General features: G+C 46.8%; 6 protein-coding genes across 6 annotated transcripts; 4 read left to right on the top strand and 2 right to left on the bottom strand.

Annotated features, from left to right (window-relative positions):
• The first annotated feature begins 19,011 nt into the window (after positions 1-19,011).
• LOC143766932 (uncharacterized) lies at positions 19,012-68,058 on the top strand. Its single transcript, XM_077254940.1, has 7 exons — positions 19,012-19,036; positions 30,220-30,369; positions 30,499-30,678; positions 30,762-30,885; positions 30,969-31,066; positions 31,265-31,355; positions 63,979-68,058. Exons 2-7 carry the CDS (start codon positions 30,292-30,294, stop codon positions 65,256-65,258), a joined length of 1,851 nt encoding a protein of 616 aa, XP_077111055.1. The 5' UTR covers positions 19,012-19,036; positions 30,220-30,291; the 3' UTR covers positions 65,259-68,058.
• A 60,853-nt stretch (positions 68,059-128,911) lies between these two features.
• LOC143766933 (uncharacterized) lies at positions 128,912-272,067 on the top strand. Its single transcript, XM_077254941.1, has 7 exons — positions 128,912-129,087; positions 133,547-133,696; positions 133,826-134,005; positions 134,089-134,212; positions 134,296-134,393; positions 134,592-134,682; positions 270,192-272,067. Exons 1-7 carry the CDS (start codon positions 129,085-129,087, stop codon positions 271,379-271,381), a joined length of 1,836 nt encoding a protein of 611 aa, XP_077111056.1. The 5' UTR covers positions 128,912-129,084; the 3' UTR covers positions 271,382-272,067.
• LOC143766935 (gastrula zinc finger protein XlCGF66.1-like) lies at positions 216,656-409,775 on the top strand. The gene is made up of 5 exons (XM_077254943.1): positions 216,656-216,689; positions 408,873-409,022; positions 409,152-409,331; positions 409,414-409,537; positions 409,621-409,775. Exons 2-5 carry the CDS (start codon positions 408,945-408,947, stop codon positions 409,761-409,763), a joined length of 525 nt encoding a protein of 174 aa, XP_077111058.1. The 5' UTR covers positions 216,656-216,689; positions 408,873-408,944; the 3' UTR covers positions 409,764-409,775.
• On the bottom strand, positions 358,346-388,380 carry LOC143767130 (uncharacterized). The gene is made up of 4 exons (XM_077255153.1): positions 388,248-388,380; positions 388,067-388,164; positions 387,778-387,868; positions 358,346-360,600 (listed from the first exon to the last, which is right to left on the bottom strand). The coding sequence occupies exons 1-4, from the start codon at positions 388,378-388,380 to the stop codon at positions 358,904-358,906; spliced, it is 2,019 nt and encodes a 672-aa protein (XP_077111268.1). The 3' UTR covers positions 358,346-358,903.
• Positions 409,776-409,922: 147 nt separating the features above from the next.
• Positions 409,923-419,351, top strand: LOC143766934 (uncharacterized). The gene is made up of 2 exons (XM_077254942.1): positions 409,923-410,007; positions 418,120-419,351. Exons 1-2 carry the CDS (start codon positions 409,926-409,928, stop codon positions 419,223-419,225), a joined length of 1,188 nt encoding a protein of 395 aa, XP_077111057.1. The 5' UTR covers positions 409,923-409,925; the 3' UTR covers positions 419,226-419,351.
• A 52,091-nt stretch (positions 419,352-471,442) lies between these two features.
• LOC143766931 (uncharacterized) lies at positions 471,443-509,816 on the bottom strand. Its single transcript, XM_077254938.1, has 7 exons — positions 509,779-509,816; positions 507,177-507,326; positions 506,868-507,047; positions 506,658-506,781; positions 506,477-506,574; positions 501,252-501,342; positions 471,443-473,117 (listed from the first exon to the last, which is right to left on the bottom strand). Exons 2-7 carry the CDS (start codon positions 507,252-507,254, stop codon positions 471,508-471,510), a joined length of 2,181 nt encoding a protein of 726 aa, XP_077111053.1. The 5' UTR covers positions 507,255-507,326; positions 509,779-509,816; the 3' UTR covers positions 471,443-471,507.
• Between the last annotated feature and the right edge of the window lie 48,260 nt (positions 509,817-558,076).

Raw genomic sequence — 558,076 nt, 5'->3', positions numbered from 1 at the left:
TTAGGCAGAAGCGAGCTGAGTTTCACCGAGTCAGCACCAGTCTGGCGGATGCTGGCTGGGCTGGACCTGCTATCTGGGCTCCGCTCAGGTAGTGGGTCCCTGACAGGGGTGGGATCCTGTCAGAGGCCAAGACAGAAGGCCACGGAGGTGTGCCTGCCCCACGTGCGGCAGCATCCTATTAAAGAGACATTGAAGGGATTTGCGTTGCAGAGGGTGAGAAACGAAGTCATAGCAAAAGGAGAGGAATCCAGAAGGAGTTCTGCCCTGCAAAAGGCTGCCTCCTTCTGAGGCGCAGAATCCGGTAGAAGGAGCACCGAGGGAGTAAGGATCTCTACGCTTTACTTCAGAGACCGGCAGGACAGTTAATTCCAAGTTAGCTGCCCGAACTTATACCCAGGAGGCACGGTGGCAACTTGTGGGGGCTGAGGCGTGCTAGAGTCCCTGTAAAAAGCCTCAGGCCATCAGTCATACGGGTTTGTCCTATCCTATCCATCAGGGGGACAGAGGGAAAGAGACATTACATCCACAACAGTTGTGAGGACCTTACCGAGAAGCTCAGCAGGGAGGTACTACAACATCCAGGCGCTAGAGGAAGGCTACTGATTTCCACCTGGATAAGGGGACTCTGGATTTGCCTTCAGATCGGCCGGACTCTGCCTGCCCTGTGGTCTGTACCCTGGACTGTGGATGCTGAAGCCTTCAGTAAAGGTAAAGAGACTGCAACCTTGTGTCCTCATTCTTCACTGCGCCTCACACCATTCACCATCTACACTCTGGCAAGCCCTGGGGATACACTTCACCTGTGGGAAGGTATACCATCTAGCTGCCATCACATCATCCCCAGCAGACCCCTAAGCAGCATCGGTCACCCTGACCGAATACCACAGGTGGCGTCACAAACATTATCCCTTTAAAGACCTTTCCCCCATTTACCAACGGACGAACCCTAGGGCCACGGACTGGGTCAGCCACCGTGACATCCCCGCTGAGGACCGAAGACCCGGCTCCGAGTACCCCATTGCCCTACTGGGGGCGCTCCAACCCCCCATAGGGCATCATGCAGCTAACCCCCATAGGGCATCATGCAGCTCACTCCCCCCATAGGGTATTATGCAGCTCCCCCCAACGGGTATTATGCAGCTCCCCTCATAGGGTATCATGCAGCTGGCCCCATGGGACATCGTGCAGCTCACGCCCGACATAGAGTATCATGCAGCTCTTACCAATACATGCAGAACTCATTGACATATTTGTAAAATAAACACAATTCTCACCTCTCCTCCTCGCTGCCACGCTGATTCCTGTGGTGGCTCTGCTCCGATGTCAAGAGCTGCGCTGCAGTTGCGGCGCCCCAGGGTCCTGGTCATCGCAGTAGTGTTGCTTTCCTCCCGGGGAGAGTGATGCTACGTTTGGAGGCAAGGAAGGATAACTGCATCCAGGTATCACAAACATGCAACACATTCATACTCCAAGCCACCAGGAGGAGCTTTTGATCCTATGTACTAGGTGACTCCCCACAGATATATAACTGGTAGTCTGTAGGGAAGGTCAGTCAGTCCTTCAGGGAAGCTGTTCTTGGCAGGAGTGAATTCCTGTCAAAGGACGGAGGAGAGAGTCCACAGAGCTGTGCATGCCCTAAGAGCTGCAGCTCCCAGAAAGAGACATTTTGAAAGCAGAATTGTATTGCAGCGAGCATGAAGGAGGGCAAAGGAGGGGATACCAGAAGGGAACCAGCCAGGTGCAGGCTGCCTCCTTCTGAGGCACAGATAACCGGTAGCCAGAACACCGAGGTAGTAAGGACCACTATGCCTTACTTCAGAGACCGGCAGGACAGCTAATTGCACGTTACTTGTCCGCACCTACACCCAGGAGGAACGGTGGCACTCCTTAGAGGCTGGGGAGTGCTAGAGTCCCTATAAACAGCCTCAAGCCACCAGTCATACAGGTTTTGTCCTATCCGACAATGGGGGACAGAGAGAGATACACCACATCTGTGAGGCCCTTATTTGAAGCTTAAGCAGTAAGGGACTCCACCACTACAGCGCAAGGGAAGGCTACTGATTTTCTCCTGGATAAGGGGACTCTGGATTTGCCTTCAGACCGGCTGGACTCTGCCTGCCCTGTGGTCTGTACCCTGGACTGTGGATGCTGAAGCCTTCAGTAAAGGTAAAGAGACTGCAACCTTGTGTCCTCGTTCTTCCCTGCGCCTCACACCATTCACCATCTACACTCTGGCAAGCACTGGGGATACACTTCACCTGTGGGAAGGTATACCATCTAGCTGCCATCACATCATCCCCAGCGGACCCCTAAGCAGCGTCGGTCACCCTGACCGAATACCACAGGTGGCGTCACGAACATTATCCCTTTAAAGACCTTTCCCCCATTTACAAACAGACGACCCCAGGGCCACGGACCGGGTCAGCCACCGTGACATCCCTGCTGAGAACCGAAGGACCCGGCTCCGAGTACCCCATTGCCCTACTGGGGGTGCTCCAACCCCCCATAGGGTATCATGCAGCTAACCCCCATAGGGCATCATGCAGCTCACTCCCCCCATAGGGTATTATGCAGCTCCCCCCAACGGGTATTATGCAGCTCCCCCATAGGGTATCATGCAGCTGGCCCCATGGGGCATCGTGCAGCTCACGCCCGACATAGAGTATCATGCAGCTCTTACCAATACATGCAGAACTCATTGACATATTTGTAAAATAAACACAATTCTCACCTCTCCTCGCTGCCACGCTGATTCCTTGGTTGGCTCTGCTCCGATGTCAAGAGCTGCGCCCCAGGGTCCTGGTCATCGCAGTAGTGTTGCTTTCCTCCCGGGGAGAGTGATGCTACGTTCGGAGGCAAGGAAGGATAACTGCATCCAGGTATCACAAACATGCAACACATTCATACTCCAGGCCACCAGGAGGAGCTTTTGATCCTATTTACTAGGTGACTCCCCACAGATATATAACTGGTAGTCTGTAGGGAAGGTCAGTCAGTCCTTCAGGGAAGCTGTTCTTGGCAGGAGTGAATTCCTGTCAAAGGACAGAGGAGAGAGTCCACGGAGCTGTGCATGCCCTAACATACCAGAAGGGAACCAGTCAGGAGCAGTCTGCCTCCTTCTGAGGCACAGATAACTGGTAGCCGGAACACCGAGGTAGTAAGGATCACTATGCCTTACTTCAGAGAACGGCAGGACAGCTAATTGCACGTTACTTGTCCGCACCTACACCCAGGAGGAACGGTGGCACTCCTTAGAGGCCGGGGAGTGCTAGAGTCCCAATAAACAGCCTCAAGCCACCAGTCATATGGGTTTTGTCCTATCCGACAACGGGGGACAGAGAGAGAGAGAGACACCACATCTGTGAGGCCCTTATTTGAAGCTTATGCAGTAAGGGACTACACCACTACAGCGCAAGGGAAGGCTACTGATTTCCACCTGGACAAGGGGACTCTGGACTTGCCTCCAAACCGGCTGGACTCTACCTGCCCTGTGATCTGGTGCCCTGGACTGTGGATGTTGAAGTCTTCAGTAAAGGTAAAGAGTCTGCAACCTTGTGTCCTCGTTCTTCACTGCGCCATTCACCATCTACACACTGGGAAGCCCTGGGAATATACTTCCCCTGTGAGAAGATATAACATCTAGCTGCCATAACATAACCCCAGCGGACCCCTTAAAGCAGCGTCGGTCACCCTGACCGAATACCACAGGTGGCATCACGAACAAACTTTATCCCTTTAAAGACCTTTCCCCTTTATACGGACGTCCCAGTGCCACGGACCGGGTCAGCCACCGTGACATCCCCCTGTGAATCGCAGGACGCGGTACCTAGTAACCCCTTGCCGTGACGGGGCGCTCCACAGTCGGCCTCGCACACAGCAAGTACGCAATAAAGTGACGTCATCGCACACCCGCTGTATGTCAGGCGAGGGGAATGATGGGAGAGGCAGCATCATCTGACGCTCTCTCCTCCATTAAAGCACACTGGGAGGCAGAGCTGGCGTCGGGACTCCCTGGCTTACGACCCCATAGTGGCTATATGGGCTGGGGGCCCCTGAGGGAGCGGGGGCCCTGGTCTGCGGGCCCTGATAGTAGGTAGTGTCGCTGCAGCTTGCAGCAAACACTGCCTGCTATTAAAGTGAAACGAAGTCGCTCCTCTCCATGCCCATGGGGGCGTGAGGAAGCTTGAATATTCATTTCACTTTAGCAGCAGGAACAGGCTTAGGCTTCTTGTCACCCGCTGCTGCTCTGCTGGCACCAGGGTGTTGTGATTTTGCTTTTTGCTCCCTCTAGTGGTCATTAGTGATTTGACTCTGGAGCGTCTGTCTTTTCCTATATCCTCACCTGGGCCGTTAGTTCAGGGGCGTTGCTATATAAGCTCCCTGGACCTTCAGTTCAAGGCCTGGCATCGTTGAAATCAGAGCTAATCTGCTGTGCTCTTGTCCTCTGATCCTGGTTCCTGTTTTTCAAGCTAAGTCTGCTTCTTTGCTTTTTGCTTTTGTTTTGTTTGGTATTTTTGTCCAGCTTGTTCCTATCTGTATCCTGACCTTTGCTGGAAGCTCTAGGGGGCTGGTGTTCTCCCCCCGGACCGTTAGACGGTTCGGGGGTTCTTGAATCTCCAGCGTGGATTTTTATAGGGTTTTTGTTGACCAGATAAGTTATCTTGCTATATTCTGCTATTAGTAAGCTGGCCTCTCTTTGCTGAACCTGGTTCATTTCTGTGTTTGTCATTTCCTCTTACCTCACCGTTATTATTTGTGGGGGGCTTGTATCTTGCTTTGGGGTCCCTTTCTCTGGAGGCAAGAGAGGTCTTTGTTTTCTTCTCCTAGGGGTAGTTAGATTCTCCGGCTGGCGCGAGTCATCTAGCGATCACCGTAGGCATGATCCCCGGCTACTTCTAGTGTTGGCGTTAGGAGTAGCTATTTGGTCAACCCAGTTACCACAGCCCTATGAGCTGGATTTTTGTATCTTGCAGACTTACACGTTCCTCTGAGACCCTGTCCACTGGGGTCATAACAGTATGCCAGGCCAGTATTAAATGTTTAATGCATTGCAGAAGTAGGATTATAAGAAAGAAAATTTTGAGGTTTTTTTTTTTTTTTTCCCTCTCTCATTTTTTTTTTTTTTTTCTTTTCCCCTTTACCTCAGAGTGGCTTAAGCTTGCTGCAGACATGAATGTCCAGACCTTGATTACAAGTGTGGACCAGCTTGCCGCTCGTGTGCAGGGTATACAAGATTATGTTACCAGAAATCCTAGGTCTGAACCCAAGATTCCGATTCCTGAACTGTTTTCAGGAGACCGATTAAAGTTTAGGAATTTCAGGAATAATTGTAAATTATTTTTGTCCCTGAAACCTTGTTCGTCTGGAGACTCTGCTCAACAAGTAAAAATTGTTATTTCATTCTTACGGGGTGACCCTCAGGATTGGGCTTTTTCGTTGGCGCCAGGAGATCCAGCATTGGCTGATATTGATGCGTTTTTTCTGGCGCTCGGTTTACTTTATGAGGAACCCAATCTTGAGATTCAGGCAGAGAAAGCCTTGCTGGCTATGTCTCAGGGCCAGGACGAGGCTGAGGTGTATTGCCAAAAATTTCGGAAATGGTCCGTGCTGACACATTGGAACGAGTGTGCACTGGCCGCTAATTTTAGAAATGGCCTTTCTGAGGCCATTAAGAACGTTATGGTGGGTTTTCCCATTCCCACAGGTCTGAATGATACCATGTCCCTGGCTATTCAAATTGACCGGCGGTTGCGGGAGCGCAAAACCGCAAATTCCCTCATGTTGTTGTCTGAACAGACACCTGATGTGATGCAATGTGATAGAAAAACCGCAAATTCCCTCATGGTGTTGTCTGAACGGACACCTGATTTGATGCAATGTGATAGAATCCTGACTAGAAATGAGAGGAAAATTCATAGACGCCGGAATGGCTTGTGCTACTACTGTGGTGATTCTACACATGTTATCTCAGCATGCTCTAAACGTATATCTAGGGTTGTTAGTCCTGTCACCGTTGGTAATTTGCATCCTAAGTTTATTCTGTCTGTAACTTTGATTTGCTCACTGTCATCTTATCCTGTCATGGCGTTTGTAGATTCAGGTGCTGCCCTGAGTCTTATGGATCTCTCATTTGCTAAGCGCTGTGGTTTTATTCTTGAACCATTAGAAACTCCTATCCCTCTTAGGGGTATTGATGCTACGCCATTGGCAGAAAATAAGCCGCAGTATTGGACACAGGTTACCATGTGCATGACTCCTGAACACCGCGAGGTGATACGTTTTCTCGTTCTACATAAAATGCATGATTTGGTTGTTTTGGGGCTGCCATGGTTACAGACCCATAATCCAGTCCTTGACTGGAAGGCTATGTCAGTGTCTAGTTGGGGCTGTCGTGGTATTCATGAGGATTCCCTGCCTGTGTCTATTGCTTCTTCTACGCCTTCGGAAGTTCCGGAGTACTTGTCTGATTATCAGGATGTCTTTAGCGAGTCCAGGTCCAGTGCATTGCCTCCTCATAGGGAATGTGACTGTGCAATAGATTTGATTCCAGGCAGTAAATTTCCTAAGGGAAGACTGTTTAATCTGTCGATACCTGAACATACCGCTATGCGTTCATATATCAAGGAGTCTATGGAGAAAGGACACATCCGTCCGTCTTCTTCCCCTCTTGGTGCGGGATTCTTTTTTGTGGCTAAAAAGGACGGATCTTTGAGGCCTTGTATTGACTATCGGCTTTTAAATAAGATCACTGTCAAATTTCAGTATCCTTTGCCGCTGTTGTCTGACTTGTTTGCCCGGATTAAAGGTGCCAAGTGGTTTACCAAGATAGACCTTCGTGGTGCGTACAACCTTGTGCGCATTAAGCAAGGGGATGAATGGAAAACCGCATTCAATACGCCCGAAGGTCATTTTGAGTACTTGGTGATGCCTTTTGGGCTCTCTAATGCCCCTTCAGTTTTTCAGTCCTTTATGCATGACATTTTCCGGAACTATCTGGATAAATTTCTGATCGTTTATCTGGATGATATTCTGGTTTTTTCTGATAATTGGGACTCGCATGTGGGCAGGTCAGGATGGTCTTTAAAATTTTGCGTGAAAATTCTTTGTTTGTCAAGGGCTCAAAGTGTCTTTTTGGTGTACAGAAGGTTCCCTTTTTGGGGTTCATTTTTTCCCCTTCTGCTGTGGAGATGGACCCAGTCAAGGTCCGAGCTATTCTTGATTGGACTCAGCCCTCGTCAGTTAAGAGTCTTCAGAAGTTCTTGGGTTTCGCTAACTTCTACCGTCGTTTTATCGCTAACTTTTCTAGCATTGTGAAACCTTTGACGGATATGACCAAGAAGGGCTCCGATGTGGTTAATTGGGCTCCTGCTGCCGTGGAGGCTTTCCAGGAGTTGAAACGTCGGTTTACTTCGGCGCCTGTTTTGTGCCAGCCTGATGTCTCGCTTCCCTTTCAAGTTGAGGTGGATGCTTCAGAGATTGGAGCAGGGGCCGTTTTGTCGCAGAGAGGCCCTGGTTGCTCTGTTATGAGACCTTGCGCCTTTTTCTCTAGGAAGTTTTCGCCTGCGGAGCGAAATTATGATGTGGGCAATCGGGAGTTGTTGGCCATGAAATGGGCATTTGAGGAGTGGCATCATTGGCTCGAGGGTGCTAAGCATCGTGTGGTGGTCTTGACTGATCACAAAAATCTGATGTATCTCGAGTCTGCTAAACGCCTGAATCCTAGACAGGCCCGCTGGTCATTGTTTTTCTCCCGTTTTGACTTTGTTGTCTCGTATTTACCAGGTTCAAAGAATGTGAAGGCCGATGCTCTTTCCAGGAGCTTTGTGCCTGATGCTCCTGGAGTCGCTGAACCTGTTGGTATTCTTAAGGATGGTATTATCTTGTCAGCTATTTCTCCAGATCTGCGACGTGTGTTGCAGAGATTTCAGGCTGATAGGCCTGATTCTTGTCCACCTGACAGACTGTTTGTGCCTGATAAGTGGACCAGCAGAGTCATTTCCGAGGTTCATTCCTCGGTGTTGGCAGGTCACCCAGGAATTTTTGGCACCAGAGATCTGGTGGCCAGATCCTTTTGGTGGCCTTCCTTGTCTAGGGATGTGCGGTCATTTGTACAGTCCTGTGGGACTTGTGCTCGAGCTAAGCCTTGCTGTTCTCGTGCCAGCGGGTTGCTCTTGCCCTTGCCTGTCCCTAAGAGACCTTGGACACATATCTCCATGGATTTCATTTCTGATCTTCCGGTGTCTCAGGGCATGTCTGTTATCTGGGTGATATGTGATTGCTTCTCCAAGATGGTCCATTTGGTTCCTTTGCCTAAACTGCCTTCCTCTTCTGATCTGGTTCCTGTGTTTTTCCAGAACGTGGTTCGTTTGCACGGCATCCCTGAGAATATTGTGTCAGACAGAGGATCCCAGTTCGTTTCCAGATTCTGGCGATCCTTTTGTAGTAGGATGGGCATTGACTTGTCGTTTTCGTCTGCTTTCCATCCTCAGACTAATGGACAGACGGAGCGAACTAATCAGACTTTGGAGGCTTATTTGAGGTGTTTTGTCTCTGCTGATCAGGACGATTGGGTGACCTTCTTGCCGTTAGCTGAGTTTGCCCTTAATAATCGGGCTAGTTCCGCCACCTTGGTTTCGCCGTTTTTCTGCAACTCTGGTTTCCACCCTCGTTTTTCTTCGGGTCATTTGGAACCTTCTGACTGCCCTGGGGTGGATTCTGTGGTGGATAGGTTGCAGCGGATCTGGAATCTTGTGGTGGACAACTTGAAGTTGTCACAGGAGAGGGCTCAGCGCTTTGCCAACCGCCGCCGCGGTGTGGGTCCCTGACTACATGTTGGGGATTTGGTGTGGCTTTCTTCCCGCTTTGTTCCTATGAAGGTTTCCTCTCCCAAATTTAAACCTCGTTTTATTGGTCCTTACAAGATATTGGAAATTCTTAATCCTGTATCCTTTCGCCTGGATCTACCTGTGTCGTTTGCTATCCACAACGTGTTTCATAGGTCCTTGTTGCGGCGGTACGTTGTGCCTGTGGTTCCTTCTGCTGAGCCTCCTGCTCCGGTGTTGGTTGAGGGCGAGTTGGAGTACGTGGTGGAGAAGATCTTGGATTCTCGTCTCTCCAGGCGGAGGCTTCAGTACCTGGTCAAGTGGAAGGGCTATGGTCAGGAAGATAATTCCTGGGTGGTCGCCTCTGATGTTCATGCGGCCGATTTAGTTCGTGCCTTTCATGCCGCTCATCCTGATCACCCTGGTGGTCGTGGTGAGGGTTCGGTGACCCCTCACTAAGGGGGGGGTACTGTTGTGATTTTGCTTTTTGCTCCCTCTAGTGGTCATTAGTGATTTGACTCTGGAGCGTCTGTCTTTTCCTATATCCTCACCTGGGCCGTTAGTTCAGGGGCGTTGCTATATAAGCTCCCTGGACCTTCAGTTCAAGGCCTGGCATCGTTGAAATCAGAGCTAATCTGCTGTGCTCTTGTCCTCTGATCCTGGTTCCTGTATTTCAAGCTAAGTCTGCTTCTTTGCTTTTTGCTTTTGTTTTGTTTGGTATTTTTGTCCAGCTTGTTCCTATCTGTATCCTGACCTTTGCTGGAAGCTCTAGGGGGCTGGTGTTCTCCCCCCGGACCGTTAGACGGTTCGGGGGTTCTTGAATCTCCAGCGTGGATTTTTATAGGGTTTTTGTTGACCAGATAAGTTATCTTGCTATATTCTGCTATTAGTAAGCTGGCCTCTCTTTGCTGAACCTGGTTCATTTCTGTGTTTGTCATTTCCTCTTACCTCACCGTTATTATTTGTGGGGGGCTTGTATCTTGCTTTGGGGTCCCTTTCTCTGGAGGCAAGAGAGGTCTTTGTTTTCTTCTCCTAGGGGTAGTTAGATTCTCCGGCTGGCGCGAGTCATCTAACGATCACCGTAGGCATGATCCCCGGCTACTTCTAGTGTTGGCGTTAGGAGTAGCTATTTGGTCAACCCAGTTACCACAGCCCTATGAGCTGGATTTTTGTATCTTGCAGACTTACACGTTCCTCTGAGACCCTGTCCACTGGGGTCATAACACCAGGGGTCCCATAGCAGATGTGTGGTGTGCCACTATTAGTGACACCCCACTAGTTGGGGGCCCCTGGAGCGGCAGGGGCTCGAGGCAGCTGCTGGCCCTTTATGCCAGCAGGTGTCCGGGCCTGAGCCCACAGAAGAATCCGCCTGTTCTCTGATGGCCCAGTCCGACCCTACATATAGGAAACTACTGACACAACTCAATAACACCATTTATTAATGATTTATTTACTGGCAAGAACTTTCTCATTCATATCACATACATGTTTATTCCTTCTTTTAGGTTACCTCACTTAATTCATAAGTACTTTTTAATATAATTAATGTATGTAAATGTTTTTTTTCATGAACGATAATTTATGTTTATGTTTGTTTGACGAACTTTCTCATGAACTTTGACATATCGTGCTTTGTTTGGCTTTTTTTTCCATAAAGACTGCATATAAAACGTTCCAAGCTTGACATGTTCATCCGCGATCAGGTTTTGTCCTGAGGAAGAGGTCCTGCGTGACTGTGAAACGCGTTGACTTTGAAAACCTATGTGAATAAACGTTTTTAAGGAAATCTCCATATCTGATAGTCTTCATCAGCAGTGCAGGTACAGACACATTATACCCGGATCAGCTATTCTGCTCGGTCTTTGGCCCCGTGTCCTGCAGCAGCTGATTTATGCATTGAACATGTTGCTGAGGTGCCGCTCTATCAGGTGAGTGTAATACTCCTCTATTCTCACTATATCTTGTTATCAGATAAGACCCTATTTTTCGCTTGTTTGTTCCTCAGTATCTCGACTACAAGAAATCTCTGTAAGGGTATGTGCACACGTTGCGGATTTCTTGCAGAAATTTCCTGAAGAAAACCGGAAATTTTCTGCAAGAAATCCGCATTTTTTTTTTTTTGCGTTTTTTTTCCCTTTTTTTTGCGTTTTTTTAGCATTCTGCAAGCGTAATTAGCTTGCAGAATGCTAAAGTTTTCCTTTACTGACTGACAAGTCAGTCTGACTGACTGACTGACAAGTTGGTCACACTTGTCAAACATAGCGTTTGACAAGTGTGACCAACTTGTTACTATAGATGCAGCTTTTGCAGCATCTATAGTAAAAGATAGAACGTTTAAAAATAATAAAAAAAATGCTTATACTCACCCGCAGACATCAGATCTCCTCACCGGCGTCCGTTCCTATAGCTGATGTGTGCGCGCAGGGCCTTCCATGACGTCACGGTCACGTGAGCGGTCTCCGCCAATCACAGGACAGTGACGTCATTCGGCAAGGTCCTTCACCGCACACCAGCTACAGGAACCGAAGCCAGCGTGCAGCACAGAGGCGGGAACACTTCGGGGGCCATCAGAGGGTGAGTATAGGACTATTTTTTATTTTAATTCTTATTTTTTTACCAATTATATGGTGCCCAGTGCGTGGAGGAGAGTCTCCTCTCCTCCACCCTGGGTACCAACCGCACATAATCTGCTTACTTCCCACATCGTGGGCACAGCCCCGTGCGGGAAGTAAGCAGATCAATGCACTCCTAGGTGTGCGGAATCCCCTGCAATTCCGCATTTTAATGAACATGTTGCTTTTTTTTCCGCGATGCGATTTTTTCGCGGAAAAAAAGGCTACATTTGCACAAAAAATGCGGAATACACTGAAAATAATGGGAGGCATATGTTAGCGTTTTTTCGCGTTTTTATCACGTTTTTATAGCGAAAAAACGCGAAAAAAACGCGAAAAATACTGAACGTGTGCACATGGCCTAACACTTTCAGGTTCCTTGGTTAGAAGCCATCAAGGACTGCTTGGACCTTAACGGGGTCCATCTGAAACCCCAATGCAGAAGCCAAATGTCCTGAGAACTGGACCTGCTGTACCACAAATTGCCATTTCTCCAGGTTAGCAAATAAATAGTTGTCACGTAGAACCTGGAGAACCTGTCTGACATGCTCACCATGCTCCTCCAGAGTACGTGAGGAACTCAATATATCATCCAGGAAAATTACCACAAAGCTACCAATCAGTGAGAAAATATATAATTAATGACATTTTCAAAGACTGGCGAAGCATTGGTTATCCCGAATGGCAGCATCAAATGTTCAATCTGCCCCTCAGGTGTATTGTGTGCGGTCTTCCATCCGTCACCATGGCGATACGTATAAGGTTATATGCCCCTCTCACGTTAACCCTCCGTCAGGGGCAACTGATCTGACAGGCGCAGCTCACTTAGTTTAATTTCTCTATTTTCAGTGGTTTGTCTGGGAAACACCATCCTCCCAGGACCTTCCTATTTTTAAAGGCTGTATGAAACCTGAGAAGCCTCTTGTGCTGCAGAGCTGCAGGAGATCAGATATCGGTGTTTTGGCTTCTCAGGCTCATTGCCCCTGAATGCGTCACACCTTTGACGGTTAGAATTTGCTGTTTTTATTCATCCCAATTGTTTTTTTAGCTTCTTTTATGAATAACTAGTGCTAAATTTGTGGATTTGTCATAGAAGGTTTTGTTAGAAATAAGAGTGTGCTTCTCAGGCACATTGCGCCCTGAGGGCACTTTCACACTAGTGTTTTTTAAAATCCGTCGCAATGCGTCGTTTTGCCGAAAAAACGCATCCTGCAAAAGTGTTTGCAGGATGCGTTTTTTCCCCATAGCCTAATATTAGACGACGCATTGCGACGGATTTACACACGTCGTGCAGTGGCGGACCGTCGGGACCAAAAAACGTTACATTTTTTGCTCCCGACAGTCCGCTTTTTCCGACCGCGCATGCGCGGCCGGAACTCCGCCCCCACCTCCACGCACTTCCCCGCACCTCACAATGGGGCAGCGGATGCGCTGGAAAAATGCATCCGCTGCCCCCGTTGTGCGGCGGAGACAGCGCTAGCGTCGGGGACCTCGGCCCGACGCACCGCGACGGGCCGAGCCCGACGCTAGTGTGAAAGTAGCCTAACACATATTCTCTCTCTTGCTTCAGCTTTTCTTCTGAAATGGCGAGGAGAATATTTGACTTGTCCAATGCCCTTCATGTTGAGCAAGTGCAAAATATACTGCAGATTATGATACAGACCTTTTACAGCTAGAAGATTTGGGGGAAGAAAGTGACATTGGTTCAGAAGATGATGTGGAAGAATGTCCAGATGTGTCTGATACAGATCAAGATGGAGAGAGTGAGGAGGATGCTCAAGACATAGAAACATATTACTTTTCTGGTTATTAAACATTTTGTTTCCACCTGATTATGTGTATTCTCATTTATTACATTCCTATTAAGGTAACTGATCACTTTTAGAGCATTGAAATTTAAAAAAAAGGAAAATATAGCCAATTTTCTATCCTGTGCTGGACAGGCGCAATGCCCCTAAACTCGTTATGAAACATATTGCCCCTGACGGAGGGTTAAGTCTGTAAAACCATTTATCTCCAGGTAATTGGCTAAACAGGTCAGGTGTAAGGGGTAAAGGATAGGGAAGGTGAGCTGTGATTTTATTACTCTCTCCGAAGTCCAAGCATGGACGCCGACCTCCATCCTATTACCAAACCCAACAGCGACTGGAGAGGTGCATGGCCGTATATGACCCTTAGGGCTCATTTCCACATGCGAAGCACACGTCCGTATCTCGCATGTGGAAACCAAGCTGTGGAGCCGGCACTCAGGAGCGGAGCGTGCGGCTGCATAGGAACACATTGAGCTGCACAGCTCCGCTCCTGAGTGCCGGCTCCATAGCTTTGTTTCCACATGCGAGATACGGACGTGTGCCTCGCATGTGGAAATGAGCCCTTAGCCGGACACTGGAAGGGGGTAAATAAGCGAGATTTCGGCATTTTAGCTCCTGGTGTGGAGGCGATAGTGCAGCGCCCCAGAGTCCTGGTCGTTGCAGTACTGTGGCTCCGCCGCTAAGGGGGGCTATGGTACGTCTGATGGCACTGAAGGAGTTCATCTGACCAGGTATCACATACACCAATACATTTCACAGTCGGGCCTCCAGGGGGAGCTAAGGGTGCTATTTATTAGGCCACTCCTCACATACTGGTAAAACTGGGGGTCAGGCAGGAAGTTAGACAGAAAGCTGACTGGGTTGGAACCAGGCAACACCTTGTGGCAGAGGGTGTTGTGGGGGAAGATTCGGTAGGGACCCTTTCAGGGGTGGGATCCTGACAGAGGCCTGGCAATGAGAGAGAACGTTACGGGACCGTGCCTGCTCAGCATAGCGGCGGTGCCCCAAGAAAGGATCAGAAGCAAGATTTATTGTGCTGAGTGAGAAACGAGATCAAAGCAAGAAGGAGAATACCAGTAGCAGTCGTGCTGTAAGATCGAGGCAACATCCTACTGAGGCGCAAACAACCGGCGGCCGGAACGCCGAGGAAGTACAGAGCTCTAAGCCATACTTCAAACCAACGGCAGGACAGTCAGTCATAGGCGGGCTGTCTCACCTAAATCACCTACGCAGACATAGGGGGCAACCTGTGGAGAGGGGCGACTCTAGGGTCCCGGAAGAGCTCCGAGCCTACCCGTCATACGGGTGCGTCCCAACCGTAACATCAGGGAGGGACGGTGGATTAGCAGAACATCATCTAATCGAGTTGTGAGGGAACACGAGAAACAGACAACAGTTGTGGGGACTATCCCATAAGCACAGCAGGGGAGGACCACAACACATAGCGCTAGCAGGAAGGCACAGATTTCAACCTGCAAAGAGAACTCTGAAGGTGCCATTGGACCGGCCGGACTTGCGCAGCCTGGTGAGCCGTATTCCGGACTGAGGACCCAGAGACCTTCAGTAAAGAGGTAAAGAGACTGCAACCTAGTGTCCTCGTTATTTACTGCGACCGGCACTACACCGCACCATCCACATCTATCATTGTGCGCCCCTCAGCAGGGTCACGGACCGGGTCTAGCCACCGTGACAACCCCAGAGCAGAGACTCAGAGGCCCGGTACCGGGTACCCCTCGGCCCTGCGACAGTGGGGGCGCTACAACTTGGCGTCACAAACAGGATCTACTTAAGCCTGAGGAATCGGGTCATGTGTGCCTTGGAACTGTGATTTATTATACTTGGACTGTACTTTATTGCAAAGACTGTGTGCTGCCATTTACCGCCAAAACTTCCCGCCAAAAGTCGCCGCCATTGCAGCGCCACAGGGAGCGCAGAGGAAGAAGAAGGGCGTGCCATGGGAGGAGACTACCAAAGCGGCGCCAGAAGTAGCGACCGCCCCCTCCGACTCCTGCGAGAGGACGACCTACCCAGCAGCAGAGGAGAACCGCCCCCTGATTTGCAACGGCGGGAACGAGGTGAAGAAGGAGCCCGACCTCGGAGAAATGGCGGAGCCAGGTGCATGCGTTGCCGCCGAATGCCAGACAGCGACGATGAGCAGCAAGTGCCCGAGCAATGGCGAGGTGATCCCGGCTTGCCCTCACCCATCAGAGGCGGACTCGCATCCACCGCCGGTGAAGGACCTGAACTCCTTGGAGCCGCCAGTGGAGGAGCCGAGCCTACCTATCCCAGCCACGGAGCAATGGAGGGCGGAGCCACATCAAGAGGCCACTCCGGAAGAGCCGCGGTCCGGGCTGCAGCCGATTCCAGTGTCCTCGTCAACGGAACAGATCGACATTGGTGGAATCACATCAGGCGCAGGTATGGACGGCACCCCTACTCCCCCGGCCAATTCTGCTCTCCCGACCGATCCGGCTCCCCTGACCGATCCCGCTCCTGTGACCGCTCCTCACCCCAGCAACAATAACCGTTTCCTCTCGGTGGAGCGGGTAGTCCTCACCCCCGACGCGATGGGGAAGCTGGTACCTCCACTACCGACCAAGATGGGGGAACCCATAGATGTAGGCCCGGACGGGGTGATCCTCCGGTGGGACACCCCCTGGAACGAGCCGTATGGAGCTCCGGGGGAGAGCCTCACCCTTGCTGTGCTCACTTGGGAACAGTATAAACAATGTCTGATCCAACACTGGAAAAACCGAGACGAAACAGAACAATCTGATATGCCGAAGACGCAACGCAGGAAGCCTACGCACAACAGGAACGACGTGGTAAAGCGGGGGACTGTGCTAGCCTTCCACCCGAAGAGGGGTTGGGGCTCCATACAGGAACCGGGTCTACCAACTGACGTCTTCGTTACTAGCTACAATGTAAAAACTCCCTGCTGCAGTCGAGATGGTGACCCATTGCAAAGGGGGGATCAGGTGAACTACACTCGCCGCCGGAACGCACAAGGATGGTGCGCTCGGAACGTCCACCGGTGTGAGCCTGAGGGAGCGTCACCTGTTGCTGCGACCCCGATTGTTCCAGATTTGACAGATCTCGTTACTATCACCACCGTCCGCCTTGTAGCAGCCACTGAGCTTGCAAGCAGGGTTAGCCTCCAAATCCAGACACCGGCTGATCTGATGGCACCTGGAAGAAGACCAACCACCAGCACAGACATTGCATCGGCCGGGGACGGAAGACCACCCCCTGCTCAGCCACCATCAGAGTAAGCAAAAATGCTTTAATGAATGTACATAGTTAACTGTTTCTCTGCTATTTTGCTGCTAAAACCCATTTAGGGTTATTCTTAAAGGGATCCCTTTGTTGATCCGGGATCCCTATTGCTTTTTGTTTGTTTTCTACGTTTGCACAAGTTATCAAAGAACTGCCGAATCATGAACAATGCATGATACAAACTCCTTGTATATAGTTTGCACCTTCTTAAAGTTGCTCTCTACTGGTTTTATATAAAAAACAGACTCTTTGCGAAGATACGGTTCTTGGAACTTGCAATGGAGTCCTTGCTGCATACGGACTTGCAGCTTGAAAAGTTGCACTACCTCATCGAGACTTGGTCCCCTCTTAAAGGGGATGTTCGCATCCTGCACTTATGAACAGTGTTGCCTTAAGATGGTTGAATGGCAATAATGTCTTGAAAAAGAAAGTATTGGTGATGTTGATATGTGAAAGTTAAATGTAACCAACTAGTTGATTGTAAGAAATGTTCAATAATGTTAATAGAAGAATGAGGACAGGAAGTGAACCGGTAGGGGTTAGTAGTGAGTCCTCCTAGGAGCCATATAGAGATGGCTCAGTGATCTTAAACTGAAAGAAAAATGATATGTTCTATACTGTGTATAGTAGTGGAAGGACAGTAGGCTCGGGCGAAAAGGAGCGGTCCTGTAACAGAAAGGAGAGGCAGTAGGTCTGGAGCAGTTAGGACAGGCGGTCCTGCAGACGTAAAGTAGGAGAATGTAGCACAGTTGCTTAAGCCTTATAATGTGTTATAAGAAGGTCTTTAGTGGATTCAGAGTGTACATCCTTAAAGGCAAAGTTGGATTATTGTTCAAAAGTTTTGCACTTAGTAGAATACCCGGTTGGGTAAGAAAAGTTATTTATAGTAAAGTTATTTAAAAAGTATTTAACGATGTTTGTAACATTTAAGTGTCCTCACCTCCCATAAAGGGAAGCTCTGTTCAAATATGCATATTGTTATTGCACTCACAAAAATTGTATGTCTTTTTGCTGACATGTATTGTTGTTTTCTTCCCAGTCCAGGAGTACTGGATTTAACCGGGGGGGAGTGCAGCGCCCCAGAGTCCTGGTCGTTGCAGTACTGTGGCTCCGCCGCTAAGGGGGGCTATGGTACGTCTGATGGCACTGAAGGAGTTCATCTGACCAGGTATCACATACACCAATAGATTTCACAGTCGGGCCTCCAGGGGGAGCTAAGGGTACTATTCATTAGGCCACTCCTCACATACTGGTAAAACTGGGGGTCAGGCAGGAAGTTAGACAGAAAGCTGACTGGGTTGGAACCAGGCAACACCTTGTGGCAGAGGGTGTTGTGGGGGAAGATTCGGTAGGGACCCTGTCAGGGGTGGGATCCTGACAGAGGCCTGGCAACGAGAGAGAACGTTACGGGACCATGCCTGCTCAGCATAGCGGCGGTGCCCCAAGAAAGGATCAGAAGCGAGATTTATTGTGCTGAGTGAGAAACGAGATCAAAGCAAGAAGGAGAATACCAGTAGGAGTCGTGCTGTAAGATCGAGGCAACATCCTACTGAGGCGCAAACAACCGGCGGCCGGAACGCCAAGGAAGTACAGAGCTCTAAGCCATACTTCAAACCAACGGCAGGACAGTCAGTCATAGGCGGGCTGTCTCACCTAAATCACCTACGCAGACATAGGGGGCAACCTGTGGAGAGGGGCGACTCTAGGGTCCCGGAAGAGCTCCGAGCCTACCCGTCATACGGGTGCGTCCCAACCGTAACATCAGGGAGGGACGGTGGATTAGCAGAACATCATCTAATCGAGTTGTGAGGGAACACGAGAAACAGACACAACAGTTGTGGGGACTATCCCGTAAGCACAGCAGGGGAGGACCACAACACATAGCGCTAGCAGGAAGGCACAGATTTCCACCTGCAAAGAGAACTCTGAAGGTGCCATTGGACCGGCTGGACTTGCGCAGCCTGGTGAACCGTATTCCGGACTGAGGACCCAGAGATCTTCAGTAAAGAGGTAAAGAGACTGCAACCTGGTGTCCTCGTTATTTACTGCGACCGGCACTACACCGCACCATCCACATCTATCATTGTGCGCCCCTCAGCAGGGTCACGGACCGGGTCTAGCCACCGTGACAACCCCAGAACAGAGACTCAGAGGCCCGGTACCGGGTGCCCCTCGGCCCTGCGACAGTGGGGGCGCTACAATAGCACAATCATATGCCGCCATATACTAGACGTCCGGTAACCGGTGATAATCCCCTCATGTGTGGGGTCTATTTGTCTCCAGAGAAATCACACGTTACATTCCACACAGAACATTGTGTAGAAAAGGCGGCGCGAGGTGATTGTGCCAGTAGTGAGGGCGAATAATGGCGGGAATGTCACTGACTGAGGAGAAGTCTCCATGTAGCGTCTTCACTGCGGATCACGTGACCCCTGACTCCTCCCCCTGTGACCTCATCACAGGTCCTGTGCGCACAGAGCAGCCATATCTGTGGAGTGCGGCTCTGCAGGTGGAGGTATGTGGAGATTCCCCAGTACTGAGCGCAGCCGGGGACATTAACCCCTTCTGCACGGAGGAGACTCTTTATAAGAACCATAACGTTGTTGTTCTGTTTCCTGTAATAGATACATACGAGCCAACTATGGAGGACAGGAAGTGAGGAGCGGAGTGTTCTCCTAGTACAGGGCCCCTTTCTTGGCCCCACACAGTGTAATGCCCCCATTATGCCCTGTAAGCAGGTTCTGCCCCACACCCAGCTGCCTCGGGCACTTTACCAGGAGCTGGTACCTCAGATTCTTCCCCGCACCCCTTTCCTTTGTTGGCGCCAAATCTGTTCTGCCTTTGGGGCTCCGGCCTTTATAATATCAGTAACTGCGCCATCAAGGTCTCCTGACCAGGTGCACCCTCTAGACTCTTCCCTCCGGAAACCCTCCCTCTTCCCATTGGTGTCACATGGTCCCGTCTGGACGGCAGATAGCAGTCTGTACAAATGCAGCACAGCCCTGAGGAGGCTTTTTTATGACTCTCCTTTTTACACCCCTTATGTAATATATATCATACCTCCCAACTGCTGAAGACGGGAAAGAGGGACAAAGTTTGCGGCGCGCTTTGCGCGCCACGGCAAATTTTAAGCCACACCTCTGACCACACCCATTCATAATTAGTCACACCCATATCCACGTCCCAACCACACCCATTTAGCACTGCTGATCGCACTGTTTCATATACAATAATTATAAACAAAAAAATATGGCCACACAGTGCTCCATACTGTATAATGACCGCACATGATGCCCCATACTGTATAATGGCCACACATGACGCTCCATACTGTATAATGGCCACACATGATGCCCCATACTGTATAATGGCCACACATGATGCTCCATACTGTATAATGACCACACATGACGCTCCATACTGTATAATGAACACACATGACGCTCCATACTGTATAATGGCCGCACATGATGCTCCATACTGTATAATGACCGCACATGATGCTCCATACTGTATAATGACCGCACATGATGCTCCATACTGTATAATGACCGCACATGATCCTCCATACTGTATAATGGCCCCACATGATTCTCCATACTGTATAATGACCGCACATGATGCTCCATACTGTCTAATGACCGCACATGATGCTCAATGCTGTATAATGACCGCACATGATGCTCCATACTGTTTAATGGCCCCACATGATTCTCCATACTGTATAATGACCACACATGATGCTCCATACTGTATAATGGCCACACATGATGCTCCATACTGTATAATGACCGCACATGATGCTCCATACTGTATAATGGCCACACATGATGCTGCATACTGTATAATGACCGCACATGATGCTCCATACTGTATAATGACCGCACATGATGCTGCATACTGTATAATGACCGCACATGATTCTCCATACTGTATAATGACCGCACATGATGCTGCATACTGTATAATGACCGCACATGATGCTCCATACTGTATAATGACCGCACATGATGCTCCATACTGTATAATGACCGCACATGATGCTCCATACTGTATAATGACCGCACATGATCCTCCATACTGTATAATGGCCCCACATGATTCTCCATACTGTATAATGACCGCACATGATGCTCCATACTGTCTAATGACCGCACATGATGCTCAATGCTGTATAATGACCGCACATGATGCTCCATACTGTTTAATGGCCCCACATGATTCTCCATACTGTATAATGACCACACATGATGCTCCATACTGTATAATGGCCACACATGATGCTCCATACTGTATAATGACCGCACATGATGCTCCATACTGTATAATGGCCACACATGATGCTGCATACTGTATAATGACCGCACATGATGCTCCATACTGTATAATGACCGCACATGATGCTGCATACTGTATAATGACCGCACATGATTCTCCATACTGTATAATGACCGCACATGATGCTGCATACTGTATAATGACCGCACATGATGCTCCATACTGTATAATGACCGCACATGATGCTCCATACTGTACAATGACCGCACATGATGCTCCATACTGTATGACCGCACATGATGCTGCATACTGTATAATGACCGCACATGATGCTGCATACTGTATAATGACCGCACATGATGCTGCATACTGTATAATGACCGCACATGATGCTCCATACTGTATAATGACCGCACATGATGCTCCATACTGTATAATGACCGCACATGATGCTCCATACTGTATAATGACCGCACATGATGCTCCATACTGTACAATGACCGCACATGATGCTCCATACTGTATGACCGCACATGATGCTCCATACTGTATAATGACCGCACATGATGCTCCATACTGTACAATGACCGCACATGATGCTCCATACTGTATAATGACCGCACATGATGCTCCATACTGTACAGGTCCTTCTCAAAAAATTAGCATATAGTGTTAAATTTCATTATTTACCATAATGTAATGATTACAATTAAACTTTCATATATTATAGATTCATTATCCACCAACTGAAATTTGTCAGGTCTTTTATTGTTTTAATACTGATGATTTTGGCCTACAACTCCTGATAACCCAAAAAACCTGTCTCAATAAATTAGCATATTTCAACCGTCCAATCAAATAAAAGTGTTTTTTAATAACAAACAAAAAAACCATCAAATAATAATGTTCAGTTATGCACTCAATACTTGGTCGGGAATCCTTTGGCAGAAATGACTGCTTCAATGCGGCGTGGCATGGAGGCAATCAGCCTGTGACACTGCTGAGATGTTATGGAGGCCCAGGATGCTTCAATAGCGGCCTAAAGCTCATCCAGAGTGTTGGGTCTTGCGTCTCTCAACTTTCTCTTCACAATATCCCACAGATTCTCTATGGGGTTCAGGTCAGGAGAGTTGGCAGGCCAATTGAGCACAGTAATACCATGGTCAGTAAACCATATACCAGTGGTTTTGGCACTGTGAGCAGGTGCCAGGAAGCATGAAGTGCTCCAAAATCTCCTGATAGCTAGCTGCATTGACCCTGCCCTTGATGAAACACAGTGGACCAACACCAGCAGCTGACATGGCACCCCACACCATCACTGACTGGGTACTTGACACTGGACTTCAGGCATTTTGGCATTTCCTTCTCCCCCGTCTTCCTCCAGACTCTGGCACCTTGATTTCCGAATGACATGCATAATTTGCTTTCATCAGAAAAAAGTACTTGGGACCACTTAGCAACAGTCCAGTGCTGCTTCTCTGTAGCCCAGGTCAGGCGCTTCTGCCGCTGTTTATGGTTCAAAAGTGGCTTTACCTGGGGAATGCGGCACCTGTAGCCCATTTCCTGCACACGCCTGTGCACGGTGGCTCTGGATGTTTCCACACCAGACTCAGTCCACTGCTTCCTCAGGTTCCCCAAGGTCTGGAATCGGTCCTTCTCCACAATCTTCCTCAGGGTCCGGTCACCTCTTCTCGTTGTACAGCGTTTTCTGCCACATTGTTTCCTTCCAACAGACTTACCATTGAGGTGCCTTGATACAGCACTCTGGGAACAGCCTATTTGTTGAGAAATTTCTTTCTGGGTCTTACCCTCTTGCTTGAGGGTGTCAATGATGGCCTTCTTGACATCTGTCAGGTCGCTAGTCTTACCCATGATAGGGGTTTTGAGTAATGAACCAGGCAGGGAGTTTTTAAAAGCCTCAGGTATCTTTTGCATGTGTTTAGAGTTAATTAGTTGATTCAGAAGATTAGGGTAATAGGTCGTTTAGAGAACCTTTTCTTGATATGCTAATTTATTGAGACAGGTTTTTTGGGTTATCAGGAGTTGTAGGCCAAAATCATCAGTATTAAAACAATAAAAGACCTGACAAATTTCAGTTGGTGGATAATGAATCTATAATATATGAAAGTTTAATTGTAATCATTACATTATGGTAAATAATGAAATTTAACACTATATGCTAATTTTTTGAGAAGGACCTGTATAATGACCGCACATGATGCTCCATACTGTATAATGGCCACAGTTCTCCATACTGTATAATGACATACAGGCACGCAGCTCACACACACGCTCACACACACGCACACAGCTCACACACACACAGCTCACACACGCACGCAGCTCACACACATGCAGCATCACACACACACGCAGCATCACACACACACACGCAGCATCACAAACGCAGCTCAAACACATGCAGCTTTGACACAAATGCATCACACACACAGCCATCACACACACACGCAGCCATCACACACACATGCAGCCATCACACACACATGCAGCCATCACACACACACGCAGCCATCACACACACACACGCAGCCATCACACACACACACGCAGCCATCACACACACACACGCAGCCATCACACACACACACGCAGCCATCACACACACACACACGCAGCCATCACACACACCCAGCCATCACACACACCCAGCCATCACATACACACCAGATACCTCATACACACATGACACACACACATGTAGCATCACACACACACACACACGCAGCATCACTCACACACACACACATGCAGCATCAGACACACACACACACACACACACATGCAGCATCAGACACACACACACACACACACATGCAGCATCAGACACACACACACATGCAGCATCAGACACACACACACACACACAATCTCCTCTGTGTTGCGGGGGCGGCTGATGTCCATGTGCAGCTCTTCAGTTTCTCCGGCTGCTCACAGCTCTGCACTGTCCCGGCTCCTCCCCCGTCTCTCCTTCTCTGCCGGGATAGCAGATAAGAGCAGGAGAAGCCGGAGCTCCGTGCACACACAGGAGGTAGTGAGTCGCTGACCTCTCATCTTGATCGCTGCTGGCTCTCAGCCTCTCTCCCTCAGCGTGGCAGGCAGCGCAGCGCCGCACAGGGGGCGTGGTCAGTGGGGAGGTGACCCAGCTTTTATAAAAAAAAAAAAAACAGCCACAAACCTAAGTTACTCAGGTGCCGCCCCCTGCATTGTCCCCGCCCTAGGCACGTAGTGCGGGACAACTAATGTCCCTCCCGGGATCCCGGGGCTGACTGTCAAAATCAGGACAGTCCCGCGGGATCCGGGACGGTTGGGAGTTATGATATATATGATGGCGCTCACACAGTATAATGTTTCCACAGTACTGGCATCTCTCGTAACAAAGGTATTTTCACACTACCGCCATACCCCCACACAGTATAATGTTCTCATAGTACCGCCATACCCCCACACACAGTATAATGTTCTCATAGTACCGCCATACCCCCACATACAGTATAATGTTCTCATAGTACCGCCATACCCCCACACAGTATAATGTTCTCATAGTACCGCCATACCCCCACACAGTATAATGTTCTCATAGTACCGCCATACCCCTACACACAGTATAATATTCCTACAGTACCTCCATACCCGCACACACAGTATAATGTTCTCATAGTACCGCCATACCCCCCCACACACAGTATAATGTTCTCATAGTATCGCCATACCCCCACACACAGTATAATGTTCTCATAGTACCGCCATACCCTCCCACACAGTATAATGTTCTCATAGTACCGCCATACCCCCACACACAGTATAATGTTCTCATAGTACCGCCATACCCCCACACACAGTATAATGTTCTCATAGTACCGCCATACCCCCACACACAGTATAACGTTTCCACAGTACTGGCATCTCTCATAAAAAGGTATTTTCACACTACCGCCATACCCCCACACAGTATAATGTTCTCATAGTACTGCCATACCCCCACACACAGTATAATGTTCTCATAGTACCGCCATACCCCCACACACAGTATAATGTTCTTACAGTACCGCCATACCCCCACACACAGTATAATGTTCCTACAGTACCGCCATACCCCCACACACAGTATAATGTTCTTACAGTACCGCCATACCCCCACACACAGTATAATGTTCCTACAGTACCGCCATACCCCCACACACAGTATAATCTTCTCATAGTACCGCCATAACCCCACACAGAATAATGTTCCTACAGCAACGCCATACCCCCACGCACAGTATAATGTTCTCATAGTACCGCCATACCCCAACACACAGTATAATGTTCTCATAGTAGCTCCATACCGCCACACACAGTATAATGTTCTCATAGTACTGCCATACCCCCACACACAGTATAATGTTCTCATAATACCGCCATACCCCCACACACAGTATAATGTTCCTACAGTACCTCCATCCCACCACACACAGTATAATGTTCATACAGTACCTCCATACCCCCACACACAGTATAATGTTCTCATAGTGCCGCCATACCCCCCACACAGTATAATGTTCCTACAGTACCACCATCCCACCACACACAGTATAATGTTCTCATAGTGCCACCATACCCCCCACACAGTATAATGTTCTCATAGTGCCGCCATACCCCCACACAGTATAATGTTCTCATAGTACCGCCATACCCCCCACACAGTATAATGTTCTCATAGTGCCGCCATACCCCCACACAGTATAATGTTCCTACAGTACCGCCATACGCTCACGCACAGTATAATCTTCTCATAGTACCGCTATAAACCACACAGTATAATGTTCCTACAGTACCGCCATACCCCCCCCACACAGTATAATGTTCTCATAGTACCTCCATACTGCCACACACAGTATAATGTTCTCATAGTACCGCCATACCCCCACACACAGTATAATCTTCTCATAGTACCGCCATACCCCCACACTGTATAATGTTCTCATAATACCGCCACACCCCCACACACAGTATAATGTTCCTACAGTACATCCATCCCACCACACACAGTATAATGTTCATACAGTACCTCCATCCCACCACACAGTATAATGTTCCTACAGTACCACCATCCCACCACACACACAGTATAATGTTCTCATAGTATCACCATACCCCCACACAGTATAATGTTCTCATAGTACCGCCATACCCCCACACACAGTCTAATGTTCCTACAGCACCGCCATACCCCCACACACAGTATAATCTCGTACCTTTTTAATGTTCCCATAGTACTGCCCCCTATATGCACAATATGGTACCATCCACCTCACTGACTACCTCCGACCACCCACAATTAATAAATACTCACTTAGCCTCTTTTTTGTTGCAAATACTAATGAACCCAAGATCTATGAGATATTTACCATACGATAGTTGGATAGGCAGGAGTGTATCATCCATAACGGTAGCCCACTCGGTTGCTATGATGCCCATAAATTGAGAGGGCTCGGTGCGGTGTGGTATTGGTCACCCTCTCCTTCCCATCATCACAATTTCAGCGATATCCACATTCCCATGACAGTGATTCCGCTGAATAGATTAGTGAATCAGGGAATCAAAAGCTCCCAATCCACCATTCAGCCATATACCCATCATACACATCCTCCATCCCATAGTCCAGTGCCCATATACCATCACACATCCTCCATCCCATAGTCCAGTGCCCATATACCCATCACACATCCTCCATCCCATAGTCCATTGCCCATATACCCATCACACATCCTCTATCCCATAGTCCAGTGCCCATATACCATCACACATCCTCCATCCCATAGTCCAGTGCCCATATACCATCACACATCCTCCATCCCATAGTCCAGTGCCCATATACCCATCACACATCCTCTATCCCATAGTCCAGTGCCCATATACCCATCACACATCTTCCATCCCATAGTCCAGTGCCCATATACCCATCACACATCCTGTATCCCATAGTCCCGTGCCCATATACCCATCACACATACTCTGTCCCATAGTCCAGTGCCCATATACCCATCACACATCCTCTATCCCATAGTCCAGTGCCCATATACCATCACACATCCTCCATCCCATTGTCCAGTGCCCATATACCATCACACATCCTCCATCCCATAGTCCAGTGCCCATATCCCATCACACATCCTCCATCCCATAGTCCAGTGCCCATATACCCATCACACATTCTCCATCCCATAGCCCAGTGCCCATATACTCATCATACATCCTGCATCCCATAGTCCCGTGCCCATATACCCATCACACATACTCTGTCCCATAGTCCAGTGCCCATATACCCATCACACATCCTCCATCCCATAGTCCAGTGCCCATATACCCATCACACATTCTCCATCCCATAGCCCAGTGCCCATATACCCATCATACATCCTCCATCCCATAGTCCCGTGCCCATATACCCATCACACATCCTCCATCTCATAGTCCAGTGCCCATATACCCATCACACATCCTCCATCCCATAGTCCAGTGCCCATATACCCATCACACATTCTCCATCCCATAGCCCAGTGCCCATATACCCATCATACATCCTCCATCCCATAGTCCCGTGCCCATATACCCATCACACATCCTCCATCTCATAGTCCCGTGCCCATATACCCATCACACATCCTCCATCCCATAGTCCAGTGCCCATATACCATCACACATCCTCCATCCCATAGTCCAGTGCCCATATACCATCACACATCCTCCATCCCATAGTCCAGTGCCCATATACCCATCACATATCCTCCATCCCATAATCCCGTGCCCATATACCCATCACACATCCTCCATCCCATAGTCCCGTGCCCATATACCCATCACACATCCTCCATCTCATAGTCCAGTGCCCATATACCCATCATACATCCTCCATCCCATAGTCCCGAGCCCATATATCCATCACACATCCTCCATCCCATAGTCCAGTGCCCATATATCCATCACACATCCTCCATCCCATAGTCCAGTGCCCATATACCCATCACACATCCTCCATCCCATAGCCCAGTGCCCATATACCTATCACACATCCTCCATCCCATAGTCCCGTGCCCATATACCCATCACACATCCTCCATCCCATAGTCCAGTGCCCATATACCCATCACACATCCTCCATCCCATAGTCCCGTGCCCATATACTCATCACACATCCTCCTTCCCATAGTCCAGTGCCCATATACCCATCACACATCCTCCATCCCATAGTCCCGTGCCCATATACTCATCATACATCCTCCATCCCATAGTCCCGAGCTGGGTGGCGCTGAGCAGGGAGTTCCTGGGGATGTGCTGTTATGTAACCTGGCAGTGCGGCTCTGTGTGCGGCCGCTGATGATGCGATTTTCTACGCCGGTAACAATAGAGCGCGGCAGTAATAGAGGAGGGGGATTCATTTCTGTCATGTGCTCTCTGCTCCTTTCTGGGGGGCAGACAATGGCTGGAGCTTATGTTCCCAGGGATGCGAGATGTCTCCCACCCGGTCAGTGTCTGCTGAGGTGTTGTGGAGCGGGAAAACTGCTGCTCATAGCAACCAATCACAGCTCAGCTTCTTTTACACTGCTCTGGTGAAATGAAAGATGCTTAGTGATTGGTTGCTATGTGGAATGGGCGTGGCTTGACACTTACACATACACACACTCAGCTATATATATATATATATATATATATATATATATATATATATATATATATATATATATATATATATATATAGATTTTTTTCTTTCCGTTGGAGGGCCCAATTCCAGCTGTTGCTGTCGGACCTGTGATTTCTATCTCCTCCACTGTGTACAGGATAATAGAGTATAATAAAGTAGTTATGGACGAGACGTAACTAACATTGTGCAGTGACTCTGCTTTCCATATAGTGATGGATATTTCTTGTTGCTGAAACTATGATGTTTTTCGCTTTAACCCTTTGTTAAACCCCTCTGATCAGTGCGATCATCCAACATACAAGCCTCTGATGGCTCCGGTGATGCCCTGTACTACTGTAGTGCCGTGTATCATCACTGCTGTCAGTGTAATACTAACGGCCCCATACACATGAGATAAGAGTTGGCTGAACGGTCATTTGGCAGACGGCCATCTCTCCCGACTCCCCCATACACACAAATATTCCAGCTTTCCTGGGGTCTGTATGAGAGAGTCGCCTCCAGACTCCTCTAGCGGAGGATTATCTACAGGAAGAACAAACGGATTATCCTCTGAAATCCAGGATGTCAGATCCTTCTCTGCCCTGACATCATCTGTCGGGAGGCCCCAAATACATTATATAGTCGCCCAAACCCCCGAAATCAGTGATTTCATGGAACTTTAGTCTAATGTGTATGGGGGCGGTAAAAGGTAACTTATTGGACGCTGCCTCTGGCCTAATAGACCTTCATACATTGCAGCCCAGACCCCATTATTAGGCATGTAAGTACCGTAATAACTAGGCCGCCCCATACTATCCAGTACTTGGGGGCGGGGGGCATTCAGCCAAACTCATCACACCTTCTTAGATGCCATGTTTGCTTTTCACAACAGCAAGTGGTTACACTGCCAGGGTTTTTGTTGAAGCCTCATCTGTGCCGTCCCTGCGGTGCACATCTATGTTCTGGGGCACAAAAAGATTAATTTTTTTTTTGATAAATGTTTAAGATGTTAAAAATTATAAAATGTGTCTTCTGCTTTTTCCATGTTTTTTTATTTTTATAAGAATTGTTGGAGCCAATTTTCTTTAGAAACATTTCAATATCTTTTTTTATTTTCTGGTGTTTTTCCTGTAATATCGGAAAACCTAAGGCCAGAAATAAACCCCATAAATCTCTGTACATGGAGACTTTGGGATCAGATCATTTCTGTCCGCGTTGATTGTGGAAACAAAAAATCTTTTCTAAAAGCCTCAAACTTCTGTGTGTGAATCAGAGCTGAGATCTAACGTGATAGAAGATTACAGTGCGGGGAAGACGGGAAACCTTCATATAGACGGCCGGTGGTGATGGAGTCAGTGACCGACTCTGGCCACATATGTCTCTAGAGCCGTAGTAGAAGATGAAGATGTCGTCCTCATCATGAAGTAGTTATTTCTCATGTCGCGTGTAATGAATATCTCCTGCAGTATTGCTAATGCCGATTCCAGGGTCGGTAAATGAGACGAGAATTAGCGTTATGGAAGATGAGTCTATGAGGAACGTATTCAGCTGCCGACTCCGAGGAGGAAACTGCTTGTTGTCTGTGGCCTAAATATATAGGATTTATTAGTAGATGTAAAGAAGGAAACTAAATACTGTAAAATAATAAATCTCCTCATATGTTTCCCTTATTATCTCCAGTAATTGTATTATTACACAGGATTCTTATGATGTTACATCGGCTCATCTTCTCATTCAGGTCTCTACAATATCGGATCCTCTCAGTGAAGATCTTCTACAGAAGAGAATTTTCCTGATTTACCCATCACAGATGGATATGGACAGAGACAAGATGGCGGAGAGGATATTACACCTCACCCTAGAGATCCTCTTCCGGCTTACTGGAGAGGTGAGAGATTCTGATGACGTCACATTACATCATTCTTATCTATGGGAATAACAGATGGACAGAACTGGAGAGGTGAGGACTCTGGAAATGTCTGTAGTGAGATTTATTAATGTGTCTCTCCATTACCAGGATTACACAGTGGTGAAGAAGACCTCTAGTGATCGCTGTCAGGACCCTGTGTCTGAGGGATGGGGAAGACCCCTGAGCCCAATCACGGGGCCTCCACCTCACCCCCTGATCCATGAGGACATCAATGACCAGAAGATCCTAGAACTCACCTACAAGATGATTGAGCTGCTGACTGGAGAGGTGACACTGCTGGGAATGCTGGGACATTATACAGTAACACTATGAAGGGATCGGGGGGATGACGGTATCATTGTATGTGTCAGGTTCCTATAAGGTGTCAGGATGTCGCTGTCTATTTCTCCATGGAGGAGTGGGAGTATTTAGAAGGACACAGAGATCTGTACAAGGACGTCATAATGGAGGTTCCCCAGCCCCTCACATCTCCAGGTAATAGACAGGACTAAATACACACGGCCTATAATTATCTGTATGTAAAGAATGAATTCACTCCCTGTATGTGTTTCCTCCAGATCTATCCAGTAAGAGGACAACACCAGAGAGATGTCCCCGTCCTCTTCTTCCACAGGACTGCAAGCAAGAAGATCCCAATGCTCCTCAGGATCATCAGGTAGATGGAGAGAAGGTGTCAGGAGATCTCCCCTATGATGTGTAGACGTCAGTGAAGGTCTTGTGCTCAGTCTTGTTTTATCCACCAGTATTATATGTTTTATACTTGTGTAATGAGAACGGTGGAGATGGCAGGATTAGAGCTGATCATAGATGTGACTTCTCCATCTGTCGGTGACTTTTATAATATTTGTTTCAGGGTGAAGATCTGACCCATATTAATACTACGGAGACATATGTGAGGGGGGATGAGCGGTGTAAAGAGGAGATTCCTACATATGAGTACCCAGGTGAGTAGTGACCACTAAATGCAGAGAAGTCACAGATTCTTCTCAGTCACCGGCTGTGGCTGCTTTATCGGTGGTGTAGTCCGGCCGTATTACCATGATCACCATTTTTCCCCTAGACCACAACATTCTCCTCCACCCAAATCTGTTCCAATGACTTTTGGTATTGAAAGCCCTTTTCTATAGAACTTACAACCTGGTAGATCCACCTACCCCCTGGGTTTAGGAGACGCTGTTACCTGCCCAGATCTGTGAACTACAAAGCCAAATGACAGCGTACGTAGAATGTGCTGACAAGATAGAAAATCACGTGAAGAAAAATATTCTGATGGGCCTGTAAGAGAAAGTGGAGGGTAATGATGCTGTTGGCTTCCTAGAACCCTGAGATCTTATCGGAGGAATCTCCCTTCTCTCCCTTCTGTGCTGCTGAATGTGATCATATGGTCCCTACAAGACCAGGTCCAGTCTTTCTGGCCAAACTTCCAGGAGGATTGTGATAATCTACATAAACCCATCACACCGGTGCCATGATATATCTCTGAGCTGTGCGTGGCTGATGGCTGTAATATACATTTATTCCCGCCTGCAGGAGATGTGTTGGCTCCAGCCCTGGTTTCATGGATTCGCTCCACCTCATAAATTACATTGTTTTTGATCCTAAGAAATTCAGATTTCTGCACAATCTCTCCTGAAATGGGGAGCAATATTATTTTCTCTAATCTTCTGGTCAGGATTCATAGTAGCTCCAATGGTCCACCATAAATGAGGGCAACTCTGGTTTACTGTTGTGTAATCTGTATTTGTAGTTTTCAGTTAATGAGATTCTCGTGCTCTGGGGCGGGGATGTGGGTGGGGCTTTATGTGGTGCTCTGGGGCGGGGCTGTAGGCGGGGCTTTATGTGGTGCTCTGATTACATATTCATCTGTATTGGCTTATGACCGGTCACTGATCCCTCACTGACCTGCCCCCCATTTTTACATAATGCATATAATATTGTGTTTATTGTGAGACTTAGAGCAAAAAATTACATCCAGCAAAATGTCACCAGCGACGCCTGTCCAGTAGCATCTATCTCTTACTTATAGATTTTACTACGCAGGCGCCGCCATCGCCGGTGACATTTTGCTGGATGTCATTTTTTTCTAAGCCTTCCAATAGACACAATATTATAGGTTTTATCAACAATAATATCAATGCTATTATATGCATTATGTAAAAATGGGGGGCAGGACAGTGAGGTATCAGCGACCTGTCATGAGCCAATACAGATGAATATGTAATCAGAGCACCACATAAAGCCCCGCCCACAGCCCCACCCCAGAGCACCACATAAAGCCCCACCCACAGCCCCACCCCAGAGCACCACATAAAGCCCCACCCACAGCTCCGCCCCAGAGCACCACATAAAGTCCCGCCCCAGAGCACGAGAATCTCATTATCTGAAAACTACAAATACAGATTAAACAACAACCACAAGACGGATTTCATCACCAGGTATCGGTGTAATCAGTATAACGGCACCGACCTGACAGTGTCTGTAGTCACTGAGCACAATCCTGCTGACAGGTTCCCTATAAGACATCTCCGCTCTGCACTATTATACACAGTTCTCTATAAATGTGTAATTTTCCTATCGCCACGACAGCACCCCTACGAGAGAGGGGATCCGCCCACCATCCGGACAGGAACCTACAGGATTTAAAGGGGCGGTCCCCCTCACCACTCCAGTTTGGGTTCCTGTCCGGACGGCGGGAGCCTACAGGATGAACCTTACCCGGGTCCGCCATGCCTCTGTGCGGTATCCGTTTGAGAACGGCAGAATCGGGGGTCCGGAAGCAGCTTCGGGGGTGTCCTGCGTGCAGACCACCCCTCGTCTGGCCATGCGGAGGCGTCCCAGGAGTCGGGCAGTGCCGTCCTGGTCTGCTGTTGGGCGCGGGTTCAGCGTTCTCACCGGCGCCGGTGAACCCGGAAGTAGTTCTTACACTTCCGGGGTAAGCTGGAGGATGAGCGCTGCAGCAATGTCCTCAGTAGGGGGACGCTGAGCACCCTCAAGGAGAGGGACCGGAGCAGCGCAGCAAGAGCGGTAGCTGCTCAAGAAGCAGCAGCAGCTTGGTACGGGGGTAGCAGCGTGTGAGCGCCCCAGCATCACAGGTGGATCGTTCTCCTCCAAAACCGGTATTCACAGATTCAGCCTCATGGTGAGTGTTAACAATGCTCCTGGTGTTGATATGGTCTGTTATTTTGTGCTTTGTTTTAGGGGAAAAAGTCATCTAAATCTAAGCACAAGCAATGTGCGTTATGCATGACCCCAATGCCTGACAGTTATGCTAAAAGGCTTTACCAGGCGTGCATCTGTCAGACCTTAGAAGAGGAAGCTCCCCTTCGATCTTCAGACCTTAGAGAGGTCATCAGGGAAGAAATAAACTATTCGCTTAGAACCAGCCGCCATGGGAGGTCAAGCAGGGACATATCTCCAGGATCTAGTCCGTCCCTGCAAGAAGGTGAATGTTCCCGCTCCTTATCACCATCCTCCTCAGAGGAAGAAGGAAGGCCATGTTTTTCGGTTGATAACATGGATATGTTAGTAAAAGGACTCCGAGCAACCATGGGGGTTGCAGAGAACAGGGAACCAAAATCTGCACAAGACTTAATGTTTGCGGGCTTGTGCCAGAAGAGTCGTAAGTCATTCCCGGTAGTGGATACAGTTAAGACAAGTGTTGAGCGATACCTTCCGATATCGGAAAGTATCGGTATCGGAAAGTATCGGCCGATACCGTCAAAGTATCGGATCTAATCCGATACCGATACCCGATCCCAATGCAAGTCAATGGGACGAAAATATCGGAATTAAAATAAACCCTTTCTTTCCTTGTAGGTTAATTCTACATGAAGGAAAACAACTAAGAATAATGTAGGATGTATTGGGGGAGGTGGCGGAGACATTAAAGGCACAGAGGTTTAGCCCAAACAAATAGAATAGCAGGTTTTTTTGTTTTTTTTTATGACGGTCGGCGTTAGAAAGATTTTGACTGTTATTTTTTTTTTTTTATTTTGTCAGATATTGATGTTTCACTACTTCCACGCCCTTCACCTTCTTTTTTACTTCTCCCACACTTTCTTCTTCATTATCCTCATCATCAGCTTCTTTGACATCAACTATCTTCACCTTATTCATCTTCTTCTTCTTCTACCTCTAATTTTTTTTTTGTACATTGTTCATATTCTTTTTATTTAACTATTATCTTCATCATATTCTACTTCTTCATCATATTCTTATTTGTGACAGGCATTCCCGTAGTTGTTATCTATAAAAGTTTGAAGATTACACCTTCCGTTCTGCCTGTCACAAAAGAGTTACATTTGTCCGCGTTCAGTTTGGCCTGCAGCATCAGGCTTTATCCAGGGGCACCACGAGGAGGAACGGACTCACCCCCATACACTGCTTAGTCTTCTTCTGCTTATAATTTAGATAATATCTTTTGCTCTGATATTTAGTGTTATGCTTAATGTTCTTCTGCTCTTTGTTCTGCAGCCTCTTGTTCTTCTGCTTCTCGGTCTCCCATGTCGTCGTCGTCTCCAGGGTCGTCGTCTCCAGGGTCGTCGTCTCCGGGGTCGTCGTCATCGGGGTGGTCTTCAGGGTCATCGTCTCCAGGGTCGTCGTCATCATCTCAGTGGTCGTCGTCTCTGGTGTCGTCGTCATCTTAGGGGTGGTCTTCCGGGTCGTCGTCTTTAGGGTCTTGAACTTGGAAATGTAGCAGAAGGTACAAGAAGGCTGAGAAAATGCCGAGAAACAGCTGATGGAACTGGAACTCGGATGGCTACCCGAAGGTCCAAGAGCCAATGGAACTACCGAGGACCAGCTGACGTTACTGGAACCCGGTTACTAAGCAGGAGGTACCCGTGCCTGAAAGCACTACCAAGGACCACCTGACGTTGGTGGAACTTGGATACCCAGAGGGAGGCACCTAAGCCAAAGGCTCTGCCCGGAAACAGCTGACGGTGCTGGAACCAGGATGGGGAGCAGAAGGTACAAGAGCAAAAGACACTGCCGAGAACCAGCTGACGGTACTGGAACCCAGATGGGTAGCCGAAGGTCCAAGAGCCAATGGAACTACCGAGGACCAGCTGACGTTACTGGAACCCGGTTACTAAGCAGGAGGTACCTGTGCCTGAAAGCACTACCAAGGACCACCTGACGTTGGTGGAACTCGGATACCCAGAAGGAGGCACCTAAGCCAAAGGCTCTGCCCGGAACCAGCTTACGGTGCTGGAACCAGGATGGGGACCTATTCAAGCTTATCTTCCTAGAGCCCCAACTAGCGGTGTTGGAGCAAAGGGTCAGCAGGGGGAGCAGAGTGTAGGCCGAAGCCTGCACTGGCGGCAGCTTTGTGTCTGCGTGGCTGTTGCAGGACACGTTGCCGGCTACACAGCAGGGGAACAGCTGGCGGTGCTGAACCCCACTGACACATTGGCGAGGTGTTTTTCTCTGTGCAGCCAGCACTTCGGGGCACCAACTGGCGGTGTTGGAGCCCCGGCTCTGCAGGGGGAGCAGATTGTAGGCCGAAGCCTAATTGAACCAATTTCAAAGGTAACCTTTAACCCCCCTCAGGTGTTCCAAACTAGAAGAGCCACAGCTTATGCAGCAGTAGTGCTGCACAAGTCAAAGGTTGCTCTTTTAATTTTGCTCCTTACACACGCTGAAAGGAACACGCATAACATTTAGGCCCTTACACAGTCAAACTGATTTTGAGGCGTGAGTTCCCTTCGTAAAGAGACGCAGTACAGCTGGCAAAAATGCCACCTTGGTGCTTTGCGCGGCCTCCTGAACATCGTTATTTGTTGCACAGGAGTCTGCGCTGTCGTGTTATCCCTTGGCCTTGCGCTGTTAGCGCTGCCCATCTTCTAACATCATTTCATGTCGGCCGTTGCGGTTTGCGATGACCATGAATCCCAGCCCCGCAGTGTCTTAACATTGTTAAAACACTGCGGGGCTGGGATTCATGGCCTGGCGCAGTACATATGTTCGCCTCTCTCTTGGGTTCTTACACCCGCTTCAGACTATGCGGCGTCAGCTGATCCCTTATCGCATGCCACGGCCATGAAGACGCGCAGTCCGAAGAAGGCGGAAGGAGATGAGGGACAGGCGAAGAAATGCACGGTTCATGCCCGTCAATCACACCCTCGCAGTCCAAATAAATAAGACACCGAGGGGCGTTGTGTGGGGCAAGGCGGCCGCAGAGGCGCCAAACAATGATGCCAGAAGACGGGCAGCGCTACCAAGGAGCTTGTTGCGTGTCAATACAAAGGAAAATCACACCTGAGGGACGTTTTAATGGTTGCAGAGGACTCATTTTAGACGTGTTCAGTTCAACATGGGCAAGGAGAATAAGTTTCTGAGCCACCTTGCACACATGCAGCATTACTGCCGTACAAGGTGGCTGTAAAACGTAGAAACACCTGGGGGAGGGGGGACAGGTTCCCTTCAATTTCAGTTCTTGTGTCTGCGTGGCTGTTGCAGGACATGTTGCCGGCTACACAGCAGGGGAACAGCTGGCGGTGCTGAACCCCACTGACACTTTGGCTGGTGTTTTTCTCTGTGCAGCTAGCAGTACTGGGCACCAACTGGCGGTGTTAGAGCCCAGGGTCAGCAGGAGGAGAGGGAGCAGAGTGTAGGCCGAAGCCTGCACAGGCGGCAGCTTTGGGTCTGTTGTGTCTGCGTGGCTGTTGCAGGACATGTTGCAGGCTACACAGCAGGGGAACAGCTGGCGGTGCTGAACCCCACTGACACATTGGCAAGGTGTTTGGCTCTGTGCAGCCAGCACTTCCGGACAGCAACTAGCGGTGTTGGAGCCCGGGCTCTGCAGGTGGAGCAGAGTGTAGGCCGAAGCCTAATTGAACCGATTTCAAAGGTAACCTTTAACCCCCCCTCAGGGGTTACAAACTACAAGAGCCACAGCTTGGGCAGCAGTAATGCTGCACAAGTCTAAGGTTGCTCTTTTAATTATGCTCCTTTCACACGCAGAAAGAAACACGTATAACATTTAGGCCCTTAAGCAGTCAAACTGTTTTGGAGGCGTGAGTTCCCTTCGTAATGAGACGCAGCACAGCTGGCAAAAATCCCACCTTGGTGCTTGGCGCGGCCTCCTGAGCGTCGTTATTTGCTGTACAGGAGTCTGCGCTGTCGTGTTATCCCTTGGCCTTGCGCTGTTAGCGCTGCCCGTCTTCTGACATCATTTCATGTCGGCCGGTGCGGTTCGCGTTGACCATGAATCCCAGCCCCGCAGTGTCTTTACAGTGTTTCACACTGCGGGGCTGGGATTCATGGCCTGGCGCAGTACATATGTTCGCCTATCGCCCGGGTCCTTACACCTGCTACAGACTGTGCGGCGTCAGCTGATCCCTTATCGCATGCCACGGCCATGAAGCCGCACAGTCTGAAGAAGGCGGAAGGAGATGAGTGACAGCCTGGCGAAGATATGCACTGCTCATGCCCGTCAATCACACCCTCGCAGTCCAAATAAATAAGACACCGAGGGGCGTTGTGTGGGGCAAGGCGGCCGCAGAGGCACAGGCAGCCAAACAATGATGCCAGAAGATGGTCAGCGCTACCAAGGGGGTTGCAGCGTGTCATTACAAAGGAAAGTCACACCTCAGGAACGGTTTAATGGTCACAGAGGACACATTTTAGACGTGTTTTCAGTTCCACGTGTGCAAGGGGAGTAAGTTTATGAGCCACCTTGCACACATGCAGCATTACTGCTGTACAAGGTGGCTGTGAAACATACAAACGCCTGGGGGAGGGGGGACAGGTTCCCTTCAATTTCAGTTCTTGTGTCTGCGTGACTGTTGCAGGACACGTTGCCGGCTACACAGCAGGGGAACAGCTGGCGTTGCTGAACCCCACTGACACTTTGGCTGGTGTTTTTCTCTGTGCAGCCAGCACATCTGGGCCCCAACTGGCGGTGTCAGAGCCCAGGGTCAGCAGGAGGAGGAGAGGGAGCAGAGTGTAGGCCGAAGCCTGCACTGGAGCAAGTTGAAAGGGAACCTTTAACCCCCCCCCCCAGGCGTTTGTAGCTGAAAGAGCCATTGTGTACAGCACTAATGCTGGAAAAGGTAAACTTAGCTCTTTTAATTATGGTCCTTGCACATGCTGAACCTAACACTTATGAAAAGTGTCCCCTCCTACCGTGATACCGTCCGGTAGGTGGAACTTTCCTTTGTGATGTGAAGCAGCACAGCCGTCATTCTCACCCCCTTGGCGCCGTGCGCCGCCTCCTCAGCGTTGTTTGAATCAGTCCCGGAGCCTGTGCTGTTAGGTTAGCCCTTGGCCATGCACACATTTTGCGCTGCCCGTCTTCTGACATCATTTGGTGTCAGACTGGCTGCGCCTGTGCGGCTGCGCTGGCCGAGATCCCGCCTCGCAGTGTCGTCTAATGTAATCCCAGCGCGGGCCTGGGATCTATGGCCATGCGCAGTGCATATCCTCGCCTCTCACTCCCCTCCCTACGGCTTCTTCAGACTGTGCAGTGTCACGGCCGTGGCATGCTATTAGGGACCAGCTGACACTGCACAGTCTGAAGAAGCCGTAGGGAGATGAGTGAGAGGTGGAGGTTCAGATATGCACTGCGCATGTCCATGGATCTCAGGCCCCCAGTGGGATTAAATCAGAAGACACTACGAGGCGGGATCTCGTCCAGCGCGGCCGCACAGGCTCAGCCAGCCTGACACCAAATGATGTCAGAAGACGGGCAGCGCAAAATGTGTGCATGGCCAAGGGCTAACCTAACAGCGCAGGCTCCGGGACTGATTCAAACAACGCTGAGGAGGCGGCGCACGGCGCCAAGGGGGTAAGAATGACGGCTGTGCTGCGTCACATCACAAAGGAAAGTTCCACCTACCGGACGGTATCACGGTAGGAGGGGACACTTTTCATAAGTGTTAGGTTCAGCATGTGCAAGGAGCACCACGAAAAGAGGCACTTTTTCCCTTTGCATCATTACTGCTGCACAAGGTGGCTCCTTCAGTAACAAACGCCTGGGGGGGGGGGACAGGTTCCCTTAAATTTAACTTGTTGTGCCTGCGTGGCGGTCGCAGTACACGTTGCCGTATATACAGCAGGGCAACAGCTGGCGGTGCTGAACCCCACTAACACATTGGCGAGGTGTTTGGCTCTGTGCGTACAGCACTTCTGGACAGCAACTAGCTGTGTTGGAGCCCAGGGACAGCAGGAGGAGGAGGAGGTGGAGGAGATAGGAGGGATTGCCACACACACAGCAGGGGAACAGCTGACATTACTGAACCCCAATAACAGAGGAGGGACTGTTGGGACTGTGCGTACAGCACTACCAAGCAACAACTAGCGGTGTTGGAGCCCAGGGACAGGAGGAGGAGGAGGTGGAGGAGATAGGAGGGATTGCCACACACACAGCAGGGGAACAGCTGACGTTACTGAACCCCAATAACAGAGGAGGGACTGTTGGGACTGTGCGTACAGCACTACCAGGCAACAACTAGCGGTGTTGGAGCCCAGGGACAGGAGGAGGAGGAGGTGGAGGAGATAGGAGGGATTGCCACACACACAGCAGGGGAAGAGCTGACTTTAATGAACCCCAATAACAGAGGAGGGACTGTGCGTACAGCACTACCAGGCAACAACTAGCGGTGTTGGAGCCCAGGGACAGGAGGAGGAGGAGGTGGAGGAGATAGGAGGGATTGCCACACACACAGCTGGGGAACAGCTGACGTTACTGAACCCCAATAACAGAGGAGGGACTGTTGGGACTGTGCGTACAGCACTACCAGGCAACAACTAGCGGTGTTGGAGCCCAGGGACAGGAGGAGGAGGAGGACGTGGAGGAGATAGGAGGGATTGCCACACACACAGCTGGGGAACAGCTGACGTTACTGAACCCCAATAACAGAGGAGGGACTGTTGGGACTGTGCGTACAGCACTTCTGGACGGCAACTAGCGGTGTTGGAGCCCAGGGACAGGAGGAGGAGGTGGAGGAGATAGGAGGGATTGCCACACACACAGCTGGGGAACAGCTGACGCTACTGAACCCCAATAACAGAGGAGGGACTGTTGGGACTGTGCGTACAGCACTACCAGGCAACAACTAGCGGTGTTGGAGCCCAGGGACAGGAGGTGGAGGAGATAGGAGGGATTGCCACACACACAGCAGGGGAACAGCTGACGTTACTGAACCCCAATAACAGAGGAGGGACTGTTGGGACTGTGCGTACAGCACTACCAGGCAACAACTAGCGGTGTTGGAGCCCAGGGACAGGAGGAGGAGGAGGAGGTGGAGGAGATAGGAGGGATTGCCACACACACAGCTGGGGAACAGCTGACGTTACTGAACCCCAATAACAGAGGAGGGACTGTTGGGACTGTGCGTACAACACTTCTGGACAGCAACTAGAGGTGTTGGAGCCCAGGGACAGGAGGAGGAGGAGGAGGTGGAGGAGATAGGAGGGATTGCCACACACACAGCTGGGGAACAGCTGACGTTACTGAACCCCAATAACAGAGGAGGGACTGTTGGGACTGTGCGTACAGCACTACCAGGCAACAACTAGCGGTGTTGGAGCCCAGGGACAGGAGGAGGAGGTGGAGGAGATAGGAGGGATTGCCACACACACAGCTGGGGAACAGCTGACGTTACTGAACCCCAATAACAGAGGAGGGACTGTTGGGACTGTGCGTACAGCACTACCAGGCAACAACTAGCGGTGTTGGAGCCCAGGGACAGGAGGAGGAGGAGGAGGTGGGGGAGATAGGTGGGATTGCCACACACACAGCAGGGGAACAGCTGACATTACTGAACCCCAATAACAGAGGAGGGACTGTTGACTGTGCGTACAGCACTTCTGGACAGCAACTAGCGGTGTTGGAGCCTAGGGACAGGAGGAGGAGGAGGAGGTGGAGGAGATAGGAGGGATTGCCACACACACAGCTGGGGAACAGCTGACGTTACTGAACCCCAATAACAGAGGAGGGACTGTTGGGACTGTGCGTACAGCACTACCAGGCAACAACTAGCGGTGTTGGAGCCCAGGGACAGGAGGAGGAGGTGGAGGAGATAGGAGGGATTGCCACACACACAGCTGGGGAACAGCTGACGTTACTGAACCCCAATAACAGAGGAGGGACTGTTGGGACTGTGCGTACAGCACTACCAGGCAACAACTAGCGGTGTTGGAGCCCAGGGACAGGAGGAGGAGGAGGTGGGGGAGATAGGAGGGATTGCCACACACACAGCAGGGGAACAGCTGACGTTACTGAACCCCAATAACAGAGGAGGGACTGTTGGGACTGTGCGTACAGCACTACCAGGCAACAACTAGCGGTGTTGGAGCCCAGGGACAGCAGGAGAAGCAGAGGAACACAATGTAGGCCGAAGCCTGATTGGAGAAAGTCGAAAGGGAACCTTTAACCCCCCCCCCCCCCCCAAGGCGTTTGTAGCTGAAAGAGCCAGCTTGTGCAGCACAAAAGATGCAAAAGGAAAAGGTGGCTCTTTTCATTATGCTCCTTGCAAACACAGAACTAAACACTTATAAAATGTGTCCCCTGAAACCGTGAGACCGTCCCGGAGGTGGGACTTTCCTTCGTAATATGACGCAGCACAGCTGTCATTCCTACCCCCCTGGCGCCGTGCCCCGGCTCCTCAGCGTTGTTTGAATCTGTCACGGAGCCTGCGCTGTTATGTTATCCCTTGGCCAGGCACACTTAGCGCTGCCCATCTTCTGACATCATTTGGTGTCTGGCTGGCTGCGCCTGTGCGGCCGCGCTGGACGAGATCCCGCCTCGCAGTGTCGTCTAATGTAATCCCACCGCGGGCCTGGGATCCGTGGCCATGCGCAGTGCATATCCTCGCCTTTCACTCCCCTCCCTACGGCTTCTTCAGACTGTGCGGCGTCACGGCCGTGGCATGCTATTAGGCGCACAGTCTGAAGAAGGCGTAGGGAGATGAGTGAGAGGCGGAGGTTCAGATATGCACTGCGCATGTCCATGGATCTCAGGCCCCCAGTGGGATGAAATCAGAAGACAATGCGAGGCGGGCTCTCGGCCAGCGCGGCCGCACAGGCGCAGCCAGCCTGACACCAAATGATGTCAGAAGATGGGCAGCGCTAAGTGTGCCTGGCCAAGGGATAACATAACAGCGCAGGCTCCGGGACAGATTTAAACAACGCTGAGGAGCCGGGGCACGGCGCCAAGGGGGTAGGAATGACAGCTGTGCTGCGTCATATTACGAAGGAAAGTCCCACCTCCGGGACGGTTTTACGGTATCAGTGGACACATTTTATAAGTGTTAAGTTCTGCGTGTGCAAGGAGCTAAACAAAAATAGCTACCTTTTCCTTGTGCAGCATTACTGCTGCACAAGGTGGCTCTTTCAGTAACAAACGCCTTGGGGGGGGGGGGGGACAGGTTCCCTTACATTTCAGTTGTTGTGTCAGCGTGGCGGTCGCAGGACACATTGCCGGCTGCACAGCTGGGGATCAGCTGACGTTACTGAAACCCAATAACACTGGGTCGTATGTTTTGACTGTGCAGACGGCACTTCTGAGCCTCAACTGGCGGTGTTGGAGCCCAGGAATTTAAGTTCAGGTGGTAGAAAGATGAACACAACAGGAGACCTGGATAACGTAGACAGTCACCTAATTATTTAATCAGGAAGAGGAGTGGCAAATTCCTGCGAGATCCAGGCCTTGTTCATTTTCAGGAAAGTAAGCCGGTCAACGTTATCGGAGGATAGTCGCATGCGACGGTCAGTTAGTACACCACCTGCAGCACTAAAGACGCGTTCCGATAATACACTAGCCGCAGGGCAAGCCAGCACCTCCAATGCATACTGGCTTAGCTCTGGCCATGTATCCAGCTTTGAGACCCAAAACTTGAAAGGTGAAGAGCCGTCTGGGAGTACAGCAAGAGGGCAAGACATGTAGTCTGTCACCATCTGACGGAACCGTTGCCTCCTGCTGACTGGAGCCGTCTGTGATGGTGTAGACTTTTGTGGCGGGCACAGAAAACTGTGCCACAGTTGGGCCATACTGGTCTTGCCTTGGGCAGAGGCACTGCTTCTGCTCCCTCTTTGTGCAGAGCCTCCACCACTGCCTGGACGCACTGAGCTGCTTTGTAATGCACTAGCAGCACTTCTCTCACTTGGAATGGAGAAGATGATGGAATTCACCAGTGTGTCTTGGTACTCCCGCATTTTTCGCTCCTGGTTCAACGGTGTGATGAGGCTTTCTACGTTGTCCCGGTAGCGAGGATCGAGGAGGGTGAACACCCAATATTCAGACATGTTGAGAATGTGGGCGATGCGGCGGTCGTTTCTCAGGCACTGCAGCATGTAATCCACCATGTGCTGCAGACTGCCAACTGCCCAAGAAACTCTGTCCCCTGCTGGAGGCGTGATCTCTGCCCGCTCGTCATCACCCCACCCTCGCTGTACACACTGAGTACTGGACAATTGTGTAACTCCCTCCTCTGGACGGATGTCTTCCTCCTCCTTTGACTCCTCCTCATCCTCCTCACAAACTGTCCCCTGCCTACGCGTTTGTGAGGAACCACGTGGCGCTGACTGTCCAGAAGATGATGGAAATGTTGAATCCTCATCCTCCACCTCTTCCACAACATCATCCCTTAGCGCTTGCAGTGATTTTTCAAGCAGGCAGATAACGGGGACAGTCATGCTGACTAGTGCATCATCTGCACTCGCCATCCGCATGGAATAATCGAAGGGACGCAAAACCTGGCAGACGTCATTCATAGTGGCCCACTCTTTGGTTGTGAAGTCTGAACGGCGCGGAGTGCGACTTCTTTGCGCCTGATGCAGCTGGTACTCCATTACAGCTTGCTGCTGCTCACACAACCGCTCCAACATATGTAACGTGGAATTCCACCTGGTAAGTAGGTCACATATGATGCGATGTTCCGGCAGGTGGTGTCGGTGCTGCAGAGCCGCAATGCGCGCTTTTGCCGTGCTGGAACGCCGCAAGTGAGCACACTCTAGGCGGACCTTGTGCAGCAGTGCATCAAGATCCGGATAGTCCCTCAAAAAACTCTGCACGACCAAATTGAGCACATGTGCCAGACATGGGATGTGAGTGAGGTTGCCGAGGCCCAGAGCTGCCACCAGATTTCGGCCATTATCACACACTACCATGCCTGGCTGGAGATTCGCTGGCACAAACCACACATCGCTCTCCTGCTTGATGGCATTCCAGAGCTCCTGCGCTGTGTGGCTTCGATTCCCCAAAGAAATTAATTTCAAGACGGCCTGTTGACGTTTGGCCACGGCTGTGCTCATGTCGGTCGTAACAGGTAAACGTTCATCACGGGTCCATGTGGAGGTGGACTGTGACGGCTCCTGCAGCGATGATTCTGAGGAACTGGTGTAAGAGGAGGAGTCAATGCGTACAGAATGGATTCCTGCAATCCTTGGAGTGGGCAGGACACGTCCTGCGCCACTCGCACGATCTGTACCCGGCTCAACGACATTAACCCAATGGGCAGTGAGGGAAAGGTATCGCCCCTGTCCATGTTGACTGGTCTACGCATCGGTGGTGAGGTGGACCTTGCTACTGACTGCATTCAGTAGCGCGTGTTTTATGTGTCCCTCCACATGCTTGTGCAGGGCAGGGACGGCTTGCCTGCTGAAGTAAAAGCGGCTGGGCACATTGTACTGTGGGACTGCCAATGACATCAAGTCACGGAAGCTGTCAGTCTCCACCAGTCTGAATGACAGCATTTCCAGTGACAGAAGTTTGGCAATGCCTGCAGTCAGAGCCTGTGCTCGTGGGTGGTTTGACGAGAAAGGCCGCCTTTTCTCCCATGCCTGTACTACCGATGGCTGTAGACTGGGCTGGGAGTGTGTGGATGACTGGGAAAGTGGTGCTGCGGGTGGAATTACAGCGGGTCTCTGGACAACAGGGCCAGAGGTTCTTCCACGGCGATCCTGGGAGGAAGCCGAACCAGCTGCGTGTGAGCTGGAGGAAGAGGCAACACGAGCTGAAGAGGTGGTAGCTGCCGCTGTTGGTTGGCCTAGCTCTTCAGTGTGTTTTTCTAACAACGCCGCGTGCCTGGTCCGCACATGTTTCCACATGTTGGAGGTATTGAGGCTGCTGACATTTCGACCTCTTTTGACTTTGTGATGACACACCTTGCATTTGACATAGCAAATGTCATCTGCAACTGTGTCAAAAAAGGCCCAGGCACTGCAAGTCTTGGGAGCGCCCTTTTTGGCTTTTGGAAGAGACATGCTCCTAACGGGTGCCAAAGCAGAGGCTGCAGGATCCGCAGTCTTCCCCCTCCCTCTCCCTCTTTGGGCCGTACGGGGAATCTCTTCCTCAGAGCTGCTCCCACCACCTTCCTGTCCCTCACGCCAAGATGGGTCAAGGACCTCATCATCTACACTACCCTCTGCCCCCAACTGCTCCTCCTGGGTAGTCTCAGCAGCAGAGCACGCACCAGAAAGTGGCACCTGAGTGTCATCAGCGGATGCGGCCTGCGATGTGGTGACCGGAAGCACTGGCCCACCCGCCTCTTCAGAGGAAGAGAGAAAAAGCTGTTGGGCATCACTGCACCCTGCCTCTTCTTCCATTTCTCCAATGCTGCTTGGCTGGCCCCCTGTTTCCAAGCCAAGAGATTCAGAGAACAGAAGTAGAGACGGCTCCTGTCCTGGGCTCTCTGTCTGCCTGGGCAATTTGGCAGGTGGTGAAGAGACAGATGGCTGCTCTCCAGTGCTCTGTGTCTGAGAAGATGTGGCACTAATTGAAGTTGATGCATTAGCTGCCATCTATCCGACAACGGCTTCAATTTGTTCTTCACGCAGCAGCGGTGTACGGCGCTCTGCGACAAAGCTGCGCATGAAGGACTGTTCCCTGGTGAAAGTGGGTGCTGATGAGTCACCGGTGCCCGCAGCAGGCACAGAATCCCCACGTCCTCTCCCTGCTCCGCGCCCACGCCCACGTGCCTTACTCACTGCCTTCTTCATCTTGGTTGACTGATAAAGATAAGCAGAAAAGTACTAACGGCTTTGTGTGCTTATTCCTGAACAACTCCTAACAGGTATAAGAAACACTAATTTTATAAAGTGTGGACTAGAATTTAATATGAGCTAATGTGGCCTACACAAATGTTAAGTGGTGTCACTGGTGTATTTGGTGAACTTTATTATTTATTTATTTTTTGGGGACTGAACTGACAACAGAGAGAGCTGCAGTCACACGGAGACCGTGCAGACAGCCGTAAACGGCGCTGCAAGGCCCAAAAACCCTCCTCTACGTTATCCTATGTAGTGTTTTTCCACAAGTTAGCTGGAGACGGGTGGAAAGACACTAATAGGAATTTTTTGAAAAAATGTGCAGCAGCCTGCACTACTTAAAACAAAAGGAAAATTGATTTTACGGTATGACACAGTGAAGAACCCTGAGCTGGAGACAACCAGGCTATGGCTGCTCACAGACTACAGGGCGAGCTGCAGTCACACGGAGACCGTGCAGACAGCCGTAAACGGCACTGCAAGGCCCAAAAACCCTCCTCTACTTTATCCTATGTAGTGTTTTTCCACAAGTTAGCTGGAGACGGGTGGAAAGACACTAATAGGAATTTTTTTAAAAAATGTGCAGCAGCCTGCACTACTTAAAACAAAAGGAAAATTGATTTTACGGTATGGCGCAGTGAAGAACCCTGAGCTGGAGACAACCAGGCTATGGCTGCTCACAGACTACAGGGCGAGCTGCAGTCACACGGAGACCGTGCAGACAGCCGTAAACGGCGCTGCAAGGCCCAAAAACCCTCCTCTACTTTATCCTATGTAGTGTTTTTCCACAAGTTAGCTGGAGACGGGTGGAAAGACACTAATAGGAATTTTTGGAAAAAATGAGCAGCAGACTACATTACTTGAAAAAAAAATAAAATAAAATAAAACAGTATGAGGCAATGAACCACCCTCCCTGAACTGAATACAACCAGCTATGGATGGCCTATGGCTGCACTCAGACTAGAGAGTGGGCTGCACTCACACACACACACACACACACACACACACAGACCTTGCAGATCGCTGTGAAAACAGCGCTACAAGGCAAAAGCAAGGTGAATAGTAGGTGAACACAGCGGTTGCTAAATTAGCCTTTGAAAAGCACAAAGAAGCAAATCGCTATCTCTAAACTGGCCCTCAGTCAGCAAACAGCGTCCTGTCACTAACTGAATTCACAGCAGAGTGAGCGCAAAATGGCGCCAGCGACTTTTAAACTGCATCATGACATCATTTCAGCAGCCAATCACAGCCATGCCAGTAGTTTCATGCCCTCCATGCTGAACAGGATGTGCCCACACTTGGAATCATTCTCATTGGCTGAATTTGTGCAGTTTGAATCTGGGAACTTCCGATTCCGGTATCCGATACGCGGCAAGTATCGGATCTCGGTATCGGAATTCCGATACCGCTAAGTATCGGCCGATACTCGATACTTGCGGTATCGGAATGCTCAACACTAGTTAAGACCCTTATAAAGCGGGAATGGGATAAACAGGACAAAGGTTTCCTACCGTCATCAGCAAAAAGAAGGTATCCCTTTGACGATAGTGATCTGACAGTATGGATGAAGGTCCCAAAAGTGGACGCAGCGGTGGCCTCTTCATCTAAGGCCAGAGCCCTACCACTTGAGGATGTAGGTCTTCTGAAAGATACGTCAGATAGGAAAGCGGACATGTTTTTGAAGGTGTGGGAGTCGTCTGCTGGTGCCTTCAAACCGGCAATCTCCAGTACTTGTACGGCTAGATCTGTCATGGTTTGGGTAACCCAGCTGGAGGAACAGCTGAAATCCAAAGTGCCCAGAGACAAAATGCTAAACTCCCTATCGCAAATACGGCAAGGGGTGGCATATTTAGCGGATGCATATTTAGCGGATGCATCTGTGGATTCTTTAAAATTAGCAGCCAGATCAGCAGGTCTTTCAAACGCTGCTCGACGAGCCCTATGGCTTAAGACCTGGAAGGGAGACGCCCAGGCAAGAGCAAAACTGTGTACAATTCCATGTAGGGGTGAGTACCTGTTTGGCCCGGTATTGGATGACATCCTAGCTAAAGCTGAAGATAGAAAAAAGGGCTTTCCTAAAGTGTTTAATCCTACCTTTAGGAATACCTTCAGGAGACGCTTCCAATACCGAAGACCTTATCAGAACCGAGACTGGGAATCAACAGACCCGAAGAAGAAAGGTTCGGACTTTAATGCCTCATCATCTTCATCAAGAAGAAGAAGAAATTACCGTTAATAGTGACCTCCCAGTAGGGGGCAGGTTAAAACACTACTATGCTCAGTGGGCCAAAATATCATCGAGCAATTGGGTTTTGGGCATAATTAAATCGGGGTTAAAATTAGAATTTCGGGAAAAACCTTCAAATTTTTATATCTTGACTACCCCAACAAAAGGCCCTTGAAAAAGAGGTTCAGATGTTAAGAGGGAAAAAAAGTTATAGTAGAGGTTCCAAAACAACAACAGGGGAAGGGGTTCTATTCCCCTTTATTTTTAATCCCCAAACCTGATGGATCCTTTCGAACCATCATAAATTTACGGAAATCGAACAAGCATCTACAATATCATGCTTTTAAGATGGAATCTATTAAAACGGCGACTAAACTTCTTTTTCCAGATGTTATATGACAGTCCTGGATTTAAAGGATGCGTATTATCATCTGCCCATTCACCAGGATCATCAACAATTCCTCAGAATGGCGGTGCGCTTAAACGACCAGGTCAGACACTTTCAGTTTACAGCAATGCCATTTGGTCTATCTATGGCACCGACAGTGTTTACTAAGGTCATTGCAGAAGTAATGGCCTATGTCAGAGAACACGATACGTTAGTTATACCCTACTTGGATGACTTCCTGGTAGTGGGGAATTCGTTTTTTCAGTGTAAGAATCGCCTAAATCATGTAATATCTTCCTTACAGGACTTGGGTTGGCTAGTCAATTTGGAAAAGTCAAGATTGGAACCATCATCTACTCAGACCTTCCTAGGTATTCTGCTAAATTCGGAAGAGCAACTATGTTTCCTTCCGGAAGAGAAAAAGCAGAAGATTGTGCACAAAGTCAGTACTGTAACAAGAAGGCCAGATCTGATTTGAGAGACAATATGTCTCTTCTGGGATCCTTGACATCATGCATACCGGCCGTCCAGTGGGCTCAGTTCCACACTCGAGTGTTGCAGGCCCAGGTCTTGGTTGCAGAGAGGAGTCTTCAAGGACAATTAGGCAAAAGACTCAGGCTATCCACTGCCACTCTAGACAGTCTGAGATGGTGGCAAGACATGAGACATTTAGGAAAAGGAGTAAGCTGGAATATAGTACCAGACAACACGGTCACAACCGATGCCAGTCCGATAGGATGGGGAGCTCACATAGGAGATGTTTGGACTCGGGGACAATGGTCTCTTTTAGAGGCTCAAGAGTCCTCGAATTGGAAAGAGCTTACGGCAGTCAAAAAGGCCCTACTCAGGTTGCTACCATCTCTGCAGGATTCACATGTAAGAGTCCAGTCAGACAACACAACAGTAGTGGCATATCTCAACCATTAAGGGGGTACAAGATCAAGATCCCTAATGAACACCGCCACAGACATACTCAACATAGCCGAAGCTCATTTTCGCTCTCTGTCGGCCGTTCACATTCGGGGAGAGCTCAACACAGAAGCAGATTACCTCAGCCGTCATTCTCTACGTCAAGGGGAATGGGTTCTAAGTCGACGGGTGTTCAAACAGATAGTAGATCTATGGGGGTTGCCCGTTATAGACCTATTTGCAACGAGAGAGAACAGACAGACCAGGAAGTTTGCTTCGCTTCGGGTGGCGGACAAACCCTGTGTAATAGACTCCCTTCAGATTCACTGGGATTTCCCTCTGGCGTATGCATTTCCCCCAATGTGTCTGATCCCTATAGTCCTCAGGAAGATCAGGGAGGAGAGGGCGAGAGTGATCTTGATTGCCCCCTTCTGGCCCAGGAGGGCATGGTTCTCGTTACTCAGGACAATGTCTGTGACCGATCCCTGGGTATTGCCAGTCAGTCCGGAGCTTTTTTCTCAGGGTCCATTCCGTTACCCCAATGTGGAATCCCTGCATCTGACGGCGTGGAATTTGAGAGGGAGTTATTAAGGAGAAGAGGGTTTTCAGAGGCTCTCATTTCTACTCTGTTAAACAGCCGGAAAGAAGTTACTACTAAGATCTATGCTAAGACTTGGAAAAAGTTCCTTGCCTTCTACCAACACCCCTTTTCAGGCAAGGTTCCAATTCTGGCTATTCTAGAATTCTTACAGAAAGGCCGAGAATTGGGCTTGGCAGTAAATACCCTTAGAGTCCAAATTTCGGCTTTGGGGGCATTATATAGCAGTGATGTGGCAGGGAACAGATGGGTATCCAGATTTATTAAGGCCACTGAACATGCTAATCCAGTGTATGTGCCCAGTCTGCCACCATGGGACTTAAGTTTAGTTTTAGATGCCTTAACTGAACCCCCCTTTGAGCCAATAGATTCGGTCTCCATTAAATATTTAACTTTAAAAACCGCCCTCCTAGTGGCCCTAACTTCTGCTAGGAGAGTAAGTGATTTGCAGGCTTTATCGGTAGATCCCCCTTATTTAATGGTCTTTCAGGATAGGATCGTGTTAAAACCAGATCCAGCATATCTACCAAAAGTAGCTTCCAAGTTTCATAGAAGCCAGGAAATAGTTTTACCATCATTCTGTGACAATCCGGTTTCAGCTGAAGAGCAGAAATGTCATATGCTAGACGATAGAAGAACACTGTTAGAATACCTCCACAAGACAGAGCCAGGGAGGCAGAGTAGGGCTCTGTTTGTTTCCTTTCAGAATCCAAGGAAAAGGGCGAGTGTAACGAAAGCGTCTATCGCCAGATGGATAAGAGATGCCATATATCTTGCTTATACTGCCTAAGGCCAGACACCACCAGATGGCATCAGAGCCCACTCTACTCGAGGCATGGCCTCATCCTGGGCGGAAAGAGCAGACGTCTCCATAGACGTAATATGTAAGGCGGCAACGTGGTCATCTCCTTTCACCTTTTATAGACATTACCGTCTTGACCTATCATCAGAGGCCAATTTAGTTTTTGGCCGTTCAGTACTTAGTACTGTAGTCCCTCCCAGGTGATTGATCTTTGAAAATCTCTCGTAGGGGTGCTGTCGTGGCGATAGGAAAACCGGTTTTTACGTACCGGTAATAGGATTTTACAGAGTCCACGACAGCACCCACATATTTCCCCCCCCGTAGTTAATCACTGGATTCCTGCACTCTTTGGAAGGTGTGCTATTAGTTATCACTCTTTTAGAGGTAATGGTGTTTAGTAATGTTTAAGTATATATGATTATGTACTAACTCAATGGGCGGTGTTTCTTATACTCTGAAACACAAACTGGAGTGGTGAGGGTGACCGCCCCTTTAAATCCTGTAGGTTCCTGTCCGGATGGTGGGCGGATCCCCTCTCTCGTAGGGGTGCTGTCGTGGACTCTGTAAAATCCTATTACCGGTACGTAAAAACCGGTATTTCTTCTTGAAACTCATCTGACAGAAAATATTGGAGCTTCCGATAGTTTAGATTGTGAAGTCACCGAGCCCCGTGCTCTAATTACCCCAGAGAGGTTTCACCACCAGCTCCTCATTTATTACTGATGGAGACTGTTCAGTTTGAGCATTTCAGTAGATGTTATTGTCTATAGTCAGTTTTTGATTACAGTAGTGTCCACAATACTCTGATTTAACCTCTTCCCGCAGCCAGTTTTGTGTTCTTAATCCGGCCCCATTTTTACAATCTGACTTGTGTCACTTTATGTGGTGATAACTTTGGAATTATTCACAAAGGATAATAGAAAACAAATGGATCTTACTAATTATTTTCCAACTTCTCACAATACCCTACATACGATTGTACACTACTCTCTGGGCACATGGCAGTGTTCAGAAGGGAAGGAGCGCCATTTAGATGTTTGACTGCAGATCTAGCTGGAATAGTTTGCAGACACAATGTATTGGGAGCACTGTTCGTGGTCAACTGGCAGCTCAAAAGATCTCCACCATGAACATGCTTGGCACTATCTTCTCTGCTTTCCATATCCCAAGGATTGGCTTGCTCATCTCCCTTTAACACCATTACATGGATCTGGACTTACACTGGGACCCCTAGGCTTGGACCAGGGTGTTACCTGCTATTCTGTGGTATTAGATGGCAAGAAGAATAGTCAGGTAGCTGGGTCAGAACCGGAAGGACAGAATACAGAATCAGAAGACACAAGAGTAGTCAGTATATGGGCCACGGTCACAACAGGAAACAAATGCACAAGCCGCAAGCTGAGCACAGAGGACTGAACCAGAGGAGAACAACGCTGTTTCTGGCAGATTCCGGCCATGTGCTTTGAGCTTTAGTAGGGTGTGGTACTTTCCAATTGGCTGAAGTAGGGAGCTGATTACTCCAGCTGGACAGCAGGAACAGATCCCAGATGAGATTGGACGGTGTATATGCACAAGCCCTAATATGACTAAATGACAGAAAACCAGAAGAGTTGAAATCCTCATAAAGTGATTTCATTTTATAAATTAATTCACTGAGGGTTATAATCTATACATATGTGGTCAAAATTGTTGGTACCCCTCGTTTAATGACAGAAAAATGGACAATGGTCACAGAAATAACTTGAATCTGACAAAAGTAACAATAAGTCAGACATTGCTTTTCAACCATGCTTCCACCAAATTAAAAAAAAAATAAAACTCAAGAAATAGGCCTGGTCAGAAATGATGGTATCCCTGAAAATAATGTGACAAAAGGGACATGTTAATTCGCGGTGTGTCCACTAACTAGCATCACAGGTGTCTACAATCTTGGAATCAGTGAGTGGCCTGTATATAGGGCTACAGATACTCACTGTGCTGTTTGGTGACTGGTGTGTATCACACTCAACATGGACCAGAGGAAGCGAAGGAAAGAGTTGTCTCAGGAGATTAGAAAGAAAATTATAGACAAACATGTTAAAGGTAAAAGGTATAAGACATCTCCAAGCAGCTTGATGTTCCTGTGACTACAGTTGCGCATATTATTCAGAAATGTAAGATCCATAGGACTGTAGCCAACCTCCGTGGACGTGGCCACAGGAGGAAAATTGATAAATCAATGAGACTGGCAATGTGAATGGTAGCAAAAAAGCCCAGAAAAACTTCTAAACAGATTAAAGATGAACTTCAGGATCAAGGAACATCAGGGTCAGATAGCACCATCCGTCGTCGTATGAGCCAAAGTGGACTTCATGGGAGACAACCAAGGAGGACACCATTCATTGCCTCAAAAGGTTGTTCACAAAATATTAACCCTTTCACACTTCAACGAATCCTGGTGATTCTGAGATTGTTTTCTTGTGACATATTGCACTTTATGATAGTGGTCACATTTCTTTGATATAACTTGCGTTTATTTGTTAAAAAAAATGGAAATTTGGTGAAAATTTTGTATTATTCAAAATTGTAACTTTTATGCTCTTAAATAAGTCATATCACACAAAATTGTTAAGAAATAACATTTCCCACATGTCTACTTTACATCAGCACAATTTTGGAAACAATTTATTTTTGTTAGTAAGTTATTAGGGTTAAAAGTTGACCAGCGGTTTCTCATTTTTACAACAAAATTTACAAAACCATTTTTTTAGGGACCACCTTACATTTGAAGTGAGTTTGGGGGGTCAATATGACAGAAAATGCCCAAAATGACACCATTCTAAAAACTGCACCCCTCTAGGTGCTCAAAACCACATTTCAGAAGTTTATTAACCATTCATTTATTAACCACAAAAATTTTCCTTTAGACCTAAGTTTTTTTTTACTTTCACAAGGGTAACAGGATAAAATGGACTATACATTTTGTTTTGCAATTTCTCCTGAGCATGCCGATACCCCATATGTGGGGAAAACTGTTTGGGTGCACGGCAGAGCTCGGAAGGGAAGGAGTGCCATTTGATTTTTTTAATGTAAAATATGCTGGAATAATTAATAGTTGTCATATAACTTTTGGAGAGCCCCTGATGTGCCTAAACAGTGGAAATCCCCCTCAAGTGACACCATTTTGGGAACTAGACACCCCAAGGAACTTATCTAGATGTGTGGGGGGCACTTTGAACCCCCAAGGTGCTTCACAGGAGTTAACTACATAGATCCGTGAAAATAAAAAATCACATTTTTTCCACAAAAAAATTATATTTTTACCCCCAATTTTTTTCAGAAGGGTAACAGGTGAAATTGGACCCCAAAAGTTGTTGTGCAATTTGTCCTGAGTATGCTGACACCGAATATGTGGGGGTAAACTACTGTTTGGGCGCATGGCAGAGCTCGGAAGAGAAGGAGCGCCATATTGGAGAGCAGATTTTGCTGGAATTTTTTGTGGTTAACATGTCACAATGTCAGAGCCCCTGAGGTGCTAGAACAGTACAGGCCCCCAAAAGTGACAGCATTTTACAAAATACTTTCCTGAATGAATTCTTCTAGTAGTGCAGTGAGGATACTAACACCACAGTTGTTCCATAGAATATTATACCATTGGGCAGTAAAGAAAAAATAACATTTTTACCACAAAAATGTTTTAACCCCAGATTAAACATTGGAAAATAGGTAGATAGGTAAATGGTCACTACACCTATAGATGAATTTGCAGAGGGGTGTCATTTCCCATTCCCAGAGGGGTGTCATTTCCAAAATGGGGTCACTTCAGGGGAGATTCTTCTGTTATGGCACTTTGGAGAGCCTCAAAGTGCCAGAACAACAGAATCCCCCTGAAGTGACCACATTTTGGAAATTACACCCCTCTGGTTATTCATCTATGGCTATAGTGACCATTTTCACTACACGGATGATTTCCAGAAACACGTAGTGGAAGTTTTAGAGCAAAAATTACAAAAAAGTCATTGTAGTGCCCAATATATTGTGCCCAGCTTGTGTCTCTGGAGACATCCCCCCACCTACCCCCGGAAATTATGCCATCTCTACTCACATGCATCTGTCACTAAATAAACCAAATGCTTGAATGTCAAAACAGTTTAATAATGTGGTTCTTTGTGGAAGATTTTAAAGCAGTCATGGAGGCATAAGGCCGGCAATGATGGGCACTGTGGGCAATAATAGCGGGTATCATGCCTCATTCCTCTCTTGGAACATACACGACATCTTCTCTGGAGGTTCTTTCTTGTTTCAGTTGCTGGAATGAGTGCAATAAAATGTCGCTCAGTGAGTCTTCTCACATCTTCAGATTATAAAGGATTGGCGGGGACAACATTTTCAAAAACCAGATTTTCAATTCCCTTTTCCTGATAATCAAGGAAAGTATCTGCATTTCCAGCTTTTTTGTATGACACATAAGAATTATATGTGGCCACCTGAAACAAATAAATGACTAACTTCTTATACCAGGTATATGATTTTCTTGATACCTGGTATGGCTGTAGAACGTGATCTGCAAGGTCCACACCCGCCATATATTTGTTGTAGTCAATGACAGACACAGGTTTTGGAGTAGTGGATCCCTGTTGCTCTGCTGTGAACCTTGTGAAATCTGTGTGGATCGAGCTCAGGATAAAATATATTTTTTTATCCTTATACTTAAGGACAAGCCGCTCTGCATTGCGTAATGCCCCTGACTGCCCCTTTCAGAACTTTTCATTGACCAATGATTGTGGAAAACCCTGACGGTTTTTGCGAATCGTCCCACAAGCCCCTATGTTATGTTCAACCAGACCTTTAACTAGGGGTATGCTGGTGTAGTAGTTTGTCAGCATACAGATTGTAGCCTTTTTGTAAAAATGGAGTTAACAGCTCCCAAACAATTTTTCCAGATGTCCCCAGATAAGTAGGGCATCCTGGTGGGTTTAGATGGCTATCTTTCCCCTCATAAATGCGAAAAGCTGATGTGTATCCTGTTGAACTCTTGCAAATTTTATACAGCTTTATTCAGAACCTTCCCCTCTTAGAAGGAATAAATTGCTTGAGGTGCAGTCTTCCTTTGAATTTTACAAGGGACTCATCAATGGAAATGTTTTCTGTTAAGGTGTAGAGCTTTAAGAAATTTTCTGTCAAGTCCTTAATGATGGATCTGATTTTGAATAGTTTGTCATGTTCTGGGGCATCTCTGGACAGGCATCGACTGTTCTTAAAATGCCAAAATCTCACGAGCATTTCATAACGGGTCCTAGGAAGAGCGGCAGAAAACATAGGGGTGGCTTGAATAGGGTTGTTGGACCAATAGGACCGAATGCTCTTTTTTTTTTAACAAGCCCCATAGCGAATGGAAGTTCTAAGTTTTTGTAATTTCTAGGACATTAGTTGGTGTCCATAAATTTGACCTAGTATAATAGGATCGTGGATTCTGGCTGATGAATTGGGACGTATATAAATTTGTTTGTAGGATAATATGCTCTAGCAAGCTATCTGTCAGAAACAAATTTCAAAAAATTAATTGGTCCAAAATTTTCCACCTCCACATTTATACCAGGATTGGCATTAAAATTAGAGATGACTGGAGCAGCCGAATCCAAAGCCCCCCATCTGGGAAATGCTACATCAAGAGGCAAAGCCCCTTGGACATTGGTGTGCACCAATTCACGAGCACTAGGGACAGCGCTAGTACTGGGCATTGTTCGCTGAGTTGGAGACATTTCTCCAGAAGCGCTATTTGTCCTTCTTGTTGTACTGGTCCTTGTGTGTGAGGATGGACCAGAATCACTGCTCATTTCTGAGCTATCACTGTTGCTGCTACTAAAGCCCTCAAAATCCACATCGCCTTCTGACACTGCACTTTCTTTGCTGTCAGAACATAAAAGTGCATAAGCCTCCTCTGCACTAGAATACTGATGGCCATTTATTTTATTTTTTTTGGAAATGGAAAACTCTGACGTGACTGACGAGACCAAATTATTGGGGAGACAATTGAGAGAAGCCTAATTCTTTAGCCTAACCCTAACTTTAGAATAAACCCTAACTCTAAATTTAGCTTACAGTAACCCTAACTTTAGCCTAACAGTAACCCTAACTATAGCACTAACCCTGCCATCTGTTTTTTTTTTACTTTATAGCAAGATCGCTGACTGACACAGCTGTTGCCAGCAGCACTTGTAACACTGTTTCTCCTCTAATCTCTCACTGACAGGAGATCTGAGGAGAAAAGACATTTTTATGAGGCAGATCGCCTGGGAAATTTGGTTGCTACAATAAACTTTCCTAGTGATTTGTCTCATTGGCTGGTGTGATGGTGACGTCATCAGGACCTGAACCAATCAGGTCTTGATAAAGTCGGTGGTCACAGGAAGTGTTGTGCGCCGGAATCCCCTTGTTATAAGGTACATGGGGGTCCCGGTGAGTACAAAACCGTAGACAAACGTCGATGCTGCTCAAATCCATGCTACCGCCAACGTTTATCTACTGTTGGTGGTCACGAAGTGGTTAAGTTAAGGGTACCATCATTTTTGTGCAGGCCTATTTCATAAATTTTATGTTTTTAAATTTTCTGTGGAAGCATGGTTGAAAAGCAATGTGTGACTTTCATTTGTTCATTTATAGATTTTTGATGTATTATTACTTTTGTCAGATTCAAGTTATTTATGTGATCATAGGTTTTTCTGTCATTAAATGAGGGGTACCAATGTGTGCAAGAAAAATTAATATTTTGACTCCACAGCCACTTTCCGGAAATTCACACGCAGTGGATGTTTGCGAGTGAAAATTACACATTTGCCATTTTTTTACCCAGCACATAGTGCCCAGATTGTGCTCCAGGAGACACACCACAAATTAAGTGGATTCTTCTCACTATATAATATTGCTAAATACAGGGATCCTAAATGTTGTTTCAGCACACTGCAAGACTCAGAAGTGAGAGTGGATTTTGCTGGATTGGTTTATAGAAACTCTGTTGCTTTTCAACAGCCTTTCAGCCACTAATAGTGTAGGAACCTCTGTTTTTCCATTGACAGATGATGGACCTGAGTGGGGACTTGTTTTTTGTGAGATGAGAATTGGTATTATTTTTGCCTACATAACATTGATTGGTTTCTTTTTCTTCGATATTTGGAAGGCAGAATGAACAAACAGTTGAACACCACACACTACTGGTTCATTCAGCAAGGTTTTATATTAGACTGTCAACTGTCATTGTCTTGGTAAAAAATTAAAGTTTTTTTACATAGCTTGCCATTTTTATGGACAGTTTAACCCCTTAAGCCCGTATGACGTACTATCCCGTCGAGGTGGGGTGGGCCTTAATTCCCGGTGACGGGATAGTACGTCATACGCGATCGGCCGCGCTCACGGGGGGAGCGCGGCCGATCGCGGCCGGGTGTCGGCTGCATATCGCAGCTGACATCCGGCACTATGTGCCAGGAGCGGTCACGGACCGCCCCCGGCACATTAACCCCCGGCACACCGCGATCAAACATGATCGCGGTGTACCGGCGGTACAGGGAAGCATCGCGCAGGGAGGGGGCTCCCTGCGGGCTTCCCTGAGACGATCGGTACAAGGTGATGTACTCACCTCGTACCGAACGTCTTCTCCCTGCAGGCCCCGGATCCAAAATGGCCGAGGGGCTGTATCCGGGTCCTGCAGGGAGCACTTCCGGGTCGGAGCAGGCTGCAGATGAAAGCTGCAGCCTGCACGGCTGTAAGTGAGATCGGAGATCTCACAGAGTGCTGTGCACACTGTGAGATCAGCGATCTGTAATGTCCCCCCCTGGGACAAAGTAAAAAAGTAAAAAAAAAAAATTCCACATGTGTAAAAAAAAATAAAAAAAATTCCTAAATAAATAATAATAAAAAAAAAAAATATTATTCCCATAAATACATTTCTTTATCTAAAAAAAACAAACAAAAACAATAAAAGTATACATATTTAGTATCGCCGCGTCCGTAACAACCCAACCTATAAAACTGGCCCACTAGTTAACCCCTTCAGTAAACACCGTAAGAAAAAAAAAAAAAAACGAGGCAAAAAACAACGCTTTATTACCATACCGCCGAACAAAAAGTGGAATAACACGCGATCAAAAAGACGGATATAAATAACCATGTTACCGCTGAAAACGTCATCTTGTCCCGCAAAAAACGAGCCGCCATACAGCATCATCAGCAAAAAAATAAAAAAGTTATAGTCCTGAGAATAAAGCGATACCAAAATAATTATTTTTTCTATAAAATAGTTTTTATCGTATAAAAGCGTCAAAACATAAAAAAAATGATATAAATGAGGTATCGCTGTAATCGTACTGACCCGACGAATAAAACTGCTTTATCAATTTTACCAAGCGCAGAACGGTATAAACGCCTCTCCCAAAAGAAATTCATGAATAGCTGGTTTTTGGTTATTCTGCCTCACAAAAATCGGAATAAAAAGTGATAAAAAATGGTCACGTGTCCGAAAATGTTACCAATAAAAACGTCAACTCGTCCCGCAAAAAACAAGACCTCACATGACTCTGTGGACCAAAATGTGGAAAAATTATAGGTCTCAAAATGTGGAGACGCAAAAACTTTTTTGCTATAAAAAGCGTCTTTTAGTCTGGTTTCACACTTGCGTTTTTATCTGCATGCGTTTTTTTAAAAAACCGCATGTGTGAAAAAATGCATGTAAACGCGGTAAAACGCATGCGTTTTTATAGAAAAACACAAGAAAACAAGAAAAAAACAAAAAACCCTAACCCTACCCCTAACCTGAAATACGTGGCACTGAAATACGTGGCACTGAAATATACGTTTATATACGTATATAAGTGCCACGATATTTCAGTGGCCACGTATATAAGTGCCACGTATTTAAGTGCCACGTATTTAAGTGCCACGTATTTAAGTGCCACGTATTTAAGTGCCACGTATTTAAGTGCCACGTATTTAAGTGCCACGTATTTACGTGCCACGTATTTACGTGCCACGTATTTACGTGCCACGTATTTACGTGCCACGTATTTTTCAGTGCCTGAAATACGTGGCACTGAAATACGTGGCACTGAAATACGTGGCACTGAAATACGTGGCACTGAAATATCGTGGCACTTAAATACGTGGCACTTAAATACGTGGCACTTAAATACGTGGCACTTAAATACGTGGCACTTATATACGTGGCACTTATATACGTGGCACTTATATACGTGGCACTTATATACGTGGCACTTATATACGTGGCACTTACATACGTGGCACTTACATGCGTGGCACTTATATACGTGGCACTTATGACTGTCAGAAAATGTTCAGTAAACGGTTAGGGGTGAGGTTAGGGGTAGGGTTTCAGGTAGAATTGGGGAGTTTCCACTGTTCAGGCACATCAGGGGCTCTCCAAACGCGACATGGCGTCCAATCTCAATTCCAGCCAATTCTGCGTTGAAAAAGTAAAACAGTGCTCCTTCCCTTCCGAGCTCTCCCGTGCGTCCAAAAAGGGGTTTACCCCAACATATGGGGTATCAGCGTACTAGGGACAAATTGAACAACAACTTCTGGGGTCCAAGTTCTCTTGTTATCCTTGGGAAAATAAAAATTTGGGGGGCTAAAAATCATTTTTGTGGGAAAAAAAATATGTTTTATTTTCACGGCTCTGCGTTGTAAACTGTAGTGAAACACTTGGGGGTTCAAAGTTCTCACAACACATCTAGATAAGTTCCTTGGGAGGTCTAGTTTCCAATATGGGGTCACTTGTGTGGGGTTTGTACTGTTTGGGTACATCAGGGGCTCTGCAAATGCAACGTGACGCCTGCAGACCAATCCATTTAAGTCTGCATTCCAAATGGCGCTCCTTCCCTTCCGAGCTCTGTCATGCGCCCAAACAGTGGTTCCCCCCCACATAGGGGGTATCAGCGTACTCAGGACAAATTGGACAACAACTTTTAGGGTCCAATTTATCCTGATACCCTTGTGAAAATACAAAACTGGGGGCTAAAAAATCATTTTTGTGAAAAAAAAAATAATTTTTATTTTCACGGCTCTGCGTTATAAACTGTAATGAAACACTTGGGGGTTCAAAGTTCTCACAACACATCTAGATAAGTTCCTTGGGGGGTCTAGTTTCCAATATGGGGTCACTTGTGGGGGGTTTGTACTGTTTGGGTACATCAGGGGCTCTGCAAATGCAACGTGACGCCTGCAGACCAATCCATTTAAGTCTGCATTCCAAATGGCGCTCCTTCCCTTCTGAGCTCTGTCATGCGCCCAAACAGTGGTTCCCCCCCACATAGGGGGTATCAGCGTACTCAGGACAAATTGGACAACAACTTTTAGGGTCCAATTTATCCTGATACCCTTGTGAAAATACAAAACTGGGGGCTAAATTTCATTTTTGTGAAAAAAAAAAATAAAATTATTTTCACGGCTCTGCGTTATAAACTGTAGTGAAACACTTGGGGGTTCAAAGCTCTCAAAACACATCTAGATAAGTTCCTTAGGGGGTCTACTTTCCAAAATGGTGTCACTTGTGGGGGGGTTTAATGTTTAGGCACATCAGGGGCTCTCCAAACGCAACATGGCATCCCATCTTAATTCCAGTCAATTTTGCATTGAAAAGTAAAATAGCGCTTCTTCCCTTCTGAGCTCTGCTATGCGCCCAAACAATGGTTTACACCCACATATGGGGTATCGTCGTACTCAGGACAAATTGCACAACAACTTTTGTGGTCTAATTTCTTCTCTTACCCTTGGGGAAATAAAAAAATGGGGGTGAAAAGATCATTTTTGTGAAAAAATATGATTTTTTATTTTTACGGCTCTGCATTATAAACTTCTGTGAAGCACTTGTTGGGTCAAAGTGCTCACCACACATCTAGATAAGTTCCTCAGGGGGTCTACTTTCCAAAATGGTGTCACTTGTTAGGGGTTTCAATGTTTAGGCACATCAAGGGCTCTCTAAATGCAACATGGCGTCCCATCTCAATTCCAGTCAATTTTGCATTGAAAAGTCAAATGGCGCTCCTTCCCTTCCGAGCTCTGCCCTGCGCCCAAACAATGGTTTACACCCACATATGGGGTATCAGCGTACTCAGGACAAATTGCACAACAATTTTTGGGGTCCAATTTCTTCTCTCACCCTTGGGAAAATAAAAAATTGGGGGTGAAAAGATCATTTTTGTGAAAAAATATGATTTTTTATTTTTACGGCTCTGCATTATAAACTTCTGTAAAGCACTTGTTGGGTCAAAGTGCTCACCACACATCTAGATAAGTTCCTTAGGGGGTCTACTTTCCAAAATGGTGTCACTTGTTAGGGGTTTCAATGTTTAGGCACATCAAGGGCTCTCTAAATGCAACATGGCGTCCCATCTCAATTCCAGTCAATTTTGCATTGAAAAGTCAAATGGCGCTCCTTCCCTTCCGAGCTCTGCCCTGCGCCCAAACAATGGTTTACACCCACATATGGGGTATCAGCGTACTCAGGACAAATTGCACAACAATTTTTGGGGTCCAATTTCTTCTCTCACCCTTGGGAAAATAAAAAATTGGGGGTGAAAAGATCATTTTTGTGAAAAAATATGATTTTTTATTTTTACGGCTCTGCATTATAAACTTCTGTAAAGCACTTGTTGGGTCAAAGTGCTCACCACACATCTAGATAAGTTCCTTAGGGGGTCTACTTTCCAAAATGGTGTCACTTGTTAGGGGTTTCAATGTTTAGGCACATCAGGGGCTCTCCAAACGCAACATGGCGTCCCATCTCAATTCCAGTCAATTTTGCATTGAAAAGTCAAATGGCGCTCCTTTGCTTCCAAGCTCTGCCATGCGCCCAAACTGTGGTTTACCCCCACATATGGGGTATCAGCGTACTCAGGACAAATTGTACAACAAATTTTGGGGTCTATTTTCTCCTGTTACCCTTGGTAAAATAAAACAAATTGGAGCTGAAATAAATTTTGTGTGAAAAAAAGTTAAATGTTCATTTTTATTTAAACATTCCAAAAATTCCTGTGAAACACCTGAAGGGTTAATAAACTTCTTGAAAGTGGTTTTGAGTACCTTGAGGGGTGCAGTTTTTAGAATGGTGTCACACTTGGGTATTTTCTATCATATAGACCCGTCAAAATGACTTCAAATGAGATGTGGTCCCTAAAAAAAAATGGTGTTGTAAAAATGAGAAATTGCTGGTCAACTTTTAACCCTTATAACTCCGTCACAAAAAAAAATTTTGGTTCCAAAATTGTGCTGATGTAAAGTAGACATGTGGGAAATGTTATTTATTAAGTATTTTGTGTGACATATGTCTGTGATTTAAGGGCATAAAAATTCAAAGTTGGAAAATTGCGAAATTTTCAAAATTTTCGCCAAATATTCGTTTTTTTCACAAATAAACGCAAGTTATATCGAAGAAATTTTACCACTAACATGAAGTACAATATGTCACGAGAAAACAATGTCAGAATCGCCAAGATCCGTTGAAGCGTTCCAGAGTTATAACCTCATAAAGGGACAGTGGTCAGAATTGTAAAAATTGGCCCGGTCATTAACGTGCAAACCACCCTCGGGGCTTAAGGGGTTAAGTAGAAATGTTCAAAAATATAAAACTCAAGGATATGTTATCAAAAAATGTTTTTTTATCTTAGCAGATGACTGTACCAGGAGAACAGAGGGACAGCTGACATCTTCAGTTTTTAAATCTGATGATCTTGAGATCCTACAGGATACAACTGAAGTGATTGCTGTTACTCCAGATATATCATCATCCATTCACAGCAAAGATCTCTCATCTGATCCTATGAAACAGGTCCCATCTTCTGATTCATTTCTGACTACTAAAGAAAATCAAAGTCACAAAAGAGGCATTAAACAACAAACTGCTCCTAAAGCAAAGAAGTCATTTTCCTGTTCAGAATGTGGGAAATGTTTTAACCAGAAATCAGGTTTGGTTCATCACCATAGAACTCACACAGGGGAGAAGCCTTTTTCCTGTTCAGAATGTGGGAAATGTTTTAACGAGAAATCAGGTTTGGTTCATCACCATAGAACTCACACAGGGGAGAAGCCTTTTTCCTGTTCAGAATGTGGGAAATGTTTTAACCGGAAATCAGGTTTGGTTAATCACCATAGAACTCACACAGGGGAGAAGCCTTTTTCCTGTTCAGAATGTGGGAAATATTTTACCAGGAAATCAGGTTTGGTTAATCACCATAGAGCTCACACAGGGGAGAAGCCTTTTTCCTGTTCAGAATGTGGGAAATGTTTTAGCCAGAAATCATATTTTGTTGGACACCAAAGAACTCATACGGGGAAGAAGCCTTTTTCATGTTCAGAATGTGGGAAATGTTTTGTGAAGAAATCACATCTTGTTAATCACCAGATAACTCACACAGTGGAGAAGCCTTTTTCTTGTTCAGAATGTGGGAAATGTTTTAAGCAGAAATCATATTTGATCAATCACCATAGCACTCACACGGGGGAGAAGCCTTTTTCCTGTTCAGAATGTGGGAAATGTTTTAACCAGAAACCAGATTTGGTTAGGCACCATAGAATCCACACAGGGGAGAAGCCTTTTTCCTGTTCAGAATGTGGGAAATGTTTTAGCCAGAAATCATATTTGATCAATCACCATAGCACTCACACAGGGGAGAAGCCTTTTTCCTGCTCAGAATGTGGGAAATGTTTTAACTATAAAGGGAATCTTGTTAAACACCAAAAGACTCACTCACCAGAGAAGCCTTTTTCATGTTCTGAATGTGATAAATGTTTTAGCCAGAAATCATATTTGATCAAACACCATAGAACTCACATGGGGGAGAAGCCTTTTTCCTGTTCAGAATGTGGGAAATGTTTTAACCAGAAATCAGATTTGATCAATCACCATAGAACTCACAGAGGGGAGAAGCCTTTTTCCTGTTCAGAATGAGGGAAGTGTTTTAACCATAAAGGGAATCTTGTTACACACCAAAAGACTCACTCAGCAGAGAAGCCTTTTTCATGTTCAGAATATGGGAAATGTTTTGTGAAGAAATCACATATTGTTAATCACCAGAGAACTCACACAGGGGAGAAGCCTGTTTCCTGTTCAGATTGTGGGAAATGTTATAATTGGAAACAGCTTCTTGTTAGACACCAGAGCAGTCACACAGGGGAAAAGCCTTTTTCATTTTGTTGATGTGGGATATATTTTACTTGGAAATCAACTGTTAATAAACATCAGAGATGTCACATAGGGGAGAAGCCTTTTTTATGTTCATAATGTTGGAATATTTTTAACCAAAATTGAATCTTCTTAAATGCGTTGTCTCTTGTCATTCCTCATGTTTGCTGACAAAAGGATAAAACTAAACTTATTAATTCCAAATGTAAAACTATACCCATAATTCACCCCCTGAAGGGTAGTCAGTAGGTGACTAATAGAAAAAACATGTATCCCACAGTTCAGTATATAGGGTGAGGTGACGTATACACACTCACTCTCCAAGCCTCTCATTTCTACGGGTTTCATCGTCCTCACCAAAGGCGACTCATCAGGAAACTATTTAATATAGACCTATATTCAAGTGAGACTAGACAAAAAAATACTAAAATTATGTATCATGTTATCCGAAACAGTCAGAAAACCAGCCACATATTGGCAGATCCCAGACCTCAAACTATATACTTTGTAAGTTTATAAGCCACTCCAGTGTCAGGAATAGATAGTATGTGAAAACACAGTATAATTCTTGTGTTTTTCTCCTATAGGGACTGCCCTAGTTTGGTATTGTAACAGCTGTTAATTAGTAGTGCAGACAAATTGTCCTAGACTAAACTCCGTTTTCAAACGGCCCAAAAAGTACCACTCAGGGAGAACTTACTGCTCCAAAGATCAATAGCAGCTTTTAACTAATGGCCATGCTGCGGTCTGTCAAGGAATGAGTGCAATATCGTTATAAAGACTAGGGATGTGTGCAACCATAATGTCTGGAAGATCTGTGCCATTATTTAGTATGAATATGGAGATTATCTCTGAAAGTTCAGTGTTCCCTGAGCGGTATATACAGTATTGTCACATACTATCTATTCCTGACACTGGAGTGATGTATAAACTTACAAAGTATATAGTTTGAGGTCTGGGGTCTGCCAACATGTGGCTGGTTTTCTGACTGTTTCGGATTACATAATACATGATTTTAGGGTTTTCTTCGTCTAGCCCCGCTTGATAAACCAAATACCACCAGAAAATAAATAACCCAAAACAAACATTAGTAAAAATAACTCCTCTTTATTAGGTAAAGTATAAAAGAATTGCGCCATTTTCGCATCTACATTTTCATGATCTCGGGTTGAGAGAAGGCTTATTTTTTGTGTGCGGGTTGACGTTTTTAATGATACCATTTATGATCGCCTGTTGGGGTTGCATTTTAATACAATGTTACGGCAACCAAAAAAATGTAATTCCGGCATTTTGACTTTTTCTCGTTACGCCGTTTAACGATCATGTTAATTCTTTTTTATATTGATAGATCAAGCGATTCTGAACGTGGTGATACCAAATATGTGTATATTTGATTTTTTTATTGGTTTATTTTGAATGGGGGAAAGTGGGTAATTTGAACTTTTATTTCTTTTTTTCATATTTTTAAAAACTTTTTTTTTACTTTTGGCATTGTGAAGACATACAGTATTGTATCTTAATTAACCAGATGCCTATTTTTAGCAAACAAAGAATAATATATTGTTATCTGTATGTTGTCTCTCAAATTTAAGTGTTGATTTCTGGTTGGTCAAGAAATGGACTTTTTGTTTGTGTAGGCCTGTAATATTGACTTTCATTGTGCGCTTATTCACTAGTGATGTTTGCTGATATGCTAATTATGCATTGTGTTATTGAGCCAGTTTGTTGACTTCTAAACAGAGAGCGAAAAACTATGCAAATAGTTTAAATCAAGTAATGCTACTTGATCTGTCTCCATTCTTACCTTTTATGTAAATACTGAATGGGGGACACTTGTTCAGTCTAAAAATAGGTTACATGCCTCTGTATAAAGAGAATCAGAGAGAGAAACAGCCAGAGAGATTCTGCCAAGACATCCATACATCTCAAAAGGTCCAGGGACAGGACAGCAGCCATTTTACATCATGGCTCCGTTACGAGGGACACGGATCTATCATTCTACAGGAAACAACCTAGGGGTTTTCGGCCTCGGTTAGAAGAATACAGATCTGCTCCATTGACCATCGCTGAACCATGGATACAATTGGAGAAAACAGGTTGTGATCCTCAGATCAACTGGCTTTATACCTTGTATGGACTCAATAGACTGTCATCTTCCTACAATTGTTACCTCCTCTCTGCGTGCGTGCCACAAGTGGTGTAACTGACCGTGGAATATGAAGCCAGGTTGTGATCCTCGGATCAACTGGCCTTGTATGGACTGTCATCTTCCTACACTTGTCGTTACCTCCTCTCTGTGTGCGTGCCACAGGTGTATTGTATTACTAAACCTATCCTTTGCAATTATATTTATGTATTAGTTTGGACTTTTTCCACTGAGCTGTTTTGTGGTAGTGCCACAGCTGAGGTAGCGACCCTGGAAGATCTGTAGTCACAGCTGCTATTATCCTCACGATTCAGCTAAAGGGCGAGACTCTGTAATGTGCACCATCTTGGGTACTGTACTGGGACTGTTTTATGTGTTAACTACCTGTTTTGTGGTTCAATAAATCATTGCCTAACTGTTTACCCTCACCCTCTGTTGTCTGAGTAGCTTTTGCCCATATTAAAAGGATAGCAGTCATGTGGCGGGATGATCCCTGGTCCATGCAGTTTCGGCTAGCAGGTGGATCAGGCGCCCGCCGAGCCCCTTCCCCCCCCCCCCCCCCCCCCGTGTCTCCACAATCATGCATCAATAGTCTCCATGGGAGACTAGAAGCTGTCAGAACCCGATTGTCTCTGCTACATACAGACGATGATCTAATCGCCTTTATGTAGCAGACTTGATCACTTGCTATGAGTGCCGACCACCGGGCGGTGCTCATAGCAATCCGGCAGTGACAACCACAAAGGTCTGCTGGAGACCACTGCTTGTCATATCAACCCATCGTTGACCCGCGATCACATGACGGGGTCACCGATGGGCAGGATGTCCGTCGCGCTTGCTGGAATGCGTGCGTCACATGCTGTCAGAGGCTGTTAGGGCCACTTGTGCCAGAAAAGATGTGGGCTCAGCGCCGGACATCACATCAAAGGGAGGGAGTCGATGTCGGAAAGGCATTACAGGGGATTATTTTAACAGAGACAAAAGTGATAATCAATTATGTATACATACAAATAATTACAAAAAAATACACAGCTTATAATGTTAAATAGTATATTGTTAAGACAATAAAATATAATCTGGGTAAACCATGTGTAGATGTAAAAATTCAGGCAAATGTCAAATGTAGGTCCATTTAGTGGCTATGTGCAAAAGTGCCATCATACAGTAAAATGAATCCTAAGAGAGTCACTATCAAGGTTGAAATGAGATTAAGGGCTCCTTCTCAGTTGCGAGCAACTCGGATGAGTCTCGCATGTTTAAAACCCGGCTCTGCTGCCTGCACTCAGATCGGAGCGTGCGGCCGCATAGGAATACCTGCAGCCGCACGCTCTGCTCCTCTGTACCAGGTGCAGTGCTGGGGTATTGCCATGCCAGACTCATCCGAGTCTCGCACAAGTGAGAAGGAGCCCTAAGTGCACCATACAGTTGTGCTCAAAAGTTTACATACCCCGGCAGAATTGTTGCTTTCTTGGTTTTTTTTCAGAGAATATGATTGATAACGCCAAACCTTTTTCTCCACTCATGGGTAGTGGTTGGGTGAAGCCATTTGTTGTCAAACTATTGTTTTCTCTTTTTAACCCCTTCAAGACCCTGGCCTTTTTCGTTTTTGCGTATCAGTTTTCACCTCCCCTCCTTCCAGAGCCATAACTTTTATATTTTTCAGTCAATATAGCCATGTGAGGGCTTGCTTTTTCCGGGATGAGTTGTACTTTTGAATAACATCATTGGTTTTACCTTGTTTTGTACCAGAAAACGCTGAAAAAAATCCTAGTGCGGTGAAATTGCAAAAAAGTGCAATTCCACAATGTTTTTTTGGATTTTTTTTTTACCATGTTCACCAAATGCTAAAACTGACCTGCCATTATGATTCTTCACATCATTACTAGTTCATAAGTATGAAATACTGGGCACACTCAGGGATTTTTGGTGCAAAATTCAAAATTTAATACATACAGTAGCCACTAGTTACAAACGTTTCGGTCGTGATAGACCTTCATCAGTGTACTACGTTTAATTTTTAGATGCTAGTGTGAGTAGAACACAAACAGTAGCCAAAGATCAGCTTAAGGATGTAGCCCAGAGCGTAGGTGGTCAGTGACCTGCAGTCACGTATACCAAACTAGATATGTGCCGAGTATCATATGTCATGGTGTCACGCAAGACAAGGAGGTGACACTCCCACCATCCTTCATAAGGTCACCTGAGACATCAGCTAACTTGGTTATACAGGTCCTTCTTGGGATCAAGCAGGTGGAAGGAGTTATCTGAGTGCAGTGGTTCTTCTGCTGAATATTCATACCTGGTGCATTACTCTGCTGTGCGGTGCATTGCAGCTGAAAAAGCTAAGTGTTGTTTGCTTATACCTTGTTTGTCTTACTTTCCCTTTGTATTTATTAGTGCAGCGGTGGGACCAATGTTCTCAATCGCCATTTCCTACCCAGGGATAGGTGCAGGTCGAGTGAGGGCTAAGGTATGCCGCTCAGCGACAGGTTGAAAGAACCTGTATAGGGACGTCAGGAAGATTAGGGCACATACTAAGGAGAGTGCTGGAGGTGTCCATTTCCCCGTTCTCTAACCAAGGGCCCACCGTTGTTAAAGTGTCCCCGGTGTTTCCTGGTGAGTCGTGCCGCTTTGTGACCAACCACCCGTTGGGCCGTGTCACGCTTGAACAGTCACTTCGTGACATCGCCTCTAAGCAGTAGAATTATTTGCTATGATGCTATGGAATTACTTGCTATGGATCGCCATTTCAACCGCGGCTATTCCGGGCATATGTCAGCTGTTCAAAAGAGCTGACAGGAAAGATGTAGGCTCAGCGCCGGAGCCCACATCAAAGGGAGGGAAACGACCTCTGCAGTACTAGTACGGCGAAGGTCGTGAAGGGGATAAATCATAATGACAACCCAAAACATCCAAATGACCCTGATCAAAAGTTCACATACCCGATTTCTTAATACAGTGTATTGCCCCCTCTTGCATCAAGGACAGCTTGAAGTCTTTTGTGGTAGTTGTGGATGAGGTTCTTTATTTTCTTAGATGGTAAAGCTGTTCTTTGCAAAAAGCCTCCAGTTCCTGTAATTTTATTCCTGGGCTGTCTAGCGTGAACTGATATCTTCCTAGAGTGGCTCAATGATATTGAGGTCAAGAGACTAAGATGGCCACTCCAGAACCTTCACGTTGTTCTGCTGTAGCTAATGACAGGTCGACTTGGCCTTGTGTTTTGGAACGTTGTCATGTTAGAACGTCCAAGTATGTCCCATGTGCAGCTTCCGGGCTGATGAGTGCAAATTTGCCTCCAGTATTTGCTGATAACGTGCTGCATTCATCTTTCTTTCAACTTTAATCAAGTTTCATGTGCCTTTGTAACTCACACTTCCCCAAAACATCAGTGATCCACCTCCGTGCTTTACAGTAGGAATGGTGTTCCTTTCCAAATGTAAAGTTTTTAGTTGTGGCCAAAAATTTCAATTTTGGTCTCACCACTCCAAATTACCTTGTTCCAGAAGTTTTGAGGCTTGTGTCTGTGCTGTTTTGCATATTGTAGGCGAGATACTTTGTTGCATTTGCGCTATAGTGGCTTTCTTCTGGCGACTCGACCATGCAGCGCATTTTTCTTCAAGTGCTTTCTCATTGTGCATCTTGAAACAGCCACACTGCTAGTTTTCAGAGAGTCCAGTATTTCAGCTGATGTTATTTGTGGGTTTTTCTTTGCATCCCGGACAATTTTCCAGACAGTTGTGGATGACATTTTTGTTGGTCTACTTGACCGGGGTTTTGTTTTTACAGAGCCCCTGATTTTCAATTTTGTTAATCACTGTGTGAACGCTGCTGGCTGGCATTGTCAATTCCTTGGATATCCCTTTCCTGTTTTATACAATTCAACTTCCTTTTCCCATAGATCATTTGACAATTCTTTTGCTTTCCCCATGATTCACAATCCAGAAAAGTCAGTGTCTGGATGAAAGATGCAAGAGTCTGTCTGGATCCCAGAAACACACTTCGCTTTTATGCACACACTCTGCAATCAGGTCACAGGTGAGGATGTTACCTTTAGTAGCCATTCAAACCCATTTGTGTCAACTTCTGTGCATGTTATCAGGCCAAAATCATCAGGGCATGTGAATGTTGACGCAGCATTTTGACTATAAATGGCTTCACCCAACCACTAACCATGAGTGGAGAAAAAGTTTTGGTGTTATTCATATTCTCTAAAAAAAAAGGCCAAGAAAGCAAAAATGTGAACTTTAAAGCACAACTCTATTTGAGTATAAGATAAATACATACATAGATACTGTATATGTAAACGAATTGTAGATGTATCACTTGATATCAGTTTATAAGGTCAATAGATACTGTGCACTTATAACTGCTCTGTGTCCTCTCATTATAGAAGCTATCCAAAGGGTATAAATAGTAAGAAAATAAAGTGCTAACAGTGCATTACAATCCTGGAATAAAACTAGGAGATATAAAGTGCAGCAAGTGCTCTATGGAATATTCCCGGAACATAGTACAGCACATATAGTGTAAAGGAGTAAACATCCTTACAAGAGATGGAGATTACAAATCCTGTAGACGACGTGCCAGTAGTATACAGATAAAGATGAAATATTTACCACTATTTCATCTTACGCGCGTTTCGCCATATCAGCTTCCTCAGAGGGTATGGAAAAGTGTTTCCATCAAACCAAAGTCCTGCACTAATCCAGGCAAGGTGAGTAACTCTGGGATAAAGTGGGAGAGTTTCTAAAGGAATTGGGGCTGCTCCCTGGTCACATCTGTTTTGTTAAGGTTCAAAGAACTGTGATGAATAAATAAATGCTCACACGACAATTGAATAAACTAAAATGAATTTATTTAACAATAGTTGATAAATATAAACAGTCACTCAAAATAACACATAATCAATAGTCCTACATTACATTAGCATGGTAGGAGTTCATCACTGATCGTCCAGGAAGCAAGAGAGGGGCCCAAGCACATGTGTCCTCTGTTATATCTGTCCAGCTACCAGAGGTGTGTCCAGCCCCAGGTGTGGGGAATGATGTCACCAGTCTATTGTCCACTGGCAAAGGTACACCCCCTCAATCCCCAATGAAACCCGATTTACCAGCTTTTTGCAACTGGAGGAGGGGGCTTCATGTAGGACACATGGCAGAAATTCAGCAACTGGGGCATGGGCCTCTGAACACGTGGGGGAATTATATATATCTGATTGGTCAATAGCTCTGTAATTCATATTAACTAATTGGAGTGTTGAAATTGTTTTAAAATATATAACATACTAAACATTCCACCCCTGATTTCAATCAATATAATTAATTATCCTACCACTAAACTATTCAAATTCTTCATAAACCATTATACATTATTGTCCTTTATTGTTTATTTGTTTGCTACCAATAGGAAACCACGTTGGTTCAAAAAACAATGGACATAAAAATCCAAAACAAAACAATACAATGGCCCAAATAGTACTGGAATAATGAAATGTCTTTTCTTCTTTAGACCACAAACATAGATTGGTCTACGTTGCAGGGAAAGCACGGGGACTATTGTGCCCTCATCGTCTTGCCTAAAGGCCAAGATGACTTCACTGCTTTCCCTGGTTGGCCAAAGGACAGACTCATAAACATAATCTGTCCCCGCGCTTATGACATTAACCCCTCATTTCTTCAAAGCAATGGGTGAGGGGGGTGCAGGTGTCCATGGCTGAGTCCCTTCATCTTCTATTGCTGCAGCTGGTCAGGGCCTCACTTTATATGCCATTTACATTCAGGCAGAAGCTTCTAGTGTTCTCCCCTCGCTTGTCATCAGCTGGCGGTTCTGAGGTTCACCCTGGTCACGGCTTAGCAGCATCTGGGCTCGGTCTCAGCGCTCAATTGGACATTGGCACAGATACAGCCTGCACTACTGCAAAGAAATTCAAAGTCACACTTAAAAAAGTTCAGTCCAAAGCAACAATCCAAGATGTATTAACTAGATCCATGATAACTCAGTCCAAAACGTCTGGTCCTGGTGGCTTATCTCTCCACCCCTTCATCAAATGAATACAACAAAAATACCTGGTCCAATTAAATATGCCCAAAACAACCTTTGAAATTTTCTGTGGTAGCAAACATAAATTTCTAATCTAGATCATAATTATCTACTAAATCAAACATACAGGTCCTTCTCAAAAAATTAGCATATAGTGTTAAATTTCATTATTTACCATAATGTAATGATTACAATTAAACTTTCATATATTATAGATTCATTATCCACCAACTGAAATTTGTCAGGTCTTTTATTGTTTTAATACTGATGATTTTGGCATACAACTCCTGATAACCCAAAAAACCTGTCTCAATAAATTAGCATATTTCACCCGTCCAATCAAATAAAAGTGTTTTTTAATAACAAACAAAAAAACCATCAAATAATAATGTTCAGTTATGCACTCAATACTTGGTCGGGAATCCTTTGGCAGAAATGACTGCTTCAATGCGGCGTGGCATGTAGGCAATCAGCCTGTGACACTGCTGAGATGTTATGGAGGCCCAGGATGCTTCAATAGCGGCCTTAAGCTCATCCAGAGTGTTGGGTCTTGCGTCTCTCAACTTTCTCTTCACAATATCCCACAGATTCTCTATGGGGTTCAGGTCAGGAGAGTTGGCAGGCCAATTGAGCACAGTAATACCATGGTCAGTAAACCATTTACCAGTGGTTTTGGCACTGTGAGCAGGTGCCAGGTCGTGCTGAAAAATGAAATCTTCATCTCCATAAAGCATTTCAGCCGATGGAAGCATGAAGTGCTCCAAAATCTCCTGATAGCTAGCTGCATTGACCCTGCCCTTGATGAAACACAGTGGACCAACACCAGCAGCTGACATGGCACCCCACACCATCACTGACTGTGGGTACTTGACACTGGACTTCAGGCATTTTGGCATTTCCTTCTCCCCAGTCTTCCTCCAGAGTCTGGCACCTTGATTTCCGAATGACATGCAAAATTTGCTTTCATCAGAAAAAAGTACTTGGGACCACTTAGCAACAGTCCAGTGCTGCTTCTCTGTAGCCCAGGTCAGGCGCTTCTGCCGCTGTTTATGGTTCAAAAGTGGCTTTACCTGGGGAATGCGGCACCTGTAGCCCATTTCCTGCACACGCCTGTGCACGGTGGCTCTGGATGTTTCCACACCAGACTCAGTCCACTGCTTCCTCAGGTTCCCCAAGGTCTGGAATCGGTCCTTCTCCACAATCTTCCTCAGGGTCCGGTCACCTCTTCTCGTTGTACAGCGTTTTCTGCCACATTGTTTCCTTCCAACAGACTTACCATTGAGGTGCCTTGATACAGCACTCTGGGAACAGCCTATTTGTTGAGAAATTTCTTTCTGGGTCTTACCCTCTTGCTTGAGGGTGTCAATGATGGCCTTCTTGACATCTGTCAGGTCGCTAGTCTTACCCATGATGGGGGTTTTGAGTAATGAACCAGGCAGGGAGTTTTTAAAAGCCTCAGGTATCTTTTGCATGTGTTTAGAGTTAATTAGTTGATTCAGAAGATTAGGGTAATAGGTCGTTTAGAGAACCTTTTCTTGATATGCTAATTTATTGAGACAGGTTTTTTGGGTTATCAGGAGTTGTATGCCAAAATCATCAGTATTAAAACAATAAAAGACCTGACAAATTTCAGTTGGTGGATAATGAATCTATAATATATGAAAGTTTAATTGTAATCATTACATTATGGTAAATAATGAAATTTAACACTATATGCTAATTTTTTGAGAAGGACCTGTATGTATCGCATATGTCTGGACTTCTACACAGAAATATATATCGTACCATCAGTTATCAAATATCAGTTATCAAATGAGTACAATAATGTCAATAAGAATAACAAAATGATGTTAAAGGAAAGGTGCCGCATTTTATTTTTTGTATTAAAAATAATTGTTTATATAAACAATTATTTTTCATACAAATTTCCTTTTTTTAACTTTAATTTTTTTTTATTATTAATTTTTTTTTTCAGCCTCTGGGTGACGCCATTTTGCTTTGCAGGAGTGTAAGTGAAGCTGCACGACACTTACACTCTGCATTTACGGCAGCCCAGGGCATAGAGATCTGCGGTCGGGAGCCGACTCTATAGCTTGCATTATAAGCTGCTTTCTGCTGTGTCTGGCCACGCCCCCTGAGCCGTCCTGCACAGCAGAGGCAGGAGATCAGCGCCATCTTCCTGGAGCTCACACTGCAGCTGTGAGCTCCAGCTCCCAGGATAATCGCAGGAGCCCTGCAGCTATAGGAGGAGGAGGAGGAGACCAAGGAGGGGAGGGAGAAGAAAGGACTCAGCAGGGAGCCGTAAGTATCAGTGGGGAGGGGGAGAGGGAATCTAATCCTATCCCTTGTGGTGCTGACTCTGAGCAGTGTATCTCCTCCCATGTGTGTTACTGTCTGCTGAGCTGTGTATCTAATCCTCTCCTGTGTGATACTGACTGAGCTGTGTATCTAATCCTATCCTGTGTGATACTGTCTGCTGAGCTGTGTATCTAATCCTCTCCTGTGTGATACTGTCTGCTGAGCTGTGTATCTAATCCTTTCCTGTGTGATACTGTGCTGAGCTGTGTATCTAATCCTCTCCTGTGTGATACTGTGCTGAGCCATGTATCTAATCCTATCCTGTGTGATACTGTGTGCTGAGCCGTGTATCTAATCCTCTCCTGTGTGATACTGACTGCTGAGCTGTGTATCTAATCCTCTCCTGTGTGATACTGTCTGCTGAGCTGTGTATCTAATCCTTTCCTGTGTGATACTGTGCTGAGCTGTGTATCTAATCCTCTCCTGTGTGATACTGTGCTGAGCCATGTATCTAATCCTATCCTGTGTGATACTGTGTGCTGAGCCGTGTATCTAATCCTCTCCTGTGTGATACTGACTGCTGAGCTGTGTATCTAATCCTCTCCTGTGTGATACTGTGCTGAGCCATGTATCTAATCCTATCCTGTGTGATACTGTGTGCTGAGCCGTGTATCTAATCCTCTCCTGTGTGATACTGACTGAGCTGTGTATCTAATCCTCTCCTGTGTGATACTGTGCTGAGCCATGTATCTAATCCTCTCCTGTGTGATACTGTGCTGAGCCATGTATCTAATCCTATCCTGTGTGATACTGTGTGCTGAGCCGTGTATCTAATCCTCTCCTGTGATACTGACTGAGCCATGTATCTAATCCTATCCTGTGTGATACTGACTGCTGAGCCGTGTATCTAATCCTCTCCTGTGTGATACTGTCTGCTGAGCTGTGTATCTAATCCTATCCTGTGTGATACTGTGTGCTGAGCTGTGTATCTAATCCTTTCCTGTGTGATACTGTGCTGAGCTGTGTATCTAATCCTCTCCTGTGTGATACTGTGCTGAGCCATATATCTAATCCTATCCTGTGTGATACTGTGTGCTGAGCCGTGTATCTAATCCTCTCCTGTGTGATACTGACTGAGCTGTGTATCTAATCCTCTCCTGTGTGATACTGTCTGCTGAGCTGTGTATCTAATCCTCTCCTGTGTGATACTGTGTGCTGAGCCGTGTATCTAATCCTATCCTGTGTGATACTGTGTTGAGCCTTGTATCTAATCCTACCCTGTGTGATACTGACTGAGCTGTGTATCTAATCCTATCCTGTGTGATACTGACTGCTGAGCCGTGTATCTAATCCTATCCTGTGTGATACTGACTGCTGAGCCATGTATCTAATCCTATCCTGTGTGATACTGACTGCTGAGCCGTGTATCTAATCCTCTCCTGTGTGATACTGTTTGCAGAGCCATGTATCTAATCCTATCCTGTGTGATACTGTGGCTGAGCTGTATATCTAATCCTCTCCTGTGTGATACTGTGTGCTGAGCCGTGTATCTAATCCTATCCTGTGTGATACTGACTGAGCCATGTATCTAATCCTATCCTGTGTGATACTGTCTGCTGAGCCATGCATCTAATCCTATCCTGTGTGATACTGTGCTGAGCCTTGTATCTAATCCTACCCTGTGTGATACTGTGCTGAGCCGTGTATCTAATCCTCCACTGTGGGATACTGTGTGCTGAGCCATGTACCTAATCCTATCCTGTGTGATACTGACTGAGCTGTGTATCTAATCCTATCCTATGTGATACTGTGCTGAGCCTTGTATCTAATCCTATCCTGTGTGATACTGACTGAGCTGTGTATCTAATCCTATCCTATGTGATACTGTGCTGAGCCTTGTATCTAATCCTATCCTGTGTGATACTGACTGAGCTGTGTATCTAATCCTATCCTATGTGATACTGTGCTGAGCCTTGTATCTAATCCTATCCTGTGTGATACTGACTGAGCTGTGTATCTAATCCTATCCTATGTGATACTGTGCTGAGCCTTGTATCTAATCCTATCCTGTGTGATACTGACTGAGCTGTGTATCTAATCCTATCCTATGTGATACTGTGCTGAGCCTTGTATCTAATCCTATCCTGTGTGATACTGACTGAGCTGTGTATCTAATCCTATCCTGTGATACTGTGCTGAGCCTTGTATCTAATCCTATCCTGTATGATACTGACTGAGCTGTGTATCTAATCCTCTCCTATGCAGTCCTCTCCCCCGTTATGTGTGATCTATATGGCGGTATTATGTGTGCTCTATATGGTGGTATTATGTGTGCTCTATATGGCGGTATGCTCTATATGGCGGTATTGTGTGCTCTATATGGCAGTATTATGTGTGCTCTATATGGCGGTATTATGTGAAATCTATATGGCGTCGTTATGTGAGAAGTATATGGCGGTACTATGTGATGTATATGGCGGTATTATGTGTGATCTATATGGCGATATGTGAGAACACTGGTGGTATTATGTGAGATCTATATGACGGTATTATGTGTGAAGTATATGGCGGTATTATGTGTGAAGTATATTGCGGTATTGTGTGCTCTGTATTATGTGTGCTCTATATGGTGGTATTATGTGAGAACACTGGCGTCGTTATTTGCGATCTATATGATGGTATTATGTGAGCACTATAGGACAGTATTATGTGTGCTCTATATGGCAGTACTATGAGTGATCTATATGGCGGTATTATGTGAGATCTATATGGCGTCGTTATGTGAGAAGTATATGGCGGTACTATGTGATGTATATGGTGGTATTATGTTTGATATATATGGCCGTATTATGTGTGATCTATATGGCGATATGTGAGAACACTGGTGGTATTATGTGAGATCTATATGACGGTATTATGTGTGAAGTATATGGCGGTATTATGTGTGAAGTATATTGCGGTATTGTGTGCTCTGTATTATGTGTGCTCTATATGGTGGTATTATGTGAGAACACTGGCGTCGTTATTTGCGATCTATATGATGGTATTATGTGAGCACTATAGGACAGTATTATGTGTGCTCTATATGGCAGTACTATGAGTGATCTATATGGCGGTATTATGTGAGATCTATATGGCGTCGTTATGTGAGAAGTATATGGCGGTACTATGTGATGTATATGGTGGTATTATGTTTGATATATATGGCCGTATTATGTGTGATCTATATGGCGATATGTGAGAACACTGGTGGTATTATGTGAGATCTATATGACGGTATTATGTGTGAAGTATATGGCGGTATTATGTGTGAAGTATATTGCGGTATTGTGTGCTCTGTATTATGTGTGCTCTATATGGCGGTATTATGTGAGAACACTCTGGCGTCGTTATTTGCGATGGTATTATGTGAGAACTATAGGACAGTATTATGTGTGCTCTATACGGCGGTATTATGAGTGATCTATATGGTGGTATTATGTGAGAACACTATGGAAGTATCATCTGCAGAAAGGGGACCCAATCTAGGGTGGTTCCGGTTGAGCAGCTGCACGCGGGTCTGGGGTAATAGAGGGGGCAGCATGACCTCCAGTTAGGTGCCTTCAGGGGAGGGCTGGTAAGGCAGCTGAAGAGAGGGGTCTCATTTTTATCGTTACTATATGGCTACATTTCCTTCCCAGCGTCACCCCGGACTGCGCCTGTCGTCTCGCTTTCACACATCGCCAGGATCTGAGGAGGGGAATGGGGTCTTTGCATGCAAAGTCTGGATCAGAACAGGACATCAATCCGCAGAAATGTTTCCTGGATTTCTGAGGAGACGGTCCATCCATGTGTAGAAAAGACAGCGCTCTATGTACAATCCCTGGCCGCTCCGCGCACTGAACAGGGCGCCCCCCATAGACCAGCACACTGCTCTCCTGAAATACTCTGTGCTGCTGTCACCCTGCTCCTCCACCATATATCTCCCTCTGTGACCCCCAAAGACCAGCACACTGCTCTCCTGAAATACTCTGTGCTGCTGTCACCCTGCTCTTCCACCATATATCTCCCAGAATCCTTGCTGCCTGCCATCCTCGGTGACTGTCTACTTGTCAGTATAACTTTGCAGTCACCAACAAAATGGCTGCTCACTGTGTTCCTGAATCCTCTCATCCCCTAGCAAACACCCAGAAGGGGAGGAGAGGAGACATCACACACGTCAGCAGACTCCGCCCATAATTACTGCAGTGCAGTAATGTGAGCTAGTTGTACACTAGGTTTTTGTCAAATTTCAGCAGCTGCTCCCCCTAGTGTTTAAAAGTGGAAATGCCAAACCTTTTAAAATTATTTTTCATATTTTACTAAATTAAAAACAAATGATAATATTTTTTAAGAAAATGTAAACATTAATTCTTTACATTTTTTCAATCGCTGGAAAAAAATTTTTTTTTATGGCACCTTCCCTTTAATACTCAAAATCAAATATTTCCAAATTTTTCATTAAAAACATAACCCAAACCAATATGCTTTTAACCCAATTTTCACAAATTAATCTTTTACATCAATGCAAATGTGCGCCCCCACTGCCACAGGGCCGAGGGGTACCCGGTACCGGGCCTCTGAGTCTCTGCTCTGGGATTGTCACGGTGGCTAGACCCGGCCCGTGACCCTGCTGAGGGGCGCCCAATAATAGGTGTGGATGGTGGTGGTAGTGCGGTGCAGTGCCGGACGCAGTAAGTAACGAGGACACCAGGTTGCAGTCTCTTTACCTCTTTACTGAAGGCTTCAGGATCCTCAGTCCGGAATACAGTTAACCAGGCTGCGCAAGTCCGGCCGGTCCGATGGCACCTCCAGAGCTCCCTTTGCAGGTGGAAATCTGTGCCTACCTTCTAGCGCTTGTGTGTTGTGGTCCTCCCCTGCTGTGCTTACGGTATAGTCCCCCACAACTGTTGTGTCTGTTTCTCGTGTTCCCTCACAACTCGATTCTGATGTTCTTCCTCGTCCCCCAGATGATATGGCTAGGACGCACCCGTATGATGGGTAGGCTCAGAGCTCTTCCTGGACCCTAGTGTCGCCCTTCTCCTATTGTTGCCCCCTGTGTCTTCGTAGGTGATTTGTGTGAGACAGCCCTCCTATAGCTGACTGTCCTGCCGTAGGTTTGAAGTATGGCTTGGAGCCTAATACTTCCTCGGCGTTCCAGCCACCAGCTACGCGCCTCAGTAGGATGTTGCCTCGTCTTACAGCACGACTCCCACTGGTATTTCTCCTTGTTGCGTTGATCTCGTTTCTCACTCAGCACAATATACCTCGCTTCTTGTCCTTTCTTAGGGTACCGCCGCGATCAAGTGCAGGCCCGGTCCCGTAATGTTCTCTCTGTTCGCTAGGCCTCTGTCAGGATCCCACCCCTGACAGGGACCCCTCTGAGTCTCTCCCCGCAACACCCTCTGCCACAGGGTGTTGCCTGTTCAATCCCCAGTCAGCTTCTCCCTAACTTCCTATCCAACCCCTAGTTTTACCAGACTTTGAGGAGTGGCCTAATACATAGCACCCTTAGCTCCCCCTGGAGGCCAGACTGTGAAGTGTATTGGTGTCTGTGATACCTGGTCAGGTGAACTCCTTCAGTGCCATCAGACGTACCATAGCCCCCCTTAGCGGCGGAGCATCAGTACTGCAACGACCAGGACTCTGGGGCGCTGCACTCCCCCCCGGTTAAATCCAGTACTCCTGGACTGGGAAGAAAACAACAATACATGTCAGCAAAAAGACATACAATTTTGGAAATGCAAATAACAAGTGTCATGATCTCCATGGCCAGAGAACTAGCATAAGCCTTTATAGGAACAAGCTCTTGGAAGATGTAACTGTACTGACCATGAACTAAAACTACCGCATAATCTAGAAGTAGCCAGGTAGCATGTCCTACTTTTTATCCCTATATGCCCAGCGCCGGCCGGAGAACTAAATAATGCTAGCAGAGGGAAATATTAGACCTGACTCACCTCTAGAGAGATGCCCCAAAAGGAGACAGAAGCCCCCCACATATATTGGCGGTGAAATGAGATGAAACAACAAACGCAGCAGGAAAATAGTTTTAGCAAATTTGAGGTCCGCTTGCTAGATAGCAGAAGACAGAAAGCATACTTTCATGGTCAGTAGAAAACCCTAACAAAACACATCCAGAAATTACTTTAGGACTCTGACATTAACTCATAATACCAGAGTGGCAATTCCTGATCAACAAGAGCTTTCCAGACACAGTAACGAAACTGCAGCTGTGAACTGGAACCAAAATACAAAAACAAAACATGGACGAATGTCCAACTTATCTAGTAGATGTCTGGGAGCAGGAACAAGCACAGAGAGGCTTCTGATAACATTGTTGACCGGCAAGCATCTAACAGAGAAGCCAGGTTATATAGCGACACCCAGATCTAATCAGAACAGGTGAACAGGGAAGATGATGTCACAAGTTCAATTCCACCAGTAGCCACCGGGGGAGCCCAGAATCCAAATTCACAACAGTACCCCCCCCTCAAGGAGGGGGCACCGAACCCTCACCAGAACCACCAGGGCGATCAGGATGGGCCCTATGAAAGGCACGAACCAGATCAGAGGCATGAACATCAGATGCAGTGACCCAAGAATTATCCTCCTGGCCGTATCCCTTCCACTTGACCAGATACTGGAGTCTCCGTCTGGAAACACGGGAGTCTAGGATTTTTTCCACAACGTACTCCAACTCACCCTCAACCAACACCGGAGCAGGAGGCTCAACGGAAGGCACAACCGGTGCCTCATACCTGCGCAATAACGACCGATGAAAAACGTTATGAATAGAAAAGGATGCAGGGAGGTCCAAACGGAAGGAAACAGGGTTAAGAATCTCCAATATTTTATACGGACCGATGAACCGAGGCTTAAACTTAGGAGATGAGACCTTCATAGGGACAAAACGAGAAGACAACCACACCAAATCTCCAACACAAAGCCGAGGACCAACACGACGGTGACGGTTGGCAAAAAGCTGAGTCTTCTCCTGGGACAACTTTAAATTGTCCATCACCTGCCCCCAGATATGATGCAATCTCTCCACCACCGCATCCACTCCAGGACAATCCGAGGATTCCATCTGACCGGAGGAAAATCGAGGGTGGAACCCCGAATTACAGAAAAACGGGGACACCAAAGTGGCAGAGCTGGCCCGATTATTGAGGGCGAACTCCGCCAATGGCAAAAAAGCAACCCAATCATCCTGGTCAGCAGACACAAAACACCTCAGATATGACTCCAGGGTCTGATTAGTCCGCTCGGTCTGGCCATTAGTCTGAGGGTGAAAAGCAGACGAAAAAGACAAATCTATGCCCATCCTAGCACAGAATGCCCGCCAAAATCTAGACACGAATTGGGTTCCTCTGTCAGAAACGATATTCTCAGGAATACCATGCAAACGAACAACATTTTGAAAAAACAGGGGCACCAACTCGGAAGAAGAAGGCAATTTGGGCAGGGGAACCAAATGGACCATCTTAGAAAAACGGTCACACACCACCCAGATGACAGACATCTTCTGAGAAACAGGCAGATCTGAAATAAAATCCATCGAGATGTGTGTCCAAGGCCTCTTAGGAATAGGCAAGGGCAACAATAATCCACTAGCCCGAGAACAACAAGGCTTGGCCCGAGCACAAACGTCACAAGACTGCACAAAGCCTCGCACATCCCGTGACAGGGAAGGCCACCAGAAGGATCTTGCCACCAAATCCCTGGTACCAAAAATTCCAGGATGACCTGCCAATGCAGAAGAATGTACCTCAGAGATGACTCTACTGGTCCAATCATCAGGAACAAACAACCTATCAGGCGGACAACGATCCGGTCTATCCGCCTGAAACTCCTGCAAGGCCCGCCGCAGGTCTGGAGAAACGGCTGACAAGATAACTCCCTCCTTAAGAATACCTGTGGGGTCAGAGTTGCCGGGTGAATCCGGCTCAAAACTCCTAGAAAGGGCATCCGCCCCAACATTCTTAGAACCCGGTAGGTACGATACCACAAAATTAAACCGAGAGAAAAATAATGACCAGCGCGCCTGTCTAGGATTCAGGCGCCTGGCGGTCTCAAGATAGATCAAATTTTTGTGGTCAGTCAATACCACCACCTGATGTCTGGCCCCCTCGAGCCAATGGCGCCACTCCTCAAACGCCCACTTCATGGCCAAAAGCTCCCGATTCCCAACATCATAATTCCGCTCAGCGGGCGAAAATTTACGGGAAAAGAAGGCACAAGGCCTCATCACGGCGCAGTCAGAACTTTTCTGCGACAACACTGCCCCAGCCCCGATCTCAGACGCGTCGACCTCAACCTGAAAAGGAAGAGTCACATCAGGCTGACGCAACACAGGGGCAGAAGAAAAACGGCGCTTAAGCTCCTGAAAGGCCTCCACAGCATCAGGGGACCAATTAGCAACATCAGCACCCTGTCTAGTCAAATCGGTCAATGGCTTAACGACATCCGAAAAACCAGAAATAAATCGACGGTAAAAGTTGGCAAAGCCCAAAAATTTCTGAAGACTTTTAAGAGAAGAGGGCTGCGTCCAATCACAAATAGCTTGAACCTTGACAGGATCCATCTCAATGGAAGAGGGAGAAAAAATATATCCCAAAAAGGAAATTCTCTGAACCCCAAAAACGCACTTAGAACCCTTGACACACAGAGAATTAGACCGCAAAACCTGAAAAACCCTCTTAACTTGCCGGACATGAGAGTCCCAATCATCCGAAAAAATCAGAATATCATCCAGATACACTATCATAAATTTATCCAAAAAATCGCGGAAAATATCATGCATAAAGGACTGGAAGACTGAAGGGGCATTAGAAAGACCAAAAGGCATCACCAAATACTCAAAGTGGCCCTCGGGCGTATTAAATGCGGTTTTCCACTCATCCCCCTGCCTGATCCGCACCAAATTATACGCCCCACGGAGATCAATCTTAGAGAACCACTTGGCCCCCTTTATGCGAGCAAACAAATCAGTCAGCAACGGCAATGGGTATTGATATTTAACCGTGATTTTATTCAAAAGCCGATAATCAATACATGGTCTCAAAGAGCCGTCTTTTTTTGACACAAAGAAAAAACCGGCTCCTAAGGGAGATGACGATGGACGAATATGTCCCTTTTCCAAGGACTCCTTTATATATTCTCGCATAGCAGTATGTTCAGGCACAGACAGATTAAATAAACGACCCTTTGGGTATTTACTACCCGGAATTAAATCTATAGCACAATCGCACTCACGGTGCGGAGGTAGTGAACCCAACTTGGGTTCTTCAAAGACGTCACGATAATCAGACAGGAACTCAGGGATTTCAGAGGGGATAGATGATGAAATGGACACCAAAGGTACGTCCCCATGAGTCCCCTTACATCCCCAGCTCAACACAGACATAGCTCTCCAGTCAAGGACTGGGTTGTGAGACTGCAGCCATGGCAATCCCAGCACCAAATCATCATGTAGATTATACAGCACCAGAAAACGAATAGTCTCCTGGTGATCCGGATTAATACACATAGTCACTTGTGTCCAGTATTGTGGTTTATTATTAGCCAATGGGGTGGAGTCAATCCCCCTCAGAGGAATAAGAGTCTCCAAAGGCTCTAAATCATACCCACAACGATTGGCAAAGGACCAATCCATAAGACTCAAAGCGGCGCCAGAGTCGATATAGGCGTCCGTAGTAATAGATGACAAAGAGCAAATCAGGGTCACAGACAAAATAAATTTAGACTGTAAAGTGCCAATGGAAACGGATTTATCAAGCTTTTTAGTACGCTTAGAGCATGCTGATATAACATGAGTAGAATCCCCACAATAGAAACACAACCCATTTTTCCGTCTAAAATTCTGCCGCTCGCTTCTGGACAGAATTCTATCACACTGCATGTTTTCTGGCGTCTTCTCAGTGGACACCGCCAGATGATGCACTGGTTTGCGCTCCCGCAGACGCCTATCGATCTGAATGGCCATTGTCATGGACTCATTCAGACCTGCAGGCACAGGGAACCCCACCATAACATCCTTAATGGCATCAGAAAGACCCTCTCTGAAAGTAGCCGCCAAGGCACACTCATTCCACTGAGTAAGCACAGACCATTTACGGAATTTTTGGCAGTAAATTTCAGCTTCATCTTGCCCCTGCGATAGGGACATCAAAGTTTTTTCTGCCTGAAGTTCCAAATGAGGTTCCTCATAAAGCAAGCCTAAGGCCAGAAAAAACGCATCCACATTGCGCAACGCAGGATCCCCTGGTGCCAATGCAAAAGCCCAGTCTTGAGGGTCGCCGCGGAGCAAGGAAATCACAATCCCAACCTGCTGTGCAGGGTCTCCAGCAGAACGAGATTTCAGGGACAAAAATAGCTTACAATTATTTCTAAAATTCTGAAAGCTAGATCTATTCCCTGAGAAGAATTCCGGCAAAGGAATTCTCGGCTCAGATACCGGAGCATGAATAATAAAATCTTGCAAATTTTGTACTTTCGTGGTGAGATTATTCAAACCAGCAGTTACACTCTGAAGATCCATTATTAACAGGTGAACACAAAGCCATTCAAAGATTATAAGGAGAGAGAAAAAAAAGAAAGACTGCAGCATAGACAGACTGGCAAGTGATCCAATTAAGAGCACAGAAAAAAAAAAAAAAAAAAAAAAAACCTCTCAGCAGACTTCTTATTTCTCTCCTTTCTCAGCCAAGGATTTTAACCCTTTAGATGGCCGGTCAAACTGTCATGTTCTCCATGGCCAGAGAACTAGCATAAGCCTTTATAGGAACAAGCTCTTGGAAGATGTAACTGTACTGACCATGAACTAAAACTACCGCATAATCTAGAAGTAGCCAGGTAGCATGTCCTACTTTTTATCCCTATATGCCCAGCGCCGGCCGGAGAACTAAATAATGCTAGCAGAGGGAAATATTAGACCTGACTCACCTCTAGAGAGATGCCCCAAAAGGAGACAGAAGCCCCCCACATATATTGGCGGTGAAATGAGATGAAACAACAAACGCAGCAGGAAAATAGTTTTAGCAAATTTGAGGTCCGCTTGCTAGATAGCAGAAGACAGAAAGCATACTTTCATGGTCAGTAGAAAACCCTAACAAAACACATCCAGAAATTACTTTAGGACTCTGACATTAACTCATAATACCAGAGTGGCAATTCCTGATCAACAAGAGCTTTCCAGACACAGTAACGAAACTGCAGCTGTGAACTGGAACCAAAATACAAAAACAAAACATGGACGAATGTCCAACTTATCTAGTAGATGTCTGGGAGCAGGAACAAGCACAGAGAGGCTTCTGATAACATTGTTGACCGGCAAGCATCTAACAGAGAAGCCAGGTTATATAGCGACACCCAGATCTAATCAGAACAGGTGAACAGGGAAGATGATGTCACAAGTTCAATTCCACCAGTAGCCACCGGGGGAGCCCAGAATCCAAATTCACAACAAACAAGTAAGTTTGAACAGAGCTTCCCTTTATGGGAGGTGAGGACACTTGAACGTTACAAACATGGTTAAATACTTTAAATAACATACTATAAATAACTTTTCTTACCCAACCGGGTATTCTACTTAGTGCAAATTTCTGAACAGTAATTTAACATTGCCTTTAAGGACATACACGCTGAATCCACTAAAGACCTTCTTATAAACATTATAAGGCTAATCAACTTTTTCTTCATTTTCCATTCTTACATCTGCAGGACCGTCTGTCTATCTGCCCCAGGCCTACTGCCTCTCGTTCTGTTGCAGGACCGCCCCTTTCCGCCCGGGCCTACTGCCTTTCTGCTACTATACACAGTATAGAACGTATCATCCATCTCTCAGTTCAAGATCACTGAGCCATCTCTGTATGGCTCCTAGGAGGACTCACCGACTAACCCCATACGGGTTCACTTCCTGTCCTCATTCTTCTAGCAACATCATTATTAAACATTTCTTACAATTATCTGTCTAACTACATATAACTTCACATGTAAGCATTATCACTATTTCTCTTAAGGCATCATTATACGTTAAGTGCTATCGATGAACGTTCCCTTTAAGAAGGAACCAAGTCTCTATGAGGTAGCGCAACTTCTCAAGCTGCAAGTCCGTATGCAGTAAGGACTCCGGTGCTGTTTCCAGGAACAGTTTCTTCGCAAAGAGTCCTTTCTTTTGTAAAACCAGTAGAGGGCACCTTTAAGAAGGTGCAAACTATTTACAAGGAGTTTGTAATCATGCAGTGTTCATGATCCAGCAGTTCTTTCAACAATGATAAAACAGGAAACAAAAACAAAAAGCAGAAGAAGGGATCCCAGGTAAACAAAGGGATCCCTTTAAGAGTTACCCTAATCGGGTTGTAGCAGCAAGAGGACAAACAGTTAACTATTTACAAATGATGAAGCATTCTTGCTTACTCAGTTTCTGGCTGAGCAGGAGGCGGCCTCCTTCCAGGCCTCACCTGGCAGACGGGTGGCATGACAAGGACTGGTCCTGGATTCAGCAACAACAGGATTCCTCGTCGGGACACCCTCCTCGCTCGTGGGTGAGCACGACCCGTAGCTACACGGTGGGCCTGGATTCCCTGGGGTTCCGCGGGGGCAGGTTCCGGCACCTTCCCCGCAGGAGGCTCGTCCTCCAACGTTCCGGCAGTGGCCTGGAGTGCGACGCACCGCTGGACGCCCCGAGCTATCCAGCCAGTTTCCCTCCTCCATCACGTGTAGGTTACTGCATCCCCGGGCTCCAGGTCGCGGCCATACCTTCCTCCGCAGGGCTCCACTTCCTTCCGGTCAACACGGACCTGCAGTGGCTCTCCAATTTCTTGAATGACTCCCCTTCCTTCCCGGGAGTTGAAGAACACCACCACACCCCAGTGTGACGGCGGAACCTCCTCACAACTCGTCAGGTCGACCTGGGCTGCAGGTTGGGGTCTGTTCTGCCATGCCGCCATCAGGCGCCGCAGGTGTTCTGCCTCCAGCAGGATCCTCAGGCCCTGTGCCTGCAGCTCACACTCTGCCGCGGCTGGGATGGAGGAAGCAGGGGACACCGGAGTCAGGCGGACCTCCGTAGGCTGGCCCAGTCGAGCGGTCACACGAGCGTCGGCCTCAAGGCGACGTGCTATCTGCCGGGCCTCGGCTGCGGCCACACACTCCTCAGAAGGCGGCCAGTTGGGTCTGCCCGTCGGTAGCTCCGTAAGGGCCAGTCCCTGCAACGATGGCGCATCTGGGGCTGTGTCGGGTGGTGCAGCCTCATGCTGGGTCAGGTCATCCCCACGCGGTGCTCCTGGCGTCGCCATCTTTGCTTCCTCTCCAGTGTCTTCTTCCCGCGGTCTCTTTCGTGGGCGGCCCCATCTCCATGGTCCCCACTCTCCAAAGAGGATGAGAAGGCGGACCTCGGCTGCTGACGGACACGTACTCAAGATGCAAAAATGTTTAGACTGGGCGGCCATTGTCTTTCGCGCTCTTCAGCTGGTCCACGCCTACTCCACGCCCCTCTTCTTCTCCCGCGCTCTCCTCAGCACTGCAATGGCGGCGGTTTTTGGCGGCAAGTGGCACCGCACAGTCTTTGCAATAAGTCACAGTCCAAGCACAATAAAGCACAGTTCCAAGGCACACATGACCCGATTCTTCAGGCTTAAGTAGATCCTGTTCGTGACGCCAAGTTTTAGCGCCCCCACTGCCGCAGGGCCGGGGGGTACCCAGTACCGGGCCTCTGAGTCTCTGCTCTGGGATTGTCATGGTGGCTAGACCCGGTCCGTGACCCTGCTGAGGGGCACCCAATAATAGGTGTGGATGGTGGTGGTAGTGCGGTGCAGTGCTGGTCACAGTAAATAACGAGGACACCAGGTTGCAGTCTCTTTACCTCTTTACTGAAGGCTTCAGGATCCTCAGTCCGGAATACGGTTAACCAGGCTGCGCAAGTCCGGCCGGTCCGATGGCACCTCCAGAGCTCCCTTTGCAGGTGGAAATCTGTGCCTACCTTCTAGCGCTTGTGTGTTGTGGTCCTCCCCTGCTGTGCTTACGGGATAGTCCCCCCACAACTGTTGTGTCTGTTTCTCGTGTTCCCTCACAACTCGATTCTGATGTTCTTCCTCGTCCCCCAGATGACATGGCTAGGACGCACCCGTATGACGGGTAGGCTCGGAGCTCTTCCTGGACCCTAGTGTCGCCCTTCTCCTATTGTTGCCCCCTGTGTCTTCGTAGGTGATTTGTGTGAGACAGCCCTCCTATAGCTGACTGTCCTGCCGTAGGTTTGAAGTATTGCTTGGAGCCTAATACTTCCTCGGCGTTCGGGCCACCGGCTACGCGCCTCAGTAGGATGTTGCCTCGTCTTACAGCACGACTCCCACTGGTATTTCTCCTTGTTGCGTTGATCTCGTTTCTCACTCAGCACAATATACCTCGCTTCTTGTCCTTTCTTAGGGTACCGCCGCGATCAAGTGCAGGCGCGGTCCCGTAACGTTCTCTCTGTTCGCTAGGCCTCTGTCAGGATCCCACCCCTGACAGGGACCCCTCTGAGTCTCTCCCCGCAACACCCTCTGCCACAGGGTGTTGCCTGTTCAATCCCCAGTCAGCTTCTCCCTAACTTCCTATCCAACCCCCAGTTTTACCAGATTGTGAGGAGTGGCCTAATACATAGCACCCTTAGCTCCCCCTGGAGGCCAGACTGTGAAGTGTTTTGGTGTCTGTGATACCTGGTCAGGTGAACTCCTTCAGTGCCATCAGACGTACCATAGCCCCCCTTAGCGGCGGAGCATCAGTACTGCAACGACCAGGACTCTGGGGCGCTGCACAAACACATTACATGCACACACTGTCCCTGACTTCAGCAATGCATTCAGTCAGTACGCAGTGGTTCCTCATTTACATATGAACAAAGAAAATCACACTAAAGGTACCGTCACACTAGGCGATATCGCCAGCGATCCGTGACGTTGCAGCGACCTGGATAGCGATATCGCTGTATTTGACACGCAGCAGCGATCTGGATCCCGCTGTGAAATTGCTGGTCGCTGTTAGAAGGTCTGCACTTTATTTGGTCGCTAGGTCGCCGTGTATCGCCGTGTTTGACAGCAAAAGCAAGGATACCAGCGATATTTTACACTGGTAACCAGGGTAAACATCGGGTTACTAAGCGCAGGGCCGCGCTTAGTAACCCGATGTTTACCCTGGTTACCAGCGTAAAAGTTAAAAAAACAAACAGCACATACTCACCAGCGCGTCCCCCAGCCTCTGCTTCCTGACACTGACTGAGCGCCGGCCCTAAACTGAAAGTGAAAGCACAGCGGTGACGTCACCGCTGTGCTGTTAGGGCCGGAGCTCAGTCAGTGTCAGGAAGCAGAGGCTGGGGGACGCGCTGGTGAGCATGTACTGTTTGTTTTTTTAACTTTTACGCTGGTAACCAGGGTAAACATCGGGTTACTAAGCGCGGCCCTGCGCTTAGCAACCCGATGCTTACCCTGGTTACCCGGGGACCTCGGCATCGTTGCCGCTGGAGAGCGGTCTGTGTGACAGCTCTCCAGCGACCAAACAGCGACGCTGCAGCGTCGCTTAATGTGACGGTACCTTTAGGGTAACCCACACATTGGTATTGCATGTTAATACTGTAGTGAAGTATAGATGCAAATCAAGAAGCATTCACTTAAAATCATTTCTTATTAACGTTTACATTTTTCAAAACCCAATATACTCAGTAATTCCCAAAATATAAAAACGTGAAAAACTCAAAAAATAAAATAAGTCACTTCTAAATTTAAATGGATTCCTGCTTGAGTACTGCAGAGACAAAACCTATTTACAATGCACACATGGTAATCAGATAGCCAAAGTCTCTTCTTTCACTCCTGCAAACAAACAAAAGGTTAATTTACACCCCACCACCCCCAATCCAACATTTGGTGGGCTGAAAGGAGAAAATTGTTCATTTAAAAAAAACTAATCACAGTACAAACAAAGTTGAAAGCATGAGCTCATAAAAATACAAAAATAAAAATACCGCGTGGATTTTTCTCTTTGGCTGTGAACCAGTTTTAAACAAAGGATATCCATGACGAATACAGGGGTTTGCACAAACAACATACAGTGACAAACATGTAATAAATAAGTCATCTATTACTTCAGTCAACCCCCATAACTTTTTATTTGTCATCTAACTAATCATTGTCTGTAATTTTAACACCCTCTTTTCCTTGTATGTCTCTTTCACAAGGGCTTCCGCATACAGTCATCTTGCATCTGTTGTGGTCTTTTGCCATTTAAAAACACCGAGGTCTAGCACCAAATGACAGCGGACTGTCAATTGGAAGGCATTACAAACCCTCACATGAGAAATGCATATTTATGCATCACCAGGACCAAACCCAATTCATCATTTCAGCCAGCGCATATGTCATAATATGCTCACAGGATATTTCTCTTCGTATAAACTATTAAAACAAAAACAAACATCATTAGACATCAACAAATGGCAAAACTGTTCAATCACAATTCTCATGGAATGTTCCACAACTTTTATCTAATTAGTCCAAGAGGGAATACAGACATGGTATTGGAGGAGTCAAAGGGGCGGGTGCAGTAGGGACTTTGTTATCAGGTGTCCCACCTCTATCCTTCCAACCTCCTATTTCATTTGTCGCCACCCTCCTGGGCCTGGTGATTTGCAATGTGCCTTTTCTCCTCAGAGCTTGCCATCTTCTGAACAGGTCACAAGTAGAGATCCCATCTATGTCCTGGAATGGAACTCCACTAGCTATCAGGTCACAAAACAGCTCCTTTCTGCTTTTTCTAACTTGGGAATTATCCCCTTTCCTTGTCTTTTGATCTACTCTGTCTACTGACACTTTTGTTTTTTCTAGAGCAGATAGCTGAGAGATCAAACTGCATGCTGTATATACATTAGTGGAGTTTCCCATGAGCGCACTGAACATGGTGAATAATGGGGATTTGTAAGCAGCTGGGGCACCTTCTATGAATTTATTCTTCATCATTCCTGTCATCACTGCAGCATCTGGCCCCTTCCAATCCTCAACAACATCAAAGTGATCATTCAGGTATGGCAAAGGATTGCGAATTATACCACCTATACATGCGATTTCTCTCAGTCTCTGCACTCCATCTGCAAGAGACTCCCATCGTGTTTGTGGTATTAGTTCAATTGGAGAATCATATACTTGTGCCACAGAATCCCTCACCAGATGCAATAGGGACAAATTCTCTGCAGTGTCCCTTGCACGTCTCATTTTTAGACGTACCATAGGATCAATACAAATACTAGCAATTCCTATGCCCTCAAGACGGTTCAAGATTATCGTATCTGCCCCAAAATCCCATAACCTGAGAATCCATGTTAATAAATTCTCTCCTGCTTGTTGTCTGTATCTGGTGGCTAATTCTGTTAGCGCCCCTGCTGTATAATCTCTAGTTTCCTCTGTCATGGCGGATTCTGCACCAACAGCTGCATCTCCTGCATCCATCCTATCTCCCCTACGCTGAGTAACTTCTCTCTTGGTCTTTGTTACTACAATAGGTCTGGCATGCAATTCTACCTCATCTGTCTCATTATCAGATTCTTCCCACTCTAGCAAATCTGACCATTTCTCATGTGCGATCATAGTTCTGATCTGTGCAGTGCGAATATCTGACACTGGCTGCTGTCTCCTCCTGCGCCTATTCTTATTTAAATTTTTTCACCACATAAGCTTCAAAGCTATCTGTTACACTGTCTTTGTGTTTTATTTGATCTCTCAAAATGGATTGCAACCCAACTCTCTGCTCTATAGCTGTATGCAGCTCTAAACGCAAGTGATCAATCTCCTCCTGCAAACTTTGCAGTGCCTGGACATAGACCCATCCAACGGCCGCTGGTGTTTTTTGATCCTTTGAATCATATCTTGAGAGATCAAATTTTGCAGCCACATCCTGGGGATTTGCTAAACGCTGTCCCTCCATATACTTATTACATTCCTGTGCCATGGGGTCCACGGTCCTGACAACACCCATTTCGGCAAGGATCTGATACTACTCTCAATTGCTTTCCTATTCTTAACAAACTTATTCAATTTTGCAAACATTTTTATTCAAGACAAATCCCACTGCTGCCACCACTTGTTTTGTTACATAGTTACATACATAGTTACATAGTTATTAAGGTTGAAGGAAGACTTTAAGTCCATCTAGTTCACCCCATAGCCTAACATGCCCTAACATGTTGATCCAGAGGAAGGCAAAAAAAACCCATGTGGTAAAAAGTAAGCTCCACCTTGGGGAAAAAAATTCCTTCCCGACACCACATACGGCAATCAGACTAGTTCCCTGGATCAACGCCCTATCAAGGAATCTAGTGTGTATACCCTGTAACATTATACTTTTCCAGAAAGGTATCCAGTCCCCTCTTAAATTTAAGTAATGAGTCACTCATTACAACATCATACGGCAGAGAGTTCCATAGTCTCACTGCTCTTACAGTAAAGAATTTGCATCTGTTATTATTAGTGTTGAGAATTCCGATACCGCAAGTATCGGGTATCGGCCGATACTTGCGGGTATCGGAATTCCGATACCGAGATCCGATACTTTTGTGGTATCGGCTATCGGTATCGAAACAACATTAATGTAATAATGTGTAAAAGAGAGAATTAAAATAAAAAATATTGCTATACTCACCTCTCCGACGCAGCCTGGACCTCACCGAGGGAACCGGCAGCGTTCTTTGCTTAAAATTCGCGCGTTTACTTCCTTACGTGAAGTCCCGGCTTGTGATTGGTCGCGTGCCGCCCATGTGGCAGCGACGCGACCAATCACAGCAAGCCGTGACGTAATTTCAGGTCCTTCAGGATTTTAAAATTACGTTCTGGCTTGTGATTGGTCGCGTCGCGGTCACATGGGCGACGCGACCAATCACAAGCCGTGACGTCACACGGAGGCTGGACACGCGCGCATTTTAAAATGCGCGCGTGTCCAGCCTCCCGTGACGTCACGGCTTGTGATTGGTCGCGTCGCCCATGTGACCGCGACGCGACCAATCACAAGCCAGAACGTAATTTTAAAATCCTGAAGGACCTGAAGTTACGTCACGGCTTGCTGTGATTGGTCGCGTCGCGGCCACATGGGCGGCACGCGACCAATCACAAGCCGGGACTTCACGTAAGGAAGTAAACGCGCAAATTTTAAGCAAAGAACGCTGCCGGTTCCCTCGGTGAGGTCCAGGCTGCGTTGGAGAGGTGAGTATAGCAATATTTTTTATTTTAATTCTTTCTTTTACACATTAATATGGATCCCAGGGCCTGAAGGAGAGTTTCCTCTCCTTCAGACCCCTGAAACCATCAGGGATACCGTCCGATACTTGAGTCCCATTGACTTGTATTGGTATCGGGTATCGGTATCAGATTGGATCCGATACTTTGCCGGTATCGGCCGATATTTTCCGATACCGATACTTTCAAGTATCGGACGGTATCGCTCAACACTAGTTATTATGCTTAAACCTTCTTTCCTCCAGACATAGAGGATGCCCCCTTGTCCCTGTCACCGGTCTATGATTAAAAAGATCATCAGAAAGGTCTTTGTACTGTCCCCTCATATATTTATACATTAACATAAGATCATCCCTTAGTCTTCGTTTTTCCAAACTAAATAGCCCCAAGTGTAATAACCTATTTTGGTATTGCAGACCCCCCAGTCCTCTAATAACCTTGGTCGCTCTTCTCTGCACCCGCTCTAGTTCAGCTATGTCTTTCTTGTACACCGGAGACCAGAACTGTGCACAGTATTCTAAGTGTGGTCGAACTAGTGACTTGTATAGAGGTAAAATTATGTTCTCCTCATGAGCATCTATGCCTCTTTTAATGCATCCCATTATTTTATTTTCCTTTGTAGCAGCTGCCTGACACTGGCCACTAAATATGAGTTTGTCATCCACCCATACACCCAGGTCTTTTTGACGGTTTTGCCCAGAGTTTTAGAATTAAGCACATAGTTATTCATCTTATTACTTCTACCCAAGTGCATGACCTTACATTTATCCCATTAAAGCTCACTTGTCATTTATCAGCCCAAGCTTCTAGTTTACATAAATCATCCTGTAATATAAAATTGTCCTCCCCTGTATTGATTACCCTGCAGTTTAGTGCCATCTGCAAATATTGAAATTCTACTCTGAATGCCCCCTACAAGGTCATTAATAAATATGTTAAAAAGAAGAGGGCCCAATACTGACCCCTGTGGTACCCCACTGCTAACCGCGACCCAGTCCGAGTGTGCTCCATTAATAACCACCCTTTGTTTCCTTTTCCTGAGCCAGCTCTCAATCCACTTACACATATTTTCCCCTATCCCCATTATTCTCATTTTATGTAACAACCTTTTGTGTGGCACCGTATCAAAAGCTTTTGAAAAGTCCATATACACTACATCCACTGGGTTCCCTTGGTCCAGTCCGTTTACCCACAGTAGAGGTTAAGCTTAATGGCCTATAGTTTTTGTCCCCTTTTTGAATATTGGCACCACATTTGCTATACACCAGTCCTGTGGTACAGACCCTGTTATTATGGAGTCTTTAAAGATTACAAATAATGGTCTATCAATGACTGTACTTAGTTCCTGCAGTACTCGGGGGGTGGATCCCATCTGGGCCCGGAGATTTGTCAATTTTAGTGATGTTTAGACGCCGCCGTACTTTCTGCTGGGTTAATTAGGTGACACTTAATGGGGAATTTTTGTTATCACTAGTCATTTTGTCTGCCATGGGATTTTCTTTTGTAAATACTGATAAAAAAAAGTCATTTAGCATATTGGCTTTTTCCTCATCCTCATCCACCATTTCCCCCAGACTATTTTTAAGGGGGCCAACACTATCATTTTTTAGTTTCTTACTATTTATGTAGAATATTTTGGGATTATTTTTACTCTCTCTGGCAATGAGTCTCTCTGTCTCAATCTTTGCTGCCTTGATTTGCTTTTTACAGAATTGATGTAATTTTCTGTATTTATTTAATGCCTCCTCACTACCTACTTCCTTTAATTCTCTAAATGCTTTCTTTTTGTCCCTTATTGCGCCCCTTACAGCTCTATTTAGCCATATTGGTTTCCTCCTATTTCTAGTATGTTTATTCCCATACGGTATATACTGTGCATATACTGTTCTTACGAAGCCACTGATAAGGTGCCATGGCTGTGTTTCGGGTAATTGTCATGCTGGAAGACCCAGCCATGACCCATCTTCAATGCTCTTACTGTGGGAAGGAGGTTGCTGTCCAATATCTCGCAATACATGACCTTGTCCATCCTCTATACAATAGGGTGTAGTCATCCTGTTCCCTTTGCAGGAAAGCACCCCCAAAAGTATGATGTTTCCCCATCATGATGCAACTTTGGGATAGTGTTCTTAGAGTTGAACTCATCCTTCTTCGTTCAAACATGTTGACTGGAGCTGATACCAAAACATTCTATTTTGGTCTCATCTGACCATATGACCTCCTTTGCCTCTTCCGGATCATCAAGATGGTCATTGCTGAACTTCAAATGGGCCTGGATATGCTGGCGTGAGCAGGGGAACTTGCGTGTCCGGCAGGATTTTAATCCATGACGGCATAGTGTGTTACTAATGGTAATGTTTGAGACTGTGGTCTCAGCTCTCTTCAGGTCATTTACCGGGTCCTCCCTTGCAGTTCTGGGTGGATTCCTGACCTTTCTCGGAATCATCCTTACTAGTGATGAGCGAGCACTAAAATGCTGGCTACTCGCAGGGCCGTATTTGCCACTAGGCACTCGAGGGCACGTGCCTAGGGCGGTGACATTGCGGTGGGCGGCACCTGAGCAAGGTTTTTTTTTTTTAAAGTCCCAGGTCACAAACGCGACCGACCGCCCCGCCCCCCGCCTCCCGCCCCCCGCCTCCGAGTCCCACCCTCCTTGAAAACGATACTCACCCTGCTCCAGTGATGCCTGGTCTCAGCGTCTGTAGCACGTCCTGAGTGAGCGGTCACGTGGTACCGCTGATTAAGCTCATGAATATGCGCATATTCATGATCTTTAATTAGCGATACCACCTGACCGCTCACTCAGGAAGATGGCGCTGCGGCGGGACAGAGCCAGAGGGATGTCGGCGCGGCCGCGCGGTGTGTGGGACAGCTGACAGGTGAGTATGGGCCCCCCCTTCTAATACTCACCTCTCCTGGTTCCTGCAGCAGCTGCAGCGTCTTCACCGCTCTCTGAGTCTGCGACGTCTCAGGGCAGAGGGTGCGATGACGTCATCACTGCGCGCTCAGCCTCTCTGTCCTGAGCATTGCAGAGCCGGAGATACGCTGAGTGCACCGGACCTGCGCTGGGAACGGGAGAGGTGAGGATTTTACTTTTTTTTTCTTTAAGTCTGACTCAGACAGACTGGGGGCAATGCTGCACACTGGGGCAGATTGCTGGACACACTGGGGGCAATGCTGGACACTGGGGCAGATTGCTGTACACACTAGGGCAGATTGCTGGACACACTGGGGGCAATGCTGCACACTGGGGCAGATTGCTGGACACACTGGGGCAATGCTGCACACTGGGGCAGATTGCTGGACACAGTGGGGGCAATGCTGGACACACTGGGGCAGATTGCTGGACACACTGGGGGCAATATGCTGGACACACTGGGGCAGAATGCTGGACACACTGGGGCAGAATGCTGGACACACTGGGGCAGAATGCTGGACACACTGGGGCAGAATGCTGAACACACTGGGGGCAATATGCTGGACACACTGGGGGCAATATGCTGGACACACTGGGGCAGATTGCTGGACACACTGGGGGCAATGCTGCACACTGGGGCAGATTGCTGGACACACTGGGGGCAATGCTGGACACACTGGGGCAGATTGCTGGACACACGGGGGCAATATGCTGGACACACGGGGCAATATGCTGGACACACGGGGGCAATATGCTGGACACACGGGGGCAATATGCTGGACACACTGGGGCAATATGCTGGACACACTGGGGCAGAATGCTGGACACACTGGGGCAGAATGCTGGACACACTGGGGCAGATTGCTGGACACACTGGGGGCAATGCTGGACACTGGGGCAGATTGCTGTACACACTGGGGCAGATTGCTGTACACTGGGGCAGATTGCTGGACACACGGGGGCAATATGCTGGACACACGGGGCAATATGCTGGACACACTGGGGCAATATGCTGGACACACTGGGGCAGAATGCTGGACACACTGGGGCAGATTGCTGGACACACTGGGGCAGATTGCTGGACACACTGGGGGCAATGCTGCACACTGGGGCAGAATGCTGGACACACTGGGGCAGAATGCTGAACACACTGGGGGCAATATGCTGGACACACTGGGGGCAATATGCTGGACACACTGGGGGCAATATGCTGGACACACTGGGGCAGATTGCTGGACACACTGGGGGCAATGCTGCACACTGGGGCAGATTGCTGGACACACAGGGGGCAATGCTGGACACACTGGGGCAGATTGCTGGACACACGGGGGCAATATGCTGAACACACGGGGCAATATGCTGGACACATGGGGGCAATATGCTGGACACACGGGGGCAATATGCTGGACACACTGGGGCAATATGCTGGACACACTGGGGCAGAATGCTGGACACACTGGGGCAGAATGCTGGACACACTGGGGCAGATTGCTGGACACACTGGGGGCAATGCTGGACACTGGGGCAGATTGCTGTACACACTGGGGCAGATTGCTGTACACTGGGGCAGATTGCTGGACACACGGGGGCAATATGCTGGACACACGGGGCAATATGCTGGACACACTGGGGCAATATGCTGGACACACTGGGGCAGAATGCTGGACACACTGGGGCAGATTGCTGGACACACTGGGGCAGATTGCTGGACACACTGGGGGCAATGCTGCACACTGGGGCAGAATGCTGGACACACTGGGGCAGAATGCTGAACACACTGGGGGCAATATGCTGGACACACTGGGGGCAATATGCTGGACACACTGGGGCAGATTGCTGGACACACTGGGGGCAATGCTGCACACTGGGGCAGATTGCTGGACACACAGGGGGCAATGCTGGACACACTGGGGCAGATTGCTGGACACACGGGGCAATATGCTGGACACACGGGGGCAATATGCTGGACACACGGGGGCAATATGCTGGACACACTGGGGCAATATGCTGGACACACTGGGGCAGAATGCTGGACTCACTGGGGCAGAATGCTGGACACACTGGGGCAGATTGCTGGACACACTGGGGGCAATGCTGGACACTGGGGCAGATTGCTGTACACACTGGGGCAGATTGCTGTACACTGGGGCAGATTGCTGGACACACGGGGGCAATATGCTGGACACACGGGGCAATATGCTGGACACACTGGGGCAATATGCTGGACACACTGGGGCAGAATGCTGGACACACTGGGGCAGATTGCTGGACACACTGGGGGCAATGCTGCACACTGGGGCAATGCTGGACACTGGGGCAGATTGCTGGACACACTGGGGGCAATGCTGGACACTGGGGCAGATTGCTGTACACACTGGGGCAGATTGCTGGACACAGTGGGGGCAATGCTGGACACACTGGGGCAGATTGCTGGACACACTGGGGGCAATCTGCTGGACACACTGGGGCAGAAAGCTGGACACACTGGGGGCAATATGCTGGACACACTGGGGCAGATTGCTGGACACACTGGGGCAGATTGCTAGACACACTGGGGCAGATTGCTGGACACACTGGGGCAGATTGCTGGACACACTGGGGGCAATGCTGCACACTGGGGCAGATTGCTGGACACACTGGGGGCAATGCTGCACACTGGGGCAGAATGCTGGACACACTAGGGCAGATTGCTGGACACACTGGGGGCAATATGCTGGACACAGTGGGGCAGATTGCTGGACACACTGGGGGTAATATGCTGGACACACTGGGGCAGATTGCTGGACACACTGGGGGCAGTGCTGGACACACTGGGGCAGATTGCTGGACACACTGGGGGCAATATGCTGGACACACTGGGGCAATATGCTTGACATACTGGGTCAGATTGCTGGACACACTGTCTGGGGGCAATGCAGGACATACTAGGGCAGATTGCTGGACAAACTGGGGGTAATATGCTGGACACACTATTGCAGATTGCCGGACACACTGTCCGGGGGCAATACTGGACACACTGGGCAATATGCTGGACACACTGGGGCAATATGCTGGACACACTGGGGCAGATTGCTGGACACACTGGGGCAGATTGCTGGACACACTGGGGGTAATATGCTTGACATACTGGGGCAGGTTGCTGGACACACGGGGCAGGACTGGAGGCATGGACAGAATGTAGATACGGGGCATGATTGGAGGCACGGGGCAGAATGAAAGACATGGGGCAGGATGGATATGATAGAGACAGATGGGGCAGGATGGGGAGATCATATGGTGTAGAATGGATACTCATGAGGGCAGGATGGGAGAACATATGGCTGGAGCCAGGAATGAGATAAACGGGGCCAAGATGGGGAATATTATTACCATAGGGGCTAATTAAGGGATATTATTACTGCAGTGATGTATTTATTTTATTTTTTGAGTATACTGTTTTAAATGGGGGGGGGGCGTCCTGTTACTGTGTAGAGTGACACTATGTCGCCTTTTTTTCTTCATGTGGTGTAATGTAGAAGTTGTGAAAAATTAAGTAATGTGTTCTGCAAGCAGAGCTTGAGATAACTGTGTTATTTCCTGCAGAAATGAGTCCTGGCTGGAAGAAATGATGGCGGTCTGTGCTGGATGAAAGATGAAGGACTTCACCTAGAGACGTCACTGGTGAGTATGGAGTATCATGTGTGGCCAATGGCCATTATACAGTATGGAGCATCATGTGTGGCCATTATACAGTATGGAGCATCATGTGCGGCCATTATACAGTATCGAGCACTGTGTGGCCATTATACAGTATGGAACATCATGTAGGGCCATTATACAGTATGTGGAGCCCTGCGTAGCCATTATACAGTATGGAGCACTGCGTAGCCATATTTTTTGGGGTTTTTAATTATTGTATATGAAACAGTATGATCAGGAGTGCTAAATGGCTGTAGTTGGGACTTGGATATGGGTGTGATTAGTTGTGAAATGGGCGTGGTCAGAGGCGTGGCCTAAAATTTGCCGCGGCACACTACGTGCGCCGCAACCTTTAGACCTTTTTCCCCTCTTCAAAAGTTGGGAGGTATGGTACCGCATTTCCCAGATCACAGCAAGTGCTGCAAATCCCATAGGGAATGAACGAAACCAAACAAAGTCTTGCCGTAAGTGATCCATTACACAGCAGATGCAGAAAAACTGCCCGATCTGCTGCAAAAGGCGACTTTCACAACAGCGATTCTCGCCAAAAGTCTATGCAGATAGTGTCATACTCACCAATGGGGGAGGCAGCACTAAAAGTGCCTAGGGCAGCAGAAACTCTAAATACGGCCCTGGTTACTCGAGTCAAGTGAATCGTAATACTGGCTCATCAGGAGGCCCGATATAATCATGTCAGCTCATGATATACGATGTACGTGTCCTCTGTCAGAGGGTTGTTTCCAATAGCCCGCTTGGCCAGACCACTCCTCAGTCCCTCACTTCCTGTTAAATGAACACAAACATACAATAGTATTGCACATGCTTCGCACTGCAAGATCGCTAATGGGTGGATATGGGCAGGTCCATCTCTCGAATGTGTTCTGCTGGGACTCATAGATAGAAGCATACTGGAGGGCACGCCAAGCCCCAGAGCACATGCTCAGACATTACATGCAGTTATCAGGACTGAAGGCTGGAGCGCCCGGACTGAAAGTGACGCGTATCATACTCCAGCGCTGGAACGCATGGACCGGAAGATCACTTGCTCCCATACTGGATTGATGCGTCACAAGCTGTAACGCTTGCCCAGCATATACCTGTAGTGATCAATGCCAATGTCAAATCAAAAGGAACTGGCAATAGCTATATGGGAGAGTCTGCGGGGTCATGTAAGTATAAGGTGAAAATATATAGAATTGTTTTGACATTTCAGCTGAACATAATTGGAGTCAGGTAGAAATGACACTGTGTACAAAATGATCTCTCATAGATTGTCCTCTCCTATAGGCGATCGTAGTCCTCACCATCTCCCTAGGGTCCGGATCCATTCTTAGGATGTCTCCTAAGTACATTCCGGATGTGGTCATGTTTTCTACCAAACGTGCCAATAAGCCTTGTAATGTCATTTTGGGAACTGCCTTCTTTTTCCTTTTGTTTATTCAGTAAAAGGGACTGTCTATTCTTATTTTCTCCAGAAGTGCGGACTGAATCTAGAATATATTGGGGATAACCGTTATCCCTTATCCGGCCATACATCTCACCTGCTTGTCTATGAAATTCCCGGATACTAGAGCAGCTCCTCCTCAATCCGAGGAACTGCCCTTTGGGTATACCTTTCTGAGGCGGCTGGGTGGTGGCTGTCCCACTTTAGGAAGCTGGTACTTACATATATATGGCCGCACAGACTCTCCCATATATCTATTGCCAGTTCCTTTTGATTTGACATTGACATTGATCACTACAGGTATATGCTGGGCAAGCGTTCCAGCTTGGGACACATCAATCCAGTATGGGAGCAAGTGATCTTCCAGTCCATGCGTTCCAGCGCTGGAGTACGACACGAATCTGGGGATGCCCAGGCGCTCCAGCACTTCGCGTCATTTCCGGACATGCGCTCTGGGACCTGGCACGCCCTCCAGTATGCTTCTATCTATGAGTCCCAGTGTGGAACACATTCAAGAGATGGAACTGCAAACTTCAGCCATTATTGATCTTGTGGTGCGGAGCATGTGCAGTACGATTGTATCTTTGTGTAAATTCAACAGATAGTGAGGGGCTGTTTGAGGAGTGGTATGGCCAAGTGGGCTACTGAAAAGGACCCTCCGATAGAGGACACATGTACATCATCTATCATGAGATGACATCATTATATTGGGCCTCCTGATGAGGCGGCAGGGCAAAACACGTTGAGGCACACTTTGATGGATGAGTGCTAATCTTGTTGTTATCACAATGTAAGGAGGTTGCTTTCCCTGCTCCTTGCCTGGAACCAATTAGTCAGACAGCTGGGTTGTTGGGAGGAAGACTTTCTGGAGAGAGGGGACCAGGTGACTGCTGGGAAGAGAGAGGGGTGTGGTCAGAAAAGAGCGGGAGAGCAGAGAGAGGGCAGCGCGCCAAAGAGAGGGCAGGCTGCAGCGCCGTGCTCCCCTAAAGGTAGTGCTCCCTGTGAGAGCACTGAGGCGGAGATACCCACCAGAGTGAAGGCTGGATGTGAGGGTGTAGACTCAGAAGCCTCCTGAATCAGAGACAGTGACTCGGGTGCTGCCCTGATGACCGCAGTGACAAGCAAAGATCCCTGAGTGTGATAAGTAACTGCCCAGTGAGTGTGTGACATCGTTACTACAGAGAAACTGCCAGGCTAACATACAGAGACTTCTGCAGCAGTGATTACTACAGAGAAACTGCCAGGCTAACATACAGAGACTTCTGCAGCAGTGACTGAGACTGTGCTACTTCCTGATTTCAGTTTCAAGTTGAGGAGAAAAATCTGCAAAGGTTTAACCCCAGAGTTTCCAGTTCTCAGAAGACAGGAAAGACTTCAGAATCTTTAAAGGGAACCTGTCACCCCATTTTTTCCGTATGAGATAAAAATACCGTTAAATAGGGCCTGAGCTGTGCATTACAATAGTGTATTTTGTGGACCCGGATTCCCCACCTATTCTGTCGAAATACGTTACCAAAGTCGCCATTTTCGCCTGTCAATCAGGCTGGTCTGGTCAGATGGGCGTGGTGACATCGCTGTTTCTTCCCCCAGATCTTGCTTAGTTTTCCGTTGGTGGCGTAGTGGTTTGCGCATGCCCAAGTGCCGAATCCACAGCGCAGGTGAAGAAAAAAGAGCGCGATCTGCGCTATTCCCCTGGTGATCGGTGGGGGCGGCCATCGTCCTGTGAATCAGGGTCCACAAAATACACTATTGTAATGCACAGCTCAGGCCCTATTTAACGGTATTTTTATCTCATAAGGAAAAAACGGGGTGACAGGTTCCCTTTAAGTGCTGCTGGTGACTGTACCCACATTGGAATAAGGACCCTCCAGTCAGGATCTCCCTGGACTGATAAGTTACAAGAACACTCGTTTTTTCCATTTCTATTCTGCTTACCTGTTTCATAGCTTCAGTTAACTTGTTGTGTACTGTTATACTGTTTGCATTATCTCTATTAACCCCCTGTTTACTCCCTGCGAGGAGAATCTTACTCCTGTTAATAAATTCCCCTCAACAGTTGGTCTGTCTGTTCCGTGGTGACATACTCAACCCTGCACCCTATTACACTAACATGAAGAGCAGACTCACCAAAGCCTTGTCAGATGACAAATGCACTCGCAGGGTGCAGCAGGCCCCCGATAATAAATGCTAAAGCAGCACAGGTGCATGCTACTGATGAGAGCAACCATCTGATGGGTGTATACAGCGTACACATGGGGGGTCTGTGACCAAAGCTGGGGGTATACGGGTGTATACAGTGTACACAGGGGGGTCTGTGACCAAAGCTGGGGGTATACGGGTGTATATAGTGTACACAGACGGGGTCTGTGACCGAAGCTGGGGGTATACGGGTGTATACAGCGTACACATGGGGGGTCTGTGACCGAAGATGGGGGTATATGGGTGTATACAGAGTACACAGGGGGGTCTGTGACTGAAGCTGGGGGTATACGGGTGTATACAGCGTACACAGAGGAGTCTGTGACCGAAGCTGGGGGTATATGGGTGTATACAGAGTACACAGAGGGGTATGCGACCGAAGCTGGGGGTATACGGGTGAATACAGTGTACACAGAGGGGTCTGTGACTGAAGCTGGGGGTATACGGGTGTATACAGAGTACACAGAGGAGTCTGTGACCGAAGCTGGGGGTATATGGGTGTATACAGCGTACACAGAGGGGTCTGTGACCGAAGCTGGGGGTATATGGGTGTATACAGAGTACACAGAGGGGTCTGTGACCGAAGCTGGGGGTATACGGGTGTATACAGTGTACACAGAGGGGTCTGTGACCGAAGCTGGGGGTATACGGGTGAATACAGTGTACACAGAGGGGTCTGTGACCGAAGCTGGGGGTATACGGGTGTATACAGTGTACACAGAGGGGTCTGTGACTGAAGCTGGGGGTATACAGAGTACACAGAGGGGTCTGTGACTGAAGCTGGGGGTATACGGGTGTATACAGAGTACACAGAGGAGTCTGTGACCGAAGCTGGGGGTATATGGGTGTATACAGAGTACACAGAGGAGTCTGTGACCGAAGCTGGGGGTATATGGGTGTATACAGTGTACACAGAGGGGTCTGTGACCGAAGCTGGAGGTATACGGGTGTATACAGCATACACAGAAGGGTCTGTGACCGAAGCTGGGGGTATACGGGTGTATACAGTGTACACAGGGGGATCTGTGACCGAAGCTGGGGGTATACGGGTGTATACAGCGTACACAGAGGGGTCTGTGACCGAAGCTGGGGGTATACGGGTGAATACAGTGTACACAGAGGGGTCTGTGACCGAAGCTGGGGGTATACGGGTGTATACAGTGTACACAGAGGGGTCTGTGACCGAAGCTGGGGGTATACGGGTGTATACAGTGTACACAGAGGGGTCTGTGACTGAAGCTGGGGGTATACAGAGTACACAGAGGGGTCTGTGACTGAAGCTGGGGGTATACGGGTGTATACAGAGTACACAGAGGAGTCTGTGACCGAAGCTGGGGGTATATGGGTGTATACAGCGTACACAGAGGGGTCTGTGACCGAAGCTGGGGGTATACGGGTGTATACAGAGTACACAGAGGGGTCTGTGACTGAAGCTGGGGGTATACAGCGTACACAGAGGAGTCTGTGACCGAAGCTGGGGGTATACGGGTGTATACAGCGTACACATGGGGGGTCTGTGACCGAAGATGGGGGTATATGGGTGTATACAGAGTACACAGGGGGGTCTGTGACTGAAGCTGGGGGTATACGGGTGTATACAGCGTACACAGAGGAGTCTGTGACCGAAGCTGGGGGTATATGGGTGTATACAGAGTACACAGAGGGGTATGCGACCGAAGCTGGGGGTATACGGGTGAATACAGTGTACACAGAGGGGTCTGTGACTGAAGCTGGGGGTATACGGGTGTATACAGTGTACACAGAGGGGTCTGTGACTGAAGCTGGGGGTATACGGGTGTATACAGAGTACACAGAGGAGTCTGTGACCGAAGCTGGGGGTATATGGGTGTATACAGCGTACACAGAGGGGTCTGTGACCGAAGCTGGGGGTATATGGGTGTATACAGAGTACACAGAGGGGTCTGTGACCGAAGCTGGGGGTATACGGGTGTATACAGTGTACACAGAGGGGTCTGTGACCGAAGCTGGGGGTATACGGGTGAATACAGTGTACACAGAGGGGTCTGTGACCGAAGCTGGGGGTATACGGGTGTATACAGTGTACACAGAGGGGTCTGTGACTGAAGCTGGGGGTATACAGAGTACACAGAGGGGTCTGTGACTGAAGCTGGGGGTATACGGGTGTATACAGAGTACACAGAGGAGTCTGTGACCGAAGCTGGGGGTATATGGGTGTATACAGAGTACACAGAGGAGTCTGTGACCGAAGCTGGGGGTATATGGGTGTATACAGTGTACACAGAGGGGTCTGTGACCGAAGCTGGAGGTATACGGGTGTATACAGAGTACACAGAGGGGTCTGTGACCGAAGCTGGGGGTATACGGGTGTATACAGTGTACACAGGGGGATCTGTGACCGAAGCTGGGGGTATACGGGTGTATACAGCGTACACAGAGGGGTCTGTGACCGAAGCTGGGGGTATACGGGTGAATACAGTGTACACAGAGGGGTCTGTGACCGAAGCTGGGGGTATACGGGTGTATACAGTGTACACAGAGGGGTCTGTGACCGAAGCTGGGGGTATACGGGTGTATACAGCGTACACAGAGGAGTCTGTGACCGAAGCTGGGGGTATATGGGTGTATACAGAGTACACAGAGGGGTATGCGACCGAAGCTGGGGGTATACGGGTGAATACAGTGTACACAGAGGGGTCTGTGACTGAAGCTGGGGGTATACGGGTGTATACAGAGTACACAGAGGAGTCTGTGACCGAAGCTGGGGGTATATGGGTGTATACAGCGTACACAGAGGGGTCTGTGACCGAAGCTGGGGGTATATGGGTGTATACAGAGTACACAGAGGGGTCTGTGACCGAAGCTGGGGGTATACGGGTGTATACAGTGTACACAGAGGGGTCTGTGACCGAAGCTGGGGGTATACGGGTGAATACAGTGTACACAGAGGGGTCTGTGACCGAAGCTGGGGGTATACGGGTGTATACAGTGTACACAGAGGGGTCTGTGACTGAAGCTGGGGGTATACAGAGTACACAGAGGGGTCTGTGACTGAAGCTGGGGGTATACGGGTGTATACAGAGTACACAGAGGAGTCTGTGACCGAAGCTGGGGGTATATGGGTGTATACAGAGTACACAGAGGAGTCTGTGACCGAAGCTGGGGGTATATGGGTGTATACAGTGTACACAGAGGGGTCTGTGACCGAAGCTGGAGGTATACGGGTGTATACAGCATACACAGAAGGGTCTGTGACCGAAGCTCGGGGTATACGGGTGTATACAGTGTACACAGGGGGATCTGTGACCGAAGCTGGGGGTATACGGGTGTATACAGCGTACACAGAGGGGTCTGTGACCGAAGCTGGGGGTATACGGGTGAATACAGTGTACACAGAGGGGTCTGTGACCGAAGCTGGGGGTATACGGGTGTATACAGTGTACACAGAGGGGTCTGTGACCGAAGCTGGGGGTATACGGGTGTATACAGTGTACACAGAGGGGTCTGTGACTGAAGCTGGGGGTATACAGAGTACACAGAGGGGTCTGTGACTGAAGCTGGGGGTATACGGGTGTATACAGAGTACACAGAGGAGTCTGTGACCGAAGCTGGGGGTATATGGGTGTATACAGCGTACACAGAGGGGTCTGTGACCGAAGCTGGGGGTATACGGGTGTATACAGAGTACACAGAGGGGTCTGTGACTGAAGCTGGGGGTATACAGCGTACACAGAGGAGTCTGTGACCGAAGCTGGGGGTATACGGGTGTATACAGCGTACACATGGGGGGTCTGTGACCGAAGATGGGGGTATATGGGTGTATACAGAGTACACAGGGGGGTCTGTGACTGAAGCTGGGGGTATACGGGTGTATACAGCGTACACAGAGGAGTCTGTGACCGAAGCTGGGGGTATATGGGTGTATACAGAGTACACAGAGGGGTATGCGACCGAAGCTGGGGGTATACGGGTGAATACAGTGTACACAGAGGGGTCTGTGACTGAAGCTGGGGGTATACGGGTGTATACAGAGTACACAGAGGAGTCTGTGACCGAAGCTGGGGGTATATGGGTGTATACAGCGTACACAGAGGGGTCTGTGACCGAAGCTGGGGGTATATGGGTGTATACAGAGTACACAGAGGGGTCTGTGACCGAAGCTGGGGGTATACGGGTGTATACAGTGTACACAGAGGGGTCTGTGACCGAAGCTGGGGGTATACGGGTGAATACAGTGTACACAGAGGGGTCTGTGACCGAAGCTGGGGGTATACGGGTGTATACAGTGTACACAGAGGGGTCTGTGACTGAAGCTGGGGGTATACAGAGTACACAGAGGGGTCTGTGACTGAAGCTGGGGGTATACGGGTGTATACAGAGTACACAGAGGAGTCTGTGACCGAAGCTGGGGGTATATGGGTGTATACAGAGTACACAGAGGAGTCTGTGACCGAAGCTGGGGGTATATGGGTGTATACAGTGTACACAGAGGGGTCTGTGACCGAAGCTGGAGGTATACGGGTGTATACAGCATACACAGAAGGGTCTGTGACCGAAGCTGGGGGTATACGGGTGTATACAGTGTACACAGGGGGATCTGTGACCGAAGCTGGGGGTATACGGGTGTATACAGCGTACACAGAGGGGTCTGTGACCGAAGCTGGGGGTATACGGGTGAATACAGTGTACACAGAGGGGTCTGTGACCGAAGCTGGGGGTATACGGGTGTATACAGTGTACACAGAGGGGTCTGTGACCGAAGCTGGGGGTATACGGGTGTATACAGTGTACACAGAGGGGTCTGTGACTGAAGCTGGGGGTATACAGAGTACACAGAGGGGTCTGTGACTGAAGCTGGGGGTATACGGGTGTATACAGAGTACACAGAGGAGTCTGTGACCGAAGCTGGGGGTATATGGGTGTATACAGCGTACACAGAGGGGTCTGTGACCGAAGCTGGGGGTATACGGGTGTATACAGAGTACACAGAGGGGTCTGTGACTGAAGCTGGGGGTATACAGCGTACACAGAGGAGTCTGTGACCGAAGCTGGGGGTATACGGGTGTATACAGCGTACACAGAGGGGTCTGTGACTGAAGCTGGGGGTATACAGCGTACACAGAGGAGTCTGTGACCGAAGCTGGGGGTATACGGGTGTATACAGCGTACACAGAGGGGTCTGTGACTGAAGCTGGGGGTATACAGCGTACACAGAGGAGTCTGTGACCGAAGCTGGGGGTATACGGGTGTATACAGAGTACACAGAGGGGTCTGTGACTGAAGCTGGGGGTATACAGCGTACACAGAGGGGTCTGTGACCGAAGCTGGGGGTATATGGGTGTATACAGCGTACACAGAGGAGTCTGTGACCGAAGCTGGGGGTATACGGGTGTATACAGCGTACACAGAGGGGTCTGTGACCGAAGCTGGGGGTATACGGGTGAATACAGTGTACACAGGGGGGTCTGTGACCGAAGCTGGTGGTATACGGGTGTATACAGTGTACACAGGGGGGTCTGTGACCGAAGCTGGGGGTATACGGGTGTATACAGCGTACACAGAGGGGTCTGTGACCGAAGCTGGGGGTATACGGGTGTATACAGCGTACACAGAGGAGTCTGTGACCGAAGCTGGGGGTATATGGGTGTATACAGCGTACACAGAGGGGTCTGCGACCGAAGCTGGGGGTATATGGGTGTATATAGTGTACACAGGGGGGTCTGTGACCGAAGCTGGTGGTATACGGGTGTATACAGAGTACACAGAGGGGTCTGTGACCGAAGCTGGGGGTATACGGGTGTATACAGTGTACACAGGGGGGTCTGTGACCGAAGCTGGGGGTATACGGGTGTATACAGAGTACACAGAGGGGTCTGTGACCGAAGCTGGGGGTATACGGGTGTATACAGTGTACACAGAGGGGTCTGTGACCGAAGCTGGGGGTATACGGGTGTATACAGAGTACACAGAGGAGTCTGTGACCGAAGCTGGGGGTATACGGGTGTATACAGCGTACACAGAGGGGTCTGTGACCGAAGCTGGGGGTATTTGGGTGTATACAGAGTACACAGAGGGGTCCGTGACCGAAGCTGGTGGTATAAGGGTGTATACAGCGTACACAGAGGGGTCTGTGACCGAAGCTGGGGGTATACGGGTGTATACAGTGTACACAGAGGAGTCTGTGAGCGAAGCTGGGGGTATATGGTTGGTCAGTACACAGGACCCCCATTCAAACAGGGCTCCGCTCAGTGCACACACGGCTCTGATCCGTACACCTCGTACACACACGGCTCCGCTCCGTACACCTCGTACACACACGGCTCCGCTCCGTACCCCTCGTACACACACGGCTCCGCTCCGTACACCTAGTACACACACGGCTCCGCTCCGTACCCCTCGTACACACACGGCTCCGCTCCGTACACCTCGTACACACACGGCTCCGCTCCGTACACCTCGTACACACACGGCTCCGCTCCGTACACCTCGTACACACACGGCTCCGCTCCGTACACCTCGTACACACACGGCTCCGCTCCGTACACCTCGTACACACACGGCTCCGCTCCGTACACCTCGTACACACACGGCTCCGCTCCGTACACCTAGTACACACACGGCTCCGCTCCGTACACCTCGTACACACACGGCTCTGCTCCGTACACCTCGTACACACACGGCTCCGCTCCGTACACCTAGTACACACACGGCTCCGCTCCGTACACCTCGTACACACACGGCTCCGCTCCGTACACCTCGTACACACACGGCTCCGCTCCGTACACCTCGTACACACACGGCTCCGCTCCGTACACCTCGCACACACATGGCTCTGCTCCGTACACACACGGCTCCGCTCCATACACCTCGCACACACACGGCTCTGCTCCGTACACCTCGTAGACACACGGCTCCGCTCCGTACACCCAGTACACATGGCTCCGCTCCGTACACCTCGCGCACATGGCTCTGCTCCGTACACCTCGCACACACACGGCTCCGCTCCGTACACCCAGTACACATGGCTCCGCTCCGTACACCTCGTACACACACGGCTCTGCTCCGTACACCTTGCGCACATGGCTCTGCTCCGTACACCTCGTATACATGCGGCTCTGCTCCGTACACCTCGTACACACACGGCTCCGCTCCGTACACCTCGTACACACACGGCTCCGCTCCGTACACCTCGTACACACGCGGCTCCGCTCCGTACACCTCGTACACACGCGGCTCCGCTCCGTACACCTCGTACACACACGGCTCCACTTCGTACACCTCGTACACGTGGCTCTGCTCCGTACACCTCGTACACACACGGCTCTGCTCCGCTCCGTACACCTCGTACACACACGGCTCCTCTCCGTACACCTCGTACACACACGGCTCCTCTCCGTACACCTCGTACACACACGGCTCCGCTCCGTACACCTCGTACACACACGGCTCCTCTCCGTACACCTCGCACACACACGGCTCCTCTCCGTACACCTCGTACACACACGGCTCCTCTCCGTACACCTCGTACACACACGGCTCCGCTCCGTACACCTCGTACACAAACGGCTCCGCTCCGTACACCTCGTACACACACGGCTCCTCTCCGTACACCTCGTGTACACACGGCTCCGCTCCGTACACCTCGTACACACACGGCTCCGCTCCGTACACCTAGTACACACACGGCTCCGCTCCGTACACCTAGTACACACACGGCTCTGCTCCGTACACACGGCTCCTCTCCGTACACCTCGCACACACACGGCTCCGCTCCGTACACCTCGTACACACGGCTCCGCTCCGTACACCTCGTACACACGGCTCTGCTCCGTACACCTCGTACACACACGGCTCAGCTCCGTACACCTCGCACACACACGGCTCCGCTCCGTACACCTCGTACACACACGGCTCCGCTCCGTACACCTCGTACACACACGGCTCCGCTCCGTACACCTCGTACACACGGCTCCGCTCCGTACACCTCGTACACACACAGCTCCGCTCCGTACACCTCGTACACGCGGCTCCGCTCCGTACACCTCGAACACACACGGCTCCGCTCCGTACACCTCGCACACACACGGCTCCGCTCCGTACACCTCGTACACACACGGCTCTGCTCCGTACACCTCGTACACACACGGCTCCGCTCCGTACACCTCGTACACACACGGCTCCGCTCCGTACACCTCGTACACACGCGGCTCCGCTCCGTACACCTCGTACACACGCGGCTCCGCTCCGTACACCTCGTACACACACGGCTCCACTTCGTACACCTCGTACACGTGGCTCTGCTCCGTACACCTCGTACACACACGGCTCTGCTCCGCTCCGTACACCTCGTACACACACGGCTCCTCTCCGTACACCTCGTACACACACGGCTCCTCTCCGTACACCTCGTACACACACGGCTCCGCTCCGTACACCTCGTACACACACGGCTCCTCTCCGTACACCTCGCACACACACGGCTCCTCTCCGTACACCTCGTACACACACGGCTCCTCTCCGTACACCTCGTACACACACGGCTCCGCTCCGTACACCTCGTACACACACGGCTCCGCTCCGTACACCTCGTACACACACGGCTCCTCTCCGTACACCTCGTGTACACACGGCTCCGCTCCGTACACCTCGTACACACACGGCTCCGCTCCGTACACCTAGTACACACACGGCTCCGCTCCGTACACCTAGTACACACACGGCTCTGCTCCGTACACACGGCTCCTATCCGTACACCTCGCACACACACGGCTCCGCTCCGTACACCTCGTACACACGGCTCCGCTCCGTACACCTCGTACACACGGCTCTGCTCCGTACACCTCGTACACACACGGCTCAGCTCCGTACACCTCGCACACACACGGCTCCGCTCCGTACACCTCGTACACACACGGCTCCGCTCCGTACACCTCGTACACACACGGCTCCGCTCCGTACACCTCGTACACACGGCTCCGCTCCGTACACCTCGTACACACACAGCTCCGCTCCGTACACCTCGTACACGCGGCTCCGCTCCGTACACCTCGAACACACACGGCTCCGCTCCGTACACCTCGCACACACACGGCTCCGCTCCGTACACCTCGTACACACACGGCTCTGCTCCGTACACCTCGTACACACACGGCTCCGCTCCGTACACCTCGTACACACACGGCTCCGCTCCGTACACCTCGTACACACGGCTCCGCTCCGTACACCTCGTACACACACAGCTCCGCTCCGTACACCTCGTACACGCGGCTCCGCTCCGTACACCTCGAACACACACGGCTCCGCTCCGTACACCTCGTACACACACGGCTCTGCTCCGTACACCTCGTACACACGGCTCCTCTCCGTACACCTCGCACACACACGGCTCCGCTCCGTACACCTCGTACACACGGCTCCGCTCCGTACACACGGCTCTGCTCCGTACACCTCGTACACACACGGCTCCGCTCCGTACACCTCATACACACGGCTCTGCTCCGTACACCTCGTACACACACAGCTCCGCTCCGTACACCTCGTACACACACGGCTCCGCTCCGTACACCTCGTACACACACGGCTCCTCTCCGTACACCTCGCACACACACGGCTCCGCTCCGTACACCTCGTACACACGGCTCCTCTCCGTACACCTCGCACACACACGGCTCCGCTCCGTACACCTCGTACACACACGGCTCCGCTCCGTACACCTCATACACACGGCTCCGCTCCGTACACCTCGTACACACGGCTCTGCTCCGTACACCTCGTACACACACGGCTCAGCTCCGTACACCTCGCACACACACGGCTCTGCTCCGTACACCTCGTACACACGGCTCCTCTCCGTACACCTCGTACACACACGGCTCCGCTCCGTACACCTCGTACACACACGGCTCCGCTCCGTACACCTCGTACACACACGGCTCCACTCCGTACACCTCGTACACACACGGCTCCTCTCCGTACACCTCGTACACACACGGCTCCGCTCCGTACACCTCGCACACACACGGCTCCTCTCCGTACACCTCGTACACACACGGCTCCTCTCCGTACACCTCGCACACACACGGCTCCTCTCCGTACACCTCGTACACACACGGCTCCTCTCCGTACACCTCGTACACACACGGCTCCGCTCCGTACACCTCGTACACACACGGCTCCTCTCCGTACACCTCGCACACACACGGCTCCTCTCCGTACACCTCGTACAGACACGGCTCCTCTCCGTACACCTCGTACACACACAGCTCCGCTCCGTACACCTCGTACACGCGGCTCCGCTCCGTACACCTCGAACACACACGGCTCCGCTCCGTACACCTCGTACACACACGGCTCTGCTCCGTACACCTCGTACACATGGCTCCTCTCCGTACACCTCGCACACACACGGCTCCGCTCCGTACACCTCGTACACACGGCTCCGCTCCGTACACACGGCTCTGCTCCGTACACCTCGTACACACACGGCTCCGCTCCGTACACCTCATACACACGGCTCTGCTCCGTACACCTCGTACACACACAGCTCCGCTCCGTACACCTCGTACACACACGGCTCTGCTCCGTACACCTCGTACACACACGGCTCCGCTCCGTACACCTCGTACACACACGGCTCCGCTCCGTACACCTCGTACACACACGGCTCCGCTCCGTACACCTCGTACACACACAGCTCCGCTCCGTACACCTCGTACACGCGGCTCCGCTCCGTACACCTCGAACACACACGGCTCCGCTCCGTACACCTCGTACACACACGGCTCTGCTCCGTACACCTCGTACACACGGCTCCTCTCCGTACACCTCGCACACACACGGCTCCGCTCCGTACACCTCGTACACACGGCTCCGCTCCGTACACACGGCTCTGCTCCGTACACCTCGTACACACACGGCTCCGCTCCGTACACCTCATACACACGGCTCTGCTCCGTACACCTCGTACACACACAGCTCCGCTCCGTACACCTCGTACACACACGGCTCCGCTCCGTACACCTCGTACACACACGGCTCCTCTCCGTACACCTCGCACACACACGGCTCCGCTCCGTACACCTCGTACACACCGCTCCGCTCCGTACACCTCATACACACGGCTCCGCTCCGTACACCTCGTACACACGGCTCTGCTCCGTACACCTCGTACACACACGGCTCAGCTCCGTACACCTCGCACACACACGGCTCTGCTCCGTACACCTCGTACACACGGCTCCTCTCCGTACACCTCGTACACACACGGCTCCGCTCCGTACACCTCGTACACACACGGCTCCGCTCCGTACACCTCGTACACACACGGCTCCGCTCCGTACACCTCGTACACACACGGCTCCTCTCCGTACACCTCGTACACACACGGCTCCGCTCCGTACACCTCGCACACACACGGCTCCTCTCCGTACACCTCGTACACACACGGCTCCTCTCCGTACACCTCGCACACACACGGCTCCTCTCCGTACACCTCGTACACACACGGCTCCTCTCCGTACACCTCGTACACACACGGCTCCGCTCCGTACACCTCGTACACACACGGCTCCTCTCCGTACACCTCGCACACACACGGCTCCTCTCCGTACACCTCGTACACACACGGCTCCTCTCCGTACACCTCGTACACACACAGCTCCGCTCCGTACACCTCGTACACGCGGCTCCGCTCCGTACACCTCGAACACACACGGCTCCGCTCCGTACACCTCGTACACACACGGCTCTGCTCCGTACACCTCGTACACATGGCTCCTCTCCGTACACCTCGCACACACACGGCTCCGCTCCGTACACCTCGTACACACGGCTCCGCTCCGTACACACGGCTCTGCTCCGTACACCTCGTACACACACGGCTCCGCTCCGTACACCTCATACACACGGCTCTGCTCCTTACACCTCGTACACACACAGCTCCGCTCCGTACACCTCGTACACACACGGCTCCGCTCCGTACACCTCGTACACACACGGCTCCTCTCCGTACACCTCGCACACACACGGCTCCGCTCCGTACACCTCGTACACACGGCTCCACTCCGTACACCTCGCACACACACGGCTCCGCTCCGCACACCTCGTACACACACGGCTCCGCTCCGTACACCTCATACACACGGCTCCGCTCCGTACACCTCGTACACACGGCTCTGCTCCGTACACCTCGTACACACACGGCTCAGCTCCGTACACCTCGCACACACACGGCTCTGCTCCGTACACCTCGTACACACGGCTCCTCTCCGTACACCTCGTACACACACGGCTCCGCTCCGTACACCTCGTACACACACGGCTCCTCTCCGTACACCTCGTACACACACGGCTCCTCTCCGTACACCTCGTACACACACGGCTCCGCTCCGTACACCTCGCACACACACGGCTCCGCTCCGTACACCTCGTACACACGCGGCTCCGCTCCGTACACCTCGTACACACGCGGCTCCGCTCCGTACACCTCGTACACACACGGCTCCGCTCCGTACACCTCGTACACACACGGCTCCGCTCCGTACACCTCGTACACACGGCTCCGCTCCGTACACCTCGTACACACACAGCTCCGCTCCGTACACCTCGTACACGCGGCTCCGCTCCGTACACCTCGAACACACACGGCTCCGCTCCGTACACCTCGTACACACACGGCTCTGCTCCGTACACCTCGTACACATGGCTCCTCTCCGTACACCTCGCACACACACGGCTCCGCTCCGTACACCTCGTACACACGGCTCCGCTCCGTACACACGGCTCTGCTCCGTACACCTCGTACACACACGGCTCCGCTCCGTACACCTCATATACACGGCTCTGCTCCGTACACCTCGTACACACACAGCTCCGCTCCGTACACCTCGTACACACACGGCTCCGCTCCGTACACCTCGTACACACACGGCTCCTCTCCGTACACCTCGCACACACACGGCTCCGCTCCGTACACCTCGTACACACGGCTCCTCTCTGTACACCTCGCACACACACGGCTCCGCTCCGTACACCTCGTACACACACGGCTCCGCTCCGTACACCTCATACACACGGCTCCGCTCCGTACACCTCGTACACACGGCTCTGCTCCGTACACCTCGTACACACACGGCTCAGCTCCGTACACCTCGCACACACACGGCTCTGCTCCGTACACCTCGTACACACGGCTCCTCTCCGTACACCTCGTACACACACGGCTCCGCTCCGTACACCTCGTACACACACGGCTCCTCTCCGTACACCTCGTACACACACGGCTCCTCTCCGTACACCTCGTACACACACGGCTCCGCTCCGTACACCTCGCACACACACGGCTCCTCTCCGTACACCTCGTACACACACGTCTCCTCTCCGTACACCTCGCACACACACGGCTCCTCTCCGTACACACACGGCTCCTCTCCGTACACCTCGTACACACACGGCTCCGCTCCGTACACCTCGTACACACATGGCTCCTCTCCGTACACCTCGCACACACACGGCTCCTCTCCGTACACCTCGTACACACACGGCTCCTCTCCGTACACCTCGTACACACACGGCTCCGCTCCGTACACCTCGTACACACACGGCTCCGCTCCGTACACCTCGTACACACACTGCTCCGCTCCGTACACCTCGTACACACACGGCTCCGCTCCGTACACCTCGTACACACGGCTCCGCTCCGTACACCTCGCACACACACAGCTCCTCTCCGTGCACCTCGTACACACACGGCTCCGCTCCGTACACCCAGTACACACACGGCTCCGCTCCGTACACCTCGTACACACGGCTCCGCTCCGTACACCTCGTACACACACGGCTCCGCTCCGTACACCTCGTACACACGCAGCTCCGCTCCGTACACCTCGTACACACGCGGCTCCGCTCCGTACACCTCATACACACGGCTCCGCTCCGTACACCTCGTACACACACGGCTCCGCTCCGTACACCTCGTACACACACGGCTCCGCTCCGTACACCTCGTACACACGCGGCTCCGCTCCGTACACCTCGTACACACGCGGCTCCGCTCCGTACACCTCATACACACGGCTCTGCTCCGTACACCTCGTACAGACACAGCTCCGCTCCGTACACCTCGTACACACACGGCTCCGCTCCGTACACCTCGTACACACACGGCTCCTCTCCGTACACCTCGCACACACACGGCTCCGCTCCGTACACCTCGTACACACACGGCTCCGCTCCGTACACCTCGTACACACACGGCTCCGCTCCGTACACCTCATACACACGGCTCCGCTCCGTACACCTCGTACACACGGCTCTGCTCCGTACACCTCGTACACATACGGCTCAGCTCCGTACACCTCGCACACACACGGCTCAGCTCCGTACACCTCGTACACACGCGGCTCCTCTCCGTACACCTCGTACACACACGGCTCCGCTCCGTACACCTCGTACACACACGGCTCCTCTCCGTACACCTCGTACACACACGGCTCCTCTCCGTACACCTCGTACACACACGGCTCCGCTCCGTACACCTCGCACACACACGGCTCCTCTCCGTACACCTCGTACACACACGGCTCCTCTCCGTACACCTCGCACACACACGGCTCCTCTCCGTACACACACGGCTCCTCTCCGTACACCTCGTACACACACGGCTCCGCTCCGTACACCTCGTACACACACGGCTCCTCTCCGTACACCTCGCACACATACGGCTCCTCTCCGTACACCTCGTACACACACGGCTCCTCTCCGTACACCTCGTACACACACGGCTCCGCTCCGTACACCTCGTACACACACGGCTCCGCTCCGTACACCTCGTACACACACTGCTCCGCTCCGTACACCTCGTACACACACGGCTCCGCTCCGTACACCTCGTACACACGGCTCCGCTCCGTACACCTCGCACACACACAGCTCCTCTCCGTGCACCTCGTACACACACGGCTCCGCTCCGTACACCCACGGCTCCGCTCCGTACACCTCGTACACACGGCTCCGCTCCGTACACCTCGTACACACGGCTCCGCTCCGTACACCTCGTACACACGGCTCCGCTCCGTACACCTCGTACACACACGGCTCCTCTCCGTACACCTCGTACACACGGCTCCGCTCCGTACACCTCGTACACACACGGCTCCGCTCCGTACACCTCATACACACGGCTCCGCTCCGTACACCTCGTACAGACACAGCTCCGCTCCGTACACCTCGTACACACACGGCTCCGCTCCGTACACCTCGTACACACACGGCTCCTCTCCGTACACCTCGCACACACACGGCTCCGCTCCGTACACCTCGTACACACACGGCTCCGCTCCATACACCTCGTACACACACGGCTCCGCTCCGTACACCTCATACACACGGCTCCGCTCCGTACACCTCGTACACACGGCTCTGCTCCGTACACCTCGTACACATACGGCTCAGCTCCGTACACCTCGCACACACACGGCTCAGCTCCGTACACCTCGTACACACGCGGCTCCTCTCCGTACACCTCGTACACACACGGCTCCGCTCCGTACACCTCGTACACACACGGCTCCTCTCCGTACACCTCGTACACACACGGCTCCTCTCCGTACACCTCGTACACACACGGCTCCGCTCCGTACACCTCGCACACACACGGCTCCTCTCCGTACACCTCGTACACACACGGCTCCTCTCCGTACACCTCGCACACACACGGCTCCTCTCCGTACACACACGGCTCCTCTCCGTACACCTCGTACACACACGGCTCCGCTCCGTACACCTCGTACACACACGGCTCCTCTCCGTACACCTCGCACACACACGGCTCCGCTCCGTACACCTCGTACACACGGCTCCTCTCTGTACACCTCGCACACACACGGCTCCGCTCCGTACACCTCGTACACACACGGCTCCGCTCCGTACACCTCATACACACGGCTCCGCTCCGTACACCTCGTACACACGGCTCTGCTCCGTACACCTCGTACACACACGGCTCAGCTCCGTACACCTCGCACACACACGGCTCTGCTCCGTACACCTCGTACACACGGCTCCTCTCCGTACACCTCGTACACACACGGCTCCGCTCCGTACACCTCGTACACACACGGCTCCTCTCCGTACACCTCGTACACACACGGCTCCTCTCCGTACACCTCGTACACACACGGCTCCGCTCCGTACACCTCGCACACACACGGCTCCTCTCCGTACACCTCGTACACACACGTCTCCTCTCCGTACACCTCGCACACACACGGCTCCTCTCCGTACACACACGGCTCCTCTCCGTACACCTCGTACACACACGGCTCCGCTCCGTACACCTCGTACACACATGGCTCCTCTCCGTACACCTCGCACACACACGGCTCCTCTCCGTACACCTCGTACACACACGGCTCCTCTCCGTACACCTCGTACACACACGGCTCCGCTCCGTACACCTCGTACACACACGGCTCCGCTCCGTACACCTCGTACACACACTGCTCCGCTCCGTACACCTCGTACACACACGGCTCCGCTCCGTACACCTCGTACACACGGCTCCGCTCCGTACACCTCGCACACACACAGCTCCTCTCCGTGCACCTCGTACACACACGGCTCCGCTCCGTACACCCAGTACACACACGGCTCCGCTCCGTACACCTCGTACACACGGCTCCGCTCCGTACACCTCGTACACACACGGCTCCGCTCCGTACACCTCGTACACACGCAGCTCCGCTCCGTACACCTCGTACACACGCGGCTCCGCTCCGTACACCTCATACACACGGCTCCGCTCCGTACACCTCGTACACACACGGCTCCGCTCCGTACACCTCGTACACACACGGCTCCGCTCCGTACACCTCGTACACACGCGGCTCCGCTCCGTACACCTCGTACACACGCGGCTCCGCTCCGTACACCTCATACACACGGCTCTGCTCCGTACACCTCGTACAGACACAGCTCCGCTCCGTACACCTCGTACACACACGGCTCCGCTCCGTACACCTCGTACACACACGGCTCCTCTCCGTACACCTCGCACACACACGGCTCCGCTCCGTACACCTCGTACACACACGGCTCCGCTCCGTACACCTCGTACACACACGGCTCCGCTCCGTACACCTCATACACACGGCTCCGCTCCGTACACCTCGTACACACGGCTCTGCTCCGTACACCTCGTACACATACGGCTCAGCTCCGTACACCTCGCACACACACGGCTCAGCTCCGTACACCTCGTACACACGCGGCTCCTCTCCGTACACCTCGTACACACACGGCTCCGCTCCGTACACCTCGTACACACACGGCTCCTCTCCGTACACCTCGTACACACACGGCTCCTCTCCGTACACCTCGTACACACACGGCTCCGCTCCGTACACCTCGCACACACACGGCTCCTCTCCGTACACCTCGTACACACACGGCTCCTCTCCGTACACCTCGCACACACACGGCTCCTCTCCGTACACACACGGCTCCTCTCCGTACACCTCGTACACACACGGCTCCGCTCCGTACACCTCGTACACACACGGCTCCTCTCCGTACACCTCGCACACATACGGCTCCTCTCCGTACACCTCGTACACACACGGCTCCTCTCCGTACACCTCGTACACACACGGCTCCGCTCCGTACACCTCGTACACACACGGCTCCGCTCCGTACACCTCGTACACACACTGCTCCGCTCCGTACACCTCGTCCACACACGGCTCCGCTCCGTACACCTCGTACACACGGCTCCGCTCCGTACACCTCGCACACACACAGCTCCTCTCCGTGCACCTCGTACACACACGGCTCCGCTCCGTACACCCACGGCTCCGCTCCGTACACCTCGTACACACGGCTCCGCTCCGTACACCTCGTACACACGGCTCCGCTCCGTACACCTCGTACACACGGCTCCGCTCCGTACACCTCGTACACACACGGCTCCTCTCCGTACACCTCGTACACACGGCTCCGCTCCGTACACCTCGTACACACACGGCTCCGCTCCGTACACCTCATACACACGGCTCCGCTCCGTACACCTCGTACAGACACAGCTCCGCTCCGTACACCTCGTACACACACGGCTCCGCTCCGTACACCTCGTACACACACGGCTCCTCTCCGTACACCTCGCACACACACGGCTCCGCTCCGTACACCTCGTACACACACGGCTCCGCTCCATACACCTCGTACACACACGGCTCCGCTCCGTACACCTCATACACACGGCTCCGCTCCGTACACCTCGTACACACGGCTCTGCTCCGTACACCTCGTACACATACGGCTCAGCTCCGTACACCTCGCACACACACGGCTCAGCTCCGTACACCTCGTACACACGCGGCTCCTCTCCGTACACCTCGTACACACACGGCTCCGCTCCGTACACCTCGTACACACACGGCTCCTCTCCGTACACCTCGTACACACACGGCTCCTCTCCGTACACCTCGTACACACACGGCTCCGCTCCGTACACCTCGCACACACACGGCTCCTCTCCGTACACCTCGTACACACACGGCTCCTCTCCGTACACCTCGCACACACACGGCTCCTCTCCGTACACACACGGCTCCTCTCCGTACACCTCGTACACACACGGCTCCGCTCCGTACACCTCGTACACACACGGCTCCTCTCCGTACACCTCGCACACATACGGCTCCTCTCCGTACACCTCGTACACACACGGCTCCTCTCCGTACACCTCGTACACACACGGCTCCGCTCCGTACACCTCGTACACACACGGCTCCGCTCCGTACACCTCGTACACACACTGCTCCGCTCCGTACACCTCGTACACACACGGCTCCGCTCCGTACACCTCGTACACACGGCTCCGCTCCGTACACCTCGCACACACACAGCTCCTCTCCGTGCACCTCGTACACACACGGCTCCGCTCCGTACACCCACGGCTCCGCTCCGTACACCTCGTACACACGGCTCCGCTCCGTACACCTCGTACACACGGCTCCGCTCCGTACACCTCGTACACACGGCTCCGCTCCGTACACCTCGTACACACACGGCTCCTCTCCGTACACCTCGTACACACGGCTCCGCTCCGTACACCTCGTACACACACGGCTCCGCTCCGTACACCTCGTACACACGGCTCCGCTCCGTACACCTCGTACACACGCGGCTCCGCTCCGTACACCTCGTACACACACGGCTCCGCTCCGTACACCTCGCACACACACGGCTCCGCTCCGTACACCTCATACACACGGCTCCGCTCTGTACACCTCGTACACACACGGCTCCGCTCCGTACACCTCGCACACACACGGCTCCGCTCCGTACACCTCGTACACACACGGCTCCGCTCCGTACACCTCGTACACACACGGCTCCGCTCCGTACACCTCGTACACACACGGCTCCGCTCCGTACACCTCATACACACGGCTCCGCTCCGTACACCTCGTACACACGGCTCTGCTCCGTACACCTCGTACACATACGGCTCAGCTCCGTACACCTCGCACACACACGGCTCAGCTCCGTACACCTCGTACACACGCGGCTCCTCTCCGTACACCTCGTACACACGCGGCTCCTCTCCGTACACCTCGTACACACACGGCTCCTCTCCGTACACCTCGTACACACACGGCTCCTCTCCGTACACCTCGTACACACACGGCTCCGCTCCGTACACCTCGCACACACACGGCTCCTCTCCGTACACCTCGTACACACACGGCTCCTCTCCGTACACCTCGCACACACACGGCTCCTCTCCGTACACACACGGCTCCTCTCCGTACACCTCGTACACACACGGCTCCGCTCCGTACACCTCGTACACACACGGCTCCTCTCCGTACACCTCGCACACATACGGCTCCTCTCCGTACACCTCGTACACACACGGCTCCTCTCCGTACACCTCGTACACACACGGCTCCGCTCCGTACACCTCGTACACACGGCTCCGCTCCGTACACCTCGTACACACACTGCTCCGCTCCGTACACCTCGTACACACACGGCTCCGCTCCGTACACCTCGTACACACGGCTCCGCTCCGTACACCTCGCACACACACAGCTCCTCTCCGTGCACCTCGTACACACACGGCTCCGCTCCGTACACCCACGGCTCCGCTCCGTACACCTCGTACACACGGCTCCGCTCCGTACACCTCGTACACACGGCTCCGCTCCGTACACCTCGTACACACACGGCTCCTCTCCGTACACCTCGTACACACGGCTCCGCTCCGTACACCTCGTACACACACGGCTCCGCTCCGTACACCTCGTACACACGGCTCCGCTCCGTACACCTCGTACACACGCGGCTCCGCTCCGTACACCTCGTACACACACGGCTCCGCTCCGTACACCTCGCACACACACGGCTCCGCTCCGTACACCTCATACACACGGCTCCGCTCTGTACACCTCGTACACACACGGCTCCGCTCCGTACACCTCGCACACACACGGCTCCGCTCCGTACACCTCGTACACACACGGCTCCGCTCCGTACACCTCGTACACACACGGCTCCGCTCCGTACACCTCGTACACACACGGCTCCGCTCCGTACACCTCGTACACACACGGCTCCGCTCCGTACACCTCGTACACACACGGCTCAGCTCCGTACCCCTAGTACACACACGACTCCGCTCCATACACCTCGTACACACACGGCTCTGCTCCGTACACCTCATACACACACGGCTCCGCTCCGTACACCTCGTACACGCACAGCTCCGCTCCGTACACCTCGTACACACACGGCTCCGCTCCGTACACCCAGTACACACATGGCTCCGCTCCGTACACCTCGTACACACACGGCTCCGCTCCGTACACCTCGAACACACACGGCTCCGCTCCGTACACCTCGTACACACACGGCTCTGCTCCGTACACCTCGTACACATGGCTCCTCTCCGTACACCTCGCACACACACGGCTCCGCTCCGTACACCTCGTACACACGGCTCCGCTCCATACACACGGCTCTGCTCCGTACACCTCGTACACACACGGCTCCGCTCCGTACACCTCATACACACGGCTCTGCTCCGTACACCTCGTACACACACAGCTCCGCTCCGTACACCTCGTACACACACGGCTCCGCTCCGTACACCTCGTACACACACGGCTCCTCTCCGTACACCTCGCACACACACGGCTCCGCTCCGTACACCTCGTACACACACGGCTCCGCTCCGTACACCTCGTACACACACGGCTCCGCTCCGTACACCTCATACACACGGCTCCGCTCCGTACACCTCGTACACACGGCTCTGCTCCGTACACCTCGTACACACACGGCTCAGCTCCGTACACCTCGCACACACACGGCTCAGCTCCGTACACCTCGTACACACGCGGCTCCTCTCCGTACACCTCGTACACACACGGCTCCGCTCCGTACACCTCGTACACACACGGCTCCTCTCCGTACACCTCGTACACACACGGCTCCTCTCCGTACACCTCGTACACACACGGCTCCGCTCCGTACACCTCGCACACACACGGCTCCTCTCCGTACACCTCGTACACACACGGCTCCTCTCCGTACACCTCGCACACACACGGCTCCTCTCCGTACACCTCGTACACACACGGCTCCTCTCCGTACACCTCGTACACACACGGCTCCTCTCCGTACACCTCGTACACACACGGCTCCGCTCCGTACACCTCGCACACACACGGCTCCTCTCCGTACACCTCGCACACACACGGCTCCTCTCCGTACACCTCGCACACACACGGCTCCTCTCCGTACACCTCGTACACACACGGCTCCTCTCCGTACACCTCGTACACACACGGCTCCGCTCCGTACACCTCGTACACACACGGCTCCGCTCCGTACACCTCGTACACACACTGCTCCGCTCCGTACACCTCGTACACACACGGCTCCGCTCCGTACACCTCGTACACACGGCTCCGCTCCGTACACCTCGCACACACACAGCTCCTCTCCGTGCACCTCGTACACACACGGCTCCGCTCCGTACACCCACGGCTCCGCTCCGTACACCTCGTACACACGGCTCCGCTCAGTACACCTCGTACACACACGGCTCCGCTCCGTACACCTCGTACACACGGCTCCGCTCCGTACACCTCGTACACACACGGCTCCTCTCCGTACACCTCGTACACACGGCTCCGCTCCGTACACCTCGTACACACACGGCTCCGCTCCGTACACCTCGTACACACGGCTCCGCTCCGTACACCTCGTACACACGCGGCTCCGCTCCGTACACCTCGTACACACACGGCTCCGCTCCGTACACCTCGCACACACACGGCTCCGCTCCGTACACCTCATACACACGGCTCCGCTCTGTACACCTCGTACACACACGGCTCCGCTCCGTACACCTCGCACACACACGGCTCCGCTCCGTACACCTCGTACACACACGGCTCCGCTCCGTACACCTCGTACACACACGGCTCCGCTCCGTACACCTCGTACACACACGGCTCCGCTCCGTACACCTCGTACACACACGGCTCCGCTCCGTACACCTCGTACACACACGGCTCAGCTCCGTACCCCTCGTACACACACGACTCCGCTCCATACACCTCGTACACACACGGCTCTGCTCCGTACACCTCATACACACACGGCTCCGCTCCGTACACCTCGTACACGCACAGCTCCGCTCCGTACACCTCGTACACACACGGCTCCGCTCCGTACACCCAGTACACACACGGCTCCGCTCCGTACACCTCGTACACACACGGCTCCGCTCCGTACACCTCGTACACACACGGCTCCGCTCCGTACACCTCGTACACACACGGCTCCGCTCCGTACACCTCGTACACACACGGCTCCGCTCCGTACACCTCGTACACACACGGCTCCGCTCCGTACACCTCGTACACACACGGCTCCGCTCCGTACACCTCGTACACACACGGCTCCGCTCCGTACACCTCGTACACACGCGGCTCCGCTCCGTACACCTCGTACACACACGGCTCCGCTCCGTACACCTCGTACACACACGGCTCCGCTCCGTACACCTCGTACACACACGGCTCCACTCCGTACACCCAGTACACACACGGCTCCGCTCCGCATACACACGGCTCCGCTCCGTACACCCAGTACACACACGGCTCCGCTCCGTACACCTCGTACACACACGGCTCCACTCCGTACACCCAGTACACACACGGCTCCGCTCCGCATACACACGGCTCCGCTCCGTACACCTCGTACACACACTGCTCCGCTCCGTACACCTCGTACACACACGGCTCTGCTACATCCACACTGTAGGCCCCTCCTGACCTCACACATAAACTTCCCCTCATCCAGCACCATGACAACCAGCAGAGTCCTGCATACACTGAGGCCCTGATCATGTGACCGCTGACTCCTCCCTCCGGTGACCTCATCACAGGTCCTGTGCGCACAGAGCAGCTGTAGAAATCTCCGGCCATTTGTGGTCTCACCACCTTCTGCTCTTTCTCCTCCTTTTCCTGCAGGGGCCGCAGTGGATTTCATCCTAGATCCATAGAGCCGAGTAGAGGAGCGATGTTCCTTCAGTCTGAGGGGAATTGATGGTGAGATTTGTCCATCGTCCACGTTACCAAGTAAATCCCACCAGGACTGTAGCCGGTAAAGACCCCAATATCCACCGGTGTCCCTTCTAATGGGGGGAAAGTACCAAAGAACCCATCATATCCCGAGAAAGAAGCCCTGGACATGGAGACATCGGCCTCATAGTTCTCCTTCTTACCAACAGTCTACTATATCATTGTCTGAGGGTCACTTCCGTCTTTCTGTCTGTCCTTCTGTCTGTCTGTCTGTCACAGAAATCCCAAGTCGCTGATTGGTCGCGGCAAAACAGCCACGACCAATCAGCGACGGGCACAGTCCGGCGGCAAAATGTCCGCTCCTTCCTCCCCGCAGTCAGTGCTGCTCCATACTCCCCTCCAGTCAGCGCTCACACAGGGTTAATGGCTGCGGGAATGGACCGCGTGATGCCACGGGTAACCCACTCTGTTACCGCTGCTATTAACCCTGTGTGACCAACTTTTTACTATTCATGCCTATGCAGCATCAATAGTAAAAAGATCTAATGTTAAAAATAATAATAATAATAAAAAATAATTATATACTCACCGTCCGTCGGCCCCTCGGATCAGGAACATTCCTTTCCTGCTCCTCGCAACGCTCCGGTGACCGCTCCATGCATTGCGATCTCGCGAGATGATGACGTGGCGGTCCCGCGAGACTGAAGTCATCATCTCGCGAGACCACAATGCACTCTTGGGACCGGAGCGCGTGAGGAGCATCGGTAAACGCCTGGGATGGATGCGGAGGCCAACGGAGGGTGAGTATAGAACTATTTTTTATTTTAATTCTTTTTTTTAACAGGTACATGATGCCCACATTGCTATATACTACGTGGGCTGTGCAATATACTACGTGGGCTGTGCAATATACTACGTGGGCTGTGCAATATACTACGTGGGCTGTGCAATATACTACGTGGGCTGTGCAATATACTACGTGGGCTGTGCAATATACTACGTGGGCTGTGTTATATACTATGTGGCTGTGCAATATACTATGTGGCTGTGCAATATACTACATGGGCTGTGTTATATACTGCGTGACTGTGCTATATATTACATGGCTGTGCAATATACTACGTGGGCTGTGCAATATACTACGTTGCTGTGCAATATACGACGTGGCTGTGCAATATACTTATGTGGGCTGTGCTATATACTGCGTGGCTCTGCAATATACAGCGTGGCTGTGCAACATACTGCGTGGGCTGTGCAATATACTACGTGGCTGTGCAATATACTACATGGGCTGCAATATACTAAGTGGGCTGTGCAATATATTATGTGGCTGTGCAATATACTATGTGGGCTGTGCAATATACTACGTGGGCTGTATTATATACTGCGTGACTGTGCTATATATTACATGGCTGTGCAATATACGACGTGGGCTGTGCAATATACTTATGTGGGCTGTGCTATATACTGCGTGGCTCTGCAATATACAGCGTGGCTGTGCAACATACTGCGTGGGCTGTGCAACATACTGCGTGGGCTGTGCAATATACTACGTGGCTGTGCAATATACTACGTGGGCTGTGCAATATACTACATGGGCTGCAATATACTAAGTGGGCTGTGCAATATATTATGTGGCTGTGCAATATATTATGTGGCTGTGCAATATACTACGTGGGCTGTGCAATATACTACGTGGGCTGTGCAATATACTACGTGGGCTGTGCAATATACTACGTGGGCTGTGCAATATACTACGTGGGCTGTGCAATATACTACATGGGTTGTGCAATATATTACGTGGGCTGTGCAATATACTACGTGGGCTGTGCAATATACTACGTGGGCTGTGCAATATACTACGTGGGCTGTGCAATATACTACGTGGGCTGTGCAATATACTACATGGGTTGTGCAATATACTACGTGGGCTGTGCAATATACTACGTGGGCTGTGCAATATACTACATGGGTTGTGCAATATACTACGTGGGCTGTGCTATATACTACGTGGGCTGTGCAATATACTACATGGGTTGTGCAATATACTACGTGGGCTGTGCAATATACTACGTGGGCTGTGCAATATACTACATGGGTTGTGCAATATACTACGTGGGCTGTGCAATATACTGCGTGGGCTGTTATATCCTACATGGCCGGCCGCGAACAATCAGCGACAGGCGCAGTCTGGCCACGAATTGGCGTGGGATTTGAACCACGTTTCGCTAATTGGTCGCACCTGGCCGGCCGAATCCTGTGTATTCAATGTATTATTCTAAAATCTTCATAAATAAACTACATACAGTCATGGCCAAAAGTATTGACACCCCTGCAATTCTGTCAGATAATACTCAGTTTCTTCCTGAAAATGATTGCAATCACAAATTCTTTGGTATTATTATCTTCATTTAATTTGTCTTAAATGAAAAAACACAAAAGAGAATGAAACAAAAAGCAAAACATTTATCATTTCACACAAAACTCCAAAAATGGGCCACTCACAAGTATTGGCACCCTCAGCCTAATACTTGGTTGCACAACCTTTAGCCAAAATAACTGCGACCAACCGCTTCCGGTAACCATCAATGAGTTTCTTACAATGCTCTGCTGGAATTTTAGACCATTCTTCTTTGGCAAACTGCTCCAGGTCCCTGATATTTGAAGGGTGCCTTCTCCAAACTGCCATTTTTAGATCTCTCCACAGGTGTTCTATGGGACTCAGGTCTGGACCCATTGCTGGCCACCTTAGAAGTCTGCAGTGCTTTCTCTCAAACCATTTTCTAGTGCTTTTTGAAGTGTGTTTTGGGTCATTGTCCTGCTGGAAGACCCATGACCTCTGAGGGAGACCCTGCTTTCACACTGGGCCCTACATTATGCTGTAAAATTTGTTGGTAGTCTTCACACTTCATAATGCCATGTACACGGTCAAGCAGTCCAGTGCCAGAGGCAGCAAAGCAACCCCAAAACATCAGGGAACCTCCGCCATGTTTGACTGTAGGGACCGTGTTCTTTTCTTTGAATGCCTCTTTTTTTCTCCTGTAAACTCTATGTTGATGCTTTTGCCCAAAAAGCTCTACTTTTGTCTCATCTGACCAGAGAACATTCTTCCAAAACGTTTTAGGCTTTTTCAGGTAAGTTTTGGCAAACTCCAGCCTGCCTTTTTTATGTCTCGGGGTAAGAAGTGGGGTCTTCCTGGGTCTCCTACCATACAGTCCCTTTTCATTCAGACACCGACGGATAGTACGGGTTGACACTGTTGTACCCTCGGACTGCAGGGCAGCTTGAACTTGTTTGGATGTTAGTCGAGGTTCTTTATCCAACATCCGCACAATCTTGCGTTGAAATCTCTTGTCAATTTTTCTTTTCCGTCCACATCTAGGGAGGTTAGCCACAGTGCCATGGGCTTTAAACTTCTTGATGACACTGCGCACGGTAGACACAGGAACATTCAGGTCTTTGGAGATGGACTTGTAGCCTTGAGATTGCTCATGCTTCCTCACAATTTGGTTTCTCAAGTCCACAGATAATTCTTTGGTCTTCTTTCTTTTCTCCATGTCCAATGTGTTACACACAAGGACACAGGACAGAGGTTGCGTCAACTTTAATCCATGTCATCTGGCTGCAAGTGTGATTTAGTTATTGCCAACACCTGTTAGGTGCCACAGGTAAGTTACAGGTGCTGTTAATTACACTAATTACAGAAGCATCACATGATTTTTCGAACAGTGCCAATACTTTTGTCCACCCCCTTTTTTATGTTTAGTGTGGAATTATATCCAATTTTGCTTTAGGACAATTCTTTTTGTGTTTTTTCATTTAAGACAAATTAAATGAAGATAATAACAAAGAATTTGTGTTTGCAATCATTTTCAGGAAGAAACTGAGTATTATCTGAGAGAATTGCAGGGGTGTCAATACTTTTGGCCATTACTGTACATATTCTAGAATACCCGATGCGTTAGAATCAGGCCACCATCTAGTCTCTTCTAAAAGCCTCAAACTCCTGTGTGTGAATCAGAGCTGAGATCTAACGTGATAGAAGATTACAGTGCGGGGAAGACGGGAAACCTTCATATAGACGGCCGGTGGTGATGGAGTCAGTGACCGACTCTGGCCACATATGTCTCTAGAGCCGTAGTAGAAGATGGAGATGTCGTCCTCATCATGAAGTAGTTATTTCTCATGTCGCGTGTAATGAATATCTCCTGCAGTATTGCTAATGCCGATTCCAGGGTCGGTAAATGAGACGAGAATTAGCGTTATGGAAGATGAGTCTATGAGGAACGTATTCAGCTGCCGACTCCGAGGAAGAAACTGCTTGTTGTCTGTGGCCTAAATATATAGGATTTATTAGTAGATGTAAAGAAGGAAACTAAATACTGTAAAATAATAAATCTCCTCATATGTTTCCCTTATTATCTCCAGTAATTGTATTATTACACAGGATTCTTATGATGTTACATCGGCTCGTCTTCTCATTCAGGTCTCTACAATATCGGATCCTCTCAGTGAAGATCTTCTACAAAAGAGAATTTACCTGATTTACCCATCAAAGATGGATATGGACAGAGACAAGATGGCGGAGAGGATATTACACCTTACCCTAGAGATCCTCTTCCGGCTTACTGGAGAGGTGAGAGATTCTGATGATGTCACATTACATCATTCTTATCTATGGGAATAACAGATGGACAGAACTGGAGAGGTGAGGACTCTGGAGATGTCTGTAGTGAGATTTATTAATGTGTCTCTCCATTACCAGGATTACACAGTGGTGAAGAAGACCTCTAGTGATCGCTGTCAGGATCCTGTGTCTGAGGGATGGGGAAGACCCCTGAGCCCAATCACGGGGCCTCCACCTCACCCCCTGATCCATGAGGACATCAATGACCAGAAAATCCTAGAACTCATCTACAAGATGATTGAGCTGCTGACTGGAGAGGTGACACTGCTGGGAATGCTGGGACATTATACAGTAACACTATGAAGGGATCGGGGGGATGACGGTATCATTGTATGTGTCAGGTTCCTATAAGGTGTCAGGATGTCGCTGTCTATTTCTCCATGGAGGAGTGGGAGTATTTAGAAGGACACAGAGATCTGTACAAGAACGTCATAATGGAGGTTCCCCAGCCCCTCACATCTCCAGGTAATAGACAGGACTAAATACACACGGCCTATAATTATCTGTATGTAAAGAATGAATTCACTCCCTGTATGTGTTTCCTCCAGATCTATCCAGTAAGAGGACAACACCAGAGAGATGTCCCCGTCCTCTTCTTCCACAGGACTGTAACCAAGAAGATCCCAATGCTCCTCAGGATCATCAGGTAGATGGAGAGAAGGTGTCAGGAGATCTCCCCTATGATGTGTAGACGCCGGTGAAGGTCTTGTGCTCAGTCTTGTTTCATCCACCAGTATTATATGTTTTATACTTGTGTAATGAGAACGGTGGAGATGGCAGGATTAGAGCTGATCATAGATGGGACTTCTCCATCTGTCGGTGACTTTTATAATATTTGTTTCAGGGTGAAGATCTGACCCATATTAATACTACAGAGACATATGTGAGGGGGGATGAGCGGTGTAAAGAGGAGATTCCTACATATGACTACCCAGGTGAGTAGTGACCACTAAATGCAGAGAAGTCACAGATTCTTCTCAGTCACCGGCTGTGGCTGCTTTATCGGTGGTGTAGTCCGGCCATATTACCATGATCACCATTTTACCTCTAGACCACAACATTCTCCTCCACCCAAAACTGTTCTAATAACTTTGGGCATTGAAAGCCCTTTTCTATAGAACTTACAACCTGGTAGATCCACCTACCCCCTGGGTTTAGGAGACGCTGTTACCTGCCCAGATCTGTGAACTATAAAGCCAAATAACCGCGTACGTAGAATGTGCTGACAAGATAGAAAAATATTATGATGAGAAAACGGAAGGTAATGATGCTGTTGGCTTCCGAAATCCCTGATATGGGAAGAAGGAAGAAATTAGGACTTTGGAAAGCGCTGCCAAGTGCTGAGCCATAAAGTTGGCTATCAAAACAAATGAACGTAAAAAAACAACTTTTCATGTTAATATTCTACTCATTTCCGATGTGCACCAGCTCCTTCCTCAGGCTTATACAAATGATACATTGTGGATGTTTTATATCCTCCAGAACGGCGTCACTGATCCAATTGCTTAATTCATTAATTACACCGCGCCCATGGTGCAGTTTTTTTGTATAGAAACCTTTCTTCGTATACAAAACAATACAAATAGATGTAAAATGCATATTGGCTGCACAATAAAATCCGTATAAAGAACAATATACGTACATGGAAAATCCTCCGGTTTAAGTGTGGATAGTTTAAAAATCCAACAGGATTCTCTATTCGCAAATCTTTGGGACCTATTAGACACACGTTCTGATATGAGTCTTAACCCCTTAACGACCGCCGATACGCCTTTTAACGGCGGCAGTTAAGGGTACTTAAACCACAGCGCCATTAATTAACGGCGCTGTGGAAAAAGTGAATAGCGCCCCCAGAATCGGATTTTCTCTGGGGTCTCGGTTGCCGAGGGTAGCCGAGACCCCAGAGAACATGATTCGGGGGGGGGGGTTACCGACCCCCAGGCTGCAACCGCCAGTAATTAACCGTTTACCGGCGGCCGCAAAACCCCCCCCAAAAACCCGCGATTTCCCATTTAATTTTTCTGTCCTCCGATGCGATCGCACATCAGAGGACAGAGAAATAGGGTCCCCAATAGCCCCCCGATACTCACCCGTCTCCCCCGATGCTCCTCATGGTTCCCGATGGGCCCCGCCATCTTTTTCCGGGGGAAAAATGGCAGGCGCATGCGCAGTGCGCCGGCTGGTACCCTGCAGATCTTTGGGGTCTCGGTTGCCAGGGGTAGCCAAGACCCCAAAGAATATGATCGGGGTCGGTTTTTACCGACCCCTGTTTTGTGATAGCCGGTAATTAACCGTTTACCGGCGAACGCAAGAGAAAAAAAAGCTGCGTGTCATTCTCTGTCCTCTGATGTAATCGCACATCAGAGGACAGAGAAATAGGGGGATTCGGGGACCCTATCATTCTTACCGGTGTCCCTGGGTCCTCCTGCGTCCCCTCCTGGCTGCCGGCTTTTTCCTTAGGGAAGAAAATGGGCACAGTGCGCCCGCCATGATGTGCCGGCCGGCAGAGGAAGATTCTTCCTCTTGTTTTCTTTTGGTCACTGTGAGATCCTCTCACAGTGATCAAAATAAAAAAATAGTAAATAACACCCCCCCCCCTTTATCACCCCCTTAAGGCCCCGTCACACATAGCGAGGTCGCTAGCAAGGTCGCTGCTGAGTCACAAGTTTTGTGACGTAACAGCGACCTCAGTAGCGATCTCGCTATGTGTGACACGTACCAGCGACCAGGCCCCTGCTGCGAGATCGCTGGTCGTGTCGGAATGGCCTGGACCGTTTTTTGGTCGTTGAGGTCCCGCTGACATCGCTGAATCGGTGTGTGTGACACCGATCCAGCGATGTCTTCACTGGTAACCAGGGTAAACATCGGGTTACTAAGCGCAGGGCCGCGCTTAGTAACCCGATGTTTACCCTGGTTACCAGCGTAAATGTAAAAAAAAAAAACCACTACATACTCACCATCTGATGTCCGTCAGGTCCCTTGCTGTCTGCTTCCTGCTCTGACTGAGATCCGGCTGTACAGTGAGAAGTGAGAGCACAGCAGTGACGTCACCGCTGCGCTCTGCTCTCACTGTACGGCCGGATCTCAGTCAGAGCAGGAAGCAGACGGCAAGGGACCTGACGGACATCAGATGGTGAGTATGTACTGTTTTTTTTTTTTTTGGTAACCAGGGTAAACATCGGGTTACTAAGCGCGGCCCTGCGCTTAGTAACCCGATGTTTACCCTGGTTACCCGGGTGCTGCAGGGGGACTTCGGCATCGTTGAAGACAGTTTCAACGATGCCGAAGTCGTTCCCCTGATCGTTGGTCGCTGGAGAGAGTTTGTGTGACAGCTCCCCAGCGACCACACAGCGACAAAACAGCGACGCTGCATCGATCAGCATCGTTGTCTGTATCGCTGCAGCGTCGCTGTGTGTGACGGGGCCTTTAGTTAGGAAAAAATGATCAAATAAATAAAATGTATGTATTTCTATTTATCAATTAGGGCTAGGGTTAAGGTTAGGGCTAGGGTTAGGGTTGAAGCTAAAGATAGGGTTGGGGCTAAAGTTAGGGTTGGGGCTAAACTTAGGGTTGGGTCTAAAGTTAGGGTTAGAGTTGGGATTAGGGTTTGGATTAGGGTTAGGGTTGATATTAGGGTTAAGGTTGGCATTAGGGTTACGTTTGGGATTAGGGTTAGGTTTGGGATTAGGGTTAAGGTTGGGGTTAGGTTTGAGGTTAGGCTTGAGATTATGATTAGGGGTGTGTTGGGCTTAGGCATTTGATTAGGGTTGGGATTTGGTTAGGGGTGTTTTGGCGTTAGGGTTGTGATTAGGGTTATGCCATAAGGTTAGGGGTGTTTTGGGATTAGGGTTATGGATTGGGTTGGGATTAGCGTTAGGGGTGTGTTGGGGTTATGGTTGGAATTAGAATTGGGGGGTTTCCACTGTTTAGGTACATCAGGGGGTCTCCAAACACGACAGCCAATTTTGCGTTAAAAAAGTCAATTGGTGCTCCCTCCCTTCTGAGCCGTGCGCCCAAACAGTGGTTTACCCCCCATATGGGGTATCGGCGTACTCAGGACTGATTGGACAACAACTTTTGGGGTCCAGTTTCTCCTGTTACTCTTGCGAAAATAAAAAATTGGGGGCTAAAAAATCATTTTTGTGGGGAAAAAAATGATTTTTTATTTTCATGGCCCTGCGTCAAACTTCTGTGAAGCACTTTTGCGTTCAAAATGCTCACCATACATCTAGATAAGTTCCTTGGGGGGGTCTAGTTTCCAAAATAGGGTCACTTGTGGGGGTTTCTACTGTTTAGGTACATCAGTGGCTCTGAAAATGCAACATGACACCCGCGGACCATTCCATCAAAGTCTGCATTTTAAAACGTCACTACTTCCCTTCCGAGCCCTGGCGTGCGCCCAAATAGGGGTTTACACCCACATATGAGGTATCAGCGTACTCAGGACAAATTGGACAACAAATTTTGGGGTCCAATTTCTCCAGTTATCCCTGGGAAAATAAAAAATTGGGGGATAAAGAAATCATTTTTGTGGAAAAAAAATAATATATATTTTACTCTGCATTATAAACTTCTGTGAAGCACTTGGGCGTTCAAAGTACTTACCACACATCTAGATAAGTTCCTTGGGGCAGGGCTGCCACTGGAAATTTCGGGGCCCCCTTGAGACTCCGCCCAGGCTCCACCCCTCGAACTGTCCACAGTACCCCCACTCTCTCTCGGAAAAACTCCACTTCTCACCTATCACACATTAACAGTTCCCATCACCAGATCACACATATAACCGGCAGCTTTTGATTTGGCCAAAAGATTTTTTAAGCCGCCACCATAACACGATACATGTAGAAAAGCCGCTGAGACACCATCACGTGTTTCTCAACACAAGCAATGAACAGCCAGGTCTTTCACCGGGAAGGAACAACCACGGGAAGGGCAGCATCCAATAAAGGAAAACCACCTATGCCAAAACATGGTATCCATCCACAGACAGCTGTTTCGGGGTATTTGCCCCTCATCAGTGTGGAGTTGCTTGCGTTGAGAAACACGTGATGGTGTCTCCGCGGCTTTTCTACATGCATTTGCATATTTTCCATAAGGGATGGTGGAAGTGTTCTTGATCACTGCGTTGAGAAACACGTGATGGTGTCTCCGCGGTGTTGGATGTTTTGATCTCCCCGAGGTCATTCATCTTTATGTTTATAGTCTTTTTACTAGGCACTGCTCCTAATAGCCAGTTTCCTACTCCACACTGATGAGGGGCAAATACCCCGAAACAGCTGTCTGTGGATGGATACCATGTTTTGGCATAGGTGGGTTTCCTTTATTGGATGCTGCCGTTTCCGTGGTTTTTCCTTCCCGGTGAAAGACCTGGCTATTCATTGCTTGCGTTGAGAAACACGTGATGGTGTCTCCGCGGCTTTTCTACATGCATTTGCATATTTCCCATAAGGGATGGGGGCAGTGTTCTGGATCACTGCGTTGAGAAACACGTGATGGTGTCTCCGCGGTGTTGGATGTTTTGATCTCCACGAGGTCATTCATCCTTATGTTCATAACCATAACACGATAGACACTTTTGGCCGGGTGTTGTGAATTCCGTTCTCGGACTCCCTCCTGTGGTCATGAATGGTACTTCGGTGAGTTCTGTCCTTGGACTCCCTCTGGTGGCTTTGAGTGGAACTGCTGGTCCTTGAGGTTGGCTTTCTCTGTTGCCCTCGTTTATTGCTATGCTGGCTTCTCTATTTAGCTCCACTCAGATCGTTACTTCATGCCAGCTGTCAATGTCTCAGTACTGGTTCAGATCTCTCTTGGATTTCTCTGATGACCTGACTACTCCAGCAGAAGCTACGTCCCTGCTAGTTCATTTGTTGTTCATTGCATTCTGAATATATTTCTTAGTACATGCTAAGTTCTGTCCAGCTTGCTATCATGATATTTCCTTGCTAGCTGGAAGCTCTGGGGGTGCAGAGTGGCACCTCCACACCGTGAGTCGGTGTGGAGGTCTTTTTGCACACTCTGCGTGTTTTTTGTAGTTTTTTGTGCTGACCGCCTAGTTCCCTTTACTATCCTCTGACTATTTAGTGAAGACTGGCCTCCTTTGCTAAAACCTGTTTCATTCCTGTGTTTGTGACTTTCCTCTTAACTCACAGTCAATATTTGTGGGGGGCTGCCTTTTCCTTTGGGGAATTTCTCTGAGGCAAGGTAAGGCTTCTATTTCTATCTTTAGGGGTAGTTAGCTCTTAGGCTGTGAAGAGGCGTCTAGGGAGAGTTAGGTACGCTCCACGGTTATTTCTAGTGTGTGTGATAGGATTAGGGTTTGCGGTCAGCAGAGTTCCCACTTCCCCAGAGCTTGTCCCGATTTCGAGTTTAACCATCAGGTCATTCCGGGTGCTCCTAACCACCAGGTCCATAACAGTACAGCTGGCCCACAAAGTGTTAATGCATCTCAAAAGAGGGATAAGAGAAGTTCTGAGCCCATTTTTTTTTCTTTGCAGTGTGTTTTGTCTTTCTTTTCCCCTTAACCTCTGGGTGGTTCAGGACTCAGGTGTAGATATGGATATTCAAGCTCTGTCCTCTTGTGTGGATCAACTCGCTGCAAGGGTTCAGATCATTCAAGATTATGTAGTTCAGAATCCGATGTTAGAGCCTAGAATTCCAATTCCTGATTTGTTTTCTGGGGATAGATCTAAGTTTCTGAATTTCAAAAATAATTGTAGACTGTTTCTTGCTTTGAAACCCCGCTCCTCTGGTGACCCCATTCAGCAAGTAAAGATCATTATTTCTTTGTTACGTGGCGACCCTCAAGACTGGGCATTTTCCCTTGCGCCAGGAGATCCTGCATTGCTTAATGTAGATGCGTTTTTTCTGGCGCTTGGATTGCTTTATGACGAACCTAATTCAGTGGATCAGGCAGAGAAAATCTTGCTGGCTTTGTGTCAGGGTCAGGATGAAGTGGAGGTATATTGCCAGAAGTTTCGAAAGTGGTCTGTGCTTACACAATGGAATGAGTGTGCCCTGGCAGCAATTTTCAGAAAGGGTCTTTCTGAAGCCCTTAAGGATGTTATGGTGGAGTTCCCCACGCCTGCTGGTCTGAATGAATCAATGTCCTTGGCCATTCAGATCGATCGGCGTTTGCGCGAGCGCAAAGTTGTGCACCATTTGGCGGTGTCCTCTGAGCAGAGGCCTGAGCCTATGCAATGTGATAGGACTTTGACCAGAGCTGAACGGCAGGAACACAGACGTCAGAATGGGCTGTGTTTTTACTGTGGTGACTCCACTCATGCTATCTCTGATTGTCCTAAGCGCACTAAGCGGTTCGCTAGGTCTGTCACCATTGGTACTGTACAGCCTAAATTTCTTTTGTCCGTTACTCTAATTTGCTCTTTGTCTTCCTACTCGGTTATGGCATTTGTGGATTCTGGCGCAGCCCTGAATTTGATGGACTTGGAGTTTGCCAGGCGCTGTGGTTTTTTCTTGGAGCCTTTGCAGTATCCTATTCCATTAAGGGGAATTGATGCTATGCCTTTGGCCAAGAATAAACCTCAGTTCTGGACTTAGTTGACCATGTGCATGGCTCCTGCACATCAGGAGGATATTCGCTTTTTGGTGTTGCATAATTTGCATGATGTGGTCGTGTTGGGTTTGCCATGGTTACAGGTTCATAATCCAGTATTGGATTGGAAATCAATGTCTGTGTCTAGTTCGGGTTGTCAAGAGGTACATGGTGATGTTCCGTTGATGTCAATTTCTTCTTCCACTCATTCTGAAGTCCCTGAGTTTTTGTCGGATTACCGGGATGTATTTGATGAGCCCAAATCCAGTACCCTACCTCCTCATAGGGATCGTGATTGTGCTATTAATATGATTCCTGGTAGTAAGTTTCCTAAGGGCCGACTTTTCAATTTATCTGTGCCAGAACACGCCGCTATGCGGAGTTATATAAAGGAGTCCTTGGAGAAAGGGCATATTCGCCCGTTGTCATCACCGTTGGGAGCAGGGTTCTTTTTTGTGGCCAAGAAGGATGGTTCTTTGAGACCCTGTATAGATTACCGCCTTCTCAATAAAACCCGGTCAAATTTCAGTACCCTTTGCCTCTACTGTCTGATTTCTTTGCTCGGATTAAGGGGGCTAGTTGGTTCACCAAGATAGATCTTCGAGGGGCGTATAATCTTGTGCGTATTAAACAGGGCGATGAATGGAAAACAGCATTTAATACGCCCGAGGGCCATTTTGAGTACCTGGTGATGCCATTCGGGCTTTCTAATGCTCCATCTGTGTTTCAGTCCTTTATGCATGACATCTTCCGAAAGTATCTGGATAGATTCATGATTGTATATTTGGATGATATTTTGGTCTTTTCGGATGATTGGGAGTCTCATGTGAAGCAGGTCAGAATGGTATTCCAGGTCCTTCGTGCTAATTCCTTGTTTGTGAAGGGGTCTAAATGTCTCTTTGGAGTTCAGAAGGTTTCCTTTTTGGGCTTCATTTTTTCCCCTTCTACTATCGAGATGGATCCTGTTAAAGTTCAGGCCATTTATGATTGGCCTACATCTGTGAAGAGCCTTCAGAAATTCCTGGGCTTTGCTAATTTTTACCGTCGCTTCATCGCTAATTTTTCTAGTGTGGTTAAACCGTTGACTGATTTGACCAAGAAAGGTGCTGATCTGGTGAATTGGTCCTCTGCGGCCGTTGAGGCTTTTCAGGAGTTGAAACGTCGTTTTTCTTCGGCCCCTGTGTTGTGTCAGCCAGATGTTTCGCTCCCTTTTCAGGTCGAGGTTGATGCTTCTGAGATTGGTGCAGGTGCTGTTTTGTCTCAAAGAAGTTCTGATGGCTCTGTGATGAAGCCATGTGCTTTCTTTTTTAGAAAGTTTTCGCCTGCTGTGCGTAATTATGATGTTGGCAATCGGGAGTTGTTGGCTATGAAGTGGGCATTCGAGGAGTGGCGACATTGGCTTGAGGGAGCCAAGCATTGCGTGGTGGTCTTGACGGATCACAAGAATCTGACTTATCTCGAGTCTGCCAAGCGGTTGAATCCTAGACAGGCTCGATGGTCGCTGTTTTTCTCCCGTTTCGATTTTGTGGTTTCATACCTTCCGGGTTCTAAGAATGTGAAGGCTGATGCCCTTTCAAGGAGTTTTGTGCCTGATTCTCCGGGAGTCCCTGAGCCGGCTGGGATTCTCAAAGAGGGGGTAATTCTGTCTGCCATCTCCCCTGATTTGCGGCGGGTGCTGCAGGAGTTTCAGGCTGATAGACCTGACCGTTTTCCAGCGGAGAAACTGTTTGTCCCGGATAGATGGACTAGTAGAGTTATTTCTGAGGTTCATTGTTCGGTGTTGGCTGGTCATCCTGGGATTTTTGGTACCAGAGATTTGGTGGCTAGGTCCTTTTGGTGGCCTTCCTTGTCAAGGGATGTGCGTTCTTTTGTGCAGTCCTGTGAGACTTGTGCTCGGGCCAAACCCTGCTGTTCTCGTGCCAGTGGGTTACTTTTGCCCTTGCCGGTCCCGAAAAGGCCCTGGACGCATGTTTCCATGGATTTTATTTCAGATCTTCCTGTCTCTCAAAGGATGTCTGTCATCTGGGTGGTTTGTGATCGCTTCTCTAAGATGGTCCATTTGGTACCCTTGCCTAAATTACCTTCCTCCTCTGATTTGGTTCCATTATTTTTCCAGCATGTGGTTCGTTTGCATGGCATTCCGGAGATCATTGTGTCGGACAGAGGTTCCCAGTTTGTTTCTAGGTTTTGGCGGTCCTTTTGTGCTAAGATGGGCATTGATTTGTCTTTTTCTTCGGCTTTCCATCCTCAGACAAATGGCCAAATCAAACGAACTAATCAGACTTTGGAAACCTATCTGAGATGCTTTGTTTCTGCTGATCAAGATGATTGGGTGACCTTCTTGCCATTGGCTGAGTTCGCCCTTAATAATTGGGCTAGTTCGGCTACTTTGGTTTCGCTTTTTTTTGTAATTCTGGTTTTCATCCTCGTTTTTCCTCAGGGCAGGTTGAGCCTTCTGACTGTCCTGGTGTGGATTCTGTGGTGGACAGGTTGCAGCAAATTTGGACTCAGGTAGTGGACAATTTGACGTTGTCCCAGGAGAAGGCTCAACATTTCGCTAACCGCCGTCGCTGTGTTGGTCCCCGACTTCGTGTTGGGGATTTGGTTTGGTTGTCTTCTCGTTATGTTCCTATGAAGGTTTCTTCTCCTAAGTTTAAGCCTCGTTTCATTGGTCCTTATAAGATTTCTGAAATTCTCAATCCTGTCTCGTTTCGTTTGGTCCTTCCAGCTTCTTTTGCCATCCATAATGTGTTCCATAGGTCATTGTTGCGGAGATATGTGGCGCCTATGATTCCCTCCGTTGATCCTCCTGCTCCGGTGTTGGTCGAGGGGGAGTTGGAGTATGTGGTAGAGAAGATTTTGGATTCTCGTATTTTGAGACGGAAGCTTCAGTACCTGGTTAAATGGAAAGGCTATGGTCAGGAGGATAATTCCTGGGTTGTTGCCTCCGATGTCCATGCTGCCGATTTTAGTTCGTGCCTTTCATTTGGCTCGTCCTGATCGGCCTGGGGGCTCTGGTGAGGGTTCGGTGACCCCTCCTCAAGGGGGGGTACTGTTGTGAATTCCGTTCTCGGACTCCCTCCTGTGGTCATGAATGGTACTTCGGTGAGTTCTGTCCTTGGACTCCCTCTGGTGGCTTTGAGTGGAACTGCTGGTCCTTGAGGTTGGCTTTCTCAGCTGCCCTCGTTTATTGCTATGCTGGCTTCTCTATTTAACTCCACTCAGATCGTTACTTCATGCCAGCTGTCAATGTCTCAGTACTGGTTCAGATCTCTTGGATTTCTCTGATGACCTGACTACTCCAGCAGAAGCTAAGTACCTGCTAGTTCATTTGTTGTTCATTGCATTCTGAATATATTTCTTAGTACATGCTAAGTTCTGTCCAGCTTGCTATCATGATATTTCCTTGCTAGCTGGAAGCTCTGGGGGTGCAGAGTGGCACCTCCACACCGTGAGTCGGTGTGGAGGTCTTTTTGCACACTCTGCGTGGTTTTTGTAGTTTTTTGTGCTGACCGCATAGTTCCCTTTACTATCCTCTGACTATTTAGTGAAGACTGGCCTCCTTTGCTAAAACCTGTTTCATTCCTGTGTTTGTGACTTTCCTCTTAACTCACAGTCAATATTTGTGGGGGGCTGCCTTTTCCTTTGGGGAATTTTTCTGAGGCAAGGTAAGGCTTCTATTTCTATCTTTAGGGGTAGTTAGCTCTTAGGCTGTGAAGAGGCATCTAGGGAGAGTTAGGTACGCTCCACGGCTATTTCTAGTGTGTGTGATAGGATTAGGGTTTGCGGTCAGCAGAATTCCCACTTCCCCAGAGCTTGTCCCGATTTCTAGTTTAACCATCAGGTCATTCCGGGTGCTCCTAACCACCAGGTCCATAACAGTCGGGCCCTACTCTACTGTAACCTATTAAATATTTGTTAAAATATGCAATATAATTTAGGTATATTATGATTTATTTTTCAATTTTTAAAATGACCAATAATATGACATACAAGGAACAAATACCACCACACCATGTCCAGACCACGTATTACAACCAGTGCCCGAATAATATCACATACAAGGAACAAATACCACCGCACCATGTCCAGACCACATATTATCACCAGTGCCTGAATAATATCACATACAAGGAACAAATACCACCGCACCATGTCCAGACCACATATTACCACCAGTAACCGAATAATATCACATACAAGGAACAAATACCACAGCACCATGACCAGACCACATATTACAACCAGTGCCCGAATAATATCACATACAAGGAACAAATACCACCGCACCATGTCCAGACCACATATTACCACCAGTGCCCGAATAATATCACATACAAGGAACAAATACTACAACACCATGACCAGATACCATATTATTACCACATAGTGACCAAATAGCACATACAAGGGACAAATACCACCGCACCATGTCCATACCACATATTACCACCAGTAACCGAATAATATCTTATACAAAGAACAAATACTACAACACCACATTAACAATAGTGGAGCACATTTCCTAATGGGGATTGCACCAGACAGAAAACTTAAATAAAAAATAAATACAAAGTATTAATAAAAAACAGACAGCAATTCCTCCCTTGGAAACTCCCTGATTCCAAAGTCACTGAATCACAAGTCACACTTACCACCGTTCACACTTACGCTCAGGTCACACTCGGCTCGCTCACACTCGCTATGCTGAAGATTTATAGATTTTTTTTTCTCTCTATTTCCCCTCAACAGCAATCCACCTTGCTGTTCAAATGCACTTCCAAAAAGGACTTAAGCTAAAAATCACTAAAATTGACAAATCTCCGGGCCCGGATGGGATACACCCCCGAGTACTGCAGGAATTAAGTACAGTCATTGATAGACCATTATTTTTAATCTTTAAAGACTCCATAATAACAGGGTCTGTACCACAGGACTGGCGTATAGCAAATGTGGTGCCAATATTCAAAAAGGGGACAAAAACTGAACTCGGAAATTATCGGCCAGTAAGCTTCACCTCTACTGTGGGTAAAATCCTGGAGGGCATTCTAAGGGATGCTATACTGGAGTATCTGAAGAGGAATAACCTCATGACCCAGAATCAGCACAGGTTTACTAGGGACCGTTCATGTCAGACTAATTTGATCAGCTTCTATTAAGAGGTAAGTTCCGGACTGGACCAAGGGAGCCCAGTGGATGTAGTGTATATGGACATTTCAAAAGCTTTTGATACGGTGCCACACAAAAGGTTGTTACATAAAATGAGAATATTGGGGATAGGGGAAAATATGTGTAAGTGGGTTGAGAGCTGGCTCAGGGATAGGAAACAAAGGGTGGTTATTAATGGAGCACACTCGGACTGGGTTGCGGTTAGCAGTGGGGTACCACAGGGGTCAGTATTGGGCCCTCTTCTTTTTAACATATTTATTAATGACCTTGTAGGGGGAATTCAGAGTAGAATTTCAATATTTGCAGATGACACTAAACTCTGCAGGGTAATCAATACAGAGGAGGACAATTTTATATTACAGGATGATTTATGTAAACTAGAAGCTTGGGCTGATAAATGGCAAATGAGCTTTAATGGGGATAAATGTAAGGTCATGCACTTGGGTAGAAGTAATAAGATGTATAACTATGTGCTTAAATCTAAAACTCTGGGCAAAACCATCAATGAAAAAGACCTGGGTGTATGGGTGGATGACAAACTCATATTCAGTGGCCAGTGTCAGGCAGCTGCTGCAAAGGCAAATAAAATAATGGGATGCATTAAAAGAGGCATAGATGCTCATGAGGAGAACATAATTTTACCTCTATACAAGTCACTAGTGCGACTGTTGTGAATTCCGTTCTCGGACTCCCTCCTGTGGTCATGAATGGTACTTTGGTTAGTTCTGCTCTTGGACTCCCTCTGGTGGCTTCGAGCAGAACTGCTGGTCACTGAGATTGGCTTTATCAGCTGCTCTCGTTTATTGCTATGCTGGCTTCCCTATTTAACTCCACTCAGATCGTTACTTCATGCCAGCTGTCAATGTCTCAGTATTGGTTCAGATCTCTCTTGGACTTCTCTGAGGACCTGTCTACTCCAGCAGAAGCTAAGTCTTTGCTAGTTCATTTGTTGTTACTGCTTCCTGAATATATTTCTTAGTACTGCTATATTCTGTCCAGCTTGCTATCATGATATTCCCTTGCTAGCTGGAAGCTCTGGGGGTGCAGAGTGGCACCTCCACACCGTGAGTCGGTGTGGAGGGTCTTTTGCATACTCTGCGTGTTTTTTTTGTAGTTTTTTTGTGCTGACCGCATAGTTCCCTTTTCTATCCTCTGACTATTTAGTGTAGTCTGGCCTCCTTTGCTAAAAGCTGTTTCATTCCTGTGTTTGTGACTTTCCTCTTAACTCACAGTCAATATATGTGGGGGGCTGCCTTTACCTTTGGGGAATTTCTCTGAGGCAAGGTAAGGCTTCTATTTCTATCTTTAGGGGTAGTTAGCTCTTAGGCTGTGAAGAGGCATCTAGGGAGAGTTAGGTACGCTCCACGGCTATTTCTAGTGTGTGTGATAGGAGTAGGGTTTGCGGTCAGCAGAGTTCCCACTTCCCCAGAGCTAGTCCCGATTTTGAGTTTACTCATCAGGTCATTCCGGGCGCTCCTAACCACCAGGTCCATAACAGTACAGCTGGCCCACAAAGTGTTAATGCATCTCAAAAGAGGGATAAGAGAACTTCTGAACCCATTTTTTTTTCTTTGCAGTGTGTTTTGTCTCTCTTTTCCCCTTAACCTCTGGGTGGTTCAGGACTCGGGTGTAGATATGCATATTCAAGCTCTGTCCTCTTGTGTGGATCAACTCACTGCAAGGGTACAAGGCATTCAAGATTATGTGGTTCAGAATCCTATGTTGGAGCCTAGAATTCCAATTCCTGATTTGTTTTCTGGGGATAGATCTAAGTTTCTGAATTTCAAAAAAATAATTGTAGACTGTTTCTTGCTTTGAAACCCCGCTCCTCTGGTGACCCCATTCAGCAAGTGAAAATTATTATTTCTTTGTTGCGTGGCGACCCTCAAGACTGGGCATTTTCCCTTGCGCCAGGAGATCCTGCATTGCTTAATGTAGATGCGTTTTTTCTGGCGCTTGGATTGCTTTATGACGAACCGAATTCAGTGGATCAGGCAGAGAAAATCTTGCTAGCTTTGTGTCAGGGTCAGGATGAAGCGGAGGTATATTGTCAGAAGTTTAGAAAATGGTCTGTGCTTACTCAATGGAATGAGTGTGCCCTGGCAGCAATTTTTGGAAAGGGTCTTTCTGAAGCCAATAAGGATGTTATGGTGGGGTTCCCCACGCCTGCTGGTCTGAATGAATCAATGTCCCTGGCCATTCAAATTGATCGGCGTTTGCGCGAGCGCAAGGTTGTGCACCATTTGGCGGTGTCCTCTGAGCAGAGGCCTGAGCTTATGCAATGTGATAGAACTTTGACCAGAGCTGAACGGCAAGAACACAGACGTCAGAATGGGCTGTGTTTTTACTGTGGTGACCCCACTCATGCTATCTCTGATTGTCCTAAGCGTACTAAGCGGTTCGCTAGGTCTGTCACCATTGGTACTGTACAGCCTAAATTTCTTTTGTCTGTTACTCTGATTTGCTCTTTGTCATCCTACTCGGTTATGGCATTTGTGGATTCGGGCGCTACCCTGAATTTGATGGACTTGGAGTTTGCCAGGCGCTGTGGTTTTTTCTTGGAGCCCTTGCAGTATCCTATTCCTTTAAGGGGAATTGATGCCACGCCGTTGGCCAAGAATAAACCTCAGTACTGGACTCAGTTGACCATGTGCATGGCTCCTGCACATCAGGAAGATATTCGCTTTTTGGTGTTGCATAATTTGCATGATGTGGTCATGTTGGGTTTGCCATGGCTACAGGTTCATAATCCAGTATTGGATTGGAAATCTATGTCTGTGTCTAGTTGGGGTTGTCAAGGGGTACATGGCGATGTTCCGTTGGTGTCAATTTCTTCTTCCACTCCTTCTGAAGTCCCTGAGTTTCTGTCGGATTACCAGGATGTATTTGATGAGCCCAAATCCAGTGTCCTACCCCCTCATAGGGATTGTGATTGTGCTATAAATTTGATTCCTGGTAGTAAGTTTCCTAAGGGCCGACTTTTCAATTTATCTGTGCCAGAACACGCCGCTATGCGGAGTTATATAAAGGAGTCCTTGGAGAAAGGGCATATTCGCCCGTTGTCATCACCGTTGGGAGCAGGGTTCTTTTTTGTGGCCAAGAAGGATGGTTCTCTGAGACCCTGTATAGATTACCGCCTTCTCAATAAAATCACGGTCATATTTCAGTACCCTTTGCCTCTGCTGTCTGATTTGTTTGCTCGGATTAAGGGGGCTAGTTGGTTCACCAAGATAGATCTTCGAGGGGCGTATAATCTTGTGCGTATTAAACAGGGTGATGAATGGAAAACAGCATTTAATACGCCCGAGGGCCATTTTGAGTACCTGGTAATGCCATTCGGGCTTTCAAATGCTCCGTGTTTCAGTCCTTTATGCAACCATGTAAAGTATGTCGGGAGCACAACAATTGTGTATAAATAACACCTAGGGTGCCACACAATGCATGGGGAATGCAATACTAAACAAGAAAAAGAAAAGACACTGCATAAATGTGTGCACACCTATATATCAAGAATATCAAAACTTTTATTATAAGAGAAAAGCATACCAGATATAAAAAACATTAAAAACCATACCACAAGGATCAAACAACAAACACACCAATCTCCTCAATGTAAGACAAGAAAATCATAGCCTGAGATGACAAAAGAATACTGCTGTTGTCTTATGCATAAGTAATAATATAACTATATAAAGGCTAAACATAGATATCTTGTATAAATGAAGCACCACAGATGCCTATGAACAATGGGTGTCCCCACAATAAAACACACCATAAATAAAAAACCCCCAAGTATGCCATAGAGTCATTATATGATAGAATCCTGTGACTAGAAATAGATTGGGCAAAATCAATGAGGAAACAGGTGGTGTGTGGAATGATAGCAATGGGGCACATGAAAATAAGCCACTATAAATATGTGCACCGATCACGGTTATGATGAAAAAAAAAAATATATATATATATATAATCAGTGTGGCAAAGCAAATAATGCAGCCAAGGGCACAATCAAAGACAGTGACCGGCTCACAGCAGAGAGGGAGGAGCCAGAATAGTACCATGTCTGACGGCTGCCATGAAAGAAAACCCCAATGCTAACGGCTCTGTGGGCGACCAAGAGGAAGGTGCGGGAGAATCCCACGCGTATCGCCGCACTGGGCGGCTTCGTCAGTCCTTTATGCATGACATCTTCCGAAAGTATCTGGATAGATTCATGATTGTATATTTGGATGATATTTTGGTCTTTTCGGATGATTGGGAGTCTCATGTGAAACAGGTCAGAATGGTATTCCAGGTCCTTCGTGCTAATTCCTTGTTTGTGAAGGGGTCTAAATGTCTCTTCGGAGTTCAGAAGGTTTCCTTTTTGGGCTTCATTTTTTCCCCTTCTACTATCGAGATGGATCCTGTTAAAGTTCAGGCCATTTATGATTGGACTCAACCTACATCTGTGAAGAGCCTTCAGAAATTCCTGGGCTTTGCTAATTTTTACCGTCGCTTCATCGCTAATTTTTCTAGTGTGGTTAAACCTTTGACCGATTTGACAAAGAAAGGTGCTGATGTGGTGAATTGGTCCTCTGCGGCCGTTGAGGCTTTTCAGGAGCTGAAACGTCGTTTTTCTTCGGCCCCTGTGTTGTGTCAGCCAGATGTTTCGCTCCCTTTTCAGGTCGAGGTTGATGCTTCTGAGATTGGAGCAGGGGCTGTTTTGTCTCAAAGAAGTTCTGATGGCTCTGTGATGAAGCCATGTGCCTTCTTTTCTAGAAAGTTTTCGCCTGCTGAGCGTAATTATGATGTTGGCAATCGGAAGCTGCTAGCTATGAAGTGGGCATTCGAGGAGTGGTGACATTGGCTTGAGGGAGCCAAGCACCGCGTGGTGGTCTTGACGGATCACAAGAATCTGACTTATCTCGAGTCTGCCAAGCGGTTGAATCCTAGACAGGCTCGATGGTTGCTGTTTTTCGATTTTGTGGTCTCATACCTTCCAGGTTCTAAGAATGTGAAGGCGGATGCCCTTTCAAGGAGTTTTGTGCCTGATTCTCCGGGAGTCCCTGAGCCGGCTGGTATTCTCAAAGAGGGGGTAATTCTGTCTGCCATCTCCCCTGATTTGCGGCGGGTGCTGCAGGAGTTTCAGGCTGATAGACCTGACCGTTGTCCAGCGGAGAAACTGTTTGTCCCTGATAGATGGACTAGCAGAGTTATTTCTGAGGTTCATTGCTCGGTGTTGGCTGGTCATCCTGGGATTTTTGGTACCAGAGATTTGGTGGCTAGGTCCTTTTGGTGGCCTTCCTTGTCACGGGATGTGCGTTCTTTTGTGCAGTCTTGTGGGACTTGTGCTCGGGCTAAGCCCTGCTGTTCTCTTGCCAGTGGGTTGCTTTTGCCCTTGCCAGTCCCGAAAAAGGCCTTGGTCGCATGTTTCCATGGATTTTATTTCAGATCTTCCTGTCTCTCAAAGGATGTCGGTCATCTGGGTGGTTTGTGATCGCTTTTCTAAGATGGTCCATTTGGTACCCTTGCCTAAATTACCTTCCTCCTCTGATTTGGTGCCATTATTTTTTCAACATGTGGTTCGTTTGCATGGCATTCCGGAGAACATTGTGTCGGACAGAGGTTCCCAGTTTGTCTCTAGGTTTTGGCGGTCCTTTTGTGCTAAGATGGGCATTGATTTGTCTTTTTCTTCGGCTTTCCATCAGACAAATGGCCAAACCGAACGAACCAACCAGACTTTGGAAACCTATCTGAGATGCTTTGTTTCTGCTGATCAGGATGATTGGGTGACCTTCTTGCCATTGGCTGAGTTCGCCCTTAATAATCGGGCTAGTTCGGCTACTTTGGTTTCGCCTTTTTTTTGCAATTCTGGTTTTCATCCTCGTTTTTCTTCGGGGCAGGTTGAGCCTTCTGACTGTCCTGGTGTGGATTCTGTGGTGGACAGGTTGCAGCAAATTTGGACTCACGTAGTGGACAATCTGACGTTGTCCCAGGAGAAGGCTCAACGTTTCGCTGACCGCCGTCGTTGTGTTGGTCCCCGACTTCGTGTTGGGGATTTGGTTTGGTTGTCTTCTCGTTATGTTCCTATGAAGGTTTCTTCTCCTAAATTTAAGCCTCGTTTCATTGGTCCTTATAAGATTTCTGAAATTCTCAACCCTGTGTCATTTCGTTTGGTTCTTCCAGCTTCTTTTGCCATCCATAATGTGTTCCATAGGTCGTTGTTGCGGAGGTACGTGGTGCCTATGGTTCCCTCCGTTGATCCTCCTGCTCCGGTGTTGGTTGAGGGGGAGTTGGAGTATGTGGTGGAAAAAATTTTGGATTCTCGTATTTCGAGACGGATGCTTCAGTACCTGGTTAAGTGGAAGGGCTATGGTCAGGAGGATAATTCCTGGGTTGTTGCGTCCGATGTCCATGCTGCCGATTTTAGTTCGTGCCTTTCATTTGGTTCGTCCTGATTGGCCTGGGGGCTCTGGTGAGGGTTCGGTGACCCCTCCTCAAGGGGGGGGGGTACTGTTGTGAATTCCGTTCTCGGACTCCCTCCTCTGGTCATGAATGGTACTTCGGTGAGTTCTGTCCTTGGACTCCCTCTGGTGGCTTTGAGTGGAACTGCTGGTCCTTGAGGTTGGCTTTCTCAGCTGCCCTCGTTTATTGCTATGCTGGCTTCTCTATTTAACTCCACTCAGATCGTTACTTCATGCCAGCTGTCAATGTCTCAGTATTGGTTCAGATCTCTCCACCATTACAGAAGACAGACTCTCCACTCTACTCTCAAGATCGCATCTCACCACCTGCGCACTTGATCCGATCCCATCCCACTTCATCCCAAACCTCACCACAGTCTTCATCCCAACCCTAACCCATCTCTTCAACCTATCACTAACAACTGGTGTTTTCCCCTCAAGCTTTAAACATGCCTCAATCACACCTATCCTCAAAAAGCCCTCTCTTGACCCATCCTCTGTATGTAGCTATCGCCCTATATCACTTCTCCCCTATGCCTCAAAACTACTGGAACAACACGTCCATCTTGAACTGTCCTCCCATCTATCTTCCTGCTCCCTCTTCGACCGTTTTCAATCTGGCTTCCGGTCTCACCACTCCAGTGAAACTGCCCTAACTAAGGTCACCAATGACCTATTAACCGCCAAGAGCAAGCGGCACTACTCTATCCTCCTCCTCCTTGACCTGTCCTCTGCCTTTGACACAGTGGACCATTCCCTGTTGCTCCAGACCCTCTCATCCCTTGGCATCACAGACTTGGCCCTATCCTGGATCTCATCATACCTAACAGACCGGACATTCAGCGTCTCCCACTCACACACCACCTCCTCACCTCGCCCCCTATCTGTCGGAGTCCCGCAAGGTTCAGTTCTAGGGCCCCTGCTCTTCTCCATTTACACCTCTGGCCTGGGACAGCTCATAGAATCTCACGGCTTTCAGTATCACCTCTATGCTGATGACACACAGATCTACATCTCTGGACCAGATATCACCACCCTTCTAGCCAGAATCCCTCAATGTCTATCCGCTATTTCATCCTTTTTCTCCGCTAGATTTCTAAAACTTAACATGGACAAAACAGAATTCATCGTCTTTCCCCCATCTCACGCGACCTCCCCAACGAACCTATCCATTACAGTAAACGGCTGCCCACTCTCCCCAGTCCCACAAGCCCGCTGTCTTGGGGTAATCCTTGACACTGATCTCTCCTTCAAACCACATATCCAAACCCTTTCCACTTCCTGCCGCCTCCAACTCAAAAATATTTCACGGATCCGTACATTCCTAAACCAAGAATCTGCAAAAACCCTAGTCCATGCCCTCATCATCTCCCGCCTTGACTACTGTAACCTCCTGCTCTGTGGCCTCCCCTCTAACACTCTCGCACCCCTCCAATCTATTCTAAACTCTGCTGCCCGACTAATCCACCTGTCCCCCCGCTATTCCCCGGCCTCTCCCCTCTGTCAATCCCTTCACTGGCTCCCCATTACCCAGAGACTCCAGTACAAAATCCTAACCATGACATACAAAGCCATCCACACCCTGTCTCCTCCATACATCTGTGACCTTGTCTCCCGGTACTTTCCTGCACGCAACCTCCGATCCTCACAAGACCTCCTTCTCTACTCCCCTCTTATCTCCTCTTCACACAATCGCATACAAGATTTCTCTCGTGCATCCCCCCTACTCTGGAACTCTCTACCACAACATATCAGACTCTCGCCTACCATCGAAACCTTCAAAAAGAACCTGAAGACCCACCTCTTCCGACAAGCCTACAACCTGCAGTAGCCACCAATCGACCAAACCGCTGCATGACCAGCTCTATCCTCACCTACTGTATCCTCACCCATCCCTTGTAGATTGTGAGCCCTCGCGGGCAGGGTCCTCTCTCCTCCTGTTCCAGTTGTGACTTGTATTGTTCAAGATTATTGTACTTGTTTTTATTATGTATACCCCTCCTCACATGTAAAGCGCCATGGAATAAATGGCGCTATAATAATAAATAATAATAATAATAATAATCTCTCTTGGACTTCTCTGAGGACCTGTCTACTCCAGCAGAAGCTAAGTCTTTGCTAGTTCATTTGTTGTTACTGCTTCCTGAATATATTTCTTAGTACTGCTATATTCTGTCCAGCTTGCTATCATGATATTCCCTTGCTAGCTGGAAGCTCTGGGGGTGCAGAGTGGCACCTCCACACCGTGAGTCGGTGTGGAGGGTCTTTTGCATACTCTGCGTGTTTTTTTTGTAGTTTTTTTGTGCTGACCGCATAGTTCCCTTTTCTATCCTCTGACTATTTAGTGTAGTCTGGCCTCCTTTGCTAAAAGCTGTTTCATTCCTGTGTTTGTGACTTTCCTCTTAACTCACAGTCAATATATGTGGGGGGCTGCCTTTACCTTTGGGGAATTTCTCTGAGGCAAGGTAAGGCTTCTATTTCTATCTTTAGGGGTAGTTAGCTCTTAGGCTGTGAAGAGGCATCTAGGGAGAGTTAGGTACGCTCCACGGCTATTTCTAGTGTGTGTGATAGGAGTAGGGTTTGCGGTCAGCAGAGTTCCCACTTCCCCAGAGCTAGTCCCGATTTTGAGTTTACTCATCAGGTCATTCCGGGCGCTCCTAACCACCAGGTCCATAACAGTACAGCTGGCCCACAAAGTGTTAATGCATCTCAAAAGAGGGATAAGAGAACTTCTGAACCCATTTTTTTTTCTTTGCAGTGTGTTTTGTCTCTCTTTTCCCCTTAACCTCTGGGTGGTTCAGGACTCGGGTGTAGATATGCATATTCAAGCTCTGTCCTCTTGTGTGGATCAACTCACTGCAAGGGTACAAGGCATTCAAGATTATGTGGTTCAGAATCCTATGTTAGAGCCTAGAATTCCAATTCCTGATTTGTTTTCTGGGGATAGATCTAAGTTTCTGAATTTCAAAAAAATAATTGTAGACTGTTTCTTGCTTTGAAACCCCGCTCCTCTGGTGACCCCATTCAGCAAGTGAAAATTATTATTTCTTTGTTGCGTGGCGACCCTCAAGACTGGGCATTTTCCCTTGCGCCAGGAGATCCTGCATTGCTTAATGTAGATGCGTTTTTTCTGGCGCTTGGATTGCTTTATGACGAACCGAATTCAGTGGATCAGGCAGAGAAAATCTTGCTAGCTTTGTGTCAGGGTCAGGATGAAGCGGAGGTATATTGTCAGAAGTTTAGAAAATGGTCTGTGCTTACTCAATGGAATGAGTGTGCCCTGGCAGCAATTTTTGGAAAGGGTCTTTCTGAAGCCAATAAGGATGTTATGGTGGGGTTCCCCACGCCTGCTGGTCTGAATGAATCAATGTCCCTGGCCATTCAAATTGATCGGCGTTTGCGCGAGCGCAAGGTTGTGCACCATTTGGCGGTGTCCTCTGAGCAGAGGCCTGAGCTTATGCAATGTGATAGAACTTTGACCAGAGCTGAACGGCAAGAACACAGACGTCAGAATGGGCTGTGTTTTTACTGTGGTGACCCCACTCATGCTATCTCTGATTGTCCTAAGCGTACTAAGCGGTTCGCTAGGTCTGTCACCATTGGTACTGTACAGCCTAAATTTCTTTTGTCTGTTACTCTGATTTGCTCTTTGTCATCCTACTCGGTTATGGCATTTGTGGATTCGGGCGCTACCCTGAATTTGATGGACTTGGAGTTTGCCAGGCGCTGTGGTTTTTTCTTGGAGCCCTTGCAGTATCCTATTCCTTTAAGGGGAATTGATGCCACGCCGTTGGCCAAGAATAAACCTCAGTACTGGACTCAGTTGACCATGTGCATGGCTCCTGCACATCAGGAAGATATTCGCTTTTTGGTGTTGCATAATTTGCATGATGTGGTCATGTTGGGTTTGCCATGGCTACAGGTTCATAATCCAGTATTGGATTGGAAATCTATGTCTGTGTCTAGTTGGGGTTGTCAAGGGGTACATGGCGATGTTCCGTTGGTGTCAATTTCTTCTTCCACTCCTTCTGAAGTCCCTGAGTTTCTGTCGGATTACCAGGATGTATTTGATGAGCCCAAATCCAGTGTCCTACCCCCTCATAGGGATTGTGATTGTGCTATAAATTTGATTCCTGGTAGTAAGTTTCCTAAGGGCCGACTTTTCAATTTATCTGTGCCAGAACACGCCGCTATGCGGAGTTATATAAAGGAGTCCTTGGAGAAAGGGCATATTCGCCCGTTGTCATCACCGTTGGGAGCAGGGTTCTTTTTTGTGGCCAAGAAGGATGGTTCTCTGAGACCCTGTATAGATTACCGCCTTCTCAATAAAATCACGGTCATATTTCAGTACCCTTTGCCTCTGCTGTCTGATTTGTTTGCTCGGATTAAGGGGGCTAGTTGGTTCACCAAGATAGATCTTCGAGGGGCGTATAATCTTGTGCGTATTAAACAGGGTGATGAATGGAAAACAGCATTTAATACGCCCGAGGGCCATTTTGAGTACCTGGTAATGCCATTCGGGCTTTCAAATGCTCCGTGTTTCAGTCCTTTATGCAACCATGTAAAGTATGTCGGGAGCACAACAATTGTGTATAAATAACACCTAGGGTGCCACACAATGCATGGGGAATGCAATACTAAACAAGAAAAAGAAAAGACACTGCATAAATGTGTGCACACCTATATATCAAGAATATCAAAACTTTTATTATAAGAGAAAAGCATACCAGATATAAAAAACATTAAAAACCATACCACAAGGATCAAACAACAAACACACCAATCTCCTCAATGTAAGACAAGAAAATCATAGCCTGAGATGACAAAAGAATACTGCTGTTGTCTTATGCATAAGTAATAATATAACTATATAAAGGCTAAACATAGATATCTTGTATAAATGAAGCACCACAGATGCCTATGAACAATGGGTGTCCCCACAATAAAACACACCATAAATAAAAAACCCCCAAGTATGCCATAGAGTCATTATATGATAGAATCCTGTGACTAGAAATAGATTGGGCAAAATCAATGAGGAAACAGGTGGTGTGTGGAATGATAGCAATGGGGCACATGAAAATAAGCCACTATAAATATGTGCACCGATCACGGTTATGATGAAAAAAAAAAATATATATATATATATAATCAGTGTGGCAAAGCAAATAATGCAGCCAAGGGCACAATCAAAGACAGTGACCGGCTCACAGCAGAGAGGGAGGAGCCAGAATAGTACCATGTCTGACGGCTGCCATGAAAGAAAACCCCAATGCTAACGGCTCTGTGGGCGACCAAGAGGAAGGTGCGGGAGAATCCCACGCGTATCGCCGCACTGGGCGGCTTCGTCAGTCCTTTATGCATGACATCTTCCGAAAGTATCTGGATAGATTCATGATTGTATATTTGGATGATATTTTGGTCTTTTCGGATGATTGGGAGTCTCATGTGAAACAGGTCAGAATGGTATTCCAGGTCCTTCGTGCTAATTCCTTGTTTGTGAAGGGGTCTAAATGTCTCTTCGGAGTTCAGAAGGTTTCCTTTTTGGGCTTCATTTTTTCCCCTTCTACTATCGAGATGGATCCTGTTAAAGTTCAGGCCATTTATGATTGGACTCAACCTACATCTGTGAAGAGCCTTCAGAAATTCCTGGGCTTTGCTAATTTTTACCGTCGCTTCATCGCTAATTTTTCTAGTGTGGTTAAACCTTTGACCGATTTGACAAAGAAAGGTGCTGATGTGGTGAATTGGTCCTCTGCGGCCGTTGAGGCTTTTCAGGAGCTGAAACGTCGTTTTTCTTCGGCCCCTGTGTTGTGTCAGCCAGATGTTTCGCTCCCTTTTCAGGTCGAGGTTGATGCTTCTGAGATTGGAGCAGGGGCTGTTTTGTCTCAAAGAAGTTCTGATGGCTCTGTGATGAAGCCATGTGCCTTCTTTTCTAGAAAGTTTTCGCCTGCTGAGCGTAATTATGATGTTGGCAATCGGAAGCTGCTAGCTATGAAGTGGGCATTCGAGGAGTGGTGACATTGGCTTGAGGGAGCCAAGCACCGCGTGGTGGTCTTGACGGATCACAAGAATCTGACTTATCTCGAGTCTGCCAAGCGGTTGAATCCTAGACAGGCTCGATGGTTGCTGTTTTTCGATTTTGTGGTCTCATACCTTCCAGGTTCTAAGAATGTGAAGGCGGATGCCCTTTCAAGGAGTTTTGTGCCTGATTCTCCGGGAGTCCCTGAGCCGGCTGGTATTCTCAAAGAGGGGGTAATTCTGTCTGCCATCTCCCCTGATTTGCGGCGGGTGCTGCAGGAGTTTCAGGCTGATAGACCTGACCGTTGTCCAGCGGAGAAACTGTTTGTCCCTGATAGATGGACTAGCAGAGTTATTTCTGAGGTTCATTGCTCGGTGTTGGCTGGTCATCCTGGGATTTTTGGTACCAGAGATTTGGTGGCTAGGTCCTTTTGGTGGCCTTCCTTGTCACGGGATGTGCGTTCTTTTGTGCAGTCTTGTGGGACTTGTGCTCGGGCTAAGCCCTGCTGTTCTCTTGCCAGTGGGTTGCTTTTGCCCTTGCCAGTCCCGAAAAAGGCCTTGGTCGCATGTTTCCATGGATTTTATTTCAGATCTTCCTGTCTCTCAAAGGATGTCGGTCATCTGGGTGGTTTGTGATCGCTTTTCTAAGATGGTCCATTTGGTACCCTTGCCTAAATTACCTTCCTCCTCTGATTTGGTGCCATTATTTTTTCAACATGTGGTTCGTTTGCATGGCATTCCGGAGAACATTGTGTCGGACAGAGGTTCCCAGTTTGTCTCTAGGTTTTGGCGGTCCTTTTGTGCTAAGATGGGCATTGATTTGTCTTTTTCTTCGGCTTTCCATCAGACAAATGGCCAAACCGAACGAACCAACCAGACTTTGGAAACCTATCTGAGATGCTTTGTTTCTGCTGATCAGGATGATTGGGTGACCTTCTTGCCATTGGCTGAGTTCGCCCTTAATAATCGGGCTAGTTCGGCTACTTTGGTTTCGCCTTTTTTTTGCAATTCTGGTTTTCATCCTCGTTTTTCTTCGGGGCAGGTTGAGCCTTCTGACTGTCCTGGTGTGGATTCTGTGGTGGACAGGTTGCAGCAAATTTGGACTCACGTAGTGGACAATCTGACGTTGTCCCAGGAGAAGGCTCAACGTTTCGCTGACCGCCGTCGTTGTGTTGGTCCCCGACTTCGTGTTGGGGATTTGGTTTGGTTGTCTTCTCGTTATGTTCCTATGAAGGTTTCTTCTCCTAAATTTAAGCCTCGTTTCATTGGTCCTTATAAGATTTCTGAAATTCTCAACCCTGTGTCATTTCGTTTGGTTCTTCCAGCTTCTTTTGCCATCCATAATGTGTTCCATAGGTCGTTGTTGCGGAGGTACGTGGTGCCTATGGTTCCCTCCGTTGATCCTCCTGCTCCGGTGTTGGTTGAGGGGGAGTTGGAGTATGTGGTGGAAAAAATTTTGGATTCTCGTATTTCGAGACGGATGCTTCAGTACCTGGTTAAGTGGAAGGGCTATGGTCAGGAGGATAATTCCTGGGTTGTTGCGTCCGATGTCCATGCTGCCGATTTTAGTTCGTGCCTTTCATTTGGTTCGTCCTGATTGGCCTGGGGGCTCTGGTGAGGGTTCGGTGACCCCTCCTCAAGGGGGGGGGGTACTGTTGTGAATTCCGTTCTCGGACTCCCTCCTCTCGTCATGAATGGTACTTCGGTGAGTTCTGTCCTTGGACTCCCTCTGGTGGCTTTGAGTGGAACTGCTGGTCCTTGAGGTTGGCTTTCTCAGCTGCCCTCGTTTATTGCTATGCTGGCTTCTCTATTTAACTCCACTCAGATCGTTACTTCATGCCAGCTGTCAATGTCTCAGTATTGGTTCAGATCTCTCCACCATTACAGAAGACAGACTCTCCACTCTACTCTCAAGATCGCATCTCACCACCTGCGCACTTGATCCGATCCCATCCCACTTCATCCCAAACCTCACCACAGTCTTCATCCCAACCCTAACCCATCTCTTCAACCTATCACTAACAACTGGTGTTTTCCCCTCAAGCTTTAAACATGCCTCAATCACACCTATCCTCAAAAAGCCCTCTCTTGACCCATCCTCTGTATGTAGCTATCGCCCTATATCACTTCTCCCCTATGCCTCAAAACTACTGGAACAACACGTCCATCTTGAACTGTCCTCCCATCTATCTTCCTGCTCCCTCTTCGACCGTTTTCAATCTGGCTTCCGGTCTCACCACTCCAGTGAAACTGCCCTAACTAAGGTCACCAATGACCTATTAACCGCCAAGAGCAAGCGGCACTACTCTATCCTCCTCCTCCTTGACCTGTCCTCTGCCTTTGACACAGTGGACCATTCCCTGTTGCTCCAGACCCTCTCATCCCTTGGCATCACAGACTTGGCCCTATCCTGGATCTCATCATACCTAACAGACCGGACATTCAGCGTCTCCCACTCACACACCACCTCCTCACCTCGCCCCCTATCTGTCGGAGTCCCGCAAGGTTCAGTTCTAGGGCCCCTGCTCTTCTCCATTTACACCTCTGGCCTGGGACAGCTCATAGAATCTCACGGCTTTCAGTATCACCTCTATGCTGATGACACACAGATCTACATCTCTGGACCAGATATCACCACCCTTCTAGCCAGAATCCCTCAATGTCTATCCGCTATTTCATCCTTTTTCTCCGCTAGATTTCTAAAACTTAACATGGACAAAACAGAATTCATCGTCTTTCCCCCATCTCACGCGACCTCCCCAACGAACCTATCCATTACAGTAAACGGCTGCCCACTCTCCCCAGTCCCACAAGCCCGCTGTCTTGGGGTAATCCTTGACACTGATCTCTCCTTCAAACCACATATCCAAACCCTTTCCACTTCCTGCCGCCTCCAACTCAAAAATATTTCACGGATCCGTACATTCCTAAACCAAGAATCTGCAAAAACCCTAGTCCATGCCCTCATCATCTCCCGCCTTGACTACTGTAACCTCCTGCTCTGTGGCCTCCCCTCTAACACTCTCGCACCCCTCCAATCTATTCTAAACTCTGCTGCCCGACTAATCCACCTGTCCCCCCGCTATTCCCCGGCCTCTCCCCTCTGTCAATCCCTTCACTGGCTCCCCATTACCCAGAGACTCCAGTACAAAATCCTAACCATGACATACAAAGCCATCCACACCCTGTCTCCTCCATACATCTGTGACCTTGTCTCCCGGTACTTTCCTGCACGCAACCTCCGATCCTCACAAGACCTCCTTCTCTACTCCCCTCTTATCTCCTCTTCACACAATCGCATACAAGATTTCTCTCGTGCATCCCCCCTACTCTGGAACTCTCTACCACAACATATCAGACTCTCGCCTACCATCGAAACCTTCAAAAAGAACCTGAAGACCCACCTCTTCCGACAAGCCTACAACCTGCAGTAGCCACCAATCGACCAAACCGCTGCATGACCAGCTCTATCCTCACCTACTGTATCCTCACCCATCCCTTGTAGATTGTGAGCCCTCGCGGGCAGGGTCCTCTCTCCTCCTGTTCCAGTTGTGACTTGTATTGTTCAAGATTATTGTACTTGTTTTTATTATGTATACCCCTCCTCACATGTAAAGCGCCATGGAATAAATGGCGCTATAATAATAAATAATAATAATAATAATAATCTCTCTTGGACTTCTCTGAGGACCTGTCTACTCCAGCAGAAGCTAAGTCTTTGCTAGTTCATTTGTTGTTACTGCTTCCTGAATATATTTCTTAGTACTGCTATATTCTGTCCAGCTTGCTATCATGATATTCCCTTGCTAGCTGGAAGCTCTGGGGGTGCAGAGTGGCACCTCCACACCGTGAGTCGGTGTGGAGGGTCTTTTGCATACTCTGCGTGGTTTTTTTGTAGTTTTTTTGTGCTGACCGCATAGTTCCCTTTTCTATCCTCTGACTATTTAGTGTAGTCTGGCCTCCTTTGCTAAAACCTGTTTCATTCCTGTGTTTGTGACTTTCCTCTTAACTCACAGTCAATATATGTGGGGGGCTGCCTTTACCTTTGGGGAATTTCTCTGAGGCAAGGTAAGGCTTCTATTTCTATTTTTAGGGGTAGTTAGCTCTTAGGCTGTGAAGAGGCGTCTAGGGAGAGTTAGGTACGCTCCACGGCTATTTCTAGTGTGTGTGATAGGAGTAGGGTTTGCGGTCAGCAGAGTTCCCACTTCCCCAGAGCTAGTCCCGATTTTGAGTTTACTCATCAGGTCATTCCGGGCGCTCCTAACCACCAGGTCCATAACATGCGACCACACTTAGAATACTGTGTACAGTTCTGGTCTCCGGTGTATAAGAAAGACATAGCTGAACTGGAGCGGGTGCAGAGAAGAGCGACCAAGGTTATTAGAGGACTGGGGGGTCTGCAATACCAAGATAGGTTATTACACTTGGGGCTATTTAGTTTGGAAAAACGAAGGCTAAGGGGTGATCTTATTTTAATGTATAAATATATGAGGGGACAGTACAAAGACCTTTCTGATGATCTTTTTAATCATAGACCGGTGACAGGGACAAGGGGGCATCCTCTACGTCTGGAGGAAAGAAGGTTTAAGCATAATAACAGACGCGGATTCTTTACTGTAAGAGCAGTGAGACTATGGAACTCTCTGCCGTATGATGTTGTAATGAGTGATTCATTACTTAAATTTAAGAGGGGACTGGATACCTTTCTGGAAAAGTATAATGTTACAGGGTATATATACTAGATTCCTTGATAGGGCGTTGATCCAGGGAACTAGTCTGATTGCCGTATGTGGAGTCGGGAAGGAATTTTTTTCCCCAAGGTGGAGCTTACTCTTTGCCACATGGTTTTTTTTTTGCCTTCCTCTGGATCAACATGTTAGGGCATGTTAGGTTAGGCTATGGGTTGAACTAGATGGACTTAAAGTCTTCCTTCAACCTTAATAACTATGTAACTATGTAACACGATGATCAGACTCCATATTAGCACCACAGTGATCGAATAATATCAAATACAGGGAACAAATACCACCTCACCATGACCAGACCACATATTACCACCACAAAGTGACCAAATAGCACATACAAGGCACAAATACCGCAACACAATGTCCAGACCACATATTACCACCACATAGTGACTGAATACTACAATACTGATCTGTAATAAAAAAAAACCCACATTACTATCACCATAAGTGCCATTATACACAGGAGATCTGTACTTAGTATGCAGTGTCTGTGTAGAGGTTATGCAGTGATCACTGGTGACATTGTACACAGGAGCTCTGTATATAATGTATAGGTAATACAGTGATCACCGGTGACATTATAAACAGAAGCTCTGTATATAGTATACAGTGTATAGTGTTAGTGTATAGGTAACACTGACTCACCAGTGACGTCTCTAGGTGAAGTCCTTCATCTGTCATCCCGCACAGACCGCCATCACTTCTTCCAGCCAGGACTTGTCTCTGCAGGAAACAACACAGTTATCTCGAGCTCTGCTTGCAGAACACATTACTTAATTTTTCCCAACTTCTACATTACACCACATGAAGAGAAAATGGGCAACATAGTATCACTCTACACGGTAAAAGGACTGCCCCCCCATTTAAAACAGTGTCCTCAAAAAATAAAATAAATACGTCACTGCAGTAATAATATCTCGTAATTCGCCCCTATGGTAATAATAATATCCCCCATCCTGGGCCCGTGTATCTCATTCCTGGCTTCAGCCATATGTTCTCCCATCCTGCCCTCATGAGTATCCATTCTTCCCCATATGATCTCCCCATCCTGCCCCATCTGTCTCCATCATATCCATCCTGCCCCATGATCCAATCCTGCCCCAATGTCTTTCATTCTGCCCCGTATCTCCATTCTTGCCCCACCTGTCTCCAGTCCTGCTCCCAGTGTGTCCAGCATTCTGCCCCCAGTGTGTCCAGCATTCTGCCCCCAGTGCTCCAGCATTCTGCCCCCAGTGCTCCAGCATTCTACCCCCAGTGTGTCCAGCATTCTGCCCCAGTGTGTCCAGCATTCAGCCCCCAGTGTGTCCAGCATTCTGCGCCAGTGTCCAGCATTCTGCCCCCAGTGTGTCCAGCATTCTGCCCCCAGTGCTCCAGCATTCTGCCCCAGTGCTCCAGCATTCTGCCCCAGTGTGTCCAGCATTCTGCCCCAGTGTGTCCAGCATTCTGCCCCAGTGTGTCCAGCATTCTGCCCCAGTGTGTGCAGCATTCTGCCCCCAGTGCTCCAGCATTCTGCCCCCCAGTGTGTCCAGCATTCTGCCCCCCAGTGTGTCCAGCATTCTGCCCCCAGTGTGTCCAGCATTCTGCCCCCAGTGCTCCAGCATTCTGCCCCAGTGTGTCCAGCATTCTGCCCCCAGTGTGTCCAGCATTGTGTCCCCAGTGCTCCAGCATTCTACCCCCAGTGCTCCATCATTCAGCCCCCAGTGTGTCCAGCATTCTGCCCCCAGTGCTCCAGCATTCTGCCCCCAGTGCTCCAGCATTCTGCCCCAGTGTGTCCAGCATTCTGCCTCCAGTGCTCCATCATTCAGCCCCCAGTGCTCCAGCATTCTGCCCCCAGTGTGTCCAGCATTCAGCCCCCAGTGCTCCAGCATTCTGCCCCTAGTGCTCCAGCATTCTGCCCCCAGTGCTCCAGCATTCTGCCCCCAGTGCTCCATCATTCAGCCCCCAGTGTGTCCATCATTCAGCCCCCAGTGTGTCCAGCATTCAGCCCCCAGTGTGTCCATCATTCAGCCCCCAGTGTGTCCAGCATTCAGCCCCCAGTGTGTCTAGCATTCAGCCCTGGGCCCCCAGGATCGCTGCTCTCAATAATAATAATAAAAAAAAGTTCTTGCCTGACCTCGCTTCTGCGGCGAAGGCGAAGCTCCCTCCACTCAGCTGAAGCTCGCACTTGCCGGCAACTGACACTGACGTCAGACGCCGGCAACGTGCGCGCTGCGGCTGACGTCAGCTGCCAGACTCCGATTGGCTGGCGGCTGTTAACTATTGACGTTCGGGCACGGACCCGCATGTCAATAGTGTTGCCGCAGCGCCGGTAGGGGCTCTTTGAGCAGATGAGACGGGGCCCGATGCGCGCCCCCTCTGCCCACCGGGCCCCATACGCTAGTCAGGGCAGTGATGCCATGATGGCGGCCCTGCCTTGGGGGGGTCTAGTTTCCAAAATGGGGTCACTTGTGGGGGGTTTCTACTGTTTAGGTGCATCAGGGCCTCTGCAAACGCAATGTGACACCCGCAGACCAATCCATCAAAGTCTGCATTTTGCATGTGCCCAAACAGTGGTCCCCCCCACATATGAGGTATCAGTGTACTCAGGATAAATTGCACAATAAATTTTGGGGACCAATTTCTCATGTTACCCTTGAGAAAATAAAAAATTGTGAGCTAAAAAATCATTTTTGAGGAAAAAAAAGGATTTTTTATTTTCACGGCTCTACGTTATAAATTTCTGTGAAGCACTTGGGGGTTTAAAGTGCCCACCACACATCTACATAAGTTCCTTAATGGGTTTAGTTTCCAAAATGGGGTCACTTGTGGGGGGTTTCCACTGTTTAGGCACATCAGGGGCTCTGCAAACGCAACATGGCGTCCGATCTCAATTACAGCCCATTCTGCATTGAAAAAGTCAAATGGCGCTCCTTCCCTTCCGAGCTCTCCCATGCGCCCAACCAGTGGTTTACCCCCACATATGGGGTATAGGTGTATTCAGGAGAAATTACACAACAAATTTTGTGGTTTATTTTCTCTTTTTACCCTTGTGAAAATTTTAAAAAATGGTTCTGAATTAAAATGTTTGCAAAAAAAAGTTAAATGTTCATTTTTTCCTTCCACATTGTTTCAGTTACTGTGAAGCACGTAAAGGGTTAATAAACTTCTTGAATGTGGTTTTGAGGACCTTGAGGGGTGCAGTTTTTAGAATGGTGTCAAGTTTGGGTATTTTCTGTCACATACTGCACACCTCAAAGTGACTATAAATGTGAGGTGGTCCCTAAAAGAAAATTGTTTTGTAAATTTTGTTGTAAAACTGAGAAATCGCTGGTCAACTTTTAACCCTTTTAACTTCCTAGCAAAAAAAAAATTGTTTCCAAAATTGTGCTGATGTAAAGTAGACATGTGGGAAATGTTATTTATTAACTATTTTGTGTGACATATCGCTCTGATTTAAGGGCATAAAAATTCAAAGTTTGAAAATTGCAAAATTTAAAAAATTTTCGCCATATTTCCATCTTTTTCATAATTAATCGCAAGTAATATCGAAGAAATGTTACCACTAACATGAAGTACAATATGTCACCAAAAAACGCTCCGTTAAAGCGTTCCAGAGTTATAACCTCATAAATGGACAGTGGTCAGTAAGTACCAAATTGGCCCTGTCACTAAGGGGTTAAACTGGTGGGATCTCGTTTATATTCTAAAACGAAATGCCTAAACAGACAGATTACACCTTTCCTAATACTATGTCTCTGGCTGTTCATCCTATTATGGATCGCTTGGGTCGTTTTTAGATTTACAAGACCAGGTCCAGTGTTTCTGGCCAAACTTCACTTTTATGATCGACAACAGTAAATGTGCAGTGAGGCCAAGTGTGAATTTCTGGACAATAACAGAGTTTCCCTTTATCCTGACTTTTCAATTTCTTATAAAACCAACTAACTTCATACAAGATTGTGATGAACTACATAATAAACATCACACCGGTGCCATGATGTATCTCTGAGCTGCGCGTGGCTGATGGCTGGAATATACATTGGCTACGGAAAGTATTCAGAAGAAGACTTTACATTTTTCATTGTTTCATTGCAGCCATTTGGAAATTCAAAAAAGTTATTTTTTTTTTCTCATTAATGTACACTCTGCACCCCATCTTGACTGAAAAAAAACAAAAATGTAGTAATTTTTGCAAATTTATTAAAAAGTAAAACTGAAATATCACATGGTCATAAGTATTCAGACCCTTTGCTCAGTATTAACCCTTTAGAGCTAGTACAGCCATGAGACTTCTTGGGAATGATGCAACAAGTTTTTCACCCCTGGATTTGGGGATCCTCTGCCATTCTTCCTTGCAGATCCTCTCTAGTTCCGTCAGGTTGGATGGTGAACGTTGGTGGACGGCCATTTTCAGGTCTCTCCATAGATGCTCAATTGGGTTTAGGTCAGGGCTCTGGCTGGGCCAGTCAAGAATGGTCACAGAGTTGTTCTGAAGCCACTCCTCTGTTACTTTAGCTGTGTGCTTAGGGTCATTGTCTTGTTGGAAGGTGAACCTTCGGCCAAGTCGGAGGATCAGAGTACTCTGGAAGAGGTTTTCATCCAGGATATCTCTGTACTTGGCCGCATTCATGTTTCCTTCAATGACAACTAGTTGTCCTGTCCCTGCAGCTGAAAAACACCCTCATATCATGATGCTGCCACCACCATGTTTCACTGTTGGGATTGTATTGGGCAGGTGATGAGCAGTGATACCGCTGAGAATTATCACCAAAAAGGTCTGTCTTCATCTCATCAGAGCAGAGAATCTTATTTCTCATAGTCTGGGAGTCCTTCACGTGTTTTTTAGCAAACTCTATGCGGGCTTTCATATGTCTTGCACTGAGGAGAGGCTTTCATCAGGCTACTCTGCCATAAAGGCCCGACTGGTGGAGGGCTGCAGTGATAGTTGACTTTGTGGAACTTTCTCCCATCTCCTTACTTCATCTCTGGAGCTCGGCCACAGTGATCTTGGGGTTCTTCTTTACCTCTCTCACCAAGGCTCTTCTCCCACAATTGCTCAGTTTGGCTGGACGGCCAGGTCTAGGAAGACTTCTGTTGGTCCCAAACTTCTTCCATTTAAGGATTATGGAGGCTACTGTGCTCTTAGGAATCTTGAGTGCTGCAGAAATTCTGTTGCAACCTTGGCCAGATCTGTGCCTTGCCACAATTCTGTCTCTGAGCTCCTTGGCCAGTTTCTTTGACCTCATGATTCTCATTTGGTCTGACTTCCACTGTGAGCTGTGAGGTCTTATATAGACAGGTGTGTCTCTTTCCAAATCAAGTCCTATCCGTTTAACCCCTTACCGACATCGGGAGTAATAGTGCGCTGAAGTCGGACTCCCTCCCTTTGATGTGGACTCCGTCGGTGAGCTCACATCTTTTCCGGGGACACGTCAGCTGTTTTGAACAGCTGACATGTGCCCGCAATAGCCGCTGGTGGAATAGAGACCGCCCACGGCTATTAACCAGTTAAATGCCGCTGTCAAACTCTGAAGCTGCATTTAAATTTCACTTATGGCAAACACGAAGGCAATACGCACACCGGTGACCCCTGTCACATGATCGTGGATCACCGAAGTGTTGGCATGACAACCTGAGGTCTCCTGGAGACCTCTATGGTTCTCAGTGCTGGCTTCCTGTGAGCGCAACCCAGTGGTCGGCGCTGATAGCAAGTGAGTAAATCTGCTATATAGGCTGCCATCTGAACATCGCCTCTATGTAGCAGAGCCGATCGGGTTGTGGCAGCTTCTAGTCTCTTATGAAGACTATTGATGCATGCCAAAAGTAAAACAAAAAAGTTTTTAAAAATAAAAAATATAAAAATTCAAATCACCCCCCTTACGCCCCATTCAAAATAAAACAATAAAAATAAAAACAAACATACACATATTTGATATCGCCGCATTGAGAATCGCCCGATCTATCAATAAAAAAGGATTAACCTGATTGCTAAACGGAATAGCGAGAAAATAGTAAAATTTCCAGAATTACTTGTTTTGGTCCCCGCGACATTCCATTAAAATGCAATAATGGGTGATCAAAAGATTGTATCTGCACCAACATGGTGTCACTAAAAAACGACAGCTCGGCGCACCAAAAATAAGCCCTCACCCGACCCGATATCGCGAAAAATGAGACTCTGCGGGTATCGGAAAATGGTGCAAATTTTCTTTTTTTTTAACAAAGTTTTTTTTTTTTTTTTTCACCACATAGATGAAAAAGAACCTAGACATGTTTGGTGTCTATGAACTCATAATGCGGTAAAGTAGATGATAAGCACAGCCCGAGGGTGGAGGTGCTGAAGAAGTAGGTGCCCAGGAAGTGTAGTATAGGATATACTTGGCACACTCGTATGGGTCTGATGCAAAAAAGTATTTATTATATACATACAGTATTCAAACGTTTCGGTCTACCAAGGACCTTCATCAGTGTGCTCTACAAATAAACAAAATAAAGTGCATAGACATAATCCGAAAACAGAAATTAAATAAAATAAAGTATATACAAGGAAATATATCTGGTCGCGTATGGTAGACTGGTAGAAACCAGAAATGACACTCCAAACATTATAACAAAATAAACGTCATATATGCGAAAAATATTCTACACAAATATGAGTGGAATCCATGGGAACCTTATAGGTACTAGGACTAGAGAGACTATAGAGTGTGGGGTTGGTGTCTCACGAAATAGATAGGGGGTACATACCTATGGAGAGCTGGAAAGAGGGTATAAAGCATAGACCCTTAGAAGTTATATTGCATCTGTAGTGAAATAGAGAGAATAGATATCTATATATACGAATGGCATGCATAGGAACGTGTGGCACAGTCACTAGAGGTCGTATGAATGGACGTACCAAGATACAGTTATATGAAAAAGTTTGGGCACCCCTATTAATCTTAAGCTTAATGTTTTATAAAAATTGTTTTTTTTGCAACAGCTATTTTAGTTTCATATATCTAATAACTGTTGGACACAGTAATGTTTCTGCCTTGAAATGAGGTTTATTGAACTAACAGAAAATGTGCAATCTGCATTCAAACAAAATATGACAGGTGCATAAGTATGGGCACCTCACCAGAAAAGTGACATTAATATTTAGTAGATCCTCCTTTTGCAAAAAAACCAGCCTCTAGTCGCTTCCTGTAGCTTTTAATGAGTTCCTGGATCCTGGATGAAGGTATTTTTGACCATTCCTCTTTACAAAACAATTCCAGTTCAGTTCCGTTTGATGGTCTTCGAGCATGGACAGCCCTCTTCAAATGATCCCACAGATGTTCAATGATATTCAGGTCTGGGGACTGGGATGGCCATTCTAGGACAGTGTAATTGTTCCTCTGCATGAATGCCTGAGTAGATTTGGAGCAGTGTTTTAGATCATTGTCTTGCTGAAAGATCCATCCCCTGCGTATCTTCAACTTTGTCACTGATTCATGAACATTATTGTCAAGAATCTGCTGATACTGAGAGGAATCCATGCGTCCCTCAACTTTAACAAGATTCCCGGGGCCGGCATTGGCCACACAGCCCCAAAGCATGATGGAACCTCCACCAAATTTTACTGTGGGTAGCAAGTGTTTTTCCTGGAATGCTGTGTTTTTTTGCCGCCATGCATAACGCCTTTTTGTATGACCAAACAACTCAATCTTGGTTTCATCAGTCCACAGGACCTTCTTCCAAAAGAAATTGGCTTCTCCACATGTGCTTTTGCATACCTCAGCCGACTCTGTTTGTGGTGTGCTTGCAGAAACGGCTTCTTTCGCATCACTCTCCCATACAGCTTCTCCTTGTGCAAAGTTCGTTGTATAGTTGACCGATGCACAGTGACACCATCTGCAGCATGTTGATGCTACAGCTCTCTGGAGGTGGTCTGAGGATAGTCCTTTACTGATCTCATCATTCTTCTTCTCTGCCTTTCTAATGTTCTTGGCCTGCCACTTCTGGCCTTAACAAGAACTGTACCTGTGTTCTTCCATTTCCTTACTATGTTCCTCACAGTGGAAATTGACAGGTTAAATCTCTTAGACAGCTTTTTGTATCCTTCCCCTGAACAACTATGTTGAATAATCTTTGTTTTCAGATAATTTGACAGTTGTTTTGAGGAGCCCATGATGCCACTCTTCAGAGGAGATTCAAACAGGAGAACAACTTGCAAGTGGCCACTTTAAGTAGCTTTTCTCATGATTGCATACACCTGGCTATGAAGTTCAAAGCTCAATGAGGTTACAAAACCAAAAAAAAGTGCTTTAGTAAGTCAGTAAAAAGTAGGTAGGAGTATTTAAAACAAGAAAATGATAAGGGTGCCCATACTTATGCACCTGTCAAATTTTGTTTGAATGCAGATTGCACATTTCCTGTTAGTACAATAAACCTCATTTCAAGGCAGAAACATTACTGTGTCCAACAGTTATTAGATATATGAAACTGAAATAGCTGTTGCAAAAAAAACAATTTTTATAAAACATTAAGCTTAAGATTAATAGGGGTGCCCAAACTTTATCATATAACTACCGTGTTTCCCCGATAGTAAGACAGCGTCTTACTTTCATTTACCACTCAAAAGTCCCACTATGTCTTACTTTCGGGGAGGTTACATAGTTATTAATTAAGGTTGAAGGAAGACTGTAAGTCCATCTAGTTCAACCCATAGCCTAACCTAACATGCCCTAACATGTTGATCCAGGGGAAGGCAAAAAAACCCCATGTGGCAAAGAGTAACTCCACCATGGGGAAAAAAATTCCTTCCCGACCCCACATACGGGAATCAGACTAGTTCCCTGGATCAACGCCTTATCAAGGAATCTAGTGTATATACCCTGTAACATTATACTTTTCCAGAAAGGTATCCAGTCCCCTCTTAAATTTAATTAATGAATCACTCATTACAACATCATACGGCAGAGAGTTCCATAGTCTCACTGCTCTTACAGTAAAGAATCCGCGTCTGTTATTATGCTTAAACCTTCTTTCCTCCAGACGTAGAGGATGCCCCCTTGTCCCTGTCTCAGGTCTATGATTAAAAAGATCATCAGAAAGGTCTTTGTACTGTCCCCTCATATATTTATACATTAACATAAGATCACCCCTTAGTCTTCGTTTTTCCAAACTAAATAGCCCCAAGTGTAATAACCTATCTTGGTATTGCAGACCCCTCAGTCCTCTAATAACCTTGGTCGCTCTTCTCTGCACCCGCTCCAGTTCAGCTATGTCTTTCTTATACACCGGAGACCAGAACTGTGCACAGTATTCTAAGTGTGGTCGAACTAGTGACTTGTATAGAGGTAAAATTATGTTCTCCTCATGAGCATCTATGCCTCTTTTAATACATCCCATTATTTTATTTGCCTTTGTAGCAGCTGCCTGACACTGGCCACTGAATATGAGTTTGTCATCCACCCATACACCCAGGTCTTTTTCATTGACGGTTTTGCCCAGAGTTTTAGAATTAAGCACATAGTTATACATCTTATTACTTCTACCCAAGTGCATGACCTTACATTTATCCCCATTAAAGCTCATTTGCCATTTATCAGCCCAAGCTTCTAGTTTACATAAATCATCCTGTAATATAAAATTGTCCTCCCCTGTATTGATTACCCTGCAGAGTTTAGTGTCATCTGCAAATATTGAAATTCTACTCTGAATGCCCCCTACAAGGTCATTAATAAATATGTTAAAAAGAAGAGGGCCCAATACTGACCCCTGTGGTACCCCACTGCTCACCGTGACCCAGTCCGAGTGTGCTCCATTAATAACCACCCTTTGTTTCCTATCCCTGAGCCAGCTCTCAACCCACTTACACATATTTTCCCCTATCCCCATTACTCTCATTTTATGTAACAACCTTTTGTGTGGCACCGTATCAAAAGCTTTGGAAAAGTCCATATATACTACGTCCACTGGGTTCCCTTGGTCCAGTCCTGAACTTACCTCTTCATAGAAGCTGATCAAATTAGTCTGACATGAACGGTCCCTAGTAAACCCGTGCTGATACTGGGTCATGAGGTTATTCCTCTTCAGATACTCCAGCATAGCATCCCTTAGAATGCCCTCCAGGATTTTACCCACAGTAGAGGTTAAACTTACTGGCCTATAATTACCGAGTTCAGTTTTTGCCCCTTTTTTGAATATTGGCACCACATTTGCTATACGCCAGTCCTGTGGTACAGACCCTGTTATTATGGACTCTTTAAAGATTAAAAATAATGGTCTATCAATGACTGTACTTAGTTCCTGCAGTACTCGGGGGTGTATCCCATCCGGGCCCGGAGATTTGTCAATTTTGTGATTTTTAGACCCCGCCGTACTTCCTGCTGGGTTAAGCAGGTAACATTAAATTGGGAATTATTATCACTAGTCATATTGTCGCCATGGGATTTTCTTTTGTAAATACTGATGAAAAAAAGTAATTTAGCATATTGGCTTTTTCCTCATCCTCATCCACCATTTCACCCAGACTATTTTTAAGGGGGCCAACACTGTCATTTTTTAGTTTCTTACTATTTATATAGTTAAAGAATATTTTGGGATTATTTTTACTCTCTCTGGCAATGAGTCTCTCTGTCTCAATCTTTGCTGCCTTGATTTGCTTTTTACAGAATGTATTTAATTTTCTGTATTTATTTAATGCCTCCTCACTACCTACTTCCTTTTATTCTCTAAATGCTTTCTTTTTATCCCTTATTGCGCCCCTTACAGCTCTATTTAGCCATATTGGTTTCCTCCTATTTCTAGTATGTTTATTCCCATACGGTATATACTGTGCACAGGTCCTATCCAGGATGCTAATAAATGTCTCCCATTTTCTTTGTGTATTTTTGTGTCTCAGGATATCGTCCCAGTTAATTGCACCAAGATCCTCTCTCATCCGTTGGAAATTTGCCCTCCTGAAGTTTAGTGTCCTTGTCACCCCCCTACTACCCATCTTATTAAAGGTTACATGAAAACTTATTATTTTGTGATCACTATTCCCCAAGTGACCCCCAACCCTTATATTTGATATGCGGTCTGGCCTGATGGTTAATATTAGGTCTAGCAGTGCCCCCTTCCTTGTTGGGTCCTGAACCAGTTGTGAAAGGTAATTGTCTCTCATAGTTGTCAAAAACTGATTACCTTTGCTGGAACTGCAGGTTTCTGTTCCCCAGTCTATTTCAGGGTAGTTGAAGTCCCCCATAATAATGACTTCTCCTTGAGTCGCAGCTTCATCTATTTGCTTTACGAGGATATTCTCCATTGCTTCCATTAGTTTTGGAGATTTATAACAAACCCCTATCAGTAATTTATTATTTTTTCCCCCTCCCCTTATCTCCACCCACAGAGACTCTACATTTTCATTAGATTCACCTATATTATCACGCAGGATGGGTTTTAAGGTCGATTTTACAAACAGACACACCCCACCCCCTCGCTTATCTGTACGGTCATTTCTGAAAAGGCTATAGCCCTGCAAGTTAACAGCCCAGTCATGGCTCTCCTCCAGCCACGTCTCAGATATCCCCACCATGTCATAATTATGCTCCAACAACATTAGTTCTAATTCATCCATTTTGTTGGCGAGGCTTCTGGCATTAGTATACATGCACTTGATGTTACTCTCTGTACCTCTATTCTTTCTTAAATTACTAAGTGTTCTAACCCCACCCCCCATGCCACCGCCACCCCCAACTTCCTTATTTGTGCCCAGGTCTCTATCTGCACTATCTTTCCCTCCTATAAAATGAATACCCTCCCCCCCAATCCCTAGTTTAAACACTCCTCCAACCTTCTAGCCATTCTCTCCTCCAGCACAGCTGCCCCTTCCCCATTGAGGTGCAGCCCGTCCCTAGCGTAGAGCCTGTAGCCAACTGAGAAGTCAGCCCAGTTCTGTAGGAACCCAAACCCCTCCTTCCTACACCAATTCCTGAGCCACTTATTAACCTCCCTAATCTCCCGTTGCCTCTCTGGCGTGGCACGTGGTACAGGCAGTATTTCGGAAAATACCACGTTGGAGGTCCTTGCTTTCAGCTTGCAGCCTAATTCCCTGAAATCATCTTTAAGGACCTTCCACCTACCTCTAACTTTGTCATTTGTGCCAATGTGCACCATGACCGCTGGGTCCTCACCAGCCCCTCCCAGTAATCTGTCCACCCGATCAGCGATGTGTCGGACTCGAGCGCCAGGTAGGCAGCACACCGTCCGACGATCCCTGTCTTTGTGACAGATTGCCCTATCTGTTCCCCTAATAATTGAGTCCCCCACTACCAGCACCTGTCTGGCCTGCCCTGCTCTCCTTTTTCCCTCCTTACTGGAGCAGTCACTCCTCCGGCTTTCAGAGGACATGCCTGGCTGCAGCAGTGCTACCCCTGTACTGGCACCCCCCTCATCTGCCAACTTAGCAAACTTATTGGGGTGTGCCAGATCAGGACTAGCCTCCCTGGCACTCTTCCCTCTACCCCGCCTTCTATCTGTCACCCAGCTAACTGCCACACTGTCCTGCAGCTCCATCCTACCATCCCCCTCCTCATCTATCCCATTGAGCGTCTGCTCTGTGAGCAGAAGACTCCTCTCCATATTGTCTATGGATCTCAGTGTTGCCAGCTGCACATTTAGATCCAGTATCTGGGTTTCCAAATGCACAATGTGCTCACATCTCGCACAGCAGTATGCACCCTCGACCGGCTGGTCAAGGACTGCATACATGAGGCAAGATGTGCACTGGATGGCATTAACAATTGTGGAGCACATTTCCTAATGGGGATTGCACCACACAGAAACGTTAATTAAAAATAAATACAAAGTATTAATTAAACCAAAAAAAAAAAAAAACAGAAGCAATTCCTCCCTTGGAAACTCCCTGATTCCAAAGTCACTGAATCACAAGTCACACACTTACCGCCGTTCACACTTACACTCAGGTCACACTCAGCTCGCTCACACTCGCTGTGCTGAAGATTTATAGATTTTTATTTTTTTTTCTCTATCTCCCCTCAACAGCAATCCACCTTGCTGTTCAGATGCACTTCCAAAAAGGACTTGAGCCCCAAACAGCTGCCCCTTATATCCCCTTAATTATGAGCCCCCACCCTAAGTTAACTCCTTATGAATATAGCTACTCCCAATTCAGCAACTCACTCCAATTCACACAGGTAAGACACAGAGGTGTCTTACATTGGGAAAAAAACCTGTGTGGTCGCTGGAGAGCTGTCACACAGACAGCTCTCCAGCGACCAACTATGCGAAGTCCCCTGGTAACCAGGGTAAACATCGGGTTACTAAGCGCAGGGCCGCGCTTAGTAACCCGATGTTTACCCTGGTTACCAGTGTAAATGTAAAAAAAAAAAAAAAAAAGTGAGGTGTCATATCTTGTTATTTCCAGAGGTGATTTTGGCGTTTTGGGCTGTCGGGACAGAATACAGTGGCTCTTCCTTTGCCTTTTGGTGTTTTTAATCCTTCAGAAAGATTCTGTTGACTTCCATCTCCAAGTTCTAATCGTCGCTTCGCCGGAGGGCGCCCCAGTGCAGGCTGCAGTAGGCCGGCTTTGGCGGTGGGTCCATGCGGGGTGGAGTAGATGAAGCTGGCCGCTGCTTGCTGCTCCGGAGCGCACAGTCCGTGCGGGGGATGGTGCACCGGGCCGGGGGAGGACAGGACGTGCAGGTATCCGCCGCCTCCTGCGCCAACCACAGCGCCGCCCCCGGCCACGAACCCCCTGGAGAAGCTGGAGCATTTGTCGGGGAGCAGCAGCTGGTCGTGCCCGAGGTGGCTTCCCTTTCTCATGGTACGGAGCTTCATCTACTCCACCCCGCATGGACCCACCGCCAGAGCCGGCCTACTGCAGCCTGCACTGGGGCGCCCTCCGGCGAAGCGACGATTAGAACTTGGAGATGGAAGTCAACAGTATCTTTCTGAAGGATTAAAAACACCAAAAGGCAAAGGAAGAGCCACTGTATTCTGTCCCGACAGCCCAAAAACTCCAAAATCACCTCTGGAAAAAACAAGATATGACACCTCACTTTTTTTTTTTTTTTTTTTTTTTTTAACATTTACACTGGTAACCAGGGTAAACATCGGGTTACTAAGCGCGGCCCTGCACTTAGTAACCCAATATTTACCCTGGTTACCAGTGGCTGAATCGTCCGCATCCCGCAGTTAATGCAGCAAAAGGTACCGGTATGGCTTATATTTTTACAACGTACAGTACTATGTCTTACTTTCGGGGGTGCGTCTTACATTAGCCGACCCCGCTAAAACCCCCACTACGTCTTACTATCGGGGGTGTCTTACTATCGGGGAAACACGGTAGTAGGATAAACAAGGGATCCTGAAAATAGAGGGCTCTAGACCAGCCGATCTATAAGAGATTGCCAAATGTTTGTTAGAATACTACTAAAATAGTAGGGAGTCCATGCAGCATGTAGGCACTCCTATCTGTGGCACTTACCGAGCCTTAGAGGAGGCTGTGGAGAGAGAAGACGGACGCGGTATCCACCGCAGGTCACAGGAACTGAATGTCGGCGGTACAATGTCCGGGAGTGCCAGGACTTATAAAGCCCTGTGCGCCTGCTGTGGCCGGAACGAAAACCGGAAGGAGTGAACCGGAAATGACGCGCGATTGCACGTAAAGAAAACTGCTGCTGTGCGTTCCACAGAGAAGGAGGTGGTAACCAGTGCGTTCCAGGAGGGGTGGCTCCTGCGCATTGCTGACCAGAAGGGTGGGATCAAGTGAAGGAGTGTCATACACAGTTCAGTAGGGGCGGCTCTGTGGACAAAACACAAGATTAGTAACATGCATGTATTTAAATGGATGTTAAAAGGAATGAAAAGAAATCTAGGAGGGAAGGCTAGAGGAAGCAGGAAGATAGGTATGGTATTGCCATAAGAGGACCCACATGTATAGTATGAGGCAAGCTCGTTAGACCCCATATATAATAGTACAGAATGTGATACTGGGTATTATCCAGATTAACATTGTAGATTGCTATATGCGGCAAGCTAATAGAGAACCACAAATACCATGGTACAGAGTATAGTGCTGGGTATTATCCAGCTCAATCCATATAGATTACAATTAAATTGAAAGAAAGACAAACAAACCTTACCCAGGGAATAATGGAACAAGACGATTCTACATGAAGGATTGTAAACCATAATCTCTATTGAGCCCCTTGGGGCTCAGAGTGTTCAGTTCATGAATCCAAAAGGCTTCCCTGCGTTTGAGTATAGAAATACGGTCTCCCCCGCGACGGGGAGGGGTAACTTGCTATATTACCTGGAAACGGAGTTGTGACACATTGTGTCCTTTTGAATTAAAGTGATCCGGTATGGGGAGTAATAAATTCTTGCATGTGATGGCGGATTTATGGTTTGATATTCTGTCCTTAATAGCTTGAGTGGTCTCCCCTAATTATAATAGACCGCAAGGACATTTGACCAGATAGACAACGAAGTTTGAATTACAAGTGAAAAAAGTGTTAATATTGTACCGTTTCCCCGTGTATGGATGATAAGTGGTGTCACCTTTAGGACATTGCTGCATTGATTGCAGTTTAAGCAGGGAAAGGTGCCTTTTTTCGGGTTGCCTAGAAAACGTTGGGAGGAGGGTGCGCGGGAGGGATCAATGTCTGCACGGACCAACGTGTCCCGTATGTTGTGTGCTCGGCGGAAACATGGAAGGAAAGGATTTTTAAATTCTGTAAAATCTTTTTTGCATATATGACGTATATTTTGTTATAATGTTTGGAGTGTCATTTCTGGTTTCTACCAGTCTACCATACGCGACCAGATATATTTCCTTGTATATACTTTATTTTATTTAATTTCTGTTTTCGGATTATGTCTCTGCACTTTATTTTGTTTATTTGTAGAGCACACTGATGAAAGTCCTTGGTAGACCGAAACGTTTGAATACTGTATGTATATAATAACCACTTTTTTGCATCAGACCCATACGAGTGTGCCAAGTGTATCCTATACTACTATGAACTCATAATGACCTGGAGAATCAAAAAACAAGTCTGGGATTGCACTTTTTTTTTTTAAATTTCACCACACTTGGAATTTTTTCCCATTTCCTAGTAGACGACATGGTAAAATCAATGGTGTCATTCAAAAGTACAACTCGTCTCGCAAAAACAAGTCCTCACATGGCCATATTGATGGAAAAATAAAAAAGTTATGGCTCTGAGAAGAAGGGGAGTTAAAAATGAAAACGCAAAACTGAAAAAGGCTGCGGGGGTTAATTAAACCTAGCTGGCCTCCAATGAAGGAATAGAACCATCTCAAGGAGGATCACGAGGAAATGGACAGCATGGGACTGATATATGAGGGTATGAGCAAAGGGGCTGAATACTTAGGACCATGTGACATTTCAGGTTTTCTTTTTTATTAAATTTGCAAAAATGTCTACGTTTCTGATTTTTTTTCAGTCAAGATGGGGTGCAGCGTGCACATTTAATGAGAGAAAAATGAACTTGTTTAAATTTACCAAATGGCTGCAATGAAACAAAGAGTGAAAAATGTAAAGGGGTCTGAATACTTTCTGTACCCACTGTACATTTATTCCCGCCGGCAGGAGATGTGTTGGCTCCAGCCCTGGTTTCATGGATTCACTCCACCTCATAAATTCCATTGTTTTTGATCCTAAGGAGTTCAGATTACGGCACAATCTCTCCTGAAATGGGGACCAATGTTAGTTTCTATACTCTTGTGGTCAGGACTCATAGTAGCTCCAATGGTCCACCATAAATGAGTGCAACACCGGTTTAGTGTTGGAGTTCTCCCCTCATACATATGTTGTTGTTGAGGATATAACTTTTTTTAAAGTTTTGTTACATGTTCATTCCGTATGATAGTTTGAATGTGGTGGGATCGGCCTGCCTCACTGAGTCTGTAACTCCCTGGTAGTGTTTAAAAAAAGGTTTCAATTACCAAATGCCTGAGATCTAAATTTCAGATCCCTCAGCTCTGCACTATTATAAAAAGTTCTATTTAAATGTCTAATATTTCTTCTTGACATTCATCTGACAGAAAATATTGGTCCTTACGATAGTTTATATTGCTTAGAGCCACCAAGTCCCATACTCCAATTACTCCAGAGAAGTTTCACCACTACTCATTTTTTTTCCTGAGGATCACTGTTCAGCTTGATCATTTCAGTAGATGTGTTATTGTCTATATTCACAGTTTTGCCCATTACCCTTTAACTTCTTTAACCCCTCTACACGGATTTGGACTTACACAGAGACCGCTAGGCTTGAAGCCCAGTGTTACCTGCTGTTCTGTGGAGTAAGATGGGAAGAAGAAAAGACAGATAGCCGTGTCAGAACCAAGAGGCCAGAGAAAATACTAACTCAGGAGACATAAGAGTAGTCAGTAAACAGGCCGGGGTCACAGCAGAAAACAAATACACAAGCCAGGAGCTGAGCACAGAGGACTGAACCAGAGGAGATCAAGGCTGTATCTGGCAGCTTCCGGCAATATGCTTCAAGCTTTAGTAAGGTGTGGTGCTTTCGACGTCCAACTCTGATTGCCCAAGGTGTTGGCAATCTCAGGCGGACATATTGCATATGCTTTGGCATTGTCCCAGATTGTCCTCCTATTGGATTGTAGTGTTGAACTGCATTGGAGTGGTGTATGGGTACGTTATTCCTAGGGATCCGTTGATATGTATATTAGGGTAAATATTAACTGACATTACGACTAAAATTGTAATTGCAAGATTATCGTTTGCTGCAAGGAAACTGATTGCAAAATATTGGGTTAGAGAGGAGCCTCCGTCCAGACGTGAATTCATTGCTCAAACGAACCACATAACTGAGCTTGAGAAAAGCATTTACACCAGGAGGGACGAGCTAGATTTCTTCCATAAATTATGGCAGCCGTGGTTGGATAAGATTAATGTTCTACCAGTATATAGTACAATTTATGGTAAACTGGAACTCTGTTTGATATTGTCAACTATGGACGAATTATTGTTTGCTCCTGATATGGCCTCCATGGGTGTTAATTTACTGTAAAACATAAAATGAGTATGAACATGTGATCTGTTGTAAATCTTGTTATCGTTAATACAAATGTATCTGATTAAAAAATGTTTGGTGCTTTCCAATTGGCAGATGGTACTACAGATGCCAGGCACCCTAATCTTAGTGACTGGGCAGAGCCTGCACCGCCAAGAGCTTCTGGTTCCAACCCCACCTCTGTTATCAGCATCGCCTGCAGATTGAGTAAGCCGCCTCTGGTGTCCAAAGCAGACATTGCAGGAGCAGATCCCAGAGGAGATGGGACACACCATTTGCAGAATTCCTAATATGACAAAATTGCAGAAAACCAGAGCAGATGAAATCCCTTTAACCCCTTTCTGACCTCGAACGGGATAGTACATCCGAGGTCAGAACCCCCGCTTTGATGTGTCCTCCGGCGGTGAGCCCGCATCAAAGCCTGTTCAAAACAGCTGACATGTGCTCGCAATAGCGGGGGGTGGATTCACGATCCACCCGCCACTAGTAACTAGGTAAATGCTACTGCCAAACGCTGACAGCGGCATTTAACTAGCGCTTCCGGCCGTCGGGCCTAAAATGCGTGCATTGCTGACCCCCGTTACGTGATCGGGGGTCAGCGATGCATCGGCATGACAACCAGAGGTCTATTGAAGACCTCTATGGTTGTTGATGCCTGATTGCTGTGAGCGGCACCCTGTGCTCAGCACTCATAGCAATGCAGTAAATCTACTACATAGGAGCAATCTGAGCATCGCTCCTATGTAGCAGAGCCGATCAGGCTATGCTAGCTTCTAGCCTCCCATGGAGGCTATTGAAGCATGGCAAAAGTAAAAAAAAATGTTTTTCAAAAATATGAAAAAATATAAAAGTTTTAAATCACCCCCTTTCGCCCCATTCAAAATAAAACAAAAAAACAAATATACACATATTTCGTATCGCCGCGTTCAGAATCGCCCAATCTATCAATAAAAAAATTAACCTGAAAGCTAAACGGCGTAGCGAGAAAAAAATTGAAACGTCAGAATTACGATTTTTTTGGTCACTGTGACATTGCATTAACGGGCGATCAAAAGAATGTATCTGCACAAAAATGGTATCATTAAAAACGTCAGCTCAGCACACAAAAAATAAGCCATCACCCAACCCTAGATCACGAAAATTGGAGACGCTACAGGTATCGGAAAAGTGCGCAATTTTTTTAAATTTATTTTTTTTTTAGCAAAATTTGGAATTTTTTTTCACCACTTAGGTGAAAAATAACCTAGTCATGTTAGGTGTCTATGAACTCATAATGACCTGGAAAATCATAATGGCAGGTCAGTTTTAGCATTTAGTGAAGCTAGCAAAACAAGCCAAACAAAAAAACAAGTGTGGGATTGCACTTTTTTGCAATTTCACCACACTTGGAATTTTTTTCCCGTTTTCTAGTACACGACATGCTAAAACCAATAATGTCGTTCAAAAGTGCAACGCGTCCTGCAAAAAATAATAAGCCCTCACATGGCCATATTGACGGAAAAATAAAAAAAAGTATGGCTCTGGGAAGGCGGAGAGCGAAAAACGAAAACGTAAAACAAAAAAAAGCTGGGGTCATGAAGGGGTTAAAATGACTCCATTTTGTAAATTATAACCCTCAATAAATTATAGGAATAGTGACTGTTTTGACTCCACTTGCAGTTTCCAGATATTAGCACGCGCAGTGAATGTTGGAAAGTGAAAATTGCAAATATCCCAAGTTATTACCCAACACAGTGCCCAGATTGTGCTCCAGGAGATACACATGCCATAAAATAAGTGATTTCTTCTCACTATAATAATGCCAAAAGCATGGATGCTTCATGTGGCTTGAGCACAGTTTAATAAACTGTAAACTGTCATTGTCTTGGGGAATAATTCAATAATTTTGGATAACTTGCCATTTTTACAGACCGTTTAAGTAGAAATGGTCAAAAATATAGAATTCAAGGATATTTTATTCTAAAATAATAATTGGTTTTATTCTTGGCAGATAACTGTACCAGCAGATCGGCAGGACAGCTGACATCTTCATTGTTTAAATCAGATAATCTTAAGATCCCACAGGATACAGTTGAAGTGAATGCCATTACTCCAAATATACCATCATCCCTTCACAGCAAAGATCTGTCATCTGATCCTGTGGAACAGATCCTGTCTTCTGATTCATTACCGACTACTAAGGAAAATCAAAATCACAAAATAAGCATTAAAAAACAAACTGCTCCTAAAGCAATGAAGACATTTTCATTTTCAGAATATGGAAATAGTTTTCCCCTAGAAAAGTCCTTTCTCAAACAACAAAGCCTTCACAAAGCAGACAATAGAATTTCTTGTTCCAAGTGTGCGAGATGTTTTAACCAGAAATCAGATTTTGTCAGTCACCAGAGAATTCACACAGAGAAGAAGCCATTTTCATGTTCAGAATGTGGAAAATGTTTTATTCGGAAAGCGAAGCTTGTTACCCACCAAAGAACTCACACAGGAGAGAAGCCTTTTTCTTGTTCAGAATGTGGGAAATGTTTTACAGATAAAAATGTTCTTATCAGACATCATAGATCTCACACAGGGGAGAAGCCTTTTTCCTGCTCAGAATGTGGGAAATGTTTTACCAGGAAAGCACATCTTGTTAGTCACCAGAGAACTCACACAGGAGAGAAGCCTTTTTCTTGTTCAGAATGTGGGAAATGTTTTAACCAGAAAGCGCATCTTGTTAGCCACCAGAAAACCCACACAGGAGAGAGGCCTTTTTCTTGTTCAGAATGTGGGAAATGTTTTACAGATAAAAATGTTCTTATCAGACATCATAGATCTCACACAGGGGAGAAGCCTTTTTCCTGCTCAGAATGTGGGAAATGTTTTAACCACAAATCGAATCTTGTTACCCACCAGAAAACCCACACAGGGGAGATGCCTTTTTCCTGCTCAGAATGTGGGAAATGTTTTAACCACAAATCGAATCTTGTTACCCACCAGAAAACCCACACAGGGGAGAAGCTTTTTTAATGTTCAGAATGTGGGAAATGTTTTAACAGGAAAACAAATCTTGATAGCCACCAGAAAACCCACACAGGGGAGAAGCCTTTTTCCTGTTCAGAATGTGGAAAATGTTTTAGCAGGAAGACGAATCTTGATAGCCACCAGAAAACCCACAAAGGGGAGATGTGTTTTTCCTGTTCAGAATGTGGGAAATGTTTTAACCAGAAAACACATCTTGTTACCCACCAAAGAACACACACAGGGGTGAAGCCATTTTCATGTTCATAATGTGGAAAATGTTTTGTGAAGAAACCATCTCTTTCTAGCCACCAAAGAATTCACACAGGGGAGAAGCTTTTTTTATGTTCTTAATTGTGTTTACATAGTCACATACAAGTGCTTCTCACTAAATTAGAATATTATCAAAAAGTTAATTTATTTCAGTTCTTAAATGCAAAAAGTGAAACTCTTATATTATATAGAATCATTACAGAGTGATATATCTCAAGTGTTTATTTCTGTTGATGACTAGATCCTACAGCCAATGAAAACCCAAAAGTCATTAAGTCAGTAAATTAGAATAAAAACACCTGGAATGGCTTCCTAAACGTTTTAAAAAGGTCCCTTGGTCTGTTTCAGTAGGCTCCACAATCATGAGGAAGACTGCTGACTGGACATGTCTAGAAGTCAGTCATTGACACACTCCAAAAGGAGGGTAAAATATTAGTATTTCAATAATAATAAAAAAATATAGATTACTTAACATATGCAGGTTCTAACTAGCAAATAGATACTCTGGACAGTGAGGGACTGAGTTATTCTGAGGATTGTGGCCGCTACATCTGTTCTCTGTTTGTCAGACCTATAGGGCTTTTGTCAGAACTGTGGTTATTTGGAGATAAAAAATGGTTCTTAAAGGTCACAGGCTATATGCTTAAGCATTTCAAAATGAGGTAATGTACAAAAAACTAATATTCATATTCCGCAAGTTACTAGTGTTCTTCTAATATGGTAGAGGCTATGAACATAGCAGCATATCACCACATATGGTTATGAGACAGGAAAAATAGATCCAATGTAAGCCTATGGGTCAATATAGTATATAGGCTGACCTAACTCCTGTTCAGACAGATCTCTCATACTTTGAGAATCTCCAACCCAGACCACATCATACTGTCATGTCGGACGCTGTTCAGACCAGGTCGTCCGACAGACAGCGGTAATTCCGCTTTTGACCACTATTTGCTCATTGGCGTCGGCTAGATTTTATCTAGGTGTTCCGGGGTTAATTTACCTGATCCTCGGATTGGAAGCTGGGCCATGCCCACTGCCTTTAAATAGTTCTCCTGATCATTGGGCTTCGCCGATTATAGTTTCTGTCTTGTGCGTTAGCTCGGTCTGGAGTGGTGAGCTGGTTGTTGGAGAATCGTTGCTGGTGGTGTATTTTCCTTTGTTTTATTTACTCCTTCCTATATTTGTGTTTATTTTGCCCTGCACATTTATAGTGTATTCCTGAGTGACTGAGGCGTGGTGTATATTTTCCTTTATCCTTGTCTGTGCTAACTGTGGGTATTGGTGTATTGCATTCACTGGGTGGTGGGCGGAGGGTTTCAGCCTAGGGTTGAAACAGGAGGCAGGGTGAGGTTCGAGGCCTGGACATGCACACGATCAGTGTAAACTTCAGGTAGAGGGTCAGTCAGGATTTCCCTAGTCCAAGGGAAATTGCAGGGGCCCGGGTTATTAGCTCTCGCCCACCTAGTCTCCCCGTGACATTATAATCGGCCAACATTATTTCCATGGATCCCATGATTTCCATAAACCGCCAGTTGAGGGCGCTGTTCCTACAGGTCACTGAGTTGAGGGGGGCAGTGCAGCAACGGGGACTAGCAGTGTCTAATGTGCAAGCCGGAGTTACAGATAAAGTTGTTGAGCCTAAGAATCCTTTGCCTGAAAAATTTGCTGGGGAACGCAGTAAATTTGTTACTTTTCGTGAAGCTTGCAGACTATATTTTCTGATGCGTCCGATCTCCTCTGGTAATGAGGCTCAGCGTGTGGGCCTGGTGTTGTCATTATTAAGCGGGGATCCCCAAGCATGGGCGTTTTCTTTGCCATCTGATTCTGCTGCATTTGACTCTGTGGAGAGTTTTTTTTTCTTTTCTTGGAAATATCTACGATGAACCTGACAGAATGGCTCTAGCAGAATCTAAGATACGCACTATTTGTCAGGAGGAGCGAGTTGCAGAGGATTACTGTTCTGAATTTCGCCGCTGGGCGGTCAACACTCAGTGGAATGATTCCCCGCTGCGGAGTCATTTGATTCATGGAGTTTCTGATAGGGTTAAAAAAGCCCTCCTGATGTACGAGACTCCTACTTCACTAGATTCCGCTATAAGTCTTGTTGTCCGCATTGATCGCCGTTTGCGTCTGGGAGAGCATGAGACGCCACCTGTGGGAGGAGGTTTGGGTTCACGTGAGGTTGCTGCAGGTGAGCCCACGGAACCTATGCAAATCGCAGGGGTATCACATGTTAAGCATCGGGCTCCTGTACTTAGGAAGCAGGGAGCCTGTTTTTTCTGCAGTAAAACTGGTCATTTTATTAATATCTGTCCTCTGCTGTCAAAGAAAAACGCAACGGCAGAAAGATTTTTAAGCTCAGAGTGTGTGGAGGAGTCCAATCTGAGCTTGTGTATGTCATCCATGATGGTATCTCAGTGCATGCTCCCTGCCAAAGCTGTTGTCGCTGGCAGAGAGCTGCCAGTCACTGCTTTTGTGGATAGTGGTTCTGCCACAAATCTCATTGATGAGGAGTTTGCGCGCACTGCTGGTTTTAGGATCGAAAAACTGCCTCATCCTATCCGCGTGGTCACCATCAATTCTGCTCCTCTCCCACAGGGGGAGATTACTGAGTTTGTGTCTGAGATTAAACTCCACATTGGGGTTCTTCATTCTGAGCAGGTTACATGTAAGGTGCTCAAGAGTCTTCCGGCACATTTGGTTCTGGGTTTTCCATGGTTGTCTACACACAACCCGGTGATAGACTGGAAAACTCAGGACATAGTTCAGTGGAGTGATTTCTGCCAGGAGAATTGCTTGGTCACATGTGTTGCTGCTGTGACTTCAAGGGTCCCTGAGTTACTTCTGGATTTTGTTGATGTGTTCTCTGAGAAGGGTTGTTCAGAGTTGCCACCACATCACTCCTATGACTGTACTATCAGGTTTAAACCATGGGCTAAATTGCCTAAAGCAAGGATGTTTAACATCTCCGGTCCGGAGAGACAAGCGCTAAAGGATTACATTGCTGAAAGTTTGAGCAAAGGGCACATCAGGCCTTCATCCTCTCCGGTAAGAACAGGGTTCTTCGTTAAGAAGAAAGATGGTGGACTATGGCCGTGTCTGGATTTCAGGGAGTTAAACCAGATTACGGTTCGTGATCCATACCCTATGCCATTGATACCGGATTTGTTCAACCAGGTGGCAGGTGCTAAGTGGTTTACTAAGCTTGACCTCGGGGGCGTACAACCTCATAAGAGTCTGTCAAGGTGATGAGTGGAAGACGGCTTTTAATACCCCTGAGGGTCATTTTGAAAATTTGGTGATGCCATTTGGGTTGACAAACGCACCTGCAGTGTTTCAGCATTTCATAAATGATGTGTTCTCGCATGTTTTGGGGAAATTCGTTATTGTGTACCTTGATGACATCCTCATATATTCTTGCGACCGTGATACTCATTTAGATCATGTCAGGCAGGTGTTACAGCTTCTCAGAGAGAATAAGCTGTATGCAAAACTGGAGAAATGTGTGTTTTCGGTACAGGAGTTGCCTTTCTTGGGCTACATTGTGTCTGCTTCTGGTTTTAAAATGGACGCCGCTAAGGTGCAAGCGGTGTTGCATTGGGAACGGCCTGATAACCTGAAAGCACTTCAGCGGTTCCTTGGGTTTTCTAACTACTATAGGAAATTTATCAAGGATTTTTCCACCATTGCTAAACCGCTAACTGACATGACTAGAAAGGGTACCAATTTCTCCGTTTGGCCTGAGGCTGCTGTGCGCGCATTCGAATCTCTTAAGAACAGGTTTGTTTCGGCTCCCATTCTGGTGCAGCCAGATGTATCGAAACCTTTTGTGGTGGAAGTCGATGCATCTGAGGTTGGTGTGGGGGCGGTGCTGTCACAAGGCTCATACTTGAGCGGTTTGTGTCCGTGCGCCTATTTTTCCAAGAAACTGTCGCCCGCCGAACGTAATTACGATATCGGCAACAGAGAGTTGTTGGCAATCAAATTGGCCTTTGAGGAATGGCGACACTTCTTGGAGGGGTCGATTCATCAGGTCACTGTTATTACCGACCATAAGAATTTGCTTTATTTGGAGTCTGCCAAGCGTCTGTCTCCTAGGCAGGCTCGCTGGGCATTGTTTTTCACGCGGTTCAATTTTGTGGTCACTTACAGACCGGGATCTAAAAACACTAAAGCAGATGCTCTGTCCAGGTGTTTTCCGGGGGGAGAACCTCGGGAGGATCCAGTACCCATCCTTCAAAGGGGTGTTGTGGTTTCGGCTCTCACTACCGAGGTTGAAGCTGAGGCTCAGGAGGAGGTACCGTCTGAGCTTCCCATCAACAAATCTTTTGTACCGCTTCATCTCCGCTTAAAGGTTTTGGCAGAGCATCATAATGCTGTCCTGGCTGGCCACCCAGGGGTTAGAGGTACCTTGGAGTTTGTGTCACGTCGGTTTTGGTGGCCCAAGATCCGACAGGACGTGGTCTCATACGTGTCAGCTTGTACCACGTGCGCTAGGGCTAAGACGCCCCGCTCCCATCCTGTTGGCACACTACTTCCTCTTGAGGTACCTAGTAGGCCATGGACGGAAATCTCCATGGATTTCATCACTGATTTGCCCTCATCAGCTGGGAACACTGTCATCTTGGTGATTGTTGATTGGTTTTCAAAAATGTCGCACTTTGTGTCTTTGCCTTCGTTGCCTAACGCTAAGTCTCTGGCTCAGGCATTTGTGCAGGAGGTGGTCAGACTTCATGGGGTTCCGTCTGACATCGTGTCTGATAGGGGGTCTCAGTTTGTGGCAAAATTTTGGAAAGCATTTTGCTCATGGCTGGGGATCAAGTTGTCTCATTCTTCGGCGTTTCATCCTCAGTCAAATGGTCAGACTGAGTGTATGAACCAAAATTTGGAACAGTACCTATGCTGCTGTCTCTGATAACCAGGAGGAGTGGTCTACCTTTCTTCCTTTGGCTGAGTTTGCCATCAATAATCACCGCCAGGAGTCATCTGGGGAGTCTCCGTTTTTTTGTGTTTACGGGCTACATCCTCAATTTTGTACTTTGAGTCAGAGGGGCTCTTCCGGCGTTCCGGAGGAGGACCAGTTAGGAGCACAATTGTCGTCAGTCTGGAGGAGAGTTAAACAGCGCCTGTTGAGTATGGGTGCTAGGTACAAACGTGTGGCTGACAGTAGGCGTGTGCCAGGTCCGGACCTGAGTGTGGATGACTGTGTGTGGTTATCCACAAAAAACATAAGACTCAAAATACGTCCCTTAAATTGGGTCTACGGTTTATTGGTCCATTTAGGGTCACCGCCGTCATTAACCCAGTAGCGTACCGACTGGAGCTCCCTACGGTGTATAAGATACACAACGTGTTCCACAGGTCTCTTCTGAAGAAGGTGGTTGGTTCTGTGGACGCAGCGCCTATGCCACCTCCATTCTTGGTGGATGGTAACCTGGAATTTGAAGTATCCAAGGTGGTTGACTCTTGTGTAATGCACCGCACTTTGCAGTACTTGGTACACTGGCGTGGTTATGGGCCTGAGGAGAGGTCCTGGGTACCAGCCTCGGACATTCATGCGGATCGGCTGGTCAGGTTTTTTCATCGTCGCCATCCAGACAAGCCGGGTCCTATAAGCCGTGAGGGCCCTGGGGTCCCTCGTAGAAGGCGGGGTACTGTCATGTCGGACGCTGTTCAGACCAGGTCGTCCGACAGACAGCGGTAATTCCGCTTTTGACCACTATTTGCTCATTGGCGTCGGCTAGATTTTATCTAGCTGTTCCGGGGTTAATTTACCTGATCCTCGGATTGGAAGCTGGGCCATGCCCACTGCCTTTAAATAGTTCTCCTAATCATCGGGCGTCGCCGATTATAGCTTCTGTCTTGTGCGTTAGCTCGGTCTGGAGTGGTGACCTGGTTGTTGGAGAATCGTTGCTGGTGAAGACAAAAAGAGAAATGATCCAGCTGGAGGTGGAGGCAGTTCAGACTTTGTGAGACTTTATTAGACAACTAAAGCAATAAATAGTTCTTCAAAAAGAAAAATCTTTACATAGCAAACACCTGGCACACCAGTGAGGAGGATCAACGCGTTTCAACTATGAAGTCTTACTCATGATCTATCTAATAGTGCAATGAGAGCATATATATATAGTGTGCACAAGACATTGATTGGACAAACTATTAATGTAGAGCGATATCAAATTTCTTGCTAAACGAGCTCCCACATGGGTTCGATCCTATCCCCAAGTCTATTCTCCAGCTCTCTACGGGACACCAACAGAGCTACATGGCTCAACGCCACAAGGTTTTTTAGATGTGGAGCCACTCGTTGCAAAACATGTAACTATGTGCATAAAACTAACAAATTCTCATCTTTTTATAACCACAAACAATTTGATATACATGACTACATTAATTGTAACACCGAAAATGTAGTGTATTTAATAGAATGTATTACATGTAAAGTTCAGTACATAGGCTGCACTACATGTCCGCTGAAAGTACGAGTGAGACGGCATTCATCAGATGCAGTGAATTCTAAAGCCCTCTCTGCCTCAGCTGTGTCCAGACACTTTTACAACGTGCACAAAGGTAATTTAACTAGTCTCAGATTCTGTGGAATAGAAAAGGTTTACAAACCTCCGAGAGGAGGTAATTTACAGCAGAAACTTTTTAATCGGGAAACGTATTGGATGTTTGTTAGACACACGTATTCCCTATGGCCTTAATGCTAGACATGATTTAATAAAGCAATATTAATGTTCAAGTAATGTTCAAGCAATGTCTCTTAAGGGTATTTATTAAGTCAATTTGTTATTTCTATGATAATCTTAACCGGTGATTCCTTCCTTTCCTCCTTTTTTTTTTTTTTTCTTTGCATTTCTTTCTCTTTTTTTTTTTCCCTTTGCATTTTTTTCTTCTCTCCTTTGCATTCTCTTTTTTTTTCTCTTTGCATTTTTAATTGTTTGTCCAATCAATGTCTTGTGCACACGATATATATATATATATATATATGCTCTCATTGCACTATTAGATAGGTCATGAGTAAGACTTCATAGTTGAAACGCGTTGATCCTCCTCACTGGTGTGCCAGGTGTTTGCTATGTAAAGATTTTTCTTTTTGAAGAACTATTTTTTGCTTTAGTTGTCTAATAAAGTCTCACAAAGTCTGAACTGCCTCCACCTCCAGCTGGATCATTTCTCTTTTTGTCTTCATTTGCTGTGGGCGCTCACCCCGAACCGTGCTGGGCATTGGCAGGTCTGGGGATTTCGTCTAAGACCGGTAAGCTGACTACATTCCTTTTTTCAATCATTGCTGGTGGTGTATTTTCCTTTGTCTTATTTACTCCTTCCTATATTTGTGTTTATTTTGCCCTGCACATTTATAGTGTATTCCTGAGTGACTGCGGCGTGGTGTATATTTTCCTTTATCCTTGTCTGTGCTAACTGTGGGTATTGGTGTATTGCATTCACTGGGTGGTGAAACAGGAGGCAGGGTGAGGTTCGAGGCCTGGACATTCACACCATCAGTGTAAACTTCAAGTAGAGGGTCAGTCAGGATTTCCCTAGTCCGAGGGAAATTGCAGGGGCCCGGGTTATTAGCTCTCGCCCACCTAGTCTCCCCATGACACATACTTCACAACCATATGTAAGAACCAATGAATGCTTGTTTTCTCTTCTATAATCTAATACTTACTACGTGCTATGAACTTACTTGTCTTCATTTTTGTCATCACTTTTTGAATGAACATTAAACAAGATTTGTTGTATCCACACAATTCAATATTGCTTTCCTTTCTATCTTCACTGTGCTCTTACTTAAAAAAGTAAGAAACTGTCATTTTCTCTAACATTTTGGCGAGCCCTGCCAAATCTGATTTTTGTGCTATTTTTGTGAAATCCTTTCCCTTGCACACGGAGGTGGAGAGCTCTGCTAAACACCTGTTGTTCAAGGTGCAGGAATTCTGCTATTTCACGTCACAAGGATCAGACAGAGCCTACAGACAGTGAGGATTCGTGTCTCCAACCATAAAGAGCTGGATGTGTCCCATGACGGAGGTCTGAGGATTTCAGTAAAGGCACAGAGGACCATCCATTGACGGTTGGATCAATCCAGGAGAGGAAAAGATATTCCACAGGTGAGAAAATGGATTTCGTTCACGATTATTCTAAGAAAAGTAATACAGAGTTTAAGTTTGTTCATAGCCATACAGATTCACAATTATGGTCTAGTTTGTATAGTCAATGTGATAGGGATTACTTTGATTGTCCAAATTGTTTTGTATTTGTCAGAACATAATGAAAAATTGGAAGATCAAATCGATGCTTGAACAGAATTATTGTCCAAATTGCACCAAGATATAAAAAAGTTTTCTGTTCTTACAAGAGCAAACAAACATGAGGACAATGCCGCCACATCATTTGTACCAAACACACAAAATCCAGATGTTTCAGTAGAAGATTTACAGGCAGATGAACTACAATGGAAGAAATTACATGACAGAGCAGCACAAATTGAAAATACACGATCAGTTAATGAAAATTGTAAAAGACATTCCAAACTACAATGACAAGACGGATGCCTTTTATAATGCGGGAAAGATATGTATCTTGGTACCGTGTTAGCCAGTAGATAGAAAAATATTTAGAATTGAGAGTCCTCAGTGGTTGATATGTTTTAATGGCTAACTGAAAAGATGGTAACAAATTTCAAGCTTTCGAGACTACACAGGTCTCTTCATCAGGCATAGACTAATACAAATTCTGAAGAATGACATATTTATACACAACACAGCACAGAACTGCCACTAGGGGAGAGTGATAAGTGATAAACAGTTGTGTCCATGTGGGGTCATCATAACAGAACCAGACCCCAATCAGAGGAAAACAAAACACACTCTTAACCCCTTCATGACCCAGCCTATTTTGGCCTTAATGACCTTGCCGTTTTTTGAAATTCTGACCAGTGTCCCTTTATGAGGTAATAACTCAGGAACGCTTCAACAGATCCTAGCGATTCTGAGATTGTTTTTTCGTGACATATTGGGCTTCATGTTAGTGGTAAATTTAGGTCGATAATTTCTGAGTTTATTTGTGAAAAAAACGGAAATTTGGCAAAAAATTTGAAAATTTCGCAATTTTCACATTTTGAATTTTTATTCTGTTAAACCAGAGAGTTATGTGACACAAAATAGTTAATAAATAACGTTTCCCACATGTCTACTTTACATCAGCACAATTTTGGAAACAATTTTTTTTTTTGCTAGGAAGTTATAAGGGTTAAAATTTGACCAGTGATTTCTCATTTTTACAACAAAATTTACAAAACCATTTTTTTTAGGGACCACCTCACATTTGAAGTCATTTTGAGGGTTCTATATAACTGAAAATACCCAAAAGTGACACCATTCTAAAAACTGCACCCCTCAAGGTGCTCAAAACCACATTCAAGAAGTTTATTAACCCTTCAGGTGTTTCACAGCAGCAGAAGCAACATGGAAGTAAAAAATGAACATTTAACTTTTTAGTCACAAAAATGATCTTTTAGCAACAATTTTTTTATTTTCCCAGCGGTAAAAGGAGAAACTGGACCACGGACGTTGTTGTCCAATTTGTCCTGAGTACGCTGATACCTCATATGTGGGGGTAAACCACTGTTTGGGCGCACGGCAGGGCTCGGAAGGGAAGGAGCGCCATTTGACTTTTTGAATGAAAAATTGGCTCCAATCTTTAGCGGACACCATGTCACGTTTGGAGAGCCCCCGTGTGCCTAAACATTGGAGCTCCCCCACAAGTGACCCCATTTTGGAAACTAGACCCCCCAAGGAACTTATCTAGAAGCATAGTGAGCACTTTAAACCCCCAGGTGCTTCACAAATTGATCCGTAAAAATGAAAAAGTACTTTTTTTTCACAAAAACATTATTTTAGCCTCAATTTTTTCATTTTCACATGGGCAACAGGATAAAATGGATCCTAAATTTTGTTGGGCAATTTCTCCTGAGTACACCAATACCTCACATCTGGGGGTAAACCACTGTTTGGGCACATGGTAAGGCTCGGAAGGGAAGGAGCGCCATTTGACTTTTTGAATGAAAAATTATCTCCATCGTTAGCGGACACCATGTCACGTTTGGAAAGCCCCTGTGTGCCTAAACATTGGAGCTCCTCCACAAGTGACCCCATTTTGGAAACTAGACCCCCCAAGGAACTCATCTAGAGGCATAGTGAGCACTTTAAACCCCCAGGTGCTTCACAAATTGATCCGCAAAAATGAAAAAGTACTTTTTTTTCACACAAAATTTCTTTTAGCCTCAATTCTTTCATTTTCACATGGGCAACAGGATAAAATGGATCCTAAAATTTGTTGGGCAATTTCTCCTGAGTATGCCGATACCTCATATGTGGGGGTAAACCACTGTTTGGGTGCACGGCAAGGCTCGGAAGGGGAGGCGTGCCATTTGACTTTTTGAATGGAAAATTAGCTCCAATCGTTAGCGGACACCATGTCGCGTTTGGAGAGCCCCTGTGTGCCTAAACATTGGAGCTCCCCTACAAGTGACCCCATTTTGGAAACTAGACCCCCCAAGGAACTTATCTAGATGCATAGTGAGCACTTATAACCCCCAGGTGCTTCACAGAAGTTTATAACGCAGAGCCGTGAAAATAAAAAAATAATTTTTCTTTCCTCAAAAATGATTTTTAGCCCAGAATTTTTTATTTTCCCAAGGGTAATAGGAGAAATTGGACCCCAAATGTTGTTGTCCAGTTTGTCCTGAGTACGATGATACCCCATATGTGGGGGTAAACCACTGTTTGGGCGCACGGCAGGGCTCGGAAGGGAAGGCACGCCATTTGGCTTTTTAAATGGAAAATTAGCTCCAATCATTAGCGGACACCATGTCGCGTTTGGAGAGCCCCTGTGTGCCTAAACATTGGAGCTCCCGCACAAGTGACCCCATTTTGGAAACTAGACCTCCCAAGGAACTAATCTAGATGTGTGGTGAGCACTTTGAACCCCCAAGTGCTTCACAGAAGTTTATAACGCAGAGCCGTGAAAATAAAAAATGTGTTTCCTTTCCTCAAAAATATTTTTTTAGCCCAGAATTTTTTTATTTTTGCAAGAGTAACAGGAGAAATTGGACCCCAAAAGTTGTTGTCCAGTTTCTCCTGAGTACGCTGATACCCCATATGTGGGGGTAAACCACTGTTTTGGCACACGTCGGGGTTCGGAAGGGAAGTAGTGACGTTTTGAAATGCAGACTTTGATGGAATGCTCTGCGGGCATCAGGTTGCGTTTGCAGAGCCCCTGATGTGCCTAAACAGTAGGAACTCCCCACAAGTGACTCCATTTTGGAAACTAGACCCACAAGGGAACTTATCTAGATGTGTGGTGAGCACTTTGAACCCCCAAGTGCTTCACAGAAGTTTATAACGCAGAGCCGTGAAAATAATAAATGTGTTTCCTTTCCTCAAAAATATTTTTTTAGCCCAGAATTTTTTATTTTTGCAAGAGTAACAGGAGAAATTGGACCCCAAAAGTTGTTGTCCAGTTTCTCCTGAGTACACTGATACCCCATATGTGGGGGTAAACCACTGTTTGGGCACATGCCGGGGCTCGGAAGGGAAGTAGTGACGTTTTGGAATGCAGACTTTGATGGAATTGTCTGCGGGCATCATGTTACGTTTGCAGAGCCCCTGATATGCCTAAACAGTAGAAACCCCCCACAAGTGACCCCATTTTGGAAACTAGACCCCCCAAGGAACTTATCTAGATGTGTGGTGAGCACGTTCAACCCCCAAGTGCTTCACAGAAGTTTACAACGCAGAGCCGTGAAAATAAAAAATCATTTTTCTTTCCTCAAAAAAGATGTTTTAGCAAGCAATTTTTTATTTTCACAAGGGTAACAGGAGAATTTGGACCCCAATATTTGTTGCCCAGTTTGTTGTGAGTACGCTGATACCCCATATGTGGGGGTAAACCACTGTTTGGGCGCACGTCAGGGCTCGGAAGGGAAGTAGTGACATTTGAAATGCAGACTTTGATGGAATGGTCTGCGGGCGTCACATTGCATTTGCAGAGCCCCTGATGTGCCTAAACAGTAGAAACCCCCCACAAGTGACCCCATTTTGGAAACTAGACCCCCCAAGGAACTTATCTAGATGTGTGGTGAGCACGTTCAACCCCCAAGTGCTTCACAGAAGTTTACAACGCAGAGCCGTGAAAATAAAAAATCATTTTTCTTTCCTCAAAAAAGATGTTTTAGCAAGCAATTTTTTATTTTCACAAGGATAACAGGAGAATTTGGACCCCAATATTTGTTGCCCAGTTTGTTGTGAGTACGCTGATACCCCATATGTGGGGGTAAACCACTGTTTGGGCGCACGTCAGGGCTCGGAAGGGAAGTAGTGACATTTGAAATGCAGACTTTGATGGAATGGTCTGCGGGCGTCACATTGCATTTGCAGAGCCCCTGATGTGCCTAAACAGTAGAAACACCCCACAAGTGACCCCATTTTGGAAACTAGACCCCCGAAGGAACTTATCTAGATGTGTGGTGAGCACTTTCAACCCCCAAGTGCTTCACAGAAGTTTATAACGCAGAGCCGTGAAAATAAAAAATAATTGTTCTTTCCTCAAAAATTATGTTTTAGCAAGTAATTTTTTATTTTTGCAAGGGTAACAGGAGAAATTGGACCCCAACAGTTGTTGCCCAGTTTGTCCTGAGTACGCTGGTACCCCAAATGTGGGGGTAAACCACTGTTTGGGCGCACGTCGGGGCTTGGAAGGGCGGGAGCACCATTTGACTTTTTGAACGCAAGATTGGCTGGAATCAATGGTGGCGCCATGTTGCGTTTGGAGACCCCTGATGTGCCTAAACAGTGGAAACCCCTCAATTCTAACTTCAACACTAACCCCAACACACCCCTAATCCTAATCCCAACTGTAGCCATAACCCTAATCACAACCCTAACCCCAACACACCCCTAACCGCAACACACCCGTAACCCTAATTCCAACCCTAATCCTAACCCTAATCCCAACCGTAACCCTAATCCCAACCCTAACCACAACTGTAACCCCAACACACCCCTAACCCTATCCGTAACCCTAACCACAAGCCTAATCTTAACCCTATTTCAAACCCTAGCCCTAATTCCAACCCTAACTCTAATTCCAACCCTAACCCTAAGGCTATGTGCCCACGTTGCGGATTCGTGTGAGATTTTTCCGCACGATTTTTGAAAAATCTGCAGTTAAAAGGCACTGCGTTTTACCTGCGGATTTACAGCAGATTTCCAGTGTTTTTTTGTGCGGATTTCACCTGCGGATTCCTATTGAGGAACAGGTGTAAAACGCTGCGGAATCCGCACAAAGAATTGACATGCTGCGGAAAATACAACGCAGCGTTTCTGCACGGAATTTTCCGCACCATGGGCACAGCGGATTTGGTTTTCCTTAGGTGTACATGGTACTGTAAACCTGATGGAAAACTGCTTCGAATTCGCAGCGGCCAATCCGCTGCGGATCCGCGGCCAATCCGCTGCCGATCCGCGGCCAATCCGCTGCGGATCCGCGGCCGATCCGCTGCCGATCCGCTGCCGATCCGCTGCGGATCCGCGGCCAATCCGCTCTGTGTGCACATGCCATAACCCTACCCCTACCCGTAACCCTAACCCTAACCCTACCCCTAGTTCTAACCCTAGTTCTAACCCTAACCCTAGTGGAAAAAAAAAAAAAAATTCTTTATTTTATTATTGTCCCTATGGGGGTGATAAAGGGGGGGGGGGTTTATTTATTATTTTTTTTATTTTGATCGCTGTGATAGAACCTACCACAGCGATCAAAATGTACTTGTAAGGAATCTGCCGACTGGCAGATTCGGCGGGCGCACTGAGCATGCGCCCGCCATTTTGGAAGATGGCGGCGCCCAGCGAGCAGACGTACGGACACCGGGAGGATCGGTAAGTATGAAGGGGTGGTGGGGGGGTGGATCGGAGCACAGGGGGGGGGATCGGAGCACAGGGGGGGTGGATATGAGCAAGGTGGGAGCGGACAGGAGGACGGGGGAGCCGGCAGGCGGACGGAGGGGACCGGACCCCATAACGGAGGACTGGGGGGGCGATCGGTGGGTGTGGGGGGGGTCACTTTAGTATTTCCAGCCATGGCCGATGATATTGCAGCATCGGCCATGGCTGGATTGTAATATTTCACCAGTTTTTTAGGTGAAATATTACAAATCGCTCTGATTGGCAGTTTCACTTTCAACAGCCAATCAGAGCGATCGTAGCCACGGGGGGGTGAAGCCACCCCCCCTGGGCTGAAGTACCACTCCCCCTCTCCCTGCAGATCGGGTAAAATAGGAGTTAACCCCTTCACCCGATCTGCAGGGACGCGATCATTCCATGACGCCACATAGGCGTCATGGGTCGGATTGGCACGGGTTTTCATGACGCCTACGTGGCGTCATGGGTCGGGAAGGGGTTAATCTAGGAATTTTCCGATATTTATGGACACAACTGTTCTTATCACTCACTACTCTCCCATAATGACAGTTCTGTGCTGTGTTGTGTATAAATATGTAATTCAGAATTTGTTTTAGTCTGTGCCTGATGAAGAGACCTGTGTAGTCTCGAAAGCTTGAAATTTGTTACCATCTTTTCAGTTAGCCATTAAAAGGTATCAACCACTGAGGACTCTCAATTCTAGATATTTTTATAATGCGGACATTTTTTAATCAAACACAGATAAAATCGATCTTAATGATGAACAAAAAAGCAAGATATTCAAAGTATGGTTACCCTCACATATGGGAAAAAGAATACAGATCAGATTAAATGAGGAAAATTAATTGACACATAGTACAAAAGAAGACAGACTTAGACAATATTGTTTTTTGCAGGCGAAGCCACACCTACAATTGATATTCAGAAAAACGAACAAACTAATATGATGACCCATTTGCATTTTTGGTAAAATTTGAACAGGCCTATAGGATGGTGATGGATCTTAGGCCTCATCCGGAGCCAACATTAATGATCAGATTTTTTGTAAAAAAGTTCAAATATTTAGATCCTGCCTCAGAGCAATTGGCTAGTGCTCAGCCATCATTGCAAGAAGCAACAGTTTTTATTGACAAAGTAAGGAGATCCATGAAGCAAAATCAGGTCAAGGCTAAAATAGTTGTAGTTCATGAAAAAGAAGACAGCCAGCCGAAACCTAGGCCCACCGTAACATCCAAGACTAGAGATTACATTCATCATAGAGGTACAAATACTACACAAAGGAACAATATCCATTGTTATTTCTGTGGTATACCTGGACCCTTAAAATGGCAGTGCAGAAAATTCTTGAGAGCAGAATCAGAGACAGGTACACAAGGAACAGGTAAGCTTGGAAGGGAAAATGGACTCAAGCCAAAATCATCCACCAGACCTTCCGCACCTCCATGACATTCTTCTGCACCCACTCACAACTGACAACAGATAAACGCAGTCACCGTATGCACCATTAATCAGACAGATCAGAGAGATGACCGTGAAGGAGACTGAGTCCAGGAATAGAATTCCAAGTGCTTTTAAAAAGGACATTGGTCTTCTCCCATCTCCCCCATCTTTCTGACAATCACAGACTACTCCTACACCCCATCCATTGGAATTTGTGACTCGTTACATTTGATGACTGGAAGACCATTTACCAAAGTAAATCTAGCAGGACAGAATGTTGTATTTCTTATTGACACAGGAGCTCAATTAAAGGTACCTTCACACGAAGCGACGCTGCAGCGATAGCGACAACGATGCCGATCGCTGCAGCGTCGCTGTTTGGTCGCTGGAGAGCTGTCACAAAGACCGCTCTCCAGCGACCAACGATGCCGAGGTCCCCGGGTAACCAGGGTAAACATCGGGTTGCTAAGCGCAGGGCCGCGCTTAGTAACCCGATGTTTACCCTGGTTACCAGCGTAAAAGTAAAAAAAACAAACAGTACATACTCACCTGCGCGTCCCCCAGCGTCTGCTTCCTGACACTGACTGAGCTCCGGCCCTAACAGCACAGCGGTGTCACCGCTGTGCTTTTACTTTCACTTTAGGGCCGGCGCTCAGTCAGTGTCAGGAAGCAGACGCTGGGGGATGCGCAGGTGAGTATGTACTGTTTGTTTTTTTTACTTTTACGCTGGTAACCAGGGTAAACATCGGGTTACTAAGCGCGGCCCTGCGCTTGGTAACCCGATGTTTACCCTGGTTACCAGTGTAAAACATCGCTGGTATCGTTGCTTTTGCTGTCAAACACAACGATACACGGCGATCGGATGACCAAATAAAGTTCTGAACTTTATTCAGCGACCAGCGACATCACAGCAGGATCCTGATCGCTGCTGCATGTCAAACTAAACGATATCGCTAGCGAGGACACTGCAACGTCACGGATCGCTAGCGATATCGTTACAAAGTCGTTTCGTGTGAAGGTACCTTAAAGCTACTTTAGTTACCAATGTGATGTTGGAAATACCTATCAAAACAGGAATTGACATTTCGTATTGTCGTGATTCTGAAAATATACTTGGCACAGATTTTATGCAGAAATTTGGATGGGTAGTCGATCTAGAAAATCAAGTGATCTGGAAAGATTCTAATGGTTGTAAACCTGTAGTCATTGATCCTAGTGATTATAGCCATGTTGGAAGTATTTGCTTAAATGATGTTGTGTCAACAGATCATTTGTGGCCTGAAACTGGTGGTGACGAGGTATTGACAGAAATTGTACCGCTTTTTCCTTCTGTTTGGGCTCAGTACAGGAATGAGGTTGGTACAATGAAGGATGTTGTTGTAAATGTGGAGGGATGAGATCCTCCACCACAACGTCAGTATAAATTGTCTCCAGAATCAATTGATTCTATGTCAAAGATCATACAGGAAGTGTTAGATCAAGGTGTCATCTGAAAGGCTAATTCTTTAAGTAACAATCCTTTGTGGTGTGTCCTGAAATCTGATGGTTCTTATCGAATGATATTGGATTTGCGGATGTTTAACAAACATACTCCCAATGTAGCACCCATTGTTGCAGATACTCATGACATGATGGCAAGGCTGAATGCGAAGGCAAAATACTTGTCACGATTGGACTGGTGAGTAAACTGGGACCAGGGGCACCTTTGCTGGCCCTAGCTCGAGGGGGCGCCCTAACTCGCCCTGTTCACCGGGATACCTCAGATGGCGAGGATGCCGGGGCCTCCGCCCTTGCCCTGTCTCCTGACTGCCGCCCTGTGTCTGTCCCCCTCCCCACCCGGGAAGAGAGGCGCTACCGTGTACAACAGTACACAAACCCGACAAACAGGGGGACAAAGACAAGGGTAAAAAGAAAACTCCACTCACACAAAATATGCTCTCACAAATAACAGATGTATCCACCAGGATGTGAAGGACGGGGGAAGTAAATAAGGCAGGTAAGGATGAGGGATTTTCCAAGTGTACAAACTGTTGTGATCCGCTTTTTGGGCTCCTCTAGTGGTGGCTGGTGGTACTGGAGACTTGTGTGTTCTTTTCTGCCTCAGCTCACCTGCTTCCATCAGTTTTGGGAGTTCCCTATTTAGCCTTGCTCTCCAGTCACTTCCTTGCCGGTCATCATTGTAACCTGAGTCTTTCAGTTGCATGTTCCTGCTACCAGTCTGCTGATCAGCTAAGTGGACTCTTGTCCTTTTTGTTTTGTATTTTTGTCCAGTTTACAGTTTGTCTTTTCCTGTTACTGGAAGCTCTTGTGGACTGAAATTGCCACTCCTGTGTCATGAGTTGACACAGGAGTCTTAAAGTAATTTCAGGATGGGTTTTTGAAAGGGTTTTTCAGCTGACCATGAAGTCCTTTTTTGTATCCTTCCTCCATCTAGTAAGTGGACCTCGCTTTGCTAAATCTACCTTCATACTGTGTATGTCTTTTCCTCTGAACTCACTGTTAATATATGTGGGAGCTACTATCATCTTTGGGGAATTTCACTAGAGGTAAGCCAGGTCTGTTCCTTCCTCTTCCAGGCGTAGTTAGTTCTCCGGCTGGCGCATGGCATCTAGGCAGCCGTAGGAATGCTTCCTGGCTACTGTTAGTTGTGTGGTAGATTTAGGTCACGGTCAGCTTGAGTTTCCATCACCCGAGGGCTAGTCTGTTATTTTGTGTTTCTGATGTTCCCATGCCATTGGGGAATCATGACAGTATGACCGGCCACTGTTAAAGTAATTGGCAGAAGAAAGGAGAGTAAAAGAAGTCTGTAGATTTTTTTTTTTTTTTTTTTCTCACATGTTTGCTACTTAGTTGGCTCAGTTGTATTTCTGCTCTATTTACAGCCTTGCCTTTTTCTCCTTCTAATCCTTGAATGGCTCTGATCTCTCCAGTGTAAGGATGGACTCTCAGAGTTTGGCTGCAGGTTTAAATAATCTTGCTACGAAGGTTCAGAATTTACAAGATTATGTTATACGTACTCCTATTTCTGAACCTAAGATTCCTACACCAGAGGTATTTTCCGGAGATAGATCTCGGTTTCTGAATTTCAAATATAATTGTAAATTATTCCTTTCTCTCAGACCTCACTCCTCTGGAGATCCTGTTCAGCAGGTTAAGATTGTGATTTCTTTGCTGCGAGGTGACCCTCAAAATTGGGCATTTTCATTGACACCAGGGGATCCTGCGTTGCTCAATGTGGATGCGTTTTTTCTGGCTTTAGGGTTGCTGTATGAGGAACCTAATTTGGAGATTCAAGCTGAAAAAGCTTTAATAGCCCTGTCTCAAGGGCAAGATGAAGCTGAGATATACTGCCAAAAATTTCGTAAATGGTCTGTGCTTACTCAGTGGAATGAGTGTGCCCTAGCGGCAATTTTCAGAGAAGGCCTTTCTGATGCCGTTAAGGATGTCATGGTGGGGTTTCCTATGCCCACAGGTCTGAATGAGTCCATCACAATGGCGATTCAGATTGATCGGCGTTTGCGGGAGTGCAAACCCGTGCACCATTTGGCGGTATCTTCTGAAGGGACGCCAGAGAAAATGCAATGTGACAGAATTCTGTCAAGAAGCGAGCGGCAGAATTATAGGCGCAAAAATGGCTTGTGCTTCTACTGTGGTGATTCCGCGCATGTTATATCAGCATGCTCTAAACGTACTAGGAAGGTTGACAAGTCTGTTTCTATTGGCACTTTACAGTCTAAATTTCTTCTGTCTGTAACTCTGATTTGTTCATTATCAGTTATTACCGTGGATGCCTATGTGGACTCTGGCGCCGCTCTGAGTCTCATGGATTGGTCCTTCGCCAGGCGCTGTGGGTTTGATTTGGAGCCTCTGGAAGTTCCTATACCTCTGAAGGGTATTGATTCTACACCTCTGGCTTGTAATAGACCACAGTTCTGGACGCAAGTGACTATGCATATGACTCCAGACCATCAGGAGATGATTCGCTTCCTCGTGTTGCATAATTTACATGATGTGTTAGTGCTTGGATTACCATGGTTGCAATCTCATAACCCAGTACTGGACTGGAAAACTATGTCTGTGTTAAGCTGGGGATGTCGGGGGGCTCATGGGGACATACCTTTGGTTTCTATCTCGTCATCTATTCCCTCTGAGGTTCCGGCATTTTTGTCGGATTTTGGGGATATTTTTGAAGAGCCTAAGGCCATGTGCACACGTTCAGTATTTTTCGCGTTTTTTTCGCGTTTTTTCGCTATAAAAACGTGATAAAAATGCGAAAAAAACGCTTACATATGCCTCCTATTATTTTAAGTGTATTCCGCATTTTTTGTGCAAATGTAGCCTTTTTTTCCGCGAAAAAATCGCATCGCGGAAAAAAAAGCAACATGTTCATTAAAATGCGGAATTGCAGGGGATTCCGCACACCTAGGGGTCCATTGATCTGCTTACTTCCCGCACGGGGCTGTGCCCACGATGCGGGAAGTAAGCAGATTATGTGCGGTTGGTACCCAGGGTGGAGGAGAGGAGACTCTCCTCCACGCACTGGGCACCATATAAGTGGTCAAAAAAATAAGAATTAAAATAAAAAACAGTCCTATACTCACCCTCGATGTCTTCCCGCCTCCACTGCACGCTTCCGTTCGGTTCCTGTAGCTGATGTGCGGTGGAGGACCTTGCCGATGACGTCACTGTCCTGTGATTGGTCGTGAGCGGTCATGTGACCGCTCACGTGACCGTGACGTCACGGAAGGTCCTGTGCGCACAGACCAGCTATAGGAAGAGGAGCCGGACGCCGGTGAGGAGATGTCTGGGTGAGTATAAGCATTTTTTTATTTTTTTTATTATTTTTAAACATTCTATCTTTTACTATGGATGCGGCATAGGCTGCATCTATAGTAAAAAGTTGGTCACACTTGTCAAACGCTATGTTTGACAAGTGTGACCAACCTGTCAGTCAGTTTTCCAAGCGATGCTACAGATCGCTTGGAAAACTTTAGCATTCTGCAAGCTAATTACGCTTGCAGAATGCTAAAAAAACGCGAAAAAAAACGCAAAAAAAACGCAAAAAAAAAAATGAGGATTTCTTGCAGAAAATTTCCGGTTTTCTTCAGGAAATTTCTGCAAGAAATCCGCAACGTGTGCACATACCCTCAAATTGGTTCTCTCCCTCCCCACAGAGCGTGTGATTGCGCCATAGATCTGATTCCAGGCAGTAAATTTCCAAAGGGTCGTTTGTTTAACCTATCTGTACCTGAACATGCTGCCATGCGAGAGTATGTTAAGGAGTCCCTGGAAAAGGGACATATTCGTCCTTCTTCATCACCTTTAGGAGCTGGGTTTTTCTTTGTCTCTAAAAAGGATGGCTCGCTGAGGCCTTGTATTGATTATCGACTCCTGAATAAAATTACTGTCAAATATCAGTATCCGTTGCCGCTGCTTACTGATTTGTTTGCTCGCATAAGGGGGGCTAAGTGGTTCTCCAAGATTGATCTCCGTGGGGCGTATAATTTGGTGCGAATTAAGCAAGGGGATGAGTGGAAAACCGCATTTAATACGCCTGAGGGCCACTTTGAGTATTTAGTAATGCCTTTCGGCCTTTCTAATGCACCTTCAGTTTTTCAGTCCTTTATGCATGATATTTTCCGTGAATATCTGGATAAATTTATGATTGTGTATTTGGACGATATTTTGATTTTTTTCTGAGGACTGGGAGTCTCATGTTCAGCAGGTCAGGAGGGTTTTTCAGGTCTTGCGGGAGAATTCTCTGTGTGTAAAGGGTTCTAAGTGTGTTTTTGGGGTTCAAAAGATTTCCTTTTTGGGGTACATTTTTCCCCCTTCTTCTGTTGAGATGGACCCTGTCAAGGTTCGGGCTATTTGTGACTGGACGCAGCCTACTTCTCTAAAGGGTCTTCAGAAGTTCTTGGGCTTTGCTAATTTTTATCGTCGATTTATAACTGGTTTTTCTGGTGTTGCTAAGCCTCTTACGGATTTGACTAAGAAGGGTGCTGATGTTGCCAATTGGTCCTCTGCCGCTGTGGAGGCCTTTCGGGAACTTAAGCACCGCTTTTCGTCTGCTCCTGTGTTGCGCCAGCCTGATGTCTCTCTCCCCTTTCAGGTTGAGGTCGATGCTTCCGAGATCGGAGCGGGGGCGGTTTTGTCGCAGAAAAGTTCCGATTGCTCAGTGAGGAGACCTTGTGCGTTCTTTTCTCGAAAATTTTCTGCCGCCGAAAGAAATTATGATGTCGGTAATCGGGAGCTTTTGGCCATGAAGTGGGCATTTGAGGAGTGGCGTCATTGGCTTGAGGGTGCTAGACATCAGGTGGTGGTTTTGACTGATCACAAGAATCTGATTTATCTTGAGTCTGCCAGGCGCCTGAATCCTAGACAGGCGCGCTGGTCGTTGTTTTTCTCTCGGTTTAATTTTGTGGTCTCATATCTACCAGGTTCTAAGAATGTGAAGGCAGATGCCCTTTCTAGGAGTTTTGAGCCTGATTCCCCTGGTGATTCGGAACCTACAGGTATCCTTAAGGATGGGGTGATATTATCCGCTATTTCCCCAGATCTGCGACGTGCTTTGCAAGAGTTTCAGGCGGATAGACCTGATCGCTGTCCACCTGGTAGACTGTTTGTTCCTGATGATTGGACCAGTAGAGTCATCTCGGAGGTTCATTCTTCTGCGCTGGCGGGTCATCCTGGAATTTTTGGTACCAGGGATTTGGTGGCTAGATCCTTCTGGTGGCCATCTCTGTCTCGAGATGTGCGTGTTTTTGTGCAGTCTTGTGATGTGTGTGCTCGGGCCAAGCCTTGTTGTTCTAGGGCTAGCGGGTTGTTGTTGCCCTTGCCTATTCCGAAGAGGCCTTGGACGCACATCTCGATGGACTTTATTTCTGATCTTCCTGTCTCTCAGAGGATGTCTGTTATCTGGGTGGTGTGTGACCGTTTTTCTAAGATGGTTCATTTGGTGCCATTGCCGAAGTTGCCTTCCTCGTCTGAGTTGGTTCCTTTGTTTTTTCAAAATGTGGTTCGCTTGCATGGTATTCCTGAAAATATCGTTTCTGATAGGGGTACCCAGTTCGTTTCTAGATTTTGGCGGGCATTCTGTGCCAGGTTGGGCATTGATTTGTCTTTTTCGTCTGCCTTCCATCCTCAGACTAATGGCCAGACGGAGCGAACTAATCAGACTTTGGAGACGTATTTGAGGTGTTTTGTGTCTGCGGATCAGGATGATTGGGTTGCCTTTTTGCCGTTGGCGGAGTTTGCTCTTAATAATCGGGCTAGTTCGGCCACTTTGGTTTCCCCTTTCTTTTGCAATTCGGGGTTTCATCCCCGTTTTTCTTCTGGTCAGGCGGAGTCTTCGGATTGTCCTGGAGTAGATGCTGTGGTGGATCGGTTGTATCGGATTTGGGAACAAGTGGTGGACAGTTTGAATTTGTCCCAGGAGAGGACTCAGCGGTTTGCTAACCGCCAGCGTCGGGTTGGTCCTCGCCTTCGTGTTGGGGACTTGGTGTGGTTGTCTTCCCGTTTTGTCCCAATGAGGGTTTCTTCTCCTAAGTTTAAGCCTCGGTTCATCGGTCCCTATAGGATTTTGGAGATTATTAACCCTGTTTCCTTTCGTTTGGACCTCCCGGCATCTTTCGCTATCCATAATGTGTTCCATCGGTCGTTGTTGCGGAGATACGAGGTGCCGGTGGTTCCTTCTGCTGAGCCTCCTGCTCCTGTGCTGGTTGAGTATTGGAGTACGTTATAGAGAAGATCTTGGACTCCCGTATTTCCAGGCGGAGACTCCAGTATCTGGTTAAATGGAAGGGCTATGGTCAGGAAGATAATTCTTGGGTAACTGCCTCTGATGTTCATGCCTCGGATTTGGTTCGTGCCTTTCATAGGGCTCATCCAGGTCGCCCTGGCGGTTCTTGTGAGGGTTCGGTGCCCCCTCCTTAAGGGGGGGTACTGTTGTGATCCGCTTTTTGGGCTCCTCTAGTGGTGGCTGGTGGTACTGGAGACTTGTGTGTTCTTTTCTGCCTCAGCTCACCTGCTTCCATCAGTTTTGGGAGTTCCCTATTTAGCTTTGCTCTCCAGTCACTTCCTTGCCGGTCATCATTGTAACCTGAGTCTTTCAGTTGCATGTTCCTGCTACCAGTCTGCTGATCAGCTAAGTGGACTCTTGTCCTTTTTGTTTTGTATTTTTGTCCAGTTTACAGTTTGTCTTTTCCTGTTACTGGAAGCTCTTGTGGACTGAAATTGCCACTCCTGTGTCATGAGTTGACACAGGAGTCTTAAAGTAATTTCAGGATGGGTTTTTGAAAGGGTTTTTCAGCTGACCGTGAAGTCCTCTTTTGTATCCTTCCTCTATCTAGTAAGTGGACCTCGCTTTGCTAAATCTACCTTCATACTGTGTATGTCTTTTCCTCTGAACTCACCGTTAATATATGTGGGAGCTACTATCATCTTTGGGGAATTTCACTAGAGGTAAACCAGGTCTGTTCCTTCCTCTTCCAGGCGTAGTTAGTTCTCCAGCTGGCGCATGGCATCTAGGCAGCCGTAGGAATGCTTCCTGGCTACTGTTAGTTGTGTGGTAGATTTAGGTCACGGTCAGCTTGAGTTTCCATCACCCGAGGGCTAGTCTGTTATTTTGTGTTTCTGATGTTCCCATGCCATTGGGGAATCATGACAACAAACCATACAACTGTCGCACAATAAATTCCTCCAGCTCTCCAAACACCAGCTCCTCACTACTCCAGGTCTATCTAGCAAGTGCTATCTCAGACAAAGGTCTGACCAGAAGGCCTAGCTTTTATAGGAGAGAGGAATGGCTAACCGAGCACAGCTGAAAGCAGGAATTTCCACATGGCCTATTAACCCTTGTCTGTAATAATTATAGGGGATGACTCTTTGCGTGGAACAAGACAACTACAGGACACAGTTTTATAAGTGGTAAAGTCTATATTATAACACGGTGATTCAAACAGGTGCAGAGAGAAACTCAAGTCCACAACAGTTGGTGCAAATAATAAACGCAGCTTAGCAGTCTATAGGAAATTTCAGAGGAAAATGCAATCAAGCAGAAAGTCTATGAAGTTCAGTTATACTTGGGGATACTTGACACGAATAAATCCTTGACTTAGTCCAGATTTTCGAGGCCTGATTGTATTTTGCAATATGTGGATGATATGATATCCTGTTGTCTACTGATGATAAAGAATCACATGTTTCTCTTCTGACAGAATTGTTTGAGCTGCTGCAGGATGCAGGTTTGAAATTGAACACCAAAAAGGTCAAATTGATACAGACTGAGGTCAGGTTTTTGAGAGTGTTGTTGAGTTCAGGAAAAGACAGCCACTGCAGGAAAGAATACAAGCAATTGCTTCTCTACTGATTCCAACGTCACACAAGGCATTGCGACATTTTTTGGGTCTTATAAACTTTTCAAGGGACTTCATTGAGAATTTTGCAGACAAGGCCAGGCCTTTGTATTATCTTTTAAAAGGTGAAAATAGTGATTACTTTGGTCCTTGGGGTGATGAACAACAAACCTCATTTGAACAATTGAAAATGAATTTACAAAATGCACCTGCTTTGTCCACAGTAGATCCTTCGGCTCCATTTGCTTTGCAAGTACACACATCAGAGACGTCTGTGTCTGCTGTGCTGCTTCAGTTGCAAGGAGAAGAGTGGAGAATTTTGGGCTATTTTTCTAAGCTTCTCTCACCTGTTGAAAGAGGGTTTGATACATGTGCAATATTAACAACTAGCACACTCCAATAGTTGTGATGCAAAGGGGGGTTTGTTTAATATACATACAATAGTCACAAACATTTCGGTCTGCAATGGACCTTCGTCAGTGTGATAGAAAAGTAGCGAAAATGGTATAAATGACGGAACCCCAGTAGAGATTAATTAATTAATTTGCATCAAAATTGTAGTGAGTTAATATATATATATATATATATATATATATATACTGTATATATATATATATACTAGATGGTGGCCCGATTCTAACGCATCGGGTATTCTAGAATATGTATGCGTAGTGTATAGCACAGCCCACGCAGTGCATTGCGCAGCCCATGCAGTACATTGCGCAGCCCACGCAGTACATTGCGCAGCCCACGTAGTACATTGCGCAGCTCACGTAGTATATTGCGCAGCCCACGTAGTATATTGCGCAGCCTACGTTGTATATTGCGCTGCCCACGTTGTATATTGCGCTGCCCACGTAGTATATTGCGCAGCCCACGTTGTATATTGCGCAGCCCACGTAGTATATTGCGCAGGCCACGTAGTATATTGCGCAGCCCATGTAGTGTATTGCGGAGCCCACGTAGTACATTGCGCAGCCCAAGTTGTACATTGCGCAGCCCACGTTGTATATCGCGCAGCCCACGTAGTATATTGCACAGCCCACGTTGTATATTGCGCAGCCCACATAGTATATTGCACAGCCCACGTTGTATATTGCACAGCCCACGTAGTATATTGCACAGGCCACGTTGTATATTGCGCAGCCCACATTGTATACTGCGCAGCCCGCGTTGTATATCGCGCAGCCCGCGTTGTATATCGCGCAGCCCATGTTGTATATTGTAAAAAAAGAATTAAAATAAAAAAGTTATATACTCACCTTCTGTTGACGCCTGGATCCAGGAAGAGGTTACCGAGGCTTGGGATCCACCGAAGCTCCGCCGAGCCGCTGGTGCCGGCCGCCTTCTTCCTTTCCCAGGATGCATTGCGAAATTACCCAGATGACTTAGCGGTCTCGTGAGACCGCTAAGTCTTCTGGGTAATTTCGCAATACATCGCCGGGAATGGAAGATGGCGGCCGGCGCGAGCAGCTCGGCGTACTACAGAGGGTGAGTATAGCAGGTTTTTGTTTTTTTATTATTTTTAACATTACATTTTTTTACTATTGATGCCGCATAAGCTGCATCAATAGTAAAAAAAATTGGGGACACGCAGGGTTAATAGCAGCGGTTCCGGAGTGCGGTACCCGCAGCATAACGCGGTCCGTACCGCCCGCATTAACCCTGTGTGAGCAGTGACCGGACAGCGTATGCGGGCTCCGGCAGTGAGTGCGGGGAGTAAGGAGTGGCCATTTTCTTCCGGACTGTGCGCGTCACTGATTGGTCGTGACAATGGTCGTGGGTGTTTTGCCACGACCAATTAGCGACTAAGGGCAGTGTTAAGGTACCTTCACACTTAACAATATCGTTGCAACGTCACGCTTTTTGTGACGTAGCAACGATCCCGCTAACGATCTCGTTATAGTGTGACAGCGACCAACGATCAGGCCCCTGCTGGGAGATCGTTGGTCGTAGGGAATGATCAGGACCTTTATTTGGTCGCTGATCACCCGCTGTCATCGCTGGATCGGCGTGTGTGATGCTGATCCAGCGATGTGTTCACTTGTAACCAGGGTAAATATAGGGTTACTAAGCGCAGGGCCGCACTTAGTAACCCGATATTTACCCTGGTTACCATTGTAAAAGTTAAAAAAACACTACATACTCACATTCCGATGTCTGTCACGTCCCCCGCCGTCAGCTTCCCGCACTGACTGTGTCAGCGCCGGCCGTAAAGCAGAGCACAGCGGTGACGTCACCGCTGTTACTGCCGGCGCTGACACAGTCAGTGCAGGGAAGCTCTCGGCAGCAGCTCCCTGTGGATGCCGGCGGGGGACGTGACAGACATTGGAATGTGAGTATATAGTGTTTTGGTTTTTTTAACTTTTACAATGGTAACCAGGGTAAATATCGGGTTACTAAGCGCGGCCCTGCGCTTAGTAACCCGATATTTACCCTGGTTACCCGGGGACTTCGGCATCGTTGAAGACAGTTTCAACAATGCCGAAGTCGTTCCCCTGATCGTTGGCCGCTGGAGAGAGCTGTCTGTGTGACAGCTCCCCAGCGACCACACAACGACTTACCAACGATCACGGTCAGGTCGTATCGCTGGTCGTGATTGTTGGTAAGTCGTTTAGTGTATCGGTACCTTAGGAAGGTATTTTGGGGGGATTAGGAACAGTAGGAAGTCTAATTAACACTATGGACATACATACTCTTACATCAGATCTGGAAAATATTGGAGGTAAAGGGGTAAAGATTCAGAAAAGTTTGAATCAAGTCCTTGAGAAGATGGTTTTGAACACTGCTGCTGTATTGGGGTCTTCTGTATCACATCTACAAGATGCTACTTTAGCTTTAATAGAAAGTGAACAGGAATCTCAAGTGGCCAAAACATGTCTAGAAATTCAGATTGAATATTCCACCAATCTGAAAATGATTGCACAAGCTTTACAAAGTGGAATTACACCTTTAGGACTAAGGAGAAATTTGCCTACAGAATATAATTTTGCGTTAAATCCTACAGATTTGTGGGTAAATAAGTGGTTAGGATGTGACCAGGATATTTGTGTAGGAACATCACTGATTCCAGTGTCGGGAAGAGAAGAAACCCTGGTTCCTATAACTGTTCTGGGAATTCCTGTTAGTCACACACAATTGCTATATTAGCAATTACAGGACACAGATTTTACATTTGACGGAACAAACACTGAACAATTAGACATTTCCTCATGCTTAACCCCTTCACCCCTGAAGCTTTTTCCATTTTTCCGTGTTCGTTTTTCACTCCCCTCATTCCCAGAGCCATAACTTTTTTATTTTTCCGTCAATTTGGCCATGTAAGGGCTTATTTTTTGTGGGACAAGTTGTACTTTTGAACGACACCATTGGTTTTACCATGTCGTGTACTAGAAAACGGGAAAAAAATTCCAAGTGCAGTGAAATTGCAAAAAAAGTGCAATCCCACATTTGTTTTTTGTTTGGCTTTTTTGCTAGGTTCACTAAATGCTAAAACTGACCTGCCATTATGTTTCTACAGGTCATTACGAGTTCATAGACACCTAACATGACTAGGTGAAAAATAACCTAAGTGGTGAAAAAAAATTCCAAACTTTGCAAAAAAAAAAAAAAAAAGCTCCATTTTCCGATACTCATAGCGTCTCCATTTTTCATGATCTGGGGTCAGGTGAAGGCTTATGTTTTGCGTGCCGAGCTGGCGTTTTTAATGATACCATTTCGGTGCAGATACGTTCTTTTGATCGCCCGTTATTGTATTTTAATGCAATGTCGTAGTGACCAAAAAAACGTAATTCTGGCGTTTCGAATTTTTTTCTCGTTACGCCGTTTAGCGATCAGGTTAATGCTTTTTTTTTATTGATCGGGCGATTCTGAACGCGGCGATACCAAATATGTGTAGGTTTGATTTTTTTTTTTATTGATTTATTTTGATTGGGGCGAAAGGGGGGTGATTTAATCTTTTATATATATATATTTTTTTCACTTTTTTTCACTTTTTTTTTTTTTACTTTTGCCGTGCTTCAATAGCCTTCATGGGAGACTAGAAGCAGGCACAGCATGATCGCCTCTGCTACATAGCCACAATCTGCTGTTCGCTGCTATGTAGTAGAAAATCAGGAGTGCTGTGAGCGCCGACCACAGGGTGGCGCTCACAGCTACCGGTGATCAGTAACCATAGAGGACTCAAGGACCTCTATGGTTACAATGGAGAAGCATCGCTGACCTCTGATTATGTGTCGGGGGTCGGCGATGCGCTCATTTCCGGCCGGATGCGGTAGTTAAATGCCGCTGTCTGCGTTTGACAGTGGTATTTGACTAGTTAATAGCGGCGGGTGAATCGCGATTTCACCCGCCGCTATTGCGGGCACATGTCAGCTGTTCAAAACAGCTGACATGTCCCGGCTCTGATGCGGGCTCACCGCCGGAGCCCGCATCAAAGCAGGGGAGCTGACCTCGGACGTACTATCCTGTCCGAGGTCAGTAAGGGGTTAAATTTTGTCTCTAAGGTAATGTGTCTACCTGGACAGGATAAAGTCCTTTATCATTCATGTTTCCATAATCATACCTCATGTCCTGCCAGAGTGGAGAATGGACACACGATCCAGGACTCGGTGACACCAGTAAGCGCTAATAAGGTTTGTTTCCAAGTTATGGCAGAAAGAGAAGTTGTTTCCGCATTCTCCATCCTGTGTACACGCTGAAAGTCTGACAATAGGTTTATATTGTATTGGGGGAAATGTGAAAACTCTCAAAGAAGGAAGGAAGTGTTAATATAACATCAATAGGCTCAAGAAATCTAAAAATCCTTCCGATACAGTTCAATTTGTCCCAAATAAATACTTTTCCTTGGGATATGTGGACAAATGAGATAAAAGACAAGGGTTTGTTACATTTATTAACAAAACAATGAAAAGAAGCTGAAATTGTATCCAGACATGAGCAAGGGAATGTAACTGATACTGAACATGAGTGGACGAGTATGTCCGGCTCATCTTGGGGGAGAAATGTAGGGAAATCAGTAACTAGTTGGTCACAGTCTTCAGCAGGAGACGGATTATCTAATCCGATTGTTATTATATTCATTGTGGTTCTGCTCTGTATAATGTATCAGATAGTTATTATGTGTAAAATTAACAACATTTATAAAAAGATAAAGACAGAAATGAAAAAGGAAGATGATATTCTGAGAGAAATGTTAAAAAGGAAAATATAATTCTCTAATCTAATTTTAGTCTTCGATATTCAGCTGACGTTCAGGACAGATGTTTATAGAAGGTTTTCAGAATAAAGAATGAATGTGATACGAATGGTGAGAGAGAGAGTTTAGGGTTAATTATGATATTTCTCAAATCATAATCAGGGGGAATGTAAAATCTTATAACAATAAAATATTATTATTGATCACTTACCGTATATACAGAGTACAATTAATGAGCCGGAGCTCTAGGTAGTGTGTGGTAGTGAGTTATTCTGGGGTCTCGGCTTACATCTGTTCTCTGTATGTCAGAGCTACAGGACACTTGTCAAGTTGAGGCTATAAGTGGACGACTAAAGTTACTTGTAACTAACAAACAATATATATATTTAGGGAATATGGAATGAGGTAATGTACAGAACCATTCGGCATATTCTGGAAGCTGCTAGGTTCTGCTAATATGGTACGAGCTATGGACATAGCGGTAGATCACCATATGTGGTTAGGAGGTAGGAAAATAGTAACCAATGTAAGTCTATGGGTCAAAATCGTATGTAAGGAAGACCCAGCTCCAGTATGGGCCAGATCTCTCATTTCTGGGGAATCTCCACATGGACGACCACCTCATACCACAAGACCATGTGGAAGATCAATGCTTGCTTTCTCTTTATAATCTAATACTTCATTTTCTGTGCTATGAACTTATAATTTACTTTTTCTTCATTTTTGGAATCACTTTTTGAATGGACATTAACCAAGATTTGTTTTATCCACACAATTCAATTTTGCTTTTCTTCTCTATCCTCACTGGATTAGACTTGAAAAAGTAAGGAAGAGTTATTGTTTCTAACAGTGAAAAACCCCGAATCATGTTCTCTGGGGTCTCGGCTACCCCCGGCAACCGAGACCCCAGAGAAAATCCGACTCTGGGGGGCGCTATTCACTTTTTCCACAGCGCCGTTAATTAACCCTTAGCTGCTGCCGTTAAAAGGCGTATCGGCGGTCATTAAGGGGTTAAATCTTCATAAATAAACGACATACATATTCTAGAATACCCGATGCGTTAGAAGTGGGCCGCCATCTAGTGATATAAATATATATATACCTATTCTATGTGTATCTATCTATTCTATTGTAACCTGTCAGTGCGATTTTACTGGACACCGCACTGAATTACCGGCTTTTCTAAGGACATTCTCGTCCGAGAATCGCAGCAATCTGCAGCATGTTGGGAGTTTATCTCAGTCCGATTTTGGCTGAAAAAAACTTGCAAATGAGCCGTCACCTATTGAGTAACATTGGTCCCAGTGCAGTCCGATTTTATTATCAGATTGCACTCGTCCGTTTCTCACACAAATGAGTATGAGCCCTTAGCCGGACACTGGAAGGGGGTAAATAAGCGAGATTTCGGCATTTTAGCCCCTGGTGTGGAGGCGATAGCACAATCATATGCCGCCATACACTAGACGTCCGGTAACCGGTGATAATCCCCTCATGTGTGGGGTCTATTTGTCTCCAGAGAAATCACACGTTACATTCCACACAGAACATTGTGTAGAAAAGGCGGCGCGAGGTGATTGTGCCAGTAGTGAGGGCGAATAATGGCGGGAATGTCACTGACTGAGGAGAAGTCTCCATGTAGCGTCTTCACTGCGGATCACGTGACCCCTGACTCCTCCCCTGTGACCTCATCACAGGTCCTGTGCGCACAGAGCAGCCATATCTGTGGAGTGCGGCTCTGCAGGTGGAGGTATGTGGAGAGTCCCCATTACTGAGCGCAGCCGGGGACATTAACCCCTTCTGCACGGAGGAGACTCTTTATAAGAACCATAACGTTGTTGTTCTGTTTCCTGTAATAGATACATACGAGCCAACTATGGAGGACAGGAAGTGAGGAGCGGAGTGTTCTCCTAGTACAGGGCCCCTTTCTTGGCCCCACACAGTGTAATGCCCCCATTATGCCCTGTAAGCAGGTTCTGCCCCACACCCAGCTGCCTCGGGCACTTTACCAGGAGCTGGTACCTCAGATTCTTCCCCGCACCCCTTTCCTTTGTTGGCGCCAAATCTGTTCTGCCTTTGGGGCTCCGGCCTTTATAATCTCAGTAACTGCGCCATCAAGGTCTCCTGACCAGGTGCACCCTCTAGACTCTTCCCTCCGGAAACCCTCCCTCTTCCCACTGGTGTCACATGGTCCCGTCTGGACGGCAGATAGCAGTCTGTACAAATGCAGCACAGCCCTGAGGAGTCTTTTTTACGACTCTGCTTATTACACCCCTTATGTAATATATATGATGGCGCTCACACAGTATAATGTTCTCATAGTACCGCCATACCCCCACACACAGTTTAATGTTCTCATAGTACCTCCATACCCCCACACAGTATAATGTTCTCATAGTATCGCCATACCCCCACACACAGTATAATGTTCTCATAGTACCGCCATACCCCCACACAGTATAATGTTCTCATAGTACCGCCATACCCCCACACACAGTGTAATGTTCTCATAGTACCGCCATACCCCCCACACACAGTATAATGTTATCATAGTACCGCCATACCCCCACACACAGTATAATGTTCTCATAGTACCGCCATACCCCCACACACAGTTTAATGTTCTCATAGTACCTCCATACCCCCACACAGTATAATGTTCTCATAGTATCGCCATACCCCCACACACAGTATAATGTTCTCATAGTACCGCCATACCCCCACACAGTATAATGTTCTCATAGTACCGCCATACCCCCACACACAGTGTAATGTTCTCATAGTACCGCCATACCCCCCACACACAGTATAATGTTATCATAGTACCGCCATACTCCGACACACAGTATAATGTTCCTACAGTACCACCATACCCCCACACAGAGTATAATGTTCTCATAGTACCGCCATACCCCCACACACAGTGTAATGTTCTCATAGTACTGCCATACCCCCACACAGTATAATGTTCTCACAGTGCCGCCATACCCCCACACAGTATAATGTTCCTACAGTACCGCCATACCTCCACACACAGTATAATGTTCTCATAGCACCGCCATACCTCCACACACAGTATAATGTTCTCATAGCACCGCCATACCTCCACACACAGTATAATGTTCTCATAGCACCGCCATACCTCCACACACAGTATAATGTTCTCATAGCACCGCCATACCCCCACACTCACTATAATGTTCTCATAGTATCGCCATACTCCCACACAGTATAATGTTCCTACAGTACCTCCATCCCACCGCACACAGTATAATGTTCTCATAGTACCGCCATACCCCCACACAGTATAATGTTCTCATAGTACCACCATACCCCCACACACAGTATAATGTTCTCATAGTACTGCCATACCCCCACACACAGTATAATGTTCCTACAGTACCGCCATTCCCCCACACATAGTATAATGTTCTCATAGTACCGCCATACCCTCACACACAGTATAATGTTCTCATAGTACCTCCATCCCACTACACACAGTATAATGTTCTCATAGTACCGCCATACCCCCCCACACAGTATAATGTTCTCATAGTACCGCCATACCCCCACACACAGTATAATGTTCTCATATTACCACCATACCCCCACACACACAGTATAATGTTCTCATATTACCACCATACCCCCACACACAGTATAATGTTCTCATAGTACCTCCATCCCACTACACACAGTATAATGTTCTCATACTACCGCCATACCCCCACACAGTATAATGTTCCTACAGTACCGCCATACCCCCACACACAGTATAATGTTCCTACAGTACTTCCATCCCACCACACACAGTATAATGTTCTCACAATACCGCTATACCCCCACATACAGTATAAAGTTCCCACAATAGTGGCTTCCCACAGACACAGGATATTGTTTCCACAGGACTGGCATCCCCCTCACAGTATAATGTCCCCACAGTACTGCCATCCCCCCACTTTCTAATGTTCCCACAATACTGCCCACTACATGCTCAATATGGTACCATCCACCTCACTGACTACCTCCGACCACCGACAGTTAATTAATAAATACTCACTTATCCTCATTCTTGGTGCAAATACTAATGAACCCAGGATCTATGAGATATTTACCATACGATAGGTGGATAGGCAGGAGTGTATCATCCAAAACAATAGCCCACTTGGTTGCTATGATGCCTATGAATTGACAGGTCTCAGTGGGGTGTGGTATTGGTCACCCTCTCCTTCCCATCATCACAATTTCAGCTAAAGGGCAAGTAGGAAGCGAGAGAGGTTAAGTGCCAGAATTAGTGCATCTTAGAGATGTCCCTTTTCCGCGCGGCTGAGAGCTGATATTTTTAGCCTGGGGGCACAGTATTTATGGCCCCTTCCTAGGCTATTAATATCAACCTGCAACTGTCTGCATAGCTTTGCTGGTTATTAAATATAGGGGCAAACTACGTCACTTTTTTAGGAGAGTCCCCCATTTTTATAGCCACTAAAGGCTAAGTATACAGTTGTGAGCTGATATTACTAGCCAGGGAAGCTCCATGGGTATTACCCCCTTTCCTAGGCTATAAACAAACTTGTGTGTGTGAATCAGAGCTGAGATCTAATGTGATAGAAGATTCCAGTGAGGGGAAGACGGGAAACCTTCATATAGACGGCCGGTGGGGATGGAGTCAGTGACCGACTCTGGCCACATATGTCTCTAGAGCCGTAGTAGAAGATGAAGATGTCGTCCTCATCATGAAGTAGTTATTTCTCATGTCACGTGTAATGAATATCTCCTGCAGTATTGCTAATGCCGATTCCAGGGTCGGTAAATGAGACGAGAATTAGCGTTATGGAAGATGAGTCTATGAGAAACGTATTCAGCTGCCGACTCCGAGGAAGAAACTGCTTGTTGTCTGTGGCCTAAATATATAGGATTTATTAGTAGATGTAAAGAAGGAAACTAAATACTGTAAAATAATTAATCTCCTCATATGTTTCCCTTATTATCTCCAGTAATTGTATTATTACACAGGATTCTTATGATGTTACATCGGCTCATCTTCTCATTCAGGTCTCTACAATATCGGATCCTCTCAGTGAAGATCTTCTACAAAAGAGAATTTCCTGATTTACCCATCAAAGATGGATATGGACAGAGACAAGATGGCGGAGAGGATATTACACCTCACCCTAGAGATCCTCTTCCGGCTTACTGGAGAGGTGAGAGATTCTGATGACGTCACATTACATCATTCTTATCTATGGGAATAACAGATGGACAGAACTGGAGAGGTGAGGACTCTGGAAATGTCTGTAGTGAGATTTATTAATGTGTCTCTCCATTACCAGGATTACACAGTGGTGAAGAAGACCTCTAGTGAGCGCTGTCAGGACCCTGTGTCTGAGGGATGGGGAAGACCCCTGAGCCCAATCACGGGGCCTCCACCTCACCCCCTGATCCATGAGGACATCAATGACCAGAAGATCCTAGAACTCATCTACAAGATGATTGAGCTGCTGACTGGAGAGGTGACACTGCTGGGAATGCTGGGACATTATACAGTAACACTATGAAGGGATCGGGGGATGACGGTATCATTGTATGTGTCAGGTTCCTATAAGGTGCCAGGATGTCGCTGTCTATTTCTCCATGGAGGAGTGGGAGTATTTAGAAGGACACAGAGATCTGTACAAGAACGTCATAATGGAGGTTCCCCAGCCCCTCACATCTCCAGGTAATAGACAGGACTAAATACACACGGCCTATAATTATCTGTATGTAAGGAATGAATTCAGACCCTGTATGTGTTTCCTCCAGATCTATCCAGTAAGAGGACAACACCAGAGAGATGTCCCCGTCCTCTTCTTCCACGAGACTGCAAGCAAGAAGATCCCAATGCTCCTCAGGACCATCAGGTAGATGGAGAGAAGGTGTCAGGAGATCTCCCCATGATGTGTAGACGCCGGTGAAGATCTTGTGCTCAGTCTTGTTTTATCCACCAGTATTATATGTTTTATACTTGTGTAATGAGAACGGTGGAGATGGCAGGATTAGAGCTGATCATAGATGGGACTTCTCCATCTGTCGGTGACTTTTACACTATTTGTTTCAGGGTGAAGATCTGACCCATATTAATACTACAGAGACATATGTGAGGGGGGATGAGTGGTGTAAAGAGGAGATTCCCACATATGACTACCCAGGTGAGTAGTAACCACTAAATGCAGAGAAGTCACAGATTCTTCTCATCACCGGCTGTGGCTGCTTTATCGGTGGTGTAGTCTGGCCGTATTACCATGATCACCATTTTACCTCTAGACCACAACATTCTCCTTCTATACACTGACCTGAGAGACTTCCTGATCATCACTGTGCATGACAGGAAACCTCTCAGGTCTGGAGACACAGATGTCATCATGATGACATCGGGTCTCCATGGCAGCGATCGGAACCACGCGTCATGCCACGGGGTCTAGGATCCAAAGTCAGAGGGGATGTTGGCCCATGTAGTGATGGATCAGCGACCTGTCATAAGCCAATACAGATGAATATGTAATCAGAGCACCACATAAAGCCCCGCCCCAGAGCACCACATAAAGCCCCGCCCACAGCCCCGCCTCAGAGCACGAGAATGTCATAAACTAAAAACTACAAATACAGATTAAACAACAACCACAAGACGGATTTCATCACCAGGTATCAGTGTAATCAGTATAACTGCACCGACCTGACACTGTCTGTAGGTTACTGAGCACAATCCTGCTGACAGGTTCCCTATAAGACATCTCCGCTCTGCACTATTATACACAGTTCTCTTTAACCGCTTAGTGACAGAGCCAATTTGGTACTTGATGACCAAGCCAATTTTTACAATTCTGACCACTGTCACTTTATGAGGTTATAACTCTGGAACGCTTTAACGGATCCCGCTGATTCTGAGATTGTTTTTTCATGACATATTGTACTTCATGTTAGTGGTAACATTTCTTCGATATTACTTGCGATTATTTATGAAAAAAACGGAAATATGGCAAACATTTTTTGCAATTTTCAAACTTTGAATTTTTATGCCCTTAAATCCGAGAGATGTGTCACACAAAATAGTTAACAAATAACATTTCCCACATGTCTACTTTACATCAGCACAATTTTGGAAACAAAATTTTTTTTTAGTTAGGAAGTTATAAGGGTTAAAAATTGACCAGTGATTTCTCATTTTTACAACAAAATTTACAAATCCATTTTTTTTAGGGACCACCTCACATTTATAGTCACTTTGAGGTGTGCAGTATGTGACAGAAAATACCCAAACTTGACACCATTCTAAAAACTGCACCCCTCAAGGTGCTCAAAACCACATTCAAGAAGTTTATTAACCCTTTACGTGCTTCACAGGAACTGAAACAATTTGAAGGAAAAAATTAACATTTAACTTTTTTTTTGCAAACATTTTACTTCAGAACCATTTTTTTTTATTTTCGCAAGTGTAAAAAGAGAAAATGAACCACAAAATTTGTTGTGCAATTTCTCCTGAATACGCCGATACCCCACATGTGGGGGTAAACCACTGTTTGGGTGCACGGCAGAGCTTAGAAGAGGAGTGCCGTTTGACTTGACAATGCAGAATTGACTGGACTTGAGATCGGACGCCATGTTTCGAGTTTGGAGAGCCCCTGATGTGCCTAAATAGTGGAAACCCCCCACAAGTGACACCATTTTGGAATTTAGACGCCTTAAAGAACTTATCTAGATGTGTGGTGAGCACTTTTAACCCCCAGGTGCTTCACAGAAGTTTATAACGTAGAGCTGTGAAAATAAAAAAATCACATTTTTTTTTCTACAAAAATGATCTTTTCGCCCCCCAATTTTTATTTTCACAAGGGTAACAGGAGAAATTAGACCAACAAAGTTGTTGATCAATTTGTCCTGAGTACGTCGATACCCCATATGTGGGGGGAACCACAGTTTAGGCGCACCGCAGAGCTCGGAAGGTAAGGAGCGCCGTTTTGGAATGCAGACTTTGATAGAAAGGTCTGCGGGCGTTATGTTGCGTTTGCAGAGCCACTGATGTACCTAAACAGTAGAAACCCCCCACAAGTGACCCCATTTTGGAAACTAGACCCCCCCAAGGAACTTATCTAGATGTGTGGTGAGAACTTTGAACCCCCAAGTGCTTCACAGAACTTTTATAATGCAGAGTCGTGAAAATAAAAAATTTTTTTTTTCCACAAAAATGATTTTTTTTAGCCTCCAATTTTTTATTTTCCCAAGGGTAACGGAAAAATTAGACCCCAAAAGTTGTTGTACAATTTGTCCTGAGTACGCTGATACCCCATGTGTGGGGGGGAACCACTGTTTGGGCACACATCGGGGCTCGGAAGGGAAGGAGCGCCATTTGGAATGTAGACTTATATTGATTGGTCTGCAGGTGTCACATTGCATTTGCAAAGCCCCTGATGTACCCAAATAGTAGAAACCCCCCACAAGTGACCCCATATTGGAAACTAGACCCCCCAAAAGAACTTATCTAGATGTGTTGTGAGAACTTTGAACCCCCAAATGTTTCACTACAGTTTATAACGCAGAGCCGTGAAAATAAAAAATCATTTTTTTCCACAAAAATGATTTTTTAGCCCCCAATTTTTTTTATTTTCGCAAGGGTAACAGGAAAAACTGGACCCTAAAAGTTGTTGTCCAACTAGTACTTAGTATGCTGATGCTCCATATGTGGGGGTAAACCACTGTTTGGGCGCACGGCAGAGCTCAGAAGGGAGGGAGCATAATTTTACTTTTTGAGCGCAAAATTGGCTGTCTCGTTTGGAGACCCCCTGATGTACCTAAACAGTTGAAACCCCCCAATTCTAACTCCAACCCTAACCCCAACACACCTCTAATCCCATCCCGATCCATAATCCTTCCTAATCACAACCCTAACCCCCAAAACACCCGTAACCCTAATCCCAACCCTAACCATAACCCTAACCTTAACCCTAATCCCAAACGTAACCCTAATCCAAACCCTTATCCCAACTCTAACCCTAACTTTAGCCCTAACCCTAACTTTAGCCCCAACCCTAACCGCAACCCTAACCCTAGCCCTAACCCTAATTGGAAAATAGAAATACATACTTTTTTTTATTTTATTATTTTTTCCTAACTAAGGGGGTGATAAAGTGGGGGGTTATTTACTATTTTTTTTATTTTGATCACTGTGATAGGATCTCACAGTGACCAAAATAAAACAAGAGGAAGAATCTTCCTCTGCTGGCCGGCAGATCACGTTGGGCGCACTGCTCATGCGCCCGCCATTTTCTTACCAGAGCACGAAGCCGACGGCTAGGAGAGGAAGCAGGAGGACTCAGGGACACAGGTAAGTATAACAGGGTCCCTGATCCCCCTATTGTGTGCGATCACATCAGAGGACAGAGAATGACATCGCTTTTTTTTTGCGGCCGCCGGTAAACGGTTAATTACCGGCGATCGCAAAACAGGGGTCGGTAAAAACCGACCCCGATCATGTTCTTTGGGGTCTCTGCTACCTCATGTGCCCGCCATGTTTTTCCCGGAACAACATGGTGGCCCCCATCGGAGCCACGAGGAGCACCGGGGGAGACAGGTGAGTATCGGGGGGGCGATCGGGGACCCCATTTCTCTGTCCTCCGATGTGAGATCACATCGGAGGACAGAGAAATTAAATGGCAAATCGCGTTTTTTTGGTTTTGTTGTGACCGCCGGTAAACGTTAATTACCAGCGATCGCAACTCGGGGGTCGATAAACCCCCTCGATTTATGTTCTCTGGGGTCTCAGATACCCTTGGCAAATGAGACCCCAGAGAAAATCCGACTCTGGGGGGCGCTATTCACTTTTTCCACAGCGCCGTCGACGCTGTGGTTTAAGTACCCTAAACTGCCGCCGTTAAAAGGCGTATCGGCGGTCGTTAAGGGGTTAAATGTGTAATATTTCTTCTTGAAACTCATCTGACATAAAATATTGGAGCTTCCGATAGTTTAGATTGTGAAGTCACCGAGCCCCGTGCTCTAATTACCCCAGAGAGGTTTCACCACTAGCTCCTCATTTATTACTGATGGAGACTGTTCAGTTTGAGCATTTCAGTAGATGTTATTGTCTATAGTCACAGTTTTTGATTACAGTAGTGTCCAGAATCCTCTGATTTATCCTCTTCCCGCAGCCAGTTTTGTGTTCTTAATCAGGCCCCATTTTTACAATCTGACGTGTGTCACTTTATGTGGGGATAACTTTGGAATTATTCACAAAGGATAAGAGAAAACAAATGGATCTTACAAATTATTTTCCAGCTTCTCACAATACCCTACATACGATTGTACACTACTCTCTGGGCACACGGCAGTGTTCAGAAGGGAAGGAGCGCCATTTAGCTGTTTGAATGTAAAATATGTTGGAATAATTAGTGGTTGCCATGTCGCGTTTGGAGAGCCCCTGATGTGCCTAAACATTGAAACACCCCACAAGTGACACCATTTTGTAAACTAGACCCCTTAGGGAACTTATCTGGATATGTATTGAGCACCTTGAACCCACAGATGCTCCACAGAAGTTTATAATGTAGAGCCATGGAAATAAAAAAAAAAAATACATTTTTCACAAATAAATCATTTTAGCTCCATATTTTGCATTATTGTAAGGGTAATAGGAGAAATTGCTCCATGCAATTTGTTGTGCAGTTTCTACTGAGCACAGCGATATCCCATATGTGGAGGAATACTACTGTTTGGGCGCACGGCAGAGCTTGGAAGGGAAAGCGCGCCATATTGGAGAGCAGATTTTGCTTGAATTGTTTGTGGGTGACATGTCACATTGTCTGAGCCCCTGATGTGTCTAAACAGTGGAAACCCCTCCCCCCACAAGTGACCCGATTTTGGAAACTAGACCCCCCAAGAAACTTATCTAGATGTGCAGTGGGCTTTTTGAATCCCCAAGTACTTCACAGAAGTTAATTATGTAGAGCCGTGAAAATAAAAAAATCATATTTTTTTCTACAAAAAATGATCTTTTTGCCCTCAATTATTTTCCAAAGGGTAACAGGAGAAATTGGATGCCAAAAGTTATTGTGAAATTTCTATTGAGCTTGCCGATACGCCATATGTGGGGGTAAACCACTGTTTGGGAGCATGGCAGAGCTCAGAAGGGAAGGAGCGCCATATTGGAGAGCAGATTTTGCTGGAATTGTTTGTGGGTGACATGTCACATTGTCAGAGCCCCTGAGGTGCCAGAACAGCATAAGCCCCCAAAAGTGACTGCATTTTACACAATACTTCCCTGAATGAATTCTTCTAGTGGTGCAGTGAGCATACTGACACCACAGCTGTTCCATAGATAATTATACCATTGGGCAGTGAAGAAATATTAATAACATTTTTACCACTAAAATGTTGTTTTAACCCCAGATTTTACATTGGAAAATACGTAGATAGGTAAATGGTCACTACACCCATAGATGAATTCGCAGAGGGGTGTCATTTCCAAAATGGGGTCAGTTCAGAGGGATTCTGCTGTTATGGCACAGCCGCTAAGTGCCAGAACAACAGAATCCCCCTGAAGTGACCCCATTTTGGAAATGACACCCCTCTGGTTATTCATCTATGGATATAGTGACCATTTTCACTACACGGATGACTTCCAGGAACACGTAGTGGAATAATATATTGTGCCCAGCTTGTGTCTCTGGAGATCCCCCCCACCTACCCCCAGAAATTGTTATCAGCTCTACTCAAATGTGTCTGTCACTAAATAAACCAAATGCTTGAATGTTAAAACAGTGTAAAAACGTGGTTCTGTGTGGAAGATTATAAATCAGTCATGGAGGCATAAGGCCGGCAATGATGGGCATTGTGGGCAATAATAGCGGGTATCATGCCTCATTCCTCTCTTGGAACATACAGAACATCTTCTCTGGGGGTTCTTTATTGTTTCAGTTGCTGGAATGAGGGCAATAAAATGTCGCTCAGTGAGTCTTCTGAGATCTTCAGAGTCTAAAGGATTGGCGGGGACAACATTTAAAAAAAACAGGAATACTGCAGGAATTCAGATACTGCAGGTAACCATGTATGTGACACATGTACTGCTGCAAGTCATACAGTCACCAATAACCATTGTCTCAGGCCTCACTTAATAAATTGCTTGGTATTTCCTGCATATTTACATGCTCCACATTTGCCCCCGCAGCTGAAGAAACCTTTAGTAGACAACCAGGACGTTCTACCAGGACCATCCATCAGCAGATTAGGAAGGTGGGAGCTCTCCTTGTGGAGAATAAACCCCCTCCTGAAGAACACTCTCCAGTATTATACATGGTTACCTGCAGTATCTGTGACCTCTCCTATATCGGGGGCATGAGACCTCCGGCAGCCTCAGTGAGCCCCTCAGGGATCAGTGACCAGAGACCTAATCCCTCTAACGTATCCAGACATATTATCAGGTCCACGGCGGTGATCTGAGCGGTTTCCAGTTTTTCGGAATGGAAAGGGTCAGTAAGCCCAGAAGGGGTGGAGCTTGGCGACAAACTCCTTAGCTGAGAAATGGAGCGCCCCCACACCGCCGCAGGGCCGAGGGGTACCCGGAGCCGGGCCTCTGGCAGTCTCTGTCCAGTTCTGGGGTTGTCACGGTGGCTAGACCCGGTCCGTGGCCCTGTCTGTCAGTGGGGGACGTCCGGTAGAATAAGTGGTGATGTAGCGGTGCAGTTGTGGGGTGCAGGTCGCGGTAAATAACGAGGACACCAGGTTGCAGTCTCTTTACCTCTTTACTGAAGATCTCTGAGTCCTCAGTCCAGAATACGGCTCACCAGGCTACGCAAGTCCGGCCGGTCCAATGACACTTCCAGAGTTCTCTTCACAGGAGGAAATCTGTGCCTTCCCCCTAGCGCTATGTGTTGTAGTCCTTCCCTGCTGTGCTTACGGAAAGTACCCCACAACTGTTGTGTCTGTTTCTTAAGTTCCCTCACAACTCGATTAGATGATGTTCTGCTAATCATCCGTCCCTTCCTGATGTTACAGTTAGAACGGCACCCGTTTGTCGGGTAGGCCTGGAGTTCTTCCAGGACCCTAGAGACGCCCCTCTCCCGCAATTGCCTCTCAAGACTTCATAGGTGATTTAGGTGAGACAGCCCGCCTGAGACTGACTGTCCTGCCGCTGTTTAGAGTATTGCTTGAAGCTGTCTATTGAAATACTCCCTCGGCGTTCCGGCCACCGGTAATGCGCCTCAGTAGGATGTTGCTTCGGTCTTACAGCACGACCCCTACTGGTATTTCTCCTTTTGCGTGATCCCGTTTCTCACTCAGCACAATCTATTTCTCTTCTAATCCTTTCTTGGGCACCGCCGCTACCCGGAGCAGGCGCTGTCCCGTTACGTTCGTTCTAGTTGCCAAGCCTCTGTCAGGATCCCACCCCTGACAGAGACCCTACTGTATCTTCCCCTACAACACCCTCTGCCACAAGGTGTTGCCTGGTTCCAACCCAGTCAGCTTTCTGGTCCCACTTCCTGCCTGACCCCCAGTTTACCCACTATGGTGGGGAGTGGCCTAGTGAATAGAACCCTTAGCTCCCCCCAGAGGCCCGGCTGTGAAATGTATTGGTGTCTGTGATACCTGATCAGATGAACTCCTTCAGTGCCATCGGACGCACCACAGCTCCCCATAGTGGCGGAGCCACAGTACTGCAACGACCAGGACTCTGGGGCGCTGCACTCCCCCCTGGTTAAACACAGTACTCCGGGACTGGGAAGAAAACAACAATACAAGTTTAGCAAAAAGACATACAATTTTGTTGAGTGCAATAACAATAAGTATACTTGAACAGGCTTCCCTTTATGGGAGGTGAGGACACTTGAACGCTACAAACATGGTTAACATTATAAATTACAGGCTATAAATAACTCCTGTTACCCAACCGGGTATTCTACTAAGTGCAAAATTGTGGAACAATACTTTAACATTGCCTTTAAGGACATACACTCTGTATCCACTAAAGACCTTCCTATAATCACATTACAGGGTAATTTTAACTTTTCATTCTCCTTCTTTAAATCTGCAGGACCGCCTGTCCTATCGGCACCAGACCTACTGCCTCTCCTTTCTATTACAGGACCGTCCCGTTCAGCCAGGACCTACTGCCTTTTCAACTGCTATACATGGTATAGAGCATGACATACTTTCTGTTTAAGAGCACTGAGCCATCTCTACCGGACTCCTAGGAGGACTCACTACCTAACCCCTACGGGTTCACTTTCTGTCCTCTGTAACACATTATTAACTCTTTCTTTTATAATAACTAACTTTCTATGGAGGACTCAGGGTCTACCTTCTATCCCCATTTCCTTATCAACATTATTAACTATTTCCTTATATCATCAACCTTCATTACTACTTTCTTACTTCCGACTATGCAGGACACTCTGTCTACCCCTACGGGCCCACTGCATCTTTCTTCTAGCTCTCACACTTTCTTCTAAGGAACATTATCAACACTTCCTTTTTACAGTTAACCATTTTCAATACACATAACTTTTACATGTAAACATTATCATTTTCACTTTAGCATTGTCATCACATTACTGTTCTAAAACAGTATCACTCATAAGTACACTTTTGGCATCCCCTTTAAGAGAGGATCAAGTCTTTCTGAGGTAGTTCGTCTTCTCAGACTACCAGTCTATGCTCAGCAAAGGTTCCAGTACGGTATCTTCGCAAAGAGTCTTTAAGTAAAACCAGTAGGAAGCACCTTTTAATAAGGTGCAAACTATGTACAAGGAAAAGTTTGTATCATGCACGGTCCATGATTACTGCAGTTCTTTTAACTTGTGCAAACTTGAAGAAAATAAACAAACAACAAGGATCCCGGGTCAGCAGAGGGATCCATAAGAATTAACCCTGGACGGGTTTAGCAGCAAACAATCAGGAAACAAACAGTTAAACGGAGAACTATATACATTTTCAGGTTTCCGAGGTTTATTCCTTTAACAAGTTGTGCAACATCAGCCGATGGTGGACATCTCCTGACCGTACAGGCTTCGGACCCTGGTCCACGGCTGATGCGGCGGTGGTTTGTTCTATCTCTTTCCAGTCTTTCCATTGTGAGATCAGGCACTGTTTATATTGTTCCCAAGTGAGCACGGCAATGGTGTGACCCCCTCTCCAAACCCCATCTGGCTCAATCCGGGGGGTCTCCCACCGGAGAATCACTCCCTCCGAGCTCACATCTAGGAACTCTCCCATCGCGGTCGGTGGCGGGGGTACCAGACCCTCCATCGCGTCAGGGGATGATGCCACCGTTCCCGCCATGAAGAGGCGGTTACTGTTGTGAGGGGGATCGGTCGTGGGAGCGGGGTCGGGTAGGGGAGCAGGGATGCCTTCCGTACCCGCACCTGATGTGGTTCCACCGATGTCGATCCGGTCCGCTGACAAGAACGCTGGAGTCGGCTGCTGCTCGGACCGCAGCTTCTCCAATACGGTCCCCGAACTCGGCTCCGCTCGCTGTGGTTCCTCCTCCGCTGGCTCCGAGGTCGGGATTGGTGGACTCAGCTCCGCTATCTGTTCCAGGGGCTTCGGATCCTCCGGCTGTGGGAGCACGGGTCCGCCTCCGATAAGCGAGGGCAACCCGGGACTGTTCCTTCCCAGTTCCGGCACTCGCTGTTCTTCATCATGATCTGCTGATCGGTGGCAATGCATGCATCGGACTCCGCCATTTCTCCAGGGCCGAGCTTCTCCATCTCCTGCTTCCCGCCGTTGCAAATCAGGGGGTTGTCCTCTGCTTGAAGGCAGGTCCTCACATTGCAGCCAGAAGCGCAGGGGGCGGTAGCCATTTCTCGCGCCACTCTGGTAGTCTCCTCCCATAGCACGCCCTCCTTCTCTTCTCCTGCGCTCTCCTCAGCGCTGCAATGGCGGCGGATTTTGGCGGCAAATGGCGTAGCACAGTCCTTGCAATAAAGTACAGTCCAAGCACAACAAATCACAGTTCCAAGGCACACATGACCTGATTCTTCAGGCTTAAGTAGATCCTGTTCGTGATGCCAAGTTTGGAGCGCCCCCACACCGCCGCAGGGCCGAGGGGTACCCGGAGCCGGGCCTCTGGCAGTCTCTGTCCAGTTCTGGGGTTGTCACGGTGGCTAGACCCGGTCCGTGGCCCTGTCTGTCAGTGGGGGACGTCCGGTAGAATAAGTGGTGATGTAGCGGTGCAGTTGTGGGGTGCAGGTCGCGGTAAATAACGAGGACACCAGGTTGCAGTCTCTTTACCTCTTTACTGAAGATCTCTGAGTCCTCAGTCCAGAATACGGCTCACCAGGCTACGCAAGTCCGGCCGGTCCAATGACACTTCCAGAGTTCTCTTCACAGGAGAAAATCTGTGCCTTCCCCCTAGCGCTATGTGTTGTAGTCCTTCCCTGCTGTGCTTACGGAAAGTACCCCACAACTGTTGTGTCTGTTTCTTAAGTTCCCTCACAACTCGATTAGATGATGTTCTGCTAATCATCCGTCCCTTCCTGATGTTACAGTTAGAACGGCACCCGTTTGTCGGGTAGGCCTGGAGTTCTTCCGGGACCCTAGAGACGCCCCTCTCCCGCAATTGCCTCCCAAGACTTCATAGGTGATTTAGGTGAGACAGCCCGCCTGAGACTGACTGTCCTGCCGCTGTTTAGAGTATTGCTTGAAGCTGTCTATTGAAATACTCCCTCGGCGTTCCAGCCACCGGTAATGCGCCTCAGTAGGATGTTGCTTCGGTCTTACAGCACGACCCCTACTGGTATTTCTCCTTTTGCGTGATCCCGTTTCTCACTCAGCACAATCTATTTCTCTTCTAATCCTTTCTTGGGCACCGCCGCTACCCGGAGCAGGCGCGGTCCCGTTACGTTCGTTCTAGTTGCCAAGCCTCTGTCAGGATCCCACCCCTGACAGAGACCCTACTGTCTCTTCCCCTGCAACACCCTCTGCCACAAGGTGTTGCCTGGTTCCAACCCAGTCAGCTTTCTGATCTAACTTCCTGCCTGACCCCCAGTTTACCCACTATGGTGGGGGAGTGGCCTAATGAATAGCACCCTTAGCTCCCCCCGGAGGCCCGGCTGTGAAATGTATTGGTGTCTGTGATACCTGATCAGATGAACTCCTTCAGTGCCATCGGACGCACCACAGCTCCCCATAGTGGCGGAGCCACAGTACTGCAACGACCAGGACTCTGGGGCGCTGCAGAAACCCATTGGATCCTGATGATGGAGACCACCCGTCCCACCGGTGTAAATAAGCGCAGATAGAATATTGTGTTATTAATATTGATCACCGACCTCTTGACTGTGTATAATGACAGCAGCAGATTGTTGGGTTTAAGTTTGTATTTTTGTACTGGTAGAAGAGTTTTAACATACCTCCCAACCGTCCCGGATCCCGCGGGACTGTCCTGATTTTGACAGTCAGCCCCGGGATCCCGGGCGGGACACTAATGTCCCGCACTACGTGCCTAGGGCGGGGACAATGGAGGGGGCGGCACCTGAGTAGCTTAGGTTTGTGGCTGTTTTCTCTTCTTATACATGCTGGGTCTCCTCCCGACCGATCCCGCCCCCCCCCCCGCCCCCTGTGTGTGCGGCGCTGCGCTGCCACGCTGAGGCAGAGAGCCAGCAGCGATCAAGATGAGAGGTCAGCGACTCAGCATACCGGCCTGTGTGTGCACGGAGCTCCGGCTTCTCCTGCTCTTAGCTGCTATCCCGGCAGAGAAGGAGAGAAGGGGTAGGTGCCGGGACAGTGCAGAGCTGTGAGCAGCCGGAGAAACTGAAGAGCTGCACATGGACAGATCAGCCGCCCCTGCAACACAGAGGAGATTGTGTGTGTGTGTGTGTTTGTGTGTGAGATGTGTGTGTGTGTCTGATGCTGCATGTGTGTGTCATTGTGTGTGTGTGATGCTGCATTTGTGTGTGTGTCATCTGTGTATGAGGTATCTGGTGTGTGTGATGGCTGGGTGTGTGTGTGATGGCTGGGTGTGTGTGTGTGATGGCTGGGTGTGTGTGTGTGATGGCTGGGTGTGTGTGTGTGATGGCTGCATGTGTGTGTGTGATGGCAGGGTGTGTATGTGTGATGGCTGTGTGTGTGTGTGATGGCTGCGTGTGTGTGTGATGGCTGCGTGTGTGTGTGATGGCTGCGTGTGTGTGATGTCTGCGTGTGTGCGTGTGTGATGGCTGCGTGTATGTGATGGCTGCATGTGTGTGTGTGTGATGGCTGCATGTGTGTGATGACTGCGTGTGTGTGTGTGTGTGATGACTGCGTGTGTGTGTGATGGCTGTGTGTGTGATGGCTGCGTGTGTGATGCATTTGTGTCAAAGCTGCATGTGTTTGTGAGCTACGTTTGTGATGCTGCGTGTGTATGTGTGATACTGTGTGTGTGATGCTGCATGTGTGTGAGCTGCGTGCGTGTGTGAGCTGTGTGCGTGTGAGCTGTGTGCGTGTGTGTGAGCGTGTGTGTGAGCTGCGTGCCTGTATGTCATTATACAGTATGGAGAACTGTGGCCATTATACAGTATGGAGCATCATGTGCGGTCATTATACAGTATGGAGCATCATGTGCGGCCATTATACAGTATGGAGCATCATGTGCGTTCATTATACAGTATGGAGCATCATGTGCAGTCATTATACAGTATGGAGCATCATGTGCAGCCATTATACAGTATGGAGCATCATGTGCGGTCATTATACAATATGGAGCATCATGTGCGGTCATTATACAGTATGGAGCATCATGTGCGGTCATTATACAGTATGGAGCACCATGTGCAGTCATTATACAGTATGGAGCATCATGTGCAGTCATTATACAGTATGCAGCATCATGTGCGGTCATTATACAGTATGAAGCATCATGTGCAGCCAGCATACAGTATGGAGCATTATGTGCGGTCATTATACAGTATGGAGCATCATGTGCGGTCATTATATAGTATGGAGCATCATGTGCGGCCATTATACAGTATGGAGCATCATGTGCGGCCATTATACAGTATGCATGCGGTCATTATACAGTATGGAGCATCATGTGCGGTCATTATACAATGTGGAGCATCATGTGCGGTCATTATACAATATGGAGCATCATGTGCAGCCAGTATACAGTATGGAGCATCATGTGCGGTCATTATACAGTATGGAGCATCATGTGCTGTCATTATACAGTATGGAGCATCATGTGCGTTCATTATACAGTATGGAGCATCATGTGCGGCCATTATACAGTATGCATGCGGTCATTATACAGTATGGAGCATCATGTGCGGTCATTATACAGTATGGAGCGTCATGTGTGTTCATTATACAGTATGGAGCGTCATGTGCGGCCATTATACAGTATGCATGCGGTCATTATACAGTATGGAGCATCATGTGCGGTCATTATACAGTATGCATGCGGTCATTATACAGTATGGAGCATCATGTGCGGTCATTATACAGTATGGAGCGTCATGTGTGTTCATTATACAGTATGGAGCATCATGTGCGGCCATTATACAGTATGCATGCGGTCATTATACAGTATGGAGCATCATGTGCGGTCATTATACAGTATGGAGCGTCATGTGTGTTCATTATACAGTATGGAGCGTCATGTGCGGCCATTATACAGTATGCATGCGGTCATTATACAGTATGGAGCATCATGTGCGGCCATTATACAGTATGGAGCATCATGTGTGGCCATTATACAGTATGGAGCATCATGTGCGGTCATTATACAGTATGGAGCATCATGTGCGGCCATTATACAGTATGCATGCGGTCATTATACAGTATGGAGCATCATGTGCAGTCATTATACGGTATGGAGCGTCATGTGTGGCCATTATACAGTATGGGGCATCATGTGTGGCCATTATACAGTATGGGGCATCATGTGCGGTCATTATACAGTATGGAGCGTCATGTGTGGCCATTATACAATATGGAGCATCATGTGCGGTCATTATACAGTATGGAGCATCATGTGTGGCCATTATACAGTATGGGGCATCATGTGCGGTCATTATACAGTATGGAGCGTCATGTGTGGCCATTATACAGTATGGAGCATCATGTGTGGTCATCGTACAGTATGGAGCATCATGTGTGGCCATTATACAGTATGGGGCATCATGTGTGGTCATTATACAGTATGGAGCACTGTGTGGCCATATTTTTTTGTTTATAACTATTGTATATGAAACCGTGTGATCAGCAGTGCTAAATGGGTGTGGTTGGGACGTGGATATGGGTGTGACTAATTATGAATGGGTGTGGTCAGAGGCGTGGCCTAAAATTTGCCGCGGCGCGCAAAGCGCGACGCAAACTTTATCCCTCTTTCCCATCTTCAAAAGTTGGGAGGTGTGGTTTTAATGTTGTGGGTGTGAAATAACTGAACCATGTGATGGGGCGTTTTATAGAAACCCTGACTCCCTGGTATAACACTAGGTTATGACTAAGGGGCAGATTTGGCCCTGAAACGTGTAACCCGGTGTCTGGGACCCCTGCTGTTTATGCCATTTTTCTATTGTCGGTTGTCCATGCTTTTAATGAAGATTTTACAATAACGCTTATTGGACTGCAACCTCTTGGTGCTGGATTTTTTACTACCTGTTGGATTTTCCTGGGATGGTGGCCATGCACAGAGGGGACAGGTGAGCTGTAAAGGACTTTTTTATTTATTTAAGATTTTCAATGATCTTTTCCTGATAATCAAGGAAACTATCTGCATTTCCGGCTTTTTTGTATAACACATAAGAATTATATGAGGCCACCTGAAACAAATAAATGACTAACTTCTTATACCAGGTATATGACTTTCTTGATACCCGGTATGGCTGTAGAACCTGGTCTGCAAGGTCCGCACCCCCCATATATTTGTTGTAGTCAATGACAGACACAGGTTTTGGAGTAGTGGATCCCTGTTGGTCTGCAGTGGTCCTTGTGGAATCTGTGTGGATCGAGCTCAGGATAAAATATCTTTGTTATCCTTATACTTAAGGGCAATCATCTCTCCATTGTGTAAAGCCCCTGACTGCCCCTTTCAGGACTTTTCATTGACCAATGATTGTGGAAACCCCTGACGGTTTTTGCGAGTGGTCCCACAAGCCCCCATGTTATGTTCAACCAGACTTTTAACCCCTTTACCCCCAAGGGTGGTTTGCACGTTAGTGACCGGGACAATTTTTACAATTCTGACCACTGTCCCTTTATGAGGTTATAACTCTGGAACGCTTTAACGGATCCCGGTGATTCTGACATTGTTTTCTCGTGAAATATTGTACTTCATGATACTGGTAAAAAAAATTTGATATTACTTGAGTTTATTTGTGACTAAAAATGGAAATTTGGCAAACATTTTGAAAATTTCGCAATTTTCCAACTTTGAATTTTTATGCCCTTAAATAACAGAGATATGTCACACAAAATACTTAATAAGTAACATTTCCCACATGACTACTTTACATCAGCACAATTTTGGAACCAAAACATTTTTTGTTAGGGAATTATAAGGGTTAAAAATTGACCAGCTATTTATCATTTTTACAACACCATTTTTTTTAGGGACCACTGTTATGATCCGGTGACTTTGGAGCCGCATGAAACTTTCTCAGGAGAAGTGGAATCTGTACTGACCGCAAACGCTGAACTAACACCGCAACTAGAAGTAGCCGTGGGGTGTGCCTAACAAACCCTAGACACCTCGACACAGCTGGAGGACTAAATACCCCTATAGATGGAAATAGGAATACTAACTTGCCTCAGAGCAGACCCCCAAAGGATAGGCAGCCCCCCACGAATATTGACTGTGAGTAGGAGAGGAAAGACACGCACAGGCAGAAAACAGATTTCAGCAAAAGAGGCCACACTAGCTAAATAGTGAAAGATAGGACAGAATACTAAGCGGTCAGTATTAAAACCCTTCCAAAAATATCCACAGCAGATAATACAAAAAGTTCCACAATCTAACTAAAGACATGGAATGTATATCTGCAACTCCTGAGAATCCAACAAGACTGAGAAAATACTGACACAATCTAAGCTGGACAAAAAAACAATGAATAGCACTAAATTATTAAGCACACAGAATGTGTGCCACAAAACAAAACCAGACACTTATCTTTGTAGATTTGGCAGCAAGGCAGAAGGAACCAGGCAAGGACAAAACCTCAAAAAGCAATGGACAAATGGCAAGGACTAATTAATCCTGCACGCCTAAATACCCCAGTCAGAACTGCAATCAGCCGATACACCTGACCAATGCTGCAACCCAGGGACAACTGCATTACCACCTGCAACCACCGGAGGGAGCTCAAAAGCAGAATTCACAACAGACCACATCACATTTGAAGTCACTTTGAGGGGTCTATAGGATAGAAAATAACCAAGTGTGACACCATTCTAAAACCGGCACCGCTCAAGGTGCTCAAAACCACATTCAAGAAGTTGATTAACCCTTCAGGTGTTTCACAGGAATTTTTGGAATGTTTAAAAAAAAATTAACATTTAACTTTTTCACAAAAAATTTACTTCAGATCCAATTTGTTTTATTTTACCAATGGTAACAGGAGAAATTGGACCCGAAAAGTTGTACAATTTGTCCTGAGTACGCCGATACCCCATATGTGGGGGTAAACCACTGTTTGGGCGCATGGCAGAGCTCGGAAGGGAAGGAGCGCCGTTTGACTTTTGAGTGCAAAATTGACTGGAATTGAGATGGGACGTCATGTTGCGTTTGGAGAGCCCCTGATGTGCCTAAAAATTGAAATCCCCCGCAAATGACACCATTTTAGAAAGTAGACCCCCTAAGGAACTTATCTAGATGTGTTGTGAGAAATTTGAACCCCCAAGTGTTTCACTACAGTTTATAACGCAGAGCCGTGAAAATAAAAAATCTTTTTTTTCCCCAAAAATTATTTTTTAGCCCCCAGTTTTGTATTTTCCCAAGGGTAACAGGAGAAATTGGACCCCAAAAGTTGTTGTGCAATTTGTCCTGGGTACGCTGGTACCCCATATGTGGGAGAGAACTACTGTTTGGGCGCATGGCAGAGCTCAGAAGGGAAGGAGCGCTGTTTGACTTTTCAATGCAAAATTGAGTGGAATTGAGATGGGACGCCATGTCGCGTTTGCAGAGCCCCTGATGTGCCTAAACATTGAAACCCTCCACAAGTGACACCATTTTGAAAACTAGACCCCCTAAGTAACTTATCTAGATGTGTTGTGAGAACTTTGAACCCCCAAGTGTTTCACTACAGTTTATAACACAGAGCTGTGAAAATAAAAAAACATTTTTCCACAAAAATAATTTTTTAGCCCCCAGTTTGGTATTTTCCCAAGGGTAACAGGAGAAATTGGACCCCAAAACTTGTCCAATTTGTCCTGAGTACGCTTGTACCACATATGTGGGGGTAAACCACTGTTTGGGCACAAGGCAGAGCTCGGAAGGTAAGAAGCGCCGTTTCACTTTTTCAACGCAGAATTGTATGGATTGAGATCGGACGTCATGTTGCATTGCAGAGCCCCTGGTGTGCCTAAACAGTGGACACCTCCAAATTCTAACTCCAACCCTAACCCCAACACACCCCTAACCCTAATCCCAACCATAACCACAAACCTAACCCCAACACACCCCTAACCCTAATCCCAACCATAACCACAAACCTAACCCCAACACACCCCTAATCCTAACCATAACCACAAACCTAACCCCAACACACCTCTAACCACACCCCTAATCCCAACCATAACCCAACCGTAAATGTAACCCTTTCCCTAACTTTAGCCCCAACCCTATCCCTAATGGGAAAATGGAAATAAATACATTTTTTTTAATTTTATTATGTTTCCCTTACTAAGGGGGTGATGAAGGGGGGTTGATTTACTTTTATAGCGGGTTTTTTAGCGGATTTTTATGATTGGCAGCCATCACACACTAAAAGACGCTTTTTATTTCTAAAAATATTTTTTGCGTTACCACATTTTGAGAGCTATAATTTTTCCATATTTTGGCCCACAGAGTCATGTGAGGTCTTGTTTTTTGCGGGACGTGTTGACGTTTTTATTGGTAACATTTTCGGGTACGTGACATTTTTTTATCTCTTTTTATTACGATTTTTGTGAGGCATAATAACCAAAAACCAGCTATTCACGAATTTCTTTTGGGGGGGCGTTTATACCGTTCCGCAAAATTGATAAAGCAGTTTTATTCTTCAGGTCAGTACGATTACAGCGATACCTCATTGATATCATTTTTTTTATGTTTTGGCGCTTTTATACAATAAAAACTATTTTACAGAAAAAATAATTATTTTTGCATCGCTTTATTCTGAGGACTAACTTTTTTATTTTTTTGCTGATGATGCTGCATGGTGGCTTGTTTTCAGCGGGACAAGATGATGTTTTCAGGGGTACCATGGTTATTTATATCTGTCTTTTTGATCGCGTGTTATTCCACTTTTTGTTCGGCTGTATGATGATAAAGCGTTGTTTTTGCCTCTTTTTTTTTTTTTTTACGGTGTTCACTGAAGGGGTTAACTAGTGGGACACATTTATGGTCGGGTTGATAGGGATGCGGCGATACTAATAATGTGTACTTTTTTTCTATTTACATAAATGTATTTATTGGAACTAATACTGTATATACCGTATATACTCGAGTATAAGCCTAGGGTGGGAAATGCAGCAGCTACCGGTAAATGTCAAAAGTAAAAATAGATACCAATAAAAGTAAAATTAATTGAGACATCAGTAGGTTAAGTGTTTTTGAATATCCATATTGAATCAGGAGCCCCATATAATGCTCCATACAGTTCATTATGGCCCCAGAGATGCTCCATATAACAATGTGCCCCATATAATGCTCCATACAGATCATTATTGCCCCATAGATGCTCCATATAACAATGTGCCACATATAATGCTCCATACAGATCATTATGGCCCCATAGATGCTCCATATAATAATGTGCCCCATATAATGCTCCATACAGTTCATTATGGCCCCATAGATGCTCCATATAACAATGTGCCCCATATAATGCTCCATGCAGTTCATTATGGCCCCATAGATGCTCCATATAACAATGTGCCCCATATAATGCTCCATTCAGTTCATTATGGCCCCTGTCATGATCTCTGCAGGCAGAGATCATAGCAAGCCTATAGAGGGACAAGCTCTCGGAAGATGGAACTATACTGACCATGAACTAAGCCTGCCGCGCAACTAGAAATAGCCAGGTAGCATTTCCTATTTATCGCTAGACGCCCAGCTCTGGCCTAAGACCTAAATAGCTAGCAGAGGGAAATATAAGACCTGGCTCACCTCTAGAGAAATATTCAAAGAAGACAGTAGCCCCCCACATATAATGACGGTGAGTTCAGATGAAACTACAAACGCAGCAGGAAAATAGTCTTAGCAAATTTGAGGTCCGCTTACTAGATAGCAGAAGACAGATAGTATACTTTCATGGTCAGCAGAAAAACACTAACAAAACACCATCCAGAGATTACCTTAAACTCTGGCATTAACTCATAACGCCAGAGTAGCAATCCCTGATCAACGAGAGCTTTCCAGACACAGTAACAAAACTTCAGCTGTGAACTGGAACAAATAGGCAAAACAAAACATGGACAAAAGTCCAACTTAACTAGTAGTTGTCTAGAAGCAGGAACAAGCACTGAGAGGCATCAGATAACATTGTTGACCGGCAAGAAACCACCAGAGAAATGAGCTTAAATAGCGACACCCACTACTGATGGAACCAGGTGAAACAGGAAAGAGGATGACAAGTCCAATTCCACAAGCGGCCACCGGGGGAGCCCAGAATCCAAATTCACAACAGTACCCCCCCCTCAAGGAGGGGGCACCGAACCCTCACCAGATCCACCAGGGCGACCAGGATGAGCCCTATGGAAGGCACGAACAAGATCAGAAGCATGAACATCAGATGCATTGACCCAAGAATTATCCTCCTGGCCGTAACCCTTCCAGTTGACCAGATACTGGAGTTTCCGTCTGGAAACACGAGAGTCCAAAATTTTCTCCACAACGTACTCCAACTCACCCTCAACCAACACCGGAGCAGGAGGCTCAACTGAAGGTACAACAGGTACCTCATACCTGCGCAATAACGACCGATGAAAAACGTTATGAATGGAAAAGGACGCAGGGAGGTCCAAACGGAAAGAAACAGGATTAAGAATCTCCAATATTCTATAAGGGCCGATGAACCGAGGTTTAAACTTAGGAGAAGAGACCCTCATAGGGACAAAACGAGAAGACAACCACACTAAATCTCCAACACAAAGCCGAGAACCAACACGACGATGACGGTTGGCAAAACGCTGAGTCTTCTCCTGGGACAACTTCAAATTGTCCATAACCTGCCCCCAGATGTGATGCAATCTCTCCACCACCGCATCCACTCCAGGACAATCCGAGGATTCCACCTGACCGGAGGAAAATCGAGGGTGAAACCCCGAATTACAGAAAAACGGGGACACCAAGGTGGAAGAACTGGCCCGATTATTGAGGGCGAACTCTGCCAATGGCAAAAAAGCAACCCAATCATCCTGGTCAGCAGAGACAAAACACCTCAGATATGTCTCAAGGGTCTGATTAGTCCGCTCGGTCTGGCCATTAGTCTGAGGGTGAAAAGCAGATGAAAAAGACAAATCTATGCCCATCCTAGCACAGAATGGCCGCCAAAATCTAGACACAAATTGGGTACCTCTGTCAGAAACAATATTCTCAGGAATACCGTGCAATCGGACAACATTCTGAAAAAACAGAGGAACCAACTCAGAAGAAGAAGGCAACTTGGGCAGAGGAACCAAATGGACCATTTTAGAGAAACGGTCACAGACCACCCAGATGACAGACATCTTCTGGGAAACAGGCAGATCTGAAATAAAATCCATCGAGATGTGTGTCCAAGGCCTCTTAGGAATAGGCAAGGGCAACAGCAGTCCGCTAGCCCGAGAACTACAAGACTTGGCCCGAGCACAAACGTCACATGACTGCACAAAGACTCGCACATCTCGTGACAGGGAAGGCCACCAGAAGGATCTTGCCACCAAATCCCTGGTACCAAAAATTCCGGGATGACCTGCCAATGCAGAAGAATGTACCTCAGAGATGACTCTGCTGGTCCAATCATCCGGAACAAACAGTCTATCAGGCGGACAACGATCCGGTCTATCCGCCTGAAACTCTTGCAAGGACCGCCGCAGATCAGGAGAAACGGCCGACAAAATTACTCCCTCCCTAAGGATACCTGTGGGTTCAGAATTACCAGGAGAGTCCGGGTCAAAACTCCTAGAAAGGGCATCTGCCTTAACATTCTTAGAACCCGGTAGGTATGACACCACAAAATTAAAGCGAGAAAAAAATAAAGACCAGCGCGCCTGTCTAGGATTCAGGCGTCTGGCAGTCTCAAGATAAATCAAATTTTTGTGGTCAGTCAATACCACCACCTGATGCCTAGCCCCCTCGAGCCAATGGCGCCACTCCTCAAACGCCCACTTCATGGCCAAAAGCTCCCGATTCCCAACATCATAATTCCGCTCTGCGGGCGAAAATTTGCGAGAAAAGAAGGCACAAGGCCTAATGACGGAGCAGTCGGAACCTTTCTGCGACAACACTGCCCCAGCTCCGATCTCCGAAGCGTCAACCTCAACCTGAAAAGGCAGATTCACATCAGGCTGACGCAACACAGGGGCAGAGGCAAAACGGCGCTTAAGCTCCTGAAAGGCCTCTACAGCATGAGGGGACCAATTAGCAACATCAGCGCCTTGTCTGGTCAAATCAGTCAGTGGTTTAACGACATCCGAAAAACCAGCAATAAATCGGCGGTAAAAGTTGGCAAAGCCCAAAAATCTCTGAAGACCCTTAAGAGAGGAGGGCTGAGTCCAGTCACAAATAGCTTGCACCTTGACGGGATCCATCTCAATGGAAGAGGGAGAAAAAATATACCCCAAAAAGGAAATTTTCTGGACCCCAAAAACGCACTTAGACCCCTTCACACATAAGAATTAGACCGCAGAACCTGAAAAACTCTCCTGACCTGCTGGACATGAGAGTCCCAGTCATCAGAAAAAATCAGAATATCATCCAGATATATTATCATAAATCTATCCAGAAAATCGCGGAAAATATCATGCATAAAAGACTGGAAAACTGAAGGGGCATTAGAAAGACCAAAAGGCATGACCAAATACTCAAAGTGGCCCTCGGGCGTATTAAATGCGGTCTTCCACTCATCCCCCTGCCTGATCCGCACCAAATTATACGCCCCACGAAGATCAATTTTAGAGAACCACTTAGCACCCTCTATACGAGCAAACAAATCAGTAAGCAATGGCAATGGGTATTGATACTTAACAGTGATCTTATTCAGAAGCCGATAATCAATACATGGTCTCAAAGAGCCGTCTTTTTTTGAGACAAAGAAAAACCCAGCTCCCAAGGGAGAAGAAGATGGACGAATATGTCCCTTTTCCAAAGACTCCTTTATATATTCCCGCATAGCAGCATGTTCCGGCACAGACAAATTAAACAAACGACCCTTTGGATATTTACAACCCGGTATCAAATCTATGGCACAATCGCACTCACGGTGCGGAGGTAACGACCCAAGCTTGGGTTCGTCAAAGACGTCTTGATAATCAGAGAGGAACTCAGGGACTTCAGAGGGAATGGACGACGAAATAGAAACCAAAGGTACGTCCCCATGAATACCCTTACATCCCCAGCTCAACACAGACATTGCTCTCCAGTCCAAGACTGGGTTGTGAGACTGCAACCATGGCAATCCCAGTACCAAATCGTCATGTAAATTATACAGCACCAGGAAACGAATAATCTCCTGGTGATCCGGATTGATAAGCATGGTTACTTGTGTCCAGTATTGTGGTTTATTATTAGCCAATGGGGTGGAGTCAATCCCCTTCAGAGGAATAAGAGTCTCCAAAGGCTCTAAGTTAAAACCACAACGATTGGCAAAGGACCAATCCATAAGACTCAGAGCGGCGCCAGAGTCAACATAGGCGTCCGTGGCAATGGATGACAAAGAGCAAATCAGGGTTACAGACAAAATAAACTTAGACTGAATGGTGCCAATGGAAACAGACTTATCAAGCTTCTTTGTACGCCTAGAGCATGCTGACATAACATGAGTAGAATCCCCACAATAGAAACACAATCCATTCTTCCGTCTAAAATTCTGTCGCTCGCTCCTGGACAGAATTCTATCACACTGCATACTCTCTGGCGTCTTTTCCATAGACACCGCCAGATGGTGCACCGGTTTGCGCTCCCGCAGACGCCTATCAATCTGAATAGCCATTGTCATGGACTCATTCAGACCTGCAGGCAAAGGGAACCCCACCATAACATCCTTAACGGCATCAGAGAGACCTTCTCTGAAAGTTGCCGCCAAAGCGCACTCATTCCACTGAGTAAGCACAGACCATTTACGGAATTTTTGGCAGAAAACTTCAGCTTCGTCTTGCCCCTGAGATAGTGCCATCAAAGTCCTTTCTGCCTGAAGTTCCAAATGAGGTTCCTCATAAAGCAAGCCCAAGGCCAGAAAAAACGCATCCACATCGCGTAACGCAGGATCCCCTGCTGGCAATGAGAAGGCCCAATCTTGAGGGTCACCCCTGAGCAAGGAAATCACAATCCTAACCTGCTGAGCAGGGTCTCCAGCTGAACGAGACTTCAGGGACAAATAAAGCTTACAATTATTTCGGAAATTCTGGAAGCTAGCTCTATTCCCTGTGAAGAACTCCGGCAAAGGAATTCTCGGCTCAGATACCGGAGCATGTACCACAAAATCTTGTAAATTTTGTACTTTCGTGATGAGATTATTCAAACCCGCAGTTACACTCTGGAGATCCATTATTGTCAGGTGCACACAGAGCATACAGAGATTAGGAGGAGAGAGAGAAAAAAGACTGCAGCAAGGCAGACTGGAGGAAAAAAAAAAAAAAAAAAAAAATTCCAGCAGACTTCTTATAACTCTCCTTTCTCAACCTGGGTCTTTAACACTTTATTGTCCGGTCAAACTGTCATGATCTCTGCAGGCAGAGATCATAGCAAGCCTATAGAGGGACAAGCTCTCGGAAGATGGAACTATACTGACCATGAACTAAGCCTGCCGCGCAACTAGAAATAGCCAGGTAGCATTTCCTATTTATCGCTAGACGCCCAGCTCTGGCCTAAGACCTAAATAGCTAGCAGAGGGAAATATAAGACCTGGCTCACCTCTAGAGAAATATTCAAAGAAGACAGTAGCCCCCCACATATAATGACGGTGAGTTCAGATGAAACTACAAACGCAGCAGGAAAATAGTCTTAGCAAATTTGAGGTCCGCTTACTAGATAGCAGAAGACAGATAGTATACTTTCATGGTCAGCAGAAAAACACTAACAAAACACCATCCAGAGATTACCTTAAACTCTGGCATTAACTCATAACGCCAGAGTAGCAATCCCTGATCAACGAGAGCTTTCCAGACACAGTAACAAAACTTCAGCTGTGAACTGGAACAAATAGGCAAAACAAAACATGGACAAAAGTCCAACTTAACTAGTAGTTGTCTAGAAGCAGGAACAAGCACTGAGAGGCATCAGATAACATTGTTGACCGGCAAGAAACCACCAGAGAAATGAGCTTAAATAGCGACACCCACTACTGATGGAACCAGGTGAAACAGGAAAGAGGATGACAAGTCCAATTCCACAAGCGGCCACCGGGGGAGCCCAGAATCCAAATTCACAACAGGCCCCATAGATGCTCCATATAACAATGTGCCACATATAATGCTCCATACAGTTCATTATGGCCCCATAGATGCTCCATATAACAATGCCACATATAATGTTCCATACAGTTCATTATGGCCCCATAGATGCTCCATATAACAATGTGCCCCATATAATGCTCCATGCAGTTCATTATGGCCCCATAGATGCTCCATATAACAATGTGCCCCATATAATGCTCCATACAGTTCATTATGGCCCCATAGATGCTCAATATAACAATGTGCCACATATAATGCTCCATACAGTTCATTATGGCCCCATAGATGCTCCATATAACAATGTGCCCCATATAATGCTCCATGCACTTCATTATGGCCCCATAGATGCTCCATATAATAATGTGCCACATATAATGCTCCATACAGTTCATTATGGCCCCATAGATGCTCCATATAACAATGTGCCCCATATAATGCTCCATACAGTTCATTATGGCCCCATAGATGCTCCATATAACAATGTGCAACTTATAGAGGGGACTTGTACAGACAATAGACATTACAGCATAACAGAAATCACAGTTCAAAGCAGATAACAGGAGGAATGAGGGCCCTGCTCGCAAGCTTACAAACTATGATCTGTATGGAGCATTATATGGGGCACATTGTTATATGGATCATCTATGGGGCCATAATGTACTGTATGGAGCATTATATGGGGCACATTGTTATATGGAGCATCTATGGGGCCATAATGATCTGTATGGAGCATTATATGTGAAATACTCACCTGCTCTCTGCTCGGTCCCTGGCAGCTTCTCCCAGACAGATGGTCTCCAGCGCCGGCAGCTTCTTCCCCTGTTCAGCGGTCACTGGTATCGCTCATTACAGTAATGAATATGCGGCTCCATCCCTATGAGAGTGAAGTCCATATTTATTACTTTAATGAGCGGTACCACGTGACCGCTGAACAGGGGAAGAAGCTGCCGGCGCCGGAGACCACGTGACATGTGTGGGCGGTGACTGTGTGCGTGTATGTGTGTGTGGGCGGGGTCTGCGGACTGTCCATGGGTCTGCCAATGCGTCTGCGAGCTGTCCGAGGTTTTGCGGGGCTGTCCGGTTGTGTGCGGCGCTGTCTAGGGGTCTTTGGGGGTGGGTCTTCAGGGGGTTATGCGTGTGTGTGTGCAGGCATCGTCTGATGGGACTACAAGTGACAGTTATTGACACATTAGCCAATGATGGGACAGTAGTAGTCCCATCATCCGGCTAATGTGTTAAATGTAAAAAACAAAACACATACATAGACATACAGTACATACAACATATACAGGGGTTGGACCAAATAATGGAAACACCTGGAAACATCAACAAAAGTTAGTTTAATCTGGTGTAGGTCCACCTTTTGCGGCAATTACAGCCTCAATTCTCCGAGGTATGGATTCATACAAGATGTGAATTGTTTCCATAGGAATTTTAGCCCATTCTGCAGTTAAAACGCCCTCCAGTTCTTTGAGCGACGATGGCGGCGGAAATCGACGTCTAACTTGAATCTCTAAAATCGACCATAAATGCTCAATAATGTTGAGGTCTGGGGTTTGTGGGGGCCAGATGAGATGCTCAACTTCATTAGAATGTTCCTCGTGCCATGCTTTAACGATTCTAGCTGTATGAATTGGTGCATTATCATCCTGAAAGATGGCGTTCCCCTCCTGGAACAGTGCTTGAATCATTGGATGCACTTGGTCGCCCAAAATGCCTAAATAATCTCGGCTGTTAATTTTTCCATGAAGGGATATCATTGGCTCGGCAGATCTCCACGAAATAGCACCCAAGATCACCATAGAACCTCCGCCATGTTTTACGGTTGGGAGAAGGCAGTCTGGATGGAATGCTTCTTTCAGCTGTCTCCAAGCGTACACTCGGACGGAGGTCGGAAATAGGGTAAACGATTATTCGTCTGAGAATATCACATGTTTCCACTGCTCGATGGACCAATTCTGGAGGTTTCTACACCACTCTAAACGCTTGGAAACATTTGTCACTGAGAGCAGCGGTTTTCTAATTGCAGCTCTTCCGTGGAATCCAGATTTGTGCAGATCCCGACAAACAGTTTTGGTGGCAACTGGGTTCTGTAGGTGTTCATTGAGCTCAGCAGTGATTTTCAGGGCCGTGGTCTTGCGATCCTCTCACAATTCGCTTTAGAGTCCAACGATCTCTCTCAGTCAACTTTCACTTTCGGCCGGACCTGTGTTTTGCTGCGGACATTTTTCCTTCTCTTTCAAACGCAGTCATTACTTTGGAGACAGTACCTCTTGACACGCCAAGCATTCGGGCACTTTCTGTTACACTAGCGCTTGCCATACGAGCACCAACAATTTGGCCTCTTTAAAAATCCGAGAGGTCTGCCATTGGTATCAGGTTCTCATCAATGTTCTTACAATTCTGCAAAACAAACAGTTAATTTACATACACATATCACATAATACAAATATTCAACTACAAAACATTACCATATGTAACGGTTTGCATGTTTATAACATGTTCAAAGATTATGATGCCAAAACGTTAGGTGTTTCCATTATTTCGTCCAACCCCTGTAACATACAACATACAGTACATACAACATATAGTACATAAAACATATAACATACAACAGTACATACAACATACAGTACATACAACATATAACATACAGTACATACAACATATAGTACATAAAACATATAACATACAACATACAGTACATACAACATATAACATACAACAGTACACATAATATACAGTACATACAACATATAACATACAACAGTACACATAATATACAGTATACAGTACATACAACATACAGAACATTCAGTACATGCAACATGCAGTTCTAGCAACATATAACATACAACATGCAGTACATGCAACATGCAGTACATGCAACATAGAGTACATACTCGCCAATCACCTTGATCCCAAAGCCATTGCTCACCAATAAAAAAATATTAAAATAATAAACCTACAATATACTCCCTGATCCGCAGATATCCAATTAATCCGAGTGTCCCACGACGATCTCCGGTGGAGAGCTGCCACATCCCTCCGCCGCTGTGAGAAATAGTTCCTACTCTCACTTGTGGCACTGCTGTGTGGGAAAAGTCCCACGCAGCTTTGCCATAAAGTGAGATCCTGAACTAAGGTAACCTCTTCAGTGATGCACTGCAGGAGCCATTGTCTCCAGTCAGTGTGTCACTGGAGGCCCTATAGAGCGGTGACATCACCCGATGTCACTGGAGGCCCTATAGAACAGTGACATCACCCGATATCACTGTTCTATAGGGGAGATCGTCGTGGGACACTTGTTATTAATTGGACTACAGCAGAAAGAGTATACGATTTGTTTATTATTTTAAATTTTTTGCAGGCGTTCGAGGGCGTCACAGGAATTAGGCGTATTTGTAAGTATGGTGAAATTAAGAATATTAAAATACGTTTTTCGGCTGTCTTTTTTTTTTTTTTACTCTTTCAGTACTATAGGATTAGTAATGGATAGGCGTCTTATTACTAATCGGGCTTAATGTCACCTTACAATACAAAGGTGACATTAACCCCTTAGTACCCCATACCTAACCACTTCACGGGAGCGGGAAGAGAGGGGCTAAGTGTTGGAATTGGCACATCTTACAATGTGCCATTTCTGGGGCGGCTGGGGCTGGTATTTGTAGCGGGGGGGGGGGGTAAATATCAATGGCCCCTTCCCAGGCTATGAATATCAGCCCACAGCTCTCTGTGTAGCCTTTACTGGCTATTAAAATAGGGGGACCCCCTCCAAAAACAATAACATGGGGTCCCCCTATTTTAATAGCCAGTAAAGGCTACGCAGACAGCTGCGGGCGGATATTCATAGTCTGTGAAGGGGGCCATGGATATTGCCCCCTTCCCAGCCTAAAAATATTGGCCCCTGCCATTTTTTTCCCGTTTTAATTTTTTTTTTTTTAAATTAAACATGTTGATTGATAAACATCGGCCTTGCTATTATATATCTATAGATGGATATCTATAGATATATCTATAGATATAACTGGATATATGTATAGATATATTTCTAGATAGATATATCTATAGATACATACAGTACAGACCAAAAGTTTGGACACACCTTCTCATTTTAAGATTTTTCTGTATTTTCATGACTATGAAAATTGTACATTCACACTGAAGGCATCAAAACTATGAATTAACACATGTGGAATTATATGTACTTAACAAAAAAGTGTGAAACAACTGAAAATATGTCTTATATTCTAGGTTATTCAAAGTAGCCACCTTTTGCTTTGATGACTGCTTTGCACACTCTTGGCATTGTCTTGATGAGCTTCAAGAGGTAGTCACCGGAAATGGTTTTCACTTCACAGGTGTGCCCTGTCAGGTTTAATAAGTGGGATTTCTTGTCTTATAAATGGGGTTGGGACCATCAGTTGTGTTGAGCAGAAGACTGGTGGATACTCAGCTAATAGTCCTACTGAATAGACTGTTAGAATTTGTATTATGGCAAGAAAAAAGCAGCTAAGTAAAGAAACTTAAAGAAATGAAGGTCAGTCACACCGAAAAACTGGGAAAACTGTGTCCCCAAGTTCAGTTGCAAAAACGATCAAGCGCTACAAAGAAACGGGCTCACATGAGGACTGCCCCATGAAAGGAAGACCAAGAGTCACCTCTGCTTCTGAGGATAAGTTTATCCAAGTCAACAGCCTCCGAATTCGCAGGTTAACAGCAGCACAGACTAGAGACCAGGTCAATGCCACACAGAGTTCTATCAGCAGACACATCTCTACAACAACTGTTAAGAGGAGACTTTGTGCAGCAGGCCTTCATGGTAAAATAGCTGCTAGGAAACCACTGCTAAGGACAGGCAACAAGCAGAAAAGACTTGTTTGGGCTAAAGAACACAAGGAATGGAAATTAGACCAGTGGCAATCTGTGCTTTGGTCTGATGAGTCCAAATTTGAGATCTTTGGTTCCAACCACCCTGTCTTTGTGCGACGCAGAAAAGGTGAACGGATGGACTCTACATGCCTGGTTCCCACCGTGAAGCATGGAGGAGGAGGTGTCATGATGTGGAAATGCTTTGCTGGTGACACTGTTGGGGATTTATTCAAAATTGAAGGCATACTGAACCAGCATGGCTACCACAGCATCTTGCAGCGGCATGCTATTCTATCCAGTTTGCGTTTAGTTGGACCATCATTTATTTTTCAACAGGACAATGACCCCAAACACACCTCCTGGCTGTGTAAGGGCTATTTGACCAAGAAGGAGAGTGATGGGGTGCTACACCAGATGACCTGGCCTCCACAGCCACCCGACCTGAACCCAATCGAGATGGTTTGGGGTGAGCTGGACCGCAGAGTGAAGGCAAAAGGGCCAACAAGTGCTAAGCATCTCTGGGAACTCCTTCAAGATTGTTGGAAGACCATTTCCGGTGACTACCTCTTGAAGCTCATCAAGAGAATGCCAAGAGTGTGCAAAGCATTCATTAAAGCAAAAGGTGGCTACTTTGAAGAACCTAGAATGTAAGACATATTTTCAGTTGTTTCACACTTTATTGTTAAGTATATAATTCCACATGTGTTACTTCATAGTTTTGATGCCTTCAGTGTGAATTGACAATTTTCATAGTCATGAAAATACAGAAAAATCTTTAAATGAGAAGGTGTGTCCAAACTTTTGGTCTATACTGTAGATATATCTATCCATATATCTATCTACATCTATCCATAGATATATCTATCTATCTATACATATATATCCATAGAGATATCTATAGATAGATAGATATATGAATAGATAGATCTATGTATCTATAGATCTATCTATATGTAGATCTATCTATATATCTATCTCATTCTTTCTATCTATGTATACATAGATAGATAGATATATAGATATGGGATAGATAGAAGGAATGAGATAGATATATCTATTCATATATCTATCTATAGATCTATCTATGGATAGATGTAGATAGATATATGGATAGATACATAGATATATCTATCCATATATCTATCCATATATATTTGGACAGAGACAAAATTTTTCTAATTTTGGTTATAGACATTACCACAATGAATTTTAAACAAAACAATTCAGATGCAGTTGAAGTTCAGACTTTCAGCTTTCATTTGAGGGTATCCACAATAAAATTGGATGAAGGGTTTAGGAGTTTCAGCTCCTTAACATGTGCCACCCTGTTTTTAAAGGGACCAAAAGTAATTGGACAATTGACTCCAAGGCTATTTCATGGACAGGTGTGGGCGATCCCTTCGTTATGTCATTCTCAATTAAGCAGATAAAAGTCCTGGAGTTGATTTGAGGTGTGGTGCTTGCATTTGGAAGGTTTTACTGTGAAGTAAACATGCGGTCAAAGGAGCTCTCCATGCAGGTGAAACAAGCCATCCTTAAGCTGTGAAAACAGAAAAAACCCATCCGAGAAATTGCTACAATATTAGGAGTGGCAAAATCTACAGTTTGGTACATCCTGAGAAAGAAAGAAAGCACTGGTGAACTCATCAATGCAAAAAGACCTGGGCGCCCACGGAAGACAACAGTGGTGGATGATCGCAGAATAATCTCCATGGTGAAGAGAAACCCCGTCACAACAGCCAACCAAGTGAACAACACTCTCCAGGAGGTCGGCGTATCAATATCCAAATCTACCATAAAGAGAAGACTGCATGAAAGTAACTACAGAGGGTTCACTGCACGGTGCAGCCACTCATAAGCATCAAGAAGAAAAAGGCTAGACTGGACTTTGCTAAAAAACATCTAAAAAAGCCAGCACAGTTCTAGAAGAACATTCTTTGGACAGATGAAACCAAGATCAACCTCTACCAGAATGATGGAAAGAGAAAAGTATGGCGAAGGCGTGGTACAGCTCATGATCCAAAGCATACCACATCATCTGTAAAACACGGCGGGGGCAGTGTGATGGCTTGGGCATGCATGGCTGCCAGTGGCACTGGGTCACTAGTGGTTATTGATGATGTGACACAGGACAGAAGCAGCCGAATGAATTCTGAGGTATTCAGAGACATACTGTGTGCTCAGATCCAGCCAAATGCAGCCAAACTGATTGGTCGTCGTTTCATACTACAGATGGACAATGACCCAAAACATAAAGCCAAAGCAACCCAGGAGTCTATTAAAGCAAAGAAGTGGAATATTCCTGAATGGCCAAGTCAGCCACCTGATCTCAACCCAATTGAGCAGCATTTCACTTGTTAAAGACTAAACTTCAGACAGAAAGGCCCACAAACAAACAGCAACTGAAAACCACCGCAGTGAAGGCCTGGCAGAGCATCAAAAAGGAGGAAACACAGCGTTTGGTGATGTCCATGAGTTCAAGACTTCAGGCAGTCATTGCCAACAAAGGGTTTTCAACCAAGTACTAAAAATGAACATTTTACTTAAAATTACTGAATCTGTCCAATTACTTTTGGTCCCTTTAAAAACAGGGTGGCACATGTTAAGGAGCTGAAACTCCTAAACCTTTCATCCAATTTTATTGTGGATACCCTCAAATGAAAGCTGAAAGTCTGAACTTCAACTGCATCTGAATTGTTTTGTTTAAAATTTATTGTGGCAATGTCTATAACCAAAATTAGAAAATTGTTGTCTCTGTCCAAATATATATGGACCTAACTGTATCTATCTACATCTATCCATAGATAGCTCTATAGGTAGATATATGAATAGATATATCTATCTCATTCCTTCTATCTATCCCATATCTATCCCATTCGTTCTATCTATCTATAGATAGAAGGAATGAGATAGATATATATATATATAATAGATAGAATAGATAGATGGAATGAGATAGATGATAGATTTATAGATAGATAATATCTATTGATCTATTATTATTATTTATTATTATAGCGCCATTTATTCCATGGCGCTTTACATGTAAGGAGGGGTATACATAATAAAAACAATCCGGGAAGAAGCTTATTGCGAAACGCGCGTTGGGGTGAGGTGGAACTCTGTGCTGACTGCAGGTAGATATCATTACAATGTCTGGATGTACAGTGGGGCAAATAAGTATTTAGTCAGTCAGCAATAGTGCAAGTTCCACCACTTTGTAATTTACATCATAGGTAGACCTCAACTATGGGAGACAAACTGAGAAAAAAAAATCCAGAAAATCACATTGTCTGTTTTTTTTATCATTTTATTTGCATTTTATGGTGGAAAATAAGTATTTGGTCAGAAACAAAATTTCATCTCAATACTTTGTAATCTATCCTTTGTTGGCAATGACAGAGGTCAAACGTTTTCTGTAAGTCTTCACAAGGTTGCCACACACTGTTGTTGGTATTTTGGCCCATTCCTCCATGCAGATCTCCTCTAGAGCAGTGATGTTTTTGGCTTTTCGCTTGGCAACACAGACTTTCAACTCCCTCCAAAGGTTTTCTATAGGGTTGAGATCTGGAGACTGGCTAGGCCACTCCAGGACCTTGAAATGCTTCTTACGAAGCCACTCCTTCGTTGCCCTGGCGGTGTGCTTTGGATCATTGTCATGTTGAAAGACCCAGCCACGTTTCAACTTCAATGCCCTTGCTGATGGAAGGAGGTTTGCACTCAAAATCTCACGAAACATGGCCCCATTCATTCTTTCATGTACCCGGATCAGTCGTCCTGGCCCCTTTGCAGAGAAACAGCCCCAAAGCATGATGTTCCCACCACCATGCTTTAAAGTAGGTATGGTGTTTGATGGATGCAACTCAGTATTCTTTTTCCTCCAAACACGACAAGTTGTGTTTCTACCAAACAGTTCCAGTTTGGTTTCATCAGACCATAGGACATTCTCCCAAAACTCCTCTGGATCATCCAAATGCTCTCTAGCAAACTTCAGACGGGCCCGGACATGTACTGGCTTAAGCAGTGGGACACGTCTGGCACTGCAGGATCTGAGTCCATGGTGGCGTAGTGTGTTACTTATGGTAGGCCTTGTTACATTGGTCCCAGCTCTCTGCAGTTCATTCACTAGGTCCCTCCGCGTGGTTCTGGGATTTTTGCTCACCGTTCTTGTGATCATTCTGACCCCACGGGGTGGGATTTTGCGTGGAGCCCCAGATCGAGGGAGATTATCAGTGGTCTTGTATGTCTTCCATTTTCTAATTATTGCTCCCACTGTTGATTTCTTCACTCCAAGCTGGTTGCCTATTGCAGATTCAGTCTTCCCAGCCTGGTGCAGGGCTACAATTTTGTTTCTGGTGGCCTTTGACAGCTCTTTTGTCTTCACCATAGTGGAGTTTGGAGTCAGACTGTTTGAGGGTGTGCACAGGTGTCTTTTTATACTGATAACAAGTTTAAACAGGTGCCATTACTACAGGTAATGAGTGGAGGAAAGAGGAGACTCTTAAAGAAGAAGTTACAGGTCTGTGAGAGCCAGAAATCTTGATTGTTTGTTTCTGACCAAATACTTATTTTCCACCATAAAATGCAAATAAAATGATAAAAAAACAGACAATGTGATTTTCTGGATTTTTTTTTCTCAGTTTGTCTCCCATAGTTGAGGTCTACCTATGATGTAAATTACAGACGCCTCTCATCTTTTTAAGTGGTGGAACTTGCACTATTGCTGACTGACTAAATACTTTTTTGCCCCACTGTATATGCACTAGGATTTTTTCTGTATTATGAGCATGCTTAGGCAGCTAGAGGTACATCGGGCAGTAGTGATTTATATAGTTACTACTTTGCATTTATCATTATTTTATGCCATACAATATCCAGCTTTCCACCTTATGTTATGGTGCTAGAGCATTTATGCATTTCTTATAATTTTTTCCAATAAAAGCCTTAACTTCCCTTTAATCTGGATCTCTTCGTTGTAGCTACCTTTAAGGTGTGACTTTTTTTGCTTGGTATAATAAAAACAAGTGCAATAATGTTAAACAATACAAGTCATAACTGGTACAGGAGGAGAGAGGACCCTGCCCTCGACGGCTCACAATCTACAAGGGATGGGTGAGAATACAGTAGGCAAGGGTAGAGCTGGTCATGCAGCGGTTTGGTCGATCAGTGGTTACTTCAGGTTGTAGGCTTGTCGGAAGAGGTGGGTCTTCAGGCTCTTTTTGAAGGTTTCGATGGTAGGCGAGAGTCTGATATGTTGTGGTAGAGGGTTCCAGAGTAGGGGTGATACGCGAGAGAAATCTTGTATACGATTGTGGGAAGAGAAGATAAGAGGGGAGTAGAGAAGGAGATCTTGTGAGGATCGGAGGTTGCGTGTAGGTAAGTACCGGGAGACGAGGTCACAGATGTATGGAGGCGACAGGTTTTGGATGGCTTTGTATGTCATGGTTAGGGTTTTGTACTGGAGTCTCTGGGCAATGGGGAGCCAGTGAAGGGATTGACAGAGGGGAGATGCCGGGTAATAGCGGGGGGACAGGTGGATTAGTCGGGCAGCGGAGTTTAGAATAGATTGGAGGGTGCGAGAGAATTCGAGGGGAGGCCACAGAGCAGGAGGTTGCAGTAGTCAAAGCGAGAGATAATGAGGGCATGGACTAGGGTTTTTACAGATTCTTGGTTGAAGAATGTACGGATCCGTGAAACATTTTTGAGTTCAAGTCGGCAGGAAGTGGAAAGGGCTTGGAATTGTGGTTTGAAGGTGAGATCAGCATCAAGGATTACCCCGAGGCAGCGAGCTTGTGGGACTGGGGACAGTGGGCAGCCATTTACTGTAATGGATAGGTTCGTTGGGGGGGGGGTCGCGTGAGATGGGGAAAGATGATGAATTCGGTTTTGTCCATGTCAAGTTTCAGAACTCTAGCGGAGAAGGATAAAATAGTGGACAGACATTGAGGGATTCTGGTTAGCAGGGAGGTGATATCAGGTCCAGAGATGTAGATCTGTGTGTCCTCAGCATAGAGGTGATACTAAAAACCGTGAGATTCTATGAGCTGTCCCAGGCCAAATGTGTAAATGGAGAAGAGCAGGGGCTTGCGGGACTGAGGGTGAGGTGAGGATGTGGTGTGTGAGTGGGAGACTCTGAATGTCCGGTCTTTTAGGTATGACGAGATCCAGGATAGGACTAAGTCTGTGATGCCAAGGGATGAGAGGGTCTGTAATAATAGGGAATGGTCCACTGTGTCAAAGGCAGCGGACAGGTCCAGGAGGAAGAGGAGGACAGAGTAGTGTCGCTTGCTCTTGGCGGTTAAGAGGTCATTGGTGACCTTAGTTAGGGCAGTTTCAGTGGAATGGTGTGACCGGAAGCCAGATTGTAAGCGATCGAAGAGGGAGTAAGAAAAGAGATGGGAGGACAGTTCAAGGTAGACGTGTTGTTCCAGTAGTTTTGAGGCATAGGGGAGAAGTGATATAGGGCGATAGCTAGATACAGAGGATGGGTCAAGAGAGGGCTTTTTGAGGATAGGTGTGATTGAGGCATATTTAAAACTTGAGGGGAAAACTCCAGTTGTTAGTGATAAGTTGAAGAGATGGGTTAGGGTTGGGATGAAGACTGTGGCGAGGTTTGGGATGAAGTGGGATGGGATGGGGTCAAGTGCACAGGTGGTGAGATGCGATCTTGAGAGTAGAGTGGAGAGTCGATTTTCTGTAATGGTGGAGAAGTTGGTTTTGGAGGTGGAGGGCTGGGAAGTCGGGAGGAAGGGCTCTGGTTGTTGTTGGCCAAAACTGTCTCTGATGTTATCAATCTTCTGCTTGAAAAATGAGGCAAAGTCTTCAGCTGAGATGAGTGGGGAGGGAGGATGTGTTGGGGGACGGAAGAGAGAATTGAAGGTGTTGAATAACTGTTTAGGATTGTGAGACAGGGAGGATATGAGAGATGAGAAGTAGGTTTGTTTAGCTGTGGCGAGTGTGGTCTTGAAAGTAGTGAGGGACTGTATGAATGCGCATGAAGTGCTCGTTGGAGCGGGATCTTTTCCATCTCCGCTCAGCAGCCCTGGAAGCTTGCCCCAGTTCTTTGGTCAGGCTGGTGTGCCAGGGCTGTCTGTTGATTTTGCGAGCTTTGGTATGTGTAAATGGGGCAGCAGATTCCAAAGCTACAGCTATTGTTGTGTTATATAGAGCGGCAGCATCATCCGCATTGTGAAGGGAACTTATGTCTGTGAGAGGGAGGAGGGATTCGGAGAATGAGTGTAGGTCAAGGAGTTTAAGATTTCTGCGTGGGTGTGGAAGTTTGTGGGGTGGGGATTGTAGACTGTTGTGAATTCTGCTCTTGGGCTCCCTCCGGTGGTTATAAGTGGTAGTGCTGCTGTCTCTGGATCGCAGCCTTCATCAGGTGTATCCGCTTATTGCAATTCTGACTGGGGTATTTAGGCTTGCTGGATCCTTTAGTCAGTGGCAGTTGTCAATTGTTCTTGGAGGGATTGCATCTCTGTCTGGCTCCTCATGCCCTGCTGTCAATTCAGCTAAGATAAGTGTCTGTTTTTTTTGTCCCTGCAGCATTCTTGCAGTGTTCTTTACTTTCAGTGCAATTTATTGTGTTTTTGTCCAGCTTAGACTTTGTTTTGATTTTTCTGTCTTGCTGGATTCTCTGGAGATGCAGATATACATTCTATGTCTTTAGTTAGATGTAGAATATAGTATTTTCTGCTGTGGATATTTTTAGGATTTTAATACTGACTTCTTAGAATTCTGTCCTATCCTTTTCTATTTAGCTAGAAGTGCCTCTTTTGCTAAATCCTGTTTTTCTGCCTGCATACGTCCTTCCTCTTAAACTCACAGTCAATATTTGTGGGGGGCTGTCTATCCTTTGGGGATCTGCTCTGAGGCAAGATAGAATTCCCATTTCCAACTTTAGGGGTATTTAGTCCTCCGGCTGTGTCGAGGTGTCAAGGCCATGTTAGGTACACCCCACGGCTACTTCTAGTTGCGGTGTCAGTTTAGGTTCGCGGTCAGTACAGGTACCACCTACTCCAGAGATAGTCTCATGCGGCTCCAGGGTCACCGGATCATAACAGTACAACTGGCCCGCAATGAGTTAAACGCATCTCAGAAGAAGGGAAGAAAAGTGCTGAGCCATTTTTTTTTTCTGTAGTCTGTTTTGTCTTTCCTTCCCTCTTTTCCTCTGGGTGACTCAGGAGTTTGGTGCTAGCATGGATGTTCAGGGATTGGCTTCTTGTGTGGACCAACTTGCTGCTAGGGTACAGGGTATTTCCGATTATATTGTTCAGACTCCGGTTTTAGAGCCTAGGATTCCTACTCCTGATTTGTTTTTTGGGGACAGGTCCAAATTTTTGAGTTTTAAAAATAACTGTAAACTGTTTTTTGCTCTGAAACCTCGTTCCTCTGGTGATCCCATTCAGCAGGTTAAAATTTTCATCTCCCTGCTGCGTGGCGATCCTCAGGATTGGGCACTTTCCCTGGAATCTGGGAATCCGGCCTTGCTTAATGTAGACACCTTTTTTCAGGCTCTAGGGTTATTGTATGATGAACCTAATTCAGTGGATCATGCAGAGAAGACCTTGTTGGCCCTGTCTCAGGGTCAAGAAGCGGCAGAATTGTATTGCCAGAAATTTAGAAAATGGTCTGTGCTGACTAAATGGAATGAGGAATGCTTTGGCGGCAATTTTCAGAAAGGGTCTTTCTGAATCCGTTAAAGATGTTATGGTGGGGTTTCCCACGCCTGTCGGTCTGAGTGATTCTATGTCTCTGGCCATTCAGATTGATCGGCGCTTGCGCGAGCGTAGAGTTGTGCGCACTGTGGCGTTGTCCTCCGAGCAGAGTCCTGAGCCTATGCAGTGTGATAGGACTCTGTCTACAGCTGAACGACAAGGATTCAGACATCAGAATAGGTTGTGTTTCTACTGCGGCGATTCTGCTCATATCATTTCAGTCTGCCCTAAGCGTACAAAGAGAATTGCTAGTTCAGTTACCATCAGTACTGTACAACCTAAATTTCTGTTATCTGTGACCTTGATCTGCTCATTGTCGTCATTTTCTGTCATGGCGTTTGTGGATTCAGGCGCCGCTTTGAACTTAATGGACTTAGAATTTGCCAGGCGTTGTGGTTTCCCCTTGCAGTCTTTGCAGAACCCTATTCCTTTAAGGGGCATTGATGCTACACCTTTGGCTAAAAATAAACCCCAGTTTTGGACATAGCTGACCATGTGCATGGCACCAGCCCATCAGGAAGATTGTCGTTTTCTGGTGTTGCATAATTTGCATGATGCTATTGTGCTGGGTTTTCCATGATTACAGGTACATAATCCGGTGTTAGATTGGAAATCTATGTCTGTGACTAGTTGGGGTTGTCAGGGGGTTCATAATGACGTTCCTTTGATGTCAATTTCCTCTTCCCCTTCTTCTGAAATTCCTGAGTTTTTGTCTGATTTTCAGGATGTATTCGATGAGCCCAAGTCCAGTTCCCTTCCACCGCATAGGGACTGTGATTGTGCTATTGACTTGATTCCAGGCTGTAAGTTCCCTAATTGCCGACTTTTCAACCTGTCTGTGCCAGAACATACCGCCATGCGGAGTTATGTTAAGGAGTCTTTGGAGAAAGGGCATATTCGGCCATCTTCTTCACCATTGGGAGCGGGTTTTTTTTTTGTTGCCAAGAAGGATGGCTCCTTGAGACCCTGTATTGATTATCACCTCTTGAATAAGATCACGGTCAAATTTCAATACCCTTTACCTTTGCTTTCTGATTTGTTTGCTAGGATTAAGGGGGCTAGTTGGTTTACTAAGATTGACCTTCGAGGGGCATATAATCTTGTTCGTATTAAGCAGGGTGACGAATGGAAAACTGCATTAATACGCCCGAAGGCCATTTTGAATACCTTGTGATGCCATTCGGCTCTCTAATGCTCCATCTGTTTTTCAGTCCTTCATGCATGATATCTTCCGGAATTATCTTGATAAATTCATGATTGTATATTTGGATGACATTTTGATTTTTTCCGATGATTGGGAGTCTCATGTGAAACAGGTCAGGATGGTATTTCAGATCCTTCGTGATAATGCTTTATTTGTGAAGGGGTCTAAGTGTCTCTTTGGAGTGCAGAAAGTTTCTTTTTTGGGCTTCATTTTTTCTCCCTCATCTATAGAGATGGATCCGGTTAAGGTTCAGGCCATTTATGATTGGATTCAGCCCACATCCGTGAAGAGCCTTCAGAAATTTTTGGGCTTTGCTAATTTTTATCGCCGTTTCATTGCTAACTTCTCCAGTGTGGTTAAACCCCTGACCGATTTGACGAAGAAAGGCGCTGATGTGACGAATTGGTCCTCTGCGGCTGTCTCTGCCTTTCAGGAGCTTAAACGCCGATTTACTTCTGCCCCGGTGTTGCGTCAGCCGGATGTTTCTCTTCCATTTCAGGTTGAGGTTGACGCTTCTGAGATTGGGGCAGGGGCCGTTTTGTCTCAGAGGAATTCTGATGGTTCCTTGATGAAACCATGTGCCTTCTTTTCCCGAAAGTTTTCGCCTGCTGAACGCAATTATGATATCGGCAATCGGGAGTTGTTGGCTATGAAGTGGGCGTTTGAGGAATGGCGACATTGGCTTGAGGGAGTCAAGCACCGTATTGTGGTCTTGACCGATCATAAAAATCTGATTTACCTCGAGTCTGCCAAACGGCTGAATCCTAGACAGGCTCGATGGTCCCTGTTTTTCTCCCGTTTTGATTTTGTGGTCTCGTATCTTCCGGGTTCTAAGAATGTTAAGGCTGATGCCCTTTCTAGGAGCTTTTTACCTGATTCTTCTGGTGTCCTTGAACCGGTCGGTATTCTGAAGGAAGGGGTGGTCCTTTCTGCCATCTCCCCTGATTTACGACGGGTTCTTCAGGAATTTCAGGCTGATAAACCTGACCGCTGTCCAGTGGGGAAACTGTTTGTTCCTGATAGATGGACTAGTAAAGTGATTTCTGAGGTTCATTGTTCTGTGTTGGCTGGCCATCCTGGTATTTTTGGTACCAGAGATTTGGTTGGTAGGTCCTTTTGGTGGCCTTTTTTGTCGCGGGATGTGCGTTCTTTTGTGCAGTCCTGTGGGACTTGTGAGCGGGCCAAGCCTTGTTGTTCCCACGCTAGTGGGTTGCTTTTGCCTTCGCCGGTCCCTGAGAGGCCCTGGACACATATTTCTATGGATTTTATTTCAGATCTTCCGGTTTCCCAGAGGATGTCGGTTATCTGGGTGGTTTGTGACCGGTTTTCTAAGATGGTTCATTTGGTGCCTTTGCCTAAATTGCCTTCCTCTTCTGATTTGGTTCCGTTGTTTTTTCAGCATGTAGTTCGTTTGCATGGTATTCCGGAGAATATTGTGTCCGACAGCGGTTCCCAGTTTGTTTCTAGGGTTTGGCGGGCCTTTTGTGCTAGGCTGGGCATTGATTTGTCTTTTTCTTCCGCATTTCATCCTCAGACAAATGGCCAGACCGAGCGAACTAATCAGACTTTGGAAACTTATTTGAGATGCTTTGTGGCTGCTGATCAGGGTGATTGGGTGGCTTTCTTGCCATTGGCCGAGTTTGCCCTTAATAATCGGGCTAGTTTGGCTACCTTGGTTTTGCCCTTCTTTTGTAATTTTGGTTTTCATCCTCGTTTTTCTTCAGGGCAGGTTGAGCCGTCTGATTGTCCTGGTGTGGATTCTGTGGTTGACAGGTTGCAGCAAATTTGGGCTCATGTGGTGGACAATTTGGTGTTGTCTCAGGAGGATGCTCAGCGTTTTGCTAAACGTCGTCGGTGTGTTGGTTCCCGGCTTCAGGTTGGGGATTTGGTCTGGTTGTCTTCCCGTCATGTTCCTATGAAGGTTTCTTCCCCTAAGTTCAAGCCTCGGTTTATTGGTCCTTATAGGATTTCTGAGATTATCAGTCCAGTGTCTTTTCGTTTGACCCTTCCGGCCTCTTTTGCCATCCATAATGTTTTCCATAGATCTTTATTGCGAAAATATGTGGTGCCCGTTGTTCCCTCTGTTGATCCTCCTGCCCCTGTGTTGGTTGATGGGGAGTTGGAGTATGTGGCTGAGAAGATTTTGGATTCTCGTTTTTCGAGGCGGAAGCTTCAGTCTCTTGTCAAATGGAAGGGTTATGGCCAGGAGGATAATTCTTGGGTTTTTGCCTCCGACGTTCATGCTGCCGATTTGGTTCATGCTTTTCATTTGGCTCGTCCTGATCGGCCTGGGGGCTCTGGTGAGGGTTCGGTGACCCCCTCCTCAAGGGGGGGTTACTGTTGTGAATTCTGCTCTTGGGCTCCCTCCGGTGGTTATAAGTGGTAGTGCTGCTGTCTCTGGATCACAGCCTTCATCAGGTGTATCCGCTTATTGCAATTCTGACTGGGGTATTTATGCTTGCTGGATCCTTTAGTCAGTGCCAGTTGTCAATTGTTCTTGGAGGGATTGCATCTCTGTCTGGCTCCTCATGCCCTGCTGTCAATTCAGCTAAGATAAGTGTCTGTTTTTTTTGTCCCTGGAGCATTCTTGCAGTGTTCTTTACTTTCAGTGCAATTTATTGTGTTTTTGTCCAGCTTAGACTTTGTTTTGATTTTTCTGTCTTGCTGGATTCTCTGGAGATGCAGATATACATTCTATGTCTTTAGTTAGATGTAGAATATAGTATTTTCTGCTGTGGATATTTTTAGGATTTTAATACTGACCGCTTAGAATTCTGTCCTATCCTTTTCTATTTAGCTAGAAGTGCCTCTTTTGCTAAATCCTGTTTTTCTGCCTGCGTACGTCCTTCCTCTTAAACTCACAGTCAATATTTGTGGGGGGCTGTCTATCCTTTGGGGATCTGCTCTGAGGCAAGATTGAATTCCCATTTCCAACTTTAGGGGTGTTTAGTCCTCCGGCTGTGTCGAGGTGTCTAGGCCTTGTTAGGTACACCCCACGGCTACTTCTAGTTGCGGTGTCAGTTTAGGTTTGCGGTCAGTACAGGTACCACCTACTCCAGAGATAGTCTCATGCGGCTCCAGGGTCACCGGATCATAACAGTAGACATGGAGTGGAGAGGTAAGAGAATTTGAGAAGGTTGTGGTCAGAAAGAGGAAGAGGTGAGTTAGAGAGGTTAGATAGGGAGTAGAGGCGAGGGAAGATGAGGTTCAGTGTGTGCCTTTGTGGGTGGCTGCAGAATACCATTGAGTGAGTGTAAGAGAATGGTCAGCCATAATTTACTGAGCATCCATGTTGGCTCTAGCAGCCATCTTGGACAAACTCTAGTCAACTAACTTTGCTAAAATATCCGAGGCTGTCCCCAGAATAAAGATATAAAATGACCTCAGTGCCATTACTAAGTATGGATGGAGTCCAGGGAGACTAATTGGAACAGGGCACTGTGATAAGAAATAAGTGGCATTATATGGTAGTGAATAGTATATATATTGAGTTAAGATAGAATCCAGAATCAAGAGCTGTCAGTGTATGAAGAGCTATAGCAGCATGCTAAAAGCATGATGGGAATAATAAGGTTAGCTAAGAGGGACATAGAAATTTATGATTTTTAATGTTGTTTGGGGAAATGTTAATTAATGTTGTCGTATTGTGTCATTGTGTTCTTTGTTCTAAACCACATGTTTCTCTCTGCAATATGAGGTTATCATGTATATGCCCTTTGCTGCAAGGCGCAGCTTCCTTTGTCTCAACAATGTATAAAAAGTCCCTGTTACTGTTGTTCGGGGCCATTACATCGCCAACCTGCTGCCGTGCCACAACATGGCCATTCCATCGCCATTCTGCCGCTGTGCCACACCCTGGCCAGGCTAGGGCCAGACCACCGCCAGATGTCCCAGCGTTACTTTGTCTGTCTGGACTTCTGTTCGAGCCTGCATGCTTCATCTCTTTAACTTCTATGTACTGTTTTGCTGCGAATCTCTGAATAAACCACAGTCTCTGCTTGAAAAGAGGATTGTCTACATATTTTTCCCGGCTCTTCCAGCTCTCAGTAAGGACTTTCTTACAGTGAGGCCGAAGGAGGAAGTGAGAGATAGAAGTTTAGTGGCAGCTGAGAGGGAAGTGTCAATGGGGATGTTGAAGTCACCCATGATGATAGTGGGGATGTCCCCGGAAAGGAAATGAAGTAACCAGGTGGTTAAGTGGTCAAAGAAGATGGTGGCTGGCCCTGGGGGTGGTAAATGACAGCCAGTTGGAGGTTGGAGGGGGAGTAGATGCGCACAGATTGCACCTCAAAGGAAGGGAGGGTAACAGAGGGTGGCAGTGGCATTGGGGTGAAGCAGTTATCTGACAGGAGAAAACCAACTCCTCGTCCATGTTTGCTGCTGGGGCAGGGTGTGTGAGAAAGGTGGAAGCCACCATATGAAAGTGCAGCAGGGGAGGCTGTGTCAGAAGGGGTGAGCCAGGTTTCGGTGATGGCGAGGAAGGAAAGTTTGGTAGCAACAAAAGATCATGGATGTAGGAAAGCTTGTTGCAGACAGCAAGTGTTCCACAGAGCTCCTGTTAGTGGGACTGGGGAAGCAGGGGCTGTGTGAATGGGTATAAGGTTAGAGAGGTTATGGAAGTTTGTAATAGAGCGTGGATAGGAGGTAGAAATGACTGTGCGGATGTGGTGAGGAGGGCCAGTATTTGGAGAGATATCTGTTGTTAATTCTGCTTTTGGGCTCCCTCTGGTGGTTGTAGGTGGTAATGCAGTTGTCCCTGGGTTGCAGCCCTGGTCAGGTGTATCTGCTGATTGCAGTTCTGACTGGGGTATTTAGGCGTGCAGGATTCATTAGTCCTTGCCAGTTGTCCATTGTTTTGGGAGGTTTTGTCCTTGCCTGGTTCCTTCTGCCTTGCTGCCAAATCTGCAAAGATAAGTGGTTTTGTTTTTGTGGCACACATGCTGTGTGCTTAATAATTCAGTGCTATTCATTGTTTTTTTGTCCAGCTTAGATTGTGTCAGTATTTTCTCAGTCTTGTTGGATTCTCAGGAGTTGCAGATATACATTCCATTCTTTAGTTAGATTGTGGAACTTTTTGTATTATCTGCTGTGGATATTTTTGCAGAGTTTTAATACTGACCGCTTAGTATTCTGTCCTATCTTTCCCTATTTAGCTAGAGTGGCCTCTTTTGCTGAATTCTGTTTTCTGCCTGCGTGTGTCTTTCCTCTCCTATTCACAGTCAATATTTGTGGGGGCTGCCTATTCTTTGGGGTTCTGCTCTGAGGCAAGTTAGTATTCCTATTTCCATCTATAGGGTATTTAGTCCTCCGGCTGTGTCGAGGTGTCTAGGGTTTGTTAGGCACACCCCACGGCTACTTCTAGTTGCGGTGTTAGTTCAGGGTTTGCAGTCAGTATAGTTTCCACCTACTCCAGAGAAAGTTTCATGCGGCTCCAAGGTCACCGGATCATAACAGATATCACCAGCAGTGAGAAGGAGCAGAGAAAGTGTTAGCAGGTGGGAGCAGGAGAGGGCATGAGGTGGCTGTCTGTGTTTGGAGACAGAGGATTGTATGTTGAGGAATAGTTCTGAGGAGGAGGTGAGATGGATGGGGAGGATTGAGGAAGAGATGAACAGTTCCTTACTTGGTGTAGGGATTAGGGGAGTTAGCAGAAAGTGAAGGATTATAGGGGTGAGAGTGAAAACAAACAGAAACATTGTTTACAGTGACTGGGCAGTTATCTCTTGTTCCCTTCTGGTTCAATTCTGGTTTTAATTCTACTGTAATCTTCACACTTCTAGGACACACTTCTAGGAATCACACTGCAGACTAAAGTCTTTGCAGACTTGAGCTATGCAATATATCTGCCACAAAGTGCATTCAGGTGTGAAGCAGAGAGGAGTGGTCTCTGTTCATCTTGGTCAAAGAATTAAGAGTGGACCAGATGCATATAATCAAGCCAAAGTAAACAAGGTCATAAATAGCACGGGTGGAGGGGGGGTTTGGGTGAAGCTGGGGTTGGTTGAGAGACATACCAAGTGGAAGATAGGAGTAGAGGCAAGTCTGTGTGGAAAGATGGATGACACTACATGCACTTCATAGACAGACAGAGCAGGAGAGCTGGGTGGATCAACATATCATGTGAATGCTAGGTGCAGGGGCGAGTCTGTGTGCAAAGCTGGGTGATGTAGTATATGCACTTCATAGACAGACAGAGCAGGAGCAGGAGAGCTGGGTGGATCAACATACCTGTAGGAAGAATATACATGCTTGTTATCTATGTATAGATCTATCTATCCATCTCATTCCTTCTATCTATTATCTATCTATATTTATGTCTATTATCTATCATCTATCTATCTACCTATCTATCTGTGTGTATAATGGAGTGTGGGTTGGACAAATGTAAAAGAGGAGGTTGGACAAGAAATGACCTAACAAATCTTTTTTTTTTGTTCAATAATACATCTTTATTTAGCTTTCAAAAACGAATTAAAAACGTGCAAAAAAAGCATCAAAAACGCACCTGCGTTTTCTGCCAAGAGATACAGATTCAGTGCAGAAAAATCTGCAGGCAAATCTGCAACGTGTGCACATACCCTAACGGTAACCCTAACTTTAGCCTAACAGTAACCCTAAGGCCATGTTCACACTTTGCGGTTTTTACCGCGGATCCGCGGCGATTTTGATGCTGCGGGTCCGCAGCAGTTTCCATTGCGTTTACATTAACATGTAAACCCTATGGAAACCGCAAACCACAGTGCACATGCTGCGGGAAAAACCGCGCAGAAACGCAGCGGTTTACAACCCGCAGCATGTCACTTCTTTGTGCAGAATCGCAGCGATTCTGCACCCATAGGAATGCATTGTTCCGCTTACTTCCCGCATGGGGCTGTGCCCACGATGCTGGAAGTAAGCGGATAATGTGCGGTTGCTACCCAGGGTGGAGGAGAGGAGACTCTCCTCCAGGCCCTGGGAAGCCTAAATAGTGTAAAAAAAAAGAATTAAAATAAAAAATGATGCTATACTCACCTCTCACGGCAGTCCGGTCTTAGTTGCTGTGCGAGCAGGACCTGCGGTGACGTCGCGGTCACATGACCGTGATGACGCCGCGGTCACATGACCGTGACATCGCGAAGGTCCTTCTCGGCACAGCATCTTTGGAACCGGATCGCCGCGTGCAGCGCCGAGGAGATCCGGACATCAGAGGGTGAGTATAACCAATTTTTATTATTTTTAACATTACTATTGATGCTGCATATTGCTGCATATGCAGCATCAATAGTATAGGAGTAATCCCACAGCGGAAATAGCGGAACAAACCACGATAAATCTGCAGGGATAACCGCAGCGGTTTTGCCCTGCAGATTTATCAATTCCGCTGCGGGAGAACCCGCAGAGCACGCCGCAAAGTGTGCACATAGCCTAAGGCCTCTTTCACATTTCCGCCGTAATGTGAACGTTGCTATGCGTCGTTCTGTGCAAAAAACGCATCCTGCAAAGTTGCCCGCAGGATGCGTTTTTGCACATAGACTTGTATTACTGACGCACCGCGACCTATGGACACACGTTCCATACGTCGTGCACTGGATGCATCGGTATATGGCGGACCGTCGTTGCAAAAAAAGTTCAAGGGAATGTTTTTTCGCACATCGAGTCCTGCATTTCCAACGGCGCATGTGCGGCCGGAACTCCGCCCCCTCCTCCCTGGGACTTTACAGTGGGCAGCGGACGCGTTGAAACACTGTGTCCGCTGCCCACGTGGCGAATTAGCACGTCGTCGGTACGTCGGGCCGACGCTTAGCGACGGCCCTGTACCGACAGAAGTGTGAAAGAGGCCTAACTTTAGCCCCAACACTAACCCTAACTATAGCACTAACCCTAACCTGCCTTATCTGTTTTTTTTACTTTTTAACAAGATGGCTGACTGGCACAGCTGTTGCCAGCAGCACTTGTAACACTATTTCTCCTCTAATCTCTCACTGACATCTGAGGAGAAACAGCGTTTTTATGAGGCAGATTGCCCGGGAAAGTTCATTGCTACAACACACTTTCATAGTGATTTGTCTCATTGGCTGGTGTGATGCTGATGTCATCAGGACCTGAACCAATCGGGTCTCGATAAGGTCGGGGGTCACAGTAAGGGTTGTGAGCCGGAATCCCATCGTTATAGCTAGCGCCGATGTTTATCTACCGTTGGCGGTCACAAAGCGGTTAAGTTAAGGGTACCATCATTTCTGTCCAGGCCTATTTCATTAGTTTTTTTTTTTTTTTTTAATTCTGTGGAAGCATGGTTAAAAAGCAATGTCTGACTTTCATTTGTTCATTCTCATAGATTTTTGATTTGTTATTATTTTTGTCAGATTCAAGTTATTTATCTGTCCATTGTGGGTTTTTCTGTCATTAAACCAGGGATACCAACAATTTTGACCACGTGTGTAGGATGAATTAATATTTTGACTCCACAGCCACTTTCTGGAAATCAGCGCGAAGCGGATGTTGGAGAGTGAAAATTACAATTTGCCATTTTATTACCAGGCACAATAGTGCCCAGATTGTGCTCCAGGAGGCACACACTGCAAATTAAGTGGATTCATCTCACTATATAATATTACTAAATACAGAGATCCTAAATGTTGTTTGAGCACACTGCAAGACTCAGAAGTGAGAGCGGATTTTGCTGGATTGGTTTATAGAAACTCTGTTACTTTCCAACAGCCTTTGAGCCACTAGTAGTGTGGGAACCTCTGTTTCTACATTGACAGATGATGGCCCTGAGTGGGGACTTGGCTTTTTGTGAGATGAGAATAGGTATTATTTTCGCCTACATAACATTGATTGGTTTCTTTTTATTCGATAGTTGGGAGGCTGAATTAACAAACAGTTGAACACCACGCACTACTGGCTCATCCAACAAGGTGGACTGTCATTGTCTTTATGAATATTTAAAGGGAACCTGTCACCCCCAAAATGGAAGGTGAGCTAAGTCCACTGTCATCAGGAGCTTATCTACAGCATTCTGTAATGCTGTAGATAAGCCCCCGATGTTACCTGAAAGATAATAAAAAGGGGTTACATTATACTCACCCAGTGGCGATCCCGCTGCGGTGGGCTTCACTGGTCCAGTCCGGCGCCTCCTATCTTCATTCCATGACATCCTCTTCTGGTCTTCACACCGCAGCTCTGGCGCAGGCATACTTTCTCTGCCCTGTTAAGGGCAGAGCAAAGTACTGCAGTGTGCAGGCGCCGGGAAAGGTCAGAGAGGCCCAGTGCCTGCGCACTGCAGTACTTTCCTCTGCCCTAAATAGGGCAGACAAAGTACGCCTGCGCCGAAGCCACGCCGTGAAGACCAGAAGAGGACGTCATGGAATGAAGATAGGAGGCGCTGGACCGGAACAGCGACGCCCTTCGGACCGGACCGCAGCGGGACCGCCCCTGGGTGAGTATAATCTAACCTCTTTTTATCATCTTTCAGGTAACATCGGGAGCTTATCTACAGCATTACAGAATGCTGTAGATAAGCCCCTGATGACTGGGCTTGGCTCACCTTCCATTTTGGGGGTGACAGGTTCCCTTTAAAGTTTTTTACATAGCTTGCCATTTTTATGGACAGTTTAAGTAGAAATGTTCAAAAATATAAAACTCAAGGATATTTTATTAAAAAAAAAAATGTTTTTTGTCTTGGCAGATGACTGTACCAGGAGATCAGAGGGACAGCTGACCTCTTCAATTTTAAAATCTGATAATCTTGAAATCCTACAAGATACAACTAAAGTGATTGCTGTTACTCCAGATATATCGACATCCATTCACGGCAAAGATCTGTCATCCGATCCTATGAAACAGGTCCCATCTTCTGATTCATTACTGACTACTAAGGAAAATCAAAGTCACAAAGGAGGAATTAAAAAACAAACTGCTCCTAAAGCAAAGAAGTCATTTTCATGTTCAAAATGCGGGACATGTTTTAACAAGAAATCAGAGTTGGTTGATCACTGTAGAATTCACACAGGGGAGAAGCCTTTTTCCTGTTCAGAATGTGGGAAATGTTTTAACAGGAAATGGAGTCTAGTTAGTCACCAGAGAACTCATACAGGGGAGAAGCCTTTTTCCTGTTCAGAATGTGGGAAATGTTTTAGCCATAAAGGGAGTCTAGTTTGTCACCAGAGAACTCATACAGAGGAGAAGCCTTTTTCCTGTTCACATTGTAGGAAATGTTTTAACCAGAAAGGGAGTCTAGTTATTCACCAGAGAACTCATACAGGGGAGAAGCCTTTTTCCTGTTCAGAATGTGGGAAATGTTTTAGCCATAAAGGGATTCTAGTTAGTCACCAGAGAACTCATACAGGGGAGAAGCCTTTTTCCTGTTCAGAATGTGGGAAATGTTTTACTGTCAAAGAGCATCTTTTTAGACACCAAATAACTCACACAGGGGACATGCCTTTTTCCTGTTCAGAATGTGGGAAATGTTTTATCCAGAAATCATTTTTGGTTAATCACTATAGAATTCACACAGGGGAGAAGCCTTTTTCCTGTTCAGAATGTGGGAAATGTTTTACCCACAAAGAGAAACTTGTTACACACAAAATAACTCACACAGGGGAGAAGCCTTTTTCCTGTTCAGAATGTGGGAAATGTTTTTACAAGAAAGGGGGTCTAGTTAGTCACCAGAGAATTCACACAGGGGAGAAGCCTTTTTCCTGTTTAGAATGTGGGAAATGTTTTAACCAGAAAGGGAGTCTAGTTAGTCACCAGAGAACTCACACAGGGGAGAAGCCTTTTTCCTGTTCAGAATGTGGGAAATGTTTTAAATGGAAACAGCTTCTTGTTAGACATCAGTGCAGTCACACAGAGGAGAACCCTGTTTCGTTTTCATAATGTGGGAAATATTTTACTTGGAAATCAACTGTTGATAAACATCAGAGATGTCACATAGGGGAGAAGCCTTTTTTATGTTCATAATGTTGGAATAGTTTTAACCAAAACTTAATCTTCTTAAAGGGGTTGTCTCTTGTCATTCCTCATGTTTGCTGACAAAAGGATAAAATTAAACTTTATTAATTCTAAATGTAAAACTATACCCATAATTCACCCCCTGAAGGTTAGTCAGTAGGTGACTAATAGAAAAAACATGTACCCCACATTTCATTATATAGGGTGAGGTGACGTATACACACTCACTCTCCAAGCCTCTCATTTCTACGGGTTTCATCGTCCTCACCAAAGGCGACTCATCAGGAGACTATTTAATATTGACCTATATTGAAGCGAGACTAGACAAAAAAACAAAACAAAATCAGGTATCATGTTATCGGAAACAGTCAGAAAACCAGCCACATATTGGCAGATCCCAGACCTCAAACTATATACTTCATAAGTTTATAAGCCACTCCAGTGTCAGGAATAGATAGTATGTGACAATACAGTATAATTCTTGTGTTTTTCCTCCTATAGGGACTGCCCTAGTTTGGTATTGTAACAGCTGTTAATTAGTAGTGCAGACAAATTGTCCTGGACTAAACTCCGTTTTCAGACGGCCCAATATGTACCACTCAGTGAAAACTTACCTGCCCCAAAGATCAATAGCAGCTTCTAACTAATGGCCATGCTGCTGTCTGTCAAGGAATGAGTGCAATATCGTTATAAAGACTAGGGATGTGTGCAATCATAATGTCTGGAAGATCTGTGCCATTATTTACTATGAATATGGAGATTATCTCTGAAAGTTAAGTGTTTCCTGAGCGGTATATACTGTATTGTCACATACTAGCTATTCCTGACACTGGAGTGGCGTATAAACTTATGAAGTATATAGTTTGAGGTCTGGGATCTGCCAATATGTGGCTGGTTTTCTCACTGTTTCCGATAACATGATTTTAGTTTTTTTTTTGTCTATTCTCGCTTGAATATAGGTCAATATTAAATAGTCTCCTGATGAGTCGCCTTTGGTGAGGACGATGAAACCCACAGAAATGAGAGGCTTGGAGAGTGAGTGTATATACGTCACCTCACCCTATATACTGAACTGTGGGGTACATGTTTTTTCTATTAGTCACCTACTGACTAGCCTTCAGGGAGTGAATTGTGGGTATAGTTGTACATTTGGAATTAATGAAGTTTTAGTTTTATCCTTTTGTCAGTGAATCTTCTAATCAAGGGATCATTTTATATATAATTATATCTTAGAATTTTTTTTCTCAGTGAACTCATTCCTCATGTTTGACCTCAGTAAAATAAAACCACTCATACTCCGCTGGCGGCCGGCTCCACTTCAGCGGTGTGGAGACTCACTGTCCCGGGGCTTATGTGAGGTTGTTACATCACACGAGCCCTGCACCCGATCAGCGGCAGCTTCACTGCTCCTTCCTTCGGACGTATTGAACATGAACAGGAAGCCAGGGCCGCGGCTGCTCTCTGCCTCATGATGCTTGATTTGTCCGAAGGTGGGGACAGTAACGTCAGCGCTGATTGGGCACAGGGCTCACATGACGTAAAAACCTCAAAAGAGCCCCAAGAACACAAGCGCCAACACCAGTGAAACGGCGCCACCATGGGAGGTTTGTATGAGGATTTTTATTTTAACAGGACCAAACATGAGGAATGAGAAGGGCTTGTCCAACTAGTTGTCAAGAAGTTGCTCACTGGATGATTTCACAAACTCCCCTCTCCCGCTCTCTGACCACAACCTTCTTTCATTCTCTATCAAGAACTGCCATCCCGCTCAGGTCATCCCCACTTTCCACACTTATAGAAACATACAGGCCATTAACACCCAGAAACTTATGAAGAACTTGCAGTCTTCATTGGCCCCAATCTCCTCCATCTCTTGTCCTGATTCTGCTCTGAAGCATTACAATGAAACCCTGCAAAGTGCCCTGGAAGAAGCTGCACCTCCTATACATAGAACAACTCGGCACAGACGGCGACAACCGTGGCACACGCTGCAAACACGTTTCCTGCAGCGGTGCTCCAGGTGCGCCGAACGTCTGTGGAGAAAATCTAATCTGCCCGAAGATTTCATCCATTATAAGTTCATGTTAAAAACATACAACTCTGCCCTTCACCTCTCCAAACAAACCTATTTCAACACCCTCATCACCTCGCTGTCCAATAACCCTAAACGTCTCTTTGACACTTTCCGGTCCCTACTCAACCCAAGAGAGCAGGCCCCAACCACAGATCTCCACGCTGACGATCTGGCCAATTACTTCAAAGAAAAAATTGACCACATTCGACAGGAAATCATTTCCCAATCTCTTCATACCAAGCACTGTCCTCCCTCCCCCACTGCATCTAGTTCACTCTCTGACTTTGAACCAGTTACAGAAGAAGAAGTAAGCAGGCTCCTTGCATCTTCTCGCCCGACCACTTGCACCAGCGACCCCATTCCGTCGCATCTCCTCCAGTCCCTTTCCCCGGCTGTCACCTCTCACCTAACAAAAATATTCAACCTTTCCCTCACTTCCGGTATTTTTCCCTCCTCATTTAAGCATGCCATCATACATCCACTACTTAAAAAGCCCTCCCTCGATCAAAATTGTGCCGCCAATTATAGACCTGTCTCTAATCTTCCCTTCATCTCTAAACTCCTGGAACGCCTGGTCCACTCCCGTCTTACCCGCTATCTCTCAGATAATTCTCTTCTCGACCCTCTTCAATCTGGTTTCCGCTCTTTACACTCTACTGAAACTGCCCTCACTAAAGTCTCTAATGACCTACTAACAGCTAAATCTAATGGTCACTATTCCATGCTAATTCTCTTGGATCTCTCCGCAGCATTCGACACTGTGGATCATCAGCTCCTCCTCACTATGCTCCGCTCCATCGGCCTCAAGGACACCGTTCTCTCTTGGTTCTCCTCCTATCTCTCTGGCAGATCCTTCACTGTTTGTTTTGCTGGTTCCTCCTCCTCTCACCTTCCCCTTACTGTTGGGGTTCCTCAAGGATCAGTCCTAGGCCCCCTCCTCTTCTCTTTGTATACTGCCCCTATTGGACAAACAATCAGTAGATTTGGTTTCCAGTACCATCTCTATGCTGACGACACCCAATTATATACCTCTTCTCCTGTTATCACGCCGACCTTTTTAGAAAACACCAGTGATTGTCTTACCGCTGTCTCTAACATCATGTCCTCCCTCTATCTGAAACTGAACCTGTCAAAAACTGAACTCCTCGTGTTCTCTCCCTCTACAAACCTACCTTTGCCCGACATTGCCATCTCTGTGTGCGGTTCCACCATTACTCCAAAGCAACATGCCCGCTGCCTTGGAGTCATCCTTGATTCCGAGCTTTCATTCACCCCCCACATCCGATCACTGGCTCGCTCTTCTTATCTGCATCTCAAAAACATTTCCAGAATTCGCCCTTTTCTTACTTTCGACTCTGCAAAAACTCTTACTGTCTCACTTATTCATTCTCGTCTGGACTATTGTAACTCTCTACTAATTGGCCTACCTTTTACCAGACTCTCCCCGCTCCAATCTGTCCTGAATGCTGCTGCCAGGATCATATTCCTCGCCAACCGTTACACCGATGCCTCTACCTTGTGCCAGTCATTACACTGGCTACCCATCCAATCCAGAATCCAGTACAAAACTACTACCCTCATCCACAAAGCACTCCATGGCTCAGCACCACCCTACATCTCCTCTCTGGTCTCAGTCTACCAACCTACCCGTGCCCTCCGCTCTGCTAATGACCTCAGGTTAGCATCCTCAATAATCAGAACCTCCCACTCCCGTCTCCAAGACTTTACACGTGCGGCGCCGATTCTTTGGAATGCACTACCTAGGTTAATACAATTAATCCCCAATCCCCACAGTTTTAAGCGTGCACTAAAAACTCATTTGTTCAGATTGGCCTACCGCCTCAACGCATTAACCTAATTATCCCTGTGTGGCCTATTAATAAAAAACAACAACATAATCACGTTCCTCCATCATGTTCTCATACACTTTATGCAGTTAATAGCCTCTGTGTCTGTACTGTTACATACTTAGGCTGTTAACTGGTTCATGCAGCTTTACATGAACACCCAAGCCTTACACTACGGCTGGTCCAAATAACTAAAGCAATTGTTACCATCCACCTCTTGTGTCTCCCCTTTTCCTCATAGATTGTAAGCTTGCGAGCAGCAGGGCCCTCATTCCTCCTGGTATCTGTTTTGAACTGTGATTTCTGTTATGCTGTAATGTCTGTTGTCTGTATAAGTCCCCTCTATAAGTTGTAAAGCGCTGCGGAATATGTTGGCGCTATATAAATAAAATTATTATTATTATTATTATTATTAGTTGTCAACCTTTATAAACAGCAAAAATCCCACACAGGGAAAAGCCATTATTATACCTAGAGGGTGAGGAATGAATTACAGGAAAATCGTATTTTCCTCAGACTGGGAGAAACTATATATGTTATTAACAAATTGTACAAAAACATGATGCGTGCATTCAAGAATCGAATATTACCGTATATGGGAGTTTTATAGAATAAACAAAATACCAACAGAAAATAAATGACCCAAAACAAACATTTATCAGTAAAAATAACTCCTCTTTATTAAGTATAAAAGAATTGCGCCATTTTCTGATACCCGTCGCGTCTCCACTTTTCATGATCTCGGGTTGGGTGAAGGCTCATTTTTTGTGTGCTGAGCTGATTTTTTTAATGATACCATTCTGGGGGTAATTTTTTTTTGTATTGATAGATCGAGCAATTCTGAAAGCGGCAATACCAATTATGTATATGTTTGATTTTTTTTTTATTGTTTTATTTTGAATGGGGCGAAAGGGGGTAATGTGAACTTTTATATATTTTTTATTTTTTTAATATTTTTAAAAACTTTTTTTTTTTACTTTTGGCATTGTGAAGACATACAGCATTGTATCTTAATTAACCAGATAACTATTTTTAGCAAGCGGAGAATAATAGAATGTTATCTGTATGTTGGCTTTCAAATGTAAGTGTTGATTTCTGGTTGGTCAAGAAAACAGACTTTTGTTTGTGTAGGCTGCTAATATTGACTTTTATTGTGCGCTTATCCTTAATCACTACTGATGTTTGCTGATATGCTAATTATGCATTGTATTATGGATCCAGTTTGTTGACTTCTAAAGCAGAGAGGATAAAACTATGCAAATAGTTTAAATAATCAAGTATTGCTACTTGATCTCATCTTCATTCTTACCTTTTATGTAAATAATGAATGAGAGACACTTGTTAAGTCTAAAAATAAGTTACATGCTTCTGTATAAAGAGACTGAGAGAGAAACAGCCACAGAAAGATTCTGCCAAGACATCCATACATCTCAAAAGGACCAGAGACAGGACAGCAGCCATTTTACACCATGGCTCCATTACGAGGGACACGGATCTAGCATTCTATAGGGAACAACCTAGGGGTTTTCAGCCTCGGTTGGAAGAATACAGATTTGCTCCATTGACCATCTCTGAACCATGGATACGTTTGGAGAAGCCAGTTTGTGATCCTCAGATCAACTGGCCTTGTACCTTGTATGGACTCAATAGACTGTCATCTTCCTACACTCGTTACCTTCTCTCTTCGTGCGTGCCACCGGTAGAGTAACCGACCCTGGAAGATGAAGCCAGTTTGTGATCCTCGGATCAACTGGCCTTGTATGGACTGTCATCTTCCTATGCTACCTGTTGTGAATTCCGTTCTCAGGCTCCCTCCTGTGGTCATGAGTGGTACTGTGTGAATTTGTTCTTGGGATCCCTCTGGTGGCCTTTAGCTATATGGCTGGTTTTGGCTGGGCTCAGCTGATTCGTTTCCTGCCTGTGCTGGGCCTATTTAATTCACCTGGCCCTTCATTTGTGGCCTGCTGTCGATGTATTCAGTGCTATTCTGATCTCTCCTGACTTCATTCGTTACCAGTCTCTCCAAGAGAAGCTAAGTTTTTGTTTGTTCATTTTCTGCTCATCAGTGTTCAATATGTTTCTTAGAATATGATGAGTTCTGTCAAGCTTGCTAATATGTGATTTCCTTGCTTTCTGGTAGCTCTGGGGCGCAGAGTTTCTCCCCTCACACCGTTAGTTGGTGTGGGGGTTCTTGCATTCTCTGCGTGGATATTTTTGTATAGGGTTTTGTACTGACCGCACAGCTTCCTCGCTATCTTCTGCTATCTAGTGTTAGCGGGCCTCATTTTGCTTAACCTGTTTCATTTCTATGTTTGTATTTTCCCCTTACCTCACCGTTATTATTTGTGGGGGGCTTTCTATGTCTTTGTGGTTATTTCTCTTGAGGCAAGTGAGGTCTTTGCCTTCTCTCTAGGGGTAGCTAGTTTCTCAGGCTGTGAAGAGACGTCTAGGATTTTTCTAGGCACGTTCCATGGCTACATTTAGTGTGTGTTGGATAGGATCAGGATTGCGGTCAGTCCAGTTACCACATCCCCAGAGCTCGTCCTATGTTCGTCTACTTAGCTGGTCAGATTTGTGATCCTAAGCCACTAAGGATCATAACAGTACAGCAGGCCCAAAAGTGTTAATGCAGCAAAAGAGGGAGAAGAGTAATTCGGAGGTCATTTTTTTTTTTTTTTCTGCACTGTGTTTAGCCTCTCTCCTCCCCTTAATCTCTGGGTGGCTTTGAACTAAGCTGCAGATATGGACATTCAGAGTCTGTCTTCTAGTGTGGATCATCTCACTGCAAGCGTACAGGGCATTCAGGATTATGTAGTCCGCAGTCCTATGTCAGAGCCTAAAATACCTATTCCTGAGCTGTTTTCCGGAGATAGATCTAGGTTTTTGAACTTTAAGAATAATTGTAAGTTATTTCTTTCTCTGAGACCTCGCTCCTCTGGTGATTCTGTTCAGCAAGTTAAAATTATTATCTCTTTGTTACTCGGTGACCCTCAAGATTGGGCATTCGCTCTGGCGCCAGGAGATCCTGCATTGCTAAATGTGGATGCGTCGGGCGTGGCCTAGCGAGCGATGTGAGAGGACGTGCGACGGCTCTCTCTCCCCGCACCGCTCCTGCAATCTAACCTTGGAGGCGCCGCCGAACGCCGATATTGAGCAGGGGGGCACCGCTAGACCCCCGCGGAAGGAGGAGAACACCGGAGGCAGGGGGCGGAAAGGAGCGTCGATGCCACGCCGAAAACAGTCAGCGCCGGCGGCAGGCGCGAAAATCCAAGATGGCGCCGTGGCTGAGGAGGAGGCGGCTAAAGCTAGCGCTGCATACCGCCGAAGACTGGAGGTAATCGCCCGGCTGGAGCGGTTTGCCCACACTGAGGAGGGGGGTGCCCTGCTGCTGGATCCTGAGGGGCTTGGAGAAGGGGAGACCCCGCAGAGGAGAGGAGGGGAGGACAATCCCAGCATGGAGGAGAAACAGCTTTCCCCAGACAGACCTCAGGGAGTGCACAGCACTGACAGTGTGAACCCTGTTGCTAGCCCAGTGCTGACTGATGATTCTGATGTGCAACACCCAGTCATGGGGGAACCAACACTGCAGGATATTTTTTCTGTTGTTATACACTGCAAATCTGCCCTGGCTGCGCTGAATACAAGGGTGGATGATTTAAAAGTTGAAATGAAGTCCCTTAACTCTGCTATGCACAAGGTGGAAAGGAGAGTGGAGGTGGTGGAGGAACGTGTGGGCAGTGTGGAGGATCAGACTAATGAACTGCTAAAAAGAGAAAAGAAATATATCCAACGTATTGCAGAATTAGAATTTAAAACAGATGACTCGGAAAACCGTTCCCGCAGGAACAATTTGAGACTAATTGGGGTGCCGGAGAAGGTGGAGGGGAATAACCCTACTGAATATATTGAGGCATGGCTAAAGAACTCGGTTGGAGGCAAAGACCTCACAAATCATTTCTCGGTGGAGAGGGCTCATAGAGTCCCCAGCCGGCCCCTGCCACCTGGTTCTCCCCCACGAGCTATATTGGCAAAAATCTTGGACTACCGGGATCGGGAATGGTAGGCACGGCACTGTATAAGGAACGTGCCTCTGACTGCAGAGCCCCTAAGGGACAGCTAGAGGGGAAATCTGTGCAGTGCCCAATCCCCCCCCTCCCACTACCTTCCCAGGTGAGGTCATGATTGGGACGCCCAGCGGACCAACCGGGGAGAAGAGGTGAGTCAGGCCACACCCTCAGGGGTTAAATTCTAGTGACCGGGCCAGGTTCTCCCTCTTTCTCCCCGGCTGACCCTTGGAAGCTGTTGTCTCCCTGATCTCCTGACCACCATGGCTGCCCCTACGACCGAGGCCCTACAGCGAGGAGCTGCACAGGAAGGTGAGCAATGGTCACGATCCCCTAATTCTGGCCTGGGTGCTCACCTTCCTGTGCCCTCTCCTAGCCTCCCCGGCGTCCCCCAGGGCTCCGTCCCTGCACACCCCCTCTCCTGGGGTCTCCTCTCCTGTCTCCCCAGCGCAGCTAACTCCCGCTCACCTGCCCTTAGTGTTGGCCCCGTCCACCGCAGACCCCGGTCCCCCTGGGCCTCCTCTCTCAGCTCCCGGCGCTCCCGCTGATCATGGTGCAGCTGTGACGCCAGGTAGACGCTCGGGGCGTTCCTCCCGTCCTCCCGAGCGCCTGCGTGTTGGAGCAGAGCCGGTGCTGACTAGCCGCCGCGCTTCTGCCCCACGTGCGGCTCCGGGGGGCGCGGCGGGCGTCGCGACGTTTACTTCGGGCTCCGCTGCCCGCCGGTGCCAAGCACCCGCTCCTAACTACAAGTGCGCCCGGGCCCCGGTCACTTCCGGTCCCCAATCTAAGGCCCAGGGCCCGGCGCACATAGTGGCAGCCTCCCCCTCTTACACAGGCCGCCCTGCCTCCCAGAGTGCAGCGTGGGCCCTGTGGGACACGCCCACTTCCGGCCCCACTTCCTCCCGGCAGACATTCAGCGCTGCGGAGGCAGGCAGGGGATCGCCCGCTGCCTCGGGGTCCTCGGCGGCGCCCCAGCCGCTCAAGAGGACCGGGGGGCAGCGGGGGCAGCCAGCCCAGGCACACCGCGAGTCCCCTGCAGCGTCAGGGAGTCTCCCCTCCCTCATGCCGGCATGGGACCGCCAAGCCCCGCCCACTTACTCCCCGGGAAGCAGCAGCAGCGCAGCGTTAGCCTGTGGGGCCCCAACCCGCCAAATCGGTCGGGGGGGCGCCTCACAGACAGCGCTCACTAGCCCCCCGTGCCAGTACCCACCACGGAGCGCTGGACCGGCCCCTGCCAGAACAGGACTGCACCACCGTGGGCCTCTGGCCAGCCCACCCCTTGCCCGCCATGTCCCCCCAGCAGGCACATCGGCGTTGCCTGTGCGGGGGAGCGGGCAGCTGCTGGGGTGGGTGGACGTAACCAAATATTTTTTCATCAAACAAGCCGTTAAAGGCTGGAGAAGGCTGCAACCTAGCCAGGAATTCCTTAAGGCTACTGGACGACATAATTGCAATATCTTCATCGGTGTGCAAATCACAATACGAGGCAACGCTGATATCTGCAGCGTTCGCAATCGCCTTCTTCGGGGCACTTCGCATCAGCGAACTAGTGCCGCAGTCAAAAACAGCATCAATAGGCGGCTTAATCAATGAAGACCTCGTCATATGCAGCGAAGCTCTGCGCATTAGAGTACGGAGATCCAAATGCGACCCCACCGGGAGGGGGACATGGGTATTGGTCAAGGCGTCAGACGGGCCTTTATGCCCCGTAAAAATAGTTAAAAACTATGCGGTAGTAAGACATTCGGGTAGATTCTATCTTTCACACACCGACGGGTCCCCTCTTACTAAATATCAATTTCAAGCGATCTTTAGACAGTGCCTAGAGGCAGTCGGCGTGGCTCCAAAGGAATACGGGACACATTCCTTCCGAATAGGGGCGGCTACCGAAGCAGCCAGAGCGGGGGTATCGGAAGTCGAGGTGCAGAGAATGGGCCGCTGGAAATCCGCATGCTTTGCAAGATACATAATACCAGACCTGCTTTAACATTTTTTGTCTATTACAGGCAGCTGTAGGCCCACAGTCTGGGTAGTGGGGCATTCTTTTGTCCACTGGGCATGCAAAAGGGCCAAACTCAGGACGGGTGGAACCAATTTTGGCTTCCCGAATTTGGAAGTCAACTGGAGAGGCATCAGAGGGCTCCGGTGGCGTCAGATCTTCCCGTCCCGGAGTTGGTTGACATCGCTAAGAAGGCCAAGGGGGGCCGGTGGTTCTGGTGCTACATGTCGGAGGCAATGATTTGGGCAAGCGGAAAGGGGCCGAACTGTACACAGTAATGTCAACAGACATCGATCGGTTTGTCTGTTTATTACCAGATATGGTGGTGGTGTGGTCCGAGATAATACCTCGAGCGGTCTGGCACGGAGCTAAGGACGTAAAAGCCATCGAAAACGCAAGAAAAAGGATTAACACAAAGATGTCGAAGTTTGTGAGAGAAAAGTACGGCATTGTGGTTCGACACCAAGAGTTAGAAGGGAACAATTTTGCTTTGCTGAGAACGGATGGCATCCACCTCACGGACATCGGGCTCGACATATTTTTGGAGGGTTTGCGGGATGGTGTTGAACAGGCTCTAATGATGTTGGGTGGGGGTCGGAGTCTTGTGTAGGTCATACACATGATCCTCCGTGGCGGTAGGTAGAGGGGGGCAAAGGTTCGTAACCTCTCATCGGCTTGATGGCCCAGCGGTCGTCGGCTGGGGCCTTCAGCAATGAGTGCGTCGCGATGTGTAATTGCCCTTCTCTACTTTGCAAATAATAAAACTGTGACCGACCTGTTCAACCCATCCAGGATTGTTGGTGTCTTTTATTACGGAATGGTGGGACGGGGGAAGGCACTGGTTACGACACATGGGTCTCTGCAGTCTGGTAGGCATGGCACTGTATAAGGAACGTGCCTCTGACTGCAGAGCCCCTAAGGGACAGCTAGAGGGGAAATCTGTGCAGTGCCCAATCCCCCCCCTCCCACTACCTCCCCAGGTGAGGTCATGATTGGGACGCCCAGTGGATCAACCGGGGAGAAGAGGTGAGTCAGGCCACACTCTCAGGGGTTAAATTCTAGTGACCGGGCCAGGTTCTCCCTCTTTCTCCCCGGCTGACCCTTGGAAGCTGTTGTCCCACCCTCCCTCCCTTATAAACTGGTAAATGTACTGTGCAATTACTGTTAAAATGTTTTGAGTTTTAAATTTAAAAAAAAAAAATTTGGCTTTTATTTATATACGTCACAGCGGTAGGTAGAGGGGGCAAAGGTTCGTAACCTCTCATCGGCTTGCTGGCCCAGCGGTCGTCGGCTGGGGCCTTCAGCAATGAGTGCGTCGCGATGTGTAATTGCCCTTCTCTACTTTGCAAATAATAAAACTGTGACCGACCTGTTCAACCCATCCAGGATTGTTAGTGTCTTTTATTACGGAATGGTGGGACGGGGGAAGGCACTGGTTACGACACATGGGTCTCTGCATTCACCCTATTAAGAAAGGCCAGGATCAGTGACGGCTTGAGCATAGACGGAAATCGGATCTCCATATATCCGGATTACTCGGCGTCGGTGCAAAAACTTAGAATGAAGTTTGGTGAAGTCAAGCGGCGGCTCCGAGAACAGGACCTAAAATATTCAATGCTCTACCCGGCGAAGCTTAGGGTGGTGGCGCTGGATCGTGTTCACTTTTTTCAGGGTCCGGAGGAGGCTATGCATTGGCTGGATACTAATGCTAAGAAAATTGGCACGGACCGGAACCGCTGAGTCTGATTTTGAAGATCCGTGATTTCACTGGTTGTGCCTCTTTATAGACTTTGAGCGCGCCTTGTATTTTCTGACAAAATGCTCCCCAAAGTTACAACATTGTGTTCGGCGGCGCAATGAATAGTTCTTATTGGTTGCGGTGGGAGGGGGAGAGAGGGATGGTAAAGGGCTCTGTTCTAGATTGTTCTAAGCGCTCTCAGTTCTCATATAGAGAAAGAAAGTTTGTTATATCTGAATTTTGTTGAGTTTCAGATGAGGGAGGTTGGTTTGGATTGGTGGGGAGGTGGGTATTGGTGGAGACCAGGGCCGGACTGGGACTAAAATTCCGCCCTGGCATTTGAAGGTACACAGGCCCACTTGTCACATGGTGACTGTATAATATCTTTGTGCACCTTTAGGTCACAAGAAGCAAGGGGAGTGTAACACGACTATATAACATATAATCACAGCTGTATCCAGCATTACAGCTCAGTCCTATTTATTGCTCTTAGGTGCAGGAGCGGGCAAAACTGCTATTTTACACACAGAGTGGGGTCTCATAGATAATGAAGATGATGCTGCGCTCTACATGGTGCTGCGGCCTCTTCATACACAGTAGCTGATGGACAGTGATGCAAAGGGTCAGATACCAATGAGCTAATATTTATGTATTTATTTTACTCACTGATATAGCACCACAGGTCTTTACAGACGTTATCATCACTGTCCCCATTGGGGCTCACAATCTACATTCCCTATGAGTCTTTGGAATGTGGGAGGAAACCAGAAAACCGGAGGAAACCCACACAAACACAGGGAGAACATACAAACTCTTTGCAGATGTTGTCATTGGTGGAATTTGAACTCATGACCCCAGCGCTGCAAAGCAACAGTGCTAACCACTGAGCCACCAAAAATCTCTACAAAGGCCAAGATCTGTATTAACGCCATATCGTTATCATATAGCAGTAGATATCAGCTCTGCATAACATATAAGAGATCACAGCACAGTTACAGATAATGACTTACTGATTACTTTCTTTCTGATTGACTCGTTCACTTTTCCCATCTTTTTCATCTGGCCTAGACCGACATGACAACTTCTCCAGCCACAACTCGTCTGCAGAGAATACAACAAAGACAAATTTCACTTCTCATATTCCAGCCTCATCACCATCTATTCCCAACCTGCACAAACTCCTCATCCTGCTGATACCCCAATACTGAGCCTCTGCCGTATGTGTCCTTATTACTGCACCTGATACCCCAATACTGAGCCGCTGCTGCCGTATGTGTCCCTATTACTGCCCCTGATACCCCAATACTGAGCCTCTGCCGTATGTGTCCTTATTACTGCACCTGATACCCCAATACTGAGCCTCTGCTGCCGTATGTGTCCCTATTACTGCCCCTGATACCACAATACTGAGCCTCTGCTGCCGTATGTGACCCTATTACTGCACCTGATACCCCAATACTGAGCCGCTGCTGCCCTATGTGTCCCTATTACTGCCCCTGATACCCCAATACTGAGCCGCTGCTGCCGTATGTGTCCTTATTACTGCCCCTGATACCCCAATACTGACCCTCTGCTGCCGTATGTGTCCCTATTACTGCACCTGATACCCCAATACTGAGCTGCTGCTGCCGTATGTGTCCCTATTACTGCACCTGATACCCCAATACTGAGCCGCTGCTGCCGTATGTGACCCTATTACTGCCCCTGATACCCCAATACTGAGCCGCTGCTGCCGTATGTGTCCCTATTACTGCACCTGATACCCGAATACTGAGCCGCTGCTGCCGTATGTGTCCTTATTACTGCACCTGATACCGCAATACTGAGCCTCTGCTGCCGTATGTGTCCCTATAACTGTAACTGATACCCCAATACTGAGCCGCTGCTGCCGTATGTGTCCTTATTACTGCACCTGATACCCCAATACTGAGCCGCTGCTGCCGTATGTGTCCTTATTACTGCACCTGATACCGCAATACTGAGCCGCTGCTGCCGTATGTGTCCTTATTACTGCACCTGATACCCCAATACTGAGCCTCTGCTGCCGTATGTGTCCCTATTACTGCCCCTGATACCCCAATACTGAGCCTCTGCTGCCGTATGTGTCCCTATTACTGCACCTGATACCCCAATACTGAGCCTCTGCTGCCGTATGTGTCCCTATTACTGCACCTGATACCGCAATACTGAGCCTCTGCTGCCGTATGTGTCCCTATTACTGCACCTGATACCCCAATACTGAGCCGCTGCTGCCGTATGTGTCCCTATTACTGCACCTGATACCCCAATACTGAGCCGCTGCTGCCGTATGTGTCCCTATTACTGCACCTGATACCCCAATACTGAGCCATTGCTGCCCTATGTGTCCCTATTACTGCCCCTGATACCCCAATACTGAGCCTCTGCTGCCGTATGTGTCCCTATTACTGCCCCTGATACCCCAATACTGAGCCTCTGCTGCCGTATGTGTCCCTATTACTGCACCTGATACCGCAATACTGAGCCGCTGCTGCCGTATGTGTCCTTATTACTGCACCTGATACCACAATACTGAGCCGCTGCTGCCGTATGTGTCCTTATTACTGCCCCTGATACCCCAATACTGAGCCTCTGCTGCTGTATGTGTCCTTATTACTGCACCTGATACCCCAATACTGAGCCTCTGCTGCTGTATGTGTCCCTATTACTGCCCCTGATACCCCAATACTGAGCCGCTGCTGCCGTATGTGTCCTTATTACTGCACCTGATACCCCAATACTGAGCCTCTGCTGCCGTATGTGTCCCTATTACTGCCCCTGATACCCCAATACTGAGCCGCTGCTGCCGTATGTGTCCTTATTACTGCACCTGATACCCCAATACTGAGCCTCTGCTGCTGTATGTGTCCCTATTACTGCCCCTGATACCCCAATACTGAGCCGCTGCTGCCGTATGTGTCCTTATTACTGCACCTGATACCCCAATACTGAGCCGCTGCTGCCGTATGTGTCCCTATTACTGCCCCTGATACCCAAATACTGAGCCGCTGCTGCCGTATGTGTCCCTATTACTGCCCCTGATACCCCAATACTGAGCCTCTGCCGTATGTGTCCCTATTACTGCCCCTGATACCTCAATACTGAGCCGCTGCTGCCGTATGTGTCCTTATTACTGCCCCTGATACCCCAATACTGAGCCGCTGCTGCCGTATGTGTCCCTATTACTGCCCCTGATACCCCAATACTGAGCCACTGCTGCCGTATGTGACCCTCTTACTACACCTGATACCCCAATACTGAGCCTCTGCTGCCGTATGTGTCCCTATTACTGCCCCTGATACCCCAATACTGAGCCACTGCTGCCGTATGTGTCCCTATTACTGCCCCTGATACCCAAATACTGAGCCTCTGCTGCCGTATGTGTCCCTATTACTGCACCTGATACCCCAATACTGAGCCGCTGCTGCCGTATGTGTCCCTATTACTGCCCCTGATACCCAAATACTGAGCCTCTGCTGCCGTATGTGTCCCTATTACTGCACCTGATACCCCAATACTGAGCCGCTGCTGCCGTATGTGTCCCTATTACTGCACCTGATACCCCAATACTGAGCCGCTGCTGCCGTATGTGTCCCTATTACTGCCCCTGATACCCCAATACTGAGCCGCTGCTGCCGTATGTGTCCCTATTACTGCACCTGATACCCCAATACTGAGCCTCTGCTGCCGTATGTGTCCCTATTACTGCCCCTGATACCCCAATACTGAGCCTCTGCCGTATGTGTCCTTATTACTGCACCTGATACCCCAATACTGAGCCGCTGCTGCCGTATGTGTCCCTATTACTGCACCTGATACCACAATACTGAGCCTCTGCTGCCGTATGTGTCCTTATTACTGCACCTGATACCCCAATACTGAGCCGCTGCTGCCGTATGTGTCCCTATTACTGCACCTGATACCCCAATACTGAGCCACTGCTGCCGTATGTGTCCCTATTACTGCACCTGATACCCCAATACTGAGCCATTGCTGCCCTATGTGTCCCTATTACTGCCCCTGATACCCCAATACTGAGCCGCTGCTGCCGTATGTGTCCCTATTACTACACCTGATACGCCAATACTGAGCCTCTGCTGCCGTATGTGTCCCTATTACTGCCCCTGATACCCCAATACTGAGCCTCTGCTGCCGTATGTGTCCTTATTACTGCACCTGATACCCCAATACTGAGCCTCTGCTGCCGTATGTGTCCCTATTACTGCCCGATACCACAATACTGAGCCTCTGCTGCCGTATGTGTCCCTATTACTGCACCTGATACCCCAATACTGAGCCTCTGCTGCCATATGTGTCCTTATTACTGCACCTGATACCCCAATACTGAGCCTCTGCCGTATGTGTCCTTATTACTGCACCTGATACCCCAATACTGAGCCGCTGCTGCCGTATGTGTCCCTATTACTGCACCTGATACCCCAATACTGAGCCACTGCTGCCGTATGTGTCCCTATTACTGCACCTGATACCCCAATACTGAGCCATTGCTGCCCTATGTGTCCCTATTACTGCCCCTGATACCCCAATACTGAGCCTCTGCTGCCGTATGTGTCCCTATTACTGCCCCTGATACCCCAATACTGAGCCTCTGCTGCCGTATGTGTCCTTATTACTGCACCTGATACCCCAATACTGAGCCGCTGCTGCCGTATGTGTCCCTATTACTGCACCTGATACCCCAATACTGAGCCACTGCTGCCGTATGTGTCCCTATTACTGCACCTGATACCCCAATACTGAGCCATTGCTGCCCTATGTGTCCCTATTACTGCCCCTGATACCCCAATACTGAGCCGCTGCTGCCGTATGTGTCCCTATTACTACACCTGATACGCCAATACTGAGCCTCTGCTGCCGTATGTGTCCCTATTACTGCCCCTGATACCCCAATACTGAGCCTCTGCTGCCGTATGTGTCCTTATTACTGCACCTGATACCCCAATACTGAGCCTCTGCTGCCGTATGTGTCCCTATTACTGCCCGATACCACAATACTGAGCCTCTGCTGCCGTATGTGTCCCTATTACTGCCCCTGATACCCCAATACTGAGCCTCTGCTGCCGTATGTGTCCTTATTACTGCACCTGATACCCCAATACTGAGCCTCTGCTGCCGTATGTGTCCCTATTACTGCACCTGATACCCCAATACTGAGCCGCTGCTGCCATATGTGTCCCTATTACTGCCCCTGATACCCCAATACTGAGCCTCTGCTGCCGTATGTGACCCTATTACTGCCCCTGATACCACAATACTGAGCCGCTGCTGCCATATGTGTCCCTATTACTGCACCTGATACCCCAATACTGAGCCTCTGCTGCCGTATGTGTCCCTATTACTGCCCCTGATACCCCAATACTGAGCCTCTGCTGCCGTATGTGTCCCTATTACTGCCCCTGATACCCCAATACTGAGCCGCTGCTGCCGTATGTGTCCCTATTACTGCACCTGATACCCCAATACTGAGCCGCTGCTGCCGTATGTGTCCCTATTACTGCCCCTGATACCACAATACTGAGCCGCTGCTGCCGTATGTGACCCTATTACTGCCCCTGATACCACAATACTGAGCCTCTGCTGCCGTATGTGTCCTTATTACTGCACCCGATACCCCAATACTGAGCCGCTGCTGCCGTATGTGTCCCTATTACTGCACCTGATACCCCAATACTGAGCCGCTGCTGCCATATGTGTCCCTATTACTGCACCTGATACCCCAATACTGAGCCGCTGCTGCCGTATGTGTTCCTATTACTGCCCCTGATACCCCAATACTGAGCCGCTGCTGCCATATGTGTCCCTATTACTGCACCTGATACCCCAATACTGAGCCGCTGCTGCCGTATGTGTCCCTATTACTGCTCCTGATACCCCAATACTGAGCCGCTGCTGCCGTATGTGTCCCTATTACTGCCCCTGATACCCCAATACTGAGCCGCTGCTGCCGTATGTGTCCCTATTACTGCACCTGATACCCCAATACTGAGCCTCTGCCGTATGTGTCCTTATTACTGCACCTGATACCCCAATACTGAGCCGCTGCTGCCATATGTGTCCCTATTACTGCCCCTGATACCCCAATACTGAGCCTCTGCTGCCGTATGTGTTCCTATTACTGCCCCTGATACCCCAATACTGAGCCGCTGCTGCCGTATGTGTCCCTATTACTGCACCTGATACCCCAATACTGAGCCGCTGCTGCCGTATGTGTCCTTATTACTGCACCTGTTACCCCAATACTGAGCCGCTGCTGCCGTATGTGTCCCTATTACTGCACCTGATACCCCAATACTGAGCCTCTGCCGTATGTGTCCTTATTACTGCACCTGATACCCCAATACTGAGCCGCTGCTGCCATATGTGTCCCTATTACTGCCCCTGATACCCCAATACTGAGCCTCTGCTGCCATATGTGTCCCTATTACTGCCCCTGATACCCCAATACTGAGCCGCTGCGGCTATATGTGCCCCTATTACTGCACCTGATACCCCAATACTGAGCCTCTGCTGCTGTATGTGTCCCTATTACTGCACCTGATACCCAATACTGAGCCGCTGCTGCCGTATGTGTCCCTATTACTGCCCCTGATACCCCAATACTGAGCCTCTGCTGCCGTATGTGTCCCTATTACTGCCCCTGATACCCCAATACTGAGCCTCTGCTGCCGTATGTGTCCCTATTACTGCACCTGATACCCAATACTGAGCCGCTGCTGCCGTATGTGTCCCTATTACTGCACCTGATACCCCAATACTGAGCCTCTGCTGCCGTATGTGTCCCTATTACTGCACCTGATATCCCAATACTGAGCCGCTGCTGCCGTATGTGTCCCTATTACTGCCCCTGATACCACAATACTGAGCCGCTGCTGCCGTATATGTCCCTATTACTGCCCCTGATACCCCAATACTGAGCCGCTGCTGCCGTATGTGTCCTTATTACTGCATCTGATACCCCAATACTGAGCCGCTGCTGCCGTATGTGTCCCTATTACTGCACCTGATACCCCAATACTGAGCCGCTGCTGCCGTATGTGTCCCTATTACTGCCCCTGATACCACAATACTGAGCCGCTGCTGCCGTATGTGTCCTTATTACTGCACCTGATACCCCAATACTGAGCCGCTGCTGCCGTATGTGTCCCTATTACTGCACCTGATACCCCAATACTGAGCTGCTGCTGCCGTATGTGTCCCTATTACTGCACCTGATACCCCAATACTGAGCCTCTGCCGTATGTGTCCTTATTACTGCACCTGATACCCCAATACTGAGCCGCTGCTGCCATATGTGTCCCTATTACTGCCCCTGATACCCCAATACTGAGCCTCTGCTGCCGTATGTGTCCCTATTACTGCCCCTGATACCCAAATACTGAGCCGCTGCTGCCGTATGTGTCCCTATTACTACACCTGATACCCCAATACTGAGCCGCTGCTGCCGTATGTGTCCCTATTACTGCACCTGATACCCCAATACTGAGCCTCTGCTGCTGCCGTATGTGTCCCTATTACTGCCCCTGATACCACAATACTGAGCCGCTGCTGCCGTATGTGTCCTTATTACTGCACCTGATACCCCAATACTGAGCCGCTTCTGCCGTATGTGTCCCTATTACTGCACCTGATACCCCAATACTGAGCTGCTGCTGCCGTATGTGTCCCTATTACTGCACCTGATACCCCAATACTGAGCCTCTGCCGTATGTGTCCTTATTACTGCACCTGATACCCCAATACTGAGCCTCTGCTGCCGTATGTGTCCCTATTACTGCCCCTGATACCCAAATACTGAGCCGCTGCTGCCGTATGTGTCCCTATTACTACACCTGATACCCAAATACTGAGCCGCTGCTGCCGTATGTGTCCCTATTACTACACCTGATACCCCAATACTGAGCCGCTGCTGCCGTATGTGTCCCTATTACTACACCTGATACCCCAATACTGAGCCGCTGCTGCCGTATGTGTCCCTATTACTGCACCTGATACCCCAATACTGAGCCTCTGCTGCTGCCGTATGTGTCCCTATTACTACACCTGATACCCCAATACTGAGCCGCTGCTGCCGTATGTGTCCCTATTACTGCCCCTGATACCCCAATACTGAGCCTCTGCTGCCGTATGTGTCCCTATTACTGCACCTGATACCCCAATACTGAGCCGCTGCTGCCGTATGTGGCCCTATTACTGCACCTGATACCCCAATACTGAGCCTCTGCCGTATGTGTCCCTATTACTGCCCCTGATACCACAATACTGAGCCTCTGCTGCCGTATGTGTCCCTATTACTGCACCTGATACCCCAATATTGAGCCACTGCTGCCGTATGTGACCCTATTACTGCACCTGATACCCCAATACTGAGCCGCTGCTGCCGTATGTGTCCCTATTACTGCACCTGATACCCCAATACTGAGCCGCTGCTGCCGTATGTGTCCCTATTACTGCACCTGATACCCAATACTGAGCCGCTGCTGCCGTATGTGTCCATATTACTGCACCTGATACCCCAATACTGAACCGCTGCTGCCGTATGTGTCCCTATTACTGCACCTGATACCCCAATACTGAGTCTCTGCTGCCGTATGTGTCCCTATTACTGCACCTGATATCCCAATACTGAGCCGCTGCTGCCGTATGTGTCCCTATTACTGCCCCTGATACCACAATACTGAGCCGCTGCTGCCGTATATGTCCCTATTACTGCCCCTGATACCCCAATACTGAGCCGCTGCTGCCGTATGTGTCCTTATTACTGCATCTGATACCCCAATACTGAGCCGCTGCTGCCGTATGTGTCCCTATTACTGCACCTGATACCCCAATACTGAGCCGCTGCTGCCGTATGTGTCCCTATTACTGTCCCTGATACCACAATACTGAGCCGCTGCTGCCGTATGTGTCCTTATTACTGCACCTGATACCCCAATACTGAGCTGCTGCTGCCGTATGTGTCCCTATTACTGCACCTGATACCCCAATACTGAGCCTCTGCCGTATGTGTCCTTATTACTGCACCTGATACCCCAATACTGAGCCGCTGCTGCCATATGTGTCCCTATTACTGCCCCTGATACCCCAATACTGAGCCTCTGCTGCCGTATGTGTCCCTATTACTGCCCCTGATACCCAAATACTGAGCCGCTGCTGCCGTATGTGTCCCTATTACTACACCTGATACCCCAATACTGAGCCGCTGCTGCTGTATGTGTCCCTATTACTGCTCCTGATACCCCAATACTGAGCCTCTGCTGCTGCCGTATGTGTCCCTATTACTGCCCCTGATACCACAATACTGAGCCGCTGCTGCCGTATGTGTCCTTATTACTGCACCTGATACCCCAATACTGAGCCGCTTCTGCCGTATGTGTCCCTATTACTGCACCTGATACCCCAATACTGAGCTGCTGCTGCCGTATGTGTCCCTATTACTGCACCTGATACCCCAATACTGAGCCTCTGCCGTATGTGTCCTTATTACTGCACCTGATACCCCAATACTGAGCCGCTGCTGCCGTATGTGTCCCTATTACTGCACCTGATACCCCAATACTGAGCCTCTGCCGTATGTGTCCTTATTACTACACCTGATACCCCAATACTGAGCCTCTGCCGTATGTGTCCCTATTACTGCACCTGATACCCCAATACTGAGCCTCTGCTGCCGTATGTGTCCCTATTACTGCACCTGATACCCCAATACTGAGCCTCTGCCGTATGTGTCCTTATTACTGCACCTGATACCCCAATACTGAGCCTCTGCCGTATGTGTCCCTATTACTGCCCCTGATACCCAAATACTGAGCCGCTGCTGCCGTATGTGTCCCTATTACTACACCTGATACCCAAATACTGAGCCGCTGCTGCCGTATGTGTCCCTATTACTACACCTGATACCCCAATACTGAGCCGCTGCTGCCGTATGTGTCCCTATTACTACACCTGATACCCCAATACTGAGCCGCTGCTGCCGTATGTGTCCCTATTACTGCACCTGATACCCCAATACTGAGCCTCTGCTGCTGCCGTATGTGTCCCTATTACTACACCTGATACCCCAATACTGAGCCGCTGCTGCCGTATGTGTCCCTATTACTGCCCCTGATACCCCAATACTGAGCCTCTGCTGCCGTATGTGTCCCTATTACTGCACCTGATACCCCAATACTGAGCCGCTGCTGCCGTATGTGGCCCTATTACTGCACCTGATACCCCAATACTGAGCCTCTGCCGTATGTGTCCCTATTACTGCCCCTGATACCACAATACTGAGCCTCTGCTGCCGTATGTGTCCCTATTACTGCACCTGATACCCCAATATTGAGCCACTGCTGCCGTATGTGACCCTATTACTGCACCTGATACCCCAATACTGAGCCGCTGCTGCCGTATGTGTCCCTATTACTGCACCTGATACCCCAATACTGAGCCACTGCTGCCGTATGTGTCCCTATTACTGCACCTGATACCCCAATACTGAGCCGCTGCTGCCGTATGTGTCCCTATTACTGCACCTGATACCCCAATACTGAGCCTCTGCCGTATGTGTCCCTATTACTGCCCCTGATACCACAATACTGAGCCGCTGCTGCCGTATGTGTCCCTATTACTGCCCCTGATACCCCAATACTGAGCCGCTGCTGCCGTACGTGTCCTTATTACTGCACCTGATACCCCAATACTGAGCCGCTGCTGCCGTATGTGTCCTTATTACTGCCCCTGATACCTCAATACTGAGCCGCTGCTGCCATATGTGTCCCTATTACTGCCCCTGATACCCCAATACTGAGCCGCTGCTGCCGTATGTGTCCCTATTACTGCACCTGATACCCCAATATTGAGCCACTGCTGCCGTATGTGACCCTATTACTGCACCTGATACCCCAATACTGAGCCGCTGCTGCCGTATGTGTCCCTATTACTGCACCTGATACCCCAATACTGAGCCGCTGCTGCCGTATGTGTCCCTATTACTGCACCTGATACCCCAATACTGAGCCTCTGCTGCCGTATGTGTCCCTATTACTGCACCTGATACCCCAACACTGACCTTCTGCTGCCGTATGTGTCCCTATTACTGCACCTGATACCCCAATATTGAGCCACTGCTGCCGTATGTGACCCTATTACTGCACCTGATACCCCAATACTGAGCCGCTGCTGCCGTATGTGTCCCTATTACTGCACCTGATACCCCAATACTGAGCCACTGCTGCCGTATGTGTCCCTATTACTGCACCTGATACCCCAATACTGAGCCACTGCTGCCGTATGTGTCCCTATTACTGCCCCTGATACCCCAATACTGAGCCTCTGCCGTATGTGTCCTTATTACTGCACCTGATACCCCAATACTGAGCCGCTGCTGCCATATGTGTCCCTATTACTGCCCCTGATACCCCAATACTGAGCCTCTGCTGCCGTATGTGTCCTTATTACTGCACCTGATACCCCAATACTGAGCCGCTGCTGCCGTATGTGTCCCTATTACTGCCCCTGATACCCTAATACTGAGCCTCTGCTGCCGTATGTGTCCCTATTACTGCACCTGATACCCCAATACTGAGCCTCTGCCGTATGTGTCATTATTACTACACCTGATACCTCAATACTGAGCCGCTGCTGCCGTATGTGTCCCTATTACTGCCCCTGATACCCCAATACTGAGCCTCTGCTGCCGTATGTGTCCCTATTACTGCCCCTGATACCCAAATACTGAGCCTCTGCTGCTGTATGTGTCCCTATTACTGCCCCCGATACCCCAATACTGAGCCGCTGCTGCCGTATGTGTCCTTATTACTGCCCCTGATACCCCAATACTGAGCCTCTGCTGCTGTATGTGTCCCTATTACTGCCCCTGATACCTCAATACTGAGCCGCTGCTGCCGTATGTGTCCTTATTACTGCCCCTGATACCCCAATACTGAGCCGCTGCTGCCGTATGTGTCCCTATTACTGCCCCTGATACCCCAATACTGAGCCACTGCTGCCGTATGTGACCCTCTTACTACACCTGATACCCCAATACTGAGCCTCTGCTGCCGTATGTGTCCCTATTACTGCCCCTGATACCCAAATACTGAGCCTCTGCTGCCGTATGTGTCCCTATTACTGCACCTGATACCCCAATACTGAGCCGCTGCTGCCGTATGTGTCCCTATTACTGCACCTGATACCCCAATACTGAGCCGCTGCTGCCAAATGTGTCCCTATTACTGCCCCTGATACCCCAATACTGAGCCGCTGCTGCCGTATGTGTCCCTATTACTGCACCTGATACCCCAATACTGAGCCTCTGCTGCCGTATGTGTCCCTATTACTGCCCCTGATACCCCAATACTGAGCCTCTGCCGTATGTGTCCTTATTACTGCACCTGATACCCCAATACTGAGCCGCTGCTGCCGTATGTGTCCCTATTACTGCACCTGATACCCCAATACTGAGCCTCTGCTGCCGTATGTGTCCTTATTACTGCACCTGATACCCCAATACTGAGCCGCTGCTGCCGTATGTGTCCCTATTACTGCACCTGATACCCCAATACTGAGCCACTGCTGCCGTATGTGTCCCTATTACTGCACCTGATACCCCAATACTGAGCCATTGCTGCCCTATGTGTCCCTATTACTGCCCCTGATACCCCAATACTGAGCCGCTGCTGCCGTATGTGTCCCTATTACTACACCTGATACGCCAATACTGAGCCTCTGCTGCCGTATGTGTCCCTATTACTGCCCCTGATACCCCAATACTGAGCCTCTGCTGCCGTATGTGTCCTTATTACTGCACCTGATACCCCAATACTGAGCCTCTGCTGCCGTATGTGTCCCTATTACTGCCCGATACCACAATACTGAGCCTCTGCTGCCGTATGTGTCCCTATTACTGCCCCTGATACCCCAATACTGAGCCTCTGCTGCCGTATGTGTCCTTATTACTGCACCTGATACCCCAATACTGAGCCTCTGCTGCCGTATGTGTCCCTATTACTGCACCTGATACCCCAATACTGAGCCGCTGCTGCCATATGTGTCCCTATTACTGCCCCTGATACCCCAATACTGAGCCTCTGCTGCCGTATGTGACCCTATTACTGCCCCTGATACCACAATACTGAGCCGCTGCTGCCATATGTGTCCCTATTACTGCACCTGATACCCCAATACTGAGCCTCTGCTGCCGTATGTGTCCCTATTACTGCCCCTGATACCCCAATACTGAGCCTCTGCTGCCGTATGTGTCCCTATTACTGCACCTGATACCCCAATACTGAGCCGCTGCTGCCGTATGTGTCCCTATTACTGCCCCTGATACCCCAATACTGAGCCTCTGCTGCCGTATGTGTCCCTATTACTGCCCCTGATACCCCAATACTGAGCCGCTGCTGCTATATGTGCCCCTATTACTGCACCTGATACCCCAATACTGAGCCTCTGCTGCTGTATGTGTCCCTATTACTGCACCTGATACCCAATACTGAGCCGCTGCTGCCGTATGTGTCCCTATTACTGCCCCTGATACCCCAATACTGAGCCTCTGCTGCCGTATGTGTCCCTATTACTGCCCCTGATACCCCAATACTGAGCCTCTGCTGCCGTATGTGTCCCTATTACTGCACCTGATACCCAATACTGAGCCGCTGCTGCCGTATGTGTCCATATTACTGCACCTGATACCCCAATACTGAACCGCTGCTGCCGTATGTGTCCCTATTACTGCACCTGATACCCCAATACTGAGCCTCTGCTGCCGTATGTGTCCCTATTACTGCACCTGATATCCCAATACTGAGCCGCTGCTGCCGTATGTGTCCCTATTACTGCCCCTGATACCACAATACTGAGCCGCTGCTGCCGTATATGTCCCTATTACTGCCCCTGATACCCCAATACTGAGCCGCTGCTGCCGTATGTGTCCTTATTACTGCATCTGATACCCCAATACTGAGCCGCTGCTGCCGTATGTGTCCCTATTACTGCACCTGATACCCCAATACTGAGCCGCTGCTGCCGTATGTGTCCCTATTACTGCCCCTGATACCACAATACTGAGCCGCTGCTGCCGTATGTGTCCTTATTACTGCACCTGATACCCCAATACTGAGCCGCTGCTGCCGTATGTGTCCCTATTACTGCACCTGATACCCCAATACTGAGCTGCTGCTGCCGTATGTGTCCCTATTACTGCACCTGATACCCCAATACTGAGCCTCTGCCGTATGTGTCCTTATTACTGCACCTGATACCCCAATACTGAGCCGCTGCTGCCATATGTGTCCCTATTACTGCCCCTGATACCCCAATACTGAGCCTCTGCTGCCGTATGTGTCCCTATTACTGCCCCTGATACCCAAATACTGAGCCGCTGCTGCCGTATGTGTCCCTATTACTACACCTGATACCCCAATACTGAGCCGCTGCTGCTGTATGTGTCCCTATTACTGCTCCTGATACCCCAATACTGAGCCTCTGCTGCTGCCGTATGTGTCCCTATTACTGCCCCTGATACCACAATACTGAGCCGCTGCTGCCGTATGTGTCCTTATTACTGCACCTGATACCCCAATACTGAGCCGCTTCTGCCGTATGTGTCCCTATTACTACACCTGATACCCCAATACTGAGCTGCTGCTGCCGTATGTGTCCCTATTACTGCACCTGATACCCCAATACTGAGCCTCTGCCGTATGTGTCCTTATTACTGCACCTGATACCCCAATACTGAGCCTCTGCTGCCGTATGTGTCCCTATTACTGCCCCTGATACCCAAATACTGAGCCGCTGCTGCCGTATGTGTCCCTATTACTACACCTGATACCCAAATACTGAGCCGCTGCTGCCGTATGTGTCCCTATTACTACACCTGATACCCCAATACTGAGCCGCTGCTGCCGTATGTGTCCCTATTACTACACCTGATACCCCAATACTGAGCCGCTGCTGCCGTATGTGTCCCTATTACTGCACCTGATACCCCAATACTGAGCCTCTGCTGCTGCCGTATGTGTCCCTATTACTACACCTGATACCCCAATACTGAGCCGCTGCTGCCGTATGTGTCCCTATTACTGCCCCTGATACCCCAATACTGAGCCTCTGCTGCCGTATGTGTCCCTATTACTGCACCTGATACCCCAATACTGAGCCGCTGCTGCCGTATGTGGCCCTATTACTGCACCTGATACCCCAATACTGAGCCTCTGCCGTATGTGTCCCTATTACTGCCCCTGATACCACAATACTGAGCCTCTGCTGCCGTATGTGTCCCTATTACTGCACCTGATACCCCAATATTGAGCCACTGCTGCCGTATGTGACCCTATTACTGCACCTGATACCCCAATACTGAGCCGCTGCTGCCGTATGTGTCCCTATTACTGCACCTGATACCCCAATACTGAGCCGCTGCTGCCGTATGTGTCCCTATTACTGCACCTGATACCCAATACTGAGCCGCTGCTGCCGTATGTGTCCATATTACTGCACCTGATACCCCAATACTGAACCGCTGCTGCCGTATGTGTCCCTATTACTGCACCTGATACCCCAATACTGAGCCTCTGCTGCCGTATGTGTCCCTATTACTGCACCTGATATCCCAATACTGAGCCGCTGCTGCCGTATGTGTCCCTATTACTGCCCCTGATACCACAATACTGAGCCGCTGCTGCCGTATATGTCCCTATTACTGCCCCTGATACCCCAATACTGAGCCGCTGCTGCCGTATGTGTCCTTATTACTGCATCTGATACCCCAATACTGAGCCGCTGCTGCCGTATGTGTCCCTATTACTGCACCTGATACCCCAATACTGAGCCGCTGCTGCCGTATGTGTCCCTATTACTGCCCCTGATACCACAATACTGAGCCGCTGCTGCCGTATGTGTCCTTATTACTGCACCTGATACCCCAATACTGAGCTGCTGCTGCCGTATGTGTCCCTATTACTGCACCTGATACCCCAATACTGAGCCTCTGCCGTATGTGTCCTTATTACTGCACCTGATACCCCAATACTGAGCCGCTGCTGCCATATGTGTCCCTATTACTGCCCCTGATACCCCAATACTGAGCCTCTGCTGCCGTATGTGTCCCTATTACTGCCCCTGATACCCAAATACTGAGCCGCTGCTGCCGTATGTGTCCCTATTACTACACCTGATACCCCAATACTGAGCCGCTGCTGCTGTATGTGTCCCTATTACTGCTCCTGATACCCCAATACTGAGCCTCTGCTGCTGCCGTATGTGTCCCTATTACTGCCCCTGATACCACAATACTGAGCCGCTGCTGCCGTATGTGTCCTTATTACTGCACCTGATACCCCAATACTGAGCCGCTTCTGCCGTATGTGTCCCTATTACTGCACCTGATACCCCAATACTGAGCTGCTGCTGCCGTATGTGTCCCTATTACTGCACCTGATACCCCAATACTGAGCCTCTGCCGTATGTGTCCTTATTACTGCACCTGATACCCCAATACTGAGCCTCTGCTGCCGTATGTGTCCCTATTACTGCCCCTGATACCCAAATACTGAGCCGCTGCTGCCGTATGTGTCCCTATTACTACACCTGATACCCAAATACTGAGCCGCTGCTGCCGTATGTGTCCCTATTACTACACCTGATACCCCAATACTGAGCCGCTGCTGCCGTATGTGTCCCTATTACTACACCTGATACCCCAATACTGAGCCGCTGCTGCCGTATGTGTCCCTATTACTGCACCTGATACCCCAATACTGAGCCTCTGCTGCTGCCGTATGTGTCCCTATTACTACACCTGATACCCCAATACTGAGCCGCTGCTGCCGTATGTGTCCCTATTACTGCCCCTGATACCCCAATACTGAGCCTCTGCTGCCGTATGTGTCCCTATTACTGCACCTGATACCCCAATACTGAGCCGCTGCTGCCGTATGTGGCCCTATTACTGCACCTGATACCCCAATACTGAGCCTCTGCCGTATGTGTCCCTATTACTGCCCCTGATACCACAATACTGAGCCTCTGCTGCCGTATGTGTCCCTATTACTGCACCTGATACCCCAAAATTGAGCCACTGCTGCCGTATGTGACCCTATTACTGCACCTGATACCCCAATACTGAGCCGCTGCTGCCGTATGTGTCCCTATTACTGCACCTGATACCCCAATACTGAGCCGCTGCTGCCGTATGTGTCCCTATTACTGCACCTGATACCCCAATACTGAGCCACTGCTGCCGTATGTGTCCCTATTACTGCACCTGATACCCCAATACTGAGCCGCTGCTGCCGTATGTGTCCCTATTACTGCACCTGATACCCCAATACTGAGCCTCTGCCGTATGTGTCCCTATTACTGCCCCTGATACCACAATACTGAGCCGCTGCTGCCGTATGTGTCCCTATTACTGCCCCTGATACCCCAATACTGAGCCGCTGCTGCCGTATGTGTCCTTATTACTGCACCTGATACCCCAATACTGAGCCGCTGCTGCCGTATGTGTCCTTATTACTGCCCCTGATACCTCAATACTGAGCCACTGCTGCCATATGTGTCCCTATTACTGCCCCTGATACCCCAATACTGAGCCGCTGCTGCCGTATGTGTCCCTATTACTGCACCTGATACCCCAATATTGAGCCACTGCTGCCGTATGTGACCCTATTACTGCACCTGATACCCCAATACTGAGCCGCTGCTGCCGTATGTGTCCCTATTACTGCACCTGATACCCCAATACTGAGCCGCTGCTGCCGTATGTGTCCCTATTACTGCACCTGATACCCCAATACTGAGCCTCTGCTGCCGTATGTGTCCCTATTACTGCACCTGATACCCCAACACTGACCTTCTGCTGCCGTATGTGTCCCTATTACTGCACCTGATACCCCAATATTGAGCCACTGCTGCCGTATGTGACCCTATTACTGCACCTGATACCCCAATACTGAGCCGCTGCTGCCGTATGTGTCCCTATTACTGCACCTGATACCCCAATACTGAGCCACTGCTGCCGTATGTGTCCCTATTACTGCACCTGATACCCCAATACTGAGCCACTGCTGCCGTATGTGTCCCTATTACTGCCCCTGATACCCCAATACTGAGCCTCTGCCGTATGTGTCCTTATTACTGCACCTGATACCCCAATACTGAGCCGCTGCTGCCATATGTGTCCCTATTACTGCCCCTGATACCCCAATACTGAGCCTCTGCTGCCGTATGTGTCCTTATTACTGCACCTGATACCCCAATACTGAGCCGCTGCTGCCGTATGTGTCCCTATTACTGCACCTGATACCCCAATACTGAGCCTCTGCTGCCGTATGTGTCCCTATTACTGCACCTGATACCCCAATACTGAGCCTCTGCCGTATGTGTCATTATTACTACACCTGATACCTCAATACTGAGCCGCTGCTGCCGTATGTGTCCCTATTACTGCCCCTGATACCCCAATACTGAGCCTCTGCTGCCGTATGTGTCCCTATTACTGCCCCTGATACCCAAATACTGAGCCGCTGCTGCCGTATGTGTCCCTATTACTGCCCCTGATACCCCAATACTGAGCCGCTGCTGCCGTATGTGTCCTTATTACTGCCCCTGATACCCCAATACTGAGCCTCTGCTGCCATATGTGTCCCTATTACTGCACCTGATACCCCAATACTGAGCCGCTGCTGCCGTATGTGTCCCTATTACTGCACCTGATATCCCAATACTGAGCCTCTGCTGCCGTATGTGTCCCTATTACTGCCCCTGATACCCCAATACTGAGCCGCTGCTGCCGTATGTGTCCCTATTACTACACCTGATACCCCAATACTGAGCCGCTGCTGCCGTATGTGTCCCTATTACTGCACCTGATACATCAATACTGAGCCGCTGCTGCCGTATGTGTCCCTATTACTGCCCCTGATACCCCAATACTGAGCCGCTGCTGCCGTATGTGTCCCTATTACTGCACCTGATACCCCAATACTGAGCCGCTGCTGCCGTATGTGTCCCTATTACTGCACCTGATACCCCAATACTGAGCCGCTGCTGCCGTATGTGACCCTATTACTACACCTGATACCCCAATACTGAGCCTCTGCTGCCGTATGTGACCCTCTTACTACACCTGATACCCCAATACTGAGCCTCTGCTGCCGTATGTGTCCCTATTACTGCACCTGATATCCCAATACTGAGCCGCTGTTGCCGTATGTGTCCTTATTACTGCACCTGATACCCAAATACTGAGCCGCTGCTGCCGTATGTGTCCCTATTACTGCCCCTGATACCCCAATACTGAGCCTCTGCTGCCGTATGTGTCCCTATTACTGCCCCTGATACCCCAATACTGAGCCTCTGCCGTATGTGTCCTTATTACTGCACCTGATACCCCAATACTGAGCCGCTGCTGCCATATGTGTCCCTATTACTGCCCCTGATACCCCAATACTGAGCCTCTGCTGCCGTATGTGTCCCTATTACTGCCCCTGATACCCCAATACTGAGCCTCTGCTGCTGTATGTGTCCCTATTACTGCACCTGATACCCCAATACTGAGCCACTGCTGCCGTATGTGTCCCTATTACTGCACCTGATACCCCAATACTGAGCCATTGCTGCCCTATGTGTCCCTATTACTGCCCCTGATACCCCAATACTGAGCCGCTGCTGCCGTATGTGTCCCTATTACTACACCTGATACCCCAATACTGAGCCGCTGCTGCCGTATGTGTCCCTATTACTGCACCTGATACCCCAATACTGAGCCGCTGCTGCTGTATGTGTCCCTATTACTACACCTGATACCCCAATACTGAGCCGCTGCTGCCATATGTGTCCCTATTACTGCACCTGATACCCCAATACTGAGCCGCTGCTGCCGTATGTGTCCCTATTACTGCACCTGATACCCCAATACTGAGCCTCTGCCGTATGTGTCCTTATTACTGCACCTGATACCCCAATACTGAGCCGCTGCTGCCATATGTGTCCCTATTACTGCCCCTGATACCCCAATACTGAGCCTCTGCTGCCGTATGTGTCCTTATTACTGCCCCTGATACCCCAATACTGAGCCGCTGCTGCCGTATGTGTCCCTATTACTGCACCTGATACCCCAATACTGAGCCTCTGCTGCCGTATGTGTCCCTATTACTGCACCTGATACCCCAATACTGAGCCTCTGCTGCCGTATGTGTCCCTATTACTGCCCCTGATACCTCAATACTGAGCCGCTGCTGCCGTATGTGTCCTTATTACTGCACCTGATACCCCAATACTGAGCCTCTGCCGTATGTGTCCTTATTACTGCACCTGATACCCCAATACTGAGCCGCTGCTGCCATATGTGTCCCTATTACTGCCCCTGATACCCCAATACTGAGCCGCTGCTGCCGTATGTGTCCCTATTACTGCACCTGATACCCCAATACTGAGCCTCTGCTGCCGTATGTGTCCCTATTACTGCACCTGATACCCCAATACTGAGCCGCTGCTGCCGTATGTGTCCCTATTACTGCACCTGATACCCCAATACTGAGCCGCTGCTGCCGTATGTGTCCCTATTACTGCACCTGATACCCCAATACTGAGCTGCTGCCGTATGTGTCCTTATTACTGCACCTGATATCCCAATACTGAGCCTCTGCTGCCGTATGTGTCCCTATTACTGCCCCTGATACCCCAATACTGAGCCGCTGCTGCCGTATGTGTCCCTATTACTACACCTGATATCCCAATACTGAGCCGCTGCTGCCGTATGTGTCCCTATTACTGCCCCTGATACCCCAATACTGAGCCGCTGCTGCCGTATGTGTCCCTATTACTGCACCTGATACCCCAATACTGAGCCTCTGCTGCCGTATGTGACCCTATTACTGCCCCTGATACCACAATACTGAGCCTCTGCTGCCGTATGTGACCCTATTACTGCCCCTGATACCCCAATACTGAGCCGCTGCTGCCGTATGTGTCCCTATTACTGCACCTGATACCCCAATACTGAGCCGCTGCTGCCGTATGTGTCCCTATTACTGCACCTGATACCCCAATACTGAGCTGCTGCCGTATGTGTCCTTATTACTGCACCTGATATCCCAATACTGAGCCTCTGCTGCCGTATGTGTCCCTATTACTGCCCCTGATACCCCAATACTGAGCCGCTGCTGCCGTATGTGTCCCTATTACTGCACCTGATACCTCAATACTGAGCCGCTGCTGCCGTATGTGTCCCTATTACTGCCCCTGATACCCCAATACTGAGACGCTGCTGCCGTATGTGTCCCTATTACTGCACCTGATACCCCAATACTGAGCCGCTGCTGCCGTATGTGTCCCTATTACTGCACCTGATACCCCAATACTGAGCCGCTGCTGCCGTATGTGACCCTATTACTACACCTGATACCCCAATGCTGAGCCTCTGCTGCCGTATGTGACCCTCTTACTACACCTGATACCCAAATACTGAGCCGCTGCTGCCGTATGTGTCCCTATTACTGCACCTGATACCCCAATACTGAGCCGCTGCTGCTGTATGTGTCCCTATTACTGCCCCTGATACCCCAATACTGAGCCGCTGCTGCCGTATGTGTCCCTATTACTGCACCTGATACCTCAATACTGAGCCGCTGCTGCCGTATGTGTCCCTATTACTGCCCCTGATACCCCAATACTGAGCCGCTGCTGCCGTATGTGACCCTATTACTGCACCTGATACCCCAATACTGAGCCGCTGCTGCCGTATGTGTCCATATTACTGCACCTGATACCCCAATACTGAGCCGCTGCTGCCGTATGTGTCCCTATTACTGCCCCTGGTACCCCAATACTGAGCCGCTGCTGCCGTATGTGTCCCTATTACTGCCCCTGATACCCGAATACTGAGCCTCTGCTGCCATATGTGTCCCTATTACTGCCCCTGGTACCCCAATACTGAGCCGCTGCTGCCATATGTGTCCCTATTACTGCCCCTGATACCCCAATACTGAGCCGCTGCTGCCGTATGTGACCCTATTACTGCACCTGATACCCCAATACTGAGCCGCTGCTGCCGTATGTGTCCCTATTACTATTACTGCACCTGATACCCCAATACTGAGCCGCTGCTGCCGTATGTGACCCTATTACTGCACCTGATACCCCAATACTGAGCCTCTGCTGCCGTATGTGTCCCTATTACTGCCCCTGATACCCCAATACTGAGCCGCTGCTGCCGTATGTGTCCTTATTACTGCACCTGATATCCCAATACTGAGCCGCTTCTGCCGTATGTGTCCCTATTACTGCCCCTGATACCCCAATACTGAGCCGCTGCTGCCGTATGTGACCCTATTACTGCACCTGATACCCCAATACTGAGCCGCTGCTGCCGTATGTGTCCCTATTACTATTACTGCACCTGATACCCCAATACTGAGCCGCTGCTGCCGTATGTGACCCTATTACTGCACCTGATACCCCAATACTGAGCCGCTGCTGCCGTATGTGTCCTTATTACTGCACCTGATATCCCAATACTGAGCCGCTTCTGCCGTATGTGTCCCTATTACTGCCCCTGATACCCCAATACTGAGCCGCTGCTGCCATATGTGTCCCTATTACTGCCCCTGGTACCCCAATACTGAGCCGCTGCTGCCATATGTGTCCCTATTACTGCCCCTGATACCCCAATACTGAGCCGCTGCTGCCGTATGTGACCCTATTACTGCACCTGATACCCCAATACTGAGCCGCTGCTGCCGTATGTGTCCCTATTACTATTACTGCACCTGATACCCCAATACTGAGCCGCTGCTGCCGTATGTGACCCTATTACTGCACCTGATACCCCAATACTGAGCCGCTGCTGCCGTATGTGTCCTTATTACTGCACCTGATATCCCAATACTGAGCCGCTTCTGCCGTATGTGTCCCTATTACTGCCCCTGATACCCCAATACTGAGCCTCTGCTGCCGTATGTGTCCCTATTACTGCACCTGATACCCTAATACTGAGCCACTGCTGCCGTATGTGTCCCTATTACTGCCCCTGATACCCCAATACTGAGCCGCTGCTGCCGTATGTGTCCCTATTACTGCACCTGATGCCCCAATACTGAGCCACTGCTGCCGTATGTGTCCCTATTACTACACCTGATACCCAAATACTGAGCCGCTGCTGCCGTATGTGTCCCTATTACTGCCCCTGATACCCCAATACTGAGCCGCTGCTGCCGTATGTGTCCTTATTACTGCACCCGATACCCCAATACTGAGCCGCTGCTGCTGTATGTGTCCTTATTACTGCACCTGATACCACAATACTGAGCCGCTGCTGCCGTATGTGTCCCTATTACTGCACCTGATACCCCAATACTGAGCGCTGCTGCTGTATGTGTCCCTATTACTGCACCTGATACCCCAATACTGAGCCGCTGCTGCCGTATGTGACCCTATTACTGCACCTGATACCCCAATACTGAGCCGCTGCTGCCGTATGTGTCCTTATTACTACACCCGATACCCCAATACTGAGCCGCTGCTGCCATATGTGTCCTTATTACTGCACCTGATACCACAATACTGAGCCGCTGCTGCCGTATGTGTCCCTATTACTGCCCCTGATACCCCAATACTGAGTCGCTGCTGCCGTATGTGTCCCTATTACTGCACCTGATACCCTAATACTGAGCCACTGCTGCCGTATGTGTCCCTATTACTGCCCCTGATGCCCCAATACTGAGCCACTGCTGCCGTATGTGACCCTATTACTGCACCTGATACCCCAATACTGAGCCTCTGCTGCCGTATGTGTCCCTATTACTGCACCTGATGCCCCAATACTGAGCCGCTGCTGCCGTATGTGACCCTATTACTGCCACTGATACCCCAATACTGAGCCGCTGCTGCCGAATGTGTCCCTATTACTGCCCCTGATACCCCAATACTGAGCCGCTGTTGCCGTATGTGTCCCTATTACTGCACCTGATACCCCAATACTGAGCCTCTGCTGCCGTATGTGTCCATATTACTGCACCTGATACCCCAATACTGAGCCTCTGCTGCCATATGTGTCCCTATTACTGCCCCTGATACCCCAATACTGAGCCGCTGCTGCCGCATGTGTCCCTATTACTGCCCCTGATACCCCAATACTGAGCCGCTGCTGCCGTATGTGTCCCTATTACTGCCTCTGATACCCCAATACTGAGCCTCTGCTGCCGTATGTGTCCCTATTACTACACCTGATACCCCAATACTGAGCCGCTGCTGCCGTATGTGTCCCTATTACTGCCCCTAATACCCCAATACTGAGCCGCTGCTGCCGCATGTGTCCCTATTACTGCACCTGATACCCCAATACTGAGCCGCTGCTGCCGCATGTGTCCCTATTACTGCACCTGATACCCCAATGCTGAGCCTCTGCTGCCGTATGTGTCCCTATTACTGCCCCTGATACCCCAATACTGAGCCGCTGCTGCCGTATGTGTCCCTATTACTGCCCCTGATACCCCAATACTGAGCCTCTGCTGCCGTATGTGTCCCTATTACTGCCCCTGATACCCCAATACTGAGCCGCTGCTGCTGTATGTGTCCCTATTACTGCACCTGATACCCCAATACTGAGCAGCTGCTGCCGTATGTGTCCCTATTACTGCACCTGATACCCCAATACTGAGCCGCTGCTGCCGTATGTGTCCCTATTACTACACCTGATATCCCAATACTGAGCCTCTGCTGCCGTATGTGTCCCTATTACTACACCTGATACCCCAATACTGAGCCTCTGCTGCCGTATGTGTCCCTATTACTGCACCTGATACCCCAATACTGAGCCGCTGCTGCCGTATGTGTCCTTATTACTGCACCTGATACCCCAATACTGAGCCTCTGCTGCCGTATGTGTCCTTATTACTGCACCTGATACCCCAATACTGAGCCGCTGCTGCCATATGTGACCCTATTACTGCCCCTGATACCCCAATACTGAGCCGCTGCTGCCGTATGTGTCCCTATTACTGCCCCTGATACCCCAATACTGAGCCGCTGCTGCCGTATGTGTCCCTATTACTGCACCTGATACCCCAATACTGAGCCTCTGCTGCCGTATGTGTCCCTATTACTGCCCCTGATACCCCAATACTGAGCCTCTGCTGCCGTATGTGTCCCTATTACTGCACCTGATACCCCAATACTGAGCCTCTGCTGCCGTATGTGTCCCTATTACTGCACCTGATACCCCAATACTGAGCCGCTGCTGCCGTATGTGCCCCTATTACTGCCTCTGATACCCCAATACTGAGCCGCTGCTGCCGTATGTGTCCCTATTACTGCACCTGATACCCCAATACTGAGCCGCTGCTGCCGTATGTGTCCCTATTAGTGCACCTGATACCCCAATACTGAGCCGCTGCTGCCGTATGTGTCCTTATTACTGCACCTGATACCCCAATACTGAGCCGCTGCTGCCGTATGTGACCCTATTACTACACCTGATATCCCAATACTGAGCCTCTGCTGCCGTATGTGTCCCTATTACTACACCTGATACCCCAATACTGAGCCGCTGCTGCCGTATGTGTCCTTATTACTGCCCCTGATACCCCAATACTGAGCCGCTGCTGCCGTATGTGTCCCTATTACTGCCCCTGATACCCCAATACTGAGCCTCTGCTGCCGTATGTGTCCCTATTACTACACCTGATATCCCAATACTGAGCCTCTGCTGCCGTATGTGACCCTAATACTGCACCGGATACCCCAATACTGAGCCGCTGCTGCCGTATGTGTCCCTATTACTGCCCCTGACACCCAATACTGAGCCGCTGCTGCCGTATGTGTCCCTATTACTGCCCCTGATACCCCAATACTGAGCCGCTGCTGCCGTATGTGTCCCTATTACTGGCCCTGATACCCCAATACTGAGCCGCTGCTGCCGTATGTGTCCATATTACTGCACCTGATTCCCCAATACTGAGCCGCTGCTGCCATATATGCCCCTATTACTGCCCCTGATACCCCAATACTGAGCCTCTGCTGCCGTATGTGTCCCTATTACTACACCTGATACCCAAATACTGAGCCGCTGCTGCCGTATGTGTCCCTATTACTGCCCCTGATACCCCAAAACTGAGCCGCTGCTGCTGTATGTGTCCCTATTACTGCCCCTGATACCCCAATACTGAGCCGCTGCTGCCGTATGTGTCCCTATTACTGCACCTGATACCCCAATACTGAGCCGCTGCTGCCGTATGTGCCCTTATTACTACACCTGATACCCCAATACTGAGCCGCTGCTGCCGTATGTGTCCCTATTACTGCACCTGATACCCCGATACTGAGCAGCTGCTGCCGTATGTGTCCCTATTACTGCACCTGATACCCCAATACTGAACCACTGCTGCCGTATGTGTCCCTATTACTGTACCTGATACCCCAATACTGAGCCGCTGCTGCCGTATGTGTCCCTATTACTGCACCTGATACCCCAATACTGAGCCACTGCTCCCATTTGTGTCCCTATTACTGCCCCTGACACCCAATACTGAGCCACTGCTGCCGTATGTCTCCCTATTACTGCCCCTGATACCCCAATACTGAGCCGCTGCTGCCGTATGTGCCCCTATTACTGCCCCTGATACCACAATACTGAGCCGCTGCTGCCGTATGTGTCCCTATTACTGCACCTGATACCCCAATACTGAGCCGCTGCTGCCGTATGTGTCCCTATTACTGCACCTGATACCTCAATACTGAGCCACTGCTGCCGTATGTGTCCCTATTACTGCACCTGATACCCCAATACTGAGCCACTGCTGCCGTATGTGTCCCTATTACTGCCCCTGATACCCCAATACTGAGCCACTGCTGCCGTATGTGTCCCTATTACTGCACCTGATACCCCAATACTGAGCCGCTGCTGCCGTATGTGTCCCTATTACTACACCTGATACCCCAATACTGAGCCTCTGCTGCCGCATGTGTCCCTATTGCTGCCCCTGATACCCCAATACTGAGCCTCTGCTGCCGTATGTGTCCTTATTACTGCACCTGATACCCCAATACTGAGCCGCTGCTACCGTATGTGTCCCTATTACTGCACCTGATACCCCAATACTGAGCCGCTGTTGCCGTATGTGTCCCTATTACTGCACCTGATACCCCAATACTGAGCCTCATCTGCCGTATGTGTCCATATTACTGCACCTGATACCCCAATACTGAGCCGCTGCTGCCGTATGTGTCCTTATTACTGCACCTGATACCCCAATACTGAGCCGCTGCTGCCGTATGTGTCCCTATTACTGCACCTGATACCCCAATACTGAGCCGCTGCTGCCGTATGTGTCCCTATTACTGCACCTGATACCCCAATACTGAGCCTCTGCTGCCGTATGTGTCCCTATTACTGCCCGATACCCCAATACTGAGCCTCTGCTGCCGTATGTGTCCCTATTACTGCACCTGATACCCCAATACTGAGCCGCTGCTGCCGTATGTGTCCCTATTACTGCCCCTGATACCTCAATACTGAGCCACTGCTGCCGTATGTGTCCCTATTACTGCACCTGATACCCCAATACTGAGCCTCTGCTGCCGTATGTGTCCCTATTACTGCCCCTGATACCCCAATACTGAGCCGCTGCTGCCGTATGTGTCCCTATTACTGCCCCTGATACCCCAATACTGAGCCACTGCTGCCGTATGTGTCCCTATTACTGTACCTGATACCCCAATACTGAGTCTCTGCTGCCGTATGTGTCCCTATTACTGCCCGATACCCCAATACTGAGCCGCTGCTGCCGTATGTGTCCCTATTACTGCCCGATACCCCAATACTGAGCCTCTGCTGCCGTATGTGACCCTATTACTGCCCCTGATACCACAATACTGAGCCGCTGCTGCCGTATGTGTCCCTATTACTGCCCCAGATACCCCAATACTGAGCCACTGCTGCCGTATGTGTCCCTATTACTGCCCCTGATACCCCAATACTGAGCCGCTGCTGCCGTATGTGTCCCTATTACTGCCCCTGATACCCCAATACTGAGCCGCTGCTGCCGTATGTGTCCCTATTACTACACCTGATACCCGAATACTGAGCCGCTGCTGCCGTATGTGCCCCTATTACTGCCCCTGATACCCCAATACTGAGCCACTGCTGCCGTATGTGTCCCTATTACTGCACCTGATATCCCAATACTGAGCCGCTGCTGCCGTATGTGTCCCTATTACTACACCTGATACCCGAATACTGAGCCGCTGCTGCCGTATGTGCCCCTATTACTGCCCCTGATACCCCAATACTGAGCCGCTGCTGCCGTATGTGTCCCTATTACTGCCCCTGGTACCCCAATACTGAACCACTGCTGCCGTATGTGTCCCTATTACTGTACCTGATACCCCAATACTGAGCCGCTGCTGCCGTATGTGTCCCTATTACTGCCCCTGACACCCAATACTGAACCGCTGCTGTCGTATGTGTCCCTATTACTGCCCCTGATACCCCAATACTGAGCCGCTGCTGCCGTATGTGCCCCTATTACTGCCCCTGATACCACAATACTGAGCCGCTGCTGCCGTATGTGTCCCTATTACTGCACCTGATACCCCAATACTGAGCCACTGCTGCCGTATGTGTCCCTATTACTGCACCTGATACCCCAATACTGAGCCGCTGCTGCCGTATGTGTCCCTATTACTGCCCCTGATACCCCAATACTGAGCCGCTGCTGCCGTATGTGACCCTAATACTGCACCTGATACCCCAATACTGAGCCTCTGCTGCCGCATGTGTCCCTATTACTGCCCCTGATACCCCAATACTGAGCCGCTGCTGCCGTATGTGCCCCTATTACTGCCTCTGATACCCCAATACTGAGCCGCTGCTGCCGTATGTGCCCCTATTACTGCCCCTGATACCCCAATACTGTACTGCTGCTGCCGTATGTGTCCATATTACTGCCCCTGATACCCCAATACTGAGCCGCTGCTGCCGTATGTGTCCTTATTACTACACCTGATACCCCAATACTGAGCCGCTGCTGCCGTATGTGTCCCTATTACTGCACCTGATACCCCAATACTGAGCCGCTGCTACCGTATGTGTCCCTATTACTGCACCTGATACCCCAATACTGAGCCACTGCTGCCGTATGTGTCCTTATTACTACACCTGATACCCCAATACTGAGCCGCTGCTGCCGTATGTGTCCCTATTACTGCACCTGATACCCCAATACTGAGCCGCTGCTACCGTATGTGTCCCTATTACTGCACCTGATACCCCAATACTGAGCCGCTGCTGCCGTATGTGTCCCTATTACTGCACCTGATACCCCAATACTGAGCCGCTGCTGCCGTATGTGTCCCTATTACTGCACCTGATACCCCAATACTGAGCCGCTGCTGCCGTATGTGACCCTATTACTGCACCTGATACCCCAATACTGAGCCTCATCTGCCGTATGTGTCCCTATTACTGCCCCTGATACCCCAATACTGAGCCTCTGCTGCCGTATGTGTCCCTATTACTGCCCGATACCCCAATACTGAGCCTCTGCTGCCGTATGTGTCCCTATTACTGCACCTGATTCTCCAATACTGAGCCACTGCTCCCATTTGTGTCCCTATTACTGCCCCTGATACCCCAATACTGAGCCGCTGCTGCCGTATGTGTCCCTATTACTGCCCCTGATACCCCAATACTGAACCACTGCTGCCGTATGTGTCCCTATTACTGCACCTGATACCCCAATACTGAGCCTCTGCTGCCGTATGTGTCCCTATTACTGCCCCTGATACCCCAATACTGAGCCGCTGCTGCCGTATGTGTCCCAATTACTGCACCTGATACCCCAATACTGAGCCGCTGCTGCCGTATGTGTCCCTAATACTGCACCTGATACCCCAATACTGAGCCACTGCTGCCGTATGTGTCCCTATTACTGCCCGATACCCCAATACTTAGCCGCTGCTGCCGTATGTGTCCCTATTACTGCCCGATACCCCAATACTTAGCCGCTGCTGCCGTATGTGTCCCTATTACTGCCCCTGATACCCCAATACTGAGCCGCTGCTGCCGTTTATGTCCCTATTACTGCACCTGATACCCCAATACTGAGCAGCTGCTGCCGTATGTGTCCCTATTACTACACCTGATACCCCAATACTGAGCCGCTGCTGCCGTATGTGTCCCTATTACTGCACCTGATACCCCAATACTGAGCCTCTGCTGCCGTATGTGTCCCTATTACTGCACCTGATACCCCAATACTGAGCCGCTGCTGCCGTATGTGTCCCTATTACTGCCCCTGATACCCCAATACTGAGCCGCTGCTGCCGTATGTGTCCCTATTACTGCCCCTGATACCCCAATACTGAGCCACTGCTGCCGTATGTGTCCCTATTACTGCACCTGATACCCCAATACTGAGCCGCTGCTGCCGTATGTGTCCCTATTACTGCCCGATACCCCAATACTGAGCCTCTGCTGCCGTATGTGTCCCTATTACTGCCCCTGATACCCCAATACTGAGCCGCTGCTGCCGTATGTGTCCCTATTACTGCCCCTGATACCCCAATACTGAGCCGCTGCTGCCATATGTGTCCTTATTACTGCACCTGATACCCCAATACTGAGCCGCTGCTGCCGTATGTGTCCCTATTACTGCCCCTGATACCCCAATACTGAGCCGCTGCTGCCGTATGTGTCCCTATTACTGCACCTGATACCCCAATACTGAGCCGCTCCTGCCGTATGTGTCCCTATTACTGCCCCTGATACCCCAATACTGAGCCGCTGCTGCCGTATGTGTCCCTATTACTGCCCCTGATATCCCAATACTGAGCCTCTGCTGCCGTATGTGTCCCTATTACTGCACCTGATACCCCAATACTGAGCCGCTGCTGCCGTATGTGTCCTTATTACTGCACCTGATACCCCAATACTGAGCCGCTGCTGCCGTATGTGTCCCTATTACTGCACCTGATACCCCAATACTGAGCCACTGCTGCCGTATGTGTCCCTATTACTGCACCTGATACCCCAATACTGAGCCGCTGCTGCCGTATGTGTCCCTATTACTGCCCGATACCCCAATACTGAGCCTCTGCTGCCGTATGTGTCCCTATTACTGCCCCTGATACCCCAATACTGAGCCGCTGCTGCCGTATGTGTCCCTATTACTGCCCCTGATACCCCAATACTGAGCCACTGCTGCCGTATGTGTCCCTATTACTGCACCTGATACCCCAATACTGAGCCTCTGCTGCCGTATGTGTCCCTATTACTGCACCTGATACCCCAATACTGAGCTGCTGCTGCCGTATGTGTCCCTATTACTGCACCTGATACCCCAATACTGAGCCGCTGCTCCAATTTGTGTCCCTATTACTGCACCTGATACCCCAATACTGAGCCTCTGCTGCCGTATGTGTCCCTATTACTGCCCGATACCCCAATACTGAGCCTCTGCTGCCGTATGTGTCCCTATTACTGCACCTGATACCCCAATACTGAGCCTCTGCTGCCGTATGTGTCCCTATTACTGCACCTGATACCCCAATACTGAGCCTCTGCTGCCGTATGTGTCCCTATTACTGCCCCTGATACCCCAATACTGAGCCGCTGCTGCCGTATGTGTCCCTATTACTGCCCCTGATACCCCAATACTGAGCCGCTGCTGCCGTATGTGTCCCTAATACTGCACCTGATACCCCAATACTGAGCCGCTGCTGCTGTATGTGTCCCTATTACTGCCCCTGATACCCCAATACTGAGCCGCTGCTGCCGTATGTGTCCCTATTACTGCACCTGATACCCTAATACTGAGCCACTGCTGCCGTATGTGTCCCTATTACTGCACCTGATACCCCAATACTGAGCCGCTGCTGCCGTATGTGACCCTATTACTGCCCCTGATACCCCAATACTGAGCCGCTGCTGCCGTATGTGTCCCTATTACTGCCTCTGATACCCCAATACTGAGCCTCTGCTGCCATATGTGTCCCTATTACTGCCCCTGATACCCCAATACTGAGCCGCTGGTGCCGTATGTGTCCCTATTACTGCACCTGATACCCCAATACTGAGCCGCTGCTGCCGTATGTGTCCCTATTACTGCACCTGATACCCCAATACTGAGCCGCTGCTGCCGTATGTGTCCTTATTACTGCCCCTGATACCCCAATACTGAGCTGCTGCTGCCGTATGTGTCCCTATTACTGCACCTGATATCAATACTGAGCCGCTGCTGCCGTATGTGTCCCTATTACTGCCCCTAATACCCCAATACTGAGCCACTGCTGCCGTATGTGTCCTTATTACTGCACCTGATACCCCAATACTGAGCCCCTGCTGCCGTATGTGTCCCTATTACTGCACCTGATACCCCAATACTGAGCCACTGCTGCCGTATGTGTCCCTATTACTGCCCCTGATACCCCAATACTGAGCCTCTGCTGCCGTATGTGTCCCTATTACTGCACCTGATACCCCAATACTGAGCCTCTGCTGCCGTATGTGTCCCTATTACTGCCCCTGATACCCCAATACTGAGCCGCTGCTGCCATATGTGACCCTATTACTGCCCCTGATACCCCAATACTGAGCCGCTGCTGCCGTATGTGTCCCTATTACTGCCCCTGATACCCCAATACTGAGCCGCTGCTGCCATATGTGACCCTATTACTGCCCCTGATACCCCAATACTGAGCCGCTGCTGCCGTATGTGACCCTATTACTGCCCCTGATACCCCAATACTGAGCCGCTGCTGCCGTATGTGTCCCTATTACTGCCCCTGATACCCCAGTACTGAGCCGCTGCTGCCGTATGTGTCCCTATTACTGCACCTGATACCCCAATACTGACCTTCTGCTGCCGTATGTGTCCCTATTACTGCACCTGATACCCCAATACTGAGCCGCTGCTGCCGTATGTGTCCCTATTACTGCCCCTGATACCCCAATACTGAGCCGCTGCTGCCGTATGTGTCCCTATTACTGCCCCTGATACACCAATACTGAGTCGCTGCTGCCGTATGTGTCCATATTACTGCCCCTGATACCCCAATACTGAAACGCTGCTGCCGTATGTGTCCATATTACTGCACCTGATACCCCAATACTGAGCCGCTGCTGCCGTATGTGTCCCTATTACTGCACCTGATACCCCAATACTGAGCTGCTGCTGCCGTATGTGTCCCTATTACTGCCCCTGATACCCCAATACTGAGCCTCTGCTGCTGTATGTGTCCCTATTACTGCCCCTGATACCCCAATACTGAGCCGCTGCTCCCATTTGTGTCCGTATTACTGCCCCTGACACCCAATACTGAGCCGCTGCTGCCGTATGTGTCCTTATTACTACACCTGATACCCCAATACTGAGCCGCTGCTGCCGTATGTGTCCCTATTACTGCACCTGATACCCTAATACTGAGCCGCTGCTGCCGTATGTGTCCCTATTACTGCCCCTGATACCCCAATACTGAGCCGCTGCTGCCGTATGTGTCCCTATTACTGCACCTGATACCCCAATACTGAGCCGCTGCTGCCGTATGTGTCCCTATTACTGCACCTGATACCCCAATACTGAGCCTCTGCTGCCGTATGTGTCCTTATTACTGCACCTGATACCCCAATACTGAGCCTCTGCTGCTGTATGTGTCCCTATTACTGCCCCTGATACCCCAATACTGAGCCGCTGCTCCCATTTGTGTCCGTATTACTGCCCCTGACACCCAATACTGAGCCGCTGCTGCCGTATGTGTCCTTATTACTACACCTGATACCCCAATACTGAGCCGCTGCTGCCGTATGTGTCCCTATTACTGCACCTGATACCCTAATACTGAGCCGCTGCTGCCGTATGTGTCCCTATTACTGCCCCTGATACCCCAATACTGAGCCGCTGCTGCCGTATGTGACCCTATTACTGCCCCTGATACCCCAATACTGAGCCGCTGCTGCCGTATGTGTCCCTTTTACTGCCCCTGATACCCCAATACTGAGCCGCTGCTGCCATATGTGTCCCTATTACTGCACCTGATACCCTAATACTGAGCCACTGCTGCCGTATGTGTCCCTATTACTGCCCCTGATACCCCAATACTGAGCCGCTGCTGTCGTATGTGTCCCTATTACTGCCCCTGATACCCCAATACTGAGCCGCTGCTGTCATATGTGTCCCTATTACTGCACCTGATACCCCAATACTGAGCCGCTGCTGCCGTATGTGTCCTTATTACTGCACCTGATACCCCAATACTGAGCAGCTGCTGCCGTATGTGTCCCTATTACTGCACCTGATACTCCAATACTGAGCTGCTGCTGCCGTATGTGTCCCTATTACTGCCCCTGATACCCCAATACTGAGCCGCTGCTGCCATATGTGACCTATTACTACACCTGATACCCCAATACTGAGCCTCTGCTGCCGTATGTGTCCCTATTACTGCTCCTGATACCCCAATACTGAGCCGCTGCTGCCGTATGTGTCCCTATTACTGCCCCTGATACCCCAATACTGAGCTGCTGCTGCCGTATGTGTCCGTATTACTGCCCCTGATACTCCAATACTGAGCCGCTGCTGCCGTATGTGTCCGTATTACTGCCCCTGATACCCCAATACTGAGCTGCTGCTGCCGTATGTGTCCGTATTACTGCCCCTGATACTCCAATACTGAGCCGCTGCTGCCGCATGTGTCCCTATTACTGCACCTGATACCCCAATACTGAGCCTCTGCTGCTGTATGTGTCCCTATTACTGCACCTGATGCCCCAATACTGAGCCGCTGCTGCCGTATGTGTCCCTATTACTGCCCCTGATACCCCAATACTGAGCCACTGCTGCCGTATGTGTCCCTATTACTACACCTGATACCACAATACTGAGCCTCTGCTGCCGTATGTGACCCTATTACTACACCTGATACCCCAATACTGAGCCTCTGCTGCCGTATGTGTCCCTATTACTGCCCCTGATACCCCAATACTGAGCCTCTGCTGCCGTATGTGTCCCTATTACTACACCTGATACCACAATACTGAGCCACTGCTGCCGTATGTGTCCTTATTACTGCACCTGATACCCCAATACTGAGCCTCTGCTGCCATATGTGTACCTATTACTGCCCCTGATACCCCAATACTGAGCTGCTGCTGCTGTATGTGTCCCTATTACTTCCCCTGATACCCCAATACTGAGCCGCTGCTGCCATATGTCTCCCTATTACTGCCCGATACCCCAATACTGAGCCGCTGCTGCCGTATGTCTCCCTATTACTGCACCTGATACCCCAATACTGAGCCGCTGCTGCCGAATGTGTCCCTATTACTACACCTGATACCCCAATACTGAGCCGCTGCTGCCGTATGTGTCCATATTACTGCCCCTGATACCCCAATACTGAGCCACTGCTGCCGTATGTGTCCATATTACTGCACCTGATACCCCAATACTGAGCCACTGCTGCCGTATGTGTCCATATTACTGCACCTGATACCCCAATACTGAGCCACTGCTGCCGTACGTGTCCCTATTACTGCACCTGATACCACGATACTGAGCAGCTGCTGCCGTATGTGTCCTTATTACTGCACCTGATACCCCAATACTGAGCCGCTGCTGCCATATGTGTCCCTATTACTGGCCCTGATACCCCAATACTGAGCCCCTGCTGCTGTATGTGTCCCTATTACTGCCCCTGATACCCCAATACTGAGCCTCTGCTGCCGTATGTGTCCCTATTACTGCACCTGATACCCCAATACTGAGCCGCTGCTGCCGTATGTGTCCCTATTACTGCACCTGATACCCAAATACTGAGCCGCTGCTGCCGTATGTGTCCCTATTACTGCACCTCATACCCCAATACTGAGCCGCTGGTGCCGTATGTGTCCCTATTACTGCCCCTGATACCCCAATACTGAGCCGCTGCTGCCGTATGTGTCCCTATTACTGCCCCTGATACCCCAATACTGAGCCGCTGCTGTCATATGTGTCCCTATTACTGCACCTGATACCCCAATACTGAGCCTCTGTTGCCGTATGTGTCCCTATTACGGCACCTGATACCCCAATACTGAGCCGCTGCTGCCGTATGTGTCCCTATTACTACACCTGATACCCCAATACTGAGCCACTGCTGCCGTATGTGTCCCTATTACTGCCCCTGATACCCCAATACTGAGCCGCTGCTCCCATTTGTGTCCCTATTACTGCCCCTGACACCCAATACTGAGCCGCTGCTGCCGTATGTGTCCCTATTGCTGCCCCTGATACCCCAATACTGAGCTGCTGCTGCCTTATGTGTCCCTATTACTGCTCCTGATACCCCAATACTGAGCCACTGCTGCCGAATGTGTCCCTAATACTACACCTGATACCCCAATACTGAGCCGCTGCTGCCATATGTCTCCCTATTACTGCCCGATACCCCAATACTGAGCCGCTGCTGCCATATGTGTCCCTATTACTGCACCTGATACCCCAATACTGAGCTGCTGCTGCTGTATGTGTCCCTATTACTGCACCTGATACCCCAATACTGAGCCGCTGCTGCCGAATGTGTCCCTAATACTACACCTGATACCCCAATACTGAGCCGCTGCTGCCATATGTCTCCCTATTACTGCCCGATACCCCAATACTGAGCCGCTGCTGCCGTATGTCTCCCTATTACTGCACCTGATACCCCAATACTGAGCCGCTGCTGCCGAATGTGTCCCTATTACTACACCTGATACCCCAATACTGAGCCGCTGCTGCCATATGTCTCCCTATTACTGCCCGATACCCCAATACTGAGCCGCTGCTGCCGTATGTCTCCCTATTACTGCACCTGATACCCCAATACTGAGCCCCTGCTGCTGTATGTGTCCCTATTACTGCACCTGATACTCCAATACTGAGCCCCTGCTGCTGTATGTGTCCCTATTACTGCACCTGATACCCAAATACTGAGCCGCTGCTGCCGTATGTGTCCCTATTACTGCACCTCATACCCCAATACTGAGCCACTGGTGCCGTATGTGTCCCTATTACTGCACCTGATACCCCAATACTGAGCCGCTGCTGCCGTATGTGTCCCTATTACTGCATCTGATACCCCAATACTGACCTGCTGCTGCTGTATGTGTCCCTATTACTGCCCCTGATACCTCGACACTGAGCCGCTGCCGTATGTGTCCCTATTACTGCACCTGATACCCCAATACTGAGCCGCTGCTGCCGTATGTGTCCCTATTTCTGCCCCTGATACCCCAATACTGAGCTACTGCTGCCATATGTGTCCCTATTACTGCACCTGATACCCCGATACTGAGCCTCTGCTGCCATGTGTCCCTATTACTGCACCTGATACCCCAATACTGAGCCGCTGTTGCCGTATGTGTCCCTATTACTGCACCTGATACCCCGATACTGAGCCGCTGCTGCCATGTGTCCCTATTACTGCACCTGATGCCCCAATACTGAGCCGCTGCTGCATGTGTCCCTATTACTACCCCTGATACCCCAATACTGAGCCGCTGCTGCTGTATGTGTCCGTATTACTGCACCTGATACCCCAATACTGAGCTGCTGCTGCTGCCGTATGTGTCCCTATTACTGCACCTGATACCCCAATACTGAGCCGCTGCTGCCATATGTGTCCCTATTACTGCACCTGATACCCCAATACTGAGCTGCTGCTGCTGTATGTGTCCCTATTACTGCACCTGATACCCAAATACTGAGCCTCTGCTACTGTATGTGTCCCTATTACTGCACCTGGTACCCCAATACTGAGCCTCATCTGCCATATGTGTCCCTATTACTGCAACTGATACCCAATACTGAGCCGCTGCTGCCTTATGTGTCCCTGTCACAGAATCCTCAGGGATTCCTGACCGCTGCCAGTAATATATCACGGATTCACACCGTGACGATCACCCACACAAGGCTATTGACCTCTTAGTTTACAGCAGGGGCTTATTTTAGGTATCCCACTGCTCTTCAATATACCACGAACTGCAGGGATTTATGTATATCCCACCTACAGTTCCACTTAAAACTTGCAGCTCTCTGGCGCCCCCCTTTCATTCAGGTCAGATTAGGTACTGCACCTAGGGTAATTAGTCGCCAGAAAGGCTGCCTGCTATGTACCGGCTATTGGGCACGCTGCAGCGACACAATAAACTACTCCCGCTCAGGCAGGAACAATACTTATCAACGCCGCAGTCGCTACAATGCCACCCAAAGGCCTGCACATGGTATTACTGCCACCAGCTTCGATTAACCGGGTCCAAAGCTAACCCAAAACAGTAGCGTACTTCCCTTCAGGAGACAGGGTACGTTTTAGAGCATGAAGAATTAATCTAGTATATTAAATATTATACTCCATAAATGATTTTCAGGCAGTGTTTATCGAAAAATATTACAAGGATGTTACAAAAGAGACAATTGCAAATATGTACAAAAGGTAATTATAACATAAAGGGATTAAAGGAGAAAAGATAACACTCACATGTTCTCAGAGCATTGCAGGCAACCAGGCTATTGGAGTTCCCATACGTCCCAGTGCATCAGGACTTGCCTTCAGGGCTCTTCAGGTAAAAACTAAAAACTGACTCCTGGAAGCCTGCCAGAAACTTATAACCCGCAGCCCGTGACATCACCACCAGGGCTGGCTTCCACAGTCCCTCCTATCCCTTCAGTCTTAGGACATTCCACCTACATTGGTCTAATGCTTATAACTCCGCTACAGAACATGTCAGACTCATAACACACCCAGCATTCATCTCGTCTTAACGTTGCCATTCTAATGAGATCAAATATATCCTATTTGTTATTCATAATTATAGAGAAATCCCTACTTCTTTACCAGATGGAGTTAGAAGCTCATGCTTACAGTGAGGGATAGATCCACCGAGGGAGATTCCAAATATGTATTATCATTTTCATATCTTACATCGCTTGCCTAATATCTTACAAAACAGAACAAAGGACTTTCATAGATTCTGGAAGCTTCTCAGTTGTACCAGTTTAAGCTGGTACAACTGTCTATGCAGCTACGTTAGCAGTCGTAAAAATTCTTCTGGGATGGCTATGAGGGACTTGGGAGCTGAAAGTCAGGAATTTGCAGCTACAAGCCATAAAAGCTGTTGCAGAATCACCCCAAGAAGGGGGGCTTAGCCCACAGCAGGCTAGCAAGAGAAACTAAACTTATATGATATTTCATACAATATCGTGACACCTCCGCCTTTTGGCATGTGCTACGGAGGCAGAACCTCTTGGTATGCCTCCATGCACACCTCAGTAGGTTCACCCTGGCGGGACAGTCCATCTGCATTCCCGTGCTCCCTGCCCGCTTTGTGTTCAATGGTGAAGTCAAATTGCTGAAGGGCAAGTCTCCAGCGTAGCAACCTGCCGTTGGTTCCACACATGGCGTTTAGCCAGCGCAGAGGGTTGTGGTCAGTCACCACGGTGAAGGTGCAACCGTACAAGTAGAGCTGCAAGCACTGCAGGGCCCAGACTATGGCCAGGCACTCCTTATTAATGGTGGAGTAGGCCACTTCCCTCGGCAAAAGTTTCCAGCTCAGGTACAACACGGGGTGCTTTTGGTCCTCCGAGTCAACCTGGCTGAGCACAGCACCGAGGCCAAACTCACTGGCGTCAGTCTGTACTAAGAACGGTCGACTGCTGTCGACTGCTTTCAACACAGGGGTGTTGCACAGTGCTGTTTTCAACGCCTGGAAGGCCCCCTCACAGCCATCTGTCTCGTTGACGATGTGGGGTAGCTTCTTCCTGGTGAGGTCCATCAAAGGTTTGCCAGGCTACTATAGTGCTGTACGAAGCGCCTATAGTACCCTGCAGTGCCCAGGAAGGACATCACCTGTTTCTTGGTCCTGGGAGTGGGCCAGTTCACGATCGCACCCACTTTCTCAGGGTCTGGCTTTAGGGTGTCTCCGCCTACCCGGTGCCCCAGGTAGTGGACCTCCCTCATGCCCTTCTGGCACTTCCCCGGCTTGATAGTCAGTCGTGCTCGGTGAATTCGCCTGAGCACCGCCTCGAGATGCTGCAGGTGTTCCTCCCAGGAGGGACTGAAGATGGCAATGTCTGTTGTGAATTCTGCTTTTGGGCTCCCTCCAGGGGTTGTAGGTGGTAATGCAGTTGTCCCTGGGTTGCAGTCCTGGTCAGGTGTATCTGCCGATTGCAGTTCTGACTGGGGTATTTAGGCATGCAGGATTCATTAGTCCTTGCCAGTTGTCCATTGTTTTGGAAGGTGTGGTCCTTGTTTGGTTCCTTCTGCCTGGCTGCCAAATCTGCAAAGATAAGTGTCTGGTTTGTTTTTGTGGCACACATGCATGAGCGGGATTTTTTTGTTGTTGCTAAGAAGGATGGCTCCTTGAGACCCTGTATTGATTATCGCCTCTTGAATAAGATCACGGTCAAGTTTCAGTACCCTTTACCTTTGCTTTCCGATTTGTTTCCTAGGATTAAGGGGGCTAGTTGGTTTACAAAGATTGACCTTCGGGGGGCGTATAATTTTGTTCATATTAAGCAGGGTGATGAATGGAAAACTGCGTTCAATACGCCCGAAGGCCATTTTGAATACCTTGTGATGCCGTTCGGGCTCACTAATGCTCCATCTGTTTTTCAATCTTTCATGCATGATATCTTCCGGACTTGTATTGATAAATTCTTGATTGTATATCTGGACGATATTTAGATTTTTTTCTGATGATTGGGAGTCTCATGTGGAACAGGTCAGGATGGTATTTCAGATCCTTCGTGAAGGGGTCTAAGTGTCTCTTTGGGGTGAAGAAGGTTTCTTTTTTGGGTTTTATTTTTTCCCCTTCATCTATTGAGATGGATCCAGTTAAGGTTCAGGCCATTCATGATTGGATTCAGCCCACGTCCGTAAAGAGCCTTCAGAAATTTTTGGGTTTTGCAAATTTTTATCGCCGTTTCATGGCTAACTTTTCCAGCGTGGTTAAACCCTTGACCGATTTGACGAAGTAAGGCGCTGATGTGGCAAATTGGTCCTCTGCGGCTGTTTCTGCCTTTCAGGAGCTTAAACGTCGATTTACTTGTGCTCCGGTGTTGCGTCAACCAGATGTTTCTCTTCCGTTTCAGGTTGAGATTGACGCTTCTGAGATTGGAGCAGGGGCCGTTTGTCTCAGAGGGATCCTGGTGGTTCCTTGATGAAACCGTGTGCCTTCTTTTCCCGTAAATTTTCGCCTGCTGAACGCAATTATGATGTCGGCAATCGGGAGTTGTTGGCTATGAAGTGAGCGTTTGAGGAGTGGCGACATTGGCTTGAGGGAGCTAAGCACCGTTTTGTGGTCTTGACCGATCATAAGAATTTGATTTACCTCGAGTCTGCCAAATGGCTGAATCCTAGACAGGCTCGATGGTCCTTGTTTTTTTCCCGTTTTGATTTTGTGGTCTCGTATCTTCCGGGTTCTAAGAATATTAAGGCTGATGCCCTTTCTAGGAGTTTTTTGCCTGATTCTCCTGAGGTCCTTGAACCGGTCGGCATTCTGAAAGAAGGGGTGGTTCTTTTTGCCATTTCCCCTGATTTACGACGGGTTCTTCAGGAATTTCAGGCTGACAGACCTGACCGCTGTCCAGTGTGGAAATTGTTTGTTCCTGACAAAAGGACTAATAGAGTGATTTCTGAGGTTTACTGTTCTGTGTTGGCTGGTCATCCTGGTATTTTTGGTACCAGACACTTGGTTGGTAGGTCCTTTTGGTGGCCTTCTTTATCACGTGATGTGCGTTATTTTGTGCAGTCCTGTGGGACTTGTGCGCGGGCCAAGCCTTGTTGTTCCCGTGCTAGTGGGTTACTTTTGCCATTGCCGGTCCCTGAGAGGCCCTGGACGCATATTTCTATGGATTTTATTTCTGATCTTCCGGTTTCCCAGAGGATGTCGGTTATCTGGGTTGTTTGTGACCGGTTCTCTAAGATGATTCATTTGGTGCCTTTGCCTAAATTGCCTTCCTCTTCAGATTTGGTTTTGTTGTTTTTTTCAGCATGTGGTTCGTTTGCATGGTATTCCGGTGAATATTGTGTCTGACAGAGGTTCCCAGTTTGTTTCTAAGTTTTGGCGGGCCTTTTGTGCTAGGCTGGGCATTGATTTATCTTTTTCCTCTGCATTTCATCCTCAGACAAATGGCCAAACCGAGCAAACTAATCAGACCTTGGAGGCTTATTTGAGATGCTTTGTGTCTGCTGATCAGGATGATTGGGTGGCCTTTTTGCTATTGGCCGAGTTTGCCCTTAATAATCGGGCTAGTTCGGCTACTTTGGTTTCGCCTTTTTTTTGTAATTTTGGTTTTCATCCTCGTTTTTCTTCTGGGCAGGTTGAGCCTTCTGACTGTCCTGGTGTGGATTCTGTGGTTGACAGGTTACAGCAGATTTGGGCTCATGTGGTAGACAATTTGATGTTGTCTCAGGAGGAGGCTCAACGTTTTGCTAACCGTCGTCGGTGTGTTGGTTCCCGGCTTCGGGTTGGGGATCTGGTCTGGTTGTCTTCCCATCATGTTCCTATGAAAGTTTCTTCTCCTAAGTTTAAGCCTCGGTTTATTGGTCCTTATAGGATTTCTGGGATTATTAAACCGGTGTCTTTTCGATTGGAGCTTCCGGCCTCTTTTGCTATCCATGATGTCTTCCATAGATCTTTATTGCGGAAATATGTGGTACCCGTTGTTCCCTCTGTTGATCCTCAGGCCCCTGTGTTGGTTGATGGGGAGTTGGAGAATGTGGTTGAGAAGATTTTGGATTCTCATTTTTCGAGGCGGAGGCATCAGTATCTTGTCAAATGGAAGGGTTATGGCCAAGAGGATAATTCTTGGGTTTTTGCCTCTGATGTCCATGCTGCTGATTTGGTTCATGCTTTTCATCTGGCTCGTCCTGATCGGCCTGGGGGCTCTGGTGAGGGTTCGGTGACCCCTCCTCAAGGGGGGGGTACTGTTGTGAATTCTGCTTTTGGGCTCCCTCCAGTGGTTGTAGGTGGTAATGCAGTTGTCCCTGGGTTGCAGTCCTGGTCAGGTGTATCTGCTGATTGCAGTTCTGACTGGGGTATTTAGGCGTGCAGGATTCATTAGTCCTTGCCAGTTGTCCATTGTTTTGGAAGGTGTTGGTCCTTGTTTGGTTCCTTCTGCCTGGCTGCCAAATCTGCAAAGATAAGTGTCTGGTTTTGTTTTTGTGGCACACATGCTGTGTGCTTAATAATTCAGTTCTATTTATTGTTTTTTGTCCAGCTTAGATTGTGTCAGTATTTTCTCAGTTTTGTTGGATTCTCAGGAGTTGCAGATATACATTCCATGTCTTTAGTTAGATTGTGGAACTTTTTGTATTATCTGCTGTGGATATTTTTGGAAGGGTTTTAATACTGACCGCTTAGTATTCTGTCCTATCTTTCCCTATTTAGCTAGAGTGGCCTCTTTTGCTGAATTCTGTTTTCTGCCTGCATGTGTCTTTCCTCTCCTACTCACAGTCAATATTCGTGGGGGGCTGCCTATCCTTTGGGGTTCTGCTCTGAGGCAAGGTAGTATTCCTATTTCTATCTATAGGGGTATTTAGTCCTCCGGCTGTGTCGAGGTGTCTAGGGTTTGTTAGGCACACCCCACAGCTACTTCTAGTTGCGGTGTTAGTTCAGGGTTTGCGGTCAGTACAGTTTCCAACTACTCCAGAGAAAGTTTCATGCGGCTCCAAAGTCACCGGATCATAACAAATGTCATCCAAGTACGCCACCGCGTACTTCTCCAGTCCCTGAAGCAGGAGGTTGACCGTCCGCTGGAAAGTGTCAGGGGCATTCTTCATGCCAAAGGGCATGACCGTGGACTCGTACAGTCCAAAGGGTGTGATAAAGGCGGACTTCTCCTGCGCCTCGGGGCTCAGGGGAATCTGCCAGTATCGTCGACTCAGGTCCACTATGGTCAGGTATTTTGCGCCAGCTAACTTCTCAAGCAGCTCATCGATGCGCGGCATTGGGTGCGCGTCAGAGGCTGTAATGGCGATGAGCCCCCTGTAGTCCACGCAGAACCGGGTGGTCCGGTCCTTCTTTGGCACGAGAACTACAGGTGAGGCCCACGCGCTCTTTGACCGTCGAATCAGCCCCAGCTGTAACATCTCATCAATCTCCTGGTGCATTACCTGCTGCACCTGGTCGGAGATTCGATAGGGTGTTTGTTGTAGTCCCGGTATCCAATTTGTGGACTGCTAACTCTGTCCTCCCAGGCCGGTTGGAGAACACGACCCGGAAGGGCTCCAGTGTGGTTTGCAACTGCAACTGCTGTGGTTCAGTTAGCGAGGCGCTTACCTCTACGTCCTCAATGGACCCACGGTCCTTGGCTTGGGTCAGCATGTCCAGGAGGGCGTCTTCCTCCCCATCTTCAGGTGCGCTGCAGACCGGTAGGACGAAAGGTTCACGTTCGTGATGAGCCTTCATCATGTTGATGTGAAAGGCCTTTCGCCTACCCCGAGAGTGGTCAAGCGTGACCACGTAGGTGACCGGGTTGAGCTGTTGGTGGACGACGTACGGGCCCTCCCAGGCTTCCTGAAGCTTATCCGTTGGTACGGGGACCAGCACCCACACCTTTTGACCCACGTGGTAGGTCCGCTCCCGGGCGTTCTGGTCGTACCAGTACTTCTGATCAGCCTGAGCCTGCGTCATGTTGTCATGCACCAACTGCGTCAAGGTCTGCATCTTGTCACAGAAGCGCATGACATACTCCACTATGGACACTTCAGAAGGGTTCGGCTCCTCTTCCCAGGATTCTCTGACCAACCCAAGGGATCCCCGGACTCGCCTGCCGTACAGGAGCTCAAAGGGGGAGAACCCCGTTGAGGCCTGCGGAACCTCTCGGTAAGCGAATAGCAGGTGTGGGAGGTACTGCTCCTAGTCGCGCCCTTGTGTCTCAACCAGCATGCGTAGCATCTGTTTGAGGGTACCATTAAAGCGTTCACACAAGCCATTGGTCTGTGGGTGATACGCACTCGATACCAGGTGCTTCACCTGCATTCTCTTACAGAGAGCCTCCATTAGGCGAGACATGAATTGGGTCCCTTGATCAGTAAGCATCTCCCTGGGAAATCCTACACGTGAAAAGATAGCCAACAGGGCATCCGCCACCTTATCTGCCCTAGTTGACAGAGCTACTGCCTCTGGGTACCAGGTAGCGTAGTCTACCACAGTAAGGATATATCGCTTACCAGAGCTGCTGGGGACGGCCAGCGGGCCCACAATGTCCACCGCGATCCTCTGGACAGGCTCCTCTATCACTGGCAAAGGGATCAGGGGAGCCTTAAGAGCAGGCCCCGCCTTCCTCACTCTTTGACAGGTGATACAGGAGCGGCAGTACTTTGACACATCTGTCCCCATCTTAAGGTACCTTCACACTAAACGACTTTGCAGCAAGAACGACAATGATCCGTGACGTTGTAGCGTCCTGGATAGCGATATCGTTGAATTTGACACGCAGCAGCGATCTGGATCCCGCTGTGATATCGCTGGTCGGAGCTAGAAGTCCTGAACCTTATTTGGTCGTCAGATCGGCGTGTATCGTTGTGTTTGACAGCAAAAACAACGATGCCAGCGATGTTTTACAATGGTAACTAGGGTAAATATCGGGTTACTAAGCGCAGGGCCGCGCTTAGTAACCCAATATTTACCCTGGTTACCATTGTAAAAGTAAAAAAAACAAACAGTACATACTCACATTCCGGTGTCTGTCCCCCGCCACCTGCTTTCCGCACTGACTGTGAGCGGCCGTAAAGTAAGAGCAGAGCACAGCGGTGACGTCACTGCTGTGCTCTGCTTTCCGGCCGGCAGGTCAGTGCAGGGAAGCGGACGCCGGGAGACAGGCACCGGAATGTAAGTATGTAGTGTTTGGTTTTTTTACGTTTACGCTGGTAACCAGGGTAAACGTCGGGTTACTAAGCGCGGCCCTGCGCTTAGTAACCCGATGTTTACCCTGGTTACCCGGGGACTTCGGCATCGTTGGTCGCTGGAGAGCTGTCTGTGTGACAGCTCTCCAGCGACCACACAACGATGAAACAGCGACGCTGCAGCGATCGGCATCGTTGTCTGTATCGCTGCAGCGTCGCTTAGTGTGAAGAAACCTTAAGGCCAATAGAAGTGTTGAGACAGCCGGGCATTTGTTTTGCTAATTCCCAAGTGTCCAGCTAGCGGGATCTCATGGGCAATCCGTAACAACTCATCCCGGAATTGCTGCGGGACTACCAGCTGTCTTTCCCTCAACCACTCCTTTTGCAATTTTCCGGGTACTGTCTCCCGGTACAACCTTCCTCGTTCCCAGAACACCCTCTCCTTATCAGTCTCGGAGAAGCGCGTCCCGGCGAGTTGTCTCAAACTCTCTAGGCTCGCATCTGTGTGCAGAGCAGCCTGAAACTCCTGGCTAGGGGAAGCCAGAAGCGATGTCAGGGTCCCTTCCCCACGGGAACCCTCTTGGACCTGCTCTAGGTCCACCTCTGGTTCAGTCACACTGATGACTGAGGAGGGTCCGGGAGGCAGACCGTTTTCTGCGCTCCGGGCACTCTGACTGCGGGTGACAGCAGCTACGTAGGCTGTCTACCCGGGGATTTCTACAGACCCATCAGCCGACGCTGCTATGGGCTCTACCTCCCCATCCACCCTCATTACCTCAGGAGCATTGCTACTTATGGGCCAGTTACCTTCCTCGGTGGCACTGGTCAACTGCATGGCATCACTTTCCTCACGGTTCCCATGTATCTCCCCATTTCTTGTAGCACCGACACTGGCCCCTGCTAGGGGTTCCTCAGCCGTCTCACTCCGCAGAGCGACGTGGCTGAGCACTCCTGTACCTACGGACACATCAACTTGCACAGAAACATATTTATCAGATTCAGTTGGCACAGGTACAACATTTTCACCATCAATCCTAGGAAAAAAATGGTTATCAGATGCATTATTACAAGGTAAAGCATGGTCAGGTAACACACGAGATTTCCCATCATCATCATCATCAGGGTTAACATTACCCTTATTAGCAGATTGGGGAGGGGTGTCAGGGATGTAGTATGCAACCATCCTCCCCAAATCAGTCCCCAACAAAACATCAGTGGGCAAATTATCAGACAGACCCACTTCCCTCACCCCGCTCCCAGCACCCCAATCAATATAAACCCGGGCCATCGGTAAGGGACAGCTGATGCCCCCAATCCCAGTGACAGTTAGGGTTTTCCCCGGAATGATTTCTTCAGGGGCCGCCAGTTCGGGTCGGATGACGGTTCGCTCAGCCCCGGTGTCCTTGAGGCCTGTAGCAACATGGCTTCCCACAGTGACGTGCTGTACATTGTCACACACCCTCCCAACCACACCAACCACCAAAAGAACTGCTGCATTAGGCCCTGGAGCCTTGGATTGGGAGTTCTTCTGCTTGTCTGGACAGTGGGGACTGATATGACCAGTCCGACTGCAGATGTAACACTGGCGAGGTTCGGTGGTAGGTCTGATGTTGTTGGCTACGGGGACAGGACCTCTGGTGTGTTGGCTGGCAGGGGTACTGGCGTTGGTTGCAGGCTTACCCCCTCTCCAGCTGGTGGTCACGGGCTTCTGCACTTCCGATCTATGGTTGGCCTCATAGGCATCGGCAATCTGCGCTGCTTTCGTCACGTCTTTGGGCTCTCTGTCCATCACGAACTGTCACACCTCAGCTGGGCAAAGATGGAAGAACTGGTCTTTGATCATCAGGTCTCGCAGCTGTGCAAAGGTGGTCACTGACAGTCCTTGGGTCCACTGGTCAAAGTGGGTCCCCAGTCCATGCACCACATCACTGTAACTGTCATGTGGGCCACGTTGGAGGGTCCGGAACTTTCTACGGTACACCTCGGGTGTAAGCTGGTACTTGGCTATCAGAGCCTGCTTGATGGCCTCATAGTCACCATCTTGTTCTTGAGGGAGGGCAGCAAATGCCTCCAGAGCTTTGCCTCTCAGCCCTGGTGTCAGGTATTGTGCCCATTCTTGTGTAGGCAGCTGGTACTGTCTGCAGGCTTTCTCAAAGGCCCGCAGAAAAGTGTCCAATTCCCCGTCCTTTTCCATAACAGGGAAGTGATCGGGCCGGGGCTTTGGTGTCTGAGCGCTGCTGGGCTCACGGCTGGACTGGGACGACCCCTGCAGTTGCAATCGGGCTATCTGCAGCTGGTACTCCCGCTCCTGGTGTTGCTGGATCAGCTGCCGACGTCCCTCACGGTCATCAGCGGGGAGTAGTTCCAAGACCGCCAGCAGGTGGGGGTCCAATCCGCCCTGGTTGCTAATCGGGCCGACATTCAGTGGTTGGACCTCTGCTGCAGCACCATGTTCGCTTGTGCTGGCTTCTGCGGCCTCTGGGCTCTGTGGCCTGGCTTGGTTTGCTTCAAATTGCACCAGTTCAGCGACCATTTGAGTCTTGGTCTTGCCCTGGGGGTTCAGGCCATGGTACGTGCATATCCCAGCAAGAGCGTCCTTCTTCTGCTGGGTGTACCAGGCTTCTCCTTTCGCAGCCATGGTTGCCAAATAAAAGATAGGATAGAAAAGCGAAGAGAAAGGGAGGGGATAATTACCAGTACACACAATTGTCTCAAGATTAATAAACACTAAGTTCGTTCTCCAAACTTATTTGCGCAGAGTCCTCGCAAGAACTTTCTGCAAGTTTTTAGTGAGAGGAATGATTGCTCAAACCAAATCACTAATGCTCTAATATCCCACCGCTTTGCCACCAATTTGTCACGGAATCCTCAGGGATTCCTGACCGCTGCCAGTAATATGTCACAGATTCACACCGTGACCGTCACCCACTCAAGGCTATTGACCTCTTAGTTTACAGCAGGGGCTTATTTTAGGTATCCCACTGCTCTTCAATATACCATGAACTGCAGGGATTTATGTATATCCCGCTTACAGTTCTGCTTAACACTTGCAGCTCTCTGGCGCCCCCCTTTCACTCAGGTCAGATTAGGTACTGCACCTAGGGTAATTAGTCGCCAGAAAGGCTGCCTGCTATGTACTGGCTATTGGGCACGCTGCAGCGACGCGATAAACTACTCCCGCTCAGGCAGGAACAATACTTATCAATGCCGCAGTCGCTACAATGCCACCCAAAGGCCTGCACACGGTATTACTGCCACCAGCTTCGATTAACCGGGTCCGAAGCTAACCCAAAACAGTAGCGTAATTCCCTTTAGAAGACAGGGTACGTTTTAGAGCATGAAGAATTAATCTAGTATATTAAATATTATACTCCATAAATGATTTTCAGGCAGTGTTTATCGAAAAATATTACAAGGATGTTACAAAAGAGACAATTGCAAATATGTACAAAAGGTAATTATAACATAAAGGGATTAAAGGAGAAAAGATAACACTCACATGTTCTCAGAGCATTGAAGGCAACCAGGCTATTGGAGTTCCCATACGTCCCAGTGCATCAGGACTTGCCTTCAGGGCTCTTCAGGTAAAAACTAAAAACTGACTCCTGGAAGCCTGCCAGAAACTTATAACCCGCAGCCCGTGACATCACCACCAGGGCTGGCTTCCACAGTCCCTCCTATCCCTTCAGTCTTAGGACATTCCACCTACATTGGTCTAATGCTTATAACTCCACTACAGAACATGTCAGACTCATAACACACCCAGCATTCATCTCGTCTTAACGTTGCCATTCTAATGAGATCAAATATATCCTATTTGTGATGCCTAATTATAGAGAAATCCCTACTTCTTTACCAGATGGAGTTAGAAGCTCATGCTTAAAGTGAGGGAGAGATCCACCGAGGGAGATTCCAAATATGTATTATCATTTTCCTATCTTACATCGTTTGCCTAATATCTTACAAAACAGAACAAAGGACTTTCATAGATTCTGGAAGCTTCTCAGTTGTACCAGTTTAAGCTGGTACAACTGTCTGTGCAGCTACGTTAGCAGTCGTAAAAATTCTTCTGGGATGGGTATGAGGGACTTGGGAGCTGAAAGTCAGGAATTTGCAGCTACAAGCCGTAAAAGCTTTTGCAGAATCACCCCAAGAAGGGGGGCTTAGCCCACAGCAGGCTAGCAAGAGAAACTAAACTTATATGATATTTCATACAATATCGTGACAGTCGCGATTACTGCACCTGATACCCCAATGCTGAGCCGCTGCTGCCGTATGTGTCCCTATTACTGCCCCTGATACCCCGATACTGAGCCGCTGCTGCCGTATGTGTCCTTATTACTGCCCCTGATAACCCGATACTGAGCCACTGCTGCCATGTGTCCCTATTACTGCACCTGATACCCCAATACTGAGCCGCTGCTGCCGTATGTGTCCCTATTGCTGCACCTGATACCCCAAATACTGAGCAGCTGCTGCCGTATGTGTCCCTATTACTGCACCTGATACCCCAATACTGAGCCGCTGCTACCGTATGTGTCCCTATTACTGTACCTGATACCCCAATACTGAGCCGCTGCTGCCGTATATGTCCCTATTACTACACCTGATACCCCAATTCTGAGCCGCTGCTGCCGTATGTGTCCCTATTATTGCACCTGATACCCCAATACTGAGCCGATGCTGCCGTATGTGTCCCTATTACTACACCTGATACCCCAATACTGAGCCGCTGCTGCCGTATGTGTCCCTATTACTGCCCCTGATACACCAATACTGAGCCGCTGCTCCCATTTGTGTCCCTATTACTGCCCCTGACCCCCAATACTGAGCCGCTGCTGCCGTATGTCTCCCTATTATTGCACCTGATACCCCAATACTGAGCCGCTGCTGCCATATGTGTCCCTATTACTGCCCCTGATACTCGAATACTGAGCCACTGCTGCCGTATGTGTCCCTATTACTGCACCTGATACCCCAATACTGAGCCGCTGCTGCCGTATGTGTCCTTAGTACTGCCCCTGATAACCCGATACTGAGCCGCTGCTGCCATATGTGTCCCTATTACTGCACCTGATACCCCGATACTGAGCCACTGCTGCGGTATGTGTCCCTATTACTGCACCTGATACCCCAATACTGTGCCGCTGCTGCCGTACGTGTCCCTATTATTGCACCTGATACCCCAATACTGAGCCGCTGCTGCCGTATGTGTCCCTATTACTCCATCTGATACCCCAATGCAGAGCCGCTGCTGACATATGTGTCCCTATTACTGCCTCTCATACCCCAATACTGAGCCGCTGCTTCCGTATGTGTCCCTATAACTTCCTCTGATACCCCAATAATGAGCCACTGCTGACGTATGTGTCCCTATTACTGCCCCTGATACCCCAATACTGAGCCGCTGCTGCCGTATGTGTCCCTATTACTGCCCCTGATACCCCAATACTGAGCCGCTACTGCCGTATGTGTCCCTATTACTGCCCCTGATACCCCGATACTGAGCCGCTGTTGCCCTATGTGACCCTATTACTGCACCTCATACCCCAATACTGAGCCGCTGCTGCCATGTCCCTATTACTACACCCGATACCACAATACTGAGCCGCTGCTGCCATGTGTCCCTATTACTACACCAGATTCCACAATACTGATCAGCTGCTGCCGTATGTGTCCCTATTACTACACCCGATACCCCAATACTGAGCCACAGCTGCCGTATGGGTCCCTATTACTGCACCGGATACCCCGATACTGAGCCGTTGCGCCCGTATGTGTCCCTATTACTACACCAGATTCCACAATACTGATCAGCTGCTGCCGTATGTGTCCCTATTACTACACCCGATACCCCAATACTGAGCCACAGCTGCCGTATGTGTCCCTATTACTGCACCTGATACCCCAATACTGAGCCGCTGCTGCCGTATGTGACCCTATTACTGCACCTGATACCCCAATACTGAGCCACTGCTGCCGTATGTGTCCCTATTACTGCACCTGATACCCCAATACTGAGCCGCTGCTGCCGTATGTTCCTATTACTGCACCTGATACCCCAATACTGAGCCACTGCTGCCGTATGTGTCCCTATTACTGCACCTGATACCCCAATACTGAGCCGCTGCTGCGTATGTGTCCCTATTACTCCATCTGATACCCCAATAATGAGCCACTGCTGACGTATGTGTCCCTATTACTGCACCTGATACCCCAATACTGAGCCTCTGCTGCCGTATGTGTCCCTATTATTGCACCTGATACCCCAATACTGAGCCTCTGCTGCCGTATGTGTCCCTGTTACTGCACCTGATACCCCAATACTGAAATACTGAACTGCTGCTGCCGTATGTGTCCCTATTACTGCACCTGATACATACGGCAGCAGGAGCTCAGTATTGGGGTATCAGGTGCAGTAATAGGGACACATACGGCAGCAGCAGCTCAGTGTTTGGGGTATCAGGTGCAGTATCAGGGACACATACGGCAGCAGAGGCTCAGTATTGGGGTATCAGGTGCAGTAATAGGGAAACATACGGCAGCAGCGGCTCAGTATTGGGGTATCAGGTGCAGTAATAGGGTCACATACTGCAGCAGTGGCTCAGTATTGGGGTATCAGGTGCAGTAATAGGAACATACGGCAGCAGCGGCTCAGTATTGGGGTATCAGGGGCAGTAATTAGGGCACATACAGCAGCAGCTCAGTATTGGGGTATCAGGGGCAGTTAGAGGGACACATACAGCAGCAGCGGCTCAGTATTGGGGTATCAGGGGCAGTAATAGGGACACATACGGCAGCAGCGGCTCAGTATTGGGGTATCAGGGGCAGTAATAGGGTCACATACGGCAGCAGCGGCTCAGTATTGGGGTATCAAGGGCAGTAATAGGGTCACATATGGCAGCAGCGGCTCAGTATTGGGGTATCAGGTACAGTAATAGACACATACGGCAGCAGGAGCTCAGTATTGGGGTGTCTATTACTGTACCTGATACCCCAATACTGAGCCGCTGCTGCCATGTGACCCTATTACTGCACCTGATACCCCAATACTGAGCCTCTGCCGTATGTGTCCCTTTAACTGCACCTGATACTCCAATACTGAGTGTGAGGAAAATGTATAATATAAGTAGTAGTTTCTCTGCCTGTTAGCACCATAGCTGAGGGATTTTTGCACTTCTGACCATGGTCCCCAAAAACACATGGCAGACACTGGGCTCAAAACCCCCCTTCCCATTACTTCAGGATTTAGCTTTCCTTCTCAGAGAGTGTGGGGGTTTTATGAGAGCCAAGGTATTTACGACCGGCATTTCCTGCCATGTAAGCTCTTGTCCAGCTATAACTGGACTAGAAACTTCTAGAAGAAAAAAAAAAGAGAAGCCAGCACTGCTAATGGTCAGAACGCAATACAAATGGTGCACATGCACCTACTGAATTCTAACTGTAGTTCAAATATGAGACATTTAGCAAATAATTGATCAATTTTTTGAGCTACCCCGCCACTTCACGGCAATCTCATAATGGGGCAGTCCTACGCTACGTTTTTTTATTAACGTTGTGCCATTACGGCCTCCTAGATGTATAAAAAGAGCATAAAAAGAAAGACACCATTACTATACTATGACATGCATTTTGACCTTCAGCAGTGCTGGCTTCTTTTCTTTTTGCTTAGAAACTTCTAGAATCCATGAAAGTTCTTTGTTTGGTTTTTGTAAGATATTAGACAAACCATTTAAGTTAAGAACACAAAAATATATATTCTTAAAGTCCGTCGGAGGATCTATCCATCACTCTAAGCACGGGCTTCTAACTCCATCTGCCAAAGAAGCAGGGATTTCTCTGTAAATAATAGGACATATTTGATCTCATTAGAAAGCCCACGTTAATCCGAGATGAATGCTGGTTTTGTTATTATTGTGACAGGTACTGGAGCGGACTTACGGGCATTGGATAGAGTTGGGTTACATGTAGTTGAACTGAAGGGATGGGAGGGTCTGGGATAGCCAGCCCTTTTTGGGGATGTCACCAAGCTGAGCTATAACTGTTTTGGCCAGACCCCAGCAGGCAGTCTGCTGCTGGAAGAACATGTGAGTCTGATCTGAAGAGCTGTACCTCATGCATTGGGATTTTTGGGAGCTCCGCCCACCAGCATGGTGTTTGCCTGAACTGACATGAACTAAGAGCATGTGAGTTATCTTTTCTCCCTTAATCCTCTTTATGTTATAATTACCTTGTACATATTTGCAATTGTCTCATTTGTAACATCTCTATAAAATATTTTTGCTAAAGCACTGCCTAATTTTTACGGGGTATAATATTAATACCAGTTCATTCTCCATGCTCTAAACGTACCCTGTCTCTTGAAGGGAAATTACGCTACTGTTTTGGGTTAGCTACGGACCCGGTTAATCGAAGCTGGTGGCGGCACTACCGTGTACTGTGCTGGCCTTTGGGTGACATTGCAGCGACTGCGGCATTGATAATTATTGTTCCTGCCTGAGCGGGAGTAGTTCATCGCGTCGCTGCAGCGTGCCCAATAGCCAGTACAAAGCAGGCAGCCTTTCTGGCAACTAATACCCTAGGTGCAGTACCTAATCTGACCTGACAGTAAGGGGGCGCCAGAGAGCTGCAAGGGTTAAGTGGAACTGTAAGCGGGATATACACAAATCCCTGCAGTTCATGGTATATTGAAGAGCAGTGGGATACCTAAAATAAGCCCCTGCTATAAACTAAGAGGTCAATAGCCTCGTGTGTGTTTTTTTCATCACATTGTGGCAGTGGAAGGATACCTAAGATAAGCCCCCTGCACATGTGATAGCCGTCGGATGGTCTAAAGTCACCCCAATCCGTGACATATTGGTGGCAGTGGTCAGGAATCGTGACAAACGGCTGGCCGCGGCTAAGGGATCGTGACAATTGGTGGCAGCGTTGGGATAACTAAGATATATAGAAAAAACACCGTGTGCACTGCTATTTTTTTAAGTAAGGAGTTCAAAATTCGGGGGTATTTCACATGCAGTTCATCCTATGTGATCTATGTGATTAAATGCCCCTGTGGGCTTCTGTACGTAGGTGAAACGACGCAACCCATTAGAGATCGAGTGTCGAAGCACAAATCCACTATACGCTGCAATAATCTTCTGTTACCCTTACCCCATCATTTTCACACATCAGGACACAGCATTTCTCAGTTGAAATTCCAGGTCTTGGAGCATGTCCCCATACAACGTAGAGGGGGCAATAGGGTACTTATGCTTAAGAAACGTGAGGCATATTGGATTCACTCCTTAGACACATTATCCCCAAAGGGACTTAACAGGGAATATGAGCTATCAGCATTTATCTGAGGAACTCTTATTGGTACTATGTTATACTGCACATGTGATATGATCTGTGTAATTGACATATTTTTTCTCGTTTTATAGAATCGACTATATTAATGATGTCACGAATCTCCACCGGATCAATCACTATTCACTGTGCCACTTTTCACCACGGACCACGCTGAGATTCATCCTGTTTGTTGGCACTCTTGTAACGTATGTGTAACCACATTCACCCGGATTTATCATCACTACACTCACGGTCCACCATACAATGGTCCGGATCTCTTTTTCTTTTTTTGTCTCTTGGACAATATACCCAGCTGTATTACATAAGTTCACTGCCTAACTATGCAGGCACGGTGTTCTTTCTCGTATATGAATTACATTTACCAGATTCTTATAGTCCTATCTTCCTCTGGCTCCCTCTCTTGGCTGGTCACGCCCAGGTCTTCTTACATTTACCAATAGCTATCGTTTTCCACTGCCCTCCCACTTACTGCTCCGCCCATTCATCACCACCTTATTAAGTTGTGTCCTTATACGAATATTACATCCTTTTTGCCCCTATACTGGACTTCATTACATGCAACAGGCCATATAGGCAACATTGTGCTGTTTTTCTCGCCACAGCAGCGCGGACACTGTGGAACGCAGTACCGCCTACACCGTGGAGCGCATACACTTCCTCATACACGCTCAGCCATGTACTTCCGGTCTGACAGCGATCCGTCACTTCCGGTTTTGACGCACACTTAGAGATTCAAATAGCGGTGTTCCCATGTGGTTCCCAGACAAGCGGTGGACACCGCGTCTGGCAGGATCGCATCTACTCCACAGCGGCTCCACTCCAGGTATGTTAGGTATACACTATATGTTAGGACGCACTATTTGAATACCTACCTCCGGTGACATTCAGCCCCTATTTTATGTTTCATCTAGCCACAGGATACCTTATTTGGCTACCTCTGTACAGATCACCGTATACCCGGGCCAGCCCATCTGAGGTAAATACACAGGGAGTCTTGCCCGCACAACATATATTACTATATACCACCGACCTATACCTTTATCTGTTCTTTCCTTATTTTTCACTATTAGTGACCTATATCTACTCAGTACTAGTGTTGAGCATTCCGATACTGCAAGTATCGGGTATCGGCCGATACTTGCTGTATCGGAATTCCGATACCGGGATTCCGATACTTTTGTGGTATCGGGTATCGGGTATCGCAACAACATTAATGTAAAAATGTGTAAAAGAGAGAATTAAAATAAAAAATATCGCTATACTCACCTCTCCGACGCAGCCTGGACCTCAGCGAAGGAACCGGCAGCGTTGTTTGTTTAAAATTCGCGCGTTTACTTGGTTACGTGAAGTCCCGGCTTGTGATTGGTCAGGGCGGCCATGTTGCCGGGACGCGGACCAATCACAGCAAGCCGTGACGAAATTACGTCACGGCTTGCTGTGATTGGTCCGCGTCCCGGCAACATGGCGCCGTGACCAATCATAAGCCGGGACGTCACTGGAGGCTGGACACGCGCGCTTTTTAAAAAGCGCGCATGTCCAGCCTCCCGTGACGTCACGGCTTGTGATTGGTTAATGGCGGCCATGTTGCCGGGACGCGGACCAATCACAGCAAGCCGTGACGTAATTTCGTCATGGCTTGCTGTGATTGGTCCGCGTCCCGGCAACATGGCCGCCCTGACCAATCACAAGCCGGGACTTCACGTAACCAAGTAAAAGCGCGAATTTTAAACAAACAACGCTGCCGGTTCCCTCGCTGAGGTCCAGGCTGCGTCGGAGAGGTGAGTATAGCAATATTTTTTATTTTAATTCTTTCTTTTACACATTTATATGGATCCCAGGGCCTGAAGGAGAGTTTCCGCTCCTTCAGACCCTGGGAACCATCAGGAATACCGTCCGATACTTGAGTCCCATTGACTTGTATTGGTATCGGGTATCGGTATCGGATTGGATCCGATACTTTGCCGGTATCGGCCGATACTTTCCGATACCGATACTTTCAAGTATCGGACGGTATCGCTCAACACTACTCAGTACCCGATCTTTATTACCTTTGTACGTGTCCACAAGGTGACCACCTAGTGTAAGTACCACCATCTTGCTAAGCACAGTGCTACCCATATTTCGTCCGTTTACACGGTCATATATATATGCCCTTTTCTATCACGCCACTTGTAGGCATCACACATGACTTGTGTCCTGACCACCACTAATGTTCATGCAGCGCTAAAGACACAGCACGGTATGTGTGCTTTTTTCAGAATATTTTTTCCAGAATGTATTGTGTTTATCTCCAACCATTGTATTGAGCGATGATATTATGTACAGTACTACTCTGATATAAAATTTATACTATTTTTCAAATATGGCTCTTTTGATAAACTGTATATACTTTGTTTTTTTATTCCTTTTGTATATTGCTGTTCATCTGTACACTGTATTATATTTTGTTTTCATCTTGAATGTTGTAGTGACTGACGAAAGCCTAATTGAGGCTGAAACTTTTCTCCAGTGCTACTTCAGCACCAAATAAATCTACAAATATACTTAAGTTGAGTGCGAGACTTCTTTTTCTATCTCGGGATAACTAAGATAAGCCCCCCTGCACAGGTAATAGCCATCTGTTGGTATAAAGTCACCCCAATCCGTGACATATTGGTGGCAGTGGTCAGGAATCCCTGAGGATTTCGTGACAAACTGCTGGCCGCGGCTAAGGGATCGTGACAATTGGTGGCAAGGCGGTGGGATATTAGAGCATTAGTGATTTGGTTTGAGCAATCATTCCTCTCACTAAAAACTTGCAGAAAGGTCTTGCGAGGACTCTGCGCAAATAAGTTTGGAGAACGAACTCAGTATTTTTAGTCTTGAGACAATTGTGTACTGGTAATTATCCCCTCCCTTTATCTTGGTTTTTCTATCCTATCTTTTATTTGGCAACCATGGTTGGGCTGGGAGAAGCCTTTTATGAACAGCAGATCAGAGACACCCTTGTTGCCTTATGCAAGTCACAGCACGTTGACTATGCAAGCAAAAACAAAAGCCAACTGGTCGCAGTCCTAATGCAATGGGAAGCCGTTCTAGACCACTCACAGAGCCCAGAAGCCAGCACCAGCGAACATGGTGCTGCAGCAGTGGTCCAACCACTGAATGCTGGCCCTGTTAGCAATCCGAGCGAATTGGATCCCCACCTGCAGGCGGCCTTGGAAGAACTCCCCACTGATGACCATGATGGACGTTTCGCAGCTGATTCAGCAATACCAGCGGGAGGACCGAGCTGAGCGAGAAGCCCAGGCCCAGCGAGCCGAGCGGCAAGCAGAGCGGGAGTACCAGCTGCAGATGGCCCAACTGCAAATGCAGGGGTCGTCCCAGTCCAGCCGTGAGCCCAGCAGCGCTCAGATACCGAAGCCCCGGCCCGATCACTTCCCTGTTATGGAGGACGGGGACTTGGGACACTTTTCTGTGGGCCTTTGCGAAAGCCTGCAGACAGTACCGACTGCCTACAGATGAATGGGCACGATACCTGACACCAGGGCTGAGAGGCAAAGCTCTGGAGGCGTTTGCTGCGCTCCCTCAAGAACAAGATGGTGACTATGAGGCTATCAAGCAGGCCCTCATAGCCAAGTACCAGCTTACACCCGAGGTGTACCGTAAGAAGTTCCGGACCCTCCAACGTGGCCCACACGACAGTTACAGTGATGTGGTGCATGGACTGGGACCCACTTTGACCAGTGGACCCAAGGACTATCAGTGACCACCTTTGCACAGCTGCGAGACCTGATGATCAAAGACCAGTTCTTCCATCTTTGCCCAGCTGAGGTGCGACAGTTCATGATGGACAGAGAACATAAAAACGTGACGAAAGCAGCGCAGATTGCCGATGCCTATGAGGCCAACCGTAGATCGGAAGTACGGAAGCCAGTCACCACCAGCTGGAGAGGGGGTAAGCCTGCATCCAACGCCAGTACCCCTGCCAGCCAACACACCAGAGGTCCTGTCCCCGTGGCCAACAGCACCAGACCTACCACGAACCTCGCCAGTGTTACATCTGCAAGCAGCCTGGTCATATCAGTCCCCACTGTCCAGACAAGCGGAAGAACCCCACAGCCAAGGCCGCAGGGCCTAGTGCAGTTCTTTTGGTGGGTGGTGTGGTTGGGAGGGTGTGTGACAACGTACAGCACGTCACTGTGGGAGGCCATGTTGCTACAGGCCTCAAGGATACCGGGGCTGAACGAACCCTCATCGGACCCGAACTGGCGGCCCCTGAAGAAATCATTCCGGTGAAAACCCTAACTGTCACTGGGATTGGGGGCATCAGCTGTCCCTTACCGATGGCCCGGGTTTATATTGATTGGGGTGCCGGAAGCGGGGTGAAGGAAGTGGGGCTGTCTGATAATTTGCCCACTGATGTTTTGTTGGGGACTGATTTGGGGAGGATGGTTGCATATTACGTCCCTGACACCCCTCCCCAATCTGCTAATAAGGGTAACGTTAACCCTGATGATGATGATGAGGATGATGGGAAATCACATGTGTTACCTGACCATGCTTTACCTTGTAATGATGCATCTAATAACCATTTTTTCCCTAGGATTGATGGTGAAAATGTTGTACCTGTGCCAACTGTACCTGATAATGATGTTTCTGTGCAAGTTGATGTGTCCATAGGTACAGGAGTGCTCAGCCACGTCGCTCTGCGGAGTGAGACGGTTGAGGAACCCCTAGCAGGGGCAAGTGTCGGTGCTACAAGAAATGGGGAGATACATGGGAACCGTGAGGAAGGTGATGTCATGCAATTGACCAGTGCCACCGAGGAAGGTAACTGGCCCCTAAGTAGTAATGCTCCTGAGGTAATGGGGGTGGATGGGGAGGTAGAGCCCATAGCAGCGTCGGCTGATGGGTCTGTAGAAACCCCCGGGGAGACAGCCTACGTAGCTGCTGTCACCCGTAGTCAGAGTGCCCGGAACGCAGATAACTGTCTGCCTCCCGAACCCTCCTTAGTCATCAGTATGACTGAACCAGAGGTGGACCCAGAGCAGGTCCAAAGGGTTCCCGTGGGGAAGGGACCCTGACGTCGCTTCTGGCTTCCCGTAGCCACAAGTTTCAGGCCGCTCTGCACACAGATGCGAGCCTAGAGAGTGTGAGACAACTCGCCGGGACACCCTTCTCCGAGACTGATGAGGAGAAGGTGTTCTGGGAACAAGGAAGGTTGTACCGGGAGACAATACCCGGAAAATCGCAAAAGGAGTGGTTGAAGGAAAGACAGCTGGTCGTCCCGCAGCAATTCCGGGGTGAGTTGTTACGGATTGCCCATGAGATCCCGCTCGCTGGACACTTGGGGATCAGCAAAACTAAGGCCCGGCTGTCTCAACACTATTGGCCTAAGATGGGGACAGATGTGTCAAACTACTGCCGCTCCTGTGTCACCTGTCAAAGAGTGGGGAAGGCGGGGCATGCTATTAAGGCTCCCCTAATCCCTTTGCCAGTGATAGAGGAGCCTTTCCAGAGGATCGCGGTGGACATTGTGGACCCGCTGGCCGTCTCCAGCAGCTCTGGAAAGCAATATATTATTACTGTGGTAGACTAAGCTACCCGGTACCCAGAGGCAGTAGCTCTGTCATCAACTAGGGCAGATAAGGTGGCGGATGCCCTGTTGGCCATCTTTTCACGTGTAGGATTTCCCAGGGAAATGCTTACTGATCAAGGGACCCAATTTATGTGTCACCTAATGGAGGCTCTCTGTAAGAAAATGCAGGTGAAGTACCTGGTATCGAGTGCGTATCACCCACAGACCAATGGCTTGTGTGAACGATTCAATGGTACCCTCAAACAGATGCTACGCATGCTGGTTGAGACACAAGGGCGCGACTGGGAGCGGTACCTCCCACACCTGCTATTCGCTTACCGAGAGGTTCCGCAGGCCTCGACGGGGTTCTCCCCCTTCGAGCTCCTGTACGGCAGGCGAGTCCGGGGACCCCTTGGGTTGGTAAGAGAATCCTGGGAAGAGGAGCCGAACCCTTCTGAAGTGTCCATAGTGGAGTATGTCATGCGCTTCCGTGACAAGATGCAGACCTTGACGCAGTTGGTGCATGACAACATGACGCAGGCTCAGGCTGATCAGAAGCACTGGTACGACCAGAGCGCCCGGGAGCGGACCTACCACGTGGGTCAAAAGGTGTGGGTGCTGGTCCCCGTACCAACGGATAAGCTTCAGGCAGCCTGGGAGGGCCCATACATCGTCCACCAAGAGCTCAACCCAGTCACCTATGTGGTCACGCTTGACCACGCTCGGGGTAGGCGAAAGGCCTTTCACGTCAACATGATGAAGGCTCATCACGAACGTGAACCTTTCGTCCTACCGGTCTGCAGCGCACCCGAAGACGGGGAGGAAGAAGCCCTCCTGGACATGCTGCCTGGAAGGACTGAGTTAGCCGTCCACGAGGTGGACACCGGGAATCACGCCCCACTACGGCGAACACCCTATCGAATCTCCGACCAGGTGCAGCAGATTATGCGCCAGGAGATCGATGAGATGTTACAGCTGGGGGTGATTTGACGGTCAAAGAGCGCGTGGGCCTCACCTGTAGTTCTCGTGCCAAAGAAGGACCGGACCACCCGGTTTTGCGTGGACTACAGGGGGCTCAACGCTATTACAGCCACTGACGCACACCCAATACCGCGCATCGATGAGCTGCTTGAGAAGTTAGCTGACGCAAAATACCTGACAATAATGGATCTGAGTCGAGGATACTGGCAGATTCCCCTGAGCCATGAGGCGCAGGAGAAGTCCGCCTTTATCACACCCTTTGGAGTGTACGAGTCCACGGTCATGCTCTTCGGCATGAAGAATGCCCCTGCCACTTTCCAGCGGATGGTCAACCTCCTGCTTCAGGGACTGGAGAAGTACGCAGTGGCGTACTTGGATGACATTGCCATCTTCAGTCCCTCCTGGGAGGAACACCTGCAGCATCTCGAGGAGGTGCTCAGGCGAATTCATCGAGCAGGACTGACTATCAAGCCCGGAAAGTGCCAGATGGGCATGAGTGAGGTTTACTACCTGGGACACTGGGTAGGTGAAGGCACGATGGAGCCAGAGCATGGCAATGTTGATGGGTTGGCCCACCAGGGTGAACCTGCTGAGGTGCGCATGGAGAAGAACCATCAGGTCCTGCCTCCGTAGCGCACACCTGAAGGGGGAGGTGTGAGGAAAATGTATAATATAAGTAGTAGTTTCTCTGCCTGTTAGCACCATAGCTGAGGGATTTTTGCACTTCTGACCATGGTCCCCAAAAACACATGGCAGACACTGGGCTCAAAACCCCCCTTCCCATTACTTCAGGATTTAGCTTTCCTTCTCAGAGAGTGTGGGGGTTTTATGAGAGCCAAGGTATTTACGACCAGCATTTCCTGCCATGTAAGCTCTTGTCCAGCTATAACTGGACTAGAAACTTCTAGAATCCATGAAAGTTCTTTGTTTGGTTTTTGTAAGATATTAGACAAACCATTTAAGTTAAGAACACAAAAATATATATTCTTAAAGTCCGTCGGAGGATCTATCCATCACTCTAAGCACGGGCTTCTAACTCCATCTGCCAAAGAAGCAGGGATTTCTCTGTAAATAATAGGACATATTTGATCTCATTAGAAAGCCCACGTTAATCCGAGATGAATGCTGGTTTTGTTATGATTGTGACAGGTACTGGAGCGGACTTACGGGCATTGGATAGAGTTGGGTTACATGTAGTTGAACTGAAGGGATGGGAGGGTCTGGGATAGCCAGCCCTTTTTGGGGATGTCACCAAGCTGAGCTATAACTGTTTTGGCCAGACCCCAGCAGGCAGTCTGCTGCTGGAAGAACATGTGAGTCTGATCTGAAGAGCTGTACCTCATGCATTGGGATTTTTGGGAGCTCCGCCCACCAGCATGGTGTTTGCCTGAACTGATATGAACTAAGAGCATGTGAGTTATCTTTTCTCCCTTAATCCTCTTTATGTTATAATTACCTTGTACATATTTGCAATTGTCTCATTTGTAACATCTCTATAAAATATTTTTGCTAAAGCACTGCCTAATTTTTACGGGGTATAATATTAATACCAGTTCATTCTCCATGCTCTAAACGTACCCTGTCTCTTGAAGGGAAATTACGCTACTGTTTTGGGTTAGCTACGGACCCGGTTAATCGAAGCTGGTGGCGGCACTACCGTGTACTGTGCTGGCCTTTGGGTGACATTGCAGCGACTGCGGCATTGATAATTATTGTTCCTGCCTGAGCGGGAGTAGTTCATCGCGTCGCTGCAGCGTGCCCAATAGCCAGTACAAAGCAGGCAGCCTTTCTGGCAACTAATACCCTAGGTGCAGTACCTAATCTGACCTGACAGTAAGGGGGCGCCAGAGAGCTGCAAGGGTTAAGTGGAACTGTAAGCGGGATAGACACAAATCCCTGCAGTTCATGGTATATTGAAGAGCAGTGGGATACCTAAAATAAGCCCCTGCTGTAAACTAAGAGGTCAATAGCCTTGTGTGAGTTATCCCTCCACTGCCACAATGTGATGAAGAAAACAAAGATAAGCCCCTCTGCACAGGTGATAGCCGTCTGTTGGTCTAAAGCCACCCCAATCCGTGACATATTGGTGGCAGTGGTCAGGAATCCCTGTGGATTTCGTGACTAACTGCTGGCCGCGGCTAAGGGATCGTGACACTGAGCTTCTGCTATGGCCGCACTCATCTGTGCTAAAAATAGGAAAATGTGAAATATATGGAATGTGAATAGCATAATGGCTTATGAACTTTATGAAAAAACACATGAGATTTTTAGCACAAGATTTGGCCAAACGTTGTGAGCCCATTCACCAAACGTCAAGGTAATCTCAGATCGAATAGGTAACTACTCTGACTGCCTGATGTGAACACTTACCTATGGTATCTGAGCTGACTGCCTAATGTGAACACTTACCTATGGCAAATAACAGGATAAAGCCTACTTATATAGGAGACTCAGAACCAACTGTGTTGAGATGCAATTAAAATCACAGCATGGTGAAGGGCGGGACGTTCAAGTCAGAAAATAGTATATAGTAAAAATAGGTAAACTGACTGAACAATATATATATATATATATATATATATATATATATATATATATATATATATATTGTTCAGTCAGTTTACCTATTTTTACTATATACTATTTTCTGACTTGAACGTCCCGCCCTTCACCATGCTGTGATTTTAATTGCATCTCAACACAGTTGGTTCTGAGTCTCCTATATAAGTAGGCTTTATCCTGTTATTAGCCATAGGTAAGTGTTCACATTAGGCAGTCAGCTCAGATACCATAGGTAAGTGTTCACACCAGGCAGTCAGTGTAGTTACCCATTCGATCTGAGATTACCTTGACGTTTGGTGAATGGGCTCACAACGTTTGGCCAAATCTTGTGCTAAAAATCTCATGTGTTTTTTCATAAAGTTCATAAGCCATTATGCTATTCACATTCCATATATTTCACATTTTCCTATTTTTAGCACAGATGAGTGCGGCCATAGATCTATTTTGTATGTGTCTTTTTTTGGCTATGCACTAGTATAAATTATATATATATATTGTTCAGTCAGTTTACCTATTTTTACTGAGATTCTGCTGCCATATGTGTCCCTATTACTCCACCTAATACCCCAATACTGAGCCACTGCTGCCGTATGTGTCCCTATTACTGCACCTGATACCTCAATACTGAGCTTCTGCTGCCGTATGTGTCCCTATTACTGCACCTGATACACCAATACTGAGCCGCTGCTGCCGTATGTGTCTCTATTACTGCCCCTGATACCCCAAATACTGAGCTGCTGCTGCTGCCATATGTGTCCCTATTACTGCACCTGATACCCCAATACTGAGCTGCTGCTGCCGTATGTGTCCCTATTACTGCACCTGATACCCCAATACTGAGCAGCTGCTGTCGTATGTGTCCCTATTACTGCACCTGATACCCTAAGGCCGGCGTCACACTAGCGAGTTTTACGGACGTATGAGCACAGAAACTACATCCGTAAAATACGCATTACACACGGCCCAATGATTCTCTATGGCCCAGCTCCTATCTGCCGTATTTACTGATCCGTATTATATGGTCTTGTACGGCCGTAGAAAATCGCAGCATGCTGCGTTTGTCACTGTATTGAGCAAAAAATACTCCAATGAAAGTCTATGTGGGCGAGAAAAATACGGATTACAAACGGACCAGCAGTGTGACTTGCGAGAAATACGCAGCGGTGTTCTCTAGAAAAGCCGGTATTTCAATTGCCGGCTTTTCATTTCTCCTTCCCAAACCCGACAGGATATGAGACATGATTACATACAGTAAACCATGTCATATCCCCCTTTTTTTTTTTGCATATTCCACACTACTAATGTTAGTAGTGTTTATGTGCAAAAGTTGGGCGCTGTAGCTGCTAAAATAAAGTGTTTAATTGCGGAAAAAATTGGTGTGGGCTCCCGCGCAATTTTCTCCGCCAGAGTGGTAAAGCCAGTGACTGAGGGCAGATATTAATAGCCTAGAGAGGGTCCATGGTTATAGGACCCCCCCTGGCTAAAAACATCTGCCCTTAGCCACCCCCCAGAAAAGGCACATCTGGAAGATGCGCCTATTCTGGCACTTGGCCACTCTCTTCCCACTCCCGTGTAGTGGTGGGATATAGGGTAATGAAGGGTTAATGTCACCTTGCTATTGTAAGGGGACATTAAGCCAGATTAATACTGGAGAGGCGTCAATTATGACACCTATCCATTATTAATCCAATAGTACTAAATGGTTAATAAAACACACACAATATTACAAAGTCCTTTAATGAAATAAAGACACAGGGTGTTGTAATATTTTATTATTCTCTTAATCCAGCTGAAGACCCTCGTTCTGTAACAAAGGAAAAAAAACAAACAACAATATTCCATACCTTCCGTAGTTATATCCCACGATGTAATCCATCTGAAGGGGTTAAATCATTTTACAGCCAGGAACTCTGCTAATGCACTGGCTCCTGCCTGTAATTCCCCGGGTACTGAATGGAAAGCAGGGTGATCTGTAATTACCTTGAGTCGCGGTGAGGCACTCTCTGCTGGATGTCCTCATGAACTGGAGCCTGGTAAAAGTTCCCATGCTCGAGTTCATATGAGGACATCCAGCAGGGGATGCCTCACCGCAACTCAAGGTAACTACATATCACCTTGCTTTCCATTCAATACCCGGGGAATTACAGGCAGGAGCCAGTGCATTAGCACAGCTCCTGGCTGTAAAATGATTTAACCCCTTCAGATGGATTACATCGTGGGACATAACTACGGAAGGTATGGAATATTGTTGTTTTTTTTCCTTTGTTACAGAACGAGAGTCTTCAGCTGGATTAAGAGAATAAAAAAATATTACAACACCCTGTGTCTTTATTTCATTAAAGGACTTTGTAATATTGTGTGTTTTATTAACCATTTAGTACTATTGGATTAATAAGTGATAGGTGTCATAATTAACGCCTGTCCATTATTAACCTGGCTTAATGTCAGCTTACAATAGCAAGGTGACATTAACCCTTCATTACCCCATATCCCACTGCTACACGGGAGTGGGAAGAGAGTGGCTAAGTGCCAGAATAGGCGCATCTTCCAGATGTGCCTTTTCTGGGGTGGCTGGGGGCAGATGTTTTTAGCCAGGGGGGGTCCTATAACCATGGACCCTCTCTAGGCTATTAATATCTGCCCTCAGTCACTGGCTTTACCACTCCGGCGGAGAAAATTGCGCGGGAGCCCACGCCAGTTTTCTCCGCGATTTAACCCTTTATTTTAGCAGCTACAGCGCCCAAATTTTGCACATACACACTACTAACATTAGTAGTGTGGAATATGCAAAAAAAAAAAAAGGGATATGAGATGGTTTACTGTATGTAATCATGTCTCATATCATGTCGAGTTTGGGAAGGATAAATTAAAAGCCGGCAATTGAATTACCGGCTTTTCACATATATCGCGCTGAATAAAATATAAATACAGAAAAAAAAAAAAATATATTATATATATATATATATATATATATATATATATATACATATATACATACATACACATACACACTGCATATATGTTTTACCGAACATTTGAGGCCATAAATCCATTAGATGTCGGTTTTAATAATAATAATAATTTTATTTATATAGCGCCAACAATTTGCGCAGCGCTTTACAACTTATAGAGGGGACTTGTACAGACAATAGACATTACAGAATAACAGAAATCACAGTTTAAAACAGATACCAGGAGGAACCTATGAGGAAAAGGAGAGACACGAGAGGTGGATGGTTACAATTGCTTTAGTTATTTGGACCAGCCATAGTATAAGGCTCGGGTGTTCATGTAAAGCTGCATGAACCAGTTAACTGCCTAAGTATCTAGGAGTACAGACACAGAGGGCTATTAACTGCTGAAAGTGTATGAGAAAATGATGCGAGGAACCTGATTATGTTTTTTTTTTTTTTTTTATTAGGCCACGCAGGGATAGTTAGGTTAATGCATTGAGGCGGTAGGCCAATCTGAACAAATTAGTTTTTAGGGCACGCTTAAAACTTTGGAGATTGGGGATTAATCGTATTAACCTAGGTAGTGCATTCCAAAGAATCGGCGCCGCACGTGTAAAGTCTTGGAGACGGGAGTGGGAGGTTTTGATTATTGAGGATGCTAACCTGAGGTCATTTGCGGAGCGGAGGGCGCGGGTAGGTTGGTAGACCGAGACCAGAGAGGAGATGTAGGGTGGTGCTGAGCCATGGAGTGCTTTGTGGATGAGGGTAGTAGTTTTGTACTGGATTCTAGAGTGGATGGGTAGCCAGTGTAATGACTGGCACAAAGTAGAGGCATCGGTGTAACGGTTGGCGAGGAATATGATCCTGGCAGCAGCATTCAGGACAGACTGGAGCGGGGAGAGTTTGGTAAGAGGTAGGCCGATTAGTAGAGAGTTACAATAGTCCAGACGAGAATGAATAAGTGAGACAGTAAGAGTTTTTGCAGAGTCGAAAGTAAGAAAAGGGCGAATTCTAGAAATGTTTTTGAGATGCAGATAAGAAGAGCGAGCCAGTGATCGGATGTGGGGGGAGAATGAAAGCTCGGAATCAAGGATAACCCCAAGGCAGCGAGCATGTTGCTTTGGAGTAATGGTGGAACCGCACACAGAGATGGCAATGTCAGGCAAAGGTAGGTTAGTAGAGGGAGAGAACACGAGGAGTTCAGTTTTTGACAGGTTCAGTTTCAGATAGAGGGAGGACATGATGTTAGAGTCAGCGGTAAGACAATCACTGGTGTTTTCTAAAAAGGTCGGCGTGATATCAGGAGAAGAGGTGTATAATTGGGTGTCGTCAGCATAGAGATGGTACTGGAAACCAAATCTACTGATTGTTTGTCCAATAGGGGCAGTATACAAAGAGAAGAGGAGGGGGCCTAGGACTGATCCTTGAGGAACCCCAACAGTAAGGGGAAGGTGAGAGGAGGAGGAACCAGCAAAACATACAGTGAAGGATCGGTCAGAGAGATAGGAGAACCAGGAGAGAACGGTGTCCTTGAGGCCGATGGAGCGGAGCATAGTGAGGAGGAGCTGATGATCCACAGTATCGAATGCTGCGGAGAGATCCAAGAGAATTAGCATGGAGTAGTGACCATTAGATTTAGCTGTTAGTAGGTCATTAGAGACTTTAGTGAGGGCAGTTTCAGTAGAGTGTAAAGAGCGGAAACCAGATTGAAGAGGGTCGAGAAGAGAGTTATCTGAGAGATAGCGGGTAAGACGGAAGTGGACCAGGCGTTCGAGGAGTTTAGAGATGAAGGGAAGGTTAGAGACAGGTCTATAATTAGCGGCACAATTTTGGTCGAGGGAGGGCTTTTTAAGCAATGGATGTATGATGGCATGCTTAAATGAGGAGGGAAAAATACCGGAAGTGAGGGAAAGGTTGAATATTTTTGTTAGGTGAGAGGTGACAGCTGGGGAAAGGGACTGGAGATGTGACGGAATGGGGTCACTGGTACACGTGGTCGGGCAAGAAGATGCAAGGAGCCTGCTTACTTCTTCTGTAACTGGTTCAAAGTCAGAGTGAACTAGATGCAGTGGGGGAGGGAGGACAGTGCTTGGTATGAAGAGATTGGGAGATGATTTCCTGTCGAATGTGGTCAATTTTTTCTTTGAAGTAATTGGCCAGATCGTCAGTGCGGAGATCTGTGGTTGGGGCCTGCTCTCTTGGGTTGAGTAGGGACCGGAAAGTGTCAAAGAGACGTTTAGGGTTATTGGACAGCGAGGTGATAAGGGTGTTGAAATAAGTTTGGAGAGGTGAAGGGCAGAGTTGTATGTTTTTAGCATGAACTTATAATGGATGAAATCTTCGGGAAGATTAGATTTTCTCCACAGACGTTCGGCGCACCTGGAGCACCGCTGCAGGAAACGTGTTTGCAGCGTGTGCCACGGTTGTCGCCGTCTGTGCCGAGTTGTTCTATGTATAGGAGGTGCAGCTTCATCCAGGGCACTTTGCAGGGTTTCATTGTAATGCTTCAGAGCAGAATCAGGACATGAGATGGAGGAGATTGGGGCCAATGAGGACTGCAAGTTCTTCATAAGTTTCTGGGTGTTAATGGCCTGTATCTATATATATAATTGTCTAAGGGTTTTTCCGTCTGTCTGTCTGTCTGTCTGTCTGTCTGTCTTTCTGTCTGTCTGTCTGTCCTGGAAATCCCGCGTCTCTGATTGGTCGAGGCCGCCAGGCCTCGACCAATCAGAGACGGGCACAGCATGGCGACGATGATGTCATAGTGGAAATCCCGCGACGGGCACAGTATCGACGTAGATGTCATAATGGTTGCCATGGCGACGATGATGTCATAAAGGTTGCCTCGACCAATCAGCGACGGGCGCAGTCTGCCGCGAATTCTGGAATCATCATTGTCCATATACTACGGGGACATGCATATTCTAGAATACCCGATGCATTAGAATCGGGCCACAATCTAGTGTTTCTATAAGTGTGGAAAGAGGGGGTGACCTGAGCGGGATTGCAGTTCTTGATAGAGAATGAAAGAAGGTTGTGGTCAGAGAGCGGGAGAGGGGAGTTTGTGAAATCATCCAGTGAGCAAAGCCGGGAGAAGACCAAGTCAAGGGAGTTTCCATCATCATGTGTTGGAGAGTTAGTATGCTGCGAGAGGCTGAAGGAGGAGGTTAGAGACAAAAGGTGAGAAGCAGATGGGGAGAGGGGAGAAGCAATGGGGATGTTGAAATCACCCATGATGAGGGTGGGGGTGTCACAGGAGAGAAAGTGTGGAAGCCAGGTGGCAAAATGATCCAGGAACTGGTGAGAGGGGCCGGGAGGACGGTACACCACCGCCACTCGCATGGAGAAGGAGACGTAGAGTCTGACAGCATGGACCTCAAAGGAAGGGAAGACAAGTGAGGGTACTTGGGAGATAACTTGGAAGGCACATTTGGGTGAAAGGAGCAGACCAACGCCTCCACCTGCTCTGTTGTCTGATCTTGGAGTATGAGAAAAGTGTAGTCCACCATATGAGAGAGCAGCAGCAGTGGTGTCTGACTGCTGGATCCAGGTTTCAGTAAGAGCCAGGAAATTAAGAGTTAGAAAGGAAGAAGTCATGAATGAAGGAGAGTTTATTACACACAGAGCGAGAATTCCAAAGGGCACAATTCAAAGAGACAGAAGGCACGCATGAAATATTAATAAGGCTAGAGGGGTTTCTGGGGGTAGCAATTGGGAGGTTTGACTGGCTATAACATGGGGGGCCGGGGTTTGGAGAGATGTATCCAGCCACTAGGAGGAGGATAGAAAGAGTGAGCAGATGGTTGAGTGATTTGTGAGAGCGTCTCTTGTGTTGGATGGTGGGACTCTGTGGATCTGTGCTGTTAAGCAATGTGAACAGAGCATGAGTGCTATACATAGGAGAGGCAAGGACAGAGGGGCCGATATGGATGGAGTGTAAAGAGTTAGTGCAAGGTCGGTGAATGTGAGTGAATGCAGCAGCCAGGATATAGATTATACAGATACATATGGTGATTATTTGTTCTGTTTCAAGTGAATAGGGAATAGATTTAGATGGTCTTACCTGTCTCCTGCCCTGTCTAACTGCCATGTTATAACTGCTGAATACTTAGAAAAACAAGTACTTTGAAAAAATGTACATGAATAATAGTGCATGAATGCACCCCTGCATGAATGCATCCCCAAGCTATGTCTACATTTATAGAAGGCGAGCTTAGATCTCACTTTTTTTTTTGGGGGGTGTTTCTCCCCCTCTGATTACCAATCAATCTAACTCAGTTGAGACAGCAGGACACAATAAATGTAGTGATCAGATAAACAAATGTCCAGGTCTACATGGATCATAAACCGCTTTGAAAAAGTGATGTGAACTCTTAGCAAAAGGACAAACAGAAGTGAGTTAAATATCTATAAACAAAAACAATTGTATAATATGGCTAACAAATATAGATATAAGCAGGAATCAATGCCGAAGGTAGAAGGACTCTGATACCATTCAAGCTTGCTTGCTGTCAGGGAATGGAGCCATAGACATGCAGGATATTTCAGTTCAGACAATGAATGATATGTTTACCTGTCCCAACTGCAGCTCCTTGGGTCATGGAGTGCAGTCTAGCAGTTCCCCGTGATGTCTTCTCCTGCTTCTGGCTGTCTTTTCATCTTTCCTGGATCACTGATCCATGAAGCATGATGAATGCTTCAGCAGTGAGGCTGAGCAGTGAGGTTTTGCAAGGCTGCGAGAAAATATCGCAGTACGGATGCCATACGGATTACATACAGAGGATGCCATGCGCAAAATACGCTGCCACACCCTGCCTACGGATGACATACGGACCACTATTTGGGGAACATTTCTCCGTATTACGGTCGTAAAAAACGGACCGTATTGTCTTACACTGAGTGTGACGCCGGCCTAATACTGAGCCGCTGCTGCCATATGTGTCCCTATTACTGCACCGGATACCCCAATACTGAGCCTCTGCTGCCGTATGTGTCCCTATTACTGCACCTGATACCCCAAATACTGAGCTGCTGCTGCCGTCTGTGTCCCTATTACTGCACCTGATGCCCCAATACTGAGCCGCTGCTGCCGTATGTGACCCTATTACTGCCACTGATATCCCAATACTGAGCCTCTACTGTCGTAGGTGTCCCTATTACTGCACCTGATACCCCAATACTGAGCCGCTGCTGCCGTATGAGTCCCTATTACTGCCCCTGATACCCCAATACTGAGCACCTGCTGTGTGGTTCTCTGTCCCTTCTAAATTCTAAAGCACTCCACTATAATATAGTAATGCCAGGTGCAAGCGCCCTAGAAAACAGTGCCCATATTTTGCCCCCTAGAAAGTAATAATGCCCTCTGTGAGCCCCTTTGACAGTCACAGTAACCTGAGTTCCCCTAAACAATAAGTGCCCACTTTACATTTAATAATGTCCCGAGTCTCACCCCTGTTCATCTCCCCTATACACAGTATGATGGTATCTTATACACAGTATACTGACCCCTTAGTAGCCTCCAAACTGTTTGATGGCTCCAACACTGTATGATGGCCACCTCACTGTAATCCCCACACTGTATGATGGCCCCATATATAACATCCATATAGTATAATGTGCCAGATAGTCCTCAATATAGCACAAGGCAGCACAATCATAGGCAGACCCTGTAGAATAAGGCAGCACCCCCCCATAGGCAGATTCTGAAGGATAAGGCAGCTCCCCCCCCCATAGGCAGATTCTGTAGTATAAGGCAGCACCCCCCCATAGGCAGATTCTGTAGTATAAGGCAGCTCCCCCCCATAGGCAGATTCTGTAGTATAAGGCAGCTTCCATTTGGAGATCCTGTAGTATAAGGCAGCTCCCCCCATAGTCAGATTCTGTAGGATAAGGCAGCACCCTCCATAGGCAGATTCTGTAGAATAAGGCAGCACCCCCCATAGTCAGATTCTGTAGGATAAGGCAGCACCCCTCATAGGCAGATTCTGTAGGATGAGGCAGCATCCCCCATAGGCAGATCCAGTAGCATAAGGCAGCACCCCCCATAGGCAGATCCTGTAGTATAATGCAGCTCCCCCATAGGCAGATTCTGTAGGATAAGGCAGCACCCTCAGTAGGCAGATTCTGTAGGGTAAGGCAGCACCCCCCATAAAAAAGCAATAAATACTCACCTCTCTTCCTCCTTCCATCGCTGCTCCCTGCTCCAGCTCATCTGACAGCAGGCACTGGGTGGTGACGTCATTGCGCCCGCTGTCAGAGACGCTGACAGGGGGATGATGGGGGAAGGAGTGCAACACAGAGCTCCTTCCCTCATCATTGTGGTCAGCTGACCTTGCGATCAGAGGAGGGCGCCCACTGCTGGCACTGGGCCCCCCGCCTGCTCAGGGGCCCCATAGCGGCCGGGCGGCAGAGCAGGGAGATCGATTCTCCCTGCTCTGCCACAGAATGTAACTGTATCGGCGTGATGCAGTTACAGTAGCATAGCTCTGGGTGGGCTGTTGTGAACTATACTTCTTGGCTCCCTCTTGTGGTCACTAGTGGTTTGGCACTTTGATTGTCCTTTCCCAGGTTGTACTCACCTGCTTCGTTAGGTCTGGGGTGTTGCTATTTAAACTTCCTGGATTCTCAGTCCAGTGCCTGGCATCGTTGTAATCAGTTCACTTCTGTTTGCTCCTGTCTTCAGGTCCTGGTTCTTTGCAAGATAAGCTAAGTCCTGCTTTCGTACTTTTGATCATTTGCATTGTTCATATTTTTTTGTCCAGCTTGTACAAAATGTGATTCCTTTTCTCGCTGGAAGCTCTAGGGGGCTGATATTCTCCCCCCACACCGTCAGTCGGTTTGGGGGTTCTTGGATATTCAGAGTGGATATTTTGCAGGGTTTTTTGCTGACCATATAAGTCTTCTTACTATATTCTGCTATTAGTCAGTGGGCCTCTCTTTGCTAAATCTAGTTCATTCTTACGTTTGTCTTTTCTTCTTACCTCACCGTTATTATTTGTTGGGGGCTTGTATTACTTTGGGGTCTTTTCTCTGGAGGCAAGAGAGGTCTTATTTTCCCTGATAGGGTTAGTTAGTTCTCCGGCTGGCGCGAGACGTCTAGGATCAACGTAGGCACGTTCCCTGGCTGCTGTTAGTGTTTGTGCTAGGATCAGGTATATGGTCAGCTTAGTTACCACTTCCCTATGAGCTGGTATTTATGTTTGCAGACTTTGCTGTATCTCTGAGATTCCCTGCCATTGGAATCATAACAGTGGGCCCCCTCTGAGCTCCGGGACCGGGGCGCCCACACCGTCTGCCCCCCGGTAGCTACGCTACTGGTGAGGTGACTTATACACACTCACTCTCCAAGCCTCTCATTTCTATGGGTTTCATCGTCCTCACCAAAGGCGACTCATCAGGAGACTATTTAATATTGACCTATATTCAAGCGAAAGTAGACAAAAAAACTAAAATCATGTATCATGTTATCCGAAACAGTCAGAAAACCAGTCACATATTGGCAGATCCCAGATCTCAAACTATATAGTTTGTAAGTTTATAAGCTACTCCAGTGACAAGAATAGATGAGTCGCCTATCGTGAGGACGATGAAACCCGTAGAAATGAGGCTTGGAGAGGGAGTATGTATACGTCACCTCATCCTATATACTGAACTGTGGCGTACATGTTTTTTCTATTAGTCACCTACTGACTAACCTTCAGGGGGTGAATTATGAATATAGTTTTACATTTGGAATTAATAAAGCTTACTTTTATCCTTTTGTAAGCAAACATGAGGAATGACCAGAGACAACTCATTTCAGAAGATTCAATTGTGGTTAAAACTATTCCAACATTATGAACATAAAAAAGGCTTCTCCCCTATGTGACGTCTCTGATGTTTATTAACAGTAGATTTCCAAGTAAAATATTTCACCACATTATGAAAATGTAAAAGGCTTCTCCCCTGTGTGACTGCTCTGATGTCTAACACGAAGCTCTTTACGTTTAAAACATTTCCCACATTCTGAACATGAAAAAGGCTTCTCTACTGTGTGAGTTCTCTGGTGACTAACAAGATTCCTTTTCTGGTTAAAACATTTCCCACATTCTGAACAGGAAAAAGGCTTCTCTACTGTGTGAGTTCTATGGTGTATAACAAGATTCCTTTTCTGGTTAAAACATTTCCCACATTCTGAACAGGAAAAAGGCTTCTCTACTGTGTGAGTTCTCTGGTGACTAACAAGATTCCTTTTCTGGTTAAAACATTTCCCACATTCTGAACAGGAAAAAGGCTTCTCTACTGTGTGAGTTCTCTGGTGACTAACCAAAGTTGATTTATGGGTAAAACATTTCCCACATTCTGAACAGGAAAAAGGCTTCTCTCCTGTGTGAGTTCTCTGATGTTGATAAAGGTTTGTTTTCCAAGTAAAATATTTCACCACATTAAGAAAATGTAAAAGGCTTCTCCCCTGTGTGACTGCTCTGATGTCTAACAAGAAGCTCTTTACGTTTAAAACATTTCCCACATTCTGAACATGAAAAAGGCTTCTCTACTGTGTGAGTTCTCTGGTGTGTAACAAGATTCCTTTTCTGGTTAAAACATTTCCCACATTCTGAACAGGAAAAAGGCTTCTCTACTGTGTGAGTTCTCTGGTGACTAACAAGATTCCTTTTCTGGTTAAAACATTTCCTACATTCTGAACAGGAAAAAGGCTTCTCTCCTGTGTGAGTTCTCTGATGTTGATAAAGGTTTGTTTTCCATTTAAAATATTTCCCACATTCTGAACAGGAAAAAGGCTTCTCTACTGTGTGAGTTCTCTGGTGACTAACCAAAGTTGATTTATGGGTAAAACATTTCCCACATTCTGAACAGGAAAAAGGCTTCTCTCCTGTGTGAGTTCTCTGATGTTGATAAAGGTTTGTTTTCCATTTAAAACATTTCCCACATTCTGAACAGGAAAAAGGCTTCTCCCCTATGTGGACGCTTTGGTGTCTAACAAGATTCACTTTGAGAGTAAAACATTTCCCACATTCTGAACAGGAAAAAGGCTTCTCCCCTGTGTGAGTTTTATGGTGATAAACCAAATCTGATTTCTGGATAAAACATTTTCCACATTCTGAACATGAAAAAGGCTTCTCCCCTGTGTGAGTTCTTTGGTGTATAACAAAATTTGATTTCTTGTTAAAACATTTCCCACATTCTGAACAGGAAAAAGGCTTCTCTACTGTGTGAGTTCTTTGGTGACTAACAAGATTCCTTTTCTGGTTAAAACATTTCCCACATTCTGAACAGGAAAAAGGCTTCTCTCCTGTGTGAGTTCTCTGGTGTTGATAAAGGTTTGTTTTCCATTTAAAATATTTCCCACATTCTGAACAGGAAAAAGGCTTCTCTCCTGTGTGAGTTCTCTGATGTTGATAAAGGCTTGTTTTCCATTTAAAATATTTCCCACATTCTGAACAGGAAAAAGGCTTCTCTACTGTGTGAGTTCTCTGGTGACTAACCAAAGTTGATTTATGGGTAAAACATTTCCCACATTCTGAACAGGAAAAAGGCTTCTCTACTGTGTGAGTTCTCTGGTGACTAACCAATTCTGATTTCTGGGTAAAACATTTCCCACATTCTGAACAGGAAAAAGGCTTCTCCCCTATGTGGATGCTTTGGTGTCTAACAAGATTCACTTTGAGAGTAAAACATTTCCCACATTCTGAACAGGAAAAAGGCTTCTCCCCTGTGTGAGTTATATGGTGATAAACCAAATCTGATTTCTGGATAAAACATTTTCCACATTCTGAACATGAAAAAGGCTTCTCCCCTGTGTGAGTTCTTTGGTGTATAACAAAATTTGATTTCTTGTTAAAACATTTCCCACATTCTGAACATGAAAAGGACTTCTTTGCTTTAGGACCAGTTTGTTTTTTAATGCCTCTTTTGTGACTTTGATTTTCCTTAGTAGACAGTAATGAATCAAAAGATGGGACCTGTTTCATAGGATCAGATGACAGATCTTTGCCGTGAATGGATGATGATATATCTGGAGTAATGGCATTCACTTCAGTTGTATCTTGTGGGATCTCAAGATCATCAGATATTAAAATTGATGATGTCAGCTGTCCCTCTGATCTCCTGGCACAGTTATCTGCTAAGATAATAAACAATTATTTTTTAATAAAATATCCTTGAGTTTTATATTTTTGAACATTTCTACTTAAACTGTCCATAAAAATGTCAAGCTATGTAAAAAAAGCTTTAATTACACTATGTAACAATTATGTTTTTTCCTGGGTAGACAGTGTGTTTTCTTAACCATAAAACAAATAGAAAATAGTTGTTGTTCCAGCAAAACTTTGCTTCTGTGATCAAGATAATGAAATTTTGAAATTTTTCTGTTTTCAGTAAAAAACGGTTTTTACTTACCGGTAATAGGATTTTACAGAGTCCACGACAGCACCCCTACGAGAGACATTCAAAGACTAATCACCTGGGAGGGACTACAGTACTAAGTACTGTACGGCCAAACTAAGTTGGCCTCAGATGATAGATCAAGACGGTAATGTCTATAAAAGGTGGAAGGGGATGACCACGTTGCCGCCTTACATATTACATCTATGGAGACGTCTGCTCTTTCCGCCCAGGATGAGGCCATGGCTCGAGTAGAGTGGGCTCTGATGCCGTCTGGCGGAGCTTGGCCCTTGGACGTATAAGCCAAATGTATCGCATCTCTTATCCATCTGGCGATAGGTGCTTTTGTTACACTCGCCCCCTTCCTTGGGTTTTAGAATGAAACAAACAGAGCCCTACTCTGCCTCCATGGTTCTGTTTTGTGCAAGTACTCTAATAATGTTCTTCTAATATCTAGCATATGACATTTCTGCTCTTTCGCTGAGACTGGATTGTCACAGAATGATGGTAAGAAAATTTCCTGACTTCTATGAAATTTGGAGGCTACATTTGGTAGATATGCTGGATCTGGCTTCAACACTATTCTATCCTGAAAGACTGTTAAATAAGGGGGGGGGGGTCTATCGACAATGCTTGCAAATCACTCACTCTCCTAGCGGAAGCCAGTGCTATCAGTAGGGCTGTTTTTAAAGTTAAATTTTTAATGGAGACTGTTGTGAAATTGGATTTTGGGCTCCCCCGGTGGCCACTGGTGGAATTGAACTGGTGTGCATCATCCCCTCTGTTCACCTGCTTCCATCAGGATGTGGGAGTCGCTATTTAACCTTGCTCCTCTGTCACTTCCATGCCGGTCAACATTGTAATCAGAAGCATTTCTGTGCATGTTCCTGCTGCTAGACAACTCCCAGATAAGTTGGACTTTAGTCCTCGTTTGTTTTTGCATTTTGTTCCAGTTCACAGCTGTAGTTTCGTTTCTGTGTCTGGAAAGCTCTTGTGATCTGAAATTGCCACTCTGATGTTATGAGTTAATACTAGAGTCTTAAAGTAATTTCAGGATGGTATTTTGATAGGGTTTTTCAGCTGACCATGAAAGTGCCCTTTCTGTCTTCCTGCTATCTAGTAAGCGGACCTCAATTTTGCTAAACCTATTTTCATACTACGTTTGTCATTTCATCTAAAATCACCGCCAATATATGTGGGGGCCTCTGTCTGCCTATCGGGGAAATTTCTCTAGAGGTGAGCCAGGACTATATTTTCCTCTGCCAGGATTAGTTAGTCCTCCGGCCGGCGCTGGGCGTCTAGGGATAAAAAACGTAGGCAACGCTACCCGGCTACTGTTAGTTGTGCGGCAGGTTTAGTTCATGGTCAGTTTAGTTTCCATCCTTCCAAGAGCTAGTACTTATGTTTGCTGGGCTATGTTCTCTTGCCATTGAGAACCATAACAGTTTGACCGGCCAGAAAAGGGTTAAATTAATTGACAGAGAAAGGAGAGAAAAGAGAAGTCTGCTGAAGATTTTTTTTTTTTTTCCTTCCCTTCAGTTCTGAGTGTGCTTGTAATTGAATCTCTTGCAAGTCTGCCTATATTGCAGCCTTCCTCTCTCTCTCTCTCCTTCTAATCCTGGAATGGCTCTGTGTTCACCTGTTTAAAATGGATATTCAGAGTTTAGCTGCAGGTTTGAATAATCTCACCACGAAAGTTCAAAATTTACAAGATTTTGTTGTTCATGTTCCTATATCTGAACCTAGAATTCCTTTGCCTGAATTTTTCTCGGGGAATAGAGCTTGCTTTCAAAATTTCAAAAATAATTGCAAGTTGTTTTTGTCCCTGAAATCTCGCTCTGCTGGAGATCCTGCTCAGCAGGTCAGGATTGTGATTTCCTTGCTCCGGGGGCGACCCTCAGGATTGGGCTTTTGCATTGGCTCCAGGGGATCCTGCGTTGCTCAATGTGGATGCGTTTTTTCTGGCCTTGGGGTTGCTTTATGAGGAACCTCAGTTAGAGCTTCAGGCGGAAAAGGCCTTGATGTCCCTATCTCAGGGGCAAGACGAAGCTGAAATATACTGCCAGAAATTCCGTAAATGGGCTGTGCTTACTCAGTGGAATGAGTGCGCCCTGGCGGCGAATTTCAGAAAGGGTCTCTCTGATGCCATTAAGGATGTTATGGTGGGGTTCCCTGTGCCTGCGGGTCTGAATGAGTCCATGACAATGGCTATCCAGATCGATAGGCGTCTGCGGGAGCGCAAACCTGTGCACCATTTGGCGGTGTCTACTGAGAAGACGCCAGAGAATATGCAATGTGATAGAATTCTGTCCAGAAGTGAACGGCAGAATTTAAGACGAAAAAATGGGTTGTGCTTCTATTGCGGTGATTCAACTCATGTTATATCAGCATGCTCTAAGCGTACTAAGAAGCTTGATAAGTCTGTTTCAATTGGCACTTTACAGTCTAAGTTTATTCTATCTGTGACCCTGATTTGTTCTTTATCATCTATTACCGCGGATGCCTATGTCGACTCTGGCGCCGCTTTGAGTCTTATGGATTGGTCCTTTGCCAAACGCTGTGGGTATGATTAGGAGCCTCTTGAAACTCCTATACCCCTGAAGGGGATTGACTCCACCCCATTGGCTAGTAATAAACCACAATACTGGACACAAGTAACTATGCGGATTAATCCGGATCATCAGGAGATTATTCGCTTTCTTGTGCTGTATAACCTACATGATGTGTTGGTGCTTGGATTGCCATGGCTGCAATCTCATAACCCAGTCCTTGACTGGAAAGCTATGTCTGTGTTAAGCTGGGGATGTAAGGGGACGCATGGGGACGTACCTGTGGTTTCCATTTCATCATCTATTCCCTCTGAGATTCCTGAATTCTTGACTGAATATCGTGACGTTTTTGAAGAACCTAAGCTTGGTTCATTACCTCCGTACCGGGAGTGCGATTGTGCCATAGATTTGATTCCGGGTAGTAAATACCCTAAGGGTCGTTTATTTAATCTGTCTGTGCCTGAACATGCTGCTATGCGAGAATATATAAAGGAGTCCTTGGAAAAGGGACATATTCGTCCTTCGTCATCTCCCTTAGGAGCCGGTTTTTTCTTTGTGGCTAAGAAAGATGGCTCTTTGAGACCGTGTATTGATTATCGGCTTTTGAATAAAATCACAGTTAAATATCAATATCCGTTGCCACTGCTGACTGATTTGTTTGCTCGCATAAAGGGGGCCAAGTGGTTCTCTAAGATAGATCTCCGTGGGGCGTATAATTTGGTGCGAATTAAGCAGGGGGATGAGTGGAAGACCGCATTTAATACGCCCGAGGGCCACTTTGAGTATTTGGTGATGCCTTTTGGTCTTTCAAATGCCCCTTCAGTCTTTCAGTCCTTTATGCATGACATTTTCCGTGATTATTTGGATAAATTTATGATTGTGTATCTGGATGATATTTTGATTTTTTCGGATGACTGGGACTCTCATGTCCAGCAGGCCAGGAGGGTTTTTCAGGTTTTGCGGTCTAATTCCTTGTGTGTGAAGGGTTCTAAGTGCATGTTTGGGGTTCAAAAGATTTCCTTTTTGGGATATATTTTTTCCCCTTCTTCCATCGAGATGGATCCTGTCAAGGTTCAGGCTATTTGTGATTGGACGCAACCCTCTTCTCTTAAGAGTCTTCAGAAATTTTTGGGCTTTGCTAACTTTTATCGTCGATTTATTGCTGGTTTTTCTGATGTTGTTAAACCATTGACTGATTTGACTAAGAAGGGTGCTGATGTTGCTGATTGGTCCCCTGCTGCTGTGGAGGCCTTTCGGGAGCTTAAGCGCCGCTTTTCTTCCGCCCCTGTGTTGCGTCAGCCTGATGTTGCTCTTCCTTTTCAGGTTGAGGTCGACGCTTCTGAAATCGGAGCTGGGGCAGTTTTGTCGCAGAGAAGTTCCGATTGTTCCGTGATGAGACCTTGTGCCTTTTTCTCGCGTAAATTTTCGCCCGCCGAGCGGAATTATGATGTTGGGAATCGGGAGCTTTTGGCCATGAAGTGGGCTTTTGAGGAGTGGCGTCATTGGCTTGAGGGGGCTAGACATCAGGTGGTGGTATTGACTGACCACAAAAATCTAATTTATCTTGAGTCCGCCAGACGCCTGAATCCTAGACAGGCGCGCTGGTCGTTGTTTTTCTCTCGGTTTAATTTTGTGGTGTCCTACCTGCCGGGTTCTAAGAATGTTAAGGCGGATGCCCTTTCTAGGAGTTTTGAGCCTGACTCCCCTGGTAACTCTGAACCTACAGGTATCCTTAAGGATGGAGTGATATTGTCTGCCGTTTCTCCAGACCTGCGGCGGGCCTTGCAGGAGTTTCAGGCGGATAGACCTGATCGTTGCCCACCTGGTAGACTGTTTGTTCCTGATGATTGGACCAGTAAAGTCATTTCTGAGGTTCATTCTTCTGCGTTGACAGGTCATCCTGGAATCTTTGGTACCAGGGATTTGGTGGCAAGGTCCTTCTGGTGGCCTTCCCTGTCTCGAGATGTGCGAGGCTTTGTGCAGTCTTGTGACGTTTGTGCTCGGGCCAAGCCTTGTTGTTCTCGGGCTAGTGGATTGTTGTTGCCCTTGCCTGTCCCGAAGAGGCCCTGGACGCACATCTCGATGGATTTTATTTCGGATCTTCCTGTTTCTCAGAAGATGTCTGTCATCTGGGTGGTGTGTGACCGTTTCTCTAAGATGGTCCATTTGGTTCCCCTGCCTAAGTTGCCTTCTTCTTCTGAGTTGGTTCCTCTGTTTTTTCAAAATGTGGTCCGTTTGCATGGTATTCCGGAGAATATCGTTTCTGACAGAGGAACCCAATTCGTGTCTAGATTTTGGCGAGCATTCTGTGCTAGGATGGGCATAGATTTGTCTTTCTCGTCTGCTTTCCATCCTCAGACTAATGGCCAGACCGAGCGGACGAATCAGACCTTGGAGACATATTTGAGGTGTTTTGTGTCTGCAGATCAGGATGATTGGGTTGCTTTTTTGCCTTTAGCGGAGTTTGCCCTCAATAATCGGGCCAGCTCTGCCACCTTGGTGTCTCCTTTTTTCTGTAATTCGGGGTTTCATCCTCGATTTTCTTCTGGTCAGGTGGAATCTTCGGATTGTCCTGGAGTGGATGCTGTGGTGGAGAGGTTGCATCAGATTTGGGGGCAGGTAGTGGACAATTTGAAGTTGTCCCAGGAGAAGACTCAGCTTTTTGCCAACCGCCGGCGTCGGGTTGGTCCTCGGCTTTGTGTTGGGGACTTGGTGTGGTTGTCTTCTCGTTTTGTCCCTATGAGGGTTTCTTCTCCTAAGTTTAAGCCTCGGTTCATCGGCCCGTACAAGATATTGGAGATTCTTAACCCTGTGTCCTTCCGTTTGGACCTCCCTGCATCTTTTTCTATTCATAATGTTTTTCATCGGTCATTGTTGCGCAGGTATGAGGTACCGGTTGTGCCTTCCGTTGAGCCTCCTGCTCCGGTGTTGGTTGAGGGCGAGTTGGAGTACGTGGTGGAAAAAATCTTGGACTCCCGTGTTTCCAGACGGAAACTCCAGTATCTGGTCAAATGGAAGGGATACGGTCAGGAGGATAATTCTTTGGTGACTGCCTCTGATGTTCATGCCTCCGATCTGGTCCGTGCCTTTCATAGGGCTCATCCTGATCGCCCTGGTGGTTCTGGTGAGGGTTCGGTGCCCCCTCCTTGAGGGGGGGGTACTGTTGTGAAATTGGATTTTGGGCTCCCCCGGTGGCCACTGGTGGAATTGAACTGGTGTGCATCATCCCCTCTGTTCACCTGCTTCCATCAGGATGTGGGAGTCGCTATTTAACCTTGCTCCTCTGTCACTTCCATGCCGGTCAACATTGTAATCAGAAGCATTTCTGTGCATGTTCCTGCTGCTAGACAACTCCCAGATAAGTTGGACTTTAGTCCTCGTTTGTTTTTGCATTTTGTTCCAGTTCACAGCTGTAGTTTCGTTTCTGTGTCTGGAAAGCTCTTGTGATCTGAAATTGCCACTCTGATGTTATGAGTTAATACTAGAGTCTTAAAGTAATTTCAGGATGGTATTTTGATAGGGTTTTTCAGCTGACCATGAAAGTGCCCTTTCTGTCTTCCTGCTATCTAGTAAGCGGACCTCAATTTTGCTAAACCTATTTTCATACTACGTTTGTCATTTCATCTAAAATCACCGCCAATATATGTGGGGGCCTCTGTCTGCCTATCGGGGAAATTTCTCTAGAGGTGAGCCAGGACTATATTTTCCTCTGCCAGGATTAGTTAGTCCTCCGGCCGGCGCTGGGCGTCTAGGGATAAAAAACGTAGGCAACGCTACCCGGCTACTGTTAGTTGTGCGGCAGGTTTAGTTCATGGTCAGTTTAGTTTCCATCCTTCCAAGAGCTAGTACTTATGTTTGCTGGGCTATGTTCTCTTGCCATTGAGAACCATAACAGTTTGACCGGCCAGAAAAGGGTTAAATTAATTGACAGAGAAAGGAGAGAAAAGAGAAGTCTGCTGAAGATTTTTTTTTTTTTTCCTTCCCTTCAGTTCTGAGTGTGCTTGTAATTGAATCTCTTGCAAGTCTGCCTATATTGCAGCCTTCCTCTCTCTCTCTCTCCTTCTAATCCTGGAATGGCTCTGTGTTCACCTGTTTAAAATGGATATTCAGAGTTTAGCTGCAGGTTTGAATAATCTCACCACGAAAGTTCAAAATTTACAAGATTTTGTTGTTCATGTTCCTATATCTGAACCTAGAATTCCTTTGCCTGAATTTTTCTCGGGGAATAGAGCTTGCTTTCAAAATTTCAAAAATAATTGCAAGTTGTTTTTGTCCCTGAAATCTCGCTCTGCTGGAGATCCTGCTCAGCAGGTCAGGATTGTGATTTCCTTGCTCCGGGGGCGACCCTCAGGATTGGGCTTTTGCATTGGCTCCAGGGGATCCTGCGTTGCTCAATGTGGATGCGTTTTTTCTGGCCTTGGGGTTGCTTTATGAGGAACCTCAGTTAGAGCTTCAGGCGGAAAAGGCCTTGATGTCCCTATCTCAGGGGCAAGACGAAGCTGAAATATACTGCCAGAAATTCCGTAAATGGGCTGTGCTTACTCAGTGGAATGAGTGCGCCCTGGCGGCGAATTTCAGAAAGGGTCTCTCTGATGCCATTAAGGATGTTATGGTGGGGTTCCCTGTGCCTGCGGGTCTGAATGAGTCCATGACAATGGCTATCCAGATCGATAGGCGTCTGCGGGAGCGCAAACCTGTGCACCATTTGGCGGTGTCTACTGAGAAGACGCCAGAGAATATGCAATGTGATAGAATTCTGTCCAGAAGTGAACGGCAGAATTTAAGACGAAAAAATGGGTTGTGCTTCTATTGCGGTGATTCAACTCATGTTATATCAGCATGCTCTAAGCGTACTAAGAAGCTTGATAAGTCTGTTTCAATTGGCACTTTACAGTCTAAGTTTATTCTATCTGTGACCCTGATTTGTTCTTTATCATCTATTACCGCGGATGCCTATGTCGACTCTGGCGCCGCTTTGAGTCTTATGGATTGGTCCTTTGCCAAACGCTGTGGGTATGATTAGGAGCCTCTTGAAACTCCTATACCCCTGAAGGGGATTGACTCCACCCCATTGGCTAGTAATAAACCACAATACTGGACACAAGTAACTATGCGGATTAATCCGGATCATCAGGAGATTATTCGCTTTCTTGTGCTGTATAACCTACATGATGTGTTGGTGCTTGGATTGCCATGGCTGCAATCTCATAACCCAGTCCTTGACTGGAAAGCTATGTCTGTGTTAAGCTGGGGATGTAAGGGGACGCATGGGGACGTACCTGTGGTTTCCATTTCATCATCTATTCCCTCTGAGATTCCTGAATTCTTGACTGAATATCGTGACGTTTTTGAAGAACCTAAGCTTGGTTCATTACCTCCGTACCGGGAGTGCGATTGTGCCATAGATTTGATTCCGGGTAGTAAATACCCTAAGGGTCGTTTATTTAATCTGTCTGTGCCTGAACATGCTGCTATGCGAGAATATATAAAGGAGTCCTTGGAAAAGGGACATATTCGTCCTTCGTCATCTCCCTTAGGAGCCGGTTTTTTCTTTGTGGCTAAGAAAGATGGCTCTTTGAGACCGTGTATTGATTATCGGCTTTTGAATAAAATCACAGTTAAATATCAATATCCGTTGCCACTGCTGACTGATTTGTTTGCTCGCATAAAGGGGGCCAAGTGGTTCTCTAAGATAGATCTCCGTGGGGCGTATAATTTGGTGCGAATTAAGCAGGGGGATGAGTGGAAGACCGCATTTAATACGCCCGAGGGCCACTTTGAGTATTTGGTGATGCCTTTTGGTCTTTCAAATGCCCCTTCAGTCTTTCAGTCCTTTATGCATGACATTTTCCGTGATTATTTGGATAAATTTATGATTGTGTATCTGGATGATATTTTGATTTTTTCGGATGACTGGGACTCTCATGTCCAGCAGGCCAGGAGGGTTTTTCAGGTTTTGCGGTCTAATTCCTTGTGTGTGAAGGGTTCTAAGTGCATGTTTGGGGTTCAAAAGATTTCCTTTTTGGGATATATTTTTTCCCCTTCTTCCATCGAGATGGATCCTGTCAAGGTTCAGGCTATTTGTGATTGGACGCAACCCTCTTCTCTTAAGAGTCTTCAGAAATTTTTGGGCTTTGCTAACTTTTATCGTCGATTTATTGCTGGTTTTTCTGATGTTGTTAAACCATTGACTGATTTGACTAAGAAGGGTGCTGATGTTGCTGATTGGTCCCCTGCTGCTGTGGAGGCCTTTCGGGAGCTTAAGCGCCGCTTTTCTTCCGCCCCTGTGTTGCGTCAGCCTGATGTTGCTCTTCCTTTTCAGGTTGAGGTCGACGCTTCTGAAATCGGAGCTGGGGCAGTTTTGTCGCAGAGAAGTTCCGATTGTTCCGTGATGAGACCTTGTGCCTTTTTCTCGCGTAAATTTTCGCCCGCCGAGCGGAATTATGATGTTGGGAATCGGGAGCTTTTGGCCATGAAGTGGGCTTTTGAGGAGTGGCGTCATTGGCTTGAGGGGGCTAGACATCAGGTGGTGGTATTGACTGACCACAAAAATCTAATTTATCTTGAGTCCGCCAGACGCCTGAATCCTAGACAGGCGCGCTGGTCGTTGTTTTTCTCTCGGTTTAATTTTGTGGTGTCCTACCTGCCGGGTTCTAAGAATGTTAAGGCGGATGCCCTTTCTAGGAGTTTTGAGCCTGACTCCCCTGGTAACTCTGAACCTACAGGTATCCTTAAGGATGGAGTGATATTGTCTGCCGTTTCTCCAGACCTGCGGCGGGCCTTGCAGGAGTTTCAGGCGGATAGACCTGATCGTTGCCCACCTGGTAGACTGTTTGTTCCTGATGATTGGACCAGTAAAGTCATTTCTGAGGTTCATTCTTCTGCGTTGACAGGTCATCCTGGAATCTTTGGTACCAGGGATTTGGTGGCAAGGTCCTTCTGGTGGCCTTCCCTGTCTCGAGATGTGCGAGGCTTTGTGCAGTCTTGTGACGTTTGTGCTCGGGCCAAGCCTTGTTGTTCTCGGGCTAGTGGATTGTTGTTGCCCTTGCCTGTCCCGAAGAGGCCCTGGACGCACATCTCGATGGATTTTATTTCGGATCTTCCTGTTTCTCAGAAGATGTCTGTCATCTGGGTGGTGTGTGACCGTTTCTCTAAGATGGTCCATTTGGTTCCCCTGCCTAAGTTGCCTTCTTCTTCTGAGTTGGTTCCTCTGTTTTTTCAAAATGTGGTCCGTTTGCATGGTATTCCGGAGAATATCGTTTCTGACAGAGGAACCCAATTCGTGTCTAGATTTTGGCGAGCATTCTGTGCTAGGATGGGCATAGATTTGTCTTTCTCGTCTGCTTTCCATCCTCAGACTAATGGCCAGACCGAGCGGACGAATCAGACCTTGGAGACATATTTGAGGTGTTTTGTGTCTGCAGATCAGGATGATTGGGTTGCTTTTTTGCCTTTAGCGGAGTTTGCCCTCAATAATCGGGCCAGCTCTGCCACCTTGGTGTCTCCTTTTTTCTGTAATTCGGGGTTTCATCCTCGATTTTCTTCTGGTCAGGTGGAATCTTCGGATTGTCCTGGAGTGGATGCTGTGGTGGAGAGGTTGCATCAGATTTGGGGGCAGGTAGTGGACAATTTGAAGTTGTCCCAGGAGAAGACTCAGCTTTTTGCCAACCGCCGGCGTCGGGTTGGTCCTCGGCTTTGTGTTGGGGACTTGGTGTGGTTGTCTTCTCGTTTTGTCCCTATGAGGGTTTCTTCTCCTAAGTTTAAGCCTCGGTTCATCGGCCCGTACAAGATATTGGAGATTCTTAACCCTGTGTCCTTCCGTTTGGACCTCCCTGCATCTTTTTCTATTCATAATGTTTTTCATCGGTCATTGTTGCGCAGGTATGAGGTACCGGTTGTGCCTTCCGTTGAGCCTCCTGCTCCGGTGTTGGTTGAGGGCGAGTTGGAGTACGTGGTGGAAAAAATCTTGGACTCCCGTGTTTCCAGACGGAAACTCCAGTATCTGGTCAAATGGAAGGGATACGGTCAGGAGGATAATTCTTTGGTGACTGCCTCTGATGTTCATGCCTCCGATCTGGTCCGTGCCTTTCATAGGGCTCATCCTGATCGCCCTGGTGGTTCTGGTGAGGGTTCGGTGCCCCCTCCTTGAGGGGGGGGTACTGTTGTGAAATTGGATTTTGGGCTCCCCCGGTGGCCACTGGTGGAATTGAACTGGTGTGCATCATCCCCTCTGTTCACCTGCTTCCATCAGGATGTGGGAGTCGCTATTTAACCTTGCTCCTCTGTCACTTCCATGCCGGTCAACATTGTAATCAGAAGCATTTCTGTGCATGTTCCTGCTGCTAGACAACTCCCAGATAAGTTGGACTTTAGTCCTCGTTTGTTTTTGCATTTTGTTCCAGTTCACAGCTGTAGTTTCGTTTCTGTGTCTGGAAAGCTCTTGTGATCTGAAATTGCCACTCTGATGTTATGAGTTAATACTAGAGTCTTAAAGTAATTTCAGGATGGTATTTTGATAGGGTTTTTCAGCTGACCATGAAAGTGCCCTTTCTGTCTTCCTGCTATCTAGTAAGCGGACCTCAATTTTGCTAAACCTATTTTCATACTACGTTTGTCATTTCATCTAAAATCACCGCCAATATATGTGGGGGCCTCTGTCTGCCTATCGGGGAAATTTCTCTAGAGGTGAGCCAGGACTATATTTTCCTCTGCCAGGATTAGTTAGTCCTCCGGCCGGCGCTGGGCGTCTAGGGATAAAAAACGTAGGCAACGCTACCCGGCTACTGTTAGTTGTGCGGCAGGTTTAGTTCATGGTCAGTTTAGTTTCCATCCTTCCAAGAGCTAGTACTTATGTTTGCTGGGCTATGTTCTCTTGCCATTGAGAACCATAACAGGAGACAGACTAACGGCTCAAATGGGGGTTCTGTTAAAGCATCCAACACTAAATTTAAATCCCATGGTGGTAGTTTAGGAACATAAACTGGGTTGCTACGTTCGGTGGCCTTAATGAATCTAGATACCCATCTGTTTCCCGCCACATCGCTGTTATATAATGCCCCCAAGGCCGATACCTGGACTCTAAGAGTATTTACCGCTAAACCCAATTCTCGGCCCTTCTGTAAAAATTCTAGAATAGCCGGAATTGGAACCCTGCCTGAAAAGGGATGTTGGTAGAAGGCAAGGAACTTTTTCCAGGTTTTACAGTAGATCTTAGTGGTAACTTCTTTTCGGCTATTTAAAAGGGTAGATATCAAAGCTTCTGAAAACCCTTTCCTCCTCAATAACTCCCTCTCAAATTCCACGCCATCAGATGCAGGGATTCCACATTGGGGTAACGGAATGGACCCTGAGAAAGAAGTTCCGGACTGGCCGGCAATACCCAGGGGTCGGTCACAGACATTGCCCTGAGTAGAGAGAACCATGCCCTTCTGGGCCAGAAGGGGGCAATCATGATCACTCTCGCCCTCTCCTCCCTGATCTTTCTGAGGACTATAGGGATCAGACACATTGGGGGAAATGCATATGCCAGAGGGAAATCCCAGTGAATCTGAAGGGAGTCTATTACACAGGGTTTGTCCGCTACCCGAAGAGAAGCAAACTTCCTGGTCTGTCTGTTCTCTCTCGTTGCAAATAGGTCTATATCGGGCAATCCCCATAGGTCTATTATCTGTTTGAACACCCGTCGATTTAGAACCCATTCTCCCTGACGAAGAGAATGACGGCTGAGGTAGTCTGCCTCTGTGTTGAGCTTTCCTCGAATGTGCACGGCTGAAAGAGAGCAAAAGTGAGCTTCAGCTATGTCGAGTATGTCTGTGGTGGTGTTCATTAGAGACCTTGATCTTGTCCCTCCTTGATGGTTGAGATATGCTACTACTGTTGTGTTGTCTGACTGGATTCTTACATGTGAATCCCGCAGAGATGGGAGCCACCTGAGTAGAGCCTTTTTTACAGCCGTAAGCTCCTTCCAATTCGAGGACTCTTGGGCCTCTAAGAGAGACCATTGCCCTTGAGTCCAAACATCTCCTATATGAGCTCCCCAAACTATCGGACTGGATTCGGTTGTGACCGTGTTGTCTGGTACTATACTCCAGTGCACCCCTTTTTCCAACTGTTTGGTATTTAGCCACCATTTCAGACTGTCCAGAGTGTTGGTGGAAAGTCTGAGTCTTCCGCCTAACTGACCTTGAAGACTCCTTTCTGCATCCAAGACTTGGGCCCGCAATACTCGAGTGTGGAATTGTGCCCACTGGACGGCCGGTATGCAAGATGTTAAGGATCCCAAAAGGGACATCGCGTCTCTCAAAGTCAGATCTGTTTTTTTTGTCACAGCACTGACTTTGTGCACAATCCTCTGTTTCTTTTCTTCCAGAAGAAAACATTTGATTTTCCGAATTTAGCAGAATACCCAGGAAAGTTTGAGTCGTTGATGGTTTTAATCTTGATTTTTCCAGATTGACTAGCCAGCCTAAGTCCTGTAAGGAAGATATCACATGATTTAGGTGTTTTTTACATTGAAGAAACGAATTTCCCACTACAAGGAAGTCATCCAGGTAGGGTATGATTAATGTATCTTGTTCTCCGACATGGGCCATCACTTCCGCCACAATCTTAGTAAACACCCTTAGTGCCATAGATAGACCAAATGGCATCACAGTAAACTGAAAGTGTCTGACCTGGTTGTTTAAGCGCACCGCCATTCTGAGGTATTGTTGATGATCCTTGTGAATGGGCAGATGGTAATACGCATCCTTTAAATCCAGGACTGTCATATAGCATCTGGGAAAAAGAAGTTTAGTCGCCGTTTTAATTGATTCCATTTTAAAGGCATGGTATTGTAGATACTTGTTCAATCTCCTTAAATTTATGATGGTTCGAAAGGATCCATCTGGTTTGGAGATCAAAAATAAAGGGGAATAGAACCCTTTCCCCTGCTGATCTTTTGGAACCTCTACTATAACTTCCTTTTTTCTTAACATCTGAACCTCATTTTCCAGGGCCTTCTGTTGGTCTAAGGAATCAGGGGCAGTCAAAATATAAAAATCAGAAGGTCTCTCCTGGAATTCTAATTTTAATCCCGATTTAACTATACCCAGAGCCCAATTGCTGGAAGTTATTCTGGTCCACTGTGTATAGAAGTGTCTTAACCTGCCCCCTACTGGAAGACCTGTATTAACGGTAATTTCTTCTACGTCTTGAGGAAGATGATGCTGTATTAAGGTCCGAACCTCTCTTCCTCGGATCCGTCGATTCCCAGTCTCGGTTTTGGTAAGGTCTTCGGTATGGGAAGAATCTCTTGAAGGTATTCCTAAAGGTAGGATTGAAAGCTTTAGGAAAACCTTTCTTCCTATCCTCAGCTTTAGCCAGGATGTCATCCAATACTGGGCCAAACAGGTACTCACCCCTACACGGAATAGTACAAAGTTTAGCTCTTGCCTGGGCATCCCCCTTCCAAGTCTTAAGCCATAATGCTCGGCGGGCGGCGTTTGAGAGACCTGCTGATCTGGCTGCAAGTTTCAGGTAATCCACTGATGCATCCGCCAAATATGCCACCCCCTCACATATTTGGGATAGGGAGTTCAGTATTTTGTCTCTAGGTACTTTGGATTTCAGCTGTTCCTCTAGCTGGGTTATCCAAACCATGACAAATCTAGCCGTGCAAGTACTAGAGATTGCAGGCTTAAATGCTCCAGACGATGCTTCCCAGACCTTCTTCAAAAACATATCCGCCTTCCTATCGGACGGATCTTTCAGAAGACCTACATCCTCCAGAGGCAAGGTACCTGCCTTAGATGTAGAGGCCACAGCTGCGTCCACCTTAGGGACTTTCGACCATTCCGCCAAGTCATTATCGTCAAAGGGATACCTTCTCTTTGCAGATGACGGCAAAAAACCTTTGTCCTGTTTATCCCATTCCCGTTTAATGAGTTGTTTAACTGTATCTACTACCGGGAATGACTTACGACTCTCCTGGCACAAGCCTGCATGCAAATATTATGTCTTGCGCAGATCTTGGTTCCCTGTTGTCTGCCACACCCATGGTTGCACGGACTCCTTTGACTAACATATCCATATTTTCCACTGAAAAACATGGCCTTCCCTCTTCATCCGAGGAGGATGGTGATGAGGGGCGAGAACATTCACCCTCCTGTATAGATGGGCTAGATCCAGGATACGTCCCTGACCGATCTCTCATGGCGGCTGCCCTTAAGGGAATAACTTATTTCCTCCCTGATGACTGCTCTGAGGTCTGATGAACGAAGTGGAGCTTCTTCCTCTAAAGTCTGACAGATGCAAGCCTGGCAAAGCCTTTTAGTATAACTGTCAGGCATTGGAGTCGTGCATAAAGCACATTGCTTATGCTTAGATTTAGTTGTCTTTTTACCCTAAAACAAAGCACAAAATAACAGACCATATCAGCATCAGGTGTATTGTTAACACTCACCATAAGGCTGAATTCGTGAATACCGGTTTTGGAGGAGAAAGATCTCTCTGTGACGCTGGGGCGCTCCCCTGCCGCTGCCCCCGTACCACTCTGCTGCTGCTGCTTCCTGAGCGGCCGCTACCGCTCTTGCTGCGCTGCTCCCGCACCTCTTCCTGAGGGTGCTCTGTGTTCCCTAACGAGGACATCTTGCCGCACAATACATTCCATAGGCGCCGCCCTTTCATAGTTGCAGCCACACTCCTCCCCCAGCTTACCCCGGAAGTGTAACAACCTCTTCCGGGTTCACCAGCGCCGGTGAGACGCAGACCGCGCGCTAGATCTGCGGACCAGGACGGCACTGCCCGACTCCTGGAGCACGTTCCATATGGCCAGACGAGGGATGGTCTGCATGCAGGACACCCCCGACGCTGCTTCCGGGCCCCCGATTCTGCCGTTCCTAATAGACACCGCACAGAGGTGGACCCGGGTAAGTTCATTCTGCAGGCTCCTGCCGTCCGGACAGGAACCCAAACTGGAGTGGTGATGGGGACCGCCCCTTTAAATTCTGTAGGTTCCTGTCCGAAAGGTGGGCGGATCCCCTCTCTCGTAGGGGTGCTGTCGTGGCGATAGGAAAAACTCGATTCTTATTCAATACTGAGTAGTCTTCTTGAATATTCTTGAACTGCTAGAATTGTGCAGAGCTTTCCAGAATTATCTAGAAGATTCTAGAAACTTTTAGAACTTTCAAGAATATTCTAGGACTGTTCAATAGTAGTCATGCAAGTATAAAAGCACAGATGACTCGAACCAACATTTCGGTTTGTTATTGCTGAGTAACAGAATAACGAATCGTAAAGAGCAATTATTTTTTTAGATGGCATCAAGAGGTTGTTTGCGCCAAGCAGATGCATTTTGCTATGTGTGTGGACAATTTATAAAGACAAGAGCGAGAAAGTATTCCATGAAAGCATGTCGTAAGATGTGCGAGGCCTACAAGGCATATTTCGGCATGCCTGTCGGGGATCAAAACAAGTCCTGGGCACCTCATTTCACATGCGAATATTGCAAGAAATCTCTTGAAGGTAAGGTGAACAATTGCTACTCGTTTAGATGGCAGTGCTTTATTTTGTAGAATTTCAATGATTTAGGTCTAGTACAGTTTAAGGAGTTGCAATTAACAACATTTTCACATATGTCAATGCACTATAGTAAAATATGTATAAAGTAATGTGTAAAATTTCATGCTTTTAAATTTATATAATAATTATACCTGCTATGTTACAGTTTGGTACAGGGAAGAAAAGAGCCATGAAGTCTGCTATCCCGTGAATTTGGCAGCAACCGACCAACAACTCAAGCAACTGCTACCTCTGCATTTTGGATCCTGCCAAACGTCGCACAAGCAAGAATGCGCCTCAAATCGTTTATCCAGACATTACTTCTTCTATTGCCCCAGTATCGCACTGCCCCGAGATACCTTTTCCATCTTCCCCGAAGAGGGATCAGCCATCTTCAGGAAAAAAATAGTAAGTCGGACAGCGAGGAAGATATTGGAGAGCAAGATTATGTTTTCACAGATGCGGTTGAGGAGAGAAGGCCATTTTTCCCTAACCAGAAAGACGTCAACAATCTAATCAGAGACCTTCGTCTTACCAAGTCCAAAGCTGAGCTTCTGACATCCAGGCTCAAGCAGTGCACCTTGTTGGATGAAAGTGTGCAAGCCACAGATCAAAGAAAGCATCACCAAACATTTTCCAACTTCTCCTGTTGAGAAGATGGGTTGTGCTTCTGCAACAATGTGGCCGGTCTTTTTGAGGCTATAGGTATCACTTATAACCCGAGTGTCTCCGCCAATGGCTCACTCTTTGTATCTCAAGGAGGACTACACCAGTATCAAGATGTTGCTTAGTGCCTTGAAGTATGATGACTATGGATGGGAGGTCATCGGAGACTTTAAAATGGTGGCATTCCAGATGGGCCTTCAAGGCGATTTCACAAAATTTCCTTTGCCTCTGGGACAGCCGTGACACTAAGGCACACTATCACAGAAAGGACTGGCCACAGCGGACCGAGTTCTCTGTGGGAAAAACAACATCAAGTGGGAGCCGCTGATAGAACCTCTGAAGGTGCTGATTCTACCACTGCACATCAAGTTAGGCCTCATCAAGCAATTTGTCACAGCTCTTGACAAGGAGTCAGCAGCTTCAAGTACCTCCAAGGTCTCTTTCGAAAGCTGTCAGAGGCAAAGGTCAAGGCTGCTATCTTCGTCGGACCGCAAATCAAGAAGATCATAGAATATGACTAGTTTGCCAAGCTGCTGAACAGGACAGAGAAAACAGCTTGGAACAGTGTCGTTGTAGTGGTTCATGGCTTCCTGGGTTATCACAAGGCTGAAAACTATGTGCAGTTGATTCAGACTCTCCTAAAGAATTACGCCATAATGGAATGCAGAATGTCTCTCAAAGTCCATATCCTTGACGCTCATCTTGACAAGTTCAAGGAGAACATGAGAACTCAGAGGAGCAAGGCGGGCGCTTTCATCAAGATATATTGGACCTTCAATGTTGTTACCAAGGACAGTATAACAAAAACATGATGGGGGACTACATTTGAGGGCTTCTTCGAAAAAGCGATTTGCAGTAAACTCGCATATCTAGAACTTCCACTCATTTCTGAACCTTTGAGAGTTTTTTGACTGTCTTTGTCTATTTACCATGCAAGTTTTGACATTTTTCTGGGCTGTGGTCATAAAATCAAAGTTTGTGCTGAATGTAGTCGTTTTTCATAAGCAGTTGAAATATTACACTTGGAAGCCAGGAACAAAAATTGTGTTACATGGTGTTATTTAACAAGACAATGACTGTTCACAGTCTAATAGAAAACCTTGCTGGATGAGCCAGTAGTGCGTGGTGTTCAACTGATGGTTCATTCTGCCTCCCAAATATCGAATAAAAAGAAACCAATCAATGTTATGTAGGCAAAAATAATATTAATTCTCATCTCACAAAAAACAAGTCCCCACTCAGGTCTATCATCTGTCAATGGAAAAACAGAGGTTCCCACACCACTAGTGGTTCAAAGGTTGTTGAAAAGTAACAGAGTTTATATAAACCAATCCAGCAAAATCCGCTCTCACTTCTGAGTCTTGCAGTGTGCTCAAACAACATTTAGGATCCCCGTATTTAGCAATATTATATAGTGAGAAGAATCCACTTAACTTGCGGTGTGTGACTCCTGGAGCACAATCTGGGCACTATGTGCTGGGTAATAAAATGGCAAATGTGTAATTTTCACTCTCCAACATCCACTGCGTGTTAATTTCTGGAAAGTGGCTGTGGAGTCAAAATATTAATTCCTCCTACATACGTGGTCTGAATTGTTGGTACCCCTCGTTTAATGACAGAAAAATCCACAACGGTGGCAGAAATAACTTGAATCTGACAAAAGTATTAATAAATAAATAATCTATGAAAATGAACAAATGAAAGTCAGACATTGCTTTTCAACCAAGCTTCCACAGAATTAAAAAAAAATAAAACTCGTGAAATAGGCTTGGACAGAAATGATGGCACCCTTAACTTAATATTTTGCTGCACAACCTTTTGAGAGAATCACTGCGATTAAACAATTCCTGTAACTATCAATGAGACTTCTGCACCTCTCGACAGGTATTTTGGCCCACTCCTGAGGAGCAAACTACCCCAGTTGTCTCGTGTCTGAAGGTTACATTTTCCAGACGGCATGTTTCAGCTCTTTTCAAAGATACTCACTAGGATGTAGGTAAGGGCTCATAGAAGGCCACTTCAGAATAGTCCAATGTTTTCCTCTTAGCCATTCTTGGGTGCTTTTAGCAGTATGTTTTGGGTCATTATCCTGTTGCAAGACCCATAACCTGCGACTGAGACCAAGCTTTCTGACACTAGGCAGCACATTTTTCTCTAGAATCCGTTGCATTGTACCCTGCACAGATTCTAGACGCCCTGTGCCAGATGCAGTAAAGCAGCCCCAGAACATAACAGAGCATCCTCCATGTTTCACAGTAGGGACAGTGTTCTTTTCTTGATATGCTTCATTTTTCCGTCTGTGAACACAGAGCTGATGTGCCTTGCCAAAAAGCTCAATTTGTGTCTCATCTGTCCATAGGACATTTTCCCAGAAGCTTTGTGGCTTGTCAACATGTAGCTTGGCAAATTTCATTTTGGCTATTTTATGATTTTTTTTTTCAAGAATGGTATCCTCCTTGGTTGACTCCCATGAAGTCCACTTTGGCTCATACAATGACGGATGGTGCGATCTGACACTGATGTTCCTTGAGCTTGAAGTTCACGTTAAATCTGTTTAGAAGTTTTTCTGGGCTCTTTTGTTACCATTTGTATTATCTGTCTATTAGCCATCAATTTTTCTCCTGCGGCCACGTCCAGGGAGGTTGGCTACAGTCCCATGGATCTTACATTCTGAATAATATGTGCAACTGTAGTCACAGGAACATCAAGCTGCTTGGAGATGGTCTTATAACTTTTACCTTTAACATGTTTGTATATAATTTTCTTTCTCATCTCCTGAGACAACTCTTTCCTTCGCTTCCTCTGGTCTATGTTGAGTGTGATACACACCATGTCACCAAACAGCACAGTGAGTATCTGTAGCCCTATATACAGGCCCACTCATGGATTCCAAGGTTGTAGACCCCTGTGATGCTAGTTAATGGACACACCTCGTTATAACATGTCCCTTTTGTCACATTATTTTCAGCGGTACCATCATTTCTGTCCAGGCCTATATCATGAGATTTATTTTTTGAAAAATTCTGTGGAAGCATGGCTGAAAAGCCATGTCTGATTTTCATTTGTTCATTTTCATAGATCTTTTATTTCTTATTACTTTTGTCAGATTCAATTTATTTCTGTGACCAGTTAGTTTTTAAATCATTAAATGAGGGGTACCAACAATTTTGACCACATATGTACTGTGAGGCAGTAACCCCTGTTACAGCTAGGGGTTGCTGTTTGTGCTCTCCAGAATGTGCATGGAGGCATAGTGAGGCCATGAGGGCATACTGCAGACACAGGTGTGGCTGTAATTAGAATAGTGAAGAATGGACTGATTAAAAACCCTGTAGTAGAGGGGGAGGTGTATCAGTGTTGGTTTGGAAGCAGACAGAGAAGTTGTCTGCAGAGCTCGTTGTGTGTGGAGCAACACACGGGCAAAAGAAACTGACACCCTGTGTCCCGGGCTGTCTTGTGTTGCCAGGCTGCAATCCGGAGGATTGCGTGAGATGCACGGCGTGAGTAAATAGACATGGAATCAGTGGGCGGTTGCCCCAGGGAAACTGGACAAAGGGAAGTCTGGCCTGTGTAGGGACTGCAAAGTAAAGCCGGTTACTGTGTATTTCTAATGGATTGTGTGAAGAATCTGTGTACTGTACATTTTCCTTTGGCCTGGATGAAGAAGCCGTTTAATGTGTATTGCCCTGAAAAAAATTACTAATGATTTACTCACAGACAAAGCTAACAGACAGTTCTCCATCCTCCTCCTTCTTGACCTGTCCTCTGCTTTCGACACAGTCGATCACTGCCTACTGCTACAGATTCTTTCTTCCCTTGGCATCAAAGACCTTGCCCTGTCCTGGATTGCCTCATACCTTTCCGACCGCACATTTAGCGTTTCCCACTCCCACACCATCTCATCCTGCCCTCTCTCTGTTGGGAGTCCCTCAAGGCTCTGTCCTAGGACCCCTACTTTTTTCCATCTATACTCTTGGCCTAGGACAACTCATAAAGTCCCATGGCTTCCAGTACCACCTGTATGCGGATGACACTCAGATCTACCTCTCTGGCCCAGATATCACCTCTCTGCTGTCCAGAATTCCGGAGTTTCTGTCAGCCATATCCTCCTTCTTCACCTCTAGCTTCCTAAAACTCAATGTAGACAAAACCGAACTCATCATCTTTCCCCCATCTAACGTATCCCCCCTACCTGACCTATCTATTATGGTAAACGGCATCACGCTCTCTCCCGCACCTGAAATTCACTGCCTCGGGGTAACTCTTGACTCTGCCCTGTCCTTCAAACCGCACATCCAAACTCTTGCCACCTCCTGGTCGCCTCCAACTCAAAAATATTGCCAGAATCCGTTCCTTTTTCAGCCCACAATCTACCAACATTCTTGTGCATGCCCTCATCATCTCCCGCCTCGACTACTGCAACACCCTCCTCTGTGGCCTCCCCGCTAACTCTCTTGCACCACTCCAGTCTGTCCTCAACTCTGCTGCCCGGCTAATCCACCTCTCTCCTCGCTACTCCCCTCTGCAAATCCCTCCACTGGCTCCCAATTCCCCAATGAATCCAGTTCAAACTACTGACACTGATCTACAAAGCCATCCACAACCTGTCCCCTCCCTATATCTCTGAACTAATCTCCCACTATCTTCCCTCACATAATCTCCGATCCTCCCAAGACCTCCTACTCTCCTCCACACTTATTCGTTCCTTACACAACCGCCTCCAAGATTTCTCCCGAATATCCCCCATCCTCTGGAATTCCATGCCTCAAGACGTCCGACTATCCACCACCCTCGGCTCCTTCAGACGGAACCTGAAAACTCATCTCTTCAAGAAAGCCTACAGCCTGCAATAACCATTCTGCCGCATCGCCATCGCCAGAGCCGCCACCTCGCCCCTACCTTCTGTCTCTTCCTCACTATCCCATAGAATGTAAGTCCGCAAGGACAGGGTCCTCTCCCCTCTGTACCAGTCTGTCACTGTAAACTTGTTTACTGTAAACGATATTTATAACTCTGTATGTAACCCCTTTCTCATGTACAGCACCATGGAATTAATGGTGCTATATAAATAAATAATAATAATAATAATATTGCTAATAGACTGTGTGAAGTAACACAATAAAGAATACTTTTTGTTTGAACTTGCCTGGGTCAATACCATTTCACTGTGTATGGACCTGCCGCTGCATCACAGTACAGATTATAACCCTCAGTGAATTAATTTATTAAATGGAATCACTTTATGAGAATTTAGACTATTCTAGTTTTGTGTCATTTAGCCATATTAGGGTTTCTACATATGGTGCATCCAATCTCATTTGGCACTCAAAAATGTCTGCAATTTAGATTTATTTCAATGCAATCCAAAATTCATAACGTTTAGGTCTGTTACTTAGACCTTCCTCAGACAGACTGCTGAAAGTTGAAAAGCATCAACTGTAAACAGCGCGTGGTAGAGGATAAGCTGTTACCATATAGGAGCTTATCCTCTGCCACGCGCTGTTTACAGTTGATGCTTTTCACCTTTCAGCAATCCGTCTGAGGAAGGTCTAAGTAACACACCGAAACGTTATGAATTTGGGATTGCATTAAAATAAATCTAAATTGCAGACATTTTTGAGTGCCGGATTTTTTGATTTGTGCATGATAAGGGAGTGGTATCCCTCTCCGAACACCCCCCTAGTTACAGAGTGACGTGCACTATATTTTTATATGACTACATCCAATCTCATCTGGGATCTGTTCCTGCTGTCCAGCTGGAGTAATCTGCTCCCTACTTCAGCCAACTGAAAAGTACCACACCCTACTAAAGCTCAAAGCACATGGCCGGAATCTGCCAGAAACAGCGTTGTTCTCCTCTGGTTCAGTCCTCTGTGCTCAGCTTGTGTATTTGTTTCCTGCTGTGACCGTGGCCCATTTAGTGACTACTCTTGTGTCTTCTGATTCTGTATTCTGTCCTTCCGGTTCTGACCCAGCTACCTGACTATTCTCCTTGCCATCTAACACCACAGAATAGCAGGTAACACCATGGTCCAAGCCTAGGGGTCCCAGTGTAAGTCCAGATCCATGTAATGGTGTTAAAGGGCGATGAGCAAGGCAATCCTTGGGATATGGAAAGCAGAGAAGATAGTGCCAAGCATGTTCATGGTGGAGATCTTTTGAGCTGCCAGTTGACCACGAACAGTGCTCCCAATACATTGTGTCTGCAAACTATTCCAGCTAGATCTGCATTCAACCAGCTAAATGGCGCTCCTTCCCTTCTGAACACTGCCATGTGCCCAGAGAGTAGTGTACAATCGTATGTAGGGTATTGTGAGAAGTTGGAAAATAATTTGTAAGATCCATTTGTTTTCTATTATCCTTTGTGAATAATTCCAAAGTTATCACCACATAAAGTGACCACGTCAGATTGTAAAAATGGGGCCTGATTAAGAACACAAAACTGGCGGCGAGAAGAGGTTAAATCAGAGTATTCTGGACACTACTGTAATCAGAAACTGACTATAGACAATAACATCTACTGAAATGCTCAAACTGAACAGTCTCCATCAGTAATAAATGAGGAGCTAGTGGTGAACCCTCTCTGGGGTAATTAGAGCACGGGGCTCGGTGACTTCACAATCTAAACTATCGGAAGCTCCAATATTTTCTGTCAGATGAGTTTCAAGAAGAAATATTACACATTTATAGAGAACTGTGTATAATAGTGCAGAGCGGAGATGTCTTATAGGGAACCTGTCAGCAGGATTGTGCTCAGTGACTACAGACACTGTCAGGTCGCTGCCGTTATACTGATTACACCGATACCTGGTGATGAAATCAGTCTTGTGGCTGTTGTTTAATCTATTTGTAGTTTTCAGTTAATGAGATTCTCGTGCTCTGGGGCGGGGCTGTGGGCGGGGCTTTATGTGGTGCTCTGGGGCGGGGCTGTGGGCGGGGCTTTATGTGGTGCTCTGATTACATATTCATCTGTATTGGCTTATGACCGGTCACTGATCCCTCACTGACCTGCCCCCATTTTTACTTAATGCATATAATAGCATTGATATTATTGGTGATAATGCCTATAATATTGTGGCTATTGTGAGGCTTAGAAAGAAAATTACATCCAGCAAAATGTCACCGGCGATGGCGGCGCCTGCGCAGTCTATAAGTAAGAGATAGATGCTACTGGACAGGAGCCGCTGGTGACATTTTGAAGGATGTAATTTTTTTTTCTAAGCCTCACAATAGCCCCAATATTATAGGCATTATCACCAATAATATCAACACTATTATATGCATTATGTAACATGGGGGCAGGTCAGTGAGGGATCAGCGACCTGTCATAGGCCAATACAGATGAATATGTAATCAGAGCAGCACATAAAGCCATGTCCCACGCAGTAAATCCGTCTGAAGGTGTTAAATACAGTTACAACCAGGAGCGCTGCTAATGCAGCCGCTCCCAGCTGTAAAAGACTCGGGAATTAATGAAATGAAGGCAACAGAGCTTCGGTGACTAGCGGTGCCATCACCGAAGCTGCGCCCCCTGGTGGCGTAAACTCATAGGAACTGTAACTTGTGAATTTTTCTTAATATTTTCTCACGCTACAGTTAAAATGAGTTTATGCTACCAGGGGGCGCAGCTTCAATAACCATGGTCCCTCCCTAGCCTATTAATATCTGCCCTCAGTCACCGGCTTTCCCACTCTAACGGCGAAAATTGCGCAGGAGCCAACGCCAGTTTTCTCCGTGATTTAACCCTTTATTTTAACATTTAGAGCTCCCAAATTTTGCACACACACTACTAACATTATTAGTAAGGAATATGTAAAAATATAATGGATATGAGATGGTTCACTGTATGTAAACCATGTCTCATATCCTGTCAGGTTCGGTAAGGACTTAAAAAAGCTGAAAATTGAATTACCGGCTTTTATGATATTTAGCGCAGTATGAAATATGAATATGTGTATATATATATATATATATATATATATATATATATATATATATGTGTCTCACTGACATATATACAGTATACAGTTAGGTCCATATATATTTGGACAGAGACAACATTTTTCTAGTTTTGGTTATAGACATTACCACAATGAATTTTAAACAAAACGATTCAGATGCAGTTGAAGTTCAGACTTTCAGCTTTCATTTGAGGGTATCCACATTAAAATCGGATGAAGGGTTTAGGAGTTTCAGCTCCTTAACATGTGCCACCCTGTTTTTAAAAGGACCAAAAGTAATTGGACAGATTCAATAATTTTAAATAAAATGTTCATTCCTAGTACTTGGTTGAAAACCCTTTGTTGGCAATGACTGCCTGAAGTCTTGAACTCATGGACATCACCAGACGCTGTGTTTCCTCCTTTTTGATGCTCGGCCAGGCCTTCACTGCGGTGGTTTTCAGTTGCTGTTTGTTTGTGGCCTTTCTGTCTGAAGTTTAGTCTTTAACAAGTGAAATGCTGCTCAATTGGGTTGAGATCAGATGACTGACTTGGCCATTCAAGAATATCCCACTTCTTTGCTTTAATAAACCCCTGGATTGCTTTGGCTTTATGTTTTGGGTCATTGTCCATCTGTAGTATGAAACGACGACCAACCAGTTTGGCTGCATTTGGCTGGATCTGAGCACACAGTATGGCTCTGAAGACCTCAGAATTCATTCGGCTGCTTCTGTCCTGTGTCACATCATCCATAAACACTAGTGACCCAGTGCCACTGGCAGCCATGCATGCCCAAGCCATCACACTGCCTCCGCCGTGTTTTACAGATGATGTGGTATGCTTTGGATCATGAGCTGTACCACGCCTTCGCCATGCTTTTCTCTTTCCATCATTCTGGTAGAGGTTGATCATGTTTTCATCTGTCCAAAGAATGTTCTTCCAGAACTGTGCTGGCTTTCTTAGATGTTTTTTAGCCTTTTTCTTCTTGATGCTTATGAGTGGCTTGCACCGTGCAGTGAACCCTCTGTATTTACTTTCATGCAGTCTTCTCTTTATGGTAGATTTGGATATTGATGCGCCGACCTCCTGGAGAGTGTTGTTCAGTTTGTTGGCTGTTGTGAAGGGGTTTCTCTTCACCATGGAGATTATTCTTCTATCCTCCACCACTGTTGTCTTCCGTGGGCGCTCAGGTCTTTTTGCATTGATGAGATCACCAGTACTTTCTTTCTTTCTCAGGATGCACCAAACTGTAGATTTTGCCACTCCTAATATTGTAGCAATTTCTCGGATGGGTTTTTTCTGTTTTCGCAGCTTAAGGATGGCTTGTTTCACCTGCATGGAGAGCTCCTTTGACCGCATGTTTACTTCACAGCAAAACCTTCCAAATGCAAGCACCACACCTCAAATCAACTCCAGGCCTTTTATCTGCTTAATTGAGAATGACATAACGAAGGGATTGCCCACACCTGTCCATGAAATAGCCTTGGAGTCAATTGTCCAATTACTTTTGGTCCCTTTAAAAACAGGGTGGCACATGTTAAGGAGCTGAAACTCCTAAACCCTTCATCCAATTTTATTGTGGATCCCTCAAATGAAAGCTGAAAGTCTGAACTTCAACTGCATCTGAATTGTTTTGTTTAAAATTCATTGTGGTAATGTCTATAACCAAAATTAGAAAAATGTTGTCTCTGTCCAAATATATATGGACCTAACTGTATGTCCATTTTGCAAGCTGGTGAGAAAATCTCGCCATACGGATGCCATACGGAGGTTTAAATGCGCAAAATATGCAGCCACACCTTGCCTACGGATGACATACGGATCACTGTTCGGGGAACATTTGTGCATATTACGGCCGTAAAAAACAGACCGTATTTTTATACGTTGTGTGTGACTCCAGCCTCACTCTGTATTCGGTGTGAATCTTTAAACGCGCATTGGCCTATATTGGGTCAGGTACAAGCAATCATATAGATCTCACTTTAAGGGATCACCCTCACAGTAATACCAGGGGGTAGGTGGATCTACCAGGTTGTAAGTTCTATAGAAAAGGGCTTTCAATGCCCAAAGTTATTTGAACAGTTTTGGGTGGAGGAGAATGTTGTGGTCTAGAGGCAAAATGGTGATCATGGTAATACGGCCGGACTACACCACCGATAAAGCAGCCACAGCCGGTGATGAGAAGAATCTGTGACTTCTCTGCATTTAGTGGTCACTACTCACCTGGGTAGTCATATGTGGGAATCTCCTCTTTACACCACTCATCACCCCTCACATATGTCTCTGTAGTATTAATATGGGTCAGATCTTCACCCTGAAACAAATATTATAAAAGTCACCAACAGATGGAGAAGTCCCATCTATGATCAGCTCTAATCCTGCCATCTCCACCGTTCTCATTACACAAGTATAAAACATAGAATACTGGTGGATAAAACAAGACTGAGCACAAGACCTTCACCAGCGTCTACACATCATAGGGGAGATCTCCTGACACCTTCTCTCCATCTACCTGATGATCCTGAGGAGCATTGGGATCTTCTTGGTTACAGTCCTGTGGAAGAAGAGGACGGGGACATCTCTCTGGTGCTGTCCTCTTACTGGATAGATCTGGAGGAAACACATACAGGGAGTGAATTCATTCTTTACATACAGATAATTATAGGCCATGTGTATTTAGTCCTGTCTATTACCTGGAGATGTGAGGGGCTGGGGAACCTCCATTATGACGTTCTTGTACAGATCTCTGTGTCCTTCTAAATACTCCCACTCCTCCATGGAGAAATAGACAGCGACATCCTGGCACCTTATAGGAACCTGACACATACAATGATACCGTCATCCCCCCGATCCCTCCATAGCGTTACTGTATAATGTCCCAGCATTCCCAGCAGTGTCACCTCTCCAGTCAGCAGCTCAATCATCTTGTAGGTGAGTTCTAGGATCTTCTGGTCATTGATGTCCTCATGGATCAGGGGGTGAGGTGGAGGCCCCGTGATTGGGCTCAGGGGTCTATCCCATCCCTCAGACACAGGGTCCTGACAGCGATCACTAGAGGTCTTCTTCACCACCGTGTAATCCTGGTAATGGAGAGACACATTAATAAATCTCACTACAGACATTTCCAGAGTCCTCACCTCTCCAGTTCTGTCCATCTGTTATTCCCATAGATAAGAATGATGTAATGTGACGTCATCAGAATCTCTCACCTCTCCAGTAAGCCGGAAGAGGATCTCTAGGGTGAGGTGTAATATCCTCTCCGCCATCTTGTCTCTGTACATATCCATCTGTGATGGGTAAATCAGGATAATTCTCTTTTGTAGAAGATCTTCACTGAGAGGATCCGATATTGTAGAGACCTGAATGAGAAGATGAGCCGATGTAACACCATAAGAATCCTGTGTAATAATACAATTACTGGAGATAATAAGGGAAACATATGAGGAGATTTATTATTTTACAGTATTTAGTTTCCTTCTTTACATCTACTAATAAAACCTATATATTTAGGCCACAGACAACAAGCAGTTTCCTCCTCGGAGTCGGCAGCTGAATACGTTCCTCATAGACTCATCTTCCATAACGCTAATTCTCGTCTCATTTACGGACCCTGGAATCGGCATTAGCAATACTGCAGGAGATATTCATTACACGCGACATGAGAAATAACTACTTCATGATGAGGACGACATCTTCACCTTCTACTACGGCTCTAGAGACATATGTGGCCAGAGTCGGTCACTGACTCCATCACCACCCTCCGTCTATATGAAGGTTTCCCGTCTTCCCCGCACTGTAATCTTCTATCACGTTAGATCTCAGGTCAGACAGAGTTTGGCTGAATGCCCCCCGCCCCCAAGTACTGGATAGTATGGGGCGGCCCAGTTATTACGGTACTTACATGCCTAATAATGGTGTCTGGGCTGCAATGTATGAAGGTCTATTAGGCCAGAGGCAGCGTCCAATAAGTTACCTTTTACCGCCCCCATACACATTAGACTAAAGTTCCATGAAATCACTGATTTCGGGGGTTTGGGCGACCATATAATGTATTTGGGGGCCTCCCGACAGATGATGTCAGGGCAGAGAAGGATCTGACATCCTGAATTTCAGAGGATAATCCGTTTGTTCTTCCTGTAGATAATCCTCCGCTAGAGGAGTCTGGAGGCGACTCTGTCATACAGACCCCAGGAAAGCTGGAATATTTGTATGTATGGGGGAGTCGGGAGACATGGCCGTCTGCCAAATGACCATTCAGCCAACTCTTATCTCATGTGTATGGGGCCGTTAGTATTAGGCTGGGGTCACACATGCGAGTTTTACGGACGTAAGAGCGCAGAAACTACGTCCGTAAAACTCGCATTACATACGGCACAATTATTCTCAATGGCGCTGCTCCTATTAGCCGTATATTATGGTTCAGTATTATACGGCTTTCTACGGCCGTACAAAATCGCAGCATGCTGCGTTTGTCAGCGTACTGCGCAAAAAAAATCGCCAATGAAAGTCTATGGGGGCGTGAAAAATACGGATTCCACACTGACCAGCAGTGTGACTTGCGAGAAATACGCAGCGCTGTTAGTGAAAAGTCGGTAATTCAATTGCCGGCTTTTAATTTCTCCTGCACAAACCCGACAGGATATGAGACATGATTACATACAGTAAACCATCTCATATCCCCATTTTTTTTGCATATTCCACACTACTAATGTTAGTAGTGTGTATGTGCAAAATTTCAGCGCTGTAGCTGCTGAAATAAAGGGTTAAATGGCGGAAAAAATTGGCGTGGGCTCCCGCGCAATTTTCTCCGCCAGAATGGTAAAGCCAGTGACTGAGGGCAGATATTAATAGCCAGGAGAGGGTCCATGGTTATTGGCCCCCCCGGCTACAAACATCTGCCCCCAGCCACCCCAGAAAAGGCACATCTGGAAGATGCGCCTATTCTGGCACTTGGCCACTCTCTTCCCACTCCCTGTAGCGGTGGGATATGGGGTAATGAAGGGTTAATGCCACCTTGCTATTGGAAGGTGACATTAAGCCAGATTAATAATGGAGAGGCGTCAATTATGTCACCTATCCATTATTAATCCAATTGTAGGAAAGGGTTAAAACACACACACACACATGATTAAAAAGGATTTTAATGAAATAAACACAGCGGTTGTTGTAATAATTTATTGTACTCTCAGTCCATCAGGAACACCCTCGCTTGGAAAAATAATAAACGCACAAGATACATACCTTCTGCTGTCAGATCAGGTCCCACGAAGTAATCCATCTGAAGGGGTTAACTAATATTACAGGCACGAGCCCTGCTAAATGCAGCGGTGCTCCGTGCCTGTAATCCCCGGCGAATGAATGAAATGTAGGTCATTGACCTACATTTCCTTCAGTCGCGGTGATGCGCCCCCTGGTGGATGTCCTCATATGACCTGGAGCGTGGGAAAAAGTTCCCAGGCTGCAGTTCATGAGAACATCCACCAGAGGGCGCATCACCGCGACTGAAGGAAATGTAGGTCAATGACCTACATTTCATTCATTCGCCGGGGATTACAGGCACGGAGCACCGCTGCATTTAGCAGGGCTCGTGCCTGTAATATTAGTTAACCCCTTCAGATGGATTACTTCGTGGGACCTGATCTGACAGCAGAAGGTATGTATCTTGTGCGTTTATTATTTTTCCAAGCGAGGGTGTTCCTGATGGACTGAGAGTACAATAAATTATTACAACAACCGCTGTGTTTATTTCATTAAAATCCTTTTTAATCATGTGTGTGTGTGTTTTAACCCTTTCCTACAATTGGATTAATAATGGATAGGTGACATAATTGACGCCTCTCCATTATTAATCTGGCTTAATGTCACCTTACAATAGCAAGGTGGCATTAACCCTCAATTACCCCATATCCCACCGCTACAGGGAGTGGGAAGAGAGTGGCCAAGTGCCAGAATAGGCGCATCTTCCAGATGTGCCTTTTCTGGGGTGGCTGGGGGCAGATGTTTTTAGCCACGGGGGGGCCAATAACCATGGACCCTCTCCTGGCTATTAATATCTGCCCTCAGTCACTGGCTTTACCATTCTGGCGGAGAAAATTGCGCGGGAGCCCACGCCAATTTTTTCCGCCATTTAACCCTTTATTTCAGCAGCTACAGCGCTGAAATTTTGCACATACACACTACTAACATTAGTAATGTGGAATATGCAAAAAAAATGGGGATATGAGATGGTTTACTGTATGTAATCATGTCTCATATCCTGTCGGGTTTGTGCAGGAGAAATGAAAAGCCGGCAATTGAATTACCGGCTGTTCACAGATATCGCGCTGAATGAAATCTAAATACAGAATATATATATATATGTGTCTCAATGACATATATATATATATATATATACTGTATATATGTTTTCCCTAACATTTGAGCACATAAATCCATTAGATGTCGGTTTTGCAAGCCTGCGCGAAAATCTCGCAGTACGGATGCCATACGGATTACATACGGAGGATGCCATGCGCAAAATACGCTGACACACCCTGCCTACGGATCACTATTTTGGGAACATTTCTCCGTATTACGGCCGTAGTACGGACGTATAATACGTGGCGTATTGTCTTACGCCAAGTGTGACCCCAGCCTTACACTGACAGCAGTGATGATACACAGCACAAGGGTTAAAGTGAAAAACATCAGTTTCATCAACAAGAAATATCCGTCACTATATGGAAAGCAGAGTCACTGCACAATGTTAGTTACGTCTCGTCCATAACTACTTTATTATACTCTATTATCCTGTACACAGTGGAGGAGATAGAAATCACAGGTCCGACAGCAACAGCTGGAATTGAGCCCTCCAACGTAAGGAAAAAAATCTATCTATATAAAGCTGAGTGTATGTATGTATGTATGTATGTATGTGTGTGCACGTGTGTGTGTGTGTGTGTGTCTGTGTCTGTGTGTGTAAGTGTCAAGTCACGCCCATTCCACATAGCAACCAATCACTAAGCATCGTTCATTTCACCAGAGCTGTATAAAAGGAGCTGAGCTGTGATTGGTTGCTATGAGCAGCAGTTTTCCCACAACACCTCAGCAGACACTGACCGGGTGGGAGACATCTATCATCCCTGGGAACATAAGCTCCAGCCATTGTCTGCCCCCCAGAAAGGAGCAGAGAGCACATGACAGAAATGAATCCCCCTCCTCTATTACTGCCGCGCTCTATTGTTACCGGCATAGAAAATCGCATCATCAGCGGCCGCACACAGAGCCGCACTGCCAGGTTACATAACAGCTCATCTCCAGGAACTCCCTGCTCAGCGCCACCCGGCTCGGGACTATGGGATGGAGGACGTGTGATGGGTGTATGGGCACGGGACTATGGGATGGAGTATGTGTGATGGGTATATGGGCACGGGACTATGGGATGGAGTATGTGTGATGGGTATATGGGCACGGGACTATGGGATGGAGTATGTGTGATGGGTATATGGGCACGGAACTATGGGATGGAGGATGTGTGATGGGTATATGGGCACGGGACTATGGGATGGAGGATGTGTGATGGGTATATGGGCACGGGACTATGGGATGGAGGATGTGTGATGGGTATAAGGGCACTGGACTATGGGATGGAGGATGTGTGATGGGTATAAGGGCACTGGACTATGGGATGGAGGATGTGTGATGGGTATATGGGCACGGGACTATGGGATGGAGGATGTGTGATGGGTATATGGGCACAGGACTATGGGATGGAGGATGTGTGATGGGTATATGGGCACGGGACTATGGGATGGAGGATTTGTATGATGGGTATATGGGCACTGGACTATGGGATGGAGGATGTGTGATGGGTATATGGGCACGGGACTATGGGATGGAGGATGTGTGATGGGTATATGGGCACGGGACTATGGGATGGAGGATGTGTGATGGGTATATGGGCACAGGACTATGGGATGGAGGATGTGTGATGGGTATATGGGCACGGGACTATGGGATGGAGGATTTGTATGATGGGTATATGGGCACTGGACTATGGGATGGAGGATGTATGATGGGTATATGGGCACGGGACTATGGGATGGAGGATGTGTGATGGGTATATGGGCATTGGACTATGGGATGGAGGATGTATGATGGCTATATGGGCACTGGACTATGGGATGGAGGATATGTATGATTGGGATATGGGCACGGGACTATGGGATGGAGGATATGTATGATGGGTATATGGGCACTGGACTCTGGGATGGAGCATATGTATGATGGTATATGGGCACTGGACTATGGGATGGAGGATATGTGTGATGGGTATATAGGCACTGGACTATGGGATGGAGGATATGTATGATGGGTATATGGGCATGAGACTATGGGATGGAGGAATTGTATGATGGTATATGGGCACTGGACTATGGGATGGAGGATATTTGTGATGGGTATATGGGCACTGGACTATGGGATGCAGGATGTGTGATGATCTCCCGCTACGACGACTGCAACATCCTTTTCTGTGGCCTCCCTGCTAACACCCTTGCACCTCTCCAGTCCATCCTTAACTCTGCTGCCCGACTAATTCATCTCTCTCCTCGCTGCTTCTCCGCTTCTCCCCTCTGCAAATCTCTTCACTGGCGACCATTCCCTCATCGCATCCAGTTCAAATTACTAATACTGACCTACAAGGCCATCTATAACCTGTCTCCTCCATACGTCTCTGAACTAATCTTCCGATATCTTCCCTCACGTAATCTCTGGTCCTCCCAAGACCTCCTTCTCTCCTCCACACTTATTCGCTCCTTACCCAACCACCTCCAAGACTTCTCCCGAATATCCCCCATCCTCTGAAATTCTGTGCCCCAACACATCCGACTATCAACCACATTCGGATCCTTCAGGCGGAACCTGAAAACCCAACTCTTCAGGAAAGTCTACAGCCTGCACTGACCCCGCTGCCTCCTCACCACTACCGAAGATACTCCCTCACCAACACTGGAGCTGCTGCAACCCCCCCAACCTACTGTCTCCTTCCCCACCATCCTGTACCAGTCTGTGATTGTTAGTTTACTGTAAATTATAGCTATAATTTGTACGTAACCACTTCTCATGTACAGCACCATGGAATCAATGGTGCCATATAAATAAATAATAGTATATGGGCACTGGATTATGGGATGGAGAATATGTGTGATGCGTATATGGGCACTGGACTAAGGGATGGAGGATAATCATTATAATTTGTTATAATTAACCACAGTTAGTTACTATGCCAGATGCCAAGATGTGACCGTCCAGGCTGAGAACCACTGATGAATGAGCTGCTGGGTACGCAGAGTCAGTGACTAGCGGTGACGTCACTGAGGCTGCGTTCCCAGCTGGGCTGAACTGCGGTGACCTAAGTGAGATCCCCGCTAGCACCATGTGAAAGTCGCACAGTGCAGAGGCGAGTTGAAATTCACCGCAGTGAAATTCTCCCGGTGAACTCACCTCTGCACCGTGCGACTTCCTCACGTTGTTAGCGGGGATCTCGCACAGCCCATGCAATTTTTTTTCAGAAAAATGATCTTTTATTAAATACATGTACAGTAAGCCGCGCACACTGTACTAATTGTATTTGTCACTGACATCTTTATATCTACCTATTCTATTTGTATTTACTGTATGTAATCCATGTCTTCTATCCTGTCGGCTCCAGCAGTGATTTTACACTACCGCGGCTGCTGAATTACCGGCTTTTCTTCTATCTATGTAATATATATACACTGTCACTGACATCTATAAAAGCAAACTTCCTTCTCACCCCCAATGGAGGTGGTTTTTGTCGTCCTTTCTCATTCTCGGGTCCTCTACCAGAGACCTGGGAGTTTGAGGGTTCTGCGCAGGATCTTAGTTGTTCCCAGCATTGCACTTTTCTGGACAGAGAGCTCAGATGTTGGTCCTGGGATCTGTTGTAGCCATTCTTCCAACTTAGGGGTCACTGCTCCAAGTGCTCCTAACACCACTGGAATCACTGTTGCCTTCACCTTCCACATCTTCTCCAGTTCTCCTTTGAGGCCCTGGTATTTCTCCAGCTTCTCATATTCCTTCTTTCTGATGTTGCTGTCACTTGGCACTGCCACATCTATTATCACTGCTGTCTTCTGATCCTTGTCTACTATCACAATGTCTGGTTGGTTAGCCAACACCTGCTTATCTATCTGGAACTTGAAGTCCCACAGGATTTTAGCCCTTTCATTCTCCACCACTTTTTCTGGGGTCTCCCACCTGGATTTAGGAGGGAATTAGCCCATATGCTGCGCAGAAGTTCCTGTATACAATTCCCGCTACTTGGTTGTGGCGTTCGGTATACGCTGCTCCTGCTTGTATTTGGCATCTGCCACTATGCATTGGACGGTTTCTGAGGTTTCTTTGCATAGTCTGCACCTTGGGTCTTGTCTTGTGTGGTAGATTCCTGCTTCTATGCATCTGGTACTTAGTGCTTGCTCTTGTGCCGCTATGATTAGTGCCTCTGGCTTCCTCCAGCCATTGATAGGATTTCTCCATGTCAGCCACCTCCATTATCTGTCGATGTTACATCCATGCAGAGGGTGTCTTGCCGTGGCGCTTCATGTTCCTGCTCTTCCTTCCAGATCTGTTGTTGTTGCTGCCTTAGGCTTTCTCTCAGCATTTCATCTTTTGGTGCCATTTTTCTGATGTTTTCCTGGATACTCCTTGTTTCATCCGTGATGGTGGCTTGGATGCTTATCAAACCTCGAACACTCTCCTTTCTGTTGGTATACAATCTTTGTGTGTTAGACTTAGAATGGAGACCTCCATCCAGGGTCGGCTCCAGATTTTTGTGGGCCCCGGGCAAAAGAGTCTCAGTGGGCCCACATACCACGATTCATGATGCACAGATACGGCGGAGAAATGAAGATATACTACATAGGGCCTAGCCTTCCCCCTCATCCTTCACATAGGCAGATATTCACACACACAATACGCAGACATGCATGCACACACACGCACACACACACACACACACACACACAATAAGCAGACATGCACACACACAATACGCAGACATACACATACATACAGTACTCAGACATGCACATGCACACACACACACACACACACACAATACGCAGACATGCACACACACAATACCAAAGCAAAAGAGGGGAGAAGCCAGCGCTGCCTATGGTTAAAACGCAATACATATTGATTTCTAACTGTATTTTCAAAATGAGACATTTAGCAAACAATTGATCAATTCTTTGAGCTACCCCGCCACTTCACGGCATTCTCATAATGGGGCAGTCCTACTCTATGTTTTTTATATTCGCTGTGCCAGAGAGGCCTCCTAAACGAGTTAAAAGCAAGACCACATTAAATGCAAGCTGTACCTGGAGCATTACTGAATCACTCCCATGGTGCCAGAGGGGCAAGCGAGGATAAAGGTTGACCAGGTCCAGGCATAGACATTTCAGGTCCAACCTCCACACTGCCCAGCCAGCACCACAGATAAAGGGTGAGACAGGCTGAGACACAGGTGCATAATTAAACAAAGCCTAGGGCAGTGCAGGGCTGCTGTATGTGTGTACAGCAGCCTATCAATCACAGAAAGAATGGCGCACGTAACCCGGCGCGCACGGCAACAGTGGTGGTCAGCCACGTACCAATATCAAAGCAAAAGCAGGTTGGACCTGAAATGTCTATGCCTGGACCTGGTCAACCTTTATCTCTGCAGCTGTGTCTGCTACTAATGATGCGGTCAGGCAGACACTGTGCCTTTAACTTTGCTTGTGTGTCCGCACGGCCGCGACATTGCTGCACAGTGCACGGCCATGTTTATTTAAGTGACGGCTGAGCTCAAGTAATGCCGAAGCTGCTGGGGGAGCGGCCCGGGCCCCCTGGTATCCCGGCCACGAATGGGCCTCCCATTTGTTCAGGGCCTCGGCACTTGCCCCGGTACGCCGGGTGCTGACGCCGGCCCTGCCTCCATGCATTGTGAGGAGCTTTCGTGTCTTCACATCTGCAGCTTCCATCTCTTCTTTTGGCCAGCACACTATGCCAGCAGGGTATCTGATAACTGTGAGGGCATATGCATTGATGGCGTGGATAGGATTCCTAATAGAGGTCCTATCAGCAGCTAATAATGTTAGAATCACTGAAACAGAAAATTACTGCAGACGGCAGATCTTAAAACTGGCCACAGAGGAAAAACATCGTAGAGCTAGATGGGAAGCTATGGAGGAAAGGAACCTGCTAGCTAAAGCTCAGTCCCGTACAGCTAGATCTATCAATAATGGACCTATCAGAACAGGAACTGTTGTTTCTTCCAACCTGCACAAAGGATGGGGGTTTATTAGAGAACAAGGAGGACATATGGAACTATTTATCAACTGCAGAGACGTGGAGTCACACCTCTTAAGGGGACACCCTGACCGTGATCTGTACCCAGGTGACAAAGTGACCTATACCCGGCACTATGGAGAAAGGGGATACTATGCCCTACACGTTAAAAGGTGCCCAACACAGCAGATTCGTACCCATGTAGCCACAGATAGTGGGATGCAGACCCGGGCTTCACAGACTTTGGAAGCAGAACAGTTTTCTATGGCGTCATCTGCACCAAAAGACTTCCCCAGTCAGGAAGCGGTGCACACCAGGACCTGCCCTGGAAGAAACTATAAAGAGACATTCACCTGCGTAAACGTAATTGTGTGAATATGTTATAATGTTTTTCTTTACAGTTTAGATGGACAGTGCTACTTGAGGACAGTATTATAAATAGTTTGGTACCTGTTCAGGTGCCCCTTATTGATATTGCCATGCGCTGGTAGCGTGAGCAGGACTGTATGTATACCTGTATTGCTTTTCAAACCTGGAGCAGAACTGCATGGCGTAGCACAGACCAGGACTGCCAATGCACCTTGCTATCAAAATGTTTGCACTTTACCTGAGTGCACTTATATAAATAGAATAAATGCTTATGTAAAGTTTTGTTATGCAACGTTCAAGAACCGTACCTCCCATAAAGGGATGCTTAGCTTTTCACCAGTTAACATGTGGTGACATGCATGTCTCAAAAATTGTCTTTAACCTGTATGCTTATGTTTTCCTTTCCCAGTCCAGGAGTGCTGGAGTTAACGGGGGGGGAGTGTAACACCCTGGTAACCGGTTGTTACAGTGATGTTCCCTTCTCTTCGGGGAGGGCAATATTATGCTTGGAGGCAAGGGGAATTCTTTTTACCAGGTAAGGCACCCACACACAACACATTCCAAATCCAGGCCAGAAGGGGAAGCTCAGGACCCGGAGTCAGGGGAGCTCCCCTTAGCTATAGGCATCCTGGTCTGGAGGAGGAGCTAGTTAATCTCCAGGAGGGAGAGATAGGAGAAGGAAGTCTGGAACTGAGTGCAGACAACGGAGCCGTGCAGCCAGAGAAGTGCTGCAGCTACAGGGAAGACAGAGAACCCGAGGGGTTGAATGTGGCGGAGCTACAGAGGAAAGGAGCAGAGGAGAGATAAAGGGCTCAGAGGGGAACTGCGGCCGGGCAGCCTCAGAACCAGAGTGCAGTAACCTGGTACCAGGAGCCCGAGTTGTTCTCCAGGACGCACGACAGAACCGGAGGGTTGAGAACTTGAAGTGGTCGGCCCACACCACGCCTGACATGCAGAAGCACCTGAAGAGCCTGGGTCATGATAGAGACCCTGTAAAACTGCTCAAGCTGCCCGCCATGCAAGTACCTGTTCCAGGACAGGGGAAAAGAGGACTTTGCCTGTAAGCTTCAGGCAGCAGGGACCTCATACAACAGCGCAAGGAGGAAAGGCTCACGGACCTCAACTGGGAAAGGGATTCTTCCATTGCCTCCGAGCCGGCCGAACCACAGGACACCTGTACCTGGTACTCTGGAATGCACTCCTACCATCAACACTACAACACTGTGTCTTCCACTTATTTACCGGCAATCTACCACCTCTGCCATACACCTTGGGAGCCCTGGGGACCCCGCTACCTGTGGGAAGTGTTACCGACTAGCCGCCATCTCATCACCCCAGGGGACCCCTTAAAGCAGCGTCGGTCCCCACTGACCGAACACCACAGGTGGCGCCACGAACAATAGACTTTACTCACAGTTCCCCTTAAAGGGAACCTGTCACCCCCCAGGGGTTTTATCTAAAAGAGCCGCCTTGTGCTGCACTAATGCTGCATTCTGTCAGGGGGGCTCTTATAGTTCGGGGCCCTGCAAACGCTGAAATAATCTCTTCTAATGTGCCCCTCATACGTGTATTTGTCAGGGGGACACAAACACCTCCAGCCGTCACTCAGGGCCTCTGTGCGCCGCCTCCATTATCTTCATCAACGTCCCCGGAGCCTGCACTGTAAGCTCAGGAGAGTGGCCACAACACCCCCAAAAGAGTCTCCTCCGTGCAGAAGGGGTTAATGTCCCCGGCTGCGCTCAGTACTGGGGAATCTCCACATACCTCCACCTGCAGAGCCGCACTCCACAGATATGGCTGCTCTGTGCGCACAGGACCTGTGATGAGGTCACAGGGGAGGAGTCAGGGGTCACGTGATCCGCAGTGAAGACGCTACATGGAGACTTCTCCTCAGTCAGTGACATTCCCGCCATTATTCGCCCTCACTACTGGCACAATCACCTCGCGCCGCCTTTTCTACACAATGTTCTGTGTGGAATGTAACGTGTGATTTCTCTGGAGACAAATAGACCCCACACATGAGGGGATTATCACCGGTTACCGGACGTCTAGTATATGGCGGCATATGATTGTGCTATCGCCTCCACACCAGGAGCTAAAATGCCGAAATCTCGCTTATTTACCCCTTCCAGGGAGGGCGGTCTTCACAGGCTATATTCAGAAGAGACCGACTAAGGCCGGGATCACACATGCGAGAAATACGTCCGCGTCTCGCATGGTAATCCCCGGCCCTGCCGCCTGCACTAAGTAGTGGAGCGTGCGGCCGCATAGCAATACGTGGAGCCGCATGCTCCGCTCCGGAGTGCAGGCGGCGGGGCCGGGGATTACCATGCGAGACGTGGACGTATTTCTCGCATGTGTGATCCCGGCCTTAGTCGGTCTCTTCTGAATATAGCCTGTGAAGACCGCCCTCCCTGGAAGGGGTAAATAAGCGAGATTTCGGCCTTTTAGCCCCCGGTGTGGAGGCGATAGCACAATCATACCCATCACACATCCTCCATCCCATAGTCCAGTCCCCATATACCCATCACACATCCTCCATCCCATAGTCCAGTGCCCATATACCCATCACACATCCTCCATCCCATAGTCCCGTGCCCATATACCCATCACACATCCTCCATCCCATAGTCCCGTGCCCATATACCCATCACACATCCTCCATCCCATAGTCCAGTGCCCATATACCCATCACACATCCTCCATCCCATAGTCCAGTGCCCATATACCCATCACACATCCTCCATCCCATAGTCCCGTGCCCATATACCCATCACACATCCTCCATCCCATAGTCCAGTGCCCATATACCCATCACACATCCTCCATCCCATAGTCCCGTGCCCATATACCCATCACACATCCTCCATCCCATAGTCCCGTGCCCATATACCCATCAAACATCCTCCATCCCATACTCCAGTGCCCATATACCCATCACACATCCTCCATCCCATAGTCCCGTGCCCATATACCCATCACACATCCTCCATCCCATAGTCCAGTGCCCATATACGCATCACACATCCTCCATCCCATAGTCCAGTGCCCATATACCCATCACACATCCTCCATCCCATAGTCCCGTGCCCATATACCCATCACACATCCTCCATCCCATAGTCCCGAGCTGGGTGGCGCTGAGCAGGGAGTTCCTGGAGATGTGCTGTTATGTAACCTGGCAGTGCGGCTCTGTGTGCGGCCGCTGATGATGAGATTTTCTACGCCGGTAACAATAGAGCGCGGCAGTAATAGAGGAGGGGGATTCATTTCTGTCATGTGCTCTCTGCTCCTTTCTGGGGGGCAGACAATGGCTGGAGCTTATGTTCCCAGGGATGCGAGATTTCTCCCACCCGGTCAGTGTCTGCTGAGGTGTTGTGGAGCGGGAAAACTGTTGGTCATAGCAACCAATCACAGCTCAGCTTCTTTTACACTGCTCTGGTGAAATGAAAGATGGCTAGTGATTGGTTGCTATGTGGAATGGGCGTGGCTTTACACTCATAGACACACACACACACACACACACACACACACACACACACACACACACACACACACACACACACACACACACACACACACATACATACACTCAGCTTTATATATATAGATTTTTCTCTTTATGTTGGAGGGCCCAATTCCAGCTGTTGCTGTCGGACCTGTGATTTCTATCTCCTCCACTGTGTACAGAATAATAGAGTATAATAAAGTAGTTATGGACGAGACGTAACTAACATTGTGCAGTGACTCTGCTTTCCATATAGTCATGGATATTTCTTGTTGATGAAACTATGACGATCTTCACTTTAACCCTTTGTTAACCCCTACCGGACCTCGGACGGGATAGTAGGTCCGAGGTCAGAAGCCCCGTTTTGATGTGGCCTTCGGCGGTGAGCCCGCATCAAAGCCGGGACATGTCAGTTGTTTTGAACAGCTGACATGTGAGCGCAATAGCGACGGGTGGAATCGCAATCCACCCTCTGCTATTAACTAGTTAAATGCCGCTGTCAAACGCAGACAACGGCATTTAACTACCGCTTCCGGCCGGGCGGCCGGAAATGAGCACATCGCTGAACCCCGTCACATGATTGGGGGCAGCGAGGCGTCTGCATAGTAACCATAGAGGTCCTTGAGACCTCTATGGTTGCTGATGCCGGATTGCTATGATCGCCACCCTGTGGTCGACGCTCACAGCAATGCAGGAATTCAGCTATATAGCAGCGATCTGAGCATCACTCCTATGTAGCAGAGCTGATCAGGCTATGCCAGCTTTTAGCCTCCCATGGAGGCTATAGAAGGATGGCAAAAGTAAAAAAAAAAAAGGTAAAAAAAATGTGAAAAAATAAATTAACCCCTTCCCGACCTTTGGCGCCACGTAGGCGTCATGAAAGTCGGTGCCAATCCGACCCATGACGCCTATGTGGCGTCATGGAATGATCGCGTCCCTGCAGATCGGGTGAAGGGGTTAACCCCTATTTTACCCGATCTGCAGGGAGAGGGGGAGTGGTACTTCAGCCCAGGGGGGGTGGCTTCACCCCCCCGTGGCTACGATCGCTCTGATTGGCTGTTGAAAGTGAAACTGCCAATCAGAGCGATTTGTAATATTTCACCTAAAAAACTGGTGAAATATTACAATCCAGCCATGGCCGATGCTGCAATACCATCGGCCATGGCTGGAAAACCTGAAGTGACCCCCACCCCCACCCCACCGATCGCCCCCCCAGTGCTCCGTTATGGGGTCCGGTCCCCTCCGTCCTGTCCTCCGCTCCCCCGTCCTCCTGTCCGCTCCCCCCCTGCTCCTATGTCACCCCCCCGTGCTCCGACGCCCCCCCCCCGTGCCCCGATCTCCCCCCCCCTTATACTTACCGAGGCTCCCGGTCCCCGTCCGCCTCCATCATGGGCGCCGCCATCTTCCAAAATGGCGGGCGCATGCTCAGTGCGCCCGCCGAATCTGCCGGCCGGCAGATTCATTACAAGTGCATTTTGATCGCTGTGGTAGGTTCTATCACAGCGATCAAAATAAAAAAATAATAAATAAACCCCCCCCTTTATCACCCCCATAGGTAGGGACAATAATAAAATAAAGAAAATATTTTTTTTTCTTTTTCCACTAGGGTTAGGGTTAGAACTAGGGTTAGAACTAGGGGTAGGGTTAGGGTTACGGGTAGGGTTATGGCATGTGCACACAGAGCGGATCGGCCGCGGATCCGCAGCGGATCCGCAGCGGATCGGCCGCGGATCCGCAGCAGATTGGCAACGGATTGGCCGCAGATCCGCAGCAGATTGGCCGCAGATCCGCAGCAGATTGGCCGCGGATCCGCAGCGGATTGGCAACGGATTGGCCGCGGATCCGCAGCGGACTGGCAACGGATTGGCCGCGGATCCGCAGCGGATTGGCAACGGATTGGCCGCGGATCCGCAGCGGATTGGCCGCTGCGAATTCGAAGCAGTTTTCCATCAGGTTTACAGTACCATGTACACCTAAGGAAAACCAAATCCGCTGTGCCTATGGTGCGGAAAATTCCGTGCAGAAACGCTGCATTGTATTTTCCGCAGCATGTCAATTCTTTGTGCGGATTCCGCAGCGTTTTACACCTGTTCCTCAATAGGAATCCGCAGGTGAAATCCGCACAAAAAAACACTGGAAATCTGCTGTAAATCCGCAGGTAAAACGCAGTGCCTTTTACCTGCAGATTTTTCAAAAAATCGTGCGGAAAAATCTCACACGAATCCGCAACGTGGGCACATAGCCTTAGGGTTAGGGTTGGAATTAGAGTTAGGGTTGGAATTAGGGCTAGGGTTTGAAATAGGGTTAAGATTAGGCTTGTGGTTAGGGTTACGGATAGGGTTAGGGGTGTGTTGGGGTTACAGTTGTGGTTAGGGTTGGGATTAGGGTTACGGTTGGGATTAGGGTTAGGATTAGGGTTGGAATTAGGGTTACGGGTGTGTTGCGGTTAGGGTTGTGGTTAGGGGTGTGTTGGGGTTAGGGTTGTGATTAGGGTTATGGCTACAGTTGGGATTAGGATTAGGGGTGTGTTGGGGTTAGTGTTGAAGTTAGAATTGAGGGGTTTCCACTGTTTAGGCACATCAGGGGTCTCCAAACGCAACATGGCGCCACCATTGATTCCAGCCAATCTTGCGTTCAAAAAGTCAAATGGTGCTCCCGCCCTTCCAAGCCCCGACGTGCGCCCAAACAGTGGTTTACCCCCACATTTGGGGTACCAGCGTACTCAGGACAAACTGGGCAACAACTGTTGGGGTCCAATTTCTCCTGTTACCCTTGCAAAAATAAAAAATTACTTGCTAAAACATAATTTTTGAGGAAAGAACAATTATTTTTTATTTTCACGGCTCTGCGTTATAAACTTCTGTGAAGCACTTGGGGGTTGAAAGTGCTCACCACACATCTAGATAAGTTCCTTGGGGGGTCTAGTTTCCAAAATGGGGTCACTTGTGGGGTGTTTCTACTGTTTAGGCACATCAGGGGCTCTGCAAATGCAATGTGACGCCCGCAGACCATTCCATCAAAGTCTGCATTTCAAATGTCACTACTTCCCTTCCGAGCCCCGACGTGTGCCCAAACAGTGGTTTACCCCCACATATGGGGTATCAGCGTACTCAGGAGAAACTGGACAACAACTTTTGGGGTCCAATTTCTCCTGTTACTCTTGCAAAAATAAAAAATTCTGGGCTAAAAAAATATTTTTGAGGAAAGGAAACACATTTTTTATTTTCACGGCTCTGCGTTATAAACTTCTGTGAAGCACTTGGGGGTTCAAAGTGCTCACTACACATCTAGATAAGTTCCCTTGGGGGTCTAGTTTCCAAAATGGAGTCAATTGTGGGGAGTTCCTACTGTTTAGGCACATCAGGGGCTCTGCAAACGCAACCTGACGCCCCGCAGAGCATTCCATCAAAGTCTGCATTTCAAAACGTCACTACTTCCCTTCCGAACCCCGACGTGTGCCAAAACAGTGGTTTACCCCCACATATGGGGTATCAGCGTACTCAGGAGAAACTGGACAACAACTTTTGGGGTCCAATTTCTCCTGTTACCCTTGGGAAAATAAAAAATTGTGGGCTAAAAAATCATTTTTGAGAAAAGAAAAATTATTTTTTATTTTCATGGCTCTGCGTTATAAACTTCTGTGAAGCACTTGGGGGTTCAAAGTGCTCACCACACATCTAGATTAGTTCCTTGGGAGGTCTAGTTTCCAAAATGGGGTCACTTGTGCGGGAGCTCCAATGTTTAGGCACACAGGGGCTCTCCAAACGCGACATGGTGTCCGCTAATGATTGGAGCTAATTTTCCATTCAAAAAGCCAAATGGCGTGCCTTCCCTTTCGAGCCCTGCCGTGCGCCCAAACAGTGGTTTACCCCCACATATGGGGTATCATCGTACTCAGGACAAACTGGACAACAACATTTGGGGTCCAATTTCTCCTATTACCCTTGGGAAAATAAAACATTCTGGGCTAAAAATCATTTTTGAGGAAAGAAAAATTATTTTTTTATTTTCACGGCTCTGCGTTATAAACTTCTGTGAAGCACCTGGGGGTTATAAGTGCTCACTATGCATCTAGGTAAGTTCCTTGGGGGGTCTAGTCTCCAAAATGGGGTCACTTGTAGGGGAGCTCCAATGTTTAGGTACACAGGGGCTCTCCAAACGCGACATGGTGTCCGCTAACGATTGGAGCTAATTTTCCATTCAAAAAGCCAAATGGCACGCCTCCCCTTTCCGAGCCTTGCCGTGCACCCAAACAGTGGTTTACCCCCACATATGAGGTATCGGCATACTCAGGAGAAATTGCCCAACAAATTTTAGGATCCATTTTATCCTGTTGCCCATGTGAAAATGAAAGAATTGAGGCTAAAAGAAATTTTGTGTGAAAAAAAAAGTACTTTTTCATTTTTGCGGATCAATTTGTGAAGCACCTGGGGGTTTAAAGTGCTCACTATGCCTCTAGATGAGTTCCTTGGGGGGTCTAGTTTCCAAAATGGGGTCACTTGTGGAGGAGCTCCAATGTTTAGGCACACAGGGGCTTTCCAAACGCGACATGGTGTCCGCTAACGATGGAGATCATTTTTCATTCAAAAAGTCAAATGGCGCTCCTTCCCTTCCGAGCCTTACCATGTGCCCAAACAGTGGTTTACCCCCACATGTGAGGTATTGGTGTACTCAGGAGAAATTGCCCAACAAAATTTAGGATCCATTTTATCCTGTTGCCCATGTGAAAATGAAAAAATTGAGGCTAAAATAATTTTTTTGTGAAAAAAAAGTACTTTTTCATTTTTACGGATCAATTTGTAAAGCACCTGGGGGTTTAAAGTGCTCACTATGCTTCTAGATAAGTTCCTTGGGGGGTCTAGTTTCCAAAATGTGGTCACTTGTGGGGGAGCTCCAATGTTTAGGCACACGGGGGCTCTCCAAACGCGACATGGTGTCCGCTAAAGATTGGAGCCAATTTTTCATTCAAAAAGTCAAATGGCGCTCCTTCCCTTCCGAGCCCTGCCGTGCGCCCAAACAGTGGTTTACCCCCACATATGAGGTATCAGCGTACTCAGGACAAATTGGACAACAACGTCCGAGGTCCAGTTTCTCCTTTTACCCTTGGGAAAATAAAAAATTGTTGCTACAAGATCATTTTTGTGACTAAAAAGTTAAATGTTCATTTTTTCCTTCCATGTTGCTTCTGCTGCTGTGAAACACCTGAAGGGTTAATAAACTTCTTGAATGTGGTTTTGAGCACCTTGAGGGGTGCAGTTTTTAGAATGGTGTCACTTTTGGGTATTTTCAGCCATATAGAACCCTCAAACTGACTTCAAATGTGAGGTGGTCCCTAAAAAAAATGGTTTTGTAAATTTTGTTGTAAAAATGAGAAATCACTGGTCAAATTTTAACCCTTATAACTTCCTAGCAAAAAAAAAAATTTGTTTCCAAAATTGTGCTGATGTAAAGTAGACATGTGGGAAATGTTATTTATTAACTATTTTGTGTCACATAACTCTCTGGTTTCAGAATAAAAATTAAAAATGTGAAAATTGCGAAATCTTCAAAATTTTTGCCAAATTTCCGTTTTTTTCACAAATAAACTCAGAAATTATCGACCTAAATTTACCACTAACATGAAGCCCAATATGTCACGAAAAAACAAACTCAGAACCGCAAGGATCCGTTGAAGCGTTGAAAAACGGCAAGGTCATTAAGGCCAAAATAGGCTGGGTCATGAAGGGGTTAATAAATAAAAGTTAAAATCACCCCCCTTTCGCCCCATTCAAAGTAAAACAATAAAAAAATCAAACCTACACATATTTGGTATCGCCGCGTTCAGAATCGCCCGATCAATAAAAAAAGCATTAACCTGATCGCTAAATCGCGTAGCGAGAAAAGAATTCCAAAAGCCAGTAATACTTTTTTTTGGTCGCTGCAACATTGCATTAAAATACAATAACGGGTGAACAAAAGAACGTATCTACACCAAAATGGTATCACTAAAAACGCCAGCTCGGCACGCAAAAAATAAGCCCTCACCCGACCCCAGATCACGGACAATGGAGACGCTATGGGTATCAGAAAATGGCGCTTTTTTTTTTCCAGCAAAGTTTGGAATTTTTTTCACCACTTAGATAAAATATAACCTAGACATGTTAGGTGTCTATGAACTCGTAGTGACCTGTAGAATCATATTGGCAGGTCAGTTTTAGCATTTAGTGAATCAAGTAAAAAAGCCAAACAAAAAACAAGTGTGAGATTGCACTTTTTTTGCAATTTCACCGCACTTGGAATTTTTTTCCCGTTTTCTAGCACAAGACATGGTAAAACTAATGATGTCATTCAAAAGTACAACTCGTCCCGCAAAAAATAAGCCCTCACATGACCATATTGACAGAAAAATAGAAAAGTTATGGCTCTGGGAAGGAGGGGAGCGAAAAACGAACACGGAAAAATGGAAAATACCAAGGTCATGAAGGGGTTAAACTCAAGACAAGACCTATTATTACAATATTAGTAAAAAACTTGTGGGACAGGTCTTATTATTTTTTGTAATCATATCTTGCAGTTTTTAATTTTAAGGTATAAGTATTATTTTTGCGTTTTATGTTGGTTTTCCTTCCTTCCTTATTATTACTGTCCTCTATGTGCTCCCATATATTAGTAATGTCCCTATAGGTAGAAGATTCCAGTGCGGGGAAGACGGGAAACCTTCATATAGAGGCCGGTGGTGATGGAGTCAGTGACCGACTCTGGCCACATATGTCTCTAGAGCCGTAGTAGAAGATGAAGATGTCGTCCTCATCATGAAGTAGTTATTTCTCCTGTCGCATGTAATGAATATCTCCTGCAGTATTGCTAATGCCGATTCCAGGGTCGGTAAATGAGACGAGAATTAGCGTTATGGAAGATGAGTCTATGAGGAACGTATTCAGCTGCCGACTCCGAGGAGGAAACTGCTTGTTGTCTGTGGCCTAAATATATAGGATTTATTAGTAGATGTAAAGAAGGAAACTAAATACTGTAAAATAATAACTCTCCTCATATGTTTCCCTTATTATCTCCAGTAATTGTATTATTACAGGATTCTTATGATGTTACATCGGCTCATCTTCTCATTCAGGTCTCTACAATATCGGATCCTCTCAGTGAAGATCTTCTACAAAAGAGAATTTTCCTGATTTACCCATCAAAGATGGATATGGACAGAGACAAGATGGCGGAGAGGATATTACACCTCACCCTAGAGATCCTCTTCCGGCTTACTGGAGAGGTGAGAGATTCTGGTTACGTCACATTACATCATTCTTATCTATGGGAATAACAGATGGACAGAACTGGAGAGGTGAGGACTCTGGAAATGTCTGTAGTGAGATTTATTAACGTGTCTCTCCATAACCAGGATTACACAGTGGTGAAGAAGACCTCTAGTGATCGCTGTCAGGACCCTGTGTCTGAGGGATGGGGAAGACCCCTGAGCCCAATCACGGGGGCTCCACCTCACCCCCTGATCCATGAGGACATCAATGACCAGAAGATCCTAGAACTCATCTACAAGTTGATTGAGCTGCTGACTGGAGAGGTGACACTGCTGGGAATGCTGGGACATTATACAGTAACACTATGAAGGGATCGGGGGATGACGGTATCATTGTATGTGTCAGGTTCCTATAAGGTGTCAGGATGTCGCTGTCTATTTCTCCATGGAGGAGTGGGAGTATTTAGAAGGACACAGAGATCTGTACAAGAATGTCATAATGGAGGTTCCCCAGCCCCTCACATCTCCAGGTAATAGACAGGACTAAATACACACGGCCTATAATTATCTGTATGTAAAGAATGAATTCACTCCCTGTATGTGTTTCCTCCAGATCTATCCAGTAAGAGGACAACACCAGAGAGATGTCCCCATCCTCTTCTTCCACAGGACTGTAACCAAGAAGATCCCAATGCTCCTCAGGACCATCAGGTAGATGGAGAGAAGGTGTCAGGAGATCTCCCCTATGATGTGTAGACGCCGGTGAAGGTCTTGTGCTCAGTCTTGTTTTATCCACCAGTATTATATGTTTTATACTTGTGTAGTGAGAACGGTAGAGATGGCAGGATTAGAGCTGATCATAGATGGGACTTCTCCATCTGTCGGTGACTTTTACAATATTTGTTTCAGGGTGAAGATATGACCCATATTAATACTACAGAGACATATGTGAGGGGGGATGAGCGGTGTAAAGAGGAGATTCCCACATATGGCTACCCAGGTGAGTAGTGACCACTAAATGCAGAGAAGTCACAGATTCTTCTCAGTCACCGGCTGTGGCTGCTTTATCGGTGGTGTAGTCCGGCCGTATTACCATGATCACCATTTTGCCTCTAGACCACAACATTCTCCTCCACCCAAAACTGTTCAAATAACTTTGGTCACTGAAAGCCCTTTTCTATAGAACTTACAACCTGGTAGATCCACCTACCCCCTGGGTTTAGGAGACGCTGTTACCTGCCCAGATCTGTGAACTATAAAGCCAAATGACAGCGTACGTAGAATGTGCTGACAAGATAGAAAATCACATGAAGAAAAATATTATGATGGGCCTGTAAGAGAAAGCGGAGGGTAATGATGCTGTTGGCTTCCTAGAACCCTGAGATCTTATCGGATGAATCTCCCTTCTGTGCTGCTGGATGTGATCATATGGTCCCTACAAGACCAGGTCCCGTCTTTCTGGCCAAACTTCACTTTTATGATGGACAACATTAAATGTGCAGTGAGGCCAAGTGTGAATTTCTGGACAATAACAGAGTTTCCCTTTTTCCGGACTTTTCAATTTGTATTAAGACCGACTAACTTCAAGGAGGATTGTGATAATCTACATAAACCCATCACACCGGTGCCATGATGTATCTCTGAGCTGTGCGCGGCTGATGGCTGTAATATACATTTATTCCCGCCTGCAGGAGATGTGTTGGCTCCAGCCCTGGTTTCATGGATTCACTCCACCTCATAAATTACATTGTTTTATCCTAAGAAATTCAGATTACTGCACAATCTCTCCTGAAATGGGGAGCAATATTATTTTCTCTAATCTTCTGGTCAGGATTCATAGTAGCTCCAATGGTCCACCATAAATGAATGCAACTCTGGTTTACTGTTGTGTAATCTGTATTTGTAGTTTTCAGTTAATGAGATTCTTGTGCTCTGGGGCGGGGCTGTGGGCGGGGCTTTATGTGGTGCTCGTGGGCGGGGCTTTATGTGGTGCGCTGATTACATATGCATCTGTATTGGCTTATGACAGGTTGCTGATCCCTCACTGACCTGCCCCCTATTTTTACATAATGCATATAATAGTGCTGATATTATTGTTGATAATGCCTATAATAATGTGGCTATTGGGAGGCTTAGAAAAAAATTACATCCAGCAAAATGATACCAGCAGCAACTATCTCTTACTTATAGATGCTACTGCGCAGGCGCCGCCATTGACCTTATGACCTGCTATAAGCCAATACAGATGCGTATGTAACCAGAGCTCCACATAAAGCCCCGCCCACAGCCCCGCCCCAGAGCACAAGAATCACATTAAAATGAAATCTACAAATACAGAATAAACAACAACCACAAGACGGATTTCATCACCAGGTATCGGTGTAATCAGTATAACGGCACCGACCTGACAGTGTCTGTAGTCACTGAGCACAATCTTGCTGACAGGTTCCCTTTAAGACATCTCCGCTCTGCACTATTATACACAGTTCTCTATAAATGTGTAATATTTCTTCTTGAAACTCATCTGACAGAAAATCTTGGAGCTTCCGATAGTTTAGATTGTGAAGTCACCGAGCCCCGTGCTCTAATTACCCCAGAGAGGTTTCACCACTAGCTCCTCATTTATTACTGATGGAGACTGTTCAGTTTGAGCATTTCAGTAGATGTTATTGTCTATAGTCAGTTTTTGATTACAGTAGTGTCCAGAATCCTCTGATTTATCCTCTTCCCGCAGCCAGTTTTGTGTTCTTAATCAGGCCCCATTTTTACAATCTGACGTGGTCACTTTATGTGGTGATAACTTTGGAATTATTCACAAAGGATAATAGAAAACAAATGGATCTTACAAATTATTTTCCAGCTTCTCACAATACCCTACATACGATTGTACACTCCTCTCTGGGCACACGGCAGTGTTCAGAAGGGAAGGAGCGCCATTTAGCTGTTTGAATGCTGATCTAGCTGGAATAGTTTGCAGACACAATGTATTGGGAGCACTGTTCGTGGTCAACTGGCAGCTCAAAAGATCTCCACCATGAACATGCTTGGCACTATCTTCTCTGCTTTCCATATCCCAAGGATTGCCTTGCTTATCGCCCTTCACCACCATTACATGGATCTGGACTTACACTGGGACCCCTAGGCTTGGACCATGGTGTTACCTGCTATTCTGTGGTATTAGATGGCAAGAAGAATAGTCAGGTAGCTGGGTCAGAACCGGAAGGACAGAATACAGAATCAGAAGACACAAGAGTAGTCAGTAAACGGGCCACGGTCACAACAGGAAACAAATACACAAGCCGCAAGCTGAGCACAGAGGACTGAACCAGAGGAGAACAACGCTGATTCTGGCAGATTCCGACCATGAGCTCTGAGCATTAGTAGGGTGTGGTACTTTCCAATTGGCTGAAGTAGGGAGCAGATTACTCCAGCTGGACAGCAGGAACAGATCCCAGATGAGATTGGACACACCATATGCAGGAGCCCTAATATGACTAAATGACAGAAAACCAGAATAGATAAAATGCAAAAATATTGTAACAATATTTCTACCTGCGCTAAGCTTTAAGGTGCATTGATAAACATTACCTGTTTGATGAACATGTATATAAGTCGAACTTTGATCGTGAGAAGGGAGCTGTTTGCTGAGCAACGAATCAAGTTTTGATCGTAGGAGGGGACTGGAATAGGAAGCGATAGGAAATTCAAATTTTTAAAATAAAAGTCACAAGTATAGGTCACCTAATGAAAGCGTACGTAGTGATTAATCATGTAAAATATATGATACTGTACATATAAGGATGATTATAATTATAATCCAGATGTGCTTAATATATAAGGGTTAAAAAAACTTGGAATAGACACCCTGCAAGTGCGCTGATAGGATTATAAAGTGTGTGTTTCTCCACCTGGTCGGCTGCGATGCGGAGCCTGATACCTGTGGTGTGGACGTCTATGCAGGAGGGAGAGAAACAAAGTCCGTATGTCCTTAGCGATCAAAGTTTAAGTGAATAAAACAGTTTTTACTTAGCTAGGTTGATGCTTTCCTTGTTTCTTCTCAGGCGGCTTGTGCAAGCGCCGTCCCGGCCGGTGACGGACACCCGCGCGGCCTGTACTTGGTAGATCTTGCGCGGTGCTTCGCAGGACCTGCAGATTGCGTTCGGGTCACGTGATCGTAGATCACGTGGTGCCCCTGGTGATGGTACGGAGCGCTGTGGGAGCCAAAAACCAACGCATTTCGGAAATGCTGCGGTTTCCTTCCTCAGGGTTGCCAACCAAGTACAGGCCGCGCGGGCGTCCGTCACCGGCCGGGACGGCGCTTGCACAAGCCGCCTGAGAAGAAACAAGGAAAGCATCAACCTAGCTAAGTAAAAACTGTTTTATTCACTTAAACTTTGATCGCTAAGGACATACGGACTTTGTTTCTCTCCCTCCTGCATAGACGTCCACACCACAGGTATCAGGCTCCGCATCGCAGCCGACCAGGTGGAGAAACACACACTTTATAATCCTATCAGCGCACTTGCAGGGTGTCTATTCCAAGTTTTTTTAACCCTTATATATTAAGCACATCTGGATTATAATTATAATCATCCTTATATGTACAGTATCATATATTTTACATGATTAATCACTACGTACGCTTTCATTAGGTGACCTATACTTGTGACTTTTATTTTAAAAATTTGAATTTCCTATCGCTTCCTATTCCAGTCCCCTCCTACGATCAAAACTTGATTCGTTGCTCAGCAAACAGCTCCCTTCTCACGATCAAAGTTCGACTTATATACATGTTCATCAAACAGGTAATGTTTATCAATGCACCTTAAAGCTTAGCGCAGGTAGAAATATTGTTACAATATTTTTGCATTTTATCTGTTCTTCCTTTTCTCCTTCTGTGTGGTAAGGAGTAATACCCGCAGCTACCCACATCCATCTCACAAGCGCCGCTATTTTTTGCAAAAACATTTTTTAAGAAAACCAGAATAGTCGAAATCCCCATAAAGTGATTGCATTTTATAAATTAATTCACTGAGGGTTATAATCTATACATATGTTGTCAAAATTGTTGGTACCCCTCGTTTAATGACAGAAAAACCCACAATGGTCACAGAAATAACTTGAATCTGACTAAAGTAATAATAAAAAAAAGATCTATGAAAGTGAACAATTGAAAGTCAGACATTGCTTTTCAACCATGCTTCCACGGAATTAAAATAAATAAATAAAACACTCATGAAATAGGCCTGGACAGAAATGATGGTATCCCTGAAAATAATGTGACAAAGGGACATGTTAAATCGCGGTGTGTCCTCTAACTAGCATCACAGGTGTCTACAATCTTGGAATCAGTGAGTGGCCGGTATATAGGGCTACAGATACTCACTGTCCAAAAACAGTTATTTCATAAAAATGACAAAGTTTATATTACACGAAAGTCACAAATAAATCATGATGAAACAGTTTATCAATGACAAGGCACATAGAGAGCTTCTGTGTGAAGGACACAAAAACAGTGGCACTGAGAAAAAGCAGGCTGGGCAAGCAATCAGAGGTCATAAATCTCCACCTCAATAAACTTCAGAGCAATAGCAAAAAGTGCATAGTGCAAATAAGGTGCAAACATTATACCAATTATCTGAAAAAGTAGAGGGCTTAATATGGCTTAATGTGGGAGAGTATACATCACTGTAAATAAACCCATTAGCCAAATATCACTACTCTAGGGATAAAAGCGACACTCAAACAAGTCCCACTAAAGGCCCCGTCTCACTAAGCGATTTACCAACGATCACGACCAGCGATATGACCTGGCCGTGATCGTTGGTAAGTCGCTGTGTGGTCGCTGGGGAGCTGTCACACAGACAGCTCTCTCCAGCGACCAACGATCAGGGGAACGACTTCGGCATCGTTGAAACTGTCTTCAACGATGCTGAAGTCCCCCTGCAGCACCCGGGTAACCAGGGTAAACATCGGGTTACTAAGCGCAGGGCCGCGCTTAGTAACCCGATGTTTACCCTGGTTACCAAAAAAAACAAACAGTACATACTCGCCTTTCGGTGTCCAGGTCCCTTGCCGTCTGCTTCCTGCTCTGACTGAGATCCGGCCGTACACTGAGAGCAGAGCGCAGCGGTGACGTCACTGCTGTGCTCTCACTGTACGGCCGGCGCTCACAGTCAGAGCAGGAAGCAGACGGCAAGGGACCTGGACACCGAAAGGCGAGTATGTACTGTTTTTTTTTTTTTACATTTACGCTGGTAACCAGGGTAAACATCGGGTTACTAAGCGCGGCCCTGCGCTTAGTAACCCGATGTTTACCCTGGTTACCAGTGAAGACATCGCTGGATCGGTGTCACACACACCGATTCAGCGATGTCAGCGGGGCCTCAACGACCAAAAAAAGGTCCAGGCCATTCCGACACGACCAGCGATCTCACAGCAGGGGCCTGATCGCTGGTACATGTCACACATAGCGAGATCGCTATGGAGGTCGCTGTTGCGTCACAAAACTTGTGACTCAGCAGCGATCTCGCTAGCGATCTCGCTATGTGAGACGGGGCCTTTACCCATGTCGCCTGTCAGTGTGTGTCCAGGGCAGCCCTGATGCGTGTTTCGCGTGGGCTTCTTCGGGAGGCTGCCTCCTGAAAGTGCGTCGGGGCTGCCTTGGACACACGCTGGCAGGCAACATAGGTAAGCAGGACTTTGTTTGAGTGTTGCTTTTTTTCCCTAGGGTAGTGATATTTGGCTAATGGGTTTATTTAGAGTGATGTATACCCTCCCACATTAAGCCACATTAAGGCCTCTACTTTTTCGGATAATTGGTATAATGTTTGCACCTTATTTGCACTACGCATTTTTTTTGCTATTGCATTGAAGTTTATTAAGGTGGAGATTTATGACCTCTGTTTGCCCAGTCTGCTTTTTCTCAGTGCCACTGTTTTGTGTCCTTCACAGAGAAGCTCTCTATATGCCTTGTCATTGATAAGAGGTTTTATCATTAATTTTTTTGTGATTTTCTTATAATATCATGTTTTCAATACACTTTCTTATTTTTATGAAATAATTACTTTTGGACATTTACTCCGTGTGTTTGTGCAGGAATTATCTAGTTTGGAGTGTCCTTGATCATGTTGATCTAATCCCTTGAAAAGGTATGTATTTGGACCTGTTTAATTAGTATGTATCAGTGGTTTTTGTTCTCAGATACTCATTGTTCTGTTGGGTGACATGGACCAGGGGAAGCGAAGGAAAGAGTTGTCTCAGGAGAGTAGAAAGAAAATCATAGACAAACATGTTACAGGTAAAAGTTATAAGACCATCTCCAAGCAGCTTGATGTTCCTGTGACTACAGTTGCACATATTATTCAGAAATTTAATATCCGTGGGACTGTAGCCAACCTCCCTGGACGTGGCCGCAGGAGGAAAATTGATGACAAATCAAAGAGACGGAAAATACGAATGGTAACAAAAGAGCCCAGAAAAACTTCTAAACAGATTAAATGTGAACTTCAAGCTCAAGGAATATCAGTGTCAGATCGCACCATCTGTCGTATGAGCCATAGTACACTTCATGGGAGACAACTAAGGAGGACACCATTGTTGAAAAAAAATCATAGAAAAGTCAAACTGGAATTTGCCAAACTACATGTTGACATGCCCCAAAGCTTCTGGGAGAGTGTCCTATGGACATACGAGACAAAAATTGAACTTTTTGGCAGAGCACATCAGCTCTATGTTCACAGACAGAAAAATGAAGCATATCAAGAAAAGAACACTGTCCCTACTGTGAAACATGGAGGAGGCTCTGTTCTGTTCTGGGGCTGCTTTGCTGCATCTTGCACACGGTGTCTAGAATCTGTGCAGGGTACAATGAAATCTCAAGACTATCAAGGGATTCTAGAGAGAAATGTGCTGCCCAGTGTCAGAAAGCTTGGTCTCAGTCGCAGGTCATGGGTCTTGCAACAGGATAATGAGCCAAAACACACAGCTAAAAACACCCAAGAATGGCTAAGACGGAAACATTGTACTTTTCTGAAGTGGCCTTCTATGAGCCCTGACCTAAATCCTATTGAGTATCTTTGGAAAGAGCTGAAACATGGCGTCTGGATAAGGCAACCTTCAAACACGAGACAACTGGAGCAGTTTGCTCCTGAGGAGTGGGCTAAAATACCTGTCAAAAGGTGCAGAAGTCTCATTGACAGTTACAGGAATCGTTTGATTGCAGTGATTGCCTCAAAAGGTTGTGCAGCAAAATATTAAGTTAAGGGTACCATCATTTCTGTCCAGGCCTATTTCATGAGGTTTATTTTTATTTTTTTCTAATTCTGTGGAAGCATGGTTGAAAAGCAATGTCTGTCTTTCATTTGTTCATTTTTATAGCTTTTTTATTTCTTATTACTTTTGTCAGATTCAAGTTATTTCTGTGATCATTGTGAGTTTTTCAGTCATTAAATGAGGGGTACCAGCAATTTAGACCACGTGTGCAGGAGGAATGAATATTTTGACTCCACAGCCACTTTCCAGAAATTAACACGCAGTGGATATTGGAGAGTGAAAATTACACATTTGCCATTTTATTACCCAGCACATAGTGCCCAGATTGTGCTCCAGGAGACACACACCGCAAATTAAGTGGATTCTTCTCACTATATAATATTGCTAAATACAGGAATCCTTAATGTTGTTTGAGCACACTGCAAGACTCAGAAGTGAGAGTGGATTTTGCTGGATTGGTTTATAGAAATTCTGTTACTTTTCAACAGCCTTTGAGCCACTTATAGTGTGGGAGCCTCTGTTTTTCCACTGACAGATGATAGACCTGAGTGGGGACTTGTTTTTGTGAGATGAGAATTGGTATTATTTTCGCCTACATAACATTAATTGGTTTCTTTTTATTCAATATTTGGGAGGCAGATTGAACAAACAGTTGAACACCACACACTACTGGTTCATACAACAAGGTTTTCTATTAGACTGTCAACTGTCATTGTCTTGGTAAATAATTAAAGTTTATTAGATAGCTTGCCATTTTTATGGACAGTTTAAGTACAAATGTTCAAAAATGTAAAACTCAAGGATATTTTATTTAAAAAAAAAATGTTTATCTTCGTAGATGACTGTACCAGGATATCAGAGGGACAGCTGACATCTTCAATATTTAAATCTGATGATTTTGAGATCCTACAAGATACAACTGAAGTAATTGCTGTTACTCCAGATATATCATCATCCATTAACAGCAAAGATCTGTCATCTGATCCTATGAAACAGGTCCCATCTTCTGATTCATTACTGACTACTAAGGAAAATCAAAGTCACAAAAGAGGCATTAAAAAACAAACTGCTCCTAAAGCAAATAAGTCGTTTTCATGTTCAGAATGTGGGAAATGTTGTACCTCGAAATCAGCTTTGGTTACTCACCATAGAACTCACACGGGAGAGAAGCCTTTTTCATGTTCAGAATGTGGGAAATGTTATAACCGGAAATCAGATTTGGTTAATCACCATAGAACTCACACAGGAGAGAAGCCTTTTTCCTGTTCAGAATGTGGGAAATGTTTTGCTCATAAATCAAAATTTGTTAACCACCAGAGAGCTCACGCAGGAGAGAAGCCTTTTTCCTGTTCAGAGTGTGGGAAATGTTTTAACCGCAAATGGAATCTTGATGAACACCAAAGAACTCACACAGGAGCGAAGCCTTTTTCATGTTCAGAATGTGGGAAATGTTTTATCATGAAAGGGAATCTTGTTAGGCACCAAATAATGCACACAGCAGAGAAGCCATATTCATGTTCAGAATGTGGGAAATGTTTTAAAAGGAAATTAGATCTTGATCGTCATCAAAGAATCCACACGGGGGAGAAGCCTTTTTCCTGCTCAGAATGTGGGAAATGTTTTAAACAGAAATGGCATCTTTTTAAGCACCAGAGAACTCACACAGGGGAGAAGCCTTTTTCCTGTTCAGAATGTGGGAAATGTTTTCACCAGAAATGGCATCTTGGTAGTCACCAGAGAACTCACACAGGGGAGAAGCCTTTTTCCTGTTTAGAATGTGGGAAATGTTTTAACCAGAAATCATATTTGGTTACTCACCAGAGAACTCACACAGGGGAGAAGCCTTTTTCCTGTTTAGAATGTGGGAAATGTTTTAAATTGAAAGCACTTCTTGTTAAACATCAGAGCAGTCACACAGGGGAGAAGCCTTTTTCATTTTCTTAATGTGGGAAATATTTTACTTGGAAATCAACTGTTAATAAACATCAGAGCCGTCACATAGGAGAGAAGCCTTTTTTATGTTCATAATGTTGGAATAGTTTTAACCAAAATTGAATATTCTTAAATGGGTTGTCTCTTGTCATTCCTCATGTTTGTTGAAAAAAAGGGTAAAACTAAACTTTATTAATTCCAAAAGTAAAACTATACCCATAATTTACCCTCTGAAGGTTAGTCAGCAGGTGACTAGTAGAAAAAACATGTACTCCACAGTTTAGTATATAGGGTGAGGTGATGTATACACACACACTCTCCAAGCCTCTCATTTCTACGGGTTTCATCGTCCTCACCAAAGGCGACTCATCAGGAGACTATTTAAGATTGACCTATATTCAAGCGAGACTAAAATCATGTTATCCGAAACAGTCAGAAAACCAGCCACATATTGGCAGATCCCAGACCTCAAATTATATACTTCGTAAGTTTATAAGCCACTCCAGTGTCAGGAATAGATAGTATGTGAAAATACAGTATAATTCTTGTGTTTTTTCTCCTATAGGGACTGCCCTAGTTTGGTATTGTAACAGCTGTTAATTAGTAGTGCAGACAAATTGTCCTAGACTAAACTCTGTTTTCAGACAGCCCAATATGTACCACTCAAGGAAAACTTACCTGCTCCAAAGATCAATAGCAGCTTCTAACTAATGGCCATGCTGCGGTCTGTCAAGGAATGAGTGCAATATCGTTATAAAGACTAGGGATGTGTGCAATCATAGTGTCTGGAAGATCTGTGCCAGTATTTAGTATGAATATGGAAATTATCTCTGAAAGTTTAGCGTTCCCTGAGCGGTATATACTGTATTGTCACATACTATCTATTCCTGACACTGGAGTGGCTTATAAACTTACAAAGTATATAGTTTGAGGTCTGGGATCTGCCAATATGTGACTAGTTTTCTGACTGTTTCGGTTAACCTGATACATGATTTTAGGGTTTTCTTCATCTAGTCCCGCTTGAATATAGTTCAATATTAAGTGGTCTCCTGATGAATGAATCCGATGAATATTAATTTCTCGTAAGTAGCGGCACACGTGACCGCCGGCAGCAGCAGGAAGCCGGTGACTGACACTGCGCACTACTGAAGAGCAATGAATACTCACCGCTCTCTGTGCGCACAGTCCCGGCGAGTACTCTGGCAGCTGTGCTCTGCTTGTGATGTCCCTGCCATGTGCTGCTTACAAGCATAAAGCAGCTGACAGCATCGGAGCAGGACGCTGCGAAGGACCACCGGGTAGGTAAATGTGATATTTTATTTTTAATGTTTTCTGATGGGGCCATGCATACCAGGATGGGGGTGGGGGCCAATTATAAGGATTGGGCCATGCATACCAGGATGGTGGTCGGGGGCTATTATAAGGATTGGGCCATGCATACCAGGACCGGGATGGGGGCCAATCATACCAGAATAGGCATGGTGCCTTACATACTACGACGAGATGGTGGACCCTGCATATCAGGATTAGGATGGGGCCATGCATACTAGTATAGGGATGAGGGCGATCATTCCTGCCAGGATAGGGGATGAGGAGTAGTGATGAGCGAGTATACTCGTTGCTCGGGTTTTCCTGTGCATGCTCAGGTGGTCTCCGAGTATTTGTTAGTGTTCGGAGATTTAGTTTTTGTTGCCGCAGCTGAATGATTTACAGCTATTATCCAGCCTGAGTTCATGTGGGGGTTGCCTGGTTGCTAGAGAATCCCCACATGTATTTGGGCAGCACGGTGGCGCAGTGGTTAGCACAGCAGCCTTGCAGCGCTGGAGTCCTGGGTTCAAACCCCACCAAGGACACCATCAGCAAAGAGTTTGTATGTTCGCTCTGTGTTTGCGTGGGTTTCCTCCGGGTTCTCTGGTTTCCTCCCACATTTCAAAGACATACTGATAGGGAATTTAGATTGTGAGCCCCATCGGGGACAGCGATGATAAATAAAGATTATTATTATTATAAGCTGGCTAATAGCTGTAAATCATTCAGCTGAGGCGATGAAAACTAAATCTCCGAATACTAACAAATACTTGCAATGAGTATACTCGCTCATCACTAATGAGGAGGAATGCATACCAGGATAGGGATGAGGGGGCCTTGCGTATCAGGATAGAGGTGAGGGGCCATGTGTATCAGGATGGGGGTGAGGGTACCATATATACCAGGATCGGAGATATTAATTACAGAATTGACCACAGTTTTTGCTTCAATTTTTTTTCCAAATTTCCTCCTCTAAAACCTAGGTGCGTCTTATACCCCAAAAACTACGGTGTATATATCTTTTTTTCTCAGTGAACTTATTCCTCATGTTTGGCATCATTAAAATATAAGCACTCATATTCTGCTGGTTTGCCGGCTCCACTTCAGCAGTTTCGAGACTCACTGTCCCGGGGCTTATGTGAGGTTGTTTCATCACACGAGCCCTGCACCCGATCAGCGGCAGCTTCACTGCTCCTTCCTTCAGACGTATTGAACATGAACAGGAAGCCAGGGTCACGGCTGCTCTCTGACTGCCTCATGATGCTTGATTTGTCCGAAGGTGGGGACAGTGACCTCAGCGCTGATTGGGCACAGGGCTCACATGACGAAAAAACCTCAAAATGGCCCCAAGAACACAAGTGCAACACCAGTGAAACGGCGCCACAATGGGAGGTTTGTATGAGGATTTTATTTTAACAGGACCAAACATGAGGAATGAGAAGGGCTTGTCCAACTAGATGTCATTAAACCTTTATAAACATCTAAAATCCCACACAGGGAAAAGCCATTATTATACCTAGAGGGTGAGAAATGAATTACAGGAAAATCGTATTTTGTTGACCCTCAAAACTAACTCAGACGGGAAGAACCTATATATATTATTGACAAATTGTACAAAAACATGATGCGTGCAACGTGCGTTCAAGGTGAGAATATTATATGGGAGTTTTATAGGATAAACCAAAAACCAACAGAAAATAAATGACCCAAAACAAACATTTATCAGTAACAATAACTCATCTTTATTAGGTAAAGTATAAAAGATAAATAAAGGTAAAAAGCTGAACCGCACAGCCACGTCACTTAGAGCTACCACAGTCCATGAGTGGTGTGACCGGAGAGCCTGACATCCAGATGGAGGTGCTCACATGGAAAACAACAATGCAGCAGATAAGAACTAGAAAAAATGCGGCAGCACTCACCAGCTTCGGTGTGGTCTGAGTCCTTTATTGAGACATGTGAAACATCACCCTTATCTTCACGGCACGGGGGAGTGTGAAAAGGGAGGAGGTGAGCAGGGATCGACGACGGCCGTTTCGCGCCAACAACAGCGGGACCCGTGGAAGCGCTGTTGTTGGCGCGAAACAGCCGTCGTCGATCCCTGCTCACCTCCCTTTTCACACTCCCCCATGCCGTGAAAATAATGGTGATGTTTCACATGTCTCAATAAAAGACTCAGACCACACTGAAGCTGGTGAGTGCTGCCGCATTTTTTCTAGTTCTTATCTGCTGCAAAGTATAAAAGAATTGCACCATTTTCCGATACCCATTGCATCTCCATTTTTCATGATCTTGGGTTGGGTGAAGGCTTATTTTTTGCATGCTGAGCTCACTGTTTTAATTATACCATTTTGATGCAGATACGATCTTTTGATCGCCTGTTATTGCATTTTAGTTTCAATAAGTTTTATTTAGATAGTATACAACAGTTTGGATAGGTTCTCCTACACAGGGGAGGTGTAAATTTCAGTAATAATTAACAAATACAAATTTTTACATACGGGGAGACAAAACAAAGATAGGAAGGGACAGTACAAAAGGAAGACAAACAGGTAATCCACGGTGTGTTTTACACGAGCTTATTGTCAACTATCGCAGGGAATGGCAACAACTAGTGTTGAGCATTCCGATACCGCAAGTATCGGGTATCGGCCGATACTTGCGGGTATCGGAATTCCGATACCGAGATCCGATACTTTTGTGGTATCGGGTATCGGTATCGAAACAACATTAATGTAATAATGTGTAAAAGAGAGAATTAAAATAAAAAATATTGCTATACTCACCTCTCCGACGCAGCCTGGACCTCACCGAGGGAACCGGCAGCGTTCTTTGCTTAAAATTCACGCGTTTACTTCCTTACGTGAAGTCCCGGCTTGTGATTGGTCGCGTGCCGCCCATGTGGCCGCGACGCGACCAATCACAGCAAGCCGTGACGTAATTTCAGGTCCTTCAGGATTTTAAAATTACGTTCTGGCTTGTGATTGGTCGCGTCGCGGTCACATGGGCGACGCGACCAATCACAAGCCAGAACGTAATTTTAAAATCCTGAAGGACCTGAAATTACGTCACGGCTTGCTGTGATTGGTCGCGTCGCGGCCACATGGGCGACGCGACCAATCACAAGCCGGGACGTCACGGGAGGCAGGACACGCGCGCATTTTAAAATGCGCGCGTGTCCAGCCTCCCGTGACGTCACGGCTTGTGATTGGTCGCGTCGCCCATGTGACCGCGACGCGACCAATCACAAGCCAGAACGTAATTTTAAAATCCTGAAGGACCTGAAATTACGTCACGGCTTGCTGTGATTGGTCGCGTCGCGGCCACATGGGCGGCACGCGACCAATCACAAGCCGGGACTTCACGTAAGGAAGTAAACGCGCAAATTTTAAGCAAAGAACGCTGCCGGTTCCCTCGGTGAGGTCCAGGCTGCGTCGGAGAGGTGAGTATAGCAATATTTTTTATTTTAATTCTTTCTTTTACACATTAATATGGATCCCAGGGCCTGAAGGAGAGTTTCCTCTCCTTCAGACCCTGGGAACCATCAGGGATACCGTCCGATACTTGAGTCCCATTGACTTGTATTGGTATCGGGTATCGGTATCGGATTGGATCCGATACTTTGCCGGTATCGGCCGATACTTTCCGATACCGATACTTTCAAGTATCGGATGGTATCGCTCAACACTAGCAACAACATAAAATAGTCAGAATTTCAGATTCAGATTAGGTCATTCAGGGGGTGTTAATTTAAGGTAGAGAAAGAATATAACTTATAATAAGATCTGCTTAAGCACAGACATGTGATTAAACCCCTAATTCTATGTTTGGACATCTTCCCCAAGTCCTTCAGGCCCCGTCTCATCAGGGTGACAAAAGCAAGGCCTGATTTAAATGCGTGTTCGGATCTAGATCTATCCTCAGGTTCCATATCTTAAAGAAGGAGTCCAACATATTCGCTCTGGTGGCTTCAATACGCTCATATAGCATGATAGCATTCATCCTCTTTCTTACCAGAGATATAGAGAGTGAAGGGGACTTCCACTTCACCGCTATGTGGATTTTGGTGGCCATAAATAGAAAATTTACCAATCTGTGTAAGTTATTAGTGAATCCTGAAGGTTTTGCCCCCAGGAGAAAGATAGAGGGGTCTAATTGGACTGTCCCTCCAAACATTTCTTCAACGAGAAGTTTCACTTCATGCCACAGGTCTGATACCCCTGGGCAAGTCCACCAAATATGTTTCATATCGCCTAGTAAATTGCATCTCCTGAAATATTTGTCTAAAACATTTGGGTAAATGCTATGAAGTTTTGCTGGGACACGGTACGTTCTGTGGAGAACTTTCAGAGAAGTCTCCACAAGAGACGTCTGGTGGCTACATCTTGATAGCGTATCGCAGCATCATTGCCAACTCTCCACAGACATAGTGAAGCCAAAATCCTCCTCCCATTGTACCATATATTTTATTTTTTTGTTGTCGTGTGGAGGATAGATGGATGGTTGAGTAGACTAATGATATTGTTCCCCTTCACAGAGGGTCATTTAGACATTTTTGTTCAAAGCTTGAAGCATTGAGAAAAGACTCATTTTGAAAAATTTGTTTGGCAAAGTGAAGAATCTGGTTTACATGTATGGCTTCTCTGGTTGGGGGGTTATATTTCTGAATAATTTCTTGCCTATTAAGTAATGTGTTAAATGGAGATAAAAGGTGTTTTAATATGGAGATCCCTTTTAGCTTCCACCATGAAAGGAGATGGGGTTCAAGGCCAGGCAGAAACATTGGGTTGTTAAATAATGAGATTAGAGGGGAAGGGTTGGACAGGACTTTAATTTGAATCTTACTTTCCTCCAGAGTATTAAGGAGTGGGCTGTGAAAGGCACTGTGATGGTCAAACCCTGTGGAAGCTTTTCTGTAGTCCATATGAGACCTGGTAACGAGAATGGCTTTGTGAGAAATGACTCCAAGAGAACCATCTAGGTTTGCTGGTATGTGTACATGTGTTAGTTAGTTGAGCTATTTGGGCTGACTTGAAATATAGTGCGAAGTTGGGCAAAGATAATCCTCCCAATCTCCGGTGGTGAAACATAATTTTTTGTGAGATTCTAGGTCTCTTTCCTTTCCACACAAACTTAGAAATCATAGTATGTATATTGAGTAACGTTTTAGTTGGTACCGCAATCGGGAGGGATCGGAATAGTTATAGAAAGCGAGGTAATGATACCATTTTTAAAACATGTAGTCTACCAAGCCAGGACAGTGTCAAGGGGGACCACCTAGCCAAGTCAGCCTGAAGGTTCTGTATAAGTGGGGTGTAGTTCCATTTGAACAGTGTCGACTTATTGGTTGTAAGGCTAATCCCAAGGTAGGTCAGGTAATGCTCCTTTCTTGTGAACTTATATTGGGAGATTATATTGCTTTGCACATCTTTTGGAGTGTTTACGAATAATGCTTCAGATTTTTCTATATCTTAAGGCCTGAGATCAATTCAAAATCATGAAGGAAGGAGAACGGATTGGGAAGGGTGGTATGAGGATTGGTTAAGGCAGGGGTGGGGAACCTCAGGCCCCTCGATGACCTTCTATCAGGCCCCCGGGCAGATTCTTAGGGACCGCATTTTTGAGCAGGAAGCTGTATTTTGATTGCCACAAGCTCATTATTTTATTCTTGCTCTTTTAGCACACACATGCAGTGTTCACTACTGAACAATGAAGGACATGCAATGAAAGATTAGGTCCTGAAACCAGTGCCAGAGTCAGGATGTACTTTGTGGGCGGAGTTTGTGTGCCCCCTGAAGTATGGTATAAATATCCAATTGGCCCTTGGCAGAAAAAAAGATTCCCCACCACTGGGTTAAAGTCAAGAGGAGGTCATCCGCACAGAGACTAACTTTGTAATGATCTCATAAGTTGTCAGGGCCCGTTATGTTGGGGTTTCTCCTTATGGCCTTCGCCAGGGGTTCCATGGCTAGGGCAAAAAGGGCCGGTGATAAAAGACATCCCTGTCTATTGCCTCGTGTATTTATAGGGATTGGATGTGTCAATGGATGCTTTAGATAAGCTGCAGGACTGTCATATAATAGCTGAAGACAAGAGATGAGTTTGGGAGAGATGCCGAGTTTGGACAGGACCATAAAGAGGTATGGCCAGGATAATGTATCAAAAGCTTTTTCGATGTCCAAAGCCAACAACAAGAGAGGCTTTTTGTGGTGGTTTGCTGAGTGAATGATATTTAGATTCCTTATCTGGCGCTGGTCTCCAGGGTATGAAGCCATCCTGATCATGGTGGATAAGAGAGAGTCTTATTAAATTATTACCATCAGTAATGATTGATGTGAAAATTTTTAGGTCTATGTTTAATAGTGAAATAGGTCTGTAATTTTTTGTTAGTAAATGGTCTCTTTTAGATTTGGGGATCACAGTCACGTGAGCCACGTAGAATTAAGGGGCATGTGGGATCTATTTAAGAGTGAATTACAAAAACACTTAATGTTGGGCATAAGTATCTCACTGGATTTTTTATAGTAGATTGGCGTAAGGCCATCGGGTCCAGGTTCCTTTCCTTTTTTTAGGTTTTTAATTGCTGAGATTATTTCTTCTTCAGAGATATCAAGATGAAGTTGTTGGGCTGTGGGTTCTGTAATGTTGGGGAGATGCAGGTCATGTAAGAAGGATTGTAGGAGTTATGGTGGGGGTGGCTGCGGAGTGGAGTATAGTTTCTGATAATAGGCGTTAAATGTGTTGTAGATAGTATCCGGGTGTGCTGATATCTGTCCTGTAGAGTATTTTATGGAGGTTATGGTGTTAAGCGATTCTCTCATTCTACGTTTACGTGGTAATATTCTATTGGATTTGTTGGTCTATAAAATGTAGCTTTGGTCCAAGTCAGGGCTCTCTCTGTCCTAGTGGTGAGACTGGCTTCTAATTGTAGCTTAGTGTTCAGTATTTGCTTGGTTAGGTACAAAGATGTGGAAAGTTGGTTGGCTAGTTTGAGGTTTAGAAGTTTGTTTTCCAAATTTGTTTGCAAGTCTGTTCTCTTCCTTTTCTTGTTAGCCGCTAGCTTGATTAGGGAACCAGTCATATATTTCTTGTGTGCTAGCCAAACTCTTCCTGGGGAGGATTCTCCTGTAGTATTGTCCTCAAAAAAATGTACTCATATCCTCTCTAGTTAGGGTATTAACAATTGGATCTGTCAGTAAGGATTCATTTAGCCTCCATCTATACAACCTGGATGTGGTTATATTGAATTTAAAAATCGAAAAGACCGCGTCGTGGTCAGACCATGAAGAAGTGTATAATATTGCTGAGAGTGAGTTAGCTATTTTTAGGTGGAGATCAATTCTGGAATATGTGTTTGTTTTATGGGGTGAGGAGGAGTATGTGTATCCAGGGGCAGACACAGACAGCTTGGTGCCCCTGTGCAGGAAATGTGTCTGGGCCCTTTTTTTAAAGTGGCAAAGCTAAATAAATATATATATATATATATATATATATATATATATATATATTGTATATAGCCACACACACATACGTGTATATATTACATAGTCTCCCTTATTATGTATATTATCATCCCTTATTATACAGTGCCCTCTCTTATGTACAGCACTGTCCCTTACATATTGGATTTTATAGAGCCCTTTTTTTTATTACATACCGTCCTGTCTTGTTAGCTGTATAATGGAATGATGGCTGATGGATCATGGGAAAGCTTCTTTTCTAAAGGAAGAGCTGATGGACTGGTAGTCTGGTTACCAGCTCCTCCATCAGTAGTCATTTTATATCTAACAAATCTAACAAAAGAGGGGACTATGTAGTAAAAGAGGGCGCAGTGAATAACAAAAATAACAATACACTATGTAAGAGACAGCACTGTACATAACAGGAGAGGAAGCAATATAATAAGGGAAGAGGAAACTATGCATTTAAGGATGGTGTTATATACAAGTTAGTACACTATACACTAAGGGAATATGCTATACAAAAGTGAGTACACTATATACTAGGGGACTGTGCTATACATAATAAGTGAGTATACTTTATACTAAGGGACTGTTAGCCATAATAATCGATAATAAAGTCTTCCTCCGCCTCCCCGTTCCTAAATCCATTATAAATCCCGCTTCCTCCCATCCCAATCCCCCACACCCCTCATTGTCCTCCTCCCCCCGCATCCCATTATTGACCTCACCCCCACCCCCATGATTGCCCTCTTCACCACCTCAATCTTTTCTTTCTCCAAACCACCCAATTATTGATCATTCCACCACCTCCATCATTGCCTCCTCCCCACCACCCCATCATTGTCCTTTCCACTGCCACAATCATTGCCTTCTCCCCACAACCCCATCATTACCGATTCCACTACCTCCATCATTTCCTCCTCCCCCATCACCCCTTTCCACTGCCATCATTGTCTTCTCACCCACCACCCCCATCATTACCCATTCCACGACCTCCATCATTTCCTCCCCCCACCATCCCTATCATTGCCCTTTCCACCAGCACCATCATTGCCCATTACACCACCTCCATCATTTCCTCCTCCCCATCACCCTCATTATTGCCCATTCACCACCACCATTTCCTCCTCCCCACCCATTATTTGCCCTTTCCTCCACCCAATCATTGCTTTCTCCCCCACCACCCGCATCATTGCGCTCTCCGTCAACCCAATCATTGCCTTCTGCCCATCACCCATCATTGCCCTCTCCATCAACCCAATCATTGCCTTCTGCCCCATCATTGCCCTCTCTGTCAACCCAGTCATTGCCTTCTGCACCATCACTCCCATCGCTGCCCTCTCCGTCAACCCAATCATTGCCTTCTGCACCATCAACCCCATCATTGCCCTCTCCATCAACCCAATCATTGCTTTCTGCCCCATCATTGCCTTCTCCTCCACACACACACACACAGCACCATTAACCTCTATACACACATCTCACGTCTGCGCATGGTATCCTGAAGCAACACCATCGCCGGCAGCTTCCTGTTTACTCACAGCCGTGGTGCTTAATGATGATATAATTCAGCCACTGCTGTGTGAGACAGGAAGCGCTGGCAGGAAGCAGAATGGATCCATTCCCTGCAGCTCTGCTCCGCTGCCAGTTTCTCATGCAGGCAGTGGGGCTGCAGGGATTGCTCCCTGCCCACCGCACATGAGGGCAGTCTGGCCAGTGGCCCCCCCGGAGCCTTGGGGCCGGACACACTGGCCAGTTTGCCCTCATTATTAGACACCCTACAGGGGCCCCCTGGAGACTCCGGGCACCGGTGTAGCCACACCAGTTGAACAGGTGGTATGTCCGATCATGTATGTATCCCCTTGTTTTCCCATTCATTACTCTCCATATGGCCACTAGGTGATTCTCCTTTATGAGGTGAAGGATCTTTTTCCTTTCTGCTTTTGTAATGTCAGAGCGTCTCAGGGCACTGCCGTCCAAATTTGACTTTATGGTTAAGTTAAAATCACGGCACCAGATCAGGTGGTGGAAAGAGAATGAGAAGCCTAGACAGTATCGATTTGAAGACTGAAAGCTGTGTTGACGCTCGGAGATAGCTGTTCACAATGCAAACGTTTTGTCTTTGTAGAGATCCTTGCAATAAAATGAATCTGTTCCCCTGGGTCTGAATAATGGCCCCGTCTCACATAGCGAGATCGCTAGCGAGATCGCTGCTGAGTCACAAGTTTTGTGACGCAACAGCGACCTCCATAGCGATCTCGCTATGTGTGACACGTACCAGCGATCAGGCCCCTGCTGCGAGATCGCTGGTCGTGTCGGAATGGCCTGGACCTTTTTTTGGTCGTTGAGGCCCCGCTGACATTGCTGAATCGGTGTGTGTGACACCGATCCAGCGATGTCTTCACTGGTAACCAGGGTAAACATCGGGTTACTAAGCGCAGGGCCGCGCTTAGTAACCCGATGTTTACCCTGGTTACCAGCGTAAATGTAAAAAAAAACAAACAGTACATACTCGCCTTCTGATGTCCGTCAGGTCCCTTGCCGTCTGCTTCCTGCTCTCACTGACTCCCGGCCGTACAGCGAGAAGTGAGAGCACAGCAGTGACGTCACCGCTGCGCTCTGCTCTCACAGTACGGCGGCTCAGGCAGAGCAGGAAGCAGACGGCAAGGGACCTGGACACCGAAAGGCGAGTATGTACTGTTTGTTTTTTTTTGTAACCAGGGTAAACATCGGGTTACTAAGCGCGGCCCTGCGCTTAGTAACCCGATGTTTACCCTGGTTACCCGGGTGCTGCAGGGGGACTTCGGCATCGTTGAAGACAGTTTCAACGATGCCGAAGTCGTTCCCCTGATCGTTGGTCGCTGGGGAGAGCGGTCCGTGTGACAGCTCCCCAGCGACCACACAGCGACTTACCAACGATCACGGCCAGGTCATATCGCTGGTCGTGATCGTTGGTAAATCGCTAAGTGAGACGGGGCCTTAAGAATAGAGAAGCTGAAGTGGGAAACTATTCTTAATAAAAATAGCTACTCTTTTTTGTTTTATGTTCCCATGATGATTTAAAAAAGCGGGAGTAAGCAGAGTCAAAATATTTCGGGTGTGAGGAGTTAGAGAAGTGGGTCTCCTGGTGGCAAGGAATGTCAGGGTTTTGTTCCGATAGTCTATAAAGGACGTCTTACGTTTTAGAGGGGAGCTGAATTCCCGGACATTGTGGCATAGAACTTTACACATAACTGCTCAAGCATGTGGTGCTAAGGAGCAACTTACTCCATAGTCCCTCCCGACATGGATAGATTTTAAGGTATGATCTGCCGAGCAAGTTGTATGAGCGGGGTAACTGTAGACAATCCTCTGGAAAGACAATAGGAAAGGAAGGGAGGAGGAATAGACAAATAGAAAGCAATGTAAGCCTAGATGGGTGAAAAAGCCAATATGCACAGTTATCTGGAGACCCATATTAAAGGGGGATCCAGGTATCACTGAGATTAGGCAACATGTGTTAACCCAGAGAGCCAAACCTCAGCTCTTATTATACCTCTCTGCCATCTAATATCAGGTAAGGTAAGTAGAACAACTGACAGACTGTAGTGAACGAATTCGGTCAGCAATAGCATAATGTAATCATTTATAGAAGGTGAGATTCATGAGTCCAAACTCTAATTATCTTGTGTGGAATAGTGGTCACTAGGGTGGTACCAGCGAACCATCGATTGTGGCCCTATATAAGGTCCAGGTGGCACCACTCCTATCAACCTCCAAATAAAAAAAAGGCCAAAAAGAATGAACATTGCAACTTAGCCAAAACATTCTTTAACCACCAGGTCTAATCCCAGCACACCGTGGTCAAACCTCAAAAGTCCTTATAACATATGGACATAAGTTCTGAACTGGGGCAGCACTTGGCAAGTGCTGGACTAAAGACCAGTCATGTAACACACGTGTGCTGGCTTCTTGTCCTGGGAGCCTCCCTCCACTCTGTCACCCGTGGTTGTCGTGGTGGCCATGGTTGGGTAGCCTCTGGTATTGGGATACCAGATTGGTGTAAAGCATGCTTGCCTTCCTCTAGGGACCGACATGTATAGGTTTTATTGCTGTGGGAGAAGGAGAGGGGTAAGAGGAAGCCCCATCAGTACTTAATTTGTGCTGCTTGCAGTGCACTGGTGACAGGTTTGAGAGCTCTTTTCCTGGAGTGTGGTGGGTGCAATATCCGCAAGGAGATGGACTGAGTTAGGCAGCCCGGGCAGTATGGGAGTCTCTCTTGCCCCAGACAGAATTAAATCCCTGGTTTTCTCGTGGTTCAGCTTAAGTTCTACATCCCTGGGGAGGTCATCTTACTTTGGTGTCCCCAGTGCCCTATGTATCCTAGTTATTCATAGCAGAGTTGGGTCCATTTGTGTGAGTAGTGCTACAAAGAGTGCAGTAGCCGTGTCTCTGAGTGCCAGAACTTTCTCAGGGAGACCACATATACATAAATTGCCCCTGCGTGACCTGTTCTCCAAGTCCTCACATTTTAGCTCCAATTCATTAATGCGCTCCATGTGCTGCCTGAGAATCTCCTGGTCCTCTCCCAGTGCACCAGCCATGGCATCCATTTTCTCTTCCAAGCTGGAGGTGCGTTGTGCAATGTCCTGCCGTTGCGTAGTGATGCTTTGCATAGCAGAGGTAAGCTCCAACCTAAGTCTCTTGCAGTGTTTTTATCAGCACTGTTGTGGGTACAACAGAGTCCACATGAGAGGGGAGATCAGGACTTGTAAGGGTGATGTCGTGCGGTGCAGGAGCGGGAGAAGTAGTTGTGGCGGTGGCCATTTTGGATATGCCGCTCCCTGTGAGAAGCTCAGTGATCGGGCGGCTTACTGTCTGAGCTAGGCCTCCTCTCCTCGGTATTTCAGGTCACAGTGCTCCTGGGTGTATGAGAGCCTCACTGATGCTCAATCCATCGTAATTTGTGTGCTGATAGAGGCTGATTATGGCTGGTCAGGGGGAGCAAAGCTCAGCATGTCTTCCTCAGTCAAGCTCCACGCATGCGCCATACCATTATTGCATTTTAATGCAATGTTGCGGCGACCAAAAAAACATAATTCCGGCATTTTGACTGTCTCATTATGCCTTTTAGCAATCGGGTTAATTCTTTTTTTTGTATTGATAGATCAAGCGATTCTGAATCTGGCGATGCCAAATATGTGTATATTTGATTTTTTTTTATTGCTTTATTTTGAATGGGGCGAAAGGGGGTGATATGAAATTTTTTATTTTTTTAAAAACTTTTTATTTTTTTACTTTTGGCATTGTGAAGACATACAGCATTGTATCTTAATTAACCTGGCGACTTTTTATCAAACGAAGGATAATAAATTTGAAAGTCAACATACAGATAACATTCTAAAGGTACCTTCACACGAAACGACATCGCTAGCGATCCGTGACGTTGCAGCGTCCTGGCTAGCGATATCGTTTCGTTTGACACGCAGCAGCGATCAGGATCCTGCTGTGATGTCGCTGGTCGCTGAATAAAGTCCAGAACTTTATTTGGTCGTCCGATCGCGGTGTATCGTTGTGTTTGAAAGCAAAAGCAACGATACCAGCGATGTTTTACACTGGTAACCAGGGTAAACATCGGGTTACCAAGCGCAGGGCCGCGCTTAGTAACCCGATGTTTACCCTGGTTACCAGCGTAAAAGTAAAAAAAACAAACAGTACATGCTCACCTGCGCGTCCCCCAGCCTCTGCTTCCTGACACTGACTGAGCGCCGGCCCTAAAGTGAAAGTGAAAGCACAGCGGTGACGTCACCGCTCTGCTGTTAGGGCCGGAGCTCAGTCAGTGTCAGGAAGCAGACGCTGGGGGACGCGCAGGTGAGCATGTACTGTTTGTTTTTTTTACTTTTACGCTGGTAACCAGGGTAAACATCGGGTTACTAAGCGCGGCCCTGCGCTTAGCAACCCGATGTTTACCCTGGTTACCCGGGGGCCTCGGCATCGTTGGTCGCTGGAGAGCGGTCTGTGTGACAGCTCTCCAGCGATCAAACAGCGACGCTGCAGCGATCGGCATCGTTGTCGCTATCGCTGCAGCGTCGCTTCGTGTGAAGGTACCTTAAGTGTTGATTTCTGGTTGGCCAAGAAAACAGACTTTTGTGTAAACCGGTAATATTTACTTTTATTGTACGCTTAACCTTGATCAGTAGTAATGTTTGCAGATATGCTAATTATGCACTGTGTTATGGAGCCAGTTTGTTGACTTCTAAAGCAGAGAGGGAAAAACTATGCAAATCTACTATATAATTGTCTAAGGGTCACTTCCGTCTTTCTGTCTGTCTGTAACAGAAATCCCAAGTCGCTGATTGGTCGCGGCAAAACAGCCACGACCAATCAGCGACGGGCACAGTCCGGCAGCAAAATGGCCGCTCCTTACTCCCCGCAGTCAGTGCCCGCTCCATACTCCCCTTCAGTCAGCACTCACACAGGGTTAATGGCAGCATTAACGGACCACGTTATGCCATGGTGTAACGCACTCTGTTAACGCTACTATTAACCCTGTGTGACCAACTTTTAACTATTGATGCTGCCTATGCAGCATCAATAGTAAAAAGATCTAATATTAAAAATAATAATAAAAAAAAAATCATTATATACTCCCCTTCCGGTTCCAGCCCAGGCTTTTCCTGCTCCTCGCGACGCTCCGGTGACCGGTCCATGCATTGCGCTCTCGCGAGATGATGACGTAGCGGTCTCGCGAGACCGCGCGTCAACATCTCGCGAGACCGCTATGCACTCTTGGGAGCGACGGGCACAGTCCGGCCACTCCCTACTCCCCTGCAGTCAGTGCCCCCTCTATACTCCCCACCCAGTCAGCACCCGCCGCCCACATACCGTTGTAGCAGTCCGTTAAACCGAGTGTGTTACACCGCGGCATAACGTGGTGTAACGCAGTCTGTTAACGCTGCTATTAACGCTATGTGAAGAACCTTTTACTATTGATGCTGCCTATACTAAAAATAATAAAAAAATAAATCGTGATATTTAAATCCCGCTTCGCTGATTGCGCGCGCCCAGCCATCCCAACCAATCAGCGACATTGGCGCGGGATTTAAATCCCGCTTCGCTGATTGCTCGCGCCCAGCCGGCATGACCAATCACCGACATTGGCGCGGGATTTAAATCCCGCTTCGCTGATTGCTCGTGCCCAGCTGGTGCGACCAATCAGTGCCATTGGCGTGGGATTGAAATTCCGCTTCGTTTATTGCTCGCGCCCAGACGGCGCGACCAATCACCGAAATTGGTGCGGGATTTAATTCCCGCCTCGTTGATTGGGCGACATTGGCGTGGCATTTAAATCCCGCTTCGCTGATTGGTCGCGCCATCAGCGACATTGCCGCGGGATTTAAATCCCGCTTCGCTGATTGCTGGCGCCCAGCCGGCGCGACCAATCAGCGACATTGGAGCGGGATTTAAATCACGCTTCGCTGATTGGTCATGCCGGCTGGGCGCGACCAATCAGCGACATTGAAGGAACAGATGATTGGCCTCGGGGAGACAAAAACATCCAACACCGCGGAGACACCATCACGTGTTTCTCAACGCAGTGATCCAGAACACTGCCCCCATCCCTTATGGGAAATATGCAAATGCATGTAGGATAGCTGCGGAGACACCATCATGTGTTTCTCAACGCAAGCAGTGAATAGCCAGACCTTTCCCCGGGAAGGAACAACCACGGGAAGTGCAGCATCCAATAAAGGAAAACATCCAATACAGGAAAACCACCTATGCCAAGCATGGTATCCATCCACAGACAGCTGTTTCGGGGTGTTTGCCCCTCATCAGTGTGGAGTAGGAATCTGGCTATTAGGAGCAGTGCCTAGTAAAAGGCTGTGAAGGAACAGATGATTGGCCTCGGGGAGACCAAAACATCCAACACCGCGGAGACACCATCACGTGTTTCTCAACGCAGTGATCCAGAACACTGCCCCCATCCCTTATGGGAAATATGCAAATGCATGTAGGATAGCTGCGGAGACACCATCACGTGTTTCTCAATGCAAGCAGTGAATAGCCAGACCTTTCCCCGGGAAGGAACAACCACGGGAAGGGCAGCATCCAATAAAGGAAACACGTGATGGTGTCTCCGCGGTGTTGGATGTTTTGGTCTCCCCGAGGCCAATCATCTGTTCCTTCACAGCCTTTTACTAGGCACTGCTCCTAATAGCCAGATTCCTACTCCACACTGATGAGGGGCAAACACCCCGAAACAGCTGTCTGTGGATGGATACCATGCTTGGCATAGGTGGTTTTCCTGTGTTGGATGCTTTCCTTTATTGGATGCTGCCCTTCCCGTGGTTGTTCCTTCCCGGGGAAAGGTCTGGCTATTCACTGCTTGCGTTGAGAAACACGTGATGGTGTCTCCGCAGCTATCCTACATGCAATCAGCGACATTGGCACGGGATCTAATGTTAAAAATAATAAAAAAAATAAAAAATCATTATATACTCTGTTAAATATTAATTGAATTATTCTTATTCTGAATCCTGTACTGAACACATTGTCTTTCGCTGACGTTACAAAAGCTATTTCTGCATATGTAGCTCAGAGTATAAGTTAACACCATATAGAGAGAACACGTGATCTGTGGGACACATTTATAAACACAGCTCTTAGGAGGTGGAGGGGCTGTCACGTGGTGTCTGTCACCTCCTGCCTTCACCATCATTCTCCATGGACGTCGGACAAGTCACAGAAGAAAGGAACAGCTGATAGCCATGATTCTACTCTATGAATGAAATATGACTTCTACACCATTACAGAAATGATGAGGAGCAAACGCTAATAGGAACAAATGGACAATCTGTTCGTAACTATTTCATCTATTTTTATGTTTTACTGCAATGTGGTTTTTCTGTGGACAATTCAATAAACCACTACATTTTTTATGAAAACACCATGACATTTTTTCTTTAAGAGTATTGCATATTGTGAATAGTCTTGATTAAATAAATGTGCAAAATAAGCATATTTAACATACTCACCTTCCGGATCCAGCCCAGGCCTTTCCCACTCCTCGCGATGCTCCGGTGACCGGTCCATGCATTGCGGTCTCGCGAGATGATGACGTAGCGGTCTTGCGAGACCGCTACATCATCATCTGGCGAGACTGCAATGCACTCTTGGGACCGGAGCATCATGAGGAGCATTGGTAAACACCTCGGCTGGATCCGGGGGCCGACAGAAGGTGAGTATAGAACTATTTTTTATTTTAAATCTTTTTTTAACAGATATGGTGCCCACATTACTATATACTACGTGGGCTGTGTTAGATACGACATCACTGTGCTATATTCTACACTGCTGGGCAATATACTACGTGGCTGAGCAATATACTACATGGCTGGGCAATATACTACGTGGCTGGGCAATATACTATGTGTCTGGGCAATATACTGTGTGTCTGTGCTTTTTACTACGTGGCCTGTGCTATATACTACGTGGGCTTTGCTATATTCTACGTGGGCTTTGCTATATACTACGTGGGCTGTGCTATATACTACGTGGCTGTGCTATATACTACGTAGCTGTGCTATATACTACGTGGCTGTGCTATATACTACGTGGCTGTGCTATATACTATGTGGCTGGGCAATATACGTGGGCTGTGCTATTTACTATGTGGCTGTGATATATACTACGTGGCTGGGCAATATACTACATGGGCTGTGCAATTTACTATGTGGCTGTGCTATATACTACGTGGCTGTGCTATATACTACGTGGTTGTGCTATATACTATGTGGCTGTGCTATATACTACATGGGCTGTGTTATATACTATGTGGCTGTGCTATATACTACGTGGCTGGACAAAATACTACGTGGGCTGTGCTATTTACTATGTGGCTGTGCTATTTACTATGTGGCTGTGCTATATACTACGTGGCTGGGCAAAATACTACATTGGCTGTGCTATTTACTATGTGGCTGTGATATATACTACGGGTGCTTGCTATATACTATGTGGCTGGGCAATATACTACGTGGCTGTTATATACTACATGGCTCTGCTATATATTACGTGGCTGTGTTATATACTATGTGGGCTGTGTTATATACTATGTGGCTGTGCTATATACTATGTGGACTGTGCTATATACTATGTGGGCTGTGCTATATACTATGTGGGCTGTGCTATATACTACGTGGGCTGTGTTATATACTACGAGGCTGTGCTATATACTATGTGGGCTGTGCTATACTACATGGGCTGTGTTATACGCTACTTGGCAATGCTATATTTCTTTGCTGTATCTGTGCATCATGAATCGTGGTATGTGTTAAAGAGGGGGGCCCACTGAGACTCTTTCGCCTGGGGCCCTCAAAAACCTGGAGCCGGCCCTGGCTTCACTGATTGGTCATGCCCGGCCGACCGCGAACAATCAGCGACAGTCGCAGTCCGCCCTCGAATTGGCGCAGAATTTGAACCACGCTTCGCTAATTGGTCGTGGCCGGCCTAATCCTGTGTATAAATTGCATTATTCTGAAAACTTCATAAATAAACTACATACATATTCTAGAATACTTGATGCGTTAGAATCGGGCCACCATCTAGAAGTGTAAATAATCAGGTAATTCTACTTGATCACATCTCCATTCTTACCCTTTATGTAAATACTGAATGAGGGACACTTGTTAAGTCTAAAAATAGGTTACATGCCTCTGTATAAAGAGACTGAGAGAGAGAGAAACAGCCAGAGAGATTCTGCCGAGACATCCATACATCTCAAAAGGACCAGAGAGAGGACATCAGCCATTTTACATCAAGGCTCCATCACGAGGGACACGGATCTATCACTCTATAGGAAATAACCTAGGGGTTTCCAGCATCGGTTGAAAGAATGCAGATCTGCTCCACTGACCATTGCTTAACCATGGATACGTTTGGAGAAGCCAGGTTGTGATCCTCAGATCAACTGGCCTTGTACCTTGTATGGACTCAATGGACTGTCATCTTCCTACACTTGTTTCCTCCTCTCTGTGTGCATGTCACAGGTGCAGTCACTGACCCTGGAACATGAAGTCAGGTTGTGATCCTCGGATCAACTGGCCTTGTATGGACTGGCATCTTCCTACGCTTGTCGTTGCCTCCTCTCTGTGTGCGTGCAACAGGTGAGGTAGAGACCATGGACCATGTCACAGCTGCTATTATCCCGGCGAGTCAGTGGAAGGGTGAGACTCTGTAATGTGCACCATCTTGGGTACTGTGCTGGAACTGTTCTATATGTTATCTGCCTGTTTTGTGGTACAATAAAGCTTTGCCACAATGTTTTATCCTCACCTTGTGTTCCCTGAGTAGCGTTTTGCTCATGTTAAAAGGAGAGCGGGAGTTCAGCAAGACGATCCCTGCATTTTTGTCTAGCGGGCGGTGCTCATAGCTATCAGGTAGTGACAAGGATAGACTTCTGCTGGAGACCTCTGGTTGTCATGCCAACCCATCGGCAACCCACGATCATGTGACGGGGTCACTGATGGGCAGGATTTCTGGCGCACTTGCTGACATGTACCAGGAAAGATGTGGGCCCAGAGCTGGAGCCAACATCAAAGGGAGGGAGTCCGACATCGGCGTACATTTATGGCTGATGTCGGAAAGGGGTTAAAGGGGATCGTTTTTACAGAGACAGAAGTGGCAATCAATCATGTATACATACAAATAATTACAAAAATACACAGTTTATAATGATAAATAGTATATAGTTAAGACAAGAAAATATAATTTGTGTAAACCATGTGTAGATGTAAAAATTCAGGCAAATGTCAAATGTAGCTCCATCTAGTGGCTATGTGCAAAAGTGCCATCATACAAGAGATTGTCACAATGAACGTTGAAATGAGATTAAAGGGAAGGTGCCGTGATTTTTGATAATTTTCATTTTTTACAATAAATTATCTAAAAAGATGTATTCACCTAAGTGTAACTCTGTAATGGCTGCTGAAAGACACTTTCCATTCTCAAATACAGCAGTCCCTGGGCCTAGGAGACAGTGGTCGGATGCCATCCAATCTCTAACATTGCAGCCATATCAGCTGTGAACTGGGCACGCCTCTGGGCTGCTCAATTCACAGCTGTAGGTGTGGCCAGGCGCCATTTTATTAGAGGCCAGCGCTATCCGCTGAGCTCCATTTACACTCTATTGCAAGCCCTGTTATGCTGGATGCTGTACTGTTCACTTCCGGCATAACAGGTCTCGGATGGTCTCGCTGTGCATAGTTGAGGAGCTGCAGGAAATCAGGACTGGATACCGGCTGAGCTCCTGGAGACCAGACGAGCTGCTGCCAGCTGTAGACCTGACGAGCTGCTGCCTGATGTAGACCCGACCAGCTGCTGCCTGCTGTAGACCCGATGAGTTGCTGGAGAGAAGACGACCTGCTGTATACCAGGCGTGCTGCAGTGACGAAAGGAGTGGGGTGGTGACATCATCCATTGGTAACTATTAGGGCTGCAGAGGTGAAGGGCCAGGATTACTGCTTTTTGAACAGAGGCAAAATATGAGAGGTGGATGTTGGTATGTGTTAGGGGGTAAATAGCATATGGGGGTTGTGCAGGGCATATACAGGGGGAGGTGGTATATGGAGGTTGTGCGTGGCATATACAGGGTGAGCTGGCATATGGAGGTTGTGCGTGGCATATACAGGGGTAAGCTGGCATATAGAGGTTGTGCGTGGCATATTATTATTATTTATTTATATACGGGGTAAACTGGCATATGGAGGTTTTGCATGACATATACAGGGGTGAGCTGACATATAGAGGTTGTGTGTGACATATACAGGGTGAGTTGGCATATGGAGGTTGCACATGGCATATACAGGGGGAGCTGACATATGGAGGTTGTGCATGGCATATACAGGGTGAGCTGACATATGGCGGTTGTGCATGGAATATACAGGGGTGTGCTGCCATATGGAGGTTGTACATGGCAAGTACAGGGGGAGCTGACATATACAGGGGTGAGCTGGCATATGGAGGTTGTGCATGGGACACTGCTCAGTGCGTGTGATGACAGGAGCTGCCGGTAAGACCGCCGGTCAGAGCGCTGCGGGGTCATGCTGTCAGATGTCAGCGTGATCCCACAGCTGTAACAGGTAAAGGTAACAGCAAACCACTGGCACGAGAACAGCAAGGCTTAGCCCGAGCACAAATTCCACAAGACTGCACAAAGGAACGCACATCCCGCGACAAGGAAGGCCACCAAAAAGACCTGGCCACCAAGTCTCTGGTACCAAATATTCCAGGATGGCCCGCCAACACCGAAGAATGAACCTCGGAGATGACTCTGTTGGTCCATCTATCCGGGACAAACAGTCTCTCCGGTGGACAGCGGTCAGGTCTATCCGCCTGAAACTCTTGCAGCACACGTCGCAAATCTGGGGAGATGGCAGACAAAATCACCCCTTCTCTAAGGATACCAGCCGGCTCTGAATCTCCAGGAGAGTCAGGCACAAAACTCCTAGAAAGAGCATCAGCCTTCACATTCTTCGAACCAGGCAGGTACGAGACCATGAAATCAAAACGAGAGAAAAACAACGACCAACGAGCCTGTCTGGGATTCAGCCGCTTGGCCGACTCGAGATAAATCAAATTCTTGTGATCAGTCAAGACCACCACACGATGTTTAGCTCCCTCGAGCCAATGTCGCCACTCCTCAAATGCCCACTTCATAGCCAACAGCTCCCGATTACCGACATCATAATTCCGCTCGGCAGGCGAAAACTTTCTTGAAAAGAAAGCACATGGCTTCATCACAGAGCCATCAGAGCTTCTCTGCGACAAAACAGCCCCCGCTCCAATCTCGGAAGCATCAACCTCCACCTGGAAGGGAAGTGAGACATCTGGCTGACATAAGACCGGAGCCGAAGAAAACCGACGCTTCAGCTCCCAAAAGGCATCCACAGCCGCAGAAGACCAATTAGTCACATCAGAACCCTTCTTGGTCAAATTCGTCAAAGGCTTAACAACACCAGAAAAATTAGCTATGAAGCGACGGTAAAAATTAGCAAAACCCAAGAACTTCTGAAGACTCTTAACAGATGTAGGCTGCGTCCAGTCATGAATAGCCTGAACCTTGACTGGGTCCATCTCAATAGTAGAAGGAGAAAAAATGAAACCCAAAAAAGAAATCTTCTGGACTCCAAAAAGACATTTTGAGCCCTTCACAAATAAAGCATTGTCACGCAGGACCTGAAAGACCATCCTGACCTGCTTAACATGAGACTCCCAATCATCCGAAAAAAACAGAATATCATCCAGATACACAATCATAAACTTATCCAGATATTCACGGAAGATGTCATGCATAAAGGACTGAAAGACTGAAGGAGCATTAGAAAGTCCAAAAGGCATCACCAAGTACTCAAAATGGCCTTCAGGCATATTAAATGCAGTTTTCCATTCATCGCCCTGTTTTATACGCACAAGGTTATACGCACCACGAAGATCTATCTTGGTGAACCAACTAGACCCCCTAATGCGAGCAAACAAATCAGTTAACAATGGCAAAGGATACTGAAATTTGACCGTGATTTTATTCAAAAGGCGATAATCAATACAAGGTCTCAGGGAACCATCCTTCTTAGCCACAAAAAAGAATCCTGCACCAAGAGGGGATGAGGACGGGCGAATATGTCCCTTCTCCAAAGACTCCTTTATATAACTCCGCATGGCAGCATGCTCCGGCACAGATAAATTGAAAAGTCGTCCCTTAGGAAACTTACTACCAGGAATCAAATTTATAGCACAATCACAGTCCCTGTGAGGAGGTAGAGAATTGAGTTTGGGCTCCTCAAATACATCCTGGTAGTCTGACAAAAACGTAGGGACTTCAGAAGGAGTGGACGAAGCAATTGACACCACAGGAGCGTCACCATGAATTCCCTGTCACTTCTGGTCAGAATTCTGTCACATTGCATAGATTCAGGTGTCTGTTCAGAAGACACCGCCAAATGGTGCACAGGTTTGCGCTCCCGCAAACGCCGATCAATCTGAATGGCCAGAGTCATTGACTCATTCAGACCTGCAGGCGTAGGGAACCCCACCATGACATTCTTAATGGCTTCAGAAAGACCTTCTCTGAAATTTGCAGCCAGGGCACACTCATTCCACTGAGTAAGCACCGACCATTTCCGAAATTTCTGGCAGTACACCTCTGCTTCATCTTGCCCCTGCGAGAGGGCCAATAACGCTTTTTCAGCCTGGTTCTCAAGATTAGGTTCATCATAGAGCAATCCAAGGGCCAGAAAAAACGCATCTACACTAAGCAATGTAGGATCCCCTGGCGCCAATGCGAAGGCCCAATCTTGAGGGTCACCACGCAAAAAGGAAATGATAATCTTAACTTGCTGAACGGCATCACCAGAGGAACGAGGTTTCATAGAAAGAAACAACTTACAATTGTTCTTAAAATTCAGGAACCTAGATCTATCTCCAGAAAACAACTCCGGAATAGGTATTCTAGGCTCTGACATAGGACTGTGAACAACAAAATCCTGAATACTTTTAACCCTAGCAGCAAGATGATCCAGACTGGAAGCCAAGCTCTGGACATCCATGTCAGCAGCTGAACTCAGAGCCACACCAAGATTAAGAGGAGGAGAGAAGCTAGCCACAGCAGCTTGACACACGGCAACAAAAAAAAAAAAAAAATTCTCAAGGCTTCTTTTCTCCTGCTTCTGCCATGCAATTAACACTTTAAGGGCCGGCTGTACTGTTATGATCCTTAGTGGCTGAGGATCACGAATAGACCAGCAAATGAATAAACTTAGGACATGCTCTAGGGAGATGGTAACTGGACTGATCGCAAATCTGAACCTATCCAACACAACTAGAGGTGGCCGGTGAACGTGCCTAAAAAATTCCTAGACGTCTCGAGCCAGCCTGAGGAACTAGCTACCCCTAAAGAGAAAGAAAGACCTCGCTTGCCTCCAGAGAAATAATCCCCAAAGATATAGAAGCCCCCAACAAATATTAACGGTGAAGTAAGAAGAAGGCACATACATAGGGATGAAATCAGATTCAGCAAAAGAGGCCCACTAGTACTAGAAAGCAGAAAATAGAGCAGGGGTCTATGCGATCAATAAAAAACCCTTACAAAATATCCATCCTGAGATTTCAAGAACCCACGCACCAACTAACGGTGTGTGGGGAGAAACTCAGTCCACTAGAGCAACCAGCAAGCGAGGGAATCACATTTTAGCAAGCTGGAAAAGAAAACATGATAAACACTGCTGATCAAAAAATGAGCAAACAAAACTTAGCTTGTCCTGGATGGACTGGGAGCAAGGTAGTCAGAAGGAATCTGAGTAGCACTGATTACATCGACAGCCGGCAACAAGTGGAAGTGAAACAGAGCTATATAGGAACCTCCCAGAGGATAACGAACCAGCTGATAGCCCGAGACCAGCAGGATAACAAACAAAACCACCAGGGGGAGCCCAAAGCAAAAGTCACACCATACCACCAGTGACCACAAGAGGGAGCCTGAAAACAGAGTTCACAACATGTAACTGCCACCCGCGGTAGTGCTACCACTGGTACTGTCGGTCACAGCGCTGCGGGATCATGCTGACATGTCAGCATGATTCTGCAGCTGATTGTGACCCACAGAGGTGAAGCAGGCGCGGACAAATGAGGCTACTGCTCCCATCGGACTATGTCTGGTGTCACTGATAACAGTGACCCCAGGTGCTGCTGATGGGAGAGTAGTATAATTTGCGGTTGCCTGTGCTCACAGTTAAAAACAAAAAAGAAAGTAAAATTACACACACATTCACATAAAAATACCCACTATACTCACCTCACACCAAATCCCCAATGCCCTCGTCTCCTAGAAATAATGTAAAATAATAAACCAACATATACTCCCTGTCGGCCGTAGTCCAGGTAATCCCACTGCAATCTCACATGTAGACCAGTCACATCGGGAGAGTGTGAGCATCAGCGTGTGAGTAAGTGTCAGTTTGTAAGTGAGCGTCAGCTTGAGTGTGTGTGCGTGAGTGTGAGCATAAGAGAGAGCCAGTGTGAGCGTCAGCATGTGAGCGAGCGCATGTGTGAGCGTCAGCGTGAATGTGAGCGTCAGCGTGAGAGCATCAGCATGTGAGCCTGAAAGAGCATGAGTGACTCAGGGTGTGAGTGTGATACGGCAGAATCCTTGCTGCCTGCCATCCTCAGTGTCAGCATAACTTTGCAGTCACCAACAAAATGGTTCCGCACTGTGTTCCTAAATGTCGTCCTCTCTTATCCCTTAGCAAACACCCAGAAGGGGTGGAGAGGAGACATCACACACGTCGGCAGACCCCGCCCATATTTACTGCAGTGCAGTAATGTGAGCTAGTTGTACACTTGGTTTTTGTCAAATTTCAGTAGTTGCTTCCCCAAGTGTTTAAAAGTGGAAATACCAAACCTTTTCAAATTATTTTTCAGATTTTACTAAATTATAAACAAATTATATTTTTGTAAGAAAATTTAAGCATGAATTCTTTACACTTTTTCAATTGCTGAATTTTTTTTTATGGCATCTTCCCTTTAAGTGCACCATATTTATTGAGTATAAGATAAATACATAGATATATTTAACAAATTGTAGATATATCAGTTTATAAGGTCATTAGATACTGTGCACTTATAACTGAATAGCTTCTATAATGAGAGGACACAGAGCAAAGGGTATAAATAGTAAGAAAATAAAGCGCTAACAGTGCATTACATTCCTGGAATAAAACTAGGAGATATAAAGTACAGCAAGTGCTCTATGGAATATTCCAGGAATACAGTATAGCCCATATAGTGTAAAGGAGTAAACATCCTAACAAGTGATGGAGATTACAATCCTATAGACGACATGCCAGTAGTATACAGATAAGGATGATATATTTACCACTATTCCCTCTTACGCGTGTTTCGCCACATCAGCTTCCTCAGAGGGTATGGATAAGTGTTTCCAACAAACCAAGGTTCTGCACTAATCCAGGGAAGGTGAGTAACTCTGGGATACAGTGGGAGTGTTTCTAAAGGAATTGGGGCTGTTCCCCGGTCACATCTATGGAACACATAATGAGTAGTGTTGAGCGATACCTTCCGATATGCATTGGTATCGGTATCGGATAGTATCGGCCGATACCGGCAAAATATCGGATCTCGCCGATACCGATACCCGATACCAATGCATTTCAATGGGACGCAAAGTATCGGAATGGTTCCCAGGGTCTGAAGGAGAGGAAACTCTCCTTCAGGCCCTGGGATCCATATTCATGTGTAAAATAAAGAATTAAAATAAAAAATATGGATATACTCCCCTCTCCGGCGGCCCCTGGACCTTACCGATGTAACCGGGAGTCTCCATTCCTAAGAATGAGCGCATGAAGGGCCTTTGATGACGTCACGGCTTCTGATTGGTCGCGTGACCGCTCATGTGACCGCTCACACGACTAATCAGAAGCCGCGACGTCATCGCAGGTCCTTCACGGGCTCATTCTTAGGAATGGAGGCTCCCGGTTACATCGGTAAGGTCCAGGGCCCGCCGGAGAGGTGAGTATATCCATATTTTTTATTTTAATTCTTTATTTTACACATGAATATGGATCCCGATACCGATTCCTGATATCACAAAAGTATCGGAACTCGGTATCGGAATTCCAATACCGCAAATATCCGCCGATACCCGATACTTGCGGTATCGGAATGCTCAACACTAATAATGAGTCTGCCAATGTAAGCCAATCACATTGGTGGTTATTGTTTATACCACCCTGTCCTATCCAGGGTCATGTTATTGGCGTGACACATTTAATAGTGGTTGGGACATACCGCTGATGGCTTATTGGTCTAAACTGAACGATCTGGAGCAAATGCCAATCAGAGCTCCCAGGGAGCGAGTATACCCCACGTGGGTAAATGCATCTGTGATACCCCCGAGATGCAGGAAACAGCGTCACACACCATCCCAGGTAACTCCGCCTCTGGGCACCTCCGATTGGATGGCGTCACTGAGGGGAGTGACCAGAATGACACTGGATGGAGACCGGACGGGCCCACACCATGCGAGCGTTCAGCATCCCCAGTGAAGCAGGGGGTTCAGGATGAAATCCTGTTGGTAAGACCAAGATGAATAATGTGGCATAGAGCCATCTGGTAGCGATCAGTCAGGTAAAGTGATAGTGAGGGGTGTCAGGAAACAAAACAATGCATGTGAGAAGTGCCAGATGTGAGACCACCAAGTGACCAGTGACAGTGCAACGGGTGAGAAATGCAGAATAAAGTGATAGGCTAAAGTTATAAAGATAAAAGCAGCTTAAAAAAACAGTGAGGGATAATAAAATATATGGAAAAGTGTTTGTGGGGAAGTGTATGTGGAGCGCCCCCACTGTCGCAGGGCCGAGGGGAACCCGGTACCGGGCCTCTCTGTCTCGGTTCTGGGGTTGTTACGGTGGCTGGACCCGGTCCGTGACCCTGCTAAGGGGCATCCAATGAAAGGTGTGGATGGTGGTGTGCGGTGCAGGTTGCGATGAATAACGAGGACACAAGGTTGCAGTCTCTTTACCTCTTTACTGAAGGCTTCATGATCCTCAGTCCAGAGTACGGTTAACAGGGCTGTCTGACACCGGCCGGTCCGATGGCACCTCAAGAGTTCCCTTTGCAGGTAGAAATCTGTGCCTTCCTTCTAGCGCTTGTGTGTTGTAGTCCTTCCCTGCTCAGCACCACGGGATAGTCCTCACAACTGTTGTGTCTGTTTCTGATGTTCCCTCACAACTGATTCTGATGTTCTTCTCCATCCCCCCAGATGATATGGCTAGGACGCACCTGTATGACGGGTAGGCATGGAGTTCTTCCGGGACCCTAGAGTCGCCCCTCTCCCACTGTTGCCCCCTATGTCTGCTTAGGTGATTTTAGGTGAGACAGCCCGCCTATAACTGCCTGTCCTGCCGTTGGTTTGAAGTATTGCTTGGAGCTTAATACTTCCTCGGCATTTCCGGCCACCGGCTACACGCCTCAGTAGGATGTTGCCTCGGTCTTACAGCACGACTCCTACTGGTGTTTCTCCTTGTTGCTTTGATCTCGTTTCTCACTCTTCACAATAAACCTTGCTTCTTGTCCTTTCTTAGGGTACCGCCGCGATGAAGTGCAGGCGCGGTCCCGTAACGTTCTCTCTGTTCGCTAGGCCTCTGTCAGGATCCCACCCCTGACAGGGACCCCCTGAATCTTTCCCTGCAACACCCTCTGCCACAGGATGTTGCCTGGTTCCAACCAGTCAGCTTTCTCACTAAATTCCTATCTAACCCCCAGTTTTACCAGATTGTGAGGAGTGGCCTAATACATAGCACCCTTAGCTTCCCCTGGAGGCCAGACTGTGAAGTGTATTGGTGTCTGTGATACCTGGTCAGGTGAACTCCTTCAGTGCCATCAGACATACCATCACCCCCCTTAGCGGCGGAGCGACAGTACTGCAACGACCAGGACTCTGGGGCGCTGCACTCCCCCCCGGTAAAATCCAGTACTCCTGGACTGGGAAGAAAACAACAGTACATGTCAGCAAAAAGACATACAATTTTGAAATGCAATAACAGGTAATAGGTAATAAGAACAGTGCTTCCCTTTATGGGAGGTGAGAACACTTGAACGTTACAAACATGGTTTATTATTTTAAATAACAGTCTATAAATAACTTCTATTACCCAGCCGGGCATTCTACTTAGTGCAAATTCTGAACAATAATTTAACTTTGCCTTTAAGGACGTATGAGCTGAATCCACTAAAGGCCTACTATAAAACTTCTAAAATATAAATTAACTTTTATCACTTCTCTCTTCTAAGTGCAACACTTTCTTCTGATTTGTCTTATGCAGGACCGCCTGTCTATCTGCCCAGGCCTACTGCCTCTTTTCTTAGCACAGGAACACTGAACCATCTCTCTATGGTTCCTAGGAGGACTCACCATCTAACCCCATACAGGTTCACTTCCTCGTCCTCATTCTCTAGCACATTATTAAACAATTGTTATAATTAACTAACTAGCTACATACAACTCTTCTATGTAAAACATTATTTCTATCTACTTTTCTTTTTTAAGGCAACATTATACTTTAAGTATTATTATTATTATTATTATTATTATTAATTTTTATAGCGCCATTTACTCCATAGCGCTTTACATGTGAAAAACGGGGCAAATATAGACAAATACATTAAACATGAGCAAAAACAAGGCACACGGGTACATAAGGAGGGAGGACCCTGCCCGCGAGGGCTCACAGTCTGCAGGGGATGGGTGATGATACACTAGGAGAGGGTAGAGCTGGTTGTGCGGCGGTTCAGTAGGTTCAGGATCACTGCAGGCTGTAGGCTTGTCGGAACAGGTGAGTTGTCAGGTTCTTTTTGAAAGTTTCTATGGTAGTCGAGAGTCTGATGTGCTGGGGTAGAGAGTTCCAGAGTATGGGGGAAGCACGGGAGAAGTCTTGGATGCGGTTGTGGGAAGAAGAGATGAGAGGGGAGTAGAGAAGGAGGTCTTGAGAGGATCGGAGGTTGCGTGTTGGTAGGTACCGGGAGATCATGTCACAGATGTATGGAGGAGATAGGTTGTGGATGGCTTTGTAGGTCATTGTGAGGGTTTTGAACTGGAGTCTCTGAGCGATAGGAAGCCAGTGAAGGGCTTGGCATAGGGGAGAGGCTGGGGAATAGCGGGGAGACAGGTATATTAGTCGAGCAGCAGAGTGTAGGATGGATTCGAGTGGTGCCAGAGTGCTAGAGGGGAGTCCAGAGAGTAGGAGGTTGCAGTAGTCGAGGCGGGAGATGATAAGGGCATGCACTAGCGTTTTTGCGGTGTCGCGGTCAAGGAATGTGCGGATCCGGGAAATGTTTTTGAGTTTGAGGCGGCAGGAGGAGGCAAGGGCTTGGATATGTGGCTTGAAAGAGAGGGCAGAGTCGAGGATCACCCCGAGGCACCGGGCGTGTGGTACTGGGGAAAGTGAGCAGCCATTGGCATTGATGGATAGGTCTAGTGGAGGGGTAGAGTGAGGTGGGAGAAAGATGAGGAATTCTGTTTTGTCCATGTTCAGTTGTAGAAAGCGAGCAGAAAAGAAGGCTGAAATAGCAGACAGACAGTGCGGGATTTTGGCAAGTAAGGAGGTGAGGTGAGGTCAGGTCCGGATAGGTAGATCTGTGTGTCATCAGCATAGAGATGGTACTGCATACCGTGGGATTCTATGAGCTGTCCCAGACCGAAGGTGTAGATGGAGAAGAGTAGGGGTCCTAGAACAGAGCCTTGAGGAACACCGACTGACAGGGGGCGAGGTGAGGAGGTGGTGTGGCGGAGGGAGACACTGAATGTCCGATCTGTCAGATATGATGAGATCCAGGAAAGGGCCAAGTCTGTGATGCCAAGAGATGAGAGGATTTGTAGCAGAAGGGAGTGGTCCACAGTGTCAAAGGCAGAAGACAGGTCCAGGAGAAGGAGGACAGAGTAGTGTCGCTTGTTTCTGGCAGTTAGTAGGTCATTGGTGACTTTAGTTAGGGCAGTTTCAGTTGAGTGATGGGAACAGAAGCCAGATTGTAATTGATCAAAGAGGGAGCAGGAGGAGAGGTGAGAGGACAGTTCAAGATGGATGTGTTGCTCCAGCAATTTGGAGGCATAAGGAAGAAGAGATATCGGGCGATAGCTAGACACAGAGGATGGGTCGAGGGAGGGCTTTTTGAGGATGGGTGTGATCTTGGCATGTTTGAAGGATGAGGGGAAGACACCTGTTGTGAGTGAGAGGTTGAAGAGGTGCGTTAAGGTTGGGATGAAGACCGTGGAAAGGTTAGGAATGAGGTGGGATGGGAGCGGGTCGAGCGTGCAGGTGGTGAGGTGTGATCTTGAAAGGAGGGTGGAGAGCTGATCTTCTGTCATGGTGGAGAAGCTGGTTTTGGAGGAGCAGGGGTGAGCAGCTAAGAGGGGCAGTGGGTGCTGTGGGCCAAAGCTTTCTCTGATCATATCGATCTTCTGTTTAAAGAAAGAGGCAAAGTCTTCAGCAGAAATGAGAGGGGAGGGAGGGGGTGCAGGGGGACAGAGTAGAGAATTGAAAGTGTTGAAAAGCTGTTTAGGGTTGTGAGACAGGGAGGATATGAGAGATGAGAAGTAAGTTTGTTTTGCAGCAGTGAGCGCGGACTTGAAGCTGGTGAGGGACTGCTTGTATGCGGTGAAGTGGTCAGCAGAGCGGGATCGCTTCCATCTCCGCTCAGCGATCCTGGAAGCCCGTCTCAGTTCTTTAGTCAGGCTGGTCAGCCAGGGCTGCCTGTTGACTGTACGAGTTTTGCTATGCATGAGCGGGGCGGCCGAATTGAGTGTTGCTGTTATTGTGGCGTTATAAAAAGCAGCAGCATCTGTGTCATGAAGGGAGGCTATGTCGGTAAGAGGGAGAAGGGACGCAGAGAGTGATTGTAAGTTGAGATGTTTGAGATTTCTGCGAGGGAGTTTGTGGAGTGGGGGTTGCACACTAGGAGAGGAGAAGGAAGAGAATGTCAGTAGGTTGTGGTCAGACAGGGGGAGGGGTGAGTTAGTGAGATTAGTAAGGGAGCAGAGGCGGGTGAAGACGAGGTCCAGCGTGTGGCCATCTTTGTGAGTGGCCTCAGAGGACCATTGAGTGAGGCCAAAGGAGGCAGTCAGTGATAAAAGTTTAGAGGCAGCTGAGGTGGAAGTGTCAATCGGGATGTTGAAATCACCCATGATGATAGTGGGGATGTCAACAGAGAGGAAATGATGTAGCCATGTGGTGAAGTGGTCGAGAAAGGTGGAGATGGCTAGTTCTGGGGGGCGGTAGATGACAGCCAGCTGGTGGAACGTTCCCTTTAAGAAGGGACCAAGTCTCTTAGAGGTAGCGCAACTTCTCAAGCTGCAAGTTCGTGTACAACAGGGACTCCTATACTGTTTCCAGGAACAGTTTCTTCGCAAAGAGTCCTTTTCTTGTAAAACCAGTAGACGGCACCTTTAAGAAGGTGCAAACTATTTACAATAAGTTTGTAATCATGCAGTGTTCATGATCCAGCAGTTCTCCGTAACAGTGATAAATAGGAAAACAAAACAAAAAGGGAAAAATAGGGATCCCGGGTAAACTAAGGGATCCCTTTAAGAGTTAACCCTAGTCGGGTTGTAGCAGCAGGAACACATAAAAACGAACAATCAACTATATACATTTGGTAAGGCATTAACGCCTATTCAGGTTCTGGCTGAGCAGGAGGTGGCCTCCTTCCGGGCCTCACCTGGCAGATGGGTCGTGGTGGTGTAACAAAGACCGGTCCTGGCCTCAGCAATGACAGGATTTCTCTTTGGGACGCCCTCCTCAACCGAGAGCGACCACGACCCATCGATACGCGGTGGGTCTGGATTTCCTGAGGTTCCGCGGGGACAGGTTCCGTCACCTTCTCCGCAGGGGATTCGTCCTCCGATGTTCTGGCAGCGGCCTGGAGTGCGACGCACCGCTGGACACCCTGAGCCATCCAGCCGACCTCCCTCCTCCACCGGGTGTAGGTTACTGCATCTCCGGGCTCCAGGTCGCGGTTGTACCTTCCTCCGCAGGGTTCCACTTCTTTCCGGTCAACACGGACCTGCAGCGGCTCTCCAATTTCTTGGATGACTCCCCTTCCTTCCCGGGAGTTGAAGAACACCACCACACCCCAGTGTGACGGCGGAGTCTCCTCTATGCCCGTCAGGTCTACCTGGGCCGCAGGTTGGGGTCTGTTCCGCCACACCGTCATCAGGCGCCGCAGGTGTTCTGCCTCCGGCAGGATCCTCAGGCCCTGTGCCTGCAGCTTACACTCTGCCGTGGCCGGGATGGAGGAAGCGGGGGACACCGGAGACAGGTGGACTTCTGTGGGCTGGCCCAGCCGAGCGATCACACGAGCATCGGCCTCCCGGCGGCGTGTTATCTGCCGGGCCTCGGCTGCAGCCACACACTCCTCAGACGGCGGCCAGTTGGGTCTGCTCAACGGTAGCTCCGTGAGGGCCAGTCCCTGCAACGATGGCGAGTCGGGCTGTGACGGGTAGTGCAGCCTCATGCTGGGTCGGGTCATCCCCACGCGGTGCTTCTGACTTCGCCATCTTTGCCTCCTCTCCAGTGTCTTCTTCCCGTGGCCTCTTTCGTGGGCGGCCCCGTCTCCATGGTCTCCACCCTCCAAAGAGAATGAGAAGGCGGACCTCGGCTGCTGACGGGCACGTCCTCAGGATACAGAAATGCTTAGACTGGGCGGCCATTGTCTTTCGCACTCTTCAGCTCGTCTACGCCCACCTCCACGCCCTTCTTCTTCTCCTGCACGGTAATGGCGGTGATTTTGGCGGGAGCTTCTGGTGGCAAGTGGCAATCCACAGTCTTTACAGTAAATCGCCGTCCAAGCACAATAAATCACAGTTCCAAGGCACACATGACCTGATTCTTCAGGCTTAAGTAGATCCTGTTCGTGACGCCAAGTTGGAGCGGCCCCACTGTCGCAGGGCCCAGGGGTACCCGGTACCGGGCCTCTCTGTCTCGGTTCTGGGGTTGTCACGGTGGCTGGACCTGGTCCGTGACCATGCTAAGGGGCGTCCAATGAAAGGTGTGGATGGTGGTGTGCGGTGCAGGTTGCGATGAATAACGAGGACACAAGTTTGCAGTCTCTTTACCTCTTTACTGAAGGCTTCAGGATCCTCAGTCCAGAGTACGGTTAACAGGGCTGTCTGAGACCGGCCGGTCCGATGGCACCTCCAGAGTTCCCTTTGCAGGTGGAAATCTGTGCCTTCCTTCTAGTGCTTGTGTGTTGTAGTCCTTCCCTGCTCAGCACCACGGGATAGTCCTCACAACTGTTGTGTCTGTTTCTGATGTTCCCTCACAACTGATTCTGATGTTCTTCTCCATCCCCCAGATGATATGGATAGGACGCACCCGTATGACGGGTAGGCCTGGAGTTCTTCTGGGACCCTAGAGTTGCCCCTCTCCCACTGTTGCCTGCCTATGTGGGTATATCGCTATCACTGCATACATCAAGAGGGTCCATTCCATCACTGTCTGCTGCTGCCTATTACATATATACATAGCCCCAGGTATCAGTGGCCAGGAATCATTTTTTTTGCATCTTAATCCTGATTATTTTATTCCAGAGCCCCTTTTTTCCCCCATTTGCTTGTTGACACTGCAGACTACAGCCAGATCCTTTCCATAGTTCAGTGTATAATCCAGTTATTTTACACAGGTTTGTCCGTCCCAGTGATCACATCTGAGTGCGCAGAAAATGCTGCCATTTTTTGTGATACTGTAACATTTTTTTTGGAGTGTCTTATCCAATTTCTCGACACCATTTTGCTGCCCAAAAAATATTTAGCAACAGGGCAGATATTGTAAACTGAGTTTTGTACGCCACACGGATCACATATCACTGCGCTCATTATTGTGCCATTTCAGGGCTCCATAGAATTTTTATTTTTGTGCCATTGCCTACTTATTGACACAATTTTCCTGGCCGAAAATTAAAATACAGGCCACATATTTTACAGTGTGGTATCTCCGTGACACGCCTCGTCTATCTGTGGGCTACAAATTGTGGCATTTGAGGTTCCATTGAACTGTTTTTGATGTGTGTTACCCTAGTTATTGACACCAGTTTGCTAAAAAAAATATTGTTACCTACAGGACAGATATTGTAAACTGTGGTTTTCCCACACACGGATCACATATAAGTTCGCTCCAAATTCAGCCACTTGTAGTGAATGTGGAAAATATTGGAGTCCATTTAAAATGAGCAAGGAGTGTGCCAAGGGATGGGGAAGTGGACGTGATAGTGATGGTGCATGCAGAGGTCGAGGCCGTGGACAAGCTGACAGTGGGCCACAACAAACACCCACATCTGCTGCCTCGACCTTCCTGTCCCAATTACTAGCGGACTGCAGCAGGACAGCAGTATTGGAGCCAGAGCAGTGTGAGAAGGTTGTTGGTTGGATGGTGGATAATAGAAAATAGCAAAAAATGGGAACCGAAAACATCACATTTAATAAGACTATTAAAATGACTGACACAACAACAAAAATCAAACATATACTGGATGTAGGAAAAGCTAACCAGATAGGAAGCCGATTATAAGTCTAGAGACCACTCGTTAATATAGGCAGACTTCCTTGCTCCCTTTACGTGAAACAGTCACTAAACTGATAGACATTTATAACCAAGCAGAGGAAAGAAACAAGGTACATAGATCCAAAAGAATAATACCACCACTGCCAGTAATCTGGAAAAGGAAGGAGGAGTAAAAAAGCCGGTGCCATCCGTGTTTAATTTCTGCAGGTGGCATCGTTCCATACGGGCGACTTTATCAGCAGTTATTAGTTCATCGTGCGATTACTAAGCCTGTAGTATTTTTACAGGTTGTTACAACTTGTGCGTTATCTTCACAATAAATATGGGAAACTTTCCTGTGCTGAGATTTCCCCCGGCTGACGATGAAGTATGACCTGCTGCAATAACTTCCATTCACTCTGCCCAGATTCATGTTCCAAAGCCTTGACCCATATGTGACCGCAGCCTTAAAATGCCCATTGGACCTCATGGTTGTCCAGTGCTGAGAACATTTATTTAAGCATGGATGTTTTCAAAATAACCAACAGGAAAAACAAAATATTAAACAAATAAACTCACCTTCGGTCACCCAGTGGATAGTTTGCAGGCTGCTCTGGAGGTCTGTGCCAGCTTCAGAAGTGATATTAGTGTCATCCAGATATTAACAGGTCAACTGAAGCCTGTGATTGGCTGCCACAGTCCGGTGACTAAAGGAAGATGCTAACCAAGAAGAATCCAATGTGCTCTTCTAGTCATCCATGCCTAAAAAATGTCAGCAAACAACCCCTCTAAAGCGACCTACACTCCCCCCATGTTAAATGTAATGATACATTTCTAATATATTGTCACTGTACTGAAAGCCCTCCGCTCTGCTGCTGATCTTTACTTATTTACTATTGGTACATCATTTTCTTCTTGTCCACATTGACCACTGCAGATTCATGGGGGGGAAGCTGTGCAAAGTCTGAAGCTCGCCCTGCTGCCATTCTCTGCCCTTGGATGGAGAAACCAACATGTTTATCGGCACTGGTGCGTCTCACACCAATGGCATGGCAGGGAAGCCATGGTACCAATTTACCACAGTGATCCCAATAAAAGGGATTGGGGGACCCAATTCATGGGGAACAGCTATTTTGGGGCATGAAGACAATAGGGTACTGATGTCAGACATGGATGGAGCAGCAGGAGAGTAGAGGCCATTAGGTATAATGACTATGCATTAGAATTGTGCAGTTACATGTACTGTGTAGGAAGAGGAGTGTCACTTTAAAGCAAGTCTGTCAGCACAGAATGAGTGTTCAAACCAATTACAGGTCCCCTTGACGTAGCAAACATTTAAAAGGAGTTTGTCACCCCAAAATACATTTTAAATGGGCTATACAGTGTTGTAGGGGACTTAGTAGCTATAAAGCCCATAATAGCACTGTGCCTGCTACTAGTAGAGTACCTGAAGGAATAACTTTATGTGCATATGATGGGGCTACAGTGCACCCCTGGTGTAGCCAAGAATTCTCTGGGCTGTAAGGCCACCTCTTTGGCATATTAGGTGACTTCCATGCTTCTGACTGATCAGCACGCTTCCGACAGTGAGCACTGTCTGAATGTGACTGGCATGTGTGCATATGATGGGGCTACAGTGTACCTCTGGTGTAGCCAGGAATTCTCTGGGCTGTAAGGCCAGCTCTTTGGCATATTAGGTGACTTCCATGCTTCTGACTGATCAGCACGCTTCCCAGAGCGATCACTGTCTGAATATGACTGGCATGTGTGCATATGATGGGGCTACAGTGTACCTCTGGTGTAGCCAGGAATTCTCTGGGCTGTAAGGCCAGCTCTTTGGCATATTAGGTGACTTCCATGCTTCTGACTGATCAGCACGCTTCCCAGAGCAATCACTGTCTGAATATGACTGGCATGTGTGCATATGATGGGGCTACAGTGTACCCCTGGTGTAGCCAAGAATTCTCTGGGCTGTAAGGCCACCTCTTTGGCATATTAGGTGACTTCCATGCTTCTGACTGATCAGCACGCTTCCCAGAGCGATCACTGTCTGAATATGACTGGCATGTGTGCATATGATGGGGCTACAGTGTACCCCTGGTGTAGCCAAGAATTCTCTGGGCTGTAAGGCCACCTCTTTGGCATATTAGGTGACTTCCATGCTTCTGACCGATCAGCACGCTTCCCAGAGCGATCACTGTCTGAATGTGACTGGCATGTGTGCATATGATGGGGCTACAGTGTACCCCTGGTGTAGCCAAGAATTCTCTGGGCTGTAAGGCCAGCTCTTTGGCATATTAGGCGACTTCCATGCTTCTGACTGATCAGCACGCATCCCAGAGCAAGCACTGTCTGAATGCGACTGGCATGTGTGCATATGATGGGGCTGCAGTGTACCCCTGGTGTAGCCAAGAATTCTCTGGGCTGTAAGGCCACCTCTTTGGCATATTAGGCGACTTCCATGCTTCTGACTGATCAGCACGCTTCCCAGAGCGAGCACTGTCTGAATATGTGCCTGCTGCCAGCTGTACCCGCACAGAGTGGCCGGGCACGGTTTCCATCCTGCCCACTGATGCCGCTGGTTACACTACTACAGTGTGGTGAGCGGCTTCAGAGGAGAGAGAGTTTGGTCACTCCCCTTCCCTAAGGCTACTTTCACGCATGTATTACTTAGGCCACAAATCCTTTTTGGACATTAATTCCTTTTATCTGGTCCAGAAAAGGTAATAGATAACCAGAATGTCAGGACACAAATGTGCATGTCGCCTTATGTTACGACGTTTGCCTTACAGGGAACCTGTCATCTGATTCATGCTGAGCAAATTGTGGGCAACATGAATCAGAGTCAGGAATAGATTGCTCTGAAATACGCCATTATTCCAGAGAAAAGATACTTGAGAGATCCTGCCGGGGATCATAGCCGGAGACCAAACTAGTCCAGCGGTGATTGACAGGCCTCCCCCATATACACACGAGGGTTCCCGGACAGATTGGTAAAGCTTCTTCTCTTTGAAACGCTCAATCGTGCAGCCAGGCTCTGATTCACGCTACCCACAATTTCCCATTTATACACTATGCCGCAGAGCAGTGACAATGCACAGTTCGTGCTCCTTTAGAAGCACCTTTTAAATGCTGCTCGGCTAGATCGGTACACTGTAACCAACCAGTATACATTGCTTTCCATGCCTGCTCTCTACTCTTGTACTCAGACAAGGAAATTCTCATATAGAAACTATTGGAGTATAGTGTACCGATCTCTTCTAAAGTAGCATGTCTGGAGGAGAATTCCATAACAAATAGTTTAGTTACTCTTTAAGCTTTACTTAGAGGATTATTCAGTAAAACGTGTGCAGTCTGTAGGGAGCCAGAATGATGTGACCCTGGGAGAGAAAGGGACAATGAGTCGCATAATGGCCCTTTGTGCAATAAGTCGGTTTTGTATGAAATTACTCTGTAAGGCTACTTTCACACTAGCGTTTACCTGATCTGCGGCAGGCTGCGGACTTCCTCCGTGAAGCCCCGCCCTTGGCTGCACCTCCGCCGCTAGCTCCACCCTCTTCTGCATGCGGCCCGCATACCTATCTTTAACATTAGGTACGCAGGTCGTGCTGCAGTATGCGGATGCTGCCACATGCGTCGTTTTGACGATGCGGAAAAAAAAATGCTACAGGCAGCGTCCTACGCTGGTCGCCGCGTCAAAACGACGCATGCGGCAGCATCCACATACAGCGGCACGACCTGCGTACCTAATGTTAAAGATGGGTACGGAGGTCGCATGCGGGCCACATGCAGAAGTAGGCAGAGCTAGCGGCGGAGGTGCGACCGAGGGCGGGGATTCACGGAGGAAGTCCGCAGCCTGCCGCAGATCAGGTAAACGCTAGTGTGAAACTAGCCTAAGAGGTCACTGAAAAATGAAAACACTGCAAAAAAAAGTGCAACAAGATGTCAACTGTCAATCAAACACTTATACATATTAGTCCAAAAGACAACATTTTTGTTACAGAACACATTCAACTCAATGGTACACCACCCGAGGCCTCCTAGATGATCAAACCAGGCCACCAAATGCTCAGTTCAAAATATATCATTTATTTATAACACAAAAAAAATAATAAAACAATCCATCAATTAATATATACATGAATGAATGAATGACTGGTTCCAAAAACAGCCTATAAGGCTTGTATAATAGTAATGCACATTCATTCAATCATAAATCTAGACACAACGTGTTATATGGCGCCTAAGATATTACCAATACGGTCAGGTCTACACCTAACTGCGGCAGAATCAGGAGATCATAGTTCCCTCTATGCACAGCCTATAAGGTTTCACGCTGGTCCTGTGCGGGTGCATATAGGGAACTATGATCTCCTGATTCTGCCGCAGTTAGGTGTAGAGCTGACCGTATTGTTAATATCTTAGGCGCCATATAACACGTTGTGTCTAGATTTATGATTGAATGAATGTGCATTACTATTATACAAGCCTTATAGGCTGTTTTTGGAACCAGTCATTCATTTTGGCACACCGGCACTTTAGTAGATAAAATACTTGTTTTAGGCAAATCATGTGACATATTTGAGCTAACAATAGCCGAGGAATAAGCTATGTTGTGACTTACCTCACTATCTACTAGAAAGGGGTTATTGTTCGGATATATGCACCGCACCTGAAACCAGTTATTGGTTTGGAGGCACTTTTCACATTAGGAAATTGTATATATTAAGTGATGGATTGTTTTATTATTTTTTGTGTTATAAATAAATGATATATTTTGAACTGAGCATTTGGTGGCCTGGTTTGATCATCTAGGAGGCCTCGGTTGGTGTCAATCAAACACAAAAAATTAAACACTATTTCTGTAACACTTTATGTTCCCTAAATTTTTTAAAAATACCAGAAAACCTCATTTATATTAACACAGAGGCTCATATTTATTGCCCTAGATACTTACAATTAATAGTAATAATCTTTATTTATATAGCGCTGACATATTCCGCAGCGCTTTACATTATAGAGGGGACTTGTACAGACAATAGACGTTACAGCGTAACAGAAATCTAATAATTAGAGCACAATAAGTCGCCCCTGCTCGTGAGAGCTTACACTCTACAATGAGGAGGGGGAGATACAAAGTACAGGTGTGTATCTACAATGATGTATTTACAATGATGGTCCAGCCATCTTCAGGGGGATAGATGGAGACAGTGAATGGGCTACACACAAACATAAAATGAGTTTGATTAGTGAACATGATAGGCCGCTCTGAACAAATGTGTTTTGAGCGAGCGCCTAAAACTATGCAAGTTGTGGATGGTCCTAATATCTTGGGGTAGAGCATTCCAGAGGATTGGCGCAGCACGGGAGAAGTCTTGGAGACAGGAGTGGGAGTACGGATTAGTGCAGAGGTTAGTCGAAAGTCGTTTGCAGAGTGCAGCAGTCGGCTAGGCCGATAGACAGAAATGAGGGAGGAGATGTAAGGGGGTGCCACACTGTGGAGAGCTTTGTGGGTGAGAACAAGTACTTAGAATTGTATCCTTTAATGAATGGGCAGCCAGTGTAATGACTGGCGAAGAGCGGACGAGTCCGAGTAACGATTAGCCAGATGGACGACCCTGGCTGCTGCATTAAGGATATACTGGAGAGGGGAAAGTCGAATGAGGGGGAGGCCAATTAATAGAGCATTGCAGTAGTCCAGGCGGGAGTGGATCAGGGCGACAGTGAGAGTTTTTGTTGTCTCCATGGTGAGAAAAGGACGGATTCTAGAGATATTCTTTAGGTGTAAGCAGCACGAGCGGGCAATAGATTGTATGTGGGAGGTGAAGGAGAGTTCGGAGTCAAACATAACACCCAAACAGCGCGCCTGCTGCCGGGGTGTTATTAAGGTGCCACCCACAAAGAGGGAAACGTCAGATTTAGAGAGGTTAGTAGATGGCAGGATCAGAAGAAGTTCGGTTTTGGAGAGGTTGAGTTTCAGATAGAGAGCAGACATGATGTTGGAGACTGCAGACAGACAGTCACTGGCATTCTGTAGTACAGCGGAGGTAAGGTCAGGGATGACATGTACAACCCCTGGCAAAAATTATGGAATCACCGGCCTTGGAGGATGTTCAATCAGTTGTTTAATTTTGTAGAAAGAAAGCAGATCACAGACATGGCACAAAACTAAAGTCATTTCAAACGGCAACTTTCTGGCTTTAAGAAACACTAAAAGAAATCAAGAACAAAAAATGTGGTAGTCAGTAATGGTTACTTTTTTTAACCAAGCATAGGCGGAAAATTATGGAATCACTCAATTCTGAGGAACATCCTCCAGGGCCGGTGATTCCATAATTTTTGCCAGAGGTTGTAGAGTTGTGTGTCATCAGCATAAAGATGGTACTGAAAGCCAAATCTGCTGATGGTCTGTCCCATTGGGGCAGTGTAGAGGGAGAAGAAAAGGGGGCCAAGGACTGAGCCTTGAGGTACCCCGACAGTGAGAGGAAGAGGAGATGAAGTGGAGCCAGTGAACAGAACACTGAAGCAGCGGTCAGAAAGATAGGAGGAGAACCAGGAGAGAGCAGTGTCCTTAATGCCCAGTGACTGGAGCCTAGAGAGTAGGAGAGGGTGGTCAACAGTGTCGAAAGCTACAGAGATGTCGAGAACAATGAGCAGAGAGTGGTCACCGTTAGATTTTGCTGTCAGAAGGTCATTGGTCACTTTGATGAGTGCAGTTTCTACGTTACAGACAAGAGACAAATGGCAAGCTAGTAAGCCCAATATGGAACCTGGAAACAGTCTAAAAGGAACAAGTGGCCTCTAGGATTGGTAACCAAACTCTTCCCAAGTCAAGATGGACAGGTCCAGAAGGTGGAGATCAAGATCCCCAAGCAAAACGGAAAACTGCTTCCACTGGACACCAGACGGGGAGTGTCAAGCCTTTATACAAATGCATATAATCAGTTTACAATGCTTTGTATTATTGAAGTGTGGTGTATTGTGATAACTTATCCAACAATGTTCTCCTTGTAGTTTACTTTCTGTTTCATTGCTTACTGTGCAATTCAATCTTTACGGCTTATCAAAGCCTCCGTAGTTTCCCATCAGCCTTAATTAGTCTTGCCCCTTCTTCTCCAGCAGCCATTTTGGCCTCATGGATGCTGACATGCTGATCATCTCTCCCTGATTTTCAGCCCATCTGGTTGTTACCTCCACATAGCACAGTCGGTGAGTTATTGTTTTCCCCTTGTTAGAGCTCGCCATGTTGTATTATATAGCTACTCTGTTCTAAATATATTTTATATATGAAAGTAGCCTTTTGATATTACAGATGTTAATACTACCGCCATGTTGTGCACTTACACTGTGAATGTCTTGTACCATACATAATGCTGTGTATGTAGATATGTTGTATGCCTTGTACTGAGTACTTTCATTTTTTCTTATTGTTTTACACTGATCCTATCAATAAAAGTTGTAACGGACCCCCTGCGTCTACCTCAATGCATAGACAGGAGTTTAGCTGTCTGTCAAGTTGCTTTTCTTAAGCACAAAGTTGAGGATGCCAGAACAACTGGTGGGATAGTTTTATAGGTAGGGGCGTTACCAAATATGTGTATTTTTACAGTTTTTAGATTTTTTTTTCATTCAAATATTTATTTAGAGATAGAATAAATATTGATTTTTAATTATTATTTTAGAATAAAAAATTTTTTTTACAATTATTAAAAAAAAAAAAATTCTAACTTTTTACTTTGTCCCACTATGGGACAATCATTTTTTGCAGGCTGATCACTCCTATAGCATGCAGATGAAGCAGCATCACCACCAGAGAAGCTGTCAGCGCTGCTGCACTTACACAGGGAGACTTCCTGACATGCACTGCGCATGATCGCCAAGTTCCCTAGCTGTGGTGACCCGGATGTCGTCATGATGATATTGAGTCACCATGGTAACGATCTGGAGCCGCGTTACACCGCGGGGTCTCCGACCCAAAGGCAGAGGGGCTGTCAGCTTCCGGAATGCTGCGCTCATGCTCGATTGCAGTATTTCAGGGGTTAAAGTGTCGGGAGCGTCTGTGACTGCTCCTGCCACCTAGCGCCGGGTGTCAGCTGTCAGAATCAGCTGACACTTGTGGCGATCACTCGCACGCACCCAGTGTGCATGGCCAATTGTGATGACGTAATATTACGCACCTGGTCAGATAGGCCCAGGTCACATGGACGGAATATTACGTCAGATGCCAGAAAGGGGTTAAAAAGTATTTTGGGTTAAAAAAAATGGCTGAAGATATCCTGATTGTGCAGCACTATATTGTAAATTGTGCGGTGGCTTGCCACATCATGGGCCTAAGAGAAAAAGTCTTTGTTGCCCATAGCAACCAATCACAGCACCGCTTTAATTGTTGTAACCCGCTGTAGTAAGATGAAAGCTGCGCTGTGACGAGTCTCTACCTGCTGGATCGGGCTCACTTAGTAATTTGCGCAGTGATGTAGATGTAACGGACATGATGTCAGTTTTCTAGTACAAGTTAGAAATCATCTGATAGAGATTCAGCAGCGGTAAGTTGCCGATAGGCTGTAATTCCAGCCATGGCCAATAACGGGCCCAGGCCAGCCTCCCCCTGGACAGGATGGGAAAGGTTGGAGGAGCTGGTATTAATCATTCTGATGGTAAACGATCTTTATACAGATTTCTGAGCTATAGATGTATATTATGAGGGAAAAGCCAGGAGTAGTTACCAAGAGGGCTCGTAATAAACAGCCTTTATTTTCTACAAGTGTAAAGATCGATGTTCACAATATATTCCTATGTAACAGTGTATGTATCTTACATGTGCGTCAGGATAGGCTGGTGAATAGTAAGCCAGATTTATTGGTACTGATTTTACTACGGGGGGCGCAGTTCATCTCCGGCAGCAGAGGCTAGGTTCACCCCTGTATGTATTTTACATGTGCGTCAGGATAGGCTGGTAAATAGTGTTGAGCATTCCGATACCGCAAGTATCGGGTATCGGCCGATATTTGCTGTATCGGAATTCCGATACCGAGATCCGATACTTTTGTGGTATCGGGTATCGGTATCGAAACAACATTAATGTGTAAAATAAAGAATTAAAATAAAAAATATTGCTATACTCACCTCTCCGACGCAGCCTGGACCTCACCGAGGGAACCGGCAGCGTTGTTTGCTTAAAATGCGCGCGTTTACCGCCTTCCGCGACGTCACGGCTTCTGATTGGTCGCGTGCCGCCCATGTGGCCGCGACGCGACCAATCACAGCAAGCCGTGACGTAATTTTCAGGTCCTTCTAGGCATTCAGTATTTTAAAATTACGTTCCGGCTTTGTGATTGGTCGCGTCGCGGTCACATGGGCGACGCAACCAATCACAAGCCGTGACGTCACGGGAGGCAGGAGACGCGCGCATTTTAAAATGCGCGCGTGTCCAGCCTCCCGTGACGTCACGGCTTGTGATTGGTCGCGTCGCCATGTTGGCCGCGACGCAACCAATCACAAAGCCGGAACGTAATTTTAAAATACTGAAGGACCTGAAATTACGTCACGGCTTTCTGTGATTGGTTGCGTCGCGGCCAACATGGCGACGCGACCAATCACAAGCCGTGACGTCACGGGAGGCTGGACACGCGCGCATTTTAAAATGCGCGCGTCTCCTGCCTCCCGTGACGTCACGGCTTGTGATTGGTCGCGTCGCCCATGTGACCGCGACGCGACCAATCACAAAGCCGGAACGTAATTTTAAAATACTGAATGCCTAGAAGGACCTGAAAATTACGTCACGGCTTGCTGTGATTGGTCGCGTCGCGGCCACATGGGCGGCACGCGACCAATCAGAAGCCGTGACGTCACGGAAGGAAGGAAAAGCGCGCATTTTAAGCAAACAACGCTGCCGGTTCCCTCGGAGAGGTGAGTATAGCAATATTTTTTATTTTAATTCTTTATTTTACACATTAATATGGTTCCCAGGGCCTGATCTGTAGCATCGCTTGGAAAACTGACTGACAGTGTTTGACAAGTGTGCCCAACTTTTTACTATAGACGCTGCCTATGCAGCATCTATAGTAAAAGATAGAATGTTTAAAAATAATTTTAAAAAAATTAAAAAAATGGTTATACTCACCTGCAGACAGCTGATCTCCTCAGCGGCGTCCGTTCCTATAGATGCCGGTGTGGTTCAGGACCTTCGATGACGTCGCGGTCACGTGAGCGGTCACATGACCGGTCTCGCGACCAATCACAAGACAGCGACGTCATCGCAGGTCCTTCACCTCACACCAGCTATAGGTACCGGAGCGGCAGCATGCACCGGAGAGGCGGAAAGACTCCGGGGGGCATCGAAGGTGAGTATATGACTATTTTTTATTTTAATTCTTTTTTTTTTTTTACCAATTATATGGTGCCCAGTCCGTGGAGGAGAGTCTCCTCTCCTCCACCCTGGGTACCAACCGCACATAATCTGCTTACTTCCCGCATGGTGTGCACAGCCCCGTGCGGGAAGTATGCAGATCAATGCACTCCTATGTGTGCAGAATCCCCGCAATTCCGCATTTTTATTGAACATGTTGCTTTTTTTTCCGCGATGCGATTTTTTCGTGGAAAAAAATGCAACAGTTGCACAAAAACTGCGGAATACACTGTAAATATTAGGAGGCATATGTTAGCGTTTTTTTTGCGTTTTTATAGCGAAAAAACGCGAAAAATACTGAACGTGTGCACATGGCCTTACATTTGGAAGCCAACATACAGATAACATTCTATTATTCTTCGCTTGCTAAAAATAGTTGTCTGGTTAATTAAGATACAATGCTGTATGTATTCACAATGCCAAAAGAAAAAAAAAGTTTTTAAAAATATAAAAAAAATAAAAAATATATAAAAGTTCACATCACCCACTTTCGCCCCATTCAAAATAAAACAATTAAAAAAAAATCAAACATATACATAATTGGTATCGCCGCGTTCAGAATTGCCCGATCTATCAATAAAAAAAAAATTACCCCCAGAATGGTATCATTAAAAAAATCAGCTCAGCACACAAAAAATGAGCCTTCACCCAACCCGAGATCATGAAAAGTGGAGAAGCGACGGGTATCAGAAAATGGCGCAATTCTTTTATACTTAATAAAGATGAGTTATTTTTACTGATAAATAGGGTTGAGCGACATTTTTTTAGGATCGAGTCGGGTTTCGCGAAACCCGACTTTCTCAAAAGTCGAGTCGAGTGAAATCGGCCGATTATCGCAAAAAGTCGGGGATCGACCGAAACACAAAACCCAATGTAAGTTAATGGGAAATCAAAGTCTCTCTCTCTCCCCTCCGTGCAAAGCATAGGTTGTATTGGACTGTGGAAATCGCTACATCCCAAGCGGTAATATGGAGGTTATACCCCCTGTGACGCCGCAAAAAGCAAGCCGGAACCTATGTCATCACGCTGCCCACACTCCTCCATTGGCTGAAAAAATAGCGGGGAAAGCGTCATACGAAATGCGACTTTGGCGCGAAGATCGCCGACCGCATGACCGATCCCACAGTGGGATTGGATCGGGTTTCATGAAACTGCTGAAAATCGGCGATTTTTGAAAATGTCCGATCCGTTTCACTCAACCCTACTGATAAATGTTTGTTTTGGGTCATTTATTTTCTGTTGGTATTTTGTTTATTCTATAAAACTCCCATATACGGTAATATTCGATTCTTGAATGCACGCATCATGTTTTTGTACAATTTGTCAATAACATATATCGTTTCTCGCAGTCTGAGGAAAATATGATTTTCCTGTAATTCATTTCTCACCCTCTAGGTATAATAATGGCTTTTCCCTGTGTGGGATTTTTGCTGTTTATAAAGGTTGACAACTAGTTGGACAAGCCCTTCTCATTCCTCATGTTTGGTCCTGTTAAAATAAAAATCCTCATACAAACCTCCCATGGTGGCGCCGTTTCAGTGGTGTTGGCGCTTGTGTTCTTGGGGCTCTTTTGAGGTTTTACGTCATGTGAGCCCTGTGCCCAATCAGCGCTGACGTCACTGTCCCCACCTTCGGACAAATCAAGCATCATGAGGCAGAGAGCAGCCGCGGCCCCGGCTTCCTGCTCATGTTCAATACGTCCGAAGGAAGGAGCAGTGAAGCTGCCGCTGATCGGGTGCAGGGCTCGTGTGATGTAACAACCTCACATAAGCCCAGGACAGTGAGTCTCGACACCGCTGAAGTGGAGCCGGCCGCCAGCGGAGTGTGAGTGTTTTTATTTTAATGAGGCCAAACATGAGGAATGAGTTCACTGAGAAAAAAATTCTAAGATATAATTATATATAAAATGATCCCTTGATTAGAAGATTCACTGACAAAGGGATAAAACTAAACTTTATTAATTCTAAATGTACAAATACCCATAATTCACCCCCTGAAGGTTAGTCAGTAGGTGACTAATAGAAAAAACATGTACCCCACAGTTCAGTATATAGGGTGAGGTGACGTATACACACTCACTCTCCAAGCCTCTCATGTCTACGGGTTTCATCGTCCTCACCAAAGGCGACTCATCAGGAGACTATTTAATATTCACCTATATTCAAGCGAGACTAGAAAAAAAAAACTAATATCATGTTATCGGAAACAGTGAGAAAACCAGCCACATATTGGCAGATCCCAGACCTCAAACTATATACTTCGTAAGTTTATACACCACTCCAGTGTCAGGAATAGATAGTATGTGACAATACAGTATATACCGCTCAGGGAACACTGAACTTTCAGAGATAATCTCCATATTCATACTAAATAATGGCACAGATCTTCCAGACATTATGATTGCACACATCCCTAGTCTTTATAACGATATTGCACTCATTCCTTGACAGACCGCAGCATGGCCATTAGTTAGAAGCTGCTATTGATCTTTGCAGCAGGTAAGTTTTCCCTGAGTGGTACATATTGGGCCGTCTGAAAACGGAGTTTAGTCTAGGACAATTTGTCTGCACTACTAATTAACAAGTGTTACAATACCAAACTAGGGCAGTCCCTATAGGAGGAAAACACAAAAATTATACTGTACTGTCACATACTATCTATTCCTGACACTGAAGTGGCTTATAAACTTATGAAGTATATAGTTTGCGGTCTGGGATCTGCCAATATGTGGCTGGTTTTCTGACTGTTTCGGATAACATGATACCTGATTTTGTTTTGTTTTTTGTCTAGTCTCGCTTGAATATAGGTCAATATTAAATAGTCTCCTGATGAGTCGCCTTTGGTGAGGACGATGAAACACGTAGAAATGAGAGACTTGGTGAGTGAGTGTGTATACGTCACCTCACCCTATATACTGAACTGTGGGGTACATGTTTTTTCTATTAGCCACCTACTGACTAACCTTCAGGGGGTGAATTATGGGCATAGTTTTACATTTAGAATTAATAAAGTTTAATTTTATCCTTTTGTCAGCAAACATGAGGAATGACAAGAGACAACCCCTTTAAGAAGATTAAGTTTTGGTTAAAACTATTCCAACATTATGAACATAAAAAAGGCTTCTCCCCTATGTGACGTCTCTGATGTTTATTAACAGTTGATTTCCAAGTAAAATATTTCCCACATTAAGAAAACGAAAAAGGCTTCTCCTCTGTGTGACTGCACTGATGTCTAACAAGAAGCACTTTCCATTTAAAACATTTCCCACATTCTGAACAGGAAAAAGGCTTCTCCCCTGTGTGAGTTCTCTGGTGACCAACTAGACTCCCTTTCTGGTTAAAACATTTCCCACATTCTGAACAGGAAAAAGGCATCTCCCCTGTGTGAGATCTATGATGTCTGATAAGAACATTTTTATCTGGAAAACATTTCCCACATTCTGAACATGAAAAAGGCTTCTCTCCTGTGTGGGTTTTCTGGTGGCTAACAAGATGTGCTTTCCTGGTAAAACATTTCCCACATTCTGAACAAGAAAAAGGCTTCTCTCCTGTGTGAGATCTCTGATGTCCGATAAGAAATTTTTTATCTGTAAAACATTTCCCACATTCTGAACATGAAAAAGGCTTCTCCCCTGTGTGGGTTTTCTGGTGGCTAACAAGATGCGCTTTCCTGGTAAAACATTTCCCACATTCTGAACAAGAAAAAGGCTTCTCTCCTGTGTGAGATCTATGATGTCTGATAAGAACATTTTTAACTGCAAAACATTTCCCACATTCTGAACAAGAAAAAGGCTTCTCTCCTGTGTGGGTTTTCTGGTGGCTAACAAGATACAATTTCTGGTTAAAACATTTCCCACATTCTGAACAAGAAAAAGGCTTCTCTCCTGTGTGAGATCTATGATGTCTGATAAGAACATTTTTATCTGTAAAACATTTCCCACATTCTGAACAAGAAAAAGGCTTCTCCCCTGTGTGAGATCTATGATGTCTGATAAGAACATTTTTATCTGTAAAACATTTCCCACATTCTGAACAAGAAAAAGGCTTCTCTCCTGTGTGGGTTTTCTGGTGGCTAACAAGATTCGATTTCTGGTTAAAACATTTCCCACATTCTGAACAGGAAAAAGGCTTCTCTCCTGTGTGGGTTTTCTGGTGGCTAACAAGATGCGCTTTCTGGTTAAAACATTTCCCACATTCTGAACAGGAAAAAGGCTTCTCCCCTGTGTGAGATCTATGATGTATGATAAGAACATTTTTATCTGTAAAACATTTCCCACATTCTGAACAAGAAAAAGGCTTCTCTCCTGTGTGAGTTCTTTGGTGGGTAACAACCTTCGCTTTCCGATTAAAACATTTTCCACATTCTGAACATGAAAATGTCTTCATTGCTTTAGGAGCAGTTCGTTTTTTAATGCTTATTTTGTGATTTTGATTTTCCTTAGTAGTCGGTAATGAATCAGAAGACAGGATCTGTTCCACAGGATCAGATGACAGATCTTTGCTGTGAAGGGATGATGGTATATTTGGAGTAATGGCATTCACTTCAATTGTATCCTGTGGGATCTCAAGATTATCTGATTTAAACAATGAAGATGTCAGCTGTCCTGCTGATCTCCTGGTACAGTTATCTGCCAAGAATAAAGCCAATTATTATTTTAGAATAAAATATCCTTGAATTCTATATTTTTGACCATTTCTGCTTAAACGGTCTGTAAAAATGGCAAGTTATGAAAAATTATTGAATTATTCACAAAGACAATGACAGTTTACAGTTTACTAGACTGTGCTCAAGACACATGAAGCATCCATGCTTTTGGCATTACTATAGTGAGAAGAAATCACTTATTTTATGGCATGTGTATCTCCTGGAGCACAATCTGGGCACTGTGTTGGGTAATAACTTGGGATATTTGCAATTTTCTTTTTCCAACATTCACTGCGCGTGCTAATATCTGGAAACTGCAAGTGGAGTCAAAACAGTCACTATTCCTATAATTTATTGAGGGTTATAATTTACAAAATGGAGTCATTTTAACCCCTTCATGACCCCAGCTTTTTTTTGTTTTACGATTTTGTTTTTCGCTCTCCTCCTTCACAGAGCCATACTTTTTTTTATTTTTCCGTCAATATGGCCATGTGAGGGCTTATTTTTTTGCAGGACGCGTTGCACTTTTGAACGACATTATTGGTTTTAGCATGTCGTGTACTAGAAAACTGGAAAAAAATTCCAAGTGTGGTGAAATTGCAAAAAAGTGCAATCCCACACTTGTTTTTTGTTTGGCTTTTTTTGCTAGGTTCACTAAATGCTAAAACTGACCTGCCATTATGATTTTCCAGGTCATTATGAGTTCATAGACACCAAACATGTCTAGGTTACTTTTTATCTAAATGGTAAAAAAAAAATTCCAAATTTTGCTAAAAAAATAAATAAATAAAAAATTGCGCACTTTTCCGATAGGCAGTCCCTATAGGAGGAAAACACAAAAATTATACTGTATTGTCACATACTATCTATTCCTGACACTGAAGTGGCTTATAAACTTATGAAGTATATAGTTTGCGGTCTGGGATCTGCCAATATGTGGCTGGTTTTCTGACTGTTTCGGATAACATGATACCTGATTTTGTTTTGTTTTTTGTCTAGTCTCGCTTGAATATAGGTCAATATTAAATAGTCTCCTGATGAGTCGCCTTTGGTGAGGACGATGAAACACGTAGAAATGAGAGACTTGGTGAGTGAGTGTGTATACGTCACCTCACCCTATATACTGAACTGTGGGGTACATGTTTTTTCTATTAGCCACCTACTGACTAACCTTCAGGGGGTGAATTATGGGCATAGTTTTACATTTAGAATTAATAAAGTTTAATTTTATCCTTTTGTCAGCAAACATGAGGAATGACAAGAGACAACCCCTTTAAGAAGATTAAGTTTTGGTTAAAACTATTCCAACATTATGAACATAAAAAAGGCTTCTCCCCTATGTGACGTCTCTGATGTTTATTAACAGTTGATTTCCAAGTAAAATATTTCCCACATTAAGAAAACGAAAAAGGCTTCTCCTCTGTGTGACTGCACTGATGTCTAACAAGAAGCACTTTCCATTTAAAACATTTCCCACATTCTGAACAGGAAAAAGGCTTCTCCCCTGTGTGAGTTCTCTGGTGACCAACTAGACTCCCTTTCTGGTTAAAACATTTCCCACATTCTGAACAGGAAAAAGGCATCTCCCCTGTGTGAGATCTATGATGTCTGATAAGAACATTTTTATCTGGAAAACATTTCCCACATTCTGAACATGAAAAAGGCTTCTCTCCTGTGTGGGTTTTCTGGTGGCTAACAAGATGCGCTTTCTGGTTAAAACATTTCCCACATTCTGAACAGGAAAAAGGCTTCTCCCCTGTGTGAGATCTATGATGTCTGATAAGAACATTTTTATCTGGAAAACATTTCCCACATTCTGAACAAGAAAAAGGCTTCTCCCCTGTGTGGGTTTTCTGGTGGCTAACAAGATGTGCTTTCCTGGTAAAACATTTCCCACATTCTGAACAAGAAAAAGGCTTCTCTCCTGTGTGAGATCTCTGATGTCCGATAAGAAATTTTTTATCTGTAAAACATTTCCCACATTCTGAACATGAAAAAGGCTTCTCCCCTGTGTGGGTTTTCTGGTGGCTAACAAGATGCGCTTTCCTGGTAAAACATTTCCCACATTCTGAACAAGAAAAAGGCTTCTCTCCTGTGTGAGATCTATGATGTCTGATAAGAACATTTTTAACTGCAAAACATTTCCCACATTCTGAACAAGAAAAAGGCTTCTCTCCTGTGTGGGTTTTCTGGTGGCTAACAAGATACAATTTCTGGTTAAAACATTTCCCACATTCTGAACAAGAAAAAGGCTTCTCTCCTGTGTGAGATCTATGATGTCTGATAAGAACATTTTTATCTGTAAAACATTTCCCACATTCTGAACAAGAAAAAGGCTTCTCCCCTGTGTGAGATCTATGATGTCTGATAAGAACATTTTTATCTGTAAAACATTTCCCACATTCTGAACAAGAAAAAGGCTTCTCTCCTGTGTGGGTTTTCTGGTGGCTAACAAGATTCGATTTCTGGTTAAAACATTTCCCACATTCTGAACAGGAAAAAGGCTTCTCTCCTGTGTGGGTTTTCTGGTGGCTAACAAGATGCGCTTTCTGGTTAAAACATTTCCCACATTCTGAACAGGAAAAAGGCTTCTCCCCTGTGTGAGATCTATGATGTATGATAAGAACATTTTTATCTGTAAAACATTTCCCACATTCTGAACAAGAAAAAGGCTTCTCTCCTGTGTGAGTTCTTTGGTGGGTAACAACCTTCGCTTTCCGATTAAAACATTTTCCACATTCTGAACATGAAAATGTCTTCATTGCTTTAGGAGCAGTTCGTTTTTTAATGCTTATTTTGTGATTTTGATTTTCCTTAGTAGTCGGTAATGAATCAGAAGACAGGATCTGTTCCACAGGATCAGATGACAGATCTTTGCTGTGAAGGGATGATGGTATATTTGGAGTAATGGCATTCACTTCAATTGTATCCTGTGGGATCTCAAGATTATCTGATTTAAACAATGAAGATGTCAGCTGTCCTGCTGATCTCCTGGTACAGTTATCTGCCAAGAATAAAGCCAATTATTATTTTAGAATAAAATATCCTTGAATTCTATATTTTTGACCATTTCTGCTTAAACGGTCTGTAAAAATGGCAAGTTATGAAAAATTATTGAATTATTCACAAAGACAATGACAGTTTACAGTTTACTAGACTGTGCTCAAGACACATGAAGCATCCATGCTTTTGGCATTACTATAGTGAGAAGAAATCACTTATTTTATGGCATGTGTATCTCCTGGAGCACAATCTGGGCACTATGTGTTGGGTAATAACTTGGGATATTTGCAATTTTCTTTTTCCAACATTCACTGCGCGTGCTAATATCTGGAAACTGCAAGTGGAGTCAAAACAGTCACTATTCCTATAATTTATTGAGGGTTATAATTTACAAAATGGAGTCATTTTAACCCCTTCATGACCCCAGCTTTTTTTTGTTTTACGATTTTGTTTTTCGCTCTCCTCCTTCACAGAGCCATACTTTTTTTTATTTTTCCGTCAATATGGCCATATGAGGGCTTATTTTTTTGCAGGACGCGTTGCACTTTTGAACGACATTATTGGTTTTAGCATGTCGTGTACTAGAAAACTGGAAAAAAATTCCAAGTGTGGTGAAATTGCAAAAAAGTGCAATCCCACACTTGTTTTTTGTTTGGCTTTTTTTGCTAGGTTCACCAAATGCTAAAACTGACCTGCCATTATGATTTTCCAGGTCATTATGAGTTCATAGACACCAAACATGTCTAGGTTACTTTTTATCTAAATGGTAAAAAAAAAATTCCAAATTTTGCTAAAAAAATAAATAAAAAAAAAATTGCGCACTTTTCCGATACCTGTAGCGTCTCCAATTTTCGTGATCTAGGGTTGGGTGATGGCTTATTTTTTGTGTGCTGAGCTGACATTTTTAATTATACCATTTTGGTGCAGATTCATTCTTTTGATCGCCCATTATTGCATTTTAATGCAATGTCGCAGTGACCAAAAAAATCGTAATTCTGACGTTTCAATTTTTTTCTCGCTACGTTGTTTAGCTTTCAGGTTCATTTTTTTATTGATAGATTGGGCGATTCTGAATGCAGCGATAGGAAATATGTGTATATTTGATTTTTTTGTTTTATTTTGAAGGGGGCGAAAGGGGGTGGATTTAAAACTTTTATATTTTTCATATTTTTTTAAAACATTTTTTTTTTACTTTTGCCATGCTTCAATAGCCTCCATGGGAGGCTAGAAGCTAGCATAGCCTGATCGGCTCTGCTACATAGGAGCGATGCTCAGATTGCTCCTATGTAGTAGATTTACTGCATTGCTATGAGTGCTGAGCACAGGGTGGTGCTCACAGCAATCAGGCATCAACAACCATAGAGGTCTTCAACAGACCTCTGGTTGTCATGCCGATGCATCGCTGACCCCCGATCACGTAACGGGGGTCAGGAATGCACGCATTTTAGGCCTGACGGAAGCGCTAGTTAAATGCCGCTGTCAGCGTTTGACAGTAGCATTTAACTAGTTACTAGTGGCGGGTGGATCGTGAATCCACCCCCCCGCTATTGCGAGCACATGTCAGCTGTTTTGAACAGGCTTTGATGCGGGCTCACCGCCGGAGGCCACATCAAAGCGGGGGTTCTGACCTCGGATGTACTATCGAGGTCAGAAAGGGGTTAAAGGGAATTCATCTGCTCTGGTTTTCTGCAATTTTGTCATATTAGGAATTCTGCAAATGGTGTGTCCCATCTCCTCTGGGATCTGCTCCTGCAATGTCTGCTTTGGACACCAGAGGCGGCTTACTCGATCTGCAGGCGATGCTGATAACAGAGGTGGGGTTGGAACCAGAAGCTCTTGGCGGTGCAGGCTCTGCCCAGTCACTAAGATTAGGGCGCCTGGCATCTGTAGTACCATCTGCCAATTGGAAAGCACCAAACATTTTTTAATCAGATACATTTGTATTAACGATAAGATTTACAACAGATCACATGTTCATGCTCATTTTATGTTTTACAGTAAATTAACACCCATGGAGGCCATATCAGGAGCAAACAATAATTCGTCCATAGTTGACAATATCAAACAGAGTTCCAGTTTACCATAAATTGTACTATATACTGGTAGAACATTAATCTTATCCAACCACGGCTGCCATAATTTATGGAAGAAATCCAGCTCGTCCCTCCTGGTGTAAATGCTTTTCTCAAGCTCAGTTATGTGGTTCGTTTGAGCAATGAATTCACGTCTGGACGGAGGATCATCTCTAACCCAATATTTTGCAATCAGTTTCCTTGCAGCATACTATAATCTTGCAATTACAATTTTAGTCGTATTGTCAGTTAATATTTACCCTAATATACATATCAACGGATCCCTAGGAATAACGCACCCATACACCACTCCAATGCAGTTCAACACTTCAATCCAATAGGAGGACAATCTGGGACAATGCTAAAGCATATGCAATATGTCCGCCTGAGATTGCGAACTCCTTGGGCAATCAGAGTTGGACTTCGAAAGCACCACACCTTACTAAAGCTTGAAACATATTGCCGGAAGCTGCCAGATACAGCCTTGATCTCCTCTGGTTCAGTCCTCTGTGCTCAGCTCCTGGCTTGTGTATTTGTTTTCTGCTGTGACCCCAGCCTGTTTACTGACTACTCTTATGTCTCCTGAGTTAGTATTTTCTCTGGCCTCTTGGTTCTGACACGGCTCTCTGTCTTTTCTTCTTCCCATCTTAGGGTATGTTTCCACGGTAAGGAAACGCTGCTTGTTTGACGCTGCGCAGAGCTGCAGCGTCAAACAAGCAGCGTCCAGATGTTCCAGCATAGTGGAGGGGATTTGATGAAATCCCGTCTCCACTATGCGTGGAAACCCGCACGTGGCGGCCCTGCGACTACGGACATACTGCGCGTCTTTTCAGATCACAGCATGTCTGTACACCTTGCGGGGACGCAGCGTCCCCGCAAGGCATATCACAGGGCCCTATGGGAGAGCGCGATCATCCCGGATGTGAAGAGTTAACACATCCGGCATGATCGCGTCCCAGAAAGGGGGCGGGGCTTAGCGCCGAGCGGCTTCGCCGCTGCGGCGATACCGCCGGCCATCCTGACAGTGGAAACATACCCTTACTCCACAGAACAGTAGGTAACTGTGCTTCAAGCCTAGCGGTCTCTGTGTAAGTCCAAATCCGTGTAGAGGGGTTAAAGAAGTTAAAGGGTAATGGGCAAAACTGTGAATATAGACAATAACACATCTACTGAAATGATCAAGCTGAACAGTCATCCTCAGGAAAAAAAAATGAGTAGTGGTGAAACTTCTCTGGAGTAATTGGAGTATGGGACTTGGTGGCTCTAAGCAATATAAACTATCGTAAGGACCAATATTTTCTGTCAGATAAATGTCAAGAAGAAATATTAGAAATTTAAATAGAACTTTTTATAATAGTGCAGAGCTGAGGGATCTGAAATTTACATCTCAGGCATTTGATAATTGAAACCTTTTTTTAAACACTACCAGGGAGATACAGACTCAGTTAGTGAGGCAGGCCGATCCCACCACATTCAGACTATCATACGGAATGAACATGTAAGAAAACTTTTAAAAAAGTTACATCCTCAACAACAACATATGTATGAGGGGAGAACTCCAACACTAAACCGGTGTTGCACTAATTTATGGTGGACCATTGGAGTCCTGACCACAAGAGTATAGAAACTAACATAGCTCCCCATTTCAGGAGAGATTGTGCAGTAATCTGAATTTCTTAAGATCAAAAACAATGGAATTTATGAGGTGGAGTGAATCCATGAAACCAGGGCTGGAGCCAACACATCTCCTGCCGGCGGGAATAAATGTACAGTGAGTACAGAAAGTATTCAGACCCCTTTACATTTTTCACTCTTTGTTTCATTGCAGCCATTTGATAAATTTAAAAAAGTTCATTTTTCTCTCATTAAATGTGCACGCTGCACCCCATCTTGACTGAAAAAAATCAGAAACGTAGACATTTTTGCAAATTTAATAATTGATTGCAGTTTAAGCAGGGAAAGGTGCCTTTTTTCAGGTTGCAAAGAAAAAGTTGGGAGGAGGGTGCGCGGGAGGGACCAATGTCTGCACGGACCAACGTGTCCCGTATGTTGTGTGCTCGACGGAAACATGGAAGGAAAGGATTTTTAAATTCTGTAAAATATTTTTCGCATATATGACGTACACTCACTGGCCACTTTATTAGGTACACCTGTCCAACTTCTTGTTAACACTTAATTTCTAATCAGCCAATCACATGGCGGCAACTCAGTGCATTTAGGCATGTAGACATGGTCAAGACAATCTCCTGCAGTTCAAACCGAGCATCAGTATGGGGAAGAAAGGTGATCTGAGCGCCTTTGAACGTGGCATGGTTGTTGGTGCCAGAAGGGCTGGGCTGAGTACTTCAGAAACTGCTGATCTACTGGGATTTTCACGCACAACCATCTCTAGGGTTTACAGAGAATGGCCCGAAAAAGAAAAAAAATCCAGTGAGCGGCAGTTCTGTGGGCGGAAATGCCTTGTTGATGCCAGAGGTCAGAGGAGAATGGGCAGACTGGTTCGAGCTGATAGAAAGGCAACAGTGACTCAAATCGCCACCCGTTACAACCAAGGTAGGCCTAAGAGCATCTCTGAACGCACAGTGCGTCGAACTTTGAGGCAGATGGGCTACAGCAGCAGAAGACCACACCGGGTACCACTCCTTTCAGCTAAGAACAGGAAACTGAGGCTACAATTTGCACAAGCTCATCGAAATTGGACAGTAGAAGATTGGAAAAACGTTGCTTGGTCTGATGAGTCTCGATTTCTGCTGCGACATTCGGATGGTAGGGTCAGAATTTGGCGTAAACAACATGAAAGCATGGATCCATCCTGCCTTGTATGGAGCATCTTTGGGATGTGCAGCCGACAAATCTGCGGCAACTGTGTGATGCCATCATGTCAATATGGACCAAAATCTCTGAGGAATGCTTCCAGCACCTTGTTGAATCTATGCCACGAAGAATTGAGGCAGTTCTGAAGGCAAAAGGGGGTCCAACCCGTTACTAGCATGGTGTACCTAATAAAGTGGCCGGTGAGTGTATATTTTGTTATAATGTTTGGAGTGTCATTTCTGGTTTCTACCAGTCTACCATACGTGACCAGATATATTTCCTTGTATATACTTTATTTTATTTAATTTCTGTTTTCGGATTATGTCTCTGCACTTTATTTTGTTTATTTGTAGAGCACACTGATGAAGGTCCTTGGTAGACCGAAACGTTTGAATACTGTATGTATATAATAAATATTTTTTGCATCAGACCCATACGAGTGTGCCAAGTATATCCTATACTACACTTCAAGGTCTGGGCACCTACTTCTTCAGCACCTCCACCCTCGGGCTGTGCTTATCATCTACTTTACCGCATTATGAGTTCATAGGCATCAAACATGTCTAGGTTCTTTTTCATCTATGTGGTGAAAAAAACAAACAAACAAAAAAAAAAACTTTGTTAAAAAAAAAAGAAGAAAATTTCCGCCATTTTCCAATACCCGTAGTGTCTCATTTTTCGCGATATCGGGTCAGGTGAGGGCTTATTTTTGGTGCGCCGAGCTGTCGTTTTTTAATGACATCATGTTGGTGCAGATACAATCTTTTGATCGCCCATTATTGCATTTTAATGCAATGTCGCGGCGACCAAAACAAGTAATTCTGGCAATTTTACTTTTTTCTCGCTATTCCGTTTAGCAATCAGGTTAATCCTTCTTTTTTTATTGATAGATCGGGCGATTCTCAATGCGGCGATATCAAATATGTGAATGTTTGATTTTATTTTTATTGTTTTATTTTGAATGGGGCGTAAGGGGGGTGATTTGAATTTTTATATTTTTTATTTTTAAAAACTTTTTTGTTTTACTTTTGGCATGCATCAATAGTCTTCATAAGAGACTAGAAGCTGCCACAACCCGATCGGCTCTGCTACATAGAGGCGATGTTCAATTGGCCTGTATATAAGCAGATTTACTCACTTGCTATGAGCGCCGACCACTGGGTTGCGCTCACAGGAAGCCAGCACTGAGAACCATAGAGGTCTCCAGGAGACCTCAGGTTGTCATGCCAACACATCGGTGACCCACGATCATGTGACGGGGGTCACCGGTGTGCGCATTTCCTTCGTGATTGCCATAAGTGAAATTTAAATGCCGCTTCAGAGTTTGACAGCGGCATATAACTGGTTAATAGCCGTGGGTGGATCTCTATTCCACCCGCGGCTATTGCGGGCACATGTCAGCTGTTCAAAACAGCTGACGTGTCCCTGGAAAGATGTGAGCTCACCGCCGGAGTCCACATCAAAGGGAGGGAGTCCGACTTCAGCGTACTATTACTCCCGATGTCGGTAAGGGGTTAAACTGATAGGACTTGATTTGGAAAGAGACACACCTGTCTATATAAGACCTCACAGCTCACAGTGGAAGTCAGACCAAATGAGAATCATGAGGTTAAAGAAACTGGCCAAGGAGCTCAGAGACAGAATTGTGGCAAGGTACAGATCTGGCCAAGGTTAAACAGAATTTCTGCAGTACTCAAGGTTCCTAAGAGCACAGTGGCCTCCATAATCCTTAAATGGAAGAAGTTTGGGACCAACAGAAGTCTTCCTAGACCTGGCCGTCCAGCCAAACTGAGCAATTGTGGGAGAAGAGCCTTGGTGAGAGAGGTAAAGAAGAACCCCAAGATCACTGTGGCCGAGCTCCAGAGATGAAGTAGGGAGATGGGAGAAAGTTCCACAAAGTCAACTATCACTGCAGCCCTCCACCAGTCGGGCCTTTATGGCAGAGTAGCCCGATGAAAGCCTCTCCTCAGTGCAAGACATATGAAAGCCCACATAGAGTTTGCTAAAAAACACATGAAGGACTCCCAGTCTATGAGAAATAAGATTCTCTGCTCTGATGAGATGAAGATAAACCTTTTTGGTGATAATTCTAAGCGGTATGTGTGGAGAAAACTAGGCACTGCTCATCACCTGCCCAATACAATCCCTACAGTGAAACATGGTGGTGGCAGCATCATGCTATGGGGGTGTTTTTCAGCTGCAGGGACAGTACAACTAGTTGTCATTGAAGGAAACATGAATGCGGCCAAGTACAGAGATATCCTGGATGAAAACCTCTTCCAGAGTGCTCTCGACCTCAGACTTGGCCGAAGGTTCACCTTCCAACAAGACAATGACCCTAAGCACACAGCTAAAATAACAGAGGAGTGGCTTCAGAACACCTCTGTGACCATTCTTGACTGGCCCAGCCAGAGCCCTGACCTAAACCCAACTGAGCATCTATGGAGAGACCTGAAAATGGCTGTCCACCAACATTCACCATCCAACCTGACGGAACTGGAGAGATCTGCAAGGAAGAATGGCAGAGGATCCCCAAATCCAGGGGTAAAAAACTTGTTGCATCATTCCCAAGAAGTCTCATGGCTGTACTAGCTCTAAAGGCTTAAGGCCGGCGTCACACTAGCGAGTTTTACGGACGTATGAGCGCATAAACTACGTCCGTAAAATACGCATTGCACACGGCCCAATGAATCTCTGTGGCGCATCTCCTATCTGCCGTATATTACGCATCCATAATATACGGTCTTGTACGGCCGTAGAAAATCGCAGCATGCTGCGTTTGTCACCGTATTGCGCAAAAAAATCGCTAATGAGAGTCTATAGGGGCGAGAAAAATACGGATTCCACACGGACCAGCAGTGTGACCTGTGAGAAATACGCACTGGTGTTAGAGAGAAAAGTCGGTAATTCAATTTCCGGCTTTTCATTTCTCCTTCATAAACCCGACAGGATATGAGACATGATTACATACAGTAAACCATCTCATATCCCTTTTTTTTTTTTGCATATTCCACACTACTAATGTTAGTAGTGTGTATGTGCAAAATTTGGGCACTGTAGCTTGTAAAATAAAGGGTTAAATGGCGGAAAAAATTGGCGTGGGCTCCAGCGCAATTTTCTCCGCCAGAGTGGTAAAGCCAGTGACTGAGGGCAGATATTAATAGCCTAGAGAGGGTCCATGGTTATTGGCCCCCCTGGCTAAAAACATCTGCCCCCAGCCACCCCAGAAAAGGCACATCTGGAAGATGCACCTATTCTGACACTTGGCCTCTCTCTTCCCATTTCTGTGTAGCGGTGTTATATGGGGTAATGAAGGGTTAATGTCACCTTGCTATTGTAAGGTGACATTAAGCCAGATTAATAATGGAGAGGCGTCAATTATGACACCTATCCATTATTAATCCAATAGTACGAAATGGTTAATAAAACACACACACATTATTTAAAAGTATTTTAATGAAATAAAGACACAGGGTGTTTTAATATTTTATTATACTGGTAATCCACCTGAAGACCCTTGTTCTGTAACAAAGGAAAAATAAAAAAACAACAATATCTCATACCTTCTGTCGCTCAGGTCAAGTCCCACGAAGTAAATCCATCTGAAGGGGTTAAATCATTTTACAGCCTGGAGCTCTGCTAAAGCAGTGCTCGTGCCTGTAAAACCCCCGGGAATGAATGGATTGCAGGGGAATGACCTGTAGTTACCTTGAGTTGCGGTGAGGCGCCCTCTGCTGGATGTCCTCATATGAACTCGAGCGTGGGAACTTTTACCAGGCTCCAGTTCATGAGGACATCCAGCAGAGGGCGCCTCACCGCAACTCAAGGTAACTACAGGTCACCCTGCATTCCATTCATTCCCCGTATGTAAACCATGTCTCATATCCTGTTGGGTTTGGGAAGGAGAAAGAAAAAGCCGGCAATTGAATTACCGGCTTTTCACATATCTCGCGCTGAATTAAATATAACTACAGTATATATATATATATATATATGTGTGTCTCAATGACATATTATATATATATATATATATACACTGTATATATATATATATATATATATATATATATATATATATATATATATATATATAGATAGATAGATAGATAGATCGAGAGAGAGAGACTGTATATATGTTTTACCGAACATTTGAGCACATAAATCCATTAGATGTCGGTTTTGCAAGCCTGCGAGAAAATATCGCAGTACGAAAGCCATACAGATTACATACGGAGGATGCCAATGCGCAAAATACGCTGACACACCCTGCCTACGGATGACATACGGATCACTATTTTGGGAACATTTCTGCGTATTACAGCCGTAATAAACGGACCGTACTTACACATGCTGAGTGTGATGCCGGCCTAATACTGAGCAAAGGGTCTGAATACTTATGACCATGTGATATTTCAGTTTTTCTTTTTAACCCCTTAATCCCGTATGACGTACTATCCCGTCAAGGTGACCTGGGACTTAATTCCCGGTGACGGGATAGTACGTCATACGCGATCGGCCGCGCTCACGGGGGGAGCGCGGCCGATCGCGGCCGGGTGTCAGCTGCCTATCGCAGCTGACATCCGGCACTATGTGCCAGGAGCGGTCACGGACCACCCCCGGCACATTAACCCCCGGCACACCGCGATCAAACATGATCGCAGTGTACCGGCGGTATAAGGAAGCATCGCGCAGGGAGGGGGCTCCCTGCGGGCTTCCCTGAGACCCCCGGAGCAACGCGATGTGATCACGTTGCTCTGAGGGTCTCCTACCTTCTTCCTCCCTGCAGGTCCCGGATCCAAGATGGCCGCGGCATCCGGGTCCTGCAGGGAGAAAGGTGGCTTACCGAGTGCCTGCTCAGAGCAGACGCTGGTAAGCCTGCACCGATGTAAGTGAGATCGGTGATCTGATAAAGTGCAGTGCACACTATCAGATCATCGATCTGTGATGTCCCCCCCTGGGACAAAGTAAAAAAGTAAAAAAAAAATTTTTCCACATGTGTAAAAAAAAAAAAAAAAATCCTAAATAAATAATAAAAAAATATATATATATTATTCCCATAAATACATTTCTTTATCTAAATTAAAAAAACAAAACAATAAAAGTACACATATTTAGTATCGCCGCGTCCGTAACGGCCCGACCTATAAAACTGCCCACTAGTTAACCCCTTCAGTAAACACCGTAAGAGAAAAAAAAAAAAAACGAGGCAAAAAACAACGCTTTATTACCATACCGCCGAACAAAAAGAGGAATAACACGCGATCAAAAAGACTGATATAAATAATCATGGTACCGCTGAAAACGTCATCTTGTCCCGCAAAAAACGAGCCGCCATATAGCATCATCAGCAAAAAAATAAAAAAGTTATAGTCCTGAGAATAAAGCGATACCAAAATAATTATTTTTTCTAAAAAATAGTTTTTATCGTATAAAAGCGCCAAAACATAAAAAAATGATATAAATGAGGTATCGCTGTAATCGTACTGACCCGTCGAATAAAACTGCTTTATCAATTTTACCAAACGCGGAACGGTATAAACGCCTCTCCCAAAAGAAATTCATGAATAGCAGGTTTTTGGTCATTCTGCCTCACAAAAATCGGAATAAAAAGTGATCAAAAATGGTCACGTGTCCGAAAATGTTACCAATAAAAACGTCAACTCGTCCCGCAAAAAACAAGACCTCACATGACTCTGTGGAGCAAAATGTGGAAAAATTATAGGTCTCAAAATGTGGAGACGCAAAAACTTTTTTGCTATAAAAAGCGTCGCTGGTTTCACACTTGCGTTTTTGTCTGCAGCGTTTTTTGCACAAAAAAATGCATGCGTTTTTTCCCTATATTTAACATTGAAAACGCATGCGTTTTTTTGTACGCGTTTGGTCGCGTTTTCAAACGCATGCGGTTTTTTTCTGCATGCGTTCATTTTCAGAAATACAGCCTGCAGTATTTTCTTGCGTTTTTAAGCACATGCGTTTGCGTTAAAAACGCATGCGTTTTTATCGAAAAAAAACAGAAAACACACTGAAAAGCCACCTACCACCATCAAGGTGATAAAGGGATCCAAACCCTAACCCTAACTCTACCCCTAACCTCACCCCTAACCGTTTAATGAACATTTTCTGACAGTCATAGTGCCACGTATTTCAGTGCCACGTATTTCAGTGCCACGTATTTCAGTGCCACGTATTTCAGTGCCACGTATCACGTATTTCAGTGCCACGTGTTTCAGTGCCACGTGTTTCAGTGCCACGTATTTAAGTGTCACGTATTTCAGTGCCACGTATCACATATTTCAGTGCCACATATTTTAGTGCCACGTATTTAAGTACCACGTATTTCAGTGCCACGTATTTCAGTGCCACATATTTCAGTGCCACATATCACGTATTTCAGTGCCACGTGTTTCAGTGCCACGTATTTCAGTGCCACGTATTTCAGTGCCACATATTTCAGTGCCACGTATCACGTATTTCAGTGCCACGTGTTTTAGTGCCACGTGTTTCAGTGCCACGTATTTCAGTGCCACGTATTTCAGTGCCACGTATTTCAGTGCCACGTATCACGTATTTCAGTGCCACGTATTTCAGTGCCACGTATTTCAGTGCCACGTATTTCAGTGCCACGTATTTCAGTGCCACGTGCCACGTAGTTCAGTGCCACGTATTTCAGTGCCACGTATTTCAGTGCCACGTATTTCAGTGCCACGTATCACGTATTTCAGTGCCACGTATTTCAGTGCCATGTATTTCAGTGCCACGTATTTCAGTGCCATGTATTTCAGTGCCACGTATTTCAGTGCCACGTATTTCAGTGCCACGTATTTCAGTCACGTTTAGGGTTAGGGGTAGGGTTAGGGCTAGGGTTGGAGGTAAAGTTAGGGTTAGGGTTGGGGCTAAAGTTAGGGTTGGGGCTAAAGTTAGGGTTTGGATTACATTTACGGTTTGGATTAGGGTTGGGATTAGAATTATGGGTGTGTCAGGGCTAGGGGTGTGGTTAGGGTTACCGTTGGGATTAGGGCTAGGGGTCTGTTTGGATTAGGGTTTCAGGTAGAATTGGGAAGTTTCCACTGTCCAGGCACATCAGGGGCTCTCCAAACGGGACATGGCGTCCAATCTCAATTCCAGCCAATTCTGCGTTGAAAAAGTAAAACAGTGCTCCTTCCCTTCCGAGCTCTCCCGTGCGCCCAAAAAGGGGTTTACCCCAACATATGGGTTATCAGCGTACTCGGGACAAATTGAACAACAACTTCTGGGGTCCAAGTTCTCTTGTTATCCTTGGGAAAATAAAAATTTGGGGGGCTAAAAATCATTTTTGTGGGAAAAAAAAAATGTTTTATTTTCACGGCTCTGCGTTATAAACTGTAGTGAAACACTTGGGGGTTCAAAGTTCTCACAACACATCTAGATAAGTTCCTTGGGAGGTCTAGTTTCCAATATGGGGTCACTTGTGGGGGGTTTGTACTGTTTGGGTACATCAGGGGCTCTGCAAATGCAACGTGATGCCTGCAGACCAATCCATTTAAGGCTGCATTCCAAATGGCGCTCCTTCCCTTCCGAGCTCTGTCATGCGCCCAAACAGTGGTTCCCCCCCACATATGGGGTATCAGCGTACTCAGGACAAATTGGACAACAACTTTTGGGGTCTAATTTATCCTGATACCCTTGTGAAAATACAAAACTGGGGGCTGAAAAATCATTTTTGTGAAAAAAAAAAAAGAATTTTTATTTTCACGGCTTTGCGCTATACACTTTAGTGAAACACTTAGGGGTTCAAAGTTCTCAAAACACATCTAGATAAGTTCCTTGGGAAGTCTAGTTTCCAATATGGGGTCACTTGTGGGGGGTTTGTACTGTTTGGGTACATCAGGGGCTCTGTAAATGCAACGTGACGGCTGCTGACCAATCCATTTAAGTCTGCATTCCAAATGGCGCTCCTTCCCTTTCGAGCTCTGTCATGCGCCCAAACAGTGGTTCCCCCCCACATATGGGGTATCAGCGTACTCAGGACAAATTGGAAAACAAATTTTGGGGTCCAATTTATTCTGTTACCCTTGTAAAAATACAAAGCTGGGGGCTAAAAAATCATTTTTGAGAAAAAAAATATATATATTTTCACGGCTCTGCGTTATAATCTGTAGTGAAACACTTGGGGGTTCAAAGCTCTCAAAACACATCTAGATAAGTTCCTTAGGGGGTCTACTTTCCAAAATGGTGTCACTTGTGGGGGGTTTCAATGTTTAGGCACATCAGGGGCTCTCCAAACACAACATGGCGTCCCATCTCAATTCCAGTCAATTTTGCATTGAAAAGTCAAATGGCGCTCCTTCCCTTCCAAGCTCTGCCATGCGCCCAAACAATGGTTTACACCCACATATGGGGTATCAGCGTACTCAGGACAAATTGCACAACATTTTTTGGGGTCCAATTTCTTCTCTTACCCTTGGGAAAATAAAAAATTGGGGGCGAAAAGATCATTTTTGTGAAAAAATATGATTTTTTATTTTTACGGCTCTGCATTATAAACTTCTGTGAAGCACTTGGTGGGTCAAAGTGCTCACCACACATCTAGATAAGTTCCTTAGGGGGTCTACTTTCCAAAATGGTGTCAATTGTAGGGGGTTTCAGTGTTTAGGCACATCAGGGGCTCTCCAAACGCAACATGGCGTCTCATCTCAATTCCAGTCAATTTTGCATTGAAAAGTCAAATGGCGCTCCTTCCCTTCCAAGCTCTGCTATGTGCCCAAACAATGGTTTACACCCACATATGGGGTATCAGCGTACTCAGGACAAATTGCACAACATTTTTTGGGGTCCAATTTCTTCTCTTACCCTTGGGAAAATAAAAAATTGGGGGCGAAAAGATCATTTTTGTGAAAAAATATGATTTTTTATTTTTACGGCTCTGCATTATAAACTTCTGTGAAGCACTTGGTGGGTCAAAGTGCTCACCACACATCTAGATAAGTTCCTTAGGGGGTCTACTTTCCAAAATGGTGTCAATTGTAGGGGGGTCAGTGTTTAGGCACATCAGGGGCTCTCCAAACGCAACATGGCGTCTCATCTCAATTCCAGTCAATTTTGCATTGAAAAGTCAAATGGCGCTCCTTCCCTTCCAAGCTCTGCTATGTGCCCAAACAATGGTTTACACCCATATATGGGGTATCAGCGTACTCAGGACAAATTGCACAACATTTTTTGGGGTCCAATTTCTTCTCTTACCCTTGGGAAAATAAAAAATTGGGGGCGAAAAGATAATTTTTGTGAAAAAATATGATTTTTTATTTTTACGACTCTGCATTATAAACTTCTGTGAAGCACTTGGTGGGTCAAAGTGCTCACCACACATCTAGATAAGTTCATTAGGGGGTCTACTTTCCAAAATGGTGTCACTTGTAGGGGGTTTCAATGTTTAGGCACATCAGGGGCTCTCCAAACGCAACATGGCGTCCCATCTCAATTCCAGTCAATTTTGCATTGAAAAGTCAAATGGCGCTCCATTCATTCCGAGCTCTGCCATGCGCCCAAACAGTGGTTTACCCCCACATATGGGGTATCAGCGTACTCAGGACAAATTGTACAACAACTTTGGGGGTCCATTTTCTCCTGTTACCCTTGGTAAAATAAAACAAATTGGAGCTGAAATAAATTTTGTGTGAAAAAAAGTTAAATGTTCATTTTTATTTAAACATTCCAAAAATTCCTGTGAAACATCTGAAGGGTTAATAAACTTCTTGAATGTGGTTTTGAGCACCTTGAGGGGTGCAGTTTTTAGAATGGTGTCACACTTGGGTATTTTCTATCATATAGACCCCTCAAAATGACTTCAAATGAGATGTGGTCCCTAAAAAAAATGGTGTTGTAAAAATGAGAAATTGCTGGTCAACTTTTAACCCTTATAACTCCGTCACAAAAAAAAATTTTGGTTCCAAAATTGTACTGATGTAAAGTAGACATGTGGGAAATGTTACTTATTAAGTATTTTGTGTGACATATGTCTGTGATTTAAGGGCATAAAAATTCAAAGTTGGAAAATTGCGAAATTTTCAAAATTTTCGCCAAATTTCCATTTTTTTCACAAATAAACGCAAGTTATATCGAATAAATTTTACCACTAACATGAAGTACAATATGTCACGAGAAAACAATGTCAGAATCGCCAAGATCCGTCAAAGCGTTCCAGAGTTATAGCCTCATAAAGGGACAGTGGTCAGAATTGTAAAAATTGGCCCGGTCATTAACGTGCAAACCACCCTCGGGGCTTAAGGGGTTAATAAATTTGCAAAAATTACTACATTTTTGTTTTTTTTCAGTCAAGATGGGGTGCAGAGTGCACATTAATGAGAAAAAAAATTAACTTTTTTTGAATTTCCAAATGGCTGCAATGAAACAATGAAGAATGTAAAGTCTTCTTCTGAATACTTTCCGTACCCAATGTATATTACAGCCATCAGCCACGCACAGCTCAGAGATACATCATGGCACCGGTGTGATGGGTTTATGTAGATTATCACAATCCTCCTTGAAGTTAGTCGGTTTTAATACAAATTGAAAAGTCAGGATAAAGGGAAACTCTGTTATAGTCCAGAAATTCACACTTGGCCTCACTGCACATTTACTGTTGTCGATCATAAAAGTGAAGTTTGGCCAGAAAGACTGGACCTGGTCTTGTAAATCTAAAAACGACCCAAGCGATCCATAATAGGATGAACAGCCAGAGACATAATATTAGGAAAGGTGTAATCTGTCTGTTTAGGCATTTCGTTTGAGAATATAAACGAGATCCCACCAGTTTAACCCCTTAGTCACAGGGCCAAATTGGTACTTAATGACCGAGCCAATTTTTACAATTCTGACCACTGTCCCTTTATGAGGTTATAACTCTGGAACGCTTTAACGGATCCCGCTGATTCTGACTTTGTTTTTTGGAGACATATTGTACTTCATGATAGTGGTAACATTTCTTCGATATTACTTGCGATTATTTATGAAAAAGACGGAAATTTGGCGAAAATTTTTAAAATTTTGCAATTTTCAAACTTTGAATTTTTATGCACTTAAATCAGAGAGATATGTCACACAAAATAGTTAATAAATAACATTTCCCACGTGTCTACTTTACATCAGCACAATTTTGGAAACAATTTTTTTTTAGTTAGGAAGTTAAAAGGGTTAAAAGTTGACCAGCGATTTCTCATTTTTACAACAAAATTTACAAAACAATTTTTTTTAGGGACCACCTCACATTAAGGCTATGTTCACACGATCCTTTTTTTGATCCTTTTTTTGATCCTTTTTTTTTCAGGTCCTGATTTGGAAAACCCGCAGTGCAAAACTGCACTGCTGATTTTCCTGCAGTTTCTTCTGCAGATTCCTCTGCGGGTTTTCAACAGCACTTTCCTATTGGTGCCTGTTGAAAACAGGAGCTGAATCCGCAGAAAGAAGTGACATGGTACTTCTTTTTTTCTGCAGGCAAATTCTTCGCGGATTTGCCTGAGAAAAAAAGGATAGTGGGCACAGCGGTTTTTGTTTTCCATAGAGTAACATTGGACTGTACCCTGCATGGAAAAAGGACCTGAAAAAAAAAGGATCAAAAAAAGGATCGTGTGAACATGGCCTTAAAGTCACTTTGAGGGGCGTACGTGACAGAAAATACCCAAACTTGACACCATTCTAAAAACTGCACCCCTCAAGGTCCTCAAAACCACATTCAAGAAGTTTATTAACCCTTTAAGTGCTACACAGCAACTGAAACAATGTGGAAGGAAAAAATTAACATTTAACTTTTTTTGCAAACATTTTACTTCAGAACCATTTTTTTAAATTTTCACAAGGCTAAAAAGAGAAAATGAACCATAAAATTTGTTGTGCAATTTCTCCTGAATTTGCCGATACCCCATATGTGGGGGTAAACCACTGTTTAGGCGCACCGCACAGCTTGGAAGAGAAGGAGCGCCGTTTGAATTTTTCAACGCAGAATTGGCTGGAATTGAGATGGGACGCCATGTCGCGTTTGGAGAGCCCCTGATGTGCCTAAACAGTGGAAACCCCCCACAAGTGACACCATTTTGGAAACTAGACCCTTAAAGGAACTTATCTAGATGTGTGATGAGCACTTTGAACCACCAAGTGCTTCACAGAAATTTATAACGTAGAGCCGTGAAAATAAAAAAAAACATTTTTTCTACAAAAATGATCTTTTCACCCCCAAATTTTTATTTTCACAAGGGTATCAGGAGAAATTAGACCCCAAAAGTTGTTGTGCAATTTCTCCTGAGTACGCCGATACCCCATATGTGGGGGTAAATCGCTGTTTGGGCACATCGCAGAGCTCGGAAGAGAAGGAGCGCCATTTGACTTGACAATGCAGAATTGGCTGTAATTGAGATGGGACGTCATGTTGCGTTTGCAGAGCCCCTGATGTGCCTAAACAGTAGATACCCCCCACAAGTGACACCATTTTGGAAACTAGACCCCCAAGGAATTTATCTAGATGTGTGGTGAGCACTTTGAACCCCCAAGAGCTTCACAGAAATTTATAACGTAGAGCCGTGAAAATAAAAAAATCCTTTTTTTCCCCAAAAATGATTTTTTAGCTCACAATTTTTTATTTTCTCAAGGGTAACAGGAGAAATTGGACCCCAAAATTTATTGTGCAATTTATCCTGAGTATGCCGATACCTCATATGTGGGGGGGACCACTGTTTGGGCACATGCAAAATGCAGACTTTGATGGAATGGTCTGCGGGTGTCACATTGGGTTTGCAGAGGCCCTGATGCACCTAAACAGTAGAAACCCCCCACAAGTGACCCCATTTTGGAAACTAGACCCCCCCAAGGCAGGGCCGCCATCAGGGCATCACTGCCCTGACTAGCGTATGGGGCCCGGTGGGCAGAGGGGGCCCGCATCGGGCCCCGTCTCATTTGCTCACAGGGCCCCTACCGGCAAGCTAAACCGGGCCCTTAGCGGCGCTGCGGCAACACTATTGACATGCGGGTCTGCGCCCGAACGTCAATAGTTAACAGCCGCCAGCCAATCGGAGGCTGGCAGCTGACGTCAGCCGCAGGCGCACGTTGCCGGCATCTGACGTCAGTGTCAGTTGCCGGCAAGTGCGAGCTTCAGCTGAGTGGAGGGGCTTCGCCTTCGCCGCAGGAGCGAGGTCAGGTAAGAACTTTTTTTTATTATTATTATTGAGAGCAGCGAGCCGGGGAGCCCAGGGCTGAATGCTAGACACACTGGGGGCTGAATGCTGGACACACTGGGGGCTGAATGATGGAGCACTTGTACAAGCTCATCAAAATTGGACAGTAGAAGATTGGAAAAACGTTGCTTGGTCTGATGAGTCTCGATTTCTGCTGCGACATTCGGATGGTAGGGTCAGAATTTGGCGTAAACAACATGAAAGCATGGATCCATCCTGCCTTGTATGGAGCATCTTTGGGATGTGCAGCCGACAAATCTGCGGCAACTGTGTGATGCCATCATGTCAATATGGACCAAAATCTCTGAGGAATGCTTCCAGCACCTTGTTGAATCTATGCCACGAAGAATTGAGGCAGTTCTGAAGGCAAAAGGGGGTCCAACCCGTTACTAGCATGGTGTACCTAATAAAGTGGCCGGTGAGTGTACACTGTATACTATATACAGAGCTCCTGTGTATAATGTCACCGGTGATCACTGTATTACCTATACATTATATACAGAGCTCCTGTGTATAATACCACCAGTGATCACTGTATAACCTCTATATGGTGATAGTATTGTGGTTATTTTTATTACTGATCAGTATTGTAGTATTCAGTCACTATGTGGTGGTAATATGTGGTCTGGAAATGGTGCTGTGGTATTTGACCCTTGTATGTGCTATTTGGTCACCAAGTGGTGGTAATATGTGGTCTGGTCATGGTGCGGTGGTATTTGTTCCTTGTATGTGATATTATTCGATCACTGTGGTGGTAATATGGTGTCTGATCATGGTGTTGTAGTATTTGTTCTTTGTATAAGATATTATTCGGGCACTGGTTATAATATGTGGCCTGGACATGGTGCGGTGGTATTTGTTCCTTGTATGTGATATTATTCGGTTACTGGTAGTAATATGTGGTCTGGACATGGTGCGGTGGTATTTATCCCTTGTATGTGCTATTTGGTCACTATGTGGTAATAATATGGTGTCTGGTCACGGTGCGGTGGTATTTGTTCCTTGTATGTGATATTATTGGTCATTTTAAAAATTGAAAAATAAATACAAATATACCTAAATTGTATTGCATATTTTATCAAATATTTAATAGGTTACAGTAGAGTAGGGCCCGGCCAAAAGTGTCTATCGTGTTATGGTGGCGGCTTAAAAAATCTTTTGGCCAAATCAAAAGCTGCCGGTTATATGTGGGATCTGGTGATGGGAACTGTTGTGAACTCTGTTTTCAGGCTCCCTCTTGTGGTCACAGGTGGTATGGTTTGACTTTTGCTTTGGGCTCCCCCTGGTGGCCTTATTTGTTATCCTGCTGGTCAGTTGTCTCGTTATCCTCTGGGAGGTGCCTATATAGCTCTGTTTTACTTTCACTTGTTGCCGGCTGTCAATGTAATCAGTGCTACTTAGATTCCTTCTGACTACCTTGCTCCCAGTCCATCCAAGACAAGCTAAGTTTTGTTTGCTCATTTTTTGATCTGCAGTGTTTATCATGTTTTCTTGTCCAGCTTGCTAAAATGTGATTCCCTCGCTTGCTGCTTGCTCTAGTGGACTGAGTTTCTCCCCACACACCGTTAGTTGGTGCGTGGGTTCTTGAAATCTCAGGATGGATATTTTGTAAGGGTTTTTTATTGATCGCATAGACCCCTGCTCTATTTTCTGCTTTCTAGTACTAGTGGGCCTCTTTTGCTGAATCTGATTTCATCCCTATGTGTGTGCCTTCCTCTTACTTCACCGTTAATATTTATTGGGGGCTTCTATATCTTTGGGGATTATTTCTCTGGAGGCAAGCAAGGTCTTTCTTTCTCTTTAGGGGTAGCTAGTTCCTCAGGCTGGCTCGAGACGTCTAGGAATTTTTTAGGCACGTTCACCGGCTACCTCTAGTTGTGTTGGATAGGTTCAGGTTTGCAATCAGTCCAGTTACCATCCCCCTAGAGCTTGTCCTACGTTTAATCACTTGCTGGTCTATTTGTGATCCTCTGCCACTAAAAGGATCATAACAGTACAGCCGGCCTACAAAGTGTTAATTGCATGGCAGAAGCAGGAGAAACGAAGCCTTGAGAATTTTTTTTTTTTTTGTTGCCGTGTGTCTAGCTGCTGTGGCTAGCTTCTCTCCTCCTCTTAATCTTGGTGTGGCTCTGAGTTCAGCTGCTGACATGGATGTCCAGAGCTTGGCTTCCAGTCTGGATCATCTTGCTGCTAGGGTTCAAAGTATTCAGGATTTTGTTGTTCACAGTCCTATGTCTGAACCTAGAATACCTATTCCGGAGTTGTTTTCTGGAGATAGATCTAGGTTCCTGAATTTTAAGAACAATTGTAAGTTGTTTCTTTCTTTGAAACCTCGTTCCTCTGGTGATTCCGTTCAGCAAGTTAAAATAATCATTTCTTTTTTGCGTGGTGACCCTCAAGATTGGGCCTTCGCATTGGCGCCAGGGGATCTTGCATTGCTCAGTGTGGATGCATTTTTTCTGGCCCTGGGATTGCTCTATGAGGAACCTAATCTTGAGAACCAGGCTGAAAAAGCGTTATTGGCCCTCTCGCAGGGGCAAGATGAAGCAGAGGTGTACTGCCAGAAATTTCGGAAATGGTCGGTGCTTACTCAGTGGAATGAGTGTGTCCTGGCTGCAAACTTCAGAGAAGGTGTTTCTGAAGCCATTAAGAATGTCATGGTGGGGTTCCCTACGCCTGCAGGTCTGAATGAGTCAATGACTCTGGCCATTCAGATTGATCGGCGTTTGCGGGAGCGCAAACCTGTGAACCATTTGGCGGTGTCTTCTGAACAGACACCTGAATCTATGCAATGTGATAGAATTCTGACCAGAAGTGAACGGCAAGATTATAGACGGCAAAATGGGTTGTGCTTTTACTGTGGTGACTCAGCTCATGTTATCTCAGCATGCTCTAAGCGTAAAAAAAAGGTTGATAAATCTGTCACCATTGGTACTTTACAGCCTAAGTTCATTTTGTCTGTTACCCTGATTTGTTCCCTGTCATCTTACCCGGTTAATGCTTTTGTAGATTCAGGTGCTGCCCTGAGTCTGATGGATTGGTCATTTGCCAGGCCCTGTGGTTTTGATTTGGAGCCTTTAAAATTCCCTATTCCACTAAGGGGAATTGATGCTACACCATTGGCTACGAATAAACCTCAGTACTGGACACAGGTGACCATGTGCATGACTCCTGTTCATCAGGAGGTGATTCGCTTTCTTGTACTGCATAATTTGCATGATGTTGTCGTGTTGGGTTTACCATGGTTGCAGACTCATAATCCAGTCTTGGATTGGAAAGCAATGTCTGTGTCAAGTTGGGGTTGTCAGGGAATTCATGGTGACGCTCCTGTGGTGTCAATTGCTTCGTCCACTCCTTCTGAAGTCCCTACGTTTTTGTCAGACTACCAGGATGTATTTGAGGAGCCCAAACTCAATTCTCTACATCCTCATAGGGATTGTGATTGTGCTATAAATTTGATTCCTGGTAGTAAGTTTCCTAAGGGACGACTTTTCAATTTATCAGTGCCGGAGCATGCTGCCATGCGGAGTTATATAAAGGAGTCTTTGGAGAAGGGACATATTCGCCCGTCCTCATCGCCTCTTGGTGCAGGATTCTTTTTTGTGGCTAAGAAGGATGGTTCCCTGAGACCTTGTATTGATTATCGCCTTTTGAATAAGATCACGGTCAAATTTCAGTATCCTTTGCCATTGTTAACTGATTTGTTTGCTCGCATTAGGGGGTCTAGTTGGTTCACCAAGATAGATCTTCGTGGTGCGTATAACCTGGTGCGTATAAAACAGGGTGATGAATGGAAAACTGCATGTAATACGCCTGAAGGCCATTTTGAGTACTTGGTGATGCCTTTTGGACTTTCTAATGCTCCTTCAGTCTTTCAGTCCTTTATGCACGACATCTTCCGTGAATATCTGGATAAGTTTATGATTGTGTATCTGGATGATATTCTGTTTTTTTCGGATGATTGGGAGTCTCATGTTAGGCAGGTCAGGATGGTCTTTCAGGTCCTGCGTGCCAATGCTTTATTTGTGAAGGGCTCAAAATGTCTTTTTGGAGTCCAGAAGATTTCTTTTTTGGGTTTCATTTTTTCTCCTTCTACTATTGAGATGGACCCAGTCAAGGTTCAGGCTATTCATGACTGCACGCAGCCTACATCTGTTAAGAGTCTTCAGAAGTTCTTGGGTTTTGCTAATTTTTACCGTAGCTTCATAGCTAATTTTTCTGGTGTTGTTAAGCCTTTGACGGATTTGACCAAGAAAGGTTCTGATGTGACTAATTGGTCTTCTGCGGCTGTGGAGGCCTTTCGGGAGCTGAAGTGTCGGTTTTCTTCGGCTCCGGTCTTATGTCAGCCAGATGTCTCACTTCCCTTCCAGGTTGAGGTTGATGCTTCCGAGATTGGAGCGGGGGCTGTTTTGTCGCAGAGAAGCTCCGATGGCTCTGTGATGAAGCCATGTGCTTTCTTTTCAAGGAAGTTTTCGCCTGCCGAGCGGAATTATGATGTCGGTAATCGGGAGCTGTTGGCTATGAAGTGGGCATTTGAGGAGTGGCGACATTGGCTCGAGGGAGCTAAGCATCGTGTGGTGGTCTTGACTGATCACAAGAATTTGATCTATCTCGAGTCGGCCAAGCGGCTGAATCCCAGACAGGCTCGTTGGTCGTTGTTTTTCTCTCGTTTTGATTTCGTGGTCTCGTACCTGCCTGGTTCAAAGAATGTGAAGGCTGATGCTCTTTCTAGGAGTTTTGTGCCTGACTCCCCTGGAGATTCTGAGCCGGCTGGTATCCTTAGAGAAGGGGTGATTTTGTCTGCCATCTCCCCAGATTTGCGACGAGTGCTGCAGGAGTTTCAGGCGGATAGACCTGACCGCTGTCCACCGGAGAGACTGTTTGTCCCGGATAGATGGACCAACAGAGTCATCTCCAAGGTTCATTCTTCGGTGTTGGCGGGCCATCCTGGAATATTTGGTACCAGAGACTTGGTGGCCAGGTCTTTTTGGTGGCCTTCCTTGTCGCGGGATGTGCGTTCCTTTGTGCAGTCTTGTGGAATTTGTGCTCGGGCTAAGCCTTGCTGTTCTCGTGCCAGTGGTTTGCTGTTACCTTTGCCTGTCCCGAAGAGGCCTTGGACGCACATTTCCATGGATTTTATTTCAGATCTCCCTGTCTCTCAGAGAATGTCTGTCATCTGGGTGGTGTGTGATCGTTTTTCTAAGATGGTCCATTTGGTGCCCTTGCCTAAGTTGCCTTCCTCCTCCGAGTTGGTTCCACTGTTTTTTCAAAATGTGGTTCGTTTGCACGGGATTCCTGACAACATTGTTTCTGACAGAGGATCCCAGTTTGTGTCTAGATTTTGGCAGACCTTTTGTGCTAAGATGGGCATTAATTTGTCTTTTTCGTCGGCCTTCCATCCTCAGACGAATGGCCAAACCGAGCGAACTAATCAGACCTTGGAGACTTATTTAAGATGTTTTGTTTCTGCTGATCAGGACGACTGGGTTACTTTTTTGCCGTTGGCCGAGTTTGCCCTTAATAATCGGGCTAGTTCTGCTACTTTGGTTTCTCCTTTTTTTTGTAATTAGGGGTTTCATCCTCGTTTTTCCTCGGGTCAGGTGGAGCCTTCTGACTGTCCTGGAGTGGATGTTGTGGTGGATAGGTTGCATCAGATTTGGAATCATGTGGTGGACAATTTGAAGCTGTCACAAGAGAAGGCTCAGCTCTTTGCCAACCGCCGTCGCTGTGTGGGTCCCCGACTTCGCGTTGGAGACTTGGTGTGGTTGTCTTCTCGCTTCGTTCCTATGAAGGTCTCCTCTCCTAAGTTCAAGCCTCGGTTTATCGGTCCTTATAAGATTCTGGAAGTCCTTGGCCCTGTGTCATTTCGTCTGGAACTCCCGGCATCATTTGCTATTCATAATGTGTTCCATCGCTCGTTGTTGCGGAGGTATGTGGTGCCTGTGGTTCCTCCGGTTGAGCCTCCTGCCCCGGTGCTGGTTGAGGGAGAATTGGAATACGTGGTGGAGAAGATCTTGGATTCTCGTATTTCTAGACGGAGGCTCCAGTATTTGGTTAAGTGGAAGGGCTATGGTCAGGAGGATAATTCCTGGGTTGTCTCCTCTGATGTTCATGCGGCCGATTTGGTTCGTGCCTTCCATGTGGCTCATCCTGATCGCCCTGGGGGTGTTCATGAGGGTTCGGTGACCCCTCCTAAAGGGGGGGGGTACTGTTGTGAACTCTGTTTTCAGGCTCCCTCTTGTGGTCACAGGTGGTATGGTTTGACTTTTGCTTTGGGCTCCCCCTGGTGGCCTTATTTGTTATCCTGCTGGTCAGTTGTCTCGTTATCCTCTGGGAGGTGCCTATATAGCTCTGTTTTACTTTCACTTGTTGCCGGCTGTCAATGTAATCAGTGCTACTCAGATTCCTTCTGACTACCTTGCTCCCAGTCCATCCAAGACAAGCTAAGTTTTGTTTGCTCATTTTTTGATCTGCAGTGTTTATCATGTTTTCTTGTCCAGCTTGCTAAAATGTGGTTCCCTCGCTTGCTGGTTGCTCTAGTGGACTGAGTTTCTCCCCACAAACCGTTAGTTGGTGCGTGGGTTCTTGAAATCTCAGGATGGATATTTTGTAAGGGTTTTTTATTGATTGCATAGACCCCTGCTCTATTTTCTGCTTTCTAGTACTAGTGGGCCTCTTTTGCTGAATCTGATTTCATCCCTATGTGTGTGCCTTCCTCTTACTTCACCGTTAATATTTGTTGGGGGCTTCTATATCTTTGGGGATTATTTCTCTGGAGGCAAGCGAGGTCTTTCTTTCTCTTTAGGGGTAGCTAGTTCCTCAGGCTGGCTCGAGACGTCTAGGAATTTTTTAGGCACGTTCACCGGCTACCTCTAGTTGTGTTGGATAGGTTCAGGTTTGCGATCAGTCCAGATACCATCTCCCTAGAGCTTGTCCTACGTTTAATCACTTGCTGGTCTATTTGTGATCCTCTGCCACTAAAAGGATCATAACAGGGAACTGTTAATGTGTGATAGGTGAGAAGTGGAGTTTTTCCGAGAGAGAGTGGGGGTACTGTGGACAGTCGAGGGGTGGAGGCGGGGCTGGGGTGGAGCCAGGGCGGAGTCTCAAGGGAGCCCCGAAAATTTTGACAGTATGGGGCCCCGAAATTTCCAGTGGCAGCCCTGCCCCAAGGAACTTATCTAGATGTGTGGTGAGTACTTTGAACGCCCAAGTGCTTTACAGAAGTTTATAATGCAGAGTAAAATATATATTATTTTTTTTCCACAAAAATGATTTCTTTATCCCCCAATTTTTTATTTTCCCAAGGATAACTGGAGAAATTGGACCCCAAAATTTGTTGTCCAATTTGTCCTGAGTACGCTGATACCTCATATGTGGGTGTAAACCACTGTTTGGGCGCACATCAGGGCTCGGAAGGGAAGTAGTGACGTTTTAAAATGCAGACTTTGATGGAATGGTCTGCGGGTGTCATGTTGCATTTTCAGAGCCACTGATGTACCTAAACAGTAGAAACCCCCACAAGTGACCCTATTTTGGAAACTAGACCCCCCCAAGGAACTTATCTAGATGTGTGGTGAGCAGTCTGAACCCCCAAGTACTTCACAGAAATTTGACGCAGAGCCATGAAAATAAAAAATATTTTTTTTCCCCACAAAAATGATTTTTTAGCCCCCAATTTTTTATTTTCGCAAGGGTAACAGGAGAAACTGGACCCCAAAAGTTGTTGTCCAATCAGTCCTCAGTATGCTGATACCCCATATGGGGGGTAAATCACTGTTTTGGGCGCATGGCAGAGCTCAGAAGGGAGGGAGCACCAATTGACTTTTTGAACACAAAATTGGCTGTCGCGTTTGGAGACCCCCTGATGTATCTAAACAGTGGAAAACCCCCAATTCTAACTCCAACCATAACCCCAACACACCCCTAACGCTAATCCCAACCCAATCCATAACCCTAATCAAAACCCTCACCCCAAAACACCCCTAACCCGATGGCATAACCCTAATCACAACCCTAACGCCAAAACACCCCTAACCCTAATCCCAACCCTAATCAAATCCCTAAGCCCAACATACCCCAATCATAATCTCAAGCCTAACCTCAAACCTAACCCCAACCTTAACCCTAATCCCAAACCTAACCCTAATCCCAAACGTAACCTTAATACCAACCCTAACCTTAATCCAAACCCTAATCCCAACTCTAACCCTAACTTTAGCCCCAACCCTAACCCTAAGTTTAGCCCCAACCCTAACTTTAGCCCCAAAACTAGCCCTAACACTAACTTTAGCACCAACCCTAACTTTAGCCCTAACCCTAACTTTAGCCCCAACCCTAACCCTAGCCCTAACCCTAATTGATAAATAGAAATACATACATTTTTTTATTTTATCATTTTTTCCTAACTAAGGGGGTGATAAAGGGGGGGTTATTTACTATTTTTTTACTTTGATCACTGTGAGAGGATCTCACAGTGACTAAAATAAAACAAGAGGAAGAATCTTCCTCTGCCGGCCGGCACATCATGGCGGGCGCACTGTGCCCATTTTCTTCCCTAAGGAAGAAGCCGGCAGCCAGGAGGGGATGCAGGAGGACACAGGGACACCGGTAAGTATGATAGGGTCCCTGAATTCCCCTATTTCTCTGTCCTCTGATGTGCGATCACATCAGAGGACGAGAATGAAACGCAGCTTTTTTTCTTGCGTTCGCCGGTAAACGGTTAATTACCGGCGATCACAAAACAGGGGTCGGTAAAATCCGACCCCGATCAGGTTCTTTGGGGTCTCGGCTACCCCTGGCAACCGAGACCTCAAAGATCTGCAGGGTGCCAGCTGGCGCACTGCACCCGCCATTTTTCCCCCGGAAAAAGATGGCGGGGCCCATCGGGAACCACGAGGAGCATCGGGGGAGACGGGTGAGTATCGGGGACCCCATTTCTCTGTCATCTGATGTGCGATCACATCGGAGGACAGAGAAATTAAATGGGAAATTGCGGGTTTTGGGGGGTTTTTTTGCGGCCACCGGTTAACGGTTAATAACTGGCGGTCGCAACCTGGGGGTCGGTAAAACCCCCCCGAATCATGTTCTCTGGGGTCTCGGCTACCCTCGGAAACCGAGACCCCAGAGAAAATCCGATTCTGGGGGGGCGCTATTCACTTTTTCCACAGCGCCGTTAATGAATGGCGCTGTGGTTTAAGTACCCCTAACTGCCGCCGTTAAAAGGCGTATCGGCGGTCGTTAAGGGGTTAAGACTCATATCAGAATGTGTGTCTAATAGGTCCCAAAGACTTGTGAATAGAGAATCCTATTGGATTTTTAAACTATCCACACTTAAACCGGAGGATTTTCCATGTACGTATATTGTTCTTTATACGGATTTTATTGTGCAGCCAATATGCATTTTACATCTATTTGTATTGTTTTGTATACGAAGAAAGGTTTCTATACAAAAAAACTGCACCATAGGCGCGGTGTAATTAATGAATTAAGCAATTGGATCAGTGACGCCGTTCTGGAGGATATAAAACATCCACAATGTATCATTTGTATAAGCCTGAGGAAGGAGCTGGTGCACATCGGAAAGGAGTAGAATATTAACATGAAAAGTTTTTTTTACGTTCATTTGTTTTGATAGCCAACTTTATGGCTCAGCACTTGGCAGCGCTTTCCAAAGCCCTGATTTTTTCCTTCTTCCCACATCAGGGATTTCGGAAGCCAACAGCATCATTACCTTCCGTTTTCTCATCATAATATTTTTCTACCTTGTCAGCACATTCTACGTACGCTGTCATTTGGCTTTGTAGTTCACAGATCTGGGCAGGTAACAGCGTCTCCTAAACCCAGGGGGTAGGTGGATCTACCAGGTGGTAAGTTCTATAGAAAAGGGCTTTCACTTCATTAGAACAGTTTTGGGTGGAGGAGAATGTTGTGGCCTAGAGGCAAAATGGTGATCATGGTAATACGGCCGGACTACACCACCGATAAAGCAGCCACAGCCGGTGATGAGAAGAATCTGTGACTTCTCTGCATTTAGTGGTCACTACTCACCTGGGTAGTCATATGTGGGAATCTCCTCTTTACACCACTCATCCCCCCTCACATATGTCTCTGTAGTATTAATATGGGTCAGATCTTCACCCTGAAACAAATATTGTAAAAGTCACCGACAGATGGAGAAGTCACATCTATGATCAGCTCTAATCCTGCCATCTCCACCGTTCTCATTACACAAGTATAAAACATATAATACTGGTGGATAAAACAAGACTGAGCACAAGACCTTCACCGGCGTCTACACATTGTGACAGTCACTGGTAAGGTGACAGAGGGGAGATATGTGTCACTGCGCTTAACGGCATCAGTGGTGTGAAACCAGAGCATTTCTCTCCAGCACACGACGTGTTGTGAAGCTGGTTTTCTGTGGACCTTCACAGAGCGGGTGGGAGAAGGTCCACCTTATCTCCCATGGCAGACCTGCCAGGACCTGCCTGAGGACATGATCATGTGATCAATCACATGACGGGAAGTTACAGGATTGGGGTGAAATATCCGAGCTCTACAGGCAGTCCGGGCTCAGCTAGCCTGGAGAGAGGACTCCAGAGGCTTTGTGGCTCGTCGAGCACAGACTGAACCTGTCCTGCTCCAGAGCGGGCTGCCACCCGCAACATACGGACTGTGCCACCCGCAACATACGGACTGTGCTGCAGTTTTTTTTTTTCTTTTGTTATTTTGCTCCAGTTTTAGCCAAAAATTCTAAGTTTCTTTTCCCCACAAGTTGGTTTATGCTGCCTTACAATAAACCAACGAGGATTTAAAGCGACAGTGTTCCCATTTTTCCCACCTCTGTGTGCCGCCACGTGAGTGTGGAACACCCGCCAGGGCCGTGGGGTACTCGGTACTGGGTCTGGTACTTAAAGGGGATGTCACGATGGCAGCAACCCGGTCCATGGCCCTGGGCGCCCAAGTAAAAGGGAATGTCCTTAAAGGGTCATTGAATAAAGTTTGTGCTCGTGATGCCACCTGTGGTATTCGGTCAGGGTGACCGACTCTGCTTAAAGGGGTCCTCTGAGGAGATGTTGTGGCAGCAGTGACGGTATGGCTTCCCACAGATGAAGCTGGGTCCCCAGGGCTTACGGTGTATAGATAAAGATGGCGGGTGGTGTAGCAAGGAAACGGAGGACACAAGTTTGCAGTCTCTTTACCTGGTTTAGTGATGAATTCAGGCAGCCACAGTCCAGGGCACCAGACCACAGGTACAGGTAGGATCCGGCCGGCTTGGAAGCGAGTTGGGATTCCCCTTCACCAGGTGGAGTTAGAAGCCTTCCTTCTAGCGTGGTGGTGTAGTCCCTTGCTGCCTTAAGGCTCTCACAAGGTCCTCACGTGATCTCTCTGTCCCCCTTGTAGGTAGGACACTAACCTATGTAACAGGGGGCTTGAGCCTTTTTCTCAGGCTGGTAAGGGGTCATGGATATTGCCCCCCAACCTAAAAACAGCAGCCTGCAGCTGCCCAGAAAAGGCGCATCTATTACATGCGCCAATTCTGGGGCTTTGCCCGGCTCTTCCCACTTTCCCTGCAGCGGTGGTAATATTTGAGGGGTTGATTTCATCTTTGTATTGTCAGGTGACATCAAGCCCACGGCTTAGTAATGGAGAGTAAGACACCGATCCATTACTAATCCTATAGTTATATGGTAAATAAACAGCAAAGAATAAAGTATTTTAATTGGAAAAAAAAATGACACAGACTCCTTTAATAATCTCAATTAAACCATACACTTACGACCTCGCCTAATTCCACCGAAGCCCTCAATCTCCTGCACTAAAAATAAAATAACAAAACAACAATACACCATACCTGTGTGTCACTCTGTCCCACGCCGTAATCCATGTCTGGGGGAGAAATAGTTTTCAACATGGACGGTGCCAAGATGCGACTGCCCAGGCTGAGAACCACTGGTGAATGAGCTGATAAGAGCGCAGCATCATTGATCAGCAGTGACCTCAGGACAGTGGGAAAATGCCAGTGATGATGTCACCGCTGGTCACTGAGGCTGCGCTCGCAGCAGCTCATTCACCAGTAGTTTTCAGCCGGGACGGTCGCATCTTGGCACTTTTCAGGTTGAAAACTATTTCTCCCCCAGACATGGATTACAGCGTGGGACAGAACGACAGACAGGTATGGTAGATTGTTGTTTTTTTATTTTACTTTTATTACAGGAGATCAAGGACTTTGGTGGAATTAGGCAATGCAGTACGCATGGTTTACTTTGAACTTAATAAAGGAGTCTGTGTCATTTTTTCAATTAAAAGACTTTATTCTTGCTGTGTCTTTATTTACCATATAACTATAGGATTAGTAATGGATAGGTATCTTACTCTCCATTACTAAGCCGTGGGCTTGATGTCACCTGACAATACAAAGGTGACATCAATCCCACAAATATTAACCTCACTTGCCACCACTACAGGGCAAGTGGGAAGACCCGGGCAAAGTGCCACAATTGGCGCATCTAATAGATGTGCCTTTTCTGGGCAGCTGGGGGCTGCAATTTTTAGGCAGGGGGGGTCAATATCCATGGCCCCTTACCAGCCTGAGAATACCAGCCCCCAGCTGTCAGCTTTAGTAAGGCTGGATGCAAAAAATGCAGTGGACCCGATGCCGTTTTTTATTATTATTTATTAAAATATATAAAAAAATAACAACATGGGGACCCCAGTGTGAGGATATGGCCGCTTACTAAAGACTATAAGACAAATGGACGTAGAGCGGAGTCCACAGCTCTAAGACATAAAGACTTTTTCCAGCACGGCCCACCGGTTACATCAATATTATTGTAATTTAATAGTTAATTTGCTTGCTGTGTTTTATTAGTGGTTTTCTTGCTCATCTGTTCATGCTCAGGAATCAATGTTTCTATTCAGTGGCAGTCAGCAGAGGAAGACGAGCAGGCTAGAGTTTATGTAAACCTAAGAGTACCGTTACACAAAACGATTTACCAACAATCACGACCAGTGATATGACCTGGCCGTGATCGTTGGTAAGTCGTTGTGTGGTCGCTGGAGAGCTCTCACACAGACAGCTTTCCAGCGACCAACGATGCCGAGGTCCCCGGGTAACCAGGGTAAACATCGGGTTACTAAGCGCGGCCCTGCGCTTAGTAACCCGATGTTTACCCTGGTTACAAGCGAACGCATCGCTGGATCAGTGTCACACACACCGATCCAGCGATGACAGCGGGAGATCCAGCGACGAAAGAAAGTTCCAAACGATCTGCTACGACGTACGATTCTCAGCGGGGTCCCTGATTGCTGCTGCGTGTCAGACACAGTGATATCGTATGGATATCGCTGGAACGTCACGGATCGTGCCGTCGTAGCGACAAAAGTGCCACTGTGAGACGGTACCCTAAAGGTACCTTCACACGAAACGACTTTGTAATGATATCGCTAGCGATCCGTGACGTTGCAGTGTCCTGGCTAGCGATATCGTTTAGTTTGACACGCAGCAGCGATCAGGATCCTGCTGTGATGTCGCTGAATAAAGTTCAGAACTTTATTTGGTCGTCCGATCGCTGTGTATCGTTGTGTTTGACAGCAAAAGCAACGATACCAGCGATATTTTACACTGGTAACCAGGGTAAACATCGGGTTACTAAGCGCAGGGCCGCGCTTAGTAACCCGATGTTTACCCTGGTTACCAGCGTAAAATGTAAAAAAAAAAAAAACAGTACATACTTACATGCTTCCCCTGCCATCTGCTTCCCACACTGACTGAGCGCCGCAAAGTGAAAGTGAAAGCACAGCACAGCGGTGACGTCACCGCTGTGCCCTGCTACTGCCGGCGCTCACACAGTGCAGGAAGCGGACGCCGGGGGACGCATGTAAGTATGTACTGTTTTTTTTTTTTAACATTTTACGCTGGTAACCAGGGTAAACATCGGGTTACTAAGCGCGGCCCTGCGCTTAGCAACCCGATGTTTACCCTGGTTACCCGGGGACCTCGGCATCGTTGGTCGCTGGAGAGCGGTCTGTGTGACAGCTCTCCAGCGACCAACAGCGACGCTGCAGTGATCGGCATCGTTGTCGCTATCGCTGCAGCGTCGCTTCGCGTGAAGGTACCTTAAGGCCAGACTCCATCAATCTCATTTGTATCAAGGTCTCGCTCCCATTGTGCTCCCAAACCTAGGCTCATTGTGTGGGTGGGGAGAGAGGACTCAGGGGAGCCATCACCACGGGAGGTCTCACAGTCCCAGATGATGGAATATGCCTTGTTCTGTGAGCTAAAGGAAAATGTTTAAGGGGGTGGAAGAAAAAGACATAGGGTTGAATCAGGCAGTTGTTGGAGGGATTTCGATGGATTTCGATCCAAGCTGGAATGGATGGATGATCTGTGGAGCTTTGCAGATTGTTGGCTGGAGGGGTATCCATGAGCTACGGTCAGGATATCCATCGTCTGGAGAGGAACATAGGCTGTAACTGTACACTATACCAGCTGGAGATACAAAATCTGTGGGCCAACCAAAAGTTGGGAGACAGTGGGCATCGCCTGGTATGGAGCCAGTGGGACTACCGATCTCAGATTGGGAACTTGTGGACTGAGGACATTGTATGTTGGCCATCTGCCTGGATTTGTTGTACAACCATGGATGTTTGGAATAAAAATATTAGTTGCATCGTTGACCTGCCTAGGTGATTTTTATAACCCACAACCTCAGATCTTCACACCATCTATTCTTGATACCCAACCTTGCTGAAGCTGACAGCTGAGAGTTCCAGCCTCAACTCTGAGTTTTGCCCGATTGGTTAAAAAAAATTGGGGGAACCCACACCAGATTTTTCATTCATTCATTTCGCTATACTGCAGGCGACGGCTGAGGAATACCCCGATCATCCGCTCCTGGTGTCACTGTTATTAGCGGCAGCAAGTGTCGGATGATGGGAGTAAGAGTCCCAAAAGCCCCCACCTGCTGTCATCGTTCAGACTTTAATATAACTCATCATTCTCTTCTGCTCACGCCGATCGCTGGCAGAGCAGGGGAGAACGATGAGAGCCGTCTTCAGCACCCGCCACAGGGGAACAGCGCTTACAGTAGCACTTCTTCCCCGGCGGCCGTCTGTGTGGTACTGAGGCAGCACACGGTTGCCACACATGTGCCGCAGGTATTACACACACGGACACTGATATCTCTGGTATTGGTTTTTCCGGGATTGCAAATAAACTGAAGTGTGAAATTGGCCTAAGGGAGATCTCCTGACACCTTCTCTCCATCTACCTCATGGTCCTGAGGAGCATTGGGATCTTCTTGGTTACAGTCTTGTGGAAGAAGAGGACGGGGACATCTCTCTGGTGTTGTCCTCTTACTGGACAGATCTGAAGGAAACTCATACAGGGAGTGAATTCATTCTTTACATACAGATAATTATAGGCCGTGTGTATTTAGTCCTGTCTATTACCTGGAGATGTGAGGGGCTGGGGAACCTCCATTATGACGTTCTTGTACAGATCTCTGTGTCCTTCTAAATACTCCCACTCCTCCATGGAGAAATAGATGGCGACATCCTGACACCTTATAGGAACCTGACACATACAATGATGATACCGTCATCCCCCCGATCCCTTCATAGTGTTACTGTATAATGTCCCAGCATTCCCAGCAGTGTCACCTCTCCAGTCAGCAGCTCAGTCATCTTGTAGATAAGTTCTAGGATCTTCTGGTCATTGATGTCCTCATGGATCAGGGGGTGAGGTGGAGGCCCCGTGATTGGGCTCAGGTGTCTTCCCCATCCCTCAGACACAGGGTCCTGACAGCGATCACTAGAGGTCTTCTTCACCACTGTGTAATCCTGGTAATGGAGAGACACATTAATAAATCTCACTACAGACATTTCCAGAGTCCTCACCTCTCCAGTTCTGTCCATCAGTTATTCCCATAGATAAGAATGATGTAATGTGACGTCATCAGAATCTCTCACCTCTCCAGTAAGCCGGAAGAGGATCTCTAGGGTGAGGTGTAATATCCTCTCCGCCATCTTGTCTCTGTCCATATCCATCTTTGATGGGTAAATCAGGAAAATTTTCTTTTGTAGAAGATCTTCACTGAGAGGATCCGATATTGTAGAGACCTGAATGAGAAGATGAGCCGATGTAACATCATAAGAATCCTGTGTAATAATACAATTACTGGAGATAATAAGGGAAACATATGAGGAGATTTATTATTTTACAGTATTTAGTTTCCTTCTTTACATCTACTAATAAATCCTATATATTTAGGCCACAGACAACAAGCAGTTTCTTCCTCGGAGTCGGCAGCTGAATACGTTTCTCATAGACTCATCTTCCATAACGCTAATTCTCGTCTCATTTACCGACCCTGGAATCGGCATTAGCAATACTGCAGGAGATATTCATTACACGCGACATGAGAAATAACTACTTCATGATGAGGACGACATCTTCATCTTCTACTACGGCTCTAGAGACATATTAGGCCAGAGTCGGTCACTGACACCATCACCACCGGCCGTCTATATGAAGGTTTCCCGTCTTCCCCGCACTGTAATCTTTTATCACATTAGATCTCAGCTCTGATTAACACACAGAAGTTTGTTTATAGCCTAGGAAAGGGGGTATTACCCATGGAGCTTCCCTGGCTAGTAATATCAGCTCACAACTGTATACTTAGCCTTTACTGGCTATAAAAATGGGGGACTCCTCTAAAAATGTGACGTAGTTTGCCCCTATATTTAATAACCAGCAAAGCTATGCAGACAGTTGCGCTTTGATATTAATAGCCTAGGAAGGGGCCATAAATACTGTGCCCCCAGGCTAAAAATATCAGCTCTCAGCCGCCCGGAAAAGGCACATCTCTAAGGGTACTGTCACACAGTGGCACTTTGGTCGCTACGACGGCACGATCCGTGACGTTCCAGCGATATCCATACGATATTGCAGTGTCTGACACGCTACTGCGATCAGGGACCCCACTGAGAATCGTACGTCGTAGCAGATCGTTTTAAACTTTCTTTCGTCGTCAAGTGTCCCGCTGTGGCGGTATGATTGCATCGTGTGACACAGGTTGTATACGATGTGCGCACAGTAAACAACGGCTTCTACATTGCAAATACGTCATGAAATTATCGCTCCAGCGCCGTGTATTGCAACGTGTGACCGCACTTCTACGACGCTGGAGCGATAATCATACAACTCTGCAACGTCACATATCGTGCCATCGTAACGACCAAAGTGCCACTGTGAGACGGTACCCTATGATGCACTAATTCTGGCACTTAACCTCTCTCGCTTCCTACTTGCCCTTTAGCTGAAATTGTGATGGGAAGGAGGTGACAATACCACACCCCACTGAGCCCTGTCAATTCATAGGCATCATAACAACCAAGTGGACTATCGTTTTGGATGATACCCTCCTGCCTATCCAACTATCGTATGGTAAATATCTCATAGATCCTGGGGTCATTAGTATCTGCACCAAGAATGAGGCTAAGTGAGTATTTATTAATTAACTGTCGGTGGTCGGAGGTAGTCAGTGAGGTGGACGGTACCATATTGTGCATGTAGGGGGCAGTATTGTGGGAACATTAGAAAGTGGGGGGATGGCAGTACTGTGGGGACATTATACTGTGTGTGAGGGGGATGCCAGTCCTGTGGAAACATAATCCTGTGTCTGTGGGAAGCCACTATTGTGGGAACTTTATACTGTGTGTGGGGGTTTAGCGGTACTATGAGAACATTATACTGTGTGTGGGGGAATGGCGGTACTATGAGAACATTATACTGTGTGTGGGGGTATGGCGGTACTATGAGAACATTATACTGTGTGGGGGGGTATGGCGGTACTATGAGAACATTATACTGTGTGGGGGTATAGCGGTACTATGAGAACATTATACTGTGTGGGGGTATGGCGGTACTATAAGAACATTATACTGTGTGGGGGTATGGCGGTAGTGTGAAAATACCTTTGTTACGAGAGATGCCAGTACTGTGGAAACATTATACTGTGTGAGCGCCATCATATATATTACATAAGGGGTGTAATAAGGAGAGTCATAAAAAAGCCTCCTCAGGGCTGTGCTGCATTTGTACAGACTGCTATCTGCCGTCCAGACGGGACCATGTGACACCAATGGGAAGAGGGAGGTTTCCGGAGGGAAGAGTCTAGAGGGTGCACCTGGTCAGGAGACCTTGATGGCGCAGTTACTGAGATTATAAAGGCCGGAGCCCCAAAGGCAGAACAGATTTGGCGCCAACAAAGGAAAGGGGTGCGGGGAAGAATCTGAGGTACCAGCTCCTGGTAAAGTGCCCGAGGCAGCTGGGTGTGGGGCAGAACCCTGCTTACAGGGCATAATGGGGGCATCACACTGTGTGGGGCCAAGAAAGGGGCCCTGTACTAGGAGAACACTCCGCTCCTCACTTCCTGTCCTCCATAGTTGGCTCGTATGTATCTATTACAGGAAACAGAACAACAACGTTATGGTTCTTATAAAGAGTCTCCTCCGTGCAGAAGGGGTTAATGTCCCCGGCTGCGCTCAGTACTGGGGAATCTCCACATACCTCCACCTGCAGAGCCGCACTCCACAGATATGGCTGCTCTGTGCGCACAGGACCTGTGATGAGGTCACAGGGGAGGAGTCAGGGGTCACGTGATCCGCAGTGAAGACGCTACATGGAGACTTCTCCTCAGTCAGTGACATTCCCGCCATTATTCGCCCTCACTACTGGCACAATCACCTCGCGCCGCCTTTTCTACACAATGTTCTGTGTGGAATGTAACGTGTGATTTCTCTGGAGACAAATAGACCCCACACATGAGGGGATTATCACCGGTTACCGGACGTCTAGTATATGGCGGCATATGATTGTGCTATCGCCTCCACACCGGGAGCTAAAATGCCCAAATCTCGCTTATTTACCCCCTTCCAGTGTCCGGCTAAGGGCTCATACTCATTTGTGTGAGAAACGGACGAGTGCAATCTGATAATAAAATCGGACTGCACTGGGACCAATGTTACTCAATAGGTGACGGCTCATTTGCAAGTTTTTCAGCCAAAATCGGACTGAGATAAAACTGACAACATGCTGCAGATTGCTGCGATTCTCGGACGAGAATGTCCTTAGAAAAGCCGGTAATTCAGTGCGGTGTCCAGTAATATCGCACTGACCGGTTACAATAGAATAGATAGATACACATAGAATAGGTATATATATATTTATATCACTAGATGGCGGCCCACTTCTAACACATCGGGTATTCTAGAATATGAATGTAGTTTATTTATGAAGATTTAACCCCTTAATGACCGCCGATACGCCTTTTAACGGCGGCAGCTAAGGGTACTTAAACCACAGCATTAATTAACGGCGCTGTGGAAAAAGTGAATAGCGCCCCCCAGAGTCGGATTTTCTCTGGGGTCTCTGTTGCCGGGGGTAGCCGAGACCCCAGAGAACATGATTCGGGGTTTTTTACTGTTAGAAAAAATAACTCTTCCTTACTTGTTCAAGTCTAATCCAGTGAGGATAGAGAAGAAAAGCAAAACTGAATTGTGTGGATAAAACAAATCTTGGTTAATGTCCATTCAAAAAGTGATTCCAAAAATGAAGAAAAAGTAAATGATAAGTTCATAGCACACAAAATGAAGTATTAGATTATAAAGAGAAAGCAAGCATTGATCTTACACATGGTCTTGTGGTGTGAGGTGGTCGTCCATGTGGAGATTCCCCAGAAATGAGAGATCTGGTCCATACTGGAGCTGGGTCTTCCTTATATACGATTTTGACCCATAGGCCGCGGTCACACTAGCGTATTGCATCCGATGCGAGATGCTAATGACACTCGGCTCCTGCTCGCAGCAGAGCAGGAGCCGAGTGTCATGCGTCTGTGCTCCGATTCTCTCACACAGGGAGGATCGGAGCACAGCTGCGGAGGAGGCGGAGAAATGAATTTCTCCATCTCCTCCATTGCTGGGGTCCGCTTATAGCGTACAGCACTCAGATGATATCCGAGTGGTGTGCGCTGTCTCACTCGCACCCATAGGCTTATATGGGTGCGAGTGAGCCCAGAGTTTTCCTCGGTCCGAGACAATCGCAGCATGCTGCGATTGTCTCGGACCGAAGAAAACGGCAGACAAAAAGTCGACTGCTGGGAGCTGCCCCATATGTTAACATTGGTCCGAGTGCAAAGCGATTTTTTATCGCATTGCACTCGGCCGATTAAAATGCCAGTGTGACGCCGGCCATAGACTTACACTGGTTACTATTTTCCTACCTCCTAACCACATATGGTGATCTACCGCTATGTCCATAGCTCGTACCATATTAGCAGAACCTAGTAGCCTCCAGAATATGCCTAATGGTTCTGTACATTACCTCATTCCATATTCCCTAAATATATATATTGTTTGTTAGTTACAAGTAACTTTAGTCGTCCACTTATAGCCTCAACTTGACAAGTGTCCTGTAGCTCTGACATACAGAGAACAGATGTAAGCCGAGACCCCAGAATAACTCACCACCACACACTACCTAGAGCTCCGGCTCATTAATTGTACTCTGTATATACGGTAAGTGATCAATAATAATATTTTATTGTTATTAAGATTTTACATTCCCCCCTTATTAGGATTTGAGAAATATCATAATCAATCCTAAACTCTTTCTCTCACCATTCGTATCACATTCATTCTTTATTCTGAAAACCTTCTATAAACATCTGTCCTGAACGTCAGCTGAATATCGAAGACTAAAATTAGATTAGAGAATTATATTTTCCTTTTTAACATTTCTCTCAAAATATCATCTTCCTTTTTCATTTCTGTCTTTATCTTTTTATAAATGTTCTTAATTTTACACATAATAACTATTTGATATATTATACACGGCAGAACCACAATAAATATAATAACAATCGGATTAGATAATCCATCTCCTGCTGAAGACTGTGACCAACTAGTTACTGATTTCCCTACATTTCTCCCCCAAGATGAGCCTGACATACTCGTCCACTCATGTTCAGTATCATTTACATTCCCTTGCTCATGTCTGGATACAATTTCAGCTTCTTTTCATTGTTTTGTTAATAAATGTAACAAACCCTTGTCTTTTATCTCATTTGTCCACATATCCCAAGGAAAGTATTTATTTGGGACAAATTGACCTGTATCGGAAGGATTTTTAGATTTCTTGAGCCTATTAATGTTATATTAACACTTCCTCCCTTCTTTGAGAGTTTTCACATTTCCCCCAATACAATATAACCCTATTGTCAGACTTTCAGCATGTACACAGGATGGAGAATGCGGAAACAACTTCTCTTTCTGACATAACTTTAACAAACCTTATTAGCGCTTACTGGTGTCACCGAGTCCTGGATCGTGTGTCCATTCTCCACTCTGGCAGGACATGAGGTATGATTATGGAAACATGAATGATAAAGGACTTTAAACTGTCCAGGTAGACACATTACCTTAGAAACAACATATAAGCATGAAGAAATGTCTAATTGTTCAGTGTTTGTTACGTCAAATGCAAAATCTGTGTCCTGTAACTGATAATATAACAATTGTGTGTGACTAACAGGAATTCCCAGAACAGTTATAGGAACCAAGGTTTCGTCTCTTCCCGACACTGGAATCAGTGATGTTCCTACACAAATATCCTGGTCACATCCTAACCACTTATTTACCCACAAATCTGTAGGATTTAACACAAAATTATATTCTGTAGGCAAATTTCTCATTAGTCCTAAAGGTGTAATTCCACTTTGTAATGCTTGTGCAATCATTTTCAGATTGGTGGAATATTCAATCTGAATTTCTAGACATGTTTTGGCCACTTGAGATTCCTGTTCACTTTTTATTAAAGCTAAAGTAGCATCTTGTAGATGTGATACAGAAGATCCCAATACAGCAGCAGTGTTCAAAACCATCTTCTCAAGGACTTGATTCAAACTTTTCTGAATCTTTACCTTTTTACCTCCAATATTTTCCAGATCTGATTTAAGAGTATGTATGTCCATAGTGTTAATCAGACTTCCTACTGTTCCTAATCCCCCCCAAAATACCTTCTAACACTCCCCTCTTACTTCTAACTTGTGCTGGGGTTCTTTTCCCAAACCATTGTTCTATTCCCATTTCCATATTAATGAGATGTGATTGACATTGGGGATATCTAGAAGAGATTTTCCAATTAGACATGTTACAAGTCCATATCATAGTCATAAACACTCCATCTCGTAATAGAGGTTTAGATTGGAATTGGTTAATTTGGAAAGGAGTAGGTGGCTGAAATCTTGTCTGTGTGCAAACATTATCCACTGCTGACCATATATTTACATCTTTACATTGTTTGTAATTATTTTTCGTTAAAACGCAACATTGGTAAAGTCCAGAATCCTTAGGAGATGGATTATCTACAGAACAAATAAAATTCTTATTCAACCATCTCACATTTCCAGATTGACCTCTGTGTAACATTTGTTAGACCATTTGAAAAACTTCCCAAAAAGAATCTATCTTTGGTCCAGGTTAACAGAGATTCCGAAGGTAACTCTAACCTTGTGTTGCATTTTAATGACAAAGGAGACATATTTTCTTGGCTACGTACTGTTTGTGGGGTAACCCTTACTTCTGGAGCTATAGTATTTGTTACTGTAAAAACCACAGATACCTGTACTTGTACTGGTTCTCTAGTTATCTGGAAGTTCCATGTATTTACCCAATCTTCATCTCCTTCTGTAATAGAAAGTAATGAAGGGTCTAAAGTTTTCCCAAAAAGTTGTGTTTTTAGCCAAATATCTGTTTTGGATGTTCCAACTTTCCCTTTTGTGATCATATCATTTGTAATATCACCTGAGCACACAGCTTTCTCTTCACCTCTTATCTCTATACTCCAGTATAACACATCTGTAGGAATACATTCCCATGTGCCCGTCTTCTTATTGTGTACATAATCTCCTTGTAACTGTATAAACCCAGTCTTAGGTCTTGTGGTAGCATGTAATGTTATGTTAGTGTCGTGTATGAAGTGTAGCTCAATACAGCATTTTACACCATAACCCATGCAAATGTTTCCGGTAATATCTACTGAATTGTCCGATATATCTTCATCTATTAGGCTTTGTAGACTAGATCCTCTTGGTTTCCTCGAATGTAAAGTTCTTCTGAAAGGTTCATTCACTTCACTAATGTTTGTTCCACGATGCAAGATATCTTCTGCATAGATCACAGTTGAATTAGTACATAGTAGCAGAAATGTGATTCCCATCAGATAGTAGCTTTTCCTGGGAAATGTCGTCTTCTCCTGAAGGACTGGTGTTGAATCCCTTCCATCAAGGACATGGTGTTTCGTATTCCAGCTCTTATTGGAATCCATTTCTTCCTAAAAGAAATGCAGTATCATTATTTTGCAATATACAATTTGCATTGATCGACCTGTACCCACACTCTTTGTTGTCTGCGGGTATTTTTAACCACATTAGATGCTCGTTGCACAAGAATCATAACTTGTCCCATGGTTTCAATGATCTCAAAAGGACCTTCCCAGTTACTTTCCCAAGGTCCATTCTTCCTGAAAGTTTTGATCATCACCTGAGCCCCTTTTTTGAATTTGGATTCATATGGTGGCTCCATTCTCTGCATTCTTGATGCAGCATGTGAAGGAATCGTTTTCAAATTTTCCTGCAACAATTGCAACCATTTGGACCTTGCAACAGCATCTTTTTGAGGTGTGGACAAAAATGGTTCATGTGGAAAAATCAAGGGCATTTTTCTTCCTGTCATTAGTTCAAAAGGAGTAAACTGAGTTGTAGAAGAAGTTGTTCCTCTCACACTCAACAGTACAAAAGGTACAACCCAAGTATTGCCTTTGTCCAATAGCATCTTGGCAATTCTGGATTTTATTGTCCTCTTCATCCTTTCCACAATACCAGCAGACTGTGGATGGTAAGGTACATGGAACTGTTGTTGTACCCCTAGAATAGTACAAACTGCTGCATGATTTTTCCTGTAAAGTGTCTTCCTCTATCAGAGGAGATCATTCTTGGGATCCCCCAAGTACAAAAGACATGATTAACCAATGCTCTCGCTGTAGACAAAGCATCATCTTTCCTGACAGGTAAAATTTCAACCCATTTAGAAAAAACCTCTACTACAACCAATGCATACCTGAGGCCATTTTTACCTGATGGTAACGGACCAATGTAGTCGATTTGTAGTGTAGACCATGGACCATCTGCAGGTGCGGTTTCGGAGTAGTGGTGGTTTCTGTCCTTTTGGTCTTGGATTAATTTGGGCACAAATGAGACATGATTGGACAATATTTTGTACTGTCTCTTCCATCTTTTCCCAGTAAAATTTCTCTCTGAGAATGCCTAACAATTTCTGTTGGCCCAAATGACCCAAACTTTCATGATTATATTTTGTGAACTCAGCCTGTAGATGTTTTGGTACAACAGGACGCAACTCCCCGCTTAAGTCATGACACAAAACCCCGTTTTCACAAACAAAGGGAGGTTTTGGATCAACCCGGGAAGCTACAAGAGATGTGTCTTTTTCTTGTTCTTCCGCAAAAGAAGGGATATGCGTATCTGTTCTTTGAACTGCTAAAATCTCAAAAGTTTCAGGTTGAAACACTTCTTCTCCTGTCAGGGCTGCCTCTTTGGCTAACCTATCTGCGGTGGCATTTCCAACAGATAATTCAGCATCAGATTTTTTATGGGCAGGGACTTTGACAATAGCAAAACCATTTGGGATTTTTGATGCTATTTTGAAAATTGTTTTCAGTGTGTCACTATGTACAAGAGTCTTATTAGAAGAATCTACAGAGCCTCTTTTTTCCCAAACTGGCAAATAACCCGTCAGTGATCTAACAACATAGGAGCTATCACTGTAGATTACAATGGGACACTGATCATCAGCTTCATTCAGCTGTAGCACCATTTTTACCACTTCTACCTCTGCCCTTTGAGCTGAAAAATGACTTGGTAATTTGTGTTTTACAACCTGTCCTCTTTTGGGATAAAAAATGGCATATCCTGAATAGTAATGTCCATCTGCATAAAATCTGGAACCATCTACAAAAATTGGTTCATCTGTTGCCTCTGCCTTCCGTCTGAAAAGCGATGGACTAAGATCCTGAAAAGACTGTAAACAATCATGAGTTTGTCCTCCATATTGCATCAACTGAGGAAGAACATATTTGGCCTTATAATCTACCTCAATTTGTTTGGGAGACAATGACAATAACCAATGAGCAAATCTTTGATGTGACACACCTGGGATATTGTTCTCAAAGAGAAGTTTTAGTGTAGAATGAGGAGTTTGCAAAGTGATTTTGTTGAACCCAACAATGTGTTCAGTTGCTTTGACTGCAAAGTATACACCTACCAGGTGTCTTGCACATGTCTCATAGAAAACGTTCAGCACAGCCTCACGGGGGAGGTGCATAGAGATAGGATCCCAAACCTTAATACGCGAAATATTAACTAGCACACTCCAATAGTTGTGATGCAAAGGGGGGTTTGTTTAATATACATACAATAGTCACAAACGTTTCGGTCTGCAATGGACCTTCGTCAGTGTGCCAGAAAAGTAGCGAAAATGGTATAAATGACGGAACCCCAGTAGAGATTAATTAATTTGCATCAAAATTATAGAGAGAGAGAGAGAGAGAGAGAGAGAGAGAGAGAGAGAGAGAGAGAGAGAGGCCAGTGTTGGATGGCATGTCAGTCCAGTGGATGGGAGAAAAGGAGATACGAGCACTACGCGGTATGACTCTACTTGCGGTGGATACCGTGTAGTGCTCGTGTCTCCTTTTCTCCCATTCACTGAACTGACCTGCCATCTAACACTGGCCTCTATATATATATATATATATATATGTGTATATATATATATATATATATATATATATATATATATATATATATATATATATATGAAAAAGTTTGGGCACCCCATTAATCTTAAGCTTAATGTTTTATAAAATTTGTTTTTTTGCAACAGCTATTTCAGTTTCATATATCTAATAACTGATGGACACAGTAATGTTTCTGCCTTGAAATGAGGTTTATTGTACTAACAGAAAATGTGCAATCTGCATTCAAACAAAATTTGACAGGTGCATAAGTATGGGCACTTCACCAGAAAAGTGACATTAATATTTAGTAGATCCTCCTTTTGCAAAAATAACAGCCTCTAGTCGCTTCCAGTAGCTTTTAATGAGTTCCTGGATCCTGGATGAAGGTATTTTTGACCATTCCTCTTTACAAAACAATTCCAGTTCAGTTAAGTTTGATGGTCGCCGAGCATGGACAGCCCTCTTCAAATGATCCCACAGATGTTCAATGATATTCAGGTCTGGAGCGGTGTTTTGGATCATTGTCTTGCTGAAAGATCCATCCCCTGCGTATCTTCAACTTTGTCACTGATTCATGAACATTATTGTCAAGAATCTGCTGATACTGAGAGGAATCCATGCGTCCCTCAACTTTAACAAGATTCCCGGTGCCAGCATTGGCCACACAGCCCCAAAGCATGATGGAACCTCCACCAAATTTTACTGTGGGTAGCAAGTGTTTTTCTTGGAATGCTGTGTTTGTTTGCCGCCATGCATAATGCCTTTTTGTATGACCAAACAACTCAATCTTGGTTTCATCAGTCCACAGGACCTTCTTCCAAAAAGAAATTGGCTTCTCCAAATGTGCTTTTGCATACCTCAGCCGACTCTGTTTTTGGCGTGCTTGCAGAAATGGCTTCTTTCGCATCACTCTCCCATACAGCTTCTCCTTGTGCAAAGTGCGTTGTATAGTTGACCAATGCACAGTGACACCATCGGCAGCAAGTTGATACTGCAGCTCTCTGGAGGTGGTCTGAGGATTGTCCTTGACTGATCTCACCTTTCTTCTTCTCTGCCTTTCAGATGTTTTTCTTGGCCTGCCACTTCTGGCCTTAACAAGAACTGTACCCGTGTTCTTCCATTTCCTTACTATGTTCCTCACAGTGGAAATTGACAGGTTAAATCTCTGAGACAGCTTTTTGTATCCTTCCCCTGAACAACTATGTTGAATAATCTTTGTTTTCAGATCATTTGACAGTTGTTTTGAGGAGCCCATGATGCCACTCTTCAGAGGAGATTCAAACAGGAGAACAACTTGCAAGTGGCCACTTTAAGTAGCTTTTCTCATGATTGCATACACCTGGCTATGAAGTTCAAAGCTCAATGAGGTTACAAAACCAAACAAAGTGCTTTAGTAAGTCAGTAAAAAGTAGGTAGGAGTATTTAAAACAAGAAAATGATAAGGGTGCCCATACTTATGCACTTGTCAAATTTTGTTTGAATGCAGATTACACATTTTCTGTTAGTACAATAAACCTCATTTCAAGGCAGAAACATTACTGTGTCCAACAGTTATTAGATATATGAAACTGAAATAGCTGTAGCAAAAAAAAAAAATTTTTATAAAACATTAAGCTTAAGATTAATAGGGGTGCCCAAAATTTTTCATATAACTGTATATATAATTGTCTAAGGGTCACTTCCGCCCGTCTGTTCTTCTGTCTGTCTTTCTTTCCGTCACGGATATTCATTGGTCGCGGCCTCTGTCTGTTATGGAATCCAAGTCGCTGATTGGTCGTGGCAAAATTCCCACGACCATTGTCACGACCAATCAGCGACGCGCACAGTCCGGAAGAAAATGGCCGCTCCTTACTCCTCGCACTCACTGCCGGATCAGGTGAGAGAAGCTTAGAAAAATAGCCCAAAATTCTCCACTCTTCTCCTTGCAACTGAAGCAGCACAGCAGACACAGACGTCTCTGATGTGTGTACTTGCAAAGCAAATGGAGCCGAAGGATCTACTGTGGACAAAGCAGGTGCATTTTGTAAATTCATTTTCAATTGTTCAAATGAGGTTTATTGTTCATCACCCCAAGGACCAAAGTAATCACTATTTTCACCTTTTAAAAGATCGTACAAAGGCCTGGCCTTGTCTGCAAAATTCTCAATGAAGTCCCTTGAAAAGTTTATAAGACCCAAGAAATGTCACAATGCCTTGTGTGATGTTGGAATCGGTAGAGAAGCAATTGCTTGTATTCTTTCCTGAAGTGGCTGTCTTTTTCCTGAACTCAACAACACTCTCAAAAACCTGACCTCGGTCTGTATCAATTTGACTTTTTTGGTGTTCAATTTCAACCCTGCATCATGCAGCAGCTCAAACAATTCTGTCAGAAGAGAAACATGTGAATCTTTATCATCAGTAGACAACAGGATATCATATCATCCACATATTGCAAAATACAATCAGGCCTCGAAATAAAGGATAATACCTTTGCCAACGCCTGATGGAAAACACAAGGTGACAAATGTGCTCCTTGAGGCAATCTGCAAAACAAATATTGCTCATCCAAGAAAGTAAATGCAAACTTGTACTGACAACTAATTTCAAGAGGTATACTGAAAAAACATTACTGATGTCTAGTACAGAAAAGTATTGTCACGAAGATACCGCGACAGAGCAGTACCAGAAGACCACGGCGTCTGATGGCTTCTGCTTCATCGCTGAGAAGCACTTCTCCTGTGTATTAAAACTGTTTTGTTTTCTTTCAGCAGGACAGTGTCAGGACTCTGAACATTTTGTACCTTTTGTGCATCACTGCCCTTTTCCAACATGGCGTCTTTGGTCTTATGTGCACTTGTCTTCCTGCTATAAAACTCCACCCCAGCCTTCAGTCTGTGCTAGAGTATTCTGCCTTGCATCCAGCTCCTGACCTCTGATTACTCCCTGGCTATACACCTGCTCCTGTGAACCTGTGTGGTGATCCTGCTACTCTGCTCTGAGTTCCTGCTGCATACACAAGTCTCCAGTAATCCTCCTTCATCTGCTGCTCGTGTTTACTTCATCTGCATTTGCTGGACATGTAAGCTGCTGCAATAACCTGAGACTATTAACCAGGCCTTCCTGGTTGAGCTAAGTTATGATTTGAACTGCCTTTTAAGCATATCTATCTGTGTCTGGACTAAGTCAAGAATTTATTCGTGTCAAGTATCCTTAAGTATAACTGTACTTCATAGACTTTCTGCTTGATTGCATTTTCCTCTGAAGTTTCCTATAGACTGCTAAGCTGCGTTTATTATTTGCACCAACTGTTGTGGACTTGAGTTTCTCTCTGCACCTGTTTGAATCACCGTGTGACAATATAGACTTACCACTTATAAAACTGTGTCCTGTAGTTGTCTTGTTCCACGCAAAGAGTCTCCTGAGTTATCCCCTATAATTATTACAGACACGGGTTAATAGGCCATGTGGAAATTCCAGCTGTGCTCGGTTAGCCACTCCTCTCTCCTATAAAAGCTAGGCCTTCTGGTCAGACCTTTGTCTGAGATAGCACTTGCTAGATAGACCTGGAATAGTGTGGAGCTGGTGTCTGGAGAGCTGGAGGAATTTATTGTGCGACAGTTGTATGGTTTGTACGCTTGGAAAATTCCTCATCCTTACCTGCCTTATTCACTTCCAGCGTCCTTCACATCCTGGTGGATACATCTGTTATTTGTGAGAGCATATTTTGTGTGAGTGGAGTTTTCTTTTTACCCTTATCTTTGTCCCCCTGTTTGTCGGGTTGGTGTACTGTTGTATACGGTAGCGCCTCTCTTCCCCGGGTGGGGAGGGGGACAGACACAGGGTGGCAGTCAGGAGACAGGGCAAGGGCGGAGGCCCCGGCATCCTCACCATCTGAGGTATCCCGGGGAACAGGGCGAGTTAGGGCGCCCCCTCGAGCTAGGAAAGGTGCCCCTGGTCCCAGTTTACTCGCCAGTCCAATCGTGACAAGTATTTTGCCTTCGCATTCAGCCTTGCCATCATGTCGAGTATCTGCAACAATGGGTGCTACATTGGGAGTATGTTTGTTAAACATCCGCAAATCCAATATCATTCGATGAGAACCATCAGATTTCAGGACACACCACAAAGGATTGTTACTTACAGAATTAGCCTTTCAGATGACACCTTGATCTAACAATTCCTGTATGATCTTTGACATAGAATCAATTGATTCTGCAGGCAATTTATACTGACGTTGTGGTGGAGGATCTCGCCCCTCCACATTTACAACATCCTTCATTGTACCAACCTCATTCCTGAACTGAGCCCAAAGAGAAGGAAAAAGCTGTACAATTTCTGTCAATACCTCATCACCACCAGTTTCAGGCCACAAATGATCTGTTGACACCACATCATTTAAGCAAATACTTCCAACATGGCTATAATCACTAGGATCAATGACTACAGGTTTACAACCATTAGAATCTTTCCAGATCACTTGATTTTCTAGATCGACTACCCATCCAAATTTCTGCATAAAATCTGTGCCAAGTATATTTTCAGAATCACGACAATACCAAATGTCAATTCCTGTTTTGATAGGTGTTTCCAACGTCACATTGGTAACTAAAGTAGCTTTAGTTCCACCTTTTCCACTAAAACCAACAATTGTACAAACTGGTGAATCTGGTTGTAGCTTCAAATCAAGATTTGTAACACTTAATTGAGCTCCTGTGTCAATAAGAAATACAACATTCTGTCCTGCCAGATTTACTTTGGTAAATGGTCTTCCACAGTCATCCAATGTAACGAGTCACAAATTCCAATGGATGGGGTGTAGGAGTAGTCTGTGATTGTCAGAAAGATGGGGGAGATGGGAGAAGACCAATGTCCTTTTTAAAAGCTCTTGGAATTCTATTCCTGGACTCAGTCTCCTTCACTGTCATCTCTCTGATCTGTCTGATTAATGGTGCATACGGTGACTGCGTTTGTCTGTTGTCAGTTGTGAGTGGGTGCAGAAGAATGTCATGGAGGTGCGGAAGGTTTGGTGGATGATTTTGGCATGAGTTCCCTTCCAAGCTTACCTGTTCCTTGTGTACCTGTCTCTGATTCTGCTCTCAAGAATTTTCTGCACTGTCATTTTAAGGGTCCAGGTATACCACAAAAATAACAATGGATATTGTTCCTTTGTGTAGTATTTGTACCTCTATGATGAATGTAATCTCTAGTCTTGGATGTTACGGTGGGTCTAGGTTTCAGCTGGCTGTCTTCTTTCTCATGAACTACAACTATTTTAGCCTTGACCTGATTTTGCTTCATGGATCTCCTTACTTTATCAATAAAAACTGTTGCTTCTGGCAATAATGGCTGAGCACTAGCCAATTGCTCTGAGGCAGGATCTAAATATTTGAACTTTTTTACAAAAAATCTGATCATGGATGTTGGCCCCGGATGAGGCCTAAGATCCATCACCATCCTATAGGCCTGTTCAAATTTTACCAAAAATGCAAATGGGTCATCATGAATATTAGTTCGTTCATTTTTCTGAATATCAATTGTAGGTGTGGCTTCGCCTGCAAAAAACAATATTGTCTAAGTCTGTCTTCTTTTGTGCTATGTGTCAATTAATTTTCCTCATTTAATCTGATCTGTATTCTTTTTCCCATATGTGAGGGTAACCATGCTTTGAATATCTTGTTTTTTTGTTCATCATTAAGATTGAATTTATCTGTGTTTGATTAAAAAATGTCCGCATTATAAAAATATCTAGAATTGAGAGTCCTCAGTGGTTGATACATTTTAATGGCTAACTGAAAAGATGTAACAAATTGTAGCTTTCGAGACTACACAGGTCTCTTCATCAGGCAAAGACTAAAGCAAATTCTGAAGAATGACATATTTATACACAACATAGCACAGAACTGTCATTATGGGAGAGTGGTGAGTGATAAACAGTTGTGTCCATAAATATAAAAAAATTCCTAGATTAAGAGTGTGTTTTGTTGTCCTCCGATTGGGGTCTGGTTCTGTTATGATGACCCCACATGGACACAACTGTCTATCACTTATCACTCTCCCCTAGTGGCAGTTCTGTGCTGTGCTGTGTATAAATATGTCATTCTTCAGAATTTGCTTTAGTCTATGCCTGATGAAGAGACCTGTGTAGTCTCGAAAGCTGGAAATTTGTTACCATCTTTTCAGTTAGCCATTAACCCCTTCATGACCCAGCCTATTTTGGCCTTAATGACCTGGCCATTTTTTGCAATTCTGACCAGTGTCCCTTTATGAGGTAATAACTCAGGAACGCTTCAACGGATCCTAGCGATTCTGAGATTGTTTTTTCGTGACATATTGGGCTTCATGTTAGTGGTAAATTTAGGTCGATAATTTCTGAGTTTATTTGTGAAAAAAAACGGAAATTTGGCGAACATTTTGAAAATTTTGCAATTTTCACATTTTGAATTTTTATTCTGTTAAACCAGAGAGTTATGTGACACAAAATAGTTAATAAATAACATTTCCCACATGTCTACTTTACATCAGCATAATTTTGGAAACAAATTTTTTTTTTTGCTAGGAAGTTATAAGGGTTAAAATTTGACCAGTGATTTTTCATTTATACAACAAAATTTACAAAACCATTTTTTTTAGGGACCACCTCACATTTGAAGTCAGTTTGAGGGTTCTATATGGCTGAAAATACCCAAAAGTGACACCATTCTAAAAACTGCACCCCTCAAGGTGCTCAAAACCACATTCGAGAAGTTTATTAACCCTTTAGGTGTTTCACAGCAGCAGAAGCAACATGGAAGGAATAAATTAACATTTAACTTTTTAGTCACAAAAATGATCTTTTCGCAACAATTTTTTTATTTTCCCAAGGGCAAAAGGAGAAACTGGACCAAGAACGTTGTCCAATTTGTCCTGAGTACGCCGATACCTCATATGTGGGGGTAAACCACTGTTTGGGCGCCATTTGACTTTTTGAATGAAAAATTGGCTCCAATCTTTAGCGGACACCATGTCGCGTTTGGAGAGCCCCCGTGTGCCTAAACATTGGAGCACCCCCACAACTGACCCCATTTCGGAAACTAGACCCCCCAAGGAACTTATCTAGAAGCATAGTGAGCACTTTAAAACCCAAGGTGCTTCACAAATTAATCCGTAAAAATAAAAAAGTACTTTTTTTTTTTCGCAAAAAAATTATTATAGCCTCAATTTTTTCATTTTCACATGGGCAACAGGATAAAATGGATCCTAAAATTTGTTGGACAATTTCTCCTGAGTACACCGATACCTCACATGTGGGGGTAAACCACTGTTTGGGCACATGGTAAGGCTCGGAAGGGAAGGAGCGCCATTTGACTTTTTGAATGGAAAATTAGCTCCAGTCGTTAGCGGACACTATGTCGCGTTTGGAGAGCCCCTGTGTGCCTAAACATTGGAGCTCCCCTACAAGTGACCCCATTTTGGAAACTAGACCCCCCAAGGAACTTATCTAGATGCATAGTGAGCACTGAAAACCCCCAGGTGCTTCACAGAAGTTTATAACGCAGAGCCATGAAAATAAAAAATTATTTTTCTTTACTCAAAAATGATCTTTTCGCAACAATTTTTTTATTTTCCCAAGGGTAATAGGAGAAATTGGACCCCAAATGTTGTTGTCCAGTTTGTCCTGAGTACGATGATACCCCATATGTAGGGGTAAACCACTGTTTGGGCGCACGGCAGGGCTCGGAAGGGAAGGCACGCCATTTGGCTTTTTGAATGGAAAATTAGCTTCAATCATTAGCGGACACCATGTCGCGTTTGGAGAGCCCCTGTGTGCCTAAACATTGGAGCTCCCGCACAAGTGACCCCATTTTGGAAACTAGACCTCCCAAGGAACTAATCTAGATTCATAGTGAGCACTTTGAACCCTCAAGTGCTTCACAGAAGTTTATAACGCAGAGCCATGAAAATAAAAAATAATTTTTCTTTTCTCAAAAATGATTTTTTAGCCCACATTTTTTTATTTTCCCAAGGGTAACAGGAGAAATTGGACCCCAAAAGTTGTTGTCCAGTTTCTCCTGAGTACGCTGATACCCCATATGTGGGGGTAAACCACTGTTTTGGCACACGTCGGGGTTTGGAAGGGAAGTAGTGACGTTTTGAAATGCAGACTTTGATGGAATGCTCTGCGGGCGTCACGTTACATTTGCAGAGCCCCTGATGTGCCTAAACAGTAGAAACACCCCACAAGTGACCCCATTTTGGAAACTAGACCCCCCAAAGAACTTATCTAGATGTGTGGTGAGCACCTTCAACCACCAAGTGCTTCACAGAAGTTTACAACGCTGTTTGGGCGCACGTCGGGGCTTGGAAGGGAGGGAGCACCATTTGACTTTTTGAAAGCAAGATTGGCTGGAATCAATGGCGGTGCCATGTTGCGTTTGGAGACCCCTGATGTGCCCAAACAGTGGAAACCCCTCAATTCTAACTTCAACACTAACCCCAACACACCCCTAACCCTAATCCCAACTGTAGCCCTAACCCTAATCACAACCCTTTACCCAACACACCCGTAACCCTAATCCCAACCCTAACCCTAATCTCAACCCTAACCCTAATCCCAACCCTAACCCTAATCCCAACCCTAACCACAACTGTAACCCCAACACACTCCTAACCTTATCCGTAACCCTAACCACAAGCCTAATCTTAACCCTAATTCCAACCCTAGCCCTAATTCCAACCCTAACCCTAAGGCTATGTGCCCACGTTGCGGATTCGTGTGAGATTTTTCCGCACGATTTTTGAAAAATCTGCAGGTAAAAGGCACTGCGTTTTACCTGCAGATTTACAGCGGATTTCCAGTGTTTTTTTTGTGCGAATTTCACCTGCGGATTCCTATTGAGGAACCGGTGTAAAACGCTGCGGAAACCACACAAAGAATTGACATGCTGCGGAAAATACCTACGCAGCGTTTCCGCACGGAATTTTCCGCACCATGGGCACAGCGGATTTGGTTTTCCATAGGTGTACATGGTACTGTAAACCTGATGGAAAACTGCTACGAATTCGCAGCAGCCAATCCGCTGCGGATCCGCGGCCAATCCGCTGCGGATCCGCGGCCAATGGCATCGGCCATGGCTGGATTGTAATATTTCACCAGTTTTTTAGGTGAAATATTACAAATCGCTCTGATTGGCAGTTTCACTTTCAACAGCCAATCAGAGCGATCGTAGCCACGGGGGGGTGAAGCCACCCCCCCTGGGCTGAAGCACCACTCCCCCTGTCTCTGCAGATCGGGTGAAATTGGAGTTAACCCTTTCACCCGCTCTGCAGGGACGCGATTATTCCATGACACCACATAGGCGTCATGGGTCGGATTGGCACGGGTTTTCATGACGCCTACGTGGCGTCATGGGTCGGGAAGGGGTTAAAACGTATCAACCACTGAGGACTCTCAATTCTAAATTTTTTTCTATCTACTGGCTAACACGGTACCAAGATACATATCTTTCCCGCATTATAAAAGGCATCCATCTTGTCATTGTAGTTTGGAATGTCTTTTACAATTTTCATTAACTGATCGTGTATTTTCAATTTGTGCTGCTCTGTCATGTAATTTCTTCCATTGTAGCTCATCTGCCTGTAAATCTACTGAAACATCTGGATTTTGTGTGTTTGGTACAAATGATGTGGCGTAATTGTCCTCATGTTTGTTTGCTCTTGTAAGAACAGAAAACTTTTTTATATCTTGGTGCAATTTGGACAATAATTCTGTTCACGCATCGATTTGATCTTCCAATTTTTCATTATGTTCTGACAAATACAAAACAATTTGGACAATCAAAGTAATCCCTATCACATTGACTATACAAACTAGACCATAATTGTGAATCTGTTTGGCTATGAACAAACTTAAACTCTATATTACTTTTCTTAGAATAGTCGTGAACGAAATCCATTTTCTCACCTGTGGAATATCTTTTCCTCTCCTGGATTGATCCAACCGTCAATGGATGGTTCTCTGTGCCTTTACTGAAATCCTCAGACCTCCGTCATGGGACACATCCAGCTCTTTATGGTTGGAGACACGAATCCTCACTGTCTGTAGGCTCTGTCTGATCCTTGTGACGTGAAATAGCAGAATTCCTGCACTTTGAACAACAGGTGTTTAGCAGAGCTCTCCACCTCCGTGTGCAAGGGAAAGGATTTCACAAAAATAGCACAAAAATCAGATTTGGCAGGGCTCGCCAAAATGTTAGAGAAAATAACAGTTTCTTACTTTTTTAAGTAAGAGCACAGTGAAGATAGAAAAAAAAGCAATATTGAATTGTGTGGATACAACAAATCTTGTTTAATGTTCATTCAAAAAGTGATGACAAAAATGAAGAAAAGTTCATAGCACGTAGTAAGTATTAGATTATAGAAGAGAAAACAAGCATTCATTGGTTCTTACATATGGTTGTGAAGTATGATGTGGTCTGCGTTGGAGATTCTCAAAGTATGAGAGATCTGTCTGAACAGGAGTTAGGTCAGCTTATATACTATATTGACCCATAGGCTTACATTGGATCTATTTTTCCTGTCTCATAACCACATACGGTGATATGCTGCTATGTTCATAGCCTCTACCATATTAGAAGAACACTAGTAACTTGACGAATATGAATATTAGTTTTTTGTACATTACCTCATTTTGAAATGCTTAAGCATATAGCCTGTGACCTTTAAGAACCATTTTTTATCTCCAAATAGCCACAGTTCTGACAAAAGCCCTATAGGTCTGACAAACAGAGAACAGATGTAGCGGCCACAATCCTCAGAATAACTCAGTCCCTCACTATCCAGAGTATCTATTTGCTAGTTAGAACCTGCATATGTAAAGTAATCTATATTTTTTTAATTATTATTGAAATACTAATATTTTACCCTCCTTTTGGAGTGTGTCAATGACTGCCTTCTAGACATGTAAAGTCAGCAGTCTTCCTCATGATTGTGGAGCCTACTGAAACAGACCAAGGGACCTTTTTAAAACGTTTAGGAAGCCATTCCAGGTGTTTTTATTCTAATTTACTGACAATGAATTTTGGGTTTTCATTGGCTGTAGGATCTAGTCATCAACAGAAATAAACACTTGAGATATATCACTCTGTAATGATTCTATATAATATAAGAGTTTCACTTTTTGCATTTAACCCCTTCCCGACATTTGACGTACTATCCCGTCGAGGTGGGGTGGGCCCGTATGACCGCCGACGGGATAGTACGTCATCAGCGATCAGCGGCGCTCACGGGGGGAGCGCGGCCGATCGCGGCCGGGTGTCAGCTGCATATCGCAGCTGACATCCGGCACTATGTGCCAGGAGCGGTCATGGACCGCCCCCGGCACATTAACCCCCGGCACACCGCGATCAAACATGATCGCAGTGTACCGGCGGTATAGGGAAGCATCGCGCAGGGAGGGGGCTCCCTGCGGGCTTCCCTGAGACCCCCGGAGCAACGCGATGTGATCGCGTTGCTGCGAGGGTCTCCTACCTCCTTCCTGGCTGCAGGTCCCGGATCCAAGATGGCCGCGGCATCCGGGTCCTGCAGGGAAGGAGGTGGCTTACCGAGTGTCTGCTCAGAGCAGACACTTGGTAAGCCTGCAGCCCTGCACAGCAGATCGTCGATCTGGCAGAGTGCTGTGCACACTGCCAGATCAATGATCTGTGATGTCCCCCCCTGGGACAAAGTAAAAAAAAATTTTTTCCACATGTGTAAAAAAAAATAAAAAAAAATTCCTAAATAAATAATAAAAAAAATATATATATTATTCCCATAAATACATTTCTTTATCTAAATAAAAAAAACAAAACAATAAAAGTACACATATTTAGTATCGCCGCGTCCGTAATGACCCAACCTATAAAACTGCCCCACTAGTTAACCCCTTCAGTAAACACCGTAAGAAAAAAAAAAAAAAAACGAGGCAAAAAACAACGCTTTATTACCATACCGCCGAACAAAAAGTGGAATAACACGCGATCAAAAAGACTGATATAAATATCCATGGTACCGCTGAAAACGTCATCTTGTCCCGCAAAAAACAAGCCGCCATACAGCATCATCAGCAAAAAAATAAAAAAGTTATAGTCCTGAGAATAAAGCGATACCAAAATAATTATTTTTTCTATATTTTAGTTTTTATCGTATAAAAGCGCCAAAACATAAAAAAATGATATAAATGAGATATCGCTGTAATCGTACTGACCCAACGAATAAAACTGCTTTATCAATTTTACCAAACGCGGAACGGTATAAACGCCTCCCCCAAAAGAAATTCATGAATAGCTGGTTTTTGGTCATTCTGCCTCACAAAAATCGGAATAAAAAGCGATCAAAAACGGTCACGTGTCCGAAAATGTTACCAATAAAAACGTCAACTGGTCCCGCAAAAAACAAGACCTCACATGACTCTGTGGAGCAAAATGTGGAAAAATTATAGGTCTCAAAATGTGGAGACGCAAAAACTTTTTTGCTATAAAAAGCGTCGCTGGTTTCACACTTGCGTTTTTGTCTGCAGCGTTTTTTGCACAAAAAAACACATGCGTTTTTTCCCTATATTTAACATTGAAAACGCATGCGGTTTTTTTGTACGCGTTTGGTCGCGTTTTCAAACGCATGCGTTTTTTTTCTGCATGCGTTCATTTTTAGAAATACAACCTGCAGTGTTTTCTTGCGTTTTTAAGCACATGCGTTTGTTTGCGTTAAAAACGCATGCATTTTTTCGAAAAAAAACAGAAAACACACTGAAAAGCCACCCACCACCATCAAGGTGATAAAGGGATCCAAACCCTAACCCTAACTCTACCCCTAACCTCACCCCTAACCGTTTAATGAACATTTTCTGACAGTCATAGTGCCACGTATTTCAGTGCCACGTATTTCAGTGCCACGTATTTCAGTGCCACGTATTTCAGTGCCACGTATTTCAGTGCCACGTATTTCAGTGCCACGTATTTCAGTGCCACGTATTTCAGTGCCACGTATTTCAGTGCCACGTATCACGTATTTCAGTGCCACGTATCACGTATTTCAGTGCCACATATTTTAGTACCACGTATTTCAGTTGCACGTATTTCAGTGCCACGTATTTCAGTGCCACGTATTTCAGTGCCACGTATTTCAGTGCCACGTGTTTCAGTGCCACGTATTTCAGTGCCACGTATCACGTATTTCAGTGCCACGTATCACGTATTTCAGTGCCACGTATCACGTATTTCAGTACCACGTATTTCAGTTGCACGTATTTCAGTGCCACGTATTTCAGTGCCACGTATTTCAGTGCCACGTATTTCAGTGCCACGTATTTCAGTGCCACGTATTTCAGTGCCACGTATCACGTATTTCAGTGCCACGTGTTTCAGTGCCATGTATTTAAGTGCCACGTATCACATATTTCAGTGCCACGTATTTCAGTGCCACGTATTTAAGTGCCACGTATCACATATTTCAGTGCCACGTATTTAAGTATTACCTGGAGATGTGAGGGGCTGGGGAACCTCCATTATGACGTTCTTGTACAGATCTCTGTGTCCTTCTAAATACTCCCACTCCTCCATGGAGAAATAGACAGCGACATCCTGACACCTTATAGGAACCTGACACATACAATGATACCGTCATCCCCCCGATCCCTTCATAGTGTTACTGTATAATGTCCCAGCATTCCCAGCAGTGTCACCTCTCCAGTCAGCAGCTCTCCAATAAACATTTTTTTTTTTTAAATTCCCCCAACAACTCTGCCCCTTACCCTCCCCCCCCCTTAGAGACACTCCAAGAGCCCACCAAACTTCATCATCCTGTAAATTGTGAAACGTTCTTCCAAAAGACCCACCCCAAAATATACTAGAGTTTGGGCTCACCTTCCTAACTCAAATCGAGCCATGGTTGCCACAATTTATAGAAAAGATTTAGTTTCTGCCTCTTAGTATATATACTTTTCTCCAGAGAAATGATATGATTCAACTGTGCCAAAAAGTCTCTCCTCGTCGGAGGCTCCTCCCTAATCCAAAACTTTGCGATCAGTTTTCTGGCAATAAACAATAACCTGGCGATAGCAGTTTTGAGTGAGTTGTCAACAACAATCTCCTCTACATACCCCAAAATACAAACCAGGGGGAGTCTGGGGACGGTACAATTATATGCCACCTCGATTCTATTTATCAGCATTATCCAAAAAGAGGACAATCTAGATAAAAACTCTGCCACTTCAGCCCTAATCTTTTCCATATCAAGGATCTTTAGCCATGAAGGGTGTAATTTCCATCCCAACCTTCTAGAAACATCCTGTTCAACTAGCTTAAGGGAAACCAAGACTGGGCTGTGATCAGATATCACCCTGGGTCTGTAGTCCACCTCTTGTATCAAGTTATTCATACCTTCATTACCCAGGGCTACGTCTATCCTAGACATCGAGCCATATGTCGCCGAATAGCATGAATAGGAGTATTTGTCTATGTTTCGTACCCTCCATAAGTCTATTCAACCTATCTCCCTCAGGTAACTACCGAAGGAAGTAATATTACCATCATTTCTCAATGATGCGTGCTTACTCTTATCCCAATGATCATTAAGAATGTGATTTACATCACCCACAACCAAAAGAGGAACCCCTTCCCATTTACTCGCAAACTCCAGAATTTCCCGGATCTTCTTCCCAGAATAAGGTGGTGGAATATATAGTGAAACAACACAGACCAATCTATTAAAGATTTTACAGACTAAAAACACATATTGTCCCTCCCCATCGACTTTAACCTCGATCTCTTCAAACGGGGTACTGGTATGGATCAATACAGACACTCCTCTTGCATAAGTCGAGAACGTCGAATGATACGCCTTTTTGACCCATCTTTTTTGTACCAGAGTAATTTTTTCATCCACCAGATGAGTTTCCTGTAGGCATATCACCGAGGGCCTCAATTTCAGTACATATTGAAATACCGCTGCACGCTTAGTTGCATTTGCAAAACCTCTGACGTTCCAACTTAAAATTCTAACGTTATCCCCCATCATAACTTAAATTCCGGCAAACACCAACGGGCTCCCCCAGGTCTCTAGTTTCGCCCTCCCCCCCCCCCCCCCATATAACAACAAAGCTCTACCCATCCCGCCCAAAGTAACCCCCCAACGACTTCCCTTACCCTAATAGGAACTATACGAATCCCTATAGAGATGAGTCAAACTAACTTTCTCTTATACGAGATCAGAGAGCTCTTTTACAGCCTAGAACAGTAGTCGATCTCTTCCCAACTCCCCCCCATCCACCTAAGTCAACATGAACTGAAAACAGCGCCGCCGAACGCTAGAAAATTTAAATACAACAAATCCAACTCGAACACCGCAGGAGAGGAAAATCAACACATTTCCCCTCCCCCCCACCTCAGGAACATCAATCAATCCTGCTACATCCCCAGGACCTCTTCACCGGGGCTTTTCAGCTCGAATATGTTTAGCGTTAAGGTCCAACCATTTCGTTGCCTCCTCCGGATTTTGAAAGAAGTGAACTCTGTCCATAGCCACCACTCTCAGCTTGGCCGGGTAAATCATAGAATATCTCAAGTCTAAATCTCTCAATCGACGCTTGACCTCTCCAAACTGCATCATGAGTTTTTGTACTACTGCAGAATAGTCCGGATAAATGGAAACCCTATTGCCGTCAATGGTAGGGCCATCACTTCCCCTAGCCTTTCTCAGCAAAGTCTCCCGATCTCGGTAGTTCAAAATTTTGGCCAATATCGCTCGTGGGGCAGATCCCGGTGGCAAGGGTCTGGTTGGGATTCTATGTGCCCTTTCTACCGAGAAATGACCAGAAAGACTGTCACCTCCCACTGAGTTTTTCAGCCATGCTTCAATATATTCAGTCGGATTGTTCCCTTCCACTTTTTCCGGCACCCCGATTATTCTCAAATTATTCCGGCGGGAGCGGTTTTCCAAATCGTCTGTTTTAAACTCCAATTCTGCAATGCGTTGAAGGTATTTCTTTTCCCTCTTAAGCAGTTCGGCAGTCTGATCCTCCACACTTCCCACTCACTCTTCCACTTCCTCCACTCTTTTCTCTACTTTACGCATGGCGGAGTTAAGGGAAACCATCTCTACCTTCAAGTCATCCACACGTACATTCAATGTTGCTAAAGCAGATTTGCAGTAAATTACTACAGTAAAAATATCTTTCAGGGTTGGTTCCTCCATGTCAGACAGGTCTGCAATCTCCACAGCCCTAGTCTGAGCAACAGTGTCCCCAGACCTCTCGGTCACACTCATGTGTGTAGCCTTCTGCCTCTCCAGGGATCCCCGCAGCGGTGAATCACCACCTGACTCTTGATCCCCTGGATCATTTCTTCCTCCAGGTCCCTCGTTCTCCGCTTCCTGCCGCAATTTATTAGCTTCCTCGGTCCTTGCAAACCTTTCCAGCTTGGCTATGACCTCCAGCTTCTTTCGGTATGCCGCGCTTGCTCTCTCCGCCTCCTCCTCTGCCACAGCGCCATCTTGGCTCCTCGCTCCTGCTGCTGGCGCCAGCTGCTTACGGCGCGGCATTCTCCGACACCGCGCTGTTCTCTCCAGCACCGTCAATGCCCTTCAGCTCACCCGGTCTTCAGGCACACCCCTGGTGTATTTTTGAGCGCTCGGCAGCGCCGTTAAGGTACGTTTTAATCTGTGGCCCGGGGAGAGGGATCCGACCCGCGTGTTCTCACATTGCCCGCTAGGCCACGCCCCATTTTACAGTATTTCGTTTTCTTCTTTACATCTACTAATAAATCCTATATATTTAGGCCACAGACAACAAGCAGTTTCCTCCTCGGAGTCGGCAGCTGAATACGTTCCTCATAGACTCATCTTCCATAACGCTAATTCTCGTCTCATTTACCGACCCTGGAATCGGCATTAGCAATACTGCAGGAGATATTAATTACACGCGACATGAGAAATAACTACTTCATGATGAGGACGACATCTTCATCTTCTACTACGGCTCTAGAGACATATGTGGCCAGAGTCGGTCACTGACTCCATCACCACCGGCCGTCTATATGAAGGTTTCCCGTCTTCCCCGCACTGTAATCTTCTATCACGTTAGATCTCAGCTCTGATTCACACACACAAGTTTGAGGCTTTTATAAGAGACTAGATGGTGGCCCGGTTCTAATGCATCGGGTATTCTAGAATATGTATAGTATGTAGTTTATTTATGAAGATTTTAGAATAATACATTGAATACACAGGATTCGGCCGGGTGCGACTAATTAGCGAAGCGTGGTTCAAATCCCGCGCCAATTCGTGGCCGGACTGCGCCTGTCGCTGATTGTTCGCAGCTGGTCACATAGTATATTGCACAGCCACGTAGTATATTGCACAGCCCACGTAGTATATTGCACAGCCCACGTAGTATATTGCACAGCCACATAGTATATTGCACAGCCCACGCAATATATTGCACAGCCACGCAGTATATTGCACAGCCACGCAGTATATTGCACAGCCACACAGTATATTGCACAGCCACACAGTATATTGCACAGCCACGCAGTATATAGCACAGCCCATAGTATATTGCACAGCCGCGTAATATATTGCACAGCAACGTAGTATATTGCACAGCAACGTAGTATATTGCACAGCAACGTAGTATATTGCACAGCAACGTAGTATATTGCACAGCAACGTAGTATATTGCACAGCAACGTAGTATATTGCACAACAACGTAGTATATTGCACAGCAACGTAGTATATTGCACAGCAACGTAGTATATTGCACAGCAACGTAGTATATTGCACAGCAACGTAGTATATTGCACAGCAACGTAGTATATTGTACAGCAACGTAGTATATTGCACAGCAACGTAGTATATTGCACAGCAACGTAGTATATTGCACAGCAACGTAGTATATTGCACAGCAACGTAGTATATTGCACAGCAACGTAGTATATTGCACAGCAACGTAGTATATTGCACAGCAACATAGTATATTGCACAGCAACATAGTATATTGCACAGCAACATAGTATATTGCACAGCAACATAGTATATTGCACAGCAACATAGTATATTGCACAGCAACATAGTATATTGCACAGCAACATAGTATATTGCACAGCAACATAGTATATTGCACAGCAACATAGTATATTGCACAGCAACATAGTATATTGCACAGCAACATAGTATATTGCACAGCAACATAGTATATTGCACAGCAACATAGTATATTGCACAGCAACATAGTATATTGCACAGCAACATAGTATATTGCACAGCAACATAGTATATTGCACAGCAACATAGTATATTGCACAGCAACATAGTATATTGCACAGCAACATAGTATATTGCACAGCAACATAGTATATTGCACAGCAACATAGTATATTGCACAGCCCATGTAGTATATTGCACAGCACACGTAGTATATTGCGCAGCCACGTAGTATATTGCGCAGCCACGTAGTATATTGCACAGCCCACGCAGTATATTGCACAGCCCACGTAGTATATTGCACAGCACACGTAGTATATTGCACAGCCCACGTAGTATATTGAACAGCCCACGTAGTATATTGCGCAGCCACTTCTTATATTGCACAGCCCACGTAGTATATTGCACAGCCACATAGTATATTGCACAGCCATAGTATATTGCACAGCCACATAGTATATTGCACAGCCACGCAGTATATTGCACAGCCACGCAGTATATTGCACAGCCACGCAGTATATTGCACAGCCACGCAGTATATTGCACAGCCACGCAGTATATTGCACAGCCACGCAGTATATTGCACAGCCACGCAGTATATTGCACAGCCACGCAGTATATTGCACAGCCACGCAGTATATTGCACAGCCACGCAGTATATTGCACAGCCACGCAGTATATTGCACAGCCACGCAGTATATTGCACAGCTGCGTAATATATTGCACAGCAACGTAGTATATTGCACATCAACGTAGTATATTGCACAGCCCATGTAGTATATTGCACAGCACACGTAGTATATTGCGCAGACACGAAATATATTGCGCAGCCACGTAGTATATTGCGCAGCCACGTAGTATATTGCGCAGCCACGTAGTATATTGCGCAGCCACGTAGTATATTGCACAGCCACGCAGTATATTGCAGCCACGTAGTATATAGCAGTCACGCAGTATATAACACAGCCCACGTAGAATATTGCACAGCCCATGTAGTATATTGCACAGCACACGTAGTATATTGCACAGCCCACGTAGTATATTGCGCAGCCCACGTAGTATATTACACAGCCACGCAGTATATTGCAGCCACGTAGTATATAGCAGTCACGCAGTATATAACACAGCCCACGTAGAATATTGTACAGCCCACGTAGTATATTGCACAGCCACGTAGTATATAGCAGTCACGCAGTATATTGCACAGCCCACGTAGTATATTGCACAGCCCACGTAGTATATTGCACAGCCCACGTAGTATATAGCAATGTGGGCATCAAATACCTGTTAAAAAAAAGAATTAAAATAAAAAATAGTTCTATACTCACCCTCCGTTGGCCCCGGATCCAAGAGAGGCGGTTACCGATGCTCCTCACGCGCTCCGGTCCCAAGAGTGCATTGTAGTCTCGCGAGATGATGACTTCAGTCTCGCGGGACCGCCACGTCATCATCTCGCGAGATCGCAATGCATGGAGCGGTCACCGGAGCGTTGCGAGGAGCAGGAAAGGAATGTTCCTGATCCGAGGGGCCGACGGACGGTGAGTATATAATTATTTTTTATTATTATTATTATTTTTAACATTAGATCTTTTTACTATTGATGCTGCATAGGCGGCATCAATAGTAAAAAGTTGGTCACACAGGGTTAATAGCAGCGGTAACAGAGTGGGTTACCTGTGGCATCACGCGGCCCGTTACCGCAGCCATTAACCCTGTGTGAGCGCTGACTGGAGGGGAGTATGGAGCAGCACTGACTGCGGGGAGGAAGGAGCGGACATTTTGACGCCGGACTGTGCCCATCGCTGAGTCGCTGATTGGTCGTGGCTGTTTTGCCGCGACCAATCAGCGACTTGGGATTTCTGTGACAGACAGACAGAAAGACGGAAGTGACCCTCAGACAATGATATAGTAGACTGTTGGTAAGAAGGAGAACTATGAGGCCGATGTCTCCATGTCCAGGGCTTCTTTCTCGGGATATGATGGGTTTCTTTGGTACTTTCCCCCCATTAGAAGGGACACCGGTGGATATTGGGGTCTTTACCGGCTACAGTCCTGGGGGGATTTACTTGGTAACGTGGACGAGGGACAAATATCACCATCAATTCCCCTCAGACTGAAGGAACATCGCTCCTCTACTCGGCTCTATGGATCTAGGGTGAAATCCACTGCGGCCCCTGCAGGAAAAGAAGGAGAAAGAGCAGAAGGTGCTGAGACCACAAATGGCCGGAGATTTCTACAGCTGCTCTGTGCGCACAGGACCTGTGATGAGGTCACCGGAGGGAGGAGTCAGCGGTCACATGATCAGGGCCTCAGTGTATGCAGGACTCTGCTGGTTGTCATGGTGCTGGATGAGGGGAAGTTTATGTGTGAGGTCAGGAGGGGCCTACAGTGTGGATGTAGCAGAGCCGTGTGTGTACGAGGTGTACGGAGCGGAGCAGTGTGTGTACGAGGTGTACGGAGCGGAGCCGTGTGTGTACGAGGTGTACGGAGCGGAGCCGTGTGTGTACGAGGTGTACGGAGCGGAGCCGTGTGTGTACGAGGTGTACGGAGCGGAGCTGTGCGTGTACGAGGTGTACGGAGCGGAGCCGTGTGTGTACGAGGTGTACGGAGAGGAGCCGTGTGTGTACGAGGTGTACGGAGCGGAGCCATGTGTGTACGAGGTGTACGGAGCGGAGCCGTGTGTGTACGAGGTGTACGGAGCGGAGCCGCGTGTGTACGAGGTGTACGGAGCGGAGCCGTGTGTGTACGAGGTGTACGGAGCGGAGCCGTGTGTGTACGAGGTGTACGGAGCGGAGCCGCGTGTGTACTGGGTGTACGGAGCGGAGCCGTGTGTATGCGGAGCGGAGCCGTGTGTGTACGAGGTGTACGGAGCGGAGCCGTGTGTGTACGAGGTGTACGGAGCGGAGCCGTGTGTACGAGGTGTACGGAGCGGAGCCGTGTGTGTACGAGGTGTACGGAGCGGAGCCGTGTGTGTACGAGGTGTACGGAGCGGAGCCGTGTGTGTACGAGGTGTACGGAGCGGAGCCGTGTGTACGAGGTGTACGGAGCGGAGCCGTGTGTGTACGAGGTGTACGGAGCGGAGCCGTGTGTGTACGAGGTGTACGGAGCGGAGCCGTGTGTGTACGAGGTGTACGGAGCGGAGCCGTGTGTGTACGAGGTGTACGGAGCGGAGCCGTGTGTGTACGAGGTGTACGGAGCGGAGCCGTGTGTGTACGAGGTGTACGGAGCGGAGCCGTGTGTGTACGAGGTGTACGGAGCGGAGCCGTGTGTACGAGGTGTACGGAGCGGAGCCGTGTGTGTACGAGGTGTACGGAGCGGAGCCGTGTGTGTACGAGGTGTACGGAGCGGAGCCGTGTGTGTACGAGGTGTACGGAGCGGAGCCGTGTGTACGAGGTGTACGGAGCGGAGCCGTGTGTGTACGAGGTGTACGGAGCGGAGCCGTGTGTGTACGAGGTGTACGGAGCGGAGCCGTGTGTGTACGAGGTGTACGGAGCGGAGCCGTGTGTGTACGAGGTGTACGGAGCGGAGCCGTGTGTGTACGAGGTGTACGGAGCGGAGCCGTGTGTACGAGGTGTATGGAGCGGAGCCGTGTGTGTACGAGGTGTACGGAGCGGAGCCGCGTGTGTACGAGGTGTACGGAGCGGAGCCGTGTGTGTACGAGGTGTACAGATCAGAGCCAGGCATGTACTGAGCGGAGCCCTGTTTGAATGGGGTCCTGTGTACTGACCAACCATATACCCCCAGCTTCGGTCACAGACCCCTCTGTGTACACTATATACACCCATATACCCCCAGCTTCGGTCGCAGACCCTTCTGTGTACACTGTATACACCCGTATACCCCCAGCTTCGGTCACAGACCCCATCTGTATGCTGTATACACCCGTATACCCCCAGCTTCGGTCACAGACCCCTCTGTGTACACTGTATACACCCGTATACCCCCAGCTTCGGTCGCAGACTCCTCTGTGTACACTGTATACACCCGTATACCCCCAGCTTCGGTCACAGACCCCTCTGTGTACTCTGTATACACCCTTATACCCCCAGCTTCGGTCACAGACCCCTCTGTGTACTCTGTATACACCCGTATACCCCTAGCTTTGGTCGCAGACCCCTCTGTGTACACTGTATACACCCGTATACCCCCAGCTTCGGTCACAGACCCCCTGTGTACACTGTATACACCTGTATACCCCCAGCTTCAGTCACAGACCCCCCCTCTGTACACTGTATACACCCGTATACCCCCAGCTTCGGTCACAGACCCCTCTGTGTACACTGTATACACACTTATACCCCCAGCTTCGGTCACAGACCCCTCTGTGTACACTGTATACACCCGTATACCCCCAGCTTCGGTCACAGACCCCTCTGTGTACACTGTATACACCCGTATACCCCCAGCTTCGGTCACAGACCCCGTCTGTGTACGCTGTATACACCCGTATACCCCCAGCTTCGGTCACAGACCCCTCTGTGTACACTGTATACACCCGTATACCCCCAGCTTCGGTCGCAGACCCCACTGTGTACACTGTATACACCCATATACCCCCAGCTTTGGTCGCATCCCCTCTATGTACACTGTATACACCCGTATACCCCCAGCTTCGGTCACAGACCCCTCTGTGTACACTGTATACACCCATATACCCCCAGCTTCGGTCACAGACCCCTCTGTGTACACTGTATACACCCGTATACCCCCAGCTTCGGTCACAGACCCCTCTGTGTACACTGTATACACCCGTATACCCCCAGCTTCGGTCGCAGACCCCTCTGTGTACACTGTATACACCCATATACCCCCAGCTTTGGTCGCATCCCCTCTATGTACACTGTATACACCCGTATACCCCCAGCTTCGGTCACAGACTCCTCTGTGTACACTGTATACACCCATATACCCCCAGCTTTGGTCGCATCCCCTCTATGTACACTGTATACACCCGTATACCCCCAGCTTCGGTCGCAGACCCCTCTGTGTACACTGTATACACCCATATACCCCCAGCTTTGGTCGCATCCCCTCTATGTACACTGTATACACCCGTATACCCCCAGCTTCGGTCGCAGACCCCTCTGTGTACACTGTATACACCCATATACCCCCAGCTTTGGTCGCATCCCCTCTATGTACACTGTATACACCCGTATACCCCCAGCTTCGGTCACAGACCCCTCTGTGTACACTGTATACACCCGTATACCCCCAGCTTCGGTCGCAGACCCCTCTGTGTACACTGTATACACCCATATACCCCCAGCTTTGGTCGCATCCCCTCTATGTACACTGTATACACCCGTATACCCCCAGCTTCGGTCACAGACCCCTCTGTGTACACTGTATACACCCATATACCCCCAGCTTTGGTCGCATCCCCTCTATGTACACTGTATACACCCGTATACCCCCAGCTTCGGTCACAGACTCCTCTGTGTACACTGTATACCTGAGTGCACGCCAAATAACCCTTTCCTGAACATCCCCAAAAGTCAGTTAATGAGAATCTACCGAAATTGCTCTAGGCCTCAAGATTTTAACCCCTTCACCCCCGAAGCTTTTTCCGTTTTTCGCTCCCCTCCTTCCCAGAGCCATAACTTTTTTATTTTTCCGTCAATATGGCCAGTGAGGGCTTATTTTTTGCGGGACAAGTTGTACTTTTGAAGGATACCATTGGTTTTACCATGCCGTGTAACAGAAAACAGGAAAAAATTCCAAGTGTGACAAAATTGCAAAAAAAGTGCAATCTCACACTTGTCTTTTGATTGGCTATTTTGCTAGGTTCACTAAATGCTAAAACTGAGCTGCCATTATGATTCTCCAGGTCATTACGAGTTCATAGACCCCTAACATGTCTAGGTTATTTTTTATCTAAGTGGTAAAAAAAAAATCCAAAGTTTGCTAAAAAAAGAAAAAAAAAATACCCGTAGCGTCTCCAATTTTCATGATCTGGGGTCGGTTGAGGGCTTATTTTTTGCATGCCGAGCTGACGTTTTTAATGATACCATTTTGGTGTAGATACATTCTTTTGATCGCCCGTTATTGCATTTTAATGCAATGTCGCGGCGACCAAAAAAACATAATTTTGGCGTTTTGATTTTTTTCTCGCTACGACATTTAGCGATCAGGTTAATCCTTTGTTTTTATTGATAGATCGGGCGATTCTGAACGCGGCGATACCAAATATGTGAAGGTTTAATTTTTTTTTAATTGTTTTATTTTGATTGGGGCGAAAGGGGGGTGATTTGAACTTTTATATATTTTTTTTTATATTTTTAAACACTTTGTTTTTTTTAATTTTGGCATGCTTCAATAGCCTCCATAGGAGGCTAGAAGCATGCACAACTCGATCGGCTCTGCTACATAGAGGTGAAATACAGATCACCTCTATGTAGCAGAAATCCAGGTGTACGTTGAACGCCGACCACAGGGTGGCGCTCAAAGCAATCGGCCATCAACAACCATAGAGGTCTCAAGGAGACCTCTGGTTGTTATGGCAATGCACGGCTGACCCCCGATCATGTGACGGGGGTCAGCGGTGCGAGCACTTCCAGCCGGGAGCGCTAGTTAAATGCCGCTGTCAGCGCTTGACGCGGCATTTAACTAGTTAATGGGCGCGGGCGGATCGCAATTCCGCTCGCGCTCATTGCGCACACATGTCAGCAGTACAAAACAGCTGACATGTCGCGGCTTTAGGGTATGTGCACACGTCAGGATTTTGTCAGGATTTTTCATCAGGTTTTGTAGCCAAAACCAGGAGTGGAACAATTAGAGGAAAAGTATAATAGAAACATATGCTCCACTTCATGCATTTATCACCCACTCCTGGTTTTGGCTACAAAACCTGATGAAAAATCCTGACAAATTCCTGACGTGTGCACATACCCTAAAGGTGGGCTCACCGCCGGAGCCCACCTTAAAGCAGGGGATCTGCCAGCTGACGGAATAGTACGTCAGCTGGCAGAAAGGGGTTAACTTAGAAGCAGAAATGATGACAAATACATTTTTGGAAAAAGGGTACAGTGAGGATATTCTGCTAAGATCCAAGGAAAGTGTTCTAACAAAACCACGTCAGGAATGAATTAATCCCATTCCAGTACAGAGGGAAACAAATGAGTTTATCCCTATAATCACGCAATATAACGCTAACTCAAACATATTGCGCAAAATAGTGAGAAAACACTGGCACCTATTAAAAGATGATAAAATTATAGGGGAAGAAATTCCTACTCGCCCCAGATTTGTATACAAAAAATCGTGCAATTTGGGAAATATGATTGCGCCCACTATTCCAAATAAACCGCCCCCTGTACAAACCCCTTTTTTCCATAACGTCTTAAAAGGCGTTTTTCCATGCCGCAAGTGCAGCATGTGCAAACAAACAAACACGCATAAAGTGACAAGTGTTTACAGGGGGGTACCAATTTTAAGATCAAGGACTTTATTACGTGTTCCACAACAGGGGTGATATATACCATCAAGTGCCCGTGTAATAAACTGTATGTGGGGGGAGAATTAAAGAACATATACGGAATATAAAGAAGAAATTCATGGGCCACCCTCTTTCCAAACATTTTATCAACCACCATGATGGATTGGTCCAGATTATGGAGATAGCAGGTATTGAAATCGTATACCCCCATTGGAGAGGTGGGAACTTTATTAAAGCCATGTCAAGGACTGAGAGCAAATGGATCTTAATGCTGGATACGCTGGCGCCCAGAGGGCTCAATAGTGAGGTTGAACTTTTTGGCTTCTATTAGCATATTTCATTGAAGCGATTCAGCTGAAGCTATATAACCACCTATACTCGGGGTAAGGACCATCCCTGAGGAAGGAAACAGGTGTTTCCGAAACGCGTCGGTTTTGGTCCTTACCGCGTTCCGTACTCAGCTCCTATTCCTATTTACAGAAAATAGCTAACTTTGTAGTCTGCTTTCTGCTCCCTGAGGGGGGAATGGATGGACTGGAACACATCAGCTGGGCTGACCTCAGTCTGTGAACAACTTTGTACTCATACAAGCCTAATTTATAGTGTTACTCTGGAGGTCAATTTTCTAGTCCAGCCTCTCAGATAAATATTATACTTGCTTGTTTTTGATTGGACCATGGCCGCTCCCCCAATGAATATATTATTTTTCTTTGAACACTCTTTGCCTAAGGCCACGTTCACACTTTGCGGTGACCTCTGCGGGTTAATCCCGCAGCGGAATTGATAAATCTGCAGAGCAAAACCGCTGCGGTTATCCCTGCAGATTTATCGCAGTTTGTTCCGCGGTTTCCGCTGCGGGATTACTCCTGTACTATTGATGCTGCATATGCAGCATCAATAGTAATGGTAAAAATAACAAAAATTGGTTATACTCACCCCCTCTGATGTCCGGATCTCCTCGGCGCTGCACGCGGCGGTCCAGCTCCAAAGATGCTGTGCCGAGAAGGACCCTTCGTGACGTCACGGTCATGTGACCGCAGCGTTATCACGGTCATGTGACCGCGACTTCACCGCAGGTCCTGCTCGCACAGCAACTAAGACCGGACGGCCGCGTGCAGCGCTGAGAGGTGAGTATAGCATTATTTTTTATTTAAATTCTTTTTTTTTACACTATTTATGCTTCCCAGGGCCTGGAGGAGAGTCTCCTCTCCTCCACCCCGGGTACCACCCGCACATTTTCCGCTTACTTCCCGCAACGTGGGCACAGCCCCATGCGGGAAGTAAGCGGTTCAATGCATTTCTATGGGTGCAGAATCGCTGCGATTCTGCACAAAGAAGTGACATGCTGCGGGTTTTAAACCACTGCGTTTCTGTGCGTTTTTTCCTGCAGCATGTGCACAGCGGTTTGCGGTTTCCATAGGGTTTCCATGTTAATGGAAATGCTATGGAAACTGCTGCGGACCCGCAGCATCAAAATCGCGGCGGTTCCACGGTAAACACCGCAAAGTGTGAACATGGCCTAAAAGTTCTCACAGATAGTGTCAGGCTATAATTCGCATCTCTCTACAAAGAGCTTGGAGGTGTGAAATGTTTCCCTTTCTTCCTGGTTTCCAGCAGACTCCCTGGTGAGATTTGTAGACAGTAGACTGCTTTCGCAGATACACATGTTGTGACCTTTGTGAGACCTGCAATCTCAGGACAGATGTTAAACTATTGCTAAACTAATGCTGGTCACACATATAGACCAGTACATATTTCGCTACACACACACATATATATATATATATATATATATACACACACACACACATACATACATAGTTCACAATATATATTAGATGTTTATTATACGGGGCTTTGCGTGTGGAGTGGGAGGGGTTACACACACATATATATACACTCACCGGCCACTTTATTAGGTACACCATGCTAGTAACGGGTTGGACCCCCTTTTGCCTTCAGAACTGCCTCAATTCTTCGTGGCATAGATTCAACAAGGTGCTGGAAGCATTCCTCAGAGATTTTGGTCCATATTGACATGATGGCATCACACAGTTGCCGCAGATTTGTCGGCTGCACATCCCAAAGATGCTCCATACAAGGCAGGATGGATCCATGCTTTCATGTTGTTTACGCCAAATTCTGACCCTACCATCCGAATGTCGCAGCAGAAATCGAGACTCATCAGACCAAGCAACGTTTTTCCAATCTTCTACTGTCCAATTTCGATGAGCTTGTACAAATTGTAGCCTCAGTTTCCTGTTCTTAGCTGAAAGGAGTGGTACCCGGTGTGGTCTTCTGCTGCTGTAGCCCATCTGCCTCAAAGTTCGATGCACTGTGCGTTCAGAGATGCTCTTAGGCCTACCTTGGTTGTAACGGGTGGCGATTTGAGTCACTGTTGCCTTTCTATCAGCTCGAACCAGTCTGCCCATTCTCCTCTGACCTCTGGCATCAACAAGGCATTTCCGCCCACAGAACTGCCGCTCACTGGATTTTTTTTCTTTTTCGGACCATTCTCAGTAAACCCTAGAGATGGTTGTGCGTGAAAATCCCAGTAGATCAGCAGTTTCTGAAATACTCAGACCAGCCCTTCTGGCACCAACAACCATGCCACGTTCAAAGGCACTCAAATCACCTTTCTTCCCCATACTGATGCTCGGTTTGAACTGCAGGAGATTGTCTTGACCATGTCTACATGCTTAAATGCACTGAGTTGCCGCCATGTGATTGGCTGATTAGAAATTAAGTGTTAACAAGAAGTTGGACAGGTGTACCTAATAAAGTGGCCAGTGAGTGTATGTATACATGATTGATTACCACTTGTCTCTGTAAGGCTGGTTTCAGACTTGCGTTCGGCATTGCTGCGTATGAAAGCCTTCTTCCTCCGCCTACTGACTCACCTCTTCCTTCAGCTCCGCCTGCCAGGAACATGAGGTTGTAGATTGTCTATTATCGCGCACTCTGAGCTCTGCTACATCCAAGAACAGAGAACAGACACCTACTGCATGTTTGACCCCCCCCCCCTTCTCTTCTCTGCTGGCAGCACATTGGAATTCATGCCACTCGTTCCCCCTTCGCTTGCCCAAGGAATGTCTTTGGTGAAGCCAAAACAAAAGAAAAGAAAGGAGTACACATCATAACTCAGCCCACTCAGTGATGTCACAACGAGATGGCATATCTTACCTCTGCTGGGTTGTGAGTCTTGGCCCAGGAAGCGAGCTAACAGCAGCTCTGCCAGCTGCCCTTATGCATCTAGATGTGTGTATCCTCCATAGCACATGGTTTGCCATGATCTGAAGTGATATGAGAGAAATGTAACTGTTCTTTTCCAACTTTAATTCTTTTTTATTTGTAATTGCTTTGAACATATGATTTGTCTTTCTTATATCTTTTTTATACTTTGTAAACACTGCCTACTTTTTTATTTGGAGTCAAATATAAAATTACTAGCTTGTCTCTCCATGCTCTAAATAAACGGTCGCGTCCTCTGAAGTGAATTACGCTATTGATTTCTGTTGGCTCCGGCCCCGTTAATCTTTGGAAAATTGGAGCTGGTGGCAGCATACCTTGTCCTGTGCAATTGGGCTTCTTTTCAGCGACCGATGGTATTGATAATTATTGTTCCCGCCTGTGTGGGAGTAGTTATATCGCCCTCGTTGCAGAGTGCCCAATAGTCAGTACATAGCAGGCAGCCCTTCTGGTGACTAATTATCCTAGGCGCAGTACCCTGACTGACCTGAGGGTAAGGGGTGCCAGAGAGCTGGAAGTTTCACAGCGGAATTGGGAAGTGGGATATAGATAAATCCCCTACAGAAGGAACCAGGGGCAACCAAACAACACCGATTCGTGACAAATTGGTGTGAGTGGTGGAAATGATGAAGGTATCTTCCCCGTGAAACGTGACAGAGTGGTGGGATCCCCGACATATCCGGTGGGATTCGTGACATATTGGTGTCAGCACGGTGGGATTCCTGACATATTGGTGGCAGCGGTGGGATAATAGAGCATTAGTGACTGGGTTTGAGCAATCATTCCTTTCACTAAAAACTTGCACAGTTCTGGAGAGGAATCTGTACAAATAAGTTTTGGAGAACAAGCTCAGTGTTTACTAGTCCTGAGACAATAGTGTGTACTTGCGATTACCCCCTACCCTTCTCTTTGTTTTTGTATCCTATCTTTTATTTGGCAATGATGGCTGCAAGAGTAGAAGGCTGGTATAAGCAACATAACAAGGACACTAGGGTGCCAAGGAAAAACAAGGAAAAATGAACTTTGCAAATTAGTACCCCTCAAATTTGTTCATTTTGGCATAAGGATTCACCATGTAAAATATGTTGACATTAGATTTACCACTTGCTCAAGGCATGTGAATTATTATTCCATGTTTCTCATTTTCCACAATATTGTATACACAATAACCACTCAGTTTGTCATCATATCTTTAACTGTATATACTATTTATTCAAAAAACATAGAATGGCAGTAAGCATTCTATTACAGTAAAATATGCATTACACAATTATGTACATTGTACATGTATCAGTACTTAGTAGCAGTCAGTTCAGTTTTTCTCGTAAACATAATTAATCTGATCGGTAAACGGCATAACATACCATACATAACGAGGAATATGCATGACGATAAATACTAGACAAACATTTAAAACTGCAGTATGATGCCATTGAGCAACCAGTAAATGATAACTAATCTTAAAAAAAGAAAATTATAAAATATCTATGACCAAAAAGGATCAAAATTAGGAGGTAAGACCTTCAAAAACTTGCGCTTTAATTTTTACCATGCATTTCCTTGGCACCCTAAAGGACACTTTTATTGCCCTCTGCGGGTTGATGCAGATTGACGCCATGGGCAAAAACAAAAGCCAACTGGTCACGGCTCTGGTGCAACGGGAAATTGCTCAGAGCCCAGCGGATGCAGAAGCCGGCCCAAGCGAAAATGGTTCTGTGGCAGAGGTCCAACCACAGAATGCCGGCCCTACCAGCAACCAGGGTGGATCGGACCCCTGCCTGCAGCTGGCTCTGCAACAATGCTCCGCAGATGACACAGACATCTGCAGCTGGTCCTGCAATTCCAAGAGGCAGAGAGAGCTGAGCAGGAGGCCCAAGCTTGGAGGGACAATGAACTGCAGATGGCCCAACTTGGGTCAGTACCATCTACCACGTGGAACCGTGAGCCCAACAGCACTCAGATCCCTAAACCCAGGCCAGAGAACTTTCTTGTGATGGAAAAGGACAGGAACGTGGACACTTTTCTGCTGGCCTCTGGGAAAGCCTGCAGACAGTACCAGCTGCCAGGGAACCAATGAGCCTGTCACCATAATGTAAAAATGTCATGTTGTGAGTTTAGTTTCAGAAGGTTACATGGCTTTCGTGACACGCTGTGGGCTATCCCGACCCCACCCCTTCTCACTCTGTCAGCTTCTTGTGTGTGTCTGAATCCAAAACCCCTCATTTCACCCCTCCCAAAAGAATTTTTATAGCTCTATACTGGGCAGACAATTCTCCTTAGACTCCTCATTCCCCCCTCTCATCGTATACTGCCCAAAACTGGTGCTTTCTTTAAGATTATTTGTTCTATTAATGTGATATTTAGTGGCACCAATTCGGGCTAGAAATATAAGAATTAGATATTCTGGATGTCCATCGATAGATCTATCACTCACTGAAAGCGCTAGCAGCTAAACGCAACGAGGGCAAAGTGCGGATTTCTCAGTAAGCGATTCACATAATTACTCCGTGCTTACACTTAAAAGAATGCCCCTGACGTGGGGAACATCATTAGCATGGTGTCGTACTTATGCGAGGTTCACACAGCAAGTTATGCATAAAAACAGTTACCATAGCTGCAAGTAAAGGGGAGGTTTCAGCCCCTAAGTGATGTCACCACAGGGGGAGTGCCTGGGTTTTAGGCTAGGAAACAAGTAGTGAAGCAAGGAGTCTTCCCAAGTTTGGTGTCCAGGGTCTAGCTGCTGTCTAGATGTGTGGTACGCATCTAGATGTGACCCCCCCTCCTTTGCACACGGCCAGTCAAAAGATGAAATGATCTGAACGAAATGTAAGTGTTCTTCTTTCAATTTTAATCCCTTCTTTATAATATCTTTTTATACCTTGTAAACACTGCCTACCTTTTTATGGAGTAAAATATAAAATTACTAGCTTGTCTTTTCATGCTCTAAACGAACTGTCGCGTCCTCTGAGGTGAATTACGCTACAGATTTGGGTTGGCTCCGGCCCCGTCAATACTTTGAAAATCGGAGCTGGTGGTAGCATACTTTGTTCTGTGAGTTTGGGAGGCTTTGTAGCGACGGAGGCATTGATAATCATTATTCCCACCTAATGGGAATAGTTATATCGCCCTCGCTGCAGCGTGCCCAATAGCCATTACATAGCAGGAAGCCTTTCTGGCAACTAATTACCCTAGGTGAAGTACCATGACTGACCTGAGGGTAATGGGGGTGCCAGAGAGTTGCAAGATCCCAACCCTCATCTGGGAATTAGGATATAGATAAATCCCCTTCAGAAGGAACCAGGGGCAACCAACCAACCCCGGTTCGTGACAAATTGGTGTGAGTGGTGGGGATGATAAAGGTAACTTCCCTGTAAACCGTGACAGATTGGTGGGATCCGTGACATATTGGTGGAAGCAAGGTGGGATCGGTGACAGGGCCAGATACCTGACCCCAGAGCTATGAGGCAACGCTCTGGAAGTGTTTGCTGCTCTCCCTCAAGAGCATGATGGTGACTATGAGGCCATCAAGCAGGCCCTGATAACCAAGTCCCAGCTAACACCTGACGTTTACCGTAGAAAGTTCCGGAACCTCCAACGTGGCCCACATGAGTTAGTGATATGGCGCATGGACTCGGGACCCACTTTGACCAGTGGACCGAAGGACTGTCAGTGACCACCTTTGCACAGCTGCGGGACCTGATGATCAAAGACCAGTTCTTACATCTTTGCCCACCTGAGGTAGGACAGTTCATGAAGGACAGAGAGCCCAAAGATGTGACTAAAGCAGCGCAGATTGACGATGACTATGAGGCCAACCATAAATCGGAACTGCGGAAGCCAGTCACCACCAGCTGGAGAGTGGGTAAGCCTGCAACCAATGCCAGTGCCCCTGCCAGCCAACACACCAGAGACCCTGTCCCCATTGCCAACAGCATCAGACCTACCACCTACCCTCAACAGTGTTTTTCTGCAAGTGGACTGGTCAAATCAGAACCTACTGTCCATAGTAGCAGAAGAATCCCCCAGCCAAGGCCCCAGGGCCTAATGCAGTTCTTTTGGTGGGTGGGGCGGTTGGGTGTGTGTCAACGTGCAGCACTCCACCGTGGGGGTACCATGTCGCTACTGGCCTCAAGGACACCGGGGCTGAACAAACCCTTATCTGACCTGAACTGGCAGACCCTGAAGAAACCATTCCAAGGAAAACCCTGACTGTCACCGGGATTGGGGGCATCCGCTGTCCCTTGTCATTGACCCAGGTGTATATAGATTGGGGTGCCGGGAGCGCGGTGAAGGAAGTGGAGCTGTCCGATAACTTGCCCACTGTTGTTTTATAAGGGATTGATTTGGGGAGGATGGTTGCATACTATGTCCCTGACTCCCCTCCCCGATCGAATGCTGATGATAGCAATGAGAAATTACATGTGTTACCTGACAATGCTTTACCGATTAATGATGTACCTGTCAATCATTTTTCTGAAAATGCCGAGGGTAATACCAATAATGCTAATGTTGAAAATGTGCACGTGTTACCTGCTAACTATTTGTGTCCCAAGAATGATGTGTTCACAGGTGCAGGAGTGCTCAGCCTTATCACTCTGCGGGGTGGGATGGCTGAGGAATCAGCATCGATGGTGCTATGGGAAATGGGGATATGCATGGGAACCGTGAGGAAGGTGATGCCGTGCAAGTGACCAGTGCCCCAGAGAAAGGTAACTGCTCCATAAGTAGCACTGCTCCTGGGATGATGGGGGTGGATGGGGAGGTATGTTGTGAATTCTGTTATCGAACTCCCTCCTGTGGTCATGAATGGTACTTCGGCGAGTTCTGTCCATGGACTCCCTCTGGTGGCTGTGAGTGGAGCTGCTAGTTCTGAGGTTCCTCTCACAGGTGACCTAGGTTATTCTTAGGCTGGCTTCTCTATTTAACTCCACTCAGATCGTTACTCCATGCCAGCTGTCAATGTTCTAGTACTGGTTCAGTTCTCTCTTGGATCTCTCTGGTGACCTGTCTACTCCAGCAGAAGCTAAGTCCCTGCTAGTTAATTTGTTGTTCATGTTTTCTTGTCCAGCTTGATATCATGAATTTGCCTCGCTAGCTGGAAGCTCTGGGATGCAGAGTGGCACCTCCGCACCGTGAGTCGGTGCGGGGGTCTTTTTGCACACTCTGCGTGGTCTTTTGTAGTTTTTTTGTGCTGACCGCAAAGTTACCTTTTCTATCCTCAGTCTGTTTAGTAAGTCTGGCCTCCTTTGCTGAAACCTGTTTCATTTCTGTGTTTGTGACTTCCATCTTAACTCACAGTCAATATTTGTGGGGGGCTGCCTTTTCCTTTGGGGAATTTCTCTGAGGCAAGGTAGGCTTTATTTTCTATCTCTAGGGGTAGTTAGCTCTTAGGCTGTTAAAAGGCGTCTAGGCAGAGTTAGGTACGCTCCACAGCTATTTCTAGAGTGTTTGATAGGATTAGGGGTTGCGGTCAGCAGAGCTCCCACTTCCCAGAGCTTGTCCTGTGTAGTTTAACCATCAGGTCATTCCGGGTGCTCCTAGCCATCAGGTCATTCCGGGTACTCCTAACCATCAGCACCCACAACAGAGGTAGTACCCATAGCAGCGTTGGCTGATGGGTCTGTGGAGATTCCCGGGGAGACAGCCTACGTAGCTGCTGTCACCCACAGTCAGAGTGCCCGGAACGCAGATAACGTTCTGCCTTCTGGACCCTCCTCAGTCACAGGTGTGACTGAACCAGAGATGGACTCAGAACAGGTCCCAGAGGGTTTCCGTGGGGAAGGGACCCTGATGTCGCTTCTGGCTGCCACTAGCCAGGATTTCCAGGCCGCTCTGCACTCAGATGCGAGCCTGGAGAATTTGATACACCTTGCCGAGACGCCCACCTCCGTGACTGATAAGGAGAGGGTGTTCTGGGAACGAGTGAGGTTGTACCGGGAGATAGTACCTGGAAAACAGCAAAAGGAGTGGTTGAGGGAAAGACAGCTGGTCGTCCTGCACCAATTCAAGGAGTGAGTTGTTGCGGATTGCCCACGAGATCCCGCTCGCTGGACACTTGGGGATGAGCAAAACTAAGGCCCGGCTGTCTCAACACTTCTATTGTCCAAGATGGGGACAGATGTAACAAACTACTGCTGCTCCTGTATCACCTGCCAAAGAGTGGGGAAGGCGGGGCCTGCTCTTAAGGCTCCCCTAATCCCTTTGCCAGTGATTGAGGAGCTTTTCCAGAGGATCGTGGTGGACATTGTGGGCCCACTGGCCGTCCCCAGCAGCTCTGGAAAGCATTACGTCCTCACTGTGGTAGGCTACGCTATCCGGTACCCAAAGGCAGTGGCTCTGTCCTCAACTAGGGCAGATAAGGTGGCGGATGCACTGTTGGCTATCTTTTTACGTGTAGGATTGCTCAGGGAGATGCTTACCGATCAAGGGACCCAATTCATGTCTCGCCTAATGGAGGCTCTCTGTAAGAGAATGCAGGTTAAGCGTCTGGTATCGAGTGCATATCACCCACAGATAAATGGCTTGTGTGAGCGCTTCAATGGTATCCTCAAACAGATGCTACGCAAGGACATGACTGGGAGCATGACCTCCCACACCTGCTATTCGCTTACCGAAAGGTTCTGAAGGCCTCAACGGGGTTCTCCCCGTTCGAGCTCCTGTACGGCAGGCGACTCCGGTGACCCCTTGGGTTGGTAAGGGAATCCTGGGAAGAGGAGTCAAACCCTTCTGAAGTGTCCATAGTGGAGTATGTCATGCGCTTTTGTGACAAAATGCAGACCTTGACTAAGTTGGTGCATGACAACATGACACAGGCTCAGGCTGATCAGAAGCACTGGTACGACCAGAACGCCCTGGGAGCGGACCTACCACATGGTTCTAAAGGTGTGGGTGCTGGTCCCGTACCAAAGGATAAGCTTCAGGCAGCCTGGAAAGGCTCGAACGTCATCCACCAACAGCTCAACCCGGTCACCTACGTGGTCACGCTTGACCACGTTCGGGGTAGGCGAAAGGCCTTTCATGTCAACATGATGACGGCTCATCACGAATGTGAAGCTTGCGTCCTACCGGTCTGCAGCCTGCCCGAAGACAGGGAGGAAGACCCCCTCCTGGACATGCTGGCCCAAGTCAAGGCTGGTGGGTCCATTGAGGACGTGGAGGTAAGCGCCTTGTTAACCGAACCTCAGCGGTTGCAGTTGCGGACCACGCTGGAATCCTTTCGGGCCATGTTCTCCAACCAACCTGGAAGGACCATGTTAGCGGTCCACAAGGTGGACACCAGGAATCATGCCCCACTCCGGCGAACACCATATCGGATCTCCGACTAGGTGCAGATTATGCACCAGGAGATCGATGAAATGTTACAGCTGGGGGTGATTCAACGGTCAAAGAGCACATGGGCCTCACCTGTAGTTCTCGTGCCAAAGGATCGAACCACGCGGTTCAGCGTGGACTACAGGGGGCTCAACGCCATCACAGCCTCTGACGCGCACCCAATGCCGCACATCGAGGAACTACTTGAGCTGACAGTTGGCGCAAAATATCCAACCATAATGAATCTGAATTGAGGATACTGACAGATTCCCCTGAGCCCCGAGGTGCAAATGAAGTCAGCCTCTTCGGACGGTACGGGTCCATGGTCATGCCCTTCGGCAAGAAGAGTTCCTCTGCCACTTTCCAGCGGATGGTCAAGCACCTGCTTCAGGGACTGGAGAAGTACGTGGTGCTGTACCTGAATAATATCTTCAGTTCCTCCTGGGATGAACACCTGCAGCATCAGCAGGAGGTTCCTCAGGCAAATTCACTGAGCCGGTCTGACCATCAAGCCGGGAAAGTGCCAGATGGGCATGAGAGAGGTCCATTACCTGGGCACCGAATAGGTGGGAAGTTCATAAAGTCAGAGCCTGGGAAAGTGGACACGATCGTGTCCTGGCCCACCTCAGGACCAAGAAACAGGTGATGTCCTTCTTGGGCACTGCAAGGTACTATAGGTCCTTCGTACAGAACTATAGTAGCCTGGCAAAACCCTTGACGGACCTCACCAGGAAGAAGCTACCCCACATAGTCGACTGGACCAACAGCTGTGAGGGGGCCTTCCAGGCGTTGAAAACAGCCCTGTGTAATGCTCCTGTGTTGAAAGCAGTTGACAGCAGTCGACCGTTCTTGGTGCAGACTGACGCCAGCGAGTTTGCCCTCGGTGCTGTGTTCAGCCAGGTCAACTCGGGGAACCATGACCACCCCATCTTGTACCTGAGCTGGAAGCTTCTGCTGAGGGAAGTGGCCTATTCCACCATCGAGAAGGAGTGCCTGGCCATAGTCTGGACCCTACCACGTTTACAGCCCAACCTGTGCTGGTGCACCTTCACTGTGATGATGGACCACCACCCTCTGCGCTGGCTACAAGCCATGTGTGGAACCAAAGGAAGGTTGCTACGCTGGAGCCTTGCCCTCCAGCAGTACGACTTTACAGTCACACACAAAATGGGCAGGGAGCATTGCAATGCAGATGGGTTGTCCCGCTTGGGAGAACCTGCCAAGGTGCGCATGGAGATGTACCGAGAGGTCCTGCCTCCGTAGCGCAGTCCAATAATAATAATCATCTTTATTTTTATATAGCGCTAACATATTCCGCAGTGCTTTCGTTTTGCACACATTATCATCACTGTCCCCGATGGGGCTCACAATCTAAATTCCCTATAAGTATGTCTTTGGAATGTGGGAGGAAACCAGAGTACCCAAAGGAAACCCACGCAAACACGGGGAGAACATAAACTCCTTGCAGATGTTGTCCAAGGTGGGATTAGAACACAGGACTCCAGCGCTGCAAGGCTGCAGTGCTATCCACTGAGCCACCGTGATGCCCTACCAAAGGGGAGGTGTCAGGAACATGAGTTAGTGGATTGTCTATTATCGCGCACTGAGCTCTGCCACATCCAAGAAAAGAGAACAGTCATCCGCTGCATGTTCGACCTCCCTTCTCTGCTGGCAGCAAATTGGAATTCAAGCCACTCGTTCCCCCCTCCCTTCCCCCAGGAATGTCTTTGTTTGGTGAAGCCAAAACGTAAAGAGTGGAAAGAAGAGTACATGTCATAACTCAGCCCACTCAGTGATGTCACGACGAGGGCATATCATTGATAATTATTATTCCCGCCTGTGTGGGAGTAGTTATATCGCCCTCGTTGCAGCGTGCCCAATAACCAATACGTAGCAGGCAGCCCTTCTGGTGACTAATTACCCTAGATGCAGTACCCTGACTGACCTGAGGTTAAGGGGGGTGCCAAGAGAGCTGCAAGTTTCAAAGCTGAACTGGGAAGTGGGATATAGATAAATCCCCTTCAGAAGGAACAAGGGGCAACCAAACAACCCCGGTTCATGACATATTGGTGTGAGTGGTGGGGATGATAAAGGTATCTTCCCCGTAAACCTTGACAGAGTGGTGGGATCCCTGACATATCCGGAGGGATTCATGACATATTGGTGTCAGCACGGTGGGATTCATGACACCGCCTACATCTGTATGCATCCTACATACCCTAATTTTAACATTGGGTACGCAGGCCATGCAGATGTATGCGGATGCCTCCGCATGTGTCGTCTTGACACTGCGCTGACCTGCATCAAACTCCACATGTTGCGGTCGGCGCAGCTTCAAAACGATGCATGCAGAAGCATCCGTATACAGTACATCTGCATGGCCTGCGTACCAAATGTTAAAGATAGGGTATGCAGGACGCATGCAGATGTAGGCGAAGCTGAAGGAAGAGGAGCGGCAGTGGGAGGGACTTCACAGAGTTAGAAGGCTTTCATTCGCAGCCCTGCTGAACGCTAGTGTGAAACTAGCCTAAAACAATCCATTTTAACCCATTTCTGACATCAGGCGTAAATGCACGCAGATGTATGACTCCCTCCCTTTGATGTTGGCTCGAGCGCTGAAGCACATCTTTTCTGGCACATGTCAGCAAGTGCACCGGAAATCCCGCTCATCAGTGACCCCGTCACATGATCGCAGGTTACCGATGGGTTAGCATGACAACCAGAGGTCTCCAGCGGAAATCTATGGTTGTCACTGCTGGATTGCTATGAGCGCCGCCCGCTAGCCGAAAAGGCATGAACCCAGGGATCATCTCGCCAAACTCCTGCTCTCCTTTAAACATGGGCAAAACGCTACTCAGGCAACACAAGGTGAGAGTAAAACAGTGTGGCAATGCTTTATTGTACCAGAAAATAGGCAGATAACACAGAACAGTCACAGCACAGTACCCAAGATGTTAAACATTACAGAGTCTCGCCCTTCCGCTGACTCACCAGGAAAATAGCAGCTGTGACTACAGATCTTCCAGTGTCACTACCTCACCTGTGGTACGCACACAGAGGAGGTAACGACAAGTGTAGGAAGATGCCAGTCCATACAAGGCCAGTTGATACGAGGATCACAACTTAGCTTCATATTCCAAGGTTGGTTACTCCACCTGTGGCACGCACACAGACAAGAGGTAACGACAAGCGTAGGAAGATGACAGTCCATTGTGTCCATACAAGGTACAAGGCCAGTTGATCTGAGGATCACAACCTGGCTTTTCCAACAACTGGAGAGAAAGCTTGGACTAATTGGGTATGCACAACCACAGCAAATATAAAAGTATAACAAACCTTTATTATCACCTCACAGTATATATAAAAGCACTTAAAACATGATACAAAAGATCAATACATAAATCACACCCCAAGCAAAAAACTCCCCATTAGTGCAACATAAGCATGCCAGATAGCAAACAATATACGGTTGCATAATAAGACCTGTGTGCATCAGAATACCAGCCCTAAACATGGATAATACCTGATCAGGCAGACAATCTGTATATCCCAAGCTCCTGGTTGTATACTATCACAAATCATTGAAACAAACAGAGCTCAGTTATTATCAAATATATACAACCTGAAGAGCCTTGTATAGCGGATTCAAAGTCCCAGATTCCCTGTTCCTAGAATGATGGAGAGAACCGGGTGGCTAGTAGAAGCGCACAGATGCATGGAATACTACACTCAAAAGAGCAGATCCCCTATAAACATAGGAGGAAAGGGGAGAAAAGAGGAGAAAGAACCGGGTATAATAACCCTTGAAATGGAGGGGGTGTGGGAAGAGCAGGCCCCACGCGTATCGCTGCCGCAGCAGCTTCGTCATGGGAAGTGGCCAAGAGGTGAAAACAGCCCAGTTAAATATTAACATAAATCATTTAATTACATACCGCTGGGTCCGAAATTGGAATGGTCCGAAGGGGAGGCCGGTACTATGTCTACATGGACTGGTATAAAGGCGGAAGTAAGCCTGGCGTCCATGAATGTACACTGCGCGTGCGCACACCGCGATTCCGGATAGGACCGCGTTGCGCATGCGCAGATCTGAACAGAACAATAGCCCAGGAGAGGAGAAGAAGAGGGAGGGAAAGGGAAAGCAAGAGGCGGAATAATAGACACTGGTACCAGTAAAGGGAGGAAGATAAGGAGGAACCATAAGGATTAACAGGGATATGCGGCAAAGTGTGTGCCCTCAAAAGTGCATATGTCTAGTCGGCTGATGGAAAATGAGGCCCTATAAAAAAATACAAATATGTAACATGAAACGTATATTTGCAAGGCTGTCATGTATACATATGTATATACACTCACCGGCCACTTTATTAGGTACACCATGCTAGTAACGGGTTGGACCCCCTTTTGCCTTCAGAACTGCCTCAATTCTTCGTGGCATAGATTCAACAAGGTGCTGGAAGCATTCCTCAGAGATTTTGGTCCATATTGACATGATGGCATCACACAGTTGCCGCAGATTTGTCGGCTGCACATCCCAAAGATGCTCCATACAAGGCAGGATGGATCCATGCTTTCATGTTGTTTACGCCAAATTCTGACCCTACCATCCGAATGTCGCAGCAGAAATCGAGACTCATCAGACCAAGCAACGTTTTTCCAATCTTCTACTGTCCAATTTCGATGAGCTTGTACAAATTGTAGCCTCAGTTTCCTGTTCTTAGCTGAAAGGAGTGGTACCCGGTGTGGTCTTCTGCTGCTGTAGCCCATCTGCCTCAAAGTTCGACGCACTGTGCGTTCAGAGATGCTCTTAGGCCTAC

This window comes from Ranitomeya variabilis, chromosome 4, assembly GCF_051348905.1.
Source record: "Ranitomeya variabilis isolate aRanVar5 chromosome 4, aRanVar5.hap1, whole genome shotgun sequence".
In the NCBI taxonomy this organism is placed as follows: domain Eukaryota; kingdom Metazoa; phylum Chordata; class Amphibia; order Anura; family Dendrobatidae; genus Ranitomeya; species Ranitomeya variabilis.
Note: the sequence above shows the minus strand (reverse complement) of the source record. Positions and strands in the feature narration are given on the sequence as shown.

What these genes read in the sequence shown, in the direction of transcription:
- LOC143766932 (XM_077254940.1), top strand. Translation starts at nt 30,292, where the DNA reads ATGGATATGGACAGAGACAAGATGGCGGAGAGGATATTACACCTCACC. An exon ending in TCTTCCGGCTTACTGGAGAG is followed by an intron (nt 30,370 to 30,498) that starts GTGAGAGATTCT and finishes CTCCATTACCAG; the next exon opens with GATTACACAGTGGTGAAGAA. An exon ending in TTGAGCTGCTGACTGGAGAG is followed by an intron (nt 30,679 to 30,761) that starts GTGACACTGCTG and finishes TGTATGTGTCAG; the next exon opens with GTTCCTATAAGGTGTCAGGA.
- LOC143766933 (XM_077254941.1), top strand. An exon ending in CCAGCCCCTCACATCTCCAG is followed by an intron (nt 134,213 to 134,295) that starts GTAATAGACAGG and finishes TGTTTCCTCCAG; the next exon opens with ATCTATCCAGTAAGAGGACA. An exon ending in TCCTACATATGACTACCCAG is followed by an intron (nt 134,683 to 270,191) that starts GTGAGTAGTGAC and finishes TTGTCTTGGCAG; the next exon opens with ATGACTGTACCAGGAGATCA.
- LOC143767130 (XM_077255153.1), bottom strand. Translation starts at nt 388,380, where the DNA reads ATGTGTCAGGTTCCTATAAGGTGCCAGGATGTCGCTGTCTATTTCTCC. An exon ending in CCAGCCCCTCACATCTCCAG is followed by an intron (nt 388,165 to 388,247) that starts GTAATAGACAGG and finishes TGTTTCCTCCAG; the next exon opens with ATCTATCCAGTAAGAGGACA. An exon ending in ATGCTCCTCAGGATCATCAG is followed by an intron (nt 387,869 to 388,066) that starts GTAGATGGAGAG and finishes TATTTGTTTCAG; the next exon opens with GGTGAAGATCTGACCCATAT.
- LOC143766935 (XM_077254943.1), top strand. Translation starts at nt 408,945, where the DNA reads ATGGATATGGACAGAGACAAGATGGCGGAGAGGATATTACACCTCACC. An exon ending in TCTTCCGGCTTACTGGAGAG is followed by an intron (nt 409,023 to 409,151) that starts GTGAGAGATTCT and finishes CTCCATAACCAG; the next exon opens with GATTACACAGTGGTGAAGAA. An exon ending in CCAGCCCCTCACATCTCCAG is followed by an intron (nt 409,538 to 409,620) that starts GTAATAGACAGG and finishes TGTTTCCTCCAG; the next exon opens with ATCTATCCAGTAAGAGGACA.
- LOC143766934 (XM_077254942.1), top strand. Translation starts at nt 409,926, where the DNA reads ATGACCCATATTAATACTACAGAGACATATGTGAGGGGGGATGAGCGG. An exon ending in TCCCACATATGGCTACCCAG is followed by an intron (nt 410,008 to 418,119) that starts GTGAGTAGTGAC and finishes TTATCTTCGTAG; the next exon opens with ATGACTGTACCAGGATATCA.
- LOC143766931 (XM_077254938.1), bottom strand. Translation starts at nt 507,254, where the DNA reads ATGGATATGGACAGAGACAAGATGGCGGAGAGGATATTACACCTCACC. An exon ending in CCAGCCCCTCACATCTCCAG is followed by an intron (nt 506,575 to 506,657) that starts GTAATAGACAGG and finishes AGTTTCCTTCAG; the next exon opens with ATCTGTCCAGTAAGAGGACA. An exon ending in ATGCTCCTCAGGACCATGAG is followed by an intron (nt 501,343 to 506,476) that starts GTAGATGGAGAG and finishes TATTTGTTTCAG; the next exon opens with GGTGAAGATCTGACCCATAT.